This window comes from Elephas maximus, chromosome 2 (assembly GCF_024166365.1).
Source record: "Elephas maximus indicus isolate mEleMax1 chromosome 2, mEleMax1 primary haplotype, whole genome shotgun sequence".
Classification (NCBI taxonomy): domain Eukaryota; kingdom Metazoa; phylum Chordata; class Mammalia; order Proboscidea; family Elephantidae; genus Elephas; species Elephas maximus.
This window is the reverse complement of record NC_064820.1, coordinates 16,563,906-17,140,621: the sequence shown is the minus strand read 5'-3', so window position 1 is coordinate 17,140,621 and position 576,716 is coordinate 16,563,906. Positions and strand designations below refer to the sequence as shown.

General features: G+C 40.7%; 1 protein-coding gene across 2 annotated transcripts; it reads left to right on the top strand.

The window, feature by feature from the left end:
• The first annotated feature begins 91,646 nt into the window (after positions 1-91,646).
• On the top strand, positions 91,647-455,639 carry DNAH5 (dynein axonemal heavy chain 5). 2 transcript variants are annotated; one of them, XM_049861228.1, is made up of 79 exons: positions 91,647-91,828; positions 166,466-166,600; positions 170,316-170,400; positions 175,118-175,278; positions 176,143-176,364; positions 180,175-180,312; positions 181,210-181,386; positions 183,898-184,011; positions 184,628-184,735; positions 193,083-193,205; positions 194,073-194,288; positions 197,730-197,837; positions 204,191-204,276; positions 205,564-205,885; positions 206,846-207,052; positions 210,862-211,033; positions 215,822-215,967; positions 221,024-221,189; positions 222,133-222,378; positions 224,306-224,496; positions 224,585-224,672; positions 232,495-232,628; positions 236,008-236,209; positions 236,751-236,986; positions 239,044-239,262; positions 241,063-241,125; positions 241,423-241,661; positions 245,301-245,541; positions 247,063-247,262; positions 249,360-249,513; positions 260,657-260,820; positions 264,209-264,365; positions 270,821-271,033; positions 271,954-272,178; positions 274,480-274,652; positions 282,319-282,497; positions 282,882-283,069; positions 283,384-283,578; positions 285,744-285,878; positions 286,286-286,393; positions 288,713-288,866; positions 294,638-294,784; positions 295,947-296,188; positions 298,973-299,149; positions 300,179-300,380; positions 301,674-301,816; positions 302,108-302,242; positions 315,325-315,447; positions 316,024-316,237; positions 318,005-318,228; positions 320,569-320,767; positions 324,271-324,446; positions 330,640-330,770; positions 338,635-338,788; positions 339,565-339,832; positions 344,111-344,342; positions 346,215-346,329; positions 346,579-346,755; positions 349,639-349,842; positions 368,508-368,687; positions 381,322-381,459; positions 388,939-389,074; positions 391,130-391,446; positions 392,413-392,568; positions 392,842-393,024; positions 395,679-395,922; positions 400,729-400,843; positions 401,313-401,503; positions 407,284-407,405; positions 409,404-409,553; positions 421,265-421,510; positions 424,598-424,817; positions 426,946-427,151; positions 437,404-437,607; positions 439,461-439,676; positions 442,089-442,301; positions 443,603-443,755; positions 444,720-444,951; positions 453,262-455,639. In XM_049861228.1, exons 1-79 carry the CDS (start codon positions 91,817-91,819, stop codon positions 453,411-453,413), a joined length of 13,839 nt encoding a protein of 4,612 aa, XP_049717185.1. In that variant the 5' UTR covers positions 91,647-91,816; the 3' UTR covers positions 453,414-455,639. The 2 variants fall into 2 exon arrangements, with proteins under 2 accessions (XP_049717185.1, XP_049717178.1); XM_049861221.1 differs by lacking the exon at positions 91,647-91,828 and adding an exon at positions 148,070-148,285.
• Positions 455,640-576,716: the final 121,077 nt, after the last annotated feature.

Below are 576,716 nucleotides of genomic sequence, written 5' to 3'. Positions count from 1 at the left end.
GACTATCTTTTCCCCAATTAACTGACCCTGGTCCTTTGTCAAATATCAGCTGCTCATACGTGGATGGATTTATATCTGGGTTCTCAATTCTGTTCCATTGGTCTATGTGCCTGTTGTTGTACCAGTACCAGGCTGTTTTGACTACTGTGGCTGTATAATAGCTTCTGAAATCAGGTAGAGCGAGGCCTCCCACTTTCTTCTTCTTTTTCAGTAATGCTTTGCTTATCCGGGGCTTCTTTCCCTTCCATATGAAATTGGTGATTTGTTTCTCTATCCCCTTAAAATATGACATTGGAATTTGGATCGGAAGTGCGTTAAATGTATAGATGGCTTTTGGTAGAATAGACATTTTTACTATGTTAAGTCTTCCTATCCATGAGCAAGGTATGTTTTTCCACTTAAGTATGTCCTTTTGAATTTCTTGTAGTAGAGCTTTGTAGTTTTCTTTGTATAGGTCTTTTACATCCTTGGTAAGATTTATTCCTAAGTATTTTATCTTCTCGGGGGCTACTGTGAATGGTATTGATTTGGTTATTTCCTCTTCGGTGTTCTTTTTGTTGATATAGAGGAATCCAAGTGATTTTTGTATGTTTATTTTATAACCTGAGACTCTTCCAAACTCTTCTATTAGTTTCAGTAGTTTTCTGGAGGATTCCTTAGGGTTTTCTGTGTATAAGATCATGTCATCTGCAAATAGTGATAACTTTACTTCCTCCTTGCCAGTCCAGATACCTTTTATTTCTTTGTCTAGCCTAATTGCCCTGGCTAGGACTTCAAGTACGATGTTGAATAAGAGCGGTGATAAAGGACATCCTTGTCTGGCTCCCGTTCTCAAGGGAAATGCTTTCAGGTTCTCTCCATTTAGAGTGATATTGGCTGTTGTCTTTGCATAGATGCCGTTTATTATGTTGAGGAATTTTCCTTCAATTCCTATTTTGGTAAGAGTTTTTATCATAAATGGGTGTTGGACTTTGTCAAATGCCTTTTCTGCATCAATTGATAAGATCATGTGGTTTTATCTTTTGTTTTATTTATGTGGTGGATTACATGAATGGTTTTTCTGATATTAAACCAGCCTTGCATACCTGGTATAAATCCCACTTGATCAGGGTGAATTATTTTTTTGATGTGTTGTTGGATTCTATTGGCTAGAATTTTGTTGAGGATTTTTGCATCAATGTTCATGAGGGATATAGGTCTATAATTTTCTTTTTTTATAATGTCTTTACCTGGTTTTGGTATCAGGGAGATGGTGGCTTCATAGAATGAGTTGGGTAGTATTCCGTCATTTTCTATGCTTTGAAATACCTTCAGTAGTAGTGGTGTTAGCTCTTCTCTGAAAGTTTGGTAGAACTCTGCAGTGAAGCCATCCGGGCCAGGGCTTTTTTTTGTTGGGAGTTTTTTGATTACCGTTTCAATCTCTTTTTTTGTTATGGGTCTATTTAGTTGTTCTACTTCTTCAACAGTTTTATCAGTGTGTTCCTTGGCTTTTTCTGCAGTTTGCCTTATTTCGTTTGTGATGTCTTGAAGCATTCTGTAAATTAGTTTTTTATATTCTGTATCTGATAATTCCAGGATTGTATCTTCATTTGGGAAAGATTTTGATTCTTTTGTTTGGGGAGTTGGAGAAGCTGTCATGGTCTGCTTCTTTATGTGGTTTGATATGGACTGCTGTCTCCAAGCCATCACTGGGAAACTAGTTTTTCCAGAAAATCCGCTGACTGGTGCGCTGGCTCCAGGCTCTGAAAACAATCGCTGCCTCCCCGTATTTGTTCGTTCTCCGTCTCTAAATCTGTGTTTGTTGTTCAGGGTTCATAGATTGTTATGTATGTGATCGATTCACTTGTTTTTCCGAGTCTTTGTTGCAAGAGGGATCTGCGGTAGCGTCCACCTAGTCCGCCATCTTGGCCCCGCCTCGCTGCAGCTGTTTTTGAATTATCTTCAGCATCATTTTACTTGCATGTGATGTTAATGATATTGTTTGGTAACTTCCGCATTCTGTTGGATCACCTTTTTTTTGCAGCAGGCACAAATATGGATCTCTTCCAGTCTGTTGGTCAGGTAGCTGTCTTCCAAATTTCTTACCTTAGAAGACTGAGCACTTCCAGCATTGAGTCTGTTTGTTGAAACCTCTCAATTGTAGTTGTCAATTCCTGGAACCTTGTTTTTCGCCAATGTCCTCAGTGCAGCTGGGACTTCTTCCTTCAGTACCATGGTGTGATTGTTACGATTGTGTGTCAACTTGGCTGGGCCATGACTTCCAGTGTTTTGACAGTTGTATAATGTTGTAATCACTTCCCTGTGGAAATTTGATATGTGATCACCCCCATGATGGAATCTGCTGAGTGGTACTGGTGGGGGTGGGGCCTGTGGTGGCTCACTGCCCCCTCAGCCTTCATGTCTCTGCCTTCCACCACCTAATTCCTTCCTGCTCATCTTGCAAATGTTGTTGGCTTGTTCTGGATCCAGCAGCTGTCTCGTCTGACCTCTGATTCTTGGGACTTGAGCTAGCAGCTTACCTGTCCATCTTGGGATTCACTCATCTTCACAGTCTGTGAGCAAGAGTTCTGCTCCTTGACCTGCCTATCTTGGGTTCACTCGCCCCTGCAGCTAAGTGATTCAGGAGAAAACTTGCGGCCTTGCCTGCTGACCTTGGGAATTCCTCGACCGTCACAACCTGTGAGGGGGATCCCTGTTCTCCAACCTGCTCATCTTGGCTTCACCAGTTTCTGCGGCTCCATGAATTGGGAAAGGACTCTATCCTGATCCAAGGGCTTGGGACATTTCAACCCGTAGAATTGTGTGAGCTGCTTCCTTAATATAAATCTCTCTCTATGTATTTATACGCATTACTGGTTTTGCTTCTCTAGAGAACCCAGCCTAAGACACGTAGGTTCTTGATCATATGCTACCTCCTGAAATGGTTGAACGTTGACCAATTTTTTTTGATATAGTGATTCTGAGTATTCCTTCCATCTTCTTTTGAGGCTTCCTGTGTCATTCAGTTTTTTGCTCATAGAATCCTTCAATATTGTAACTCAAGCCTTGAATTTTTTCTTTAGTTCTTTCAGCTTGAGATATGCCAAGTGTGTTCTTCCCTTTTAGTTTTCTAACTCCAGATGTTTGCACATTTCATTATAATATTTTACTTTGTCTTCTAGAGCCACGGTTTGAAATCTTCTTTTCAGCTCTTTTACTTCATCTTTCCTTCATTCACTTTAGCTACTCAATGTTCAAGGGCAAGTTTCAGAGTCTCTTCTGACATTCATTTAGGTCTTTTCTTTGTTTCCTGTCTTTTTAATAACGTCTTGCTTTCTTCATATATGATGTCCTCGATGCTATCCCACAACTCGTCTGACCTTCAGTCATTAGTGTTCAATGTGTCAAGTCTATTCTTGAAATGATCTTTAAATTCAGGTATACTCAAGGTTGTATTTTGACTCTCATGGATTTGTTCTAATTTTCTTTAGCTTCACCTTGAACTTGCATAGGAGCAATTGATAGTCTGTTCTGTAGATGTCCCCTGGCCTTGTTCTTACTGATAATATTGAGCCTCTCCATCGTTTCTTTGCACAGATGTAGTCAATTTGATTGCTGTGTATTACATCTGGCGAGGTCTACATGTATAGTCATAGTTTATGTTGTTGAAAAAGATATTTTTGATGAAAAGTCATTGGTCTTGCAAAATCCTGTCATGCAATCTTTCATTTGTTCTATCACCAAGGCCGCATTTTCCAACTACTGGTCCTTCTTTTTTGTTTCAAACTTTCTCATTCCAATCACCAGCAATTATCAATGCATCTTGATTGCATGTTTGATCATTTTCAGACTGCAGCGATTTCTTCATCTTTAGCATTAGTAGTTGGAGGGTAACTTTGAATAATGGTGGTGTTAACTGGTGTTCCTTGTAGGTGTATGAATGTTATCCTATCACTGACAACTTTGTATTGCAGATAGATCTTGAAATGTTCTTTTTGATGATAGATATACACAGTTCCTTCTCAATTTTCCATTCCTGGCATAGTAGGTCGTGTGATTACCCAATTCAAAATGGCCAATACCAGTTTATTTTAGCTCACTAATGCCTAGGATATCGATCTTCATGTGTTCCATTTCATTCTTGACAACTTCCAATTTTTCTTGATTTGTACTTTGTACATTCCACTTTCTAGTTATTAATGGTTGTTTGCTACTATTGCTTCTCATTTTGAGTCATGCTATATCAGCAAATGAAGGTCCCAAAAGCTTGACGCCATCCATGTCATTAAGGTCGACTCTACTTTGAGGAGCCAGCTCTCCCCTAGTCTATTTTTAGTGCCTTCTAACCTGAGAAGCTCATTTTCCGGCATTATATCGGACAAAATTCCTCTGATATCCATAATGTTTCACTGGCCAATTTTTTCAAAAGTAGATTGCCAGATCCTTGTTCCTGGTCTGTCTTAGTCTGGAAGCTCTGCTGAAACCTGTCCACCATGAGTGTCCCTGCTGGTATTTGAAATACTGGTGCCATAGCTTCTAGTATCACAGCAACACACTAGCCACCACAGTATGGCAAACCAACAGATAAGTGGTGTGTGAGTGTTCTGAGAAACTATATACTTAAACATGTTTTATTGATTCTAACATAAGAATTCCAAGTTGATGATATTATAAAATCCCTTATTTTGGCAAATTGACTAATGTACAAAAATTGCATTGTTCATTAATTGACCATGGTAAATACATTTAAACATCATTCGTTATAACATATGAAGATATGACCTGCTGATTTCACACAAAACAAAACAGGTGGGTAGTATCTTTTAACAGACATTTACTCTGAAAATTTTTTTCAGGAAGAAAACTGTAAATAAATGGTGAGACACAGAGGCCATAAATTCCTGTAATTATCATTTATCTTTGTATATAAAAAAGAATTCAAAGCCCTTAGAAGTTGTCTTTTATTTTCTAATCTCAAACAATCGAATACAGCGAAAGATCTGGAGATTCTCTTGACTATTTTAGGAGAAGGATGTTATCTGTCTGAATGTAACATTTAAACTTCAGTGAATATACTAGTAGAAATAACCCACAGATATCATTATATGGTTTTCACACTTAGGTTCCAAAGACCAGGTTGTTATGTGACATTGGGGTCATGCAAAAATGGAAAACAATCACATCAGATCACAAAATGGAAGATGACTACATTGTCACATAACTGCCAAGTTACATCATTACATAACTGCCAAATCACTGAGAATCATGGCCAAGTTGACCCATAATGGTAACCATCAAAGCCAGTGTTACTCTTGCCTTGTACTTTGGTGTTTGTTACTGCCAGACACATGTCGTTAATGTGCAAAATAGTCAGTAGATTTTTTAAATTCCCATTTGAATGTAAATGGGAAATATCAGATAATGAATAGTTGATAAGGGAGGAGAAGGGATAGTTAGGAGCATGATGGGTATATCCAATCTCTTCTAAACCTTCATGCTAACAAAATGTCCATTTTGTTAGCAATCTGGGTAGGAAGTGGGTTACTCTTTTATTAATTTATTTTTTGTAACTCCTCCTACTCACCCTCCCTTCAAAACTAGCACACTGTTTATATTCCCATGATGTCACGCATAGCACCCTTCTTCAGCCCACCTTCCTGAGGAAGCTGGCTTCTCCCACAAGAGCCTGAATTTTCTTGGGCTTCTGCTAGGTCCCAAACACTTCTGATAGCTAGCTATACCCTGTGCTTGTGACTCCAGAGCTCCCCAGACAGTAGAAGCAGCAGAGAATTCCAGCCCTGGCCCAGCTGAGGGGTGACCCAGCAGCATTATTCCACCAGCCTCCAGAGAGATTGGGTGGGTGGTCAGGGGACTTGTGATGGGTAAGATTGTACGTCAACTTGGCTGGGCCATGATTCTCAGTGTTTATATGTGATCGCTTCTGTGACGGAATCTGCTGTGACTAGCCAAGCAGTTGAAGGGGAGTTTCCTTGAGGGTGTGGCCTGCATCCAAATACAAGCAGACGTTCTGGCTTTTAGCTTGCTCTGGATCCTTAGGCTGCCACTTGTTCATCTGACCTCCGGTTCTTGGGACTTGAGCTATCAGTTTACCTGCCAATCCTGGGATTTGTCCATCTTCACAGCCCGTGAGCAAGAGTCCAGCTCTCCGACCTGCCAATCTTGGGCTCACCAGCCCCTGCGGGTACGTGAATTGAGAAAAGCCTGCATCATGATCCATGGACTTAGGACGTTGCAGCCTCTACAATTGTGTGAATGTTTCCTTGATATAAATCTCTCTGTCTATATATTTATACGCTTTGCTGGTTTTCCTTCTCTAGAGAACATAGCCTAAGACAGGACTTGAATTTGCAACCTTAGGGTGGGTCAAGGAGGAGTGGGAGACAGGGAGTAGACAAGCCCACAGCCCCCTTTCCATGCATAGATAGATAGATAGGTAGGTAGATAGATAGATAGATTGAAAGCTGCTGTCAAGTAGACTCACTCTCATGGTGACCTTATGTACAGTAGAATGAAAGGCTGCCCAGTCCTGCGTCATCTACATGATTGCTGGCACGTTCAAGTCCATTGTGATGACTATTGTGATAATCCATCTCACCCAGGGTCTCCCTTGTCTTTGATGGCCCTCTATTTCATTAAACACAATGTCTTCCTTCAGCAATTGATCCCTCCTGATGACATGTCCAAAGTCAGCAATTTGGACAATGTTCTCTTGGGATCCATAAGGTTTTCATTGGTTAATTTTTAGAAGTAGGTCACTAGGCTTTTCTTCCTAGTCTATCTTAGTTTGGAAGCTCTGCTGAAACCTGTCCACCAAGGGTGACCCTGCTAGTATTTGAAAAACACAGCAACACATAAGGCACTACAGTGTGACAAACTGACAGACAGGTGGTGGGTGGCCCATGCCCATAAAAGTCCCTAAAGTACTATCTGTTAGTTCCAAACTGTAGGAGACCTCTTCCTCCTGGGAACTCTGGGGCATAATTTTATTCATAATAATTTGTCTGCAACTGTCATAATATGTTGATCTAATTTGTATTATTGTCATTTTTATGCTTGTTGTAAGTCCTGTTTCCCACATTTTTGTGTAAACACCTTGAAATTAGGGATCTCGCTAGCCAATCAAATTTTTTTTTGGCATTAAAATGTTTTTACTTTTTCTGATTTTTTTTTTTTTTTACTAGCTATCAGTTTAATCAAGATGATTAGATAATAAATGAGTAACTACTATGAGTTCCCTCTGAGGGGGACAAAGTATTCTGATCCTCATGGGTTCACAAACAGGAGCTCTTTTTTTCCCCCTCCAACAGTTTCTACCTTCTCTAGCTGGTCTTCATCCATCTCTTAGAGCTATTGCACAAAGAAAGTGCTCAAGAAATATGTGTTGACCTGAAATTTGACTGTCTCCTTTTCCATAATATTCAGTTATGCAATGTATTCATTGGCAGCTGTTTTCTAAAAATAACATTTATTTTTAAGAAGGCAACGCTCCAGCGTAGACCCTTCTTAGACCCTTCTTACTCATGACTAATTAAATTGCTTTAGAAATGGTGATTAGGTGCTGAGTTCATCTTAACCAGAGAGTGCGTTACACACTCAGGGTAAGTAATGGCGGCAGGGCTCCCCGCCATGTGAATCCAGGACACTTTCCATTATTAATCGTCTGTTCCTTTGGAGTGGGAAAGTTCCACAGAGGTTTGCAAATGTTTTCTCTTCTGAGTTAAAGGTCTCATTTGTGGTTCTAGAATAACAGCATATTTATTTATATCTGTTTGATTAGCTTCATAAAGCCTTTAAGCCCCAAACCATAATCACTTAATACATGCTTCATCATTTAAATGAAAGATTAAGAGAGAAATCAGTGCCGTTCTTAAAAAGAGGTAATTGAATGTAAACCAGAAATCTGAACTCTTTGTCCTCTCACCTCACTGTCCTTTGAATCAAGCTTTGGGACCCAGGCTTTGCCACTTACTGGCTGTATTGTTTGTGTAAATTTCTTAATCTTTCTTTACTTCCATTTCCTCATCTTTAAAATGGGCATATAACAGTCCATTTAAACCACGGTGTTGTTGTGAGGTTTAAATCATTAAACATGTATGAAAAGCTCACCATAGAACCTGGCACAGGATAAATGTCAATGTCATTGTTGTTAGATGCCATGTACAACAGAAGGAAATGTTACCTGGTCTTGTGCCATCTTTACACAATCGAGCTCATTGTTGCAGCCACTGTGTCTTTTGAGTGTATCCATCCTAAGGTGTTCGTTTTCCAGCACTGTATCAGACGATGTTCTGCTTGTGATCCGTAGGGCTTTCATTGGCTCATTTTCAGAAATAGATCACCAGGCCTTTCTTCCTAGTCTGTCTTAATCTGAAAGCCCCGCTGACACCTATTCACTATGGGTGGCCCCGCTGGCATTTGAAATATTGGTGGCATGACTTCAGCATTATAGCAACATGCAAGCCGCCTCAGCAGGACAAACTGACAGGCACATGGTGGAAGGCCAGTATAACTGTTGGGTATTTGGCGAGGCTATGGGTTGTTCACTGAGCACGCACGCTAAGGCTCCTACCAGGAGGACTCTGCTCTCTGGAGCTCAGATTTGTCCTTCTCCTAATATTAAAAATAGCTGAAAGCCCCGCTGATTGGTGATGTAGGGGACTAGGCTAAAACTTAGCCTTTGGGGGCTTGGAAATAGTTCAGGGCTGAAGTTACAGGTTTAAAGAATAGAGTTCCATCTCCTTGTGGCTCAGAGTGTTCAGCAGCCACAGCAGGTCCAACTGCTGTTCCACTGGTGGGCAAGCTGGCTTCTGAGGGACAGAGAACTGATGGGAGCTGTGCTGCAGGGGTGCCACAATCGAGGGATGTGTGAGGAAGTAAACCACTGGGGTGAACAATCAGGAGGAAGGAGGACTGAGCTACCTAATGCCAGGCTTTTAGTAGAAGTGGAAAGATGGTGTTGACCGTGGCTAGCAGGAGCCCAGGCAGGTAAAGTCGTCCTCACAAGGCTTAGGTGCACATTGGTCAGATGTCAGGGCGTTGCTCCACAAGGGCAGCAAGTCTCAGGGTTGCTCTTTTAAGGGTCCTCTCCCACTTATTAACATTCAGTAGTCCGCCTTTAGAAAGCTGGTGGCATCTCACTCTCTGCTTTCAGAATGTGGGCTTGCCTGGCTGTCTCAGCAGATCCTGAGCAGTTAGGTTACACTTGAACCCAAGGACCATGAAAGGCATTGTGGCCACACGGTATGGTCAGGGGACGCCTTCTGGCTAAAGCCCAAGAGTCAACATACTATCTGATTTCTTCTTTATATTTCACATGTCCTGTGTATTTTCAATACCACCTGTCTGTCAGCTTGTTGTACTGTGGTGACTTGCATGTTGCTGTGATGCTGGAAGCTATCCTACTGGTATTTCAAATACCAGCAGGGTCACCCATGGTAGACAGGTTTCAGATTGAGAGAGACAAGGAAGAAAGGCCTGGTGATCTACTTCTGAAAATTAGCCAATAAAAACCCTATGCCTTTTTAAATGTATATAATATATATATGCTGAACAAAAGTTTTTTTTTTTTTGCTTAAAAACAAAAACCTATGGATCTCAGAATATTGTCTGAGATGTTGACTTGCTTACTATGGATGTGTCATCAGGAGGGACTGATTATTGGAGAAGGACATTATGTCTGGCAAAGTGAAGGGTCAGTGAAGGCAAGGGAAACCCTCAAAGAGATGAACTGACACCAATGGCTGCAGCAATGGACTCAAACATATCGACAGTCCTGAAGATGGTGCAGGAATGGGTAACATCTCATTCTGTTGTACATAAGGCCTGGCTCAGTGGCAACTAACAACAACAACGATGCATTTTCCTATGCCCTTCTGGCTTCTCCTAGGTATTTCATACATCCTATGGGATGTGTTTTCATGGGAGCCCTATCGCGCAGTGGTTAAGAGCTCAGGCTGCTAACCAAAAGGCTGGCAGTTCAAATCCACCAGCTGCTCCTTGGAAACCCTATGGGGCAGTTCTGCTCTGTTTTATGGGGTTGCTATGTGTTGGACTCGATGGCAATGGGTTTATGTATTCTCATGAGCCCTGGTGGTGCAACGTCTAAGTTCTTGGCTGCTCACCAAAAGATTGGCAGTTCTTCTAATCCACCCAGCGGCTCTGTGGAAGAAGACCTGGTGGTCTGAACCCATAAAGATTACAGCCTAGAAAACCCTGTGGGGCACTTCTACCCTATTACTATGAGTAAAAAATCAACTCAGTGGCACCTAACAGCAACATGTGTTCTCATGGAGTCCCTGGGTGGTGTAAATGGTTAAAGTACTTGACTGCTAACTGAAAGGTTGAAGGTTCAGGTCCACCCGGAGGTGCCTCAGAAGAAAGGCCTGGTGACCTACTACTGAAAACTCAGCCATTGAAAACCCTAGGGAGCATGGTTCTGCTCTGACATGGAGTTGTCTCGATGCGAAGCTGGTTGTGTATTTTCACATGCACCCTGGTTTCTCCTCTATGTTTCCTTGGGGCTGGGATCCCTTGCAATCCATGGTCTGCCCAAGGAAACCACTCCTTAGATATTTGCACCCCAAATATTCGAAGGAACCTAAAAGTAGGCATTGATGTTTAGGAGTGGAGCGAAGGCAGCTCTGCAGTGAGTGAGGAGCACAGGTCATGTTTGGCCACTTACTGTATTTTCATTATTATGTTTGTTTGCTTCTCTTTGGCCTGTTGTGCTTTGGGGTATCTTGTTTTAGTAACATTGCTTCCTTGATCTAGACCTCAGCATCTCAAACACTGGACAAGTAATTAAAATCAAATATTTGTCTCTCTTCTGTAAGAGAAAAGATAGGTGTGTCTTGCGCTGAGCAGATGGCTACCACGTTTACCTTGACGCTGCCTGCACTTCAGAACATCGATTCCTGCACCTCCTGCGCTATGAAGAAAATGAGCATTTTGAATTCTCTGGTGGCTTTGTGGAACAGTTTCTCATCCATGACGCTGAATTGTTAAAATGGCGTGATCTCATGTCACTAATACAAAATGAAAATCCCCGCAGGCAATTGCTTTTCCTGGTTTCGTTTGATTTTCTGAGCACAGATACCGTTATTCACAGCACATGTGAAAGCATGCACCTGGGTATTTACGTTTGCGATTGAGCCTCTTACAGGACTTAGCTTGAAACAAGCTTAGGGGAATCAACATCTTCCCGGCAGCGGATTTAATAGCCTGAAGAAGGCTTTGTGAACCTCCTGTCCATCGCAGACCTCGGTTGTTTTAATGCCTCTTGTAAGGGAATGAGATTTTATTAAGGAGGTTTCTATCCTGCTGACAAGGTATTTGAGAGCCTTCAGAACGAATCATGTTAAGAGATGATTTGCAAGATTTCATTAAGTTTTTCTTCTCGTGGATGTTATTTTTCTAGCCCTGCAAATAAGGAGTGCAAGAAAATGTCCTAGGCAGCTGCTTGCTTTGGAAAAACGAAACCCAGTCTGCATGAAACCTGGAAAGGAAAGCTCCTTCTGCCATCACCACGCTCTTCTGTCCGCACCACTCATTCCTTCCTTTCTCATTCGGGTTTGATGGCTGCCTTCTGTGGGAGCTGCAGGATGCGTGGCCCAGGGTGCTCTTTGTAAGAGTTTGGAAGGAAGGATGCGCTTTCCCATCTTTCCCTGCTATGTTCTTTTCTTCTGGTTCTAGGACCGTGTGCCCGTGTGCCCGTGTGCCCACGTGTTAGCAGGGTCAGCATCCTAGTGGTGGAAACATGATCCGCCGTGTGCGGCGGGTAGACAACGGCAAGGGGGGTCTTCAGCTGAGCCACGACATTTGCCGTCTAGCTGGGATTCCACATAGACGAGGCTGAGGTTCCTTTGGGCCACTTTGACCCAGTCTTCAGCTCTTAAGGGCCAAGTCAGCAGAGCGCTGTGGTCTCCCGGAACATGCGCTCAGTTGCTTCTTTTGCCCTGTCAGTGGGACTTCTAGCTACGTGACTTTTACGTACTTTTGTATTTACCAGTCCAGTTGCCGTTGAGTTGACTCTGACTCATGGTGGCCCCGTGCGTGTCAGGGTAGAAACGTACTCCAATGGGGTTTGAATGATGATTTTTCAGAAGTAGACTGCCAGGACTTTCTTCTGTGGTGCCTCTGGGTGGACTTGAACTGCCAAGCTTTCTGTTAGTAGTTGAGAGTATGAACCATGTGCACCCACCTATTCACTCAAGTATTTATTGGGCATCTAACATGCGCCTCCATGTTCTTGACGCTGGAGACATAGTAGTGAAAAAATGGTAGACGTAGTCTTCACTCTCGTGCCACAGAGATGCTGGTTTAGTGGGAAGGGAGACCTTAGATGAAGAACAACGTAAATCTCTATTACTGCTGTGAGGAGGCTTTCTGAGAAGAAAATCTCAGTGTGCATTGAATGGCTGTGGCAGGGGAACCTGTTTTATAATGGTGAGGGATCAGGGGTCAATTCTCTAGAAGTGACATTTACACGGAGAACTGAAGAATGAGAGGGTACTGGCAAGATAAAGAGCAGGGCAGCAAGAGGATTCTGGGTAGAAGGGGCAGTGTATGGGCAGACCCTGAGGGAGGGTGGTGGTGAATAAAGCCCAGTGTGATGGAAGCGTAGTAGCAGACGCTGTTGAGGCTCCCCCCAGCCCCCTGACACTCACCATTCCAGCGCAGGCTACGGCTTCCTTACAGCAGTCATCTGTGGCTTTCCATCTCAGGGCTTCTCTGGCATGATTATCCTGCACGATGCAGAGCAGATGGAAAGTGTCGCATAGGGGAGGTCCCAACGATGGTGACAGATGAAGAACAAATGCCCCAGCTTCCTCACCCCTTGGGTGGGATACTCTGAGGCATGTCCTACTCCATTTCCTAGAGCTTCTGGTAGGATTGAGCCTTAGTCATCTGCAGGGATAATCTTCTCATTAACATATCATGCACTGATTTCTTTCTCTTCTTCATTCTTCCGTTGCATTAAATATGTATGTAACAGAACATTTTCCATTTCAATGATCTTCACATGTACAGTTTAGTGACATGAATTACGTTCGTGTTGTTCAACCATCACCATTATCCATTTCCAATTTTTTTCATGACCCTTAACAGAAGCTCAATTTTCCCTAAACATTGAGTTCTCCTTACCACCACCCTCCCACCCACCCCTGGTAACCACTAATATAAGCTTTGATCTTCATACACTTGCTTATTGTAGATATTTTATGTAAATGGGATCACACAATATTTTTCCGTTTGGGACTGACTTATTTCACTCAGCATTGTTTTCGAGGTTCATCCATGTTGTAGCAATGTATCAGGACTTCATTTTCCTTTATGACTGAGTAATATTCCACGGTACATCCATGCAGGTACCACATTTTGTTTATCCGTTCATCTGTTGATGGACATTTAGGCTGTTTCCACCTTTTGGCTATTGTGAATAGATCAACAATGAACATTGGTGTGCATGTATCTGTTTGCATTCCTGCTTTCAATTCCTTCTCTTTTTCATATCACTCTCCCACTCCCCTCCCAGTACTTCTTCGGGTCAGCTCCCAAATAAATTACTTGCTCTTGATCTCTCAGTCTGTTTCTGGGGGAGTCCAACATAAGCCAGTGAGGGTAGAGGAGGATGGTGTGAGAGGAGGCTGAAAGGTAGGTAGAAGTCAGAGTGTGGAGGGCCGTGGTTGCCAAAGCATGGTCAATGGACCCCAGCATTGTCTGATACATTTTCAGGGGGTAAGCAAAGTCAAATTTGTTTTTCATAATAAGACTAAGGTGGCATTTGCCTTTTTTCGCCATTTTGACCTTTCACTGATGATGCAAAACAACAGTGGGTGAAACTGATGGACTTTAGCACAAATCAAGGCTGTCATTGTTTTCTTCACCACACACATTTACAACAAAACAAAAAGCCAATTTCACTTAAGAATGTCCTTGACAAAGCAGTAAAAATGATTACTTTTTATTAAATCTCAACTCTTGAGCTGTTGTTATGTGCTGTCGAGTCAGTTCCGACTCATAGTGACCCTATGAACCACAGACGAAACACTGCCTGGTCCTGCACCATCCTTACAATCATTGTTATGCTTGAGCCCTTTGTTGCAGCCACCGAGTAAATCCACTACATTGAGGGTCTTCCTCTTTTCCACTGACCTGTAGTTTACCAAGCATGAGGTCCTTCTCCAGGGACTGATCCCTCCTGACATGTCCAAAGTATGTAAGACACAGTCTCGTCATCCTTGCTTCTAAGGAGCATTCTGGTTATACTTCTTCCAAGACAGATTTGTTCGTTCTTTTGGCAGTCCATGGTGTATTCAACGTTCTTCACCAATACCACAATTCAAAGGCATCAGTTCTTCTGTCTTCCTTATTCATTGTCCACCTTTCACATGCATAGGATGCGATTGAAAATACCCTGGCTTGGGTCAGGCACACCTTAGTCTTTAAGGTGACATCTTTACTTTTCAACACTTTAAAGAGGTCCTTTTGTTTATATATATATAATTTTAATTGAACTTTAGATGAAAGTTTACAGAACAAACTAGTTTCTCATCAAACAGTACACACATTGTTGTATGACATTGGTTAACAACCCCACGACATGTCAACACTCTCGCTTCTCAACACTGGGCTCCCTACCACCAGCTTTCTTGTTCCCAGCTGCCTTCCAGTCCCTGCCCCATGGCTGGTGTGCTGCCCACTCTCCCCACCCCCCCACAGTCCTGCTCTGTTCCATGGGCCTGTTCAATTTCTGGCTGAAGGGTGAACCTCAGGAGTGGCCCCATCACTCAGCTGAAAGGGTGTCCTGAGGCCATACTCTCAGGGTTTCTCCAGTCTCTGTCAGGCCAGCAAATCTGGTCTTTCTTTTTGAGATACAGTTTTGTCCTACATTTTTCTCCAGCTCTGTGCGGGACCCTCCATTGTGATCCCTGTCAGACCAGTCAATGGTGGTAGCCGAGTACGATATGGTTGTACTGGACTCAGTCTGGTGGAGGCTGTGGTAGATGTGGTCCACTAGTCCTTTGGAGTAATCTTTCCCTTGTGTCTTTGGTTTTCCTCATTCTTCCTTGCTACCGAAGGAGTAAGACCAGTGGAGTATCCTAGATGGCCGCTCACAGGCTTTTAAGACCCCAGACACCACTTACCAAAGTAGAATGTAGAACATTTTCTTTATAAACTGTTATGCCAATTGAGCTAGATGTTCCCCAAGACCATGGTCTCCACAGCCCCCTGCCCGGCAATTTGGTCCCACAAGGAGTTTGGATGAGTCTATGGAGCTACAGTGGCCTTGTGTTGTACAGATTGTGCTGGCTTCCCCAGCATTGTGCACTGTCTTACCCTTCACCAAGTTACTGCTTATCTTTTGTCTATGAAGTGTTTTTCCATCCCACCCCTCCCCTCACTCGTAACCATCAAATATTGTTTTTTTTTTGTATGTAAACCTTTTCATGAGTTTTTACAGTAGTGGTCTCATGCAATATTTGTCCTTTTGTGATTGACTTATTTCATCCAGCATTATGTCCTCCAGATGCCTCCATGTTATGAGATGTTTCACAGATTCATCATTGTTCTTTATCGTTAAGTTTACTGCTGTCATTTTGCAGTGTTTTTTTGTGGTGCTAATGTTTTCTTTGTTCTTACTCTCCTGTGCTGAGTTCCTTTTGTTTGTGAATTTCTTTTGTTTTTGTAGATTTTGTTTTTATTGAGACTTTAAGTTTTTCTTCTTTATTTTGATGAGTAGGTTTGTTAACTTTCTTTGTGGTTACTTTGAAATTTACCTTTGTCTTTCTAGGTAATAAAAACCATTAAGTTCCTATTATTTCTTGGTATCACCTTGCCTTCCTCCCCATTAGAAAGTTCTATATCTATACCGTTTATTCCCTCTTTTATTGTTCTGAAGTGGTTGTCAGATTAACCTCCTTGGTTCCCTGTTGGAATTGTTTTGGTTTTGGATAGTCCTTGAGAGTTCATTTCCTAGGTTGTTATCTGGCTGGTACAATCTCGTGCCCTAGATTCAGGCTGTGGTCTGATATTGTTTGTTCTCAGACTGAAGGACTCCCTTTAATAATTCTTGTAAGTTTTCTTCAGTTTTTACATATTCCTTTAATTTCTGTTTATCTGGAAATGTCCTAATTTCACCATCCTATTTGAAGGGAAGTTTTGCAGGCTATATTATTTTTGGTTGGCAATTCTTTTCTTTCAAGGTTTTATGTATGTCATTCCATTGCCTTCTTGTCTGCATGGTTTCTGCCAGATAATCAGAGCTTAGTCTTACTGTTTCTCCTCTGTATGTGACTTTTTGTTTTTTTTGAGCTGCTTGCAGGATTTTTTCTTTGTCTTTGGTTTTAGCAAGCGCGATTATGATATGCCTTGGTGTTTTTCTTTTGGGGTCTATCCTGTATGGGGTTCATTGAACTTCTTGGATGGTCAGCTTTTTTCATCATTCATGATATTAGGAAAGTTTTTGGTCAGCAATTCTTCAATGATCCTCTCTGTGTTTTCTGTTTTCTCTCGCTGTTCTGGAACTCCAATCACTTGTAAATTTTTGCTTTTGACTGTATACCACATAATTCTCAGGGTTTCTTCATTTTTCTTTGTTCTTTTTTCTGATTTTTCCTCAAACAGAGTTTTATCCAAGTGTTTTTCTTCAATTTGCTGATTCTGTCTCTCATCATTTCAGACCTGCTCCTCAGCCCTTCTGTGACACAGTCCATTTCTGAAATCTGTTGTATTTCTAATTGTTGTTTTTGTATGATTTCTAGTTGTGAATTTCTTTTGGCACTTTGTTCCTGTATTACTTTCCTGAATTGTTCCATTTTTTTTCCTGTATTTTCCATGAATTTGCCTGTGTTTCCAAAAATTTGTCTATTTTTTTTCTCATTTTTGTCTGCTTTTTGCTTCATCTCTTGGATTGCTCTGAATATTAGAGAGTTGAATTCCCTGTCAGGTAGTTTTAGTGCCTTTTCTTCTGCTGGAAAGTCATCTGGTGTTTTATTTTGGATGCCTACTGGACCCACCCTGTTCTTTTTTTTTTTTAAATATGTTTTGGTATTTTCTGCTGTCTTTGGGATATTCAGTAGTTATTTTCTTCATTTCTTGATTGTAGATTTGTTTGTTTCATCCTGCTTTTTTTGTTTTATTTGCTTATGTCTGAGCAGGTGGGCTGTGCATTCTTTTTTGGTTGCTAGTCTGTAGTCACGATAATTTTCACCTCCTTGTCCAATGAGTAGGGCCAGTCATTCAGCTATGGTGCAGCAGGGGAGGTCCAGCTGAAGGTGGGGCTGGGATAGGTTGTTTATGGCACGTACTGGGGTTGATAGGGTGGCCAGGAATCAGTGCTGGGCAGGTTTCAGTAGGCTGTGTCTGTGCTGTTCGGAGGTATGATATTCAGTTTACGGTATGGGTAGGCAGGAAAGAGGGGGGATGTTGTGATGTGTGGAGCTAATAGGGGTATGGAAAAGAGGAGAAAGAGAAGAGAAAAACAGGAGCCAAAAACAAACAATCAAAGAAAGAAAGAGAGAGAAAAAAAAGAAGGGCACTAAGGGCGCTTGCTGTTGGAATGAAGAGACGAGAACCAGGGAAATGGAGAAAAGCAAAAAGAAAAAGGGATAAAGAAAGAAAGAAAGAAAAAAAAAGCTAGATAAAAATTTGGAAAGGAAAAAAAGAAAAGAAAAGCTAAGACTGGGGAAATGGCTCCCAGGCTGTGCCGTATAGCCTGGTTAGAGGTGGTATAGATGTCACACAGCACCAGGTATTCAGGAGACAGGAAAAGAAGTATAGAGAGACAAGAACTGAAAAATGAAGACAGACAGAAAGGGGAAAAAGAGAGAGAAAAGAAAAAAAAAGAAAGATGGAAAAAAAAAAAAAGAAATGCCCTCAGGGACCCCATCTATGCATGGATTCGGGGAGTGACACCTATGCCATGCAGTGCAGCCTAGCTAGAAGGGGCTCCCAAGCTGTGAAAACAAAAAGAAAACAAACAAACAAAGCAAAACAAAAGAGAACAAAGGAAAAAAAAAAAGCCCCAGAGGTCCCACCAGCTTGGTATCTCAGGCTGGGGAAGTGGTTCCCCAGTCAAGTGTGGCTTCACAGCCCTTCAAGAAGAAGCAAAGATGGCACAGGGAGCCAGGTGTGCAAGAGAAAGGAGGGGGAGGTGGTATGAGGCACAGAAGCAACCAAAAGAGGTGGAAAGAAGCAATATCAGCTCAGGGGTCCGGCCAGTGTGGGCAGGGCAAATCCAAGCAGCCTGAGGCCTAAGGAGTTACCTCCCGGCCAAGAGACTGCAGCTGGCAGGAAGTAGAGGAGGCCAAGGGGCGGGGGGAGGGGGAGGCTAGGAAAGCCTATATCGCTTGTTACTGGGTGCTCTATCTCCTGCTGGGAACTTCTTTTCTTTTTTAAACAATTTTTATTGTGCTTTAAGTGAAAGTTTACAAATCAAGTCAGCCTCTCACACAAAAACCCATATACACCTTGTTACACACTCCCAATTACTCTGCCCCTAATGAGACAGCCTGCTCTCTCCCTCCACTCTCTCTTTTCATGTCCATTTTGCCAGCTTCTAACCCCCTCCACCCTCTCATCTCCCCTTCAGGCAGGAGATGAAAACACAGTCTCAAGAGTCCACCTGATCCAAGAAGCTCACTCCTCACCAGCATCCCTTTCCAACCCATTGTCCAGTCCAATCCATGTCTGAAGAGTTGGCTTCGGGAGTGGTTCCTGTCCTGGGGAAACAGAAGGTCTGGGGGCCATGACCACCAGGGTCCTTCTAGTCTCAGTCAGACCATTAAGTCTGGTCTTAAGAGAATTTGGGATCTGCATCCCACTGATCTCCTGCTCCCTCAGGGGTTCTGTGTTGTGTTCCCTGTCAGGGCAGTCATCGGTTGTAGCCAGGCACCATCTAGTTCTTCTGGTCTCAGGATGATGTAGTCGCTGGTTCATGTGGCCCTTTCTGTCTCTTGGGCTCGTAATCACCTTGTGTTCTTGGTGTTCTTCCTTCTCCTTTGATCCAGGTGGGTTGAGACCAATTGATGCATCTTAGATGGCTGCTTGCTAGCATTTAAGACTGCTGGGAACGTCTTGAAGCTGCTTTCTGGTACTCCCTGTCCACTGATCTCTGACGTGGAGAATCCAAGCGGCAGGGACACTGGACTTCCTGGCTGGCTGAGCCACCATAGCCAGCCAGGAAACTCGGAGGTAGAGCAGTGGGGAGAGGATGGGGGGTGGGAAAGCATGTATTGTTGGTTACTGGGTGCTCTGTCTCCTGCTGGGAGTTCTGCAAAGCTGCTTTCCCGTGCTTCCTGTCTGTCGGTCCCTGACAGGAGTCCAAGATGGTGGATCTGTGCTGTGTTTGCTGATGGGGCCCTCTGCACATATCTCTCCTCATTCTCCGTCCTCTGTCAGTTTCTTATTCTGTTCAGTGCTTGGATGAGTTCTCTGTCTCTTCATTTGGCACTTCAGGTTCCAGGAATGATGTTTGTCTATATTTTACTTAGTTTTTTGTGTCTTTGCCATGGAGGGATGGTGTGGTGCTTCTGTCTATGGCACCATGTTGGCTGGAAGTCCTAAAGAGGTCCTTTGCAGGAGATTTGCCAAACTGTTGAGAATACCTTCAAAAAATTCTGTGTAACAAAATGGAAAGTATACACAAAGCACTTTAGCTGCACACCAAACTCCAGTGGTTGTCTCCAGCAAAAGCACATGTGTGATTGAGTTGCCAGCTAAACTAGCCACTTTTTTCATGGGATGCTATTTTTACTTGAAGGAATGATTGAAAGACAACCAAACTATGATTATTCAGATCTGGATCTCCAGCTCTCTGGCTGAGATTTTCTCAAAAATGAACAAAGTAAGCCTGTCTCTTCAAGGAATATAATAGTGTGGAGTTGAAAATAGTAAAATTTGAGCTTTCAAGTGAAAACTAGAATTTTGGAAAACTCATATCTGTCATGGTAAGCTTGATAGCTTCCTAGTACTTAAAGACTTTTCGGATAAGATGGATGGCAGTATTAACAAATGTGATTTTTTTGATATTACATAAGTGAAATGTGTCAACATTTGGAAGATCTACCTAACACAGCAAATCAATATTTTCCAAATGATCAATGTGTGATGGTACAAAATCATGCAGGGGTGAAAGATTCATTCAAAGAGTGAGATATGGCGACCACATGCAGTTGTGATCCTGTGGTGAAATGAGTTTCTTTATATGGTTTTTTGTCTTGTTTCTGTGAAAAAAAGGAAAAAAAAGAAAGCAGCCTGAGATATTTTTCCCCTGGGTTCTGAGGAGTTGTTACAGTTGTCCTTGTTACAGTTACCCAGGGAAGAAGCCAGCCCCTGCTGGCAGAAAATGTCAGTTATTATGCAAATAAATGGAGCCACTTTCAAGAGGATTGGTCGGTCTAGTCCAGTGAGGGAGTTGGTCAGTTACTATAACTGTATATAAATAATGTACATAAAATCTGTCCAATAGGATTGAGCCGTTTGCCTATATAAGAGGCCAAGCCAACCCCACAGAGATAGTGGAGGGCAAGGAGGAGAGGCAAAGAAAGAAGAGAAGAGGAGAGAAGAGAAGAATAGGAAAGCGAGAAGAAGCAGAGAGAGAGGGAGAGAGAGAGGGAGAGAGAGAGGGAGAGAGAGAGGGGGAGAGAGAGAGAGAGCAAGCTGAGCACCTTCAGGCAGAAGTCTTCCCAGCAGAGCTAAAAGAGCTATAACACTTGCTCAAGCAGGCAGGGGCCAAGAGGAGGTCTGTCCTAAGGGGGCTGAGAGGAGTCCTGTTCTGAGGAGGCCTGTCCTTAGGAGGCGTGCACAGGTGAGACAGAGAGAGAGAGACAGCTGAGAGAGCAGACCTACAGTGAAGAGGGGAGCCTTCCAGACCTTGCCTGTGTGCTTCCAGATGCTGCTTCTGTTCCTATTACTTCCAAGTTAATCCTGATCTCATGTTACTTCCTTAATAAACCATACAACTGTAAGTACAGTTTGTGAGTCCCGTCAGACATTGCAGCAAATTACTGAACCCATCAGGGAGAGGAGAGAACTGAGCGAGGGAGAGTGGTTGGTGTCAGAGATGATGGGGTGGTACAGAAGATATGGAGAAGTTGGAAATCTGGGCCATATTTAACTTCCACCTCATAGGAACCAGCTTTGTACTGATTCTTATTAATGAAATAATATGCACAGATCCATATGGTTTTCATTGGCTGATTTTTGGAAGTTGATCACCAGAATTTTCTTCCTAGTCTATCTTAGTCTGGAAGCTCCTCTGAAACCAGTTCAACACCATAGCAATATGAAAGTCTCCACTGATAGATGGGTGGTGGCAAAGGGCAAGGTAGTTCAACGGACTTTAACATAATAGACCATGAAAAGGTCAGATTCCACTTTGCAACTAACCTTTAAGAAAATGCTACTTGCTGAGATTTGGTGTAGTATATTAAAAAAAAACCCTGAAATGGCTATTAAATACTCCTTTTTTCCAGCTCTGTGAGGCTGGATTTTCTTCAGATTTATATATACATCACAACAGTTTGGATGCAGATATAAAATCCAGTTTTGTATACCACTGTTCATTGCAGCACTATTCAAAGTAGCCAAAGGATGGAAACAGCCTAAATGTCCATCAACAGATGGGTGGATAACGATGTGTGGTACATACGTACAATGGAACATTACGCAGGCAGGAAGAGAAAAGTCCTGATACCTGCTACAGCGTGGGTGAACCTTGAAAACATTATGCTGATGGAAATAAGTCAGTCATAAAAAATAAGCCCGCTTATAGGAAATACCTAGAATAGGCAAGTGTATAGAGACCAAAGTCTATTAGTGGTTACCAGGGGTTGGTGGGAGGGAGGCGGAAGGGGACTTATTGCCTAGGGGACACTGAACTTCTGCTGGGGTGATAATAAAGCTTGGGAACTGGTAAGGTGATCGTTGAACAACATGGTGAATGTCATCAATGTCACTGAACTGTACGTGTGAAGAATGTCTAAATGTCAGATGTTTATTATATATATATTTATACAACAAACACAAAAATTCAGTTTGTTATTAAGCCAGGCATTAAAGAGATTTGCAAAAAAAAAAAAAAAAAGTCACTCCTTTTACTAAAAATTAGTTGTTTTGGAAAAGAGAACTAGTTTTCATAAATAGAGGGATGCTACTACATTAATAATCATGTCATTCCTGAGACTAGAAGGACCCCAGAGGTCATGGTCCCCAGACCTTCTGTTAGCCCAAGGCAGGAACCATTCCCAAAGCCAACTAACTCTTCAGACAGGGATTGGACTGGACTATAGGACAGAAAATGATACTGGTGAGAAGTGAGCTTCTTGGCTCAAGTAGACACATGAGACTATGTGGGCAGCTCCTGTGTGGAGGGGAGATGAGAAGGCAGAGGGGAACAGAAGCTGGTCGAATGGACACGAACATAGAGGGTGGAGAGAAGGAGTGTGTTGTCTCATTAGTGGAAGAGCAACTAGGAGTATATAAAAAAAAAAAATTTTTTTTTTTAGGAGTATATAGCAAGGGGTATATAAATTTTTGTATGAGAGACTGACTTGATTTGTGAACTTTTTTTTTTTACTTAAAGCACAATAAAAATTAAAAATATATGTCATTCATACTAACAGTTTTATCGTTGTTTAAAAAAATTCATAATTAAAAAACAAAGTTTTCTCTACTTAATTTTCTGATATGGTGAATGTTGATAGCTATCGCACACATACACAAACATTCTTTGACATCCTCAATACGTTTTTAAAAAGGTAAAAAAGTTCTGAGATGAAGATGTTTGAGAATGGCTGCTGTCGGGCTTGGAAGGTTGTCCGCAGGACTGTAGGTACTCTCCCCTAGGCAGTGAGGAGCCACTGAAGGGTTTTAAAAGCAGGTAAGTTCCAAGCTGAAGCGGATCTTAAAAGCCGTTAACCTTGTTTGTGTGGTTAAAATGTGTTAACAACTTCTGCTGCTGTGGAAGGTGAGCAGACCCTAATGGAGCGTTTACAATCTGTTCCATCAACCCCTGCTAGAGAGAGCCACTTATTCAGCTTCTCTCTCCAGCAGGCACACAAAGGGGTTCGTGCTCCATGGTAAGTGAGGTTTCCTTTTTTGGTCTTCAATGAACTGCCTGCTAGTCATCTGAGGCATGTCGAAAGCATTCGGTTAGTCCCAAACCACTTAACCAATACCCACAAGGTACATTCCGGTGTATGAGCTGATGGTAGGCACCTGAAGAAGCCTAGACAGGTCATTATCCTTGAAAAGTCTAGGGCCCAAGAGGGGAGGGCTGAATCTGTTTCCTAGAGGGGAGGGATTACTTTTCTTCCCTCCTTCTGATTTGCCTGTGACCTTATGAGTAGAGTCTCTGGGCGGTGTGAACAGGCTTAGTTATCAAAGGATTGGAGGTTTGAGTCCACCCAGAGGTGCCTTGGAAGAAAGGCCTGGTGATCTACTGCTGAAAAATCAGCCGCTGAAAACCTGATGAAGGACAGTCCTACTCTGACACACATAGAGTTGCCAGAAGTCAGAATCCACTTGGTGGTAACTGGGCGACCTTATACTGTATTGTCTAAAACATTTCCTGACCTCATCCTTTGCTCCAGAGGGTGGGATCCAGCTGAGTCAAAGGACAGCATAAAGGAAGATTTAAACACCGTTTAGGTACATCCATACAACGGAATATAACTCAGCCAATAAGAGAAATGAAATTCTGATACATGGATGAACCTTGAAAACATTATACTGAGTGAAATAAATCAGACATAAAAGGAGAAATATTGTATGACCCCACCTATATGAAATCTCTAGAATAGGTGAGTGCATAGAGACAAAGCTGTATTAGTGGTGACCAGGGAGTGGGCGGAGGAGGGATCAAGGGTATTGCTGAAGGGTGCCAAGTTTCTGCTTGGGGCGATGGAAGACTTTCAGGAATGGATAGCAGTGATGGTAGCACAGCATGGTGAGTGTAACTGATGTCACTGAATTCTACACTTAAAACTGGTTACGATGGAAGCTTTTGGTTATATGTATTTTACCACAATAAAACAAAAAAACATGAGGTAGAGAGGGGAAAGGTATAAATATACATACATATATATGTATATTTATACCTTTTTTTTTAATGTATATATGGTTTTATATATAGTTTTGGGACCAAGCAGTGTTTCATTCAGTTGTACATAGGGCTGTTATGAGTCAGAACTCACTCAACAGGACATGACAACAACAAATACATACACACACACACATATATATGAAGAGAGAGAGAGAGATACGGAGCCCTGGTGGCACAGTGGTTAAAACAATTGACTGCTAGCCGAAAGGTCAGCAGTTCAAAACCACCAGCGGCACCTCGGGAGAAAGATGTGGCAGTCTGTTTCCATAGAGATTTAAAAAAAACAGCCATGGAAATCCTATGGGGTTGCTATGAGTCAGAATTGACTCATTGGCTGTGGATTTTGGTTTTGGGATCTACCTATCTATCTGTCCCCATTGCCATCAAATTGATTCTGACTCATAGCAACTCTATAGGACAGAGTAGAACTGCCCCATAGGGTTTCTGGGGAGCACCTGGTAGATTTGAACTGGTGCCCTTTTGGTTAGCAGCTCTTAACCACTACGCTACTAGGATTTACATATACACACACACACACACACACAAAAGGGAAGGCTGAAGAAGGATTAAAGCATTTGAATTCATTGGCAAAGAATATTGAATATACCATGGACTGTCAGAAGAACAAACGAATAAATCTGTCTTGGAAGAAGTACAGCCAGAATGCTCCTTAGAAGCGAGGATGGGGAGACTTTGTCTCACTTACTTTGGACAAGTTATCAGAAGGAACAAGTCCCTGGAGAAGGACATCATGCTTGCTAGAGTAGGGGGTCAGCACAAAAGAGGAAGACCCTCCACGAGGTGGATTGACACAGTGGGTGCAACAATGGGCTGATGAAACATAGCAACAATTGTGAGGATGGCACAGAACGGGGCAGTGTTTCATGTCGTTGTACATAAGGTCACTACGAATCGGGACGGACTTGATGGCACCCAAAGACAACAGCAACATATGTATTTTATCAGAAACAAAACAAAATAAACAAAAGCCAGGAGGTAGGGAGAGGAAAGTAAAAGAGAAGAAAAGGGAAAGGGTGTTCTAGCTGAAGCTTAGTTTTCAATGCATCAAGAGCACAGTGTTCAACTTTCCCAACCAGCCTGACCGCTCGGGCTCCGTGTGAGTTCAGGGACTAGTGTTCAATAGGGTGAGGGGGAAAGTAGGCGCTTGTCTCGCTGAGCAGAGGTCAGCCCCGCTCATCAGGAGGAGAAAAACAGAGGAATTGTTGAAATATGGCCAGTGTCACGCGGAAGTGAATGCTAATGCTCTGGCTTGCGGTGCGACTCTGCGACAAAGAATGTACATGCCAGTGTGACGTCACCGCCCTTGGAGCACGCTCTCCGCCACCCAGACAGACCCCACAGGCTCCTCGGCACAGCTGCCCACTGCCTGGGGCCCGCGAAGCTCTGTACCTGGAGGCACCCTCAGCCGGGCCTCCCTGCAGGGGCCACGAGGCCCTCTGGAAAGAATCGATGCCTTCTCAGCTCTGCATTTCAAAAAATGCTTTCGGCTAGAAGTAATAGGCTGCCTCTTTCTGAATGGGGGCGTGGAATGGAAAGCAAATAAGGGCAAGTATTCCCCAGGAAGGAATGTCGACCTGGCCCAGGAAGGGCGGGGCTCCTTCCTACCGCGGAGCTCTGGACCTCGTAAGGCACCAGGCCTGGAGGGGGTTTGCTGAGAGCAGCAACGCTAACAGTGTCCGTGGGAAGTCACCACCTCACGTGAGGATCCCTGGTGGACTTGCCAACCCTGGTGCCTTCTCTTTCTCTCTTCCAGGGGTAGTGCTGAACTTTCAGCCCTATCCTGCAGAACTGGCACCGAAATGGAAATATGAAGCCGCCAGTGGATTTTTTTCAAAGTCCATTTCTTGCTCTGTGATCTTCTTGCAGAAGGGAGAAAGTCCCTGTAATGGGTTGAAGTGTATCCCCCCCAAATCAGTATTCAAGTCCTGAGTTGTGTACCTGTGGATGTGATCCTGTTTAGAAATAGGGTTTTCAGTGTTATGTTAGGAAACCCTGGTGGCGCAGTGGTTAAGTGCTACGGCTGCTAACCAAAGGATCAGCAGTTCGAATCCACCAGTCGCTCCTCGGAAACTCTATGGGGCAGTTCTACGCTGTCCTACAGGGTCGCTATGAGTCGGAATCAACTCCACGGCACTGGGTTTGGTTTTGGTTTGGGTGTTACGTTAATTAGATCAGACTAAAGTAGAGAGGTCCTAAACCTGATCACTTCTGAGTTAGGGAAAGAGCAGGGTGGGTACAGAGACACACACACAGGAGAACACGAACAGGGACACCCGATGATCACATACAAGCCAACAAAGCCAAGGACCGCCAGCAGACCCAGAAATCAGGAGAGGTGCTTGCAGAAGGAAGAGACAAGACCGAGACCCTGATTTGTACTTTTAGCCTCCAGAACTGAGAGAAAATAAATCTCTGTTTTTAAAGCCACCCACTTGTGGCATTTCTGTTATGGTGGCACTAGCAAACCAAGACAGTTCCCCAAAAGACATTTTTCCGTTTTTCTAGTTTGACTTTGCCCCTTCGCTTTCCTGCCAGGCTTCGTGACAAGACAAGACCCCATTAGCTTCGGTGGTGGCCACAATATAGAGAATTGTAGCAAGATGATTTGGGGGATTCTGCTTTTTTGGAACTTTGCAAGTTATTTCTTCACAGCAGAATGTTATTCTTTGGCTCGAACACTTTAACATCCTGATGGGCAGGGACTCTAATCCTGTAAACTTTTCTTCCCCTTCCCCCGGTCTGGTTGCCCGATGCTACCTCTGAAGTGGTCCTGTAACCTATATCCTCCTCTCCCTTCTTACCCCGGGCAGCTCTGTTGCAGGTCTTCATCCTCTGTGCTCTGGATGAGCTCTGCAGCGCCCTAACCCATCCTCTAGTCTCCTGGGCTGCTCTTCTCTGTCCATCTTCCTGGAGTCCCTGCTTGGTATAAATGGTTAATTCTGTTAACCAAAGAGTTGGAGGTTCGAGTCCATCCAGAGGTGCTTTGGAAGAAAGGCCTGGCAATCTACTTCCCAAAAGGTTTTCCAGCCATTGAAAGCCTTATGGAGCACAGTTCTAATCTGACACACATGGGGTTACCATGAGTCGGATTTGACTTGGCAGCAACTGGTTGTACCCATATTCTATACTGCCACGGTTCCTTTTACCCCCTCCCTCGCTCTTCCATCCCACTCTTTGTGGCTTCCTGTTGCCTGATGAATAAAGCTTGCACTCCTGAATATGGCAGTCACGAAAGATAGTACCGATGCTCCAAATATCCACCTCTCCCTCCCCTAGCACATGCCCAAAATGTTATGAAAAATACAGAACAATGTAGAATTGCAAGAATTCCTAAGAATTCCCAGGAATTTCTATTTTTCATTCCTAAATCTCAGAGATTAGTACTTGTCGGATATTTGGGAACATCGAAGAAGCATCCTCCGTTAAGGTGGGGATCCTTTACAATGTGAAGCAAGCCAAGAAAGAAGCAAACGTGTTCCCGCAGAGCCAGGGCATAGCTGTTATTTCACCAAGGTGGGTTCGAGCCATGTCAACGCAAGGGGCCAGCTGAAGGTCTTTACACGGATTAGACTGCGAGGTCCTCAGAAGAGAACAGATTGGGGTGCTGGTAGTTTTGCTTGCCTTCAGGTACTCCAGGAGGCACTCTGTTCTCAGCAGTGCTCATGGAGGGAGAGAGGGGAGCTGAACTTGGGTGGCAGTGTTTGGACGCCCCGCCAAGGCTAATGCAGGGGACCAAGATCTCCTCTCTGTGGACCCAGCAGGACCTGGAACTAATGAAGAAGACAGCTAACACTCAACGTGGTTTGCAAGACACGTGAAGGGGCTGGATGGTGACCTTATCCCTCAGAGAGGAGCAGAGTGTCCTGGGGTGGGGGATGGAATGCTGGATTGTGAGGGCTTAGAGGAGACTGAGGTGACTTGGGGTGCAGGAACGATCTCATACTCTGTGAAGTCTGTGCAGTAAGGTCTTGTGTTCGTCTTGTGCAGCACAAGGGAGCAGGCTGCTCCAAACCACCCCAGTGTAGATTTCCTGGTGTGGTGGATTAATCACTTCTGTGTGTGGCCTTTCTAGCCATGGTCTTGTAACACCCACCCAGATGACTGTGTGATAGGGTAATTGTGGCCTATCAAGGGGATTGGTCAGTTTTGCCTTAAAAGAGCCAATTTCAGGGCAGAGGGGAGGAGCCTACCACCACCACGGAAGGATAGGCCAGCAGGAGAGACCCAGCAGCAGAGGCTTGGCAGCAGGAGATGGCACTGTGGGCTTCCCTGCCCAGGGAGAGAGAAAGTTGAGTGAATTTGGGGAGAGATTGAGGACCAAGGAGAGGCGTGCCTGCGAACACAGCTGGGGAGAGGTTGTCCTGATGAAAGAACTGTATCCTGAGTGTTCCTGAGCCTAAATTGTGACTGTTACTTCTCTAAAAAACCCCATAATTGTGAGTATGGTCTGTGAGCTTTGTGTGGCCATTGCAATGAATTATCGAACCCAGCATAGAAGTAGAGTGCTGTGGAAGGGATAATGGGTGTCAGAATAGGTAAAGATGGTGGAGAAAGGAGGCATGTCTGACCCGCTGCCTCATAGGAGTTGGTCTTGGGCTGTTGGTCTTGATTCTCCTTTTCCCTTGAGAAGTTGGAAGAGGTCAGATACCTCCCCCACATCAGTTTTTACACCTGGCAAACCCAAATCCCTGTCCTGGTTTGAAATCAGAATTCAAGAGTTTGATGGGGAAGGAGCATGCTCCATGGACTATATTTTATTTACCATCTTTGCTCAAACCCTAAGATCAAATCTTGGTGGAAATAAAGCATACCTTTTCAGAGGCATGGAAATGTCTTTGGGGAGACCCCTTACCCAGTCCTCATGTCCTTCTCAGATTTCTAGGAATGTGAAAAAACACAAATGCTGTGACCTCAAGGAGGATAGGATACTTATTGCCCCAGAGAGTGGAGGAATTTGCTTCAGAGCTAGACAATAGCCCGTTCGTACCAGCCAGGTAGAGCCTGGCTTGCATCACTAAACAAAAACGCTAATAAAGACCCAACCACTTCCTGTGCACCAAGAAATGCAGCGACTGTAACGTAATGCTGGCTCTAAATAAGATAGTATAAGCAGAGCTGTGAGCCCAATCTTTGAAGCCAGACAATACCAAGAACGACATCAGCTCTGTCGTTCACTGTGTTATGTGGCACCTCCATTTTCACATGGTGAAGTGCCTACTTCGCAGGGCTCTAGTGAGATGGGCTGAGGTAATATGTTGGTAGCCCTCATTGCAGGTTCTGCTTCCTGGTCCACACTTAGCCTGGTAGCCTCTACTTTTATATGAAGAATGGGGCTCAGTGTTTAATCGACTTGCTTTGATTTGATCCAAATCAGTGGGTCCCATTTTTGTGGGCACATCATTGTAGACCAAAGAATTATCTCTTGTTGGAGACTGTGGCTGTACATTCTTAAACATTAAAGACGTTGATGAGCTTTGAAAAACAGGTAAGATTCTAATGGCATCCAGTGATGGCTTGTCTGGAAAGCTCAGCCATAGTGACATGAGCTGTCTACTTCTTATCCCAGGACCTACAAGTTGAGTCTTTCTCACTCTGTCCTTTCTTCTTCTCGGTGTCCCTCATTTTCTCTCATCTCCCTCCCCCCGTTTTTTCCTTTACCCGTCTATTTCTTATTATTCATGCTGTGGTTTGATCTCCCCGACTCCACCTTTCCCCCCCTTCTCATTATTTCTTCTTTTACCTGGTCTCAGGTCAGGTGTTCATAATTTTCAGAATGTTTATATCCTCTGTTCTGTGGCCTCTCCTTTGACCTTCCAAACCAAACAAGTTACCATCAAGTCCATCCTGACTCTTGGCAACCCCCAGTGTATCAGGGTAGAGCTGTGCTCCGTAGGGTTTTCAATGCCTGTGACCTTTTGGAAGTAGATTGCCAGGAAGGACTTTTTTCTGAGGCATCTGGGTGGATTCTAATGGTCAGTCTCCTTTGATCAGGAAAAGTCACACATTAACATGTGGATTGAAGATTGAGGATTGCTGGCTACTGTTTCCTACCAGATTAACAGGAGAAACAATTCATTAAAGATTGCACCCCACCAAAAAAAAAAAAAAAAAACCAAACCCACTGCCATCAAGTTGATTCTGACTCACAGCAACTGTATAGGACAGAGTAGAACTGCCCCACAGGGTTTCCAAGGCGGTAACTCTTCACAGAACCAGACTGTCACATCTTTCTCCCGTGGCTGGTGGGTCTGAACCACCAACATTTTGGTTAGCAGTCAGGCGCTTTAACCTAACCACTGTGCACCTAGGGCTCCTTAAGACTGCACACGTTCTTTAAACTCCTCAGTTCTGAAGGCTTGAGTGAAAGCAAAGTTACAACAATAGGAAGGCTCGGCTGGCACTGGGCAAGACTAAAAGTGAGTTATGTTTGCCTGTGCCTTTGGGGCCCCCTCCTTTGCGTGGGTGAGTCCTCACTGCTCTGTTGGTACTATCCCAGCCTCTGCTGCCCAGGGGCCCACTGAAGGGCTTCACTTCCTTTTGTTCCTTCCCTATGTCCCCTGGGTGCCTCCTGGCCACCCAGCAATTGGTTCATCCAAACTTTATCCTCCTACCTAGACAGCCTCAATGATCTAGCTTTCATCCTGTGTCTTCAAAAACCTGTTCAATGCCCCCTGTGATAGGGTGAATGTGGGAATGTTTTTCCCAGAAAGACATAAGTTTTGGCAGGGCTAAAAGGTGGAATGTTACTTATTGAGTTGAATCCCCCCAAAATACAAGTTGAGATCCTAATGTCTATTCCTGTGGATGTAATTCTATTTGGAAATAGAGTTTTCTTTGTTATGTTAATGAGGCCCTATCAATGTAGGATATGTCCTAAATGTAATCCCTTCTGAGTTATATAAAGAGCAGATTAGACACAGATGGGGGTACAGACTGGGGGAGACAGGAGCCATGTGAGGAACCCTTGGAGCTGCTGAAAGAACAGAATCGACATGGCCAAGACCCTGATTTGGACATTTAACCTCTGGAATTCTGAGTTTATAAAGCAACCCACTGGTAGTATTTAGGTTATGGGTAAATCTGCAAAAGGCCCCTTTAAAGTGTTAAAAAGCAAAGATGTCACTTTAAGGACTGAAGCGCACCTGACCCACTCCATGGTATTTTCAATTGCCTCATACGCATGTAAAACTTGGACAATGAAGAAAGAAGACCAAAGAAGAATTGATGCCTTTGAATTGTGTTGACAAAGAATATTGACTATACCATGGACTGCCAGAAGAACAAACAAGTCTGTCTTGGAAGAAGCAAGCCAGAGTGCTCCTTGGAAGCAAGAATGGTGAGACTTGGTCTCACATACTTTGGACATATTATCAGAAGAGACCAGTCCCTGGAGAAGGACATCATGCTTAGTAAGGTAGAGGGTCAACGAGAAAGAGGACGACCCTCGACAGGATGAATTGTCACAGTGGCTGCACACAATGGGCTCAAATATACCAACAATTCTGAGGATGGCACAGGACCGGGCAGTGTTTCGGTTACTGTGAGTCAGAACTGACTCGTCGGCATCTAACAACAACAACTGCTAACTAAGACACCCCCCAAGGAGCCATTCAGCTAATTGACTAAACTAGGGTGGACCTCTTAGGAGCAGAATGCTGGGCTTCTGATCCCAATACATATTCTTGGAGAATGGTGGGCCCCTGCTCAAAAGGTCCTTGGTCAACATAACCTCCTCTTCCTACAAATTGAAAATTCACTTGTGTTTGTAAATTTTCTTTTAAAATGAAACACTTCCAGGGAGGATTGACCCTACACGTTGCTATTGCTTTAGTATCTGTGATTGTTATGATCTGGAGTTGTTGGTTAGAAATGAACTCCCATTTACAGTATTGCCCTTATAAGGAAGCTCGATCCACCTTATGACATTTTTTTGGTGTGTGGTTTCCAGAAAGATGTTGTTAGGAAAAAGGGGGATTGTTATTCCTCCAGAATAATCCTCTCTTCTCTTAATGAGCTGTAATGGGTCCATTATCCCTCAGTTTCTCAAAGCCCTTCCTCCTTCTGTGTATTTTTGTTTAGCCTGGTTTATCATTTGCAGTAACAAATCTCCTTGTCCAAATGCTGGTTTCTCTGAGTCGGCTGTTGTGGAGAAAGTGGGTGATGTTCTGGCTGTAAGCAGGTTTGATGGGTGGGGTAGTGACACACATGGTACCATTTGAGAGGCATCCAAAGTGGCCTGCTAAGTCATGCTCCACTAACCCTCCAGCCACCCCTGAAATCCATTGGCTTGAGCCTTTTAGAAAGAACCTGAAGGGGATTCCACAGCCATCTAGCTCCATGCCTGCATTTGTTTTCATAGAGGGGTGTTATGGATTGAATCATGTCCCCCCAAAATGTGTGTCAACTTAGCTAGGTCATGATTCCCAGTACTGTATGGTTGGTTGTCTTTCATTTTGTGGTTGATGTAATTTTCCTATGTGTTGTAAATCCTAATTTCTGCCTATGGTTAGGGGACCTGGTGGTGCAGTGATTAAGCATTTGGCTGGTAACCAAAAGGTTGGCAGTTCGAATCCACCAGCCACTCCTTGGAAACCCTACTCTGTCCTATAGGGTCACTATGAATTGGAATCAACTCCACGGGAATGGGTCTGGTTTTTGGAGACAGCTTATGGTTAATGAGGTAAGATTAGGTTATGTTAAAGAGGATTAGAGTGGGATGTGACACCCTTACTCAGATCACATCCCTGATCCAATGTAAAGGGAGTTTCCATGGGAGTGTAGCCTGCATCATGTTTTATCTTACAAGATAAAAGAAGAGAGAAGTGAGCAGAGAGATGGGGACCTCATGCCACAAAGAATGAAGAACCTGGAGGGGAGCACATCCTTTGGACCGAGGGTCCCTGTGCTGAGAAGCTCCTAGACCAGGGAAAGATTGATGACAAGGACCTTTCCCCAGAGCCAACAGAGAGAGAGAAAGCCTTTGCCTGCAGCTGGCACCCTGAACTTGGACTTCTAGCCTCCTAGACTATGAGATAAATTTTTCTTTGTTAAAGCCATCCACTTGTGGTATTTCTCTTATAGCAGCACTAGATGACTAAGACAAGGGGGAATTGAAGTCCTCTGTGGTTGGTGTTTTGGCCCAGCTCATACAGGTGCAGGGCTGAGTCTAGCACCCCTGTCTCCCAACTGGAGAGGAGTGCTTTTTCTACACTGTAGAGCTGTGTACTGTGAATGGCCATCGTGACCAGGAAAATACCATCCGGGAGGATGTTACTAAAACTAAGACTGTTGCTGTCTGTCCCTTGGTAGCTCAGTGCTAGTCGGTGAAAGGGAAAAAAAAAATCAGAAATAGAACTATCTCGGGGAATAAATTATCGGCTCTAAAGCAGTGCTGTCCAGTGGAAATACAATGGGAGCCACATATGTAGTTCTCAATTTTCTAGTAGCCACATTAAAATAGTAAACCCATTTTAATGATATATTTTAATTTTGATTATATATTAATTATTTTTAATAGTATATTTTGTTTAATACAACATATCCAAAGTATTATAATTTCAATATAAAAATTATTGATCAGATATTTTACATACTTTTTTTAGTAATATTTTATTGTGGTTTTGGTGAAAGTTTACACAGCAAATTAGGTTCCCGTTTAACAATTTCTATACATATTGTTTGGAGCCCAGGTGGCAAAGTGGTAAGAACTCGGCTGCAAACCAAAAGGTCGGTATTTCGAACCCACCAGCTGCTCCTTGGAAACCCTATGAGGCAGTTGTACTCTGTCCCATACGGTGGCTATGAGTCAGAATCAACTTGATAGCAAGGTATATATATATATTTTTAATACATATTGTTCAGTGACATTGGTTACATTTTTCACAATGTGTCAACATTCTCATTATTTCTACTCTTTACATACTTTTTTCAGTCCGAGTCTTTGAAATCTGGAGTGTGTTTTTATACATTCAGCAAGTCTCAGGATTAGCTACACATCAAGGGCTCAACAGCCACATGTGGTAGTGGCTACCGTATTGTCTGGAGCACTCTACGCTGAGACACTATCTGATCTCCACTCACTGCCCTAGTGTTTGGGCCCCTAATGCTGACAGATTCAGAGAAATCACCCTGGTTCTTCATACGCTATAAGCAAAAACCAAGCCAAACCAGTGGCCTTTGAGTCAATTCCGACTCATGACTACCCCGTGTGTGGCAGGGTAGAACTGAGCTCCATAGGGTTTTCACGGCTATGGCTTTCAGAAGCAGAATTCCAGGTCTGTCTGCCGAGGTGCCTCTGGATGGGTTTGAACTGTCAACCTTTCGGTTAGTAAGTCAAGTGCTTAACCTTTTGCACCACCCAGAACTCCTGCTATAAATAAGGGATCATATGATTTATCATGTAAAGCAAGACAGTGTTGAAGGTGAAAGGAAGGGGGTGCCCTTCATAATTGTGCTGGGACAACAGGCACACACGAGACTGAATGACTGCGCACATGGCCACTCTAGTTTTAAAGAGACACTGACCAGAGGAGGCTCAGGCTGTGCCCCTGGATACCAAGACTGTCGTGGACAGGATTACTTACTAATCTGTAGTGCACAATTTCACATGGCTTTCACCATATCCACCCAGGAAACAAGGTAAGCACGGGCTTACTTGTGCTTGCTTGTTAATCTGTAGTTCACAATTTCACCTGGGCTTCACCACATTGGGGCGAGCAAGGTAAACACTACATTGGGGCGAGCAAGGTAAACACTACTAATCTGTAGTGCACAATATCACATCGGTCTCACCACATAGGGTGAGCAAGGTAAGCACAGGCTTACTTGTGCTTACTAATCCGTAGTGAAAAATTTCACATGGTTTCACCACAGCGTGCTTACCTTACTTACTGGGTCATCCGTCCCTGTTGGTGACTGAACATTTGAAAAGCAACTTCGATTCGTAGGAAGGTGCTGTGGAGTTGGAAGAGAGACAGATGCCAGCCATACCTAGAAGCAGAATCTTTGATATGGTGAAAACATGTGAAATTGTTCACTACAGATGATCTGGTAAGCAAGGTAATCACTGTGCTTACCTTGCCTATTGGATAATCTGTCCCTGGTCGTGGAGTTATCTGGCAGCCCTGGGTGGCTGGTGGTAGCTTGAGAGCTTGGAGGTCTAGGAAAGATGGAAGACACTTGGCAGAAGGCAGTGAGGAGGTACCCAGGGACACTGGGGTGAAGTGGCTGTGATATAATCCAGGTTGAAGGAAGCTTTTGTAAACGGCAGAAGTTCACAAAAGAGAAAACAACCTTAACCTGCAAAATCTGAGATTCATGTCAGACCCAGGAAGAGCTCGCTGGAGCTGAGGGTTGGTGAACCCTGGAAGACATTTCTGAGACTAGTGGTGTTGGTGCCTTGTGGGGGCTTTGAAACAGCACAAATTCATTTCATCCCAGGCAAAGACCTCAGTGCTGCAAGGGAGGAAGATAAATTAGAAGATGTCTGAGCCACTTCTGGCTCTATATCCCAAGGTAAGGCTAAACAATTGGTTGTAAGAAATGTTCCAAAGATGAAAAGAGTTTAGTCAGATAAAAATTTGTTGCAAGCACTTGTTAAAGGGTAAAGCACACACCTTGAGGAAAAGCAGAAATCCCAACACCCATTTTGATGACTGTTGTACCGTAGAAAGGAATGCTTCTCATAGTCTGTTTACCTAGAATTTAAGAAGAATAACTGTGAGGAAGAATCTTCCCTGATGGTTTTTTTTTTCTCACAGATATCGTAAAAAACCAAAACCATAAAAACCGCACACACACACACACACACACGCATGCACAAAAACTACAGCTTTTCTTGAGTATATCCAGAGGAGATGATGCCATGTCATGTATTACGTTAAGCCAAGTATCTTCAGCTAGTTTTTTATTATAAATTAATACCAAAGCTAGCATCTATATTATCCACTGTCATACTTAACTGACATTTATTTTCTTGAATTAGCTCTTTACATTTGCCAATGTTTTAATCTATGTTTACAATAAAAAATGACATTTTGAATATTCAGGTGATATTCATTAAACTTAAATGGTAAGATAATTTCAGTCATGGGCTAGCAGCTGGTGAGTGAGAGGCAACTTGGATGGTGGGGAGGTTGGGATTCCAGTCCCAATTTCATTCATACTAACAATAAGAATATACTGCAAACTGCTTAACCTCTTGGAGTCCCAATGTTTAATTTCTAAGGTAGGGTTAAGGCATCAGTGAGGATGCTTCTTATTGTAAGTGGAAGAAATGAGAATCAAAGTGATTTATGAAATGAGGACATTTGTGATCTCATATGGGCTCTAGGTGGAGTTGATTCAAAAGTTTGGCAGTGTCGTCAAGGGCCAGATTCTCTCTGTCTCTCAATTCTGCCATCCTATGTCAACCCATTCTCAGGCTGGTGTAAGAAGAACATGGTCATGGTATTTCCAGGTGCTGTATCCAGACTTGATAACATCCAGAGGAGGAAAAATGATCCTTTCTTCCCATGCTTTTCTAGGACTCCCCCTTCTATCCCAACCAAGATCTTTCCTCGCAATTCATTAGCTAGGTTGGGTCATGTATCCATTCCAGAACCCGTTACTGTCCAGAAGAATGGGGTTTCTCTGATGAGCTCAGGCATTATTTGGGGTGGAATAGATGACGCAGAGTCAACAGCAGTGTCCATCAGATGATGATAAGTTATGGTGGTTGAGAAGATCATGGGATGGGGATTTTATAAACGTTAATACAATCTAAAAATACAAGTTGTCATTATTATTTAAATACTCATAATAAAGTTATCATTCAAATAAAAGTCCGATAATGATAAACAAAAGGCATTAGGGTGTCTAATACTTGTCTATCCAAAGAGTATGTGGTTGTAGATTTTTCTTCCCTGAAAATCTTTCCGGAAAGGAGCATACTTGGTAACAGCAAGGTAAAAGGGACGTCTAAACAGGACTCTATCATCTGTGATACATCAGGAGGAAATAGAGGGACATGACATTTTATACTCTAGTTTGCCATACGATGATGATAAAAAAAAAGAAAAAAACTCGTTGCCACGGAGCTGATTCCGACTCATAGTGACCCTACAGGACAGAGTAGAACTGCCCCATAGGGTTTCCAAGGGAAACCTGGTGGATTCGAATTGCTGACCCTTTGGTTAGCAGCTGAACTCTTAACCACTGTGCCACCAGGGCTCCAGGATGAGGTTAGAGTCCTATAACATGGCTCTGCTCTCATATGGTAATAAGATCAGTGGCATGTGGCTAGTAAGAGAGGCATCATTGGAGGAGCAGGAAACACTGTGGTTTGCTGGGGTGGATGGATCTGAATCTACATCCCAGTTCTCTACTTAGTCCTTGTGTGACAGATTAATTTAGATAACCTTGTAAGGCCTAGTTTCCTGATCTGTGCAATGAGGCTAATAATATCTATCTCACAGAGTTGGAGAGATTTCACCAGATAAAGATGAACACCATCCATTACAGTACCTAGGAAAGCAGATAATAAAAGGTAGGTGTTTTCAATATAGGAGGTGTTTTCAAATTATTATCTGATGATAATAATGCAAAATTCCACCAGAACTTTTAGTATTGACAAATTCAACAGGTTCATTTAACAAGCATCTAATACGGGCAAGATCTTGTGCATCTTGACACTGTCCTCTTCATTTAACATGGTGGTTCCTGTCTACTAAAGCTTTTTAAGTCCTTATGGTCGCCTTCATGCTGTTCAATCTGTATTCACCAAACCAAAAAACAAAAACTAAAATAAAAAGAAAAAACAAACCCATTACCATTGAGTCGATTTCGACTGATAGGACCCTAAAGGACAGAGTAGAACTGCTCTGCAGGGTTTCCAAGGAGTGACTGGTGGATTTGAGCTGCTGACCTTTTGGTTAGCAGCTGAACTCTTAACCACTGCGTTCCCTAATATATGGATTCTGAGAGGTGCAGGCAAAGAAGTGACGAAAGTGTCTTCAATTAACAGGGAAGGAGTAGAAGCCAGGGAAGGAAAGAGGGTAAAACTGAGTCTAAGACTCAGTTAATAGGGCCAAATCACAAAATAACTAAACGCAGGCCTGTAATTCTAAGAACAGGCAGAAAGAAGAGTGGATGTGTGCATGTGCATGCGTGCGTGTGTGTGCCTGTGTGTGCGTGTGTGCATGTGTGCGTGTATGCACATGAGGTGTGTATTTTCATACCCAGAATAGATACTTCTGGTCTTTATTTTAAAGTAAATTTTGTTGAGGTATAATTTGCATAGAAGAAAATGCATCCATTTTAAGATTACAATTTGATGAATTTTGACAAATATATACACCCATAAAACCACTACCAAAATCAAATATACAGAACTTCCATTATTCCAGAAAGTTCCCTTGTGCTCATTTGTATCAGTCTCCCCTTCCCCAGCCCCAGGCAATAATAGATCTACTTTCAGTTACCATAGATTAGTTTAGCTTTTTTTTGTGGTTCCCAAGCTGTACAGAGGTACCCTGGGACACTACAGCCGGCTCACTGGTCACCACTGGTTATCTTACACTTTGGAAAGAAACATGAAGACATCTGTTGGACATCATGGAAACCACTACTATTAAGTGTTTGGACTTAACTATTTAATAAACAAAACTGTTAGATATTTTTTTGGCCTAGGAACGCCATGAAAAATAATGGAGACACGAAAGACGCTATGAATTTCTCAGGATCCTCTTGCTTAGTGTGTAGAATCTCAGAAGTGTAATCTTGCAATAAGTACTCTTTTGTGTCTGGCTTCTTTGCTCAACATAGTATTTTCAAGGCTCATCCAGGTTGTTGCCTTTGTTGCTACCTCATCCATTCATATTGCTGAGAAGTATCCTTGTGTACGGATATACTGCAATTTCTCTAAATAAAGCTGGTATGATCGTTCCTGTACAAATCTTTTGAGTACTTATGTTTTCATTTCTCTAGGGTAAATATCTAGAAGCAGAATCTCTGAGTCATATGTTAAGTGTATGTTTAACTTTTTAAGAAGCTGCCAAACTGTTTTCCAAGGCACCATTTTACACCTCCAGTTGCCACATATCCTTGCCAAAATGTTATTGCCAGTCTTTTTAATTTTAGCCATTCTGGTGGGTGTGTGGTGCTATCTCATTGTGTCCTTACTTTGCATTTTTCTGATGACTAATGATGTTAAGAATTTTTTCATGTGCTTATTGGCAATTTGTATATCCTCTTTAGTACAGCTGAAAACTTTTTTGCCAATTAAAAAAAATCAAGTGGTTTTCTTCTTATGACTGAGTTGTAAAAATTTAAAAATGTTTTTAATACAAGTTCATTGTCATATATATATAACCCATTGTCAAGTATATATATATATATATATATATATATAACCTGTTGCTGTCGAGTTGATTCCAACTCATAGAGACCCTATAGGACAGAATAGAACTGCCCCATAGGGTTTCCAAGGAACGGGTGGTGGATTCGATTTGGTTAGCAGCCAAATGCTTAACCACTGTGCCACCAGGACCTCAACAAAGAATAGGCAGATGTTAAAATGATGATGATAAAGTTGGAAGTCAGTGTTTGTGGGGTAGAAAAAAATCACAGTCACCGGAGCCAAAATGTCCTGTTTTCCCACTTTCTTTTTGGGCAACATTAGATTAGAAAAACCAAACCAAACCCACTGCCATCGAGTCACTTCTGACTCATTTCAACTCCATAGAATGGAGTAGAACTGCCCCATAGGGTTTCCAAGGCTGAAATCCTTATGGAAGCAGACTGCCACAGCTTTCTCCCTAGGAGTGGCTGGTGGGTTCAAACCACTGACCTTTCGGTTAGTAGCCTAGCACTTTAACCACTGTACCACCTAGGCTCTTGGAAACTCTATGGGGCAGTTCTACTCTATCCTATAGGGTTCCTATCAGTCAGAGTGGACTCCACAGTATAGCAATGGGTTATCCGAGAGGAGCAGTCTTTCTGCTGATACATGAGGTGTCATGGATTGAATTATGTCCCTCCAAAATATCTGTCCACTTGACTAGGCTGTGATTCCCTCTACGGTGTGATTGTCCACCATTTTGTCATTTGATGCAATTTTCCTATATGTTATAAATCCCATCTCTGTGATGTTAATGAGGTGGGGTTAGCGGCAGTTATGTTGAGGCAGCACTCAATCTACAAGATTAGGTTGTATGCTAAGTCAATCTCTTTTGAGATATAAAAGAGAAGTGAGCAGAGAGACATGGGCAACTCATCCCACCAAGAAAGCAGCACCGGGAGCAGAGCGTGTCCTTTGGACCCGGGGTTCCTGTGCTGAGAAGCTCCTAGTTGAGGGGAAGATTGATGACAAGGACCCTCCTCCAGAGCCAACACAGAGAGAACCCCTTCTCCTGGAGCTGGCACCCTGAATTTGGACTTCTAGCCTCCTGGTCTGTGACAGAATACATTTCTTTTTGTTAAAGCCATTCGCTTGTGGTACTAGATAAGTAAGCACTAGATAACTAAACCACAGGGTTTATGGCTAAAACGCCCCGTTAGCCTCTCTGCTGGTGTTTCCTCTTGGGTCTAAGGGAGAAGGAGGACAGGCGCTCTGTGGGCCGACTTCCCGAGTCTGCATCGGACAATCCATTTTTACAACCGGGAGAGTTTCCTTGGCAACCAAGTTAATAGTCAGTTACTCACTTCTCCCAGCTCTTCCATTTCTTATTAATGCTTGTTCAGTTTTGAATACTTTGTCTTACTTGAAAAGAAACTGCAGAAGCTGCACTTTTGCTGTTATTTTTTTTTTTTTTAAATCTGAGTTTCTGCCAGGCTTTTTAAAGGGCCCATGCAGATTTCCCGTATGAATACTTGAAAACAGTTAACAACCACAAACTGTACCTACTACGTGTCAGGAACTGTTCTAAGTGCTTGACATAGTCACTCATTTAATGTTCAACACAACCCATGAGGTAGGTACAATTATTATCCCCATTTTACAGATAAGGAAATTGAGGCACAAAGAGGTCAAATACCTCACTCAAGGTCACATAAAGCCAAAACCAAACCTGTTGCCATCGAGTGGATTCTGATTTACAGCACCCTGAGTGTTATAGAGTAGAAATGAACTCCATAGGGTTTTCTTGGCTATGATCTTTTAAAAAATTTTTTATTTGTTGTTGTTGTTGAGAATATACACAGCAAAACATGTACCGATTCAACAGTACCTCCAAGTACAATTCAGTGACATTGATTACATTCTTCAAGTTATGCAACCATTCTTACCCCCCTTTTCTGGTTGTTCCTCCCCCGTTAATACAAACTCACTGCCCCCTGAGTTTCCTTTCTAGTCTTCCGAGTTGCCGTTGTCACTTTGATCCCGCAGAGATAGTTCTTTAAAAAGCGTAATGCTCAAGGCAGACATTTTTTTACTAGTTGAGCTAAACTATTGTTTGGTTTTAAGAAGGCTTCAGGGGATATATATATATTTTGTATTGTACTTTAGATGAAGATTTACAGAACAAACTAGTTTCTTATTAAACAGCTAGTACACATATTGTTTTATGACTCTGGTTAACAACCCCACGACATGTCAACACTCTCCCTTCTCGACCTTGGGTTCCCTATTGCCAGCTTCCCTGTGCCCTCCTGCCTTCTAGTCCTTGCCCCTGGGCTGTTGTACTCCTTTAGTCTTATTTTGTTTTCTGGGCCTGTCTAATCTTTGGCTGAAGGGTGAACCTCAGGAATGACTTCATTACTGAGCTAAAAGAGCGTCCAGGGGCCGTACTCTTGGAGTTTCTCCAGTCTCTGTTCAGGGGATATTTTTGATTTAAGGTTTGAAGATTATCTCAGGGCAATAGTTTTAGGGGATCATCCAGCCTCCATGGCTCCAGAAAGCCTGGAATTCATGAGAATTTGAAATTCTGTCTTGCATTTTCCCCCTTTTGATCAGGATTCTGCTATAGAATCTTTGATCAAAATGTTCGGTAATGGTAGCTGGGCACCATCCAGCCCTTCTCTTCTCAGGGCAAAGGAGGCAGGTTCATGGAGGCAATTAGCCACACTTTCCATTTCTTCCTCCTATTCCTGACTCTCCTTCTTCTGTTGCTCCAGGCAAATAGAGACCAATTGTGCTTTGGATGACTGATTGCAAGCTTTTAAGACCCCAGGAAGTATAAAACAAACTAGGGGGTAGAACAGAAGCACTAAACATGTTATTAGGCCAATTAACTGTGATATCCTGTGAAATGATTACCCTGAACCTATTGGCTGTAATCTTTATGGAAGCAGATTGCCAGGTCTTTCTCCCTCAGCAGTACTGAGTGGGTTCAAATTGTCAAACTTTTGGTTAGAGCTCGAGTGCAAACCTTTTGTGCTACCCAGGGGCCTTCATCAAAAATCACATAGTATCATTTCTAGAATACAGCGCAGAATCATTTCTTTACACTAGCTTGGGGTTTCTGCATTTTCACAAGACTCCTGGAGGGTTTTAGCCTGAGAGGTAGATTCTGAATGATGCAGTCTCAGGTACTGTTGCGGGTTGATGGGATAGAGATTTTTGGGCAGGGCATCTTTCAGGAGCACTCCTCAAGCCATACCATCTGGACACAGAAAAAACCACAAGTAGGATGTCCCTGTTTTGGCATGTAGCCAAGTGGTTGGAAAAGCATAGACTCTGGTGTCAGCAGAGCTGGGAACAATTCCTGCCCTTATCACTTAGTCACTGGGCAAGTGACCCTAGAATGTCTTAAGCCAATGCTGGTTGATCCAAGTGGGGATTTCTCAGAAAACTCACACCCTGGATAAAATTTTGGATTACACCAGGGTTTCTCAATGATGGCACTATTGACAGTTTAGGCCAGAAAGTTGTTTTTTATTGGGGCTGTCCTGTGTGTTGTAGGATGTTTAGCAGCATTCCTGACCTCTGCTCAATAGATGGAGTCCCTGGATGGTGTAAATGGTAAATATGCTTGGCTGCTAATTGAAAGGTTGGAGGTTCAAGTCCACCCAGAGACAACTCAGAAGAAAGGCCTGGTGAACTGCTTCCAAAAATCAGCCACTGAAAACCCTGTGGAGCATAGTTCTACCCTGACACAGTCGAGGCCATTATGAGTCGAACCGACTCATTATTTATTTTTTGACCCACGAGATTCCAGTAGCATCTTCCTAGTTGTGGGGATCACAAATATTTCCAGGCACAGCCACATGTTCCCTTGGGGCCAAAATTACCTCTGGTTAAGAACCTCTAGATTAGACAACCGCGAAAGCTTCTACCCATCTTGAGATTTTTTTTTTTATGATTCTATAATATGCTTTTGTCTTGGTTTCCTAAGATTGCCATAGCAAAAGAGCACAAAGTGAGTGTTTTTAAAGAACAGAAATTTATTTCCTCACATTTCTGGAGGCTAGAAGTTCAAATCCGGGTGGCCGTGTCAATTCTTTCTGAGAACTTTGAGAAAGGAGCTGTCCCACGCCTCTCTCCTGGTTTCTGGCAATCCTTGGAGTTCCCTTGCTGCTTGTAGATGCATCTACCTCCATTGTCATGTGGTGTCTGCCTGCCTTCTGTGTGTCCTCCATGTCTGTTCTCCCCTTGAAAAGACGTTACTCAGAAGGAATTAGGAGGACCTGTTCTACTCTAGTACGACTTAACTGATAGTATCTTCAAAGAAAGACCCTATTTCTCCCAAATAAGGTCGCATTGACAAGCATAAGAGTTAGGGCTTCAATCTATCTTTTTGGAACACAACTCAATCTGTAACACTTTTCATCATAAAGAGCTGTTTTATATAAAATCAACTCATTTACATGTAGAGGGGTTGAAATTTCTAGTCACAGCTCAGATATGCAGAAGAGTAACTGGATTCCTGGAATTTTTTAGGAACTGCCGTGGAAACAATCTCCACAGCAATCTTGCTTCCTGCTTCCCCTCAGAAAAGCAATCTCACCACTTAAAGTATTTCTGTATTTTCTCGTTAAATAGAAAAGCCTCTTTTGAGTTACTTCTCAGTCACCTCTCAAAGTTCAAAGTTCCTGTTTGGCCTTTTCCCCACCACATGATTTCTCCTCTTACCTGTCTCTTCTCTAAGAATCCCTGGTCAAGGAGAAGCTGTGGAACCTGGGGCATGTCAGCCGGCAGCTGCTTCTCTGAGCAGGGCTTGGAGGAGACCATGCCTTCCTGCTTGGTCTTTGGGTGGGACCTGATTGTCTCAGTCATCCAGCGCTGCCATAACAGAAATGCCACAAGTGGATGGCTTTAACAAAGAGAAATTAATTTTCTCACAGACTAGTAGGTTACAAGTCCAAATTCAGGGGGTTGGCTCCAGGGGAAGGCTTTCTTTCTCTGTCAGCTCTGGAGGAAGGTCCTTGTCCTCAGTCTTCCCCTGGTTGAGGAGCTTCTTAGGCACAGGGACTCCCGGTCCAAAGGATGCACTCTGCTCCTGGTGCTGCTTTCTTGGTGGTATGAGGCCCCCAACTCTCTGCTTGCTTCCCTTTCCTTTCATCTCTTGAGAGATAAAAGGTGGTGCCGATCACACCCCAGGGAAACTCCTTCCACATTGGATCAGGGAGGTGACCTGAGTAAGGGTGGTGTCACAATCCCACCCTAGTCCTCTTAACATAAAAATTATAATCACAAAATGGAGGACAACACAGAATACTGGGAATCATGGCCTGACCAAGTTAATACACACGTTTTTTGGGGGACATAATTCAATCCATGACACTCATCTTACGGCTCCTGGGGGACTCAGTGCCCTCTCCCTGCTGCCTGGGCCCCCAGCCAGAGCTTCCGTCTGGCTCCCAGCTCTGGGCTCTCAGCCCTGGCTTGTGTATCCCCTGACTCTAGTCCAGGTGACCTTGACTGAATTCTCAGCTACCACCTGGCCTCTCATGTGCAGCCACCACGTGTCTGTCAGTGGAGGCTCGCATGTTGCTATGATGCTGAACAGGTTTTGGCAGAGCTTCCAGGCTAAGACAGACTAGGAAGAAAGACCTGGCAAGCTACTTCTGAAGACCAGTCATTGAAAACCCCATGGATCACAGCAGTCTGATCCGCAAATGATCATGGGGATGTCACAGGACCGGGCAGCATTTCGTTCTGATGTAAATGGGTTGCCACGAGTTGGGGTCAGTTCAGAAGCAATTAATAACATCAGTAACATCAGCCTGGCATTTCAAGAGGTTGCAGGAATGCCCCTGGGTCTCCATCATGCTGGATGGGGGGGCAGAGGGGTGGGTGTTTGGATCTCTGAGGCCCTTCTCTCTCCAGAACTGCCCTGTCCCCATTTCTACAATGCAGCCCGTCCCCTCTATTCTGCCCCCATGTTGGGAGCCCACCTCCTGCCTGGTTCCCAGGAGGGAAGAGTGGCACAGTCTATCATGCTTTGCATCCTCCATTTTGCAATTGTAATTCTGGAGAAAAATGGAAACACGGGTATTTCAGTATTTCTCTTGTGCAATTCTAATTTGAAAGTGTTTAGAATTGACTTTCAAACTCCCTCTAACCCCTGCTTTGACAATCCTTCAAGCCCACAGGAATCCCAACCCACTGATCCCACCACCAGTAATGATCTCATCTCTCTCAGGCCCTGCTTCCTCCTTATTCAGCTGGAATTCCATGCTTGGTCAGTTGTAAACACCTCAGTCCCTTCCCTTCTCTCATTTGGTTGTACTTGGTTGGCTAATCCACAGTCCTAGTTAAGCTTGCTGTCTGCTCTGTGCCTGCTCCCACACAGCTGGAGGCAGCTGGAGCAAGACGCTTAATCACTTATGTCTCCTTTGAAATTCATGATCAGTGGCCCTCAGTGCTGTTGTTGTTAGGTGCCATCGAGTTGGTTCCAACTCTTAGCAATCCTATGTACAACAGAATGAAACACTGCCAGGTCCTGTGCCATCCTTACAATCGTTGTTAGGTTTGAGCCCATTGTTACAGCCACTGTGTCAATCTATCTTGTTGAGGGTCTTCCTCTTTTTCTCTGACCCTCTGCTTTACCAAGCATGATGTTCTTCTCCAGGGACTGATCCCTCCTGATAACATGTCCAAAGTATATGAGACAAAAATCTTGCTATTCTTGCTTCCAAGGAACGCTCTGGCTGTATTTATTTCAAAACAAACTTATTCGTTCTTCTGGCAGTCCTTGGTATATTGAGAATTCTTTGCCAACACCATAATTCAAAGGCATCAATTCATCTTCAGGATTGTGGACATATACCAGAGGTTATGTTTGTTGAGTTAAAAAAAAAAAAAAAAGTAGGTGCCTTCACTTTTAACCCATTACTATCCACCATGTATGGTTTATCTCTAGAAGCATTTTGATACACAGTCAGTGTACCAAAAAAATTTAGTTGCGTTTCAACCATTTCAGGAGGTAGCATATGATCAAGAACCAATGGTATTGGAAGTCTTCAGTGCTGTCCGGCAATCCTACGGTATTCCCCTGGTCCATTCACCCCACTATCCTAGAGGGCTATTTCAACCTTCTTCTGAGCCATTGTCTTGGCTGACACTTGTGCCTCCTGTTTCTCTAAGAAATGCCCAGAGGCGCTCACAACCACATCTCCCCACCTATAGACAGCATCTGTGCTCACCTGCTGTCCCTTCTCCGCTGTTAAAATCAGCTGCTATCCAGCCCACACTGACTCATGGTGACCCCACCACACGTGTTAGAGCAGGACTGTGTTCCATAGGGTTTTCCATGGCTGATTTTTTGGAAGTAGATCCCCAGGTCTTTCTTCCAAGGTGCCTCTGCGTGGACTTGAACCTCCAACCCTTTGGTTAGCAGCCAAGTGCATTGACTGTTAACCGTTTTCACCACACAGAGACTCCTCAGTTGGGGTACGTTCTGTCACACCCACAGCATCATTATAAACGAAGGCTTCAGCTCTGTTTTTGCCACCTCATATACTTGCTGCAAGTATACCTCCATTTTTTTTAGAACTTTTTAGATTTCAGAATTGTGGACATATACCAAAGGTTATCAGTTTGTGGTGACTGAAAAAAAAGGTGCCTTCACTTTTAACCCATTACTAGCCATCATGTATGGTATATCTCTAGAAGCACTTTGATGGAATTAATTGGTTGATTTAGTTAAGAAAAGCCATTGGATTGAAAGAAGAGACTGAATATTAGGTCAGCTGTGTCAGTGTGGGTAAAAGGCTTTATGGGTACATACAGCTCTCAAGCAACAGGAGCTGTGGGCAGGATAACATTTTGACAGAAGTGCTAGGGAGAAAACAAAACAGGCCATGTCAACTACTTGGAGATTAAGACTAAAAATTGAGGTCAGAGATGTGCTCATTAAATTCATTAAAGAAAGTTAAACAGAATTTAACTAATGGTCCTTAGGTTAGATGGGTGAGAGACCTTGAGAAAGTACACTTGGTTTGGGTTTAACTATCTAATTACTGTAGTAACACAACCTTTGAGTCCCTATTCTGTGTGAAAACTGTGTTAGGTACTTTAAATATATTCTCTTATTTAATCCTCATAAAAATCTGCAGGATATATTTTACTGTCACTAGGACAGGTTTGGCAATTTGCAGTTTGTGGGGCCCAGAGGAAAATAAAAACATGGGGCCCATTGTTCAAAAATTAAGAATTTCAAGGTGGCAACAACAGAGTGTTAAACCAAGCATGGTGCCCTTCTAAGTGTGTGTGACTGCACAGGTTGCATGTCCTTGAAGCAGCCCTGACTGTTCCAATTTTTCTTGAAGATATTAAGACCTACAAGGGCTATTTACTCAAGGTCAGATAGCAGAGATGCTGAGGACCAGAAGAGAGGGCTGGTCTTAGCGGTTTTTGTAACTCAGGCACACCTCCGGGTAGATGCTTGGTGAGTACTGTTAGTTGTTGGTGCGTCAATTCTGAACCATGATGACCCCAGGTGTTACGGAGTAGAACTGCTCCATAGGGTTTTCTTGGCTGTAATCTTTATGGAAACAGTTGGCCAGATCTTTCTTTTGTGGTACTGAGGGATGCGTTCAAACTGCCAACCTTTAGGTTAGTAGTCCAGCTCAAACCATTTATGCCACCTAGGGACTTCCCAGTGAGTACTATAGAACAGCCAGCCAAGACAAATCAGCAAGTGTTAAGGAGTGCCTAGAATGGTGAGACTTGCTTACTTTGGACATGTTAACAGGAAAGATCAATTGCTAGAAAAGGACATTGTGTTTGGTAAAGAAGATGGTCAGCAAAAACGAGGGAAACAGTTAATGAGATGGACTGATACACTAGCTGAGCAATGGACTCAAATATACCAATGATCATGAAGACGGCACAGGATTGGGCAATGTTTTGTTCTGCTGTACACAATATCTCCATGAGTTGGAGCCGATTCCAGGGCAACCAATGACAACAGAACATTCGTAGGTATTGCTGGGAGCACGAGAGAGAGCAACTTACAACCTGACATTACACAAAGGCTCATGTTAGTAAATCACTATAAGTACATAGGAGCCACTCATCCCTGTTCCCCCACCAAGCTTTGTTAATTCCCGGGAGGGTAACCTGAGCCATCTAACTTGTGAAGATTTCTCATTAAACAAGTATTTTGCCTAATTTATGTAAATCAAGTTAAATGCTAATTAGTGTCTTCCAAAGAGTAAAAACAGATCTCTGTTTCCAACATTGCTGAGCACAGGGCACACAGGGGCAGGGTACAGGGAGCTGTGTTTTCGGAACCTAAGTCTTATTTCATGTTTTAAATGTTTCATGTCTCTTGCATGCTAATAGCCAGGGCCAGATTAAGGCATGTGAGGGCCTGGAGCAGTGGTAATCGGTGGTGCCCCCTCCTCTGCTTACTCACGAATAAACAGGATACGTGCATTATATCTCTATGTATCCATGTATACACACATATATACGTGTGTGTGTGTGTCAGCTATCCATGAAGTAACTTCTTCTGAAATGCGACTATAATATGAGCGATTGAACTTGGAAGTGGTGTATGCCATTTTAGTGGAACGAGATGAACTGAATTATCAAACTTTTAGTGGATGTGGGGTACTATGGTTTTTACTACATACCACATTTTCTACAAAAAGAATATTCTGCATATTGTATAACAACGAAAAGGAGCAGTGAATTTAGTTGTTTCAACAATCAATGTAAAATTCTGTTGATCTCCCACAACGAAAAATTGACTTTCACCAATTTTGCTTTAAATGGCCCTCACTTCAATTTTGATGCTTGTTTTGAAATAAATGCTATAATTATAAGTGAACTAATGAAGAGATGCCATGAAAGAAGATTTTAATGACTAGAAAACAAATATTACAGCAAATTACCATATTTTATTTTTAAATAGATCTTTCATTTCTAAAATGTTACAATTAAAAACATTTCTTTCAATTCTCTGCTCTTACAAATTCTTCAATGATTTCATTGCAATTAAGCTGGTGGACAATATCTACTTCCATACGTAATAAGGATAATGAATCGAGTCTTTCTTGAGTTGTTGTTGTATGCTGAGGGTTTATGAGACTCAAAAAAAATTAAAATTTTATTTATTTATTTTAGGGACAAAAACGAATGTTCTGTTGTGCAGTTTGTGATCATTAAAGTTAGGAATATGCATAAAGCAATTTCAACATTGGGAAATATGCATTGTATTTTGTCTTCTATAATGGAATCATACATGCCTACGTGAGTAAAAGTTAGTCTTTCCTGAATTTGTAAACTTAGTTCTCATGCAAGAATAAAATCATCACACTTCTCCATAAAGGTTTGTATTCAAGTCACTGAGGTAAGACTTCACTAATTTCTTGGATGCTTCCATGCATTCTTCATCAGGCATAGCCACATTATTTAAGACGGAAAATCTATTTTGGAGGAACTTTTGCCCTTCTTTTCATGCAAGATTCAGGTGTGTCAATGAAGGTGTAGTATGTGGTTATGTGAAACTGATCTCTGGCACTCGATGATACTTCTGCAGCACTTCGGTCATTTACTTGCTTTTTTCTAATGCTTCTGTGATAGTGAACTGCTTGATAATATTTGCCACTATTTTGTTGCATTTTCAACATTTTCAAAATCTTTTCCTAAATTATGCAAATACCGTGTTAATGACTGGTAGAGATCTGTGCATGTTTTTAAATTTACTTCTGAATGTTGGAGAGCTTGACTTGTCCAATGAAAATGCTGCAGTATATTATTCCATATAACTAACATAAATACATACTCTAGAGTTTACATTTGTTGGCAAAATTTTCAGCTTCTCTTTTGGTATTTTCTTTTTGCCTCTGGTCTTCAGCAATATTTTCTAAGGCATCTAGAATCACAGTGTATGATTCGAGGATTGTACTTGTTTCTACAGCATACACTTCCCAATGCATACTAGAAAGACTTTTTAATACTTGATCATTGCCTAAATATGTTTTAAGAGCTGCCCATTGGTGCGTAGAGGCAGGAAAAAATGTGTAGAGTAACTGAACAATAGAAAAAAAATCAACTGCTTCCAGACAACAATCTACTGTACTACGTCCTACAAGATTAAGTCAATGTGCAGTACATGGTATGAAAATGGCATATTCATTATTTTCTAAAATTTCCTGTTGCATGCCTTCATAATGCCCTGACATATTAGCAGCATTGTCATAGGACTGACCTCTGCCCTTAGAGAAATCAATCTTGGAAACTTCACTTAAATAGTGAAGTACTTGATCTGCAATTTCTTCATTGTTACAAATTTTTAAGCTAGTAAATGTGATAAATCGTTTGACGGGTTTTCCATCTGTTGGAGATACATATCTCAAAACAATATTTAGCTGATCTGTATGAGAAAGATCAGGAGTGGAATCTACAGAAAAATTGACATATTGAGCTGTACTTATTTCACTGAAAATAGCTGATCGAACGTTCTTATTAATTCTTCACACGTTGTTTTAGATATACACGATGGGTTGCCCTTCCCTGAGTTACCATATTTTGAGATGTGACCTGCTAAAAATGGATCAAGCTGAGCAACATGTTCAAGTGAAGCCCCAAAATTTCCATTTTGTGGGAATCCAGACACCTTATTCCTTCCTCAAAAAGATAGTCCACATTCAATGATTGTTATAACGACAGCAACAACGTGTTGTAAAACGGCTTTCCGATACTGACATTCTTCATTAATTTGAGTTTCCAGTTCATGAGTTAAGCTAAAACCATGTCTTTGGTTTAAATATGGATTTATGTCTGGATTCTCAATTCTGTTCCATTGGTCTATGTATCTGTTGTCATAACAGTACCAGGCTGTTTTGACTACTGTGGCTGTATAATAGGTTCTAAAATCAGGTAGAGTGAGGCCTCCCACTTTGTTCTCCTTTTTCAGTAATGTTTACTTAACCGGGGCCTCTTTCCCTTCCATATGAAGTTGGTGATTTGTTTCTCCATCTCATTAAAAAATGTCATTGGAGGATGGCTTTAGGGGCTCAACAGGGCCTATCTCAGGCCCAGGGAAATCAACAGCCGCTAAAGCCAGCTTTGAGGGGGGCATGGTAAAATACACACAAGTACTTAGCTTTTGCCGAGAGCACCGTTCTTCTCTGGTCCAGAGGTGTGAATAGGCTGTGTGGCTGGCTGCTTTTCCCTGAGGAAACTGCAGCCAAACGCTAGTACCACCCCACCGATGCATCCGCTCTGGGAATGGTGCGTAGGGCACTTCTGAATGGTCTCTTCCTCCCCCTGGCCCTCAGTTCATTGTATAAACTTGCCTTTGAAGCTCAGGGTTCTCAGCTTGTCACAAATATAGTAGTTTCACTTGTTTTTTCAGGTCTTTGTTGTAAAGAAGGCTTGCTGGAAGCGTCTGTCGATTCCACCATCTTGGCCCCACCTCCTCCACTGTGATTTTGACAATCACTTGGCCCTCTTTCGATTCAATAATTTACCTCATTAGGAGAAAAATTATTCCACAAAGCAGGATCTGTATTTCTGTTATTTATGGGATCTACAGATGCAACAGTTTCAGATTCTAAAATAGTTTCACTTTCTATACCATTACGATTTTTTTTTGGTCTGTTGACCAAACTAACTTCTCATTAAATTAATTATTAATACACATACTGTTTTGTGACATTGGTTGCCAACCCCATGACATGTCAACACTCTCCCCTTCTCGACCTTGGGTTCCCCATTGTCAGTTTTCCTGTCTCCTCCTGCCTTCTTGTCCTTGCCCTTGGGCTAGTGTGCCCATTTAATCTCATTTTGTTTTATGGGCCTGTTTAATCTTTTGCTGAAGGGTGAGCCTGAGGAGTGACTTCATTGCTGAGCTAAAAGAGGGTCCTGAGGCTGTACTCTCAGGGTTTTTCCAGTCTCTGTCAAACCAGTAATTCTGTTTTTTTTTTTTTTTTGAGTTAGAATTTTGTTCTACATTTTTCTCCATCTTTGTCCGGGACCCTCTATCATTATTAATTTTTTTACTACAGCAAGGAATGGATGCAGAATTTGGAACAAATTCTGTTATATCCATATTGCTGTCAGTAATTCCAGCACTAGCAGTACCAGCACAATGACTTGCACCCATTAGACTTGAGTGTTCAACGGAAGAAGTCTCTTCTGATTCATTACGTTTCAAAAGGGAAGTCAATTTTGGAATTGTCTTCAGGGATTCACAAATCCTTTTCTTTTTATTTTCTTCTAGTTTTTGTTTTTGTGTTCTACTTAGTGTTGCCATTTCATTTTACCTGGGTATAAAATTATGTCACTTTTTAAATTTGGTTCTACTGTAGCAAATAAATTTGAATAATTGAAAGTAAATAAAATCTATAAAACAAATAAAATTTGTAAATATAAAATTTACAATCCAATTTGGACATTAACACAAAAAAGGATGATTTGGAACATGTAATCTTGTTCTTCAGGTCTAAGACAGTCAAAAGAAATAGTACTTACAAGACATTCAGAAACAATTTCATTCGTTTGTCATATGATGCTTGTTGGTGGGCCCATTGCAGATCTCCACAAATGTTTTTCGTCTTGAAATAATACGTAAAAGCTTATGCACTCACTTTCCATCCTTTGATGTTGTGTTTTCACAGTTCATTGTACTACTGCTGATACCCAACAGGCACAATAGCAAAAGGCATGATGCAAATCAAAAGTTATGCTCAATCTGAAAAGATGTTTTGGTTTGCTTTGCGCAGGATCAGATAGGACATGAGTCACTTGGTTATAGTGCGGCTGGCGTTTTCTTGTGTGATCGATCAAGAGAGAACTGAATGTGAAGTTATACCCTATCGAAATGAAATGAAAAGAAAAATATAATTATCATATACAAAATTTAAAAATGATATCAATTTCTTTAGTGCCCTGCTGGTTCCCTTCCACTGTGGTACTTGCTTTTCCTTGTGTCCTGTGTGCTTGGCATCTATGGGTCTTTGCTTTGGTCAACTGGTGCCCCTGTTCTATTGATGCCCTAAGCACATGCTTACCTTTCTTATTAGGTAATCCGTCCATGGTAGTAGCTGACGTGCAGCTGAGACACTTGAATAGGGGTGATTTCCAGAGGCTCTCTCAGGAGAAACTCAGTTGTTAGTGGCTATAATTGTGCTTGTGCAGCTATGACAAAGAATTTCCCACACAGTTCTAGAATTATGCTAGTGAAATCCAAGGGACAGCTGAAGACAACAAGATGGAATGAGAATGCCCAACGGTATGACAAATGGTCGCACTCACCACATACTGTGATGTGGGAACAGCTTTGGCAGATGATTGTGTATTAGGACTTTTGTGTTCATTTGGCAAGATGGCTCCCTGACAGCTGACACTCCAGCTGACCTTGTATATGAGACTTCTGGCTTTGCTGGTCTAAAAATAAAAAGCTCTTTTTGCCTCCTACCAAAAAACAGCCCCAGTGGAACAGTGGTTAAATGCTTGGCTGGTAACCAAATGTTGGCAGTTCTAACCTACCAGTAGCTCCACAGGAGAAAGATGTAGCAGTCTGCTTCTGTAAGGATTTACAGCCTTGGAAACCCTGTGGAGCAGTTCTACTCTGTCCTATAGTGTCACTATGAGTCAGAATCGACTGATGGCAATGGGTTTTTGGTTTATGGCCTCCTACCAACACAGACGGCTCGGAACACCCTTGGGATCCCTTAGGAAAGTGGCCTGAATAATGGACAGGGGTCTATCATCTCCTAAGATAAGAATGGAGGGCTAGACTCGGGGGCATCCCGTAGTTCAAATAGGTCACCAAGGACCCCAACTCTTGCCATCTTTTTGCTCCACCGTCTTTAGCTTTGTCCCCTCAAAGTTACAAGAAAGACATTATTTCTTCAAAAAATAGTATTCAAGTACAGGAAGAGTGTCTCATTTTGGGTTTCCCTAAAAGTAGGTCCTGATATAATTTATTTGGCAGCTGATCTAGGAAGCAGGGGGGTAGGGACCATGGAGAGTGAGCCAAGGCAGGAGGAGAAGCCAATATAAGGGTCTGGCATTGGGGCTGCTGCTGTGGGTAACGCACTGGTTCTGTGGGGATCTCCCGAGAAGCACACAGGATGTGCTCAGAACAGTTCACCTAAAATATGAGCCTTTATTCACTGCTCCTCTTTCCCACTGACTGGGGGGGGGGGTGTTGCTGATGCGTGTGCAGGGGGTGGGAGCAGGGCATGCAGGAGAAGACCCAAAGGCAACAATGTAAGGATGCTCAGTGTGCGCACTTGAGGTGTGTTATGGATTGAATTATGTCCCTCAAAAATATGTTGGAATCCTCACCCCTATACCTATGATGTAATCTCTTTTGGGAATAGGATTTTCTTTGTTATGCCAACAAGACCATATCAATGCAGGGTGTGTCCTAAAACTAATCACATCTGACTTATAAAAAGAGTAGATGAGACACAGAAAAAAAGCACAAATGAGGGAAGACAAGTGCCATGTGACGATCACCAAGGAACCAAGGAATATCAGGGCTACAGAAACTGAAAAAGGACCTTCCCCTAGAGCCGACAGAGAGAGAGCCTTCCCCTAGAGCAGGTGCCCTGAATTCAGACTTCCCACCTCCTGAACTGTGAGACAGTAAATTTCTGTTCTGTAAAGCCACCAACTTGTCGTATTTCCTTTAGAGCAGAACTAGCTAATTAAGACAAGGTGGGATGCTGTCAGCTTCAGGTGAGAGTAAGCTGGCTATGATGTCCCCTGCAGCTTTGGGTGATGTCAAGTTGGGCTGAGGGATGTCATGCAGGGAATCAGCGGCACCTTTACTACAAGGGGGAGGGTGAGGATTCTTCCTTTCCTGTCTCTGTTTTTACCAGGGCTGAGGCTCTTCCTCAGAAGACCCAGCAGGTGTCCCTGGTGTCTTATTGGACAGAATCTGCCCATCTCTGAACCAATCACTGGCAAATAGCAATGGTATTATGACGACTGAGGGGGGACCCGTCAGAGTTAATATTAATTCCCTGTTGTGTAGGGTAGGTTCCACCTCCCATGAGCACATTTTTCCTGGATGCCCTAATGAAATAAGGGTTCTATTAACAAGAAATAAGGAGGAGTGGCTCTTGGGTAGGCAACGACCAGTGTCTATTCTCTAACCAATGAAGAAAGCATTCAAGGGTCTGGAGGACAGGGAAGGTGTGTCATCTATCTTGTTTTAACTCTAGTGACAGCATAAAAAAGAGACTAGAGAGGCATGAAATTGAAGTATGCCAACAAGTTTGGGGGTGACTGCCTGAACAAGGATAGTGACAACAGCAGATAGTGTGAGGTGTTTGCCACAATGGTTGTTGTTGATGTTGTTGCCGTTGAGTTGACTGTGACTCATGGTGGTCTTATGTATAATGGAACATTGCCCAGTCCTGTACCTCTTAATATTTACCTGTATTTTATTAACTATGCAAAGGTATTTGGCTGTATGGGTCATAACAAATTATGGATAACATTTTGAAGAATGGGAACTCCAGAACACTTGATTGTGCTTATGCAGAACCTCTATGTAGACCAAGAGGCAGTTGTTTGAACAGAACAAGGGGATACCGCATGATTTAAAGTCAAGAAAAGTGTGCATCAGGGTTGTATCCTTTCACCATACTTATTCAATCTGTACGCCGAACGAATAATCCAAGGAGTTGGACTATATGAAGAAGAACGTGGCATCAGGATTGGAGGAAGACTCATTAACAACCTTTGATATGCAGATGACACAACCCTGCTTGCTGGAAGAGGACTTGAAGTACTTACTGATGAAGATCAGAGGCTACAGCCTTCAGTATGAATTATACTTCAACAAAAAGAAAACACAAATCCTCACATCTGGATCAATAAGCAACATCATGATAAACAGAAAAAAAGATTGAAGTTGTCAAGGGTTTCATTTTACTTAGATCCACAATCAACACCCATGGAAGCAGCAGTCAAAAAATCAAATGACATATTGCGTTGGGCAAATCTGCTGCAAAAGACCTCCTTAAAGTGTTAAAAAAAAAAAAAGCAAAGATGTCACCTTGAGGACTAACCCATGGTATATTCAATCGTCTCACATGTATGTGAAAGCTGGACACTAAATAAGGAAGACCAAAGACGAATTGACGTCTCTGAGTTGTGGCGTTGGCAAAGAATACTGAGAATGTGGTAGACTGCCACAAGAGCGAGCAAATGTGTCTCAGAAGAAGTACAATCAGAACTGGCCTTAGAAGTGAGAATGATGAGACTTTGTCTCATATACTTTGGACGTTATCAAGAGAGACCAGCCCCTGGAGAAGGACATTATGCTTGGTAATTTAGAGGGCCGGTGAAAAAGAGGAGGACCTTCAACCAGATGGATTGACGCAGTGGCTGCAACAATGGGCTCAAGCATAGCAATGATTGTGAGGATAGTGTGAGACCTGGCAGTGTTTTGTTCTGGTTATACATAGGGTCGTTATGAGTGGGAACTGAGTCGATGGTACCTAATGACAACAGTAACATATTTGAACCCCTTGTTTCAGCCTGTGTATTATCTTCCAACCTAGGAGCCTCATTTTCCAGCACATTCTGTTGTGATCCATAGGGCTTTTTTTTTTTTTTAATTTATTTTATTTTGGTTTTTGTTGTTGTTGAGAATATACACAGCAAGACATATACCAATTCAACAGTTTCTACATGTACAATTCAGTGACGTTGATTAATTTGAGTTGTGCAACCATTCTCATCCCTCTTTTCTGAGTTGTTCTTCCCCCGTTAACATAAACTCTCTGCCCTCTAAAGTTCCTAAGTAATCTTTTGAATTGCTGTTTTTTGATCCCAAATAGATACATCTTAAAAGAGCATAATGCTCGAGGCAGACATTGTTTACTAGTTAAACTAAACTGTGGCTTGGTTATAAGAAGATTTCAGAAGGTATTTTTGGTTTAAGGTCTGAAGATTATCTCAGGGCAATAGTTCTGGGCACAGAGTTTTCACTGGCCAAATTTTGGAAGTAGATTGCAAGGCCTTTCTTCCTAGTCTGTCTTAGTCTGTAAGCTGTGCTGAAACCTGTCCACTGTGGATGGCCCTGGTGGCATTTGATATACCGGTGGCATAGCTTCCAGCATCACAGCAACACGGAAGCCAGCACGGTAGGCACACTGACACAGCTGGTGGTTGCCATAGTAAGGAGAAAAATCCTAGGGGTCACCCTTGGGAGACCACAGTTCATCAGCCCTCAAACTTCGGTGTTCCCAGTGACCACCCAGGCGTCTCCCATGGATTCTGATTCAGAAGGTCTGGGGTGAGGCCCACGACTGTGCATTTTTAGCTCACATTCCCACAGTGGGTCTGATGCAGGCGGGTAATACCCATACACTGAGTATCACTCTGCCAGTGAGTTAAAGGCCTCGGCTGGAATCACTGCAAACGTAGCGGCAGCCCCACAGTGGGGATGAAGGGCAAGCTTAGCTATCCCAGAGCTTTTTTGTCTCGCCCCTACTTGGGGTAGGATCTGATCCCACCGCAGACCAGGGTTCCATGCTCCAGCTACCCTTAGAAACCCCAATCAGCACGGGCTTGGTGGTTTCGAACCTCTTACTCAAGCTGGAGCACTTTACATTTTGCCATGGCACCTCCTTGTTGCCAGTGGCCTTCATCCCTGGAGTCCACTTGATCCTTGTACTTGGCTTTCCTTTCCTGGGTCACTGCTGTTGTGCCTGACTGCTGAACCAGCGGCTGGCCAACTTGGCTTGAGCCAACATGCTCCCATGCACACACTGGCTCATGCCTTCATTCTGTGTTTATTGGGCACCTGAGTGCCAGGCATTGGTCTAGGTTCTGGGCATCCAACACGGAAATACACAGGCAAAGTCCTGCTTTCCTGACTTACCGTGACACGAGTCACACAGTAAACAAACAGACACGGAGTAAGGCAGGTAGTAATAAGATCTGGAAGGGAAAATAAAGCAGGGAAAGTGTCAGTTTGTCACACTGTGGTGGCTTGTGTGTCCCTGTGATGCTGGAAGTTATGCCACCAGTATTTCAAATACCAGCAGGGTCACTCATGGTGGGCAGGTTTCAACAGAGCTTCCAGACTACGAAAAAAGGCCTGACAATCTACTTCTGAAAATTAATCAACTAAAACCTTATGGATCACAACAGAACATTGCTTGACTAGCTTGCTATGGACACAGAATCAGATCAGGAGGGATCAATCGCTAGAGGGAGACATCATGTTTGGTGAAGCAGGCGGCCAGCCAGGGTGAGGGAGACCCTTGATGAGGTAGATTGGCACAGTAGCCACAACGATGGACTTGAACATGATGGCAATTCTGAGGGTAACGCAGAAGCGGGTGATGTTCTGTTCTGTTGTTCATAAGGTGGCCATGAGTCAGAGTCGCCTGATGGCAGCTAGCTATCTAAGTCTAAGAGGGCAGCGGGTACTGGAAGGTGGGAGAAGATGCTACTCCAGGCTGGTCCTCGTCCTTGTGTCCTCTGATTTCCCCCATCGTGGCCTCCTGGTCTGGATATTTGCTGGACTCAGCTGTGCTCTCACACTTGGATTTATGTTCTTGCCTTATACTTGTCTAAAGACGACAGCTCAGTGGGGACTCCGTCTACACCCTGGAGAAGACAAGTGGCCTCCTGTGGGGAGGAGCAGGGGTCACAGCCTCAGATGAAGGCTCCAGGAAGGACGGTGCAGACGAGCCATCAGGCAGCTCCTCCCGTCAGCCGGCTGCTGCCACGTCGGGGTCGGGCCAGCACTGCAGGGCTTCCTGTTTCTCAAGAGAAGCCAGAAATCTGGTAACAGAAGTCTCCAACTTTTTCTTTTTTGGCTTTCTGTTTACTTGTTTTTTAAACATTGAGGTGAAATCGACATGACAGTAAGCATGTATAGTGAGCAATCCCGTGGCATCTTGTACGTTCACAACTTCATGCAGCCACCACCTCTCTGTAGTTCCAGCACATTCCCACCACCCCGCTAGGCGACCCCACCCGCTCAGCCGTGGCTTCCAGAGGCGGATTATCCAGGTAAACATGCATTTGCTTCTGCTTACTTGCTAATCTGTAGTGATCAATTTCACCACATTTTTTGATTCGGTGAAAAACGTGAAATTGGTCACTGCAGACTAACAAGTAAGCACAAGGAAGGCCATGCTTACCTTGCTTACTTACTGGGTCATCCGTTCCTGTCTGTGATTGCAACTTGGAAAAGAGGCTTTGCCTCTGTAGGCGGGTTCTGTGGGATTGGGAGAGAGGCAGTTGCCAGTCATATCTAGAAGCAGAATTTTTGATATGGTTAAAAAAAAAAAAAAAGGAATTGTTCACTATAGATGATCTGGTAAGCAAGGTAATCACCGTGCTTACCTTGTCCACTGGATAATCCTCCCCGGTTGCTTTCCATTTCCAACTTCCCCCAGCCCCAATAGCCACGAATCTGCTTTCTGTGTCTATGGATTTACCTATTCTGGTATTTAATATAAATGGAATCATACAATTAAACGTCAACGACTTACAACGACAGCAAAAGACACCATGGGGACCAAATTACTGGCCCTTGGGCTTTCGGTTTCTGACCTCTGGGTTGGCTGTTGACAGAAAGGAGTGACCTGAGGGTGTTCATTTGGCAGCTGCCTCTGTGCCCTGTTAGAACATGGAGAAAGCCAGGCCAGGGAGTGGCTGGGAAGGTCTGTCTGGGCAAGTTGTTCTGGTTGCTGTGCTGTGGTCTCTTTCAAGAGGAAATGTGGGCCTTGCCCACTGACACCCACACTGAGAAGGCAGCCCCTGTCCGGTATGTGAGAGGGCACTGAGGAGTTAGAACGGACACTTTCCTCTTCTTCAGAGTCAGTCTAATATGGTAAGGGATAGTGCTCCAGAATGCCATCCAGATAGGAGGAAAGTGGAAGTTTAACAGTGCCAGCATGGAACCGGAGCCCTGGTGGTGCAGTGGTTAAGAGCTCAAGCTGCTAGCCAAAAGTCGCCAGTTAGAATCTACCAGCCGCTCCTTGGAAACCCTATAGGGCAGTTCTACTCTGTCCTATGGGATTGCTATGAGTCAGAATTGACTCGATGGCAACGGGTTTGGTTTTGTCTACCACAGATCTAAGGAGTCCTTGGGTGGTGCAAACATTGAAGTGCTCGACTTCTAACTGGAATGTTGGCTCTTTGAACTTACCAGAGGCTCCTTGGAAGAAAGGCCTGGCGCTACTTCTGAAAAATCAGCCATTGAAAACCCTATGGAGCACTGTTCTACTCTGACACACATGGGGTTGCTTTAAGTTGGAGTAGACTTAATGGCAATTTTTTTTTTTTTTTTTTCAATTTAGCATGGGACTCAAATTCCATAGGCACAAAGTCCCATGTGTTCAAGAATTTCCCTTTTCTACCTGGAGATTCTGTTCTGGAGAACAAAATGTCTACTGGTTTGTTCCCCCCCACCCCTTGAGGAAAAAGAGGAGAAGAGGTTAGATGTCACTTTTTGAAGTCTTCTGGTTCTCTCCTTGAGCCATTCATTCTTTAGTGATCAGTGATTGAGTACCTGCCAGCTGCCTGCTGGGATGAAGACACATGACCTGCCCAGCCCTCAGCTTTATTAGTAAAAGGTGATAGAGGAAAAAAAAAAAAAGTGTTACCAGGTGTCTACAACAAGGAACAATGGGGCAAAGGTAGGAAAAGATGGATTTACCAGGAAGAGAGAGAGGGAGTCACAAACAATTTCATTTATTTCTCCTCAGGCCGTTGGGTATGGCCCCAAAGTACACTCTTTGCACAATGGTGGGGTGGCGGGGGTGGGGGGGATGGAGGGCAGAGGAGTGTGTCGACACTGAAGTGAAGCCTTTGTTCTCTTCCCCACCAGTACCCACTGGATCTACACGCTTCTGCACCTAACCGGTAACGAACCAGTTGCTGTCAAGTCAATTCCGACTCAAGGTGACCCCATGAGTGTCAGAGTAGAACTAAGCTCCATAGGGTTCTCAATGGCCAATTTTTCAGAAGTAGATCACCAGGCCTTTCTTCCAAGAATCCTCTGGGTGGACTCAAACCACCAGTCTTTCAGTTAGCAGCTGAGTTTGTTAACTGTTTGCATCACCCAGGGACTCCTTCTGCCCCTAGGGGGTATCTTTTCCTAATTTCTTCACCCTCTGGGGCTCATTTATCTAATTTGCCAAAAAAAAAATCCAAACCCGTTGCCATCAAGTCAATTCTGATTCATAGTGACCCTAGAGGACAGAGTAGAACTGCCCCATAGGGTTTTCAAGAAGCAGCTGGTGGATTCTAACTGCTGACCTTTTGGTTAGCAGCCCAGCGCTTAACCACTGCGCCACCAGGACTCCGTCTACTTTGCACAAGGCCCTGTATGAGCGGGCCTACGTCCTTCTGCTCTTTACTCTGTACTTTCGGTTCAATTTTGCGATGCCTTTGTTGTTTCTGGAATATAAGTATGCCTAGAAATGGGGTTCATTATTGCAGTACATTTTCCTTCTTCAACCAGCTTATTAAAAATATGATTACTTCTCTTCTGGCTGGGAGATCTAGGTGTGGTGCCGCCTAAAGGCAGAGTGAAGGATGCAGTGACTCATGTAGGTTCTTTTCCAATGTCTCATTCAATGAATTGGGTTTTCTTGAGGGCCGGTGAGTCATTTCCCTGCTCAGGGACTTGCGTGACAGACTGGTGAGATAACTCAGCACTCACCCGGCCAACTGGCAGGTTTTGAAAAGCATTGTGAAGAACTGTGGACTTTCAAATACCTGGGGGTGGGGTAGAGGGGAGCAGAGCCTTGGAGAGCATCATCATTTAAGAATACAGTTCCCAGACAGGGGGGAAACACCTTCCAACAGCCGTGTCGTTTTCACCTTCTCATGTTTCTCTTCAGCAGCTTGTTTGAGAGAGGGGTCTGACATCACCAGCGTAATTTGCCATGTCAGAAATACTGCGGGCGCCCGTGCAAACAGCTGCAGCCTTCCTGCTCTGCTAATTGCGCCTTTTGGCTAACTGTTTTGTCCACTGAGGTTAGAATGATTGCCCCTTTCCCCACGTCGTAGCTGCTCTGCATTCCTGGCCTGCCCTGTAAGAGGGATCTGTAGAAAAACCAATTTTTGCCTTAGAAAGACTCATCAGAAGGTGAACCCGAATACTGTGAACCGGGTGCTGAGGAACTTACACACCTCGGTATTACTAAGTGTGCGCAGGGACAATGGAGGAGACAGATGTTGTCTCGTTTCCTTTGCAAATTTGGGTTAAGTGGGTAAAAAAGCTGTGGTGTGTCAAAAACGAAATTGATAAAATTATCAAAAGAATGTCTGTCCTAGCTGCCTTGGGCTTGTGCTCTCACTGACATTTTCTTCTTATCATATTTGATAACTTACAAAGGAAAAAATATTGTACCAGCGACATTTTAAGGAAGTCCCATTAATAGGTTATTTGCTTGAAACACAAATTTGCCATGATCTTTCGTGTGGGGAAATGACCATAGGAAAGGGGAGGAGAGCCTGTTTTGTTCATTATGACCATTTATTAGCCTATTTGCTATTTATCTGTTTGGCACCATTAAGAAAAAACCAGTTGCGGTTGCGTTGATTCTGACTCATGGTGGCCCCATGTGTGTCAGAGTAGAACTGTGCTCCATAGACATTTCGAGGGCTGATTTTTTGGAAATAGATCACAGGGCCTTTCTTCCAAATCACCTGTGAGTGGGCTCAAACTACCAATCTTTCAGTTACCAGCAACTGGGTTAACCGTGCCACCCAGGGACAGTTAAGAGAAGACAGCTACGAAACGAACAGTGGTATGTTCTGGTTATCTTTTGCTGTGTAACGAACACAGGGCTCAGCTGCTCAATTACTTTGCTCCATGTGGTGTGGACTGAGGTCACACGGTGGTATTCAGCTGACAGATGGGTGGTCTGGAGTGTTCAAGACAGCTTCACTCACAGGTCTGGCACCTCAGTGGGGATGGATGGATGGGTGGGCTCAGCTGGGACTGTTGACTGTAGTGCTGACATGTGGTTTCTCCAGCGTGGTAGCTCAGGGTTCCCAGAAAGGGAGCTGCAAGAGCCCTTGTAGCAAGCTGCAGCTGCAGACTTCCTATATCCTAGTCTTGGAAGTCACGCCACAATACTTCCATTATACTGTAGTAGCCGATGCAATCATAGGCCAGCAAGATTCAAGAGAAGGGGAAATAGACCCCATTTTCAATGGGAGCAGTGTCAAAGACATTTCTGCAATCTTTATTTTGCCGTATCGTACAAGAGATATGATTTTTTTTTTTTCAGCCAGGTTCTCAAGAATGCTTGAAAAATCATATACTTTACCCAGACTGGACCCTTTTCCACTCACTTCCCTCAAGCCTGACCAGGAGACGTCTTTATTCCTACTTTCCTGATATATGGGCCGTTAGGGATAAACTAAGTGAAGTGGAAGAAAGCATGGGTTCTTGAGCCAAAGGGCCTATCTTCAAATGTCATCTTTGAGACCTTGAACTAGTTGTTCAACCTCTCTGACCCTCGGTTGCCTTGTCTGAATAAAAGAGGATAACAATACCAAAATTACTGGGGTATGATTGAATGAGATGTGTTGTTATTGATTAAATGATACCCCCCCCCAAATATATGTTAAAGTCCTAACCCCTGTATCTCTGAATGTTACCTTGTGTGGGGAAATAAGGTTTTTGTTTTGTTATCAATTGGATCAAATGTGCCATACCAGGTAAGGTGGGTCTTAGTCCTAATCCCTTAGTCCTAAACCCTTATAAAAAGGGAATGACACACGTGGAGAAGATAGACCCTGTGTGGCAGTGGAAGCAGGTACATTTAATAGCAGCAAAGGAATGTCAAGGATTGCCAGCGGCCACCAGACACTAGGAGACAGGCTCACAGAAGGGACTGACACACAGCTGAGACACTGACTTTGACTTTTAGCCTTCAGAACTGTGAGAAAATAAATTTCCGTTCTTTAAAGCTCCTTATCTAGTGGAATTTTGTTATGGCAACCCTTGGAAAGTAAGATGTATATAAAAAATACTTTATACAAACCTTAGTAAATGTAATATAAAATGTGGTTGACTTTGAACCCTGTTCTGTCCAAATCTGTCTTAACATGGACTCTGTTCCTGGCACTTCCATGCATTAGAGCAAATTGCTAAAACTCTATCTGAGAATTATAATTATTTATAGAATTGAAGAGATGATTAAGTAAGACGATGCATGCGAAAGTGCTCTGTAACTGTCAAGTGCAACAGAAATATAAAACACAGTGATGAACAAACGCATCAGCAGGGTCAGCACCACACTTGGCTGGTAATTCCTCTGTGGTCTACGTCTCTCTGCCCATTGCTTATTCTCACGCTGCTCCTGATGTCAAAGACTTGATGGAATGAGGACTAGAGGAAAGGGAAATTTTTGAAAGGTAGGAACAGACAACTGACTACATCAATAATTTATGAAGTCTAAGCAACATCATGATAAACAGAGAAAATATTGACGTTCCTCGAGGATTTCATCTTACTTGGATTCACGATTAATGCCCATGGAGGCAGCAATCAAGAAACCAAACAACTCATTGCACTGGGCAAATCTGCTGCAAAAGACCTTTTTCAACTGTTAAAATGCAAAGATGTCACTTTAAAGAATACTGTGCCTGACCCAAGCCATGGTGTTTTCAATCACCTCATATACATTTGAAAGCTGGACAATGAATAAGGAACACCAAAAAAGGATCGATACATTTGAATTACAGTGTTGGTGAAGAATACTGAATATACCATGGACTGTCAGATGAACAAACAAGTCTGTCTTGGAAGAAATACAGCCAGAATGCTCCTTAAAAGGGAGGATGAGACTTTGTCTTACGTACTTGGGACATGTTATGAGGAAGGACCAGTCCCTAGAGAAGGACATCATGCTTGGTAAAGTAGGGGGTTATCGAAAAAGAGGAAGACCCTCAGTGAGAAAGATTGGCACAGTGGCGTCAAAAATGGGCTCAAACATGGCAACGATTGTGAAGATGGCACAGGATCAGGCAGTGTTTCGTTCTGTTGTACATGGGGTCACTATGAATTGGAACTGACTTGATGGCACCTAACGACAGCAACAAGCCATTAAGATTTCACATAAATAACTGTAATTAGTATTGTTCGGATGACTCCAAAGCAAATTTTTAATATTTTTTCTTTCATTATTTTTTCTAGTATCCATAATTAACATCAACAGCTTTCCCTGATAAGCTCTACCGTTTACTACTTCTCATTCATTCACCTATGCATTCATTTATTCATTATCAGGGAAAACTGTTGATGTTAATTATGGATACTAGGCTATAGTCTTTAAGCAAGCAGACTGGTGGGTTCTAACAGCCTACCTTACCGTTAGCAGCCAAGTTCTTAATGACTGTGCCACCAGGGCTCATTGGATACCTTATAAAAACCAAAGCCAAACCAAACCCACTACCGTCGAGTTGATTCCAACTCATAGCGACTCTGTCCGACAGAGTAGAACTGTCCCATAGGGATTCCAAGGCTGTAAATCTTTTTTTTTTTTTTTAATTTTTATTGTGCTTTAAGTGAAATTTACAAATCAAGTCAGTCTCTCATACAAAAATTTATATACACCTTGCTATATACTCCTAGTTGCTTGCCCCATAATGAGACAGCACAATTCTTCTCTCCACTCTATATTTTCATGTCCATTCAGCCAGCTTCTGACCCCCTCTGCCCTCTCAACTCCCCTTCAGACAGGAGCTGCCCATATAAGTCCAAGAAGCTCACTCCTTACCAGTATCATTTTCTATCCCATAGTCCAATCCCGTCTGAAGTGTTGGCTTTGGGAATGGTTCCGGTCTTGGGCTAACAGAAGGTCTGGGGACCACGGCCTTTGGGATCCTTCTAGTCTCAGTCAGACTGTTAAGTCTGGTCTTTTTACGAGAATTTGAGGCCTCATCCCACTGCCCAAGGCTACAGAAGCAGACTGCCACATCTTTCTCCTGAGAAGCGGTTGGTGGGTTCAGACTGCTGACCTTTGGGTTAGCAGCCAAGTGCTTAATCACTGTGCTACCGGGGCTCCTTTTGGATACCCTATAAGGCAGTGCAAATATAGAACATTTCCATCATCTCAAAAATTCCACTGGATAGCACTGCTCTGGAGTGCAGAGGTGAGGAGAGGGTAATTGAAGCCATGAGAATAGATGAGGTCACCTAAGGAATTGAAGCAGAGAGAGAAGAGTCCTGGAACAGACCTTGAGGAATTCCAGCAGAGAAGAGAAACCCACAAAGACTGAGAAGGAGACAGCCAGGGAGAAAGAAGAAAAACTAGGCGAGTATGGAGGTTTGGAAGTAAAAAAAAAAAAAAAAAAAAATCATTGCAGGATGATGGATGTGGTCAACAGAATTAAAAACTGCAGAGTTGTTTTGTGCCATCAAATTGATTTTGACCTATAGTGACCCTACAGGACAGGGTAGAACTGCCCCATAGGGTTTCTTAGGCTGTAGTTTTTACAGAAGGAGCCCTTATTTCGCAGTGGTTAAAGTGCTTGGCTGTTAACCAAGAGGTCAACTGTTGACACCCATCAGCCGATCCTCAGAAGAAAGATGTAGCAGTCTGCTTCTGTAAAGATTACAGCCTTGGAAACTCTGTGGGGACAGTTCTACTCCTTCTTATAGGGTCGCTATGAGTCCAAATCGACTCGTCAAAGGCAACAGGTTTTAATTTTTACAGGAGCAGATGGACAGGTCTTTTCTCCCACGGTGCTACTGGTGGGTTTCAACCATTGATGTTTCAGCTAGCAGCCAAGTGCCTAACCACTGTGCCACCAGGGCCCCTCAAAAAACTGCAGAGAGGTCAAGGAAAATAAGGACTGAAAAGAACCCATGGGATTTAGCAATAAGGAGGCCAAAGATCCTTTCAGTAAAGGGGCAGAAGAAGTACTGGGCTGGGAACTAATGACAGATATGGAAGTAGAGACAGCTGTGGTGTAAATGAAGTGATGTAGGCCAACTGCAAGGCTTGGTCACAGGATGTGGTATTGAGAGATAAGGTGAAGAGATGTTGGAGGTCTCTTGCTTGGGTGGAGTCTGAGTATTTGGTCATGTTGTTTTCCAGTGTGGCACAAATAGAAGAGTTTATTTCTTGGCATCTACCTGGATGTGGACTGGGGCTGGAACTCTGGGTGCCCCAAGGACTGGCTGCTCATTACTACATGATGAACCATGTAGTTGTCCTTAGCTGCCGTGGAGTCAGCCTCCAACTCATGGTGACGCCATGCACAGAAGAATGAAATGATGTCTGGTCCTGCACCATCCCCATGACTGGCTGTGGATATGCCTCCCCCAGTAGGCTGTAAACTCCACAAGGGCAGGCACTGTGCTCACTGCTCACCACTGTATTCCCAGTACTCAATATAGTAGACAGTCAAGAAAAAGCAAAAACCAAACCTGTTGCCGTCGAGTTGATTCCGACTCATAGCGACCCTATAGGACAGAGTAGAACTGCTCCATAGAGTTTCCAAGGAGCGCCTGGTGAATTCAAACTGCCAACCTTCTGGTTAGCAGCTGTAGCTCTTAACCCCTACACCACAAGGGTATTTATTAAATCAATTAATTCATGAGTGGTGAATCCTTCCCCCCTCCCCAACGTACTGAAAAATTGAAAGAATTTTACATATATTACCACCTAGATGCTAGCCTTAACATTTTACTCTACTTGCTTTATCACATCTTTACTCCTCTGTGTTTCTCTCCATGTTATTTTCTTGGTTGAAGTGTCCTTTCTGATGTCTCTTCCAGTGGTTAAATATGTCGGTCTTTCTGTTTCCCAGTTTCATATTCCTGAAAAGAGAATCTGGCAAACCAGATGTTATGGATTGAATTGTGTCCCTCCCCCTAAATATGTGTTGTAAATCCTAACCCCTATACATGTGGATGCCATACCATCTGGAAGTAGAGTTCTCTTGTAATGTTAATGAGGCTGTATCAATGTAGGGTGTGTCTTAAGCCAATCACTTTTGAGATGTGAAAGGAGCAGATTAGGCACAAAGAAGGAATCACAAGTGAAGGGGAACATACACACCACATGGAGATCTCCAAGGAACCAAGGAACAGAAGCTGAAAAGAGGCAAGGACCTTCCCCCAGAGCCAACAGAGAGAGAGCCTTTCCCTAGAGCCTGCACCCTGAATTTGGACTTCTAGCCTCCTACACTGTGAGAAAATAAACATCTATTCATTAAAGCCACTCAACTGTGGTATTTCTGCTATAGCAGCACTGGGAAACTAAGACACCAGGACAAAGGTCACAGGGCCTATGGGTTGGCTCTTTTTGATCAGGTAGCTACCTTCTTAGTACAATGAGCTGTGGTGGGGTATACGGAGTCCTGCAGGACAAATTATCCCTGTTACCTCAGTAACAGGGTTGTGGGTGTGGCTGAGCAGGCAGATACCATGATGTAGCTGGTATGAACTGTAAATGGATGCAGGAAATAGAGGAGGATCAAGTTCAGGGAAATGATATGAACTTCAGTTTTGTGCTTGTTGGATTTTAGGTGTCTGGGGATATTTATTGGCAGTGTCCAGCAGGGAGTTTAGGTAGAGGTAAGGGATAGAGGGGTACACTGGGAGTCATTTGCATTCAGTGGAAGTTCCAGTATACCTATACAGAAGTGGTATTGGTTCAGAGTCTGAAAGTTGACCTATTTTTATAGCCCCTTACATAAGATGAAGAAATGTCAATTGCCCATATTTGTGAATGGAAAGGGAAGCTGATGGGGATTGGTTGCAACCCCCTTGGCATCATCACTGTTGCCTAGCAATGATGGCTGATGTTGTGAAGGTGGAGGATATCCTCATATATAGAGTGACTGTGTAATTTGTTGTTCAAACCGAAACATTTTTTTTTTGAGTGAAAGTAGGATAATGTGTGTAGACTTGGACTGTCCAGGAACGCTGGTCTTAAACGTCACCAGACGCATGGGACAAGAGTAGAGAGTGCTGATGGAAGGTCATCAGGCACAGAGCAATAGCAACATTTTAGGGCTGGGGAAATAATGAAGCTGGTGAAGAACACAAGAGAAAAAAGAGAGGAGTATAATATTGGGTGGGTGAAGAGAGTTTAAGGAAGTGATAATGAATAGCCAAATCAGAGGTGGTTAAGCAAGAAAAGGTACATTGGCTTGCTCTTTAGATCAACCAAGAGACTTGACCTTTAGTAGAACTACAGGGATGAGACACACATTCTTGGTGTTGTTAGGTGCCTTTGAGTTGGTTCCAACTCATAGTGACCCTATATACAACAGAATGAAACACTGCCCAGTCTTGTGCCATCTGTACAGTCGTTGCTATGTTTGAGCCCATTGTTGCAGCCACTGTGGCAGTCCATCTCATGGAGGGTCTTCCTCTTTTTTGCTGACCCTCTATGTTACCAAGCATGATGTCCTTCTCCAGGGATTGGTCCCTCCTGATAACGTGTCCAAAGTATGAGAGACAAAGTCTTGCCATCCTTGCTTCCAAGGAGCATTCTGGTTGTACTTCTTCCAAGACAGACTTGTTTGTTCTTCTGACAGTCCATGGTATCTTCAATATTCTTCACCAACATCATAATTCAAATGCATCAATTCTTCTTCGGTTTTCCTTATTCATTGTCCAGCTTTGGCATGCGTATGAGGTGATTGAAAACACTATGCCTTGGGTCAGGTGAACCTTAGTCTTCAAGGTGACATCTTTGCTTTTTAATACTTTAAAGAGGTCTTTTGCAACAGATGTGCCCAATGCAATATATTGTTTGATTTCTTGACTGCTGCTTCCATGGGGTTTGATTGTGAATCCAAGTAAAATGAAATCCTGGACAACTTCAATCTTTTCTTTGTTTATCATGAAGTTGCTTATTGGTCCAGTTGTGAGGATTTTTTTTTTTTTCTTTACATTGAGGTGTAATCCATACTGAAGGCTGTGGTCTTTGATCTTCATCAGTAAGTGCTCCAAGACCTCTTCATTTTCAGCAAGCAAGGTTGTGTCATCTGCATAATGCAGGTTGTTAATGAGTCTTCCTCCAATCCTGTTGCCCTGTTCTTCATATAGTCCAGTTTATCGGGTTGTTTGCTCAGCATACAGATTGAGTAAGTATGGTGAAAAGATATAATCCTGATGCAGACCTTTCCTGATTTTAAACCAAGCAGTATCACCTTGTTCTTTTAGAACAACTGCCTCTTGATCTATGTACAGTTTCCTCATGAGCACAATTAAGTGTTCTGGAATTCCCATTCTTGGCAATGTTATCCATAATTTGTTATGATCCACACAGTCGAGTGCCTTTGCATACTCAACAAAACACAGGTAAACATCTTTCTGGTATTCTCTACTTCAGCCAAGATCCATCTGACATTAGCAATGATATCCCTGGTTCCACGTCCTTCTTCCGTTTGCTTTAGTTACTCTATATTCAAGAGCAAGTTTGAGAGTCTCTTCTTTTTCATTTTTTTAAGCAAAGTTAACCAGATTTCTTTATTTTACAGGAGCCTTTGTACGTTACTGAGCAAAGAGCAGTCAAAAAGGCTTGGGGTTGAAGAGTCACAGGGGTGGTAGGCAATAAGTGCATACTGTGTTTTCCAAACTTTTTGACCATGGACCCTTTTAGCCATGAGCACTTGGAGAGGTTCTGTTCTTAAAAAAAAAAATCCTTTAAGAAATGCTGGACTAGATAACTAACCATGTCTACTTGCTGCCAACTCCATTTTCAGTCTCCCCAGAATCTGTGGTTATTATGGTTATTGATGCCATCATTGTTATTCCTTGTCAATGGATAAAAGACAGCTGAGGATAAGCTCTTCCTCTCTCACTACCAGCTCTGACTCTTCAAACGCCCACACTTTCACCCACTGTGGCAAACGAAGGCTTCATAAAAATAAATCACCATGCTATGCTGGCCTTTTCCCCCAAATACTTTTTTTTAAATTGTGCTTTAGATGAAGGTTTACAGAGTAAATTAGTTCTCATTAAACAATTAATACACATTGTTTGTGACATTGGTTGCCAACCACACGACGTGTCAACAGTCTCTCCTTCTCCACCTTGGGTTCCCATTACGAGCTTTCCTGTCCTCTCCTGCCTTCTTGTCTTTGCCCCTGGGCTGGTGTGCCCATTAAGTCTTGTTTCGTTTTATGGGCCTATCTAATCTTTGGCTGAAGGGTGAACCACAGGAGTGACTTTAGTACTGAGTTAAAAGGGTATCCGGGGTCTATACTCTTGGAGCTTTTCTGGTCTCTGTCAGACCAGTAAGTCTGGACTTTTTTTTGGGAATTAGAATTTTGTTCCACATTTTTCTCCAGCTCTGGCTGGGACCATCTATTGTGATCTGTCAGAGCAGTCAGTGGTGGTAACTGGGCACCATTTAGTTGTGATGGACTCAGTTTGCTGGAGGCTGTGGTAGTTGTGGTCCATTAGTCCTTTGGACTAATCTTTCCCTGTGTCTTTAGTTTTCTTCATTCTCCCTTGCTCAAGATGGGGTAGGACCAGTGGGGTATCTTAGGTGGCTGCTCACCAATTTTAAGACCCCAGGTGCTATCAGAGTCTCTTCTGACATTCATTTTGGTCTTGTCTGTCTTTCTTGTCCTTTTACTGGCCTTTTGCATTCTTCATGTATGATGTTGATGTCATCCCACAACTTGTTTGGTCTTTGGTCATTAGTGTTCGTTCAATGCGTCAAATCTATTCTTAAGATGGTATCTAAATTCAGGTGGGATATACTCAAGGTCTTATTTGGGTGTTGTGGACTTGTTCTAATTTTCTTCAGGTTCAACTTGAACTTTCATATCAGCAACTGATGGCCTGTTCTGTAGTCAGCCCCTGGCCTTGTTCTGCTGATGGTATTGAGCTTCTCCATTGTCCCTTTCCACAGATACAGTTGATTGGATTCCTTCCCGTGTGTATAGTCACCACTTATGTCGTTGAAAAAGGTATTTCCAATGAATAGGTCATTGGTCTTGCAAAATTCTGTGATGCTATCTCTGGCCTCATTTCTATCATCAAGGCCATATTTTCCGACTACTGGTCCTTCTTCTTTGGTTTCAACTTTCCAATCACCAGTAATTATCAATGCATCCTGATTGCATGTTTGATCAATTTTAGGCTATAGAAGTTGGTAATATCTTCAATTTCTTCATCTTTGGCATTAGTGGTTGGTGCATAAATTTGAATAATCGTCATTTAATTGGTGTTCTTTGTAGGCCTATGGTTATTATTCTATCACTGATAGTTTTGTACTTTAGGATAGATCTTGAAATGATCTTGGCTGTCAGTTTATTGTACCGTGCTGGCTTGCGTGTTGCTGTGATACTGGAAGTTATACCACCAGTATTTTAAATACCATCAGGGTCACCCGTGGTAGACAGGTTTCAGCAGAACTTCCAGACTAAGACAGACTAGGAAGAAGGAGGTACAGAGGGTAAAGAGAGTATGAGGTAGGAGGAAGAGACAGCACTACAAACTACTTGGGAGGAGTTTGGTCATGAAGAGCAAGAGAGAAGAAATTGGTTTCAGGGCAGGTGTTCTGGGGAATCGTTAATAGGTACTCTTGGATAAGGGCATTTTGGCAGCAGTTATATAACATTCTCCTTTTGATGACTCACTGATAATAATTAGCTATTATTGATATAACACACATTTATAATTCCTACATATTAATGAATATATTCATCATGCATCTGTCAGTGTGTCAAACATTAGTGGCTTACTTGTTGCTATGATGTTGGAAGTTATGCCATCAGTATTTCAAATATCAGCAGGCTCACCCATGTTGGACCGTTTTTTGTGGAGCTTCCAGACTAAGACAGACAAGGAAGAAAGGCCTGGGGGTTTATTTCTAAAAATTAGCCAGTGAAAATCCTACCAATCACAACAGAACATTGTCCAATATAGTGTTGGAAGATGAGCCCTTAGGTTGGACGGCACTGAAAACACACAGTGGCTTCAACAATGGACTCGAGCATACTAATGGTTGTGAAGATGGTGCAGGACCAGGCAATGTTTTGTTTTGTTGTACGTGGGGTCACTGTGAGTTGGAGGTAACTAAATGGCAACTAATAACAACAATTAATATGCTCAGTATTAATGAATATTAATATTGTTGTTGTTGTTAGGTGCTGTCGAGTTAGTTCCAACTCATAGTGACCCTATGCATAACAGAACGAAACACTGCCCAGTCCTGCGCCATCCTTACAATCGTTGTTATGCTTGAGCTCATTGTCGGATTGACACAGTGGCTGCAACAATGAGCTCAATATTAATATTAATACACAATAACCATAATAATAATGAATAGGGCTTAACATGTACAAGGCACTGTTCTACGTTCTTTACACAGATAAATTAATTGAGTCCTTAACCCAATTGCCCTATCAGGATGTAGTCTTATTATCCCCATTTTATAGATGAAACTGAGGAACAAAGAGCTTATGACTTGCCCAAGGCTACAAAGCAAGGAGTAGTGCCAAATTTTGAATCCTGGTCTACATATTAACCTATTCGTCCCATAAAGATGGAGAGCTGATCCTTGGTGTCAGTCAAATCATTCCCTGAAAGAGGCCAGAAGGAGACAAGGTGGCCACGTCTGAGGAGCATTTTGAGCTGAAAGAAAGGATGCTGATGGAGGTGGCAGCCCACAGTGTCTCCTTTTCTCTGAAGGTGAAATCGACTGTGGCGAGAGAAGAGGGTAGGCGTGGAGGTGGGCAGCTGAGAGAGCCGTGAAGGCTTGTAACAGCTGTATTGAGGAATGGAAGGAAAGCATGTCTTGATTAGGAAGACGATTGTCAGAAGCATTTAGAACCCAGCTGTGAGATGGAAAACAGAGATCTGCAGTAGAGCCACTCAGCTCAGTTAAAATTTTTTGCAATCAGCACTTAGGCTGTCCCGAAGCAGAATATGTTATCCTGACCCCATCTCTTCTCTCTGCCTATGCTCTGGGGTAATATGTTATCCTGACCCCAACTCTTCTCTCTGCCTATGCTCTGGGGTGTTAGCTATTGTTGCCCTGTTATGTCCTCTGGGAGTTCCTGGGTGGTGAAAACTGAAAGGTTAGAGGTTCGAGTCCACTCAGAGGCATCTTGGAAGAAAGGCCTGGGGATCTACTCCAAAAAAAAAAAAAAATCAAATCAGCCATTGAAAACCCTATAGAGCATAGTTCTACTCTGACACACATGGGGTCCCCATAAGTTGCAGTCAACTTGACAGCACTTCCTCTGACTTCCACTTTCCTTCTTTTTCTTTCTGAGCAATAAGATTGCATCCAGATCTCTGCCCCACCCCAAAGACTTGAGGTAAAAGAGAAATCTGAGCTTTCAGGAAGTGACCTTGTCACACTGGGAGACCAGATCAAACTCGATGGCTCTTGAGAACCAAGAATCCAGAAAGAATGGTATCAGGGAGAACTAGAGTGGTGGGAGGAAGGAGAAAAAGGAGGCTGTAATGGATTGAATTGTGTCCCCCCAAAATATGTGTCAACTTAGTTAGGCCATGTGTGGTTGTCCTCCATTTTGTGATTTTCCTATGTGTTATAAATCATAACCTCTGCCTGTGGTTAAAAGGATTAAAGTGGGATATAACACTCTTGCTCAGATTACGTCCCTGATCCAATGTTAAGGAGGTTTTCCTGGGGTGTGGCCTGCACCACTTTTATCTCTCAAGAGATAAAAAGGAAGGGGAAGCGAGCAGAGAGGGGAACCTCAAACCACCAAGAAAGAAGCGGTAGGAACAGAGTGCATCCTTTGGACCTGAGGTTCCTGTGCTGAGATGCCCTTAGACCAAGAGAAGACTGATGACATAGACCTTCCTCCAGAGCCAACAGAGTGAGAGAAAGCCTTCTCCTGGAATGAATCTGGACTTGTAGCCTACTGGACAGTAAGAGAATAAATTTCTCTTTCTTAAAGCCATCCACTTGTGGTATTTCTGTTATAGCAGCAGTAGGTGACTAAGACAGAGGCTGATCCAGCAACCCAAGTGTTCCTTCTATCCCAGGTAGCAGAGGGCAACCCAGTAATTTACTGTCTAGCATCAACCTTGGTGTTTTTTTTCAACCTTGGTGTTAGTGTTCTTTCCAGAAACATCTACAGGGTGACTCTAGTCACCGATTCTGAGGCAACCTGAGCTAAATCACTCTTCCCACCCAAAGCAGAAGAATATTAAAGGCTCTAGCATAGGGGTAGAATGCAGGACCCAGAAGGACAGACAGGAGGGCTGAGGCCAGTGAGGACCCAGTAGAAGGGCAGAGCACATGCCTAGAGAGAAACAACCCATTTCAGGAGCCCGATGAAAATATTGGAGCTCTGGTGGCACAATGGTTAAGAGCTCAGTTGCTAACCAAAAGGTCAGCAGTTCGAATCCACCAGCTGTTCCTTCGAAACCCTATGGGGCAGTTCTACTCTGTACCACAGAGTTGCTGTGAGCTGGTATTGACTTGATTGCAATGGGTTTGAGGAAATTAATGGCAGATCTTATTGGGGTCAATATTGTCTTAGGTGTGCTGCCAATTAAGCTCTAGAGAATAATGAAGTTTGATCTGAAGATGAGAAATTTCTGCAAATAACAGGGACACTGCAAAAAGAAAGTGACATCTGAGGACTGACCAGACTTGGGCAAGGGCCCCATGGGATGCACAGAAACACCCAGTAGAACCAGGATGGATCAAGACAAGGACAAATGGGGCTGGACCAGAACAGAAAACATTTTATTTACCCTCACATTTTTCCTAGTGGGAAAATCAGAAATTACTAACTCTAAGTTCATTTCCTCCTTCTCTGTATCATTAACGTTTGGGGTGTATAATTATGCTTAAGTTCTCTGTTGTAAACAACATTTAGTTTTCATTCCATGGTGTAAATTCAGTCATTCTTAGCAAATCCATAAATATTGTTAATTTTCTGAACTGGGCAAAACAAGGAAATTTGTTGCCTTAAGAAAATGTCGCTCTCATAAGGTTTATTTCTGGTGGGAGGTGTTATTCTTTACGTTGGGTATTTACATTCAAGAACTTGTCTAATTTATTCTAAATTTATTGTTTATTCAAGAACTTATTTAATTAGTATATTTATTCAAATTTATTCAAGAACTTGTTTAATTAATCTAAATTTATTCTAATTTATTTATTGCCTAATTTTACACGAAGCATTTCCTTCTCTTTCTCTTTTTCAGTTTATTGAGATAAATATTTTGCATACCATAGATTTGAACTCCTGACTTTTTGGTTAGCAGCCAAGCTCTTAAGCAGTTTGTCACCAGGGCTCTGACCTTACCAAGGAGAAAACAACATGGACAAATGTGAGGCCCAGCAGGAAGGCTGCTAAGAAGCTCATAAACAGTGGTGATGCATAGGAACAGAAGGGCTGCAGAAAGATGATGACATTATGTAGGCCTAGAGGAATGGAGGAATCTGGACAGAGAAGGAAAGGATTCCCCTTATTTTGCTTCAAAACAGTAATCTTTGTTTTGTTTACCTGTAGGTAACATGGGGACCAAATACTTATGCTTACCTCATTCCGTTATTGTTGTCCTCAGATGCTGGTGAGTTGATACCAACTCATAGTGACCCCATGTGACTGAGTAGAACTGCCCCATAGGGTTTTCTAGGCTGTAATCTTTACAGGAACAGATCTTCAGGTCTTTCCCCCATGGAACTGCTGGGTAGGTTTGAACCACTGACCTTTCGGTTAGCAGCTGAGTGCTTAACTACTGCACCATCAGGGCTTCTGGTAGGTGGTAGTTAACTATCAAAGCCATAGCTAGCCCATTGCAGTTGTTGGGTTGCCCAGTTCCTTTCTCTCCTTCCTGGACATTCCATCTCCTTGTTACATCTAGCTTGTTAGACTTCCTGCCTACAGATATAGCCCACCTGTAGGTTCAGCCCTTTCCCAGGCCTTGAAATCACAGGAAAGGGAGCTGGGAGACTCGGAGCAAAAGCTTAGCCTTGCTCAGACTTCACACTATGTTTCTAGAAGTTGGGCTTTTTCTCTCTTCCACTGTGTGCCTTGTCTTGTTTTATGCAGTCCCTGCCTGGATAAGTCGAGGGTCTTCCCTTGCTCCTTTAGGCACTTTAGCACTGAGCCCTTATATACCTATGTGGGAGAACTTGGGAACAACACATCAGTCCATGTATGTGTTTGTGAGCCTCTGAATGTAAGTGAAAAACTCTACTGCCAGAATTCTTTCTTCTGTTTCCTGGCTCCTAGAAGATGCTTTCCAAAATAAGATATTTATTCTGCCAAAACTTCTGAACAGAATAACGTCTGTGAGTCTCTGCCTCCCCTTTGACAGAGCCTGAGCATCATCTGCACAACTATAACACACGTGGAACTGTAATAGGTGGCCAATGGGATACAAGGCAAGTAAGTAAAGGTGTTAGAACATATATCTGCTGGGTGGGGGTTTTGTTAGTGTAGCTAGGTGAGGAGTACGCGCTGTATACAACTGAATCTATGGGTCTGATTTTCTCTAACTCAGTTTCTTTCTAGCCCCTCCCCTCAAAACCCATTGCCGTCAAGTGGATTCCAATTCATAGTGACGTAAATCATATGGCATTAAATACTTATGGAATGAGTGAATAAATACATAAGAAGGGAGTCAGTCTTTCCATTTTGTAGGAACAAAGGATGCTCTTTCTCCCATTTTAAGTTCATTGACGGGAGTAACATTCCACTCTGAGTTCCTTTTCCATGACTCAGGCAAACCCTAAGTAGTACACTCAACTCCATCCCTGTTTCACCCTAACCAAACTCTTCCTTGGTAGCATTTGAAGAAGAGTGGCTAATAATTTTGCTTCCTTCTTATTTTTTTTTGATTCTTTGGTGTCATAAGTAAATATAGCTTCCTTATAGCCCAATGAAGGAGCCCTGGTGGCGCAAGGGTTAAGCACTCAGCTGCTAACTGAAAGGTTGGAGGTTCAAACTCACCCAGCCGTTTCATGGGAGAAAGACCTGGAGATCTTCTCCTGTAAATATTACAGCCTAGAAAATCCTATGGGGCAGCTCTACTCTGTCATATGGTGTAGCTATGAGTTGGTATCGACTTGATGGCACCTGACAACAACAATAACCCAATGACTTAAGCATGAGAATGTGGCCCCGTGTCACCTACATATAAACACAAATTACTGCTTTTGAAGCAAAATAAGGGGAATCATGTCCTTCTCTGTCCAGATTCCCCCCATTCTTCTAGGGCTAGATATGCCATCATCACCTGCACACAAGGGGTTGCCAGGAGAGGGTATAGACTCCATAGCAACCACCAGCAGCAACGATCACCATATTGCCAGGCTGGAATGTGGAAGGGTCCTGGAAAGATGCTGTGGAATGACTGAGGAGGGGCTACTGTACCTCTCACACCTTGGGTTATTAAACCCTGTCAAAAGAAATTTTGGAACGGAGAGGATGAATTTATTTCACAAAATAGATTGATCTGCTGTTGAACTGTAGGTTCATCTGCCCTTAACTTCTTGTTGCAGAATCACCAAGGTAACAGTATAGTGAACGCTTAACCAAGGGGTATTTGATGTTTGTAATCGGGCTCAGCGTTCATGTATGATCTGCCATCCATCACGGTTCTTGACCAGCCATCTGTGCGACTCAGGGTTTTAAACCACATCTTGTAAAAACATGCATGCTGCAAGTGGCTTGAACACTAACCCTCTGCATTGCATCCCTTATTGTGGTGCAGCCTTCTAAGCAGAAGGAAATAACGTTGTAGTAACTTGAGAAGCCGGTACACACGTGATAGTACCTTCTGCCCATGGAACTCGGGAACTAGATATTGCCACATTTTACTGGGCATGGTGACACTTAGTACTAGTAAGTTTGTTATTGGTGGACATGGAGTCAGGTTTCTTAGAAATGAAAAACTCCTGAATCCATTTAATGAAACGCTAGTTTTGAGAAGAGTGATGTAATTGCTAGGGTTCTGTAACGAATCTAAGAATAGAGGAGCCTGTGTTTAACTCTGAGCCAGGTTTACAGCTTTCCCAGGAGTTTTGCTCTCACTGTGTATTACTTGTGCTGTCAATGTTCACAACCACCTTTGCAATGACACAGAGGAAGATAAATGTACGTGTTGGAACAGTGAAGGCCAGGAGGAACATGGTATGCTTGCTCACTGGCAAAGAACATTTCCACATACTGGATTCAGGCAATCATTGGTCGTTCTAAGACATTTTTAATGGGGCTATATTTACTTGGAATCCCTGGGTGATACAAACCATTAAATACTGGGCTACTAACCAAAAGGTTGGCAGTTTGAATCCAGGGACACCTCGAAAGAAAGGCCTAGTCATCGGCTTCTGAAAGGTCACAGCCATGACAGCTCTTTGGAGCGCAGTTCTACTCTGAAACACATGGGGTTGCCATGAGTCAGAATTGACTTGACGGCAACTGTTTTTTGTTCTTTTTGTATGTTACTTATGATATCAAAGAATAAAAATAAAATAAAATAAATAAAAAGGAAAAAAACACATTAGTCACCCTTCTTCAAGGGCTACCAAGGAAGAATTTGCTTAGAGTGAAGCTGGGGTGGAGTCGAGTGTACCACTTAGGGAGTGTTTGCCTCACCTGTTCTCCTTTCAGCTCCTTGAAGTCAGAACGCATTAGTAGGCCTCCTAGAAGAACAAAGAAGGTCCTGGTGGACTGAGTCTAACCCTCTCAAACCTGCCCCAAAAGGTAAAGTAGGGGTTAACAAAAGGGAAATATTTTATTCTTTTGATCCTCTGTCACTTAAAAAAATTCACATTAGAATATTCATTTAAATTGCTTCTGAGAGATGTTTTCATAATGGCTTGCTCACAAACACAAGCAGTGAGAGCCTTGGGTGTTGTGGCGTCCTGTCTCCCAGAGCCTCCCGGCTGTACTCCTCTGTTGGTGCCATCTTATGGACAAACTCCAGGGCTGTGGCCCACGCTCCCTTTCCCAGTGCAGCTTTTTGGACATAGCTTTTCTGCGCTTTTTTGGAAACCCTGGTGGCATAGTGGTTAAGAGCTACAACGGTTAACCAAAAGGTCGGCAGTTCAAATCTACCAGGGGCTCCTTGGAAACCCTGCGGGACAGTTCTACTCTGTCTTATAGGGTCGCTATGAGTCAGAATCAACTCAACGGCAATGGGTTTTTAATGGGTTTTTCTACACTTTAATGTTCTACCAGTTCCTTGATTCGGGAGCCTGAGGTGTAGCTCCATACCCCACCTCCCGGCCCTGTCCTGGCCTGGCCTGGTTAGCTGTGGGGGCCACCCCGCCCTCCCTCCTGTCAAATCGCTGGGGAGGAGGGCAATGCAGATTGAAGAAACTGAGAGGGATTTCCAAATATTTATACTGAATTTATATTTGCCTTTCTCACTAATTCAGACAAAGGAACTACTTCAGCATGTTACAAGAGAGAGGGAGATATGGTGTTTATTATTTTCAAATATATACAGTAATTAGGACTAGGATGCAAGAGCATTGCCTAGCAGGAGTTGGTAGGGAGCCAGGCTTAAAGAATATATAAGCATGTTTTCCGGTTAACATGTCAATGATTTATGATTAAACAGTTCTCTAGAGTGCTTACAAATATTTGAAAATCGTAATTACTTACAAAAGGATCTGGCAAGCTAAGTTTTTTAAAATAAATTTTGCATATACCATTTATTTACTTAGCAAATCCCTTCTTCATACCTAATGAAACGACACACTTCAGCCAAGGCCCTGGTTTGGGTTATCACAAACATCCAGTTTTGTGGAGTCTGAATTAGTGAGACTTTGTACCTCTAGAGTTTTGAGGTCTACTCCCATCTTTAGAAGTCCCTAGATGGTGCCAATGGTTTAAGCGCTGGCAGCTATCGGAAAGCTTGGCTGTTTGAATTGACCCAGAGGTACCTCAGAAGAAAGGCCTGGCAATCTACTTCCCCCAAATCAGCCTTTGAAAACTTTACAGAGCACAATTTTACCCTGAAACACATGGGGTCACCGTGAGTTGGCATTGACTTGACAGCAATTTTTTTTTTTTTTTGGTACGTCCATCTTTACCTGGACACACTGGAATTGTAGGCTCATCCTAGAAGGAACAGGGTTTCCCCAAGATCTCATCACACTATTACTGCTCTGGTGAGAGAAACCTAAGAGAAGCAAAAGAGGTTGTCTCAATAGTCATGTGGTATAAGAGGAGAGTCATTTAATTTTTAAAAGTTACATTAAATTAAAAGTTTAATTTTAGTCATGTTTTTATACACTTGTTTAAGTTTCTTTCTTAGAATCCAGTTTGTAATTCCTTTTTTTTTTTTCCTTAATTTTCTATCCAGGCTGGCCTTGATTATCTTAATCAAAGAATACTGGGATAAAGAAGATGCGGGCCGTGTCACTGAGGGCAGCCTCGCTGTCATCAGCTGGCAGGAGCATATCCAGGAGTCTACCGACCGAGTAAGGAGCTGGGTTGAGAGAAATCTGGAGTTTTTGTATGTCTGGCCCTTAAGGAGAACAGACACATTCCCTGACGTACGCTTTTTTCAATGTAACACTTTAATATTAAAATTATTAGTAAGGTTATCCAATTGCCAGAAAGCAGCTGTTTTTTTTTGTTTTTGATAGAATCTGAGGCCACACCCTGAAGGCCCAAACTAAGGTCCCCGTGTCAAGGCAATTTAAGTACCCAGGAACTCTTGATACAGTTCTACTGTTTTTACTGTCATCAATATGATCATGACTGAATTGAATTGATGACAAAATCAATGTTTTTTCAACCATTTAAGTCATGAATCGGCCAGATTCAGACACAGGTAGAAAACATTGTTTTGTTGAAAATGTAAATCTCTTTTATGAAGCTTCATTACTTTTATTATAACATTGGCCCTTGGCAAAAAAAAAAAAAGTTTATTATTTATACTTTATTCTAGAATTGAACACTTAATCACATTCTAGATTGCTTCTTACATTTTACTATTAACTGTTGAGGTCTGGACATAGTTCTTATGTAAATACTTCCTTAATTTTTAGATGAAAATACTTTGGTGAACCGTGATTCTACAAAAGCACAGTACGATGAAAAAGGTATTGCTGTTTTCCTCTGGTTGTGTACCTTTTTAGTTTAATCCTGTGTCAGTTTTCTATTTTCTCAGAAAAGTCAAAAGCATTCATCCTGTGCGCTTAGCTTTTTATGTTACAAAATTTCATTTTTGGTGGGAAGTATCAGTTTTAACTACACAAGTGGTTTTTTTCCCACTAAAATTTTGCAAATAATGATCCTTTAAGATATTCTTTTGTATTTATTTTATAGAAAATTGCTGTTGAACATCTGCTGGGGGAAGTAATTGTTGGCTTCTTTAAAAGGGTAATTATATTTAGTCCTGGAAATGTTATTTAAAAAATACAGCCTAGTGTCTTTGGGCAGAAAAACTACTCTTAATGGTGCAAAACTGAATTTCTTATTTTTTATTTGCTGGTTATTTTCTGGAAAAAAAAAATCACCTTTGTTTTGAAAGCCCATCTCTTACTTCAGTTCTGCTGGTACCTGGTCCAGACTTTGGGAAAAGAATGATTTTGAATTATTATTGTGTCCCATGGGTGCCCAGTGGGTGAAGGGAAACCATCTTAGGATGAGGCTGTCTCCTGTGGGCATGGTGTGGGGTTGTCCTAAGGGAGATGGAGATAAAAAGAAGTGTCCTTTCTCTGAAGAGAGATTGAAGGTCAGCCTTTGAAATTAGTAAACAAGGCCCTATGAAGAAACTCCCTTTGAAGAGCTTAACTTTTCAAAAATTTGCTCACAAACTCTGAGGAGGTTGTATTTACTAGGCTGTTTTAAATCACTTCTTCCCTCAGTTCCATAATTCCTTTTATTAATAAGTGTTCCCAAACTTTCAATTAAGTATTGCTTGCTTCCTTTGGGCACATCAAGGACATCATGGTTGGTAAAGTAGAGGGTCAGCAAAAATGAGTAAACCCTCAATGAGATGGACTACACAATGGCCACAATGACCAGATCAAACATACCAATGATCATGAAAATGGCACAGGACGGGGTAACATTTTATTCTGTTATGCAGAAGGTCACTATGAGCTGACTGGGTGGTACCTAACAACAACAACAAATTTTCAATAAAGCATATAACCCAAACAACAACGCTGTGTTAATGTTGTTAAGGGCACTTAAAGGATAGGCTAGTATTAAAAGTATGACTGTATCAATCAGGGTCCTTAATTGCAAGCAACAGAAACCGACAATAGCTAATTGAAGCAGTATCTACATCTATTTAATATATATTAAATAGATATAATATATTGGGCAGCTCAAAATAGCTGAGGAAGTTAGATAACAAGGCTTGGAAAATGACCAGGAGGCTATATTAGCTGCAGCCAGGACCACAGTCAGACATCCTACCACAGAGTCAGTCTGTTGAGGACATTGTTGAGGAGCAACTCCTGGACAGACAGCTCATGAGACTACTGCTGCCACTACTGCCCTCGGAAACTGAATGTTACTGTTCCTACTGCTGCTGGTACCCTCTGCCAGAATGTATTCCCTCCCTTCTTGTGTCTTTGTGTCACGAGCTCCTGATACAAGTACAGGGTGTCACCCTGGGTCACACACTGATGTCCTAGCGGTAAGGGTGCTTGGGAAAATATTTGATACTTATAGTTTCTATAGGGAAGGAGGGCTTTGCTTAGCAGGAAAATTTCCAAATATAGGAAGGGAATTCAGATGGTGGTCAGGCTAAAAGGACAAATGTCCACTATTAGTACCTTCTGGTGCCACCCTCAGTGGAAGCCATCATGGCAGTAGCAGCCCAGATGCCAGGGAGCACTGTCATGCTGGAACTCCCGGCTGCTATCAACTGGGCGGCAGAGCTGAGAGACCAGTGGGAACAGGCAGAGCAGCCACATGGCTGGAAGTGGCCCGAAGATGGTGCCCGTGGTGGACAAAAGGGTGTTGGCATGGTATCTGTCCAGGAGATGCACAGGGCCTGATCAGCACCCACAGATCCTTAAGGAAGCATCTCTCAGTGGTGCCTGTGGTAAGGAGCTCTGCCTGGAGCCCTTCTCATCACCATCGGGTGAAAGCATCCCAAGGGTGGCTGACTGTGGGCATCTGCTCATCTTCCGACGGGACTGACACCCACCTGTGCTCAGCCTATCTTAGCTACATGGGATGGGAACCCTGCATCGATAACCAAAGGCAGAAACTTTCTTATCCCCTGTGTCCAAAATAGACAGACTGGGATTCTGGACAGTCAGGGAGACGGTGACAGTCACAGTGTGGAGCGGATGTCACCACCCAGCAACTGTACTTCGGTGGATCTGAACAGACCAGCTTCAGGTTTTAGTCATTGATTATTCCCACGCAACTTCTCCTCCCCTCAGATTGAGACAGTGGTGAAACTTCTAGTTTGTGACTGTCCAATTTATAACTCACATACGTAGAATAAAATCAATCCACAGAAACCTAAGAATGGCTGACAGTTGTGTATCACTTAGGAATGATTTCAGCTGCAGGTAACAGAAACATCACCAACAATGTTTTAAACAAATAGGAATTTAATTTCTCCATATAACAAGCAGATCCAGGAGCGTCAGTTCCTAGTGTTGGTTCAGAGGCTCAAAGATATCAAGGCTACCATTTCTGTAATCTCAGTGATTTGTCCCTCATGGTCATAATAGGGCTGAGTGCAACAGCTCTTTAGGTCACAAGAGCATTCTGGCTGGAAGGAGGTGTGAAGGGGGCAGCTGAGTCTGTCTGTTTCATCAGGAAACCAAAAGCATTCTCAGAGGCCAACTGGTTTACGATTCATCAGTCAGAATCATGAAACATGGCCACCCATAACTGCAAGAGAAAGAGGCCAGGAAAATATTTACCGTTTCCTTTACAGAGCAAAGTGAGAACTGACTCGACAGCAGCTAGCAACAAGAACAAGGAAAAGAAGAATGGAATTGAAATGGCACTGACTTCTACCATTGCCAAATTTTATAATTTGAGTTAATATGGGTTATGATCTGACTGACAATTCCTTTATTGTCTGTTGATGTTTGCTTGTTATAAGTTACGGTAGACAGCAAAAGTTTCAAAAAAAAAATACTGAATAAAAACAGTTAAGAACAGTCTGTCTAGTTATCTATCTTTTTTTCTGTAAAATACTCAATTTCATAGCATACCAGGGAGCTGATGGAGCATGGTCAAGCATTGCGATTTTGAAAATCAGACCCAGAGAAGGAAATTAGGATTTTTAAGTCTTGAAATATGTTTAAAAAACACAGCACAAAAAGAAGACTGGTTTCTAGGCCTGTCTCAGTCAATAAATAAGTGGCCTCCTGTGAGTCAGTCTTTGTTTTCTTTGCTATAAATCATATCTTTTCTATAAAATGAAACCATAATCTTGACTTTTCTCAGTCTGAAATTTTATGATTCTATGTATTAGCCTCACATCTTAGACACTAAGTGGGTGAACAATAAAAAAATCACCATTCAGTCTTTTTAAATTCAAGAGCTCGTCTTTGAGCACCTACTGTGCACGAGGCAATGGAGGCACCAGGGATGAGTCCCTTGCTAGAGGACCAATATAGTGGGGGGTTAAATGAGGTTTATTTGAAAATTTTTCAGAGAAAGAAAGGAATTGAATTATTTTTCTGAAGCAGGTTAGTCCAGTTCCTTCAATGGTGGGATTGCTCTGAGCTAGGGGCAGAGCAGACACGATATAAGGCACCTACAATCCTCCAGCTCAAGCCATCTTCTCCACCAACCTGTCACCCCACTTAAAGTTTCCATCACTGAACTGACTCCTTTGGGAATCATCTCCAGAAGGTCAAGTTTAAGGGTACAGCTGTAGGGGGGACAGGAGAGCCGGTCCAGCCCACTAGCTTGTTCTGTCCAACAACTGCTCACTGCTAGAATTAATTTGCAATATTAGCTGGGAAGCCAGAAAGAGGTTCTGTGGGAGTGACACTCAGGGAAGGAAATCATTCTGCATGATGGTGGACCAGGGTGGCTGGGGAAGATGTGGGACTCAGGCCAGATGCAAAGAAGTCTGCTGTAGCTTGGGGCTCCTGAACAACATCCACTGCGCTGCAAGCAAAGATGTATTTTGACCAGGAAGGGAAGACCAAAGACAAAAATGTCTAGCTCACAATTCTGCCTGAGCCGGCACAGGCCAGGGAGCTACAGGCTCTACTAGGATGCTGTAGCCCTGGCTCTTTTCTGAAAGCAGCCAGATCTGTGTTATCTGCTGTCATCCTTGGTGGAGCCTTTCCCTCTACCCACCCTTCACCTTCAGTATCTTCCGTCACCTCTAGTCTAGAGGTTAGGCACCAGCTAGAGCCAAACTGCCAGGCTCACAAGCTCATTCTGCTCCTCTATGTGGCCTTGGCAAACCAATTCATCTTTCTCTGTCTGCTCTGTACTATGGGCGCCATAATTATAATGGCCAAGCTTAAAGGGTGTGTTATGGATTGAAACGTGTCTCTCCCTGCTACACCAAAATATGTGTTAAAATCCTAACCCCTGTACCTGTAAATATGAGTCTGTTTAGAAATACAGGTTTCCTTTTGTAATGTTAATGAGGTCATACCAATGTATGGTGGGTCCTAACCCTGGCGGCATAGTGGTTAAGAGCTATGGCTGCTAACCCAAAGGTTGGCAGCTTGAATCCACCAGGTGCTCCTTGGAAATCTTATGGGGCAGTTCTACTCTGTCCTATAGGGTCGCTATGAGTCAGAACTGACTCGATGGCAACAGGTTAAACGTATTCATTTCTGAGTTCTGAAAAGAGCAGACTAGACACAGAGAGACACACAGGAACTCCAAAGATTGCTGGCTACTAGAAGCTGAAATAAACAAAGAAGGAGTCTTCCTAGACCCAAGAATTCAGACTTCTAGCCTCCTGAACTGTGAGAAAATAAATTTCCATTCTTTAAAGAAACCCCCTTGTGGTATTTATGTAGCACTAATAAAGGGTAAAAACAAGCCAGAGGTTGAATGATAGAATTTTGCAAGATCAACGACTTCTTCATTGCAAATACCTTCTTTCACCAACATAAACAGCGACTATACACATGGACTTCACCAGATGGAACACACAAAAACAAAATTGACTACATCTGTGGAAAGAGATGATAGAAAAGCTCAATATCATCAATCAGAACAAGGTCAGGGGCCGACTGTGGAACAGACCATCAATTGCTCATATGCAAGTTCAAGCTGAAACTGAAGAAAATCAAAGCGAGTCCACAAGAGCCAAAGTATGACCTTGAATATATCCCACCTGAATTTAGAGACCATCTCAAGAACAGATTTGACGCATTGAACACTAGTGACTGAAGCCCAGATGAGCTGTGGAATGACATCAAGGACATCATACATGTAGAAAGCAAGAGGTCACTGAAAAGACAGGAAAAAAAGAAAAGACCAAGATAGATGTCAGAGGAGACTCTGAAACTTGCTCTCAAATGTTTAGCAGCTAAAGCAAAAGGAAGAATTGATGAAGTAAAGAATTGAACAGACAATTTCAAAGGGCGTCTCGAGAAGACAAAGTATTATAATGACATGTGCAAAGAGCTGGAGGTGGAAAACCAAAAGGGAAAAACACGCTCGGCGTTTCTCAAGCTGAAAGAACTGAAGAAAAAATTCAAGCCTCGAGTTGAAATAGTGAAGGATTCCATGGGGAAAACATTAAGCAACGCAGGAAGCATCAAAAAAAGATGGAAGGAATACACAGAGTCATTCTACCAAAAAGAATTAGTAGATGTTCAACAATTTCAAGAGGTAGCATATGATCAGGAACCAATGGTAATGAAGGAAGAAGTCCAAGCTGCTCTGAAGGCATTGGCGAAAAACAAGCCTCCAGGAATTGATGGAATATCTATTGAGGTGTTTCAACAAACAGATGCAGCACTGGAGGTGCTCACTCGTGTGTGCCAGGAATTATGGAAGACAGCTTCCTGGCCAACTGACTGGAAGAGATCCATATTTATGCCTATTCCCAAGATCCAACTGAATGTGGAAATTATAGAACAACATCATTAATACCACACACAAGCAAAATTTTGCTGAAGATCATTCAAAAAAGGCTGCAACAGTATATCAACAGGGAACTGCCAGAAATTCAGGCCAGTTTCAGAAGAGGACGTAGAACCAGGGATATCATTGCTGACGTCAGATGGATCCTGGCTGAAAGCAGAGAATACCAGAAGGATGTTTACCTGTGTTTTAGTGACTATGCAAAGGCATTCGACTGTGTGGATCATAATAAACTATGGATAACACTGCGAAGAATGGGAATTTCAGAACACTTAATTGTGCTCCTGAGGAACATTTTACATGGATCAAGAGGCAGCTGTTTGGACAGAACAAGGGGATACTGATTGGTTTAAAGTCAGGAAAGGTGTGCGTCAGGGCTGTATTCTTCCACCATACCTATTCAATCTGTATGCTGAGCAAATAATATGAGAAGCTGGACTACATGAAGAAGAACAGGGCATCAGGACTGGAGGAAGACTCATTAACAACCTACGTTATGCAGATGACACAACCTTGCTTGCTGAAAGTGAAGAGGACTTGAAGTACTTACTAATGAAGATCAAAGACCACAGCCTTCAGTATGGATTGCACCTCAACATAAAGAAAACAAAAATCCTCACAACTGGGCCAACGAGCAGCATCATGATAAATGGAGAAAAGATCGAAGTTGTCAAGGATTTCATTTTACTTGGATCCACAATCAACAGCCATGGAAGCAGCAGTCAAGAAATCAAGAGATGCATTAAAAAACCAAAACCAAACCCACTGCCGTCGAGTTGATTCCAACTCATAACGATCCTACAGGACAGAGTAGAACTGCCCCATAGAGTTTCCAAGGAGCGCCTGGTGGATTCAAACTGCTGACCTCTTGGGTAGCAGCTATAGCACTTAACCACTATGCCACCAGGGTTTCCAGAGACCCACTGCATTGGGTAAATCTGCTGCAAAGGACCTCTTTAAAGTGTTGAAGAGCAAAGATATCACCTTGAAGACTAAGGTGCGCCTGACCCAAGCCATGGTATTTCCAATCGCATCATATGCATGTGAAAGGTGGACAATGAATAAGGAAGACTGAAGAAGAATTGACACCTTTGAATTGTGGCGTTGGCAAAGAATATTGAAGATACCATGGACTGCCAAAAGAATGAACAAATCTGTTTTAGAAGTACAACCAGAATGCTCCTTGGAAGCAAGGATGACGAGACTGCATCTTACATACTTTGGACATGTTGTCAGGAGGGATCAGTCCCTGGAGAAGGACATCATGCTTGGCAAAGTACAGGGTCAGCGGAAAAGAGGCAGACCCTCAATGAGATGGATTGACACAGTGGCTGCAACAATGAGCTCAGGCATAACGATTGTAAGGATTGCGCAGGACCGGGCAGTGTTTCGTTCTGTTGTGCACAGGGTCACTATGAGATGGAACTGACTGAAGAGCACCTAACAACAACAATAAAGGGTGTTTTAAGATAAAGTATGTTAACGTACAATAATCACCTAGAAAAGTACTGGCCTTCATCTTCCCATCTCAGAGCCACTATGGATACTTTTTCCCCCTGGGGCTGCCCTCTCTGTGCCAAGCTCTGCATTTTCACCTCTTTAAAATATATCTCTTTTTTAAGGGTCAGTTTCTAAGCCTTTCTAAGGTGATTACTGGGCTGTAAAATTAGCTCTGACAATATGGTAATGAGAAAGGCAGAAAGATGACACTGAGCGGTCCCTCCCTGACAGAGCAGGGCCCCAGCAACCTGAGTCCCAGCTCAGCCTCGTCTTCAGCTAACACACAGGGTATCACCTGGCAAAGATGCCCTTTGTAGGCAACGTTACACACATTACCCTGGGTGGTGCAAATTGTTAAGCACTTGACTACTAGTAGAAAGAAAGGCTGGAAGCATCTGGAAAGAAAGATTTGATGATCTGCTTCCGAAAGGTCAGAGCCCTGAAAACCCTATGGAGCAGTTCTAATTTGCACACATGGGGTCACCATGGGTCAAAATGGACTCCATGGCAACTATCAACAACAACATACCTGCAAAGCCAGACAGTTAAAATATCATTTCTAATTTTCTCGGAAGTTTTTTTTTCCTGGTAAGAATTTCAACAATTGTTCAAGAATTAACTAGGTATTTAGTAGGCCTCGTGAGCAGATACAATCTTTTCTTCCCCGTGGAGACTTGCGACTGGTCTTTCTAGAGTTTATCGGCTGGTTGATCTGCATTGTCCCATAACATATCCACCGGCTACGGGTTACCGAACACCGAACTGTTGGGAGTCTGAACTGCGATGTATTCTAAGCGCAAAATACACATCAGATTTTGAAGACTTAGAATGTAAAATATCTCACTAATAATTTCTATAGTCATTACATCTTGAAATAATATTTCGGATATACTGGGTTACAAAAAACATGAAAACTCATTTTGTCTGTTTCTTTTTACTTTTTTAAAATACAGCCACCAGAAAATTTAAACTTAACATACGTGGCTCACATTACATTTCTCTTGGATAGTACTGGTCCAGATGGGCAAGGCGAGTTTGCAGATACGAGTCATTTGCGTTCTCCTTTGCAAAGTCATTTAAGCAAAGTGCCTCAGACCTTCACACAGGCCAATGCAGGCACTGATTTGGTGGGCTGATAATATTGTGGGAATTATCTTTGTCACCTTGGGGTTCTAACCGGTTCTCAGGACTTTAAGGAGGGGGAGGGGAGTTGGTTACCACTCGATTAAAAACTGAGTTCTAATCTAATGGATCCACTGTGAATATACCTAAAAACAAACCCATGAGAAAAACCCAAGTAGGAGTCAAGATTGCACGAAGGTGTGCGAATTAAAGTTGAAACATTCTAAATTCCACCCAGAAATTCCATTGAGAATTTTTTTTCTTCAAGTAGCAACATTTAAAAATTCTGCACTCAAATTCCAAATAAATGGGGTTAGTTACAGATGATGCTAGAAACAACATTCAGAAATGGCAGCAGAGACCTAACAGAATCATGATGGAAAGCAGTCGTGAAATGGCACCTGGGGCTCCATGGCCACAAGCTCTGGATATTGCCTCGCCGGAGGGGCTCGGAGGGGGCAGCCCTGCAAGTAGCTCCCAGGGCCGGCCTAGGGAAGCTCCTCTGGGCGCAGGGGGAGGGAGGAAGGCGCCAGGTGCAAGCAGAGCAGCGCCTGTCGCCTTGGCAACCGCGTAAGTCCAAACAGCCAGACCAACCGGACCGCTTGAGCCAGAGCGCACACCAGGGAGCAAACGCCGGTAGCTGACGCCTGGGAGCAGTCGCGGGCAGCGGACGCCGGGGAGCAGTCGCAGCAGCAGGGTCTCAGCACCTACCGTGCCATCCCGCCGCGTGTCCCCGCGGGGCGACGGAGCGCAGCGCCATGGACAAGCTGGTACTGTGTGCGCTCGGGACGCGCGTCTCCATGCCCAGCCGGCCGAGGCGGCGCATGCGCGGCCTCTGAGCGCTGGAGGCTCCCGGGATGCAGGCGGTGGTCTGGGAGCGGTGGGCGTCTCTTCTGCGGTTACCCTTAAGTGGCTGGGGCCGGAAAGCGTTTTCACGAGTTTTTAGGGCTAGGGGAGCTGTTTCACGAGTTTTGCAAGTTTGTTTTTTCAGATGGCAGAGGTCAAGCATGCTTACCGTGGCACCCACAAAATGCAAAAGAGCCGTAGGTTTATGGACCATCTCTTCCCCTTTACCTTCAACCTGCTGTTTTTCCTCTTGCTCCTGCTATAGGCCACTGGTTGTCAGCAGCTTGGACCCAAGCAACCCATTGTCCCTTAGAGAGCATCAAAGATATCCAGGTGTGGCAGAGGTCACTTTTGTGTCAAGTTTGTTGGTTGTTACGAGCTTCCAGCAAGCTCTTGGGCTTGGACAAAGGCAAATGTTTAGTTCCCTTGGAGAGAGCGAAAGAGAGGAATGGCGTGCAGGGAAGGCCCCACTGGTTAGTGCCTAAGGTCTTTTACATTTGCCTTGGTGAGCAGCAGGTGAGATACAGCTGGAAACTTATTCTGAGTACTGAAGTCAGCTTTCTCTTCATTTGGACTGGCTTTTTTATAAAATGAATATTGTGAATCGGGGGAAAAAAAAAGAACAAAAACTAAGCGCTTGTTTTTGAAGGAAGCCCTGGTGACACAAAGATAAGTACTCGGCTACTTATCAAAAGGTCGGTGGTTCAAATCCACTCGGGCTCTGCAGGAGAAAGACCTGGCAATATGCTTCCATAGAGATTACAGCCCAGGAAACCCTATGGGGCAGTGCTACTCTGTTACGCGGGGTCCTGTGAGTCGGAATCAGTTCAGTGACATCCAACGACAGCATTTGCTTTTGCATTTATCTTCAGGGGAAATTTTATTTATATGTGTTCTCATTTAGCTGCACATCTATAGCTAAATATATGACCCTGTTATGATAAAAACCCAAAACCCAGCGCCGTCGAGTCGATTCCTACTCAGAAAAAACAAAAAAAAAATAGCGTCCCGAAAATCAGCAAAATATGCACCCGGTTGTCATTTAATAACCATAAATTTATAATGATTTAAGGACAATGTAGACGTGTATTAAAAAAAAAAAAATCCAAACCAAACTTGTTGCCGTCGAGTCGGCCTCACAGCGACACTATAGGACAGGGTAGAACTGCCCCGTAGGGTTTCCAAGGAGCAGCTGGTGGATTTGAACTGCCGACTTTTTGGTTAGCTCTTAACCACTTCGCCACCAGGGCCCCAGATGTGTATGGTTTATGTAAATAATACTTCAGGCCTTTTTTCTCCTTTCTGTAAATGTTTACATGGCTCAAAATTTGCAACCTTATTTTTTGTGAATGACATATTTTGGTAGACAAATATTAATATTTTTATTTTCATATAATTTTACCTGTCATTAAAGAAAAAAACCTGTTGCCATTCAGTCAGTTCTGACTCATGATGACCCCATAAGTACTTGGAATTTTCAGTACATCCATTTTGTCCATATAGGAGTTTCTAGTGTATAGACAACAGAATAAAATGACATACGTCAAAATGTTGGTACTGATTATCTCTGGCTGGTGACATTAAAGGGGATTTTAATTTTCTTAGATCATTTTTAAAAAATATTCTATAATAAATATACACAGTATCATATATGACGTACGTACAAACGTATGTATGTATAAATAAAAAAAATTGTATGTATACATGTACATATGTATTATAATTAAAAAATGTAAAGAATAAGCTCCCCCAAATGTTTCACAGTTTTTGTCTCCCAGAATAAACTTACCAGTTTTTGGTAAATATTTCTTGTCTTCTGTTCACATAGTTCACATCCTTGAAAATACTATCTTGCAACTCATGTCTTCTGCCCCAGCTAAGTAAGCAGCTTGTATTTTACATAAATTGGAAATAGAAGGTGGTAAGTAGCAAGCCCATAGAGCCCTGGTGGCGCAGCGGTTAAAGCGCTTGGCTACTAACTGAAAAGTCAGCAGTTCAAACCCACCAGCCGCTCGGCGGGAGAAAGATGCGGCAGTCTGCTTCGGTGAAGGTTACAGCTTGGAAGCCCTGTGGGGCAGTTCTGCCTGCCCTATAGCGTCACGATAGTTTGGGTTGACTTGATAGCAAACAGGTTTGGTGGTTTTGGAAGCAGCATGCCTGTAGCATCTGAAAAACCATGGCAAAAAAGAAACAAATGTATGGCTCCATCCTGCGCTGTCTCCTACGTGGCAGCATTTTTCTTTCCTGTTTTTTTTTTTCCCTTAACCATCTTGTTTTTTGGAAATTGTGGTAAAAATACATATAACAAAACATTTGTCATTTCAACATTATTTACACGTACAGTTCATTAACGTTAATTACGGTCATCGTGTTGTATAATCATCACCACTAATTGTTTATAAGTTTTCCCATCATGGTTAACAGAGACTCAGTACCCCCTAAGCCATGACTCCCCCTTTTCCTCTCCCTCCCACCCTGGTAACTACTAATCAGCTTTTATCTCTAGACATTTGCCTCTTCTAGATATTTCATAAAAGTGAGATCATACAGTATTTGTCCTTTTGTGACTGACATATTTCACTTCAGCATTATGTTTTCAAGGTTTATCCATGTTGTGGCATGTATCACGACTTCATTTCTCTTTACAGCTGAGTGATATTCCACTGTACATACACTTTGCTTATCCATATTCACCTGCTGATGGACATTGAGGTTGCGTCCATCTTTTGGCTATGGTGAACAGAGCTTCAGTGAACATTGGTGTACATGTATCTGTTTGTGTTCCTGCTTCTAGTTCTTCGGTATATATCTAGGAGTGGGATTGCTGGGTCATGTGGTAATTCTGAAGCCCCACTGGCACAGTGGTTAAGAGCTCAGCTGCTAACCAAAAGGTTGGCAGTTTGAATCCACCAGCTGCTCCTTGGAAACCCTATGGGGCAGCTCTACTCTGTCTTCTGGGGTTGCATGAGCTGGAATCGACTCGGCGGCAACTTGTTTGGTTTTTAATGACTAATGATGCTAAGCATCTTGTCATGTGCTTGTTGGCTACTTGTATATCTTCTTTGGTGAATTTCTATTTAAATCCTTTGCCCATTTTGGATTGATTTGTTCTTGTGTTGCTCAGTTGTAAGAGTTCTTTATATATTCTGAATATTAAACGCTCATCCCACATATGGTTCCCCAATTTTTTTTCTCAGTCTGTAGGTTGTCTCTTCATTTTGTTCGTAAAGTTCTATGATGCACAAAAGTTTTTAATTTTGATGAAGTCCATTTTGTCAATTTTGTTTTTTATTGTTCGTGCTTTTGGTGCCATACCTAAGAATCCATTTGTCAAAAACTAGATCCTGAAGTATGGCATTGTTTTCTTAACCCTCCTTTCTTAACCCTATGACAGCTCACTGCCCCTCATCTGAGGCCGATGCAGGAAGAACCTGGCAATCCCAATAATTTATCAGTGCTGCAAATAAATATTTCCGTGGTTACGTTATTTAGAAAAAATTAGAAGCAGACAGACATTGAAGGAAAATGTAAACTACAAAACTTGTTACTTCTGTGAAATGCAATCTTTAAATTCCCCAGGGAAGGCAGGGGTCCCCTGTTTTTTCCCCCAGGTTGAGGTGATGGCATGTCTGAGGCTAGTGTTGGTATTAGAAAAAGGATATTCTGAGTGTGGTGATTTCGAAGAATTGGTTCCCGCACTGTAGGAAACACTAGGAGGAAGTTTACCTGTTAGGTTTTCTTCTTTCCTCATGCTAGGCTCTTTCCTGGCACTGAGCCTGCGGCTGTTTGTTTATACCTCTGTGATGTTTGCATTTGGCTTTCCTTCTTGTATCCTTACTTTTAACAAACAGACAGAAAAAAGGGGGGAGGGGAGGGCAAACAATTGCTCACTCAATACATTGTGAATAAATACCAGCGGCTTCAACTCAAGAGTGAATTACATACTGCTGATGTTTTTATCTCGCAGACTCTTGAGTTACAGTCCTGAAAGGAAACCAGATTCCAGACCTTGCATGTGTTCATTTGTCCTTTCCTCTCAGGGATGGCTCATCACATGGCGAGTTCCCACATGGGGTGTGATCGTCATGGAGTCAGCTGAAGGAATGCCTTCTTTATGTATTCCCCCCCCATCTGGAGAAAATACTTAGAAAGTGAAGCTGGGTAGGAAAAATGGCAATAGAAGATACCCAAGCAGTTTAGTTCAATTCGGTAAACATATATTAGGTATTGCCTTACAACTACCTGGAAATCTGTTACCATCAAGTCTGACTCATAGTAACGCTCATGACCGACATGTCATCAGGAGGAACCAGTCCCTGGAGAAGGACATCATACTGGGTAAAGCAGAAGGTTAGTGAAAAAGAGAAATACCCTCACTGACATGGAGAGACACAGTGGCTGCAACAATGGGCTCAAACACAGCAAAGATTGTGAGGATGGTGCAGGACTGGGCAGTGTTTTGTTCTATTGTACACAGGGTCGCTGTGAGTTGGAACCGACTTGATGGCACCCAACAGTAACAATGTACTTACCTAGTGTTGCTGTAGCACAAATACCACAAGTGGGCGGCTTTAAAGAACACAAATTAATTTTTTCACTGTTCGGGAGGCTAAAAGTTCACGGCGCTGACTATAGGGGAAGGCTGTTTCTCTGTGGACTCCTGGGGAAGATGCTTGTCTGTTTTATCAGCTTCTGTAGCTCTGGTGTTTCTCTTCCCTGGCGACGTTCATGCTGCCTTCTGTGTCTAACTTGCTCTTTTTGTAACTCAGAAGTGATTAGATTTAGGACACACCTTATGACTCATTAACATAACAAAGAAACCCTGTTGCCAAATGGAATTACATTCACAGGTATAGGAGCCAGGATTCCAATACAATTTAGGGGATACAATTCAATCCATAACACAGTCTTTCCCATGCCAGAAAACTCTTTGTGAGCTTCAATTCACAGAGTTTTGCCCTTTAAAACACAAATTTGTTTCTGGATGTGAGTTTAAAATGCAAACACCATAATACAGAGGAGGAAAATAAAACACCATGTTTTTCAGTCTACTAAAAAGTTTTTTTTTTTTTTTTTTTACCAAAGATAAGTTAAAGCAGAGAACAGTCGTGTACTAGTTTGATGAATTAGCTGATGGAAACTTTAGCACGTTCAAAGCCTGTTAAACCCAAAGAGAGCTGAAGTGGTGTGAGTTTATGACTGTAGCTATATAGTCCTATACAGGGTTCGAGTCTGTTGTTTGGTTATCGTTCAGTGTTGAACAAATATTCACAGAGCTTCTATGGTGGCAGGGATAATAAGATGAAAGATGGAGGAGTCCCTGCCCTCAGGGAGTTCACAATTTAGCCGGAAGAGACAGGGAGGCAATTTCAATGAGTATGGTGAGTTCTAGGTTAGAAGCATTCACTTGATATTTGGCATAGAAAGCTGGGTCAGCAAATTCCTGCCTGGGAATGTCAAGCAGGGCTTTCTGGAACAATGAGGCTTGAGTTGAGGCATGAAAATCAAGTGGAGGATAATGAAGTTGATGAAGGGCTGGGGAGAAGGCTGGCTGAGGAGCAGAGGACTGCCACTGAGTGGTTCTGTGGGTTGGAGAAGAGGGCCATTGGAGGGATGATGGGGCTGAGGCTGGTGAGGAATCTCAGTGCCCACCATGAGGGGCTTGTGTGCTCGTTTTGGACTTGTCCCTGAAAATATGGACAGGAGAGGGCAGGAATGACACAGCTGCATTCCCTCGTACAAAGGTGGCTCTGGCAGCATTTACAGGGTGGTTGGGAAGAGAATGAGACTGGAGCGAGGGGGACCAGTTAGGAGGCGATTACAGAATTCTGGGAGAAAAGTGGTGAAGGGGCTTGAGAGACCATTTAGAGCAGCCTACAATTTCACAGGGTAAAACCAAAGCTCAGAGGTTAAGTGACTTTCTCAAAGTCACACAGCTAATTAGTAACATAACCAGTACTAGAAAGGAAAGATGGAGAGGCAGTAATCATTTCTGAGGGCTTGTACTGTGCTAGGCATGTCACAAATATGTGCTGTCATGGATTGAATTGTGTCCCCCCAAAAATATGTGTCAACTTGTTTAGGCCATGATTCCCAGTATTTCGAGGCTGTCTTCCATTTTGTGATTGTAATTCTGTGTTGAGAGGAGTAGGGTGGGATCGTAACACCCTTGCTAAGGTCACATCCCTGATCCAAAGTAAAGGGAGTTTCCCTGGAGTGTGGCCTGCACCACCTTTTATCTCTCAAGAGATGAAAGGGAAGCAAGCAGAGAGTGGGGGACCTCATACCACCAAGAAAGCAGCACCAGGAACAGAGCACATCGTTTGGACATGGGGTCCCTGTTCCTGAGAAGCTCCTTGACCAGGGGAAGATTGAGGACAAGGACCTTCCTCCAGAGCCAGCAGAGAGAAAGCCTTCTCCTGGAGCTGATGCCCTGAATTTGGACTTGTAACCTACCAGACTGTGAGAAAATAAATTTCTCTCTGTTAAAGACATCCATCCACTTGTGGTATTTCTGTTATGGCTGCACTAGATAACTAAGACATGTGCTATCTCCTTTAAACATCCTAGCTCCACAGGATAGCAGTTGTTCCATTTCACTGAAGGTAATGCAGAGACTCAAGAAGTTAAGTGATTTATCCAAGGTCAAAGAGCTTGTAAGTGCAGTGACTGAACCCAGACCTTTCCACTCCAACATGCCGCTTCCACTGGCTACTGATAACTTTGCAATCAAAGATACATTTTTTTTTCAGATGCTGAGTATCAAATGTTTATTCTTTAGCTTACTAGCTGCTAAAAGCCACTGCTGTCGAGTCAATTCCGACTCATAGCGACCCTATAGGACAGCGTAGAGTTTCCAAGGAGCACCTGGCGGATTCCAACTGCTGACCTTTTGTTAGCAGCTGTCGCACTTAACCATCATGGCACCAGGGTTTCCAATACTATTACTGCTAAAATCAATTTGATAAGTGGCTCCCATACAAAAAGTTTTTATTTCACAGAAATTTTGTCCTTTTTTTAAAAATAATTTTTATTGTGCTGTAAGTGGAAGTTTACAAACCAAGTCAGTCTCTCACACAAAAACTTATATACACCTTGCTACATACTCCCAATTACTCTCCCCTAATGAGACAACCCGTTCTCTCCCTCCACTCTCTCTTTTCATGTCCATTTTGCCAGCTTCTAGCCCCCTCTACCTTCTCATCTCCCCTCCAGGCAGGAGATGAAAACATAGTCTCAAGTGTCCACCTGATCCAAGAAGCTCACTCCTCACCAGCATCCCTCTCCAACCCATTGTCCAGTCCAATCCATGTCTGAAGAGTTGGCTTCAGGAATGGTTCCTGTCCTGGGCCAACAGAAGGTCTGGGGGCCCTGACCACTGGGGTACTTCTAGTCTCAGTTAGACTGTTAAGTCTGGTCTTTTTATGAGAATTTGGGGTCTGCATCCCACTCATCTCCTGCTCCCTGAGGGGTTCTCTGTTGTGTTCCCTATCAGGGCAGTCGTTGGTTGTAGCTGGGCACCATCTAGTTCTTCTGGTCTCAGGATGATGTAGTCTGTGGTTCATGTGGCCCTTTCTGTCTCTTGGGCTCATAGTCACCTTGTGTCCTTGGTGTTCTTCCTTCTTCTTTGATCCAGGTGGGTTGAGACCAATTGATGCATCTTAGATGGCCGCTTGCTAGCGTTTAAGACCCCAGACACCACTCTTCAAAGTGGGATGCAGAATGTTTTCTTAATAGATTTTATTATGCCAGTTGACTTAGATGTCCCCTGAAACCATGGTACCCAAACCCCCAACCCTGCTACACTGGCCTTCGAAGCACTCAGTTTATTCAGGAAACTTCTTTGCTTTTGGTTTAGTCCAGTTGTGCTGACCTCCCCTGTATTGTGTGTTGTCTTTCCCTTCACCTAAAGTAGTTCTTATCTACTGAAAGATACATTTTTAACAGAGAAAAGGGAATAGAAAATGACCCCTTGTCAAGAGGCCTTTCCACCTCTGTGGCTGTGGCAGGTACCCATGATGGTGTCACTTAGCTCTGGGCCTACTGGATGGGCTTAGGTGCTGCTGTTCAGGGTTAAAGAACTCTTGGGTCATGTGGACTCCACATTGCTTGGATTTCAAAACAACTCTGTGGTTCGGCACTCATGACTTCCCTCTTTCCCCCTTCCCTTCCCTGGCTTCGGCAACAGAAGCCTTTCATTAGCTTGCCCACAGCTCATCAGAGAGAAGGCAGCTGTTGCTAACCCTTCCTTTGCTCTTCAAGGCAGCCTGACCTTTGAAGAGGTTTTCTTTTCTCCTTCTTACAGGGAACAGTTGGGCCAGGGGGACTCTTGACCTAGATTTGATGTCCCTATTTTCCAAAAAAAGACATTTAAACAGACACTGCTTTTGTTGTTAGGTGCCACTGAGTTGATTTAGAATCATAGCTGCCCCACATGACAGAGTAGAGCTGCCTCATAGGGTTTTCTAGGCTGTAGTCTTGACTGGAGCAGATTGTCAGGTCTTCTCCTACAGAGCCACTGGGTAAGTTTGAAGTGTCAACCTTTTGGTTAGTAGCCAAGTGCTTAAAGATTGCACTGCCAGGGATCCTTGTTGTTGTTGTTAGGTGTCTTTGAGTTGGTTCTGACTCACTGTGACACTATGTACAGCAGAACGAAACACTGTCCAGTCCTGCACCATCCTCACGATCACTGTTATGGTTGAGCCCATTGTTGCAGCCACTGTGTCAATCCATCTCGTTGAGGGTCTTCCTCTTTTTTGCTGATCTTCTACTTTACCAAGCATGATGTCCTTCTCCAGGTGCTGATCCCTCCTGATAATGTGTCCAAAGTGAGACAAAGTCTCACCATCCTTGCTTCTAAGGAGCACTCTGGCTGTACTTCTTCCAAGACAGATTTGTTCGTTCTTTTTGCAGTCCATGATATATTCAGTATTCTTGGCCAACACCACAATTCAAAGGCTTCCCTATTCATCACCTGGCTTTCACATATGTATGAGGTGACTGCAAACACTGTGGCTTGGGTCAGGCGCACCTTAGTCTTCAAGGTGACATCTTTGCTTTTTAACACTTTAAAAAGGGCTTCTGTAGCCGATTTGCTGAATGCAATGCTTCGTTTGATTTCTTGACTGCTGCTTCTGTGGTTGTTGATTGTGGATCCAAGTAAAATGAAATCCTTGATGTCAGTCTTTTCTCCGTTTATCATGATGTTGCTTGTTGGTCCAGTTGTAAGAATTTTTGTTTTATGTTGAGGTGTTATCCATACTGAAGGCTGCTGTCTTTGATCTTCATCAGTAAGTGTTTCAAGTCCTCTTCACTTTCAGCAAGCAAGGTTGTATCATCTGTATAATGCAGGTTGTTAATGAGTCTTCCTCCAATCCTGATACGCTTTTCTTCTTCATATAGTCTAGTTTCTCAGATTATTTGCTCTTCATGCAGATTGAATAAATATGGTGAAAGGACACAACCCTGATATATGGCTTTCCTGACTTTAAACCGTGCAATATCCCCTTGTTCTGTTTGAAGGACTGCCTCTTGGTCTATGTACAGGTTCCTCATGAGCACAACTAAGTGTTCTGGAATTCTTATTCTTTGTCATGTGATCCATAATTCGTTATGATCCACTGAGTCAAATGCCTTTGCATAGTCAATAAAACATAGGTAAACATCTTTCTGGTGTTCTCTGCTTTCAGCCAGGATCTGTCTGATATCTGCAGTGATATCCCTGGTTCCACATCCTCTTTTGACATCTCGCTTGAATTTCTGGCAGTTCCCTGTTGACGGACTGCTGCTGCAACTGCTTTTGAATGACTTTCAGCAAAAGTTTGCTTGCGTGTGATGTTAATGATATTGTTCGACGATTTCTGCATTTGGATGGATCACCTTTCTTTGAAATAGGTGTAAATATGGATCTCTTCCAGTCAGTTGGCCAGGTAGCTGTCTTCCAAATTTCTTGGCATAGGCGAGTGAGCACTTCCAGCGCTGCATCCATTTGTTGCGACATCTCAATTTGCGTTTCATCAATTGCTGAAGCCTTGTTTTTGCCAGCACCTTCAGTGCAGCTTGGATATCTTCCTTCAGCACGATCGATTCTTCATCATATGCTGCCTCCTGAAGTGGCTGAATGCTGACCAGTTCTCGTTGGCATAGTCGACTCTGTATTCCTTCCGTCTCCTTTTGATGCTTCCTGTGTTGTACAGTATTTTGCCCATAGAATCCTTCACTATGGCAACTCAAGCGTTAAATTTTTTCTTTAGTTGTTTCAGCTTGAGAAATGACAAGCATGTTCTTCGCTTTTGGTTTTCTAACTCTAGGTCTTTGCAAATTTCATTATAATACTTGTCTTCTCAAGCTGTCCTTTGAAAGCTTCTGTTCAGCTTTTTTTCTTCATCATTTCTTCCAGGACTTTCTATCCTGGCACCACTGTGTGGGTTCAATCCACCGACCTTTAGGTTAGTAAGTCAAGCGCAAACCATTTGTGCCACCCAGGAATCTTGTCTATAACTTATTGAAACTAATTCCAGAACCATCCATGAAGCAAATCTCTTCTCATAGCTGCTCTCATGCTTTTAGAATGTTTTTAGAAAACAGACTGTAGAATTCATTTTATTTATGACCTTATGCCCTTAGGGGTAACACATATGCCTATGCCTAGCCTAGCACTTAGGAAAAAAAACCTCAAACCAAACTCATTGTAGAGTCAATTCCGAGTCATAGCGACCCCATAGGACAGAGTAGAACTGCCCCATAGGGTTTCCAAGGAGGGGCTGATGGTTTCGAACTGCCAATCTTTTGGTTAGCAGCTGAGGAATTAAAAGTGTTTATTAATTAAATGATCTTTTCATGAGACTAAATTCTAAGTAATCTATACTTTCTTCATTTAAATTTGATAATATATTGTGTGGCATATTTCATTTTCTTTTTGCTGAGAAATTAATCTCAGAACCCTTGGGTATTCATACACTTTCCCCAGGCTTGTGTGGACCTAGGAACTTAAAAGTGAGAATCTCCTCACAGCCACTTCGTTTACCTTTAAAATACGTTCCAGCTGATTAAAGGGAACATGTGCAGAGAATAATGGAAATATCATAAAGTGTTTAACTTCTTTCTGAATGTGTCTTTGCATCTGAATCATGATTACATTTGCTCATTAACTTCACAATGACTTTAAACCTAATTTTATCTTTGCGGGAGTTCTCCATTCTCCATTGTAAAGCTAAGTATGTGTAGGTAGGCATGACTAAGGAAAAAGTGGCCTCGTACCTGTAGCTGCTCAGTGGCCATCATTGAAGATGTTTACCCTACTTGGTGTTTATGACTTCCCATTGCCCTTTCGTTGGCTTATATCTGATAGCTGCAGAATACGCTTTGAGGGTGTTAATGAATTACAGAAATAGACTTCCACTTCTCAGAAAAGGGCTTTGGTGTTTCTGGGACTAATTAAGGCATCCCAAGAAAGTAACAGGTCACCCGCTAGTGGTCTCTGTAGCAATGGTTGGTTTAGGAGGGGAAAGGCTGATTAAATTCCATTATGGGATTTTTAATTATGTCTTGGTATTTGTATGCAAATATGTCAAGTGCACTAATATTTTAAACCTTATTAGAAAAATTTAAAAATGGCTAATAATACATTTTTACCTTCTTGATCTTTTTTTAGTATAGGGGAATAATAAAATTAAATGAGAGTGGGATACCAAACCTCCTGGATGGAAAAATGCATTCTTGCAATGCAATTTCTTAAAAATAGATTTTTGAAGTCAAGTGTTTAGGCCACTGTAACCAAAGCAAAATAAGGACTAGTCCCAGCACATCACTAGTAAATTTGTAAGTGCAAAGAAATGAGGTTAAAAGATTTTTTTCTTTAAATCAATTTTGGTCAAAGGCTAAAGAGCCAAGAGTAGATACAAACAATCTCTTTAAAAAGTGATATAAGAATTCTGAGAAGAGGTCTCATGGCGTTCCTTCTTTCCCACCTTTTACTTCTGTCCTTCTCTGAATCTCCTAAATATGATAGGTTCAGTTGTCTGGGTAATAATAGGATCCTGGTGGGTTTTTTGTTGTTGTTGTCTGAGGGATGTGGTGGGATTAGTATGCTTGTGGTGGAGAGAATGAGGATAATCGGTCATTTTAGGCAGAACAGTGGGGTTTTGAAGAATTCCAAGCACGTCAAGCAGCTCCGTTCAGTCCAGCTCTTCCTCTTCCTACAGCCCTGGCAACAACCACACCCCCACCACCAGTTGCCCTCGAGTAAATTCTGCCTCCTTGCAACCTCACATTTGTCAAGTATCACTCCCTGGGTTTTCAGTGGTTGACTTTTTGGAAGTAGACCGCCAGGCGTATCTTCTGAGATACGTCCGAGTGGACCTGAATCTCTAACCTTTTGATTAGCAGCTGAGCACGTTAACCATTTGCGCCATCCAGGTACTCCAAACCACTACCCGAAGTATTTTATTCCTAAAAGGCAGGTTGTGTGGATGGACACCAGAGAGACCATTTATTCTGGGAGGCTGGAGTAGAGAGTTCTTTTTAACAAGACTTGGCATTTGTAGTGATATCTACTCTGTCCTATAGGGTTGCTATGAGTCGGAATCGACTCAACGGCACTGGGTATATATAATATTGTTTAAAAACGATCTACTCTTTGACTATTTAAAACATACCTGTTTGATGGAAGGGTAAATGGATGAGCTAAATAAACTTCTGTCTTAGGCTTTGTGAGTTTGTGATGTTACCTTGCAGCTTCTTGGGCTTGTCTGTATCATCTCCTTAGTAGCACTTGCTGTATTTATATTAAGATTACTTTTTAAATAGTCTGTTAATTCCTGCTTTGTGTACTGGAGGATACTGCAGTGAAAATAAAGGATTTTGCTTAATGCTTGTTGTCTATGACACTCAAACTTCTTTACAAGATTTAACCCTGACCATGTTTTTAAGAGATGGATAAATACACATTTTCCTCTTTTGTAGTTGGGGATTTTGCCAAGAAGCCCGTGCTGAGAGAGGAAAAGAATAGTTCTCTTCTTATTTTTAGGCTTCATGAGTTTTTAATATGTTTTTGTGTTCCCTCTTTGGATGTGAAAACCCCACCCCAAACCCACTGCTGTTGAGTCAGTTTCTACTCATAGCAACCCTACAGGACAGAGAACTGCCGCATAGGGTTTCCAAGGCTTGGCTGGTGGATTGGAACTGCCGACCTTTTGGTTAGCAGCCCAGCTCTTAACCACTGGGCCACCAGGGCTACAAACTAACCAAAAACCAAACCCATTGCCGTCAAGTCAATTCCAACTCATAGCAACCCTACGGGACAGAGCAGAACTGCCCAATAGAGTTTCCAAAGAGCGCCTAGTGGATTTAAACTGCCTGCCTTTTGGCTAGCAGATGTAGCACTTAACCACTGTGCCACCAGGGCTTCTACCAGGGCTCCAGTAGGAGAAAAATGAAGAGTTCTCCCCTTCCAAACCAGTTGCCGTCAAGTTGATTCTGACTCATGGCAACCCCATGCGTGTCAGAGTAGAGCTGTGCTCCATGGAGTTTTCAATGTCTGATTTTTTGGAAGTAGATCACCAGGCCTTTCTTCTGGGATGCCTCTGGGTGGACTTGAACCTCTAACCTTTCGGTTCACTATGTGCACCACTCAGGGGGTCCTCTCCCCGTCCAGTCCTTCTTTCTGTTCTTGGCTGCCTCCTCCCCTTTCCCTTACCAATCCTGCTCGTTTCTCCAGGCTCCTCCCTGCTCCTCCTCTTCCTGCTGCCTCCTTCTCCCTCTCCTTTCCCTCTGCTTCTTCCTTCTCCCTTCTTCTTCTCCAGTCCCCTACCTTTTCCCCCTGGGCTTGAGTTTACCTGTAAAGCAAACATCTGGGAAAGAGGAGGCATTGGTGGTTCAGTGGTAGAATTCTCACCTTCCGTGTGGGAGATCCTGGTTCAATTCCTGGCCGATGCAGGTCATATGCAGCCACCACCCATCTGTTATTGGTGGCTTGCATGTTGCGATGATGCCAAACAGGTTTTGGAGGAGCTTCCAGACTAAGATGGACTAGAAGGAAAGGCCTGGCAATCTACTTCTGAAGATCAGTCAGTGAAAGCCCTATGGATCATAGTGGTCTGGTCCCTAACTGGTGAGCATTTCATTTTGTTGTACATGGGGTCACTATAAGTCAGGGATCAACTTGGCGGCAGCTAACAACAATAACAACAGTTGAAAGGGCACCTTTTTCCTCCTTCGCAGAGCTAAGCAGAGCAGCGGTGTGGCTGAGCCAGGCTGGTGGACTGGCAGGTCTCCTCTGCTGTAGACGTAAACTTACTTGTTCTCTTTCAGGCCTGTAGTCTTGAGGAAGACACGCTTTAAAATAGTGCAAACTAATATTGAAAGTTCGTTATACTTTCAGTTTAGGCATTACACCTTTTCCCTTCTTTACAACTTGGTTTGCTTTTACTTAATTAAAAAAAAATTATAGCCCTCAGCTAGTCAGGTTGAGACCTGCTCTAAGAAGGCAGTGTCAAGGCTTGTAACGTGTGGAGATGTCAGCCCGTCAGCCCAGCCCCTGAATACCTATTGTGCCCCTGAGAGGGGAAGGGCCAGTGTGACGCCTTTTTTTTTTTAATTAACTGCCTGTTGTTTAAGACATTTTATTGTCATGTTTCTGGATCTTTGCAGTTAATTTATTTGTGATTAAACATCTCAGTGTTTGGTTTCTATTTTTCAGTTTATATTTCTTTTTCTTAACAAGATGTCTTTTCATAAAGAAAATTTTATAGCCCTTAATTTTTTTTTTTAAACCTTTGAAAGCAAATGTTTATTGTTCCCTTGTGGCCCACAGTTACTTAAGACTTCTTTCTTTTTATTTTTCCTTAAAATTTTTTTCTCTTGTATTATTTGTTAAGAGCACAGACTCTGGAGCCAGACTTTCTAGCTGTGTGACCTTGAGTAGGTACTTGACCTCTTTGTGATTCAATTTTTTTTTATCTATAAAATGAGGATAGTAACAATACCTACTTCATCAAGGGCAGTGGGTTTAGGTGTGTTGTGAGGACCAAGTGAGCTAATAGTTGTAAAGTGCTTAGTTCAGGGCCTGGTAGAGAGTAACACTAGTAATTAAAATAAAAGATAAAAATAAAACAAAATAGAAGTGTTGTTATGTGCCATTGAGTTCAGTCTGACCCATAGTGACCGTATAGGACAGAGTAGAACTGCCCCATAGAGTTTCTAAGGGGCACCTGGTGGATTTGAACCATGAACCTTTTGGTCAGCAGCTGTAACACTTAACTACCATGCCACCAAGGTTTCTAATCTGTATGGAAGTAGACATCCAGATCTTCTCTCCCTTGGAGTGGCTAGCGGGTTCAGTAAGCAGCCGAGCTCAAAATAGAAGTAAGCCTAGGAATATACAGACAAGCAAAAAAAAGAAAAAAAAAACATAAAAGGAACCTGTAAGCCTACTGTCAGTCTCAGAAATAATCACTGTCAATAGTTATCTTTCTCAACATATATGAACACAAAATGTACTTTTTTTTTCCTCAAAAATTGGATCATTCACTCTTGGACATATTTTATTTTCGTTTCTCAACGTATCATAAATATGTTTCAATTTCATTAAAAATGTTTCTTCAACAAAATTTTAAATACCAAAAAAAAAAAAAAAAAAAAGAATACCAGAAAAACAAGCCCAAACCCGTTGCCCTGAAGTCGATTCCAACTCATAGCGACCCTGTAGGACAGAGTAGACCTGCCTCATAGGGTTTCCAAGGAGCAGCTGGTAGATGAGAACTGCTGGCCTTTTGGTTAGCCGCTGAACTCTTAACCACTGTTCTGCCAAGGCTCCAAATTTTAAATCACTTTATAGAATTCCATTTATGGATTTGCAGTAAATTCCTTTATGAATTTTATTGTGAAGCTAGAAAGTTTTTGTGCAAAGTATTTTCTCACATAACTACAAAGAAAAAGTTTTTTTAATTAAAAAAATTTTTTTTACTGTTGTTATCAAAATATTTCTACACTTCTACTCCCGTCATGCAAACAACACATCCTTCACTCTCTAGCTCTTTCTACCCACTTTGGATACCAACCCCTGTCCCCCTAAAACAAAAAAAACATTGCTGTCGGGTCGATTCCAACTAATAGTGACTCTATAGGACAGAGTAGAACTGCCCATAGGGTTTCCAAGGAGCTGCTGGTGGATTTGAACTGCTGACCTTTTTTTGGTTAGCAGCCGAGCTCATAATGGTCCTCCTTAATACATAGCCCCCATTTCTGCCTTGGCTTGAGGGGAGAAGTGCTATGCTAAAAGATTTTTATTTTCATTATCAAAATACTTCAATTAAGCAGAAAACATGTATACCTTTCCAAATTGAAGTAAAATAGAACCAAAGACCCACCAAGCACTCTACGATAAAAATGCCTCCCTCTCAAGAATCCAAAAATCCAAACCTGTTGCCATTAAATTGATTCTGGCTCATAACGACCGTATAGGGTAGAATAGAACTACTCCATAGGGTTTCTAAGGAGTTTCTGGTGGATTTGAACTGCCGACCTTTTGGTTAGCAGCAGTAGCTCTTAACCACTACACCACCAGGGTTTCCTGTCTCTCAAGAGTGGGATGTTGAAGGAGCGATAGTAATTGCTGGATGGTGCAGTTAATGCACTTGGCTGCTAACTGAAAGATTGCTGGTTCAGAGTCCACCCAAGGGGTTTCAAAAAAACAGTCCTGGTGATCTGCTTCCGAAAAATCAGCCACTGAAAACCCTATGGGGCACAGTTCTACTCTGACACAGCGGATCACCGAGACTCAGAATGGAGTCAGTGGCAACTGGTAACTGGTAATGGCCAAGTGAACATTCTCTACAATCCTGTTAAAGAGATTTTAGTCATTAACTGAATTGTTGGGGCACAGATTCCCTTAAATTCAATAAGCATTAAAAAAGAATGAATATAAATGACCACATTTTCCTTGATATTTTTCATGCTTTAGGGCAACAAACTGATTACAGTGGGGAAAAATCTTACATGATGTTGTAAACTTATCTTACTTTTTATGTTATCTATAATAAAATAAGGAGCCCTGGTGGTGCAGTGGTTAAGAGCTGAGCTGCTAACCAAAAAGGTGGACAGTTTGAGTCCACCAGCTGCTCCTTGGAAACCCTGTGCGGCCATTCTACTCTGACCTATAGGGTTACTGTGAGTTGGAATCAACTCAATGGCAATGGGTATATAATAATTTTCAATTTTTTAAATTTAGAGATTTCTCAAATTCTCTGCAATCAAAAATAAGAGCAGAGCCAACCCCAGAGCGAATCTTTGATTGGGCAAAGAATACAACGAATGGTTACAGCTCACCACCTAGTGGCTTAGTAGAGTGTGGCTCCTCTGAATTAGCCTTTTTGGTTTTGTTTTCCATTTACTATTTTTTCACTGGCTAGGCAAAAATAGTCTTTATCTGAGGAGTCCTACTGAAGCCCATTCCTAAATTCTCTTGTATTTGGTGGGTGGTGAGGGATTAAAGTTAGCTTATTTGTTAATATTGTCTTACTTTCATTCTCTTGTTTGAGAAATTGATTAGTAATGTTACTAAGTGTAATCTGCTTGCAGGAATTTCTTGTGTTTTAGGTACATTAGGAAATGATTGCATTTACAGTTACTAGAAAGAAAGCTCTCCAGAACTTTGTCACTGTTGCCATGTTCAGCTTCTAAGTTTACCACAGGCCTCATTTAAAACAGGAATATTTTAATAAGTTCTCTAAAAAGCAGGGCCTGAGGCAAAGATTTGTGCTTCTAATATTTTTGTTGTTGTTAGGTGCCTTCGAGTCAATTCTGACTCATAGTGACCCTGTGTACACCAGAGTGAAACACTACCTGGTCTTGTGCCATCCCTGCAACCTTTGCTATGTTTGAGCCCGTTGTTTCAGCCACTATGTTAGTCCATCTCGTTGAGTGTCCCTCTCTTTTTTGCCGACCCTCTACTTTACCAAGGAATGATGTCTTTCTCCAGAGACTGATCCCTCCTGATAACATGTCCAAGGTATGTGAGACGTAATCTAGATATCCTTGTTTTTAAGGAGCATCCTGGTTGTACTTCTTCCAAGACAGATTTGTTTGTTTTTCTGGCAGTCCATGGTATATTTAATACATGCACTATTTTCCATCCCCGGACTCCTGGGATGTTTAGAGAGCACCACATCTCCTTCAAACATTCACTCCGTAATTATTTAACATACAGCCACAAATGTATTGTTTAACCTCATCCTCCCTCCTGCCCCCTCCTGCCTCCCACAGGAGACAGTCTGAAGTCCTGTCCAGCTTTTGCACTCAGTGGTGATGTCTCCTGGTCTCCTGGTGGTATTCATGCCTTCGGATTGGTCATGATCCAGGCCAGGGAGTGCCTTTACAGCAGGAGACCAACTGCTAAATATTTAATCATGTTTATGCACTGATGTAACATCATGGAGGTAAAAAACACAAAATCCAAACCAGGGCTGCTGATTGGAAAATGCGGCTTACTGTCTACAGCCAAAAAGCCCTTGCCAAGACTTCACCTCACCATTCAGACTTTTCTTCTCAAGTAGAAGGAAAGGTAGAAGCATTTGGGGGGCATTGTAATAATGTGGGTGCGAGCCGATGGTGGGTTTGACCAGAAGAGTGGAGGTAGATGTGCTAAGAAGTGGTCAGATTTTGCATGTATTTTGAAGTAGAGCTGTTAGGATTTGAGGATGGGTTGGAAGTAGAAAAAAATGAGGGAAAGTGGAGTCAAGGATGACTTCCAGGTGTTTTGCCTTAGTACCTGAAAGGATGGAGTTGCCATTCCCTGAGATGGAGAAGACTGAGGGAGGAACAGGTTTTAGAGGAATCAGGAAGCGATTTGGGAAATGCTGAGTATGGTGCCTGTGAGATATCCACACGGAGGACTGGTAGTTGGGTGTTAATGTTGAGTTCGGAGGAGGTGTCAGTGTTGATGATATGAATTTGAAGGTTGGATGAGTTCATGCAGGCAGTGAGAGCAGATGGAGAAGAGGATTGAGGCATGGGTTCCAAGGCAGTTTGACCTTCAGAGCTCTGGGGGGTAAGTGTCATGGATTGAATTGTGTCCCCCCAAAATGTGTGTCAACTTGGCTAGGCCATGATTCCTAGCCTTGTGTGATTGTCTACCATTTTGTCATCTGATGTGATTTTCCTATGTGTTGTAAATTCTGCTTCTATGATGTTAATGAGACAGGATTAGAGGCCGTTATGTTAATGAAGCAGAACTCAATCTACAAGATTAGGTTGTGTCTTAAACCAATCTCTTTTGAGATATAAAAGAGAGAAGCCAGCAGAGAGACAGGGGGACATCATACCACCAAGAAGGCAGCGTTAGGAGCAGAGCGTGTCCTTTGGACCTGGGGTTCCTGCATGGAGAAGCTACTAGACTAAGGGAAGAGTGATGACAAGGACCTTCTTCCAGAACCAACAGAGAGAGAAGGCCTTTCCTTAGAGCTGGCACCTTGAATTCAGACTTCTAACCTCCTAGACTGTGAGAGAATAAACTTCTGTTTGTTAAAGCCACCCATTTGTGATATTTCTGTTATAGCAGCACTAGATAACCAAGACAGTGAGAGACTGAGAAGGAGTAGCCAGTAGGGCTGGAACTGAGTCAGGAGATTTTGGCATCTTCTGGAGTACCCTGGAAGTCAAGTGAAGAAAGTGTGTCAAGGAGAATGCATGATCGTCTTTGCCAAGTGTAGCTGATAGGTAAGATGAAGACAGAACTTCCCATTGGACTAGCCGCATGGAGTTCCCCATGCTTTTAATATTTCAGTGTAGTTGAGGGGCAAATGACAGAGTGGACTGAGTTCAAGCAAGAAGGAGGAATGGAGGTAATGAGGATAAACCATTCTTTACAGGCATTTTGATGAAAGGGGGGAAGTACTTCGAGGAGGATGTGGGATCAGGAAAGCATCCGTTCATTCCACTCTTATTTACTGAGCACCTCCTATGCCTCAGGCACTGCCTTAGGTATTTGGGTTACATCAGTGAACTAAACCATAAAAAAGCTCCATCCTGGTGAAGCTTACATTCTAGTAGAGAGGCAGTAAAAAATAAACAAATACCTTTTAGTTATATGTTGGAAGATGATTCATGTTTTCAAAAGAAGTAAGAAGCAGGATAAGGAACTCCAAGTATGTATGGGGGTCAGGAATCAAAATTTTAAATAAGGTGATGGGGAGTCAGATTGATTGTGGAGCTGATGTTAAAGGAGGGACTTGCAGGAGATGCAGATGTTGGTCACATGGACATCTGGGGGAAGGCCATTGCAGGCAAAAGGAACAATGAATGCAAAAGTCCTGTGACGGATTGTGGCTGGAGGAGAGTGAGCAAAGAGGAGAGACCTAGGAGGTGAGCCAGGGAGGTGAAGGGGGCTGGGAGGCTTGTGCAAATGGAGTGGGAGTCCTGGAGACTCTGAAGATGTTGAATTTTACTTTTTGTGAAACAGGCAGCCACTGGTGGGCAAAGGATGTTGGCCAGGTGAGGAGATGCTGGTGGTCGGACCCGGTGGGAACAGTGATGAAGGGTGATGAGTTCTGGTACCATGGTTCTTATGACCTGGCTGTGAGATAGTTGCTGTTATAACCTTGAAGCCTGCGTGTGTTCTGTGCATGAATGTGCAAAATAACTTGCTCTCATTAGGGGTGATGTGTGGTCCCATGAATGTTGTTCCTCCTTAGTTCTTACAAAGTCCTCGATGGCGCTTATATGAGCAGCCCCCTACACACAGTGCCCAGGCTTGAGCCACTGAAATATCATCCAAGACAGTCACCTCTCTTTCCTTCCCTCCGCTGGTTCTCTCCTGGGATCCTATGGAAAGCCTCTCTTCCCCAGTGACCAAAATAAGATAAAAAACCAAACCCGTTGCTGTTGAGTTGATTCCAACTTATAGCAACCCTGTAGGACAGAGCAGAACTGCCCCATAGAATTTCCAAGGAGCACCTGGTGGATTCGAACTGCCGACCTTTTGGTTAGCAGCTGTAGCTCTTAACCACAATGCAACCAGGGTTTCCCAAAATAACATAAGAGGAAGAAAATCTCTTGTGATACTCATGTAATTCGACTCTTATGAATTACCTTCTGTGAGGACTTCCCTACTCATTTCACATGTCCAGATGTATTTGAATCCCGTTTGGCCTGGTCTGGGATCCAGGATAGATATGCAAGAAATCTTTGGCCGTTCCCTAAACCCTCCAAGGAGAGTTTGGAGTTGCCATTCTGGTAATGAACTAGAGAGGCAGGCAAGGGGAGAGGATTTAGCCAGGTTCAGGAAAGAGGAAGGAGGAGTAGAGGCAAGGGGAGAAAAGGAAAAGTTTTAGAAAGTCTGTGTGTGAGAAGGAGTCCCTGGGTGATACAAATGGTTAATGCTCTTGGCTGCTAACTGAAAGGTTAGAGGTTTGAGTCCACCAGAGGTGCCTCAGAAGAAAGGCCTGGAGCTCTACTTCTGAAAAATCAGCCACCGAAAACCCTTTGGAGTGCAGTTCTCCTCTGGTACACGTGGGGTCCCAATGAGTCAGAACTGACTCGATGGCAACTGGCATGTGCCAGAAATCCTGGAACAGCTTCTGGCTGTAAATGAATGGAGGAGCAGAGGCAAGTGGCTTCTGAGAAATGTTGCTCGGGGTTACAAATCGATCCTCCTTAATATTCTTGGAGATATGCAAACTATAATTAGAATTTCTTTTAATTACTTTTGGCTCCAGTCCTGTGCTTCTTTATTGTCTTAGGCTGGGTTCTCTACAGAAGCAAAACCACTGAAGCGTCTATATATAGAGCGAGAAAGAGAGAGAGAAAAAGAGGGAGAGAAAGATATATATAAAGGAAATGGCTCACACAGCTATAGAAGCTGGAAAGTCCCAAATCTGTGGGTCAGGCTGAAGGCTTCTCCCAACCCACACAGCTGCAGGGGCTGGTGAACCCAAGATCCAGACCACAGAGGCAGATGAATCCCAAGATTGGCAGGCAAGCTGATAGCCCAGGTGCCAAGAACCAGTGGTCAGATAACCAGGAGCCAGCTGTAGGATCCAGATTGAGCAAAAGCCAGCAAGTCTTGCCAGAAAGTCTGCCTTTACTGGATGCAGGCCACACCCCCAAGGAAACTCCCTTTCAGCTGATTGGCTACTCACAGCAGATCCCATCACGGAGGTGATCATGTTATATTGTATCTCATCGTGAAAGTGATTGCATCATTGTATGACTGCCAAACTATGTCATAACTGCCAAACCACTGAGAGTCACGGCCCAGCCAAGTTGACACACAACCTTAACCATCGCATTTCTGTATTTTTGCCACACCAATACTGAGCCATGTGGAGCCTGGTTTTTACATGTGGTTATAAATAATCTACTTGCTCACCGAATAGTAGAAAAGCAAGAAGGCTTTGCAATCAGACAGACCCCCATATTCCAGCTGGGCGAACCACAGTGAGATCCTTCTCAGAGCTGTAGCTTTTCTCTCTATAAGATGCGAGTGAACTGAGCTACCTGCCCTGCCACTCAATTGAATAGACCAGAATAGATTTTCTGTTCCTTTTGGCCGAAGGGAAGTCTAAACAGCTCTGACTTTTGGCATGGCATTTCTTCTCAGAGGATCAGGGCCTAAAGAGGTGCCAATCACTGGGAGCAGAGATGGGCGAGCGGAGTGTTTCCCACGACCCTTCCCCAGGAAAGTTGTGGGGAGTTGGGGTAAGGTAGAAGACAAGCCTCAACCTGAGAACCACTGCATGACTGAGCAGAGGCTGAGACGTGACAGCCCCTACAATGACGTTAGAAATATTTGTTTCTACCTTAATTAATGATTCCTAGAGTGGCAGTTAATGAACCGTCCTATCCAGATGGCTACCATGAGTGACACTGTATAATTATTAATGTTTCCAAAATACTGGCGCATCTGTCCTTAGCAACAGGGTTGCTTGGAGAGTAGCCCCACCTTGTGGAGAAGCCTCAAATGTTTTAATGACTCGTCGTTAAGGAGTTGAGACGGAATACACTTGAAGTTTGTTATTACTGCTCTTGTCTGAGAATACCTTGAAGTTTTATATAATCAGACCAACTCATTTTTTTTTTGGTGAATCTTACCGGTATTATTTCTCAGAGGTAATGAAATCCCTTCATCAGGTGATACCAACTCTTTGGAATTACACTCATATCTTAAAAGAAAAAAGTCCTTGTGACTTACCCTTAATTTCTTGCACAAAGTAGTATTTTCACAAATTTTAATGCATTTGCTTATGTTTGTTTCAAGCTAATCTAGGACAAAGTTCGCTTACTGTTAACTTGGACTTGGGTTAACTTGGACTTGGGTCAGGATTCCTATAAGCTGGAAGGGGGTAGGTAAACCACCTAGGGATAGGGCAACAGAACAGGCCTGGACGGGTGAGAGTGCTTTTGTGTTACATAGTCAAAACTTCCTCCATTTTTCTAGCGGTTTAACAGCGTTATGAGATGCAACAGACTGGTGAATTTTCTTTCTTAGAGTTAGAGGTACTCTCTAGATATGATAATTGTCCCAATTAAGGAACGGGGTAAAGTGGAATACACTACCACTTCTTAGCAGAGGATCTTAAACCATCTCTGTACCTTCAAATACATGACGCACTGGTGGTGCAGTGGTGGAATTCTCACCTGCCGTGCTAGAGACCCAGGTTTGATCCCCGGCCAGGGCACCACATGTGCAGTCACCACCTGTCCGTCCGGGGGCGCGTGTGTGTTGCTGTGGTGCCGAACAGCCTTCAGTGGCGTTTCCAGACTAAGATGGGCTAGGAAGAAAGGCCCGGCGATTTACTTGTAAAAATTAGCCAAAGAAAACCATGACATCATGGGGATGGCACAGGACTGGGCAGCACTTTGTTGCATTGTGTGCGGGGTTGCCATGAGTTGGGGGCTGACTTGAAAGCAGCTAACAACACCACCTTTAAATATGTAACAAGACTATGAGCAAGGAGCCCTAAATTCTAGTCTTGGGCAGTCATCACCTGACTCCACAATTTGGGAGAAATCACCAAACCTCTCAGGTTTCCTACTTGGGAAAGATGATCTTATAATATTCCACCATTCGGTTTTGAGAGTGGAAGTATGCTGGCTAAGTTTGTGTGTCAGCTTGGCTGGGCCATGATTCTCAGTGGTCTGGCAGTTATAATGCAGGCTGGCAGTTATGTAACGTAGTTACCTCCGTGATGAGATCTGATGTAATGTAATGTTCTCCTTGACGAGATCTGCTATGAGCAGCCAATCAGTTGAAAGGACGTTTCCTTGGGGGTATGGCCTGCATCTAATGTGTACGGACTTTCTGGCAAAGCTTGCTGTTTCTGCTGTGCTCTGGATCTTGCATTCAGCTTGTCATCATCTGGACTGTGGTTGTTAGGACCTGAGCCAGCAGCCTGCTGCCTGACCTGCCGACCTTGGATTCATCAGTCTCTGCAGCCTCGTGATTCAGGAGAAGTCTCCAGCCTGATGCCTGACTCACAGACTTGAGACTTTCCAGCCTCTACAACTGTGTGAGCCATTTCCTTGAGATAAATCTCTCCTCTGTATATACAGCACGCACACACACACACACACACACACACACACACACGTATACGCCTCACTCGTTTTGCTTCTCTAGAGAACCAGCCTAAGACATTTGGTACTGACAGTGGTTCTAGAGAAACAAAATTGTAAGGATAGGTTTTCTAAATTGGTGCTCAAGTCTGGTTAGTTTTAAAGATGCTGATGACTCTGCTTCCTGGAGTGAAGAAGGCACTGCTAATCCATGGCATGAGGTGGCAATTCAAATACGCAAAATATCACCACCAATAGATCAAGCAAACCAGAAGCGTTACCTGGTGCTCTGGAGGGGAGGCGGAAGTGTCCTCTGCCTCAACCAGATAATTGTGTGCACCTGTTTCTCAAGCCTGCATGCCTTTCTACTAGGAGCTCCAGTCCCACGCATTTGTTCGAAGTGCTATGAGAGAACCCTGCACAAGAGGATCACAACCAAGGATGTTGAAGTTCAGTAAAGGAGATGGACACAAGTAGTCAATCCCAACAGAAATGGAAAGACGTGATACTAAAGAAATGTAAAAAATGCTGAGTGCTAAGAAGAGAGAGCTAAGATGAGCCTTATATGCTTTGCTGCCACCCATTGTCAATTTGTCGTACTGTGGCGGTGTGCGTGTTGCTGTGGTGCTGGAAGCCGTGTCACTGGTATTTCAAATACCAGGGTCACCTGTGGTGGACAGGCTTCAGTGGAGCTTCCAGACCAGTGGAGAATAGTTTTCCTCCTCACTGGACGTTGGAAATGTCTAAGAGGCCCTAGGTGAGCAGGGGGTGAGCAGCAACGGGGCTCACCTTAGGCACCAGTTAGGTGTTTTTCTGCCTCTCTTGGCATGAAGGGCACTCGTGAGGCAGGAGAGAAACCATAGATGATGGATGGGACTTTGTGGTGCTTTGGGGCCATGGGAAGTCTCTTTTCACCATTCCTGTGGAACTTAACCTTCGTTTGATTGGACATGTTCATTAAAACCTATTAAATACCAACTTTTCACAGGTATTAATCGGTAGACAGACAGACAGACAGACAGACAGACAGACAGACAGACAGCACTAGCTCTGTGCAGGCATATTTTAAAAGATTGTCTGTTGGGTACTATTATTAGCATCCTCCTGCTCCCCGTTTTACAAACTAAAGCACAGAGAAGGTACTTTCAGTGAAGCAATAGAGGAGAGGTTTCACCCCGGGCGGCTCGGCCCCAGAGGCGTTACATCTATATCACTATATTATTGTTGTTGTTGTTAGGTGCCATCTAGTCGGTTCTGACTCATAGCGACCCTGTGTACAACAGAATAAAACGCTGCCTGGTCCTGCACCGTCCTCACAATTGTTGCTGTGCTTGTGCCCACTGTTGCAGCCACTGTGTCAATCCATCTCGTTGAGGGTCTTCCTCTTTTTTGCTGACCCTCTACTTTACCAAGCATGATGTCCTTCTCCAGGGACTGATCCCTCCTGAAAACATGTCCAAAGTACGTGAGACATAGTCTCGCCATCCTGGCTTCTAAGGAGCATTCTGGCTGTACTTCTTCCAAGACAGATTTGTTCGTTTTTTTCGCAGTTCGTGGTGTATTCAATATTCTTCACCAACACCACAATTCAGAGGCGTCAATTACCACTGTATTATTACCACCTCTCATTGACCCTAAAGGGTTGGGCTTGACCTTATTAAATAGGATATGCCAACAAGCCATGTCTAATACTTACTTTTGTAATAAATAGTAGTTTTTGGAGCACTGTTCCAAAAGTATTTGTAATGTTATTACTTTTTGTAATGCTATTGCTGCTGTAGAAAATTATTCCAGACTTGGTGACTTAAAGCAACACAAATTTATTTGCTTAAAATCTTGTAGATTGGAAACCCAAATTCATTTTCGTTGGGCTAGAATCAAGGTGTTGGCAGGTGTTCCTTCTGTACACTCTTGCCTTTTGCACTGTCTAGAGGCCACCTGGTGGTGCAGTGGAGCCCTGGTGCTATAGCGGTCAAGAGCTCAGGCTGCTAACCAAAAGGTTGGAAGTTCAAATCCACCAGCAGCTCCTTGGAAACACTATGAGGCAGTTCTACTCTGTCCGATAGGGTTGCTATGAGTTGGAATCGACTCGAAGGCAATAGTTTATTTTTTTAAATTGTAGTGAAAACCCATATAACAAAACACGTACCATTTCAACATCTTTTCCATGTACAATGCAGTGATATTAATTACGTTCGTCATGTTGTACAACCATCACTACTATTTGTTTCCAAGATCTAGAGTTTTTAATGAAGGGAGTTGGTGATCAGAGGTTGGTAAAGACAGCAATGAGGAGATACAGGGAATGATACAGCTGATGACATAAATTTTAAATAAGCTGTGGTTTTTAAAGAGAAATAATTTGGGAATGGCCCTGGGGGAGGGCCCCAAGGGAAGCAATGTCCCCAGGCGACAGTTGGGTTTCAGTCAACGCAAAGAGAAGAGCTGAAGATAAGAGAGTCCGCTGATCACAGCAGAGCCGTGGGGCTGTTTTGAGGAGGGGGTGGTGGTTCCATAGTGAGCTGAGCAGGGATGAGACTGTGGGGCACACCTGACCCAAACGCTTGGACTTCTCATGGCCAAGTCCATGGGCATGTGAGGCCTGGCACACCACTGTCAGAAGAGGGTGGTGGGCTGTCGTTCAGGGCTGTGGTTCTGAACACTCCACTGGATTGTGGGGACCTTGGGGGACCCTCCACCTGAGAGCTTGATGACGGCTGGAGGGCGGAGGGGGGTACGCTCGCAGGGCATACCTGCACATGGTAGCCTCGGGGTCCACGCCAGCATGACACTCGCTTTAGAGCTTCTTCAGTAATTTCCTGAGGGTGGGTTTAAAGCATTGGAACTTGTTTGTCTAAATTAACATCTAGATCATATCTCAAGATTTATATTAATATATGTCTAACGATGAGGGGTCTGTTAAATAAATTATGAGACAGTCCTTCAGTGAAATGTCATGCAGTCATTACACGTGATGTGGTTGACAAACATGGGAAAATGCTCACAAGAGATAGTTAAGTGCAAAAATCAGGTTACAGAGCATATAGTATGATCCCAGTTTGGTAAAACAAACAAACAAAAAACACAGAAATAGGCTTTACACTAAAACAGTAACAGTCCTCGTGGATAGAAAGCTTATGGGAAATTACAGTGAAACTTCTGGGAGCTGGAACTCGACAGACTGCCTTGTTTTTCTGGGTCTCGCAAGATTTCCGCCTTTGACAGGCACAGTTTTACCACTTTAATATTCTATTAGTGGAAAATATTTCCTTCCTTCTCTGACAGGTTTCCGACTTAGGCAGGTTCCGCAATGGGCTTTTATTTTCAGAGGTCACCTAAGGAGTCCCTAGGTGGCACAGGTGCTTTGTGATCTACTGCTAACCTAGAAATCGGTGGTTTGAACTCACTCAGTGGTACCACAGAAGAAAAGGCCTGGCGATCTGCTTCCATTAAGATTATAGCCAAGAAAGCCCGATGGAGCAGTCCTGCTCTGTAACACGTGGGGTCGTCATGAGTTGGAATCGACCTGTTGGTAACGAACAACAACACCAGCAGGGACCACATACATTCCCTGGCTGCGGCCCTTTCTTTGCGTCACTACAGTCTCTGCTCCTGTGGTCACCTCTACCTCCCTGTGTCTTTGGCCCTTCTGTCTCCCTCTTATGAGGGTCCTTGTGATTACATTGGGTGCACGTGGATAAACCAGGATCATCTTATCTCAGGACCCTTAATGTAATCACACCTGCAAAGCCCTTTTTGGTTGTATGTGCACAGATTTTGGGGATTAGGATGTGGATGATTTTGGAGGCCATTACTTGGCCCATCAACAGTTGTTAACGGTGATTTTGAATATGTAGCAATCTCAGTATTACAAGGGCTGGGAAATTTTGAATATATTTGGTAGAAACTTGGTGAATGCCCAGCACCATGAACAATATAGCTGACATTAAAGGGGAATTCTCCAAGACTATGTCACCTAGTAACTGTCACTGTAATGGGGGAGATTGTTGGTAGAGTTCACTATGTTAAAAAATGCCTCAGACAAGGCATATACTTTAGAATGCTTTATGCTATGGCATAAGACTTGTTCGTTGTTTTATAATATAGTTTAGTTTGTCTAGAGAATATAGGGGGATGCATTGAAAAAAATTGATTTACATATTAATTTTTATTAATGTATAGGTGGTTAGATGCCGTGGTGGTTCAGCAGTAGAACTCTTGCCTTCCGTGTGGGAGACCCAGGTCCGATTCCCGACCGATACACCTCAAGTGCAGCCACGACCTGCATGTCAGTGCCTCCAGTGGGTTGTGTGTTCCTACGATACTGAACAGGTTTCCTCAGAGCTTTCAGACTAATACAGACAAGGAGGAAAGGCCTGGAAGTCTACGGAAAAAATCAGCCAGTGAGAACTCTACGGATCACAACAGTCCCATCCTGTTGTGCGTGGGGTTGCCATGAGTTGAGGGGCTGACTCAATGGCCACCACCACCAACAACAGCTGGTTATTAAATATTTTTAATATCCCCCAACAGTAAACTCTTGAGGTGCTCATTCTAATAGGGAAGGAGAGAATTCTATAAACGGATGACTATAGTACATTGTGATAGATGCAAGAACGGAAGAATATACACGATAGAGAAGGAGGGGTGACATTAGGGAAAGCCTCCTGAAGAAGTGAGTCCTCAGTAAGTTGTAAACAAAGAGTAGGAACTTCCCAAATGGGCAAGATAAAGGGCCTTTCTCACAAAACAGGAAAACTAGGACCATACATGTGTTTTGGAGGAAACCACACATAGGGTATGACTGGAGCAGATGGTGCGAAGGGGTGTAAGAAGAGGAGTTCCAGGGGAGAAGTGAGAGAGGAGCCCGGAGCCCAAGTGCAATGAGGCAGCCTGGCAATTGTTCATTCTGCAAGGTTCACACCATTCTCTCCCACCGCCTCTTTGCAGTTAGATCAGATGGCTTCTCACTCTTTCCACTTGGACTGTATCTAGGTTTGAATGCTGTAAACCCTGTAAAAAAAAATTGTAGCTTAGGCACATTTTAGCTTCAGGAAAATTTCAAGCATACATGAAAGTAGATAGAACAGAATAATGAAACCTCCATGATACACATCACCCACTTCAATGATTACCAGCATCCTCTTAGAGTGTTGGGGAATGGTTTCATTTGTTCTCTTCCAATCCACTTGTGTTGTTATTGCTGAGTGCATTTTAAGACAAATCTCAAACATCACAAGTTTTCATCTGTAAATACATCAGGATGTATCTTTAATAAATAAGAACTTAAAACAATCACAATGTCATTGTCACACCTATGCAATAAAAATTTCTTAATATTCTTTAATACTGATTCTGTGTCCTTTTTGGTTGAAAAATTTTTTTTAAATTAAACAATTGGTTAAAAAAAAATTTTTTTTTATTTGCATCTAGAACCAAACAAGGTCCACATATTGCATTTGGTTGATATGTTTTATAAACCATTTTAAATATATACCAGCTTCTTTCTTCCCTCCCCCCACCCTTCCTCTTTTGAATGTTATTTCTTGGTAGTTGAAGGAACTGTCATTTTTCCTATTAGAGTTTTCCCCATTGTGGATTTGGCTGACTGCGTCTTTATGGTGTCATTCAGCAATTTCCTCTGCCCCTCACCTTTCCTTTAATTGGTAGTTAGACGTAGAGGCTTGATTAGAACTGTTTTTCTTTTAAGTATATTTCTCAGATGGTGCTGTGTAGTTCCTATTACATTGTATCAAGGGTCACATAATGTCTTGTCATCTCACTTCTGCTGATTTTAAAATTGATCAATGAATTTTTACTAGTTTATCCATGATAAGATTATCCATCAATCTTTCACCTACGGGTTTTAGCACCCATTGATAATTGCTGCCTAGATTCACTATTTCATTAAGGGTTACAAAATGGAGACTTATTAAGGCTCTCATTTCATTTTACTTGGGTCCACAATCAACATCCATGGAAGTAGCAGCCAAGAAATCAAATGATGCATTGGGCAAATCTGCTGCAAAAGACATCTTCAAAGTATGAACAAGCAAAGATACCACTTTGAGTACTAAGGTGCGTGTCTTAGGCTGGGTTCTCTAGAGAAGGAAAACCAGTAAAGCTTATAAATATATGTTTTTGTTGTTAGCTGCCATTGAGTTGGTTCCAACTCATAGTGACCCTGTGCACAACAGAATGAAACACTGCACAGACCTGCACCATCCTCACAATTGTTGTTATGCTTGAGCTCATTGTTGCAGCCACTGTGTCAGTTCATCTCATTGAGGGTCTTTCTCTTTTTCGCTGACCCTCTACTTTACCATGCGTGGTGTTCTCCAGGGACTGATCCCTCCTGATAACATGTACAAAGTACATGAGACGTAATCTAGATATCCTTTTTTCTAAGGAGTATTCTGGTTGTTCTTCTTCCAAGACCGATTTGTTCATTCTTTTGGTAGTACATGGTGTATTCAATATCCTTCACCAACACTACCAGGTGCTCCTTGGAAACTCTATGAGGCAGTTCTATTCTGTCCTGAAGGGTCGCTATGAGTCGGACTAGACTCGACGGCAGTGGGTCAGGTTTTTGCCAACACCACAATTCAAAGGCTTTAATTCTTCAGTCTTCTTTATTCATCATCCAGCTTTCCCATGCATATGAAGCGACTGAAGACACCATGGTTTGGGTCAGGCACGCTTTAGTCTTCGAGGTGACATCTTTGCTTTTTAACACTTTAAAGAGGTTGTTTGCAGCAGATTTGCCCAATGCAACGCGTCTTTTGGTTTCTTGACTGCTGTTTCCATGGGTGTTGAATGAAACCCTTTACAACTTCAGTGTTTTCTCTGTTTATCATAATGTTGCTTATTGGTCCAGTTGTGAGGATTGTTTTCTTTATGTTGAGGTATAATCCATACTGAAGGCTGTAGTCTTTGATCTTCATCAGTAGGGGGAAGGACCCAGTGGTCTACTTCCAAAAAGAATTAGCCAGTGAAAATTTTATAAATAGCAGTGGAACATTGTCTGATATAGTGCCAGAAGATGAGCCCCTCAGGTTGGAAGGCACTCAAAATGCGACTGGGGAAGAGCTGCCTCGTTAAAGTAGAGTCGACCTTAATGACGTGGGTAGAATAAAGCTTTCAAGACCTTCATTTGTTGATGTGGTACGACTCAAAATGAGAAGAAACAGCTGCAAACATCCATTAATAATTGAAACGAGGGTACAAAGTATGATTATAGGAAAATTGGAATTCATCGAAAATGAAATAGAATCCATAAAGATCAATATCCTAGGCATTAGTGAGCTGAAATGGATTGGTATTGGCCAGTTTGAATTGGGCAATCATATGGTCTACTATGCCAGGAATGACAACTCGAAGAGGAATGGCACTGCATTTATCATCAAAAAAAACAATTCAAGACCTATCCTGAAGTACATCACTATCAGTGATAGGATAATATCCATATGCCTACAAGGAAGACCAGTTAGCATGACTATTAATCAAATTTACCTACCAACCACTAAGGCCAAAGATGAAGAAATTGAAGATTTTTACCAAATTCTGCAGTCTGAAATTGATCAAACATGCAATCAGGATGTATTGGTAATTACTGGTGATTGGAATGCAAAAGTTGGAAACAAAGAAGAAAGGTTGGTAGTTGGAAGATATGGTCTTGGTGATTGAAACGATGCCAGAGACTGCTTGATAGGATTTTGGAAGACCAGTGACTTCCTCATTGCAAATACCTTTTTTCAACAACATAAATGGTGACTAAACACGTGGACCTCACAGGATGGAATACATAGAAATCAAATGGACTACATCTGTGTAAAGAGTTGATGGAAAAGCTCAATATCATCGGTCAGAACAAGACCGGGGCCAATTGTGGAACAGACCACCAGGTGCTCATATGCAAGTTCAAGCTGAAGAAAATTAGCTAACAAGTCCGTGAGAGTCAAAGTATGACCTTGAATGTCTGTCTGTCTGTCTATCTATCTTTCTCTCTCTCTATCATCTATATCTATCATCTCTATCATCTATCTATCTGTCTGTCTGTCTGTCTGTCTGTCTATCTAATCTATCTAAAGGAAATGGCTCACGTGGTTGTAGGGGCTGGAATGTCCCAAGTCCATGAGTCAGGATAGAGGCTTCTCTTGATTCACGTAGCTGCAGGGGCTGGTGAGCCCAAGAATGGCAGGTCAAAGAGCAAGGCTCTTACTCATAGGCTGGAAAGATTGAGGAATCCCAACATTGGCAGACTAGTAAACTGCTAGCTCAAGTCCCAAAAACTGGAGGTCAGACAAACAGGAGCCAGGTGCAGGATGCAGAGTGAGCAAAAGCCCATGAGCCTTGCCAGAAAGTCTACTTACATTCGATGCAGACCACACGTCCAAGGAAACTCTCTTTCAACTGATTGGCTACTCACAGCAGATCCCATCATGAAGGTGATCACAGTATATCAAATCTCATCATGGAAGTGATTACAACATCATACGACTGTTAAACCATTGAGAATCGTGGCCCAGCCAAGTTGACACACAAGCTTAACCATCACAGTGTGCCTGACCTAAGCCATGGTTTTTTCAGTTGCCTCATATGCATGGGAAAGCTGGACAATGAATAAGGAAGACCAAAGAAGAATTGATGCCTTTGAATTATGATGTTGGTGAAGAATATTGGATATACCATGGACTGCTAGAAGAATGAACAGATCTGTCTTGGAAGAAGTACAGCCAGAATGCTCCTTAGAAGTGAGGATGGCGCAGGACTGGACAGTGTTTCGTTGTGTTGTACATAGGGTTGCTATGAGTTGGAACACACCTGATGGCACCTAACAGCAACAACATAGTGGATAGAGCAAGGAAATACATTTTTTTCTGAAAGATTAAAATAGTTCATGAGTTCATAATGATATTTCCAACTCAAAACTAAGATTAAGTGGCTTTTACTTATTTGATTTTATGTTTGTGTCTCTTTTTTCACACTGAAAATCTCAGTTCTGGTTACTTATTTGTTCTATGTTACTATGTAGTAGGGCATAGACTATGTATTATATACTGAAAATAACCACCTCATTATAATAATCCATAACAAATTGTTATGGATTGAATCATATCCTAACCCCTGCACCAGTGAATGTGACCTTGTTTGGGAGGAAATAGTGATTTTCTTGAAAATGTTATTAGTTAACAAAGTCATACTGGAGTAGAGTGGGTGGGCCCTAACCCTAATCCCTTCTGAATGGCATTATATAAAGGAGAAGGACAGATACGGTAACAGTCACCCACATGCAAGGAGAAGACCACATGTGAGGATTCTTCCACAAACCAAGGAACATCCAGGATTACCAGCAGCCACCTCAGACTAAAAGGGAGGCATGGGACAGGTCCTCTCTCAGAGCCCCCGGCAGGAATCAACACAGCTAAAACCCCGATACGGACTTATAGCTACCAGAACGGTAAGAAAATAAATTTCCGTTCTTTTAAGCCATCTACTCCGTGGTATTTTATTATGGCAAAGCTGGGAAACTAAGATACCAACGATATGATTACCAAAAGCAGCTTATACTTCTTTGCAGTTTTTTTTTTTCTTCCATCTTTAGGGTGTATTTTAGGAGTGCACAAATTTTAAGGTTGTTTAAAATAATTCTTCTCTTTGTGGTTAAACCAAAGATTTGAGATACAGTTAGGGCCATTTTTCCCCCCAATTTGAGGAAGTGCTCTTTTTTTTTTTTTTTTTAATGGATCGTATTTTATGATTATATATGGGAACCTGGTAAATCAAAACGGCCAAAGAAGGTGCATTCAGAGAGCTCCAGCTTCCATCGCTGTTCCTCTTCCTCCCCTCCGACCCTCTTTGTAGAGGCAACTTTGATTTCAAGTTTTTGATTTCTTGTTCCATTGCTTCTTTTTGAAAATATAAGCAAATGTGTGCATGTGTTTGCGTGTGCCACGTTCTCCCATTCTTACACCAAAAGTAGCCTCCAACCAGCACTGGTCCGTATCTTGCTTTTCTCACTTAATACTGTATGTCTGGGAGATCATTGCATAGTAGGATATAAAGGTTTTCCCCATTCCTTTTTTACTCCATTGTCTGGGTTTACTCCAGAGGCCCTGGTGGTGCAAACAGTTAAGTGCTCCGCTACTAACCGAAAGGTTGGTGGTTCAAATCGCCCAGAGGCTTCTCGGAAGAAAGACCCAACGATCTACTTTCAAAAGATCATAGCCATTGGAAACCCTATAAGGCAGTTCTCCTCCGACACACACGGGGTTGCCACGAGTCAGAACTGACTGGACAGGAACTGGTTTTGTTGATTTATGGATGTCCCAGAGTTTATTGAAACAGTCCTGTAATGATTGAAATTTGGGTTGAGCTTTAACACTCTTGACTCCTTTTTCTTCTTGAAACATTTTCTTTTTCCTTTGAATTCCAGTTTGTTACTCTTTCTGGCTTCTCCGGCTGCCTCTCTGACTGTCCTTAGCTTGCATCACTTGCTCCTTTTCCTTGGTTAGCACACTGGCTCTTTCTGTGCCCTGATGCACCGTGTTCAGTTCTCTTCTCACCTTCCACCTTCTCCTGAGGGGAACTAGTTTACCTCATCATCACTTTCATGCTCATGACACTCAGATTCATACCTCTAGGTCTCATCTCTTTCCTGAGCTACAGGTTTACATTTCCAACTTTTCATCAGATGTTTCCACGTGAGTATTTTTTAGATACTTCAGATTCAACATGCTCTAAGTGGAAGTTGTCAATATTCTCCCGAACTGCTCATTGTCAAGTATTTCTCATCTTTACCCTTTACCACACTGGTCAAATGAAAAACCTTAGCATCTTCCTCAGATCTTTCACTTTCTATCCCCAACATTTATTCAGCCACCAGGTTCTGTGAGTTCTGTCTCATCTCCATTCCTGCTGTCATTGCCTTGGTTCAGGGCCTTCAGTCAGGTGCCCTGCTCTGGGACTTGGAACCTGGAGGGAGTGATACAAGGTAAATAAAAAGCCAAACCAGTTGCTGTTGAGTTGTTTCTGACTCATGGCGATCCATGTGTACAGAACAGAACTGCTGCATAGAGTTTTCAAAGCTTCGACCTTTCCAAAGTACGTCACTGGGGCTTTCTTACCGAGGTGGCTCTGGGTGGGTTCGAACCACCAAACTTTTTGGTGAACACTGGAGCGCTTAGCCATTTGTGCCACCTGGGGACTCTGACACAAGGTCAAGAATATTTATAACTTATTTGTAGTAGCAGTTGAGACAGGGTTGAGTGTCAGGAGGCAGCTGGAGACTAGGTCCTGCAGCGTTACCTTGGCTATCTTCTGTCCATAGACTCCTTTGGCTCCCAGTCAATTTCTGAGCCTGATCCTCCAGTATTCTTATTTATCTTGTGAGTCTTTTTCAGCGTTGTTGTTAGTTGCTGTTGAGTTGGCTCCAATTCATGGTGACTGCATGTACAACAGAACAGTATGGCGCCTGGTGCTGCACCCTTTTCGTGATCATTGGCGTGCTCAAGTCCATTGTTGTGCCACTGCGTATTCTGAGTGCCCTCCAAACTAGTAGGGTCATCTTCTAGCACGGTATTGGATAATATTCTGTGGTGATCTATAGGGTTTTCATTAGCTAATTTTTGGAAGTAGATTGTCAGGCCTTTCTTTCTAGTCTAGAAGCTCTACCTCTTCACCATGGGAGATCTTGCAGGTATTTGAAATATTGGTGGCATAGCTTCCAGTATCACAGAAATACACAAGCAACGACTGTAGAATGAAATGACAGACCAGCGGTGTCTATTTCCGTAGCATTTGAATAAATTCTCATCCTGCCGTTTATCCTATTATCCAGTGTAGATTTCAGTTGTTTCTGGAATTCTGGCCAATCCGAGTAGTGATAGGAACAGTGGTAACAAAGGGAAAGGAGGAAGGCTGCTGAGTTATCAAAATGGCAGAACACCTGGCCCTAGACAATGCTCCCTGCCTTTGGGGCCTGACCACTGTAGAGACTGAAGCTCTGCCAGAAACTGCTGTGGTATATGATAGACGAGGCACTTCTCTGTGAGGCTGGCTGAGCAGCTGTGGAGACGGTCCTTCATTTGCTTGTTACTCTTACGCTCCCATTACTTAGGCTTATGAGAATGTTTCTCTGTTCCTTGCAACCCCAAAAGAACTCTAAAAAATTCAAAATTCAACACATATTGAATATTTTATGTGGAACTTATTGTTTTCTAAGGTATCAGCAAGTGATTTTTCATTATTCCTTGGAGTCATATTTTTTTCTGTGAGAGAGTTAAATTATGACATATAAATGAGGAAATTTTTTTTAGATTTTCTAAAACCCAGTTTACACACATTAATTCAGGCGCTTATCTATCATATAAAATCATCCATACACATTGACATCTGTTCCAAATTCAAAGCAAAGCATAAATAGGTACAGATAAAATCAATATAAACAAATAACATAGCACTAAGGATCATAATTCTATTTAGTGAAGCACACAGGGTGAGGAGAGAGTGCCACTTGGGCATCCTTCTTGGAGAAGGTATGTTTTAAGTCAGGTTGGTGAAGGGGTTGAGAGTCAGGGACTAGTAGAAAGAGTGGGAGACCCTCTGAAAGAGAGGGCTTCTTATTCCATTGTGTAGTGAAAGTGCTTAGGCTTTCGCTGGACTTTGTTCACGGGCTTTGGACAAGTTTTTTTTACCTTTCTGAATTTGTTTCCTCATTAGGAAAATAATAGTAACATTCACTTTTATTTTTAAAAAGCTGGTATTTGTATTATTAAATATATACGAAAAAGAACTGGAAAGTAATAGGGGGAGGAGGTATGGAAACTTACTCAACAAAGAAGCTCCTCACCTCACCTGCCTTTCTTGATTCAAAGAGACCTGTCTGTGGCAGAACTGGGCCAGGGAGTTCCATATTCCAATTTCTTCCCTTCCTTGTAGGTTTTGGAAATGTTGGAAGGTTCTCAGGCCTTCAGGATATAGAAGAGGGTATGGGGATTTTCTTAGTTTCCTCGTGCTGCTGTAACAGAAATAACCACAAGCAGGTGGCTTTAAAGAACTGAAATTTATTTTCTCACAGTTCTGAAGGCTAAAGTCCAAATCAGGGTTCTGGCCATGTTGACTCTTCCCCTGTGGGTAGCCTTCGGTGTTCCTTGGTTCCTTGGCAGTCCTCACATGGCATCTCTTTTCCCCACTTTGTGCCTGTCTCTGTGTCTCATCTGCTTTTTATAACTCAGAAGTGATTAGGTTCAGGATCCACCCTACGCTAGTGTAGCCTCATTAACATAACATTAGATTGCATCATGGCAGATGATTACATTACGTTATATTACATTACGTCCCAGGTATAGGGCTTAGGATTCCAACACCTATTTAATGTAGATGAAAGGAATTAAAGACTTACTTCTAGTTCTTTTCCATTCTTGTGGAATGGAAAAGATAGGGCATCCTATCGTTTCACACAGGACACAATGATAATAAAGAGAGAACCTCATGGAACTGGGCAGAATTGGGCGTGGATGTGTGCTGAATACTCAGGCCCTATTGGCAAGGAGGTGAGCAGTGTTATTCTTGTCATAGAGGAGGGGAAGGTGGTGGAGCATGACAGAGGGATGCTGAGGGACTCAGGGAAGGAGGAGAGTGGAAGTCTCTTACCTCCCAGGAGGTAGCTGGGCTGTGCCTTGGCCAGGGTCTTCCCCTTCACTGATGTAAGAAGAGAGACACGACCAAGTTGTGTGTTGTCCAGACCGGAGACCAGCAACTTGTTCTATAAAGGACCAGATATATAAAGGACCAGATAGGTAATATTTTAGGCTTTGTGGCCCCATGGTCTTAGTCGTAACTGCCCAACTCTGTGTGAAAGCAGCTGTTGACTGTATGTAAATGGATAAATGTGGCCATGTTTCAATAAAACTGTGTACAAAAACAGGCAATTTACAGAGGTCTTCAGAAGCAGATTTGCCTAATGCAATATGTCCTTTGATGTCTTGACTGCTGCTTGCATGGATGTTGATTGTGGATGCAAGAAGAATGAAATCCTTGACATCTTCAATGTCTTCACCATTTATCATGATGTTGTTTATTGGCCCAGTTGTGAGGATTTTCAATTCTGATTATTGGTATTTAAAAAGAGTAAAATATCTTAAAGAGGTGAATGATACTACATTTTACATATGAGAAAATGATCAAAATCACTCAAAGTGAATTTACTCTGCAATATCAGTATTCAGGAGCCCAGGTGGCACAGTGGTTAATATAATCGACTGCTAACCGAAAGGTCAGTGGTTCGAAATTTTTTTCTGCTTTGGAGATTAATATCAAAGTCTTTGCCTCTTTAATATATCATCTTCCCTACAGTCAGATAGATTTTATTATTTGCCATTATTTCATTACTGACTTTGGCTCAGATGACCTAGGTAGGTAAAAAAAGAGCTTCTAAATAGGGAATTGCTGAAAGGGAAAGCTTTTGAAGACAGGTTTCTAAAGGCTTAGAATTCACCAAAAGAGACTTTTTCTTCTGTTCCATTAAAACATATGATTATTTCCCCATCCTTCTGTCTTCTCTATGAATGTGAAACGGTAAATTTAAGTTGTCGACCACCCTGGACATGGGTCGTCCTTCATTCCCTGGAGCTCACATTAGCCTTCTCTTCGCTCTTCAGCAATGGTTATGGGTAAGTTACACTTTCAGCCACTAGATGGCGGCTAACCTCCATTAGTATAACTACTTTCAGCAACCCTCTTTCTATAGTATCTAAACTGCATCATTTAACATACTTGAAAAACGAAGAAAAGAACCCAACATGTATCTCTGGATTAATCTCATTTAATTAACGTCTGAACATAAGACTTTATAGGGCAGGGATTGAAATGCTGTAAATCTTGTAACTGGCATTCTGAAGATCTCTCTTTAAAAAGAAAAGCAAAACGCCCGGTAAATGCGAGTCTGTTGATTGCGGTGCGGTGATCCCCTTATGTATCGCTGGATCCATTATTAATAGTAGAGCTTTACCAATTTGACATTTCCACACGACAGATAATAATTGCCACAACAGTGCCCTGCAAGGGAAATGTTTGTAAACCTTCACCAATGGCTTAGAGCAATGGTAGGTTGATGCTCGGTATATTGAAATTACTCTTATGAATAATTCAGTTCACAAAATTCCAGTGTGCAATTCTATTCCAGTTTTAATATTCACGCACTAAAATGATAATAAAAAAGAGCACCTGCTTGTATATTTCAGTACAAGGAAAAGTGTGAGAGTCGATCATGGGTAAACCTCGTGCTTAATAGAGGAAATTTAGAAATTCAGAGAAAGCAGGTCTACAGCCTCTATTTTCCTAGGGGTATACAACAGGAAAAGTGAAACTTAAGGGACTAGAGTTGGCCTTTTATACTTTCCAGTGATTCCTCATACATTCCCAAACCCCACTATCACTACCTATAGCAAGAGATTAGGGAAAGGAAAATGACATCAGGAATGAGGAAAAACAAACAATAGCATAAAAAAGGACACTTTCAAGAGGTTAAGAAAAGATTGATGTATTTCTTAACAAAAGGAAACGCCATTTTTGGTTGATTGTTGTATACAGTATGGAAGATTTAAAAACCTTTAGTTCAATGTGTATTTAATGAGCATATATTCCCAGCCAGTGGACCTCATGCACTCCCACTACCCAACTGTCAGTGGGGGCATATGTGTTGCTGTGATGCTGCACAGGTTTCAGGGAAGTTTCCAGACTAAGACAGACCAGGAAGGAAGGCCTGGCCACCTACTTCCAAAAACCAGCCAGTGAAGACTCTATGGATCACAACAGTCCAGCCTGTACCTGATCATGGGGAAGTCACAGGACTGGGCAGCACTACATTCCCGTGTGCCTGGGATTGCCATGCATCGGGGCCCTACTAAACCACAAATTATATGTGAGATGCTGCGCTAATCACAGTCTTTAAAGCCCTTTTTTTTTTTTTTTTTAATATATCCCAGTATAAATTCTATTTCTAAAGTATAATTTTTAGTCTGAATGAAAATGGTTAGAATGAAGGAATGAGCTATAGGGAATTTCAGAGAAGGGAACCTTGAGACTCAGGAAGGCCTTCACAGAGGAGGGACATGGGAACAAATTCTTGACATATGAGTGGGATTTTGACCGGCCAAGACGGAGGGAAGTGTGTTTCAGCTTGTGAAGGTGTCTTTAGGGAACATCGTGTCCCACCCACTGGTGAAAGATGGGTGGTATGTGTGAAAGGGTGTTCGCAAGGAGGGGGCAGGAGGTCACCTTAGGCCTTTCTCTCTTCCTTCATCATTGTTTCATATCTTGCTTTTTCCTATACATTAGAATAAAATCATAATATTGAAATAAGAGTTTTGAACTGATTTTAATGAGGCTTAATCTCTATGAGAGTTGAATAGAACCAATTAGGAAAAAATAAACTCTAAATAGTTGGCTTGCCATTTGGAAAATTTTCTGCAGGATAAACTTTGGTGATTTAAAAAGTTTTCCATTTCATTAATTTTCTTAAAAAAAAGAAAATATAATTCCCCAATGGGAATAACAGTTTGGAGAAAAATTGCCTGCAACTGTAGTTCGGTTGGTCGTAATTGCCTCGCATTTTCTCCTAGGAGACCGCTGTTTTCTACTTTGTGCATTTCCCAGGTTAAAAAGCAATAGATTTTTTCCCGCTGCTCTCTCTCACTTGGCAAATTGACACCTTCAAGTTCTTGTGTTCTGTGCTTTGTTATTATTATGTAATAAGGACTTGGGCATGTTGTGTTTTCTTCCTTTAGTTGTTTAGCAGTGAAATCCACTCACAAAGTTCCCTTGGCCTGCCTTTGCCTTAATTCTGATTGTGGGATCTTAATTTGCTTCCAAATGATGCTTAGAATGGCATGAAAATTGGTGATGATGTGAAAGAGAACACGTGAGATTCGGTTGAGAGATGTTTCCTTTTAGACTTTGGGCTAAGGAAGAAAGGAGTCCCAAAGCAGATGGGGTAGTGAAGATGATGGAGGAAGGGAAGAGCCAGATGTTGAAGGTGGGGTGGGTCTTGCTAAGAGGATGGCAGTGATAGGAACTCTAGGGGATTTAATGGAGGGTGGCAAGACACAGTCCTCCTCCTGGAGTTTCTGGTTGCTGCAGATTCAAATGTTAACCCTGTGGTTTGTGAAAGGGAGAGGAAGACATTGGAAAGCAAAGTATCCTTTCCTGGCCAGCTTATAGTTCACTTTCAGAACGCTTAGCTCTGGAAGATATTTTCTTTTATTTTTTCCTATGATGAAAAGTTATATTTAAAGGAAAATAAAACCAAAAAAACCAAACTCATTGCTGTCAAGTTGATTCCAACTCATAGCGACCCTATAGGGCAGAGTAGAACTGTCCCGTAGGGTTTCCAAGGAGCAGCTGGTGGATTTGAACTGCCAACCTTTTGGTTAGCAGCGAAGCTCTTAACCACTGCACCACCAGGGCTCCTAAAGGAAAATATTCCAGGCTTATTTGTCTGAGCTTTTACAATTTTCTCTTTAACTTTTTGGTGTGTTATTGCCCCTACTTCATTTAAGAGATTTTGACTAATTTCATAGGAGCGATGGTGGTGCAGTGGTTAAGCACTTGGCTACTAACTGAGAGGCCAGTGGTTGGAACCCATTAGCCACTCCTGGGCACAAAGATGCAGCAGTCTGACTCCTTAAGTTTTACAGCCTCGGAAACCCTGTGGGGCAAGTCTGCTCTGTCCTGTAGGGTCACTGAGTCGGAATCAATTCGACGGCAATAGGCTTTAGACTAATTTTAAAACTGAGTTTTATGAAAAGTGTTTTTCTTATCTGTTAAACCTTATTGCATATTGAAGGTATACTTTACATGTATTGTTTCATGAGTTTGGTATTGCAAGAAAGAGCTGGCAGTCTACTTCTGTAAGATCTCAGCCATTAAAAACCCTATGGAGCGCACGTCTACTGTTACACACGTGAGTCGCCATGAGTCGGAAGTGACTCTACAGCGACGGGTCAGGTGTTTGTGGTTTAGAGTATGATACAGCAGCCTGAATTCCCATGTTCCTTGAGAGGTTCTTATAATTTAGTACTTTGATGTTGACTGTTTAATTTACTTAGTTTTATCTCCTTTGCTAGGTTATAAGCTCTTTCAGGTGAGGAAGTGTGTTTTATACTCGAATAACATCCTGCTGGGTATATCAGAGAAGCACAATAAATATATGTTGGTTGACTTTGATAAGATAATGGCCCATACAAAAATATTTTCTTAAAATATCTAACATTTCTTCTTAAATCATACCTAAAACATGTGACTAACGCCCTTACCACCTAGAAAAGGAATCACACCACCAGGTTTGATCTTTAGGGTGTGTTTGGTTTCCATTAAAACAAAAACCTTCCCAGATTTTTGATGTTGTCATGTTTGAAAGTTAAACCAACCCATGGACAGTCACTGTTCAGATGAATTACATGTCAAATATTAAATCACCAGATAAGGGCTGCATTTTCAAAATCTTTCCCTTATCCTGTCCCTCATTTCATACCTAAGTACCTAGGTAAATTCATACTAGGCATTGACTTCAATCAGTGAAAGCTGATTTACTATTTCATTTGGAAGTTTGAATCTACCTGGGAACTACCTTTGAATATAAGGCTCACTGTTAACTGTTTTGAATGAAGAATTATTAATGGATGGAAAATCAGGCAGCTGACAGTTCTTTAAGAAGTAGGAACTAGGTATTGCACTATAAAGTAATTGTTGAAGGTACTTACGACAGGATAAAAAATTTATGTATGTATTGACTTGACAGCAACCAGCAACTGGTATGAACTTTATTTAGATGTCCTTTAATCCTGTTCTTTTAGGAAAGTTGTGATGCAGGTTTTGGTAAGAAGTAAGCATTTCAACTCATCCTTAAAGAAATTCTGAAGGAACATTTGGTCTGCATAATGTTTATTTAATTTAGTTTTGTTAGCAAGAAAATGATTTATTCTTTATGTATGCGCTAAATGGATTCTACATTTGGGCTCTGCAATTTTTTTTTTTAGCATTTTTCCTTAGGAAGAAAACAGTGTCTGAGATTTGTCATATAAAACCTATGAGTAATAATGACATTCATCACAAATTATGCAATTTTCTTTAAGGCAGGTGAAATATAGAGAACACACACAGGTTAATCAATTAGGTTATTTTTGTCTTCCTTGGTGTCATGTACTGAATTGTGTCCCCCAAAATATGTGTCTACTTGACTAGGCCAATATTCTCAGTATTGTATGACTGTCCACCATTTTGTCATCTGATGTGATCTTCCTATGTGTTGTAAATCCTGCCTCTATGATGTTAATGAGGTAGGATTAGAGGCAGTTATGTTAATGAGGCGGGGCACAATTTACAAGATTAGATTGTGTCTTAAGCCAGTCTCTTAATGAGATATGAAGGAGAGAATAGAGCAGAAAGACAGGGGTACCTCATACCACGAAGGAACTAGAGCTAGGAGGATAGTGTGTCTTGCGCTGTGAAGCTCCTTGACCAGACAAGATTGATGACAAGGACCTTCCCCCAGAGCCAACACAGAGAGAGAAAGCCTTCCTCTGGAGCTGACACCCTGAATTCGGACTTCTAGCCTCCTAGACTGTGAGAGAATAAATTTCTCTTTGTTAAAGACATCCACTTGTGGTATTTCTGTTATAATAGCCTTACTTAACTAAGACACTTGGCAATATAAATTTTGTTTTGTCGGTAGTGAATGAACTCTAATTTGTAACTCTGGGTGGTTTGGGGTTAGCTCATGGATAAGGTTACAGAAGGGGCTGTTCTCGTTTATTTAATGAGCACCGTGCAAATACCTGGAGATACAGCTGTGACTAAGACAGATTGATCCCTGCCCTCTAAGAGTTTGTAATGATATTAGTGGGGGCCGAGATCACCAAAAACATAGCACCTGAGCTTACCCTTGGACATTTTTTTTTTTTCTGAGGCAATCAGATCATTCTTTGCTCTGGCTGGAAATGTCTTCCTTTGATATCTCCCCGAGCCTGTTAAACTTTTCAAAGAGAGCGAAAATTTTTGCAGAAATTGCTGCTTGGTTTTGGATAAATGGATTTGCTGCATCTGACCACCTTCTTGTAATCCAACATTTTTTCTGCCTCACTAAGCCATGCATCCTATTTTAGTACCAGTGCCATTGGCTTGGTGTGAGTGCTAACCCTTGGTGTTGATATATATGTCTTGCTTATTTTCATGGGATTTTGTTTATGATAGAAATTGTAGGAAAGGGAGTTCGCAAAGTCAAGCTAGCCTCAGGAGGGAAGGGCCTGGCCCCTATGACGGTGATTAATTAACGTGCCCCTGATGGGGTGATGTTGGAGGCGCTGGGCTGAGATTATTCTTTTTTGCTGTTAGAAGGTGTCTCTTGAATGAATCAATTAATAACTTGTAATGTTATGATTTGATTTTATGACCATTGATGTTGGAAATGTCCTCTGTATTTCACCTTTCCTAAAGACCATAGCATAATTGGTGATTAATGCCATTATTGCCTGTAGATTTTATATGACAAATCTCAGACTCTACCATTTTGTCTTACTTTTCCCGTTAAATCTTTCATTCAGAAGAGAACGGATGATATTGAGGTTACCATTTCATGTTATTTTAGCACAAGAGAAAAGAAAAGAGGGCCTCAATGCAGGATGAAATGTGAATTTTTACGTTTGTTGGGGAACTCAACTCTTGACTTTATTCTTTCCCTGTTTCACAAAAACAAACATAACTTCGATAACTGCGACCCTCACAAAGGTCCCCAGGTGGAACTTAGGCCCCTGATCCTCATTTCCACAGCCGTCGCCTCTGGTTTCCGCAGGATTGTAGGAGTTACCAAGGGCGGGTCCCTGTGGGGCCCTCGTGGTCTTCATACCAGAGACCAGATCTTGGTATGGGCAATGATTTACTTACGTAATGACTTGTGTAATGAAATATATTTTTCCCCTTAATAATAATAATAAAAAAAAAAAACCCAGTTGCCATTGAGTCGATTCTGACTTGTGGCGACCCCATGTGTTCAGAGTAGAACTATGCTCCACAGGGTTTTCATGGCTGTGACCTTTTGGAGGTAGATTGCCAGGTCTTTCTTCTGAGATATCTCTGGGTGAACTCAAACCTCCAACCCTTTGTTAGTAGCTGAGCGCTTAACTGTTTGCACCACCCCCCCAAAACCAAATAAAACCAAAACAATTGCTGTTGAGTTGATTCTGACTCATGCTGTACATCTTTTCCCCTAAATAAATATCTGAGAAACATAAATTAGAACAAAAAATAAGGGGCTATGATTTGGAGTTTTTGTTTTATATTTAGGAAAAGGCCCACACTTTGGTGCTTAGAATGCCTATGTTTTGAAGTAGAATCAAAACTCGTTGCCTTCAAGTCGATTCCGACTCATAGTGACCCCACAGGACAGAGTAGAACTGCCCCATAGGGTTTCCAAGGAGCAGCTGGTAGATTCAAACTGCTGACCTTTTGGTTAGCAGCCGAGCTCTTCACCACTGTGCTACCAGGGCTCTGTGAAGTGGAACAGTGTCAGCTTAAAAGGTAACATATGTTAAGCCAAGGATCACGAGCGCTTACTGCTTTCAATAAGCAAGAATTATCATCCTGTTCATAAGGGCTCTCTTCATGCTGCTGTAATTAATGCTGGTCATACTCTTTTTGGACCTTCAGTTTTTGAAACTGTTAAGTAATTAAGCCATGTGGTCATTCTCAAGCTGTTGATTGTCTTTCAGATTATAACTACAGACAAGATCCCAGTTAAAGTAGGGTTGTTTTTCTCAGTTGTGGCTGGTATAATGCTGAAGTTTTGGCTCTAAACAGGAAGAACTGGGAAAACTTAGCTTGGCAAACATGGTCTGGAAAGATTCAACAAGAAAACGTACAGCCATGCTAAGGAATAGAGCCAAGAGGAGACCAGAAGTACTGATGATAATGAACTCATGGTTTTCACCCAGAACTGAATTTTCCTATCTTTATTCAGAACCCCTGAGCTTTATGTTTAGGAGAAGAATTTTATAAAGTGCTGCAAATTATGGTACAGGGAGCATCATTTATTCAAGATGTAGGCATCTGCAATGGAAAAAAAATCTTAGGTATCTAGTGCTGCTATAACAAACACCACAAGTGAATGGCTTTAACAAACAAATTTATTCTTTCACAGTTTAGGAGGCTGGAAGTCCAAATTCAGGGCATCAGCTCCAGGGGTAGGCTTTCTCTCTCTGTCAGCTGTGGGGAAAGATCCTTGTCGTCAGTCTTCCCCTAGGTCTAGGAGATTCTCAGTGCAGGGACCCTGGGTCCAAAGGATGTGCTCCACTCCTGGCTCTTCTTTCCTGAAGGCAGTGAGAGCCCTCTCCCCTCTGCTTACTTCTCTCTTTTATCTCAAAATAGATTGACTCAAGATACAACCTAATCCTGTAAATTGTGTCCTTCCTCATTAACACAACTTCCTCTAATCCTGCCTCATTAACACCATAGAGGTTAGGATTTACAACCCATAGGATAATTACATCAGATCACAAAATGGAGGACAACCACACAATATTGAGAACACAATTCAATCTTTAACAAAGTCTTATGGAGAAAGCAATATTATCATGGAAGTAACAAGCACTACAGCGTTAAACTGACCAACCTCATTTCAGATGACCCAGTGATGTTATGTTTTTTTTTCTAATGTGTTGTATGCCATTCTGTAAGATTGTACATTTAGAATTCGTATTTAAGATAACCTGGCAATTATTTTAGGCATGCAGTGTGCTTGGAATCAAAGTGACAGAGATCAGTCACACGGTCGTGCGTTTTGTTTAGAGCTGGAAGTTATCTTCGAGATCATCTGATTGCCCACCTCATGAGGCCAGCATGGTTGTTGGTTTATCTAAGGTCACATGACCATTGGTACATACCAGAGGCAGGACAAGAAGAATATTGAATATACCATGAACTTCCAGAAGAATGAACAAATCTGTCTTGGAGGAAATACAGCCAGGATATTCCTTGGAAGTGAGGATGGAGAGACTTTGTTTCACTTCTTCAGACGCATTATAAAGAGAGACTAAGCCCTGGAGAATGACATCATGCTTGGCAAAGGAGAGGGTGAGTGAAAAAGAGAAAGACCCTCAATGAGATGGATTGACACAGTGGCTGCAACAGTGGGCTCAAACACAGCAACGATCGTGAAGATGGCACAGGACTGGGCAGTGTTTCATTCTGTTGTGCATAGAGTTGCTATGAGTCAGAACTGACTCGATGACACCTAACAATAACAACAAAAACAGCATTATTTCTCAAAGATATGTGGACATGCAGCCAGGGGAAGACAGGAAAAGGTGTGAAAAGGATGTGCCTGAGACGTTCTTTCCTTTGGCATATATCACTCCCAGTGCCAAACAGTCCTAATCCCTGCATATTTCTCATGTAAAGTAACAACCGGAATGTGCACCTAGTGTCCAGCCTGTACCTGCAGAACTTGGATGTTCTGTTCAATACATGCTGTACTCTAAATGCATCCGCTTTGTCTGTCCTCCTTTGCGATTTGTCTTGTCTTTCCCCTTCCTCTTTTTTGAATTTTGACAGACTGGGCTTCCAGAAGACCTGTGCAGACCACATCATTTGAAGCTTTCAGAACCATTACGTTTTGAGGAGGGCAGCTCAAGTGGTTAGGGTATCAATGCATTATTATTTCCTTTGTTTTCGTTCTTTTTTTAGTTATGATAGAAAGTGATGCTGGATGTTTGGGGGTTTGTGTGTAATTATACTGCCTTCATTTTATAAGGAAGAAAGATCAACAAGAAAATAAACGAATCAGCTTTATTTACATTTTGTTTGTCATCTAGTCTCCAAAACATGTTTCTTCTCTCCTTCCCCTATTCCTGTTTGAGTTACTGTGATTCTTCACTTTACTCAAACTTGACAACATGGGTCATCTTTGAAAACTGGGTTTCTTTTCCTCTATACCAGTTGTCAAAACATTAAAAAAAAAAATTTTTTTTACTGTGTTTTAGGTGAAAGTTTACAGCCCAAATTAGCTTCTCATTCAAAACCTTATATACAAATTATTTTGTGACATTGGTTGTAATCCCTGCAATACGTCAGTGCTCTCCCCCTTTCCCTTTCCACCCTGGGTTCCCTGTGTCCATTTGTCCAGGTTTCCTGTTCCTTTCTGCCTTCTTGACTTTACTTTTGGGCAGGTGTTGCCCATTTGCTCTCTTCTCCTTGATTGAACTAAGAAGCATGTTCCTCACGTGTGTTTTGTTTGTTTTATAGGCCTGTCTAATCTTTGGCTGAAGGGTGAAATTTGGGAGTGGCTTCAGTTCTGAGTTAGCAGGATGTTGGGGAGCCACAGTGTCAGGGTTCCTCTAGTCTCTGTCAGACCAGTAAGTCTGGGTTTTTTTTGTGTGTGTGTGAATTTGAATTTTGTTCTATATTTTTCTCCTGCTCTGTCTGGAACCTTCTATCGTGATCCCTGTCAGAGCTGTTGGTGATGGTAGGCGGGCACTATCTAGTTCTTCTGGGCTCAGGCTGTTGCCAGTTGTCAAGTTTTATCATTTTTTTTTTTTTGTGGGGGGAGGTAAGGATTATTGTAGCTGGTCCTTCCTATTCCTTCTTAAACCAGATTTCTACATAGGAGTGGGTTAGGAGTAGCAAAGGTTGGATGATGCCAAGGGGCCTTGGCTCTTTTTATTTAGCTTTTATGTTTTTTGGGATGCTTGGGTTACCACTGCTTCCATCCATCTATCACATCCTTTCTTGTCTCATGCCCAGGATACTGCTGTAATCTCCCTGCTGTCAATCTCTCTCCACTCTAATCCTTCCTGCATACAGTTGCCAGTGTAATCTTCCTAAACCAGACTTTGATTTTATTCTTCAATGACTCCCTAATTCCTACAAGGGCTAGTTACCTTAGGTTGATACCCAGAGTTCAGCCTCCACATACCTTTCACTATTTAATCCACTGCTTTTCCTCATAACCACAGCATGAGACAGCTTTTATCTTGACTTCTGACCTCCATGCCTTGCTTACGATATTTTCCCATGTGTTACGCTCTGCCTTTCCCTTCTAACTTATTGAATCTTAACCATTCTTACAGGCTTGACTTAAATCCTACCTTCTCTAAGAATTTTTCTTTGGTCATTAGAGATCATGAAACTATATTTTATCTGAGCTAAACCATCATCAGATGACATACCACTGTTTTGTTCACTAAGAAAGAAAAATAGCTATTAAACTAGGGCTCATTGCTTTCTTAGAATTTTTATTTTATTTTTATTGAAAAAGCTCTTGTAGACTTTCTTAAACATAGTGACCAGTGACCCTATAGGACAGAGTAAAACTGCCTCATTGGGTTTTCAAGGAGCACCTGATGGATTCAAACTGCCGACCTTTTGGTTAGCAGCCATAGCACTTAACCACTACACCACCAGGGTTTCCTACTTAAACATAGATTTTAAAAAATCATATGCCACCATTGTGCATGGATACAAATATAAGTGCAATGAATTGGTTAAGAAATTTCTAAAACTTCTTGACATTCAGAGTCTGACTTGTCTGGAATTTTTTTTCACCCTACTGACACTCATTCTGCAAGTTGTGATGCTGGTGTTTGCTTGACCTTCCCAGAAAAGATCAATGGAAAGTTTTAGGAAAACAACCAGGACACATGTAATAGATTGAATTGTGTCCCCCAACAGTATGTGTCAACTTGGCTAGGCCATGATTCCCAGTATTGTGTGGTTGTCCCCTATTTTGTGATTGATATAATTTTCTATGTGTTGTAAATCCTATCTCTTCCTGTGGTTAACGAGGGAAGATTAGATTATGGTAAGGAGGATTAGGGTGGGATGTAACACCCTTGCTCAGGTCACATCCCTGATCCAATGTAAGGGGAGTTTCCCTGGATTGTGGCCTGTACCACATTTTATCTTACAAGAGATAAAAGGAGAGGGAAGCAAGCAGAGAGTGGGGACCTCATACCAGCAAAAAAGTAGCCCCGGGAGCAGAGCGTGCCCTTTGGACCTGGGGTCCCTGCGCCTGAGAAGCTCCTAGTCCAGGGGAAGATTGATGACAAGGACCTTCTTCCGGAGCTGACAGAGAGAGAGAGCCTTCCGCTGGAGCTGACACCCTGAATTTGGACTTCCAGCCTACTAGACTGTAAGAGAATAAACTTTTCTTTGTTAAATCCACCCACTTGTGGTATTTCTGTTATAGCAGCACTAGGCAACCAAGACAACACACATTCCTTCCTCAAATGCACCTTTAGTGGTTTGTTGACAGACATATGAAAGGACTGCAGTGGCGCTTCCACGCCATCTGCAGTGATAACCGAGTTTGCACAAGTGCTGGCAATGACTTCTATGTCATGACTGTTGCCTGACCAACAACAACTGTAAGAGGACGTTGGATATAAGAGGCACCCTGATTTCAGTGTAGTAAACACTGAAAAAATGTGCAACTCAGAATGAATAAATATGGTACTTGCTCACCCCATTGAACTCAGTTGCCATTTTTATATGCTGCCCATTTTATCATTGTTCCTAAGGCCATTAAATTAATGAATGTGTTTGTGTTGGGTGCCAGTCAGACATTCTTGGAGATGGAAATCTATGTAACATGTGTATATGGTAACTGATAAAATTTGGACCCACTCTTTTCTTGGGCATCCTCAGAAACCAAGAGCAAGCTTTCCAAACATTTCTAGACTGGAATTTCCAGATTAGGTTAAAACTATTCCTTGAGAATTTGTTCCCTATATGGATGTTGTCACTAACTGTAGTCATAGTTCTTTTGAAAAAGAAAAAAAAAAATGTGGTTATGTCTTTCATTTATTGGGTGCCTATAGTGACAACAGTGGTTAAGAGCTTGGCTCCTAACCAAAATGTTGGCAGTTCGAATCCACCAGCTGCTCCGTGGAAACCCTAGGGGCAGTTCTACTCTGTCCTATAGGGTCACTATGAGTGGAAATAGACTTGTCGGCAATGGCTTTGGTTTTGGATGAAGATCCAGGAGTCATAAAACTGTATGTCATCTGATGTCAACCATCATCAGATGGAAGACACACAACTGTTTCCTTCACTACTAAGAAAGAAAAATAGCTGTTGATTAAACTAGGATGCACTGCTTTCTTAGAATTTTCATTTTTATTGAAAAACTCTTTTATACTTAAACATAGATTTTAAAAAATTGTGTCACTATTGTAAATGCAAATGGATGACACAAAAGGTTAATATGCTCAGCTGCTAACTGAAAGGTTGGAGGTTCAGGTCTGCCCAGAGGTACCTTGGAAGAAAGGCCTGGCAATCTACTTCTGAAAAATCAGCCATTGAAGCACAGCTCTACCCCGACACACATAGGGTTGTCACGAGTTGGAATCAACTCGGTGGCAACTGGTTTTAGATGAGGATCCAGGAATTTTGCATATATTTAAGTCATTATAAGTTTGTTAGGTGGGTGGTTTTATTTCTAACTTACAACTTGGGAAGCAAAAACTCCAAGGTCACGTAGCTAGAAGATGACAGAGCTGGGATTTAAACCCAGGTCTGTGTGACTCCAAAGCTTGCACTTTTACCTTATGCCACGTTGCCTAGCTTATGCATACTGGGCTGCAAGGCCCAAGGTAGGTGACTCTCCATAATTGAGGGATGAGTTCAGGAAATTGAACACTTTGGCATGTCAGCATAAAATGATGATAATTCAGAACATGGGTCCAAGTAAATCTGGCACCTGATTTTCTGTGTTTTTGGCACTTTCCATAATTTGCAATTTGATTTTATTTGTAATATGGATTTATTTACATGTTAACTTATTTAATCTCTCTCCCCAACAAAGGTAGGTGCAGCTGTTTTTCATTGATTCTGAGATGCATGTTTTTTTCATGTTCTAGCTTCTGTGAAATCTGGATACATCTTAAAGATGATGTTGTATTTAAGTTTAATTGGCAGTATTTTATTTTTTTTAGAGTGTTACATAAAATAATTATGCATTTTATGATTAATCTTTTTAAGATGTTTGAGTAAACATCTGTTTTAGTTAGCTGCTCTGTATGTAGTATGTAAAAACTATTAAACCAGTTGCCGTCTAGTCTATTCTGAGTCATGGCGACCCACGTGTGTCGGAGTAGAACTGTGCTCTGTGGGGTTTTCAGTGGCTGATTTTTCGGAAGTCAATCATCAGGCCTCCTTCTAAGGCACCTCTGGGTGGATTTGAACCCCCGACCTTTCAGTTAGCTTCCAACTGGGTTAACCATTTGTGACACCCAGGGACTCCAGCTCCATTAAAGGCACTCAGACATTTGTTGAATGAATGAATGAAAGAGTAAATGGAGTGGAATGTTAAAAACTTTGCCTGAAGGTACTTGGATTTCTGCATGTAATCTCCAGCTGTCTCAGACTCATTGCCCACTCTTATACCATTGTTTCGCTGTCTGATTTAGGGTTTGTGTGCGGCCAGTATTCTCAGCCCAGAAGAGTGGATTGTCCACACAGCGAAGGCTGGAGAGCTCCCCCACAGAAGAGAGCCCGTGGGTGGAATCTCGGCAGCTGAAGCTGCTCCGTTGGAAACTACTTGTAGGAAAACCCGCCCAACTCTCCTATTACGCGATGTTTACTAACTCTTCTCCACGTAACAGAAATCAGTTTTATTTTAGACAGGCACTGAGGGGTAGGTGGTCAGTCAGAGGACAAGGCTCCCACTGCCTCTGTCTTGCTCCCAAACCAAAAAACCAAACTGGTTGCTGTCAAGTCAATTCTGACTCATAGGGACCCTATAGGACAGACTAGAACTGCCCCATAGGGCTTCCAAAGCAGTAAATCTTTATGGAAGCAGACCACCACATCTTTCTCCCTCGGAGTGGCTGGTGGATTTGAACCGCTGACCTCTAGGTTAGCAACTGAACGCCTGACCACTATACCACCAGGGCTTCTTACCTTGCCCAAAGGTGGTTGAAATTCAGCAGCTGAAGCTGGAAGACATGGCAGTTTGCCGCGATGCCTCAAGAGAGTCATGGTTATGCCTGCCAAACACAGAATGAATGTCATCAACCATCTGTGGAAATCGTCTCAGAAAGCAAGTCTCCCGAGACATGCATTGTCAGTGGTCCACCGGTGAAATGAGAATGGCGCCTGAAATGCCATTAGGGAAGCACTGATTGCACTGTAACTAAGGAAAGATAAGTGGTGATGTAACAAATTGCAGCATGTCTGTAGACTGAGGATTGGTGGAACTGACCCTGGATGCGGAGCAAGGAGGACCAGGTAACGATGGGATTCCCTGGTGGGCTTTCAGCACCACACAGAGGGGAGGGACTCCGAGTCTACACGCTCTGCTTCACCATTCACACTTAGAGCAGAAAACAGCCGCTTACCAACACCCATGTAAAAAATGTCCCATAAACAAACTCTAACTTCCTGTGCACTAATTCTTTGCCTACTAAATAATATGGTGGTCTGGGGCCACGCCCTAGCATTGAAGCCAACAACTAATAGTTTCTTGCCCAGAACCTATTGTTGACTACCGAGTTGAAGTCAGCCAGACAGAGCTGGAAGAACAGAAAGCTTTATTCACGGTTTGCAAACTGGGAGGCAGGCAGGGTCTCACGACCTAAGGCTAGTTCCTGGAACTGAGGCAAATTTGCTCCTTATATAGGGAGTGACATACATATGCATGAACAGTGAGGGGAGGATCTTCAGTCCTGCGATGTGTGCACAACCCACATAATTTTCCTGAATGAGTTTTTGCGCACGGATCTAAAAATACTGTGCACAGCCCTAAAAAAAATAGCGACGGCTGGCAACTGCCACCCCAGGAAGGCCATATAGCGGGTAAATTTGGAGTTGGTACACCTGTGCCTCAGCCTCCTGCCAGGAGAAGAGAAGAAACCTGGGGAATCAGCCAATCGTGGCGAGGTGTTGTAAAAGTTGTAACAAAAGTGTAACAAGAGTAGACTTTTCTAAAAAAACAACTATGAGGGGATGGTCGATAACCCTCTGCCCGCTTCAGCATTGGCTGTTGTTATGGATTGCTTTGTGTCCCCACCAAAGATATGTTGAAGTCTTAACCTCTGGTACCTGTGAACGTGACCTCGTTTGGAGACAGGGCCTTTGATAATGTTATCAGTTGAGTTCACATGAGGTCATACCAGAGTGGGATGCGTTCTAATCTTGTCTGAGTGACGTCCTTATAAAAGAGAACAGACACAAAGAGACAGAGGAAGGATACCATGTGATATTATAACTGCAAGCCGAAGAATCCCTGGAGCTACCAGAAGCTAGTGGTAACACATTGGTGGTTCAGTGGTAGAGTCTTCGCCTTCCACTCAGGAGACCCAGCTTTAGTTTCCAGCCAGTGCACCTCATACACAGCCAGTACCTGTCTGTCAGGGGAGACTTGCATGTTGCTGTGATGCTGAACAGGTTTCAGCAGAGCTTCCAGACTAGGAAGAAAGACCTGGCTATCTACATCTGAAAATCAGTCAATGAAAACATGGATCACAATGGTCAGATCTGATCTGCAGCTGACCATGAGGACGGTGCAGGACTGGGCAGCATTTTGTCCTATCAGGGTCGCTATGTGTTGAGGACCGACTTGATGGCAGCTAACAACAACTAGAAGCTAGGAGTGAGGCATGGAACAGATCCTCCCTCAAAGCCTTGGAAGGAATCAACATGGCTGACACCCTGATCTCAGACTCTCAGTCTTCAGAACTGAGAGACAATACATTTCAGTTTTTTAAGCCACCCAGTTGTGATTTTTTGTAACGGCAACCCTAGGAAACTAATACAGCTCTTGTGAGGTTGGTTAGCAGGATATTAGCAGGATGACCTCCCTATTCCTCATTATTCTCGGACGACCTGATAGGATTTGAGTTCCTGAAGCTTGAACTCCGAGGTTTAAATCCTGCACTCAACATGGCCAAACTTAAACGTTCTTCCTTTTACTCACCTTGATTAAAGCAGAGTCATACCTGCTAGAATCTGTCAGAGCACGTCGGCAGTGCTTTCACACCATATCTTCACAGTAAGGATGATCAAGAGGTTTAGCTACATAGAATAAATTGCCTCCCTCTATTTATATGTGCAACTGTGTGTGCACAAGTAATTTATGGCCGTCATCTGCTGTTTGCATGTGAAATAGGCTTCTTGTTCTTTATGGGGGAGAAAATGGCTCCTTTGGGTCACAGTTAGCCTATCTGACAATTAGTCACAATGCTAGCAGTTAATCGTGCGCACAAAGTTGTTTAGACAAAATAAGACTGAAGTTTGTGTCTTGAGCAGTTTATTCAGAGCCCTGTGTCTTCTCTGCTTTCTGTTTTGACATGGTTTAAAGTTTCTCACTGTTGAAAGAAATTGTTGAAATATCTCTATGGACTCAAAGCTTATTGTTGGGCAGTGTATAGAATCAAATAGACCTCCGGAGGAGTTGTGTTGCAATTGAGCAGTTAAAAAGCTTTGATTGGCTGGTAGGCATGAATTGAGAGGCTTGGTTAAACCGTATAGTGTATAAACAGTATTGCCCTAACAACACAAAGCTTTGGAACGGAGGAGCAACCCAAGGGGAGAGACTCTAGAAGGAAAACTTGAATTGGTATAGTGGACTTTTAATTTTTAATCTATTTGTATTATGAATAATACATACAAATTAAAAATGTAAAAGTGAACTGTTGGTCCTCCTGAGGACTTTTCATCTGAAAGCTTGCTGGGTGATGAAGGCCATTCTGGAAGAGCTGACTGCATAAGCCACACTGATGGCTGCGATGTTTAGGGTCGGTAGGAGACAGCTCTGGAAGCAGAGCGTCACCCGCGTTTTAACGGTAAGGATTCGCCTCTCTCACACCTGGGCAGAAAACCCCCTGAAGGAAAAGGTCAAAGCTATGTGCAGCTGAATTTGTGAGAAGCGTGTGGTCTACTTATTTTAGACAATGCATAAGGCTACATGTTGATCCTTCCAGTTAAAAAAAGAAAGAAGTTGCATCCATAGGTTTTTCTGCACACCGGCGCCTAAGCTGCAACTATTTGTAACATGAAGCCTGTATCTTTTGGATGCACGTTCCTGCACATTTGGCCTGAGACAAAAAAACACGTCCAGGGGCTTTGGTCACTTTGTGTTCTTTCAAAGATGTGAATTTTTGTTGGAGACGAGAGATACTTAAGGAAGATTCTAGGCTGCAAGTTTTCTAGGCTCTCTGAACCCACCCCCTTGGTCTGTATGCCTGGAAATGAGGTCCAGACCTAGAGATGCCAAGATGATGAGGTCCAGACCTAGAGATGCCAAGATGATGAGGTCCAGACCTAGAGATCCAAGATGTGCCTTCGGAAGTCACATTGAAGAATGAGTTTCCCTAGTGCAGGGCCCAGCACTACAGCTTTTTAGTATGCAAATGAGTAGAGAGGGATTTGGGAACCTCTCCCTCTGCCAGTTAATGCCAGAAGAAAATGGCAGTTTCTCTAGGACGCTGTCTCCACAGTGACCTGTGCTTCCTGCCAGGCTCTATCGCTGTGTCCTATTTGTGTCCTGACAGCCGGGACGATCCTGTCCAGCCTAACAGCCTGTGGTTTTACAGAAGACAGCAGGAATACTGTGTCTGCCCTTTCTAAGTGCTCTGCCACTTGCCACCCCCACTCCTGCAGGCCCTGTGGTTCTCATGCATCCATCCCAAGGGGGACATCTTCCAGCTGAGCCCTAGCCTTGTTTGCATGCAAACACTTACCCCTTTAAGATCAGATGCCAGTGTCACCTCCTCTGAGAAGCCCTCCCCTGACACTTTCAGGAGGAGGCGAGAGCTTCCTTCACTACGTCCTCTCAGCACTTCTTTGCTAGAGTCCTTGTCATGTCACTGTACGGAAATGACGTTTGTCTACATGTCTGACTCTCACTACACTGTGAGTCCCTGGAGGGTGGGCATGGCCTTCTCTCTACTTTGATATGGTCTCTCCTTACCTGGAGCCTGGTAACAGTCCAACCGGTTGCTGTCGAGTTGACCCCGACTCAGACCCCACGTGTGTCAAGGAGAACTGTGCTCCGCAGAGTTTTCGATGCTGTTGTTGTTAGTCGCTGTTGAGTTGGTTCCCACTCACGATGACCCGTGTGTGCAGAGTAGAACTGTGCTCCCTAGGGTTTTCAATACTGATTTTTTTTTTTGGAAATAGATTTCCAGACCTTTCTTCCAAGGTGTCTCTGGGTAGGCTTGAACCACCAATCCTTTGATTAGTTTTCAAGCATGTTACCATCCAGGGCCTCCTTGGCATATAATACATCTTAATATATGCTGTTGAACCAATTGAATGAGTTAAAAGTTTTATATGTTTGTACGTTTTTTCTGAAGTTCATTAAAAATCTAAAACATTAAAATAGATAATGAAATCTCATATGTAATTAACAAATGAGATTTTTCTTTGGCACAAGCGTCTTTCTGGGAGTATTTTTGAGGTTTCAGTCATGTATTTGGGATGCTGGTTCTGTCCACTACACTGAAGTATGATTTTAACAGAATTACCTTAATAATGTTGCAGAATATTATATAAATAAGTAAAAATAAAGTACGCATTTTATATTTAGTACATGCATGTGGCAGTTGATTAAATTGTAATTTCGTGACCTGAAACCACAAAGATTCCAAAGTCCCTTAATGGAAAAACTGTTAAGTCTGTGTTTATTTAACCTTGGTCGGAGAACAGTTACCTTAGAGAATCCGTATTATAATTAAGGAGCCCTGATGGTGCAGTGGTTAAAGGCTTGCTGCTACTGAAAGATTGGTGTTTTGAACCTACAAGCTGCTCCTCGGGAGAAGGATGTGGCAATCTGCTTCCATAAAGGTTACAGCCTTGGAAACCCTATGGAGCAGTTCTACTCTGTCCTGTAGGGTCGCTATGAGTAGGAATCAACTCGATAGCAATGACATATTGTAACTGAATGAGGGTTCTTGTCCTGTCCTATTAGCCGATGGAAATAAGACGGACACCACACCACCAGCTGCAAGAGAAAAAGAAAGTGGAAATTTACTGTTTGCGCAAAAAAGGAGCAAGGTGGGGCCTAGCAGCCCAAAGACTGCATGCGCCCCGTCTGAGGGAGTTGGGGAATTTTTTATTTCCAGTGGCATCTGGGGGTTGGGCTTGGTGCCTGGAACTCTCTGCCCTTAGCCCTCCCATGTCCACGTTGGAGGTCTGGATGCTGAATCCTGTCAGTGATGCTCAGATCAAAGGACAGATTGAGGACACAACTCTTCAGATCCTGTGCATGTGTCAAAACCTTGGTTCATGCATGTGCAAGATTCTGGCACCAAATTCAAACTGTGGTTAGGGCTGCGGTGTGGTTGGGCCAACCTCAGTTAGAAGCTGTGGTGTGGCGGCTGTGAGGGGGGAACCGTGGCAGAGCATGGGAAGTCTTGGCGGAGGCTTCAATATTATAATACAAAAAAAACCCAAGCCCATTGCCACTGAGTCAGTTCCAACTGAAATATAATAATTGACTTATCCAGAATACACACTGAAACGACAACCAAGCGCACCATAAGCTCTGTCAGTTTAGAAACGTGAAACTGTATGCCCTTTCTCTTGTATAATAGACACAAGCACAGATACATACTTTTCCAATGGGAAAAAAAAAAAACTTGGAATAATTCTGTATATATTCACTTTCTTTTTGTAAAAATATGGTCCAGATATGGTACCTGCCTTCTTTCTGCTTTCCTCCTAGATAAAAAATAAAATGTTTAATACTAAGTTACAGGTGTATAACAGACTTGAATTTTAGACTTGAGGATTTTGTTTTTCTTTTTCTTTCCTTCCCTAAAATTAAGCTGAAATGTATAATTTTGTTGGTTGACTTTGTTGACTTCCAGGAAAAAAAAAAAAACTGGGAAGATATAGGATAATCCTCTTGGGTGTTAGATTTACCTAATTGCAACACTGTATCTGTTCTGGAGAAGCGTGGTCTTCCTGCTGTGGGAACGTGCATTGTTCATGTTTTATACTGTATGTGTTTATGCTCGCATACTATTGCATCAGATTTCAGACTGCTAGGTTTCTCTAAACAGTGATTCTCTTGGGGGTAGAAGCTGTGGGGAAAGAGAAAGAAGGCACTCTCACCCACTGGGGAGAAGCCTCTTTCTCCTGCTGAGAAGCACAGCAGGGAGGCAGACATTGTTTCTGGTGGGAGCCTGTTGAAGCCAAGGGGAAAAAAAAAAGAAGAAAAGAAGTTCCAGAACCTTTGCTCTCAAATATCTTTTGAATGCTGAAAGGATGTCAGTTTTGTTATTCTCTGGCAAAATACCCAAACAGGTTTCAGCCATCCCTGCTAATCAGGCCCAGGCTTGCCTGGGCTGTCCACACATTTCACAAAAGGCAGATCAAAGCAGTTACCTTGGAAGAAGACTGGCTCTGGGATTCAGCTGGGGTGGGGTGGGGGGCACACTGATACTTCTTGTTAATGTCCTGGTGAGTGCCTTTGAGTCCCAAATGAGTTAATGTCCAAAGATGTCCACGTAGCAATCGTCCCATAGCCAGGCCCTGGAAGAATGCCACCCTAAGAGCAAAATCAGTTCATTCCACAAATATGTTTTGAATGCCCACTTTGTGCCAGGCACTGTGCTCTGTAGTATGGCAGGAAGAACATTCCAGAATTCATGGAATTTAGGGGCAGAACTTGTTCTGTCATTCAAATTTCGTACAATTCTAGTAATGAGAAAACAACTAGAGTTTTTTTTTTTTGCCAGTGCGTTGACTGCTATTCATGGTGACTCTCATGTATGTCCGAGTAGAACTTTGCTCCATAGAGTTTTTTTTTTTTGTTGTTGTTGGCCTTCTGCAGAGATAGATTGCAGATTATGGAGTACAACCACTGTGGGTTAGATGAAGGTCCAGAAATTTGGTGGGCAGAAAGCAGACTCTAAGTTAGAATGTGGATAGTGGAGTGTTGGGGAGGGGTTTTTTGGTGAGGGGACTAACCCTCTGCAGGGTTTGGTCAGCTTGGATGAAAAGTCCACCTATAGTAAATGGTAAGGAGGAATCTCTTATTCACCTGCAAACGATGACAGAAAAAAAAGCTAGTAAATAGGGAGACTTAAAAAAACAAAAAACCAAACCGGTTGCCATAGTTAATTCTGACTCATGGCGATCCCATGTGTACAGAGTAGACTGCTCTATAGAGTTTTCTAGGCTGTAATCTTTACGGAAGCAGATTGCAAGGCCTTTTTCCTGAGGCTCCACTGGGTGAGTTTGAAAGGCCAACCTTTGGGTTAGCAGCCAATCGCAACCCCCGACGCCAACTCCAGCTAACATAGACAAGACCTCAAAGCTCATTCTCAGGACACAGTGAGTGGATGGCTCTTTCTCCGTTGAAGTGCTATCTCTTCGCAGCAGAGGGGGAGCGCTGCTCTTGTTAAGCAAACAAGGATTTCACTGTTGCACCCGCTGTGAGTGGGATTAGCTGGCATGGCGGCACCTTCCCTTCTGAAAACCACTTTACTGAAGTGCTCTCAATGTGGGAAGGAGGTGCCGAGCTTCCTCTCCAGCTGTGGCCCTTCACCTGGAGCAATGAAATGAAAGGGGAGTAAGAAAAGGCAAGAGCTCTTAAAAGTGCAGTGAGAACTAGAGGTTTCTAAGTTGTGGTTCTCCCTGCCAATTAAGGAGCCGGCCAACTTGGATGGCCCGGGAAAGATCACAGAGCAGCCTCTCCTGGAGAGGATGGGAGAGGATATGGAGCCCTGTGGGTTAAAGTGAAAAACTGGAAGACAAAGCAGGAGACTTTTCTTTGTCAAAAGGCATGGAAAATGGAGTTAACTTTGTAGAGAGAAATCCGAAAGGAAATGAGTAGAAGACGTGCTTCCTTCCCCTCCTGTAAATGAACAATTTTAGATGGGATTTAGGCTAAGCTAGGTTGTGTTGGCTGTAAACTGAAGGAGAGCTAGAATTGTGTGTAAGATTATGCTCAGTTCTCAGCAGCATAGAAGACCTTGGGGATCTGTTCACTGAATTCTGGGTCTGCAATCATGGACTCATGCTGATCTAGAATACTTTTTCCAGCCCTTAACTACTTGAGGACGACTTGTAAAGTGATTAACCTGGTCAGTCCATCCATTGATTAGATATCACTTGAGATTCTACTATGTCCCAGGCACTGTTCTGGGCACTGGGGGTTTTGCAATACTCAAATTAGAGGGCATCCCTTCCTGGTGGAGTGATGTTATTCTAGGGAATGATCAGATTCCATTGATATTTATCTTGCTGTACAGGTCAGTAGATGTTACGAATTGGATTGCATTACCCCAGAATATGTATTAAATTCCTGACCCTTGTACCTGTGGATGTGATCCTGTTTGGATGACGGGGTTTTCTTTGTTATATTAATTAGATCATGCCCAAGTGGGGTGGGTTCTAAATCAAATCACTTTTGAGTTATATAAAGAGCAGATTAGACACAGAGATGCATGGACACATGCAAGGTTGGGTTAACCAGTAAGAGAGGTATGCATGGGCTTAATTGTGTTTACTTACTAATCTGTAGTACACAGTGAAAAGCAGATAAAATTGAGGACTGCAGATTAGTATGTAAACACAACTAAGCCCATGAGTTACCCTGTTTATTGGGTAATCCATCCCTGAACGTGGGAGGAAGACAGAAAACTATGTGAGGATTGTCTACAAGCCACGGAGTCAAGGAACACCTGGGGTCACCTACAAGGAAGGAATCAACATGGACAGACCCTGATTTGAACTTTTAGCCTCCAGAACTGTGAGAACATAAACTTCTGTTCACCTGCTCATGGTATTTGTGTTACAGCAGCACCCAGTAACTAGGACAGTAGAGATGAATGAGGCTATGGAAATGGCAGATAGGTGAGCCAAAGCAGCCTGAGCCATTTGGGGGATCCCCTTAAAAGAGAAAAGAAGTGTGCATTTTACAAATAACCAGGCATTTCGGCTGGGCATGCATTTGAATGATTTTTTTCTTTCTGCTTGTGGGTTTGCCTTGGTTCACCAACAGTTGGTGCAAATGGAGTAAAGTGAAGCTAACTGGACTAAGATGTTGAAACCCATGCCCTTGGCCTCTTTAGAATCATACTCTCATCGAATGATTAACTATCCATGGACTTGAGTTTGATACTGACAGCCAAAGTGAAGTCAGTCACGGGCATTTACTTTGGTTGTTTAAGACAAGGAGCGTCAACAGTAATTCAGAGACTGTACATATTTCCATATTTACCATTATTTTCAGTGGGTATTTTAACCGATGCCAATCTTTGTTACGTTAATATCTACCTACCTACCTACCTACCTACCTACCTGCCTGCCTGCCTGCCTGCCTGCCTGCCTACCTACCTACCTGTCTGTATTACCACAGTGAAACCTGTGAAAGCCAGAACTTGATCGCACTGCCTTGTTTTTCAGGGTCTTGTAAATTTTCCACCTTTGACAGGGTGCATGAAGTCTGACAACTTCTCTTTTTCTTTTTTTTGTTGAACTTTAGGTGAAGGTTTACAGAACAAACTAGTTTCTCATCAAACAGTTAGTATACACGTTGTTCTATGACATCCACATAAAACAAATAGAAATCTATTCATTACAAAAAAATGCAACAAGTACCTCATTAAAACAGACCTTTTTTCCTCTTTCTCAGATTCAGACATGCAACAAGACTAATAATTTGTCCTAGAAAACCTTTTTCACTTTCCTATGCAAAGACATCATGTGAGGACCTGGTGTACACAGTGTAAGCAGATAAAAGTAAAATTATTCAGCTGGAAGCAGCTGTGAGTTAAGGAGGCAGCCCACTCTCTGCTCAAGCAGAGAACCCGTGTCTCAGGCACTCTTAGGAGGGAGTTACAATTTACTGAGAGGCACAAAAGGGTGGTAGGAGGCTGAACACAGGGCATGTCAGCCAGGAGCTGCCTGGTACCAATTCACACTGGAACGAAAGTATCACCAGCATAAATCAGAGAACGGGCACTAGTTAATGCGGGCCGCCACCTGCAATTCCTTAAGTAAGCCGTGCGTACAGGGCCTGCCCACATCCTCCCTCCAGTTACTGTTGGTGTTAGTTGCTGTCAGGGTGGATCCAACTCACGGTGACCTTATGCATAACAGAATGAGATGTTGCCGGTCTTGCGCCATCTTTGTGATCGTTGGTATGTGTGAGCCCATTGTTGTGGCTGTTGCGTCAATGCATCTCATTGCAGATTTCCTTCGTTTTTGATGACCCTCTACTTCATCAAACATGATGCCCTTTTCTATTGTTTGGCCTTTCCTGATGACATGTCCAAAGTAAGCGAGTGAAGTCTTGCCATTCTCATCCCTAAGGAACATACTGGTTTTATTTCTCCTAAGACCAATTTGTTCAGTCTCCTGGCAGTCCATGGTATATTTGATATTCTTCACCAGCACCACAGTTCAAATGCATCAATTCTTTTTTTTTTTTTTTTTTAAATTTTTCAGGTTCTACATGTATATGAGGCAATAGAAAAGACCATGATTTGGGTCAGGTGCATCTTAGTCCTCAGAGTGACATCTTTGCTTTTTAACACTTGAAAGAGATCTTTTGCAGCAGATTTGCCTAATGCAATATGTTGCTTTATTTCTTGACTGCTACTTCCATGAATGTTGATTGTTGACCCAAATAGAGTGAAATCATTGACGACTTCAGTTTTTTAAAGAGTGCCCTATATGATACCATTGAGAGGAAAAAAAAATCTATATAGAATATCAGTTTTAATGGGTATTACATTATTAGTCTGCCTGGGCACTCCGTGCCTTGGCCTTGCTCTGCGGACCCACCAGTGCTCTTGAGAAAGTTGGTTAATGGCCCAGAGTCTCAATTTCCTTATGGGGGGATAATAATATCTGAAAATAGGGTTTTCTGAGGATTAAACCAATGTATAATGAGCAAATGATGACTAGCAGATCCATAGCTAGCAGTGTAATCAGGGCATTTTGGGGGTTGGGCAGAAAGGGGAGAGTGTCTCTGCTCATGCATCAATGGACTCCTAGAGCTTACAGTTGATGATCTACTTCTAAAAAAATCAGCCGCTGAAAACCCTATGGAGCACAGTTTTACTCTGACACACATGGGGTTGCCATTAGTTGGGATCAACTCAACAGCAACTGGTTTGGTTTTTGGTAAGGCCTGGTAGCCCATCTTCCATCCACTTCTGCTGGCTGCCAGTGGGGCCTATGGGGGTGGGCCTGGCTCAGGGCAAACCTGCCAACAAGGCTGGGAGTTCTAAGGGTGAAGGGAGCATAAACATTTGTAAAATTAAAAAAAATCATTATTAAAATGTTTTGTTCCTCATTCTCCAGAATAGATCACGTTAGGCCACAAAGCAAGTCTTGATAAATTAAAAAAAAAAAACAAAACTGAAATCATGCAAAGTATTTTCTCTGACCACAATGGAGTAAAACTAGAAATCAATAACTGGAAAATACACAACCATATAGAAATTAAACAACACACAATTAAACTACCAGTGGTCAAGGGAGAAATCACAAATTTCCTAGAGTCAGATGAAAATGAAAGCACAGCATATCAAAACTTAACAGATGCTGTGAAGGCAGTACTGAGAGGGAAACTTATAGCAATAAATGTCTACATGAAGAAAGAGGAAAGATCTCAAATCAATAGCCTAATTTGACAACCCCAGGAACTAGAAAAAGAGGAGCAAACTAAGCCCAAACCTATCAGAAAAGAGGAAATAACAAAGCAGAAATAAATAATACTGAGAAGAGAATAACAAGGAGGAGAACCAATAAAACCAGAAGTTGGTTCTTTGAAAAGATCAATGAAATCGACAAACCTTTAGCTAGACTGATAAAGAAGAGAAAAGATGCAAGTAACCAAAATAAAAATGAAAGAGGGAACATTACAACTGACCCAATAGAAATAAAGGAAATTATGACAGAATATGGTGAACAACGGTATGGCAACAAAGGGAATAACCTAGATTAAATAGACCATTTCTTAGAAGCACACAACCTACCCAAACTGACTCAAGAGAAAATAGAAAGACTCAACAGACCCATAACAAATGAAGAGATCAAATCAGTTATCAAAAACCTCCCAACAACAACAAAAAATGGTTTCACTGGGGGATTCTACCAAACATTTAGAGAAGAATTCACACAAATACTGTTTAAACTCCTCCAAAAGACAGAGAAGGAAGAAATACTCCCTAATTTATTCTATGAAGCAAACATAACCCTGACCCCCACACCAGACAAAGAAACCACAAGAAAAGAAAATTACATGAGTTTTTTTGAGGTTTAGGGCCACGGTTTCAGGCGACATCCCAATTAATTGGCCTAATAACATGTTTAGTGACTCTACCTCCCAGTTTGATGCATAGTGTCTGGGGTCTTAAAGGTACAACGATTGGTTTCTATTCTCCTGGAACAACAGAGGAAGAAGGAGAGTCAGAAACAGGAGGACGATATGGAATGTGTGACTAATTGCCTGTATGAACAACTGCCAACTTTGCCATAAGACCAGAAGAAGTGGATGGTGCCTGGCTACCATTACTGAACATTTTGATCAAAGATTCCATAGAAGAATCCTCATCAAAAGGGGGAAAATGCAGAACAGAATTTCAAATTTTCAGGGATGCCAGATGTCCTAGAGCTGTGACAGTTGGGTGAACCCCTGAAGCTATTACCCTGAGGTAATCTTTAATCCTTAAACCAAAAATATCCCCTAAACTCTTCTTAAAACCAAACAGTAGCTTACCTTAACTAGTAAAAAATGTCTGCCTTGAGCATTATTGTCTTTTAAGAACTGTCTATATGGCATCAAACACTCAACAGCAACTTGAAAGATTAGATAGGAACCTTAGGGGACAGGGAATTTATGTTAATGATGGAGGAACAACTCAGAAAAGGAGGGTGAGAATGGTTTCACAGCTCAAAGAGTGTAGTCAGTGTCACTAAAGGATGCGTATAGAAACTGTTGAATAGGTGTATGTTTTGCTGTGTATATTCTCAAAAAAAATAAAATAAATTACATTAAAAGATGTTTTATTCCACTTGAATTTTTTTGTTCACGGTCAAGACCATGGTCATGAGATTTTAATTCTAGTGCTGGTTGAATTGGTGTTATCTCAAGACTGTACCCAATTTAATCTTCAGAAGTATCTTTCCAGTTGGGACTTTTAACCCCACTTACAGAGGAAGGAAGGGCTCTCATATAGTTGGGAATTATCGAACTACAGCCAAAACGAAAGACTGATCATGCTGTAGTTCACATACAGTTTGAGGATATGAACATGTCGAGTTGGACTTTGTTTCTGCAGATTTATAGGCAAAGGTTAATGTTAAAAAATTGTATGGATGATGTTATGAGAAAAAGTTCCGAACTCTTTCCCGAAGTGCCTTATTATGAGAGCACATGACATTGGGGCCTTCCTGTTTTAAAAACTCAAGTCTGTTGTCTACATTTTTTCTTTCTTTTTAAAATAAAAAAAGTATATATGTGTATGTGTGTATAGATAGATAAACAAAACCTTTACTGTTCCAACGTTCTTCCTATGGACAATTCAGTTAGTTACATTTGGAAACTCTTCTCTCTTACTTGAATCCATCTTTTAAACATTATAACATGGTTGTTTCTTTTGTTAGCCGCTGTTGAGTTGGCCCTCAACATTAATTATATTTACAATCATCACCACTATCCATTTCCAAATTTTTCTTTCACCGTTAACAGAAGCTCAGTGTCCCTTAAGCAACGAATCCCCCTTTCCTCCTCCCTCCTGCCTGCTCCTGGTAACCACTAATGAACTTTGGTGTCTGTATGCCTGTAATACCTTTTGAACCAATGAGAAATAGACCAAATGTTAGAGAAGGAATGGCCTTTAAGTTGTTACCTAGTCTAAAACTTTGAGTGTGGGGCTGAGGAACGTGCAAGCCCAGAGAGGTTAAATGACAGACTCAAGGTCTTGCAACTAGTGGCAGAGCTGGGACTGGAACCCCCAACCCCATTCTCATTGGTCTCTGTGGATTTGCCCCATCTTGGGAACAGCACTCTTTTCTTGTGGGGTAGCACAATAGCCACTCTCCCATCTGGAGCCAATAGTAACATATCTTGCCACCAAAACTGCAGAAATGTTTTCATACAGTTCCAGATTTCCTTGGACATTGCCTAGGTTTCTGGCCATTCTCCCATCAGCTGGTGCCTGTTCATGTGATGCGAAACAATTTTAATAGGACTTAAAAAAAATCATTGCGTCGTGTGCTTCCTGCTTCTTAATGCCTTCCTGCCTCACTCTCCAGGTGTTCTAGACGGTTTAAAGCAAGAGAAGTCACCCCCAGACAGCTTGTTACTGCAGTTCCCTAGCAGCCAGAAAGCTGCAGATTTAGTTTCTGGAATGACAATGAATGCACTGATCCGATCACTAAATATTTGTTTGACATTGTTGACTTTTTGTGGTAGTAAAAAAAACCAAAAAACAAAAACCCTCATCGTTGCTGAATACCTTGGTGTAAAGCAAAGAAAATTGAGACTGGTGAATATTGTGGTCTTTCATCTACATGGCACTAGGGTTTGCTTCATATTACTTGTCTTTAAGAGACAGAACAATGGGTTTAAGTAAGAGCCTATTCAATGCTTAATGTGCTTTTTAAAGAATATAGCTCTGAAAACATTCACTTAAAAAAACACTTTGAAAATTTGCTTTGTATACATAAAACTGTCATGGAAGTTTTTTCTTTGCAAAAGCTGGAACCTGTGTAAGGTGGAAACCTGTCAGAGAAGGAAAACTAAAATATTTTCCACTGAAATGAGCGATAGAAAAGGGGTAAGACTGGACCCTTTTAAAGGTGGAAAACTTACGAGGCCCAGAAAAACAAGGCAGTCTCAGCAGTTCTGGCTCTCACAGGCTTCACTATATACGTTAAAATAGTATAATTTTACTTACATAAAAATAGTAATTTCTGGGCCCAATATTTTTGGGCCTAATGCTTTCCTCTACTAGAATATAGATATATATTTTTCCTTTTGGAATCTTATAAAATAAGGTCATAGTGTAATGTGTTGCCATACCCATTGCTGCCGAGTCGATTCCAACCCATAGTGACCCCATAGGACAGAGTAGAACTCCCCCATAGGGTTTCCAAGGAGTGGCTGGTGGATTCAAATTGCAGACCTTTTGGTTAGCAGCTGTAGCTCTTAATCACTGTGCCAATGTGTTGCCATAAAACCTGTTGCCTTCTAGTTGATTCCAACTCACAATGACCCTATAAAAAAAAAGAGTAAATCTGCCTCATTGGGTTTCCAAGGAGTGGCTGGTGGGCTTGAACTGCAAACCTTTTGGTTAACAGCCTGATCTCTTAACCACCGCACCACCAGGGCTCCATGTGTTGTCATGGCAGACTCTTATTTAGGTTTCTGTGTTCTTTGGCAGCCTTCACACCTTGCCTCTTACCTGGCTCTCTAGTTCCTTTCTTTCTTTCTGGCTACCCAGCATTCCCAATATCTCTCTTTTTTTTGCTGGATTCGCGGGTCGCCTGGTTGCCCACTGTGTTCTCAAGCTGTTGAGGACATTTCATGGAAACTCAGAGAGATCACTTTGAAAAAAGTCTTTTATTCCTCTCTGCCAGGAGGGTAGAAAACAGTTCAAAGCAACAGGACACCTTCCTGGTTTTAGTGGCATTTGAAAAAAGACTTAAATTTACTTTTATTTGACACTTCTGAAATGTATACTTTGTGTCAGGACCTAGGTTAACTTCTTTTTAGAGAAATGGCAAGAAAATAGTAGTTTCTTTTTTTATGCTTTAATCTGCCCTCTCCTCACCACTAATTCTTCCCCTCAGAGAGTCCCTTCAGGTTCTGAAAACTGAATGCATCACCTAGGTCTATTAATGGGCTGTCAATCCTTCAGAAATAACCAACTATTTTTTCTTTACTGTTTTCTAAATTTTAAAAAATTTGTCATGATTTTAAATTCCCCTCTGACTACTAGTGCCATACCCTTTTCCTTTACAGCCATGTTTCTGGAAAGAGGACTTTGTATTCAGTATCTTTATTTCTCTTTTCCTAATTATCCTTTTCTCAGTGCACATTCACTCTCTTTTTGTCTAGCTAGTGAAATTATTCTAACCAAGATCATTCTTTTGGTTATCTGTTGCTACTTAACAAACCACACCAAAACTTAGTGGCTTAAAACAACTTATCTCTCATCATTCTGTGGGTGACTGGGCTCAACCGGGCAGTTCTTCTGAATCACATGGCATTGGCTGGGGTGTAGTCATCTGTAGGCTCAATTAGGTTGGAATATCCAAGATGGCTCATTCATATGGCCGGAAGTCGGTGCTGGGATGTTGGCTAGGAACTCAGCTGTGGCTGTTGACCAAAATGCCTTGGTTTTCTTCATGTGGTATTTCCACGTGGACCCTGAGGGAGCATTCCATGTGCAAAAACAGGAGCTGAAGGTCTCTCTCTCTCTTTTTTAATGTACTTTAGATGAAGGTTTACAGAACAAATTAGCTTCTCGTTAAACAGTCAGTACACATATTGTTTTATGACATTGGTTACCAACCCCATGACATGTCAAGACTCTCTGAAGCTGAAGGTCTCTTAAGGACTAGCCTAGAAAGTTGCACAGTGACACCTTCCCCCATACTCTGTTGAGCAAAACTTCTCACAGGGTCAGGCCACATTCAAAGGGTGAGAACATAGAGTCCATCTCTTGATAGAGTAGTAACAAAGTTGTATTGCAAAAGAGCACATGGGATGTTGCAATCATTTTGGGAACAAAATCTATCACAATCAGTAAGGATGATTGTGATTGACCAAACCAATCCTCCATAGCATTTAGCATTGTTGGCCACTGCCTATGCTTTATTGATGCCACTGGTTTCCTTTCTGTCTCTTTGCTCACACATCTTCAACTTTCTCCATTCGCTCTTTTTTTTTTCTCTTTTTGCTCCTGGGATATTGGTGTTTCCCAAGGTTCTTCGCCTTCTTCTCTTTTGATTCTTCATATTTTTCTTAGACAATAATATCCACATTCATAGTTTAAACTTTCATTGATTCATTCATTTGGCAAGTATTTCTTGAGCAATTACAATGAATGTATCACCTGTTGAATGAAAGGGCTTGACAAAGTTGTGGAAATTGTGTACTGCACAATCTCAGAGGATACCACTCACATTGTCATTTTTATCTTGGCAGCCTTACTTTTCTATATTTATGTCTTTGTCTATATTTATGTGTGTCTGTGTCTCTGCTGTGAAACCCTGGTGGCATAGTGGTTAAGTGCTATGGCTGCTAACCAAAGCGTCAGCTGTTCAAATCCCCCAGGTGCTCCTTGGGAACTCTATGGGGCAGTTCTACTCTGTCCTATAGGGTCACTATGAGTCAGAATCGACTTGACGGCACTGGGTTTGGTTTTGGGTATGTCTCTGCCTCTGTCTGTGTCATCTCAGTGGTTCCTAATGGGGAGAGGGGGTGATTTTGCCCCAGAGAGATTTGGCAATACCTAAGTCAAGGTTATATTCTTTCACCATACTTATTTAATCTGTATGCTGAGCAAATAATCTAAGTAACTGGACTATATGAAGAAGAATGGGACATCAGAATTGGAGGAAGACTCATTAACAACCTGCGTTATGCAGATGATATCGCCTTGTTTGCTGAAAGTGAAGAGGACTTGAAGTCTTACTGATGAAGATCAAAGACTACAGTATGGTTTACACCTCAACGTAAAGAAAACAGTCCTCACAACTGGACCAATAAGCAACATCATGATAAATGGAGAAAAGATTGATGTTTCAAAGATTTCATTTTACTTGGGTCTATAATCAACACCCATGGAAGCAGCAGGAAATCAAAAGACGCATTGCATTGGGCAAATCTGCTGCAAAAGACCTTTTTAAAGCATTGAAAAGCAAAGATGTCACCTTGAAGGCTAAGGGTGCCTGACCCAAGCCATGGTGTTTTCAATCACCTCATATGCATGTGAAAGCTGAACAATGAATAAGACTGAAGAAGAACTGTTTTCTTTGAGTTATGATATTGGTGAAGAATATTGACTATACCATGGACTGCCAAAGAATGAACGAATCTGTCTTGGAAGAAGTACAGCCAGAACGCTCCTTAGAAGTGAGGATGGCAAAACTTCATCTCATGTACTTTGAACATGTTATCAGGAAGGACCAGTCTGTGGAGAAAGACATCATGCTTGGTAAAGCAGAGGGTTAACAAAGGAGAGGAAGACCCTCAATAAGATGGATTGACACAGTGGCTGCAACAATGGGCTCGAGCATAACAATTGTGAGGATGTTGCAGGACCAGGCAGTGTTTCATTCTGTCATACATAGATAGGCTTGCTGTGAGTTGGAACTGACCTGATGGCACATAACGACAACAACAGGGCATTTGAGTCGGAATCGACTTGATGGGAACAGGTTTGGTTTTTATGACGTTTTTGATTGTCTAAACTTGGGTATGTTGTATGTTGCTGTCATTCAGTGGTAGCGACCAGAGATGTTGCTCAACATTGTACAATACATAGGAGAGCACTCAACAAAAAAAATCATCCGTAATGCCAATTGTGTCGAGGTTGACAACCCTGCATCTATAACTATATCTGTAGTCTAATTTCCCCTTGAACTCCAAACCCACATTTCCAGTGGTCTGTTTGTCACCTTCACCTGTGACAGACCCCTGAACCCAGCACATCTGGAAACTCAACTCATCGTACTGTTGCTTCTACCTGCTTCCCCTGATATATCCCCAGTCTCTGAGGATGCCACCATAGTCCACCTCTGTAGCCTTTCTGCCTTAAGTCTTAAGTCACTGTAATCCTCTTTCCACAGTTTCAGAATGCGAAACATCTCTCTCTCCTGATTTAAAGCTCGTCAGTTATTCTCCATTGACTTCAGATAAAGTTTAAACTTTGTAATATGGCCCGCAAAATATTTTATGATCTGACTCTTTTATCACTTCCTATATGCCTTTTAAAAAAATTGTTGTTGAGAATATACACAGCACAGTGTATACCATTCAACCATTTCTACATGTACAACTCAGTGACATTGATTACATTCTTCGACTTGTGAAATCATCTCACCCTCCTTTTCTGAATTGTTCCTCTCCGTTAACATAAACTCACTACCTCTTAAGGTTCTAATCTAACCTTTTGAATTGCTGCTGTCAATTTGATCCCATATAGATAGTTCTTAAAAGAGCATAATGCTCAAGGCAGATATTTTTTACTAATTAACTGTAAACTATTGTTTGGTTTTAAGAAGATTTCAGAGGATATTTTTGATTTAAGGTTTAAAAATTATCTCAGGGTAATAGTTTCAGGGGTTCATTCAGCCTTCATGACTCCAGAATGTCTGGAGTCCATGAGAATTTAGAATTATGTCCTGCATTTTCCCCCTTTTAATCAAGATTTCTTTAGAGAATCCTTGATCAAAATGTTCAATAGTGGTAGCTGGGCACCACCCAGTTTGGTCTCATGGCAAAGCTGGCAGTTGTTCATGGAGGCAATTAGCCACATATTCCATATCTTCTTCCTATTCCTGACTCTTCTTCTGTTGCTTCAGGTGAGTAGAGACCAAGTGCTGTGCCTTGAATGGCCACTTGCAAGCTTTTAAGACCCCAGGCACAATGCAACAAACTAGAAGATAGAACAGAAGCCCTAAAGATGGTATTAGGCCAATTAACTGGGATGTCCTGTGAAACCATGATCCTAAACCTCCAAACCGAGGAACTAAACTCCGAGGCTTTTGGGTATACATAAGCAGTCTCAGCAGCTACTCTTTTTTTTTTTTTTTGGTCATTGTTGTAAATACATGTTCCTATATATCTTTCTAGTCCTCTTTAGTTCAGCCATCCTGACTACCTTGTGGTTTCCAGAATGTGCTATGTTTTCTCATGCCTCTCACTCTCTGTATGTGCGGAAGTGCCTCTATCCCAGGGAGTGGCCAGCCTTCCTTCTACTCTAGGCTGAGCCTACTCCTCCTGAAAGGTTTCCTGTCACCCCTGCACCTTTACTTCCAAACACCAGGCTGCAGTGGGGGTCGTCGCTGATGCCCCCTCTCTGGATCCCCATAATGTCCTGCCATGCCATTTTGTCATATTTACATTTTCTGCTTACATTCCCCAGCCAGGCTGTCAGATTTTTTTGAGGTTACTGGGTAGTGTTTGTAATAGTTGGTGTCTCTACAGTACTGGCACCTGTTTGGGGTTTAATAACTATTTACTGAATAAGAGAAGAGTTCATAAGAGTCTATTGTTGGCGTTAAAGGTAATGCACTTAATTCAGTAAATGGTGTAGAAGGAGAGTGTCCATCAGTGACAAAATGGTGAATAAATTACTATATATCCATATTGTGAAACAGTTTTTAGTGTTAGATTGAAATACTTTGCGTCAAGCTAGAAAGAAGTCTGTGATGTATTGTTAAGCAAAAATGCAGGAAAAAATTTTATAGTAAAATGCGAATATATATGTGTGTATGGGTTTGCATATGTGTGTATGAACATAGAGAATGATACATCGAGTATGCCTTAGTATTGTACCTGACGATCAGTAGTGAAAATGTAAGCAGTGGTATCCAGAATTAGTTTTAAGACTAGATATGAACCTGTAGACAAACACTAAAGATAGGAAATAGTGTCGAAGAATATTACTTTAATGTCTTAGAAGATGTTTACAAAAATAGACATCTCTTTTTGTGTGTGCTGTGTTGAACACTTACATATGCCTAGAAATGTAAAGATTTAGGACAAAGTATTAACAGTCATAGTTTCTGAATGGCAAATGATTTTTATTTCTTCTTTTGGCTTATCTGTATTATGCAATTTTAAAAACAATGAGTGCTTCTTATTTTCACAATAAAAGTAACACTATTTCTAAGAATAAAAGTACATAAAAACCAGGACCATTTAGTTATCTAATATCCAAATACCTAAGACTTGAAAAGGCAACAATCACATGAAGTTATTACATTATGAATCCATTTGAGCACAGCAGGTGCCACGAGACATTTTTGTTCCTTTCTTTTAGCAAAAACTGAAGGAAGAGAAGGAAGCCAAGCGGGCTCATTTGGACAGCAGGCACAACTACTTATTTTCAATTGTAGCTTCCTGTGTGGACCTGAACAAAGCGGAAGTGGAAGATGCCGTTCTTGAGGGGAATCAGGTGAGATGCATTTGGGTTCTCACTGTCCTGATAATGGAAGGCAAAGGAGGCCTGGATACTATCCTATTCCAGGACCTGAGCTGTATCTTAAGAGAGGGGCATGTATATGTATGTCTATGTATCTATGTTATCTATTTTTTAACATGGGCAGGATTCCATTCTGACTCTGCACCGGTCGTGGAATGTGCTTAGTGCTTGCCAGCTGTCAGGTTGAACAGGGGAACTTACAATTGTCATTTGAATTCCATAATTCTGACAGCATTATCTGTATCTCTCTACATCCAGTGGAGCTGGGCTTAGGTGCCATTATGGAACCCAAGGTTGGAGGACAGACTCTCCTTTCAGGTGCTAATTTATCTCTTTGCATTCAACCTGTTTTAACCTGGGAGCCTGAATCATGTTGTAGCTTCCTGGCTGTGACTTTGATTGGTCAACTGAATCTGGTTTATTTTGTTCCAGACCTTGACTTCCATTTTCTGCCATGATTTCCTCCCAAAATCAGGGGTCTGATTTGTTTGGTGATTTGTGTTGGGAAGGCCAGAATATGGGAAGATATAATTTCCTGAGCAATAAGGAAGGTGTACTGGAGCCCTATGATAATTCCTAATTTTTTTTTTTTTTAATGTTATTTGGCATTAAAAAAAAAGGAAGGAAGAGAGCCCTTTTCGTTGACTGGAGAGCCATACTGCCGCTAATTCTTTTCAGTGGTAGGCTGGTAAATGTTGAATAACCGCTCTAGGCCAGGAGCAGGGTACTGGTTTTTAGTGTTTGCTAATTCCTGTGGTGTAAATAGTCCCACCATGGCTGATTTCAAGCTGTCAACATGGTGTCACTGAACATAGATTTGGAAACAATGCAAAGTTGGCTTAGTTCCTTCCTGTTGGGCCACTCTGGGTGGGTTAAGTAGGAATCAGTGGAACCAGTAAGGGCAGATAACTGTAGGATGAATCACTTGGGAGTTAAGGAATGTCCTTCTCATTTTCCTTGTCTTTCATCATTACTAGCATTTACTGAATGTGTGCCATGTGTTAGTCCCTGTCCTAAGTGAGTTATATATATCTATTCTTTAAATCATTGCAATACCAGGAGATACATAGTATTATTCCTCCCAAAAATGAGGACATAGAAGGAGACAGGGTTGCATAGTTGATTCAACCTCGAGGAGATTGTGAAATGTTTAACTGCCATTCAACCCTGCTTCCCCATTCAGACAACTGGATTTGGGGTAATGCAGATGGAATAAATGACCAAAAGTTCAGGACTGTAGGAAACTCAAGACCTGACTTACAAGCAGGCTAGACGGGGAGCAGGTGTAATACTGACCACAATGGAAGCACCTCCTTTACCAGATTCTTGTCTTGGAAGTTCATCTTATTGAGTCTACCCTCCTCATCTTCATAGCACCTGTGATCAATGAAATTTAACAGAGAAAATAGGATAACTTGCTTTTCCTTCTGATAACGGTTTAACATTTTATCTATAGCATGGTGGTAATTGTAAAGGGTTTATTTTCACACATAAGTTTTCAGACTAGATTTTATCTTTTTCTTGCCACATGAATTCAAGCTGTGCTATTGACTATTTGAAGAAAGTGTCTCAGTCGGTGGGAGGCCATTTGGCAGAACTTTAAGACAGACAGTGAACCTTATGGATGGGACTAAGTTCCAGGTTGTTATTGGAATGCGTGTTCCATATTCATACAGGTTTTCATGCCAGTTTTCTGTGATTATTGTAATTTACTATTAATTACCTCAGGTGAGTTAGACTTTTCTTTTCAGGGATCCAATTTGATTTTATTTCATTAGGACAACCAATTTTCTGGACCGGGGTTTTTATTATTTTTTTTAGAAGCTTCTATTTATTTTACTTTCAATGTGTCAAGTACTCTACTAGGAATTTATTTGCATTATTTATATTAAAAATAGAGTAACCCCAAAGTTTGGTGTTATTATCTCTACTTCACAGTTGGGAAACAGAGGTTTGAGGAGGTGAAATTACTTGCCCAGTGTAACAGAATGTGTGAAGGGAAGAATTGAGGTTTAGATTTAGCTGGATTTTGAAAGGTTTGCATGCTTTGTTTCTTTTTCTGATCTACAATTGACTAAAAAATGAAACACTTATCTATATTTATATCTGCTTTCAACAGCTCAATACTTGAGGAGAATTAGCAAAACTGGAAGGAGAATTCCTTTTCAAATGTGAATATAGAGCAAATATTTCTGTAGCTAATTGAATTACTTCTTCGAATCGAATCTTTAATATGGTGAGATATAATAAGAGCATTCAAATTTTTCATGGTTTTTACATTGAAAATAATATGTTCCTTTATATCTGGGATGCTGCCACTTGTGTTTTAGTTTGTTGTACTGTGGTGGCTTGTGTGTTGCCAGGATGCTGGGAGCTAAGCCACTCGTGTTTCAAATACCAGCAGGGTCACCCATGGTGAACAGGCGACTAAGATAGACTGGGAAGAAGGACCCGGTGATCTTCTTCAGAAAAAAATTGGCCAGCGAAAACCTTATGGATACCAGTGGAACATTGTCTAATATAGTGCTGGAAGATGAGCCTCTCAGGTTGGAAAACACTAAAAATATGGCTGTGCAGAGCTGCCTTCTCAAAGTAGAGGCAACCTTAATGACATGGATGAAGTAAAGCTTTTGGGCCCTGTACGTAGACCAAGAGGCACTGGTTTAAATAGAACAAGGGGGTACTGTGAGGTTCAAAATCAGGAAAGGTGTATGTCAGGGTTGTATCTTTTCACCATACTTACTGAATCTGTATGCTGAGCAAGTAATCTGAGAACCTGGACTATATGAAGAACATGACATCAAGATTGGAGGAAGACTCATTAATGATCTGTGATATCCAGATGACACCACCTCGCTTGATGAAAATGAAGAGGACTTGAAGTACTTACTAATGAAGATCAAAGTCCACAGCCTTCTGTATGAATTACACCTCAATATAAAGAAAACAAAAATCCTCACAACTGGACCAATGAGCAACATCATGATAAACAGAGAAAAGATTGAAGTTGTTAAGGATTTCATTTTACTTGGATCCACAATCAACACCCATGGAAACAGTAGTTAAGAAATGGAAAGTTGCATTGCATTGGGCAAATCTGCTGCAAAAGACCTCTTTAAAGTGTTGAAAAGCAAAGATGTCACCTTGAGGACTAAGGTGCACCTAACCCGAGCCATGGTGTTTTCAGTCACCTCATATGCATGTGAAAGCTGGACGATGAATAAGGAAGACCAAAGAAGAACTGATGCCTTTGAATTGTGGTGTTGGTGAAGAATATTGAATATAGCATGGACTGCCAAAAGAACGAACAAATCTGTCTTGGAAGAAGTACAACCAAAATGCTCCTCAGAAGCAAGAATGGTGAGACTGTGTCTCATGTACTTTGGACATGTTGTCAGAAGGGATCAGTCCCTGGAGAAGGATATCATGCTTGGTAAAGCAGAGGGTCAGTGTAAAAGAGGAAGACCTTAAGGTGATAGATTGACATAGTGGCTGCAGCAAGGGGCTCAAACATACTACTATTGTGAGGCTGGCGTAGGATCCAGCAAGCTCTGTTTTGTTGTATGTGGAGTCACTATGAGTTGGAATTGACTCAATGGCACCGAATGACAGCAATGCTATCAAAGCTGATTTAAATAAAGATTCTGATTCAGAACAAAGTCATTGATTTTCCTTTTCTATTCCCTAGATTGAAAGAATCGATCAACTCTTTGTGGCTGGAGGTCTCCGTCACCTCATGTTTTACTATCAGGATGTGGAGGTTGCAGAAACAGGTATCTGGTGTGACAGAACCCAGGAATGTGTGGTTAGCGGTATCCTAGGGTGGCAGGAAGCAGAAAGCCACTGTGAAAACTGACCACGTCTCTGACCTTTCACCTTGTCGGGGGAGGTGGGGAGCAGTGAGGTGCGATGGGCGTGGCTTGATGGAAGAGGTTCTGTCACCAACCTAAGAGGACAGAAAATGGTGGATATTTAGCCTAATTTTAATTGGGATGTTTGCTTTCCTTATCACGCTATTTTGGCAATGAGGGAGGGAATAGTAAAGTAGTTTATATTTTGAGGCTTGCTTTTATTAGGTACTAGTTCATTCTATGTAATTATGTTCTTTAACTTCTTACAGGCATCTGTTTCTTGTCTCTATATGGCATTATTTCTTTTTAACATAGAAATTACTGTCAATGAGTATAACTCTACTTATCCAGTTAGATATCACACTGTGTATGTTTTTGACTTACTTTAATTAGTAGTATTCAATAACAGGTTTATTTGCTTTCACTTAAGATACATTTGCAAATCTTCGTGTGGGATCACTTGGCATATCCCATTCTACTTTAAGTGGGTTGATATAACTTTAAAGCCCAAACTAGGAATGTAAACAGATATATTATGATTACATTAAAATATCATATGCATCCTCTCATGATTCTTCCAAAAAAAGGGAAAACAGTTACTGTTCCTGGCATGTAGTATGACAGTGCTTTTTTGTTTAAAAACTGAGAAAATTATGGACGGATACTCTAAATGACTGGCGTTTCCCCAAAGTTATCAATTTGATATTTTGTGCTTAGAATGTTCATGACAGTTTGGGTGAAAAACCAAAACAAAATGGAAGTTTTTATCTATCCCAGATTGAAAAATATAAGCTCAAATGAAATATCGAGTTCATCCATGAGCTATGCACTGGGGGAAGTTGGCTTTCATGTTTAAGTCTCACATTGAACAAGAAGGACGCAGGGCATGCAAACATAAATGCAACTTTTTAATTGTTTTTTTCCACTCTCCCCTTAAACCTTTCCAGTGGGGGTAGCTTGTCTTCTGCCCTTGGATTAAAATTCAGGGAATCCTATGACTTTTCTGGACATTCTTAGATAATAAATATAACTATGGTCTCTTCAGAATTCCTGGGCTGTGCAAACAATTAACATGCTTGACTGTTAACTGAAAAGTTGGAGGTTCAGTTCCACTCAGACGTACCTCAGAAGAAAGGTCTGGTGATCCACGTCCAAAAAATCAGCCATTGAAAACCTTAAGGAGTACAGTTCTATTCTGACGCACATAGGGTCACCATGAGTTGGAGTCAACTTGATGGCCACTGGTTCTACTGGCTTACACAGTCTACTTTCCATACCCGTGGGCTCCACATCCACAGATTCAGCCAACTGTGGATTGAAATATGCGAAAATAAATGTTACGTTGTTGCTGACGTGTACCGTGTAGTTAGGCCTGAGATGGTTACATCAGCACTGAACATGTACAAAATTTTGTTTGTCACTGTTCTCCAAATAATACAATTTAACAATTATTTACATAGCATTTACATTGTATTAGGTATTATGAGTAATCTAAAGATGATTTAAAGTATATGGGAAGATGTTTGTAGGTTATGCGGTATGCAGATACTACATCATTTTATGTAAGGGACTTGAGCATTCGTGGATTTTGGTATCTCTGGGGGGTCCTGGAATCAATCCTCCTCAGATACTGAGGGACAACTGTAGTCTCTTCAAATTACAAACACAGTCTTCATTCAGAAATTAAAAATGTCTAGTCCTTGTTAAATCTTCTCCGATCCCCCAGCCATGGCTACTTAAGATTGATGCTTGTGGTGGGAGAGGACGATGTGGTCATTTTCTGGTGCCCCAACTTCTTCTATTCCTGGTCCCCATCATGCCAAACTTAGTTTCTGGCTGTGTCAGGCTTGAAGTGAGTGGAGCGAAGAGAGGTAAGGGTTGGTAGGAGAGTTTTTCCTCGACTAGCCACTGTCGTAGTTGGCTGACCTCACCCTTTCTGGGCTCACTGTCTTGTGAGCATCCTGGTAGGGTCTCCAGAGATGGCCCTGGGGACATTTGGTTGCACATCCCATGGCGGTACCTTGCCCTCCCTATGGCCATTGCCCTCAACCTCTGTACTTTTAGTAGGTTACATCATACCAACTCACTCCGTCCCACCATCTCTTTATCATTCCTCTTCAACATGATTCAAAATGGCTCCAGGATGGCCCTCTTTTCAGTGGGGCCCTCACCTGGTTCACTAGAAACATGTTTGCATCTTGGCCCTGCCATATAGGGGTGTGTGGTTATCTCCAGGTTCAGCACAGTTTCTCTCTTTCTGCCTTGTTGCCCATTGGCTTTAGAATTCTTGGGGACGTGTCATATACCAGTCCATCTTGTCCCTAGACTCCAGGGGACACGTACCAGGCTCCTTAGGTGATTGAGTTGAAGACCCTGTTTCATGACTAGGGTGACCAACCAATCTGCTCTGCCTGAGATTTTTCCGGGTTTTAGCGTTGACAGTTGGGCGTCCTGGGAATGATCACCCTGTTCTTTTTTTTTTTTTTTGAATTATTCTTTTTTAAAAAATTTTATTTTATTTTTGTTAATATATACACAGCAAAGGATATACCATTTCAACAAATTCTACAAGTACAATTCAGTGACATTGTTTACATTCTTCAAGTTGTGTAGCCGTTCTCTCTGTCCCTTCCCAAATTATTCCACTACCATCAACATATAGTCACTGCTACCTAAGCTTCTCAACTTACTGTTTGAGATGCTGTTGTCAGCTTGATCTATATAGATAAATCCTTGAAAGAGCACAATGTTTGGGCAGATATACTTTACTAATTAAGCTAAACTGTTGTTTGTTCAAAACAGACTTCAGGGAAAAATTTTGTTTTCAAGTTTAACGTTTAATGACTATCTCAGGAATAGGTTTGAGTTTTCATCCAGCCTCAATGGCTCCAGAAGGTCTGGTTTCCACTGAGAATTTGAGATCCTGTTTTGTTCTTTTTTTCTCTCTCTTCTGATCAGCATTCTTCTATTGAATAGTAGATCAAAACATTCAGTAATGGTGCAGAAGGCAGATGTTTATAGTAGTCCCCCTGTTCTTGACCTGAGGTCAATAATGATCACCATATTCTTGACCAGAGGTCAAAGTGAAAACTCTTCATACCTCTCCCCTTTGCACAACATAGCCATTTTCACAAAATCATTCCTCAGCCTGTACCCTCCGACCTGTTTATATTCTGATGTAGATGAGACATCTGATGAATTCTAGGACATCGGGTGAAACTTTTGTAGGATTTTTTTTTTTTTAACCTTGAAACTCTGTTTTCTGATATCTGTCAAAAAAAAAAATTTTTTTTTTTTTTTTTATCATATTGTGGTGCCTTGGCTGAAACTTCTAGTCTAACACTGTATTAATTGTGAGATCCAGGTGATAGGAGTCAGGATACAAGTTTGAACGAGCCAGAGGGAGGTCACTGTCAAAGCCTAGTGAAAAGTCTCTGGCCCAGCACCATGAGGAGGAAGAGCCCCAGAGGGAGGATTCCTCCAAGAGGCTCTAATTCCAGGATCTTAGGATTCAACTTCAGGTCCACCCTCCCCATTTCCTTCCGTAGCACCTTCTCCCACCCCAGTCTAGTTGAGCTACCAATTCATTTGGAGATTTAAAACTTTCTTGTGCAGATAAGAACTCAATGCAATAGCTCAGAACACACTGTGTGCTTGAATGAGCCACTCAGTGAGCTACATCCTTGGTTAACCAAAAATGAACTTTCAAACAATACTAGTAACCGTAATGTTTACTGAACTAGTATTTTTATGTGCTTTTCTAGAGTCTTTACGTGCAGTAAGTCATTTAACCCTCACAATGATCCCAGATGAAAGATTGTAGTGGTAGTACTCCCATGTATTTAGGTGAGAAAACTGAGACACAGAGAGATTAAGTAACTTGCCCGAGAGCCATGGCTGAGAAGTGTAGCCCAAGATTGAAGTCCAGGGAGTGTGACTCTAGATCCAGCACCATTAATCACGATGCTGTCCTGCCTCTGTGTGGGGAAGTAGAAGTCATGAGTTTTGTAGTCAGAGCTGGTGTCTAGTATTGCCTCTGCCACCTGTTGACTGTCTGGCCTGGGACAGGTCACAGCTGCCTAGGGTTGTTGTGAGTTTTAATAATGTCGACAAGTTAGCAGAAGGCCTAGCACACAGCATGTGCCTATATATGATTTCTCCTCCCTCACCCTTTTCTCACTGCCCCTTTGAAGATCCACTGCAGGTAAACTAGTTGCCATCGAGTCAATTCCTTCTCAGGTGTCAGAGTAGAATGGTCCTCTATAGGGTTTTTAATGGCTGATTTTTTGGAAGTAGATCACAGACCTTTCTGCCCAGGTGCTTCTGGGTGGACTTGAACTTCCAATTTTTGGTTAACAGCCAAGTGTGTTAACCATTTGCACCACCCAGGAATTCCTTCCACTGCAGATGGAGACCACTTTTGTAGGCCCAGGAAGCATCTGGCCTGGACCAAAGTATCAAGCAGATACTTTTAGATCACTTTAGGGCTCAGGCTACTGATTGTCCAAGTTATGGACCCATCTAGGGCACATGGATACGTCAGCAGTGACAGGATTTTAGCAATGAAACTTCTTTCCAAGAGGCGATCAGTGTAGACTGTAAATAGCATTTCTGAAACTAAAATCTTTTGCATTTGTAGGACAACTCACCCCTTCAGGAGGGGTAAATCTTGCTTCTGGAAAGATTACGAAACCCAAGGTGTTCGTGACCGAGGGAAAAGATGTTGCTCTTACTGGGGTATGTGTGTTCTTCATCAGGACTGACCCTTCCAAAGCCATCACTCCTGAGAACATCCATCGGGTAAGGGGCAAGATCAGTTGTTTACACAAAATTACCAAAAATTACAGAAAAAATTACCTTAGCTTGTACAGAAAGTCATCTCTCACTGTGGAAACTACCGTTGTGTACAATCATAATATCTAAAGTTACTTTCAAAGAAGTGTGTGTATATATATATACGTGTGTGTGTGTGTGTGTGTGTGCGTAGCCCTGGTGGTACAGTGGTTAAGAGCTCAGCTGGTAACCAAAAGGTCGGCAGTTCAAATCCACCAGGTGATCCTTGGGAACCCGATGGGGCAGTTCTCCTCTGTCCCATGGCGTCACTATGAGTCAGAATGACTCGATGGCAATGGGTTTTTGGTTTTATATATATATATATATATATATATGTGTGTGTATATACACATACACATTTAGTATTTAAAGCAAGCAATTAAGACGACATTTTCCTTAAATCTGTTGAGTAAGAGAATATTCAACTTATTAACCAAAATTGATATAACATTACACCTGTGTATATGAGTATATGTGGATAACAATGAAGTCTTTCTTTTTAAGGAGAATTCCCCATACATAATTTATTTAATGGTATATTTGATATGCTTCCAGTAAGATTTCTAAAATTGATATATAACTTAATTTTTTTATTGTGGAAAGTACATCTGTACAAGTTCTCCTCTGCCCTCAGTTTTCTTGGGGCAAATAAACTGGTAAATAAACTGCTTTTATTTTGGTGATTGCCATTTAGAGTATTATCAAATTTATTTCATAGCCAGTAATAATAATTACTGAATAAGTGATGAATTAAAATTTAGAAAGGACCTGGCAGCCATGTGGCCAGTTAAGGTAGTTTTGACCATAAAGGGCTTCCTAACTGCTTTGCAGGAAGTGTGCTTTAACATGCTAGACACTGCTGACGGGGGCCTCCTAAACAGCATGAGACGCTTGCTCTCAGACATCTTCATTCCTGCTCTCAAAGCCACGGACCATGGCTGGGGTGAGCACGATGGTCTTCAGGAAGTGTCCAGCATCCGCCAGGACTTCCTGTGCTCTCTGGAAGGCTTTGTGGGTGTCCTGTCGAGTGCTCAAGAGAGTCTGAAAGAGAAGGTAAGAGTGAATAAGCTATTTTTTAAAAAAAATCATCAAATGATGAACAAATATAAGATACACGTGTGATACTTGTTGTTGTTGGGTGCTGTTTAGTTGATTTCAACTGACAGGGACCCCACGTGACAGAGTAGAACTGCCTCATAAGGCATTTTAGGCTGTAATTTTTACAGGAGCAGATGGCCAGGTCCTTCTCCCTTGGAACCACTGGGTGAGTTTGAACCGGCAACCTTTCAGTTAGCAGCTTAGTGCTTAACCGTTGCACCACCTTGATACTTCTCTTAGCTGGTCTTAATTTAGCCATCTTGCAAATCTTGAAAAAAATATGTAGGCATTTTTATTGTACCCTGAGGGGTGGTGATAACTAGATTTAAATCTGTAAAGTTTGTAGTAATAAATGCATTCGGGGATTTCATGCAAATGTTGACAGTGACGTTGGGTCGTATCACATGTTTGGCTTCAAAGGGAAGTGTGTGAAGCACTTGTGGTATTGCTGTGCACCCTAGAGGGAGAGGAATGTGAAACTGGAGTGAGCGTGTGTGCGCATGCGCACGTGTGTGTGCACGTGTGTGCGTGTATGCGTGTGTGTGTGCACATACATCTGTGGCGGGCAGTGGGTAGGGGTGAAAGGAAATTCTCAGAGATGGGAGAAGGAGGAAAGAATCGTCTGGGAGAAGGTGGATTGGCTGTGTGCTTGAGCCAGTGACCGAAACAGCCCGTAAGTTTGGTAAATGTGAGATTCAGGTTCTGTAAAATTCACATTACCTTCCACCGGCCTGTCCTATAGGGTCGCTATGAGTCGGAAGTGACTCCTTGGCAGTGTTTTGTTTTTTCTGGTTTACCGTAGGCCTGGTGGTGGAGTGGTTAAAGTGCTCGGCTGCTAACAAAAAATATCGGTGATTTGAACCCCCAAGCTGCTCCACAGGAGAAGATGTGACAGTCTACTTCCATAAAGATTTACAGCTTTGGAAGCCTAATGGGGTGGTTCTACTCTGCTTTATAGGGGTCATTATGAGTCAAAATTGACTTAACGGGAGTGGGTTTGGTTTTTTTGTGTACCACAGGCCTGGAGTCCCTGGGTGATGCAAACAGTTAATGCCCTGGGCTGCTAACTGAAAGGTTGGCAGAGGCAACTTGGACGAAAGACCTGGTGATCTACTTCTGAGAAATCAAACATTGAAAGCCCTGTGGAGTATAGTTCTACTCTGACACACACGGGGTCGCCGTAAGTTGGAATTACTTGATGGCAACTGGTCACCATAGGCTTAGGCTTGTGATTACTTGGGGTAGAGGGTGGATGCTCACTGGTGTGTGTGTGTGTGTGTTTGGGTGAGAGAGGGAGAAAGAAAGAGAGAGAGAGAGAGAAGATAAGGGAACAACTAGAAGATCAAGCACAAATAGAGATAGTGAATTGGATCCTATGGTAATGATGACAATATAACACTCCCCCCCTCCAGGGAATACTGAGACTTACTGGAGTATTGAAAGAGCCACGGTCCCACAAAGTTGAGAGCTCGGCTGCTAACTGAAAGGTTAATGGTTTGAACCTACCCAGCAGCAGCTCTACAGGAGAAAGACCTGGTGATCCGCTCCTGTAAAGATTACAGTCTAGAAAACCCTATGGGGCAGTTCCGCTCGGTCACATGGGGTCATTAGGAGTTGAAAATCATCTCAATAGCACCTAACAACAACAGCAATTGGGATATTAGAGGCAGGGAGCATTAGGCTTTGAAGAAATGTGGAATGAGGGAGTTGAGAAAATGTTATCTAGGCGAGGACAGGATGATTCCAGTTCACACCTGAGTGGTATTTGCTATTAACCATGATGCAGGCCGACAGTGATGAGTAGGCTGGACCAAATGAAATTGCTGGCATTCTATCTAAGCAGTATTTTTATTTGGGTCCGCTTCACATTGTAATGCCAGGAGCAGTTGCCATTGAGTTGATTCTGGTTCATGGTGACCCCACGCATGTCACAGTAGAACTGTGCTCCACAGGGTTTTCAGTGGCTGATTTTTTAGAAGTAGATTGCCAGGCCTTTCTTCCAAGACACCTATGGGTAGACTTGAACTGCCAACCTTTTGGTTAGCAGCTGAGTATGTTAACCGTTCACACTACCCGGGACTCCACTGGGATGGATACCTATAGAGGAGGGAGGCAGAGCCAGCTACTTCATGAAGCCCAGGCCCCACTCCTGTAAGCCGAGGAGAGCCCCAGGAGACGTGGAGGGTGGAAGGTGCAGTGTGGGAGAGGTTGCGCCTGCTGGGTTGGATCCTGAGGATGAGCAGCAACATGGAGGAGACTGGAGGGTCCTTCAGGCTGGGGAGCGGTGTGAGCAAAGGCACGGGGGAGTGGAGGTGTGTGCAGCCCAGTGGGTTCACTAGAGCTTGATCAGAGTGCAGCAGAGAGAGACCCAAAACGGGAGCCAGACCAAGGGAAGGCAGAGCGGTGTCCGCAGCCTAAGGCAGACGGGGCTGTCACAGGGCCTGGCCTCAAGTAATCACATCTGAGCAGGGTGGGCTTGGGAAGCAGGACTTGGGACCATCGGAGCTGAGGGCTGGCAGGGCTTTGTTAGAACCTCAAGGGCGGAAACCCACGATCTCGAAGTGGATGTCCATATGGGCTTGTGGGTTGTGCCCCCTGCAGCGGGGCCTGGCAGGTGGCCCTCCACTGGTTTCGAGGGAGTAGAGTGTGAACCCAGCATCTGACATCCTCCACGATTCAACCAGCATCTTCCACCATGGTCCTTGGCTGTGTTGGAGAGTGAGGGATAACCACACCTCTTTGTGCTGGTTGTGAACCAATAGATAAAAATGTTAGCTTTATTGTTGGTAAAGCTGGATTGGGCTTAAGGTGTGAATTCAGAAATTGACAGTGGGCTATGAGGTGTACCTTCACCAGAATGAAAACATCCTAACCAAATACCGAGGTCCATCTGGTGATTCAGCGTATCGTTATTGTTGTTGTTACCTGTTGTGCAGTTGGCCCTGAACTTATGGTGACCCCATGCACAACAGAGTGAATAGAATTGTTGTGGTTCATAGTGTTTTCATTGGTTGATTTTTGGAAGTAGATCACCAGGACTTTTCTTCTTAGTCTGTATTCAGCGTATTAAAAAACCAAACCCTTTGCCGTTAGTGACCCTATAGGACAGAGTAGAACTGCCCCATAGGGTTTCCAAGGAGCGGCTGGTGGGTTCAAACTGCTGACCTTTTGATGAGCAGCCGAGCTGTTAATCATTGCACCACCAGGGCTCCCTTCAGTGTATTAACTGTGTTTAAAAATATATTATTAGGTTTCTTCGTTAAGTCAAAATGCCTCCCCTCCTCCTGAGACCAAGTGTTTGCCATTGAACTTGCTGACTGCAAGGACGTTGTTGGGTAAAGACACGGGAGTCTTTTCCTTTGCTTAGTTTTGAAAAAGAATAAATAATAGATTAGAAACTACCTCTCCTCAGGTCAATTTCCTTGAAGCTGACTGTTTTTATTTTCACGATGTGGCTGGGTAATTCCCAAATTTCCTGTGAGTTACCAGATTCTGTAATTGTCTGGTTTTCTCCCTTTTTCTTGTTCACTTTTTAGTCTTTTTTTTTTTTTTTTCTGACCAAAGTTTGACTGCAAAGTCAGTCCTCTTGAGGGGTGTGCATAATATTTAAGGGAAGATTGAGCATTACGTATCTGGTACCATGCTTCCAGCGGTCTGTGCTGAGGGAGCTGGGGTATTCCCTCAAGATCCTTCTAGACCTAGGCATCAACCAAAAGTGTGTGAGCTTTTAGAGGCATCATCTTATTTAATTTTAATTTTAATCAGGTGAACCTTCAAAAGTGTGACGCATTTGAACTGAAAACCCTGCGGGAACCTATGGACTACTTGGCGATAGCTAATAATCCTGAGATTTTGGAAAAAATAGAGGGTTGTATGAAAGTATGGATCAAACAGACAGAACAGGTAATTTTCAGAAATCAAACGTTTGTTTTCAGATGTCATGTGATTGATCTAGCCGGTGGAAGCAGCTGTATAATACGTCATTCTCATTTGCCTAGATATTTTTAAACAAGTTCCCCAGAAGGTGAGAGGTTCAATTTGCTGTTTATTTATAATCATTAGTTAAGAAGAGATAATGAGAATTGTAAGGAATGGAAATAAATGGCTTTATATATTTATGTAATTAGAGGGCTGTGCTTTGCCAAGTTTTCATAAACTGTAATTTATATTGGAGAAGTATAAGGCATTTTCTAATTCAGCATATCCTCCAAAAGGGAGCTTGAAACTTAACCTTAAAAAATTTCTTTTTTATTAAAGTCCTAAATGAAGGTGGATATTACATCAAAAAGTAAGTACAATTAAAATGAACCAACCTAGGGCATGGGGTTTTCCAAGGTTATATGGCTCCAAGGTTATCCGTAAGCAAGTGGCCAAGGAAACTTCCTGAAATTAAAACCAAACAACCAAATCCATTGCTTTTAAGTTGATTCCAACTCATAGCGACCCTATAGGCAGAGTGAACTGCCCCATAGGGTTTCCAAGGCTATAATCTTTATGGAAACAGACTGCCATATATTTCTCCCAAGGAGCTGCTGGTGGTTTCGAACCATCAACCCCTTGGTTAGCAGCTGAGTGCTTAACATTTATTAAATGAGTAATTTCCGGTTGGAACAAGTCAACTAAATTTTTGTTGAAGTTTTAAAAATGGGTACATGTTAAATTAGTAAAAGGCTGCCATTCAAAGCATGTAAATGAGTAAAAAACATCATGACTCAGCATAATTTCTTTATTTTTGTTCGGAGAGTAGCTTTCCTATGTACAGCCCACTCAATGGCTCATGTTTTCTGTATGCATTTTCAGGTCCTTGCTGAAAACAATCAGCTACGAAAGGAAGCGGACGACCTCGGGCCCCGAGCAGAGCTGGAGCACTGGAAGAAAAGGCTGTCCAAATTTAACTACCTTTTGGACCAGTTGAAAAGGCCAGATGTGAAGGCGGCGCTGGCTGTGCTTGCTGCTGCCAGGTCGAAACTCCTGAAGGTTGTCAGCCGGGTCTTTGTGCTTTGTGAAGTGGGCATGTGAATTTTCTCTAGGTATTTTCACATCATAGGGTAGTTAGGAACAGGAAAATGTTATCATACCTTTATAAAAAGCGTTGAAGATTGGATAACATTGCCCTTACATAACTTTGGATATTGTGGAAATAGCCTTTGAATTAAAGACATTTGTTGCTATATATATGTATGTATACGTATACACACACACGCACATATATAAATCGCAATGCCATCAAATGGATTCAGACTCATAGAGATCCTATAGGACCAAGTAGAACTGCTCCATATGGTTTCTAAGGAGTGCCTGGTGGATTTGAACTGCTGACTTTTGGTTAGCAGCTGTAGCTCTTAACAACTACACCACCAGGGCTTCCAAATAAATAAATACATAAATAAATAAGTATATATGTATATAAATATACACACAGTAAAACCTGCAAAAGCCGAAACTTGTCAGAGAAGGAAAACTCAAATATTTTCCACTAAAACAAGCAAAAGAAAAAGAGATAAGACTCTACCTTGTCAAAGAAGGAGAACTTGTAAGACCTGGAAAAGCAAGGCAACCCCAGCAGGTTCCGGCTCTCGCAGGTTTCACTGCGTGTGTGTGTGTGTGTGTGTGTGTGTGTGTATATAATGAATTCTGACCAGGTGTAAGTAGAAATAATGAAATCATATTCATTCTTTTTTTAAATCGTGCTGTATTAGTTCTTTATTGCTTTGTAATAAATTACCCTGAGACTTAGCAGCTTAAAACAAACACTTATTCATCTTTCAGTCTGTGGGTCAGGAATCTGGGCATAGCTTAGCTGAGCGCGCCGGCTTAAGGTCTCTCACGTGTTGCGTTTGGAGTGTTGGCTCATCTGAAAGGTCAGCTAGGGGAGGATCTGCTTCCAAGTTCACTCATGCGGCTACGGGTAGGATTCATTTCCTTGCTGGCTGTTGGCCAGTGATCACCGTCAGATCCTTGCCACGTGGACCTTTACATAGGGCAGCTCACAACATGACGGTTGTAGTTGAGCGAGATAATCTGAGACAGCATCCAACACAGAGACCACAGTCTTTTTGCAGACGGATCACAGAACTAACATCCCATCACTTTTATTGTATGCAGTTTATTAAAAGCAAGTCACTAGGTTCAGCCCAGGATCAAGGGTAGGGGTGACACAAGAGCATAGACTCCAGGCGTTCATGATCGTTGACGACCATCTTAGAGGCTGCCTGCCACACTGTGTTGTTGTTAGGTGCCGTGGGGCCGGCTCTGACTCATAGTGACTCCTTGGACAACAGAATGAAACACTGTCTGGTCCCACACCATCCTCACAATTGTTATTATGCTTGAGCCCATTGTTGCAGCCACTGTGTCATTTCATCTCCTTGAGGGTCTTCCTCTTTTTTGCTGACTGTCTTCTTAACTCAGTATGGTGTACCTCTCCTGGTACTGATCCGCCGGATAGCATGTCCAAAGTACGCTTCTAAGGAGCAGCCTGGCTGTACTTCTTCCAGGACAGATTTGTTTTACCTTTTGGAAATCCATGGCATATTCAGTATTCTTTACCAACATCATAACTAAACGTTAATTCTTCTTTGGTCTTCCTTATTCATTGTCCAGCTTTTGCACGCATACGAGGCAATTGAAAGCACCATGGCTTGGGTCAGGTAGGCCTTTAGTCTTCAAGACGATGTCTTTGCTTTTCAGCATTTTAAAGAGGTCTTTTGCAGCTGATTTGCCCAGTGCAATGCGTCTTTTGATTTCTTGACTGCTGCTTCCGTGCCACACCATAAAGACTATTTATTAGCTATTTACGTGGATGTTTTGATCCATGCAAATAATTTAAATAATAATTATTTAGTAACTGTGCTTTAGATTTACCTTGTATCGGCTCAAAGAAGTATTAGAGGTAGGCTTTGCAATCCACCTCAGAAATATATTATCTGTAGAACTCCCATGAACTCAATTGAATGTGTTGGCTTGTGCTTAATAACTTCCTTTTACTTCTCCCACTTCTATGTATCTTTCCATTTTGATGTTCCTAGCTCACGGCACAGTCCTGGCATATGATTGGTAGTTAATAAATAATTGCCACATTAATGGATGAATCAAAGTATAAGGGTGTAAGGAAAGGGGTTCAGGTTAAATAGAGGGAGGGTAGGAATTTTGGGAGTGGGGTGCAAAATGGGTCCAGGAGCCAGCAAAGGGGAGAGGGTGTGGCTTTAAAGGGAGGTGCTGTGTCCTTTTGGTCTTTTGTTCTAGTCATTGAATTGATTTTATAAAAGAAGGCCTGGAAAAGACACCTTCAAAAATTTAGTCAAGCTTTTAAAATTGCTCTTCAGCATGGCAATATTCCTTGCCTCTCTGGATTCAGTTCTATGCAAAATTACATCAAACAAATGGAAAGTCTGACGCAAGGGACTGGTGGTGTCTTTTAGCAGGTGTTGTATCAGAAGTTCTTTCTTTAATAGTTGCGTTAAAATTGCTTTCCTGTATTCTGCTTAGACTTGGCGGGAGATGGATATTCGGATCACTGATGCAGCTAATGAAGCGAAGGACAATGTCAAATATTTGTACACACTGGAAAAATGTTGTGATCCCCTGTACAGCAGCGATCCTGTGAGTTCGGGACTTCTATTCCCTTGGCCTGCTGATGACACCTTTCGCACTAGATGAATTGAGTGTTGAGTGTTTGCTCATTGCTATTACAATCTGTTGGAAAGTTCTTTAGAAACCTCCTTTTAGTCTCAAGAAAATCATATGTGTGCATACGTGTGTGTGTGTGTGTGTGGAGAGAAGGAGATATTATTAGGTGTGATATTTAAAAAAAATTTATTGCACATTCTGTTTTCCACTAAATATTGCAATTGACATTGTTGACTGTATTTCAGAGAACCATGGGAATATTCCCTGGCTGGTGCTTTTTGATCTTTTAGCTTAGAAAGTGCTTGCTTTTATGTATTTACAAAACTAACTGTTAACACAGCTTTCTTGTCAGTAACAGCAAGTTACTGTTTCTTGTGTTGAAATAAAATTTGATGAACCATCTGTGATTAAAATAAAAAAAATTATCATTACACAGATTATATTCATATAAAGCATTAGATAATATTTTTAAGAATTTAATAACATCTCTTGGATATACTTTATTCTAATGGCAATGGATGATTAGTCTATTATAATTTTGCCTAATTTGATATTTTTTTTCACTGAAAACTTTTGTGGTATCTTCCAGATATCCATGATTGATGCTATTCCTACACTTATAAATGCAATCAAAATGATCTATAGTATCTCTCATTATTATAACACTTCTGAGAAGATAACGTCTCTGTTTGTAAAGGTAAGTGCCTGGCATAGGCTCCAAGGTCACTTATATTTCTTTGCCAATGGTCAGTTTTTTGATAATTAAAATTTACCACACTGACACAATCCAACGTGTATGCGTCTTGAAGTTTAACAAATGCTTAGTCTTATCAACAGAGACAGAACTAAATTTAGATGAGAGTCTGCTTATAGCAAATCATAAAGCATTTTATTTCCCAAAGTAAGGAGCTCTGGTGGCACAGTCGTGAAAGCGCTCAGCTGCTAACTGAAAAGTTGGTGGTTCGCACCGACCAGCTGTTCCACAGGAGAAAGACATGGCAATCTGCTTCTGTAAATATCACCGCCTATGGGGCCATTCTGCTCTGTTCTATAGGGTCACTATAAGTCAGAATTGACTCAAGAGCAATGAGTTTTTTGTTTTTAGTTATTGTGACAAGTATTTTGTTATTTATATAATAAAAATAAAAAACAATTCTTGTTGGATTTTGGTGGCATTGTGGTTAAGTACTACGGCTGTTTACTAAAAGGTTGGCAGTTCGAGTTCACCAGGTGCTCCTTGGAAACCCTATGGGGCAGTTCTGCCCTGTCCTATACAGTTGCTATGAGTTGGAATCAACTCGATGGCAATGGGTTTGGTTTGTTTTTTTATATTGTTTAGAACATTATTTATTCCTATTGGGTAAGTTTTAATTAAGAAAAATTATATTTAACTGGGTATTTCCTGTTTCATAGTTTATATGCCGCTGTTCCAAATTCTTTTGGTGCCACAGTTTAATCATAGTAATAAAAGCCACTTGCAATGTGCCACTAATCTATAAAGCAATTAAGATGTTTCTGCCAAAAAACATAACCATGCTTCAACCTTATGTTCTAACTCATAATGGTTTATGGTAAGCATTGTCACCATTCCCATTTTGAAGTCTCTAGGAAGTAAATGACTTTTTCATTACCAAGACAAAATTTTTAAATGCTGTCTTAAAATAGGGAAATTTTCAACTTGTCAGGAATTGTGCAATATAGAATACCAATGCAGTAGGAGGCATAATTCTGGAACATTCAGTTTTTTTGTCATTTATTTTAATTTAATATATACTTATTGAACTTTAGATGTAGGTTTACAGAACAAACTAGTTTCTCATCAAAGAGTTAGTATACACATTGTTGTATGACATTGATTAACAACCCTATGACATGTCAATACTCTCCCTTCTCAACCCTGAGTTCCTTATTACCAGCTGTTCTGTTCCCTCCTGCTTTCTAGTCCCTGCCCCAGGGCTGGTGTGCCCCTTTAGTCTTGTTTTGTTCCATGGGGCTGTTCAATCTTTGGCTGAAGGGTGAACCTCAGGAGTGGCCCCATCACTCAGCTGAAAGGGAGTCCAGGGGCCATACTCTCAGGGTTTCTCCAGCCTCTGTCAGGCCAGCAAGTCTGGTCTTTCTTTCTGAGTTAGAGTTTTGTTCTACATTTTTCTCCAGCTCTGCCTGGGGGCCCTTTATTGTCATCCCTGTCAGAGCAGTCAGTGGTGGTAGCAGGGCACCAACTAGTGGTACTGGACTCAGTCTGGTGGAGGCCATGGTAGATGTGGCCCATTAGTCCTTTGGACTAATCTTTCCCTTGTGTCTTTAGTTTTCTTCATTCTTCCTTGCTCCCAAAGGGGTGAGGCCAGTGGAGTATCCTAGAAGGCTGTCCACTGGCTTTTAAGACCCCAGACGCTACTCACCAAAGTAGAATGTAGAACATTTTCTTTATAAACTCTGTTATGCCAATTGAGGTAGATGTTCCCAGAGACCATGGTCCCCATAGCCATCAGCCCAGCAATTCTGTCCCTCAAGGAGTTTGGATGTGTCTTTGGACCTACCATGGCCCTGTCTTGTACAGGCTGTGCTGGCTTTCCCAGCATTGTGCACTGTCTTACCCTTCACCAAAGTTACCACTTATCTATTGTCAATTAAGTGTTTTTCCATCTCACCCCATTCCTCCCTTGTAAGCATCAAATATTGTTTCTTTTTGTATATAAACCTTTTCATGAGTTTTTACAGTAGTGGTCTCATGCAATATTTGTCCTTTTGTGATTGACTTATTTCACTCAGCATAATGTCCTCCAGAATCATCCATGTTATGAGAGGCTTCACAGATCCATCGTTGTTCTTTATCGTTGAGTTTATTGCTGTCATTTTGTAGTGCTTTTTTTTTTTTTTTGTGGTGATAACATTTTCTTGGAAACCCTGGTGGCATAGTGGTTAAGTGCTACCGCTGCTAACCAAAAGGTCGGCCGTTCGAATCCGCCAGGTGCTCCTTCGAAACTCTACCGGGCAGTTCTACTCTGTCCTGTAGGGTTGCTATAAGTTGGAATCGACTTGGCGGCAGTGGGTTTGGTTTGACATTTTGTTTGTTCCTCTTACTCTCCTGTGCTGATTCGTTTTGTTTGTGGATTTCTTTTTCATTTCTTTTGTTTTTGTAGATTTGTTTTTATCGAGACTTTATGTTTTTCTTCTTTATTTTGATGAGTAGGTTTGTTAACTTTCTTTGTGGTTACCTTGAAATTTACCCTTGTCTTCCTAGGTAATACCCATTGCCATCGAGTTGATTTTGACTCATAGTGACCCTACAGGACAGAGTAGAACTGCCCCATAGAGTTTCCAAGGAACGCCTGGCGGATTTGAACTGCCAACCTTTTGATTAGCAGCTGTACCTCTTAACCACTACGCCACCAGGGTTTCCATTACTTGGTATCACCTTGCCTTCCTCTCCATTAGAAAGTTCTATACCTATACCATTTATTCCCTCTTTTATTGCTCTGACATTGTTGTCATTTACAGATTAACCTCCCTGGTTTCCTGTTGCAATTGTTTTGGTTTTGGATAGTCCTTGAGAGTTCATTTCTTAGATTGGTATCTGGCTGGTACGATCTTGTGCCCTAGATTCAGGCTGCGGTCTGATGTTGTTTGTTCTCAGACTGAAGGACTACCTTTAATAATTCTTGTAAGTTTGGTTTCGTTTTTGCATATTGCCTTAATTTCTGTTTATCTGGAAATGTCCTAATTTCACCATCATATTTGAAGGAAAGTTTTGAGGCTATATTATTCTTCGCTGGCAATTTTTTTCTTTCAGGGTTCTTTATATGTCATCCCATTGCCTTCTTGCATGCATGGTTTCTGCCAAATAATCAGAACTTAGTCTAATTGTTTCTCCTCTGTATGTGCCTTTTTGTTTTTCTTGAGCTGTGTGCAGGATTTTTTTTTGTCTTTGGTTTTAGTGAGTATGATTATGATATGCCCTGGTGTTTTTCTTTTAGGGTCTATCCTATATGGGGTTCATTGAACGTCTTGGTTGGTCAGCTTTTCATCATTCATGATATTAGGGAAGTTTTCTGTAGCTCTTCCTCAATGATCCTCTCTGTGTTTTCCATTTTCTGTCCCTGTTCTAGAACTCTGATCACTCGTAAATTTTTGCTTTTGATTGTATCCCACGTAATTCTCAGGGTTTCTTCATTTTTCTTTATTATTTTTTCTGATTTTTCCTCAAACAGAGTTGTATCCAAGTGTTTGTCTTCAATTTAGCTGATTCTGTCTTCCATGGCTTCAAACCTGCTCCTCAGCCCTTCTATGACACTGTCCATTTCAGAAATCTTGTTGTTTATCTTTTGTATTTCTAATTGTTGTTTTTGTATGATTTCCAGTTATGAATTTCTTTTGGCATTTTGTTCCTGTATTGTTCCATTTTTTGTCTGTATTTTCCATGAATTTGCCTGCCTTTTTCAAAAATTTTGTCTATTTTTTCCTCATTTTTGTCTGCTTTTTGCTTCAACCCTTGGATTGCTCTGAATATTAGAGATTTCAATTCCCTGTCAGGTAGTTTTAGTGTCTTTTCGTCTACTGGAAAGTCATCTGGTGTTTTATTTTGGATGCCTACTGGAGCCATCCTGTTTTGTTTTTTTAAATATGTTTAGATATTGTCTGCTGTCTTCAGGACATTCAGTAGTTATCTTCTTCGTTTCTTGATTGTAGACTTGTTTGTTTTGTCCTGCTTTTTTTGTTTTATTTGGTTATGTCTGAGCAGGTGGGCTGTGCGTTCTTTGTTGTTTGCTCATCTGTAGTAACAGTACTTTTCACCTCCTTGTCCAATGGGCAGGGCCAGTCACTCAGCTCTGGTGCAGCAGGGCAAGTCCAGATGAAGGGGAGGGTCTGGGATGGGTTGTTTATGGCGTGTACTAGGGTTGACAGGGCGGGCCAGGAATCAGTGCTGGGCAGGTTCCAGTAGTCCGTGCCTGTGCTGCTTGGGGATGTGATATTTAGTGCACAGTGCAGGTAGGCAAGAAAGAGGGGGGATGTTGTGATGTGTGGAGCTAATAGGGGTATGGGAAAGAGGAGAGAAAAGCAGGAGCCAAAAACAAGCAGAAAAAGAAAGAGTGCTAAGGGAGCTTACCATTGGAGTGGAGAGATGAGAAACCGAGAAATGGAGAAAAGCAAAAAGGAAAAAGAAAGAAAAAAAAATAACTAGACAAAAATTTGGAAAAGAAAGGAAAGAAAAGCCCCCATGAGTCTAGGAGATCCACTGGTGGGGCTTCTGAGACCATGGAAGTGGCTCCCAGGCTGCACAGTATAGCCTGGTTAGAGGGGGTATAGATGTCACACAACACCACATATTCAGGATACAGGAAAAGAAGATAAGTGTAGAGAGATGAGAACTGAGAAATGAAGACAGACAGAAAGGGAAAAAGAGAGAGAAAAGAAAAAAAAAAAAGGAAAGAAAGGAGAAAAAAAGAAATGCTCCCAGAGATCCTACCTATGTGGCTGCACAGATTGGGGGAGTGGCTCCTAAACCATGCAGTGCAGCCGGGCTAGAAGGGGCTCCCAAGCTGCAAAAAGAAAAAGAAAACAAACAAAACAAAACAAAACAAAACAGAGTAAAGCAAAACAAGGAAAAAAAAGTCCCAGGGATCCCACCAGTGTGGTGTTGTGGGCTGGGGGAGTGGTTCCCCAGTCGAGTGTGGCTTCGCAGCCTTTCAAGAAAAAGCAAAGATGGCACATGGAGCCAGGTGTTCCAGAGAAAGGAGGGGGAGGTGGTAGGAGGCACGGAAGAAACCAAAAGAGACAGAAAGAAGCAATATCAGCTCAGGGGCCCAGCCACTGTGGGCAGAGCATATCCAAGCAGCCTGAGGCCAAAGTACCTGCCTCCTGGCCAAGAGAATTGTGGCTGGTGGGAAGCAGAGGTGGCTGGGTGGGTGGGGGGGTGTGGAGAGAAGAAAGAAGGAGGCTAGGAAAGCACTGGGTGCTCTGTCTCCTGCTGGAAACTCCCTGAAGCTACTTTCCCGTATTCATTGTCCGCTGATCTCTGACATGCGTGGGGCGAATCCAAGTGGCACAGACGCTGCACTTTTGGTCAACCAAGCCACCACAGCCAGCCAGGAAGCTCGGAGGTGGAGCAGTGGGGAGAGAATGGGGGGTGGGAAATCATGTATCACAGGTTACCTGGTGCTTTGTATCCTGCTGGGAGTTCCACAAAGCTGCTTTCCTGTGCTCCCTATCTGCCGATCCCCGACTGGAGTCCAAGATAGTGGATCCAAGCTGCGTTAGCTAATGGGGTTCTTCTGCACGTTTCTCTCCTCACTCTCCATCCTCTGTCAATTTCTTATTCCATTCGGTGCTTGGCTGAGTTCTTTATCTCTTCATTTGGCACTTCAGTTTCCAGGAATGACATTTGTCTGTGTTTTACTTAGTTTTTTGGGTCTTTACTCTGGAGGGACGGCATGGTACCTGTGTCTATGGAGCCATGTTGGCAGAACTGTATTTTAATTTTTGTTGAGAATATACACAGCAAAAACATTACACCAATTGAAGTTTTTACCCATAGAATTCAGTGACATTGATTACATCGTTTGAATTGTGCAGCCATTGTCACTCTCCTTTTCTGAGTAGTTCTTTTCCCATTAACATAAACTCACTGCCCCCTAAAGTTCCTAGCTAATCTTTAAAGTTGCTGTTGTCAGTTTGATCCCATATAGATAGATCTTAAAAAAGCATAATGCTCAAGGCCGACATTCTTTATAGTTAAGCTAAAGTACTGTTTTGTTTTAAGAAGACTTCAGGAAATATTTTTGGTTTAAGGTTTAAAGATAATCTTAAGGTGACGCATTGGGGGTTCATTCAGCCTCTGTGGCTCCAGAAAGTCTGAATTCCATGAGAATTTGAAATTCTGGTCTGCATTTTCCCCCTTTGGATCAGAATTCTTCTGTGTTGTTGTTGTTAGATGCCATCAAGTCAGTTCTGACTCATAGCAACCCTATGTACAACAGAATGAAACACTGCCTAGTACTACACCATCCTCATAATCAGTGTTATGCTTGAGCTGGTTGTTGCAGCCACTGTGTCAGTCCATCTCATTGAGGGTCTTCCTCTTTTTGCTGACCCTCTACTTTACCAAGCATGATATCCTTCTCCAGGGACTGATCCCTCCTGATAACATGTCCAAAGTATGTGAGATGTAACCTTGCCATTCTTGAGTCTAAGAAGCATTCTGATTGTACTTCTGCCAAGACAGATGTATTCTTTCTTTTTGCAGTCCATGGTATATTCAATATTCTTCGACAACACCACAGTTCAAAGGCATCAATTCTTCTTTGTTCTTCCTTATTCATTGTTCAGCTTTCACATGCATATGAGGTGACTGAAAACACCATGGCATGGGTCAGGTGCACCTTAGTCCACGAGTTGACATCTTTGCCTTTCAAGACTTTAGAGAGGTCTTTTGCAGCAGATTTGCCCAGTGCAATGTGTCTTTTGATTTCTTAACTACTGCTCCTGTGGGCCTTGATTGTGGATCCAAGTAAAATGAAATCCTTGACAACTTCAGTCTTTTTTCCATTTATCATGATGTTGCTTATTGGTCCAGTTGTGAGGATTTTTGTTTTCTTTATGTTAAGGTGTAATCCATACTGAAGGCTGTAGTCTTTGATCTTCATCAGTAAGTGCTTCAAGTCCTCTTTACTTTCAGCAAACAAGTGTTCTTTCTATCAAATCTTTGATTAAAATGGAATACTCAGTCTTGAGAGCTGGTAGGGAAACTTTTTTTTTTTCTGCTCTAATGTAGGTAGTTCAAGTAGAAAGGAGGGAAATCTTTTAGCTTTTATATAAACAATATATATATATTATATATATTGTTTGCTGTTATATATTACAACTATATATTATATATGTCTTTTCCCAACATCTTCACATTTTAAAACTGTTAGACTCACTGAGGAATTGTTCTCTGGGTAGATGAGATTCAAAATTCAATTTGTCTTATTATTCTAGGTTTCATGTATATTATTTGCAAGGTTTGTTTTTTAATGAAATTATGAAACCTCCATTATCTAATTTATAAAAACTTTTTGTTACAGAAATCTTGAAGCAGATACAAAAGGAGAGAGAATTGTTTACTGAATCTCCATATACATTTCACCCAAACTCAACCATCAGCACGTGGCCAGTCTTGTTTTACCTGTGGCCCTAAGCCCTCTACTACAAATCCCAGATGTTATGGCATTTCATGAAAAAAAATTAGATAGATTGATAGCTGCCATCGAGTCAACTCTGACTCATGGTAATCTTATGTACAACAGAATGAAACCTTGTCTAGTCCTGTGTCATCCTCATTGTGGCTGTTGTGCCATTCTATCTCACCAAGGATCTCCCTTGCCCTTGCTGGCCCTCTACTTCTCCATACACAATGTCCTTCAGGAATTGATCTCTCCTGATGTAATTATATGTCCAAAGCAAATGAGTCAGACAGCATTCTGTTGTGATCCATGAGGTTTTCATTGATTAATTTTCAGAAGCAGGTTGTCAGGCCCTTTTCCTAGGCTGTCTTTTTCCATAGTCTGGAAGCACCATCCACTGAAATCTGTCCACCATGGGGACACTGCTGGTATTTGAAATACTGGTGGCATAGCTCCTAGCATACAGAAACATGCAAGCCACCACAGTATGACAGATTAACAGATGGGTGGTGGATTGTACATTACATAGTACTTCTGAACTGAGTTAGAGGCTAGAGCAGGCTATCTAAGGAAGCTGGGGAAACTCATATCAGCTTTTAGGCTAGGGAAGTGAATCCTTTCTTAGTTGGTTAAGGCATTCATCCTGCATAAATGTGGGGGCCTGAATTGTTAATTTTCCATGGAGCTTTGAACTTGGTGGCTTCACAAATGGTTTTGACAGTATCATAGGGTTAATGCTTGATTATAGTTGTGATGGAAAAATAGACCCAAAGCTCAGGCTCACAGATTGTGGACTCTGGGAGGTAGAAGAGTTAAGGATTCTCTACTCCAATTTATAGTTTTTTCCTCTTTATGTACTTACCATCATTTTATCGAAAATTCCAGGTGACAAATCAGATGATATCTGCGTGTAAAGCCTATATTAGCAACAATGGAACTGCTTCCATCTGGAACCAGCCGCAGGATGTTGTTGTGGAAAAAATATTATCTGCAATTAAACTTAAGCAGGTAATAGTCAGCTTAGTAATGCATTTAAATAACATTTTATTACCATTTTATGTTATTTTTATAGGTGCCATCTTAAATCATTTAGCAATTATCATTTAGTTGGTTGCTAAAAAGGACAGCAATTTGTTACTGCTAAGAAAATTGAGTGTTAATAAATCTTTCCAGAATATTTTAGCACTTACTGTACCCTCGGTGAGAGCCTGCTGTGGTATGGGCCCATGCTGAGTGCTAAGATACAAAGATGAGTAAGAGGCGGTTATTTTTCTTAAGCATCTTATAGACAAATGGGAGGTAGACATAAACAGATCAGCGACTACACTGTTGTTAGCCGCCCTCAAGGTGCTCCTGACTCAGGGTGACCCCATGCACGAAGGGACTCGACTGTGTGCTCCGTAGCGTTTTCATTGGCGATTTTTTGGAAGCAGATTACCTGGTGTTTCTTCCTAATCTGGCTTATTCTGGAAGCTCTCCTGAAACCTGGTCAGCATCATAGCAGCAGACAAGCCTTCACGGACAGATGGGGGGTGGCTGTGCTTAGGTTCATGGGCCGGGAATTGAACCTGGGTCTCCTGCATGGAGGGTGAGAATTCTACCACTGAGCCACCACTGCCCACACGCACGAGAGAGCCAGGCTGTTGTTAATCTGGTGGGAACAAGGTGGGCAAGGCTGCACCTTTGAGTAATGAGGGCTTTGCTAGGTTGGAAGGTGAGGAAAGATGATGTTCCAGGCTGGTGGACGAGCTCCTGAAAGGTGTCGAACTGGATGGGCTTCCAAATCCATCCAAATTGTGCCGTTGCCTGCACTTAAAAAATGAGGTTAATGTCTTTGTTATGTCCTTTTCCTTATATTTTGCATTTGATTTTAAGGAATACCAGCACTGCTTTCACAAGACAAAGCAAAAGCTCAAACAAATTCCAAATGAAAAACAATTTGAATTTAGTGAGATGTACATTTTTGGAAAATTCGAAACTTTCCACCGACGCCTTGCCAAGATATTAGACATCTTTACAACCTTCAAGACGTATTCGGTCCTACGGGATTCTAAAATCGAAGGGCTGGAAAACCTGATAGCTACGTTCCAGGTATTGTACCTGAAAATCAATTTTAATACCGTCGTTCATAATTAGACTGTAATGCTGTATTTGGGATGATTAAAACAAACTCAGTCAGTAATATAAACCGTAATCTCATGGCCCTAACAATGAAGGAATTAGATTTATTTGAGAATTTTGTAATGGTGTTAATACGTTCTTTTCAGCTGTGTCACTGTGAGAGTGGCTTCCCAATAGTTTAAAATTAATCACCTTCAGGAAAAAGCATTTTCATTAGTTGTGCATGAAAATTGTTTAAATATAACTTACTTTTTCATTTATTTATACAAGAAATATTTAATAAAGCGTTATGATGTGTCGGGCATTAGTTGACCCCACGTTCTGAGCAACATCTGATTATCTTTGCATTTAAGCATTTTATTTTAACGTATAAAAAAATACCAGGTGGAATTTTAGCTCTAAAATTCCTAATTATTTTGGTTACCAGCTACTTTAAATGTAAGGGTATCTGTGTGACCAATCTTAGTTTTTAAACAGGGGACAGTGATGTAATAACATTTGAAGATTTTTTAAAAGCACTTAACACCCAAAATGTGTTTTTAATTCTTAATGTGGATATAGTCAGACCTTAAAGCTTTTGGATACTTTATTTTGAAAAGGCTTATATTACTTACAGGCACACATTAATTTTTGTACTCAAACAGTTTATGCCAATGTAAAGAACCATTCTCATTTTCTGAGTAGACACCACTTTTGGGACAAAAACAGAAGAGATATTCTTTCTATCACAGGAAACATTTCAGGTATGCTATGTGCAATCTGGAAGGTGGATAATCTCTACTTTGAAAATGGCAGTTCTTTGAAGACGGAAGAGGATTTGTCCCTTTCTTTTTCAGTTTGGAATCTCAGATTCCCTGTGCTTATTTTATGTCAGCTAATTATTTACTTACTATTTTTAAGAAAAAATAATTTTGGAGCATATACGAAAGTTTATTTTTGAGTGAGGCTGAACTGTATGCATAAATGTAGATAAAGACTGTTCTAACCTGGGAAATATACTAAGAAAAGAAATTGCTTTGAACATATCTAAAGAGAGATACAAGCTAAAATAGATGTACCAGTCGGTAGTGCTGTAGATGGTGTATCAAAGCACAAAGTGAGATTTTTTTGTGTAGTAGTGCCATTGTTACAGGCTTAAGATGGCAACCATGTCAATGATATTCACGCCCCTGGAAATGCTATTCACACTCCTGCCATGGCTGTCCAACCCCTGCACTCTGTGACCCCATCTGCCGCTCCAACCTCCTCTCCTGCTCCTCTTCCCCTCATTTGGTACTCTCCAGACACAGGGTAGGTCAGTGTCATCTACCTTAGGGCATGAAGAGATTTTTTTTGTCTGGAAAGTTCTGCTCCTGTCACATAGTTACCTCCTCCTTGACCACAAGATCTCCCTTTAAATAACCCTTTCAATGAAGTTCTACCTGACCTCTGTTTCACCCCAGTCACTCTCTGTCACATCACCACATTACACTGCCTGGAATTATCTTGTTCATTTATTTGTGACTTACTTATGTTCTGACCTCCTGCCCCTTAAGTATGTAAGGGACGTTTGTTCCATTCACTCCTGTATCTTCAGAGTTTTCTGGCACATAATAAGTGTGCAAAAATATCTGTCTAGTAAATGATTGGGTAGATTGAGTTTGATTATTTGGTTCAAAGGTCACAATTAATCATTTCATTTATGTAACTTAATACTATTAAGTGACCACTAAATTCAGGCATAGAGCATTACCTAAGGTCCCCCAGCTTTTTAAAATTACTGTGTTAAAAGTATAACAATGTAGCTTTTCCACATAGTTTTTACAATCCATACTGTTAAAAACCAAACCAAAACCCATTGCCATCAAGTTGATTCTGACTCACAGTGACCCTATAGGACAGGGTAGAACTGCCCCATAGGGTTTCCAAGGCCTTAATTTTTACGCGAGCTGATTGCCACATCTTTCTCCCAAGGAGCAGTTGGTGAATTTGAACCACCGAGCTTTCAGTTGGCAGCTGAGCGCTTAACCACTGCGCCACCAGGACTCCATTGGGTTATGTAATATACATACAGTCTCTAAGTAGAACTAATTTTGTAGTTATATAGCATGAAAGGGTAAACCTGGTGGTGTAGTGGTTAAGAGCTACGTCTGCTAGCCAAAAGGTTGGAAGTTTGAATCCACCAGGCACTCTTTGAACACTCTATGGGGCAGTTCTACTCTGTTTTATAGGGTCGATATGTGTTGGGACCAACTTGACATCAACTGGTTTGTTTTTGTTTTTTTGGTATAGCATGGAAGAATGAGTTGTTTTAACTAGTAAACTCAGTCAAGTATTTAGAAGTCCATACACTGTTTTCTATTGAGAGATTGAAATTGATATGTAAATGGTGTGACTTTGAAGAGGAGACTGTGGAAGGAGGCCCAATATTTTTCATGAAAGTTATATATGCCTCTGTCAACAGTGTGGGCACCTGAGTTTGAGGATGGCTTAGTACCTGGCTAAGAATGATCACAGAGCATTCTAGCTTATTATTCAGAGCAAACAAACCTTCCGAGTATAGCATTTTCAAGGAGACGAATTGCCTAATTTATCCTTTCATTGCTGCCGACTGCAGCTCTGCAGGGCAGGAGGAAGCAATTAATTCCAGGGATTTTTTTAGTGCTACATTGTGGTTTGCCATTTTATTTAAGACATTGGAGGCTTGGGAGAGAGTATTTCATTGGAAGCTATTATAATATCACCATTTTCCTCCAAAGTTGTCCATGTTCTGTTTAAGCCTTGTTCATTTTCTGTGAAGATTTAAACTTTTTAATGAAAAAATATTTTAGCAAATGCTCTTCTGGGTTCCTTTCTATTCTTAATTTTCATATGTAATTAGCAATAAATTTGTAAAGAAAATGATAAATTAAAAACCACATCTGAAAAGTGGTTTTTAGATGTGAATTTTATAATTTTCTCCCAAAATACATAAAACCGTATTAAAAAAAAACACTTTCCAAATGATTTCTTTGAATGTAGTTGGGGGAGACATTATACTGCTTGTAATAAGTACTAAGCAATATGAATAACTAAAGGAATAGGGTTCCTTTTGATTTTTTTTTTTCTTTTCCGGGAATGATTGTATAGGTTCTACATTGAAGGATTTTATTTAGCTAAGGCAAGAATATAGGAGGCCTGGTGGCACAGTGGTTGAAGTGCTGGCTGCTAACCAAAAAGTTGGTGATTTGAACCCACCAGCTGCTTCACTGGACAAAGATGCAGCAGTCTGCTTCCATAAAGATTTACAGCCTTGGAAACCCTGTGGGGCAGATCTACTCTGTCCTGTAGGGTTGCTATGAGTCAGAATTGACCCAATGGCAGAAAGTTTTTTTTTTTTTTTTTTAGGGCAAGAATATTGAAATATTGTCTTATTTCTTCTTTAATTTTCAGGGCATTGTTGTGACTATAAAGAAAAAAGAATATAATTTCTTAGACCAGCGGAAAATGGAATTTGACCAAGATTATGAAGAGTTTTGCAAGCAGACTAATGACCTTCACGTAGGTTGTATGATAAAATTCCTGTTAAGAGTTGCATGCTTGTTTTTTCCTTGGTGTATAATGCTGCAAATCATTAGGCATTCGGAACGGAGAGGTGTCTTCATCATAGAGGTGCCTGATAGCAGCCTCGGCCTGCGTTTGTGATTTCAGATTAATAATTGAGGTTTCTTTTTCATGGATTAAAAAGCCATAAATATAGCTTTCGATGATGATCTCTAATCACAATCTTGTGTGTGTCTTCCATCTTAGGTCTTGGAAAGTTAACTTTCATCTCCTGTTGAAATGTAATGTGATTAGAAAAAAAAAAAATTTTTTTTTTTTATTAGAATGTAGAAATTTGGTTCCATTTTTTTTTACAATAGTAATGACCAGAAGTAACTTAGGCAAATGGGGGACTGAATATGAGGTTCAGTGAAAGCGAGGGAAACCCTCAATGAGATGGTTTGGTACAACAGCCACAACAATGGGCAGAAACATACCAACGATAGTGAAGCTGATACAGGACTGGGCAGTATTTTGTTCTGTTGTACATAAGATTGTCATGAGTCGAGCTGACTTGATGGCAACAAGATGAGGTTGGTGGTATCTGCAGCTGGCCTTACAAACAGTGGTATCAAGTCCCTTCTTGGGATTGCAACCCCTTTCTCTCTCATTTCTACCCCTCTCACTGCAGACCAACCATCCTGAATTCCAGCTCACATATGGCCATCATCAGCTTCTGAGAACATTTCACAGGACCAATCACGTGTATCTCCCACCCCTAGTTCCAAATTCCTGGGAAAAGAGTTGGGTGGGCCAGTTCTAGTAGCTTTTTTTTTTTTTTTTGCCTAGCCCTGGACCTACCAATGTGGAGGTCATGAGGTAAAAGTAAAGGGGTATGGGATCATCTGGGTGTGCGGCATATTTGTTATCAGAGAAGGAAAATCAGGGTAGGCTGGAGGGACAGCCCAATAGGTAGGTATCTACCATGGTTGACACACACAAAAAAACCACAGGCTTCTTTTAATTCCAGCGTGTACCAAGCTGTGTACCTTTCAGATTATAAAAGTAAAATTGTCATTCTTTTACTATTTTTCCCAATTTTTTTTCTTCTCAATAAATGTGTACGTTTCAAAGGAAAAAGACTTCTAAGGTATCTTTGGAAGTGTGGGTTTATTGGTAGAAGGAATCATACCAAAAGTAGCTAATTGTTTATGTCAGGCACTGCCCTAAGCATCCTATCTATGTTAATTCGTTTAATAATCCCAATGTTTTTGTTAGGTGCTGTCGAGTACATTCTGACTCACAGCGACCCTGTGCACAACAGAACGAAATGCTGCCTGATCCTGCACCATCCTCACAATAGTTGTTATGTGTGAGCCCCTTGTGGCAGCCACTGTGTCAATTCATCTCGTTCAGGGTCTTCCTCTTTTTCCTGGACTCTCTAGTTGACCGAGCATGATGTCATTCTCTAGGGACTGATCCCTCCTGATAACGTGTCCGAAGTATGTGAGATATAGTCTCAGCATCTTTGTTTCTAAGGAGCATTCTTGTTGTACTTCTCACAAGACAGATTTGTTTGCTCTTTTGGCAGTCCTTGGTATATTCAGTATTCTTTGCCAACACCATATTTCAAAGGTGTCAGTTCTTCTTTGGTCTTCCTTATTCATTGCCCAGCTTTCGAATACGTTTGAGGGGATTGAAAACACCATGGCTTGGGTCAGGCGCACCTTAGTCTTCAAGGTAACGTCTTTGCTTTTCAACACTTTAAAGAGGTCTTTTGCAGCAGACTTGCCCAGTGCAATGCACCTTTTGATTTCTTGACCGCTGCTTCCATGGGTGTTGATTGTAGATCCAAGTAAAATGAAATCCTTGACAACTTCAATCTTTTTTCCGTTTATCATGGTGTTGCTTATTGGTCCAGTTGTGAGGATTTTTGTTTCCTTCATTTTGAGGTGTATTCTATACTGAAGGCTGTAGCCTTTGATCTTCATTAGTAAGTGCTTCAAGTCTTCACTTTCAGCAAGCAAGATTGTGTCATCTGCATAATGCAGGTTGATGATGAGCCTTTCCCCCAGTCCTGATGCCCTGTTCTTCATATAGTCCAGCTTCTCAGATAATTTGCTCAGCATACAGCTTGAATAGGTATGGTGAAAGGATATAACCGTGATGCACATCTTTCTTGACATTAAACCATGCAGTATCACCTTGTTCTGTTCAAATGACTGACTCTTGATCTATGTAAAGGTTCCTCATGAGCACAGGTAAATGTTCTGGAATTCCCAATATTCACAATGTTATCCATAATTTGTTATGATCCACAGAGTGGAATGCCTTTGCATAGTCAATAAAACACAGGTAAATATCCTGCTGGTGTTCTGTGCTTTTGGCCAGGATCCATGTACCACCAGCAGTGATATCCCTGGTTCCACGTCCTCTTCTGAACCTGCTGGCACTTCTGGCAGTTCCCTGTCGATATACTGCTGTAGCTGCTTTTGAATGATCCTCAGTGAAATTTTACTTACATGTGATATTAATGATATTATTAGATTACTTGAAGAGGAATAGTGTTGCATTCATGATCAAAAAGAACATTTCAAGATCTATTCTGAAATACAAAGCTATCATTGATAGGATGATATTCATACGCCTACAAGGAAGACCAGTTAATACGACTATTATTCAAATTTACGCACCAACCACTGAGGCCAAAGATGAAGAAATTGAAAATTTTTACCAACTTCTGCAGTGTGAAGTTGATTGAACATGCAATCAGGAGGCACTGATAATTACTCGTGATTGTAATTTGAAAGTTGGAAACAAAGAAGAAGGATTGGTAGTTGGAAAATATAAAAGTGATATAAACGATGCTGGAGATTGCATGATAGAATTTTGCAAGACCAACAACTTCATTGCAAATATGTTTTTTCAACAACACGATCTGTGACTATACATGTGGACCTCGCTAGATAGAATACACAGGAATCAAATTGACAATGTCTGTGGAAAGAGATGATGGAAAAACTCAGTATCATCAGTCAGAACAAGGCCAGGGGCTAACTGTGGAATGCACCATCAGATGCTCATATGTAAGTTTAAGCCGAAACTGAAGAAAAGTAGAAGAAATCCACAAGAGCCAAAATATGACCTTGAGTATATCCCACCTGAATTTAGAGGCCATCTCGAGAATAGATTTGACGCATTGAACACTAATGACTGAAGACCAGATGAGTTGTGAAATAACGTCAAGAATATCATACATGAAGAAAGCAAGAGGTCATTAAAAAGACGGTAAAGAAAAGACCTAACTGAACGTCAGAAGAGACTCAAACTTGCCCTTGAACATCGAGTAGCTAAAGCAAAAGGAAAAAAATGATGAAGTAAAAGAGCTGAACAGAAGATTTCAAAGGGCAGCTCAAGAAGAAAAAGTAAAGGATTATAATGACACGTGCAAAGACCTGGAGACAGAAAACCAAAGGGAAGAACACACTCAGCATTTCTCAAGCTGAAAGCACTGAAGAAATAATTCAAGCCCGGAGTTGCAATATTGAAGGATTCTACGGGGAAAATGTTAAATTACACAGGAAGCATCGAAAGCATATGGAAGGAATACACAGAGTCGCTATACCAAAAAGAAGTGAACATTCAACCATTTCAGGAGGTAGCACATGAACAGGAACTGATGGTATTGAAGGAAGAAGTTCAATCTGCACTGAAGACATTGATGAAAAACAAGGCTCCGGGAATTGACAGAATAGCAATTGAGATGTTTCAACAAACCAATGCAGCCCTGAAAGTGCTCACTTTTCTATGCCAAGAAATTTGGAAGACAGCTACCTGGCTGACCAACTGGAAGAGATCCATGTTTATGCCTATTCCCAAGAAAAGTGATCCCACCGAATGTGGAAATTATGGAACAATATCATTAATAATCACAATAATCCTATTAAAAAACCTAAAACCAAACCAGTTGCTGTTGAGTTGCCTTTGACTCACAGTGACACTAGAGGACAGAGTAGAACTGCCATGTAGAGTTTCTAAGAATTGGCTGGTGGGTTCAAACTGCTGACCTTTTGGTTAGCAGCCGTAAGTCCTTACCACTGTGTGACCAGGGCTCCAAGCCTATGAAGTGGATCCTATTATACTCACATTTTGCAGATGAGGAAACTGAGGCTCAGTGAGTTTAAGTGACTTATCCAAAGTCACCCAGCTAACAAGTGGTAGAGTTGGGATTAGTGCCAATCTGTCTCTAGAACTCAGGTTTTTAGTTATAAAATGACACATTTAATAATTTAATGATATATACTTCTATCAGTTGATCCCCAAAAGTTGATAGGAGTATATAATGCTTATATAATGTAATGTCTATAACAGTAATCTCTTTTGGGGGCCGGTTCAAACATAATGACAGTAGATCTTTATCTGTTTTTGTTGGATATTAATAGTTACTTAGATTTATCTGTAGGGTTGCTATGAATTGGAATCCACTTGATGGCAATGGGTTTTTAGATTTATCAACATGAACATGTTTACCAGTTTCTTTGCTTACTATTGCATCTTGCATTCCTCTCTCTTTTTTGGGTTCATTTTCTTTCTTAAGTGTATCCTTCAGTGGTTATTTCAGCAATGTTTTATGAATGACAAACTTGTCTAGTCTTTATTTGCATAAATATGCCTTAATTTTGTCTTCACTCTTGAATGTTAGTCTGGTTGTATATATGATTTTAGCTTGGAAGTTATTTTCCTTCAGTACTTAAAAAATTTTGTTCATTGACTTTTGGCATCTATTGTTGTCAATGTGATATTTGTTATCTAATAGTTAATTCTTTATAATCTGTTTTTTCCCCTTTCTGATTGCTTTTAACATTATTTTTTTCTCCTTATCTCTGGTATTCTTTATGTGAATTTCAGGTGTGGATTTGTTTTCTTTTTTTAATTTCCCTTTTCCAGATTTTGATGTGATTCCTAAACATGAGGATGCAAGTCTTTTTCCGATAATGGAACGTTCTCAGCCATTGTTATTTGAAATATTTTACGTTCTTTCAGAACTCCCAGCAGATATATGTAGACTTTACTATCTCCAGTATCTGTTTACCTCTTTTTTGTATTTTACCATTTTTTTTCTTGTTTCCTTGTTTCTTTGCCGCATTCTGTGTGATTTTTCTTAGGTCTGTCTTGCAGTTCATTAATTTTATTTTTAGGTCTAACTAATCTGCATCCACTGTATCTTGAATTATGAATTTTTTGCTTTACATGTAGAAGTTCTGTTTAAAAAAATCACTTATTTTATACTGTGGCGTTCTTTTCATGCTTTCTGTTTTCAATTTATTCTTTAATAAGTTTAAACCCACTTATTTTATAGTCTTTTTCAGACTCTTCTATCATCTCCAGTACTTGGGGTACTAATTCTGCTTATGGCATCTGCTGCCTCTTCCTCAAGGTTCATTTGCTCGTGTGGTTTGCAAGTATTTTTTGAGCTTATCTTCTTCAAGGGTTATTATTATTATTATTATTTTTTGTGAGAGTCTTGCGGCCCTGGGTTGTGAATGTGTCCTGCAGAGTGGTTTTGCAGAGACTTCTGCTGGGGAGCTCAAGATTTTAGCACCCGTACCAGCTTTTATGTTAACTTCTTGGTTTAGACCCTTTTACCTCATGTGTAGTATAAACTTGGACCCCTTATCTAGATGTGGTGCTGGCACAGATTTCAATTGCTCTAAGACAGGAGTTAGCAAACTAGACCCAAAGACCTAATCCAGCCCTCATGTGCAAACCCAACCCTGCCCTTTTGTTTATGTGTTGTCTATGTCTGCTTTTGTATTACAATGGCAGAGTTGAGTAGTTGTGAAAGACACCTATGTCTTGAAAAGCCAAAAATATTTATTATCTGCCCCTTTACAGAAAAATGTGTATGGAGACCTTGCTCTAGGGTGGTCCCTTTTTCTCACTCATGGCTCTGGGAGGGGGCAAGTCTCCTTGCAGCTTTCTTCAGCTATGGGCAGAGTCCTTTAATCCACTTTCCATGGGTTGGGCAGCACTTCTGGCTTTCTGTAGGGAGGGCTTCCTACCCTGAGGTCAGGACCTCACAACTCCTCACCCACATTGGTGATAAAGCCCCAGTGCCTACCCCCATGGCCTGAATCTTCCTGATACCCACAAAGCCTGTCATGGTGCCAACTTTTCACTACTGCCCTGACTTTCAAGTCCTTCTTTGTTTCTGGCTTCTGGACATTTGTCTTTCAAGCTTAAGGGCTCTGTTACATATTGCCCTACGTTATATATGTTTGTAAAGAATGGGGAGCTCCTTTATTTTATTGCTAATTAGGACTTTTCCAATGCTAATTCATTGCTGTTAATCAGATTTTATTTTATTTTAGAATGAGTTGCAGAAGTTCATGGATGTAACATTTGAAAAGATTCAAAACACAAATCAAGCTCTAAGTATGTTAAAGAAATTTGAAAGGTAAACATTTGAAACCATTTTCTGAGCTCTATTTTCTGAAATAAGGATAAGATGAACATCATTTAGCATATGTTGTTTTATTATTATTTCATATTCTAATGGAAGGAAAGACCTGCTCTTGATAATCTGGGTAACAAGGTCACAGTTTAAGTTGTTCAGAGGATTAAGAGTTTGTATTGCTTCCGCAAATAGAGAACACTATTAGCTTTGAAGTAACTTGTGACTGCAATATTTCCTAGTATTTAAGTAATTTGAAAAAATTCTCACTGAATTAATAGTTTTGTTTAGATTTTAAGGATTGATACTATTTTGATTCTTTTAGTACAACACACAGATAGCTCATTCTCTTCCAGAAATAGCATTGTTTTTTAAATTGTGCTTTAGGTGAAAATTTACAGTACGTTAGTTTCTCATATAAAAATTTATACACACTTTGTTATGTGGCCCTATCTGCCATCCTTGTAATGTGACTGTACATTCCTCCTTTCCACCCCAGATTTCCTGTATCCATTCAACCAGCTCCTATCCCCTTCTGCCTTCTCATCTCACCTCCCGACAGGAGCTGCCCATCTAGTCTCATGTGTCTACTTGAGCGAGGAAGCACAGTCTTTATGAGCATCATTTTATGTCTTATAGTCCAGTCTATTCTTTGTCTGAAGAGTTGGCTCTGGGAATGGTTCTAGTTCAGGGCTAACAGAAAGTCCAAGGGACATGTTTTCTGGGGTTCCTCCAGTCTCAGTCAGACCATGAAGTCTGGTCTTTTTACTAGAATTTGAGTTCCACACCCCAGTTTTCTCCTGCTTTGTCAGGGACTCTTTGTTGTGTTCCCTGTCAGGGTGGTTGTTGGTGGTAGCCAGGCACCATCTAGTTCTTTTGGTCTCAGGCTGATGTAGTCTCTGGTTTATGGGGCCCTTTTTGTCTCTTGGGCTTTTCCTTGTGTGTTTAGTGTTTTTCATTCTTCTTTGCTTCAGGTGGGTTGGGACCAATCGATGCATCTTAAAGGGCCACTGGCTAGCTTTTAAGACCCCAGATGCCACTCACCAAAGTGGAATGCAGAACATTTTCTTAATAAACTTTGTTATACCAGTTGACCCAGGTGCCCCCAGAAACCATGGTCCCCAGACCCCTGCCCCTGCTACACGGTCTCTCAAAGTATTTGGTTGTGTTCAGGAAACTTCTTAGCTTTTGGTTTAGTCCAGTGGTCAAATGGCATATGTTTTAAAATAAATTCTAATAAAATTGCTAGACACTTTCCCATTAAAGTCTGTACTTTTTTTTTTAAATCAGATTGAATATACCTAATCTTGGTATTGATGACAAATACCGGCTTATCCTTGAGAACTATGGAGCTGACATTGACATGATTTCAAAGCTATATACAAAGCACAAATACGATCCTCCTTTGGGTCGAGACCAGCCTCCTATTGCTGGGAAGATTTTGTGGGCCCGTCAGCTCTTCCACAGAATTCAGCAACCAATGCAGCTTTTCCAGCAGCACCCGACCGTGCTACAAACGGCTGAGGCCAAACCTATCATTCGCAGTTACAACAGGATAGCCAAGGTCCTCCTGGAGTTTGAGGTCCTCTACCATAGGGCATGGCTTCAACAAGTGAGTCTTCAGACTTGTGGTCTGCAAAGAGATCTCCATTGTCCAATCAATGGGAAACCGTCTTCTAGCATTTGACAGTGTTATTCCCTATAGAAAGTTGGGTGTGTGGGTATCTTATGAGGCAAGCTTTGTTGAATGTGGGCCATTAATCAAAGAATCTAATATGTTCATAAAGACAGATAATTGTTAATTTTGAAAAAAACCTGTACACCAGATAACAGAAACCCGTTTTTACTTAATCTCCCCTCACTTTTTCCCTCCCTCCGTCCCTCCCTCCCTCCTTCCTGCATTCCTTCCCATCTTTATTTTTTTCTTTCAGTGAGATCCTGAATGTGTCAGTTAACATCAGCATGTCTATTAAACAAAATTTTAAATTTTCTCTGGTTGTACTGGTGGTTAATCAAATTGTATTGTATTTCATACTCTCCAAATATTTGTATTTTTTTGTAGATCGGCAGGAGGTACTTAGAAGGAAAAAATTTACCCTACAAGCCCTCTAAAATGGTACCTCGTTTTCCTTGTTCAGCCTTGGGTCTTCAGGCCAGTAACAGTGATGTCGCCATAGTTGTAGGCATTACTTTTCTAGATAACAGAAAACTGAGTTTAATAAGTTTTATGAAAACTTTTTTTAGGGACAATAAATGAGTAGGCATGTAGGTATCATGCTGCAAAGTGGCTTTTGAAAAGTTACCTCTATGAAAGTGTCCACTTAATTTGTTGCGTGGGAGAGAATCATGACTCAACATTTTACTGACCTTGCAACATCACGACCAAGAACGTGAAGGCCCTTTTAAAAAAGTGAGTTTAAGAGAAGAGCGAGTGGTCCCATTGTCTTTGATTTGAGAGGTTGTACTACGTGGAAGAATGCTTAAAAATCGTCATTTCCAGAAATGGCTGAACTAGATATCCTGTGTACACTTTGAACTTTCTCATAGTAATAACGTTGATTTCCTCCCACAGATTGAAGAAATTCACGTAGGACTTGAGGCTTCTTTATTGGTGAAGGCACCAGGCACAGGGGAATTGTTCGTAAACTTCGACCCTCAGATATTAACTTTATTTAGAGAAACAGAGTGTATGTCACAGATGGGCCTGGAAGTCTCTCCATTTGCTGCTGCCCTCTTCCAGAAGCGGGACATATACAAAAAGAACTTCAGTAACATGAAGGTATAGTACTTTTTCTGGCTAGCTCAAGAATGAGTTAAAAAAATACGTATCTTACTTGGGAATCATTTCATATTTGCAGAAGAGTTACAAAAATAGTAAAAAGAAATCCTGATTATTTCCCCCCAGATCCCACAAATGTTAACATTTGCCTTATTATCTCTCTTTTTCATCATGTTGTTATTATTTTTTCTGAACTCTTTGAGAATAAGTTGTAGACATGATGCCCCTTTGGACAGGTTATCAGGAAGGATCAGTCCCTGCAGAAGGACATCATGCTTAGTAAAGTAGAGGGTCAGTGAAAAAGAGGAAGACCTTCAATGAGATGGACTGACATGGTGGCTGCAACAATGGGCTTAAGCACAACAATGATTTTGAGGATGGCACAGGACTGGGCAGTGTTTCGTTCTGTTGTGCATAGGGTTACTATGAGTCAGAACCGACTTGACGGCACCTAACAACAACAACATGATGTCCCTTTACCCCTAAATACTTCAGCGTGCATATCCTAGGAAACAAGGATATTCTCTTGTATAACCACAATGCAATTATCAATGTCAGGAAACTAACATCTGTGTAATATCACTCTTTAACCTATTGGTTTTATTCAGAATTTACTCATTTCCCCACTAATGTGTTTTATAGCAACAAAAAATAAAGTATATATTTTTAGGGCAAGAAAAATGGCCAATGCTTATGTTGATTTAATTTTTTTTTTAAATATTGTCTTCACATGATTTATTTATTAATTCCCATACTATGTGTGTTGAGCATTATTCTGTATAATGGGAATCAGCAGTAAACAAGGCTAAGAAGATTCTCTTTCTCATAAAATTCACATTCTAGGGAGAATAAGCAGGTAAACAAAAACGAGTTAATCTTTTGATAAGAATTATGAAGAAAGAAAGACTGAGTAATATAAAAGGGATACTTTAGACTGAGTGGGAAGGCCTCTCTGGAGAGGGATATTTGAGCTGAGACTTGAATGCAGTGAAGAGACCGGTAGGTAGACATTGCAGGCAGACCATTCCTGCAGCAGGGACAGTAACTACGAAGGTTCTAAGCTAGGACTACATGTGTCATGTTCAATGGACAGAAAGTGACCAGGATGACTAGGGTGGGGTGAGTGAGGGGTAAAGTGCCGTGGAATGAGGCTGTTGATTTGGCGGGAACCAGGTCATAAGAGATCTTATAGGTTAAGGTTAGAAGTTTGGGTTTTCTTTTGAGTGCACTGGGAAGCTATTGGAGGATTTTGAGCAGGAGAAAAAAGGCATGATATTTTTTATAATATAAACTATTTTTGATGCCGGTTGGAGGTTGAATTTCAAGGGGACAAGAGTATCAGTGGGCAGCCAGTCTGTAGGCTACAGAACAGGTTCAGGGTGGAGCTGATGGTGGCTTGGACTAGAATGGCAGCAGTGTAGATCAGAGAATTAGAGTTATGCCAACAGGCAGGTTAAGAGAGCACTCAAGGACAGTCCTGTGCTTTAGTGTGAAGAATAACTCATGGATTGAGTAGTACTGCTGTGGATTGCTGTGTGAACTGTATTCTGTACACCTTGTGCAACAGTTTGCAGTGGCCCTGAGCAGAAGTTACATTTATTGAGATGACAAAGACTGGAATGAGTTTATTTTAGGGTTCAGGAGGGAATCAGTAGTACCCACCTAAAGTATAAGATGATTTTTAGACATCCAAGTGGAGATGTCCTCTGTGTACTTGGATATGTAAACCTGGAGTTCAGGGGAGAAGTGAGAGTTAGAGGTAGAATTTTGAATTGGATGAAATCTCTTAGGGAGAGACTACAGATAAAGAGTAAAGGGCCTACCAGCAAATCTTGGGTAGCTTCAATGTTAACAGGTCTGATAGAAGAAGACTATACAGATGAAGTAAAGGGCTGACCTTTGAGGTAGAGGGAAACCAAGTGTTATTGAAGCCAAGAATAAGAAAAGCCTCAGGAGGAAGGGACTGGTCACCAATGACAAATGTTTCCCAGAGGTTGAGCAAGATGAGGTCAGAGAATGACCATGATGTTTGACAATATGGAAATCATTATTAAAATTCATAGAGATTAGCATGACATGATAATACTAATAAAGTCACGTGTTTGCATAGTGCTTTACATTTTAAACCATTTTCACGTTCATTATCTCTTTTGATCTTTTCTGCAACCATCTCAGGTAAGTAGGACAGAATATTATTATTTTATTTTTACAAATGACAAACCTCAGCTCAGAGAAGTTAAACAACTTAATCAAGGTCTCACAGTTAATAAGTGACAGAAGTAGGACCAGAATGCAGACCCTTAGGCTGATGTTTTTCTGCCACTTCATGTTATATTAAAAATTTAATATTGGCAATAGACAGTCCTCAAATATGGTGTCATAGAATACTAGTCAGCATGCTGAAATTCGTTTTCTATTCTTGCATGTTAGGAAAATTACTTAGTCAATCTACACATTTACAAATAATATAATATTTTTACTAAGACAATAATATTTGTAGGCATATAAAATTACTAATGATAATTTTGTGCACAGAGTTGTTGTTCCAATATCTGTTGCATGTAATAAACCAGCCTAAAACGTAGCGACTTAACAACCATTTCACCGTGTCTCATGATTTCCTGGGCCAAGAATTTGAGCAAGGCTTGACTGTGTGATTCTTCTCTTCTGTGTGCATTGACTAGGGTTACTTAGTGGTATTCAGCCAGTAGAGTTTGTCTGGAAGACCCAAAATGGCTTCAATCTCATGTCTGGTTCTTTGGTGGGATGGCAGAGAAGGTTTTGTGGGAATATAAAAATTTCAGCTTTGGACATGTTAAGTTTGAAATGTCTATTAGGTATCCAAGTAGAGATATTGAGTAGGCTTTGCATATATGAGTATAGACTTTAGGAACGAGATCTATGCTGGAGGTATAAATTTTGGCTGCTAACCACCAAAAGGTTGGCAGTTCGAATCCACCAGCTACTCCTTGGAAACCCTAGGGGGCAATTCTTCTCTGTCCTATAGGGCCACTATGAGTTGGAATCAACTTGACAGCAATGAGTATGGTTTTGGTTTGTTGATGTATGGATGATATTTGAAGCCATGACATTAGTTGAGATCAACAGTGGTTCCTGACTCTTTCCCTGTGGAGAAGACTGGTGTGCTTTGGAACTTTCATTAAGACTCAATGAATAATACAGCAGTGGGCTGAGGTGGACTTCTGGTGACCCATGCATGGTCTGCAGGAGGTGCCCAGGGGAGCAGGAAACAAATTGTACCAACATACGAAGTTGAACAAATGAATTTCATGATGCACAGGCTAACATGATTTAGAAAACTTACTTCAGAACTTTTCTCCCCTAAAAGCTGGGTTAAAAAAAACCAAACCAAATCCTTTACCATCAAGTTGATTCTGGCCTAACAACCCCATGTATTAGAGAGTAGAACACGTCCATAGGGTTTTCTTGCCTATGATTTTTTACAATAACCGATCACCTGGCCTTTTTTCCACTGAGCTGCTGGGTGAATTAGAACTGCCAAACTTAAGGTTATTTGTCCAGTTCAAATGCAAGTAGGAAGTGAGAAATTCTCATTCTTGAATTCTTTTTCCTTCATCCTCAGTTGTGTTTTATTGGATTAGGGATTTGTATTTATGGAGAGATTTCCTGTCTTCTCTTACTCTGTTTTATTCACTGTGTCTACTAGACTCCTATTAGAGCCCTATAGCATGACTGTAAATAAAAATATCTTTTGTATAAAAAATGAGATATTATTAGGTACTAGAAACGTGATATTAATTGATTATTTAACCTTTGTTTAATTTCAGATGATGCTGGCTGAATATCAGAGAGTAAAGTCAAAAATGCCTCCCACCATTGAGCAACTGATGGCCCCTCATTTAGCTAAAGTGGATGAAACTCTCCAATCTGGCTTGGCCGCACTGAACTGGACATCACTGAATATTGAGGCGTATTTAGAAAGCACGTTTGAAAAGATCAGTAAGTCTATCAGAATGTCTCAGTTTTACAGCTGAGATCTTAACATCTGTTGCATAATTGCTTGCTAGGTATAGTGATATTATTAATGCAATGAGCATTCCTTTCAGTTAGGTGTGTAATTGATACAGATTCATAATTGCAATTGTTTTATATAGTTAGTCTCTTTCCGTTTCCTTACCTCCCTAAAGCTGTTCCTACCTCCTATGTCCATCGCCTCACTGCTGGCTCACCCCTTTCTGGGTCTATCTTCTAGATGCCTCTTTCACTGATGCATTTATCAATCTCCTAGTCTCTGCTTTCTCTATCTCTCCGTAGGATCTTCTCTTGGTCAGGTATTTGTGGCTGTTGAAGTAGCATTACCTAGTGTTTTTATAGCCCCAAACTGTCAAGAGCTTGTCTCATCTGTACCTTTCAAATACATTAGGGGTCAGAAAGTTCCAGCTACTGTATGCTAAAGGTAGGTAGGTCCCTAGGTGGTGCAAATAGTTTGCGCTTGACCGCTAACCTAAAGGTTAGCGGTTAGAACTCACCCAGCAGAAAAGTGAAAGAAAGGTCCGATGATCTGCTTTTGTTAAGATTATGTCCAAGAAGGCCCTATGGAGCAGTTCTATGCTGTAACATGGGTCGCCATGATTCCAGATCTACTCAGTGGCAATGGGTTTTTGGATATACTAAAGAATCTTTGAGAAATACTGGGTTGGGTGGTAGAGTGAGGAATTACGGACCTAAAGATTTGGAGCTGGATTCAAAGGTGAGTTGTAAAGAGGTCTTTGGATCTGGATGTCCTTTAGGCTCATCACAATCTGAAGCCTGAATAATATAAAACCTATTATTAGACCACCATAGAATATGATAGGGGAGAAGATTATAGAAATAATCTTAATTTAAAGGTTGGAAAACGAAGATCAAGAGATGCTAAATGGCTTCTAATGTTGGATAGATGGAGTCCCTGTGTAGTGCAAATGGTTAAATGCCACATTAGCTGAAGGTTGATCGTTCTAACCCACCCAAAGCCACCTCAGAAGATGGGCCTGGTGATCTGCTTCTGAAAGGTCACAGCTTGAAACCCGTATGGAGTGGTTCTGCTCTGAACCCTGAGGTCTCCATGAGTTGGAATTGACTCCATGGCAACTAAGAACAACAATGACAAATGTCACATAGATGTAAGCAGTAAGGGTGAGTTTAGAATCCAGCTTTCTTGCCTCTAAACCAATATTCTTTCCAAAATTCATCTTCCCAGAAAATAGAACAAGAGAAAATTGGCTAACATTTCTAGAGGGAAGCATTTAGAAAATGTATAAAAACTTCATAAGAGTTAGCACAACCAAATTAGAATAGGCTGCCAAGGTAGATGTTAGCAATCTCCCTAGGGAATACTAGGATTAAAAATTAATAATTTGGATGTTACGGTTTAGTGCCTGGACACAGGGTGATTGTTTCTAAAGAAAATGCTCTTAGTCCTCTGATTCTATTACGTTTTCTTTTTGTAATTTAAATTAAGGAACTGAGATTGAACAAAGATTAGGTTTCTTTGGGAGGCAAACTATGTTGCATCTCAATGACGGTTGGATTCTTTATTGAATTAGTGAGCCAACCCTATTATTTGCAGGTGGTTATTTGTAGCAAGGCAGAGGCCTGGCGGCATAGTGGCTAAGAGCTTGGCCGTTAACCAAAAGGTCAGTAGTATGAATCTACCAGCTGCTTCTTGGAAACCCTATGAGATAGTTCTACTCTGTCTTACAGGGTCGCTATGAGTCTGACTTGATGACAATGAGTTTTTTTTTTTTTTATTCATAGCAAAAGGAGCCCTGGTGGTGCAGTGGTTAAGCACTTGGATGCTAAAGGAAAGGTCTGTGGTTCGAATCCACCAGCTGCTCCACAGGAGAAAGATGTGGCATTCTGCTCCCATGAAGATTATAGTCTTGGAAACCTTGTGGGGGCAGTTCTATTCTGTCCTGTAGGGTCACTGTGGGTTGGAATTGACTCGACAGCAATGGGTTTGGTTTTCTTGGTCTATTTGTAGCAAACATTTAAGGGAGTATTGGCCTTTCTTCAAAATAACACACAGAGTTTCCATGGACATGGTTTTCCACAGTTTACGTGTCCCAGTTGCCGGGTGTTGATTCTGATTCTTGGTGATGCATGTGTGTCAGAGTAGAGCTGTGCTCTGTGGGGTTTTCAGTGGCTGATTTTTTGGAAGTAGATCAGCATGGCTTTCTTCTGAGGTGCCTCTGGGTGGGCTCAAACTCGAGCCTTTTGGTTAGCAGCACCACCTGGGTACTCCTAACCTGTGCCTGCTATTCCGTACCAGTTGCCATTGAGTCAATTCTGATTCATGGCGACCTCGTGTGTTGCAGAGTAGAGCTGTGCTCTGTAATGTTTTCATCACTGTGACCATTTGAAAGCAGATTACCAGGCCTTTCTGCTGAGGTAACTCTGGGTAGATCTGAACTGTCAAACTTTTGGTTAGTAGCTGAGTACTTAACAGTTTGTGCTACCCAAAGGCCTAATCTATGCACATCTGTTGCTGTCGAGTTGATTGGGATATATATATATATATATAATATTATATGATATATGTAATCTATGCATTAAAAAAAAAACGGATACCCTTAAAAACACTTTCAAGCATCAGTGAGAAATAGAGACATTTTTGAGAATAGTAAAGAGTTTTATTGAGCACACATGCTTAAATAAAATGTTGGCTCACTTTTAATAATCAGTATGCTTACTAAAAACAAACAAACAAACAAACCCATTGCTATTGAGTCTATTCTGACTCAGAGCAACCCTGTAGGACAGAGTAGAATTGCCTCATAGGGTTTCCAAGGAGTGGCTGGGGGATTTGAACTGCTGACCTTTTGGTTAGCTGCTACAGCTCTCCGTAGCTCTTAACCACTGTACCACCCAAAAAACAACTCTACCACCAGGGCCCCAATATACTTTCTCGGCAGAACTATTTGGGATTTTGAGCAGCCTCTTCAATAAATTAGCTTAAAAATATGGAAAAAGTTTAGGCTTTTATTCTTTAGGAAGTAAGTTACTTAAGTACTTAGATCTCTGAATCATGACATCAACTGTCTTACTTCACTTTCGACTTCATTTCCTAAGAGAAAGTAGTAGTAGAAAAAGAGATTTTACTGAATTGATACCTCTGCTGACAGATGTTCTGCCCCTTTGATGGAGATTCACTAACCATCATTTCTACTTTTGATGTAAATTTTTTGTTAGTTTCTTTCAGAATTGGTGTTTCATCCGTGGAATTTAGTGTTCAATATTACTTTAGCACAATTCAAAAAGTGTACTTTATGATACTTTATAATCCGAGAGTCTGAACTATATGAGGAAGTACGGAGCATCAGGTTGGAGGAAGACTCATTAACAACCTGTGATATGCAGATGACACAGTCGTGCTTACTGAAAGTGAAGAAGACTTGAAGCACTGACTGATGAAGATCAAAGACCATAGCCTTCAGTATGGATTACACCTTAACATAAAGAAAACGAAAACCCTTACAACTGGACCAATAAGCAACATCATGATAAATGGAGAAAAGATTCAAGTTGTCAAGGATTTCATTTTACTTGGATCCACAATCAACACCCACGGAAGCCACAGTTGAGAAATCAAAAGACGCATTGCATTGGGCAAATCTGCTGCAAAAAACCTCTTTAAAGTGTTGAAAAGCAAAGATGTCACCTTGAAGACTAAGGTGCACCTGGCCCAGGCCATGGTGTTTTTCAGTTGTCTCATATGCATGCGAAGCAGGACAAAGAATAAGGAAGACTGGAGAATTGCCGCCTCTGAATTGTGATGTTGGCAAAAAATATTGAACGTACCATGGACTGCCAAAAGAAGGAACAAATCTGTTTTGGAAGAAGTACAGCCAGAATGCTCCTTAGAAACAAGGATGGCGAGACTACATCTCACATACTTTGGACATGTTATCGGGAGAGATCAGTCCGTGGAGATGGACATCATGCTTGGTAAAGCAGAGGGCCAGCGAAGAAGAGGAAGACCCTCAATGAGATTAATTCACACATCGGCTGCAACAATAGGCATAACAAGGATTGTAAGGATGGTGGAGGACTGGGCAGTGTTTTGTTCTGTTGTACATGGGGTTGCTATGAGTCAGGATCGACTTAATGGCAGCTAACAACAACAACAATGATAGTTATGATAAAAGAAAAAATGGAGAATTTTGGTTTAATGATATTTGTTGAATTTCTAGTGTGAAATGAAGCCCTGGTGGCACAGTGGTTAAGAGCTCAGCTGTTAACCAAGAGGTGGCAGTTCAAATCTTCCAGCTGCTCCTTGGGAACCCTATGGGGCAGTTCTACTCTGTCTCGTAGGGTCACTGTAAGTTGGAATCGACTTGATGTCAATGGGTAGTGTGGAATAAGTACTGTGCCAAGTGCTGAAGATACATGGATGAAAAAGGTGAATTCCAGAAGAAGTTAAGTCACATGAGTAGACAATATGGACTGTGTAGTGATGAAGTATGCATAGGGCACAGTGGCAGTACAGGAAGAGCTTCAGATTTCAGAAAAGCTTCCTGGGGGAGAGGCATTTGAGCTGAGTCTTCAAGTACAAGTCAGACCTTGGCAGGCTGTGAAAATGAAGGGTGAACAATGATACGTTTAGGGGGCATTATATAAACTAATGCTAAACTGAGTAACTTTAATCCTGATTTCCTGCTGTAGTTTAATCACAGGTTTTTTTTTTTTTTTTTTTTAACAAAATGCTTTAATCTCTCTCTTTTTTTTTTTAACCTTTTTTTTCCAAAGAGGAACTGGAGTTGCTGCTGAACAGGGTCAATGACTTGATTGAGTTCCGTATCGACGCCATTCTAGAAGAAATGAGTAGCACACCTCTCTGCCAACTCCCCCAGGAGGAGCCACTTACCTGTGAAGAGTTTCTCCAGATGACAAAGGTCATTGTTGTTAGTTGCTGTTGATTCTCTCCATGTGTGCAGAGTGTAAAACCTTAAAGACAGGTCTTTAAGCCTACCTTCTGAGGCACCTCTGGATGCATTTGAACTCCAACCTTTTGGCTAATAGTCAAGCACTTAACCATTGGTACCACCCAGGGACTCCTACAAAGACCATTAAACCAAAAACCAAACCCATCGCTGTCGAGTCAATTGCAACTCATAGTAACCCTATGGGACAGAGTAGAACTGCCCCATAGGGTTTCCAAAGGGCAGCTGGTAGATTTGAACTGCCGACCTTTTGGTTAGCAGCCTAGCTCTTAACCGCTGCACCACCGGGCCTCCACAAAGGTCATTAAAAGACTGATATTTTTTATTTTAAAATATTTTTGTGATTCATTTTTCTCTAAAGAGAGGACATTTTGTGAGGCGTAAAATCATCTTAACTGTGATTGCTCTGTGACAGAAGGGATCTAAATGCTGAACTTCTGACAGTACTTTGAAAATGAAGGGGAACGTCTTTCTTTTCAGATCAGTAGGAAGAAAATTGTCGTGGAACACGTTTCTAATTTCTCTCTTTTTTTTTTTTGGTGAATAAAACTATTTTGCAAAAGAGCTTCTAGTAAGCTAAGGTTAATTTAATGAAACAGTTGTTTTAAACAACTCCTGGACGGGATTTCTTGTTTGAACATTTCTGTAGTGTTTCCCAAACTGCTGTTCGGTGGCACACAGTTCTGGAGCTGTTTTTAGGTAAGCTGGGAAAGTTGGAATGTGGGTGCAAACTGCTTAGGCTACAGACTGCACCCAGTATCCCTCCCCCTTTTACAGATGCAGTGCACACCCGCACGTTAAAATAAGGTCTCCTGAAAAAGAGTTCACTGAGCTTTCTTTAACCTGTTATTTCCCCAAAGTATTTGCAAACGGAGTAAGATCCTGGAAGCAGTGTTCCATGAAGTAAGTTCTTTGGGAATGTCCCATTAGTATCATGGGAATTGTTCATAATGGGCTTCCTGATTGTAAGGACTCTTCAGTGCTGATCTTAATATGGTACGTGTGAACCCCCAGTCCTTAGTGGTGCAAACAGTAACATGCTCAGCTGCTAACCGAAAGCTTGGTGGTTCAAGTCCTCCCAGAGGTGGCTCAGAAGAGAAAGGCCTCATGATCTACTTCTGAAAAATCAGCCACTGAACATCCTATGGAGCACTGTTCTACTCTGACACACATGGGGTCGCCACGAGCAGATCCTGACTCGACGGCAGCTGGTTTTTTGGTTGGAGGTCCCTAAGCCCATGCAGCATCTGGAGATTCAGTAGAAGGACTTGTGGAACTCAGCCTATAGCTGTACTCAGGGCTAAGAGTGACATGGCCACGAGCTGGCTCATAAGGGAAAAAGGCAGAGGTGGAGCCTGGAGAAATCCCTGTGCAGGTTCCCTCCTGCTCTCTTCCCTCATGACAGGTCACCCAGGGCACACCCTTCCCCCAGCAATGAAAATGCAGCAACATGTGTACCATGTTTCTGCCCAGGGAAGCCCATTAGAGACTCAGAGCCCAAGGGTTTTTTTTTTTTTTTTTTAATTGTGCTTTAAGTGAAAGTTTACAAATCAAGTCAGTCTCTCATACAGAAACTTACATACACCTTGCTATGTACTCCTAGTTGCTCTCCCCCTAATGAGACAGCACACTCTACTTCTCCACCCTGTGTTCCCTATGTCCATTCAACCAGCTCCTGTCCCCCTCTGCCGTCTCATCTCACCTGCAGACAGAGCTGCCCACGTAGTCTCATGTGTCTGTTTGAGCCAAGAAGCTCACTCCTCACCAGTATCATTTTCTGTCTTCTAGTCCAATCCCTGCCCAATCCCTGCCTGAAGAGTTGGCTTCGGGAATGGTTCCAGTCTTGGGCTAACAGAAGGTCCAGGGACCACGACCTCTGGTGTCCTTCTAGTCTCAGTGAGACCGTTATGTCCAGTCTTTTTATGAGAATTTGAGGTCTGCACCCCACTGTTCTTCTGCTCCATCAGGGGCTCTCTGTTGTGTTCCTGTCAGGGCAATCATCAGTGGTAGCCAGGTACCATCTAGTTCTTCCAGTCTCAGGCAGATGTAGTCTCTGGTTTATGTGGTCTTTTCTGTCTCTTTAAGAACCCAAGGTATTTATTGAGTGTTGTCACATAGACACCTTCTGCCTAGTGCGTTCTCAAATTCTAGACTCCCAGAAACAAAGCAGGTATTCAGCATAAGCCACATTGTTGGCACAAGCCGTCTAGGCACAGCCAACCATCCTCATGAGTTAGGGAACGGCAGGCACACTCCTGAAATCTAGGTTCCCAGACGCCAGCCAAGGGCCAACCTTGCAAGCAGTCTTAGACCTGCTATGTTAACCTTTTTCTGCACATGGGTAATCTTCTGTTTATATTTTACAATCAAATTTTAATTTTGACATTTTATAAATTTCCAATTCCTGTTCCTCCTTCCATTCACTAACTGTGGATAGGCCTAAAATTCCCTCTTATCCCTCCTGTTCATTTTTTTATATTCCTTCCCACCCCAAGGAATCACCTGGCACCATAGTTCTAGATATTACCCCTATTCTGATGACTGTTTTATAAATAAGTATTTATTTTAAATTTAAAAGAAAACTTTCAAAATATTTAAAAAATGAAAAAAAAAAAAAGCATCTTAATCAGTTGCACCACCTTTGCTGTAATTTTGGTGTCTTGCGTGTTTACATGCCTTTTAATAAAGTTGCAATACCTGCTATACATGAGTAGGTTTGGGGGTAGTGTTTTCTTTTTTTTCAATCCGTGTTAACGTTTGTTCATAAAATATTTTTCGTGTTGCCAAATGGCCTTTATAACCATCATTTTAATGATACCTTCATAATGTTTTATTAAGCTTCTCAGTTCCTTATTGCTGGACATTTAGATGGCTTTCGGTTTTCCTATTTTGAAGAGAGCTATAATGAGCCTATTTATGTAGCATACTTTTTTTCCCCTTTAGGATTATTATCTTCCCCAAGTAAGATTATTAGGTCAAAGAGTATGGCGTCATTGAGTGGCTATTGATACCTGTAACCAAATTGCTTTTCAAAAGGGTGATACCAAGTCACAATGCCACCAGCAACACAATAGTACCAATTTCCCTGCCTTCCAACAAGTGCTGTTTTATTATAATTAAAACATTTTAATGTAGTAATAGGCAAAATCATGGAATGTAATTTTAATTTGGATTTTGACTACTAATATACATGAACAATTTTTCTTGAAATTTTTTAATTTTCATAATTCATTTAATGCAGTAATTTTTTGGGAGCTCCCACTGCAAACCACTGCTGGGGTTACAGCAGTGAATAAACAGGTGAAATTCTGCCATCACGGATCCCACTTTCAAGTGGAGGATACAGGAAAACAACACAAAACCTCAATAAGCAAATAATGCCTCAGATGGTGATAAGTTCAATGAGAAAAAATCGTTAAGATGATAATGGAGAAAAGGGGTACCTGGAAGGAAGTTGCTATTTCTTCAATGGTCAGGAATGACTTCTGTAATTATGTTTGAAACGAAGGAAGTAAGGGAGCAAGCCACATAAATATCTTTGGGGAAGAGCATTCTAGGAGGAGAGAGCAGCAAGTGCAGAGGCCCTGAGCTGGGAGTGGGCTGTTATGGCAGCTGGAGGAAGATGTAGAGTTGAAGTTCATCGAGCATGTTCCTAAGCTGAGGGGGAGTATCAAGCAGAGAGGGGAGAGTAAGAAGAGATAGTTAATACCACGTGGTAACTGGGGAAGCAGGAGAGAATGTGTTTCAGAACTCAAGCCATGGGATTATCTTTGAGTAGAAGGAGAAACATTGCATTTACTGAAACAGAGGGAATTAAGGGGAATGATGAAGTCAGATTTGTCTTCCAGGTGAAGGCAAGGGTCCAGGGAATGGGATGAGCCTTCAGGACTTGGCCTTTATTAAAACTGATAAGCTTTATTTGCTTCGTGTTGTTGAAAGCAAGATCATTTACAGAGTGTGATGGGGGAGGATGGTGTAAAGATTTGAGGCCACCAGGGTTTGAGGGCATAGCTCTTTTGGGGCCTGGTAGAGAAAAATGATTATGGCCATGCAGAACGATTCCTGGGTAGCTTTAGGAAGCCAGTTGCATTAAAAAAAAAAAAAAAATTATTTTGTGAATTCCCAGTGCCAAGCTTCTACATGGCTAGCGTGTATGTGAGTGAGAAGGTAGACCACCTGGCTCACCTGCGTTGGGCTTCTCCTGGGTGGGGGAAGTGGAAGGCTAGTTAGAGGGGAAGAGAATATCTTTGAAAGGAATTAGGAAATGATGATTGCTTGTTGGGAAAGGTGAGGGTAGAAGGGAGGCAGAGTAGAACAGATTTATGTGATAGGATGGAAGCTTCATTGGAAGAGAGGCTGCCGATGACTTTCAAAGTTATTTCCTCCACTGCTGGTGTGTCCGTGTTGCTCCATTTGGTTACCCTGTGTTTAACACATTCCTTTACAGAACTCCTGGCCTGGGTTAGTGTCTTTTAGGCTAGTACTGTTGTAACACAAATGCCACAAGGGGGTGGCTTTAAAGAACAGAAATTTGTTTTCTCACAGTTGTGTAGGCTAAAAGTCCAGATCAGGGGCTTGGCTGTGTCATTTCCTTCCTTGTCGGTAGTCCTGGGCAGTCCTTGGTTTCTTGGCGATCCTTGGTTTGTAGATGATCACCACGCGGAATCTGTCTTCCCCTGCCTGTGTCTCTGTGTCTATTCTGGTCTTTTTATAACTCAGAAGTGATCAGAATCCACCCTACTCTGGTATGACATCGTTAATGTAACAAAGGAAAATATCTATTTCCAAACAGGATCACGTCCATGGGTCCAAGGGCCAGGAATTCAACACATATTTGGGGGGAGGGGGGACACAATTCAGTCCATGACAGGGTGAATGGCGTGACCAAACATGGTTAGAGGCTAAAACTTCTCGTGCAGGCTGAACCCAGGGCACTGCAACCATTACTAATGTGCTGTCAAGAGCTAGATAAACAAATATGACACTACTCATTTTTTTTTTTGCTTAGGAACTTTGTGTAAATGGTGCCCAGATACTACATTTTAAAAGCTCATTAGTGGAGGAAGCAGTCAATGAACTAATAAATATGTTGCTGGATGTGGAAGTTCCATCTAAAGAAGAAAGTGAAAAAGGATCCAAAGAGAATAGGGTTGATTTGCAAAGTGACAGTTCAGGTGAGAGATGTGGTCATGGAAGGATCTTATTTTTCTCAGACATTTGCTGAAAACTAAAATTTAATTTTCAACATAGTAATTGATTTCACCCTTCTGTAAACACCCTCTTGATTTTATAATGCTGTGGACAAATCCGAAGTTATGATTCTGAACATATTATAATGAGCTTGAGCTACACGTCATTAATTCCTATTGCTTTTTGTTAAACTTTGCACACGTGTACTTTGCATTGGCCCTTGTTAGTTCTCCTTGCATGTTGATATAAAAAAGCCCAAAAAACCAAACCTACTGCTGTCGAGTCAATTCTGGCTCATTGCAGCCTTATAGGACAGAGTAGAATTGCTCCATAGGGTTTCCAAGAAGTGGCTGGTGGATTCAAACTGTCAGCCTTTTGGTTAGTAGCCAAGCTCTTAACCACTACGCCACCAGGGCTCCATGTTGATATGGGTATGTGTTTTATTTTACCTTATCAATATGGTAGGATGCATCATGAATTGGAAGTCCCCTTGGAAACCATCTAGAGAAAACCTTTTGAAGGACAGGTGAGGACACTGAGGTGTAGAGAAGGAAAGTTTTTTCCCCAAGTTTCTGTGGCCATGGTTGGAAGAGAAAGCACCAGAACCCAGGCCCCTGGAGCCAAGTCTAGCTTTTCCAGCCATCTCTCCTGCCTCTCTTCTTGGCTGTTGCCTCACATGGAGGAGAAGAGGCCTCCACCAGTTCATGTGGTGCCCTGATTTCCGCTTCCTACCCTTTTTGGCCTCCTTTTCTAAAACGCATGACATTTAAGTGATTTTAAATTTCATGTAATGTATCTTAATTTTTTCCTCTTTAGTTACAATAATTTATTTAATTGCAACCATATTTTAATTGCAATGTCTGGTTCTCTCTTGTGTGTGTGTGTCTCTCTCCTCACTCTTTCTTCCTCTCACATACCTTGTAACAGAGAAAAAAGAAGGAAAATCTGACACCTTGACATCTTCCCTGAATGCCAGTGAAACTGGGGCTGGCCTTCTGCCCTTCATGATGATCAAGAAAAAGAAGAAAGAGACTGTTATGTTAGAGGAAGAAGCCTGCGAATTGCTTTCTCACTTCAACCATCAAAATGCCGATGCTCTGCTGAAAGTTACCAGGAACACACTAGAGGCCATTCGCAAGCGCATTCATGCCTCCAACACAGTTCACTTCCGGGGTAATAGTCCCACACAGTTGTGTCCTGGCTCTCCAGGCATAGATGCTGGCGTGTGTGCACTTGTGTGCATGTGGTGTTGTTGTTGGGTGGCATCAAGTTGATTTTCCACTCATAAAGACCTTGTGTGATGTTGTAGAACTGCCCCATTGGATTTTCTAGGCTTCATCTTTACGAAGGAGCCCTGGTTGCGCAGTGGTTAAGGGCTATGGCTGCTAACCAAAAGGTCAGCAATTTGAATCCACCAGCCATTCCTTGGAAACCCTGTGGGAAACACCTATAGGGTGGCTATGAGTCAGAATCGACTCGACAGCAACTGGTTTTGTTTCAGCTTTTGGGTAATCTTTACGAGGGCAGATTGCCGAGTCTTTCTCCTGCAGTGCTGCTGGGTGGGTTCCAACTGCCAACCTTTCAGTTAGCTACTGAGTGCTTAACCTTTGCACCACAAGGGCTCCTTATGTGTCTATGTATTCCTGTTAATTTTAAATAATTAAAAAAGTCACTGTTTATTGAGAGCTTCCTCATAAGTTTATACATGATGAACTTTGATCATCCCAATAATCCTACTGTGTAAATCATATCAGTACTCTCATTTTACAACTGAAGCATAGAGGTAATTTGCCCAAAGCTACTTATCTTTTGTTAATAACATGAAAGTCAGCATTTTAAATCGTTTTGTCATAAGATTTCTTATAATTGCTGAAGAAAAAAAAATACCTTTAAAAGAAGATACATAGAAAAAATAATTTCATTGTTAAACTGTTAGGCTATCAGCCAGTTTTGTAAAAGCAAGAAAGATATTCTTAATGGCACACTCTCCAAAGTAGAAAATACTTTCCTTTTCTCGTGTCAATTCAGTACTTTCGAGGTGATTGTCTCATTCTCAATACAATCGTCTTTTCCTCCGAACAATTCATAAACAGACATTGCATTTCGGCCAACAAAAATCTATCAAGGTGAAAGACGTTAGGAAATTAAATTTTAAATTAAAAATAGAAAAATAATGAAATAAATGTAGTTAAAAAAACTGAAGAATAAAATAAAAGATAATAAAATCTTTTTATTTATTTTAAATGTTGGTGTTTAAGGGAAAGCATCTTTGAAATTCAATTAAAAGTGAATAAATAGAAGTGGAATCTTTGAAAGAATTTTGGTGGTATGTTTTATTTCAATTCAGAATAGGAGATAGTCTTTTTCTTTGACACAGGAAGATTATTAGAATTTACCGAATGTTGATTGATATGCTGAATATTAAATTACAGGTATTTCCCAACTTTATATGTTATAGGTATTTTCAACTAACATCTATAAAATAATACAGGACATATCTCTGTCTCTATATTCATACCTATATCTATACCCAACTTTAAAACCAACTTACATAAGAATGGTGAGTTATACTTTATTTTTCCCTTCCACTCTGCTCTGAGTTTGGATTATATATTCTCTGGTAGAAACAGTATATATTTTATTTGAAATTCCAAACTGGTTATTTAATCTCTCTTTGACTTGTTCTGAGAATTACTCTTGTTTTTCATTTTTTTGCTTACTTAGTCTACATTTCACTCATTTGCTGGCATCTTGTTGTTACTTGGACAACACCATCTTCAAAGATTTTAGGTAACAGTTTGCATAGTTAGGGCCTGATCTTACACGCTCAGTTTCATTTATGGAGGAGGGTATACCAAGAAATTATCATCAGCAGAAAATGACTTGGAGTCTACGGAACTGCTCTGGGTCTTGAACGCAGCTAGATCCTCCGTTAGTCTTCTTTCGTTGATTGAATTACTCATTCAACAAGTATCTGTTGAGCTTCTGTTAGGTTACTAGATACTTGTTCTAGGTGCTTTAATTTTTCTGGTTAAAAACGTGGTCAACCCAATTTTAAGTTAAAAATATTCAATCTTATCTTTTTTGTGTATTAACTCAGACAGAAACAACATATCCAAGATGAAACCGAACAGTCTGCCCATTTTCCAGGCGGGCATCACGCTGGCCATTCCCCACATCGCCATGACCCCTGCCCTGGAGGACATACAGCAGACCCTGAACAAAGCTGTGGAGTGCATAGTCAGCGTCCCCAAAGGGGTTCGACAGTGGAGCAGTGAGCTGTTGTCCACGGTGGGTGTGGGATAAAGGAATTATTTCACATGATGCTGCTTCTGTTTACAAATGGGGCAGGGGTGAAAAATATCCGTTTACATTGTAGAAAAAGATGCGTGAAAGAAAAATGGCTGCTTTGAGGAATAATGAAGACAGTGATTCTGACAACGACATGGGAGGAAATGAACTTCAAGGTACATGTTCTTTCAGTTCTTGGGAAACAGTCACTGTAACATTTATTGATCTGACTTGTATTTCTTCTTTGATTAGTTTCCTAGGGCTTCTGTAACAAAACGCGCTGTGCCTGTTAGCAGTCACTTCCCCTCCAACCTCCCCTCAAGCTCTGGCAACCACAGATCTGCTTTCTGTCTCTATGCATTGGCCTGTTTTGGACATTTCATATAAATGGAATCCTACTATATGTGGTCATCTGTGACTAGCTTTTCCATTTATTTATGTATTATAATACTGTAATCTTTGGTGAAAGTTCCCACAGCAAATTAGCTTACCATTTAACAAATTCTGTACATATTACCCAGTGACATTGGTTACATTTTTTAAGATGTTTCGTCATTCTCCTTATTTCTGTTCTGGTTGTTCCGTTTCCATAATCTAGCTTCCCTACTCCCACTTACCTTCTCAGCTTTGCTCTAGGGTAAATGTTGACCCTTTGGTCTCATACAGATGACATTTTTTTTTTTTTTAAAGGAACACAGTACTCATAGGTGATATTGTTTATTTTATAATCTAATCTGTTATTTAGCTGAAAGGTGACCTCTGGGTATGGTTTCAGGACAGAGTTTAAAGGATATCTCAGGGTTTCTCTAGTCTCTACCAGTCAAGTGTGGCCTTTTTAAAGAATCTGAGTTTTGTTCTACATTTTTCTCCCATTCTATCCAGGGCCATCTCTTGTGTCTCTGGTCAGAATGGTCAGTAGCGTAGCTGGGCACCATCAGTTCTGGTCTCAGGGTAGATAGGCCTTGGTTCATGTAGGCTATTAGCCCTGTAGACTAGTTTCTTCTTTGAGTCTTTGGTTTCTGTCTTTCTCTTTTGCTCCAGATGAGTAGAGAGCAATTGTTATATCTTAGATGGCTGCTTGCAAGCTTTTTATACCCTAGATGCTACTCACCAAACTAGGATATAGAACATAAAGCTTATGAACTCTGTTATGCCAATTGACCTAGCTCTTCCATGAGACTATGGTCCTAAGCTTTCTGGTCCAGTAATCAATCTCATGAGATGTTTGGTTATGTCTAGAAAGTATCTGTAACTGTGCCTCAGCTTCTCATCTTTGGCATAATGTTTTCACATTCCATCCATGTCGTAGCATGCATTAGTACTTCATTTCTTTTTATTGTGAAATGATATTCTACTGTCTGGATATACCAAGTATTGTTTATCCTGTCCACACAGTTTTACAGTGCTTTATGCAGTTGCCTTTTGAATAAGATAGTACAAGAAAAGTATCACAAATAAAAATACATTTACACTGTATTTATATTTACCTGTACAAGTACCTTTACAGGTGTTGTTTTTTTTTTTTTTTAAATTTATTTATTGTGCTTAAGTGAAAGTTTACAAATCAAGTCAGTCTCTCATACAAAAACTTGTGTGCACCTTGTTATGTACTCCTAGATGCTCTACCCCTTATGAGACAGCACACTTCTCCATCCTGTATTCCCTGTGTCTATTCAACCAGCTCCTGTCCCCCTCTGCCTTCTCATCTCACCTCCAGACAGGAGTTGCCCACATAGTCTTATGTGTCTACTTGAGCCAAGAAGCTCACGCCTCACCAGTATCATTTTCTGTCTTCTAGTCTAATCCAATCCCTGTCTGAAGAGTTAGCTTAGGGAATGCTTCCAGTCTTGGGCTAACGAAGAGTCCAGAGACCATGACCTCTGGGGTCCCTCTAGTCTCAGTCAGACTATTAAGTCTGATCTTTTTATGGGAATTTGAGGTCTGTATCCCACTGTTCTCCTGCTCTATCAGGGATTCTCTGTGTATTCCTTGTCAGGGCAGTCATCAGTGGTAGCCAGGCACCATCTAGTTCTTCCAGTCTCAGGCTGATGTAGTCTCTGGTTTATGTGGCCCTTTCTATCTCTTGGGCTCATCTTTACCTTACGTCTTTGGTGTTCTTCATTCTCCTTTGCCTCAGGTGGGTTGAGACCAATTGGTGCAACTTAGATGCCACTTGCTAGCTTTTAATACTCCAGATGCCATTCAACCAAGTGGGATGCAGAACATTTTCTTAATACATTTTGTTATGCCAATTGAACTAGATGTCCCTTGGAACCATGGTCCCCAAACCCCCGTCCCTGCTGCTCTGGCCTTCGAAGCGTTTGGTTGTATTCAGGAAACTTCTTTGCTTTTGGTTTAGTCCAGTTGTGCTGAGCTCTCCTGTATTGTGTCTTGTCTTTCCCTTTACTTAAAATAGTTGTTGTCTACTTTCTAATTAGTGAATACCCCTTTGCCCCCCTCCCCACCCTCATAATCTTCAAAGGATATTTTTTTCTGTGTTAAACTTTTTCTTGAGTTCTTATAATAGTGGTCTCATACAATATTTGTCCTTTTGCAACTGCCTAATTTTTTTTTTTTTTTAATTTCACTCAGCATAATACCTTCCAGACTCCTCCATGTTATGAGATGTTTCATGGATTCATCGTTGTTCTTATTCGTTGCATAGTATTCCAGTATGTGAATATACCATAATTTATTTATCCATTCATCTGTTAAGGGGCATCTTGGTTGCTTCCATCCTTTTGCTATTGTAAACAGTGCTGCAGTGAACATGGGTGTGCATGTATCTGTTCCTGTGAAGGCTCGTATTTCTCTAGGATATATTGCAAGAAGTGGAATTGCTGGATCATAAAAGGGCTTGAAGCACTTACTAATGACGATCAAAGACCACAGCCTTCAGTATGGATTGAATCCCAACATAAAGAAAACAAAAATCCTCCCAACTGGACCAGTGAGCAACATCATGATAGAGAAAAGATTGAAGTTGTCCAGGATTTCATTTTACTTGGGTCCACAATCAACAGCCATGGAAGCAGCAGTCAAGAAATCAAAAGATGCACTGCATTGGATAAAGCTGCCGCAAAGGACCCCTTTAAAGTGTTGAAGAGCAAAGATGTCACCCTGAAGACTAAGGTGTGCCTGATCCAAGCCGTGGTGTTTTCAATCGCATCATATGCATGTGAAAGCTGGACAGTGAATAAGGAAGACCGAAGAATTGACGCCTTTGAATTGTGGTGTTGGCGAAGAATATTGAATATACCATGGACTGCTAAAAGAATGAACACACCTGTCTTAGAAGAAGTGCAACCAGAATGCTCCTTAGAAGCAAGGAGACAACACTGTGCCTTACATACCTTGGGCATGTTGTCAGGAGGGATCAGTCCCTGGAGAAGGACATCATGCTTGGCAGAGTACAGGGTCAGTGGAAAAGAGGAAGACCCTCAGTGAGGTGGATTAACACAGTGGCTGCAACAACAAGCTCAAGCATAGCAACCACTGTAAGGATGGCTCAGGACCGGGCAGTGTTTCATTCTGTTGCGCACAGGGTTGCTATGAGTTGGAACCGACTGGATGGCACCTAACAACAACAATAATGGTAGTTCTATTTCTAGCTTTCTAAAAAAAAAAAAAAAAATTTTTTTTAGAAAGCGCCAAATCAATTTTCAAAGTGGTTGTACCATTTTACATTCCCACCAGCAGTGTATAAGTGCTCCAGTCTCTCCCACAACCTGTCCAGCATTTATTATTTTGTGTTTTTTGGATTAATACCAGCCTCGTTGGGGTGAGATGGTATCTCATGGTAGTTGTGATTTGTATTTCTCTAATGGCTAACGATTATGAGCATATTCTCAAGTAGCTGCTAGCAGCCCGAATGTCTTTGGTGAAGTACCTGTTCATATTCTTTGCCCATTTTTTAATTGGATTATTTGTCTTTTTGTTGTTGAATTTTTACAGTATCAGGTAGATTTTAGAGATCAGACACTGATCAGATTTGTCGTAGCCAAAAACTTTTTCCTAGTCTCTAGGTAATCTTTTTACTGTTTTGGTGAAGTCTTTGGCTGAACATAGGTGTTTGATTTTTAGGAGCTCTTGGTTATCTAGTTTCTCTTCTGGTGTTTGTACATTGTTAGTAATGTTTTGTGTACTGTTTATGCCATGTATTAAGGCTCCTAGCATTGTCCCTATTTTTTCTTCCATCATCTTTATCGCTTTAGATTTTATATTTAGGACTTTGATCCATTTCGAGTTAGTTTTTGTGCATGGTGTGAGGTATGGGTCTTGTTTCATTTTTTTGGAGGTGGATATCCAGTCATGCCAGCACCGTCTGTTAAAGAGACTGTCTTTTCTGCATTTAACAGACTTTGGGCCTTTGTCAAATATCAGCTGCTCGTCTGTGGATGGATTTATATCTGGATTCTCTATTCTGTTCCATTGGCCTATGCATCTGTTGTTGTACCAGTTCCAGGCTGTTTTAACTACTGGGGTGTTATAATATGTTCTAAAATCAGGTAGTCTGAGGCCTCCCACTTTGTTCTTCTTCTTCCGTAAGGCTTTACTTATCCGGGGCCTCTTTCCCTTCTATATGAAGTTGGTGATTTGTTTCCCCATTTCTTTAAAAAATGCCATTGATATTTGGATTGGGATTGCATTTTATCTATAGTTTGCTTTGGGTGAAGTAGACATTTTTACAATGTTGAGTCATCCTATCCATGAACAAGGTGTGTTTTTCCACTTATGTAGGTCTCTTTTGGTTTCTTGTGGTAGTGTCTTGTAGTTTTCTTTGTATAGATCTTTTACATGTCTGGTTAGATTTATTCCTAAGTATTTTATCTTCGTGGGGACAATTGTAAATGTTATTGATTTGGCGATTTCCTCTTTCAATGTTCTCTTTGTTGGTGTATAAGAATCCAACTGATTTTTGTATGTTTATCTTGTATCCTGATATTCTGCTGAACTCTTCCATTAGTTCCAGTAGTTTTCTTGAGGATTCTTCAGGGTTTTCTGTGTATGAAATCATGTCGTTTGCAAATAGAGTTACTTTTATTTCTTCTTTGCTAGTTTGGATGCCCTTTATTTCTTTATCTAGCCTAATTACTCTGGCTAGGACCTCCAGCACAGTGTTGAATAAGAGTAACAAAGGGCATCCTTGTCTGGTTCCCGATCTCAAGTGAAATGCTTTCAGACTCTCTCCATTCAGGATGATGCTGGCTTTTGGCTTTGTATAAATGCCCTTTATTATTTTGAGGAATTTTCCTTCTATTCCTATTTTGCTGAGAGTTTTTATCATGAATGGGTGGTGGACTTTGTCAAATGCCTTTTCTGCATCAACTGATAAGATAATGTGGTTCTTGTCTTTTGTTTTATTTATATGGTGGATTACATTGATTTTTTTCCAAATGTTGAACCAACCCTGCATAACCCTGCATACCTGGTATGAATCCCACTTGGTCATGGTGAATTATTTTTTTGATATGTTGTTGAATTCTGTTGGTTAGAATTTTGTTTAGGATTTTTGCATCTCAGTTCATGAGGGATATATGTCTGTAATTTTCTTTTTTTGTGGTGTCTTTACCTGGTTGTTCTCTATTTTTGCGTGTGTGGATTTGCATAATTGTTTAGTGTTCTTTCACTTCAGTCTGAACTATTTCTCATAGGCAGGTCTGCTAATCATAATATCTCCCAGTTTTTTGTTTTTCTGGGAATGTCTTAGTTTCTCCTTCATTTTTGAGTGGTAGCTTCGCTGGATACAGAATTCTTGCTCAACAGTCTTTTTCTTTTAGCATTCTGAATATGTTATCCTAGTGCCTTCTGGTTTCCATGGTTTATGTTTATCTTATTCAGATCCTTTGTACAGGGTAACTTATTCCATTCTCTTGCCGTTTTCAAATTTCCCACTTTTCTTTTGATAGTATGACTGTGATATACCTAGGTCTCTTTGAGTTTATACTATTTGGAATTCATTGAGCTTCTTAGATAATTTTTTCCATGAAATTAGGAAGGTTTTAGTCATTATTTCTTCAATGCTTTCTCTAGCCCATTTTCTTACTCCTCTCCTTCTGGGATTCCTACTGTGGTTATGTCGGCATACTTGACTGTGCCTTACAGGTTTATGGGGCTCTGTACATTTTTCTCCACTTTTTTTTCTCTTTGTTTCTTGGAGTGAATAATCTCAATTGGCTTATTTTCAAGTTCACTGATTTTTCTGCCAACTCAAATCTACTTTTGAGCCCCTCTAGTAAATTTTTCATATCATTATAGTTTTCAACAGTAAGATGTATATTTGATTTTTAAAAAAATTCTGTTTCATTTCTGATATTATCTATTTTGTGAGACATGTTTTTATATTTTCTTGAGTTCTTTAGGCATGGGTTCATATATATTTTTTGAGTATACTTATAATAAACCATTGCTGTTGAGTCGATTCCGACTCATAGCGACCCTATAGGACAGAGTAGAATTGCCCTGTAGGGTTTCCAAGGAGCAGCTGGTGGATTTGAACTACTGACCTTTTGGTTAGCAGTCAAGCTCTTAAACACTGTGTTGGCAGGGCTCCATATTTATAATATCCCACTTCCATCAAGTCGATTCTGACTGATAGCAACTCTATAGGACAGACTAGAATTGCCCTATAGGGTGTCCAAGGCTGTAAATCTTTACAGAAGTATTTATAATAGTTGATATAAAATCACTGTCTAGTAAGTCCAATGTCTGGGTTTCATCAGGGATGGTTCCTATTGGCTGATTTGTCTAATGCAATGGATCATTTGATTTCCTGACTGCTGCTTTCGTGGGCATTGATTGTGGGTCCAAGCAAAATGAAATCCTTGACAGCATCAATTCTTTCTCCATTCATAATGATGTTGCTTATTGGTTCATTTGTGAAGATATTTGTTTTCTTTATTTTGAGGTGTAACCCACACTGAAGGCTGTAGTCTTTGATCTTCATCAGTAAGCTGCAAAGTTGTGTTATCTGGTTGATACAGGTTAATAAGTCCTCCACCAATTCCGATGCCACATTCGTCTTCATATAGTCTAGCTTCTCGGATTATTTGCTCAGTATACAGAGACTACTGTAGTCTCTGCTTTTTTATATTAATGGTCAGCTAATGACCATTTTTTTTTTGATTGCCCAGAGTTTTCCTTAAATGCCTTGAACCGATGAGTCTTTCACTCTTTGCCCTTGTATTCTGTATGTGCGTTGAGGTACCCTAAATGTTCAGGTAGTCTAGAACACTGCTTTTGCGTTTATCTACTGCTTGTTCAAGGTCTCAGATTCATCTGGACATGAAAGATTAGCGCCTTTGTATCTTTTCTGGGCATATGTATGTCTCTGCAATATGTGTTACCTTACAGAGGCCCAGGGGTATGTCAGAAATTCGCCATGCCCTGTATCTGATCTCATTCCCCAGATGTTTTAAAAAACGTTTTGGCCAACCCCTTGTTTGCCCCAGCTGTTATCATTGCCTCAGGCAGCAGAGATGTTCAACAATTGCTGCTGATCGTATTTGACAGACGCTTTGGGGATAGCATTTTTCCCACTTGTGATCCCAGAGTCGGTTAAAAAAAGATAAGCTCTTTTAATGAGGCTTTTCCAGTGAGCTTCCAGACATCAAGTATGACAGTTCTGTTGGACGGAGCATCTTGAGGAGCTGCAAACCCAGACTGCCCCTTCAATTTTCACAGCAACTTTGGTTCCAAGGCTGCTGGTTTTCCCAGATACCATAGAGCTGGAGAGGGCGCAAATTAAAACACCACAAAACTTGCTGATGGAATTGAAATTGACAGTTTTTCTTAAATAAGCACTCTGGATTGTTGCAAGCTTTTCTGAGCTCTGAAAAGTTGGTTTCAACAATATTTTCTACTCTTCCCATTGATTTTATGAAGGAGAAGATTTTTATAGGTCCTTACTTTTCCACTCCAGAAATCACCTCATCTCTTAATAAGTTTGATGGCTATGGTGTTAATATAAACATATCTTCTTATTTCTCTCTTTTTTAGATACCCTTGAAATAGCATCTGTACATTTACCTATTTCAGTGCAACCCAAGAATTATTATAAGAATGTTGCTGACAACAAGGAGATTGTAAAATTAGTCTCTGTGCTTAGCACAATCATCAACTCCACAAAGAAGGTAAGTCAAGAGAGTCTGTAGCCAGGGCACTTTGTTTTATAACATGTGGATGTGTCAAAAATTACACACCATCAGCTTGACCTACATGTAGCTTGCATCTCACCCACTGTACCTTCAGTGAGTGGCTAATGGTGTCTTGTGTATGCTAAAGAAATGCTTGTTTAGTTGAAGATCACTGTCATTTTAGATTGTAAGGAGAAAGAGAATTGTTATTCCTACGTTTCATATTGTGTTCTGGTTAATGCCTTTAATCTCAGTTAGTTCAAATGAATCCAACTTAAAAAAAATCTGATATGCCCAAATCACAAATGAGAATAACGTTACAATCTACTTTCAGAGTCAGTGATATTAATATATTTGAGATAGAAAAAGGATTACAGTCAGCTTCCTATTTATGTAATCAAGAAGAGCTTATAAAACATCAGACACAAAAAAACTTATGTGCATTGCCATGTAAAAATCAGGCAAAATTAGAATAAATAAAACTTTAACACTATAAATACGAGTTTGTATTGGACGTAGATGCAAACTTTGGTTGTTTTCTTCCAACCTTGTTTTCTCTCAACTATCCTCTTAGCTCTTCTAGTTAAAAAAAAAAGAGTCAAAACCCTGAGTCATTTTTTACTTTTTTGTCTCGTATATCCACATTTCCACCAAGACCTGTTGACGCTTTAAAAAGGTTCCTCAGTGTTGAGGGAATAATTGTGGCTCAGTCAATACATCTTTTCTATTACTCCGTTTTGATAGAATGAGTTATATTGCTTGGAAGCACTTTGAAAAGCTAACTGTTCTAACAATGGAAGGATCTATTATTAAATTTAGTTTTAATGTTGTTCCTAAGGGAACTAGAAGCTTTTGCATTTATGCGTTTTCAACTTTGCTTTCTTAATATGTTGAAGGTCCTTTATTTAATGGACAATGTTAACATAGTTCAATTTAACAAATATTTATCCAGTGCCTAGTATAATGGGCTCTATACTTAATGATAAAGGTAAGTATTCTATGACAATAATAAAAATTCACCTGTGTTTTCAAAAGTCTAAGTAACCATGGAAAATACAATAAATCAAAATAAGGACCATTGTTTTTCTGAATATGAGTGACAGTATTATGAAAATCTAAGGGTAAGTTGTAATTGAGATTAACATAATGCTAGCAACATAATACTTATCCCTGTATCATTTTTGTTGTGTATGCTTTCCTGTTTTATGAGGGAAATGAACAAATGTTAGTCTTCCTTAAATAATAGAAAGGACTGACATTTAGAATAACTTGAAGGACTTTTTCCAGATTTAGAGGATGGTCAAATGTTTCTGGAAAAACATATGCACACTTGGTCATAGTACTGGACATGGCCAGCCTCCCATAGGTATAGCCCCGTGGAAGAGCCTATGATCTCTGTCCCCTTCCTCTGGTCCTGACTGAATTGGAAGCAAGCCTTACCTACCGCCAGCAAACCTGTAGGTTGGCCATCAACTTATAACATTCCATGTGTGAAAAAGAAGAACTGGACCAAACCATTAAAATAAATTTGGTGATAAAAATAACTCAAGCAGAACATGTCTACATAGGTAGTTCATGTAATTTTTTCCTTTAAGCTGCAGGTTACTACCACTGTAAAAAGTTCCAATTTAATAAGGATTCACACTTTCAGGTAAAATCAATGAGAGTCTGAAAGTTATTTAGTTAGGGTATATTTTTAATATTATAATCACTTGGATGTAGAAAGAGCTTAGGATTCTGGAATTTGTAACCATATGCAGGAGTCTTTGGTGATCTTTAATTAATTCTCCAAATCCTTGTTCTTTTATGAATCTGTCTACATGCAGTTGCAATGCATTTTGGGTATGCATGTCAACACTGCAGCCTGTGCCAAGGGGTTAGCTCTGGTTGAAACAAGCAATGGTGGGTCTAGCTTTCTGTGTTTTTCTGAGTGGGACATTTCAATACCCATCAAACCCAAGGCCCTGAGGCACATTTCAGCAGTATGCAGAGGGTGGATGAAACTCCTGTTGTTGGTCTGGTACAGGTTGGTGCAATTGTCTTAAAATAATCGCAGGATTTAGATTGATGCTGGAAATTCTCTATTGTGTCACATATTGTGTTTGCTATTCTATCTCAGTTTTTTTCATTTTTTCAAGCAAATGTAATGTTGAAATAATAATGTAAGCCAATGGAAAACTTGATCCCCAAGAGGTATAAACATTAGAAATGAGGAGATGAGTTTTTAATTATCTGTAGATGATATGATTACTGTTTAATCCAAGAGGCTAATTAAAAAAAAAAGAAAGACCCAACAAGAGTTAAGTTGGTAGTTGAAAAATAAATACAGGCATTTCTCTTATAAGTATGTCCCTGAAAATCCTCCTGTTTGGCAAAGTTGCACATCTAATAGGCGCAGTTTGCAGATGACTGCTGATCCAGTGGTTGGCAGTTTGAACCCTCCCCCAGGGTACTATGGAAGAAAGGCCTGGTGATTTGCTTCTATAAAGATTACAGCCAAGAAAACTCTATGGAAGCCGTTCTCCTCTGTAACACATGGGGTCGCTGTGAGTTGAAATGAACTCGACGGTAACTAACAACAAAAACACGAGAAAAATAGGATTGAAGCGGATACAGAAAGCCTATGTAACTGGTAACCAGAGCAGTAATGAAAACAACAGCAATTATAATAAAATATTAACAGTTAATAAAGACTATAAATATAGACTATTACTGTAAGAAATAAGGTGGAAGAAGCTTGGTGGAAAGTGATGTAAGAAGCAGTTGTGGTGGCCGATTTAATGAAACAAGGGTACGATATACAAAGATCACGTTGAACTGTGCAGAGAACACTCTCAAGAGAAATTGACCCAAGAGGAAGAAGTGGTGAATGGGTGTGGCACACAGCACTGTGTGTCCCTGAGGCTGGCTGCCTTTGACTGTATCCGTGCACTTTGTTTGTTGTGTTATTGTTATGTGCATTTGAGTCCATTTTCAGTTCATAGCGACCCCATATGACAGAGTAGCTCTGCCCGTAGGATCTTCTAGGCTGTAATCTTTATGCGAGCAGGTAGCCAGGTCTTTCTCCTATGGAGCTGCTGGGTGGGTTCGAACCACCAGTCTTTTGGTTAGCAGTCGAGCACTTAATCTTTGCTGCTTTTAACTGGTGGTAGAAAACAACGCATTGGGAAAATTAGCATTTGATAACGTGACCTCTCCATTCTATTGACATCTTCTGCAATTATCACTCGCGAGAGAGGCGACTCACCATTTCACCCTATAGAAGCGCACTTTGTAGCAAACCAGACTGTTAATAAAAATCCAGATTTGGCAAATATCATGATGCCATTTCAGATTCTTCCTTCTCAGCATAAATCTGTTGTTATTTATATTCTAGGAAGTTATTACCTCTTTGGATTGTTTCAAATGCTACAATCACATTTGGCAAAAGGAGAAAGAAGAAACCGTTATGACGTTTATTATGAAAAACCCCTTACTTTCTGAATTTGAATCTCAGATTCTCTATTTCCAAAACTTAGAGCAGGAAATTAATGCTGAGCCAGAGCACATCTGTGTGGGCTCCGTTGCGCTGTACACAGGTAGGTTAATTTTCTCTCAGACAGTCGTAAAAACTCAACGGTATTGTTATGTCTCCTTACCTAGATTAGTATTTCCGAGAATTCTAGTTATCTTTAAGATGGACCTTCTTTTTTAATGGGCCTAAAGTTTTAAGACCAATTTGTATTTTCTTTTGATTCTCTTCTCTTTAATTAGTTATTCTGGACTATTTTGAACACTTTGCACCAAGCTTTGAAAATAAATGCTATTTCAGAGAAAGGGGATGGATCTGTTGTATTTGGAATTAAAATTTACCATTTTTTTTAGTAAAAACTAAACATTTGAGGCTTGTCTCAGAGTTTTGACACGTACTTTTTTCTTTTGAGCATTTTGAAATGTTTTGACTTGTTGCAAGAATGAGTTTTATAAAATGAATAAATAAGTCATGAGTAGGAAAAAGGAATTTTTTTTTCCAGTTTTCCATGTATTATGCAAAGTGTTGATTACTGGTGAAGAGTTGTACTGTGTCCTCTTATACGGGTTCCAGTTTTCAGGCTGAACTGTGGACATTGGGTTTTACAGCGGACTTGAAGTTAGCCTTGACTGCTGAGACAAAGGCCTGGATGACTGTCATAGGCCGCCACTGCAACAAAAAATACAGAAGTGAGATGGAGAACATTTTTACACTTGTGGAAGAATTCAATAAGAAACTGAATCGTCAAATTAAAGACCTGGACGATATTCGGATCGCTATGGCAGCACTGAAAGAAATCAGGGAGCAGCAGATCGCCATCGACTTTCAAGTGGGACCCATTGAGGTAACGGATCATCATCTGTTCATAATAGAGATACCTCCACATCTGGGGTGCTGCAAGCTGAAGTTTTGTCCAGTTCTGGAGTGGCGTTACAAATGGATGCTAGACCTAAGCCCAATAATTTCAATAACGATGATAATGAAACAAACAGATCGAACTCGTTGCCATTGAGTGGATTCCAACTCATAGCAACCCTATAGGACAGAGTAGAACTGCCTTGTCTTAGTCATCTAGTACTCCTATGACAGAAATACTGCAAGTGGTTGTCTTTAACAAAGAGAAATTTGTTCTCTCACAGTCTAGTAGGTTACAAGTCCAAATTTGGGGTGTCAGCTCCAGGGGAAGGCTTTCTTTGTCAGCTCTGGAGGAAGATTCCTTGTCATCAATATTCCCCTGGTCCAGGAGTTTCTCAGGTGAAGGGACCCTGAGTCCAAAGGACGTGCTCTGCTCCTGGTGCTGCTTTCTTGGTGGTATGAGGTCCCCAACTCTCTGCATGCTTCCCTTTGCTTTTTATCTCTTGAGAGTTAAAAGGTGGTGCAGGCCACACCCCAGGGAAACTCCCTTTACATTGGATCAGGTTGGTGACCTGGGAAAGGGTGGTGTTACAATCCCACCCTAATCCTTTTAACATAAAATTACAGTCACAAAATGGAGGACAACCACACAATGCTGGAAATCATGGCCCAGCCAAATTGATACACACATTTTTTTGGGGGACATAACTCAATCCATGACATGCCCCATAGGGTTTCCAAGGCTGTAATCTTTACAGAAGCAGACTGCCACATCTTTCTCCCACAGAGCAGCTTGTGGGCTTGAACTGCCAACCTTTTGGTTAGCAGCTGAGCATTTAACCACTGTGCCACCAGGGCTGCCTATAATGATGTTACTTAACCCTACTACAGTGCTTACTATGGGTCAGTTCTAGTTGTTTGCCTGTTGTCTGAGGTCCGGTCCCCCGAAAAGCAGAGCCTGAGGTGACAATTTCTGTGCCAGTGATTTATTGGTGAATGCTCGTGGAACAGGGGGAATGAGGGAAGCAGAAACGGACAGGGGGTAAAGCTAAGGGAGGATGTGGTCTCAGTTGTGGTCTAGCCTCATCCCACGAGGAGCTCAGGAGCATGAATTGTACCGCACAGTTGGTCCCACCTTGAGGCAAGGGAAGTTGCCCTTTGTACCCCTGGATCACCTGGTCATTGGCTTAACCTCCCCATGAGGAGGCCTCCATTTAGAACTGAGGACAGTTCTCCAGGAAAGGTGGCAACTGTCACTCCTGACAGTGGGGGATGCAAATACCAGCTGGCAAATGGGACCCAGTGGGGCCCAAACATCCATATGTGCATTAACTTACTTAATCCTTAGTACCACTCCCACTTTACACACAGGGAACAGAGGGACAGAGAGTTATACAGTTTGAATAGTGTCATACATTACTTTTATTTTTTTGAGTACCATATCATATTGTCTTTTCCGTATAAAAATGTTTTATCATGAGTGGGCCACTATATATATATTTTTAAAGGAGACTTATGTCATTGTGGAGTCAATGGGTGGTACAAATGGTTAACCATTTGGCTGCTAACTGAAAGGTTGGAGGGTCAAGTCCATCCAGAGGTGCCTCAGAAGAAAGGCCTGGAGATCTGCTTCTGAAAAATTAGCCACTGGAAATCCTATGGAGCACATTTCTATTCTGACACACATGGGGTCACCGTAAGTGGGAGTTGACGGCAACTGGTGCTGGTTAATGTAATTTTGTAGTCTAAGTAAAAATACTTTTATTTCTGTGATATTTTATGTTTTATAAAACAACATTCATTGGTAATCACCAAGCCCTGTGAAGGAGGCAAGACATTTTTCCATTTCCCAGATGAGGAAGCCCAAGCGGAGGGGATCCGTTACTCATTTACGTAGGCTCTTTGAGTTTGCAGGTAGAATAACTAGAACCCTCAGGGTGGATTTCCAGTCATTCTGATCTTTTCCATTCTAATGCTTCAGTACGTGACTGTGTGTAGGTCTGTGTGTGTGACCGGTAGGAATCAGGATTTTCTTCTTTCGTGTAGGAATCCTATGCCTTGCTTAACAAATATGGACTTCTGATAGCAAAAGAAGAGATGGACAAAGTTGACACTCTGCGCTACGCGTGGCAGAAGCTTCTGGCGCGTGCCAGCGACGTGCAGAAGGAGTTAGTCTCTCTGCAGCCCAGCTTCAGGAAGGAGCTCGTCAGTACCGTGGAGGTCTTCCTTCAAGACTGCCACCAGTTCTATCTGGATTATGATTTGGTATGACTCTGGCTTTCTCTGTGTGCATTTGGGAGGAGGAGGAGTGAATAGAGCATGAAAAACATAGCTGTAGTTTAAAAATTATGTGTCAGATTTCATAAAAGATGATGTACTTGGAGGAGTGAATAGAGCATGAAAAACATAGCTGTAGTTTAAAAATTATGTGTCAGATTTCATAAAAGATGATGTACTTAGGAATAAGAATTTTATTTTCATGAGAGCAAAAGCATTTCCCTTTCACAAGACTTCTTTCCCCATAGAGTTCATCCAGAATAAATTCAATAGGGAATGGAGAATTTAAAAGTGCCGTTCACATTATGGGCCACCTGGTTGCACAAATGGCTAAGCTCTCAGCTACTAACTGAAGGCTTGGTGGTCCGAGTCCATCCAGGTGTGCCTCTGAAGAAAGGCCTGGAAATCTACTTCTGAAAAGTCACAACCATTGATATCCCTGTGGAGCACAGTTCTACTCTTACACACATGGGGCTGCCATGAGTTGGAATTGACTCAATGGCAATTGGTTTTTTTGTTGTTGTTGTTCACATTATATCATTGGTCTTGTTACTGAAGTTGTTTGATAGCTTCCTAAGTTTGTGTGGACAAAAGCTATTCACATGTAGTTAAAATTATTATCCTTTTTTCCTCATTCATTTGTTCCACAAGTAACACAGAGCACTGGGCCTGGTACTGGACACTGTCCTTGGTGCTGAAGACATAGCTGGGGACAAGACAGATGAGGCCCCGCCCCCGTGGAGTCCAGATATTTATCATATATGTGTATTTTACTGTGGAATCATCTAGTGGAAATATGCTGTGTATTGAGACCTGGTTTCCAGCCAATTATAATGTGCTAAAAAAAAAAAAACAAAACCCATAGCCGTCGAGTTGATTCCGACTCATAGTGGTCCTATAAAACAGACTAGAACTGCACCATAGAATTTCCAAGGAGCAGCTGGTGGATTTGAGCTGCCAGCCTTTTGGTTATGAGCCAAGCTCTTAACCACTGTGCCACCAGGGCCCCTTATAATGTGCTACAGAAGGGAAATATGTAGAGCATGGGATAAAATTTGTGCGTATTAACTAGTACCCCATCAAACCACAGAGCTTATGTTGTTGTTGGGTGCTGTCCAGTCTATTCCAACTCATAGAGACTCCATGTGATGGAGTAAAACTGCCCCACAGAGTTTTCTTGGCTGTAATCTTTATGGAAGCAGATCATCAGGTGTTTCTCCCGAGGAGCCACTGGTGGGTTAGAACCACTGACCTTTCGGTTAGCAGCCAAGTGTTTAACTATTGTGCCACCAGGGCTCCTTACAAAGCTTATGCGGGTTAGGAAATTGGATTCATGAACTTGTTGGGTAAAGAAGCACAGAAATCCACATATTTAAGATGGAAATCCTAATTTGAATGACAATATTATAGGTGACTTTACCAAGAGGAATTAGAATGGTGAGATCTGTGAGTTATAGCATCAGTGTTTTAGTTCAAAACCAGACATTATATGTGCTTCTTATAGAATAGCCATTGACTCTTCTTTGCCCCTGTCACTTATGAAATGGACAATATGTCTTTCTAATATTCCAAGTTTTTTGACTTTGTATCATTGACTTTTTTAGAGTTGAAAAATGTTTCCAAATGAGTCATTTTCTGAGGCTTTATTTTTCACAAATAAAAAACCTAGGTTTCCTGTCATGTATGTGACATGCATGCAAACTTTGATACTCAACTGCTTTGAGCTCATGAAATTTGCATGCAAATACTTCATTCTATTTTATGCTTATTTTATTTTATTTTTCCCAGAATGGTCCAATGGCTATTGGCTTGAAACCACAGGAAGCCAGTGATAGGCTTATAATGTTTCAGGTAAGCTTTTGAGTTTCTATGACCTTCTAAACAACCAAAATCTTATTGTGTTTTAAACACGTATTTTTAAATATATGCCTGTTGTGGAAGATGGCATGATACTTACATTTTAAAAACATGATCTGGTATGGTTACAATTAGAGGTGGTTTCTATGTAAGTAATTACATCCACTTAATACCCACATTTATATATTCCAGCGATCACTGAGGTTTTTGTGTCTGCCACTGTCTTTTTTCATTTACATGTTCCTTCATGTGCAAATCATTTTGATGAATCTTTACTTGTGTTTTTGTTAGAATCAATTTGATAATATCTATCGGAAATACATCACCTATACTGGGGGAGAAGAACTTTTTGGTCTGCCAGTCACGCAATATCCTCAGCTTCTCGAAATAAAGAAGCAACTGAATCTGCTACAGAAAATATACACTCTGTACAACACTGTCATAGAAACTGTAAACAGTTATCATGATATTCTTTGGTCGGAAGTGAATATTGAAAAAATCAACAATGAACTCTTAGAATTCCAGAACAGGTGAGAAGTGAGGTGTTTAGCATTACCCAGAGCCAATGCTTTCTTCTTTGATTGGCTGTGAAGTTCTCTGTTTGCCCCGGATGTTTCAGCAGCATGTCTTGGTGTGTTGTTATTGTCCGTTGTCATCACCCTTGTCAAATGGTATTTATTAATTACCCCTGTGTGCAGGCTGGGAGCCAAGCAAATCCTCTAAAGCTGGATCAACCTTGTTAGGAGAGAGCTGATCTCTATAGTACAGTTATGAAGCATTGGAGGTATATGTTACATGACTTCCTGAAATAAAAGCAAAAGTCCCCTGATTTTTCTGCATCACTTTTCTAACTTAAAATTTTTTTTTATTGCAAGAAGTATCTATATTGTACCACCTATATTGTTCTTGTTGTTAGATGCCATCGAGTCGGTTTTGACTCACAGGGGCCCTATGCACAACAGAATGAAACACTGCCAGGTCCTGCGCCATCCTCACAATTGTTGCTATGCTTGAGACCATTGTTGCAGCCACGGTGTCAGTCCACCTCATTGAGGGTCTTCCTCTTTTCTGCTGACTCTGTACTCTGCCAAGCATGATGTCCTTCTCCAGGGACTGATTCCTCCTGACAACATGTCCAAAGTATGTAAGATGCAGTCTCACCATCCTTGCTTCTAAGGAACATTCTGGATGTACTTCTTCCAAGACAGATTTGTTCGTTCTTTTGGCAGTCCATGGTATATTCAATATTCTTCGCCAACACCACAATTCAAAGCAACAGTTCTTCTTAGGTCTTTCTTATTCATTGTCCAGCTTTTGCATGCATATGAGGTGATTGACAACACCACAGCTTGGGTCAGACGCATCTATGTCTACAAGATGACATCTTTGCTTTTCAACACTTTAAAGAGGTCTTTTGCAGCAAATTTGCTCAATGCAATGCGTCTTTCTATTTCTTGACTGCTGCTTCCATGGCTGTTGATTGTGGATCCAAGTAAGGTGAAACCCTTGGCAACCTTGATCTTTTCTCCGTTTTTTGTGATGCTCCTTATTGGTCCAGTCGTGAGGATTTTTGTTTTCTTTATGTTGAGGTATAATCCACACTGAAGGCTATGGTCTTTGATCTTTGTCAGTAAGTACTTCAAGTCCTTTTCACTTTCAGCAAGCAAGGTTGTGTCATCTGCATATCGCAGGTTATTAATGAGTCTTCCTCCAATCCTGATGCCCCATGCTTTTTCATATATTCAAGCTTCTTGGATTATTTGCTCAGCATACAGAATGGATAATCAAAAGACCAAACCTGATGCCATTGAGTCAATTCCAACTCACGGATTGAATAAGTATAGTGAAAGGATACGACCGTGACACACACCTTTCCTGACATTAAACCATACAGTATCCCCTTGTTCAGTTCAAACAACTGCCTCTTGATCCATGTACAGATTCTTCATGAGCACAATTAAGTGTCCCGGAATTCCCATTCTCTGCAATGTTATCCACAGTTTGTTATCCACACAGTCAAATACCTTGGCATAGTCAATAAAACACTGGTAAACATCTTTCTGGTATTCTCTGCTTTCAGCCAAGATCCATCTGACATCAGCTGTGATATCCTTGGTTCCACATCCGCTTCTAAACCCGGCTTGAATTTCTAGGGGTTCCCTGTTGATGTACTGCTGCAGCTGCTTTTAAATGATCTTCAGCAAAATTTTGCTTGCATGTGACATTAATGATATTGTTCAATAATTTCTGCATTTTGTTGGATTGCCTTTCTTGGGGATAGGCATAAATATGGATCTCTTCAATCGGTTGGCCAGGTAGCTGTCTTCCAGATTTCTTGGCATGGACAAGTGAGCACTTCCAGTGCTGTATCCATTTGTTGAAACATCTCAATTGGTATTCCGTCAATTTTGGAGCCCTGTTTTTTGCTAATGCCTTCAGTGCAGCTTGGAGTTCTTCCTTCAGTACCATTGGTTCCAGATCATATGTTACTTCCTGAAATGGTTGAACATTGACCGATACTTTTTGGTACAGTGACTCTGTGTATTCCTTCCATCTTCTTTTGATGTTTCTTGCATCATTTAATATTTTCCGCATAGAATCCTTCACTATTGCAACTGTAGGCTTGATTATTTTCTTCAGTTCTTTCAGCTTCAGAAATGCTGTGTGTGTTCTTCCCTTTTAGTTTTCTATCTCCAAGTCTTTGCACATGTCATCATAATACTTTACTTTGTCTTCTTGAGTCACCCTTTGAAATCTGTTCAGCTCTTTTACTTCATCATTTTTTCCTTTTGCTTTAGCTACTCGACAGTCAAGAGCAAGTTTCAGAATCTGTTCTGACATCCATTTAGGTCTTTTATTTCTCTTCTGTCTTTTAAATGACCTCTTGCATTCTTCATGTATGATGTCCCTGATATCATTCTACAACTCGTCTGGTGTTTGGTCATTAGGGTTCAACGCACCAGATCTGTTCTTGAGATGGTCTGTAAATTCAAATGGGATATACTCAAGGTTGTACTTTGGCTCTTGTGGACTTGTTCTAATTTTCTTCAGTTTCAACTTGAACTTGCATATAAGCAATTGACTTGTTCTGACTGATGATATAGGCATATACATATATATATATACATACACACACCTGTAACTCGTTGCCATCAAGGTGATTCTGACTCATAGCAACCCTACAGGACAGAGTAGAACTGTCCCATAGGGTACAAATGCACACACACACACACACCCACACACCCACACCCATACCCACATATATACCTATATATGTGCACATACACACACACATGCACATATATACAAAAACAAACAAACCTGTTGCCGTCGAGTCGATTCCGACTCCTAGTCACCTTATAGGACAGAGTAGAACTGCCCCATAGGGTTTCCAAGGAGTGCCTGGTGGATTCGACCTGCTGACATTTTGGTTAGCAGTTGTAGCTTTTAACCACTACACTGCCAGGGTTTCCACATATACACACACATATATATATTAAAGCCTTTGCCATTTTAACATTGTTTTGCATGTACAACTCAGTGGCATCGATTACACTCATCATGTTGTACAATTACCACTATTACCTGCTTCCAATTTTTTCCATCACCCTTAGCAGAAGCTCAGTGCCCCTAAGCATTGAGTCTCTTTTTCTCTCTCCTTCCTGCTCCGACCCTACACCTGGTAACTATCAATAAACATTGACCTTTGCTTATTCTAGATGTTTCATATAAGTGGGATTATACAATACTTGTCCTTTTGTGACTAATTTATGTCACATCATTTTAAGTGTTATACCCAAAGGAACTGAAGGGCCGCTTGGTTTTCATTTCAGTTGACAACCTGATACACTGTGCTGTGCTTTGTACTAAGTAGGTTCTCAATATGAGTTTGTAGAATTGAATTGAAAGGCACCCCTATCCTTTAAAATAATGCTTTTTAGCTAGTTAATTGTTATGAAGGATTGAAGAGAAACCTTTCCTGATTGGGAGGGATGACTTTCCATAATATAAAAATCAGTAACAGATATGCTCCGAGACACGACATTTGAAAAATGGGATAGGTATTGGAAGTGGGTGAGTGTGTTTGGTAGAAATGCTAACAATCTTGGGCTGGAGTGTTCTTCTGGTCTTCTATCAGACTGGCTTTTCACATTGGCTTCCCTTCACAGGTGTCGCAAACTGCCCAGGGCCTTAAAGGACTGGCAGGCTTTTCTGGACCTGAAGAAAACCATTGATGATTTCAGTGAGTGCTGCCCCCTGTTGGAGCACATGGCCAATAAGGCCATGATGGCAAGGCACTGGGAACGAATGACAGCTCTCACTGGGCACCATCTGGATGTGGGGAATGAAACCTTCAAGTTAAGAAATATTATGGAGGCACCTCTTCTGAAATACAAAGAGGAAATTGAGGTACAGTTAATAGAAATGTGGTGGAAGAAGTTCTCGTGGCACTTAAGAGCATTTCTGCATTATGGAATGTTGGGGCAGTAAATCTAGCTAAGACAATTGAAGCTCTTTTTCTGGTGTTCATTCACCAAACCTTCAACAAGTGTTTATTGAGTGTGTTCTGTGTAACAGGGTCTGTGCTAGGTGCTGAGGATGTAAGCATGCATTCCTGTATTAATAGATCATGAAATGATTTGTGGTTCTGTGGTAGAATTCTTGCCTTCCATGTGGGAGACCCAGATTCAGTTCCTGGACAATGTACCTCATACACAGCCAGTGTCTGTTAGTAGAGGCTGTTTGTTGCTGTGATGCTGAACAAGTTTCAGTGGAGCTTCCAGACTAAGACAGAGTAGGAAGAAAGGCCTGGTGATCTCCTATGAAAACCCTATGGATCACAACAGTCTGAACCACAGCTGATCATGGGGATGATGCAGGACCTGACAGCATTTTGTTCTGTTGTGCATGGGGCCACCATGAGTCAGGGGCTGATTTGGAGGCATCTAAAAACAACAACAAGTGATTTGTATATTTGAATAATTATACAAATAAAAGTATAATAATAAGCCTTGGTATACCATTGAAGGAAAGGTATTCTGTTCTATGAGAGCCTATGAGATAAAGAGGTTTGACCTATTTGGGGGTGGTAGAAGGGTGATAAAGGTAGAGAAGGCCGGGATTACGCGTGCAGGACTGAGTGGGTGAGGGAAGTGTGCTCGTGTGGTGGGTGTAAGGGGCATTGAGTTGGAAACTGTGAAGAAGACAGTTTCATGCAGGTGGAATGGCATGTGTTAAAGCTTGAGGTGAGTTTGAGGAACCACAAGAAGGCTGGTGTGGATGGGGTGGAGGTGAGGGAGACTGAAGACAGCTGAGGCTGGGGAGGCAGGGTGGGACTAAAGTAGGTTATCAATTTAGATCTTTAGAGTAATGGAGAGCCATCTAGCGGATGTGTTTAAGTAGCCAGTGACGTGGTTAGATTTACACTTTTTAAAGATCACTCTGGTAGCAGTGTGGAGAAAGATTTGGAGAAGGCTAAGAGCAGGGTGGAGCCCTGGTGGCACAGTGGTTAAGAGCTATGACTGCTAACCAAAAGATTGGGAGTTCGAATCCACCAGCTGCTCCTTGGAAACCCTATGGGGCAGTTCTACTCTGTCCTATAGGATCGTTATGAGTTGGAATCCAGCCATTGCTATGGCAGTGAGTTTACTGTGTATCTTATTCATCATCTTTCTTTCTGGAGTAGTTTGGTGGGGGAATTTTATAATTTAAGCCTCTGTTATTTAGTCCTATCTCTATTTCCATCTCTATCCTTCAGTCTTCATCTGCTTATAAATATACCATTTATTATATTGCGTTTCAATTTAGAATTATAAATGTTTATTGGTATACATGAAGGAAATAGTGATGGAGGGCCTCTGCTGCACTTAGACTGTCAAAGAAGGATGTGTAACTTTCATGGACTAAAACAAGAGCTTGCACTTTTGCTAGGACATCTGTATCAGTGCAGTGAAGGAGAGAGACATTGAGCAAAAGCTGAAGCAAGTGATCAATGAATGGCACAACAAAAGCTTCACGTTCGGCAGCTTTAAAACCCGTGGAGAACTCCTCCTGCGAGGAGACAGTACCTCTGAAATCATCACCAACATGGAGGACAGCCTGATGTTGCTGGGTTCTCTGCTGAGCAACAGGTAGAAAACCGCCTCTCTTCTTCTTAGATTTGAGAATGATACAAACAAAGATTTCAGGGGAAATAAGTAAAAAAGAGCATTATAAAAATTCCCCCTCATTCCCTTTAGCCAATAATTAAAATACTTGTTTGAGTTTTAGCCATTGGCCTAGCATGTGGCATACTGTTTTTATTTCATTATCCCCTATCTGTGGGGTGCCTCTGAGACCATCGATTGAACAAAATAATGCAACATGCAATTAGCTGCTTGGATTTTGCTGAACATTTCAGCTTTGCTGCTGATAAGCCTCTCTGCCCATTTGACAGCTCAATAGGCTCTAGAGTCCAGGGGAAAATTATTCTGAATTTCATATTATCATTCTGCTTGGAAAACCTGTTCTGCCAACATCTATGGACTAGAAACTCTTGGTTCTGTACATAGTTTAATGGGATGGCAGATCAAGGTAGAGAACAGGTATCATTCATAGAGAACTGATTTAATTCATGAAGACAGGAAAAAGAGCAGACTGGTACCAGTCTAACGCTTCTATTTGGCAGTAACAGCTAAGCCATCCCACTTTGGACATGCAAACCCTAAACTCAAGAACTTACTATAGTGAGACCTCTGAGAGCCGGAACTCCATGGGACTGCCTTGTTTTCCGGGTCTTACAAGTTTTCTGCCTTTAACAGGGTGCAGCCTTACCACTTTTCTATCACTTGTTTTGGAAAATATTTGAGTTTTCCCTCTCTGATGGGTTTCTGTCTTACACAGTTTCCAGCTTTCGTAGGTTTTACTGCACATTTTCTTGGTTCGTTGCTTCCCTTACCCTCCAGACCACCCTTTACATCCAATACTGCCACTCACTTCTCATTGTCTAGAGAGTGGTTCTCAACCGAGGCCACACACAGGAAACACCTGGGGAACTTTGGAAAACCCAGTGCCCGTGCCACATCCCAGACCAATTGATTCAGAGTCTCTGAGGATGGGACGCAGGCAGGCATCAGTGCTTTTGAAAACTTACCAGATGACCCCAACATGCAGCCAAGGTTGAGAAGGAGTGATGGAACTTGGTCCCATGACTTCCCATTGCTGCAAAGGAGACTGGGAAATGCATATTTTAGCTGGGTGGCAATGTGTCCAGCAAGAAATGGGCTTCAGTAGCTAAAGAAGAAGGAAGGGGAAAAGGATGTTGGCAGTTGCTGCCTCAGAGGAGAAAAGTGGGGAGGTAGAGAGCAGAAAAATGGGTACCAAGTTGTGTATACATGCATAAGCTCTCATCTGTGCCTACATACACCAAAATGAGTGGGCTGGACACAGGGGTGTGTCGGAAGTTAGAAAAAGAGCCAGAAGAGGGGAGAAAATTGAATTAGTTGTTTGGTCCCACGAATGGCTCTGCAGTTCTATATTTGGTTTGAAACCAGAGTCTCCATGGAATAGACACAGATGCTCAGAAGAGCGAATATTATTGTCTTTGATGTAGCAACAATAATCAGAGCAAGGTTACTCCGGCAGCTGGGTGGAATTAAGTCAGTACTAGATCTGCTCCTTAGATTATAATGCTCTACCTCTCTGTGGATCAAAGGGGGAAAAATTGGGCTAATAATGTCCAAAAACGATGGTGAATTAACCATTTTTATTTTTTACGAATCTTTTATTAATTATTATTATTTTAATCATTGTACTTTAGATGAAGGTTTACAGAACAAACTAGCTTCTCATGAAACAATTGGTACACATACTGTTTTTGACATTGGTTACCAACCCCACGACATGTCAACATTCTCCCCTTCTCGACCTTGGGTTCCCTATTACCAGCTTTCCTGACCCTGCCTGCCTTCTAGTCCTTGCCTGTGGGCTGGTGTGCCCCTTTAGTCTTGGTTTGTTTTATGGGCCTGTCTAATCTTTGGCTGAAGGTGAGCCTCAGGAGTGACTTCATTCTGAGCTAAAAGGATGTCCAGGGGCCATACTCAATTTAACCATTTTTAAATTATAAGAGCCAGTGACATAATTAAAGCTGAAGGAAACAGAAAGTTAACAACTAGGATTTTTTTTGGCTTTTTTTTTAGTTTGAAGACAACAGCAACAAAAATAAATGCTGAACACATTTCTCATTTTAGGTACAATATGCCATTCAAAGCCCAGATTCAAAAATGGGTGCAGTACCTTTCTAACTCAACAGACATCATCGAGAACTGGATGACGGTGCAAAACTTATGGATTTACTTAGAAGCCGTCTTTGTGGGAGGAGACATTGCCAAGCAACTGCCCAAGGTTCTGAAATTTTCCTTATGATATCATCAGGTTTTTTTTTTTTTTTTTTTTTTTTTTTTTATAATAACTTTTATTAAGCTTCAAGTGAACGTTTACAAATCCAATCAGTCTGTCACATATAAGTTTACATACATCTCACTCCCTACTCCCACTTACTCTCCCCGTCTTGAGTCAGCCCTTTCAGTCTCTCCTTTCTTGACAATTTTGCCGGCTTCCCTCTCTCTCTATCCTCCCATCCCCCCTCCAGACAAGAGTTGCCAACACAATCTCAAGTGTACACCTGATATAATTAGCTCACTCTTCATCAGCGTCTCTCTCCCACCCGCTGACCAGTCCCTTTCATGTCTGATGAGTTGTCTTCAGGGATGGTTCCTGTCCTGTGTCAACAGAAGGTCTGGAGAGCATGACCGCCGGGATTCCTCCAGTCTCAGTCAGACCATTAAGTTTGGTCTTCTTATGAGAATTTGGGGTCTGCATCCCACTGCTCTCCTGCTCCCTCAGGGGTCCTCTGCTGAGCTCCCTGTCAGGGCAGTCATCGATTGTGGCCGGGCACCAACTAGTTCTTCTGGTCTCAGGATGATGTAGGTCTCTGGTTCATGTGGCCCTTTCTGTCTCTTGGGCTCTTAGTTGTCATGTGGGCTTGGTGTTCTTCATTTTCCTTTGCTCCAGGTGGGTTGAGACCAATTGCTGCATCTTAGATGGCTGCTTGTTAGCATTTAAGACCCCAGACGCCACATTTCAAAGTGGGATGCAGAATGATTTCATAATAGAATTATTTTGCCAATTGACTTAGAAGTCCCCGCAAACCATGTTCCCCAGACCCCCGCGCTTGCTCCGCTGAGCTTTGAAGCATTCATTTTATCCCGGAAACTTCTTTGCTTTTGGTCCAGTCCAATTGAGCTGACCTTCCATGTATTGAGTGTTGTCTTTCCCTTCACCTAAAGCAGTTCTTATCTACTGATTAATCAATAAAAAAACCCTCTCCCACCCTCCCTCCCTCCGCCCCTCGTAACCACAAAAGTATGTGTTCTTCTCAGGTTTACTATTTCTCAAGATCTTATAATAGTGGTCTTATACAATATTTGTCCTTTTGCCTCTGACTCATTTCGCTCAGCATAATGCCTTCCAGGTTCCTCCATGTTATGAAATGTTTCAGAGATTCGTCACTGTTCTTTATCGATGCGTAGTATTCCATTGTGTGAATATACCACAATTTATTTACCCATTCATCCGTTGATGGACACCTTGGTTGCTTCCAACTTTTTGCTATTGTAAACAGAGCTGCAATAAACATGGGTGTGCATATATCTGTTTGTATGAAGGCTCTTGTATCTCTAGGGTATATTCCGAGGAGTGGGATTTCTGGGTTGTATGGTAGTTCTATTTCTAACTGTTTAAGATAACGCCAGATAGATTTCCAAAGTGGTTGTACCATTTTACATTCCCACCAGCAGTGTATGAGAGTTCCAATCTCTCCGCAGCCTCTCCAACATTTATTATTTTGTGTTTTTTGGATTAATGCCAGCCTTGCTGGTGTGAGATGGAATCTCATCGTAGTTTTAATTTGCATTTCTCTAATGGCTAATGATCGAGAGCATTTTCTCATGTATCTGTTGGCTGCCTGAATATCTTCTTTAGAGAAATGTGTGTTCATATCCTTTGCCCACTTCTTGATTGGGTTGTTTGTCTTTTTGTGGTTGAGTTTTGACAGAATCATGTAGATTTTAGAGATCAGGCGCTGGTCGGAGATGTCATAGCTGAAAATTCTTTCCCAATCTGTAGGTGGTCTTTTTACTCTTTTGGTGAAGTCTTTAGATGAGCATAGGTGTTTGATTTTTAGGAGCTCCCAGTTATCGGGTTTCTCTTCATCATTTTTGGTAATGTTTTGTATTCTGTTTATACCTTGTATTAGGGCTCCTAGGGTTGTCCCAATTTTTTCTTCCATGATCTTTATCGTTTTAGTCTTTATGTTTAGGTCTTTGATCCACTTGGAGTTAGTTTTTGTGCATGGTGTGAGGTATGGGTCCTGTTTCATTTTTTTGCAAATGGATATCCAGTTATGCCAGCACCATTTGTTAAAAAGGCTGTCTTTTCCCCAGTTAATTGACACTGGTCCTTTGTCAAATATCAGCTGCTCATATGTGGATGGATCTATGTCTGGGTTCTCAATTCTGTTCCATTGGTCTATGTGTCTGTTGTTGTACCAATACCAGGCTGTTTTGACTACTGTGGCTGTATAATAGGTTCTGAAGTCAGGTAAGGTGAGGCCTCCCACTTTCTTCTTCTTTTTCAGTAGTGCTTTGCTTATCCGGGGCTTCTTTCCCTTCCATATGAAATTGGTGATTTGTTTCTCTATCCCCTTAAAATATGACATTGGAATTTGGATCGGAAGTGCGTTAAATGTATAGATGGCTTTTGGTAGAATAGACATTTTTACTATGTTAAGTCTTCCTATCCATGAGCAAGGTATGTTTTTCCACTTAAGTATGTCCTTTTGAATTTCTTGTAGTAGAGCTTTGTAGTTTTCTTTGTATAGGTCTTTTACATCCTTGGTAAGATTTATTCCTAAGTATCTTATCTTCTTGGGGGCTACTGTGAATGGTATTGATTTGGTTATTTCCTCTTCGGTGTTCTTTTTGTTGATGTAGAGGAATCCAAGTGATTTTTGTATGTTTATTTTATAACCTGAGACTCTGCCAAACTCTTCTATTAGTTTCAGTAGTTTTCTGGAGGATTCCTTAGGGTTTTCTGTGTATATAATCATGTCATCTGCAAATAGTGATAACTTTACTTCTTCCTTGCCAATCCGGATACCTTTTATTTCTTTGTCTAGCCTGATTGCCCTGGCTAAGACTTCCAACACGATGTTGAATAAGAGCGGTGATAAAGGGCATCCTTGTCTGGTTCCCGTTCTCAAGGGAAATGCTTTCAGGTTCTCTCCATTTAGAGTGATATTGGCCGTTGGCTTTGCATAGATGCCCTTTATTATGTTGAGGAATTTTCCTTCAATTCCTATTTTGGTAAGAGTTTTTATCATAAATGGGTGTTGGACTTTGTCAAATGCCTTTTCTGCATCAATTGATAAGATCATGTGGTTTTTGTCTTTTATTTTATTTATGTGATGGATTACATTAATGGTTTTTCTGATATTAAACCAGCCTTGCATACCTGGTATAAATCCCACTTGATCAGGGTGAATTATTTTTTTGATGTGTTGTTGGATTCTATTGGCTAGAATTTTGTTGAGGATTTTTGCATCAATGTTCATGAGGGATATGGGTCTATAATTTTCTTTTTTTGTAATGTCTTTACCTGGTTTTGGTATCAGGGAGATGGTGGCTTCATAGAATGAGTTGGGTAGTATTCCGTCATTTTCTATGCTTTGGAATACCTTTAGTAGTAGTGGTGTTAACTCTTCTCTGAAAATTTGGTAGAACTCTGCAGTGAAGCCGTCCGGGCCAGGACTTTTTTTTGTTGGGAGTTTTTTGATTACCGTTTCAATCTCTTTTTTTGTTATGGGTCTATTTAGTTGTTCTGCTTCTGAATGTGTTAGTTTAGGTAGGTAGTGTTTTTCAAGGAATTCATCCATTTCTTCTAGGTTTTCAAATTTGTTAGAGTACAATTTTTCATAATAATCTGAAATGATTCTTTTAATTTCATTTGGTTCTGTTGTGATGTGGTCCTTCTCATTTCTTATTCGGGTTATTTGTTTCCTTTCCTGTATTTCTTTAGTCAGTCTAGCCAATGGTTTATCAATTTTGTTAATTTTTTCAAAGAACCAGCTTTTGGCTTTGTTAATTCTTTCAATTGTTTTTCTGTTCTCTAATTCATTTAGTTCAGCTCTAATTTTTATTATTTGTTTTCTTCTGGTGCCTGATGGATTCTTTTGTTGCTCACTTTCTATTTGTTCAAGTTGTAGGGACAGTTCTCTGATTTTGGCTCTTTCTTCTTTTTGTATGTGTGCATTTATTGATATAAATTGACCTCTGAGCACTGCTTTTGCTGTGTCCCAGAGGTTTTGATAGGAAGTATTTTCATTCTCGTTGCTTTCTATGAATTTCCTTATTCCCTCCTTGATGTCTTCTATAACCCAGTCTTTTTTCAGGAGGGTATTGTTCATTTTCCAAGTATTTGATTTCTTTTCCCTCGTTCTTCTGTTATTGATCTCTAGTTTTATTGCCTTGTGGTCTGAGAAGATGCTTTGTAATATTTCGATGTTTTGGACTCTGCAAAGGTTTGTTTTATGACCTAATATGTGGTCTATTCTAGAGAATGTTCCATGTGCGCTAGAAAAAAAAGTATATTTTGCAGCAGTTGGGTGGAGAGTTCTGTATAAGTCAATGAGGTCAAGTTGGTTGATTGTTGTAATTAGATCTTCCGTGTCTCTGTTGAGCTTCTTACTGGATGTCCTGTCCTTCTCCGAAAGGGGTGTGTTGAAGTCTCCTACTATAATTGTGGAGGTATCTATCTCGCTTTTCAGTTCTGTTAAAATTTGATTTATATATCTTGCAGCCCTGTCATTGGGTGCGTAAATATTTAATATGGTTATGTCTTCCTGATCAATTGTACCTTTTATCATTATATAGTGTCCTTCTTTATCCTTTGTGGTGGATTTAAGTCTAAAGTCTATTTTGTCAGAAATTAATATTGCTACTCCTCTTCTTTTTTGCTTATTGTTTGCTTGATATACTTTTTTCCATCCTTTGAGTTTTAGTTTGTTTGTGTCTCTAAGTCTAAGGTGTGTCTCTTGTAGGCAGCATATAGATGGATCGTGTTTCTTTATCCAGTCTGTGACTCTCTGTCTCTTTATTGGTGCATTTAGTCCATTTACATTCAGGGTAATTATAGATAAATAAGTTTTTAGTGCTGTCATTTTGATGCCTTTTTATGTGTGTTGTTGACAATTTCATTTTTCCACATACTTTTTTGTGCTGAGGCGTTTTTCTTAGTAAATTGTGAGATCCTCACTTTCATAGTGTTTGACTTTATGTTAGTTGAGTCGTTACGTTTTTCTTGGTTTTTGTCTTGAGTTATAGAGTTGTTATACCTTTTTGTGGTTACCTCATTATATACCCCTATTTTTCTAAGTAAAAACCTAACTTGTATTGTTCTATATCGCCTTGTATCACTCTCCATATGGCAGTTCAATGCCTCCTGTATTTAGTCCCTCTTTTTGATTATTGTGATCTTTTACCTATTGACTTCCATGATTCCCTGTTATGTGTATTTTTTTTTTAATTAATCTTAATTTGTTTGTTTTTGTGATTTCCCTATTTGAGTTGATATCAGGACGTTCTGTTTTGTGACCTTGTGTTGTGCTGATATCTGATATTATTGGTTCTCTGACCAAACAATATCCTTTAGTATTTCTTGTAGCTTTGGTTTGGTTTTTGCAAATTCTCTAAACTTGTGTTTGTCTGTAAATATCTTAATTTCGCCTTCATATTTCAGAGAGAGTTTTGCTGGATATATGATCCTTGGTTGGCAGTTTTTCTCCTTCAGTGTTCTGTATATGTCGTCCCATTCCCTTCTTGCCTGCATGGTTTCTGCTGAGTAGTCAGAACATATTCTTATTGATTCTCCCTTGAAGGAAACCTTTCTTTTCTCCCTGGCTGCTTTTAAAATTTTCTGTTTATCTTTGGTTTTGGTGAGTTTGATGATAATATGTCTTGGTGTTTTTCTTTTTGGATCAATCTTAAATGGGGTTCGATGAGCATCTTGGATAGATATCCTTTCGTCTTTCATGATGTCAGGGAAGTTTTCTGTCAGAAGTTCTTCAACTATTTTCTCTGTGTTTTCTGTCCCCCCTCCCTGTTCTGGGACTCCAATCACCCGCAGGTTATCCTTCTTGATAGAGTCCCACATAATTCTTAGGGTTTCTTCATTTTTTTTAATTCTTTTATCTGATTTTTTTTCAGCTATGTTGGTGTTGATTCCCTGGTCCTCCAGATGTCCCAGTCTGCATTCTAATTGCTCGAGTCTGCTCCTCTGACTTCCTAGTGTGTTGTCTAATTCTGTTATTTTATTGTTAATCTTTTGGATTTCTACATGTTGTCTCTCTATGGATTCTTGCAACTTATTAATTTTTCCAGTATGTTCTTGAATAATCTTTTTGAGTTCTTCAACAGTTTTATCAGTGTGTTCCTTGGCTTTTTCTGCAGATATCCTAATTTCATTTGTGATATCATTAAGCATTCTGTAAATTAGTTTTTTATATTCTGTATCTGATAATTCCAAAATTGTATCTTCATTTGGGAAAGATTTTGATTCTTTTGTTTGGGGAGTTGGAGAAGCTGTCACGGTCTGCTTCTTTAAGTGGTTTGATATGGATTGTTGTCTCCGAGCCATCACTGGGAAACTAGTTTTTCCAGAAAATCCGCTGCGTGCAGTCCAAATCCCTGTGGGACGGTTCCCCGGCTCGGATGCTGCTCTTTCTGCTCCAAGATCAGTCACTGCCTCCCGGGGACTTCTCCTAACGGCTGCGTCCCACGCCGCCCGTGGAACCGGCTAGTCCCCCTCCCGGGGTTAGTTCAGGGGGGTGGAGCAGGTCTCTGTGCTTGTGCCGTACCTGACTGGTACGCTGGCTCCAGGCTCTGGAAACAATCGCTGCTTCCCCGTATTAGTTCGTTCTCCGTCTCTAAATCTGTGTTTGTTGTTCAGGGTTCGTAGATTGTTATGTATGTGATCGATTCACTTGTTTTTCCGTGTCTTTGTTGTAAGAGGGATCCGAGGTAGCGTCTGCCTAGTCCGCCATCTTGGCTCCGCCTCCTATCATCAGGTTTTATATTAGAAAAAATATCCAATAACTAATGATTCCTTTAGAAATGCAATAATATTTCTACTATTGCCACCCGCCCCCGCCAATCTTTTCGTTGCTGTTGATGTTGTTCTTCAAAGAGGGTAACTGATTTTGGAAGAGAAAGAGGTGGAAATCAGAGAGTAAGAAGGCTACAAAGTTGTGAGCTCTGTAGAAAATGAAGGGTAGAACAACAAAGATTGAATGCCTGCATAAGTGATGTGCCTCTTTAGATACTTTGAAGGTAGAATTTGGTACCGTGTGGAATTATAGAGTAGTTATCTTGACAATGGTAGATAATTTGTTCCTCCACTACTGACATTTTAAAATAACACTCAGTCTATAGCCCACATAATTATATCTGTACCACAGAATTGAAGCAGATCTGCAGAAAAAAGGCTCCAAAACAGAAAGGCTTTCCTCTGAAAATCTTAGGTGTATTTTTCCCATCGAATTGTGTTTTAAGATTAAAAAAAAAAAACACAAAACATTTTTATCAAATCTCAACAGTTCTTATTCAGTTACCTTAAATTGTTGGCAATGGTTATATTTTAATTATATATCTGAGTTTTGAAAGTGTGGTTATGTTGAGCATTCTCTTCACTTAGATTTTCTAACTTTCTCTTTGGTTAGTTTTCAATTTAGTGTGGAAAACAGATCTGTTAACAAATTGTAAGTCAGACCTTTTGTTTTTTGCCACCAGTGAAATGTATCCTCTATAAATCTTTCCTCCTTCCTTCCCTTTCTCATTTCCTCCCTCCCTCCATGCTTCCCTCCTTTCTTCTTTCTGTATTTATATTCGAATATGCATTTCTTTTTTTTCTTCTTGATAGATGGAGAAGAATTTCAAATTGGACTTAATGATGGATACTTTTGCATACAATATTTATGTAGCTAGGTAGGGTTTCTTGTCCTATACTTGGTTATATGTATATATTTAATTTTATTGCATTTTATGTGAAAGTTTACAGTGCAAATTAGTTTCTCATTCAAAAATTTATACACAAATTGTTCTGTGACGTTGGTTGCAATCCCCACAGTGTGTCAGCACTCTCCCCCTTTCCCTTTCCACCCTGGGTTCTCCGTGTCCATTTATCCAGTTTTCCTGTCCCTTCCTGCCTTCTCACCTTTGCTTTTGGGCAAGTGTTGCCCACTTGGTCTCGTATACTTGACTGAACCAAGCAGCAGCTCCTCACATGTGTTATTGTTTGTTTCATAGGCCTGTGTAATAGTTGGTTGAAAGGTGGACTTTGGGAGTGGCTTCAGTTTTGAGTTGGGTGTCTGGGGGGACCATAGTCTTGGAGGTTCTTCCAGGCTCTGTCAGATCAGTAAGTCTGGTCTTGTTTTGTGAATTTGAGTTTTATTCTACATTTTTCTCCCTCTCTGTCTAGAGCCCTCTATTTGATCACTGTCAGAGTGGTTGATGGTGGTAGCTGGGCACCATCTAGTTCTAGACTCAGGCTGGTGGAGGTGGTGGTTCATTGGTCCATTAGTCCTTTGGACTGACATTTTCCTTGTGTCTTTGGTTTTCTTCATTCCTCTTTGCTCCAAACATGATGGGACCAGTAGATGTATCTTAGATGGCTGTTTGCAAACTTTTAAGACCCCAGACACTGCTCTCCAAAGCAGCATGTGGAACATTTTCTTTATGAACTATGCTATGCCAGTTGACCTAGATATCCCCAGTAACTTGGTCCCTCAAGGTGTTTGGACATGTCTAAGAAGCTTTTATGACTTTGCCTTGGTCAAGTTGTGCTGATTTCCCCTATGTTGTGTGTTGTCTTTCCCTTTACCAGTTAATACTTGTCTACTCTTTAGTTAGTTATTTCCCCTCCCAACCCATGTGCTCTCTCGAATAACCATCAAAAACATTTTTTTTTTTCTGTGTGTAAACCTTTTCTTGGGTTTTTATAATAGTGGTCTCATACAATATTTGCCATTTTGTGATTGACTTATTTCACTCAACATAATGGCCTCCAGGTTCACCCATATTGTGAGATATTTCAAGGATTCACGTTGTTCTTTATTTGTTGTTGTTAGGTGCCATCGAGTTGGTTCCGACTCAGCAATCCTATATACAACAGAACAAAACACTGCCTGGACCTGCACTATCCTCATAATCATTATACTTGAGCTTATTATTGCAGCCATTGTGTCTATCCATCTCATTGAGGGTCATCCTCTTTTTCGCTGACCCTCTATTTTATCAAGCATGATGTCCTTCTTCAGGGACTGGTCCCTCCTGGTAACATGTCCAAAGTATGTAAGACAAAGCGTCAGCATCCTTGCTTCTAATGAGCATTCTGGCTATACTTCTTCCAAATTGTTCTTTATAGTTGCATAGTATTCCATTGTGTGTATGTACCATGATTTGTTTATCCATTGATCTGTTGATGGGCACTTAGGTGGTTTCCATCTTTTTTTTTTTGCTATTGTGGATAATGCTGCAGTGGACATGGGTATCCATATGTCTATTTGTACTACAGCTCTTATCTCTCTAGGATGTATTTCTAGGAGCGGGATTGCTGGATGGTATGGTATTTCTATTTGTAGTTTTTTAAGGAGGTGCTATATTGTTATCCATAGTGGTTGTACAATTTTACTTTCTCACCAGCAATGCACAAGCATTCCCGTCTCCCTGCAACATCTCTGACATTTGTTACTTTCTGTTTTTTTTTTTTTTTTAAATTTTTGCCCGTAATGTCTGGGTGAGACAGTATCTCACTGTAGTTTTGATTTGCATTTCTCTAATGGCTGATGATCGTGAGCATTTCCTCTTGTGTCTGTTAGCTCCCTGAATGTCTTCTTTGGTGAAGTGTCTGTTCATATCTTTTACCCATTTTTTAAGTTGAATTTTTGTTTTTGAGATGTTGAAGTATTCTGTAAATTTTAGAGATTAGACCCTTGTCAGATATATCATAGCCAAAATTTTTTCCCCAGTCTGTAGATTCTCTTTTTACTCTTTTGCAGAAGTCTTTGGATGAGCATAAGTACTTAATTTTTAGGAGCTCTCAGTTATCTAGTTTATCTTCTGGTATTTGTCATTGTTACTTATGGTTTGTATTCTCTTTATGCCATGTATTAGAGCCCCTAGGGTTGTCCTTATTTTTCTCTTCCTTGATCTTTATCATTTCAGGTTTTATACTTAGGTCTTTGATCCATTCTGAGTTTTTGTGTATGGTATGAAGTATGGCTTCTGCTTCATTTTTTTGGAAAATATAGTTTGAAATATATTCAGTATATTCTTATTAGTGAAATATAAAAAGTTTTAAAGAAGAAAATAATTATTCCTACCACCTCAAAATAATCTGAGTTTTTCTGAAAAAAGTCTATTTTTTAAATTTTATTTTACAATCTTAGGGTCATAGTATAATTAAGTTTTGTATCCTTATTTTTAATAGTTTATTTCTTGAGTGCACATCCCAATATTCAACTCAGAAAACTGGAGAAACAGAAAAGTACATTTAATCATTCCATTGGGAGATAAATGATGATAACAATTGACAGTGTCCTTCCTGCCAAATTGTATTGTATCGTATTACTGTTTTTTCAAAATCTTTTTTTCTGTTTTTAATTGACCTTGGGGTTATAGGGTTGAGTTAAAGATTCTTATTTAAGAAAGTTAGTGTTATGGTGCAAAAGGCCTTAGGAGAATTTGGAATAGAACATGTGTGACTTTAGATGCATATGGCTGGGGTATTAAGACTTGTAAGGAGCCCTGGTGGTACAGTGGTTAAGAACTGGGCTGCTAATGGAAAGGTTGGTAGTTCAAACTCACCAGCCGCTCTGAGGGAGAAAAATGTGGCAGTTGGTTTCCATAAAGATTACAGCCTTGGAAACCCTATGGGACAGTTCTACTCTGTCCTATAGGGTTGCTATGAGTTGGAATCAACTCCACAGCAACAGGTTTATTAAGACTTGTTAGAACTCTGGGAGGGCCTCCTGTGATGGTTCTGTGGTAGAATTCTTGCCTTCCATGTGGGAGATTTGGGTTTGATCCTGGCCAGTGCACCTCAAGCACAGCTATCACCCATCTGTCAGTGGAGGCTTGCGTGTTGCCATAATGCCAAACAGGTTTCAGTAGAGCTTCCAGTATAAGACAGATCAGAAAAAAAGCCTGGCGATATACTTCAAAAAATCATCCAATGAAAACTCTAGGATTACAACTGTCTGATGAGCCACCGATCCTGGGGAGTGGTGCAGGACTGGGCAGTGTTTCATTCCGTTGTGCATGGGGTTGGCATGAGTTGGGGGCCGACTTGATGGCATCTGACAACAAACGTGAGATTCTCTGTCCCCGAGATCATATACATGCCTGAGTGTGCTCTGTTAACCACGTTCTTACAGGAAGCCAAGCGCTTTGCCAACATAGATAAATCTTGGGTGAAGATCATGACTCGGGCTCACGAAATGCCAAATGTGGTTCAGTGCTGTGTTGGAGATGAGACCATGGGACAGCTTTTACCCCACTTGCTGGACCAGCTGGAAATATGCCAAAAATCCCTTACTGGGTAAGTTCACTACCGTGTTTACCTTTGAAAGGTCTCTTTACATCTTAGAGATGCAAGGGAACAGAGAGACTAGGTAGCATTAACCAAGTCAGCTTTATTTTGCTATTACTAAAGTCATGTTTAGGAGTCCCTGGGTGGTGCGAATGGATGAGCCCTCGACTGCTAACCAAAAGGTTGGAGATTTGAGTCTACCCAGAAGTGTCTCAGAAGAAAGACTTGGTGAGCTACCTCCGAAAGATCAGTCACTGAAAACCCAGTGGAGCCTCGTTCTGCTCTGACACGCATGGTGTCGGACTCCGTGGGAACTGGAGAAGAACAAGTCATATTGAAAGTTGTTGCGCAGATAAAACTAACAGTTTGGAGCCCTGCTCTCTTCAAGCACGGACAAGGTCTTGTCCTGATGTTGCAGTTACAGGAATTAAGATTGTTTCTGTGACCGGGACAAGATCTCAACAAATGTTCTCATATAGTCACTGCTTTTTAAAATTAATACACTTATTTTCTGATTTATGCTTCTCAGACAAGCATTCGAAGAACCAAAATATTTCATGATACTCAGCCAAGGACAATTAGAAACTGTGTATTATACACAAGCAGGCAAGATTAGACAGTAATGAATGCCTCCTGTAATATCTATCAGTTTGTGCACTCACACGTGTACACATACACATACATTCACATACACACACCACATCTCTATTTTTCTCTTTTCTGTCTCATTTTTTTAATCCGGGGTAGATTCTGCTGTATCAGTCAACCTTTTGCACCATTTTATAACTCCTCAGAGCAAAAAGTCTGCTCTAAAATGATGTGCAGTTTTTCCTGAGCTTTCCTTGGCTTTTGATTCTGTTGCCAGGAACAGGTTATGAGTCACATGTATAAATAAGCCCAGTATAAATCTGTGGGTGTTAATGTTTACACAAAACAACATCATCCTGAGATGACAAGGGTTGGCATTGATAGGAACAGTGCAATGGATTGAATTGTGTCCCCTAAAACTATGTGTCACCTTGTGGTTGTCCTCTATTTTGTGATTTCCCTACGTGTTATAAACCATAATCTCTGCCTGTGGTTAGAAAGGATTAGGGTAAGATGTAACACGCTTGCTCAGGTTACATCCCTGATCCAATTTAAAGGGAGTTTCCTGGAGCGTGGCCTGCACCACCTTTTATCCTACAAGAGATGAAAGGAAAGGGAAGCAAGCAGAGAGTTGGGGACCTCACGCCACAAGAAAGAAGCACAAGGAGCAGAGCACATCCTTTAGACCTGGGGTTCCTATGCGGAGAAGCTCCTTTTTCAGGGGAAGACCTTTGTCCAGAGCCAACAGAGAGAGAAAGCCTTCCCCTCTAGCTGACACTCTGAATTTGGACTTCTAGCCTAGTAGACTGTGAGAAAATAAATTTCTCTTTGTTAAAGGCATCCCTACTTTTGGTATTTCTGTTATAGCAGTGCTAGATGACTAAGACGAACAGTCTTCATAAAGAGCAGGTAATAATTTGAGTGGTGGTCCAGTAGAAGTGTCTCCATGAAGAGAAGCTGTCTTTTCTGTGCCCTCCTGAAGCTTGAGCTGCTGTATTCCACACACCTCCTCCGATTGTCAGCTAACTGGATAGAAAATATTACCTGGCTTCTCATGAGAATCAGAGCAGGGTGTTATAAAGAGAGTAAGAAGTTATGGGTAGGAATTCATAACTAAGTTATTAAGAGTGAAAGTCAAAATTATACAAACAAATAGGATTGGGATATTTTTAATAATGAAATTAAGCATATTTAAACTAAAACAAAGAAAACATAAAAGCATAAAAGTCAGGCTTTAAGACAATGGAGGGGGAAGTTAGGCCTCCAAGCAGCCTCTGCTCTTACCCTGCCCCCTCTTTGAGGCCAGACTTTGTGCTTTTTCACATCCCAAAAATACATAGACCCAACTGCAGCAACAAGGGCTTGTAATGGCTCTTACTGAGCATCCTGTGGGCGCGGGAGAGGACGGTGATGGCACACGCAGCAAGGCTTTACCTGAATCTTCACTAAAGACACGTCTGTCTTCTTTCCTAAATGTTGCACTTGCTGCAAGCCTTCCTATATAGCTCCTCCTTTTCTTTCCTTCTTTCAGCCTCTGAAAAAATTCCTCTCTCATTGTCTTAAGTAATTTAGCTATTTCCATGAGCCTGGACATCCCACTCTGAAAACAAAAGTCAAGTGGTTGCCTGAATAAGGGGCCATCAATAGTTCCTCAAGCATGGTTTTGGAGGTTGCCACCTGCATCCAATGTCTTATTCACATAAACCAATTGCCGTCGAGTTGGCTCCCACTCATGGCAACTCTATGTGTGTCAGAGTAGAAATGTGCTCCATAGCGTTCTCAATTCACCTGATTTTTTGGAAGTAGATCACCAGATCTTTCTTCCGAGGTACCTCTGGGTAGACTTGAACCTCCAACCTTTTGGTTAGCAGCTGAGTGCTTTAACCATTTGCACCACCCAGGAACTTACCCACATAATCACCTGTTAAAACCACTCTTTACCTAGGAGAAGAATTCTACTTCTCTGAAATAAGAATTTCCCCCCTATATTTTTCATAGGAGACAAGAGAATAATACAAACGACAAGGGAAGAAGAGAAAAAAACAAAAAACAAATAAACAAAAAAATAAAAAAGACTCACAAGTCAAAATGATAGTTGGTAAAATTACCAAAAAAAAAAAAAAAAAAAAGGAAAGAAAAAAATCCTGTAATTAAAACCACAGTAATAATAACAAAATATGCTAGAAAATGAAGATAAAGAGCTATAGGAACAAAAATAACAGTAAATATATCCATAATGTACAGAGTCATCCTAAAATAAAGCAAATATGAAAATGAAAGCTTAGTTTAAAGCAGGTAAGTGAGAGGAACATCCACGGGGTTTCAGTAACTCCCAGAGGCAGGGAATACTGTTGGTCCTTTCGCATAGCTCATTTTGCTTCTGCTTCTGGTGATGAATTTAGTGGGTTCCTTTTAAGAATACAATTCCAAGAATGAGATGCAGCTTTTAGCTGACACAGCACTGTGCTTGGAAACAAAACAAAACAAAAACAACCCCTTGTGTGTATTTTACTTTGTTCTCTACAAAGGAAGAAAAAGGGTTTCTAGATTAAGCACAAAATATATGCATAACATTTGTGGAAAGTGAAGACCCTCCCCCCCATTTCTGAAAATTCTTTTTTTTTTTTTCCCCATCAGAACATGGAATATTACTTGGTAAAACTAGTAGCAAAACAAGAAACAAATCAAAAAGTCACGTGGGAAAATCCGACTGTCTCAGAGCCTTTCCCCTTTTTCCATCCAGGTTAATTTGTTCCCAGAAAGGCCTGTTTTGTTTGTTTAATAAGCTTATCTTCTTCCTCCCACTTAGATACTTGGAGAAGAAGCGACTTTGTTTTCCTCGGTTCTTCTTCGTCTCGGACCCTGCCCTTCTGGAGATTCTGGGTCAGGCCTCGGACTCACACACCATACAAGCCCATTTGCTGAATGTGTTTGACAACATTAAAACCGTCAAGTTTCATGAAAAGGTTCGTCTAATTCTGAATGGTGGACAGCAGCCACCAAGCTTTAAAAGCTCACCTGTCTTTTTTAAGACAGTTGACATTGTGTTTAGAAAGGGTTACTTCCCTGCCCATTAACTCTTAGTGACTAAAACCAAACTTTTGAGCCCAATATGCCTTCAGAGCCATGTGACTTTGTAACACCCAAGGCGTGGATTTGGATAAAGTTGCCCTGGTGGTGCAACTGTTAAGCACTCTGCTGCTAATGGAAAGGTTGATGGTTAGAACTCACCCAGTGGCTCTGTGGGAGAAGAGACCTGGTGACCTGCTCCTTTAAAGATTGCTGTGGTTGTCAGGTGCCATGGAGTCAGTTCTAACTCCTAGTGACCCTTTGTATAACAGAACAGAACACTGCCCGGTCCTGTACCGTCCTCATGATCATTGTTACGCTTGAGCCCATTGTTGCAGCCACTGTGTCAATCCATCTAGTTGAGGATCTTCCTCATTTTCGTTGATCCTCTTCGTTGACCCTCTTCTTTACCAAGCATGATGTCCTTCTCCAGGGGCTGGTCCCTCCTGACGACATGTCCAAAGTATATGAGACGAAGTCTTGCCGTACTTGCTTCCAAGGAGCATTCTGGTTGTCTTCTACCAAGACAGATTTGTTTGTTCTTCTGGCGGTCCATGGTATATGTGATATTCTTAGTCCACACCATAATTTAAAGGTGTCAATTCTTCTTTGGCCTTCCGTGTTCATGGTCTTGCTTTCGTGTGCATATGAGGCAATTGAAAACACCATGGCTTGGGTCAGGCTCACCTTAGTCTGCAAAGTGACATCTTTGGTTTTTAACACTTTAAGGAGGTCTTTTACAGCAGATTTGCCCAATGCAGTGTATTGTTTGATTTCTTGACTGCTGCTTCCATGGGAATTTATCGTGGATCCAAGTGAAACGAAGTCTCTGACAACTTCAATATTTTCTCTGTTTATCACGATGTTGCTTATTGGTCCTGTTGTGAGGATTTTTATTTTCTTTATGTTGAGGTGAAATCCATGCTGAAGGCTGTAGTCTCTGATCTTCATCAGTAAGTACTTCAAGTCCTCTTCACTTTCAGCAAGAAAAGTTATTAGTGACTCTTCCTCCAGTCCTGAAGCCACGTTCTTCTTCATATAGTCCAGCTTCTCGGATATTTGCTCAGCATACAGATTGAATAGGTATGGTGAAAGGATACAACCCTGATGCACACTTTTCCTGAGTTTAAACCATGTAGTGTCTATTTGAATGACTGTCTCTTGGTCTATGAACAGGTTCCTCATGAGTACAGTTAAGTGTTCAGAAATTCCCATTCTTCACAGTGTTATCCATAATTTGTTGTGATCTACAATTCAGTGCCTTTGCATAGTCAATAAAATGCAGTTAAATGTATTTCTGATATCCTTTGTTCCACATCTTCTTCTGAATCTGGCTTGAATTTCTGGCAGTTCCCTAACGATGTACTGCTGCAATCCCTTTTGAATGATTTTCAGCATAATTCTACTTGTGTATGATATCAGTGATCCTGTTTGATAATTTCCACATTCTGTTGGATCACTTTTCATTGAAATGGGCACAGTATGGAGCTCTTCCACTTGGTTGGCCCGGCAGCTGTCCTCCAACTTTCTTGGCATAGATGAGTGAGCACATCCAGCACTGCATCTGTTTGTTGAAACATCTCAATTGGTATTCCATCAATTCCTGGATCCTTGTTTTCCACCAGTGCCTTCAGCGCAGCTTGGACTTCTTCCTTCAGTACCATTGGCTCCTGATCATATGCTGTCTCCTGAAATGGTTGAACGTCGACCAGTTCTTTCTGTACAATGACTCTGTGCGTTCCTTCCATCTTCTTTTGATGCTTCCTACATTGTTCAACATTTTGCCCATAGGATTCTTCAACATTTCAACTCCATGCTTAAAGCTTTTCTTGAGAAATGTGCAGCATTTTCTGTCCTTTTGGTTTTCTAATTCCAGGTCTTTGCACATTTCATTATGATATTGTACTTTGTCTTCTCGAGCCGTCCTTTGAAACCTCCTGTTCAGCTATTTTACTTCATCATTTCTTCCTTTTCACTTTAGTTACTCTATGTTTAAGAATAGGTTTTAGAGCCTCTTCTGACACCCATTTTGGTCTTTTCTTTCTTTCCTGTCTTTTTAATAACCTCTTGCTTTCTTCATATATGATGTCCTTGATGTCATTTCACAACTCGTCTGGTCTTTGGTCATTAGTGTTCAATGTGTCAAATCTGTTCTTCAGATGGTCTCTAAATTCAGGAGGGATATACTCAAGGTTGGACTTTGACTCTCAGAGACTTGTTCTCATTTTCTTCAACTTCAGCTTGAACTTGCATATAAGCAATTGATGTTCTCTTCCAAAGTCAGTTCCTGGCCTCGTTTTGACTGATGATATTGAGCTTTTCCATCCTCTCTTTCCACAGATGTAGTCGATTTGATTCCTGTGTATTCCATCTGGCAAGGTCCACATGTATAGTTGCCAATGTTGTTGAAAAAAGGTATTTGTAATGAAGAAGTCGTTGGTCTTGCAAAATTCTATCATGCAATCTCTGGCATAATTTGTTTCTATCACGGAGGCTGTATTTTCCAACTACTGATCACATACAGATTAACTACTTTCGAATACAACAAAACAAAGAAACCAATTGCTTATGAAATAGTGCCTTAAATAAACAAAATTGCCACAATGATTTGATTGTTTTAATCAGATTTTAGAAGTTTTCAGCATGGTGATCATCTCTGTTTTCCATCATGCTTGATTGATACCTTTTTTTTTTTTTTTTAAACCATCCTAACAAGCTTATAGAATCATGGATATGTATGGGATCCAAAAAGTGTCATTCAGCTTGAGGAAGGTACTTGGGAAGCCCCAGAAGATACTAATTTGTCACGCCACCCAATTCCTGCGGAAAGTGTCCCTTCTCATTTAATGATGTATTCAGGTGCCCTCGAGTGCTTCCTCATACACACCCTTAGCAACATTCGCTTTTTCATCCTAGCATGAAATTTTCATTTATTGAGCAACTATGATATGCCAAGCATCCTTGGGTGGTGCAAACAGTTTGCACTTGGCTATTTACCCAAAGGGCAGTGATTTGAATACCTCTGTTGGTGGTGCAAAAGAAAGTCCTGTAATCTGCTTTCATAAGATTACAGCCATTGAAGCCCTATGGAGCTCAGTTCTACTCTGACACAGCTGGGGTCACTATGAGTTGGAATCCACTCAATGGCAAGAGGATGATACACCAGGAGTTGTGCTTAACAGTAGGAATATACCAATCTCAAGGAACTTATGCTCTGGTGGAGGAGATAGATAAGTCAACAAAGAGTTTCTGTAGAATGCAGGTAGCGTAGTGGCAGAGTTACACCACTGCAGTCCATTAAAAGCCAGTCATGGCCCAGTTGTGAACCAAAAGGTTGGCGGTTCCAACCCACCTGGTGGCTCTGTGGGAGAAAAGACTTGACAGTCGGCTCATGTAAAGATCACAGCCTAGGAAACCCTATGGAGCAGTTCCTCTCTGTCTTATAGGATCGCAGTGAGTTGAAATTGACCCAATGGCACACACCACCAACAACAACCACAACAAGAACAACAACAGCTATGTGCCAAGCCTGATCCTTGTCCTGGGTTTCCAAGGAGGAACCATCATAATCAATACTGAAGTGGTTTTTATGCAGAACAATACTCAATAGAAATTTGGCAATTAAGCTGTTGATGATTTTGCCTGGAATGATTAATTTCTTGTATAACGCACAAAGAACATGGGAATGCAGATCGGGGAGCCCTAACCTGAGCTGGGGTCCACGGGAAGGCCTCCTGCAGAGGAATGTGGTGCTTGACCTGAATTTTGAGGGCTAGTGGAAGGTAGCCAGGTAGGTGAAGACGGGAGCCATGGGCCAGTCAGCGGGAAGGGCAAGCAAGAGCATGGAGGTGTGGGCAGCCCAGGATCCCTGGAATGGTAAGTGTGAGGTGGGAGGGAGTGGTGAGTAAAGGGAGAAAGGAAGAAGGAAGTGTGGACCAGATTCCAAAAGGTAAGTGCATCATACCACAGAATTCTACTTTTCATCCTGGATATGACCAAAGGTCATGGAAAGTTTTTTTTTTTGGTCATCAATTTATTTTTTAATTCTTTCTTTTTCATGAATTTATTCTATTTTTGTTGTTGTTGAGAATTTATACAGCAGAACATATAACAGTTCAACAACTTCTACATTTACAATTCAGTGACATTGATTACATTCTTTGAGTTTTGCAGCCATTCTCACCCTCGTTTTCTGAGTTGTTCCTCCCCCGTTAACGAAAACTCATTGCCCCCTAAGTTTCCTGTGTAAGCTTTTGAGTTACTCTTGTGAATTATATCCTGTACAGATATATCTTAAAAGGGTTCAATGCTCAAAGCAGTCATTCTTTACTAGTTAAGCTAAACTGTTGTTTGGTTTTGAGACTTTAAGGGATATTTTTGGTTTAAGGCTTACGGTTTAAAGATGATCTCAGGGGAATAGTTTCAGGGGTTCATTCCAGCCTCCATGAACAGCTGCCCCTATTTCCAGGAGACCAGAAGAACCAGACGGTGCCTGGCTACCGCTACTGAACTATAGATTCTAGAGAAGAATCCTGACCAAAAGGGGGAAAATGTAGAACAGAATTTTAAAATTACTGTGGAAGATGTTTAAACAGACAAGTGACCTGATTTGTGTAGACTCTCTGGGACAGTGTAGAAGGTGGAATGGAAGGGGGCAAGGAAAGCAGGGTTGGAAACAACTGCAAAATCAAGATGGAAAAGGATGAACTGCTGTAACAAGGCCCTGACAGAGGAGACAGAGAAGAAGAGGAGACGGGGGATTTTAACAGTTTAAAATCAACGTTTCTTGTAGATTGTTGTGGGATATGTGGGACTGAGGGGACTGAATTAATCAGGAAACCCTTGCTGATGTTTTGCTCAATTTCTTATGCTATAGCTGGTGATCTACCCTCTGACTTTGTGGTTCTGGGCTGAAACTTCTCATTGGCTCATTGTAGACTGAAGATGGTTTAAAGTTCCTCATTTGTCAATTGAATGCCCATAGAGTTTAGCTTCTGTTCATAAGAATTGCATCTTAAAATGCATGGTTATTGTTTTCTGTTGTTCCTGCCATAAGATCTTAACTACCATGGAAAGATCTGGGTTTGGAGGGCCTTGAAGCTTATACAATTTTATAGATCCTCTTTAAGATATTACAAATACAGTTTTATGTTCAGAGCTTTGGAAGGAATCTGTAAAAATAAGGACCCTCATTGGCTTCTTGGTAGGTGCACTTGTCTTCAACTAAGGAGGACTTCCTTAATACAGTGCTAAATACTGAATATGTCGTGGACTACCAAAAGGACAAGTAAATCAGTCTTAGAAGAAATACAACCAGAGTGCTTCCTAGAAGGAAGCATGGCTAGACTTTGACTTGCTTGCTTTGGACATGTCATCAGGAAAGATTAACTGCTAGAAAAGGACATCATGTCTGGTAAAGTAGAGGATCAGTGAAAATGAGGGGACCCTCCATAAGATGGATTAATACAATAATCGCAACAATGGACTCAAATATACCAACTATCATGAAGATGGCACAGGACTGGGCAATGTTCTATTCTGTTACACATAAGGTCACAATGAGTCAGAGCTGACTTGAAGTCAACTAATAACAAATATGAGCCTGAGGGACCAATATTCCATTTGTCAAACAATAGAAACAATAACAAACAATTGCATTTTGCTTTATAGTTTGCATTATTTTAATTGGCAGGAACAACCTTTGAGGTGGGTAGGGATGTAGGATAGGCATAATTTGTAATGCCTTTTTATAGGCAAGAAATCTAGTCTCATGGTTGTTTTGTGGCCAGTGGATGGTAGGGCACCATTTGAACCTGTATCTTAGAACTCCAAATACCATTGCTATTCTTGTTGTGCCATGTTGCATAGACGTGAAGGGAGATGACCAGAGTAAGAGCTGGGTTTGAATTAGAGGACATTAAACACAACCACTAGCTTCTGCAAATAATACAATGTTTGTAGTACAGAGTCTGAATGACCCCGTCATTGCTAAATCTCAGTTGGATAATCTTGTGCTTCAGAATGACAGACTCTTAGAGAATCTCATCTTACTTGGAAATGTTAGAGATTTTTCAATCATCTCCTTTGTATTAAATGTTTCTTCTAGAAAACAAGTTCTTCCCTCTTGAGTATAGATTATTTGAGATTGATTTTGTATTCCTTTTTAGATTTTATGGTTAACTTTTTTTTTTTATAGCTTTGGAATTGATTTTACATCATATTTTGCTTGTATCTTATGTAGCTTAACTTTCTGTGGGAAGGATAACGTTGGCAAGAAAGGAATGGAGGAAAAGTCAAACTTACTTTTCATGTTTTATATGAATATAACTTTTTTTTTTTGTTTCTAAAATAGATCTATGATCGCATTCTGTCCATTTCCTCTCGAGAGGGTGAGACGATTGAATTGGATAAACCTGTGATGGCAGAGGGCAACGTGGAAGTGTGGCTCAATTCTCTCTTGGAAGAATCTCAGTCCTCATTACATCTGGTGATTCGCCAGGCAGCAGCCAGTATTCAAGAAACAGGTTTCCAACTGATTGAATTTCTTTCTTCCTTCCCTGCTCAGGTCAGTGTACTTAGATTGGAAAGTTTCTTTCATAGAAGAGTCATTTTAGATGTCAGACATTCGCTGTTTTAAGCTTGACAAATGGCTATAAGTTAACTCTGGACAAATGGAAAGATTTTCGTAAAACCCAAAACCAAACCAAACCCACTGCCGTCGAGTCGATCCCGACTCATAGCGACCTTATAAGGATTCGTTAAATATACATCAGTTTATATATTTCAGCCACAGATTCTTTGGTTATATATCTATCTCTGTAGCTATACCTGTGCATGTATAGATAGACTTACTTATGTATTTAGTTGTAGAGATACTCAATACATTGTATTTAACTTAAATCAGGTCTTTTTCTACAGAGTTTCTTTATTTATGTAACAATGTACATAAATCATAAAAAAGTATTGAGTGTATGCCTTACTTAAAAATGAGAAATACGTTTCATTGTTAAAATTCAGGAAACCATGTTCTCATAGTTACTGTGATCAATAAAGATTTTGGGAGTGTCTACTGTGAGCCAATACTGTGCTAGTTTTGATAAAGAAAGTTTTAGACATATTCATTACCTGCAGGCAACTTAGAAAGCTGTTTAGGGAGAAACCTGACTTAAGCAATAAAATTATAAGAAAAAAAAATTGGATACGTCATGAAACGCTACATATTTAATGGAATGGAGTTTCCACAGGCTTTGAAACACATCAAGTTGATACAATCGAGGATGGCTTTGCATTCGTGTGATCACAACTGATAATAATCACAACTAGTCCTCTGTGTTGGGCACCGCGTTTCGTTCCCTTATGCATAGGGTCGCTATGAGTTGGAACCGACTCGACGGCACCTAAGGACAACAGTCCCTGTCTTATAATTTCTGCTTAAATATACAAACTCTCCATAAGTGCTCATAGAGCCTTTTTATTTCCATTAAGGTGGGACTTTTAGGGATTCAGATGATATGGACCCGGGATTCGGAAGAAGCCCTTACAAATGCCAAGTCTGAGAAAAAAATCATGCAGAAAACCAATCAGTCTTTCCTGGACCTTCTGAACACACTGATCGACATCACCACGAAGGACCTGAGTTCTGTGGAACGAGTTAAATATGAGACTTTGATCACCATTCACGTGCACCAGAGGGACATCTTTGATGACCTGGTATGTGCCTTATAAATGCCGTGGCATGTGCAGAAAAGCAAATATGAGATGCTACCTGTGTTTACCCACTGGAGTGAGTTTGATTGAATTCCAGGAAAAGGTTAAATTTAAGCAAAGAATGATCTTCATAACGAGAACATGTTTATCAGATTTTCTTTTCTGTCTTTACCTGAAATTTTTGTCATATTCTTTTGATGGTCATTATTGAAGCAGTTAGATTTTATTTTAAAACGTTTCATGTGATTATTTTTGATGCTAAAATGCCATGTAGTATCCTGGAAAAGCTTTCATTTTTCTGGTACTCATTTTAGTTATTAAGTGAAGATCAACAGCTACAGAAATAAGTAACCTTGCTAGTAGAGATGTTTAGTACTCTCTTCAGGGCTTTTGATAAATCACATCTTTAACAAGTTTCGCTACATTTTATGTCACTGATTGCAAATGGCCTTTCCTAGTGTAGGTTCTGGCACTCAGGTGTCATGCAGACTTTGAAGAGAGAACAAGGTGAAAAAAAAGGACCTCAGTAGCTATAGAAAATGGGAAATGTGAAAAGTAATTAAATTTGTCCTCTACTATAAGATATGGCATTAGACAGATTCAAGAAGCTCTTATTTTCATAATAATTTTCTGGGTTGTGTCCCACCTCATTATGTAAAGAAGATTATAAAAGATTGGTCCTGATGTAATGGAAATCAGGCAGCACATTGGAGCTGTTGTGTGGCTAATCTCCTCTTAATAGTTAAGGGCATCATTTGCCTCTGAGAAATAAAAGGCTCAGGATAATTTTAGACTTCTTATTTGTCAAAGCCAAATGATTAAAGGGGCTTAAAATTGTGGTTAAAAAATTCTGACAAAAGCAGTGCTGAGCACTAACCTAACTTCTTGCCATTTATGTGAGAGAATGTGATGCTGGAAATGTTGACCCTGTGCAGTTCCTATGAAAAATTATTAATGGATTAAAAAAGCCCAGCAGTGTACTTTGGCATAGTCAGAAGAGATTTCCTTTTCCTAAGCAGATTGTTTCGTTCTGTTTCTATGTCAAAGGTGTTTTTCATAGATTGCATTTCAGGGACAGGATATGGTATTGTGTATTTAAAAGTAAAATTTAAGAGCCAAGTATCTTATTATTGAAATACGTTAAAACAAAAGAAAACGAAACAAAAACCAGTTGCCATCGAGTCAGTTCTGACCCCGTATGTGTCAGAGTAACACTGTGCTCCATGGGGTTTTCAGTGGCTGATGTTTTAGAAGCGGATTGCCAGGCCTTTCTTCAGAGGCATCTCCGGGTAGACTCAAATTGTCAACCTTTCGGTTTGCAGCCAAGCGTGTTAACCTTTTGCACTACCCAAGGACTCCATTGAAATATGTAAAACCTGTTGCCACCAAGTCAATTCTGACTCGTAGCAACCCCATGTATTACAGAGTAGAACTGCTCCACAGGGTTTTCTTTACTGTGGTCTTTATAGAACAGATTTCCAGGCCTTTCTTCCATAGCACTGCTGGATGGGGTTGAACAGCCAGCCTTTTGGTTAGTAGTTGAACACCAATAATTTGTGCCACAGCACCATTTAAATCGGAGGGAGGCTCAGTTAGGGGTTTTCCATTCTCGTGTCTTCTAGATTATCTTTGTTGTTGATCAGTAAATGCGAAGGTTCGATGGGTGATACAGATGACATTTTAAAACTAGTTGGGTTGTCTTTGAGTTTCACTTACTGGGCTTTATGATCCCAAAACCAAAAACCAAACCCACTGCTACTGAGTGACCCTAAAGGACAGAGTAGAACTACCCCATAGGGTTTCCAAAGATTGTGTGTGTAATCTTTACAGAAGCAGACTACCACATCTTCCTCCTGCAGAGCAGCTGGTGGGTTCGAACTGCCGAACTTTGGGTTAGCAGCTAAGTGCTTAACCACTGCACCATCAGGGCTCCTATTTGAGCTGCTAGCCTTTTGGTTAGCAGCCATACCTCTTAACCACTGTGCCACCAGGGCTCCCTCTTGTATGTATAAACCAAAACCAAACCAAACCCATTGTCGTTGAGTTGATTCTGACTCACAGCAACCCTATAGGACAGGGTAGAACTGCCTCATATAGTTTCCAACAAGTGGCTGGTGAATTCGAACTGCCAGCCTTTTGGTTAACAGCCAAACTTTAACCACTGCGCCACCAGGGCTCACACACAGACACACACACAATACACATACACACACGTATATATGAGCGACTACATCCAGATGAATACTGATATGTCTCTCATAAATGATTCTCATCTCTGTTTTAACAAGACCTCTTACATTTCAGTGTCAGATGCATGTCAAGAGCCCCACGGACTTTGAGTGGCTGAAGCAGTGCAGGTTTTACTTTCATGAAGACTCTGACAAGATGAAGATCCATGTCACAGATGTGAATTTCACCTACCAGAATGAGTTTCTGGGCTGCACGGAGAGACTTGTCATAACTCCACTCACAGACAGGTAAGGGAAGGATTCGGGGACTCCTCCCGCCCCCATTTTATTCTCTGAAGCTGTTTAAGGGATTTTTGTGTAATATCTCATGAGGGTTTATAGACTCTTTGATACCAAAGCTTTTGAAATCCTGCAGTTTTAGCTTTATATACATGCATGTTTCCACCTGGGATTTAGGGTTGTGACTGAAACAGTTGTACCTTCCCTTGCCTTCAGTCTTACAGAGACAAAGTTCAAATGATCTCAAAAACCAAAACACAAACCCATTGCCATTGAGCCGATTCCAACTCATAGCAACCCTGTAAGACAGACTAGAACTGCCCTACAGGGTTTCCAAGGCTGTAAATCTTTGTGGAAGCAGACTGCCACATCTTTCTCCTACGGAGTTGCTGCTGGGTTTGAACCACTGACCTTCTGGTTAACAGTTAATTACTTAACAACTGCACCACCAGGCCCCCTAAAATGACCTCGGTGGACATTAAAAGGGCAAGAAAGTGAATTAATGAATGAATTGCCGTGTGTCAACAGGTTCCAATCACACTGGGCTTTGAGCGCTGCTTAACGAATATGGTGCGTACTGTCATTAACTAACCAGTTGCCAGTTGAGTTTGTTCCAACTCGTGTTGACCCCATGTGTGTCAGAGTAGAACCATACACCATAGGAGTTTCAACGGCTGGTTTTTTGGAAGTAGATTGCCAGGCCCTCCTGAGGCCCTTCTGGGTGGACTTGAATTTCCACCCTTTTGGTTAGCAGCAGAAGGCATTGCCCATAGGCACCGCCCGGGGACTACTCATGATAGGTGCTAAATAAATATTTGCTAAGTGAATGAATGAAAGAAATTATTATTTTTAAAGTAATAGTGTTGAAATAAGTGAAGAAGAACATCATGCTCGGTAAAGTACAGGGTCAGTGGGAAAGAGGAAGACCCTCAACGAGATGGATTAACACAGTGGCTGCAGCAATGGGCTCAAGCATAACAATCGTAAGGAGGGTACAGGACCAGGCAGTGTTTTGTTCGGTGTACATAGGGTCACTATAAGTCGGAATTGACTCAATGGCACCTAACAACAAGTGGTGAAAAATTTAAATGGCACAGAAGGACATAATGTGGAAAGTGTGAGAGGGAAAACTTTACTAGTTTTCCGAGGTAACCATAATTAACAGTTTATTTTCTATCCTTCCGGAAATTTTGTATGCTTACATGTATGTTACAATTCTTTTTAGTTTTAATAAGTTTGATGCTATACAAACATTTCCACAATTTCACTCTTTCTATATCAAAAAACTTGAGAACTTTAGAAGCAAAGCAGGCATTGTATTTATAAGAGTACGCGGAGGAGATTCTAAAGCTGGAATTTTACCTGTTTCACCTTAAATCCTCACTTTATTACTTTTCTCTGACTAACTGATTATCTTAGAATTTAGTCATCATTTTTGGCTTGTCATTGGGATCCTATGGCAAGCTCTGCAGCCCTTGTACAAAAGGAATTTCCTTACTGAAATGAATACTTAAAAAAAATCAAAGGCCGAAGGCACTGACACCTTGTTAGCCTTGTTGCCAACTCCCCTGTGGAAATTCAACAACTGCAGCAGCTGTGGTCATGGGGGAGCTTGATGCTATGGTCGCTGGAGTTGCAGACATTTCAGATGATAAAAAAAAGCAATTATAATAAGCTAAAAACATACAATGCCTTTCTCCAAAAGCTCATGGTGTTCCCAGTGATCAGTCTTTCCTTCCACTTCTGAGCACAAACACAGATGCCTGTGATTGTCTTAACTAGTGCTGTCACTTAAGACGGAGGGCGGAAGGCTGATAGAGGCATCTTATCTGCTTGATAAGAAATGTGGACAGGCCTAGCACGTATGTCTTTCTCTAATATATACTCATAGCTTCTCTGAATTATTCCTGAGACTTGGGCACTTGCACCTGCCCTGAGAAACTGTCTTAGGCTAGGTTCTCTAGAGAAGTAAAACCAGTAAATTATATAAACATATATATAGAGAAAGATTTATATCAAGGAAAATGCTCAAGCCGTTGTAGAGGCTGAAAAGTCCCAAGTCTGTGGATCAGTATGGAGGCTCCTCCTGATTCATGTAGCCGTAGGGGCTGGTGAACCCAAGATCGGCAGGTCAGAGAGCAGGACTCTTGCTTACAGGCTGTGAAGATCAACAAATCCCAAGATTGGCAGGTAAGCTGCTAGCTCAAGTCCCAAGAACAGGAGGTCAGACAAACAGGAGGCAGGTACAGGATCCACAGAGGGCAAAAGCCAGAATGTCCACTTATATTTGGATGCAGGCTACATGCCCAAGGAAACTCCCTTTCAACTGGTTGGCTACTCACAGCAGATCCCATCATGGGGTTGATCACACCTGAACACTGAGAATCATGGCCCAGCCAAGTTAACATACAATCTTAACCATCACAGAAGCTGTACTGTCTTGGACAGATATCTCGCCTCTCTGATTCCCATCTTTCTAATGTAGACTAATGTATGTAAGCACCCAGCACAGGGCTGGGCTCAGAGTAAATATTAGTCATTACTGTTATTGCTGCTGTAACTATCATGTTCTTAATCCTTGATAGCCCAATCTTTAGCAACTTTTCCTTTCACTTCTCCCTAAGCATGTCTAATAAGCGAAAGTCTGTGACTAAATATAGTTCTCAACAAGGAAGAAATCCTTGCTGATGTCCATGCCATCGTTGTCTCAGGAGGGCATTCAGCATTTTAGAAACAATGCTGTTAAGAATAATAACCAGAGCCATTCCTGGTTGGCATGGGATGCAGTGCATCTACAGTACCATGAGTACCTAATATTAATGTTGGTGACAGGTTTGGTTAAATTGGGTGCTGGTGAGCCCCAGGTCCTGGGGTTGGTCACCGTTCATTTGGCCCATGGTGGTCACATTTTACAAATAATTCCAGGAGGAACTAGATAAGAGTGTTTAACTGGGTCAGCATAAATCATTCATTAAACAAATGCTCATAGGGTGCTCGGTGTGGTGTTCGGCACGTAGTTGAGGGTACAGCTATGAACTTGGCCTAGCTCCTGACAGCAGAGAGCTGACAGCAGTCTGGTGGGAAGGCAGAAAACTATAACAAAGCTGTGGATAGGGCACTAAAATGCATAAAAAGTTCAAACCCTGTTTATGACACTGTTTTTTTTTTTTTTTTTTTAAGAGTGAAGAGATTAGAAAGGAAAGCAGAGAAGGGTGAGAGAGAGGTACACGTAAATGTAGAATAATCTGGAAAGGGTCTCTTAAGCATCTATTGGGGTCACTCTGACAGACCTGTGCTTATCATTGGAAGCAAGTCCTAGACATAGTTTTGGTGCCAACATAGCAGTTAGACTGAGTCCCATATAGGTGAAAAACAAGGAATAATTCACCTGACATGTTCCCCCCTTGTATAAATAGAATGACTTATTTCTGTTGACTTAAAAAATTTGTTACTTCAGAAAGCTTAGGACCATAGTCTCATGGGACATCACAGATAGTTGGCACAACATAGTGTCCAAAATTGATGTTCTACATCCTAGTTTGGTAAGTAGCATCTGGGGTCTTAAAAGCTTGCAAGACACCGTCTAAGATACTACTGTTGGTCTCTACTCAACTGGAGCTAAAGAGAAAGAAGGAAACCAAAGACTTAAAGAAGAAACCAGTCTACAGGACCAATTGCTTACATGAACCATGGCCTCACCTATCCAGAGAACAGAAGAAATAGATGGTGCCTGGCTACCACTACTGACTATTCTGACTGGGGCCACAATAGATGGCCCCAGATAGAATAGGAGAAAATCGTAGAACAAAACTCAAAATCTTAAAAAAGGCCAGACCTTGGAGTCTTAAAAGTTTGTGAGCAACCATCTAAGATACTCCACTGGTCTCACTCCATCTGGAGCAAGGGAGAATGAAGAAAACCAAAAACACAAGGGAAAGATTAGTTCAAAGTCCTGATGGACCACAAGTACTGCAGCCTCCACCAGACAGTCCAGCACAACTAGATGGTGCCGGGCTACCACCACCGAATGCTCTGACAGGGACCACTATAGAGGGTCCTGGACAGAGCTGGAGAAAAATGTAAAACAAAATTCTGACTCAAGCACACACACAAGAAGACCAGACTTACTGGTCTGACAGAGACTGGAGAAACCCCAAGAGTACAGCCCACAGACACTCTTTTACCTCAGTAGTGAAGTCACTCCTGAAGTTCACCCTTCAGCCAAAGGTTAGACGGGCCCATAAAACAATATGAGACTAAATGGGCACACCAGCCCAGAGGCAAGGACTACAAGGCAGGAGGGGGCAGGAAAGCTGGTAATAGGGAACCCAAGGTTGAGAAGGGGAGAGTGTTGACATGTTGTGGGATTGGTAACCAATGTCACAAAACAACATGTGAACTAATTGTTTAATGAGAAGCTAGTTTGTTCTGTAAACCTTCATCTAAAGTACAAAAAAAAAAAAAAAAGGCCAGACTTACTGGACTGGTGGAGACGTGAGGAACCCTCAAGATTGTTGCCCTGAGATACCCTTAATTTTTTAACTGCAACTACTCCCAGAGGTCACCTTTCAACTAAATAACAGATTGGCTCATAAAATAAACACTATCACCCATGAGTACTGTACTGTGCTCCATATATGTGTGTGTGTATATATATATATTCGTATGTCATACATACATATGTATAGATATGTATATGTATACCTCCATATATGTGTATATATAAATCATCTATTTGAGGCCAAATGGTAAACATTTACCCTAAAGCAAAGATGAGGTGGTAGAGGGATCAGGGAAGCAAGAATAACAGAAAGGGAACAGAGTGGAAATAATGAGAATGTTGATGAAGTGTGGAAATGTAACCAATTTCACTGAACAATGTGTGTAGAAATTGTTAAATGGGAACCGAATTTGCTGTGTAAACTTTCACAAAAAACTCAATAAAATATGAAAAAAAAAAAGTTTGCTACTTCAGTTTAAATATGAACCAAGAGAATCCCTGTTATAAGGAGGGTTCAGGCAAAAATGGTTAACATTAATGAGAAAGAAAGAGCAGCTGCTAATTAAGGGTTCTAGGCTTAAGTCCACCCAGAGGTGTCTCAGAAGAAAGGCCTGGTCATCTACTTCCAAAAAATCAGCCATAGAAAACCCTGTGGAGCACAGTTCTACTCTGACACGATGGGATCGCCTGCCATGACTCACGGAATTTTACTTCTTTGCCCCGGCAGGGCGGCTGTGCACAGAGCCACGCGACCACATCAGCTGGGCCGAATCTCAGCTCTCCCACTGCTTTCCTGAGAAAAATGAATCACTGAGAGCCTCTTTCCTCGTCTATAAGATGGGAACGATAACAGTAGCAACCTCGAAGGGTTCTTTGGGAATTAAATGAGATAATTTATGTAGAGCTTATAATGTTAGCCGTTGTTATTACAAAGCTGCTTTGAGAGTGATAACAAAAGCACAACGGAAACAGGACCTTGGGTTATTCCCCATCTCGTGTGTGTGTGTCTGTGTGTGTGTGTGTAGGTATATATATGTATATAAAGCACAATACTCATGGGTGATAGTGTTTGTTTTATTTTATGGGCCAACCAGTTATTTAGTTGAGAGGTAACCTCCGGGAATAGTTTCAATTCAAAAATTAAAGGGTATCTCAGGGCAATAGTCTCAAGGATTCCCTAGGTCTCCACCAGTCCAGTAAGTCTGCCTTTTTTTTTTTTTAATTGTGCTTTAGATGAAGGTTTACAGAACAAACTAGCTTCTCATTAATTAAACAGCAATTAGTTCACATATTGTTTTGTGACATTGGTTACCAACCCCGTGACATGTCAACACCCACCCTTTCTCAACCTTGGGTTCTCCATTACCAGCATTCCTGTCCCCTCCTGCCTTCTATGGGCACACGTCCAGGGCTGAGTTACTTATTTGCCTTTCAGAGACCCTTTTCCAGTAAAACTGAGATGCTAAAGACCCTCAGTTGGTGTGCACACTGCTTATTTCTTCCCCTTCTGCTGGATAATCACTTCGTTTCCCTTGAAATCTTTCTCAAGTCCAGATGAATGCTTTGTAGCTTAGCCGTGGAAAGCCCTAAGCTGTGTCATCATATAAATTGTCTCCTTTTCCACCACCAGGTGACGCTGAGCAATGGAGTAAGATTTTTCTGTGACAGGCTTTCTTGCATTCTCCCACTAGATTTTTTTGTTATATTGTGGCTCAGTGGTTAAGAGCTTGGCTGCTAACCAAAAGGTCAGGAGTTCAAATCCACTAGCCACTCCTTGGAAACTGTATGGGGCAGTTCTCTGTCCTGTAGGGTCCTTATGACTTGGAACTGACTGGATGGCACCTAATAACAACAACATAGTAAGATACAGTAGAAGATTTGTGCAGGTCTTTTTTTTTTTTTTAGTGGATGCTCACAAAATATATTTGTTGTTAGGTGCCGTCGAGTCAGTTCCAACTCATAGTCACCCTATGTACCACAGAATAAAACACTGCCCAGTTCTGCCCCATCCTTACAGTTATTATTATGCTTGAGCCCATTGTTGCAGCCACTCTGTCAATCCATCTCGTTGAGGGTCTTCCTCTTTTCCACTGACCCTGTACTTCGCCAAGCATGATGTCCTTCTCCAGGGACTGATCCCTCCTGACAACATGTCCAAAGTATGTAAGACGCACTCTCACCATCCTTGCTTCTAACGAGCATTCTGGTTGTACTTCTTTCAAGACAGATTTGTTTGTTCTTTTGGCGTGTATTTAAGATATGATTATTTAGTAGTGTATGATTTAAACTGAACATGGTCTGTGGTCCCTGAGGAGCCCTGATGGTGCAAATGGTTAAGCACTCAGCGGCTTACTGAGAGGTTGGTGGTTCGAGCCCACCCAGGAGCTCCATGGGAGAAAGACCTGGTGATCTGCTTTCATAAATATTAACCTGTACCCATTGCCATCAGTTGATTCTGACTCATATTTGACCCCATAGAACTGAGCAGAACTGCCCCATAGGGCTTCCAAGGCTTTAATCTTCATGGAAGTTGACTGCCACATCTTTCTCCCATGGAGCGGCTGGTGGGTTTGAACTGCCAACCTTTTGGTTAGCAGCTGAATACTTAACTACGGTGCCATCAGAGTTCCTCTGTAAATATTACAGCCAAGAAAACCCTGTGGGGCAGTTTTCCTCTGCCACATAGGGTGACGAGGAGTTGAAATCAACTTGACGGCACCCAACAACAACAGACTCGAAAGGGAATTAATCTACTTAGAAGGATCCGAACCTGTATCACAGAATATTTGGCTTTAGATAAGGATAGATTCCTGCGAAGAAAAAGTTTTACCATTGTTGAATAAGTTTTGGAAATGCTATGTACTGTTTATCAAACTCGAAGTTTAAGAAAGCCTGCAAAATTCAGTCATGAAGAAACCTGTTTAGTCTTGTTAAGAATTTTCACGTTTATTTGACCACAGATCACTCTCTCCTTTTTTCTCGACACACATGAACACATGTAAGAACAAGTATCTTTTAGGATGTGGTTTTGGAAATGTAATGTAGGGACAATGGCCCATATCCTTCGTGTTTTTTTTTTTTTAAACCTTGTGTGGGTGTCATTTCACTGTGATGCTTCAGAAGTGTCTTCTAGTTGCTGATGGTCTGGTTCTAGTGATGTTTCTACCCCTCAAGGTGTTACATCACATTGGCTCAAGCTCTGGGGATGAGCATGGGGGGAGCCCCCGCTGGACCTGCAGGGACAGGTAAAACAGAAACGACCAAAGATATGGGACGATGTCTTGGGAAATACGTCGTGGTTTTCAACTGTTCAGACCAGATGGATTTCCGAGGACTTGGACGGATTTTTAAAGGTGAGAGTTATATTTTTTACTTGAAGAGAAATCTCAGACTTGTCGTGTTAAGATTTATTTTTCAGCAGTTGGCTACATTTCAGCCTCATTTTTCAACTTTGTAAAACTTTTGGAAAATCTTGAATCTTTCCCGTGTGATGTGGACCCTGTTTTAATCCCACTTGCCTTTTCTAACGTTCCTTTGTTACTGCAGATTGGGTGTTCATAGATAAACTGCTGAACTGAGAGCTGTCTGGGGGGACTTGAAGCATGATCTATTTGTTCAGCTTTATTTTTGAGTGAACTTATAACCTCTGTCTTGTCTTGGCAACTGCATAATGCCTTTTTCCTTGAAGTTCCAAAATTAGATACTAATTGAATTTTCTATTTAATTTCCTTTCTAAGGACTGGCACAGTCTGGATCCTGGGGTTGTTTTGATGAATTTAACCGTATTGATCTACCAGTTCTCTCCGTTGCGGCCCAGCAAATTTCCATTATTCTGACATGTAAAAAGGAGCGTAAAAAATCTTTTATTTTTACTGATGGAGATAATGTGACGATGAATCCTGAGTTTGGACTTTTTCTAACCATGGTAAGGGAACACGAGAGCAGCTACTGAATTCCAGCTTTGTATCATAGTTTCATACGTCCCCCAATCATATGCCACATCTAATTTACATTTATAGAAATTGAGATTGTAATTTGCATTTGTTTGAAAGCCTTCGGTGTTCAACAAAACTCATAGTAATAACTCATGAGTTAGGCTCACCAGTTAAAATGTAAATAGGCTCTGTGGTTGTCATTCCAGATTTGTTGTATCTTCATAATGAATCTTTTAATATTGTGCTGATGGTCATGTTGTCCCGGGATCCTGTCATTCATCCTTGGGTTTTATTTTCTATTTAGAATCCTGGCTATGCCGGGCGGCAGGAACTCCCTGAAAACTTGAAGATTAATTTCCGCTCTGTGGCCATGATGGTCCCCGACCGTCAGATTATCATACGGGTGAAGTTGGCTAGTTGCGGATTCGTTGACAACATCGTTCTGGCCAGGAAGTTTTTCACACTCTACAAGCTGTGTGAGGAGCAGCTCTCGAAGCAGGTGTGAAGTTCTGGAGGGCTATCTGTACTTACTACGCATGTTTCGCTTTCTGTTCAGCTCAGTTTTCTCGTTTTGAAATACTGTAGCCTTGGGACTGCTGACAAAGTACCTTCTTGATGCAGAGTAGGAAGGAGCATCATCACAAAAATGACTTGAGTGTGTGTGCTGCTGAAGTGAGCACGAGATGTAGGTTTATATGCATAGTAAGTACATTTGAAGAAGTGGATACTTATAGCATAGAAATGAATACTATCTGAAATGATTTACGAGCCAAAGAATTACGGGTACTCATATCTGCCGGTACTTATTTCACCAGTACCATTGACCCTACTCTGTGTTGTTGTGGTTTTTAGGAACCGCTCAACCATTTTCTCTTTTTACTTCCAAGCTCACTCAAGTACTTGACCATGCTTTGCTAATTGTCTTATCTATTGTAAGCTCCTTGCTAGATTCCTGTGCTGTTCTGAGTAGCAGGTTCAGCAATCATGCTTTTTCATAGTTAAGAGATATGAAATTAACCATGTATTATTTCTCCACAAGTTATCTATTGCTGCTTAACAACATTACTACAAACTTAGAGAGATGGATTGACACAGTGGCTGCAACAGTGGGCTCAAGCATAGCAATGATTGTAAGGATGGCGCAGGACTGGGTAGTGTTTCATTCAATTCTATATAGGGTCATTATGAGTCAGAACCGACTTAATACCTAACAACAACAACTCTCCAAATGCCTAGTGTTATGTGACGCACATGTTGCCAGCTACCTTAGGAGATAAATGGTTTTTAATGATTCACTTTACATGTGTTGAAATTTGATGTGATTGAGCTTTTCAAATATATGCTAAGTGATAACAGAACAGGGGACTTGGCTTTGGGATGTGTAGCTAGTCTTCCCCTTCCAGGTAATCCTATGTATCTAATAGTCCAAGGTATACCTTCCTCCTTATCATCCCTGTCTGCTTGTTGTTAGCTGCCGTCCAGTCAGCTTCAAACTCATGGCAACCCTGTGCACAACGCAACAAAATGCCTCCCGTTCCTGCGTCATCCCCATGATTGGCTTCAGGTTGAACAGTTGTGATCCATAGAGCTTTCATTAGACGATTTTCGGAAGTAGATTAGTAGACCTTTCTTCCTAGCCTGTGTTAGTCTGGAGGCACCCTGAAACCTGTTGAGCATCACAGCAACATCCCAGCCTCCTTTGTCAGACTGGTGGTGGCTGGTAATGAGGAGACTAGGCTGGGAATCAAACCCAGGACTCCCACATGAAAGGCAAGAATTCTACCTCTGAACTCCCTGCTATCCCTGACATTTTACTTACCAGTAGTTGTTGTTGTGTGTTGTGTGCTGTGGGCCAATTCCGACTCATCGTGACCCTGTATGACAGAGTAGAACTGCTCCATAGGGTTTCCTAAGCTGTAAACTTTATGGGAGCAGATCACCAGGTTTTTTCCCCCAAGGAGCATCTGGTAGGTTTGAACCGCCAATCCTTTGATTAGCAGCAAAGTAGTTAACAATTGTGCAACCAGGGTTCCTTCCTTACCAGCAAAGAGGCTTATATATAAGTTCAGCCATGGGCATGAGTGAGGAGCCAAGTTTAAGTATAGTTTTGAGTTTTAGCTTTAGAGATACCAGAAAATGTTCTTGTGTATGAATGATTAGGGACCGTGGACTTGTCTGCTCTCAGAGAAGTTTTATTCCTTTCTCCCTTTCAAGATATACCTGTTGGTTCTGATCTAAGGGCTTAAGTTAATGGTGATACATGAGAGGACTCTTTTGAGTATTCTCTCTTTGCTCAACAAGTATATTGATATAGAAATGTGTTGCTCCACTAACTGCTTGTACCAGTTTTCTAAGGAAAATCAGCATTTATTCATTATTACCAAAGGTCTGCAGTCAAATTCGTATAGTTTCCCTGTTGTTGTTGTTGGTTGCCATCAAGTCAGTGCTGACGCACTGCGACCCCATGTGATGGTAGAACTGCCCCACAGGGTTTTCAGGCTGTAATCTTTACAGGTCTTTTCTCCAGCGGAGCCGCTGGATGGGTTCAAGTGGCCAAGCTTTTGGTTAGCAGCCGAATGCCTAACCATTGCATCACCAGGGTTCTGTAGTTTCCACGGGTAACTTAATATTGAAAATAAGCCTGGCATATCTCCCCTACTTCAGGTGCACTATGACTTTGGTCTGCGTAACATTCTGTCAGTGCTGCGGACACTGGGAGCTGCGAAAAGAGCCAACCCCACTGATACAGAGTCCACTATTGTCATGCGCGTTCTACGAGACATGAATCTCTCGAAACTGGTAAGATTCCCAGGTGAAAAAAGTCCACTCACTTACGTACTGGTTCAACTAACCCAGCACAGAGGAGATGTGGAAATATTTATTTAAAATGTTCATTTTAAATGCTAATTGTCAGACAAAATGCTGGGGAACGGAACTTTGCACTGTTTCCGGAAGTTCTTACTCTTTGCCATGACACATAAAAAAACAAAAAACACATAGCTGGTCTAAAATATGCCCATTCCAATGGAATTGAAACGAGTTTTTTAAAAAATCCAGATGTTAAGGCTCCAAATCCATTGAGCCATCTTTCGTGTTTTAGAGCTAGACTCTTGCCTTCTTTAACGTCTGTTGCGCCTGGTAAGAAATCGTTTGTAAATTTTACAAATGCGTAAGCATTTGTGATTTCCCTTCCATTTCTCTTCTAGATTGATGAGGATGAACCCTTATTTTTGAGTTTGATTGAAGACCTCTTTCCGAATATTCTTCTGGATAAAGCAGGTTATCCTGAACTGGAAACAGCAATTAGTAGACAGGTAATATATTTCACAGGGCGTCAATCACGGTGCCTGTTTCATTTGACGGTAATGACAATGAAGCTTGTATGTGGCCCACACCCGTCCAGGCTGCAGCCACTGTTTTCAGTGAGGCCAGGCCATTGCACATACTGGTAGGGCTTCTCCTGCCAGGGTATCTCCTACGATCACACAACCACGGATCCATTTAGCCATGTGCGTCTATTAGTTGTATACCAGTTGCTGTGAAACCCGTTGTGACTCATGGTGACCCCATATGTGTCAAAGTAGAAGTATGCTCCACAGGGTTTTTTTTTAAAACTTCACAAGGTGTCCTTATTTCACAGGACATCAAAGGGATACTAAAATCCACGGTCAGCTGGGCCATGGAGACAAAGCCTCCTATCGACAGCCAAAGCATGTGGAAAAGTTGCAAGGCAAAGCTATACATCAACCACAGGGTTTTTAAGGGCTGATTTTTCAGAAGTAGATCAACAGACCTTTCTTCCAAGGTGCCTCTGGGTGGTGAACTGCCAACCTTTCGGTTAGCAGCAGTGCGCTTAACCATTTGCACCACCCAGGGGCTCTAAAAAAAGGGGGGGGCTCTAGTCATCCACAAATGGCCCCATTATTGATGGAAACTTGCAGAGTAAATTTACAAATGAAATGTTCCTGGCCAGCAAGGGTTGGGTAGGGGCTGAACTTGCTGCCTGCTTGCTCTGTCTTCAGCTTTGGTGTTCACCACATTGCTTTGATCTCCACATTCCTGCTTTTGGTATTTGCAGTGATCTCAGGCGCCTTCTCAGCTGTTGTTCTTTTCTCCTAGGCCCAGGACCACTTGTGATTTCTTCCTTGGGCTCTGGGGATCCACCATACTCTGAGTGTCAGTAGTTCTCTGGGCTTTTTATGATATTTGGTGCAACTCCAACTTTTTATAGTCTTCTGGGAGTGGAAATAAATCATGTAAACCTTGAGTCACTGAAGAACTAGAGTTTTCTTTCCTATGAAGAAGAGTTTGGAATAAAAATTTGTTCTATAGAAGTGATGATTAGCTCATATTTCTAAAATACATTTCAAGTCCTTGAAATTATTTTCAATAGATATCTTCATGGTCCTTGGGTGGTGCAAACAGTTTGTGCTTGACTACTAACCTAAAAGTGGGTGGTTCAAACCCAACCAGCAGTGCTGTGGAAGAAAGGCCTGGCAATCTGCTTTTGTAAAGACTACTGCCAAGAAAACCTTATGGAACAGTTCTACTGTGTAACACATGGGGTCGCCATGAGTCAGAACTGACTTGATGGCGATGAGTTTTTTTTTTATGGTAGTATTTGATATATGTTTTTCTTTAATAAAGCAGTATATGAAAATCTGAATTTCTTGATTTGGTAATGATAATTTCTTCATCTTATGGCTGTATTAAGTGTAGCATTGCCTACAAAAGCTAAGTGTAAAGCAATTTATGAGATGGCTTATATTAGTAATTTGTAGCATAAGAAAAATCCAAAGAATAAGCATAAAATGATACATGATTTTTATCCAAAATGACTTAAGTAAAATTAAGAGCATCATTTTCAGTGGGTTCAAGCATAATAGGATGATTAATATTATGAACTGTGAAGCTGAACTTTTGGGCTCAAATCCCCACTCTGTAACTTTATAAATAGATAACCTTGGGCAAATTGCTTCGTCTCTGTATGCTTCAGTTTTCTTATCTGTAAAAAAAAAGCCAAACCAAACCCAGTGCCGTTGAGTTGATTCCCAGTCATAGCGACCCTATAGGACAGGGTAGAACTGCCCCATAGAATTTCCAAGGAGCGCCTGGCAGATTTGAACTGCTGACCCTTTGGTTAGCAGCCGTAGCACTTAACCACTATGCCACAAGGGTTAGACGAGGATACTAATAGTACCAATCTCATCATGTTGCTATAAAAATCCAATTTAGAATAGTGTTTGGTACAGTGTAACTTTCATACATATATTGATAGATTAACAGCTAGCTAGTGGATTTATAAAGCCAGCATGAAATTTATATGGAATTTCAGTCAACCTGGGCCACTATAATTTTTTCCACTTATTAAATATCTTTTCTTAAACATTTAAAGTACATTTTGCCATTTGAATCTCCGTTCTTAAGCTGCTCGTTAAGACATACACTCAGTAAAATATTAATATATTTGTATTCAGTTCCCGAAGACAAATGCAGGTGTTTCTTATTGACTTGGGATTGCATTTTGATCATGTTCAGCTTGTTTTTTTTTTGTCTATGTTTATTTTTAACACAATGATAATCCCAGATCACTGTCGATTTGGCCCAATGTACGGGTTTTGTTATGTTTTTAGGTCGAAGAGGCTGGTTTAATCAACCATCTTCCTTGGAAACTGAAAGTCATCCAGCTGTTTGAAACACAGAGGGTGAGACATGGAATAATGACCCTGGGGCCCAGCGGGGCAGGGAAAACCACCTGCATCCACACCTTGATGAAAGCCATGACAGGTACGGGGCAGCCCAAGTGTGTTGCCTTGGGCGATGCCTTTAAGTAGTTCTGACACATTGGAATGTCCCAAGGTAGACACACGAGTGTAATTTTATAGGAGAGAATGCTGCCACACTGACTGTTGAGTTCATTTTAGAGATGACGTATTACATTAACAGACCAGAGAGAAAAATATTTTCTGAGTGACTTTACACATCGTGCCATATGTTTTACATATGTGGTGCCATTTAATTGCCACAGCAACTTTAAGGGAAAATGAAAACTTACTGTCAGGTGGATTCCAACTCATGATGACCCCACGTGTGTTGAAGTAAAACTTTGCTCCATAGGGTCTTCAATGGCTGATTTTTCAGAAGTAGATCACCAGGCCTTTCTTCCAGGGTGCCTCTGGGTGGACTCAAACTTCCAACCTTTTGGTTAGTAGCCAAGCAGGTTAACCCTTTGCACCACCCAGGAACTCCAATGATCTTAAGAGGTGGCTGTCATTGTTGCCATCTGGTATAAAACCCAAGGCTCAAATTCAATAATGCCAGGGATCACAAAGATGGTAAGTGACGGGACTGACACTTATGGTCCACTAACCAAACACCTATGCTTTTCCCAGTATACCATTGCCACTTCCCAGTAAATGCAAGATACAACGTGCAACCTCCCAATAAATATAAAATAATTCCAATCCCAACTCAAATTGTATGTATTGAAAATCATACTCATTAACTAACTTCTTACCTGGAATCAGGTATTTTTCTGGTGAAATTAGATAGGTACATTTAGTTTCTAAATGTCCTTAAGGCTTGCAAACCCTAGGTCATCTAAAGGTAACAGGCATTGCCACGTTCCTGATGATTCTTGGGCTCTCTGATTCTGATGGGACATTGACGACTCTCTTCCTAGAAGTATTGACATCCGTTAGCTGTGGCAGAGTTGAGTTCCAGAAGTGCTCTGGTGGCATAGTGGCTAAGAGGCAAGGCCGTTAACCAGAAGGTCAGCAGTTTGAATTCACCAGCCGCTCCTTGGAAACTCTATGGGGCAGTTCTACTCTGCCCTATAGGGTCACTATGAGTTGGAACTTGACTCAACAGCAACAGGTTATTATTTTTTTTTGGTTTGGCTGTTGGAAGGTGGTATACAGGGTCCAACAAAGAAAAGGTGACTGGCTGAGTTTTCAGTCAGCTCATGGTATCTCATTTCACTGATACTGAGGTAGTGGTTGCTGGATATTGCTTGTGTTTACTCTAGAATCCTGTACATGTTGGATTTAGTCCCAGTTTCCTCAGTTATCTGTACATCAGGGCTCTTCAGACTGAGATGGGACTGTCCTGTCAGACAGCCCCTTCCTCTACCACAACTGAGAACTCACACCTGCAGGATTTTTCATGTACTTTTCACGTGTGTTATTATGTTTTAGAATTTTTATATAGCTTTAGAATGATTGTGTTTTCCTTCTTAAATTATGTGTAATTTTTTTTTTTGGTTATGAAGCTGCCTTTTGTGAACAATAAACCACAAATGCACCTGGTACAATGACTTGAACCAAATGAGTACTAAATATTGAACAGTATGTATGCATTATGTATAATATGTCTAAATTATGTAATAATACACATGGCATCGCTGTCTTTGGAGAAGTTTCTTGCAAAGATGAATTAATCATAAGAACATTTGCTGTTTATTGACCAACCCATGGTTTTAGTATTCAGGGTGAACATTTGTTACCTTAAGTAACACATTGTTTCTTGCTGAGAACTTTAATTATACAGAAGGTTGAGTAGGTAATTAGGTAATTGGGTTGAAGAAGTGCAAGACCCACGTATGTTATTTATTTCTGTATTCATCACGTATTTGTTCATCAAATGTCTTTGGGACCATTCTGTACCAGGTTCTGAATTAGAAACAGGAAAACAAACCCGCTGCCATTGAGTCGATTCCGACTCATAGTGACCCTATAGGACAGAGTAGAACTGCCCCATAGGGTTTCCAAGGAGTACCTGGTGGATTTGAACTGCCAACCTTTTGGCTAGCAGCTGTAGCACTTAACCACTGTGCCACCAGGGTTTCCAGAAATGGGAAAACAAGTATGAAAAACATGGCCTTGTCTTCAAGGAGCTTAAGATCTAGGGGAGGGACAGATATGGACACAAATAATTATAACTCAATATGGAATTGCAACAAGGAAGGTTTGGACAATTATGCTGTGAACAGAGGTGAAGGAGGTAGGAAGCCTTTGTAGGGAAGGGAACCCTCTGAAGTGCAGCTCTAGTCTGCGTACTTGGTGTCTGTGCCAAGTAGAATGGACTTAACAGAAGCTGACAACAGCAGCATAGGCTTGCGAAGGAAGCAGCACTTCAGCTGGGCCTTGAGGGTGAGTAGTAGGTGGACGAAAGTCATTCTCAGCAGGAAGAAGAGGGAGTACAGATAGGAAGAATGGCAGAGTGCATGATACAGCTGGGGAAGTGGTTTGGTGTGGCAGAAATGTAACTTGTGTGTGAGGTGGGAGCGGGGGAGATGAGGCTAGATATGGAGGTTTAGCACATGCTCTTGGTACCCTAGTGCCCCATCTCTTTGACCCTCCCCTGCTGTAGATGCATCTGTGTTGGACAGGTTTCCTCCCACAGATCAGCAATGTCTCCCAGTTTAGGACTTTCCTTGAAACAGGGAACTGGCAGAGTCTGGAAGTGGAGGTTGAGTGGGAGTAATGCCCTTGAGGCAGCCATAGCCTCAACTAATTAGGAAGACCAAAAAACAAAACAAAGCAAAGCAAAGAAAAGCAAAACAAAACAAAACCTGTTACTGTCAAGTCAATTCATGGCTACTCCATGTGTTACAGGGTAGAACTACTCCCTAGGGTTTTCTTGGCTGTAATCTTTTTTTTTTTTTTTAATTTTTATTGTGCTTTAAGTGAAAGTTTACAAATCAAGTTAGACTCTCATACAAAAATTTATAAAAACCTTGCTATATACTCTTAATTGCTCTCCTCTAATGAGACAGCACACATGTTCCCTCCACTCTCTCTTTTTGTGTCCATTTTCAGCCTGCTTCTGACCCCCTCTACCCTCTCATCTCCCCTTCAGACAGGAGCTGCCCACATAGTCTCATGTGTCTACTTGATCCAAGAAGCTCACTCCTCACCAGTATCATTTTCTATCCCATAGTCCAGTCCAATCCTTGTCTGAAGAGTTGGCTTTGGGAATGGTTCCTGTCTTGGGCTAACAGAAGGCCTGGGGACCATGACCTCCGGGGCCCTTCTAGTCTCAGTCAGGCCATTAAGTCTGGCCTTTTTATGGGAATTTGGGGTCTGCATCCCACTGCTCTCCTGCTCCCTCTGTTGTGTTCCCTGTCAGGGCAGCCATCGGTTGTAGCTGGGCACCATCTAGTTCTTCTGGTCTCAGACTAATGTAGTCTCTGGTTTATGTGGCCCTTTCTGTCTCTTGGGCCCGTAATTACCTTGTATCTTTGGTGTTCATCATTCTCCTATGCTCGAGGCGGGTTGAGACCAATTGGTGCATCTTAGATGGCCGCTTGCTAGCATTTAAGACCCCAGAGGCCACTCTCCAAAGTGGAATGCAGAATGTTTTCTTAATAGATTTCATTATGTCTTGGATGTAATCTTATGGAACCAGGTTTCCAGGCCTTTCTTCCCAATGCTGCTGGGTGATTTGAATCACCACCTTTTCAGTTAGTAGCCCAGAGCAAACCATTTGCACCACCCGGGGGTGAGAAGAGTTGATGGCTGATATCCAGCCTCCTTTTTTCCAGAGGGACCCTACATCTGTGACCAGCTCAGAAATGCATCCTTCACCGGCTTTCTCTCTTTTCCTGTCCCACTCTCCCTGTTCTCTTACTTCAGCCTCGTACAACCCAAGTCCTTGTCTCAGGCTCTGCTTTTAGGGGGATCCAAATGAAGACAGTAGGTGTGGCATGAGGAGCTTTGTAAGTTATGCCAAGTATCTAGGTTTTTAAAAATAATTTATTTATTTTGTAGTTGTTGTTTAGAATATACACAGCAAACATATACCAATTCAACAGTTTCTACATGTACAATTCAGTGATGTTGATTACATTCTTTGGGTTGTGCAGCCATTCTTACCCTTATTTTCCGAGTTGTACCTCCCCCATTAACATAAACTCACTGCCCCCTAAGGTTTCTATATACTCTTCTGAATTGCTGTTGTTACTTTGATCCCATATGGATAGATCTTAAAAGAGCATAACACTCAAGGCAGTCATTTTTTACTGATTAAGCTAAACTATTGTTTGGTTTTAAGAAGACTTCAGGGGTTATTTTTGGTTTAAGGTTTAAAGATGATCTCAGGGCAGTAGTTTCAAGGATTCATCCAAGCCTTCATGGCTCCAGAAAACCTGGAGTCCATAGAACTAAGTATCTAGGTTTTAATCTATAGGCTAGGTTTTAATCTATAGCCATTGAGCTGGGAGTGGCATGATCAACCTTATGTGTGGAAGACCATCTGGGAGGCTTGTTGAGAACAGACTGGGGGAGAATGGAAGGGCGATCAGGGACCTGTAAGGAGGCTGTGGAAAGAAAGATCGCTATGAGTCGGGGGCTAACTTGATGGGAGCTAACAGCAACCACCACCAGCACCACCAGCACCACCAGCAGCACCACCCCCAGCGCCACCTAGTGCAGAGTGATGAGGACAGACTCAAGAAATGCCCAGGAGAAGAATCAAGAGGAACTGGTTTAACAAACATGTAAAAGTCAAGCATTTTTTTTTTTTTTAGAGCACTCCTATAAAAAGTGTTATGGTATTTTAAATGAAAATGATAAAATTCTACCTACCATGATAGTTAAATAATTTTTGATAGTTTCTTTTTGTATAAGCAACAGACCAAGTCCAGTTTTCACCTATGAAACTGCCATACACTTCAAGATTTTGAAGTGTGATGAGATAAAAAAGAGTTGCCAAAGCTTCATGGACACCATGCATTGCAAAAGCTGAACTGTGGCTGTTAAGTTGAACTTCAGAATCTTAAAATATTGCAGATGATTACCAGGATTGTTTTTATGATTTGCAAAAAGAGAACCATGGTCTAATTCTCTAAACAGGCTTTAATGTAGCATCTTTCAGACGTGCATATGTATGTGTGTGTGCCTGTGTTTGCGATCTTTCACCCAGTATATAATATTTTATCACCTATTTTTAAGTTTTTATACTTAAACCTTATTTTTCTCTCTTCTGCTCATTAACCACAGCCCCTCATGTACAAAATCCGAGACATTTAAGAGCAGTTTTAGAGTTTGAAAGATTCAAGTATATTCCCTGAGGTCAACCACAAAAGTCCTTGATTCATGCAACATTTGTTTAGCTTATACTTTCCAAGGTGAGCAAGAAAGAACACATCTCAAAAAAGCAAAGCTGATAATGATGAGAATGTAGCACCTTTTAGATCGTATTTCAGGCACAACATTTAATCAAGTGCACCTTAAACCCAAAGATTTTTGCGCTGTGGTGTTTAAAGAACTCCCAGATGACATTAGTTCTTTCACAAATTCTAACCTAGTGTCCCTTTTCTCCCCTTTGCAATATGCAGTTTACCTTAGAAAAGATAAGAAAGAAGTGCTTTCGTCAATAAAGTCTAATGAGGGTAACTATGATAACTTGGAACGCAAAAGCCATATATTTTCACTGTAATTTTGCATTTTTCATATTTTGAACACCTGCTGGCAGTATGCTGCGAATTAGTGCAATGTTGCCTACGTATGGTTGCCTCCACATCTTAGATGTTGAAAACTTGGATTCATTTGCTATAGATTGTGGGAAACCACACCGGGAAATGAGAATGAACCCCAAAGCGATTACGGCCCCACAGATGTTTGGTCGGCTTGATGTGGCCACAAATGACTGGACCGATGGAATATTTTCTACCCTTTGGAGGAAAACCTTGCGAGCTAAGAAAGGTAGAGGATGAATTATAAATATTATTTATGACATGTACTCCTAAATGAAATGCTTAGTGGCTGTAGAGAATTAGTAGAACAACTCTATTCTTCATGTAATACCTTAGCCAAGACTAAGAAGTCATAAATCAGTATGCTATTTGTGAATGTTGAAATACGGAAATTATTCATTAGTGTATTTAAAGTCTCCTTTTTTGGGTTACTCTGTTTAGATGTACAGTGATGTTTGGTTGTTCTTTGAACAAGCTTGCTAAGGGCTGGTGCTTCAGTGTGTGAATATTTTTTCACATGGACTCTCTGCAAATTGTACGCAGTGTTCCGTAATATAAGCTCAGATGGAGGTGGTGCTATCAGCTCCCCTCTACTGTGTCCTCTTCCGAATGAGTAGTAGAAAGGGCTGGAAATGCAACTGCAGGGAGAAAGAAGAACTCCAGTAGAAGAGCAAGATAGTTGGGCTCCTTCCTGGGCCAACCCTATTGGCAACAGTGTTTTATTGACAAATGTTTAAGGTGGCGCCATTGAAGTTTTTACTTAAGGAATATGGCTGATCTATGCTCAGTGTCTAGAGGAAACATACCCAGTTCCATGATTTTCAACACTGTCTATGAGCGGATGGCTTCCATACTTTTATCTTCAGTCCTGACCTCTCCCTTAAACTCCCAACTCAGCAACTCTGATTGGATGTCTGTTAGATGCCTCAAAATTAACAAGTGCAAACAGGAATTGATTCTATACCTTTGTCTGTCTGGTCCCACCTGTCTTCTGAAAGTATTCATATCCAAAATGTATATTTCTTTGCTTTTTTTATTTGAATATAATCTCTGCCTCTTAGAACATACCCCTCTATGAGGGTAGGAACACTGTCTTATTTATCACAGTATCTACAGACCCTAGAAAAGTGCTGGAAGATAGAAGGTGCTCAATGAGTAATATTTTTTCTATGAGCAAATGACTTTTTGATTTGATTATGAGCCTTAAATAACTACTGTGTAAAGAATCTGAAAAGTCCAGTGTGGTAAAATAAGGTATTTAGATCAAAGCTTTATTTTGAATAATTAAAAATTATGTAAGTTAAAATTTATAATGTAGTAAACTTAAATAATAGCACTTCTTCAAGGTACATATCTATATATATGTGTTTTTCTTTGGTGGGATATTCTAGGGGAACATATCTGGATAGTTCTTGATGGTCCGGTAGATGCCATCTGGATTGAAAATCTGAATTCTGTTTTGGATGATAACAAAACTCTAACCCTTGCCAATGGTGATCGGATCCCCATGGCTCCAAACTGCAAGATCATTTTTGAACCTCATAACATTGACAATGCCTCTCCTGCTACTGTCTCAAGAAATGGAATGGTTTTCATGAGCTCTTCTATTCTCGACTGGAGTCCTATTCTTGAGGTACGATTGGAATTTTTCTTCTGTTTAATTAAAAAGAGATCTTGTAGCATTCTTTTAGTGGTTTTTCTGTGGACCTGCAGTGCAATTCAATCTTTATCCTAAATTATGGAAGATCCTTGAATTCCCTGGGCCATTCAAGCCCTGATTGCCCCTTAAAGCTTTCTCCAGTGCTCAGCACCCTTCTAGAACTATGATTTCCAACATGTGGGTTATGGAGTAATTGCGAAGAGGAGATGAATCAATAATCCCTCCCAACTGTGTCTGAGGGCTGAATACGTAAAATTTATTTTTTTCACCTTGGGGATTCATGACATTTTTAAGAGACACTCATTCATCTGAAGTTTGGGAACAACCATTTTAGAAAATTAAAACGCAGAATATAAGAACTGAAGACATTTTTAAAAAATTCCACCTAAGGGATGTTTTTGAAGTACAATAGTCATAGTATTAGTTTTAAGTTTATACCTGGAAAAGTATTTCAGATAACACTGCTTCATTCTTGATATTTTACTACCACCAATATATTCTGGAGTATTTTGATTGTAACTAGATTATAATTAAATGTACTGCATATTTACGTATTTTACCAAATAAATACTGTAATGTAAGGTACGATGTGTGTTAGATAAGCCATTTGGAAAATCTTTTTTGACATAGTTGGGAAAAATTATTTTTTTCATTTGTGTAAGATTCAGAAGATGATTTTGATCTTATAAATTAAACTTATCAATTCATAATTTAAATAAAATAGATGTTTTGATGTTTAAATAAAATAAATGTCCTGAAGTTTTCGTACTTCTCTTTCTATATGGGTATAACTTAACTTCTGATGTTTTTCCAGAATTTACACAACTCTGTGTTGGAAAATGGTTTAGATTTGGCAAAGATGAGATGCGAAGAAAGAGGGGTTTATATAGAAAATGATACTGACGTACAGTTGAATGTGTCACTTAAAATCTTCCTAAAGATTTTAGATTTCGCAATGAAGTAATAGGCCAAGGAAAATACAGAGCTGGGAGTTTCAGTCTTGCCTTTGCAAAAAAACCAGCTGATGGTAGTACTTAAAATACAAGTGACTGAATCACACTCGAATTCTATCAGGTTAACTCTCTGGCAAGGGGCTCCAGGATTCAGGGTTTTTTAAAAAGCTCCCTAGCAGATTCTTTCATACGTTCAGGCTTGGTAATCAGATACAGTGATCACCAAATGAAAATGTACCGACTTTTTTTTCCCCAAAGTACTGTAAATTCACGAAGGTTTTTTTTTTTTTTTAAATGCTTTTCGACTAGTAGCTAATGAATATGTCGAAGGAACCGTGGTGTCACAGTGGTTAAAATGCTCAGCTGCTAACCAAAAAGTCAGCAGTTCACATTCACCAGCTGCTCCGAGGGAGAAAGATGTGACAGTTGACTTCTGTAAACGTTACAGCCTTGGAAATTCTATGGGGCAGTTCTACTCTGTCCTGTAGAGTCCCTATGAGTCGGAATTGACTCAACGGGAATGAGTTTTTTTAATTTTTTATTTTAAGCGGATATGTCATGAGTTGGAATTAAGTCCAGGGCAATTAACAACAGCAATGAATATGTGGAGTTTGCTGTTTGTGAGCGAATGCTTCTGTATAGCCTGTTCACGTCGAGGCTGAATAAGACCTGAGCATTAATTGTGCGCTTACCTAATATTTTTTATGTACTTTTAAATGATGTAGTTTCTTTTTGGAAATGGTTAAGAAGAAGAGCGACTCACTGAGGATCTGGTAGCAAAGAATTATAGTAGTGTAAGGTAACTCTTCAAGGCTTAACTAGAGTGTCAGCAAATTGAGGATTTGTGTTGCTGAGAATCTGTCAGCTTCAAGAAGCCAAGCTGGGTAACTGCCTGGTGCATGTAGCTTCTTGTTTTCAGCAACTCTTAAAGTGCTATGTGCTGTTTTTGCTGCTGTGGGATTACGGTAAATTCATGAATAATTCAGAATCGTCGTTGCATTGCTTCATTTCTTCCTCTTATTAGAGCAGAATGTCCTCGGCTTCAGAGCCTCTAAGTGTTTCTTGGAATACTGAGATGAAGAACGAGCTGATCTCAAAACCCCAAGAGACCTTTTCTCACCTTAGGAAAATGTTGCTGTGTGTTAAGTGATATTTTATTACCAATGATGTGAACTTGCTTAATGCTGGGTTCCTCATACACCTGAATGCTTTTCATTTCCCTGAGTATTCTTTGACACTTTTCTACAGCATTCGTTAATTAAATTAAGAGAAAAAAGTAACAATTGTAGTGAATGTTGGTTCCCTAAAAAAATCTAGGTATGAATTTTGTTATTCATCCTCTCTACTTTTTCCTAAATTATTTTTACATATGTGCCTCCTTGTTTTCTTCTAGCGTATTTTAATCAAGAGGTGAGAACTGCTCCTCAACCTTGGCTTCAAGACCTGAATATATGTTTAGTGTAGTAGCTGGATGTGTGGATTCTGGAGCCAGACCCTCTGGGTCTGAATTCTGGCCCCGCTAAACTACCAGCTATGGGATCCTGGGCAGGTTACGGCAACTCCTTGGGCCTCAGTTTCCTCCTCTGTAAAATGGGAGTGATAATAGAGTTGTTCTGAAAATTTGATCACTTAATACATAAACCTGTTGATAGTAAGACCTGTATATCTTAAGTGCAGTAAAACATTAGATATTATTCTTATTATTGATTGATACTAAAAAAAAAAAGAAGAAAAACTTTTGTCCCCAAATGGCCATTTTCCTGGCATGCTAAGTTTAATTATGCACTGTTGTATGAATTCCCAGGGTTTCCTTAAAAAACGCTCGTCTCAAGAAGCTGAGGTTCTCCGTCAGCTGTATACCAAGTCTTTTCCCGACCTGTATCGCTTCAGTGCTCAGAACTTGGAGTTCAAGATGGAGATGCTTGAAGCCTTTGTAATCATGCAAAGTATTAATATGCTTCAAGGCCTGATTCCTCTGAAGGTAAATTGGTCAACTCCTAAGAAATTGCTCCCTTATTGCTGAGCCCTACCGTGAGGAGAGTGCAGTACCTGAAATTTGATTTTGTTAAAGCGATGGCGAAAGGAGCTGATACTTAAAACGTAGCTCCAGTATTTTTTGTGCTTTTTCCCATTTCTGCTTTTCACAAGGAGCTCCATGGTGGTGCAAATGTTGAAGCCTTGGACTGCTAACCCAAAGGTTGGCAGTTCAAACCAGAGGTGCCTTGGAAGTAAGGCCTGGCAATCTGCTTCTGAAAGGTCACAGCCTTGAAAACCCTGTGGAGCAGTTCTCTTCTGCACACAGCAGGGCACCATGAGTCTGAAATAACTTAATAGCTGCTAACAAAAACAACGTTTTTCACAAAGCCAGCCATGGATTTGTAATTTAGTTGCGGGTTAACAGTCATCTGGTAAGCTTCCTTAATTTATTTTTGGAGCCTCTGGGTGGTGCTAACAGTTAAGCACTTGACTACTAGCTGAAAGCTGGGTGGTTTGAACCCACCCAGAGGCACCTTGGGAGTCAGGCCTGGCAATCTGCTTCTGCAATGTCTCAGCCTTGAAAACCCTGTGGAGCACAGTTCTGCCCTGACACACATGGGGTCGCCATGAGTTAGAGTGAGCTCAAAGGCAACTAACAGCAACAACAGATTTATTTTTAAAACCAGCTTGGTATTCTTCAAGATTAGTTCCTCACTTCTTCCCCAGCTTTATTCATCCTTTCCCTAGTTCTTCTTTTGGGGAAAATGTTGTTCCTTTTACATGCTTATTATTTTCATTGAGGAGCCCTGGTGGCTCAGTGGTTAAGAGCCACAGCTGTTAACCAAAATGTCAGCAGTTCAAATCACCAGCTGCTCCTTGGAAACCCTATGAGGCAGTTCTACTCTGTCCTGCACGTCACTAGGGGTCGGAATCGAGTCCACAGCGATGGGTTTTTTATTTTCATTGAAACTCCAAAGCCAAGTTTTGGTTTGAGAATCAAGTAACTAAACACAAACATTTCTGCGGTCCTCAGGAGCAAGGTGGGGAGGTCACGTCCGAGCACCTGGGGCGGCTGTACGTCTTCTCCCTCATGTGGAGCATCGGGGCTGTCCTGGAACTGGACGGCCGGCGCAGAGTGGAGCACTGGCTGCGTTCCCAGGACTCGCTGACCTTGGACCTGCCAACGCTGGCTGGCGTGGAAGACACCATGTTTGACTATTACGTCACATTGGATGGTGAGACGCACGCTTGTATTCACATGCAAAAGCTGGAGACAGTTTTTTCCAAATGGGTAATGTTTACACAAAACATTTTGTTCTAAACGGGTAATTAAAACTCTTGGCTGTAAAACTGAAATGGAAATTTCCATATGTAAAGAAAGCTGATGTTAATTGACTGATTCTTTCCTTTTTTAAAAATTTATTTGGACTGCGCTCCAATTGCATATTTTCCCTTTGTTAAATGCCTTTGTAAGGAGCCCTGTGACACAGTGGTTAAGCACCCAGCTGTTAACTGAAAAGTTGGCCATCTGAACCCAGCTAGCAGCTCTGAAGGGGAAAGATGTAGCAATCTGCTCCCGTAAAGATTACAGCCTAGAAGACCCTCTGGGACAGTTCTACTCTGTCACATGGGGTCATGATGAGTCAAAAATCGACTCAATGGCACCTAACAACACAATAACAAATGTCTTTGTGCATTAAACTTTTAATGATTTAAAAACAAATAAAAAAAATCCTCCAACCTGGGTCCATTTCAGCCATTCTTTAGCTATAAATGAAATTTATAGCTGGAAGTATATCTCGCCAAATACATGAGTGAATATAATATGTTTTTAAAGACGTCTATTACACATAGATGGAGAAATAGAAAGCTGCCATCTAGTCCACTTCTTCTCATGTTCCTCAGGTACAACAAAATGAAATGTCTGATCTTACACCATCCTGTTGCTGGCATGTTCGAGTCCATCGTTGAGGCTGTTATGCCAGCCCATTTGACTGAGGGTCTCCCTCGTCCTTGTTGGCCCTCTACTTCACCAAATGTCATGGCCTCCAGTGCTTGATCCCTGCTGATATGTCCAAAGTAAACGGGTTGGACAATATTCTCTTGTGGTCTATAAGGTTTTCATTGGCTGATTTTCAGAACTAGATCACCAGGCCTTTCTTCTTAGTCCATCTTAGTCTGGCAGCTCCCCTGAAACCTGTTCAACATCATAGCAACATGCAAGCCTCCACTGCTAGATGGGTGGTGGCTGTGTGTGAGGTGCCTTGGCCGGGAATGGAACCCAGGTCTCCCGCATGCAAGGCAAGCATTCTACCAGTGGACCACCACTGTCTCTTCCGAACATTACCACCATGAAAGAATTCCATGGGTGCATTTGACCTGGCCAACACCCACTTACATACTTAGATCTCTGATTTTGCCAGAGGTATTTGGAAGGTGCTTTGATTTCAAGGATGTCTGCTTATTTCAGATAAGAGTTAAATTATTACCAGGAATATGAAAATGCAGATATTCTCTGCTTACCTCAGGTAAATGGATGCACTGGAACACGTGTACAGAAGAATACATGTATCCATCTCACACCACCCCAGAATACAGCTCCATCCTGGTGCCAAATGTCGACAATGTGAGGACCGACTTTCTCATTAAAACCATCGCCAAACAGGGCAAGGTACAGCTTTCTATTGTATTAAAAATAGTGTATTTTAAAACACTACTTGAAAATATAAAGCATCTTGCATTTATTTTAAAACATTTCATGTTGCTGTTTAGAATAAATGGTATTACTCAAATTAGTCTAACTCTTTTATTATTCCTCAGGAATAATATTAGATTTGAATGTTTACAACTAATTATATCTCATGTATTAGTTGAGAGAGAGTGAACTTTGACTTGTTTTCCCAGAGAGAAATCTTTTTTTCTTTAAAATTGTTTGATTGTATTTCTTTCTCAACTGTCTTAGGCTGTGCTGTTAATTGGTGAACAAGGAACAGCCAAGACTGTCATAATCAAGGGATTTATGTCAAAATACGATCCCGAAAGTCACATGATCAAGAGTCTGAACTTTTCTTCTGCAACCACCCCGTTGATGTTTCAGGTACTGGCTCTTTGGTATCATTGGTACGCTCAGGTTTGTGATAAACCTTGGAAGCTCAGAGCTCTTCACTGTCCTGCCCATGTCCATTGAACCTCATCTGCACGTCGTCAGCCATGATGAATCTCCCACATATGTCTTCCATTGTGGCGCCTGGGATGGTGCTACCTCTACCATTCGAGTGCAGTAGGATCTCTCTGTAGTTAGATTATAGTTTATCATCTTAAATTCTGGAGAAATCAAAAGCATATTTAAGGGGTCAGAGGCCTCTGTGCTGCCTAAAATACCTATGTGGAAAAGCTTAGAGTCCTGTGAGCATGCCCAATGCAGAACTGAAAGAAATATAATTTATTCCCCCACCTAAACCTGTGTCCCCTCCCTGTCTCCTTTTGTGTAGACGTCAGTATTATTTCGTCCTTCAAATGTGGAGTCATCTTTGATGGGTCTATCATGGATCAAAGGCTGTTAATTTGTCTAAAAAAAAAAAAATACTTTTCATATCTCTTTCTTTCTTTCCATTCTTCTTATCCACTTCTATGTAGTCCACTTTCTCGTGATTCCATAGGAGGGTACTGAACCAAAAACTAAATCCGTTGCCCTTGAGTCGATTCCAACTCATAGTGACCCTATAGGACGGAGTAGAACTGTCCCATAGGGTTTCCAAGGAGTACCTGGTGGATTTGAACTGCTGGCCTTTTGGTTAGCAGCTGTAGCATTTAACCACTACACCACCAGGATTTCCATAGGAGGGTGCTAGCATGGAAGAGTTTCCCGGTCTTGGTTTAAGTCTAATTCTATATACCCGTTCCAATCTCTTTCCTAAATTGTCATTTTTATTATTTCCTGACTTAACACTACACAATGGCTTCTATTATCAATTGCAGTAAGAAGTAAAATCTTAGAATCTTAGCATTTTAAAGATCTTACCCTATGATATCAAAGAGGAGTGAAAAAACAAACCTTCAAGTTTGCACTGCTGTTTAAAGTGAAACTACCAGAAATGACTGGGTTTGCAGTGGCTGACTGGTTTTTTCTCGCCTGGTCCTAACTTGCTGAAGTCTTTCGGGAAGCTGCTGAGGACATCCTAAACAGCACTTTGTATTGAAATCATTGCAAATCATCTCATATACCTTTCATTTATTAGAACATCCACACCTTGCCAAAAGGATAAATTTAATAAATTACGAGAGGATGAGAAAATTTGGAGGAAAATCCATATTACAATAAATATTACTTTTGATTAACTTTGTTGTTCTTTAGGTGTTGCTATGAAAATACCAAAGAACAATGAAAATTGTTGAACTTATGACTAGATCATAATTTTCTATTACTTAATTCAGCTGGTGATAACAGAGTGCCCATAAACTAAAACGGTTGGTAAATTTTCAAGATAAGACTACCAACTTGCATTATGTTCTTTTGTTTGAGATGGAATTTCCAACACTGGCTAGCCTTCTATCAAATGAGTGCCATTTACACAGTGATTTGATGGGAAGGTGTGAATGGAAGGTTAACCTCAAACTGAAGTGAGTCAGCGGTGGTGTTTTACGTGTGGGGAAATACACATTAATTATTGTAGGCTGGCAAGATGCTAACGTTAAGCTCATTCCATTGACACTGCTTTACTTTTAAAGGACTGTTGCTGGTTTTGCTTTAGGAGCATATCCTCTTTAAACATTACAGCTATGTCTTGTGAATGCAGGTTTTTAAAAATTAAATCCAAGTGTGACTTGTTTTCATTCTGTAAGGTAATTAACTAGCTATTCATATTTCTGGAGAGTGGATGAAATCTTTAGGCCTTGTTGCTGTATTTTGTTAGCAACACTTTACCCCTGTAAAGTAGTATCTTAGGATTCTCTAGGGATACAAGGAAATAACCAAGAAGATATATATCTATACCTATAAATGGTGGAGGGGAGTGGGGAAGGGGGTGAGAAGCTTCAGCAGAATGTCTATATTACAGTATTGAGGCAGAATTCTTCTCCCTCAGGAAACCTCAGTTTTTCCCCTTGAGACTTTCAACTGATTGGATGAGGTCAACATGCATTATGGAGGCTAATCTGCTTTACTTAAGGTCAATGGATTTAAATACTAATCACTTGTAAATACTTTGCAAAATCTAGACTAGTGTTTGACCAAAGAGCTAGGCACCATAACTTAGCCAACTTGACACAGAATTAACCATCATGGGTAGCAAAGATCCATGGTTTATGATTTTTCAATGTGAGATATTTATTGATTTCCTGGAAAAAGCCATACGTTATATAGAAAATAAACTATTTATTGATGTTCAATTTTATAAATGGTATAACAGATTTCTAGAAGAGGTACAATATAGATGTATCATAATTAGATGAATATTAAAACAGGCTTTAAAAACATAAGAATATATATTCTTTGTTGTAAGTGGCTGTCAAGTTGATTCCAACTCATAGTGACCCCATGTAAAGGTTTCCTAGGCTGTAATCTTTACAGGTCTGTCTTAGTCTGGAAGCTCTGCTGAAACTTGTCCACCATGAGTAACCTTACTGGTATTTGAAATACCGGTGCCATAGCTTCCAACATGATAGCAACATGCATGCCAGCACAGTGTGGCAAACTGACAGATGAGAAGAAGACAGACTAGGAAGAAGGACCTGGTGATCTACTTCTGAAAAAAACCTGGCCAATGAAAACCTTATGGAGAGCAGTGGAACACTGGCTGATATAGTGCTGGAAGATGAGCCCGCCCAGGTTGGAAGGCACTCAAAATACGACTGGGAAGAGCTGCGTCCTCAAAGTAGAGTCAACCTTAATGATGTGAATGGAGTCAAGCTTTCGGGACCTTCATTTGCCGATGTGGCATTACTCCAAAATGAGAAGAAACACCTGCAAATATCCATTAGTAATTGGAATCTGGAATGTACAAAGTATGAATCTAGGAAAATTGAAAGTTGTCAAAAATGATATGGAACGCTTGAAGACTGATATCCCAGGCATTAATGAGCTGAAATGGACTGGTATTGGCCATTTTGAATTGAGCACTCATATGGTCTACTATGCCAGGAATGACAAACTGAAGAGTAACGACATTGCATGCACTGCCAAAAAGACATTTCAAGATATATCCTGAAGTACAGCACTGTCAGTGACAGGATAATATATACATATGTCTACAAGGAAAAGCAGTTAATAGGATTGTTACTCAAATTTACACACCAACCACTAATGCCAAAGATGAAGAAATTGAAGATTTTTACCAACTTGTGCAGTCTGAAATTGATCAAACATGCCATCAAGAGGCGCTGATAATTCGTGATTAGAATATGAAAGTTCGAACAGAAAAGGACAACTAGTTGGAAAATATGGCCTTGGTGATAGAAACATTGCCAGGAATTGCATGATAAAATTTTGCAAGACCATTGACTTATCTGTCAAAAGTACATTTTTTTCAACAATGTAAAAGTGACTATACACGTGGACCTCCCCGGATGGAATATACAGCAATCAAATCAACTATACCTGTGGAAAGAGATGATGGAGAAGCTCCGTATCATCAGTCAGAACAAGGCCAGGGTCTGACTGTGGAACTGACCATCAATAGCTCAAATGAAAGTTCAAGCTGAAGAAAATTAAAACAAGTCCACAAGAGCCAAAATACAACCTTGAGTATATCCCCCCTGAATTTAGAGACCATCTGAAGAACAGAATTGACACTTTGAACACTAATGACCCAAGACCAGACAATTTGTAGGATAACATCAAGAACATCATATGTGAGGAAAGCAAGAGGTCATTAAAAATATAGGAAAGAAAGAAAAGACCAAAATGGATGTCCGAAGAGACTCTGAAATTTGCTGTTGAATGAAGAGTGCCTAAAATGAACAGAAGAAATGCTGAAGTAAAAGAGCTGAACAGAAGACAGGATAAAGTATTATGAGGAAAAGTGCAAAGACATGGAGTTAGAAAACCAAATGCGAAGAACATGCTCACAGTTACTCAAGCTGAAACAACTGAAGAAAAAAGTTAAATCTTCAAGTTTCAATATTGAAAGATTCTGTGGGCAAAATACAAATCTGTCTTGGAAGAAGCAGAACTAGAATGCTCATTAGGAGCAAGGGTGGTGAGACTTTGTCTCATACTTTGGATGTGTTATCAGGAGGGACCAGTCCCTGAAGAAGGACATCATGCTCGGTAAATTAGAGGGTCAGTGAAAAAGAGGAAGACCCTCAATGAGATGGATTAACAGTGGCTGCAACCATGAGCTCAAGGATAACAAAGATTGTGAGGATGGTGCAGGACCAGGCAGTGTTTTGTTCTGTTGTACATAGGGATGCTATGAGTTGGAACCGACTCCATGGCACCTAACAACAGCAGCAACATGGGCAAAATGTTAAACGATGCAGGAAGCATCAAAAGTAGATGGAAGGAATGCACAGAGTAAATGTACCAAAAAGAACTGTTCGACATTCAGCTATTTCAGGAGGTAGCATATGATCAAGAATTGATGGTACTGAGGAAGAAGCCCAAGCTGCACTGAAGGCATTGGTGAAAAACAAGGCTCCAGAAATTGATGGAATACCGAATGAGATGTTTCAACAAATGGATGCAATGCTGGAAGCGCTCACTCATCCATGTCAAGAAATTTGGCAGACAACTACCTGACCAACTGACTGGAAGAGATTTATATACACGCCCATTCCAAAGAAAGGTGATCCAAAGGAATGAGGAAATTGTTGAACAATGTCATTAATATCACATGTAAGTAAAATTTTGCTGAAGATAATCCAAAAATGGTTGCAGCAGTGCATAGATAAGGAACTGCCTGAAATTCAAGGTGGATTCAGAAGAGGATGTGGAATGAGGGATATCATTGCTGATGTCAAATGAATCGTGGCTGAAAGCAGAGTACCACAAAGAAGTTTACCTGTGTTTTATTGACTGTGCAAAGGCATTGGATATGTGTATCATAACAAATTATGGATAATATTGCAAAGAATAGGATTTCTAGAACATTTATTATGCTCTTGCAAAACCTGTACATAGACCAAGAGACAGCCATTTGAACAGAAGAGGGGATACTGAGTGGTTTAAAGTCTTGAAAGGTGTGTGTCAAAGTTATATTCTTTCACCATACTGAGCAAATAATCCAAGAAGCTGGGCTATAGAATGAAGAATGAGGAAGACTCATTAACAGCCTGCGAAATGCAGATGACACAATCTTGCTTGCTGAAAGTGAAGAGGGCTTGAATCACTTACTGATGAAGACCAAAGACTATAACCTTAAATATGGTATGGATTGCACCTCAACATAGAATGAAAATCCTCCCAACTGGACCAATAAGCAACCTCAGGATAAATGGAGACATATTGAAGTTGTCAAGGATTTCATTTTACTTGGATCCACAATCAATGCCTGTGGAAGTGGCAGTCAGGAAACTCAATGACTTATTTCACTGAATAAATCTGCTGTAAGAGACCTCTTTAAAGTGCTAAAAAGCAAAGATGTCACATAGGGAATTAAGATGCACCTGACCCAAACCATGATATTTTTAATCACCTCATATGCATGTGAAAGCTGGACAATGAATGAGGAAGACCAAAGAATTGATGCTTTTGAATTATGGTTTTGGAGAAGAATATTGGCTGTGCCATGGACTGTCAAAAGAGCAAATCTGTCTTGGAAGAAGTACATCCAGAATGCTCCTTAGAAACCAGGATGGTGCGACTTCATCTCACATATTGTAGACATGCTGTCATAAGGGACCAGTTACTAGAGGAGGCCATCATGTTTGGTAAAGTAGAGGGCCAACAGAAAACAGGAAGACCCTCAATGAGATGGATTGGTATGGTGGTTGCAACAATGGGGTCAAACATAGCAATAATTGAGAGGATGGCATAGGTTCTGGCAGTGTTTCTTTTTGTTGTTCATATGGTTGCTATGAGTCAGAGCCTACTCAATGGCACCTAACAACAACCCTTAAGGGAGCAGATCTCCATATCTTTCTCCTGTGATGCATCTGGGTGGACGGAGCCACCATCCTTTCGGTTATTAGCCAAGTGCTTAACCGTTGCACCACTAGCTCCTTCTTGTATTCTTTATGGCCTCATTATCTGATTCTTAACTACTTTAGCCCAAATCTCTCTTATCCTTCAGTGTTAAGGTGGAATCAACACTACATGATTTCTTTTACTGGTCAGAAGCTTCCCAGAATCACCCTCTTTGTTTAGTGCGTTAGTCTATTTTGAGTGATGAACATCAAAGCTTTCTACTAAGCTAGACTCATTAATCTTTGAAAGCTTCCAATTAGCTAACTGGTGTAATTAACTTTCTCACTATAATTTTCAGCCATTCATGCTAAAGAAGGGCTGATAGAGCAGAGCATTTGTCTCTGTCTCCCAATTATCAGGATCCCAACCAAATTGTAGATGAGAAAATAGATACTGCCCATCTATCTCCTGTTACAGGAAGCCATAGTATCTGATCATGGACACATGTTTTTGTTTTTTTTTCTTGTCAGGATTTGTTTATCATGGATTTCCTTGGTTTTTACCCTGGTGTCACTTTTACATATTTTATTGTTAGGGTAAGGAGTCCCTAGGTGACTGTCTTAGTCATCTAGTGCTGCCATAACAGAAATACCACAAGTGGATGGCTTAAACAAAGAGAACTCAATTTTCTCACAGTGTAGTAGGTTACAAGTCCAAATTCAGGGCATTGGCTCCAGGGAAAGTCTTTCTTTCTCTGTTGGCTCTGGAGGAAGGTCCTTGTCCTCAATCTTGCCCTGGTCTAAGAGCTTCTCAGGTGCAGGGACCCTGTGTCCAAAGGATGAGCTCTGCTCCTGGTGCTGCTCTCTTGGTGGTATGAGGTCCCCAACTCTTGAGAGATAAAAGGTGGTGCAGGCCACACCCCAGAGAATCTCCATTTACCTTGGATCAGGAAGATGACCTGAGTAAGAGTGGTGTTACAATCCTACCCTAATCCTCTCAACGTAAAATTACAATTACAAAATGGAGGAAAACCAAGCAATACTGGGAATCATGGCCTAACCAAGTTGATACACATATTTTTGGGGGGATGCAATTCAACCCGTGACAGTGACACAAGTGGTTGAATGTGCCAGTCCCTGGAGAAGTACATCATGCTTGGTAAAGTAGAGGGCCAGTGAAAAAGAGGAGGATCCTCAACGAGATGAATTGACACAGTGGCTGCAACAATGGGCTCGAGCATAACAATGAGTGTGAGGATGGCACAGGACCGGGCAGTGTTTCATTCTGTTGTACATAGGGTTGCTATGAGTCAGAACTGACTCAAGGGCACCTAACAACAACAGATTAGCTGAAAGGTTGGTGCTTGGAACCCACCCAGTGGCTCCTCAGATGACAGGCCCAGAGATCTCCTTCGGAAAGGTCATAGCCTTGAAAATCCTATTAGGGGTTCTAGTCTGCACACACGGGGTTCCCATGAGTCAGAATTGACTTGACAGCAACTAATAACAATTTGTGGGAGATCTGTATGTCCTTTTTGCCTGGGATAGTCTAGTTTAGTTCTGTTGCCTCAAATTAATAATATTATCACTTGTCTCTATCAACAGTGTACTGATTTGGACAAAAATTATGTTGTTACCCTATTTATTGGCTTAAGGGAATTCAGTTGGTCTTTTTAAAAGAGATGTCTTTATTTTTTTCAAAACAAATATTTTTAGTGTTTTTTCTATTTTTGAAAGTAATGCATATATATCTTAAAAAATTTAAACAATTCAGAAAGGTAAGAAGAAGAAAGTAAAAATTACTTAAGAAAAGATTTATCTATTCTAAACATCATGTTAAATTGTTTTCAACACAACAGTCATCTTTCAGATAAAATGGTTGCATAGCAACAGGCTTTGTTTTTTAAAAATGAGAATCATTTTTAAGCTTGGAAGGAAATTTCACATTTTTTTTCCAGATTCACTTCTCCAAATGAAATCTTAGCACAAGACTAATCTATAACGCATGTAACTATGCAATGGCTTTGGTGAAATTGGAGTTGGGTGCCTGACATCCCTTCCAACCTTTTCCTTGTTTCCTGAAACAACCCATGTGATTCTTCAAAACACTTTGACTCCTCAGAGCACAATTTGAAGGCTGGTTTCAACAGGGCCATAGTAGGAGATAGTATCTTAGTCTAGGTTCTCTAGAGGAACAAAAATAGTATATATATACATATATATAGAGAGAGGGTGATTTACTTCAAGGAAAGGGCTCATAAGATTGTGGGGGCTGGCAAGTCCCAAATTCACAGGTCAGGCATCAGGCTGGAGACCTCTTCAGACTCATGGGTTTCTGGCGGTCTGGCAAATCCAAAATCTGCAGGTCAGGTGGCATGCCTTCCGATGTTGAAAGGTTATGCAGCTCAGAGTGAAGGCCTAAAAAGCTTACGTCTTACATGTATATATAATTTAATTCAAGAATAGGCTTAAATTAAGTGTATAATTTAATGTAATTTTAAAAATGGGCTTAAATTAAAAAAGCCCTGTCTAATTTCATCTCTAATTATAGGGAAACTTTTAGTAGGGGTAGGATCCAGTTAATGGATCAAAGGTCCGACACCCATCTAAGCAGCAGTCAGGAAATCAAATGATGCGTTGCATTGGGTAAATCTGCTGCAAAAGACCTCTTTAAACTGTTAAAGCGCAAAGGTGTCACTTGAAGGACTAAGGCGCACCTGACCCAAGCCATGGTATTTTCAATCACCTCATATGCATGTGAAAGCTGGACAATGAAAAAGGAAGACTGAAGAAGAATTTGTGATTTGAATTATGGTGTTGGCCAGGGCAAATTATCCGGTAGGCAAGGTAAGCACAGTGCTTACCTTGCTTACCAGATCATCTGTAATGAATAATTTCACATTTTTTCACTGTATCAAGGATTCTGCTTCTAGATGTGGCTGGCATCTGTTTCTCTCCCAACTCTGTATACCTTCCTACAGAATCAAAGCCTTTTTTCAAATTTACAATCCTTGACAGGGATGGATTACCAATTGAGCGGTTGAGCAAGGTAAGCATAGATTATTTGTGCTTACTTATTAATCTGTAGTAAACAAAGACATGGTGAAACTCGTGATATTATTCACAACAGATTGGAAAGTAAGCACAAGTAAGCCTGTGCTTATGTTGCTTATTGGTAATCTGCCCCTGGTGTTAGCAAAGAGTATTAAATATATCATTGACTGCCAGAAGGAGGAACAAATCTGTCTTGGAAGAAGTACACTCAGAAAGCTCCTTAGAACGAGGATGGCAAGACTTCATCTTGCTTACTTTAGACATGTTATCAAGGGGGACCAATCCCCAGAGAAAGACATCATGCTTGGTAAAGTAGAAGGTGAGCAAAAATGAAGACCCTCAGTGAGATGGATTGACACAGCGGCTGCAACAATGGGCTTAAACATACCTACTATTGTGAGGATGGAATGGGACCAGGCAACATTTTGTTGTTTTTCATGGGATCCCTGTGAGTCAGAACCTACGCGATGTCACCTAACAACATCAACAACAATAACAGGACCTTGAATATGAGGGTTATGTTGTTGTTGTTATTAGGTGCCCTCAAGTCGGTTCCAACTCATAGCGACCCCATGCACAACAGAGTGAAACACTGCCTGGTCCTGCGCCATCCATACAATCGTTGTTATGCTTGAGCCCATCGTTGTAGCCACTGTGTCAATGCATCTCATTGAGGGTCTTCCTCTTTTCCACTGACCCTGTACTTTGCCAAGCATGGCATCCTTCTCCAGGGACTGATCTCTCCTGAAAACATGTCGAACGTACGTAAGACGCAGTCTCGCCGTCCTTGCTTCTAAAGAGCATTCTTGCTGTACTTCTTCCAAGACAGATTTGTTCATTCTTTTGGCAGTCCATGGTATCTTCAATATTCTTCACCAACACCACAATTCAAAGGCGTCAATTCTTCTTCAGTCTTTCTTATTCACTGTCCATGCATACGATGCAGTTGAAAATACCATGGCTTGGGTCAGGTGCACCTTAGTCTTCAGGGTGACATCTTTGCTCTTCACAACACTTTAAAGTGGTCCTTTGCAGCAGATTTGCCCAATGCTATGTGTCTTTTGATTTTTTGACTGCTGCTTCCATGGCTGTTGATTGTGGATCCAAGTAAAATGAAATCCTTGACAATTTCAGTCTTTCCTCTGTTTATCATGATGTGGTTTATTGGTTCAGTTGTGAGGATTTTTGTATTCTTTATGTTGAGATGGAATCCATACTGAAGGCTGTGGTCTTTGATCTTCATTAGTAAGTGCTTCAAGTCCTTTTCACTTTCAGTAAGCAAGGTTGTGTTACCTGCATAACGCAGGTTGTTAATGAGTCTTTCTCCAATCGTGATGCCCCTTTCATCTTCATATAGTCCAGTTTCCTGGACTATTTGCTCAGCATACAGATTGAATAGGTATAGTGAAAGGATACAACCCTGACGCACACCATTCCTGTCTTTAAACCACTCAGGATCTCCTTGTCCTGTCCAAACAACTGCCTCTTCATCTATGTACAGGTTCCTCATGAGCACAGTGAAGTGTTTTGGAATTCCCATTCTTTGCAATGCTATCCATAATTTGTTATGATCCACACAGTCGAATGCCTTTGCATAATTAATAAAACTTTCAGCCAGGATCCATCTGACATCAGCAATGTTATTCATGGTTGTATGTCCTCTTCTGAATTCAGCCTGAACCTCTGACAGTTCCCTGTTGATATACTGCTGCAGCTGCTTTTGAATGATCTTCAGCAAAATTTTGCTTGTGTGTGATATTAATCATATGGTTCGATAATTTCCGCATCCAGTTGGATCACCTTTCTTAGGAGTAGGCATAAATATGGATCTCTTCCGGTTGGTTGGCCAGGAAGCTGTTTCCCATATATCTTGGCATAGATGAGTGAGCACTTCCAGTGCTGCGTCCCTCTGTTGAAACATCTCACTTTGTATTCTGTCAATTCCTGGAGCCTTGTTTTTCACCAATGCATTCAGTGCAGCTTGGACTTTTTCCTTTAATACCATTGGTTCCTGATCACATTGCTACCTCTTGAAATGGTTGACCGTTGACTAATTCTTTTTGGTGTAATGACTCTGTGTATTCCTTCCATCTTCTTTTGATGCTTCCTGCATCGTTTAATATTTTCCCCATAGAATCCTTCACTATTGCAACTTGAGGCTTGAATTTCTTCTTTGGTTCTTTCAGCTTGAGAAACGCCAAGCGTGTTCTTCCGTTTTCGTTTTCTATCGCCAGCTCTTTGCACATATCATTATAATACTTTGTCTTCTCGAGAGGCCCTTTGAAATCTTCAGTTCAGTTGTTTTACTTCATCATTTTTGCCTTTTGCTTTAGCTGCTTGATGTTCGAGAGCAAGTTTCAGAGTCTCCTCTGGCATCTATTTTGGTCTTTTCTTTCTTTCCTGTCTTTTCAATGGCCTCTTGCTTTGCTCATGGATGATGTCCTTCCACGACTTGTCTGGTCTTTGGTCATTAGTGCTCAGTGGGTCAAATCTGTTCTTGAGATGGTCTCTAAATTCAGGTGGAATATACTCAAGGCTGTATTTTGGAGGTCATGGACTTGCTCTGATTTTCTTCAGTTTCAACTTGAACTTGCGTATGAGCAGTTGATGGTCTGTTCCACAGTTGGCCCCTGGCCTTGTTCTGACTGATGATATTCAGCTTTTCCTTTGTCTGTTTCCATGGATGTAGTCAATTTGATTTCTGTGTGTTCCATCTGGTGATGTCCAAGTGCATAGTCACCATTTATATTGGTGAAAAAATGTATTTGCAATGAATAAGTCATTGGTCTTGCAAAATTCTGTCATTCCATCTCCAGCATTGTTTCTATCACCAAGGCCATATTTTCCAACTACCGACCTTCGTTTCCAGCTTTTGCATTCCAATCACCATTAATTATCAATGCATCTTGATTGCATGTTCGATCAGTTTCAGTATGCAGAAGCTGATAAAAATCTTCAATTTCTTCATCTTTGGCCTTAGTGGTTGGTGTGTAAATTTGAATTACAGTTGTGTTAACTGGTCTTCCTTGTAGTCGTATGGATATTATCCTATCACTGACAGGGTTGTACTTCCGGACAGATCTTGAAATGTTCTTTTTGACAATCAGTGCAACACCCACCATTCTTCTTCAAGTTGTCATTCCCAGCATAATAGTCTATATGATTGTCCTATTCAAAATGGCCAATACCAGTCCATTTGAGCTCAGTAATGCCTATGATATGGATGTTTATGTGTTCCATTTCATTTTTGACCATTTCCAGTTTTCCTAGATTCATACTTCGTACGTTCCAGGTTCTGCTTATTAATGGATGTTTCCAGCTATTTCTTCTCATTTTGAGTTGTGCCACATCAGCAAATGAAGGCCCTGAAAGCTTTACTCTATCCACGTCATTAAGGTCAACTCTACTTTGAGGCGGCAGCTCTTCCCCAGTCGTCTTTTGAGTGCTTTCCAACCTGGGGTCTTGTCTTCTGGCACTGTATCAGACAATGTTCTACTGCTATTCATAAGGTTTTCACTGGCTAATTCTTTTCAGAAGTAGACCGCCAGATCCTTTTTCCTAGTCTGTCTTAGTCCTGAAGCTCAGCTGAAACCTGTCGTGCATGGGTGACCTTGCTGGTGTCTGAATACCGGTGGCATAGCTTCCAGCATCACAGCAACACACAAGCTGGCACAGTACGACAAACTGACAGACACGTGGGGGATTAGGTTTATAGTGTTACCAATATAAACAGAAATCACAATCAACATAAACAAAATAAGACAAAAATAAATCTGTAAAAATGTACTGAAACATCTTAGCCCATTCAAAAATTACATTGATTACAATTTTATTTACTCTGAAATTAAACCAGGTTTTTCAAAGGTTATGAATATTATGCAAGATGATTTATCTAGTTCAGCCTTTGTTTGCCTGAATTAAGGGTAACTTTTTTTTTTTTTTTGGGTTTTACTAAGTAATTCATGTCAATTCAAACATTCTCAGGATTTTTTTTCTTTTTAATATTTGACCATGTCTTAGAGAATATTTTTCCAGATTTTCTGTTGGTTTTTTGTTTAACAGAGGACAATAGAGAGTTATGTGGATAAACGCATGGGTACGACATATGGACCTCCTGCAGGAAAGAAGATGACTATTTTTATTGATGATGTGAATATGCCAATAATCAATGAGTGGGGAGACCAGGTATATTGATTTTATTGAGTATTTTATTTCTTTAATTCAACATTAATTTACTCTTTGATTAGTGTTACGGATGGAATTATGTTCCCCCTAAAATGTGTGTTGGAATCCTAACCCCTATACCTATGGATGTAATCCTATTTGGAAATAAGAGTTTTCTTCGTTATGTTAATGAGACCATATGAGTATAGCCTGTGTCCGAAACCTAATTTCTTCTGAGTTATAAAAGGAACAGATTAGACACAGAAGTAAACCCATACTGGGGAAGACAGATGCAATCAACGAATGCCCAGGGCTACCTTCTAGGAAGGAATCCGCGTGACCAAGACTCTGATTTGTACTTTTAGCCTCAATAACTGTGAGAAAATAAATTTATGTTCTTTAAAGCTACCCATTTGTAGTATTTCTGTTAAGGCAGCTCAGAGAAACTAAGATAATGAGTAAATATTTTCCTGCTTTTTCAATATCCAACTCCTGAATTCCAGTGAAGCACGTTATTTGCATGCTCTCAAGGAGTTAGGTTGTGGGAATATGAAGGAATGGCATTTTAATTCTTTTTTAAATTTAATTCTTTCTTAGGTTACTAATGAGATTGTACGACAGCTGATGGAACACAATGGATTTTATAACCTTGAGAAGCCTGGGGAGTTTACCAGCATTGTGGACATCCAGTTTTTGGCTGCCATGATCCATCCTGGGGGTGGACGCAATGACATACCCCAAAGACTCAAAAGGCAGTTCTCTGTATTTAACTGCACACTGCCTTCTGATGCTTCCATGGACAAGATCTTTGGTAAAATGAGTGTGGAGTGGGTGGTCGGGGGCTTTGGGGAGGAAAGAAGAGCTTGCTCGGTCTCCCATGCCAAAATACCCACCTGGAGGCCACATGGAAGGAAACGTGGGTAGCTCTTTAGTTTGTAGCCCTCCCGATCGCAATCATCAACAGTTTTGGGGGAAGCAACATCCCTCTCAAGTAGTATATTTTGTTTCATAAATATTTGTGTTGAATCAAATACCTACCTATGTCTTTTCTACCTCCATTTTTTTTCTTTATGTAATTGCCAGCTTCTTCAACAAGGAGGTTAAACATTAAATAAACTCAGAGATGAGGCTGTTTTCTCATGGGTATATATATTTGTGGTCTGGATTGATATAATACCATGTCAAATGTTTATGTAGCTGATACCTTAACCAGCCAGTATAATTGTTGTGCCCAAAGAAATCACAGCGCACAGAGCAGAAATTAACACCAGTCTGATCTTCAGAGTAATTTACAGGCTGTAATACACTATTCAGAAACACTGGTGGCGTAGTGGTTAAGTGCTACGGCTGCTAACCAAAAGGTCAGCAGTTCGAATCCGCCAGGCGCTCCTTGGAAACTCTATGGGGTAGTTCTACTCTGCACTATAGGGTCGCTATGAGTCAGAATCGACTCGATGGCAGCGGGTAATACATTATTGACTGATTAAATATGTAGTATTTTAGAAATAATTTTATTGAAGTATCACCAGATCAATAAATAACCCTATTTATTTAACTGAATAATGTAAATGCATTTAAAATTGATTTTGGAATTAAAGCTTTGCACAAAAAGTGTAAAAGTTTTGTACACATTCATGTTAGGTATTAATTTACCATTTCTGTAACTGCTGCTGAGAAAAAACTCATTATAATTACCCTAATTAATTTCTGGCAGACTAAAATGTCATCTTAGCAGCCTAGGCTAGTGGAATATGGACGCATGCACTTTCAATCACGGCAATGAGAAAAGCCTTGAAAACAAATGACATTTGAGAATTATCTAAACTTGGGAAAAGTAAAATGGACCAGAAAGAATGACTGATTTTTCTTGATTTTAATTATTCTTGATAGCCTGGAAAATTTTACATAGAAAGTAAATTAAAATCTTTTATAATGCACAGAAAGGCAACAGCAGAGTGGAGAAATCTTAGAAGATTCAAGAAACCTTTTTTTTTTTTTATCCATTTTTAAGGCAGTTTTGTATGTTTGTCATCATTACCTACTTAACAATATTGCATTGGTTCAGCTAGAGTTTTCAGGAGGCCGTGGGTGTGGTACAGATGGGTAAGTAGCTCGGCTACTAACTGAAGGGTTGGCGGTTTTGGTGGTTTGAACCCACTGAGAAGCGCCTTGGAAGATAGGCCTGGTGATCTGTTTCCGACAACTCACAGCTTTGAAAACCACGTGGAGCAGTTCTATTCTGCACACACGGGGTTGCCCATGAGTGACGATCGACTTGATGACAATCGCCACCACCACCACCAAGGGTCTTTAGTTATATGTCTTAATCAACTTTGGAATGCTGACAGATGTGAGCGCAGTTCAAATGCTGACTTACTTGAACCTGTATCTATTTTTTAGGTGTTTAAAAAAGTAACAGAGCATTAATGAATAGGAATTTATTTAATACTTGATTATTTATGAAAATGTGTAATTGTATTTGTGCAAAGTCTACCTTATACATTTTTTTTTTTCATTTAATCCACCTGATTTGAACTGACAGTCAAAATATTATGATTTCTCTCTGCTCCCCTTCCAGGTGTCATTGGGGTGGGCTACTACTGCAGCCAGAGGGGTTTCCCAGAAGAAGTGAGTGACTTAGTGGCCAAACTGGTGCCCCTGACACGTCGACTATGGCAGATGACCAAGATGAAAATGCTCCCGACCCCTGCGAAATTCCATTACGTTTTTAACCTTCGAGATCTTTCTAGGATCTGGCAGGGAATGCTGAACACTACTTCCAAAGTTATCAAGGAATCTGATGTAAGTGGTCCATGAGAGCAAGAGAAATAATATTGTTACTTATCACCACCCTAAATATTTTCAGTAATGTACATTTTACCGGAATATGAAAATGTCTTGGAACATTTCAGCATAAAACTACTTCTCTTTCTACTTTTATCCACTAAAATAAATACGGAGAGAAGTAAATATGTCAGAAAAATTTAATTAAATATCCCATTGACTTACGTTTGTGTTGAAAGAAATGGTCTGCACAGTTATTTCCTAATGAACAGGATCAAGGAAACAGTTGATTTTATTTCCCCATCATAAGATGTTTTTCTCATCCTAAATAAGGGAAAGATCACGATTGATTATATTATATAATAGTCTGCATATTTTAAACTTGGCATTTTAACTTTAAAAAGGAATTGCCTTTATAAATGAACCTTCAAAATTGAGGAAAGAAACCATTTTTGTTGGTAATCAGCCCTGATCTTTTCTTTCCACATAACTAGATGCACTCAGAATCACTGGTAAATTGTAGCCTAAAGTTGGGAAGAGGCAGCAGAGTAGAAAGTTAATTTGACAGAAAACGAAGTGTTCGTACATACACTTGAATATAATGGTTCCCAGTGACCTAAGAATTCCTGTCAAACAAGAAACCCTTTCTAAAAATCCAGTATACCATTTCCCCCTCTCCAAACGGACTGTGTGCTCAGGCTAAGGCAAGGTAGGTTTATTTTTCGATTTTCCATGAAGTCGAAGATGTAGTTAAGCAGAACAAACAAATAGTTGAAATATCCACAAATGTGCCATTGTTGTTGTCGTTAGGTGCCGCCGAGTCGGTTCCTATTCATAGTCAGACCCCTGTAGAACAGAGTAGAACTGCCACATGGGGTTTCTAAGGAGTGGCTGGTGGATTCCAACTGCCGACATTTTGGTTAGCAGCCGTAGCTCTTAACCACTGTGCCACCAGGACTCCAAAATGCCATTAGGCACATTAAATGCTAACTATCAAAAATGTCTGCCCCCAGATACTCTAAAAGTAGGTAACCATGCTGGCTGGCAAGGCTTTTTGAAGAAAATATTCCTTATTACGAGACTTGAGAATCAGTTTAGTAACAATAAATATTTCAAACTTTTTTTTTCCCTGAAAGTTATTGACAAATTAATGGAGTTCTGGAATGCAGTTTTCAAATGTTATTCTTTCATTAGCCATTGTTGGTGCTTATTTTAAATCAGCGTAAATAGTTCCAGAAATTGGTATTATTTTGGAGTTTTTTTTTTTATTTAACTGAATTGATGAAAATGTTTTACTTAACTCTTTTTTTTTTTTTCTGGCCACCAAGTCACATTTTATCATGAATACAATGGCTTAAGAATCATCTAGCCTACAAAACGTTACCAAGCTGTTTCCACCTGTCTTGTATCAAATAGTGAGTTTAGACAAACGTTTGTTAATTTCCTATAGGAACAGGAGTACTGAGCAATTCATTTTCCTCAACTTCCTGTTAACTTTGGGCTTTGTAATTGCTTTGTTCAGATAATACAGCTTTTTACCACACATTTCCTTCACTTTGTATTAAGTAAATGTATCACGGTAATATCTCAGTTGGGTACGTGTGGGTTGGCCATAGGCTACATTTTATATTATACTTGGCCCCATGAGTGTACCCACACACCTAAGACCTTTACATAGAGTATTAGTTTGTTAGTTGATCAGAGTTATCTTTAATATTTTCCTCTAGGGATGCTTTTCTTTTAATTTAGAACCTGCAAATGAATAAAACCCAAACCAAACCCCTTGCTATCGAGTCGATTCCAACTCATAGTGACCCTGTAGGACAGACTAGAACTGCCCCATAGAGTTTCCAAGGAGCAGCTGGTGGATTCAAACTGCTGTCCTTTTGGTTATCAGCCGTAGCACTTAACCACGGTACCACCAGGGTTTCCACAAATGAATAGACCCTGAAAAACAAAACAAAACAAAACAAAACAAAACAAAACAAAACTAATTGCTGTGGAGTTGAGTCCGACTCATGGCGATCTCATGTATGTTATAGTAGAAATGTGTCCCATAGAGTTTTCAATGGCTGATTTTTTGGGAAGTAGATCACCAATCCTTTCTTCCAAGGTGCCTCCAGGTGGACTCGAACCTACAGCCTTTTGGTTAGCAGCAGAGTGCTTAACTGTTTGCATCTTTTGTTTAATATACTTGAATGAGACCAGTTTGAAATTGGGCTGAGTATATTTTAACCCTAATTTTTTAAAGTCAGGTATCTTAAATTAGGAAGGCTGATACTCCACGTATCATCAGTGTGAATTCCCAACTACTGCGTGATATGAATTAATAATGAACTTAAATTACACTTTCAACAGGCGCTGTTAAGGCTGTGGAAGCATGAATGTAAACGTGTCATAGCTGATCGGTTCACAGTGTCTGAGGATGTGACCTGGTTTGATAAGGCTTTAGTAAGTTTGGTGGAAGAGGAGTTCGGTGAAGAGAAAAAGCTTTTTGTTGATTGTGGAATTGACGCTTATTTTGTGGATTTCTTGAGGGATGCACCTGAAGCAACAGGTAAACTATTGAAGCCGAATTTGAAAGTAGTATTCCCCAAAGGGATATCTGAAGACAGTAGGTTCAGTTAAGAATGTTGAATTTCTGAGTAGTGAACTTTACTAAAACCAGCTTGGGGCATATTAGGTGCTCAACAAATATTTATAGAGTAAGTGGATAAATGTATGCCCATTTAGTTCCAAAGAGTAATTATTTTATGCATATTAATCTTGGATATTAAGGTGGGCTTTAGAAAAAATTTTTTTTTTTTTTTTAAGGTAAAAGAAAAACCACAGGACTTGTGGTCTTCCCAGCAGATGTAGATTTGGGGCAGGGCTCTACCACACGTTAGCTGGGCAAATCTCTGAACTTTCTTGAACCTCATTCTCATAATTTATGAGTGTGGAAATAATATATCCATCCCAGGGCACTGTGGGGAGTAAATGAAACATTATTGGTAAACTAACTTGGGCAGTGTTGGGGAAATATAATTAAAAATAAAATCTACTTTCAACCCAGAAAACCTCTTCACAAAAATAGAAGAGAAAAATAAATTTTTTAGTATTGAATAAGCCTTAAACCAGGATGAGATGCATCATGGGCAGTCTGCTAAAGAGATTGTGAAGACAGGAAGAAGTATGACCCTTTACGTAGCCACATGGATACAACCCATTACATTCATGTTTAAGATAAAATTGGGCGTTTTCTAGTATCTTTATGGCAGGATACCTGAAGTTGTGCTAATCTCTCTCCAGGAACCTGGGAGGTAGGGGTGTGAGCTTCCTTGATGATTACATTTGAAAAGAGATGGCTCCCAGGTCCTTGAGGAAGTATCTTTAGGTTTACATATTTTCAAAGAGAAACCAAAACCCAAACCAAACCCACTGCCGTCAAGTCGATTCCGACTCATAGGGACCCTATAGGACCGAGTAGAACTGCCCCACAGAGTTTCCAAGGAGTGCCTGGCAGATTCGAACTGCCGACCTTTTGGTTAGCAGCCATAGCACTTAACCACTACACCACCAGGGTTTCCTTCAAAGAGAGGGAGAAAGAATTTATAATTACAAGTTATCTAATGTGAATTCTCAAAGAACAGGGGAGAAGGGAAGCCTCTTTTCTGCTTTTCAATAGGGAGAATTAAAACCCTTTTGTTTTCAATTTGTCCTTTCAGCAGTTTGTGACCCATAAACCAAAAAAACCCCAAACCTGTTGGCTTCTAGTTAATTCCAACTCAAAGCGAGCGACCTTATAGGTCAGAGTAGAACCACCCCATAGGGTTTCCAGGGAGCAGCTGGTGGATTTGAACTGCTGATCTTTTGGTTAGCAGCCTGAGCTCTTAACCGCTGTGCCACCAGGGATCTATCCCCCCAAAAATGTTGTTCCCAAATGAAAGGTAGTAAAAATAATAATAATTATTTTTACTATTTGGGTGATCCCAAATGTTGAAGATGAAAAGAAAAAAACCTGAAATTATATGAAAGGGCCACTGGAAAGAAATGGGCAATATGGAGACAAGCTTTCTTGGTTATGATTCCATGAAAAATTGAAATATATAGCTTTTCTTATGAAAAAAGGTAGTGTTCCCATGAGTATTCTTTTTTTTTCCTCAGAAATAACTGGACTTCAGTAGACTATTATTTCTACTACTGCATTTTTTTTTTCTAATTTAGAGGCAAACATAACCTTTCATGACTTCAAAACACTCATTTAATAACCTCTTCTTTTTTTTTTTCTAATACTGAGGATGAATTTTAATTTTGTTTGTTTATTTTAAAAAGGAGTGTTTAAAAACATATTGTATATGTCCTCTAAATGGTTAGAAATGACCAGAAATCTCCTTAGTAGATTTGATAGTGATTAAAAAAAATTAAAAAAAAAAATTTTTTTATTTGGAAACCCTGGTGGCATAGTGGTTAAGTGCTACGGCTGCCAACCAAAAGGTCAGCAGTTCGAATCCACCAGGCGCTCCTTGGAAGCTCTATGAGGCAGTTCTGGTCTGTCCCATAGGGTCACTATGAGTTGGAAACGACTAGATGGCAATGGATTATTTTTTATTATTTTTTCTGTTTTATGGGTGGTCTAGCAAAGCTCCTGAATGACAATTGAATAAGGTTTGTTGCTGTCTATGTGGCTGGATTGATCCTTCCACAGAAAAAAGCTGACACGTTTTATTTGAAATCAGGTCACACACATATACATTCTGTAAAAGTAAGAGCATTTTGCAAGGCAATTAGAACTCACATATTTTATTTCTTCTAATTTAGATAGATAAATAATTAGATTATGGTTTTCAAGGAGCAATGTAAAACTGCTGTTTTTTTTCTTTTTTGATTTGGAGTTAAACACATAACCTCCTGTGACTTCAAAACTGTTTTACCAAGCCTGAGTTGAGCATTTATGAAACAGTTAAGTGACTATTTAAGTGAGAACTTTGCAAATAGGCCGTTCCTAATAATTATATTAAGTCAATTTCCTTGCTTTGCCATAAAAAGGTTAATGTACTATTTTATTAGGATAGGGCCAAATGTAAGCAATTATGGGATTTAAGGTTTAGAAGAACCACTCACTGTTCTAGTACCCAGTGAATTGGAAAGTTCTTATTGGTATAGTCAACTAACACCACTTTTTGCCTGTTTTAATGTTAGCTAATGGAAACCCTGGTGGTGTAGTGGGGAAGTGCTTATGGCTGCTAACCAAGAGGTCTGCAGTTGGGATACACCAGGAAACTCTATGGGGCAGTTCTACTGTGTCCTATAGAATCACTATGAGTCAGAATCAACTCAACAGCAATGGGTTTGGTTTGGTTTTTCAGAATGTTAACTAATAATAAACTGTCATATGCTCAGTGTAGTTTTTTCTTTGGTATTATGCTTTACAGTCAAAATTGGAAAAGTGTTAAACAGGTATATTATGTCTTTCTAATTAAATAACATCATATTAATTTTAATGTATTTTTTTCCCAGTGAAATGATTCAATATGTTCATTTATTGGGAATTATTTTTCTATTTTCTCTCGACTTCCCACCTCCATTTCTTAAAATTAATTTCTCTCCTCACCACTAACATGAAATTTCATAAAAATGTCCTGAGCAAATGCAGTGACCATTTTCTTTTCTCTCTTTTTAAAAAGCCATATAATTATTAATCTCTCTTGCTGATTTTGACATTAAATCCCTACCTTTTGGGCCTTCATTTTGACCATTAAATGAATATCTCCAGAAGAATCTTTAAAATGCCAATGTTTAACTGTGAGTTCAAATGAAATTCAGTGACTATAACAGTATTTGAAATTGGTCCTTTCTAGACAGGAAAAAACCAAGACTGCAGGTGATCACATAGATCTTAACACTTTTACTATTGTTTTTTTTCTCTTTTTTCCCTAATAGTGCATAAGATGGCATCGTGATGAAAATCATTATTATACTGTATAAAACTGTAAGGCTATCAGTATAACTTAGGTAGAAGGAAGGAGTAAAGTCCAGCAATTTGAAGACATTGAATTGATTCTTCTTCCCCAACTCCAGGTCAAACATCTGAGGAGGAGGCAGACGTTGAAATGCCCAAAATTTATGAGCCAATTGAGTCTTTTAATCACCTGAAAGAGCGTTTGAATATGTTCCTGCAGCTCTATAATGAGAGCATCCGAGGCGCTGGCATGGACATGGTGTTCTTTGAAGATGCGATGGTTCATTTAGTCAAGGTACAGTGGTCATGCTGAGCAGGTTCTTGGGGAAGCGATAGACACTTGGCTTGGCACCAGAATTTCTCCCTCCCCCTCTCATTTTCATCTCCTGGGAGAATATTCAGTTTAAAAATAAACTCAATGCTATATTCCAACTAATCTTTAAATTGAATGCAGCATGTCACACCTATATAGACTTGCAAAGAAGCATGTGTATGCTTCAAATGTGGCAAAGAATAATTTTATTCAGTGTTGCTATACAGCTTCCAGCTCAGTGTTTGCACTACATAGAAAGCATGTGGGTGACATCTGAGTTCAAAGCGTAGACGAAAGAGCTGCTTATTTTTGTATCATGCAAAGGATAACTCTAAAAAACAGCACATGAACAGTTGACTTTGAGCTAGACGAAAATTTGGTGTCTTAATTTTTTAGTGCTGCTGTAACGGAAATACAAGTAAAAAAACAAGTAGATGACTTTAATGAACAGAAATTTATTTTCTCACAGTTTAGAAGACTAGAAGTCTGAATTCAGGGCACCAGGTATAGGGGAAGGCTGTCTCTGTTCACTCTGGGGGAGAATCTATGTCTCAGCTTCTCTAGCCCCAGTGTCCCTTGTTCCTTGATGAACTCCATGTGCTTGCTTGCTTCTGTGCCCAGTCTGCTCTTTTTATATCTCAAAAGCGATTAAGTTTAGGACACACCTTACACAGATATAACCTCATTAACATAACAAAGAAAACCCTATTTCTAAATGGGACTACATCCACAGGCCTAGGATTAGGATTCCAACACATATATGGGGGTGGGGGGGTGGGGGTCTGGGACACAGTTCAATCCATAATATTCTGTTAGTGGTAGATCCATCAGGAAAGTACTACTTTGTCGTATGAGCCTTATAGTATTCATTCTTAGGACAGCTGATCCTCAGAGGTTGAAAGTTAAATACATCTTTTACTTGATAATTCGTGTGATCTAATTTATGTGCCTGTCAGTATGTTGTACTGTGGGGGCTTGTGTGTTGCTGTGATGCTGGAAGCTTATGCCACTGGTCACCTATGGCGGACAGGCTTCAGCTGAACTCCCAGACTAAGACAGACTAGGAAGAAGGACCTGTCAGTCTACTTCTGAAAAGAAGTAGCCAGTAGAAACCTTATGAATAGCAGCAGAATGCGGTCTGATATAGTGCCAGAAGATGAGGCCCTCAGGTTGGAAAGCACTCAAAATACGACCGGGGAAGAGCTACCTCCTCAAAGTAGAATCGACCATAATGACGTGGATGGAGTCAAGCTTTCGGGATCTTCATTTGATGATACTGCACGACTCAAAATGGGAAGAAACAGCTGCGAACATCCATTAATAATTGGAATGTGGAAGGTATAAAGTATGAATCTAGGAAAAAATGGATGAAAAAGCTCAGTATTGATAGTCAGAACAAGGCCGGGGCTGACTGTGGAACAGACCATCAATCGCTCATATGTAAGTTTAAATAGAAACTGAAGAAAATTAGAACAAGTTCATGAGAGCCAAAATACAACCTTGAGTATACCCCATCTGAATTTAGAGACCATCTCAAGAATAGATTTGATGTGTTGAACACTGATGACCAAAGACCAGATGACTTGTGGGATGGCATCAAGGGCATCATACATGAAGAAAGCAAGAGGTCATTAAAAACACAGGAAAGAAAGAAAAGATGGAAATGGATGTCGGAAGAGACTCTGAAACTTGCTCTTGAACATTGAGTACCTAAAGCAAAAAGAAGAAACAATGAAGTCAAAGAAGTGAAAGCGAAAGAGGAGATTTCAAAGGGGGGCTCAGGAAAATATTCTAATCACATGTGCAAGGACCTGGAGATAGAAAACCAAAAGTGAAGAGCATGCTTGGCATTTCTCAAAATGAAGAACTGAAGAAGAAATTCAAGGATCGAGTTGCAGGATTGAAGGATTCTACAGAGAAAATATTAAACAATGCAGGAAGCACCAAAAGAAGATGGAAGGAATACACAGAGTCACTGTACCAAAAAGAATTAGTCAGCATTCAACCACTTCAGGAGGTAGCATATAGCCAGGAACCGATGGTTCTGAAAAAGAAGTCCAAGCTGCACTGAAGGCATTTGCAAAAAACAAGGCTCCAGGAATTGACAGAATACCAATTGAGATGTTTCAACAAAAGTGTGCAGCACTGAAAGTGCTCACTTCTTTAGACCAAGAAATTTGGAAGACAGCTACCTGGCCAATTGACTGGAAGAGATCTATATTTATGCTTATTTCCAAGAACTCTGTGTATTCCTTCCATCTTCTTTTGATGCTGGAAGGAATACACAGAGTCATTATACCAAAAAGAATTAGTCACGTTCAACCATTTCAAGAGGTAGCATATGATCAGGAACCGATGGTACTGAAGGAAGAAGTCCAAGCTGCTCTGAAGGCATTGGTGAAAAACAAGGCTCCAGGAATTGATGGAATAACAATTGAGATGTTTCAACAAGTGGATGCAGCACTGGAAATGCTCACTCGTCTATGTCAAGAAATTTGGAAGACAGCTACCTGGCCAACCTACTGGAAGAGATCCATGTTTATGCCTATTCCCTAGAAAGGTGATCCAAATGAATGTGGAAATTATCAAACGATATCATTAATATCACACGCAAGCAAAATTTTGCTGAAGATCATTCAAAAATGGCTGCAGCAGTATATTGACAGGGAGCTGCCAGAATTTCAAGCCGGATTTAGACAAGGATATGGAACCAGGGATATCATTGCTGATGTCAGATAGATCCTGGCTGAAAGCAGAGAATACCAGAAGGATGTTTACCTATGTTTTATTGACTATGCAAAGGCACTCGACTGTGAGGGTCATAACGCATTATGGATAATATTACAAAGAATGGGAATTCCAGAACACTTTATCGTGCTCATGAGGAACCTGTACATAGATCGAGGCAGTTATTCAAACAGAGCAAAGGGATACTGTGTGGTTTAAAGTCAAGAAAGATCAGGGTTGTATTCTTTCACCATACCTATTCGATCTGTATGCTGAGCAAATAATCCAAGAAGCTGGATTATATGAAGAGGAAAGGGACATCAGGATTGGAGGAAGACTCGTTAACAACCCGTGTTATGCAGATGACACAACCTTGCTTGCTGAAAGTGAAAAGGACTTGAAGCACTTAGTGATGAAGATCAAAGACCACAACCTTCGGTACAGATTACACCTCAACACAGAGAAAACAAAAATCATCACAACTGGACCAGTAAATAACATTATGCTAAACAGAGAAAAGATTGAAGTTGTCAAGGATTTCATTTTACTTGGATCCACAATCAACAGCCATGGAAGCAACAGTCAGATAATCAAAAGATGTATTGCATTGGGCAAATGTGCTGCATAAGACCCCTTTAAAGTGTTGAAATGCAAAGACATCACCTTGAAAACTGAGGTGTGCCTGACCCAAGCCATGGTATTTTCAATCACATCATATGCATGTGAAAGCCGGACAATGAATAAGGAAGGCCTGAGAAGAGCTGATGCTTTTGACTTTTGGTGTTGGTGAGGAATATTGAATATACCATGGACTGCCAAAAGAACGAACAAATCTGTCTTGGAAGACCTTCAGCCAGAATGCTCCTTGGAAGCAAGGATGGTGAGACTGTGTCTCACATACTTTGGACATGTTGTCAGGAGGGATCAGGCCCTGGAGAAGGACATCATGCCTGGTAAAATAGAGGGTCAGTGAAAAAGAGGAAGACCTTCAACGAGATGGATTGACACAGTGGCTGGAACAATGGGCTCAAGCATGGCAACAATTGTGAGGTTGTCTCAGGACTGGGCAGTGTTTCCTTCTGTTGTGCATAGGGTCGCTATGAGTCAGAATGGACTTGACTGTACCTAATGACAACAATAATTTATCTATAGTGGAAGATAATACCATTTAAAATCCCGTGTTGATATTCTCACTTTGTTTATGGCAATCGTTTTTTCAGACCATCCTCTGAGTTAGAAAGAAGACAGTTCATGGGTATTTTCCATTTTTAGGTTGACCCACCAGGTGTGATCTCAGAATTACAAATTGTCACCTCTAATAATTACCGAATCTTCAAATTAGAGTGTGTCTTAGTGGTTATCTAGAACCCTCCCTCTGAAAATGAGGATTGCTTAATTGCTTCTTTTACCCCAGCAAGAGGGCAAGGAAGTAATTCTGCAAGGCTGGAGCAAGTCTGGGAGAGGGAGAAAGACAGAGAGGCTGTTCCCAGGTTGGGACCCCCCAGCCTGAGGGCATTCATCTTGAAACCCTGTGAATTCTCAGAATCTGAGACCTGTTACTGAATGCTGACTGCAAATGTTCTTCCAAAGGTCAATATAAATGTTGTTGTTAGGTGCCATTGAGTCAGTTCCAACTCATAGTGACCCTAGGTACAGCAAAAGGAAACACTAACAAGTCCTGTGCCGTCTTCACAATCGTTGTTATGCTTGAGCCCATTGTTGCAGCCATTGTGTCAGTCAACCTCTTTGAGGGGCTTCCTCTTTTTTGCCCACTCTGTACTTTACCAAGCATGATATCCTTCTCCAGGGTCTGGTTCCTCCTGATAACATGTCCAAAGTACGTGAGACAAAGTCTTGCCATCCTCGCTTCTAAAGAGCATTCTGGCTGTACTTCTTCCAGGACAGATTTGTTTCCTCTTTTGGCAGTCCATGGTATATTCAATATTCTTTACTGACACCATAATTCAAAGGCATCAATTCTTCTTGGATCTTCTTTATTCATTGTCCACCTTTTGCATGCGTATGAGGTGATTGAAAATATCATGGCTTGGGTCAGGTGCATCTTAGCCCTTTAAGTGACATGTTTGCATTTTAACACTTTAAAGAAGACTTTTGCAGCAGATTTTCCCAAAGCAATATATCCATCTTGAAATTATCCCCTAATTTATAGTTGATTAAGGGTTAAATGTTTCAAGAAGAATAGATATTCTGTCATATTTAATGACTAAAAGGAAGAAAAAAGGAAATAATATTTTCTAAATAAATAATACTAAATGCAACTTCATGACCTCAACTTCATGAGGTATCCAAAGCAAGCAAATCAGACAGTGTTCTGTTGTGATCCCTAAGGCTTTCACTGGCTAATTTTCAGAAAGATATTTCCAGGACTTTCTTCTAGGCTATCTTAGTCTGGAAGCTCTGCTGATACCTGTCAACCATGGGAAACCCTGCTGGTATTTCCAATACTGGTGGCATAGCTTCCAGCATCACAACAACACACAAGCTACCATAATACCACAGACTGCAGATGAGTTCTGGCAGCAGTTAGGAGGGAAAGATAAATGGTTATCAGATGAGGTGAAAGGGGCACCAAAGATAATTCTACACTGAATCTCCCAGGTGAGGTCGGAGGCCTGATGGTGTTAGTAGTTCATTCAATAGCAATAAAGCCAAATAAATGTGACGTCTTACCACAAAGGGAACTTGGAGTGGCCTGGGGCTACTGAGTAGCACGGGGTGGACTTCTTCTCTATAATCACTTCTTGGTGGCTACCTCAGGTATCACTCCCTTTGTCAAATAATACTCATTGCCATCCAGTTGCTTCTGACTCATCACAACCCTAAAGGACAGAGTAGATCTGCCCCATAGGGTTTCCAAGGAGCAGATGGTGGATTTGAACTGCTGCCCTTTTGGTTAGCAGCCAAGCGTGTTTATGGTCATTTTCTTCTAAGAAGAACTCCATTATCTCTGCCACATTTTGGTAACTTCCTTTCCTTCAATTTAAACTCTCTGTCACTTTTCAAATATGAAGTATAACACATTTTTCAAATGTGAAGCCTATCACATGCTCCATTCTCCAAGTATAGACCTTGTCCTGAAATCTCTGTTTCCTTTCCTATCCTAATGCATTTGGCTGTGCAAACTAAAAGGAAACTTCGAAGTCCAGAGCAAGCCACAGCCTGGATTGTTTGCTGACTTCTCTTCTGCACTGGTCTCCTCCCAGTTTCCTAAAGGCACACCAGTCTCTCCCCACCCTCTCCTAAGCATCCCAAATACTGTTCTATTTCAGAAGTGCCCTCACCCACCAACAGTATAGCTCCATTCTGATCCTGAGATACCTACCTCTTCCAAAATGAGTATTTGGCCCCATGCTTATGTTGAATAAATAGAAAAAAAGTAGAATATTTGCATGTTGAAAATGCATTCCTTTTCTATCTCATGTTATAGATCTCTCGGATTATTCGCACTCCCCGGGGCAATGCCCTCCTTGTTGGGGTGGGTGGATCAGGAAAGCAGAGCTTGACAAGGTTGGCTTCATTCATTGCTGGCTACTCATCCTTCCAGATCACTCTGACACGGTACGTTTCCAACTTTTGACTTTAATTACTCTAAAATGGATTTTGATAGAAGGTTCTCAGAGACTACCTGAAGTTAAGAATACATTTTTTTTAACAATGAATCATAAAAGTTTTCCTTCTTGACTGTTGACTTTCATCTTCTCTTTTCAACTCTGTATGAGACCATGAAATTTTCACATTAATAATTTGCTTTTGATATCTGGAGTAAGAGAGGGAGGGGACATTAGCCAGCCAAGTGGACTAAGTACTACGCTAGGTGTTGTTCTATGCAAATATATAACCTGTTGAAATCAAACCCATTGCCATCAAGTCGATTCCTACTCATAGCGACCCTGTAGGACAGAGTAGAACTGCCCCACAGGGTTTTCAGGGAGCAGCTGGTGGATTCGAACTGCCAATCTCTTGGTTAGCAGCTGTAGCTCTTAATCACTGCACCACCAGGGCTCTACTATACAAAGTATAAAAAAAAAAAAGTATAGAGAGCAAAATTCAACTATATTTAAATACTTGCGTTTCCCACATGTGTTCTTTTTCCCTTAATCTATGAGTCTGTATATGTCTTGAATTTAGAGACTATGTTTCATTCATTATTCAGTATCTGAAACATAGTACAAGGCACACTATTTATTAAAATGATTTTTTTCATCATAACCCAAGTCTGTATTAATTAAAATAATCATGTTGGTATTTCTACTAATTTGTCTACTAATTAAAAAATTTGCTTTTGAGACATTCAACCTCCCATTGTACTGAATACCTGTCTTCCTGTTTTTACATTATTTTTTATGATATGAGTATTTTGTGTACTCCTTTGCTGCATCTCAGCAATTTATTCCTATTAAGTGATAATTTGAGTCTCAAGAATGTTAACACACTGAAGAAATACAGGAAAAACTTATATTGATTGATTCACTCATGCATTTAAAAATTTTATGGAACACCATCTATATGCCAGGCTCTAGCTAGGTGTTAGGGAGTACAGTGGTAGGCAAGGTCATCATGGAACTGATGGAAAATCAAGGGGATGGATCCTGGGCAACTCATTCAATAAGGTGTGATATTTGTAGATGTTATGTATGATAGGGAATTAAATGCAGATCCTGTTGAGGCATGTGGGAAGGATACCTAACCCAATCTAGGGGTGGTCAGAGAGGGCTTCCTGGAAGAAGTAAGGTTTAAAACGGAGACCTGAATATGAGTAGGAATTATCTCAGGAATGAGGAGCAGTAAAGAAATGTTTCAGAAAAAAGGGTCAGCTCATTTGAAATATATAAAAGCATATTTGAGGTCCTGGAAGAAGTTAAATATGGATGGGTCTTGCATACGGTTTGTGCTAGACTACTAAAGGTTGGTGATTTGAACCCACCCAGTGTTGCTGTGGAAGAAAGACTTGGCAGTCTGCTTCTGTAAAGATTACAACCAAGAAAACCCTGTGGAGCAGTTCTACTCTCTAACACATGGGGTGGCCATGAGACAGATTCAACTCGAAGGCATGGGATTTAGCGTAAGGGGGTAAGTGGAAAGTGAAGAGGAATGGAGGCCTTAAAAGCTCCAGTAGGGAGTTTGGACTTATTCCTAAAGCAATGGGAAGCCATCGACAAGTTGTCATAGGGAGGACTATCAGATTTGTATGTACCAAAAATGGATGGAAGGTGCTACACTGGAGATGGAACAGTTATAAGACTGTCTCAGGGTTTAGATAAGATATGATAGTGTCATGAGTGATAACAGTGAGAATGGAAAAAAGAGGACAGTCAAGATTACTGGGAAGTCAGATCTCTTGGGCTTGCCACACCCTGGTTTCTGGCTTGAGAAACGAGATAAATGGTGCTGCTATTCATCAAGATAGGGAGCCCCAGAGAAGCTGTCTTCACATGTATGTGTACGATGCACAGAGTGAGCAGAATTAGGGAGTGAGAAGTGAACATGAAGAGGTAAGTAGGCTGATTGGTGGCACAACGGTTAAGTGCTCAGGTGCTAACGAAAAGGTCGGTGGTTCAAACCTACCAGCAGCTCCGCAGGAGAAAAGACCTGGTGATCTGCTACTGTGAAGATTTCAGCCTAGTAAACCCTGTGGGACAGTTCTGCTCTGTCACATGGAATTGCTAGGAATCAAAATCGACTTGATGGCACATAACAACAACAACAACAAAGAGACTTTTAGGATTAACTAGGATAAGGTTAGGAGCAGGAAACCAGATGCGGAAGTTAAATTGGACAGAAAATTATTTGAGGATAATATGACTTAGGTCGTATTATCTCAGGTAGCAGGGCCTGAGATTTGTGGGACTGGGCTGAAAGTTTTCCCCATCTTTTGGGGTGCTTTTCTTCCTCTTTTTTTGTTTTTTAAGGGACCTATGTTTTTTTTTTAGTTTTTTTATAGGGTCGCTATGAGTTGGAATCGACTCGAGGGCAATGGCTTTGGTTTTTTGTTTTGCCTTTGAAAATCTTTTGTGATCTCTCAGAACTCATTTTTATAGAGCCCATCTAGAAATATTGATGCATCATTTTGATATTCTTGATTCTAGCACTTAGGTCATAAAAAAAAAAAATTAGTTCATAGCTGTTAGAAAAGAATAGAGTATAGAAGTTAAATATTTAGTAGCTTTTTAAAAATCAGGTGGCCATTTGCCCTTGTGTTCTGAAATCTGAATTTATTTAATGACAGAAAATTCAAGTAATACTTTTTTAAACTCCGAGGCTCCAGGATTGGAATATTTTCATTTTCAATTTTAGGGGTAATGGGGTACTCTATATAGGGACCAACTTAACATTTATTTATATTTAAAAAATTAAAAAAAAAATTTATTGTTGTTGTTGAGAATATATACAGAAAATGTGTACCAATTCAATAGTTTCTACATGTACAATTCAGTGACACTGATTACATTCTTTGAGTTGTGAAACCATTCTCACCCTCGTTTTCTGAGTTGTTCCTCTCCCATTAACATAAACTCACTCTCCACTAAGGTTCTTATCTAATCCTTCAAGTTACTGTTGTCAATTTGGTCTTAAAAGAGCCATAATGCTCAAGGCAAACATTCTTTACTAGTTAAGCTAAATTGTTGTTTGGTTTTATGAAGACTTCAGAGGATATTTTTGGTTTAAGGTTTAAAGATTGTTTTAAGCAGGGATGGATTACCCAGTAAACAAGATGCATATGGGAAAATTGTGCTTACTAATCTGTGGTGCACAATTTTACCTAGTTTTCATCACATAATCCTGGTGATCTACTTCTGAGAAATGGCCAGTGAAAATCTTACAAATGCAGTGGAACATTGTCGATATTGTGCTGGAAGATGAGCCCCTCAGGTTGGAAGGCACTCAAGATACAACTGCCTCCTCAAAGTAGAGTTGACCTTAATGATGTGCAGGATTCAAGCTTTTGGGACCTTCATTTGCTGATGGGGTACAACTCAGAATGAGAAGAAACAGTTGCGAACATCCATTAATAATCAGAACATGGAATGTATGCAATATGAATCTGGGAAAATTGGAAGTCATGAAAATGAAATGGAATGCATAAAAATTGATATCCTAGGCATTAGTGAGCTGAAATGGACTGCTATTGGTCATTTTAAATCAATCACAAGGTCTGCTATGCCAGGAATAACAAATTGAAGAGGAATGGCATTGCATTCATCGTCAAAAAGAACATTTCAAGATCTATCCTGAAGCACAACACTATCAGTGATGGGATAATATTCATATACCTATAAGGAAGACCTCTTAATATGAATATTATTAAAATTTATGTACCAGCCACTAATGCCGAAGATGAAGAAATTGAAAATTTTTACCAATAACTGCAGTCTGAAATTGATCAAATGTGCACACAAGATGCATTGATAATTACTGGTGACTGGAATATGAACGTTGTAATCAAAGAAGGATCCACAGTAAGAAAATATGGCCTTGGTGTTAGAAAGGATGCTGGAGGCCACATGATAGAATTTTGCAAGACCAATGACTTCTTCATTGCAAATACCTTTTTTCAACAATATAAATGGTGACTATACATATGGACCTTGCTGGGTGGAATACACAGAAATCAAATCAACTACATCTGTGGAAAGAGACAATGGAGAAGCTCAGTATCATCCATCAGAACAAGGCCAAGGGCTGACTGCAGAACAGACCATCAATTGCTCATATGCAAATTCAAATTAAAGCTGAAGAAAAGTAAAACAAGTCCACGAGAGCCAAAGTATGACCTGGAGTATATATATACCACCTGAATTTAGAGACCATCTTAAGAATAGATTTGACACATTGACTACTGACCAGATGTGTTGTGGAATGACATCAAGGACATCCTACATGAAGAAAGCAGGAGGCCATTAAAAAGACAAGAAAGAAAAAAAAAAAGACCAAAATGGGTGTCAGAAGAGACTCTGAAACTTGCTCTTGAATGTAGAGTAGCTAAAGTGAATGAAAAAAATGATGAAGTAAAAGAACTGAACAGAAGATTTCAAAGGGTGGCTTGAGAAGACAAAGTAAAGCGTTATAATGACACGTGCAAAGACCCGGAGTTAAAAAACCAAAAGGGAAGAACATGCTAGGTATTTCTCAAGCTGAAAGGACTGAATAAAAAATTCAAGCCTCGAGCTGAAATATTGAAGGATTCTATGGGCAAAATTTTAAACAACGCAGGAAGCATCAAAAGAAGTCGGAAGGAATACACAGTCACTGTACCAAAAAGAATTGAAGTTCACCCATTTCAGGATGTAGCATGTGATTAAAACAGAGGGTATCGAATGATGAAGCCAAGCTGCACTTACTAAAGGCATGGGTGAAAAACAAGGCTTCAGGAATTGATGGAATACCAGTTGAGATATTTCAAAAAACAGATGCAATGCAGGAAGTGCTCACTTGTCTATGCCAAGAAATTTGGAAGACAGCTACCTGGCCAACTGACTGGAAGAGATCCATTGTTTGTGTCCATTCCCAAGAAAGGTGATCCAACAGAATGTGGAGATTATAGACCAGTATTATTAATATCACACGCAAGTTAAATTTTGCTACAGATAATTCAAAAACAGTTCCGGCAGTACATTAACAGGGACCTGCCAGAAACTCAAGTAGAATTCAGTAGAGGACATGGAATGAGGGAAATCATCGCTGATGTCATGTGGATCTTGACTGAAAGCAGAGAATATCGGAAAGATGTTTGCCTATGTTTTATTGACTATGCAAAAGCAATCTACTGTGTGGATCATAACAAATTATGGATAACATTGCAAAGAATGGGGATTCCAGAACACTTAATTATGTTCACGGGGAACCTGTGCATAGACCAAAAGGCAGTCATTCAGACAGAACAAGGGGATGCTGTGTGGTTTAAAGTCAGGAAAGGTGTGTGTCAGGGTTGTATCCTTTCGCCATACTTATTCTGTATACTGAGCAAATAACCCAAGAAGCTGGACTATATGAAAAAGAATGCGACATCAGGGTTGAAGGAAGACTCATTAACAACCTGCAATATGCAGATGACAAAACCTTGCTTGCTGAAAGTGAAGAGAACTTGAAGCACATACACAGGAAGATCAAAGACCACAGCCTTCGGTATGGATTATACCTCAACATAAAGAAAATAAAGAAAAAATCCTCACAACTGGACCAATAATCCACATTGTGATAAACAGTGAAAAGATTGAAGTTGTCAAGAATTTAATTTACTTGGATCCACAATCAACGCCCATAGAAGCAGCAGTCAAGAAATCAAATGACGCATTGCATTGGACAAGCCTGCTGCAAAAGGCCTCTTTAAAGCGTTAAAAAGCAAAGTTGCCAGTTTGACAGCTAAGGTGAGCCTGACCCAAGCCATGGTATTTTCAATTGCCACAAATGTATGTGAAAGGTGGACAATAAATAAGGAAGACTAAAGAAGAATTGATGCATTTGAATTATGGTGTTGGCGAAGAATATTGAATATATCATGGGCTGCCAGAAGAACTAACAAATCTGCCTTGCAGGACATACAGCCAGATTGCTACTTAGAGTCAAGGATGATGAGACTTTTTCTCACATACTTTGGAGTTGTTCTCAGGATGGACCCATCTCTCGAGAAGGACAAAATGCTTAGTAGAGGGTGAGGGAAAAAGAGGAAGACCTTCAACAAGATGAATTGACACAGTGGCTGCAACAGTGGGTTCAAACATAACACTGATTGTAAGAATGACACAGGACTGGGCTGTGTTTGGTCTGTTTTCCATAGTGTCTTTATAAGTTCAGATAGACCGGGTAACACCTGATGAACACAACTTTTCTTACTGTAAGCTGGTGCATACAGTGCTTGCTATTTAATCTGCCCTTGATTTTAGGGTTAGAGTTTTTGGGGTTCATCTACCTTCCATCACTCCAGAAAATCTAGATTCCATGAGAATCTGAAATTCTGTTCTGCATGTTCCCCCTTTTGTTGGGGGTTCTTGTCTAGAATCTTTGATCAAAATATTCAGTAATAGTAGCCAGGCACCAACCTGTTCTTCTGGTCTCATAGCAGAGGAGACAGTTGTTCATGGTGTAAAGTAGCCACACATCCCTTTCCTTCTCCTGTTTTCTACCCTTCTTCTTTTCTGTTGCTCCAGGCAAATAGAGACCAATTGCTGTTTCTCGAATGGCCGCTTGTAAGCTTTTAAGACCCTAGACACTATGCTGTGAACTAGGAGGTAGAACAGAAGCACCGAACACATTTTTAGGCCGATTAACTGGGGTGTCCCATGAAACCTCCAAACCAAGAAATGAAATCCCATGAGGTCTTTGGTTGTACATAAGCAGCCTCAGCAGCTGATTTTTTTTTGTCATTGTTGTAAATATATCTATCACACAACTTTTGCCAGTTCAACTTTTTACAGTTGTGCAACTTATTGACAGCAATTACTGTAATTGGCTGTGCAACCCTCCCCTTAATTAATACGATATTTTCATCATATTTACTACTCCCCCCTCCCTCCCTCCTGCCCCTGGTAACCACTAATCAACTTTGTTCTCTATACATTTGCCTTTTCTTGTCTTTTCACATAAGTGAGCTCCTATAATATTTGTCTTTTTGCGATTAACGTATTTCACTCAGCATAATGTTTTTAAGCTCCATCCGTATTGTAGTACACATCAAGATTTTATTTCTCTTAGTGACTGAGTAATAGTCCATTGTATGCATGTACCGCGTTTTGTTTATCCATTCCTCTGTTGATGAGCATTCTACTGTTTGGCTATTGTAAATAGTGCTGCAATGAACCTTGGTGTACAAGTATCTGAGTCTCTGCTTTCTGGGAGTGGAATTGCTGGTGTATGGTAGTTCTACTTTTAGTTGTTTGAAGAACTGCCACACTGCTGCACCATTTTGCATTCCTACCAGCAATGGATAAGGGTTCCAATTTCCCCACATCCTTGCCGACATTTGTTATTTTCTGTTTTTTTTTTTTTTTTAAACTATCCTAGTGGGAGAGAAATAGTATCTCTTTGTAGTTTTGATTTGCCTCTCTCTGGTGGCTGATGGGAAGCCCTGGTGGCGTAGTGGTTAAGAGCTATGGCTACCGATCAAAAGGTCGGCAGTTCGAATCCACCAGGCGGTCCTTGGAAACTCTCTGGGGCAGTTCTACTCTGTCCTATGGGGTCGTTATGAGTCAGAATCGACTCGACGGCAGTGGGTTTTTCGGTTTTTGGTGGCTGATAATGCTGAGCATCTTTTCATATGTTTGGGGGCCATTTTTAATGTCCTCTTTGGTGAAATGTCTGTTCAGATCCTTTGCCCATTTTATGTTTGGGTTGTTTGATTAACCAAATGGCATAAGGCATTGTTATATGGGTCTTTCCTTCCTACGAAAATATTTTAGCTGCTGACACGAGGGCAATATTTCTTTAGATCGTATAACACATCAAACCTGATGGAAGACCTGAAGATCTTGTACAGAACGGCAGGTCAGAGAGGCAAAGGAATCACTTTTATTTTCACGGACAATGAGATTAAAGAAGAATCATTTCTGGAATATATGAATAATGTTTTATCATCTGGTGAGGTAAGGTCCATTTCTTTTTTTCATGGACTTTGTCTTTTCAGATTCCCTCCAGCTTTAGAGCTCTCTGTATTTCCTTCCATTTGATTCTTGAACAAGCGCCATCAGCAATTAGGTGATCAGTATGAAGAACAGCTTTTCCTGTTGGGCTGTTGAAGTAAAAACTCCCAACCAAAATGGTGAGCTAGCATTTAATGCCAAACACTGAATGCTCCAATTGAGAAATAATAAAATACCTGGATTTTTGTGTATGTCCTTGCATAGAGGAAGACAGTGGTGGGTCAGTGGTAGAATCTTGCCTTCTGTGCAGAAGGTGCGGGTTCAATCCCCAGGTAGTGCTCCTCATCACAGCCACCACCTGCCTGTCAGTGGAGACTTGTGTGTTGCTGTGACATTGAGCAGGTTTCAGTGGAGCTTCCAGGCTAAGACTAGGAAGAAAGGCCTGGCAATCTACTTCTGAAAACTCAGACAGTGCAAATCCTATGGATAACAACAGATTGATCCTGTTGTGCATGGGGCACTGTGGGTTAGGAGCTGACTCAATGGCAGCTGATTACAACAACAACCCCTTAGAAGAGAACATTTTGTAGTCAACAGTAGAATCATTTAGGTATTTGAAAACATGGTGCATCTTACCTTGAAGACATAAGGTGAATTTTCTAAAGATGAATCTAAGAACACAAATGGAGGAAAGACATTTTTATGTGCATTGAGTTATATATTTTGATTTGTTTTCATAAGTGCCTACTGAATTTTAACATCCGTGCTTCTTTTTTAAGGTCTCCAACCTATTTGCTCGTGATGAAGTTGATGAGATTACTAGTGATCTTGCATCTGTCATGAAAAGAGAATTCCCTCGACGCCCTCCTACTAACGAGAACCTGTATGACTACTTCATGAGTCGGGTCCGACAGAACCTTCATATCGTGCTCTGCTTTTCGCCAGTGGGTGAAAAATTTCGAAATCGCGCTTTGAAGTTCCCTGCCCTTATTTCAGGATGCACTGTAGACTGGTTCAGCCGATGGCCTAAGGATGCCTTAGTTGCTGGTTAGTGTGGTGGAAATTTTTATACCAGTATTTTGGCCTGAAATGTGTGTGTTTGCGGTGTCTGTGTGTATGTATGTATGCATTTACTTGCTGATTTTCTCCCTCCCTCCCTTTCTCTCTCCCTCTGTTCCTTCCTTCTTCTATTTTGGATTGTTTGCTTTCATTGTATTGGGCTGAGCCAGAAGTCACTTTGCCCACTGTTCAAGGATTTTTGCCACAAGATGGCGCTCGCTCTTATTTAGTGGTTCATTTCTTTCCAGAGTGTGGCTATCAGAGAATGAGATCTTCAATCTTCACCCCCTTGGGCTTGATGCTTGAAGGCTCTCAGTCTCAGTTGGGTCTCCAGGCATGTTCTGCCATGGCGTAGGAAGGTGCTGAGGTTTTAATCTCTTTGATGGCCTTTGTGTTCCTTTCCAGTGTCAACCACAGAGTAGTTTAAGCAGAACCTCTCTTGCACATTTCCTTGTCACCACTGAAGTGCTGGATATCAAAGACGAAAGCCTTACCTAGCAATCCTGGTCGGTTTCTGTCCTTGAGAAAAGATGTGGGCCAGAAGTGTTTTGTGACTGGACTTCTAGCTGCTTCTGCCTCTGTCTAATCGTTCATCCTGTGTAACATCAATGTCTCTTTTACTCTGTCACTGAAACTGGGACATAAACACAGCCTAGGAGATGTTCTAAATTATTCATTTAGTTTACAGGCTTTTTTTTTTTTTTTGCTTTGGGTGAGAAATAGTGGATATTTTAAAAGAAGTAGATACTTAGGTGTCACCTCTGACTTTATCAGAACCATAGGAGAACCTTGATTCAGGGCAGCAATTTTCAAACTTTTTGTCTGATTAATATTATTATTTTTAAGCAGTAGGGCCCAATTTCCATAAAATCTTACAGGTATCCCTAATAGGTAAAACAGTGAGGAGTGGAGGGGAGACATGCTCTCTCAGTCCCCCAGCACTGCCACCCCCACCCCCTGCTTCTCTAGCTCTGTAGTATCCAGTGTGAGAACAATGAATTAACCAGTCTTCTCCCCTTTACAGATGGAGAAACTGGGGACAGTGAAACTGAGGGACTTATCAGAGATGCAGGAAGCCAATAGGATCAGGACTGGGGCTACCAGCTCCTATAACATTAAAAAAAAAACCCCAAACCAAAACAACTCTTATCCACTGGGGAAGTCAAGTTCTTACCACATCACTGTTGACAATAATGATTTTCCAGTCCGTGGCTTTCAACATAGACTATTTAAACGTGTTTGAAGTACAAATGGATAGTATGGTTTTCTCTTTCGTCTTATAAGATTTGAGAAAAGACCGATGACTTTAAATGTGAAGTCCTATGAAAATGTCAATATAACCTAAAGTAAGAATTTAAAATTCCTTGAAGTAGGACAGAAATGCAGAGACAAAATGACAGTATTTAAGAGTTATATTAAAATTTACAATGAAATATGATAATAAGGATGCAAGTACTCTGTAAAACATCAAGTAAAGTATTACTGTTGACAATAAAAATTACAGTTTCAGATGACAGATGCCACAGTATATCATAATTAAGATGATTTCATTTAAATTTGGTTCCTATTTCAATCACTTCTATTACAAGACGAAGCTGTTATTGTCCCTCTCTGTTAATTTCTACTCTTTGAGTGTATCAATTAGGAATGTGTTTGAGAAGCAGTGACATAAACAAGTAGGGGATTTATCATTTTCTTCTCTACCAAGAAAAAGCAGAGGCGTGCAGCCCAGGACAATGCTGTTGGGTACGTTGTTCCTTCTACCTGGCTGTCATCCTTAGCTTGCAGGTTTTATCCTCATAGGCACAAGATGGCTGCTGCAGCTCCTCATGAAATGTTGCCTTTTAATTCGGGCCAGTACTCTTCCCCAGGAATTTTTTTGCCTACATGTGATTTTCCAGAATGGGGTCACCCCTAGTTATGAGAGAGTGTGGGGAATCAAAGACTTGGGCAGATTGCTACCCTGAGCAAAATCAGGATTTGTTTAGTAAGAAAGAGAAGGGATAGCTACTGGTGTGTCCTCCTCACTTTGATAGAGAATACTTCATTTTTTTTTTTTTTGATTTGAATGGAGTGGTAATTTGGGGACACCAAAATTCAAGGACCGACCCAAGTGTCCTTTCCTCTATCCCCTACATGTGGTTGTTAGATGCCATGGTGTTGATTTTTCACTCATATTGACCCCATATGACAGAGTAGAACTGCTCCATAGGGTTTTCTTGGCTGTAATCTTTACGGAAGCAGATCACCAGCCAAACTTTTAGCCATTGCATCTCCAGGGATCCTTACCTCACACCTACCTCATCTTATTCCCCATCAAGTGAAGAACATAAAATCAAGATATCACCTACACTGATCTCAGACATCAGCCTGAAGGCAGGACTGTTCTGTTATTTGAAGGGTCTTGGGCCTTGAATCTGGCATTGCTGCCTTGGTAATTGGACATTGAAGATGATGGAAAGGTTTTCCATGGCCTCTTGTCTGAGACTTTGTGGGCTTGGGTCAACCTACAAGGGAGTGCCCTGGCCCTTTTAATAACTACTCCTGTGCCGGAGATTGGGAGTCTATGGAAAATATACTTAAAATCCATCTCATCATTTTTATTCTTTTTGACTTGTTTGGAGAAACAAAAAGACAGCTTGCTACATAAAGAAAAATGGTCACTCTGTTGATGACCTCTGTTCATGTAAGAAGGAAAAAAAATGGTAAATACCAGGAAGTTCCCAGAAATTGGTAAAGCACATAGCATGCTGCCTGACCCCAGAGAATATTGCAGCCAGTGTGGTTATACCTACAAAAATTATCCTAAGCAAGAATTGTTTTCATGTTTCAGTGCCCTGATTTAAACTTTCCAGAATTTAAGCTTGGGATATTTATAGTGGCTTCATTAACTTACCTAAGAAAATATGACTTGTGAGCATCTTAATTTATTGCCTTTCAGTGTATGGTAAACTGTAATTGTAACCAAGCTAATAAAGGACCTATATTATTTACACAGATGTAAATACTAAACCAAAAACTAAACCTATTGCTGTCGAGTCAATGCTGACTTATAGCGACCCTATAGGATGTAGTAGACCTGGCCCATGGGGTTTCCAAGGCTATACATCTTCCCAGAAGCAGCCTTCCCCATCTTTCACTCACGGAGTGGCTGGTGGGTTCCAACTGTCAAGTGCCTAACCACTGCGCCACTAGGGTTTTTTAGATGTAAAAACTGCCCACAATTGCTATATTAAGAACTTAATTTAGTAATCAGTTACTGATGGTGAATAGGTATCGTTCTTTATTTTTTTGCTAACTATCACCTGTTAGGATTTCTCGCTTGATGCCTTCTCTTTCCTTTTTATGGGCTGTATTTTCTACTTGCAGCTTGCATGTACATTGTTCAATACTTAATTACTTTTTAAGCAAACCCATAGACCATTTCTTCTAAGATACGTGAAGATGGTGGTGATAATTTTTACCTGCATTACTCATAAAACCTTGCAAATTTCTTGGGGTTAGACCAAGTGTCATATTGCTTTCTTACTCCACAGCACCGATCACAGAGGTGAATGTGCAGCAGACACACAATATATACATGGTGACTGCTTAGCTCTGATTTTATGCTTTACTCTGATAGTAGGAAACGCTGTCATAAAATTAGTCCTGCATTTGGCACTGTCGGAGAGGGAAAGGTCTCCAACAGAAGATTTCTACCCAAAAATTTCTAAAGGTTGCTGTAAATTAGAATGGGCCACAAATGGCCAGCTGCCATGTTTAAGAACAAGATGGTCTGGACAAAAAAATTTAATGATGAACGTTTTCACATGCCAAATGCAGTCAGTACCTGGGGTTATTAAGGGTATGACAGGTTCTGAGTAAAATAAATAAATAAATAAATGAGATTGTTAAATATGACTACCAGGTAGGCACTGACTTCTGAGTTATTTGTACCACTTTTGTTCTTATGTAAACCGTAAAACAGGTTGGCTGCTGACCAGACCCTGCAACTATGTAGAAGAGGCTTCTTTGCAGGAGCACCAGAAAACCAAGAAAGATGATAGGCTTAAAGTCTTTTACAGCTTTTTAAACGAAGGGGAAAGGAAAATCACTGATGTCATAGGCCTGGGGCCGAAAAGGCAGACTTAGACCCACCTTGCTGGAGCTACAAAAATGGGATGTAGTGCTAAGAAATGTCTAAGTCTGTTCTAAAAATAGCCAGTCAACTTTTAGAATGGCAATTCACGGTCATCTTTCACAAACTGTCTTCTTTACTTCTCCTAGTGTCTGAACACTTCCTCTCATCCTATGATATTGACTGCAGTTTGGAAACCAAGAAGGAGGTGGTCCAGTGCATGGGCTCCTTTCAGGATGGAGTGGCCGAGAAGTGTGTGGATTATTTCCAGAGATTCCGACGTTCTACCCACGTGACACCCAAATCGTACCTGTCCTTTATCCAGGGGTATAAGTTGATATATGGAGAAAAGCGTGCGGAAGTGCAAACCCTGGCCAATAGGTAAGTGTGAAGTTCAAATATGAGATTATTTAAAAATGGTGGTTCTCAGCTAGGGGCAGTTTTACCCCCAGGGAACATTTGGCAATGACTGAAGACATGTTTTGTTTTTATAGTTGGCAGAGGGTGCGGGGGGCAGGGTGTGCTACTGACACAGTAGACGTCAGGGATGCTGCTAAACATTCTGCAATGCACAGGACAGCCTCTTGCAACAAAGAAGTATCCTGCCCAAAATGTTCCTAGTGCCAAGGCTGAGAAACCCTGCTCTTGAGCCTACCCAGAGGATTGTTTCAGGGGTCCTACCATGGACTGCCAAAAGAACGAACATATCTGTCTTGGAAGATGTACAGCTAGAATGCTCCTTAGAAGCAAGAATGGTGAGACTTTGTCTCACTTACTTTGGACATCTTAACAAGCAGGGACCAGTCTCTGGAGAGAGACATCATGCTTTGTATAGTAAAGGGTCAGCGAAGGAGAGGAAGAGCCTCAAGGAGATGGATTGACACAGTGGCTGCAACAGTGGGCTCTAACATAGCAAGACTTGTGACGATGGCACAGGACTGGGCAGCGTTTTGCTCTGTTGTACGTAGGATCACTATGAGTTGGAACCAAATCGACATCACCTAACAATAAACAGCACCTAGGAGCTTTATTGTTACCCAATAGTGTGAAATGTTGCCAAGTTTTTGTGTGGCTTACCACTTTCTATGATGAGGCATTGGTGGTTCAGTGGTAGAATTCTTGCCTTCCATACAGAGACCTGGGTTTGATTTCTGGCCAATGCGTCTGATATGTAGTTAGATACCACCCCTGTGTCGTTGGAGGCTTGAGTGTTGCTATGATGCTGAACAAGTTTCAGTGGAGCTTCCAGGCTAAGATGGACTAGGAAGAAAGGCCTGGTGATCTGTTTCTGAAAATCAGCCAATGAATACTGTATGGATCACAGTGGTCCAATCTGTAACCAAGGATGGAGATAGTGCAGGACCAGGCAGCGTTTCATTCCATTGTGCATGGAGTCACCATGAGTTAGGCGCCAACTCGACAGCCGCTAACAGCAACAACCAACCACCTTCTGTGATGTTGAGTGATACAGTGATAGAAATAGTACACCTGAAAGGAAGGATGCAGACATCCTTCCTCCCACTCTGTCCGTTCCTTCTGAGTGACTAGGGTAGAAGGGCTTGACATACCCACCACATAGTGAATACCCCACTTGACTGAGGTTTGTTCCCAAGTTCACTTTTCTACTTTTCTCTTTGTGAACACCCAGATCTTCTGTCTGGGTTTGACCAGAATCAGCCATGGCTGCTATGTTAAGGATCCCTCTGTAGGAGCTTGGACTAAATGACTTCTGAGGCCTCCAAACTTTGGTATCACAAAATTTCAGGTTCAGTCAGATATCTAGTCCTTTCATGGGGCTATTCTGATGGTTTTGTTTATTTTCTTGATTCCCCAATATTTCTTCTTTTAACTCTATTAGCCGTGAGTTGGAATTGACGCAGTGGTAACTGGTTTGGTTTTTGGTTTGATTCCTTTAGAAAAACAGAAATTATTTATTTTTCTTTTTCCATGGTAGGGTTTCAAGCATTTGAAGTCTATAATTTAACTAAACTTCATTAAGCATGAGTCTTGCATGATTCTAGACCCACTGTTGTTCCTCATGTCACGCAGACTTACTCTTCCCAAACATGGTCTCTGAAGAACATACAAATGTCTTTGGTCTGAAATCAAGCCTGGTTTTATATCCTTCTTGTCAAACTCTCTTGGGCTTGATATTCTTCAGATATCACCATTACTACTCATACTTGTATATTTGGAAAATGTGGCCAAGTACCACAAATTTTAACATTGCTTGCTTGGATTTTTCAATCCCAGAATGAATACTGGATTGGAAAAACTAAAAGAAGCTTCAGAATCTGTTGCAGCCCTGAGCAAAGAGCTAGAAGTGAAAGAAAAGGAGCTACAAGTAGCCAATGAAAAAGCCGACACGGTGGGTGGACATTCACATGTGTGCCATATTGGTTTTGAACTCCCAGTTCTCAAATGTTAACGACATATGCATAGTTACAGATATAACCGTACAAACATAAGATTTTTTATTTCTATTAGAATAAAGTGTTGTTAATTTGTATGAAGAATTGGGTAAGTAGATAGAACCAATAAACCAAGGCAAAATGTGCCTGTTTAGCTGGGTTTTTGGTAACTTTTAAGGAGATAGTTTTTGTTTTATATGATTTAGGTCTTAAAAGAAGTGACAATGAAAGCACAGGCTGCTGAAAAGGTCAAGGCTGAGGTCCAGAAGGTGAAGGACAAGGCCCAGGCCATTGTAGACAGCATCTCTAAAGATAAGGCCATTGCTGAAGAAAAACTGGAAGCAGCAAAACCAGCTTTAGAGGAAGCAGAGGCAGCATTGCAGGTAAGTCTATGTCATATAACAGATGTCAGCTTTAGAGTCTGGGAGGAGGACTAAGGCAAAAAGATTCATAACAACAAGAACATTGCTCTACTGGTTCAGACCAAAGCTCTAGCTACTGAGATGGTTTCAGGTAAGGTTTCTGTTTGGAGACTACATTAGCTCTTTATAGGTTTTGCATATGCTACTTAGCATCTCATTTTCCTCACTAACATAAGTCCACATAATACATATGACTTTCTACTCTTTTGAGGCAATGAAGATGCTACCTTCACTTTTTTTCTTTCCTCCTTTTCACAGTACTCTTGTATATTGATGTATCTTTCCTTATTCTTTCTCCATTTTTCTGTCACTAGCTAAACTGTCCTGACATCCTTGACGTCTTCAAGAATTTTCAGTCTTCAGTTTCTGAGACTTGCGGGCACATTACTCCCTTTTTGTCTCTCTGGCTCCCCTGAGAGTTTCAGATCAACACAGAGAAGACAATGATACCCAGTACCCAGTGCCGTCAAGACAATGATAGTGCAGAGAAACTTAGAAAACTTAATTGAACACATGATACCTACTGGCATCATAGGAACAGAGAATTTGGCATCTAAGTTCTCGTTTAAATGGCTAAAACTTTCCTAAGATTTAAAAAACTCGGCATCTTTTTTGAAATTATAATATGTTTTCCAGTATCCTCCTAATTCAGTGCTCCCTATCATCAAAGTGTCCCACATCCCATAATACTCAGTGCAGAAATTATCAGATCGGGGTAATGTCATGGGGTGTGTAGGAGAGTTTTTGATAATTTCCCTTATTGGTCCTGCCTGCCATGTTTTTGCCTCTTTGTGAGCTCTTGAATTGTGGTACTACCAAGTTTACTAGGAAACCCTGGTGGCGTAGTGGTTAAGAGCTATGGCTGCTAACCAAAAAAGATCAGCAGTTTGAATCCACCAGGCGCTCCTTGGAAACTCTATGGAGCAGTTCTACTCTGCCCTACAGGGTCACTATGAGTCGGAATCAACTCAATGGCAATGGGCTTTTTGCTTGGTTAAGTTATACTAAGAAAGTTCTAGGTCCATCCAAAGTCTAACATGTTGACATCAGGTTACATACATCTATATATTAAATAAGGCAGCAGCAAAGGATGGTTCTCTTCCTCCCTCAGTGCTAATCTGGCTTTAACCATCTCTGAGCAAAAATACAAAATGTCTCCAGATATTAACTAACTATTATATTTCCATGGTGGGTAGGAGATTAAATAATGGCCATGTTGCTTTGCCTGCAGAGAAAAGGGAATTCAATTCTTAGCGGAAACAGGTTAAACTTTAGACATAACCCTTCTCACCCCGACTTCTTTTACCTGGTTGAGCCCAATTCTGTTTGAAATTCTCTCTTTAAAGCACAATCAAACTAAGCATGGTTCGCCTTCTCATTTTACATAACTTTAATTTGACCTAACTTTCCCCACTGGCTGCTATCGTATTTCTCTCCTTCCTTCTATATATAGCCACACATCTCAAATAAAGGTCTATATGCCATTTCCAGTTGCTTACCACAAACTCTCCTTAACTTCTTATTGTTTGGCTTTCATGAATGCATGTCTGTTGAAACAAAGCTTTTTAAAGTATCCAGTTACATCCTAATTACCATGTTCAGTGTTTTTTTTTCCCCTTCAACCCTCAGAGAAAAGATCGTTAACTTTGATGAGAAGGTATTGGTTACCTCCTTTTGACAGGGGGGATGCAAATGCAAACAAAATGAAAGGTTTTCAAGGACTGGAAGGAATGAATGTACAGTACTTGGTCTAGAAATAGGACTGTGTCATGTTCTTGTATTTAATTTTTTTCCCCATTACTTATTCCGTAGAGAGTTTAAGAGACTAGTTATTATCAACCAAAAGGGCAGTGGGTCTATGTGAGTACAAAATAATTTATAAGGATATCTATACTAGAAATGGAACAGAACTTTTCTAAGAGCTTAGTGAAATTCGCGTTGCTCAAGTTCCTTTGTTTAAAGGTCAGTTCCCAGCTAAGAAACGTCTAATTATTCAGTCTGTCAGCCCTGCAGCTCGCGGCCAGTGTCATTCCTCCGTGACAAGTCTGAGTTGCTTAACAGAGAGAGAGAGGCAGGTTCTTGACCTACATAAGTAATGAGTAAGAAAGCAGTGCAAGTAGTCTAAGTGTTTTTCCGAGTTTAGAATCTCCAATATCTACTTAAGTGCTGAGTGTCCTTTTTCTCTCAGGTCACACGTTTCCTTTCCTGACACAGAGTGGTCTGTACATTTCAGAGCAGTCACAGCTCCTCGCTTCCTCTCCGGCATTTCTCTCTGCTTGCTGCCAGCTCAAATTATAAGAAGTGGAACTTTTCGAGACACACATCTTTTTATTTTCGGATTAAATACACACCTGGAGCCATGGAGGCTGGATGAACCCCTGAAACTATTGCCCTGAGATAATCTTTAAACTTTAAACCAAAAATATCCCTGAAGTGTTCTTAAAACCAAACAATAGTTTAGTTTAAGTAGTAAAAATTGCCTGCCTTGAGCATTATGCTCTTTTAAGAACTATCTACGTGAGGCCACATTGATAACAGCAACTCGAAAGGGTAGATAGGAACCTTAGGGGTAGTGGTTTTATGTTAATGAGGAGCGGCAACTCAGAAAAGGAGGGGGAGAATGGTTGCACAACTCGAAGACTGTAATCAATGTCGCTGAATTGTACATGTAGAAATGATTGAATGTGTATATGCTTTACTGTCTATATTCTTAACAACAACAAAATTAAAAAAAAAAAAAATGCTTGCTGGCCTCTGCTGACAGGTCAGCATTTAGACGATCAAGGTTTGCTTGTCTGCATGTTCTCGTCTGAGATGGAATGATGAGCCCCTGTCATTCCCCAGACCATCAAGCCCTCCGACATCGCGACCGTCCGCACGCTGGGCCGCCCCCCGCACCTCATCATGAGGATCATGGACTGTGTGCTGCTGCTGTTTCAGAGGAGAGTCAACGCAGTGAAGACGGACCCGGAGAGAGGCTGCACAGCTCCTTCCTGGCAGGAGTCTTTAAAACTGATGACCGCAGGGAACTTTCTGCAGAACCTACAGGTGGGTAGCTCAGTAACGCAGGACTAGGAGGAGGCTTACCTTCATGGGAGCCTCAAAGTCCTCGAATAGAACACGTTTCTACACCAAAGTCAACTCTACATGCATAGTTTGAACATGTGCCTAAGGATTTTTTTCCAAGTACCATTTTCTCTTCCAAATATAAGGCATTATAAGCATTAGTGCTTTTCTTCACAGATTTTAGGACTATTAAAACATCATCAGTGATGTAATTAAATAGAAGTTAAAAGAAAATTATCAATTTCAGGAAACTACATACACACACACCGCCTAGGGTTTCCAAGCTCTTAACCACTGTGCCGCCAGGGCTCCCATACATATATACATACATACATGTATATATAGCATACATGCATACGAGTGTGTACCTATGTTTATACTTTTCAAGTCCCAGAAATAATAATTCATGTCATTAGCAATTTGTGCGTCTCAGATACAGGTCACTCTCACATTTTTATTAGCCTTGTAGCTTTTGGTGGAGCCAGTCCTTTAACAGCTTGGAGAATTTTTTCTTTGTTTGCAAGAATTGTCATGGCTATGGAGTGTGACAAGCTTAAATTCGCCATGTCCCTTTGTCCAGTCAGGATTTCTGAACTCTGTTATAACCTTATGGGACCACAGATGTACATGGGATTGGACATTGCCCAAAGGGACATTATATGGTGCATGACCGTAGTGTGAACTCTTTTGTTTTGGCCTCTTTCATTCAACATGTGTGTGAGATTCATGCTTTTTTGTTGCATGGGGCAGTATTTCTTTTTTTTTTTTTTCATTGATGTGTAGTTTTGCAGTATCTGAACTTGGAATGGTATACAGTAATATTTAACAATTGATTCTCCAGGGGGAAATAGAAGGGGGAAAAAAAAAGGAAGAAGCAGCAGCTCTAATTTGTAGTGATTGCCATGTTCTGTGACATAATTATTCCCACTCTGGCCAATTTCAAGCTACCACTGTGACATCACCGAATGCAAGTTGGGAAGACGTGTGCCACATAGTATATCTACCCTATAGATACAGTAGATGTAGATGACCTCAAAAACATAGTAAAATGAGTAGAAAATGTTGAATTTGAATACATATTATTTTTTGTTTGTATTATATATAATTGAAAGGTTATATAATTTATTTAGTGGGTTATAGTTTATTTTTAGTAATGGCTGAGAATAACAACCTGATTGCAGAATTCCTGAAAATTTAAGTTTTGTCTCATGAGCCCGTATGAACCAGCACCAGGGTAAAGCACTGTAAAATACTTCAATTTGTTTTTTCTTTGTACTGTTGGTAGATATTTCGGTTATTACTAGTAATGGGAGATTATAAATAAAGTTAATCAGAATATAGGTCTATAGGCCCTTTCATGGGCATATGGAAACATTTCTGTTAGCTATGTACTCAGGCCTGCAATTGCTGAGTCATTGTTGTTGTTGTTGTTGTTAGGTGCCATCAAGTCGGTTCTGCCTCATAGAGACCCTATGCACAACAGAACGAAACACTGCCCCGTCCTCAGCCATCTTTACAATTGTTGTTATGCTTGAGCTCATTGTTGTAGCCACTGTGTCAATCCATCTTGTTGAGAGTCTTCCTCTTTTCCACTGACCCTGTCCTTTGCCAAGCACAGTGTCCTTTTCAAGGGACTGATACTTCCTGACAACATGTCCCAAGTATGTAAGACGCAGTCTCGCCATCCTTGCTTCTAAGGAGCATTCTGGTTGTACTTCTTCCAAGACAGATTTGTTCGTTCTTCTGGCAGTCCATGGTATAGTCAATATTCTTCACCAACACCACAATTCAAAGGCATCAGTTCTTCTTTGGTCTTCTTTATTCATTGTCCAGCTTTCACATGCAGATGTGGCAATTGAAAACACCATGGCTTGGGTCAGGCGCACCTTAGTCTTCAAGGTAACATCTTTGCCTTTCAACATTTTGAAGAAGTTCTTTGCAGCAGATTTAACCAATGCAGTGCGTCGTTTGATTTCTTGACTGCTGCTTCCCTGGCTATTGATTGCGGATCCAAGTAAAATGAAATCCTTGACAACTTCAATCTTTTCTCCATTTATCAAGGTGTTGCTCATTGGTCCAGTTGTGAGGATTTTTGTTTTCTTTATGTTGAGGTGCAATCCATACTGAAGGCTGTGGTCGTTGATTTTCGTTAGTAAATGCTTCACGTCCTTTTCACTTTCAGGAAGTAAGGTTGTGTCATCTGCATAACGCAGGTCGTTAATGAGTCTTCCTCCAATCCTGATGCCCTGTTCTTCTTCATATAGTCCAGCTTCTCGGATTATTTGTTCAGCATACAGATTGAATAGGTATGGTGAAAGTTTACAACCCTGACACACACCTTTCCTGACTTTGAACCAATCAGTATATCCCCTTGTTCTGTCTGAACAACTGCCTCTTGATCCATGTAAAGGTTCCTCATGAGCACAATTAAGTATTCTGGAATTCCCATTCTTCGCAATGCTATCCATAATTTGTTATGATCCACACAGTCATAGGTTATGCATTTAATCAGATATAGTATATATTGCCAGAGTTTTGCAAAATGTTTTTATCAATTTACAAGCCTGCCAGCATGTATGAGTTCCTGTACATCTTTACCACTTTGTGATTTTAGCTATTCTGGTGAGTTTGTACAGTGTCTTCTTGCTGGTTTAATTTTCATTTCCTTGGTAACTAATGATACAGAAAAATCTTTTCATAGGTTTATGAACCTTTTAGGAATTCTCTATGTTAAATGCCTGTTCAGGTGTATTGCCCATTAAAGTTTTTTTTCTCATTATATATTTTATTTTATTTTATATGGACTGAATAATTTCTCACTTATGTGTGTGCAAATATCTTCTCTCTATGGCTTAGCTATTTACTCTTTTAATGGTATATTTTGATAAACAGAAGTTCCTCATTTTAACATAGTTCAATTTATCAATATTATCTTTTATTTGTTGTTGTTAGGTGCTGCCACATTGGTTCTGAAACACAGCGACGTTATGAACAACCGAATGAAACACTGCTCAGTCCTGAGTTATCCTCACAATCATTGTTATGTTTGAGCGCATTGTCACAGCCACTGTGTCAGTCCATCTCATTGAGGATCTTCCTCTTTTTTGCTGACCCTCTACTTTGCCAAGCATGATGTCCTTCTCCAGGGACTGGTCCCTCCTCATACTATGCCCAAAGCATATGAGACCTAGTCTCGCCATCCCTGCTTCTAAGGAGCATTCTGGTCGTACTTCATCCGAGACAAATTAGTTTATTCTTTTGACAGTCTATGGTATATTCAATATTCTTCACTAACACTACAATTCAAAGGTGTCGGTTCTTCCTTTGTTTTCCTTATTCATCATCCAGCTGTCACATGCATATGAGCCGATTGAAAACACCATGGTGCACCTTAGTCTTCCAGGTGACATCTTTGCTTTTTAAAACTTTAGAGATCATTTGCAGGAGATTTACTGAATGCAATGCCTCTTTTGATTTCTTGTCTGCTGCTTCCATGGGTGTTGATTGTGGATCCAAGGAAAATTAAATCCTTTACAACTTCGGTATTTTCTCCATTTATCATGATGTTGCTTATTGGTCCAGTTGTGAGGATTTTTGTTTTCTTTATGTTGAGGCACAATGCATAATGAAGGATGTGGTCTTTGATCTTCATCACTTTTGGCAAGCAATGTCGTGTCATCTGCATAATGCAGGTTGTTAAGGAGTCTTCCTCCAATCCTGATCCCCCATTCTTCATATAGTCCAGCTTCTTGGATTATGTGCTCAGGATACAGATTGAATAAGCATGGTGAAAGGATACAACCCTGATGCACACCTTAACTTGCTACACATCATAGGTAGATACTTCCGTTAGTTGTAGAAAATGGATTTAAAGGGGGCTAAGGCTGGAATGGAAACTCTATCGTTCTACTCTGTCCTATAGGGTCGCTATGAGTCGGAATTGACTCGACCGCACTGGGTTGGGTTTTTAAGGCTGGAAGCTAGGAAGCTATTTTGCATAATATCATTAATATCACATGCAAGTAAAATTTTGCTGAAGATCATTGAAAAGCAGCTACAGCAGTATATCAACAGGGAACTGCCAGATATTCAAGCTGGATTAGAAGAGGACATGGAACCAGGTATATCATTGCTGATGTCAGATGGATCCTGGCTGAAAGCAGAGAATACCAGAAGGATGTTGACCTGTGTTTTATTGACTATGCTAAGGCATTCTACTATGTGGATTATACCAAATTATGGATAATATTGCAGACAGTGGGAATTTCAAACACTTAATTGTTCTCATGAAGAATCTGTACATGAGTTAAGAGGCAGTTGTTTGAACAGAACAAGGGGATACTGCATGTTTTGAAGTCAGGAAAGGTATGTGTCAGAGTTGTATCCTTTCACCATAGTTACTCAATCTGTATGCTGAGCAAATAATCTGAGAAGCTTGACTATATGAAGAAGAATGGGGCATCAGGAATGGAGGGAGACTCCTTAACAACCTTGCTTGCTGAAAGTGAAGAGGGCTTGAAGCGCCTACTGATGAAGGTCAAAGACCACAGCCTTCAGTATGGATTCCACCTCAACATAAAGAAGACAAAAATCCTCACAATTGGACCAATAAGCAACATAATGATAAACAGAGAAAAGATTGAGGTTGTCAGTGATTTCGTTTTACTTGGATCCATAATCAACATCCATGGAAGCAGCAGTCAAGAAATCAAAAGATGCTTTGCATTGGCCAGATCGGCTGCAAGAGATCCCTTTAAAGCATTGAAAGCAAAGATGTCACCTTGAGGACTAAGGTGAGCCTGACCCAAGCCGTGGTGTTTTCAGTCACTTCATAAATGTGTGTGAAAGCTGGACAATGAATAAGGAAGACCAAAGAAGAATTGACACCTTTGAATTGTGGTATTTGCAAAGAATATTGACTAGACCATGGACTACCAATAGAACGAAAAAATCTGTCTTGGAAGAAGTACAACCAGAATGCTCTTTGGAATCAAGGATGGCAAGACTGCATCTCTCATACTTCGGACATATTGTCAGGAGGGATCAGTCCCTGGAGACGGACATCATGCTTGGTAAAGTTGAGGGTCAACCAAAAAGAGGAAGATCCTCAATGAGCTGGTTTGACACAGTGGCCGGAACAATGGGCTCAAGCATAGCAACAATTGTGAGGATGGCACAGGACCTGGCAGTGCTTTGTTCTGTTGTGCATAGGGCCGCTATGAGTTGGAACCAACTTGATAAACCCTAACAAAAACAACAACATTGCAGTATTACAGATGAGATCTGACTTATCTTTGAATTTTGAAATGGGGCCAGAAAAAAGAGAGTGGAGCTGGAAAGTCTTTGGAAGGAAACATCTCTAGGAGTTAGTTGGTTACATGTTAAGGTATGAGGGTGAGAGGAATGAAGGATGACTCTCAAGTTGGTAACTTTGGTACTGGATGCAAACAGTTGTAACTGAGAATAGAGGAGGAAGATTGGTGGTAGTCAATATACAAAACGTAGGACATTTTGAATTTCAATTGTCTTTGGGACAAGTAGGTAGAGACTGGATGTAGAAACCTAAGGGTTGGAGGTGATGCATCCGAAAATATTGCTTTGGTATTTATCAGCATGTGTGTGGAAGTTGAAGCCACAAGAGTGGATGAAATTACACAAAGAGAGGGAGGAGAGTAGTGGATTGAACTCTGAAGGATACTAATATTTAAGAGGTGATAGGATAAAGTGGGAGACACATGTAGGAGAATCAGATTATCAGAGACACAAGAAAAGAGAACCAAGAAAATGAAGTGAAGCCAAGGGAGTAGAGAGTTTTCAAAAGGAAGAGGAAATCAAAAGTAAGTCAGTTTACCTAAGCCTCTGTTAAGGGTGATGGAAAAATTCAGGAATGTTTACTGGTGATGGTTGAACAACATGATAAACATAATTAATGTCACTGAACTGTACATGTGAAGATTGTAGAAACGGCAAATGTTTTGTTACCTATAAATTTACCACATGCACACAAACACACACACACACATATGCACAAATAAGACAAGGGCTATCGGAAATGGGCAAGCCAGACTGTTGTGGGTTGAGATGTAATGTGAAGTGTGGAAGTGGAACTAATTAGGACTATTCAACCCGCATCCATTTCTCAAAATATAAATTTAGTGCTATCTTTCATTCAGTTTTCAATCCAATATTGCTCAAATAAATGTTATGGCTAAAGCATTTTCTGAGGCACCCTATAATAGATATTACAGTATGTAGTTCATGAAATTTCCTTGTAGATTTGTGGATATTATCCTATTACTGACACTGTTGTACTTCAGCATAGATCTGGAAATGTTCTTTTTGACGATTAATGCAACACAATTTCTCTTCAAGTTGTCATTCCCAGCATAGTAGACTATGTGATTGTCTTATTCAAAATGGCCAATACCAGTCCATTTCAGCTCACTAATGCCTAGGATATCAATGTTTATGCATTCCATTTCATTTTTGACCATTTCTAACTTTCCTAGGTTCATACTTCGTGCATTCCATGTTCTGATTATTAATGGATGTTTGCAGCTGTTTCTTCTCATTTTGAGTCATGCCACATCAGTAAATGAAAGTCCCAAAAGCTTTACTCCATCCATGTCATTAAGGTTGACTCTACTTTGAGGAGGCGGCTCTTCCCCAGTCATCTTTTGAGTGCCTTCCAACCTGGGGGGCTCATCTTCCAGCAGTATATCAGACAGTGTTCTGCTGCTATTCATAAGGTTTTCACTGGCTAATGCTTTTCAGAAGTAGACTGCCAGGTCCTTCTTCCTAGTCTGTCTGTCAGTCTGGAAGCTCAGCTGAAACCTGTCCTCCATGGGTGACGCTGCTGGTATCTGAATATCGGTGGCATAGCTTCCAGCATCACAGCAACACGCAAGCCCCCACAGTATGACAAACTGACAGACACGGCTATTATTCAAATTTGTGCACCAACCACTAAGGCCAAAGATAAAGAAATGGAAGATTTTTATCAGCTGCAGCAGTCTGAAATTAATTGAACATGCAATCAGGATGCATTGATAATTACTGGTGATTGGAATGGGAAAGTTGGAAACAAAGAAGAAGAATCGGTAGTTGGAAAATACTGTCTTGGTGATAGAAACAATGCTGGATATCGAATGACAGAATTTTGTAAGACCAACAGCTTCTTCATGGCAAATACCTTCTTTCACCAACAAAAACGGCAACTGTACACATGGACCTCACCAGATGGAACACACAGGAATCAAATTTACTACATCTATGGAAAGAGACGATGGAAAAGCTCAGTATCATCAGCCAGAACAAGGCTAGGGGGCCGACTGTGGAACTTACTGTCAATTGCTCATATGCAAGTTCAAGCTGAAACTGAAGAAAATCAGAGCAAGTCCACAGGGGCCAAAATATGACCTAGAGTATATCCCACCTGAATTTAGAGACCATCTCAAGAATAGATTTGACACATGGAGCTATAGTGACCAAAGACCAAATGAGTTGTGGAATGACATCAAGGGCATCATACATGCAGAAAGAAAGAGGTCATTGAAAAGACAGGAAAGAAAGAAAAGACCAAGATGGATGTCAGAGGAGACTCTGAAACTTGCTCTTGAACGTTGAGCAGCTAAAGCAAAAGGAAGAAATGATGAAGTAAAAGAGCTGAACAGAAGGTTTCAAAAGGCGGCTTGAGAAGACAAAGTAAAATGTTATAATGACACGTGCAAAGAGCTGGAGATAGAAATCCAAAAGGGAAGAACACGCTCAGCGTTTCTCAAGCTGAAAGAACTGAAGAAAAAATTCAAGCCTCGAGTTGCAATAGTGAAGGATTCTATGGGGAAAATATTAAACGACGCAGGAAACATCAAAAGAAGATGGAAAGAATACACAGAGTCATTATACCAAAAAGAATTAGTAGATGTTCAACCGTTTCAAGAGGTGGCATATGATCAGAAACTGATGGTACTGAAGGAAGAAGTCCAAGCTGCTCTGAAGTCACTGGCAAAAAACAAGGCTCCAGAAATTGACGGAATATCAATTAAGATGTTTCAACAACTGGTTGCAGTGCTGGAGGTGCTCACTCATCTATGCCAAGAAATATGGAAGACTGCTTCCTGGCCAACTGACTGGAATAGATCCATATTTATGCCTCTCCCCGAGAAAGTTGATCCAACCACATGTGCAAATTATAGAACAATATCATTAATATCAAATGGAAGCAAAATTTTGCTGAAGATAGTTAAAAAATGGCTGCAGCAGTATATCGACAGGGAACTGCCAGAAATTCAGGCTGGTTTCAGAAGAGGATGTGGAACCAGGGATATCATTGCTGATGTCAGATGAATCCTGGCTGAAAGCAGAGACTACCAGAAGGATGTTTACCTGTGTTTTATTGACTATGCAAAGGCATTCGACTGTGTGGATCATAACAAATTATGGGTAACATTGTGAAGAATGGGAATTCCAGAACACTGAACTGTGCTCGTGAGGAAACTTTACATAGATCAAGAAGCAGTTGTTTGGACAGAACAAGGGGATACTGATTGGTTTAAAGTCAGAAAAGGCATATGTCAGGGTTGTAACCTTTCAACATACCTATTCAATCTGTATGCTGAGGAAATGATCCGAGAAGCTAGACTATATGAAGAAGAACAGGGGATCAGGATTGGAGGAGGACTCATTAACAGCCTGCGTTATGCAGATGATATAACCTTGCTTGCTGAAAGTGAAAAGGACTTGAAGCACCTACTAATGAAGATCAAAGACCACAGCCTTCAGTATGGATTGCGCCTCAACATAAAGAAAACAAAAATCCTCACAACTGGACCAATGAGCAACATCACGATAAGCGGAGAAAGGATTGAAGTTGTCAAGCATTTCATTTTACTTGGATCCGTAATCAATAGCCAGGGAAGCAACAGTCGGGAAATCAAACGACGCTTTGCATTGGGTAAATCTGCTGCAAAAAGACCTCTTTAAAATGTTGAAAAGCAAAGATGTCACCTTGAAGACTAAGGTGCGCCTGACCCAAGCCATGGTGTTTTCAATCACATCATATGCATGTGAAAGCTGGACAGTGAATAAGGAAGACCGAAGAAGAATTGATGCCTTTGAATTGTGGTGTTGGTGAAGAATATTGACTATACCATGGACTGCCAGAAGAGTGAACAAATCTGTCTTGGAAGAAGTACAACCAGAATGCTCCTTGGAAGCAAGGATGGCGAGACTGTGTCTTACATACTTGGGACATGTTGTCAGGAAGTATCAGTCCCTTGAAAAGGACACTGTGCTTGGCAAAGGACAGGGTCAGTGGAAAAGAGGAAAACCCTCAAAGAGATCGATTGATGCAGTGGCTGCAGCAGTGGGCTCAAGCGTAACGATTGTAAAGATGGCTGAGGACCGGGCAGTGTTTTCGTTCTGTTGTGCATAGGGTCGCTATGAGCCAGAATCGACTTGAAGGCACCTAACAACAAAAACAACAGTTCATGAAACTACTAGGGCATATAGACTTGATTGAGATAATTATGAGAGACTATGACATTGCTGGAAACCCGGGTAGCATAGTAGTTAAGAGATGAGCTGCTAACCTAAAGTTCGGCAGTTCAATTCCACCAGGTACTCCTTGGAAACTCTGTGGGGCAGTTCTACTCTGTCCTATAGGATTGCTGTGAGTCGGAATTCACTCCGTGGCAATGGGTTTGGTTTATTTTATTTATTTATTTATTTATTTATTAACTTTTATTAAGCTTCAAGTGAGCGTTTACAAATCCAATCGGTCTGTCACATATAAGTTTACATACATCTTACTCCGTACTCCCACCTGCTCTTCCCCGATTGAGTCAGCCCTTTCAGTCTCTCCTTTCGTGACAATTTTGCCGGCTTCCCTCTCTCTCTATCCTCCCATCCCGCCTCCAGACAAGAGCTGCCGACACACTCTCAAGTGTCCACCTGATATAATTAGCTCACTCTTCATCAGCATCTCTCTCCCACCCGCTGACCAGTCCCTTTCATGTCTGATGAGTTGTCTTCGGGGATGGTTCCTGTCCTGTGCCGACAGAAGGTCTGGGGAGCATGGCTGCTGGGATTCCTCTAGTCTCAGTCAGACCATTAAGTCTGGTCTTTTTATGAGAATTTGGGGTCTGTATCCCACTGATCTCCTGTTCCCTCAGGAGTTCTCTGTTGTGCTCCCTGTCAGGGCAGTCATAGATTGTGGCCGGGCACCAACTAGTTCTTCTGGTCTCCGGGTGATGTAGGTCTCTGGTTCATGTGGCCCTTTCTGTCTCTTGGACTCCTAGTTGTCGTGTGAGCTTGGTGTTCTTCATTTTCCTTTGCTCCAGTTGGGTTGAGACTAATTGATGCATCTTAGATGGCCACTTGTTAGCCTTTAAGACCCCAGACGCCACATTTCAAAGTGGGATGCAGAATGTTTTCATAATAGAATTATTTTGCCAATTGACATAGAAGTCCCTTCAAACCATTTTCCCCAGACCCCCGCCCCTGCTCCGCTGACCTTTGAAGCATTCATTTTATTCCGGAAACTTCTTTGCTTTTGGTCCAGTCCAATTGAGCTAACCTTCCATGTATTGAGTGTTGTCTTTCCCTTCACCCAAAGCAGTTCTTATCTACTGATTAATCAATAAAAAACCCTCTCCCTCCCTTCCTCCCTCCCCCCTTCGTAACCACAAAAGTATGTGTTCTTCTCAGTTTTTACTGTTTCTCAAGATCTTATAATAGTGGTCTTATACAATATTTGTCCTTTTGCCTCTGACTAATTTCGCTCAGCATAATGCCTTCCAGGTTCCTCCATGTTATGAAATGTTTCAGAGATTCGTCACTGTTCTTTATCGATGCGTAGTATTCCATTGTGTGAATATACCACAACTTATTTACCCATTCATCCGTTGATGGACACCTTGGTTGCTTCCAGCTTTTTGCTATTGTAAACAGAGCTGCAATAAACATGGGTGTGCATATATCTGTTTGTGTGAAGGCTCTTGTATCTCTAGGGTATATTCCTAGGAGTGGGATTTCTGGGTTGTATGGTAGTTCTATTTCTAACTGTTTAAGATAACGCCAGATAGATTTCCAAAGTGGTTGTACCATTTTACATTCCCACCAGCAGTGTATGAGAGTTCCAATCTCTCCGCAGCCTCTCCAACATTTATCATTTTGTGTTTTTTGGATTAATGCCAGCCTTGTTGGTGTGAGATGGAATCTCATCGTAGTTTTAATTTGCATTTCTCTAATGGCTAATGATCGGGAGCATTTTCTCATGTATCTGTTGGCTGCCTGAATATCTTCTTTAGTGAAATGTGTGTTCATATCCTTTGCGCACTTCTTGATTGGGTTGTTTGTCTTTTTGTGGTTGAGTTTTGACAGAATCATGTAGATTTTAGAGATCAGGCGCTGGTCGGAGATGTCATAGCTGAAAATTCTTTCCCAGTCTGTAGGTGTTCTTTTTACTCTTTTGGTGAAGTCTTTAGATGAGCATAGATGTTTGATTTTTAGGAGCTCCCAGTTATCGGGTTTCTCTTCATCATTTTTGGTAATGTTTTGTATTCTGTTTATGCCTTGTATTAGGGCTCCTAGGGTTGTCCCTATTTTTTCTTCCATGATCTTTATTGTTTTAGTCTTTATGTTTAGGTCTTTGATCCACTTGGAGTTAGTTTTTGTGCATGGTGTGAGGTATGGGTCCTGTTTCATTTTTTTGCAAATGGATATCCAGTTATGCCAGCACCATTTGTTAAAAAGACTATCTTTTCCCCAATTTACTGACACTGGTCCTTTGTCAAATATCAGCTGCTCATACGTGGATGGATTTATATCTGGGTTCTCAATTCTGTTCCATTGGTCTATGTGCCTGTTGTTGTACCAGTACCAGGCTGTTTTGACTACTGTGGCTGTATAATAGGTTCTGAAATCAGGTAGAGTGAGGCCTCCCACTTTCTTCTTCTTTTTCAGTAGTGCTTTGCTTATCCGGGGGTTCTTTCCCTTCCATATGAAATTGGTGATTTGTTTCTCTATCCCCTTAAAATATGACATTGGAATTTGGATCGGAAGTGTGTTATATGTATAGATGGCTTTTGGTAGAATAGACATTTTTACTATGTTAAGTCTTCCTATCCATGAGCAAGGTATGTTTTTCCACTTAAGTATGTCCATTTGAATTTCTTGTAGTAGAGCTTCATAGTTTTCTTTGTATAGGTCTTTTACATCCTTGGTAAGATTTATTCCTAAGTATTTTATCTTCTCGGGGGCTACTGTGAATGGTATTGATTTGGTTATTTCCTCTTCGGTGTTCTTTTTGTTGATGTAGAGAAATCCAAGTGATTTTTGTATGTTTATTTTATAACCTGAGACTTTGCCAAACTCTTCTATTAGTTTCAGTAGTTTTCTGGAGGATTCCTTAGGGTTTTCTGTGTATGAGATCATGTCATCTGCAAATAGTGATAACTTTACTTCCTCCTTGCCAATCCGGATACCCTTTATTTCTTTGTCTAGCCTAACTGCCCTGGCTAGGACTTCAAGTATGATGTTGAATAAGAGCGGTGATAAAGGACATCCTTGTCTGGTTCCCGTTCTCAAGGGAAATGCTTTCAGTTTCTCTCCATTTAGAGTGATATTGGCTGTTGGCTTTGCATAGATGCCCTTTATTATGTTGAGGAATTTTCCTTCAATGCCTATTTTGGTAAGAGTTTTTATCATAAATGGGTGTTGGACTTTGTCAAATGCCTTTTCTGCATCAATTGATAAGATCATGTGGTTTTTATCTTTTGTTTTATTTATGTGATGGATTACATTAATGGTTTTTCTGATATTAAACCAGCCTTGCATACCTGGTTTAAATCCCACTTGATCATGGTGAATTATTTTTTTGATGTGTTGTTGGATTCTATTGGCTAGAATTTTGTTGAGGATTTTTGCATCTATGTTCATGAGGGATATAGGTCTGTAATTTTCTTTTTTTGTAATGTGTTTACCTGGTTTTGGTATCAGGGAGATGGTAGCTTCATAGAATGAGTTGGGTAGTATTCCGTCCTTTTCTATGCTTTGAAATACCTTCAGTAATAGTGGTGTTAACTTTTCTCTGAAAGTTTGGTAGAACTCTGCAGTGAAGCCATCCGGGCCAGGGCTTTTTTTTTTGTTGGGAGTTTTTTGATTACCGTTTCAATCTCTTTTTTTGTTATGGGTCTATTTAGTTGTTCTACTTCTGAATGCGTTAGTTTAGGTAGGTAGTGTTTTTCCAAGAATTCATCCATTTCTTCTAGGTTTTCAAATTTGTTAGAGTACAATTTTTCGTAGTAATCTGAAATGATTCTTTTAATTTCATTTGGTTCTGTTGTGATGTGGTCCTTCTCGTTTCTTATTCGGGTTATTTGTTTCCTTTCCTGTATTTCTTTAGTCAGTCTAGCCAGTGGTTTATCAATTTTGTTAATTTTTTCGAAGAACCAGCTTTTGGCTTTGTTAATTCTTTCAATTGTTTTTCTGTTCTCTAATTCATTTAGTTCAGCTCTAATTTTTATTATTTGTTTTCTTCTGGTGCCTGATGGGTTCTTTTGTTGCTCACTTTCTATTTGTTTAAGTTGTAGGGACAGTTCTCTGCTTTTGGCTCTTTCTTCTTTTTGTATGTGTGCATTTATTGATATAAATTGGCCTCTGAGCACTGCTTTTGCTGTGTCCCAGAGGTTTTGATAGGAAGTATTTTCATTCTCGTTGCATTCTATGAATTTCCTTATTCCCTCCTTGATGTCTTCTATAACCCAGTCTTTTTTCAGGCGGGTATTGTTCAGTTTCCAAGTATTTGATTTCTTATTCCTAGTTTTTCTGTTATTGATTTCTAGTTTTATTGCCTTGTGGTCTGAGAAGATGCTTTGTAATATTTCGATGTTTTGGACTCTGCAAAGGTTTGTTTTATGACCTAATATGTGGTCTATTCTAGAGAATGTTCCATGTGCGCTAGAAAAAAAAGTATACTTTGCAGCAGTTGGGTGGAGAGTTCTGTATAAGTCAATGAGGTCAAGTTGGTTGATTGTTGTAAGTAGGTCTTCCGTGTCTCTATTGAGCTTCTTACTGGATGTCCTGTCCTTCTCCGAAAGTGGTGTGTTGAAGTCTCCTACTATAATTGTGGAGGTGTCTATCTCACTTTTCAGTTCTGTTAAAGTTTGTTTTATGTATCTTGCAGCCCTGTCATTGGGTGCATAAATATTTAATATGGTTATGTCTTCCTGATCAATTGTCCCTTTTATCATTATATAGTGTCCTTCTTTATCCTTTGTGGTGGATTTAAATCTAAAGTCTATTTTGTCAGAAATTAATATTGCTACTCCTCTTCTTTTTTGCTTATTGTTTGCTTGATATATTTTTTTCCATCCTTTGAGTTTTAGTTTGTTTGTGTCTCTAAGTCTAATGTGTGTCTCTTGTAGGCAGCATATAGATGGATAGTGTTTCTTTATCCAGTCTGTGACTCTTTGTCTCTTTATTGGTGCATTTAGTCCATTTACATTCAGCGTAATTATAGATAAATAAGTGTTTAGTGTTGTCATTTTGATGCCTTTTCATGTGTGTTGTTGGCAATTTCATTTTTCCACATAGTTTTTTGTGCTGAGACGTTTTTCTTAGTAAATTGTGAGATCCTCATTTTCATAGTGTTTGACTTTATGTTAGTTGAGTCGTTACATTTTTCTTGGCTTTTATCTTGAGTTATGGAGTTGTTATACATTTTTGTGGTTACCTTATTATTTACCCCTATTTTTCTAAGTAAAAACCTAACTTGTATCGTTCTATATCGCCTTGTATCACTCTCCTTCTGGCAGTTCAATGCCTCCTGTATTTAGTCCCTCTTTTTGATTATTGTGATCTTTTACCTATTGACTTCCATGATTCCCTGTTATGTGTATTTATTTATTTATTTTAATTAATCTTAATTTGTTTGTGTTTGTGATTTCCCTATTTGAGTTGATATCAGGACGTTCTGTTTTGTGACGTTGTATTGTGCTGGTACCTGATACTATTGGTTTTCTGACCAAACAATATCCTTTAGTATTTCTTGTAGCTTTGGTTTGGTTTTTGGAAATTCTCTAAACTTGTGTTTATCTCTAAATATCTTAATTTCGCCTTCATATTTCAGAGAGAGTTTTGCTGGATATATGATCCTTGGCTGGCAGTTTTTCTCCTTCAGTGCTCTGTATATGTCGTCCCATTCCCTACTTGCCTGCATGGTTTCTGCTGAGTAGTCTGAACTTATTCTTATTGATTCTCCCTTGAAGGAAACCTTTCTTTTCTCCCCGGCTGCTTTTAAAATTTTCTGTTTATCTTTGGTTTTGGCGAGTTTGATGATAATATGTCTTGGTGTTTTTATTTTTGGATCAATCTTAAATGGGTTTCGATGAGCATCTTGGATAGATATCCTTTCGTCTTTCATGATGTCAGGGAAGTTTTGTGTCAGGAGTTCTTCAACTATTTTCTCTGTGTTTTCTGTCCCCCCTCCCTGTTCTGGGACTCCTATCACCTGCAAGTTATCCTTTTTGATAGAGTCCCACATGATTCTTAGGGTTTCTTCATTTTTTTAAATTCTTTTATCTGATTTTTTTTCAGCTATGCTGGTGTTGATTCCCTGGTCCTCCAGATGTCCCAGTCTGCATTCTAATTGCTCGAGTCTGCTCCTCTGACTTCCTATTGCGTTGTCTAATTCTGTAATTTTATTGTTAATCTTTTGGATTTCTACATGCTGTCTCTCTATGGATCCTTGCAACTTATTGATTTTTCCACTATGTTCTTGAATAATCTTTTTGAGTTCTTCAACAGTTTTATCAGTGTGTTCCTTGGCTTTTTCTGCAGTTTGCCTTATTTCGTTTGTGATGTCTTGAAGCATTCTGTAAATTAGTTTTTTATATTCTGTATCTGATAATTCCAGGATTGTATCTTCATTTGGGAAAGATTTTGATTCTTTTGTTTGGGGGGTTGGAGAAGCTGTCATGGTCTGCTTCTTTATGTGGTTTGATATGGACTGCTGTCTTCGAGCCATCAGTGGGAATCTAGTTTTTCCAGAAAATCCTCTAAAAAAAAAATGCAGTCAGATCCCTATCAGAGTTCTCCCTCTGGCTCAGGCTATTCGGATGTTAATGAAGCCGCCTGGGGAGGGTGGGGGAGGGATCAGAGAGATAGGAGAGTAGCACCTCAGAATATAGCCAGAGTTGCTTGTCTTGCTTGGAATGACTATTATATCTGAGATTTCCGCGGGGCGCGTGGCCTATGTGTGCTGTCTGTGTGGAGATTGCCCCCGGGGGGTCTGGCCCACTGGAGTCACAGTCAGATCCTCAGCTGCCAGCCTGGGGTGGTGCACTCCCGACTCCAAAATCAGTCGCTGCCTCCCGGGGACTCCCCGTCCCGCCTTCCGCGTCGCCGTGCCGCCTCCGCGAACTGGCTGGGCCCCCCCCTGGGGTCAGCTCAGGCGAGTGGAGCAGTTCCCCCCGCCTACGCCGCGACCGTGCGTCCCGGCTGGGACGCCACTCTCCCTGCTCCAATACCCGTCACTGTCTCCCGGGGCCTTCTTCCACTGGCTGCGTCACCACGCCGCCCACGCGAACCACCTGGGCCCCCCCCGGGGTCAGTTCAGGGGGGTGGAGCTGCTCCCCGCGCTCCTGCCCCACCAAAATCCCGGCTGGACAGCTCCCCGGCTGGGACGCTGCTCTCCCCGCTCCAGGACCAGTCACTGCCTCCCGGGGACTCCTCCTACCGGCTGCGTCGCCATGCCACTTGCGCGAACTAGCTGGGCCCCCTCCCGGGCTTAGTTCGGGGGGTGGTGCAGCTCCCTGCGCCTGCTCCCCTCCTAAATCCCGGTGGGACGGCTCCCCGGCTGGGACGCTGCTCTCCCAGCTCCAAGACCAGTCACTGCCTCCCGGGGACTTTTCCCACTGGCTGTGCCGCCACGCCGCCCGTGAGAACCGGCTGGGCCACCTCCCGGAATGAGTTCGGGGGCTAGGGCTAGGCCCCTTGTTTGTGCCGTCTGCCCCCCTGGGCTTTGCCCCAAATTGTGCGCCGAAGGTCACCTGACTGGTATGCTGGCTCCAGGCTCTGAAAACAATCGCTGCCTCTCCGTATTTGTTTGTTCTCCATCTCTAAATCTGTGTTTATTGTTCAGGGTTCGTAGATTGTTATGTATGTGATCGATTCACTTGTTTTTCCGAGTCTTTGTTGCAAGAGGGATCCGCGGTAGTGTCCACCTAGTCCGCCATCTTGGCCCTGCCCAGGTTTGGTTTATTTTTGATCACATTGTTATGAGTTGTAATCAAGTTGTCAGCAGACGACAACAACAACAATGATATAAGTGCCACAGTGGAGGTCTAATATGTTAGTTGAGTGGAGAGGAGGTTTTGATTAACTCTGTGTGTGGTGTGGTATGGCAGTCGTTGTGGGGGAGGGGGGGTTCAAAATGTTTTCACAGAAAAATGTGAAAATGTAATTGGGCTTTGAGTAGAATCCTGGCAGGTGACCCCAGGAACCTGTCTTGTTCATCTGGGACAATACTGCTTTTGAAAGTTACTTTGCTATTTGTCTTTATGTTGCTCCCAGACATTCTTTTGGGTTTTGCTTCTGACTTCTCTCTTGTTCACTTCTCATAAAAGAAATGAGTTAAAAGAGGTCTGAATGAAAGTGTGTTCTATCCTATGTTCTGTGTGTTCCGTGAAGGCTTGTTTTACTGAATTATTTAGGTGTTAAATTCATTTCTACTTTGAAAGTATTTAATCATCCTCTTTTAAGTGATCAAACACCACTTTTAAAAGCTACAATTTCATTGTTTGAGTAGTCTTTCCTTTAGATGTAGGAAGACATTCTTAATTCATTCTGTTACTACTTTTAAATTTTATACCCTCAGAAGATAATAATAATTCTTTCATATTCTTGATAGTTCTATGATTAAAAAATAATTCACTGCCCTTAAGGCCTAATGTCCAAGTTATTATCTTCACACTTCAGGTGAATTTAATAGTAGTTCTGTCTGAATTATTTAGCATTTCATTGCCCCTAAATGCTAAATATGGAAACCCTTGTGGCATAGTGGTTAATTATTGGGCTGCTGATCAAAAGGTCGACCGTTCGAATCCACTAGGTGCTCCTTGGAAACACTGTGGGGCAGTTCTACTCTGCGTTATAGGGTTGCTATATGTCGAAATCAACTTGATGGCAATGGGTTTGTTTGTTTTGGTTTTTAAATGCTAAATATATATGTCCTTAAGCTGAATATATCTGTGTGTGTTTGTTTTTCATTGTTGATTTTATGAATTTTGTAATTCGTCTATTTAGAATTAATGACATGAAATTTTTATTGCTTTGGAAATTCTAATAACCATATTAATGTTCATCACTTAAATAATTTACTCTTTGTATGAATCCCAGAGAATTTCTTCAGGGTTGGCATCTCTTGTCTATGAAAGGTCAAGTGTACTGTAACAGACTTCTTTACTATCACTTCGTAGTATGTTATCACCCCACGACTTTTGCATAGTATTCTGAAATATTGGCAAAGTATGACGTCATTCATTTAACTTTGGCTGCTCCATAGTTCCAAACTAAATGGTAAATGTGAATATAATGACTTCCTAGAGAGAAATATTTTGACTTTATTTTACTGCTTTCTTTCATAGCAATTCCCGAAAGACACAATCAATGAAGAAGTGATAGAATTTTTGAATCCTTACTTTGAAATGGCAGACTACAACATCGAAACAGCTAAACGTGTATGTGGGAACGTGGCCGGTCTTTGTTCCTGGACCAAAGCCATGGCTTCTTTCTTTTCTATCAACAAAGAGGTGTTGCCTCTGAAGGTAAGCCTCCTGGTAGAACTGTGTGAAACACTCCTACAAAGGGTCTCTAGGTCACCTGGCCTTGTCTTTCCTACAACACAGAACGCTTAGCCTGTGTTATCGTACTCAAGGCCACAGGGAGGGCAAGGCACAGAAAGGCCAAGCATAGGATGTTTCTTTCTTCTCTGTAATCCTTCTCCAACCAGAATTGTATGAGCCCGTAAGCATGGATTCTCTATAAGGATACTCAGTCTGCTGGGCTGCTGGATGTATTTCCTCCACAATGTCAATTTGAAATAAAAACTGCAGAAAACTATAGCACAGGATACTCCTGTAATGTTCAAGATCTCCTGCCAAGGAAAGGTATAGTGAGACAGAGTCAAGAAGTAAGATGTTGGTGGCTGGAAAATGCCTAAAACTGGTCTTATTTGCTAAGCATGAGAGAGTACCCCTCCCCTCCTTCCTTGTTCCTCAGAAAAGAAAGTGAATATCACCTGTTTTGTTCTTTAATGTGACTTCAAAACTATGCCTTATGTTTCCCTTTGTGTAATTTCATTTTAAGCTTCATTGGTGTATAATCCCCTACCATTAAAAGGCACCCAGTTTTCAGCAAATGAAGAGGCGAGTACTTTTTTGGAAAATAATATACTGATGCCTCAAAAATACTTCTTACAGACTGGTTGATTATTTTGCTTATACACAAGCCTGATCTCTCTGAAACAGCAACTAAAATCCACTTATACTTGTAAACTGCCCAAGAACATGTAGCAATCATGATAAAAAAAAAAATCAAGAGTAGAAGGAGTAAGAATAGAGATGCAAATATCATTTGATTTTTAATCATTACCATACCAGAACCAATTATCCAGTACTTGAGACTCTTGGGGTTCTATGACAACTTAAAAGAATGAAGACCTATTTGGCTGAGAGAATTTTAGAGCCAGTAATTGATGTCATACTGCCTGACATCATGGGTATTGGAAACACTGGAGACTCCAGCATAGCTCAGATATGGATATTATGATACTCACTGAATAATAACCACCATATCAAATGAAAAGTACAGGGTATCCTTTGCTAACTTTCCCAGTAAGCTTTCATAGTGTCTTGCAGGTAATTATAGTTGGATTCATGATGTGTTATTTTAATTTTATTGTAGTTATCTAAAAGTGAGCTCAAATCAGTAGTGAAAATGGGCATTCTGACCAGAACTTACATAAGAACTATGAAATCCCCTACCTTATGTTCAATAGAAGGGTCCCTTGTGGCACAGTGGTTAAGTGGTTGGCTGCTAACTGAAAGGTCGGTGATTCAAACCCACCAGCTGCTCCACAGGAGAAAGATGTGGTGATCTGCTTCCGTAAAGATTTACAGCCTTGGAAACCCTATGGGGGTACTTCTAGTCTGTCCTATAATATAGTGTCACTGTGAGTTGGAGTTGACAGCAATGGGCTTGATTTTTTTTTTTTTTTTTAGTGTTCAATAAGCCCAAACCCTGTTGCTCTCAGGTCAATTCTGACTTATAGTGACCCTATAGGACAGAGTAGAACTGGCCCACAGGATTTCCAAAGGAGCAACTGGTGGATTCGAACTGCCAACCTTTTGGTAGCAGCCGAGCTCTTGACCACCGTGCTGCCAGGGCTCCTTATGTTCAATACCTTCCACATTTGAGCCTCCACCCAGCCCCAGAACAATCTGGATCCTACAGTAGGAAGTGAAGGGAATGCTATCAGGAGGAGGGGGAACATTTTGCTCCTGGGACCTGTGCTCCGCCCTCTGTCTTGGAATAAGTAGTCAGAATGCTCCTTGGAAGTAAGGGTGGCGAGACTTGGTCTCACATACTTTGGACGTGTTATCAGGAGGGACCATTCCCTGAAGAAGGACATCATGCTTGTAGAGGGTCAGGGAAAAAGAGGAAGACCTTCAATGAAATGGACTGACGCATTGGCTGCAATGATGAGCTCAAACAAAGCAACGATTGTGAGGATAGCACAGGACCCAGCAGTGTTTTGTTCTGTTGTATATAGGGTCGCTATGAGTGGAAACCGATTTGAGGGCAACAATGTAAACTCTGGTGGCATAGTGGTTAAGAGCTATGGCCACTAACCAAAACGTTGGCAGTTCGTAATCCATCAGACACTCTGGGAACTCAATGGGGCAGTTCTACTCTGTCCCATAGGGTTGCTATGAGTCGGAATCAACTTGACGACATGGGGTTTGGTTTTTTTTTTAACAACATAGCTTTGGTAGCATCTTTTGAGAGTTTTTGTTTTAAATTTATTTTAATTTTTTAATCTTTATTTTACCTACGTAAAGTACTGGAAAATATTCAAAATCTGGTTGTCATAGTTGGACATTAGTGGTTTGCTTTAGTAAGTTGTTTGACATGATGGCCTTGATTTTCTTACATGTTTAATTAAGCCCTGGCAACAGCTACAGCTCAGAGCAGCACCATTCCACGAACCCGTTTCTTTTTGTTGTTGTTGTTGTTGTGAGAATTACATATTTTTTTAAAAATAATTTTTATTGAGCTTTAAGTGAACGTTTACAAATCAAGTCAGTCTGTCACATATAAGCTTATATACACCTTACTCCATACTTCCACTTACTCTCCCCCTAATGAGTCAGCCCTTCCAGTCTCTCGTTTCGTGCAAATTTTGCCAGTTTCTAACCCTCTCTACCATCCCATCTCCCCTCCAGACAGGAGATGCCAACACAGTCTCAAGTGTCCACCTGATACAAGTAGCTCACTCTTCATCAGCATCTCTCTCCAACCCATTGTCCAGTCCCTTCCATGTCTGATGAGTTGTCTTGGGGAATGGTTCCTGTCCTGGGCCAACAGAAGGTTTGGGGACTGTGACCGCCGGGATTCCTCTAGTCTCAGTCAGACCATTAAGTCTGGTCTTTTTATGAGAATTTGGGGTCTGCATCCCACTGATCTGCTCCCTCAGGGGTTCTCTGTTGTGCTCCCTGTCAGGGCAGTCATTGGTTGTGGCCAGGCACCATCTAGTTCTTCTGGTCTCAGGATGATGTAAGTCTCTGGTTCATGTGGCCCTTTCTGTCTCTTGGGCTCATAGTTGTCGTGTGACCTTGGTGTTCTTCATTCTCCTTTGATCCAGGTGGGTTGAGACCAATTGATGCATCTTAGATGGCCGCTTGTTAGCATTTAAGACCCCAGACCCCACACTTCAAAGTGGGATGCAGAATGTTTTCATAATAGTATTATTTTGCCAATTAACTTAGAAGTCCCCTTAAGCCATAGTCCCCAAACTCCCGCCCTTGCTCCGCTGACCTTTGAAGCATTCATTTTATCCCAGAAACTTCTTTGCTTTTGGTCCAGTCCATTTGAGCTGACCTTCCGTGTATTGAGTATTGTCCTTCCCTTCACCTAAAGTAGTTCTTATCTACTATCTAATCAGTAAATAACCATCTCCCACCCTCCCTCCCTCCCCCCTCATAACCACAAAAGTATGTGTTCTTCTCAGTTTATACTATTTCTCAAGATCTTATAATAGTGGTCTTATACAATATTTGTCCTTTTGCCTCTGACTAATTTCACTCAGCATAATGCCTTCCAGGTTCCTCCATGTTATGAAATGTTTCACAGATTCGTCACTGTTCTTTATCGATGCATAGTATTCCATTGTGTGAATATACCACAATTTATTTAACCATTCATCCGTTGATGGACGCCTTGGTTGCTTCCAGCTTTTTGCTATTGTAAACAGAGCTGCAATAAACATGGGTGTGCATATATCTGTTTTTGTGAAGGCTCTTATTTCTCTAGGGTATATTCCTAGGAGTGGGATTTCTGGGTTGTATGGTAGTTCTATTTCTAACTTTTTAAGAAAGCGCCAGATAGATTTCCAAAGTGGTTGTACCATTTTACATTCCCACCAGCAGTGTATGAGAGTTCCAATCTCTCCGCAGCCTCTCCAACATTTATTATTTTGTGTTTTTTGGATTAATGCCAGCCTTGTTGGAGTGAGATGGAATCTCATCGTAGTTTTAATTTGCATTTCTCTAATGGCTAATGATCGAGAGCATTTTCTCGTGTATCTGTTAGCTGCCTGAATATCTTCTTTAGTGAAGTGCGTGTTCATATCCTTTGCCCACTTCTTGATTGGGTTGTTTGTCTTTTTGTGGTTGAGTTTTAACAGAATCATATAGATTTTAGAGATCAGGCGCTGGTCGGAGATGTCATAGCTGAAAATTCTTTCCCAATCTGTAGGTGGTCTTTTTACTCTTTTGGTGAAGTCTTTAGATGAGCATAGGTGTTTGATTTTTAGGAGCTCCCAGTTATCGGGTTTCTCTTCATCATTTTTGGTAATATTTTGTGTTCTGTTTATGCCTTGTATTAGGGCTCCTAAGGTTGTCCCTATTTTTTCTTCCATGATCTTTATCGTTTTAGTCTTTATGTTTAGGTCTTTGATCGACTTGGAGTTAGTTTTTGTGCATGGTGTGAGGTATGGGTCCTGTTTCATTTTTTTGCAAATGGATATCCAGTTATGCCAGCACCATTTGTTAAAAAGACTATCTTTTCCCCAATTAACTGACACTGGTCTTTTGTCAAATATCAGCTGCTCATACGTGGATGGATTTATATCTGGGTTCTCAATTCTGTTCCATTGGTCTATGTGCCTGTTGTTGTACCAGTACCAGGCTGTTTTGACTACTGTGGCTGTATAATAGGTTCTAAAATCAGGTAGAGTGAGGCCTCCCACTTTCTTCTTTTTCAGTAATGCTTTACTTATCCGAGGCTTCTTTCCCTTCCATATGAAGTTGGTGGTTTATTTCTCCATCACATTAAAAAATGACATTGGAATTTGGATTGGAAGTGCATTGTATGTATAGATGGCTTTTGGTAGAATAGACAGTTTTACTATGTTAAGTTTTCCTATCCATGAGCAAGGTATGTTTTTCCACTTAAGTAGGTCCTTTTTAGTTTCTTGCAGTAGTTTTCTTTGTATAGGTCTTTTACATCTTTGGTAAGATCTGTTCCTAAGTATTTTATCTTCTTGGGGGATACTGTGAATGGTATTGATTTGGTGATTTCCTCTTCAATGTTCTTTTTGTTGATGTAGAGGAATCCAAGTGATTTTTGTATGTTTATCTTATAACCTGAGACTCTGCCAAACTCTTCTATTAGTTTCAGTAGTTTTCTGGAGGATTTCTTAGGGTTTTCTGTGTATAAGATCATGTCATCTGCAAATAGAGATAATTTTACTTCCTCCTTGCCAATCCGGATGCCCTTTATTTCTTTGTCTAGTCTAATTGCTTTGGCTAGGACTTCTAGCACAATGTTGAATAAGAGCGGTGATAAAGAGCATCCTTGTCTGGTTCCTGTTCTCAAGGGAAATGCTTTCAGGCTCTCTCCATTTAGAGTGATGTTGGCTGTTGGCTTTGTATAGATGCCCTTTATTACGTGGAGGAATTTTCCTTCAATTCCTATTTTGGTGAGAGTTTTTATCATGAATGGGTGTTGAGCTTTGTCAAATGCCTTTTCTGTATCAATTGATAAGATCATGTGGTTTTTGTGTTTTGTTTTATGTATATGGTGGATTACATTGCATTAATGGTTTTTTAATACTAAACCAGCCTTGCATAAAAAAAAAAAAATAAATCCCACTTGGTCGTGGTGGATTTTTTTTTGATATGTTGTTGAATTCTATTGGCTAAAATTTTGTTGAGGATTTTTGCATCTATGTTCATGAGGGATATAGGTCTGTAATTTTCTTTTTTTGTGATGTCTTTATCTGGTTTTGGTATCAGGGAGATGGTGGCTTCATAGAATGAGTTAGGCAGCATTCCGTCATTTTCTATGCTTTGAAATACCTTTAGTAGTAGTGGTGTTAACTCTTCTCTGAAAGTTTGGTAGAACTCTGCAGTAAAGCCATCTGGGCCGGGGCTTTGTTTTTGTTGGGAGTTTTTTGATTACCGTTTCAATCTCTTTTTTTTTTGTTATGGGTCTATTTAGTTGTTCTACTTCTGATTGTGTTAGTTTAGGTAGGTAGTGTTTTTCTAGGAATTCATCCATTTCTTCAAGGTTTGCAAATTTGTTAGAGTACAATTTTTTGTGATAATCTGATATGATTCTTTTAATTTCAGTTGGGTCTGTTGTGATGTGCCCCTTCTTGTTTCTTCTTCGGGTTATTTGTTTCCTTTCCTGTATTTCTTTAGTCAGTCTGGCCAATGGTTATCAATTTTGTTAATTTTTTCAAAGAACCAGCTTTTGGCTTTGTTAATTCTTTCAATTGTTTTTCTGTTCTCTAATTGATTTAGTTCAGCTCTAATTTTTATTATTTGTTTTCTTCTGGTGCCTGATGGATTCTTTTGTTGCTCACTTTCTCAATTTGTTCAAGTTGTAGGGACAGTTCTCTGATTTTGGCTCTTTCTTCTTTTTGTATTTGTGCATTTGTCGATATAAATTGACCTCTGAGCCCTGCTTTTGCTGTGTCCCAGAGGTTTTGATAGGAAGTGTTTTCATTCTCGTTGCATTCTATGAATTTCTTTATTCCCTCCTTAATGTCTTCTTTAACCGATTCTTTTTTCAGCAGGGTATTGTTCATTTTCCAAGTATTTGATTTCTTTTCCCTAATTTTTCTGTTGTTGATTTCCACTTTTCTGGCCTTGTGGTCTGAGAAGATGCTTTGTAATATTTCAATGTTTTGGATTCTGCAAAGGTTTGTTTTATGACCTAATATGTGGTCTGTTCTGGAGAATGTTTCATGTGGGCTAGAAAAAAAGTATACTTCGCAGCAGTTGGGTGGAGAGTTCTGTAGAAGTCAATGAGGTCAAGTTGGTTGATTGTAGCAATTAGGTCTTCCATGTCTCTGTCGAGCTTCTTACTGGATGTCCTGTCCTTCTCCGAAAGTGGTGTGTTGAAGTCTCCTACTATAATTGTGGAGGTGTCTATCTCACTTTTCAGTTCTGTTAAAGTTTGTTTTATGTATCTTGCAGCCCTGTCATTGGGTGCATAAATATTTAATATGGTTATATCTTCCTGCTCAGTTGTCCCTTTAATCATTATATAGTGTCCTTCTTTATCCTTTGTGGTGGATTTAACTTTAAAGTCTATTTTGTCAGAAATTAATATTGCTACTCCTCTTCTTTTTTGCTTATTGTTTGCTTGATATATTTTTTTCCATCCTCTGAGTTTTAGTTTGTTTGTGTCTCTAAGTCTAAGGTGTGTCTCTTGTAGGCAGCATATAGACAGATCGTGTTTCCTTATCCAGTCTGAGACTCTCTGTCTCTTTATTGGTGTGTTTAGTCCATTTACATTTAGCGTAATTATAGATGGCTATGTGTTTAGTGCTGTCATTTTGCTGCCTTTTTATGTGTGTTGACAATTTCATTTTTCCACTTACTTTTTTGTGCTGAGACGTTTTTCTTTGTAAGTTGTGTGTTCCTCATTTTCATAGTATTTGACTTTATGTTTGCTGGGTCGTTTTGTTTTTCTTAGTTTTTATTTTGAGTTATGGAGTTGTTATACCTCTTTGTGGTTACCTTAATATTTACCCCTATTTTTCTAAGTAAAAACCTAAGTTGTATTGTCCTATATCGCCTTGTATCCCTCTCCATATGGCAGTTCTATGCCACCTGTATTTAGTCCCTCTTTTTGATTATTGTGATCTTTTACATGTTGACTTCAATGATTCTCTCTTTTGAGCGTTTTTTTCTTTTTAAAATTAATCTTAATTTGTTTTTGTGATTTCCCTATTTGAGTTGATATCAGGATGTTGTGTTCTGTGACCTTGTGTTGTGCTCATATCTGGTATTATTGGTTTTCTGACCAATTTCCTTTATTATTTCTTTTAGCTTTGGTTTGGTTTTTGCAAATTCTCTAAGCATGTGTTTATCTGTAAATGTTTTAATTTCGCCTTCATATTTGAGAGAGAGTTTTGCTGGATATATGATCCTTGGCTGGCAGTTTTTCTCCTTCATTGCTCTATATATGTCATCTCATTGCCTTCTTGACTGCATGGTTTCTGCTGAGTAGTCTGAACTTATTCTTATTGATTCTGCTTTGTAGGAGACCTTTCTTTTATCCCTGGCTGCTTTGAAAATTTTCTCTTTATCTTTGGTTTTGGCAAGTTTGATGATAATATGTCTTGGTGTTTTTCTTTTTGGATCAATCTTAAATGGGGTTCGATGAGCATCTTGGATAGATATCCTTTCGTCTTTCATGATGTCAGGGAAGTTTTCTGCCAACAGATCTTCAAGTATTCTCTCTGTATTTTCTGTTATCCCTCCCTGTTCTGGGACTCCAACCACACACAAGTTATTCTTCTGGATACACTCTGACATGATTCTTAGGGTTTCTTCATTTTTTATAATTCTTTTATCTGATTTTTTTCCTGCTATATTGGTGTCAATTCCCTGGTCCTCCAGATCTCCCACTCTGCATTCCAATTGCTCTAGTCAGCTCCTTTGACTTCCTATTGCGTTGTCTAATTCTGTAATTTTATTGTTAATCTTTTGAATTTCTGAATGTTGTCTCTGTATGGACTCTTGCAACTTATTAATTTTTCCACTATGTTCTTGAATAATCTTTTTGAGTTCTTCAACTGCTTTATCAGTGTGTTCCTTGGCTTTTTTTGTAGATTGCCTTATGTCATTTCTGAGGTCATCCCTGATGTCTTGAAGCATTCTGTAAATTAGTTTTTTATATTCTGTATCTGGCAATTCCAGGGTTGTATCTTCATTTGGGAAAGATTTTGATTCTTTAGTTTGGGGAGTTGTAGAAGCAATCATGGTCTGCTTCTTTATGTGGTTTGATATCGACTGCTGTCTCCAAGCCATCACTAAGATATTGTAGTGATTTTTTCTATATTTGCTCACTGAGTCTTATCTTGTTTTGTTTTCTTTCAGTGTACATAGATGGGCTACTAGGTTGCACTGTCTTGACTGTTGTAGCCCTTGAATCACTTATGTCCTATCACCAGCTGGTTTGGGCTGTTACCAGATATATAAGCCTAAGAGTCCATTCACTATTCTTGAGTAGAATCTGATTTTGGGTCATCAAGTGTGTGGTGCAGACTGCCACCTATCCACCTAGAGAAGTAGTGGTGATAGTTGTGTGCACCAGCTTCTAGTAGCAGCAGGGGTTCACACTCTAGGGGGGGCAGGATGCTGACAGGCTTCCCCCAAGTGCCTGTGTCTCTATTCCTAAAGCACTTTGGTGGGTGGGCTCTGCACTGTACCTTAGGCCCCCAGTGCAAGTACCTCTACAGATTGGTAGGTGTCACCCTCCTTAGACCCCTAAGGCTGGAGGCTAGGTGGTCTGGGGGGAGCTTCAGCCCTCAGTTCCCTGTTGTGGGTCAGTGAGGGCTCTGTTGGATACGCAGAGATATCAGACCTGGGAAACTTGTCTTTCCAGTAATCCGCTAAAACAATTACAGTCCGATCCTTATCAGAAATGCCTTTGCATTATAATAGCCACCTTGTTCCCTGTAGGGATGAAAGCCCAACACTGTGGATCACATATGCTTGGCTGGAGCTGGTTCTGTGTTTTTAGTCCAATTAGGGAAGGATTTTTGGTCCCTGGGTTTTTTGTAGCTGCTTCTCTCAGGCCAGGAGAATGGGTTAGGAAAAGACCAAAAAAAAAAAAAAACCAAACAAAAAACCACACAGTAGTTCACTCTCTGGCTCAGGAAATTCCAATGTTAATGAAGCCACCTGGGAAGAGGAGGGGAGGGTTCAGATAAATAGGAGAGAGTAGCACCCCGGAATATAGACAAAGTTACTTACCTTGCTTGGGATGACTATTTTATCTGAGATTCCCGAGGGGTGCATTGACTGTGTGCGCTGGCTGGGTAGAGATTGGCCCCGAGGGTCAGGCCCAAGTCCCGTGCTTGCGCTGTCTCAGAAGCCATGGTTAGTTCCTCCGTTCCCAGTCCAATGCCCAGCGCAAAGGTTCCCCGGCTGGGACTCTGCACTCCCGGCTCCAAAACCAGTCTCTGCCTCCCGGTGACTTCTCCTGTCAGCCGTGTCACTGCCCTGCCTGCGTGCACTGGCTGGGCTTCTCCCGAGGTCAGCTCAGGGGGCTAGGGCTGCGCCCCGTGTTTGCGCCGCCACAGGATCCCGTGCTCAGCTCCCCTGTGCCTAGTCCAAAGCCCAGTGCCAAGGTTTCCTGACTGGGACGCTGGCTCCAGGCTTTGTAAACAGTCGCTGCTTCCCTGTGGTTGTTCGTTCTCAGTCTCTGTCACTCAGGTCAACTCTTTAGATCTGTGTTTGATGGTCAGGATTCATAGATTGTCATGTATGTGACCAATTCACTTGTTTTTCTGAGTCTTTGTTGCAAGAGGGATCAGAGGTAGCTTGTATCTAGTTAGCCATCTTGGCCCCGCCTCCCCCATTTCTTTTTAAACTATAATTTTTGGATCATGCTTTTACTTGTCATTTGTTCTAGTCAGTTACAGGGCTCTAACTTTTTCCTGAAAGATTTGTACTGCCAAAATGTGGTATCCTGAGGTTTTGAGATGGGAAATTAGTATCTCCTAAAAAGAAATGTTTTAAAAATATTCTTTTGTCTCAAATACCATAGAAAGAATATGTCTTCTAGTAGTGAATCCCCCCATTATAGTCAATTTTAATGTTTTATGGACTTAAAAGGGAGAAATTCTGATTTCAAATTTTTTTTTAATAACATCTGTAGTATTTTTTGATGTTGAAAGTATACACAGCAGAACATACACCAATTCAACAATTTCCACATGTGTAATTTTGTGACATTGATTACATTCTTCAAGTTGGGCAATCATTCCTTCCCAAACTTTCCAAATTGTTCCCCTACCGTTAACATAAACTTCCAGCCCCCCAAGCTTCCTAGCTAACCTTTTGAGTTGCTGTTGTCAATTTGATCCCATGTAGATAGTTCCCTGAAAGAGCGTAAGGCTCAAGACAGATATTTCTTACTGGTTAAGGTATTGTTTATTTTTATGAAGATTTCAGGGGATATTTTTGGTTTAAGGTTTAGAGGATATCTTAGGGCAATAGTTTCAGGGTTTCATCCAACCTCAAGGGTTCCAGAAAGTCAGTATTCCATGAGAATTTGAAATTCTGTTCCACATGATTTCAAAATTTTTATAAAAAGATTTGAACCCCTGTGAGCATCGAATATTTTCTACACCTCGTCTTCCTTCAGAATTCTTTTAATTATGCCTTTTGATTCCATTTTTGCTAGCATCCTTAAATCACATAGCCACAGCTCTAGGTATCAATTTTTTCTTTTCTGGATGGCAAATAATACATGAAAATGACAGGATTGACATCAAAACCACTACCACCAATAAAACCTAGATTGTTGGATTTAGTGAATAATTCTATATTCTATTCTTTTTTTTTTTTTATTATTCTTTACCTTGCTTTAACATTTTCTTCAACTCTGATGAATCCTGCTAGGTAAGCAAGTCCTGCTAGGTAGTTAGTTCTAAATATTCAGTTTTTCTTTTCTACAACTCTTGGTATTATAATGCTGTCCTATAAGGGTTGAAATTATGGTCTGTGGGCCAAATCTGCTTCCATCTTCAGATGACCTTCTTCCCTTATGTCTCTATATCTCTATGTGCCCTCTCCTCTTCCTATAAGGACATCAGTCATATTGGATTTAGGGCCCAGCCTACTCTAGTATAACCTCATTTTAATAATTACAACTGCCAAGACCCTATTACCAAATAAGGTCACATTCTGTGGTTACGGATGGATATGAATTTTGTATGGCTTGTAAAATAAGAATGATACATTATTAAATGGTTGTTATATACCCATTGCCATTGAGTCGATTCCTACACATAGCGACCCTATAGGGTAGGGTAGAATTGCCCCATAGGGCAATTCTGATGAGCAGTTCGTGGATTGGAACTGCAAGCCTTTTGGTTAGCAGCTGTAGCTCACAGTAGCTCTTAACCACTGTGCCACCAGGGCTCTGTTGGTTGTTATATCTTCATGATATCCTTGGAGCCCTGGTGGTGCAGTAGTTAAACAGCTTGGCTGCTAGCCAGAAGGTCAGCAGTTCAAGTCCACCAGCCACTCTTTGAAAACCCTATGGGGCAGTTTATTCTGTCGTATAGGGCTGCTATGAATCAGAATCCACTCGATGGCAACGGGTTTGGCTTTTTTTGGTTTTATAATATCTTTACTGTGGACACATCATCAGGAAAAACCAATCACTAGAAAAGGACATGATGTTTGGTAAAGGACCAACAAAAATGAAGGAAACCCTCAAACAAATGGATTGATACAGTAGCTGAAACAATACCAACAGCCATGAAGGTGGCACAGAACTGGCAACATTTCATCCTGTGACACGTGCGGTCACTGGGAGTTGGGACCAACTAGATGGCAGCTAACAACAACAACCACATAATATCCTTAATTTTGTCACTTGGCCCAGAAAGCCTAAAGTATTTGCTATCCAGGACTTTACAGAGAACATCTGGTGACCTCTGTTGTAATGAACTATGATTTTGTACTTGTAAACATTTATGTCAAGTTCAAATTAAGATTTGGTGTTGACTTACTATAATTTGAGAATATTCTAGGACTGGGATAAAGAAAAAGTATAAACGGGTGATGCTGGACAGTTCTGACTCTGCAGTCCTGGCTGTTGGGAGGTTCGCTGCTCATCCCTTCACCCTTTGTACGCCCCCTGCAGGCCAACTTGGTGGTGCAGGAGAATCGCCATGTCCTGGCCATGCAGGACCTGCAGAAGGCCCAGGCCGAGCTGGACGACAAACAAGCGGAGCTTGACGTGGTGCAGGCCGAATATGAACAGGCCATGATTGAGAAGCAGGTAATCATCCTTTGGCGTGGGTGGGTCTGTCGCACAGCAGCATGGCCACTGTAAGTTGTGCGTTCCTTCTCTGCTTTTTCTCTCCAAGGATTTGGTTTCCAGCGGTAATTCATTTCATTTGTGTGTAACACATACATAGCAAATAACCCTTTGCTAAGCCCTGAAGTTCGATTTTAACAGTCACCAAGGGCCTTTGATGAGATGTCAGGATGGTCAGCCAAGATTAGAGTCAGTTCTAGAAAATAATCTAGAACATCCTGAGAGTCCTTCTTCGTGGTGATGATAAGAATTTTTGATTGCGTAGAATTTTTTTTGATTGTTTTTCAAACCGCATCTTCTCACTTTATCTCATTTAGTCTTTGAAACTACCTTATGAGGTAGGCAGGGTGGGTGTTCTATTCTTATTTTAGAGAATGGTACTGAGGCTTTGAGAGGGCAAGAGAAGGGCTCCTGGTCATAGGGCTGGTCAGGGGCTCAGTCTAGACCAGAACTTGGTCTTCTGATGTGTACTTCAGAACACTTTGCTGGATCAATGTGACTGATCACATGGCCATATTTCTGTGACAAAGACCTTCTCAACCTGTGTACGTTTTGAAGCTTTGGTACCTTTCAGAATGTACTGGGTAACATACTTCTTTATTTTATGTATACTAATTGCAGCTCCACTGAGAAATCCCTCCTTCTAGTAATCAAGACAGATAGAGTTTAAGCTTCAGGGCTCCTCACTTGCACAGGCCTCATGAGAGCTGGGGTTGCTGGAAGCTATAGAATGTTCTATGGGAAGGGGAAGCCAAGTTAAAATCAATAAGCATTTGAATGTAAGCATTTAGGTAAAATGCCAAAAGAGATCTCAGAGGAAGGGGACCTGAATTTCTGAGTCACCAGGATTTTGTAGTAATTTCCTTCCTCATTCCTAATACATATTCACTTTCATATTTTATGTTCGTAATAATTCTCTAATGTTTTTTTCTTAAAGTGGGCCCTCAAAATTATGTAAGTGTCTGGTTCCACAAAACCTGCCTCTGATAAATTCCCTGTTTGGTAAATAAGAACTAGATTCTCACTACTGTTTCCTTGGTGACTGTATGAGATTTAGTCCTTCCCTTTCTCAGCCTTAAATTGGCCCAAGTTCAGATACCCACATATTAGTCTATTCCTATGTAGCAGTCCCGATAAGGGAGGTTAGATAACTATTTCGGTTTCACTATATGCACAATGCATGACGTTTTCTCTTAAAGATAAATCTCCTGAGAGCAAAATCTGAGCTTTTGAGAAGTATTACAGAATTACGTACAACCTATATAGGTTTTTATACTTGGCTTTGTAGAATTCACTTATCATATTATAAAGAGAAAATCAGCAATGCAGTTTGAAAAAGCCTACGCGACGAGGAGGCAGTGTTCGTATATGCCATTTTGAACATTCAGTCACATCACCAAGTGAGCACAGAAAAAATATTTTACTGTCTTTTAAAATTATGTTTAATTTTTAATAGTTTTACATTATTTTATTCCGTCAGCTTTTCTTTCCTTTTGAGCATATGCCTCTTTTTAGGTAAATAGTCATACAATCACAAAAGAGCTACTACTGTCAAGATATGTCTCTAACTTAAAAAAACTCGAGGTTTAAGAAGTATCTTTTATTAAAAAAGCAAATATCTGGCTTTGTGCTCTTGAACCCCAGGCTGGTGTGAACTTCTCCTTTAGTCATTTGTGATGCTCCTTTTTGTGCCCTCTGCAGAGCTCCATGAGCTCCAGGGGGCTTATGGGCCACTAGAAGGCAGGGGAGGGCTTCTGATCTTCATTCATCATGGTCACCACTGGTAACCACATGGTCCTGTGAAGCAGTGTGTGTCCTGTTACTCAATGCACGGGCACAGAGACTTTGCTTGGGGTCCAGCCTCCCTAGGCACCTGGGAGAGCCCGTCACCTCTCTGGGCATACTGACGGCACTACTCATGGAAACTGGTGAATTCTACAACCCTCCCTAACTAGGCTGGGGAGAATCTGCTTCTCCCTCTTGTACTCTCAGAAATTACTTCTGCCCCTTCCCCCATATCACAGTCCCCCAAAGTGGCCTGTCATTGTTCTTGTGTGCAGTTGAGTTGATTTTGATTCATGGAGATCCTGTAGGACAGAGTAGAACTGCCCCATGGGGTTTCCTAGGCTGTAATCTTTAAGGAAACTGATTGACATATCTTTCTCCTTCGGAGCCCCTGGTGGGTTTGAATCCCCCACCTTTTGGTTAGCAGCCAAGTGCTGAACCACTGCACTGCCTCGGATTTTAGAAAAGAAAAGCCAGGAAGGCAGAGGCCTGGCCATTTTCCTATTAACTTGACCAGAGCAAGCGTGGGGAATTTAGAGAAAACAAATTAATATTAAAAATACCTTCTACATGAAAAGTGTGTTTCTGAGGTAGGCAGTAATGAATGATAAAGATTCATACTTTCTAGCTGCCATCTTTTTTTCTGGTAGAAATAGACAAATATTGGGGCATGCCTCTGAATTGGGCTTTTAGGTTTTCTGCACTAATTGTAGAGGGAAGAGAAGAGAAAGTAAACTGGAACAAAAAGAAGATTTGAATAAGTCTCTTGCTTTTGAAAAACACTGCATTGTGTTATTTTTAGAAAAGCAATTTAGTTCATTATAGAAAATACAAAAAGAACATTTCAAGATCTATCTTGAAGTACAACTCTGTCAGTGATAGGACAGTATCCATACGCCTACAAGGAAGACCAGCTAATAAAACTATTATTCAAATTTATGCACCAACCTCTAAGGCCAAAGATAAAGAAACTGATGATTTCTACCGACTTCTGCTGTCTGAACTTGATCAAACATGAAATCAAGATGCATTGATAATTACTGGTGATTGGAATTCGAAAGCTGGAAACAAAGAGGAAGGATCCGTAGTTGAAAAATATGACCTTAGTGATAAAAATGAACCTGGAGATCTCATGATAGAATTTTACAAGACCAACGGCTTCTCAATTGCAACTGTCTTTCCTCAACAACATAAATGGTGACTATACTTGTGGACCTCACCAGACTGAATACACAGGAATCAAATCCACTACATCTGTGGAAAGAGACAATGGAGCAGCTCAATATCATCAGTTAGAACAAGGCCAGGGGCCAACGGCAGAACAGACCATCAATTGCTCATATGCAAGTTAAAGTTGAAGGTGAAGAAAATTAGAGCAAGTCCATGAGAGCCAAAGTATGACCTTGAGTATATCCTACCTGAATTTAGAGACCATCTGAGGAATAGATTTGATGCATTGAACACTAATGACTGAAGACCAGATAGGTGGTGGAATGACATCAAGGACATCATACATGAAGAAAGCAAGAGGTCATTAAAAAGCTAGGAAAGAAAGAAAAGACCAAAATGGAACATAGCTAATAGAAGAAATGAGGAAGTAAAAGAGATGAACAGAAGATTTCAAAGGGCAGCTTGAGAAGTAAAGTATAATGAAATGTGCAAAGACCTGGAGTTAGAAAACCAAAAGGGGAGAATATGCTCAGCATTTCTCAAGCTGACAGAACTGAAGAAAAAATTCAAGCCTCAAGTCACAATATTGAACGACTATAGGGAGAAAATATTGAATGAGGCAGGAAGCATCAAAAACAGGTGGAAGGAATATACAGAGTCACTGTACCAAAAAGAATTGGCAGACGTTCAGCCACTTCAGGAAGTAGCATATGACCAAGAACCGATGGTACTGAAGAAAGAAGTTCAAGATGCACTGAAGGCATTGGCAAAAAACAAGCCTTCAGGAATTGACAGAATACCAGTTGAGATGTTTCAATGAATGGAAGAGGTGCACACACATCTGTGATAAGAAACTTGGAAGACAGCCTGGCCAACTGACTGGAAAAGATACATATTTGTGCCCATTCCAAAGAAAGCTGACCAACAGAATGTGGAAATTATCCAACAATATCATTAATATCCCATGCAAGTATAATCATTCAAAAGCAGTTGCAGCAGTACATCAACAGGGAACTGCCAGCAATTCAAGTCGAATTCAAAAGAGGACGTAGAAGGAGTGATGTCATTGCTGATGTCAGATGAATCCTGGCTGAAAGCAGAGAATACCAAAAAGATGTTTACCCATGTTTTATTGACTATTCAAGGGCATTTGACTGTGTGGATCATAAAAAATTATGGATAACTTTGTGAAGAATGGGAATTCTGAAACAATTGTTCTCATGTGGAACCTGTACATAGATCAAGAAACAGTCATTCGAACAAAAGAGGATACTGTGCTGTTTAAAGTCAGGAAAGGTGTGTATAAAGGTTATATTCTTTCACCATGCTTATCCAATCTGTATAATGAACAAATAATCTGAGAAACTGGACTATATGAAGAATGAGACATCAGGATTAGAGGAACACTCATAAACAACCTGTGATATGCAGATGCCACAACCTTGCTGTAAGTGAAGAGGACTTGAAGCACTCACTGATGAAGATCAAAGACTACATACAGCCTTTGGTATGGATTACATCTCAACATAAAGATAACAAAAATCTTCACAACGGGACCAATAAGCAACATTATGATAAATGGAGAAAATATTGAAGTTGTCAAGGATTTCATTTTACCTGGCTCCACAATCAATGCCCGTGGAAGCAGTAGTCAAGAAATTAAATGATGCACTGGACTGGGCAAATCTGCTGCAAAGACGTCTTTAAAGTGTTAAAAAGCAAAGATGTTACCTTGAGGACTAAAGTGCACCTGACCCAAGCCATGGTATTTTCAATCACCTCAATGCAGGTGGAAGCTGGACAATGAATAAGGAAGACGAAAGAAGAATTGATGCCTTTGAATTATGGTGTTGGCAAAGAATATTGAACATACCGTGGACTGCCGGGAGAACAAACAAATCAGTCTTGGAAGAAGTATAGCTGGAATGCTCCTTAGAAGCAAGGGCGGTGAGACTACATCTCACATACTTTGGACATGTTATCAGGAAGGATCAGTCCCTGGAGAAAGACATCATGCTTGGTAAAGTAGAGGGTCAGCAAAAAAGAGGAAGATCCTCAATGAGATGTATTGACACAGTGGCTGCAACGGTGGGCTCAAATATAACGATTGTGAGGATGGCAAAGGAACTGGGCAATGTTTCATTCTGTTGCACACAGGGTCACTATGAGTCGAACCTACTCGATGGGAGCTAACAACAACAACATTAGAAAATATATACAGGAAAACGTAGATATAACCATTAATAATATTTTACACTTTATCATTGCACACCAGAACATGTACCTCTATGTACATATACGTAAAGTATAAAAGATAATTTAGTACATGTTGTTGTTTTTTGTCCTGTCAAGTTGATTCTGACTCCTGGTGACCCCATATGTGCAGAGTAGAACTGCCCCTTAGGGTTTCCAAGGAGCAGCTGGTAGATTTGAACTGTCGACCTTTTGGTTAGCAGCCGAGCTCTTAACCATTACACCACCAGAGCTCCTATGTATATGTATCTGTTATAAAGTTACAGTGATGACTAGTCGTGTAGCTAAATCTTTAGTCTTTCATAAGTAGAATTAGCGATTATCGCCCAAACATAGAGAGACAGAACCTTTTGTTTTTCAGAACTAAGCACTGATTGGCAGCAGTCAGTGGAATCCTAGGTTACAGGTCTTTTACTAATGTGAGGAGCACCAGTGAGCAGTATCCTGCTGAGTCAAAGGTAGCTGACATTTGTGTAAGAGCCCAAGAGCACTGCAATCTAAAGACAATCTAAGGTTTCACTTAAAGTAGAAGAGGCTGTGGTGATAGATGAAGCAATGATGATATCAAATTTTAATTTGAGATATATCCCGAACTTTTGACTTATCAGTTGACATTGAGTTGACCATGACTCATGGCGACCCATGTGTCAGAATAGAACTGTGCTCCATGGGGTATTCAGTGACTGTGATCTTTCAGAAGTAGATCACCAGGCCTTTCTTCCAAGGTACCTAGTGGGAGACTCCAACTTTTTGGCTAACAGCCAAGTACATTAATCATTTGCACCACCCAGAGATGCCTTACTTTTTTTTTTTTAAAATAATTTTTATTGTGCTTTAAGTGAAAGTTTACAAATCACGTCAGTCTGTCACATATAAACTTATATACACCTTACTACTTACTCCCGTTTACTCTCCCCCTAATGAGTCAGCCTGCTCCCTCCTTCCAGTCTCTCCTTTCGTGACCATTTTGCCAGTTTCTAACCCTCTCTACCATCCCATCTCCCCTCCAGACAGGAGATGCCAACACAGTCTCAAGTGTCCACCTGATACAAGTAGCTCACTCTTCATCAGCATCTCTCTCCAACCCATTTTCCAGTCCCTTCCATGTCTAATGAGTTGTCTTGGGGAATGGTTCCTGTCCTGGGCCAACAGAAGATTTGGGGACCATGACCTCTGGGATTCTTCTAGTCTCAGTCAGACCATTAAGTCTGGTCTTTTTATGTGAATTTGGGGTCTGCATCCCACTGTTCTCCTGCTCCCTCAGGGGTTCTCTGTTGTGCTCCCCGTCAGGGAAGTCGTTGGTTGTGGCCAGGCACCATCTAGTTCTTCTGGTCTCAGGATGATGTCAGTCTCTAGTTCAAGTGGCCCTTTCTGTCTCTTGGGCTCATAGTTATTGTGTGACCTTGGTGTTCTTCATTCTCCTTTGATACAGGTGGGTTGAGACCAATTGATGCATCTTAGATGGCCACTTGTTAGCCACAGACCCCACACTTCAAAGTGGGATGCAGAATGTTTTCTTAATAGAATTTATTTTGCCAATTGACTTAGAAGTCCCCTTAAGCCATAGTCCCCAAACCCCCACCCTTGCTCCGCTGACCTTCGAAGCATTCAGTTTATCCCAGAAACTTCTTTGCTTTTGGTCCAGTCCATTTGAGCTGACCTTCCGTGTATTGAGTATTGTCCTTCCCTTCACCTAAAGTAGTTCTTATCTACTATCTAATCAGTAAATAACCATCTCCCACCCTCCCTCCCTCCTCCCTCTCGTAACCACAAAAGAATGCATTCTTCTCAGTTTATACTGTTTCTCAAGATCTTGTAATAGTTAAAAGTAAGGCATAATGCGAGATGCCTTACTTTTAACTAGCAATGTCTATTCCTTTACATTTTCTGTGATAGCTGATATTACCTTGTATGCTTCTATTTTATTCTATTTTTTATTTCCAGGAAAATAATAAATGATGCAGATTTCTATTATCCCCCAATTATTAACACCTGGGGATGGTCTGCTCCGTTGGCTCAAGGCCACACCTGGAGGAATCCTTCCAAGTTCCTTGGAGAGAGCTAAGAGATGGGGTTGTGCTGACATGAATAGCAATGCATTTGAATCTTCCTGTGAAATAAACAGCTTATGTGTCCATTAAGGGAGTTTGTATAAAATGTTTTAAAATTATATTTTTGAGTCAGAAGCTTTGTTTATCTCAACATTTTTCTTCTGATTTCGGTGTTTTCTAGACCTTACTTGAAGATGCAGAACGGTGTAGACATAAGATGCAGACAGCCTCCACACTGATCAGTGGCTTGGCAGGTGAAAAGGAAAGATGGACAGAGCAAAGCAAAGAGTTTGCTGCACAAACTAAAAGACTTGTGGGTATGTAAATTCCTTTCTTAATGAGATTATGTGTTGACTGAGATTATGTGTTCAAGTTAGCAAATTTGAACTCTAATCAGAACAAAATCCACCACTGAATTATTTCAAATTCTTGTATATGTATGTCTGTCTTAGTCATCTAGTGCTGCTATAACAGAAATACCACAAGTGGATGGCTTTAACAAAGAGAAGTTTATTCTCACAGTCCAGTAAGCTAGAAGTCCATATTTAGGGCGCCAGCTCCAGGGGAAGTCTTTTTCTCTCTGTTGGCTCTGGAGGAAGGTCCTTGTCGTTACTCTTCTCTTGGTCTGGGAGCATCTCCGTATAGAAACCTTAGGTCCAAAGGATACGATCTGCTCCCGGCACTGCTTTCTTGGTGGTATGAGGTCCCCACGCCTCTTTGCTTTCTTCTCTCTTTTATATCTCAAAAGAGATTGGCTTAAGACACTACCTAATCTTGTAGACCTCATCGGTGTAACTGCCACTAATCCATCTTGTTATATGATAGTGATAGGATTTACAGCACAGTGTCCAACCATATTAGAGGCATGGATGTCAGTCTGTTGTCCATGCTATCCTTACAAGATGTATTGTTGTTGTTGTTAGGTGCCGTCGAGTCAGTTCCAACTCATAGTGACCCTATGCACAACAGAACGAAACACTGCCCGGTCCTGCTCCAGCCTTACAATCGTTGTTATGCTTGAGCTCATTGTTGTAGCCACTGTGTCAATCCAACTTGTTGAGGGTCTTCCTCTTTTCCGCTGACCCTGTACTCTGCCAAGTATGATGTCCTTCTCCATGGACTGATCCCTCCTGACAACATGTCCAAAGTATATAAGATGCAGTCTTGCCATCCTTGCCTCTAAGGAGCATTCTGGCCTCACTTCTTCCAAGACAGATTTGTTTGTTCTTTTGGCAGTCCATGGTATATTCAGTTTTCTTCACCAACACCACAATTCAGAGGCGTCAGTTCTTCTTTGGTCTTCCTTATTCATTGTCCAGCTTTCACATGCATATGATGTGATTGAAAATACCATGGCTTCGGTCAGGCGCACCTTAGTCTTCAGTGTGACATCTTTGCTCTTCAACACTTTGAAGAGGTCCTTTGGAGCAGATTTGCCCAATGCAATGCATCTTTTGATTTCTTGACTGCTGCTTCCATGGCTGTCGATTGTGGATCCAAGTAAAATGAAATCCTTGACAACTTCAGTCTTTTCTCCGTTTATCATGATGTTGCTCCTTGGTCCAGTTGTGAGGATTTTTGTTTTCTTTATGTTGAGGTGTAATCCATACTGAAGGCTGTGGTCTTTGATCTTCATTAGTACATGCTTCAAGTCCTCTTCACTTTCAGGAACCAAGGTTGTGTCATCTGCATAACGCAGGTTGTTAATGAGTCGTCCTCCAATCCTGATGCCCCGTTCTTCTTCGTATAGTCCAGCTTCTTGTATTATTTGCTCAGCATACAGATGGAATAGGTATGGTGAAAGAATACAACCCTGATGCACACCTTTCCTGACTTTAAACCAATCAGTATCCCCTTGTTCTGTCCGAACAACTGCCTCTTGATCTATGTAAAGCTTCCTTGTGAGCACTATTAAGTGTTCTGGAATTCCCATTCTTCACAGTGTTATCCATAGTTTGTTATGATCCACAGTTGATGTATTACTACCTTTTAAGTCTCTACTTATCAGGTCACTTTTGTAGTCTCCCGTGAGTGAATGGGCATATTTTGATGAAGACCACTTTGAACATAGCCTCTACCTTCTGAATTTGGCATCTCTTAAACTAAAAGGCTACCCTCTCATTTCCAACAAAAGTCAGGATAATCTAGTGCTTGACTACTAACTGGTATTGCTTGGTAGAGCGTTTGGATCCTTGTTGATGATGAACCAAACTGCCACTTATTCACGAAGGCCCAGCAACTTGTGGTTACAGTTTGATTTGTGGAATTTAGTTTATAAGAATGGTTGTCTTTTTTCTGCCCATTTTAAATATTTTGCACAATTGCAACGATGATCATGAAGTGTTTCAGTGATATTTTGTTTTCCATTTTAGGGGATGTATTGTTGGCTACAGCTTTTTTATCTTACTCTGGTCCATTTAACCAAGAATTTCGCAATCTGTTGTTAAACGACTGGCAGAAGGAGATGAAAGCCCGGAAAATTCCATTTGGAAGCAATCTAAATCTCAACGAGATGTTGATTGATGCTCCTACTATTAGTGAGTGGAACCTCCAAGGGCTGCCAAATGATGACCTGTCCATTCAGAATGGAATTATTGTCACAAAGGCATCTCGCTATCCTTTGTTAATTGATCCACAGACTCAAGGCAAGATCTGGATTAAAAATAAGGAAAACCACAATGAACTCCAGGTAATTGGTATTTAAGTATATTTATGTTACTGGTCAACTTTTATTGACCTAAATCAACATGAATAACAGAATAAGGAAAGATTTACAATATTAGAGGTGATTTTTAATCTGAGGTAGAGCAGTAACAGAGGCCAAGAATCAAATACTAAAATCTTTTCTAAAAATTGCTTTATTTGTAGTTGGGTTGGTCTCTACTAATGCCATCTTTCAGTGGTTGCAGGCTCTTTCTGGGTAGGATTGAAGGCTCTCTTTGATAACCAGAGCAGGGCATAGCTGTATCACATTAAGTGTGCAGCCCTGGGATACAACAGTTAAGCACCGAATGTTGACTGAAATGTTGGCAGTTCAAACCCTCTAAGGGACTCTGTGGGAGAAAAGGCCTGGTGTTCTGCTTCTGTAAAGATTACAGCCTAGAAAACCCTACTGGGCAGTTCTACCCTGTCACATGGGGTCTCTATGAGTCTGAGTCGACTCGATGGCACCCAACAACGGTGTGCAGCACCTTACATTATTTGTCACAGAAGTGGTGGCGGTGAGGAAAACTGTGTTGCCACACAAGGCCTATACTTATTTCCCAGTAAAAGGGAAGCAATGAGTTTGATTTTTTGGCTTTTTAAAGGAAAGGAGGAGCCTTGTTAGCTCAGTGGTTAACAGCTATGGCTGCTAACCAAAAGATTGGCAGTTCGAATCCACCAGCTGCTCCTTGGAAACCCTAGGGGGGCAGTTCTACTCTATTGTATAGGGTCGCTATGAGTCAGAATCAATTTGAAGGCAGTGGGTTTTTTTTTTTTTTTGGTTTCAAGGAAAGAATGGAAAATGTTTAAGCTTTCTGTACCATTTCACCACCAAGAATGGGCTCTAAAGCCAAGGATCCCTAAAAAGCAATGCATTTGGTGGCAGTTGTCCTTGTGCCTTGCATCATGATTCTGTAACCTATCAAGAGCAACCTTGTTATCATGTTCCTAGATCACATCTCTAAACCACAAGTACTTCAGAAATCACCTGGAGGACAGTCTTTCTCTTGGAAGGCCCTTGCTTATTGAAGATGTTGGGGAGGAACTAGATCCAGCCCTGGATAATGTTTTGGAAAGAAACTTCATTAAAACTGGGTCTACCTTTAAGGTAGGTTAAACCAGTAGATAGCAGTGTTTTTTAAGACTTACCCTTCCCCTTTTCCTCCCTCTATCCTCTCCTTCCTTCCTTTGCTCCTTTCATTTTTCTTCTACCCTAGCAGGTTGAAGCACTGTGAATGCTTATTGATCTTTTATTTCTTAAAACACACATTAAAGCATCCATTGTTTAAACAAATTGTTTGAAGCAATACTTGATCCTATTAAAAAAAAAAAAAAAGGCACGGTAAGTTTTATTTGTGTTTTATTTCCTTTTCCTAAAAAGGTGAAAGTTGGTGACAAGGAAGCAGATGTTATGGATGGCTTTAGACTCTACATCACCACCAAGCTGCCCAATCCAGCCTACACCCCTGAAATTAGTGCTCGCACCTCCATCATCGACTTCACTGTCACTATGCGAGGTCTAGAAGATCAGTTACTGGGGAGGGTCATTCTCACAGAGAAGCAGGTGAGTGAAGTATGGCTAGCAACTTGTCTGCATTGAGCTGAGATTTTCTTTTTTGGCCAGAATATAGATAACACCTTTTCTAATTCAACGTTTCCAGGTATACAATTTAGTGAGATCAGTTAGATAAGTCATGTTGTGTGACCATCACCTGTATCCTTTGCCAAAATTTTCCATCCCCATAAACAAAAACTCAGTGCTTCCAAAACCATAACCTTCCCTCCTCCATTTTTTTTAATGAGGGAAATAATAGTACAAAATAGCATAGTATAAAATTTGTAATGGTACTGAGTTTCCCCCTTTTTATTCCTTATATATTTCTTCCATTAAAAATTCCCAAGTGTTTTCTCTTTACCTAAAAAAAAAAAAAAAAAACCAGTTATCTACCTACATAGGTGTCATGCATGTCTCATAAATGATAAATCTCATAATTTATATCTATAGAGACTGATTTAACTATGAGAATGTTGGTCTCATTTTCAGCATCATGATATGGCCTTACGTTGCTTTATTTTTCTGCAGAGTGTATTCTCTTGTGAATTCTATTGACCTGTTGAGTTGTAGCTTTCTTTTCCATGTCTAGGTTTTTCTTTGCTCTGATTTATTATAGCAAAGCTTTTGGAACATAAAATTAAAACTTTTGTCTCAGATAGCAAGCAACATTTTAAATTCTGATTTGTTATCTAAGAGAGCTCTGTGTGTTCTGTGAAGGGGTCTGATGTGAGAAGTTGGAAGTTTCTATCACTAGAGTTTCACTGTGAACTTTCTGGAGGTTCCTGGCTTAATTATGTTAAATTAGGTGTGTTCTAGAAGCTTAACTAAATATCTGTTTCTTCTTTCTTTTTTATGGGATAATTTAATATTCAGTGAAAAATGCCTAAGAATTTATAAACTTTCTTCTTCTGAGTCAGCATTTCCCCTAGGGAATCTGTGAGTCTTAAGCAAAGAAATCTAGAATCTGGAAGATTTTAATGGGAGTACTTTGGTGAGCCTGTATGAACTCTTCAAGTTGCTATTGATTTTCTCCTGGGTTCAATAACAATGAGGAGTTTAGTGTACTTTATGGCCCCTTCTACAATGACCTGGAGATTTATTTAGCTTAAAGCTATTGGCAAAATCTTTGGCATTTATCTTTCCTATTATTTTTTACCTTTTCTGTATATTGTATTGTACTTGATCTTCTGAGCCCTTCCACATGTCTATCTCATCCACCCTTCCTTCCTCTTCCTCTCTGCTTCTTTCTTTTCTTCACTTTTCTTATTACGCTTGTTAATTTTAATTTATAGCACGTGACTCATAGGGTCATAAAGTTAGAAGTTAGATTAGGAGCACTTAATCCAACTTCATAAATTCACATGGTTTATTGACCTAGTGTGGTAGGAACCAATGCCAGAATTCTTACCACAGACAAGCAGTGGAGATAAAAACTGCCTTGAAAATACATACTTGTTTATTTTTTTGAGTCCTGAGTTAAATCTCCATAAAGGTGTTTGAGGAAGTTTACCAGTTGCTGTCAAGTAGACTCGAACTCATGGTGACCCCAAGTGTGTTAGATTAGAACTGTGCTCCATAGGGTTTTCGATGGCTGATTTTTTCAGAAGTAGATCAACAGATCTTTCTTCTCAGGTGCCTCTGGATGGGCTTAAACCTCCAGCCTTTCGGTTAGCAGTCTAGCATGTTAACTGTACTATATCCAGCGACTCCTTGAGGAAGTTTGGCATTGCCATATCAAGACTTTGGAGTCTCTAAGTGGTGCAAACAGTTAAGCAATCAACTACTAACTGAAAGGTTGACGATTTAAACCCACCCAGCAGTGCCTCAGAAGAAAGGCCTGGTGATCTGCTTCCAGAGGTCACAGCCTTAAAAAGTCTACACTGTAATACATGGGTCGCTCTGAGTTGGAATCGACTGGACAACAGCTGGTACGGTAGTAGTTCAGGTTGCTTGCCTAACTTTTTGGAAACCTGCATTTTATACAATTGAATATTATTTCAACTGTTGTTGTTACATGCTGTCAAGTGGGTTCCAACTGTGTACAACAGAATGAAGCACTGCCTGGTCCTCCACAATTTCAACTAGCAAGTTTGGAATAAACATTCAAAACAATGGCAGAGATATTTTAGACTAAAAACTAAACAGAAGTAAACTGTATTTGATCAGAGACAAACATATTTGCCTCCAAATATATTTCATCTTCCAAATAAGCTTAAATATAATTGCAAAAATCACTTGAAAAATGATTTGACTTTAGAAAGGGACACAGATGATAATGGGGACATTGGTAATACTTTAAGCAAATTTCACTTTGCCAGTAATAATTTTTTTCTCCATTAGTTCTCCTCCTCTTTTTTTGATGCCTGTATGTTTGGAAACCCTAGTGGTGTAGTAGTTAAGTGCTACGGCTGCTAGCCAAAGGGTCGGCAGTTCAAATCCACTCCTTGGAAACTCTATGGGGTGGGTTCTACTCTGTCCTATAGGGTTGGTATGAGTCGGAATCGACTTGACGGCACTGGGATTGGTTTTCTGGGTTTTATTTTTTGTTATCAAATATGATACAGTAGAGAAACTTGAGAGCAGCCCTGTAGGTTAGCTTTTTCAGGAATATCCAAATAATAGTTGTTCATTAAGGAAGCAAATCTATTTATGCAAATAAACAGGAACTGGAGAAAGAACGAACTCACCTAATGGAGGATGTGACTGCCAACAAAAGAAGGATGAAGGAACTCGAAGATAATTTGCTTTACCGTCTGACGAGTACTCAGGGGTCCCTGGTGGAAGACGAGAGTCTCATTATTGTGCTGAGTAACACAAAAAGGACAGCTGAGGAGGTGACACAGAAGCTGGAGATTTCTGCTGAGACAGAAATTCAAATTAACTCTGCCCGGGAGGAGTACAGACCTGGTGAGTTTATTAGTGAAAGACAGATATCACAGGAAAATGAACTAAGAGAAATGAGAATTAGGGGAAAATGAATGGAGTAAAGAAGTGATACAAAGGGCTGTGCAAAGCGGAGGCTGTTTAGGTTTTGTGGCATTTCTTCTGGGAAATGTTCAGTGAAATTGAGTTGGAAACGTTTTATAATGGTTTCTAATTTTAAATGCTTATAATTCATGTTAGTTTGGCAGCTCCTTTAAGCTTCTTGTGATCTTATTTTTAATTTTTAAAAATTGCGATATGTATGTATGTAAAAAGACATTCGCAGTTTCAACGTTCTTCACATGTACAATTCAGTGTCATGTTCATCGTGTTGTTTAGCCATCGCCCTTATCTGTTTCCAAAATTTTCCGTCCCCCCTAACAGCTCAGTGTCGCCTAAGCAATGAGTCCCCCTTTTCTCCTCCCTCTCACCTGCCCCTGGTAACTACTGATAAACTTTGGTTTCTGGGTTCTGTATACTTGCCTATTCTAGATATTTCCTTTAAGTGGCTTCATACAAAATTTGTCCTTTCATGACTCCTGTTTCACTCAGCTAATAATGTATTCAGGGTGCATCCATATTGTAGCATGCATCAAGAATGAACTTATTTTTAAGTTAGAAAGTAAAGAGGAAGGATTTTGTTTTTCTAGCATCTGACGTCATGAATATTAGTGAAATGAAAATTAGTGAGATCTGAGGGATTAGCAGGACACTGTGGGCTGAATAGTCTATGTATTAGGAAGATGGATCTCTGGTCTTGTGGGAACTATTCAGCCTTAGCCACCAACTGCAGATCAGTGTTGTTCATTGGTTACTAAAGGAATCTGCTAAAGGAATTTATTTGGCTTCTTTCTAGTAATTTATCATTTCTCCTGGAAAAATGATCCGAACAATATCATCTCCTAATTGAGAATCAGGGGCATCTTCTTTGGAATGACTTGTTTTGCAAATTTGAGGATAAGGTTCAGCACTGCTTCTTCATTGAGCGTGAGGTCCTAAAATGGCTGCACCACTAGCTGGATGTTAAACAATGAACATTTTAAATCTCTTCGATTGTCTTTTTTCTACCTATGAAAATGGATAGTAAAGCTTATTGATAAGGGTTCTAGGGATTCTAAAATGAGAAGTATAATTTGATAAACAGAAATAGCAGACTACATATAAAAAGCTGAGAAATAAGAATTAGATTTAGGGTGTACAGTCAAAAACATCATGGGATTTGGTTTTTTGGTTTGGATATTTAGGGTCATGGTTTTATGGGATATCCCAGTTAATTGGCCTAATAACATTAATAATAATAATGCTGTCAGTGAAATGATAATGTCTGTACACCTACAAGGAGGACCAGTTAATACAGATGTTATTCAAATTTATGCATTGAAAACTAAGACCAAAGATGAAAAAATTCAAGATTTTTACCAGATTCTGCAGTCTGAAATTGATCAAACATGCAATCAAGATGCATTGGTAATTACTAGGTGATTGGAATGCAAAAGATGGAAACAAAGAAGATCAGTAGTTGGAAAATATGGCCTTGTTGATAGAAATGATGCTGGATATTGCATGATAGAATTTTACAAGACCAGTGACTTCTGCATTGCAAATACCTTTTTTCAACAGCATAAATGTTGACTGTACACATGGACCTCTGCAGATGAATACACAGGAATCAAATTGACTACATCTGTGGAAAGAGACAACGGAAAACTCAATTATCATCAGTCAGAATACCATCAGGAGTCGACAGTGGAACAGACCATCAATTGCTCACATGCAAGTTCAAGTTGAAGCTGAAAAAAAGTTAACACTAATCTAACAAAGTGAAAGTATAACCTTGAGTATATTCTACCTGAATTTAGAGACCATCTCAAGAATAGATTTGATGCACTGAACACTAATGACTAAAGACCAGATGAGTCATGGAATGACATCAAGGATGTCAAACGTGAAGAAAGTAAGAGGTCATTAAAGAGACAGGAAAGAAAGAAAAGACCAAAATGGGTGTTAGCAGAGACTCTGAAACTTGTTCTTAAAAGCAGAGTAGATAAAGTGAATGGAAGAAATAATGAACTAAAAGAGCTGAACAGAAGATTTTAAAGGGCGGCTCGAGAAGACAAAGTAAAGTATAATGAAATGTGCAAAGACCTGAAGTTAGAAAATGAAAAGGGAAGGACATGCTGGCATTTCTCAAGCATAAAGAACTAAAGTAAAAATTCAAGCCTCAAGTTGCAATATTGAAGGATTCTGTGGGGAAAATATTAAATGATGAAGGAAACATCTAAAGAAGATGGAGGGAATACACATAATCACTCTACAAAAAAGAATTGGTCAGTGCTCAACCATTTCAGGAGGTAGCATATGATCAAGAACCAATGGTACTGCAGGAAGAGGTTCAAGCTGCACTAAAAGTACTGGTGAAAAACAAGGCTTCAGGATTGACAGAATACCAACTGAGGTGTTTCAACAAATGGATGCAGCGCTGGAGGTGCTCACTTGTCTATGTCCAGAAATTTGGAAGACAGCTACCCTGCCAACCGACAGGAAGACATCCATATCTGTACCCATTTCAAAGAAAGGTGATGCAACAGAATGCAGAAATTGTTCAACAATATCATTAATATCACACACAAGTAAAATTTTGCTAAAGATCATTCAAAAGTGGTTGCAGCAGTACATTGACAGAGAAACGCCAGAAATTCAAGCTGGAATCAGAAGAGGACATGGAACTAGAGATATCATTGCTTATGTCAGATGCATCCTGGCTGGAAGCAGAGAACACCAGAAAGATATTTACCTGTGTTTTATTGACTATGCAAAGGCATTCGACTGTGTGGATCATAACAAATTATGGATAACACTGAGAAGAATGGGAATTCTAGAACACTTAATTGTGCTCATGAGGAACTTCTACATAGATCAAGAAGCAGTCATTCAAACAGAACAAGGGGATAATTCATGGTTTAAAGTCAAGAAAGGTGTGCATCAGGGTTGTATCTTTTCACCATGCTTATTCAACCTGTGCGCTGAGCAAATAATCTGAGAAGCTGGACTATATGAAGAAGAATGGGGCATCAGGATTGGAGGAAGACTCATAAACTACATGTGATATGCAGATGATACAACCTTGCTTGCTGAAAGTGAAGAGGACTTAAAGCACTTATGAATGAAAATCAAAGACCACAGTCTTCAGGATGGATTACACCCCAACATAAAGAAAACAAAAATCCTCACAACTGGACCAATAAGCAGCATCATGATAAACCAAGAAAAGATTGATGTTGTTAAGGATTTCATTTTATTGGCTCCCCAATCAATGCCCGTAGAAGCAGCAGTCAGGAAATCAAATGACGTATTGCATTGGGCAAATTTGCTACGTAAGACGTCTTTAAAGTGTTCAAAAGCAAAGATGTCACTTTAATGGCTAAGGTGCCCCTGACCCAACCCGTGGTGTTTTCAATCATCTCATATGCATGTGAAAGCTAGACAATGAATAAAGAAGACCAAAGAAGAATTGATGCCTTTGAATTATGGTGTTGGTGAAGGATACTGAATATACCATGGATTGCCAGAAGAATGAATAAATCTGTGTTGGAGGAAGTACAGCCAGAATGCTCCTTAGAAGTGAGGATGGTATAACTTAGTCTCGAGTACTTTGGAAATTTTATTAGGAGGACCAATCCCTGGAGAAGGACATCACACTCGTAAAGTAGGTCAGTGAAAAAGAGAAAGATCCTTAGCAAGATGGATTAACACAGTGGCTGCAGCAATGGGATCAAACATAGTAACAATTGTGAGGATGGCCCAGGATGGGGTAGTGTTTCGTTCTGTTGTACATGGGGTCACTATGAGTTGGAACCTACTAGATTGCACCTAGCAACAAAAACAACAACAATGACATGTTTAGTGCCCCTGTTCTACCTCCTACTTCAATGATTCATGCCTGGGGTCTTAAAAGCTTGCAGGTGGCCATCTAAGGCACAATAGTTGGTCTCTATTTGCCTGGAACAGCAGCAGAAGGAGTTGAGTCAGGAGTAGGAGGAGCATATGGAACGTGTGCCTAATCTCCTCCGTGAACAACTGCCTCCTTTGCCATGAGCTCAGAAGAACTGCACGGTATCTGGCTACCATTACTGAACATTTTGGTAAAAGAGTCCACAGAAAAATCCTGATCAAAAGGGGGAAAATGCAGAACAGAATTTCAAATTTTAATGGGCTCTAGAAGCCATGGAATGCTGGATGAACCCCTGAAACTGTTGCCTTGAGATAACCTTTAAACCTTAAACCAAAAATATCTCTTGAAGTCTTCTTAAAACCAGATGGTAGTTTAGCTTAACCAGAAAAAAATATCTGCATTGAGCATTATGCTCTTTTAAGAACTATATATATGGGATCAAAGTGACAGGAACAACTGGAATGTTTAGATAAGCGTCTTAGGAAGCAGTGAGTTTATGTTATTGGGGGAGAAACAACTCAAGAAAGGAGGGTGAGAATGGTTGCATAACTCAAGAGTGTGGTCAGTGTCATTGAATGGTACATGTAGAAATTGTTGAATTCTTTTGCTGAGTATATTGTCAACAACAACAAAATAAATAAAATTTTGTATGTATATATATATAAGAATTTGATTTAGGGATTGGTGAGCACTGATCTGGACGCTGATTGTTGGGAGATATTCACTGATAAGACACATAAATAAGACTTGTTTCCATTGAGAGTTTGAGCTGATCTCTTTGCATGGGTCATTTATTTTCTATCCTGGTAGCACATGCGATCCTGCTCTTTGTGTTTCAGTTGCAACGAGGGGCAGCATCCTCTACTTTCTCATCACGGAAATGCGCTTGGTTAATGAGATGTATCAGACTTCGCTGCGCCAGTTCCTGGGCTTGTTTGACCTTTCCTTAGCCAGGTATGTCTGTACCCAGGAAGCCAAGCTGAATTCTTTATCTGTGGGCTAGAATGATGTCTTTGCATTTGCAGCTTCCTTCCCCTTTGTTAGTAAGAGTCTTTTTTTTTTTTTTTTAAATCTAAGATTAGCGTAATTACCACTGTGTTAACATACCATTCTGATTTGTCATTTTACGCCCAGAGAAATCTCTACTTTGGTTTCATGGGTTTCTGTTAAACAAGAAAATCCTCAAGACATTTTGAGTGCTAGTGCCCTGTGGCTAAGATTGGTTTAGACAATCTTGTGAAGTCTGTTACGTTATTTCATGTAGAGAGGATGCTTGTTATTTTACATTTAGGAGGCTTTCTCTTGATGTGGAAAAATAAGAATCGGTCCTTGAAATTTACTTATTCTCTGTTAGAGATATTGTTTTTGTAGACAATTGAAAAGGGCAGTGGAATCAGCCTGACTGAAATGTTCTCTCCTCCAGGTCTGTCAAGAGCCCAGTTACCAGCAAGAGGATCGCTAATATCATCGAGCACATGACCTATGAGGTTTATAAGTATGCTGCTCGAGGGCTGTATGAGGAGCACAAATTCCTGTTCACCTTGTTGCTTACCCTGAAGATCGACATCCAGAGGAACCGCGTCAAGCATGAAGAGTTTCTCACCCTGATTAAAGGTCACTCTAACAATAGAAGATATTGTATATAGGGGCAGAAGTAGGAGTTACTGGAAAATTCTTTGCAGTGTTTTTTTCTGGCGATAACAATGTAACAAATTCCTTGCATTTCATTTAAGATTGTGTTGATGTGTGATATTTTATTTGTTCGTTTATCCAATGCATGTTTATTGGGAACCTGCTGTGTGCTGGGAGGGGTTCTGGTGATGCAGTGGTTACAGTGCTCAGCTGCTAACTGTGAAAGGTTGACAGTTCAAACCCTTCCAGTGGCTTTGAGGGAGAAAAGCCCTGGTGATCTGTTTTCATAAAGATTGTTGTTGTGTGCTGTTGAGTTGATTCTGACTCATAGCAACCCCACAGGACCCCACAGAATAGAAATGCCTCATAGGGTTCCCTAGGCTATAATCTTTACAGGAGCACATCACCAGGTCTTTTATCCCATGGAGCTGCTGGTGGGTTCTAAGCAACAACCTTTCAATTAGCAACTGAGTGCTTAATCATTACGCCACCAGGGCTCCTTGCCATAAAGGAAACCCAATGGGGGCAGTTCTGCTTTCACATGGGGTGCCTATGAATTGAAATCACTGGCGGTGTAGTGGTTAAGAGCTTGGCTGCTAACCAGAAGATTGGTAGTTTGAATCCACCAGCTGCTCCTTGGAAACCCTATGGGGCAGTTCCACTTTGTCCTATTGGGTCGCTATAAGTCGGAATCAACTCAGCAGCAACTGGCTTGTTTTATATGTATATATATATGCACATATATGTGTGTGTATGTGTATATGTGTGTATATGTATATATATGTATATATTTTGGCGGGGGTACAAAAATAATAAGTAAATCATGTAGTGTGAGAGATGATAATAAATGGGTGAGACGAATGGAGAGTTACGGGGTGTGTGGGATGGGGGAAGTTTAAAATTTTAATGGGGTATTTAATAGGGTCTTTAAAAGGGTAGTGCAAATGGTTAATGTGCTTAGCTGCTAACCAAAATGTTGGAGGTTTCAGTCCACCTAGAGTTGCCTTGGGAGAAAGACCTGGTGAGCTGCTTCTGAAAAATTACCCATTAAACACCCCTGCGGAACACAGTTCTCCTCTGACACACATGGGGTCACCATCAGTCAGAATAGACCCCATGGCAACTGGTGGCCATGGAAGTTAATGGAGCCATCCTCCCTGAGAGATTGACAGATGAGGAAAGACCCCAAGGAGGAGAGGGAGTTGGCCAAGGGTCATCTAGAGGAAGAATACTGGAGGCAGAGGAGACAGTGTAGATGCCTCCAGGTGAGATCATGCCTCATATAATGGCGGGAAAGCAAGGCAACCAGTGTGGCCAGGCAGAGTCAGTGAGGCTATTGTGGATGTCGCGTTCTGGATATTTATTCTGCACATATGGAAGCATTACTCATAGACACGTTCTCTGTCCCACTGGACTAGTACAGCCCAGTGAGGGCTGGGAAACGTTGATTCACTATCACATTCCTGAGTGGAAAAAAATATTTATATTCACATTGAGAAGATAATGCCAGGTTCTAAATTGTTTTATCTATTCTATCTACTATGATACCCTTCTAAACAAAGGCTTTAAAGATGAGACACAAATTTATCTAGCTATTTATTTAAAGGAAACCCTGGTGAAGTAATGGTTAAGTGCTATGGCTGCTAACTAAAAGGTTAGCAGTTGGAATCCACCAGGTGCTCCTTGGAAACTCTATGGGACAGTTCTACTCTGTCCTATAGGGTCGCTATTTATTTATCTGTAAATGAATAAGTGTTTATCTATTTTCCTGCCTTCACCTGAAAAGTAGATTTACAAACCAACTTGAAGACTACCCTCTGGAGGCAGTAAGAAAGGAATGTGTATGTGTACACTCTGTGCTCTGGTTGCGTAGGTCCATATTCATACATATACAAATGCACTTTGATATTCTTGTACATATACATATATATCTTATAGTAGCAACAGAGACTCACTGGGTTAGACTCGAACTTAGATATGGATGATTTATGGATGCTGTCTCTCTCTCTTTCTGTGTGTCACTAACTCTGGCTGTTTAGCTATATCTCACCTTTATTTGCCAAGTTTCCTAAATAGGACCACATGGAAGATAAGTGACCTAGAGTCACGCTACCTTAGGTATGTAGGTGTAGAAGTTGCCTTCTTTAATGAACTCTTAATACGTTCCCAGTTTCTGGCCTCAGTGACTCTGATCCTCAGCTGGTGGAGTTTTCCTAAAGAAAAGTATTCTCCGATATCCTCAATTCAGACATGAAATGCATTTCCCCATGGAAATAACATTGAGCACAGTGTCCAGGTCTGGTTGAGATACGGTAAAGTGTATTCCAGCATGTCCGAAAAAAAAACCCAAACCTGTTGCCATTCAGTTGATTCTGACTCATAGCAACTCTATAGGACAGAGTAGAACTGCCTCATAGAGTTTCCAAGGAGCAGCTGGTGGATTAGAACTGCCAACCTTTTGAGTAGCAGTTGTAGCTCTTAACAACTATGCCACCAGGGTTCCCAGCCAGCTTGGCAGATAATTACATATGTAGGCTTCAGAGTTAGAAGGTGAGAGTTAAAATACAGGCTTTGACACTTTCTTGCTGAGTGACCTTGCCAAGCTGGTTACTTAACATTTTTAAGCTTCAGTTTCCTCACCTGTAAAACAAGGATAATCAAATCAACATAGTGTGATCATTGGCAATTACACATATTTTTATAAATCCTGGAATATAGAATATGCTCTGCAAATGGTAGTCATTATAATATCTTGAATCTGGCACTTATATGGTTGGGACTGATTTTTTGAGGGGTCCTTTGAAAACCCTGGTCTCATAGTGGTTAAGAGCTACGGCTGCTAACCAAAAGGTCGGCAGTTCGAATCCACCAGGTGCTCCTTGGAAGCCCTATGGGGCAGTTCTACCCTGTCCTATAGGATCAGTACGAGCCAAAATCAACTTGACAGCAACAGATTTGGTTTGGTTTTATGACATTCAATGACTATTTACAACACGTTATGAAACAGTTTCAAAGGAGACGATGGAACACAATTATATTGCCCTTTAATAGTTATGGTGGTGAAAGCATTCCTTTGACGTGAACTCCCTCTTTGACGTGACTTGGAGCGTTTGGTACTGGCCTTTTAATCGGTAAGATGGGAGTGGATCAGGCTAGATGAGTTTATATGTCTGCTGTGGCTATGACACACGATGATTGCATAGTACAACTCATATAAACCTTTCTTTACAAACGTGTCATTTTTACAAAGTATTATGATAAAAATCCAAACATATTTTTTCCAGAACAAGAGTTTAAAGAATGCTGGGCATGGCGTAACTCTCCGTACTCTTGAGAACTTATTTTGAATTATTTTCTTAGCTGTGTATTCATTAAGAGCACCCTTAATCTGGTGCTATATAACTCAGGAATATGGCTCTCTCCACTGTCCCCAGTTAAAAACCATTCTTTGTGCCCATTGCACACTTTTGGAGTAGGCAATATTCATGACATTTTGTTGTTGTTAGCTGCCTGCGAATTAGCCCCTGACTCATGGCGACCCCCTGTACAATGGAACAAAATGCTACCTAGTCCTGCACATCCCTATGATTGGTTGTGGGGTGGATCGAACCATTGTGATCTGTAGCGTTTTCATTGGCTGATCTTTGGAAGTAGATCACCAGGCCTTTCTTCCTAGTTCACCTTAGTCTTGAAGCTCTGCTGAAAGCTGTTCATTATCATAGAAACACTCAAGCCTCTGCTGACATAAGTAAATGGCGGCTGTGCCTGAGGTGCATCGGCCAGGAACTGAACCTGGGTCTCCTGCGTGGCAGGTCTCCTGCAGTGCACTCATGACGTAGTTACCCTCTACTGAACAATGAATAGTGCTTTGGCCTTTGAGCAAGACCTTTTTATTTAAATGGTTCACCTTTCCCCAATGTTCTGGTTAGTACCTTATTCTTTTCAGTTTGTTGGAAAATGGACAATTGCCAAGGAAATTGGTGCAACATTTATTCAACACAATGCCTTTGTCTTTAAGTCTTTTAACTGTTTCCTGCTGTTAAAACAATCTGTTTTGATTTTATGAGCTAATATTTCCATTGAAATGACTCCAGGGCTACACTTACTCTGTTGGAAATATGCTGAAATGGACTTGACAAAAGATAACAATTTAATAGTGTGCTTGGTACCTGGATAAAGTAGAGATTGGCTCAATAAATATCTTGGGTATTATTATCTGTTTATTACCTGCTCTTTTCAAAAATGGATTTTAAAGATGGTCAAATGGATTGGTTATATGCTTTAAAGATAATGCCTAGAGATGTTTTACCCTAAAATACTTAAGGAGCGCTGGTGGTGTGGTGGTTAAGAGCTACAGCTGGTAACCAAAAGATTGGCTATTTCAGTCCTTTAGCTGCTGCTTGGAAACTCAGGCAGTTCCACTCTATCCTATAGGGTTGCTCTGAGTTGTTCAAGGATGTTATTTACTAAACAGTACACTTTATCCTGTAGAAGACTTGGTAACTCTTTCTTTGATTTAAAATTAAAATACGATTGGTCAACTGTTTGTTTTTTCTGAGGCGAGAAGCAGTATCATTTTTAAGGTACCATTTATTTTATGATGCTGTGCAAATTATACCAATTACATGAGCTTAGGTGAATCTCCAGTGAAAAGTGAGGCTTTAGTACCAAACGGGAATGTTTGTTGTGGTTGGAGTGACCAAACATAAATTATATGGCACAGAGCCCCTGAGGTAGGTTCAATAAGGTTGTAAATAAAATATTGATTTATAGAATAGAATTCTTCAAACACATGAGCTGCTGTTAACATTTGTAGATAAATTCTCTACTTAAAATCATCTTGTGCTAATGCTGGATGATCCTTGCTATTGACAACAGACACTCATTTAGTGACCCTCTGCTGTGTCCTAGACCCTGTTTTGTATGCATTACATATATGTTATCTGTCATCATCACAACACCCAGCTACGTATTTGAAACAGAGCCCCAGAGAGATGGCTTGTCCTAGACCTTGGCAAGGTGGAGCTGGGACAGAATCCAGGGCCTCTCTGGCTCCATGGACATATTGTTGTTGTTAGTTGTTGTCAAGTTGGCTCCCACTCATGGTGACCAGGCAAAGTTTAGTTCTATTGTACAGGGAGTCACTCATTTAGTGACCCTCTGCTGTGTCAAAGACCTTGTTTTGTATGCTTTACCCATATGTTATCTGTCATCATCACAATACCCAGCTAGGTATTTGAAACAGAGCCCCAGAGAGATGGCTTGATCTTTGGTGTGCTCGAGTCCATTGTTGTGGCTGATGTGTATTTCAAGTGCCTTCCAACCTAGGGGGCTCATCTTCCAGTACGATATCAGACAGTGTTCTGTTGTGATCTCATTAGCTAATTTTTGGACAAATGTCACCAGGCCTTTCTTCCTAGTTTCTTGGCCTGGAAGCTCCACTGAAACCTGTCCCCCATAGGTGACCCTGCTGGTATTTAAAATACCAGTGGTATAACTTTCAGCACCGTAGCAATACACAAACACTACATTATGACAAACTGACAGATGGGTGGTGGGTAGTTATATTACTAAGTCTTAAATATATGTTTCCCAGAATCATTTATTCTCTTAATAAACTGTAAAGCATGCCTATCACTATGATTTATATTTCTGAGCTTAATAAATCTCAGGGTAGTAAAATAATTACAATTAAAATATAGTAAGTAGATTGTTTTACTATCAAGAGAAAAATATGACAATTTATGTGTTTAATTTTCAAGGTGGTGCCTCATTGGACCTTAAAGCTTGCCCTGCTAAACCATCTAAATGGATCCTGGACATGACCTGGCTGAATCTGGTGGAACTCAGCAAACTGAGACAGTTTTCAGATGTTCTTGATCAGGTAAATTGTGCTGTGAATAAACTCGTGATAATGTCACAGTGGGCAGCTTTCTGATTTGTCACTGACTACAGTATTTGTGGAAGAGAGAGACTTTCTAATATTGCCACTCGTAAAATGGTCTTTCCTGTACTTGGTCTTTCTTTCCTCTCACCTTGACTCTGATAAAGGACACTCCAGCCATTGCAGATGGGTCCTGCAGGAAGAAATGTGCCCAGGAAGAAATGTCGTGGAGCGAATGTCAGCATCTCCAACTGGAGGTCCACTGGAGGAAAAACTGATAGATTAGATCAGATTAAATAATTAGATGTACTTAAGAGGCTATGCCTTCTTTGTAACGATGAAATGAAATGAAAATGAACAGCCTGCCTCTGAACACTGAACTTCCGTTCTTGCCTCTCATTCCTCTCCCTGTCCTTTGGTTCCTCCATTATACTGCCTTAGTTAGGCATCTGGCTATGCATCGAATACGAACGTTTGGACTCTAATCTTTAGAAGTTATTCTCCTTCCATAATAAGCCAGTTCCTGTTGGATTGGGTATGTGGTTGGGTCATGGAAGTTAGGTAGAGAGAGTTGAATTGGGACAAGCCATGAAACAGGTTCTTGAAAATCAAGTGACCAAACTAGAGAGAAGTCGACTGACAGCAAAGTGGTTTTATTCAGCCACAAATTGAAGGCTCTGTTTGACAGGAAATGTTCTAAGGTGGGTTCTTGAGCCTCCCAACTTCACTTCAGTTCTGCTATATTTTTGTGTCTTGGTTAATAAGTACAACTGGTAATGATGGTTGTTATTCCTGCCATGTAATTGGGGGGAAAAACATTCTTTTGGGTCAAATAACTTTGTTTTGGGAACTGTTAATGGGCTCTTGCTTGCTCTTCCATGGACCATTTCCTTGTTGCGGCTGGTCTTGTTCTTCCCAGGGGACCTTTATCTGTTACTGAATTTGCTATCTTCTGGAGATTGCATCTTATGCCTGAAATTCTTCCACATTAGTAGTTTTTCATGATTGAAAGAGGTTATTATTTTTTTTTTCTTACATGGTACTTTCTAAATACATACCTGGAATAGTTTTTTTTTTTTTGATTAAAGCCCCAGCAATACTGTTGGGACTTTAGTCAAAGGGAATATACCAGAGAACGTAAGATTATATCTTTTTATAGGCATTATTTGTTTGCTTAATGATTTTTAGAAGCTTGCCCATGTAATGTTTGTCCCTCTTTGTTTTTTTAAGCTCCAGAGGATAACGGGTGTGTTTGTTTCCACTTTATCAATTGCCTAAATGTGGCAGGTGTCTGATCATTCATGTGATGATGCTATTAAGTGGTATATTTCACATTACTCTAGGTTGACATAATATTGACCTGAAAACTTATCATTCAGTAATTTGCATGTATTAAACATCTTCGTTTGTGCCAGGAGTGATATTGAGAAATGAGGAAACTTAGATGAATGAGACTTAGTCCCTTATTCTGAGAGGATTGCATGGAGCAAATCAGACTTCCTTCAAATTATGAAAATAAGTTTCCGCTGATTTCTTCATTCTTTACAAATTTCTTACCAAAAAAGCATGTTGTTGTTACCGTAGTTAGGTGCCATCAAGTCGCTTCTGACTCATAGCAACCCTATAGGACAGAGTGAACTGCCCCGTAGGGTTTCCAAGGAGCGGTTGGTGGATTTGAACTGTGGACCTTTTGGTTAGTAGCTGAGCTCTTAACCACTATGGCTCCCAAAAAGCATAGGAGGATTTAATAATCTACGAATCTCCCTGTTTTGAAACCTAGCCATAGGCTTGTGTTAATACAGACTGTCTTTGAAGCAAAGTGCATTTATTTCAGCTTCCAGGCAATTCAACACTAGAATATAAAAATAAAAAGAATAGACGAGGGATAAAATTCATATATTTCTGGAATTGTTGGAATGTTTGATAAAAAATATATGTGAACTATTTCTGAAAACCATTCGTGTGGTGTGACACATTTCTTTTTCACGGTGTTTTCAGATTTCAAGAAATGAGAAAATGTGGAAAATTTGGTTTGATAAGGAAAACCCTGAAGAGGAACCTCTTCCAAATGCCTATGATAAATCTCTCGATTGCTTCAGACGCCTTCTCCTTATTAGGTCCTGGTGTCCTGATAGAACCATTGCCCAGGTAAGTGAGAGAGACAGAGAGAAGGGAAGGGGAGAGGAGGGGAGGGAAGGGAAGGGAATGGAAGAGAATGGGAAGGGAGAGGGGAGGAGACGGGAGAAGGGAGAAGAGATAGAAGTATTCTTAAGGAGAATTGCCTTTAAAATTTAAAGAAATATTTAAAATGTTAATTTCAGTGAGAATTTTCTTGTAGGTTTCTATGCAATTTTCTATTAATTCAAATGTGAAAACCAATGACAAATTAATGTAGTGAGGTGTACATTTGCACTAAGTGATTTATTAATCTTTTTTTTTTTTTCGTCCAAATGGCATAATAACAGTGAATGGGAAAACCATGTTTCTAAGCTTGGTAAATAGGTATAACATAAAGGTAATATATTATTCTTCTGTATATTTTATATTTAGTATTTTATATTAACTCAGAATTGATAAGGCTATTCCACTAGTAGTAAAGCAGTGTTACTTTATTAAGCAGGAGGAATGTAAAGAGAGTAGGAAGGACAGGTAGACTAGAAGGAGGTCTGACATTCTGAAACTCTTAATCCTTTACCCAGGAAGTGTCACAACCCTTGATGCAAGAATGTAAGTTGGTCTAAAACTATTTGAATTTTATGCAAAGTTTTAATGTGAATCTTGGCTCGGGAAGATCTGTCTTTTCAAAAATCTTTAATCTGCTGTCCTAGCGTCATAGAAATTTTATCTTCTAAAAGCGTGTTGAGTCTTGCCTTCACATATAAAAAGATAAGATCTGATATTCAGCACAGGTTGTTTCCTGAAGGGCTTCTTCAAATAAGCCGTGGAGTAATAATAGGCTGGGGCTTATAATAGAATGTGGGAAATTCTTGCCTTCACTTTCCAGCGGGAGTGTTAAAAACGTGTGCAGTAATCACCATCAAGTCCACTTAGGTACTGTGGAACCATGAAAACAACTACATTCAGTGATTGATTGAGAAAGAAAAATGAGTTTTGTAACTCAGGGCACTGGGACTACCCTTCCTGCACTTTTTCTTTTCACTTCATTGCTTTTATCCTGCCCGAATGAATTGCCAGCGTTGCCTTGTTTAATGGCAGTGTAGAAGGGAAGGTTCAAGAAGTTTCTTTTTCTCTCACTCTCTTTCCTTCCTTCCTTTTCTCCTCTTCCTTCTGTCTTTCTGTCTTTCATAGAAAATGTATTTGCTTCAAAAATGAAATTAAAATCTAAAAAGCTCCTTTCTAACTTTTATGATCTTTATCCAGGTCTATGTCATCCCTAGGCTATGTCTTCCTGACTGGTCTTCTTTTGTTTTCTCCTGCCTATTCTAATTCATCCTCTACACACTAGAAGAAATGGAAATATGATCATGCCATTACTTGGCTTTTAAACTTCTTCAGTAGCTTCTCATGACCCTTAAGGATAACACCTGTCTTAGTCTCCTAGAGCTGCTGTAACAGAAAAACCACAAGTGTGTGGCTTTAAAGAACTAGAAATTTATTTTCTCACAGTTCTGGAGGCTAGAAGTCCAAATTCAGGGTGTGGCCCTAGGGTACTTCTTGTGTATCTCAGCTTCTAGTAGCTGCCAGCAATCCTTGATGTTCCTGGACTTGTAGATGCATCTGTCTTCCTCTTTCCCTTGTGTGTGTGTGTCTGTGTCTGTGTCTAATCTACTCTTTTATAACTCAGAAGTGTTTAGGTTTAGGACCCATCCTACACAGGTATGACCTTATTAACATAACAAAAGAAAACCCTTATTTCCAAAGAGGCTGATATTTACAGGTACAGAGGTTAGGATTTCAACACATATTTTGGGGTGGGGGGGACACATTCAATCCGTAACATACACTCTAAGCTTGGCCATTATAATTGTGGCCCCTCTATTGCAGGAACAACAAAGAGAGAGATGAAGTGGTTTGCCAAGGCCACATAACTAGAGGACCAGAATGAGCTTGTGAGCCTGGCAATTTGGCTCTTGCTGGTGCCTAACCTGTAGACTAGAGGTGATGGGAGGTATTAAAGGTGAGGGGTGGGTAGAGGGAAAGGCTCCACCAAGGATGACAGCCTACAACACAGGTCTGGCTGCTTTCTGGATGCTTTCAGCATCCTAGTAAATCCTGTAGCTCTCTGGCCTGTGCTGGCTCAGGCAGAATTGTGAACTAGACATTTTTGTCTTTGGTCTTCCCTTTCTGCTCAAAATACATCTTTGCACACAAAGCAGTGGATGTTGTTCAGGAGCCCCAAGCTAGAGCAGACTTCTTTGGGTCTGGCTGGTGTCTCATACCTTCCCCTGCCATCCTGGTCTACCATTAATGGTTAATGACTTCCTTCCCTGGTAGTCATTCCCATAGGACCCCATTCTGGCTTCCCAGTTAATACGGCAGATTAATTCCAGCAGTGAGCAGTTGTTAAGCAGAAGAAGGTAGTGAGCTGGATTAGCTCCTCTCTCTCTCCCACAGCTGTACCCTTAAACTTGACCTTCTGGAGATGACTCCCAAAGGAGTCAGTTCAGTGATGGAAACGTTAAGTGGGGTGACAGGTTGGTGGAGAAGATGCTCGAGCTGGAGGATTTGTAGGTGCCTTATATCGTGTCTGCTTTGCCTATGGCTCAGAGCAATCCCACCATTGAAGGAACTGGACTAACCTGCTTCAGAAAAATAATTCAATTCCTTTCTTTCTCTGAAACATTTTAAAGTAAACCTCAATCTAACCCCCCACTATATTGATCCTCTAGCAAGAGACTCATCCCTGGTGCCTACATTGCCTCGTGCATAGTAGTTGCTCAAAGACTAGCTCTTGAATTTAAAAAGACTGAATGAACGATAATTTATTTATTGTCCACCCATCAGCTCCTTGATATTCAATGAAACTGCTTATTTTTTCACCATTACAAAAATCATAATCGTAACTTATTCTGATTTTACAGAAAAAAAGGTAACTAGATAAAATTTTCCTAACTGCTTTTATTCAATAACCTTTTTTGGAAATTTATGCCATCTATCATGACTTCTAGATGAGAAACATTAACAGACAATGAAGGAATTATCAGGTCACAAATCAATACTAATTCAGATTATAAAACTTGGCAATGTGGAAGTCATGTTGGTAGGTTAACCCACCCACATTTCAATCCCATTCTTCTTTGTCTACCTCTGTTCTATAGTCAGGAAATGATAAATATTTTCCCAGCTTCCACTGCAGCTATGGGTGACCGTGTAATATGGTTCTGGCTGATGAACTGTGAATGGTAGTCTATTAGGGCCTCTGGGAATGTGTTTGCTTTCCCAGTGAGAGAGACAGACTCAGCAATTCCCTTCCCACCTGATTCCAGCTGGAAAGCAGTTGTGATGTCAGGAGCTGTTGCAGTCAGCCCTATTATGACCATGAAATTGTCCACGTGATGAGCCATCGAAATTAAGGAAATGGCACCCTCGATGCCTCTGATGCTCTGAACCAACACTCGAACTGCTCCTCCTAGATCTGCTTGTTATGTGGAGAAATTAAATCCCTATTTTTTTTAAAGCATTGTCGATGATGTTTTCTGTTACCTGCAACTGAAAGCATTCCTAAGTGATGTACAACTATCAACCATTCTTAGATTTTTTGTGAATCAATTTTATTCTACAAATATGATTTGTAAATTGGACAGTTACAAACTAGAAGTAAGTTTCACCACCATCCCAATCTGAGGGGAGGGGTGGTAGTGGGGAGAACAATCAGTGAATAAAAATCTCAAACTGGTTTTGTTCAGATCCACCCAAGTGCAGCTTCTGGGTGGTGGCATCTGACTGAGCATTACTTGTTCTCAGAATTTGAGAATCCCCTTATCATTCCAGCAGAAATTCAAATGTGCTTCTTATGAGATAACCTTCTCTGATGTATTCCCCAAAGTTAATCTGTTTTATACTTTCATGTTGTTGTTAGATGCCATTGAGTCAGTTCCGACTCATAGCAACCCTGTGTACTACAGAATGAAACGCTGCCTGGTCCTGCCCCGTCCTCACAATCCTGTTATCCTTGAGCCTGTTGTTGCAGCCACTGTGTCAATTCATCTCATTGAGGGTCTTCTTTTCTGCTGAACCTGTACGTTACTGAACGTGATGTCCTTCTCCAGGTACTGATACTTCCTGACAACATGTCCAAAGTATGTAAGATGCAGTCTAGCCATTCTTGCTTCTAAGGAGCATTCTGGCTGTACTTCTTCCAAGACAGACTTCTTCGTTCTTTTGGGAGTCCATGGTATAATCAATATTCTTCCCCAGCACCACAGTTCAAAGGCCTCAATTCTTCTTTGGTCTTCCTTATTCATTGTGCAGCTTTTGCATGCATATGATGCGATTGAAAGTACCGTGGCTTTGGCCAGGCTCACCTTAGTCTTCAACGTGACATCTTTGCTTTTCAGCACTTTAAAGAGGTCCTTTTCAGTAGATTGCCCAGTGCGATGCGTCTTTTGATTTCTTGACTGCTGCTTCCATGGGTGTTGATCTTCATCAGCAGGTGCTTCAAGTCCTCTTCACTTTCAGCAAGCAGTGTTGTGTCATCTGAATAACCCAACCCAGTGCCGTCAAGTCGATTCTGACTCATAGTGACCCTATAGGACAGAGTAGAACTGCCCCATATAGGTTCCAAGGAGCACCTGGCGCATTCAAACTGCTGACGCTTGGGTTAGCAGCCATTGCACTTAACCACTATGCCACCAGGGTTTCCATCTGAATAACACAGGTTGTTAATGAGTCTTCCTCCAGTCCTGATGCCCTGTTCTTCTTCACATAGTCCAGCTTCCCAGATTATTTGCTCAGCATACAGATTGAATGTTGTTGTTGTTGTTAGGTGCCGTCGAGTCGGTTCTGACTCATAGTGACCCTATGCACAACAGAACGAAACACTGCCTGGTCCTGAGCCATCCTTACAATCGTTGTTATGCTTGAGCTCATTGTTGCAGCCACTGTGTCAGTCCACCTCGTTGAGCTTCTTCCTCTTTTCCGCTGACCCTGTACTCTGCCAAGCATGATGTCCTTCTCCAGGGACTGATCCCTCCTGACAACATGTCCAAAGTATGTAAGACACAGTCTCGCCATCCTTGCTTCTAAGGAGCATTCTGGTTTTACTTCTTCTAAGACAGATTTGTTCGTTCTTTTGGCAGTCCATGGTATCTTCAATATTCTTTGCCAACACCACAATTCAAAGGTGTCAGTTGTTCTTCGGTCTTCCTTATTCATTGTCCAGCTTTCACATGCATATGATACTGGAAATACCATGGCTTGGGTCAGGCGCACCTTAGTCTTCAAGATGACATCTTTGCTCTTCAACACTTTAAAGAGGTCCTTTGCAGCACATTTACCCAATGCAATACTTTTGAAAAGCATTAGCCAGTGAAAACCTTATGAATAACAGTGGAACATTGTCTGATATAGTGCTGGAAGATGAGCTCCCCAGGTTGGAAGGCACAGCTTGAATAGGTATGGTGAAAGGATGCAACCCTGATGCACACATTTCTTAACTTTAAACCACGCAGTATCCCTTTGTTCTGTCTGAACAACTGCTTCTTGATCTATGTACAGGTTCCTCATGAGCTCAATTAAGTGTTGTTCTGGAATTCCCATTCTTCGCAATGTTATCCATAATTTGTTATGATCCGCACAGTTGAATGCTTTTGCATAGTCAATCAAACACACGTAAATATCCTTCTGGTGTTTGCTGCTTTCAGCCAGGATCCATCTGACATCAGCAGTGATATCCCTGGTTTTACGTCCTCTTCTGAATCCTGCCTCAATTTCTGGCAGTTCTGTTGCTATACTGCTGCAGCTGCTTTTGAATGATCTTCAGCAAAATTTTACTTGTGTCTGATATTAATGATATTGTTCTATAATTTCCACATTAGGTTGGATCACCTTTCTTGGGAATAGGCATAAATATGGATCTCTTCCAGTCAGTTGGCCAGGTAGCTGTCTTCCAAGTTTCTTGGCATAGAAGAGTGAGCACTTCCAGTGCTGCATCCCTTTGTTGAAACATCTCAACTGATATTCCGTCAATTCCTGGAGCCTTGGTTTTCACCAGTGCCTTCAGTTCAGCTTGGACTTCTTCCTTCAGTGCCATCGATTCGTGATCATATGCTACCTCTTGAAATGGCTGAAGGTTGACCTGTTCTTTTTGGTATAATGACTCTGTGTATTCCTTCCATCTTCTTTTGATGCTTCCAGCGTTGTTTAATATTTTTCTCACAGAATCCTTCACTGTTGCAGCGGAGGCTTGAATTTTTTCTTCAGCTCTTTCACCTTGAGAAATGCTGAGCGTATTCCTCCTTTTTGGTTTTCTATCTCTAGCTCTTTGCACCCGTCATTATAATATTTTACTTTGTCTTCTTGAGCCGCCCTTTGAAATCTTCTGTTCAGTTCTTTTACTTTATCATTTCTTCCTTTCGCTTTAGCTGCTAGACATTCAAAAGCAAGTTTCAGAGTCTCTTCTGACATCCAATTTGGTCTCTTCTTTCTTTTTTTCCTGTCTTTTTAATGACCTCTTGCTTTCTTCATGTATGATGTCCTTCATGTCATTCCACAACTTGTCTGATCTTTGGTCCTTAGTGTTCAACACATGAAATCTATTCTTGAAAGATAGTTTCTAAATTGAGGTGGGATATATTCAAGGTCATAGTTTGTCTTTCATCAACTTGTTCTAATTTTCTTCAGTTTTAGCTTGCACTTGCATATGAGCAGTTGATGGTCTGTTCCACAGTCGGCCCCTGGCCTTGTTCTGACTGATGATACTGAGCTTCTCCATCGTCTCTTCCCACAGATGTAGTCGATTTGATTCCTGTGTATTCCATCTGGCAAGGTCCACGTGTATATTCACCGTTTATGTTGGTGAAAAAAGGTATTTGCAATGAAGAAGTTGTTGGTCTTACAAAGTTCTACATGAGATCTCCGGCATCTTTTCTGTCACCAAGTCCATATTTTCCAACTACCAGTTTTCCTCCTTTGTTTCCAACTTTCGCATTCCAATCATCAGTAATTATCAATGGATCCTGATTACATGTTCAATCAATTTATGACTGCAGAAGCTGGTAAAAATCTTTGATTTCTTCATCTTTGGCCTTAGTGGTTGGTGCATAAATTTGAATAATAGTCGTATTACCTGGTCTTCCTTGTAGGCGTGTAGATATTATCCTATCACTGACAGCGTTGTACTTTAGGATAGATTTTGAAATATTCTTTTTGATGATGAATGCAATGCCATTTTTCTTCAATTTGTCATTCCCGGTATAGTAGACCATATGACTGTCTGATTCAGAATGGCCAATACCCATTTCAGCTAGCTAATGCCTAGGATATCAATGTTTATGTGTTCCATTTCATTTCTGACAATTTCCAAGTTTCCTAGATTCATAGTTGTAAATTTCAGGTTCTGATTATTAATGGATGTTTTGCAGCTGTTTCTTCTCCTTTTGGGTCGTGCCATATCAGCAAACGAAGGTCTGGAAAGCTTAATTCCATCCACATTATTAATGTTGACTGTACTTAGAGGAGGCAGCTCTTTCCCAGTTGTCTTTGGAGTGCCTTCCAACCTGAGGGGCTCATTTTCCAGTGCTATATCAGACATTGTTCCACTGCTTTTCATAGAATTCATGGCTAATTCTTTTCTGAAGTAGACTGCCGGGTCCTTCGTCCTAGTCTGTCTTAGTCTGGAAGTTCAGCTGAAACCTGTCTGCCATGAGTGACCCTGCTGGTGTCTGAATACTGGTGGCATAACTTCCAGCAGCACAGCAATGTGCAAGCCCCCACAGTACAAGTGGGGGTGTACTTTCATATCCCCTGTAAGTCATGAAGTCTTAAAACTAGTTCATTTGGTATTATATGCTCAATGTATATAAAATCCTAGAGAGTGGAAGGTACCTGATGGCAGGGTTATTTATTTACTGCCATGTCCCCCAAGGAGCCCTGGTTGTGCAATGGTTAAAAGCTTAGCTGTTAACCAAAAGGTCGGCGGTTTGAATCTACCAGCTGCTCCTTGGAAACCCTATGGGATAGTTCTACTCTGTCTTATAGTGTTGCTATGAGTCAGAATCGACTTGCTCCAGTAGGTTTGTTTTTTTGTATGTCCTCAAACCTGGCACACTGCCTGAGACAAAGAAGATGGCTGAGGTCCAAGATTCATACCTGTGATATGAGAGGACTCATATAGAATGGGGAGACCCGGTAATACTTGAGGTTGATTATCCTACTTGCCTAGTGGGATAGTGTAGTTTGTAGAATTGAAGCTAAATTAAAGAAAATGAAAAAATGTACTCTTCAGATTTCAAATCCATGCCTAGAATATTGTGGTTTTAATTGGAATTTCCACATATCCTTATGCATACATACTTGCACCATAGACTCATTAGAACCCTTAGGCTTGGAGCCAATTTGAATTAATGACTATGAATCCATTTGAGAATGTCTCTTTTCCAGGAATAGGACTTTCATCACCAAAAAAACCTTCAATCATAATTTCTATTTGAAGCAAAATAGCCTTCCTCATAGTTTCTTCCATGAGTGGGCAAACCATAGCTCGTGAGCCAAATTTGGCCCACTTGCATGTTTGTGTAAAGCCTGTGAGCTAAAAATGATTTAAAAAAATTTTTTTAAACAGCTGGGAAAAATCAAGAGAATAATATTTTGTGATATGTGAAAGTTATATAACATTCATACATTTCAGTGTCTATAAAGTTTTATTGGAATATAGTCATGATCATTTGCCTGTGTATTATCTGTGGTTGCTTTTGTAATCTCTGGGTGATGCAAATGGTTCATACACTCTGCTGCTAACCAGAAGTTTGGAGGCTTGAGTCCACCCAGAGACTCCTTGGAAGAAAAGGCTGGTGGTCTACTTCTGAAAAATCAGCTGTTAAAAACCCTGTGGAGCACCATTCGACTTTAACACATGGGATCACCATAAGTTAGAAGTAACTTGATGGCTACTGGTTTAATTTTTTGATTTTTTCTTTGCAATGGCAGAGTTGAATAGTTGCAACAGAGACAGTATGGCTGGCTAAGCCTGAAGTATTTACCACGTGGCCTTTGATGTATTCTAGCATGTTAGCTCATAGCTTGAATGGTAATGTCCGTGTTGGGTCAATGCTGAATTCTATGTCAAAATCAGCCTTTTTGAGCTCCTCGCTTTCCTCGAATAGAAAGGATCTGGATCTTAGTGTGATATACTGCAGAGGCACTGCAATGGTGGCAGGTACCTGTGGCTGAGAAACAACTTCACCTTCTGGAACTCCTAAGCATCTAGTCTTTGAAGTCCTTCCTGATCACAAAGCCAAGTGCTTTACTGACTGTGACGGAATGTCTCAGTACTTAGAGTAGACTTTTGAGGAAGCCAAAGAACAGGCTAGGGAAACTTCTTAAATACCTGTTAGAGGACTGCATAAAAATGTATAGACATTTATCAGGCTAGAGATATTGATAACAGACCTGGTCAATTTAGAAAAAAAAATTCGGAAGTACAAATATAAATGACCTCCGGTGCTCCGCACTAATTGGACTGAATTCCAGAAGCTCCTTCTCAGAACTTCCGCCATGCACTGAAACTAGTAAAGGAGAGGAAGGCTGAAATGGGTGATCACCTCCGTGAGTGAGGTGCCCAGGCACTGACTGGTTATTTCACTGGCACTGGCCTAGCCCTGCTACCGAGGGCCCTGACTGCCACTTTGTGGACCTTTGTGAAGCCATGCGGGTACCTTTTCCCAAAGTCATCTAAGGAAAATTGCCAAGGCACAAAGAGCTGTACCTTACCAAATTGACAGGCCTCTTAATCTGCCACTGATATTTTGGTCTGGACATTATGGGGAGGGACAGGGACTTGAAGAAGGAGAAAGGACCTCATAGAAAGATTGCCCACCAAGCTCTTTCTGAAATAGCTGCTATGAGTTTAGGGAATAGGAGCACTCATCTTTTTTGTATTCTTATGGGAAAGATGGATATTTCCTTGTAGACTGACTTTAAAAGAGAACCCTCACTTAATAATGTGGAGGATAAAGCTTGTGTTGGGACCCTCCACAAATAAGGAGGAATCAGGAAGTGGAAAAACTCTGTTCATTCAGGAGTCCAGACTGAGTTGCCAGCTGTCTCATTTATCTAGTGCTGCTGTAGCAGAAATTCCACAAGTAGGTGACTTTAACAAATAGAAATTTATTTTCTCACAGAGGCTAGAAGTTTGAGATCAGGGCACCAGCTGTAGGGGAAGGCTTCTTTCTCTGTCAGCTCTAGGGGGAAGGTCCTTGTCTCTTCAGCTTCTATTCCTTGACTCCTTGGTGATCTTCCTGTGACACGGCATCTATTTTCCCCATCTCTTCCTGCTCACTTGCTTGTTTAATCTCTTTTGTCTCAAAAGAGATTGACTTAGGACACACCTTTCACTAATACTATCTCATTAACATAATGAAGAAAACCCACTCCCAAATGGATTATGACCACAGGTATAAGGGTTAAGATTTCCAACATATATTTTTGGGGGACACAGTTCAATCTATAACAGCACCCATTTCACCTCTCTTACCAAGATGCAGAAGGAGGTAGACAGGTAAGCCAGGAGATTCAATTATTGTGGGCACTACCTTCTTGCTGTAGCCTGTAAAGAGAGCAAGCATGTGGAGAAAGACATCAGAATAGGACATGAATTTTCTTTGAGGGAATGCAACTATTTATAAGTAGAAGAATGTAGGCTAAGACTGATACAATTAATAGTATTTGTTTGTAAAAGGACTGTGTTTTTACTAGAAATATTTTCACATGAACAGTAATATAGTTGACCAAATTTGTGATTTTTTGAGGCTGTATTTCAGTCAAAACAAAATTAACAGTAAAAGGGATAAGACAAAAGTGGAAAGATACGGTGACAGTGATAAGAAGAAAGACATGAGTTAGGGATGAAAATGAGATGAGTGAATGAATGAATGAATAATAGAATGAAAGTAAAAGAAAAAGTGAACTTATTACAATTCCCAGGTGAAATGTACTTGTTTCCTAAATGCTAAATGGAAGATCCATAATTCTGATATAAAAGCTTGCTATGGAACACTTCAAACCCTCTGTAGGCCCGGCTGATCTTGATAAGGGCTTTTGGTTTGATTTAATATTGTTACTGCAGATAGAGGGAACTGAGCTTGTTAGGTAGTGATGGTTGTTTTCTGAATGATAAGAAATGTGTAGTAGAAGAAAGTGGTATTGATCATTTGAAGAAAAAGTGCTCTTGGTAAATGTCATAAGATGTAAATTTTGTTGCATAGGTAGAATATTTATGGGCTAAATCTTTAAAAATTCATTTATTCATTCAATAAATATTTAATACATTTCATTCAATAAATAGTCATTCAATAATTATTTGGCCAGTATCCATTAAATTCCAGGAACTATGCTGCTTGCTTATTTAAATTCATATGTATTTCCCTTAAAACATCTTAAATAATAGAATTTCCTAGCATTTTCATTTTGTATTTATAGCAAGAAGCAGCAAATGTATTGAAACAGTTCCCAGAGAACTTGGGTTCCAGTCTTTTAACTGTATGATTTTGGCTTGGAGGGTAATACCACCTCCCTGCCTATAGAATGGGGATTAAAACAAAAACAAACAAAAAAACTCTCTGGCAGGGTTTCCATGAGCATCTTTGAGATTATCTACAAAAATGAATTTTGGAAAACCGTACAGCATTATATGCATGGAATGGTTGGACTATTCTTAGTGACTCGTGTACTGTTTCTGGTAGGCCCGCAAGTACATCATGGACTCCATGGGAGAAAACTATGCCGAAGGCATTATTCTGGACTTGGAAAAGACATGGGAGGAATCCGACCCCCGAACACCACTCATCTGTCTCCTGTCTATGGGCTCAGACCCCACGGATTCCATCATTGCCTTGGGGAAGAGATTGAAAATAGAAACGCGCTATGTGTCCATGGGCCAGGGCCAGGAAGTCCACGCTCGCAAGCTCTTGCAGCAGACCATGGCCAGCGTAAGACCAAATGTCTAACTTTGTTTTAACGTGTTGATATGACGATGATCAGAGAGCAATGCAAACAAGAGCTTATGACTCACTAGGAAGAGCTGGGATTTACATGATATATGCTGTTGACTACTCAGCAGGGAAAAGTGTAATGTCTGTTAGACATTGATACCATTTCACAGAAAACGCTGTTTGTACAATAAAAAATAACGGTTTCCCAGAAGAACAGATACAACTTTCGGTGCTGAGCTTTGACTTACATGAAAAACTTATTTAACCAGAACATCTTATTTTCCAACCGGTTTGCACACAAAGATATTATTGTACTTAGAATAAGAAACACTTACGTTAATGGGATACTTGTTTAATTTGGATTTAAGATAAATAATGTCAGTTTCAGGTAGCTAAAGTAGAATTGGAAACCCTGGTGGTGTAGTGGTTAAGTGCTACGGCTGCTAACCAAAGGGTCGATAGTTCGAATCCACCAGGTGCTCCTTGGAAACTCTATGGGGCAGTTCTACTCTGTCCTATAGGGTCGCTATGAGTCGGAATCGACTCAGTGGCACTGAGTTTGGTTAAAGTAGAATTTAAATGGAGCATTTTTAACCTCCAGTTCATACCTGTTCTCTGTTTAGTAGTTTATTAATTTCATGTGAAAAAAAAAAAGTTTATTACTAGCATGCTTATAACTTGTTAGAGATTTTAGGGTCCTAAAAGCTTTGTAAAAAAAGTTATTTTAAAAGTTTTGAGGCAGCAGGCCAAAATAAACCAGTTACCCAAGCAGAACAAAATGGATGATCTACTCAGTAGGAAGAAAACAGGACGTTTAACGCAGAGTACAGCAATCCCAAAGAAGCAAGAAGGGCTAAGGGATTCCAGGGGGGAAATGGGAGCATCAGAATTGTCATCTCAGAAGCTTAGATCAGAATTCACCTTTATGCTTGACAAAAGAGAGTGACTGAAGCCTTTCTGTTGTTGTTACTTTTTGTATTTGAGTGCTTTGTATTTTGAACTGTCAACAATGTCAATAGAAGTTTCCAAAAGGCACAGACTAGATAGTCCATTAAGCAGAACTGTGTTTCTGAAGAAAATGTAAGGGATTATGTGATATCCCTGAATTGCTAGTTCCACATGTAAGTCTACTAAGATTTTAGATCTGGTGCTTGGTTTGTTTTGGGGGAAGAGTAAAAACTCAGGCTAAACTAGTAGTTGCTGTTAAGTTGGTTCTGAGTCACGGTGGCCCCGTGTGTTTCACAGTAGAACTGCACAGAGGGTTTTCCATGTCTGTGATCTTTTGGAAGCAGATTGCCAGGCCTTTCTTCCAAGGTGCCTCTGGGTGGATTCTAACTGCCAACTTTTTGGTCAGTAGCTGAGTGTTCAACTGTTTGCACTACCTAAGGACTCCCCAGGCTAAAAAAAAAAAAAAAAAACAAAACCCTGTTACTGTCAAGCTGATTTCGACTCCTAGTGAGTAGAACTGCCCCGTAGGGTTTCCAAGGCCGTAATCTTTACAGAAGCAGGCTGCCACATTTCTTCTGCAGAGCTGCTGCTGGGTTTGAACCACCAACTTTTAGGTTAACAGCCAAGCGTTTAACCACTGTGCAACCAGGGCTCCCTCCCCAGACTACTCTAACCTGTTGCTGTCAAGTCGATTCTGACTCATAGCAACCCTACAGGATGGCAGTTCTAGCCCCCTAGTGTTTCCAAGGAGCGGCTGATGGAATGACCCATAGTGAGTTTCAGAGTGAAGAAAACACCTGCTGATTATACATTGGATAAGTGGATATTGTAGATCATTTTAGTAAAAATAATTCTGTACATTGGATATTGAGAAAATTATTATTGTGTGACCTCAAATTTTGCCTGAGTTGTTTTATATTCCTAAATATATATTTTTATATCTACAGAAAACTTTATACAAAGGATATGGCTTATTATTTGTCAAGGCTCTTGTGTTTGGGGCAGCCAGATTCCCCAGAGAAAGTTCTTCCACATTCTGGAGAGTGCATTCCCGGTAGCCAGTGTTACAGAAACTTAGTGACAGAAGAGAGCTCGCGGGTCTCACAATTCAGTAGGGAAGCTTTTCTTTCCCCGTTCTCAGGATGGAGCTCATACCCTTAATATTCTGATGCCACTCAGGCCAGACCCTGTCTGTCTTGCCTTCTAAAGAAAACCAGCTTCCTATCTTTTGTGAGGGGAGGCAGACCCGCATTGGGAGTCTGAGATTTTAAACAGTGTTTCTGTTTTAACTACATCTTCTTCCCTCACCTCCAGAAGTACTCTGTGCCACCTAGCCTTGAGTGTTTTTGAGTGATGCTGTATAAATTAGGTTTCATTTCGGTTTTCCTCGGTGCTAGTTTAAGATTCAGCTTTCTCGAGTCTGTTTTAACAGTAACAAAGGGTGGTAGGTGTTTTTTGTTAGCTCCAATGAGAGTTGGCCGGACTCATGGTGACCATGTGTGTCAGCGTAAAACTGTGCTCTATAAGGTTTTTAGTGGTTGGTTTTTCAGAACACGAGAACATTCTTAGGAGGTGCCTCTGGGTGGACTTGAATTGCCAGCTTTTCAGTCAGCAGCCAAGCGTGTTAACCGTTTGTGCCACCTAGGGACTCTTGAGTCTGTTTTAAATATTACGGATAATTGTCTTCACCTCCACTGTCTTTGTCCTTGAGAGTTCATGCCTTAAAAAATACATATCTTCATTGTGGCTGTAATGGGATTTTGGGAGGAGCATTGCTAAAAAAAAAAAAAAATTTTATTGCTAAATGGATGTTTTCCCTCAACCATCTTTACGTGGAAAAAAAAAAGCACGGTTATTTCTTTATATTTCACTTTTCTTGTTTTCATGACTGCTGCTACGTATTATTACTCAGTTGGCATGCTGTTATAGTGTGAGACAAATACGTGGAACAAGAAAGAAAAATAGCTTTTCTCAATTAAACAGTTGTATCCTTAGGTTTGACCACGATTAATTTAAAGTGATTAGCATAGTCTTTATTAAATTTTAATTGTCTAATTTCTGTAGAGCTTATTCATGTGAGCCTGTGGGTGAAAAAACATGAAATAATGAAATTTCCATATGCTGTTGTTGGCTTAGGGAGGATGGGCGCTTCTGCAGAACTGCCATCTGGGACTTGATTTCATGGAGGAGCTGATGGCCATAATCACAGAGGCTGAGACTGTACACGACGCTTTCCGCCTGTGGATGACCACCGAGGTTCATAAACAGTTCCCCATTACGCTGCTTCAGATGTCCATTAAATTTGCCAACGAGCCTCCACAGGGCCTCCGGGCAGGACTGAAAAGAACATACGGCGGTGAGTCGAGGCAGGCTTGCTAGTCCCCAGGAGCATTTTGTACGTATATTGTTTTCTTGAGAAAACTAAGAAAACAGAATTAGCCAGGAGGCTATTACAGCAAATAGTACTGTTAGCAACCAGGGTGAGAGAGCGATCGCCCCCTGTAGTCGTGTTCCATGTAGAATGTGCTCTAACCACACCCGGGAATCAGAGCTCATAATTCCCACCTTAGATTTTCCTATTTCCCCCAAATTCCTCCACTAAGGTTCTCCAGCTAGGTGCCCTGCCTTTGTATGTTAGCATCAAAAATGATAATTTTATCTTTTATTGTCTTTATGATCCATATCTAAAGCAATACAATAACCCCTTCCAAGAAAAGAGACGGAATTAAAATGATGGCTGGCCTCCATTTTATTAGGGCCGTATGTCAGAATGTTAGCTAACTTCACTTACATGAAAATATCTGCGGTTGGCAAACTCACAGACAACAGTTTATTAGTGGTTACCAGGAGTTGGGGGCAGCGGCAATGGGAGTTATAGCTGAAGGGGCTGAGCTTCTCTTTGGGGTGAATACAAACTTTGAGAAATGGGTAGTGGTGATGGTCGCACAATATGGCGCGTGTAACTAATGTCGCTGAATTGTACATTTAAAAATGGTTAAAATGACAAATTTTATGTCACATATATTTACTACAAATTTTTTTTTTTTTTTGACGAAAAATAAATGAAGAATAGCAATAAAACAGACCCAAATGCCCCTGCTGTCACTGCTGGAACAGAGACTACTCTCTGCTTCTGCTTCCTTTGCCTCACAGCTTTTTATTATTTTAATTGCTGTAAGAATGTAGGTAACACAACATTTGCCAATTCCACATTTTTCACTTGTACAATCCAGTGAACCCAATTACCTCAATCATGTTGTATAACCATCACCAACATGCGCTGCTATAGTTTCCATCCCCATCAATAGAAACTCAGTGCTAGCTAAACAAAGATTGCCTTCCCTCCCGCCCCTGGTAACCACTGTTAAACTCTGATCTCTATTCTATTCTCATTTGCCTATTCTGTTTCATATTAGTTCCACTCTTAGGTATGTATCTAAGAGACCTGAAAACAGCAACACTGACAGATGCATGTACACCAATGCTCATTGCAGCACAGTTCACAATCGCTGGAAGGTGGAAACAACCCAAATAGCCATCAACAGATGAATGGATAAATAGAATGTGGTATATATGCACAGTGGAATCTTACTGTGCCATAAAGAGAAACATAGTCCTGGTACACACCACAACATGGACGAACCTCGAAAACATTATTCTGAGTGGAATAAGTCAATCACAAAAAGACAGATATTGTATAATGTCACTAATCTGCCTCAGAGCTTTAGGTCTGGGACTCATGGTCATGGGAAGAGCACAAAATCTGGAGTAAGAAAACCCGATTCTGGTTATTTCTGTTTGATTAATGCTTTGCTGTTTGGTGCTGGCTGGTAAAACAAGAATTTTAATCACTTGCCTGTAAAGTAGGGATAATAAAATCTATCTAGGAGCATTGAAATACATTTTAATTAAATAGTGTGTTTAATAAGAGGAATGATGATGATCATCATTATTATTATATTTTTCTCTGAAAAATCTGCAAAGAGTTTTTTTGAGTATTGCTAACAAGGCTCAACTTCCTGTCCATCTACAAAGAAAGTGGGAATAGAGGTAGAAGAACAATAGCAATAAAAATTAATAACAATTATAATAACAACAATAATTTGATTGTATTTAAAATAGTATCTGTGGAAGCCCATATGTACAGAGGCCCATTGTAACCCAAGCACATGCCCCAATTATTATTATGTTTATTTATTTATACTACTATTATCCTTCTGCCTTTATTGTGGGGATAAAACAGATGGCAGGAACTGGTGCATTGTCAGCAAACCCCTCCTTCCCCAAAATCTCTTTGCAGATTTTTCAGACAGAAATGTTCTCCCAGACACCAAAAGTCTAGTCACAATTGTCACGCGCATGCGATACAAATAATTCAAAATGCGTGAAGTTCAATAACAGGAAATTATAAAAATTAACCTATTAAAATAAAAGAAAAAAGATGTTTGAAAAATGTTACATTTCCTCCCTATTGACTGCAATAGGTGTGAGCCAGGACCTGCTGGACGTGAGCACTGTGGCCCAGTGGAAGCCCATGCTGTACGCGGTGGCTTTCCTGCACTCCACGGTCCAGGAGAGGCGCAAGTTTGGTCCACTCGGCTGGAACATACCCTATGAGTTCAATCAAGCAGACTTTAATGCCACTGTGCAGTTCATCCAGAACCACTTGGATGACATGGATATCAAAAAGGTATCGCAGGGCATGCTGCCTCTCACCACTGGTGATGGTGGGCGTGGGTCCTGAAGCTAACAGGACCACCCCACTTTCCGGAAAAATCATGTGAGAGTGGTGATTTTTTATGCTGGCAGAGTCATCACCTTAAGCCATAGCAACTCGAGTCACACTTGCATCTTGATTTTGAGTAAAAACCAAACCCTTTGCCGTTGAGTCGATTCCAACTCATAGCAACCCTATAGGACAAAGTAGAACTGCCCAATAGTGTTTCCAGGGAGTGGCTGGTGGATTCAAACCACTGACCTTTTGGTTGGCAGCCGAACTCTTGACCACTGCACCACCACGGCTCCAATTTTGGTTATCTTTTTATCCCTCAAAGGCAAGTTGATATTACATATAAGGAAATCTAAAAAGGTCTGTTGGGAGGGAGAGCGGAAAATTTGTTCTTAAAAATCCTTTGATAAATGAGAGTCTAGATTCCTTTTCAAGTGGGTGCTTTATAAAGAACTGCACAATTACCTCAGAATGTAAAATTTTTTTCGTTTGAAATTGAAGTATTAAAATATGTGACTGCATCAGGAAGCAGTCTATTTTAAATCATGAATATGAGCTTTAAGTAATTCCTCGTTTGCCTACATAATTTTTTTCTTCTTTTATAGTTTGTTTTTATTTTTATTGTCGAGAATATACACAGCAGAACGTAACACCAATTCAACAGTTTCTACCTGTGCAACATTGATTGCGTTGTTGGAGTAGTGCAGCTATTCCCGTCTTCCTTTTCTGAACTGCTCCACCATCATTAACATAAACTCACTGCCCCCTAAGTTTTCTATCTAATCTTTTGAGTTGCTGTTGTTAGTTCGATCCCATGTAGATCTTAAAAGAACACAATGTTCAAGGCAGTTATTTACTAGTTAAACTCAACTACTATTTGATTTTAAGAAGATTTTTTTTCAATTTAGTTTACAGTTCAAGTTACTCATTCAATAATTTATACACGTATTATTTTGTGACATTGATTGCGATCCCCCAAATGTGACAACACTCTCCCTATTTCCATCAGGGATCCCTGTGTCCATTCCTCCAATTTTCCTGTCCCTTCCTGCCTTCTCATCTTGTTTTTGGGCAGGAGTTGCCCATTTGGTCTTGTATATTTGATTGAACTAAGAAGCATGTTTCTCATGTGTGTTATTGTTTTCTAGGCCTGTCTAATCTTTGTTAGAAAAGTGGGCTGCAGGAATGGTTCAGTTCTGAGTCAGCAGGGTGTCCAGGGGCCATAGTCTCGGGAATTCCTCCAGTGTCTGTCAGACCAGTAAGTCTAGTCTTTTTTTTTTGTGAATTTGAATTTTGCTCTATGTTTTTCTCTGGCTCTCTCCGGGACTCTATTGTGATCCCCATCTGAGCGGTCACTGGTGGTAGCCAGACACCATCTAGTTCTTCTGGGCGCAGGCTGGTAGAGGCTGTGGTTCATGTGGTCCTTTAGCTCTTTGGACTGATGTTTTCCTTGTGTCTTTGGTTTTCTTCATTCTTCTTTGCTCCAGATGGTGTGGGACTAATAGATATTATCTTCGATGGCTGGTCGCAAGCTTCTAAGACTCCAGATGCTACTCACCAAAGTAGGATATAGAATGTTTTCTTTATAAGCTATGTTGTGCTAATTGATCTAGGTGTCCCCTGAGACTCTGGTCCCCAGCCCTCAGCCCCAGAAACTCAGTCCCTCAAGGTATATGGATGTGTTTAGGAGACTTGTATGACTTTGCCTTGGTCAAGTTGTGCTGACTTCCCCTATATTGTGTTGTCTTTCTCTTCACTTGTCTGCTATCTAATTAGTGATTTGCCCTCCTCATCCCTTCCCGCCCTTGTAACCATCAAAGATTGTTTTTTTCTGTGTGTAAACCTTTTCTTGGGTTTTTATAATAGCGGTGTCATACAACATTTGTCCTTTTGTAATTGACTTATTTCACTCAGCATAATACCTTCCAGATTCATCCGTGTTGTGAGATGTTTCATGGATTCATCATTGTTCTTTATCATTGCATAGTGTTCCATTGTTAGTATGTACCATAATTTGTTTATCCATTCATATGTTGCTGGGCACTTAGGTTGTTTCCATTTTTTTGCTATTGTGAATAATGCTGCGGTGAACATGGGTGTGCATATGTCTTTTCGTGTGGCAGCTCTTATTTCTCTAGGATATATTCCTAGGAGTGGGATTGCTGGATGGTATAGTATTTGTATTTCTATCTTTTTAAGGAGGTGCCATATCATTTTCTATAGTGGTTGTACCATTTTGCATTCCTACCAGCAGTGCGTAAAAGTTCCAATCTCCCTGCAACCTCTCCAACATTATTTTCTGTTTTTTTTTTTAAATTAGTGCCAGTATTGATGGAGTGAGATAGTATCTCATTATAGTTATGATTTGCATTTCTCTAATGGCTAAAGCTCAGCTGCTAACCAAAAATTTGGCAGTTCGAATCCACCAGCTGCTCCTTGGAAACCCTATGGTATAGTTCTACTCTGTCCTATAGGGTCACTGTGAATTGGAATCCACTCGACACTAACAGGTTTGGCTTTTGGTTTTGGTTAATGGCTAATGATCATGAGCTTTTCTTCGTGTCTGCTAGCCACTTGAATCTCTTGTTCGGTAAAGTGTCTGTTCATATCCTTTGCCCATTTTTTTAATTGGATTATTTGTCTTTTTGTTGTTGACATGTTGAAGTATTTTGTAGACTTTAGAGATTAGACCCTTGTTGGATATGTCATACCCAATATTTTTTTCCCAGTCTGTAGATTCTCTTTTTGCTTTTTTGGTGAAGTCTTTTGATGAGCAAAAGTGTTTACTTTTTAGGAGCTCCCAGTTATCTAGTTTATCTTCTGGTGTTTGTACATTTTTTGTTATGGTTTGTATTCTATTTATGCCATGTATTAGGGCCCCTAGCATTTACCCTATTTTTTCTTCCTTGCTCTTAATCATTTTAGATTTTTTATATTTAGGTTTTTGATCCATTTTGAGTTAGTTTTTGTGTATGGTGTGAGGTATGGATCCTGTTTCATGTTTTTACAGATAGACATCCAGTTATGCCAGCACCATTTATTAAAGAGAGTATCTTTTCCCCATGTAACAGACTTTGGCCCTTTGTCAAATATCGGCTGCGTGTAGATGGATGGATTTACGTCTGGCTCCTCAATTCTGTCCTACAGGTCTATGTGTCTTTTGTACCAGACCAAGCTGTTTAGACTACCATGGCTGTATAATACATTCTAAGATCAGGTAGAGTGAGGGCTCTCACTTTTTTTCTTCTTCTTCAATAATGCTTTACTTATCCAGGGCTTCTTCCCTTTCCATATAAAATTGGTGATTAGTTTTTTCATCTCTTTAAAGAATGCAGTTGGAATTTGGATCAGGAGTGCATTATATCTGTAGATTGCTTTGGGTAATACTGACATTTTCACAATATTGAGTCTTCCTATTCTTGTGTATGATATATTTTTCCATTTATGTAAGTCTCTTTTGGTTTCTTGCAGTAGAGTTTTGCAGTTTTCTTTGTATAGGTCTTTTATGTCCCTGGTTAGATTTATTCTGAAATATCTTCTTGTGGGCTATTGTAAATGGTATTGATTTCCTGATTTCATTTTTGAGATTCGCTTTTTTGGTGAAGAGAAATCCAACCAATTTTTGTATGTTAATCTTATATCGTGCTACTTTGGTGAAATATTCTATTAGTTCCAGTAACTTTCTTGTGGATTCTTTGGGGTTTTTGATATATAGGAACATATCATCTGTGAATAGAGATAGTTTTACCTCTTCCTTACCAATTTGGATGTCCTTTATTTCTTTTGCTTGCCTTGTTGCTCTGACTAGGACTTTCAGCATGACGGCAAATAAGAGTGGTGATAAAGGGCATCCTTGTCTGTTGCCTGTTCTCAAGGGGAATACTTTCAGTCTCTCTCCACTGAGAATGATATTGGCTGTTTTGTATAAAAATAAATGCCCTTTATTATGTCGAGGAATTTCCCTTCTACTCCTGTTTTGCTGAGAGTTTTCATCAGGAATGGGTGTTGGACTTTGTCAAATGCCTTTTCTGCATCAATTGAGATGATCATGCGATTCTTTTATTTATTTACATTGATTGACTTTCCTAATGTTGAACCATCCTTGCATACCTGATATGAATCCCACTTGGTCATGACGTATTATTTTTATTTTTTTCATTGTCCTTTAGACGAAGTTTTATAGAACAAACTAGCTTCACATTAAACAATTAGGACACATACCGTTTTATGACACTGGCTAACAACCCCACGACATGTCAACACTCTCCCTTTTCAACCTTGGGTTACCTATTACCAGCTTTCGTGTCCCCACCTGCCTTCTCGTCCTTGACTCGGGGCTGGTGTGCCCCTTTAGCCTTGTTTTGTTTTATGGGCCTGTCTAATCTTTGGATGAAGGGTGAACCTCAGGAGTGACTTCATTACTGAGCTAAAAGGGTGTTCAGGGACCATTCTCTCAGGTTTCTCCAGTCTATCAGGCCAGCGAGTCTGGTCTTTTTTTGTGAGTTAGAACTTTTGTTTCTTATTACTGCTTCAATCTCTTTTTTTCTTATGAGTCTGCTAGTTTTTCTGCCTCAGTTGTTGATAGTTAAAGTATGTGGTGTATTTCTAGAAATTTGCCTGTTTCCTCTAAGCTTTCAAATTTGTTGGAGTACAATGTTCATAGTATTCTGTTATGATCCTTTTTATTTCAGCTGATTCTGTTGTGATATCACACATCTTATTTCTTATTCAGGTTATTTGATTCTCCTGTTTTTCTTTTGTCAGTTTGGCCAATGGTTTGTCAATTTTATTGATCCTTTCAATGTACCAACTTTGGTCTTGTTGATTCTATTGTTTTTCTGTTCTCTATTTCATTTATTTGTGCTCTGATCTTTATTATTTCTTATAGTGACTGTGGGCGTCTTTTGCTGGTGTCTTTCTGTTTATCAAGTTGTAGGGTTTGATTTTGGCCCATTCTTTTTTGACATGTGCATTTATTGCTATAAATTGACCTCTAAGCACTGCTTTTGCTATGTCCCAAAGGTTTTGGTAAAATGTGTTTTCATTATCATTTGTTTCTGTGAATTTTTTCATTCTGTCCTTAATTTCTTCTGTTACCCAGTAGTTTTTAAGCAAGGTGTTGTTTAGTTTCCATGTTTTTGAATTTTTTTTTCCTTGCTTTTCCTGTTATTGATTTCTACTTTTATGGTGTTATGATCAGAGAAGATGCTTGGTAATATTTCAGTGTTTTAGATTTTGTTGAGGCTTGCTTTGTGGCCTCGAATGTGGTCTATTCTGAAGAATGTTTCATGTGTGTTGGAAAAGACTGTATACTTTGCTACTGTTCAATGGAGTGTTCTGTATATGTCTTTGAGGTCGAGTTGGTTGATTGTGTATCATTACTGAGTTTCTTTCTAGATGTTCTACCCTTCACCAAAAGTTGTGTGTTGAAATCTTCTACTAATATTGTGGAACAATCTATTTTGCTTTTCAAGGCTGTTAGAATGTATGTATTTTGGAGCCCTGTCATTTGGTGTGTATACATTTATTACGGTTATGTCCTCCTGGTGTATTGACCCTTTAATCATTATACAGTGTCCTTCCTTATCCTTTATGGTGGATTTTGCTTTAAAGTTTATTTTATTGAAGGCCATTATTGCCACTTGTGCTTCATTTCCCCCTTCCCCAGGAATTTTTTTTAATTGCCCTTTAGATGAAGGTTTACAGAACAAACTAGTTTCTCATTAAACAATTAGTACACATATTGTTTTGTGACATTGGTTGCCAACCCCATGACATGTCAACAATCTTCCCTTCTCTACCTTGGATTCCCTATCGCCAGCTTTCCTGTCTCCTCCTGCCTTCTTGTCCTTGCCCCTGGGCTGTTGTGCCCATTTAATCTCCTTTTATTTGACTGCTACTCTTTTTTTGGTAATTGTTTGTTTGATATATTTTTTCCATCCTTTGAGTTTTAGTTTGTTTATGTCTTTGTGTCTGAGGTGTGTCTCTTTTAGATAGCATATAGATGGATCATGTATTTTATCCATTCTGCCACTCTCTGTCTCTTTTCAGGTGCATTTAAGCCATTTATATTCAGTGTAATTCGTGACAGTTATGAATTTACTGCAGCCATTTTTTTTTTTTTTTTGTGGTGTTGACAGTTTCTTTGTTCCACTTAATTTTCTGTGTTGAGTTCTTTTTGTTTATGGATTTTCTTTTCACTTCTTGTGTTATTGTTGATTTTGTGTTTATCGATTATGTTTCTCTTCTTTTTACTTTTATGGGTAGGTTTGTTAGCATCCTTTGTAGTTATCTTGAAATTTACCTTTATTTTCCTAAGTTTAAACCAGCCTTTTATTTCTTGATATTGCCTTGACTTCCTCTCCATATGAAAGTTCTGTAACTACGCCGGCCATTCCCTTTTTATTTTGTTTTGACGTTTATGTATTGATGTCTCTGGTTCTCTATTTTCAGTCTTAGCTTTATTTTATTTTTGAGAATTCCCTATCTAGGCTGGTATCTGGTTGATTTATCCTGTGTCCTAATCTCGAATTGTTGTCTGATGTTGTTGGTTCTATAACTGGAGGACTCCCTTTAGTATTTATTATGATTTTGGTCTGGCTTTTATATATTGCCTTAATTTCTGTTTATCTGGAAATGTCCTAATTTTGCCTTTGTATTCCAGAGACATTTCTGCTGGATAAATAATTTTCGCTGGTAGTTTTTTTTCTTCAAGTCTTTATATATGTCATCCCATTGTCTTCTTACCTGCATAGTTTCTGCTAAGTCATAAGAGTTTAGTCTTACTGGTTCTCCTTTGTAGATAACTTTTTATTTTTCTCTAGCTGCTCTCAGGATTCTTTGTCTTTGGTTTTGGTAAGTTTGATTATGATATGTTTTGGTGACTTTCTTTTGGAGTCTATCCTGTGTGGGGTTTGTTGAGCTTCTTGGATAGATATCTTCTCGTCTTTCATGATATTAGCGAAATTTTCTGCCAGCAAATCTTCAACAATTCTTTCTGTATTTTTTCCTTCCCCCCCCAGTTCTGGAACTCTGATCACACTTAAGTTTTTCCTCTTGATAGTGTCTCAGATAATTCTTAGGCTTTCTTCATTTTTTTTTCTTGATTTTCCCTCAGATAAATTGGTGTCAAGTAAATATCTTCAGTCTCACTAATTCTGCCTTATCTTGTGTCAATTCTGCTCCTGTGTCCTTCCATTGAGTTGTCTATTTCTGAAATTTTATGGTTAAACTTGGATTACTAGTTACTGTTTTTGTATAGTCTCTTAATAGTCTTTACACTGCAACCCATAAGGTTTTCACTGGCCAATTTTTTCAGAAGTAGAGTGCCAGGTCCTATTCCTAGTCTGTCTTAGTCTGAATGCTCTGCTGAAATCTGTCCACCAAGGATGACCCTGCTGGTATTTGAAATACTGGTGACAAAGCTTCCAGTATCACAGCAACGTGCAAGCTCCCACAGTATAACAAATTGACAGATACATAAACAAGTCATGGTGTTTTCAATTGCCTCATATTTATGTGAGAGCTGGACAATGAATAAGGAAGACCCAAGAAGAATTGCCGCCTTTGAATTATGGTGTTGGCTAAGAATATTGAATATACCATGGACTAGCAAAAGAACAAACAAATCTGTCTTGGAAGAAATATAGCCAGAATGCCCTTGAGAAGCGAGGATGGTGAGATTTCATCTCACATGCTTTGGACATGTTATCAGAAGGGACCAGTCCCTTGAGGAGGACATCATGTTTGGTAAAGTAGAGGGTCAGCAGAAAAGAGGAAGATCCTCAACAAGATGGATTAACACAGTGGCAGCAATAATGGGCTCAGGCATAACAATTGTGAGGGTGGTGCAGGATGGGGCAGTGTTTTATTCTGTTGTACATAGGGTCACTATGAGTTGGAATCAACTCAATGGCACCTAACAGAACAACAGTAATAGTCTATTTATTCTGTTGTTTTGTTCTTATAATGTTTTCTTAAGTTGTCTTACTGCTTTGTTCACGTGTTCATGTCTGTTTTCCCTGATCCCTTCCTTGATCCTTTGGAGAGCTCTGTATATTAGCCTTTTTAATTCTTTATGAGTAGTTCCATTGTCTTATGTTCCTCTGGAAGGTTTTCTGGTTCTTTATTCTGGTTGCTTGCTGGAGCCATCTTGTTCTGCTTCTTTATGATGTGATTTGATATTGTCTGTTGTCTCCAAAGCATCAAGAAGTTATTACATTTATTTATTTTTGTATGTTTGTTTATTGCATCCCAAACTTTTTGTTGTTGTTGTTTTGATATATCTGTGTAGGCTGAGTGTATGTGCTACCCTGGTTGTTAATCTGGCCTCATTAAAGCTCTCACCTTCTACCTCCAGGTGGGTAGATCAGTGACTAGGTGTGTGAACATGGGTCCCTCTTTACTGTTGTTGCAGAGCTGCTGAGGATGTAGGTGGCATTTTTGGTGACATTTTGTATCTGTGCTGCTGGTCACTTGGCCCTGTGTGCAGGGGCTGTTCTCTCTGGTTGTTGGGTTGGGTGTTGTATGTGTGCCTCACCACTTATGGGTGGTTGGGATGAAGCTGCCCAGGTCATCATAACTGGATAGGTGTCCTGGAGACTCTCACTGACAGTTCTGGGTGGGTAGGGCTGTTTGGGGGTATTTGAAGCAGGCACAAGACCCCGGTTGCAGTAGGGGTTGATGCAGGCTGAGGTAGGGGGCTGTCGGCTGCCTACAAGTGCCTAGTTTGAGGGTGTGCCACTGCCTACTGGAGCACTTCATGGGTGAGGTTGTGCCGCTGGTCCTTGGGTGCCCAGTGCTGGTGCCTGGAGGGTTTGCGAGGCACCACTGGTCCTTAGGCCCCTGTCATGGGTGGCTGGATGGAGTGGGCCATACTGCTGGTCCTCAGGCCCTGATGTGGGTGGTTGAATTCCTGTGTTAGGGGAGTAGGTGGTGGTGAATGCCACAGGTCTTCAGCTTCCACTTAGCTGCTGCAGGTGAAGTGGGCTTCAGCTGGGAATGCTGCCCATCTTGACCCAATACAGCAACACTGTTCTGACTCAGCCAGCAAGGTGCTGGCATGGGTGATTGGAGGGGGTGAAGGATGCTGCAAGTTCATGGACCCCCTGTACCAGTGGATGAGCAAAGGGGCAGACATTTCATACCAGCCTGAGAACTCCTGTCTTAGGGGGTGAGGTGGTGTTGAATGCCTTAGGTCTGTAACTCCTGCTTAGCTGCTGCAGGTGAAGTGGACTTCAGCTGGGAACGTTGCCTGCCTTGACCCAATATGGCCATACTGTGTCAGCTCAGCCAGCACCAGCCAGCAAGGTGCTAGTGTGGAATATCGGAGGGGGGTGGGAGGCACTGCAAATCTGTACCCCCTCTGCCCCTCCCCCCCAGTGCTGGTGGCTGGGTTAAGGGGCAGGAACCTCTGGACTAGGGTCATGAGTTCCTGACTTAGGGAGAATGGCAGTGTTGAATGCCACCGGACTGGTGTCAAAGTGGGAAGAGGGATATAAAGGGAGAGGGAGTGCTCCTCAGCCCGTGGAGCTCTGGTGGAGGGGGGCATGGATGTGCATGATGGGTTGGGTGCATATGCTTAACTTTCTCGTAGAGCTGGAATCACTGCTGGCCGACTCCAGGGGTGTGTGCAGAGTTGCTCCTGCTTAGTTGCACTTGGGTTTTGGCTGGCGATGCTGCTACTTGTCTCAGTGTGTCCACACTGTGCAGGTTTGGCTAGCAAGACGCCAGTGATCCGTAATTCTGTTTCTGCTGTTTTTGCATCCTCTCTCTTTCTGCCTGTCACTCAGTCCAATTCTTCAGCCTTGTCTTTGATGCTTAGGGTTCCAAGATTATCATATACCTCTGATTCACTTATTTTTCAGGTCCTTGTTGTAAGAGGGATGACACGAAATGTCTGACTACTCCATCATCTTGGCCCATCTCCTGGTTTTAAGATTTCAGGAGATATTTTTGGTTTAAGGTTTAAAGATTCTCTCAAGGCAGTAGTTTCAGGGGTTCATCCATCCTACATTGCTCCAGAAAGTCTGGATTCCATGGAAATTTGAAATTCTGCATTTTCTCCCTTGCCTACTTAATTTTCCTTCTGTACTGTCCCCATTACTGGTGAATAAATGAATGGCATGACAATGAATATGGTTGTTACTTGGTAGGCAGCGTAATGATGAGATGGTAATAATTTCTACACATTTTTTTCTATAAATTCCCCCAGGGAGTCTCCTGGACCACTGTCCGCTACATGATAGGAGAAATTCAATATGGAGGGAGAGTCACTGACGACTACGATAAGAGATTGTTGAACACTTTTGCTAAGGTTTGGTTCAGTGAAAATATGTTTGGAGCTGATTTCAGCTTTTATGAAGGATACAACATTCCAAAATGCAGCACTGTGGAGAACTATCTTCAGTATATCCAGGTTTGTCAATGTAGGAATTTTATTCCTAGATCAAATAACTACAACCATTTTACCTTTCGATGTTAATTGTATGTATTTCTTTTAAAATAAAATTTAAAGGTGATATATACTAAAGCATCCACTGTAGATGCTTTCTTCATAATTTCATATTCATCTGATGATTAAAATATTTGTATTAGTTTTGAGTGTGTTTTGTGTGAGTCTCCCTAACCCTGTTTTCTTTTAATGCCTCAGCAAAGAATAAATTTTGGGGAGATGATGAATGGGCCAATTTAGAACTAGGGGAGCTACACAAATTCCCCAGAATCCTTGGCTCTTGAGGCTTCAGCTACCTCATCAGTAGGGCAAAGGCAGCCACTAGACTATGGCTAATTTTTCAGTCCCCTTGCCTCATCCTGTGCTGTGTTACTTAATTCTGGCCTAACAGACAGCCTATGGGTATGTCCAGGAACCCATTTTGAATAAGAGCTTCCTGTAAGACAAAGCTTCTCAACCTTGGCAGTATCGATGTTCAGGACTGGATCATTTTTTTATTGTGGAGGACTAGCCTGTGCATTTTGGGAACTTGTCTAACATCCCTGGTCTCCACCCACTAGATGCCAATAACATCCTACTACCCCTCACCCCGAGTTGTGACAACCAACAATATCTCCAGACATTGTCAAATGTCCACTGGAGGGCAAAATCACACTTGGTTGAGAAGCATTGCTCAAAGAAAGAATAAGATAGATTTTTGACAGGAAATTTGGGAATATGCAGGGGGAGGGGGAATCTGATTTGTGTCTCCAGCTAAGTAAATTTTCTATCTCTATACCTTGAATTCATTAGATCATTATTTAGCAGTCTCCTTCACCTTTTTTTTTTTTTCACCTTAGCTATTTATCTTAGTGTTAACAAACTAAAGCTCAACCCCAGAGAGCTAAATTTATCAGTGTATTTAGAGGTTTTTTGATATATAAATGTTATGGGTTTATCATATATTACGGCCTAAACATTTTTATTAATTCAAATCAACAAATATATTTGCCCTAACTGTACTCTATGTGGCTTTAAATCATTAGCACTGAATAAGAAAAGTGCCTACGAAGGTATAAATTTAGGCTTGCCTGTACATGTAAGTATCTATATACACTTCATTTCACAAAGACATTGTGTGAAAAGGATTAAAATAAGGGGTTAGAGGGAATGAAAAATATGAGTAAAACAATAATAAAGTTAAGGACAAGATTAATACATATAAATACATGTCAAAGTGTAAGTGAATTTTCTTATCTATAAATGGCTGAGTTTTTGCCTGCTTGTTCTTTTCTGACTTTCTCTTGCTCTCCATCTTTTTTTTTCTGTGATTCTGTCTCTCTCTCAGTATTTCCCTCTTCTCCTAGTCTCTGTCTTTCTCCTTAGGAGAATATGACTCCCACCTGACATCTTACTGGGATACAATTGCTAAAACTGTCATTTCCTGGTGTATTTAAAACCTAGCCATTAGTTATACAACATTTATTTAAACAACTGGCTGGAATTAAATAAGGCCCTCAAGAAACAAAAGACCAAGCCACAATGCCCTTCCCATCTCATGCATTAAATAACCAGATAGGATCTCTCTTTAATTTGGTTTTGCTTGAGGCACAAATCTTAGAGACCCATGAGTCTATGTTTTTCGATGTTCATTGTCTTTTTTTTAAGGCAACTGCTGAGTCTTTTCTGGTGAAGTTACTGAGGTTTGCAATTTGAAACAATTAAGACATTTTATGTAAACGCTTATCCCGGTAAAAGCGTTTTTATTTCGTAAGACGGTCTAATATAACTGGTGCTTAGGTCAGCCATCTATGCTTACCTGGGATGTTTGTTGACAGAGTTTACCGGCCTATGACAGCCCCGAGGTGTTCGGGTTGCACCCCAACGCTGACATCACCTACCAAAGTAAGCTGGCCAAGGACGTGCTGGACACCATTCTTGGCATCCAACCCAAGGACAGCTCTAGTGGAGGTGACGAGACCCGGGAGGCTGTGGTGGCCAGGTTGGCTGACGATATGCTGGAGAAGCTGCCCCAGGACTATAGCCCATTTGAAGTGAGTTGATGAAATTCTGACAAAATGTCAGCTGTGGGTGTGTATATTTGGTTGGGGAAGCCAGGAAGAAGGAAAACCTGTTGCTGTCGAGTCAATTCCAACTCACAGGGACCCTATAGGACAAAGTAGAACTGCCCATAGTGCTTCCAAGGAGTGGCTGGTGGATTTGAACTGCCAACCTTTTGGTTAGCAGCCAAATGCTTAACCACTGTGCCACAAAGCCAGGGCGAAAAAATAGTTTTTCTGAGTTTCAAAAAAATAATTAAAGAAAACTACTTCCTGAAGAAACAGAAAAATAAGTTTTGAATCCATGAATGTAATGGTTTTGAAATATAAATAAAGAAATCAGATGAGAATGCTAATATTTATAATGAAATTAAAAGCATGCGCTGATGGGTTAGGATTGCCTTTCCGGAACCTTCCCCGAAGGTACTTCACATGGTCTTTTGTTCTAAAGAAAGCAGTATTTTCTTGGATTAAAGCACCAGGTTACTCAAAATAAAAAAACGTTGTTTAGTTTAATGCGCACCTTAAAATCCAGGCCGTCTTACTTCGGGGAGCTGAGGTTTCCGTCATTCGCTCTTTGTAGCTTCTTCATCTCACTGGTTTTGAAAACTGATTTGTTTTTTAATATGCAAGTGACTTCTAAGCAAAATTTATGATTACGAAAGACATTTTAACAAATATTGTGAAAAGGTTTGCCCTGATAGCATTTTAAAGAAATCTTTGATAAAATCCAAAGTAAGTGGCTTAGTTTCCATGTAGTCTTAACAGATGACCTGGATTAATCTCGTGGCACTTGTCATAGAGACACATTTCTTTGTATATTGCCCCTTTCCACCTGGTTTTTAGAAGATAATCTGCAACATTTTGCTTCTTTTGCTTCCTGTTATTTTCCACTAGGCAGACCATTTGGCTGCTAGTGCTACAGAGGGAACTCAAAGACCTACAGTCAAGGGAATAATTTTCCCTGGATCTATGCTCGCTTGCTTGGAAAAAATTGATATTTCTATCAGCTGTCGTAAGGAGCCCTGGTGGTACAGTGGTTAAGCACTTGGCTGATAACAGGAAGGTCAATGGTTCAAACCCACCAGTCACTCCGAGGGTGAAAAGACCTGGCAATCTACTCCCGTAGAGATTTATAGCCATTCTACTCTGTCGTATAGGATCTTTAGGAGTTAGAATCAACTCTACAGCACACAACAACATTAGCTTTTACAAGCATCCTTCACCATAATATCAGCAAAGAAGTTATCCATGTCTGAAAGTGGTTGAAATATTTATGAAGCAGTAGAAATACCTAAAAAGATATTAATAATCACATAAATGAAAGTGGTAAGTAATGGAATTTAGACTCGATGGCAACAGGTTTGGTTTGGTTTCGGTTTATATCCTCCTGTCGAATTGGTCAGTGCTGTGGCTCCCTGAGGAAACACTGGTGGCACAGTGGTTAAGAGTTCGGCTGCCAGCCAAAAGGTCGGCAGTTCGAATCCACCAGGTGCTCCTTGGAAGCTCTATGGGGCAATTCTACTCTGTCCTATAGGGTCACTGTGAGTCGGAATCGGGGCAGTGGGTTTGATTTTATGGCTCCCTGAAAGGTGCAGATGGTTAATGTGCTCAGCTGCTGACTGAAAGGTTGGAGGTTGGTGTCCACTCAGAGGCACCTTGGAAGGAAGCCCTGGTGATCTGCTTCTGGAAAATCAGCTACCAAAAACCCTGCAGACCACAGTTCGACCCTGACACACACGGGGTCCCGGAGTTGAAACCGACTCCGTGCAACGGGTTTAACTCTAGGGTAGAGCAGCTTGGCCTAGTACAACATTCGATATGGAGAAGACCCTGAATAAAAACTTGTAGGGTGAAAATGATTGAATGGTTGGATGGACAGCTGAATGGAAGAATGGAAAAAAAAAAACCAGAAAACTTATACAACACAAGTCTAGTTCTTTGAGGACGCCAACAGAAGAGCTGTACTTGTGCACACATTTGCTTCTGTGTGTCTGTGAGTGTGTTTGGAAGTGCTCAGGTTGGCGGTAGGACGCACATTTCTCTATAAGTGCAGCTTCCATGTTGTAAGGTTGTATGGCTATAGGGTCGCTATGAGTCAGAATTGACTTGGTGGCACTGGGTTTGGGTTTAGTATGGCTATGGTCATGTATTTTATAATCTTCTGTTAGTTAATAGCTGCCTATTCTTTCCCACATGCAATGAAAAAACCAGATAGGTTACCTAACACGTGTTTCCATTTTTATTCTTTTTTTTCTGGTGGTGATAAATAAATAAATAAATAAAAGTTTATTATTACAGAACTGTAAAACTTTGAGCCTTTTCAGAAGCCTCAGGGCACCAGCTCTATGAAGCCACCAGTAGCCATCTCATTCTTAACGTGTGTTTTGAACACCTACACGACAGGTGAAGGAGAGGCTGCAGAAGATGGGGGCATTCCAGCCAATGAACATTTTCCTCAGGCAGGAGATAGACAGAATGCAGAGGGTCCTCAGCCTTGTCCGGAGCACCCTGACCGAGCTGAAACTCGCTATCGATGGCACCATCATCATGAGTGAAAATCTCCGAGACGCTTTGGATTGCATGTTTGATGCTAGAATTCCTGCTCTGTGGAAAAAAGTATGTATAAGGTTGCTCCTCTTCTGCTAATCTGCATAATCACTTTATTGTTGGAAATAGTTGTAATTGGCAAGTAGAGAACACCTAAGGATAATTTATTTAAAACTGTTCTGCACAGGGACTAATGCCCTTATGTTGTTGTTAGTTGCTGTCAAGTCGATTCCAGCTCATGGCGACCCATGTGTTCTAGAGTAGAACTTCTCCAGAGGGTTTTCTTAATGTCGTCTTAATGGAAGCAGATCGATAAATAGTTCTATCTTCTGCGTCTCTGCCGGGTGGGTTTGAACCACCAAACTGTTGGCTACTATGCTTATTCATTTGTAAAATATGGCAATTATAGTAAAACGTTATAAAATATGATTTGGAGATACCTACCAGTGCTGCTGATAAGAATAATGACATACCCGTGCTAATTGTAATAATGAAAGTTCCACAAGCGAATTCAGGGAGAATGAAATTAATTCATGGGTGGTAAAGGGACTTGGGTTTCCATTTTTTTCCTAACTTGGAGGAAATAAAAGTACATCCTATAGGGACAAAAACTCCAGAAAATAAACGTTGTTTACCTCATTAAAAATGCTAAGTGGAGAAAGGTGTCCCTGACTTACAATCCACAGTATATATTTTAGAGTGATGATGATATGTCCTGATGAGGCCATGAACATATTTATGGAAACAGAAATTCTATTTTTTATATGGCATCAATTGAAAATGTAACTGAAGGAGAAACAGTAGAAGCCTGTTGAATCTCAATAGAGAACAAGAGTTGGTGATGTATATATTCGTATGTGGAAGGTGATTCTGGGGACAGCAGACATCTTGAGAAGCATCCTGACCTGGTATTCATATTGACCTGGTATTTATGTGATAGGTTCCTGGGTGGTACAAATGGTTTGTGCTCGACCGCTAACCTAAATGTTGGTGGTTTGAACCCGCCCAGCCATGGCTTGGAAGAAAGGCCTGGCTATTTGCTTCCTTAAAGATTACAGCCAAGAAAACCCAATGGAGCAGTTCTACTCTGTAACATGGGGGTTGCAATGATTCGGGATCAACTCGGTGGCAATGGGTTTGCTTTATTCATGTGGTGATTAACTGTTTCTATCATGTCTTAATATCAATATTACTAGGGAAGAAGAATAATTTGAAAACCTTAAATGTCACAACATAAGGGGAATTCATGTCTTAGGGACTTATACATTCTAAAAGTAATAGTGATATTTCATCATTTTTCTGTGAACGTAGCCAGTTAAACAACAGAATTACACCTATGTTAATTAACTGTTTTGATGTATGCTTTTTAGGCTTCTTGGGTGTCAAGTACACTGGGTTTCTGGTTTACTGAACTTATAGAAAGAAACTGCCAGTTTGCCTCTTGGGTTTTCAATGGCCGACCCCACTGTTTTTGGATGACTGGCTTCTTTAACCCCCAAGGATTTTTAACTGCAATGCGCCAGGTAATAGCTCTGCTTTGTACCCATTGTGTTATTATAATTTTCTTCTCCAAGGTTTTCTTCTTTCATTATAGTTTCAAAGCATATAGTAAGACAGAGAATGACTGTCACTTTTTGGTACTCGTAGTTACATTGTCATGAACATAAATCTAGCGATTTGTTTTCAGACTGCCAGCTTGAATTTCAAAGTGTTATTTATATATATAGGCAATCCCCGGGTTACGAATGTTTGACTTACGTACAACCTGTAGTTATGAACCAACCCCTGAAAAGCCTATTAGGTTAAAAGTTTGAAGTACATACAATGGTTCATAATAACAAATGGGCACCTCTTTGCAACGTGCATCAAGATATTATTATTATTCTTACTGTATTATGTTTAAGATGTTTTAACGTACCTGAAGTGTTTCATTAATGTTTTTATGCATAGATAGGCACGTTATATACTAAGACAAACATTTGACTAACTGACATTAGATATGAACTGTACCTAACTGTCCTGACTTACATACAAAATCGACTTAAAGACAAATTTTTAGGAACAGAACTTGTTAGTAATCCAGGGACTACCTGTGTAGTGGAACCTATGAGAGCTGAGACTTGATGAGATTTCTTTGTTTTTCCGGGTCTAACAAGTTTTCGGCCTTTGACGGTGTGCAGACTTACAACTTTCATATTCCCCGTTTTAGCGGCGCTTTCCTTCTCTGACAGGTTTTCACCGTATATAGCTTCTGGCTCCCGTAGGTTTTAATATATTAAATGTTGTATTTCTTTTTAAAGTGCAAGTGGTTAAATTAGGACATGGGTATCGTTTATGTAGGACTATTTTTCATTTTTTAAATACTCTTCTAGTTCCTTTGGATTAGACTAGTTTGGGGCCGCACTTTCATCATTCTTATGGTCTTTATATTAAGATAAACCTCTAATTTACTCCTTCCTCCTTTGTTTTCATTCTTGCCTTGAGTAGGAAATAACTCGTGCCAACAAAGGCTGGGCGCTGGACAATATGGTGCTTTGCAATGAGGTCACCAAGTGGATGAAGGACGACATTTCTGCCCCTCCGGCCGAGGGTGTCTATGTCTATGGCTTATATCTTGAAGGTGCTGGCTGGGACAAGAGAAACATGAAACTCATTGAATCAAAACCTAAAGTGCTGTTTGAGTTGATGCCTGTCATAAGGATTTTTGCAGAAAACAATAGTAAGTTGTCTTGCATATTCAGTAATCGTTGATGTCACTGAATTGGATGACATTGTAAACATAGGATCCCATTATTTTGTTATCATGCAGTAGGGATTTTATTCTTCTTTAACTAGCTTTACATTCACACCCCTATTTAATGAGCAATCACTGACCTCTAGACACTTTTCTGAGTGCTACTGAGGAGGCAGGGGATTATAAAATAGTTCTTGCCTATATATTTGTTGTTGTTAGGTGCCATCAAGCTGACTCTGACTCATGGCGACCCTATGTATAACAGAATGAAACGTTGCTGGGTCCTCCATTATCCTCACAATCATTGTTATGTTTGAGCCCATTGTGTCAATTCATCTCATATAAGGTCTCCCTCTTTTTTACTGATCCTCTACTTTACCCAGCATGATTGGTCCTTCCTGATGTCATGTCCAGAGTTTGCAAGATGGGGTCTAATCATCTGTGCTTCTAAGGAGCATTCCGGCTGTGCTTCCTCCAAGACAGATTTGTTCGTTCTTCTGACAGTCCATGGTATATTCAATATTCTTTGCCAACACCACAATTTGAATGTGTTAATTCTTCTTTGGTCTCCCTTATTCATTGTCCAGCTTTCACATGCATATGAGGTGATTGAAAATACCATGGCGTGGGTCAGGTGCACCTTAGTCCTCAAAGTGACATCTGTGCTTTTTAATTCCTTAAAGAGGTCTTTTGCAGCACATTTGTCCAATGCAGTACATCTTTGATTTCTTGACTGCAACTTCCATGGACATTGATTATTGCCTGTCTTATAAAGTAGACAAGATATGTATGTATTCTTCTGAAACATTAGCCAATGAAATGAGAAACAAATGTTTAGCATAGCTAATAAGTGATGGGAAAAGGGATTGAGGTAACTGTGGGCTGATGGGACTGGGTGTCAGGAGCAGATGGGCTTGGGTTGGGCCTTGAAGGATGGATATGATATGGGGCAAGGGGTGGAAGGAAGAAATTCTAGGCAAGACTGCTCAGGGCTCATGTGAAGGCTCTATCAGCTTGGAGGTTTGAGCCAAGTTGTGAGATTGAGATTGAATTCCGAAGCATCCAGCTTAATACTTAAAAAAAAAAAAAAACTTTAGCTAATGGTAAAATGCTGGCTTCATATTTCAACCCATGGATGTAATAACACTTCTACAAAACACACGTGTTACTTCTACTTTGACAAAGTTGTCAAAGCTCTGTTTGATAAGTCTAAAAATACTGAAACTATTATCTGCTGTTGGCTTGATGTTTTCTGGCGACTTTGTGCTGCTGCATTTTCTCAGCGAAAATGTCCTCAGCAATAATGGCCTTTCAGCATCCAGGGAATCCTGTGTAGCACAAGCTATGAACTCGAGAGGTAGACCCCAAGGAGGCGCTGGCTTTATGACTGAAATGCAAGAGATTTTGCCTTCAGTAAGTGAAGGGATAAAATAATCTCTCTTTAAAAGACAGCTGCTGGTATCCTCACCTGCTAGGTAAGGAACACATATGGAAATGTGGGTTGGAAAAGAGAGCTTATAAAGTCCAAGTGTTTATTTTTTAAGCAGACATTCACTGGATGCCCAGTGTGTACCAGCCACGATCTTAGGTGCTAGGAATAAAAAAAATACAAAGGTAATTATCAACCAGATCCTGCCCACAAGCAACTCCCAGTCTGGTGAGGGTGACCCATAAGTAAATAAAAGTTAAAATAGAATTTGGTAAATGTCATGATAAGAGATATACACAGGATGCTGAAGAACCTTAGAAGGAGAACATAACTATGCCTGAGAGGTTTAGGGAGCTTGCCTTGGAGGTAGGTTTTAGATGACAACAATGAGCACGATAGGGAGATAGGGAAGGACTTTTCTTGGCAGAGGGAAATAGTGGTATCTGACTTGGTCATTCAGTGAATATTTAACTGACACCGACCATCTGCCAAGCACCATTCTAGTGTGAGAATATAACAACGAAAAACACAGTGAGAATCCCCATCCTCATGAGCTCACTCAAAGAGGGAGAGCTAGCCAATAAAGAACTAATAAATAAACATACTGATTTCAAATAGTTATTGTTCATATAAAGAAGATGCATACACATGGTATGCTAGGGAGTAAGATAATTTAGCGGTCTGGGGAAGCCTTCATTGAGGAAGGAACGTTGAACTGAGATCCCAGTGACAGAAAGGGGACAGGGGACATACTAATATCCAGGAGGAGGAGGAAGAGTGCAAGGACTCAGGGGATGGCAATGGATATGCCCTGTTTGAGGAAGAGAAAGAAGGTGGGTCTGTCTGGGGCACTATGGTGGGGGGCACTGTGAGTGGGGAGAGACAGAGGCTGAGAGTGTGTGAGAGTGCATGATGCACCACAGATAATTTTATTATTATTACTGTTATTATGTTTAACTTGCATGACTGTTGAAAGATTAAAAGAAATACTCTGTGCAAGACTGCACTGTCTAGTCATTTAAATTTAAATATTATTAGCAACCCATTGCCCATTGCCGAAGAGTCGATTCCGACTTCTAGTGACCCTACAGAACAGAGCGGAACTGCCCCATAGGGTTTCTGAGGAGCGACTGGTAGATTTGGACTGCTGACCTTTTGATTAGCAGCTGAGCTCTTAACCGTTGCACCACTGGGGTTCCATTATTAGCAAAGGGGGCTTAAATAACAAAATGATTTAAAGCTTATATAGATTTTCTCTGTGTAACTCGGAGCCCTGGTGGTGTAGTGGCTAAGAGCTCGGCTGCTAACCAAAAAGGTCAGCAGTTCGAATCCACCAGCCACTCCTTGGAAACCCTATGGGGGCAGTGGTGCTCTGTGCTGTAGGGTCACTATGAGTCAGAACTGACTAAACAGCACCTAATAACACAATGACAACTATGTTACTTTGTTGTTTTGGGTATTGAAAAGAATGTATGATGTAATGATATACTAATGTTTGAGTGAAAAATATAGACTAGATAGGGAAGTAACGTAGATAGAAAATGGACCCCCGGAAAAAAAAAAAAAAACCCAGGTGTTTTATTAAAACCCTTAGAATCCTAAAGTATGTAGCTCACCAATTTATACAACCTCTTTTCTCTGTTCCCCCTTTTGGAGTCCTAAGGCTTTAAACATACTGAGCTGATTTGTTCTACCGATCTAGCATGTTTATTTTTGTCTTCAAAGTTCTTTGTCCAACCGGGGTAATGGTTTCGAATCATCTGTCTTTGTTGTTGTTTAGTGTCTGTCAGCACTTTCTCCATGAAATGATATTTCTAGTGGCATCTAATCCAGGTGCTGAAGTTTGTTCCATGCTGTGTCTTAGCATGGGCACCTTCCCCTCTGAAGCAATTAAAAATAAAGAAAATTCGATAAATATTTCAGATAATTTTTTTACCTGCTTACTGAAAAGAATGGTTATTTTTTTTTTTTTTTTCCTGCTTCCATTTTGCTTTTTGGATTCAAATACAATTTAGCCCAATACTTCCCTAGGTATAATTATTACAGTTACGATCGGGGTCAGATATAAGACTCTAGTGGCTTACTTCAAGTTTTATAAAATGATTTAGCCAGATTTGCAGCAAAGAAGAACAGTTAGTTATATGTTTGTTGTGTGTTTACAAATCCTAGGCTTAAGGGGTTTTACTCTATCAGTGTAATTAATATTAATTGCTGTTCATAAATTCCCTATCATTTGCTTAGTTGATCAGAATTTTTCATGTATTTGCCTAATTATTATTACTAGTGATAAAATTATTATACCCTATAGTAATTGAAAACATAACATCCAGACGTTAAAATGAGGTTTTATATTATTTCAGGTTGTTTCTAATGAGTAATTTCATGGTTTTTACTTTTAAGCAAACACATAGTTTTAAAGTACAGTAAAATATTCGTGACTTTGTTGTTTAAGAACCAAGTTTCTCAACCTTGGCATTATTGACATTTGGGGCCAGATAAGTCTGACTTGGAAGGCTGTGAATTGTAGGATATCTAGCAGCATTACTGGCTTTGTCCACTAGATGCCAGTAACACGCCCACAGTTGTGACAACCAAAAATGGCTCCCAACATTAGGAAATGTCCTGGAGGTATAGGAGATGGGGGAGCAAAACCACCCTTGGTTAAGAATAACTGCTATAGAAACTTTATTTTATATTGAAATCTATGTCCAGTATTATCATACTCAAATGTTTAACGCCTTCCAATAAAATATTAAATTTTTGGTGGAGGTATAAAAACACATGGCACATCATGCTGAAGCTTCTGCTGGACCAAATAATGAGACTTTAACTTCTGACCGTGCTTTGTTTTTGAATTTGTTAGAAAAAGCTAAATTATTGAGCAATTAATCTTGGGAAATAAATTCAGTAATATTGATACACTAACATTGCATTAATAAGTTACTGTATTTATGATTCAGAGCCTGTGTGTGTAACATATTTCACCAAAGCAAAGTTATCCCTCTGAGTTAAATGTGATTCATTTTAATAGCTATGTGAATGTCACTTGTAATATTGTATTGGTATTCCAGAGAGCATAAGAATGGGCGGAGACTCAGCTCTTGTCTTTAAACAATTTATCATCTGGAATAGAAGATGAAATAGCATACCACTCCCTGAGATGGGTATTATGAGATGTGCAGATAAACTGCTGTGAGCAGAGTGGATTTAACATGAAGCGAATGGACCTTAAACTGCAAGGCTTCTCACATGCCCGTTAACCCTTTGCTGTGGAGTTGATTCCGACTCATAGCAACCCTACAGGATAGAGTAGAACTGCCCCATAGAGTTTCCAAGGAGTGCCTGGTGGATTCGAACTGCCAACCTTTTGGTCAGCAACTGTAGCACTTAACCACTATGCCACCAGGGTTTTGGAGGCCCCTAAACCAAACCAAACCAATCCCGTTGCCGTGGAGTTGATTCTGACTCATAATGACATCATAGGACAAAGTATAACTGCTCCACAGAGTTTCCAAGACTGTAAATCTTTATAGGAGCACTGCCACTTTTCTCTCCTGCAGAGCAGTTGGTAGGTTTGAACTGCAGACCTCTTGGTTAGCAGCTGAGTGCTTAACCACTGTACCACTAGGGATTCTCAGAGGCCCCTAACAAGGTGCAATTTTGTATTTGTAAACTTGTATTGTTTTTCTTACAGAAGGACTTCCAAACTGAATAAACTTTAGACCCCACAAGATATTAATTTGTCTCTGATCATAGAAAGAAAGAGAACCTTTGATTAGGGATCGGTGCATTTCAGACAAAATCTTTTTTTTTTTTAATTGTGGTAACTATATATGTAACCATGAATATACCATAGACTGCTAGAAGAATGAACAAATCTGTCTTGGAAGAAGTACAGCTAGAATGCTCCTTAGAAGCAAGGATGGTGAGACTTTGTCTCTAGTACTTTGGACATTTTATCAGGAGGGACTGGTCCCTGGAGAGGGACATCACACTTGGTAAAGTAGAGGGTCAGTGAAAAAGGGGAAGACCCTCAAGGAGATAGTTTGACACAGTGGCTGCAATGATGGGCTCAAGCCTAACAACAATTGTGAGGATGGCGCAGGACCAGGAAGTGTTTTATTCTGTTGTACATAGGGTCACTGTGAGATGGAACCAACTCAATGGCACCTAACAACAACAACATATATGTAAAAAAACATTTACCACTTGAAGTTTCTTCACATGTACAGTTCAGTGGCACTAACTGAGCTCAGGAGCACTGGAGGCGCAATGGTTAAGTGCTTGGTTGCTGACTGAAGGGTCGGTGGTTGGAACCCACCAGTGGATCCTCAGGAGAAAAGACCTGGCGATCTGCTCCTGTAAAGATTGTTGTTGTTGTCTGTCAGTTTGTCGTACTGTGGTGGCTAGCGTGTTGCTGTGATGCTGGAAGCTATGCCACCGGTATTCAGATTCCAGCAGGGTGACCCATGGAGGACAGGTTTCAGCTGAGCTTCTAGACTAAGATAGACTAGGAAGAAGGACCGCGCAGTCTACTTCTGAAAAGAATTAGCTGGTGAAAACCTTATGAATAGCAGCGGAACATTGTCTGGTATAGTGCCAGAAGATGAGCCCCCCAGGTTGGAAGGCACTCAAAAGATGACTGGGGAAGTATCCATTAATAATTGGAACCTGGAATGTACGAAGTATGAATCTAGGAAAATTGGAAATTGTCAAAAATGAAATGGAATGCATAAACATCGATATCTTAGGCAGTAGTGAGCTGAAATGGATTGGTATTGGCCATTTTGAATCCCACAATTATATGATCTACTACGCCGGGAATGACAACTTGAGGAGAAATGGCATTGCATTCATTGTCACAAAGAACATTTCAAGATCTATCTTGAAGTATAACTCTGTCAGTGATAGGATAATATCCATACGCCTACAAGAAAGACCAGTTAATACAACTGTTATTCAAATTTATGCACCAACCACAAAGGCCAAAGATGAAGAAATTAAAGATTTTTATCAGCTTCTGCAGTCTGAAATTGATCAAACATACAATCAGGATGCACTGATAATTGTTGGTGATTGGATTGCAAAAGTTGCAAACAAAGAAGAAGGATCTATACTTGGAAAATATGGCTTTGGTGACAGAAACAATGCCGGAGATCAAATGATAGAATTTTGCAAGACCAACGACTTCTTCATTGTAAATACCTTTTTTCACCAACATAAACAGCCTACCCTTGGTAATCACTAATAAACTAACCAAAACCAAACCAGTTGCCGTCAATTCTGACTCACAGCGATCTTAAAGGACGGAGTAGAACTGCCTCATAGTGTTTCCAAGGAGCGCCTGGTGGATTCGAACTGCTGACCTTTTGATTTGGAGCCATATCTCTTAACTACTACACAAACTTCTGTATCTACTTGCCTATTTTAGGTATTTCACATAAATAGAATCCTACAATATGTCCTTTTGTGACTGATTGATTTCACTCAGCATGATGCTTTCAAGGTTCATTCAAGTGGTAGCATGTGTCAGAACTTCTTCTTCTGAGGTTGACTAATATTCCATTGTGTGTATATACCACATTTTGTTTCTCAATTCATTGCTTGGAGCCCTGGTGGTGCAGTGGTTAAGCTCTTGGCTGCTAACCAAAAGTTCAGCAGGTTGAATCCACCAGCTGCTCCTTGGAAACCCTGTGAGGCAGTTCTGTTCTGTTCTGTTCTATAGGGTCACTATGAGTTGAAATTGACTCAACTGCAATGGGTGTTTGGTTTATTCATCAGTTGATGGACCTTTGGGTTGTCACCTTGTTTTGGCTGTTGTGAACAGTGGTGCAGTGAACATTGGTCTACATTTGGATGACCTCTGAAAGACAGGTACACACACACATTCACACATACACACAGTGTTACATTAGGTAGAAACCTGATGAGGTTGTGTTGTGTTGTGTGTGTGTTTTTGGTAGGGCAACTATTTGCCTAGTTCAGAAAAAGTTAGAAAGTAGTATCAGTATCAGCTCGTAGAACTGTGCCATTGCTCGCTGCCTCCCAGGCACACACACAATTCACAACACCAGGTAGGGAGGGGGACACCCTTGGTCCTGTGATTTAGACATGTCGTTGGATTTTGGCATGGGGGTTGAAGACAGGGCTTTGACTAATGGTCAGCAGGCCCAGGATGTCTGATTAAAAGTGGCAGGCCCTTTGTGCCAAAGGTGAACCCCAAGGGAAAGAGAAGGTTCCTGGGTGGCGCAAACGGTTTGTGCTCAACTCCTAATCAAAAGGTTGGTGGTTTAAACCCACCAAGTGGCAACGTGGAAGAAAGCCCTGGCCATCTTTTTTCTTAAAGACTACTGCCAGGAAGGCTGGGTGGGTCTCAGTTCTGCTTTGGAATACACGAGGTGACCGTGAGTTGGAGTCTACCGTATGGCAGTGGGTTTGGTTTTTGGTAAAGAGAAAGGGCGAATGGATGTGTGTGTAAGATTTGATGGGGGAGGGGTGGATAAAGGAGAGAGGGTGTAGAGAGGATGACTGGGTTGACAATCGGAAAGGATAGAGAGGAAGCAGTCGGGGTCCAGGACCGTGACCGTGTGACAGGGGTTACTGCCAAGGACAGGGGCGGGGGCCTCAGGATAAACCTGAGGATATCCAGTGTCCTGCCCCACCCGCTGGAAACCTGTGGCCATGACTGCTTTACCCCAGGGATTGCCTGATGGGAAGAATTTTGCTCATTCTATTGTCTTTCTTAATAAACCCAACCCTCTTTCGAACGAACGACCTTCCAGATGCATATACTTGGATCTGTTCTCTGTTTGGGCTGCTTAAATTTGAAATTCACCAAGTTCCTTTCCTTTGTGAATTTTTTGCAGGTCTCAGAGATCCTCGGTTTTACTCCTGCCCCATCTACAAGAAGCCAGTTCGAACAGACTTAAACTACATTGCCGCCGCAGAGCTCCGGACGGCCCAGCCCCCTGAACACTGGGTGCTCCGTGGGGTCGCCCTCCTCTGTGACGTGAAGTAACGTGGGGGGATCATCCCTCTACCGCCCTGCCCCCCGCCACCACCCAGTTTGGAAAGTGCAAGATCCACATTACCATAACCTCCGTTCTCCTGTGAGCTCTGGAGGTTACATAAATCAGGTTACCTGTGACAGATAAGGAGCTGCATGGGCTCCCCCATTGCTGAGTTTCATGCTGGCATTTAACCTCTTTCATCATGAATTGACCCTTCACTGTATTTGTTCAAAAAGTTATCAAGTGATTTTAAAATAAAATTTACAACTTTCTAATGAAATTTGGTTCTCAAATTCCTAGTAAATGCGTTTTCTTCTTCCTGGAACTCTAGACACTGACTAGGTTGAACAGATAATATTTCCTTTGAAGAAATTATTCTCCTATTAATGTGGTTTTGGTGACAGCCAGGTCCTCTAAGGTAACGTGGACAGTTTGTGCTGATTTTGTTTCTATTGCCATTTGCATTTAGGTCGGGGTAAGAGATTTATTTTCAGAGGTTCAAGCAGCCAATTAAAAAGATCTTTTAAAAAATGGAGAGAAATAGCAGAATGGGTTAAGATTGTGAAGAAACAATTCATATATGCCTATAGAATAAACGTAGAATAATGTTTAACCCCACTGGTAATTATTATAGGGTTCCTATGAGTCGGAATCAACTTGACGGCAGTGGGTTTAATTGGTATCTCTTAAAATAAGAACAAAATGAAACTGAAAGTGAATTGTGGTGAGGTCTTTGTAAAACTGATACACTCACAAATTGCTGTTGTTGGTTTTGTGCGCCATCGGGTCAATTCCAACTCATAGCTACCTAATAAGACAGAATAGAGCTACCCCATAGATTTTCCTAGGCGGTGATCTTTACAGGAGCAGATTGCCAGGTCTTTTCTCTCGAGGAACCACTGAGTGGATTCAAACTCCCAGCCTTTCAGTTAGCAGCCAAGTGCTTAATCATTGCACCAGTAGGGCTCCTTCACAAATTGCTAAAGCAGTATAAATTGATCCAAGCTTTTTGTAAAACAATGAAACTATGCATAGAGAGAGTCATAAAAATGTTCACTTGCCTTGGTCCTAATTTTCTCTCCTGGAAATTTATTCTAAGGAAACAATTCAAAAGAGTAAACACAGATCATATGTAAAAATGTTTTCATAATAGAAAAAAAATAGAAATACTCTAAATGTTCAGGAGTAAGTCTGTTCTGGAGGAAATTAAGAGACATTAGGCAGCCATGAAAAAAATACCGAAGGTTTCATCATATGAAAGTGGCTAAAACAAAAAACCAAACCCATTGCTGTCAAGTCGATTCTGACTCAGAGTGACCCTATAGAACAGAGTACAACTGCCCCACAGGGTTTCCAAAGAGCAGCTAGTGGATTTGAACTGCCAACCTTTTGGTTAGCAGCTAAGTTCTTAACCACTACACCATCAGGGCTCCATGGCATTGGTAAACACATAAAGTGAAAGATAAAGTTGAGTGTCTGTCAAAGGTATTATTAATATACTCTGATTATAACTATAAAATGTATTTACATATGAACAAAGATTAGTAGACAACATGGAAAAGTAGAGGTACATTAAGATGGTAAATGCTGCAGGTGACTTGAAAAAAATGTAGTGATTGGAAGAAAAAGATACAGGAAAGATACAAATCTTAGATAAAACCGAAAAAAACCAAGCCCATTGCCCCTGAGTTGATTCCAGCTCATAGCAGCAAGCCGATAGGACAGAGTAGAACTACCCCTGTGGTGTCTCCAAGGAGCAGCTGGTGGATTCGAACTGCTTAGCCTTTGGTTAGCAGCCAAGCTCTTAAAGCATTGCGCCACCAGGGTCCCAAGTCTTAGATAAAAAAAAAAAAAATTTCACATGGGCTTTTGTTAATTAAGAAAAATATCATCTAATGGACTTTCCATATATTTTTATTTTAAATTCTGGTTTTAAATAATAAAGTGCTTTTTAAAATAGCCTGTTGGTTAGAAAGCTTGATCAAGTATTAACTTAGAATTGTGGTTTACAACCATTTGATTAGCATTAGAGCCACACCACCACATGTTTCTGGTGATAAGGAAGTGTTCTGTTGGGAAGGAGTCCACCAGCAGACACGTGTGTGTCCCTCTCAGTAACCTGTGTGATGAGTGTCATTATTTTATGTTTGTTACAAGATGAGTTAGGCCTGAGTGGTTCGTGTGACTCCTTGCCTCTTTGACAATCCTATTTTTATTTAGCAGGCTCTTTTTTTGGTGTGAATTAATCCATTGATTTGTGTGAATTGTATAATCATTGTATCTTGAAGAACAAATAACAATGTAAAAATGATTAAATTAATAAAAAATGTAGTCATTGTTATTAGAGGCTATTGAGCTGGTTTTTGACTCAAAGAGACCCCCATGTGACAGAATAGAAGTGCCCCATAGGGTTTTCTTGGCTGTAATCTTTATGGAAGCAGATTGCCAGATCCTTCTCCTTTGGAGCTGCTGGGTGGGTTCGAACCACCAACCTTTGAGTTAGCAGCTGAGCGCTTAACTGTTGTGCCACCAGGACTCAAACTGCTACTAAGTATCCAGAAATAAGCTTTCATAACTGGATTTGTATCTGTAATTCATGTGATTTTGTGATTGCAGTCGTACTTCAATCTATACATGCCTATGACATGTACGTGTAATTCTTAGAGACTCAAAGTAGAAGACGATACCAGGAAAACAATTAGGAACTTTTAGGAACTAATTCAACAAGAATGTCTCTGAAGCAGCGATGAGCCACGTGAGGCTCCTTCTGCGTCACCTACCTCCTCCTGGACCGACTCCCACCCACTGAGGAGTGCTCCATATTTTACCGAATCTGCGGGGCAAGGGAGGACCGATTCACTCGCTCTGGGGGGTGATGGAGAGCGTCGCAGCATGGGGGCTCTCAGACGTGAAGAGAACAGCAACCAGGGTCTTGGTGCCGCTGCAGAGTGATGTTGTTGTTGTCGTTAGTTGCTTTTGAGTTGGCTCTGACTCATGGCGACCTTACATATAACAGAATGAACCTTGCCTGGTCTTGCGCCATCTTCAGGATCTCAGTATGTAGCATCCATTAAAAACCCAATGGATCACAACAGAATATCGCAGAGTGATAGAGCAGTCTTTTTCGATTGTCTCCAGGTGGCTTTGTTAAAAGTTTATTTTGCACCTTCTATGTTTTTTTTTTTATGTGTCAGGCACTGTGTTACACTGATAGGGAAAAAAACAAGCAAACACAACAAAATCCATCACAGTCCCGACCCTCCCTCATGGGATTTACAAACAAGGAATAGACACAGAAGATAAGCAGTTATTCAGGTATGTAAATCATATATAATCTCAATTTGCAATTGTATAGTATGAAATATGTGTTAGATGTATAGAAAAGTATGTAAAGATTGATGGTTAAGTGCCATTAAGGAAAATAACGGGTGTCATGAGCGAGAAGAACAGGAGACTGCGGCGTTTAGGCGGGTCATGGATTAACAGTAAATGCCACATTTACTGTTAACGGAAATCACAAAGATAACAGCAGAGAGGTGCTAGCCTGAGCCACAGCAGCCGCTGAGCATCCTTGCCCTGCTCTTCCGGGGCCTTCTGGTCCCCTGTGCAACTTGTAGCTGTGGGTGACATTCTCCATGCAAGTAGTGTCTTTCCAAGTTCAAGAAAAGGGAAAATTTTGCCACAAAAACTGACCTGTTATATCTGCAGCTTACATCACCATTCCTGTGAAACCTATCTCAGCCATCTCTGAGCTTCCCTTTTTATTTAGAAGAACAAATAATGAGAATGTAAAAAGTAAGGCAAACTAATAAAAAAATGATTAATAAACATCTGACTTGTTATTTATTAGAAAGGGGGTTGTCGTTGTTGTTAGTTGCTCTCAAGCCAGCTCCCACTCACGGCGACCACTCGGACAACAGAACTAAACATTGCCTGGTCCTGCGCCATCTTTATGATTGTTGGAATGCTCAAGTCCATTGTTGTGGCCACGGTGTGTTTTGAACACCTTCCATCCTGGGGGCTTGTCTTCAAGCACTCTAAGGAAATACTCTGTTGTGATCTATAGGGTTTTCATTGGCTAATTTTCAAATGCAGATCTCCAGACCTTTCCTCTTATTCTGTCTTAGATCACTGAAACCTGTCTGCCATGGGTGATCCCGCTGGTATTTAAAATGTCAGTGGCATAGCTTTCAGCGTCATAGCAACATGCAAGCCACCATAGTACCACAAACTGATGGAAGGGCAGTGGAGAAAAGGGGTAATTGCCATTGTTGTTGTTAGGTGCCATCGAGTTGATTCCAACTCATAATGACCCTACTTCACAGCGTACAAATTCCCTATAGGATTTTCTAGGCTGTAATCTTCACGGGAGCAGATTGCTAGATCTTTTCTCCTGTGGAGCCACTGGCGGGTTCTAACTATTGACTTTTCAGTTAGTAGCAAGCCAAGTGCTTAACCATTGTACCACCGGGTCTCTTTTAAGTGCCATTGAGTATCCAGAAATAAACTTACATAACTAGATTTTTTGAACAAATAATTTGGAAATGCAGAATTCATATAATTTGGTGAATGCACTTGGGGATGTTGACAAATATTTAACCAGCCCAGCATCAGTGAGGCCATGTCCCCATAAGGGGACAGAGCAGATCCAGGCACGGGTGTCCTCAAACAACATCTTTACCGTGAGTGTACTTCCCTGAAGAGGCCTAACTTGATTGGGCCATAAGGAAAGTCTGCTCAGGGGAGGTGACATCTAAATTTAGATCTGAAGGAGAAGGAAAAAACAATCTCAGACCCTCGTTACCAGGGGACTGGTCTCTTGTGCCCTAAAGCGAAGGAGGGAGCTCATAGCTGTAGGAGGAGTGACAGGGAAACCTGGCTGAGAATGGAGGGCCCACAAGGACCCTTTCTAAATGCCTTTTCACACCTTGTCATGGCTGCTGCCAACTACAGAGCAGCGGCTGATGGAAATCATGCGTTTCTCAGTAATTCGAGTGTGGAGTACTTTTTTTGTGTGTGAAGTGTTCTTTGCAATAGAAAAATCTTCTAAAGAATTCAATATTAAGAGACATGATGAGACAAGCCACATTTCATAGTTAGGAAGCTTATAAGATTATCTGGAGTGGGCAAATACACAACATCAGCAGTGTCCTCTTCAGTGACAAACTTTTGTTCAAAGATGTAGCATTATATGAAATCAGGTCTTTTGGTGCTTGCTGAAATTTTTGCAACAAAAACTCTTTAGTAATGATAAACTATATTAATTTTTGATTTTCTCTTAAAGACATAATTTTAAAAATGATTCCCAGATACCACCTTTTTTTCCCCTTGAACTTGCCCTCATGAAAAAGGGCCAAATAAACACAAAATCCAAAATGTGCTATCCACTGCTCATTACCAAACATTAGGCCGTGTGACAGATGGCAAAAATGTCCCCAACTGTTCACTTCTCCCATTTTCGATGTCATCTCGTGGTGCCCTCCCACTCTGACCCTGGTCTCAGCCAATTGGATGTTGTCAAAGGCAATGCACCTGAAGACTTGGAAAGCTTTAGTTCAATTGAGCTTGTTCACTGTTGTCCTTCCTCCATCACCATGAGAACATGCCTGGGCTGGCCTGATGGAGCCTACGAAACATGTGGAGCAGAGCAGAGTTGCTCCTGTTACCCCATCTGACAGCCAGCAGATCGCACGCAAGTAAGCAGGCCCAGCCAAGATCAGCAGAGCCACCCAGTTGACCCAAACAAGATTCCAGAGACTGAGCAATGATTCCTGTGCATTGTTGTTGCCACTGATGTTTGTGGTGGTTTGTTATGCAGCATTTGTGTGGGGACAGAAGAAGACCGAAGAAGAGTTGATGCCTTTGAATTGTGGTGTTGGTGAAGAACGTTGAATACACCATGGACTGCCAAAAGAACGAACAAATCTGTCTTGGAAGAAGTACAACCAGAATGCTCCTTAGAGGCAAGGATGGCGAGACTGCGTCTTACATGCTTTGGACATGTTGTCGGGAGGGATCAGTCAGTCCCTGGAGAAAGACATCATGCTTGGCAGAGTACAGGGTCAGCGGAAAAGAGGAAGACCCTCAACAAGGTGGGTTCACACAGTGGCTGCAACAATGAGCTCAAGCATAACAAGGATTGTAAGGATGGCTCAGGACCGGGCAGTGTTTCGTTCTGTTATACATAGGGTCACTATGAGTTGGAACTGACTCAACGGCACCTAACAACAACAACAACAGGTAGTCAATACACGTTGAAATCCACTCTACCTAGTTATTCCACACCTCGAGGGTTTTCTCACATGGAGACTTGGTCTCTAGTCTATATTTGAAAAGACAGAGGTAAGTGTTGGATCTTCAGCCAGAGAGAGATCTACCATATTCCACACCTACACCCTTCTTTCTTCTGGCTTAAAATATCATTCATGTTCCCGACATTGGGGTAAGGGAATAAAGTATCACGTTATAATTTTCATAGATGACACTTTGATTCCCTTCCCCAAAGACCCTTGTCTGGGACACTTTTGGTCGACTTTCTTCTTGAGAGACGTGAGAACATCTGAATCAAGTTAAGCACATATTCGTTCACAGCCAAACAGAGACCTCTGGAGTGAGCACTACATAGGTAATTTCAGGGAGTCATCGGGTGGCACAAATGGCTACGGGCTTGACTACTAGCCAAGAGGTTGGTGGTTTGAGCCCACCCAGAGACACTTTGGAAGGCAGGCCTGGCCACCTGCTTCTGATAGGCCATAGCCTTGAAAACCCTGTGGAGCAGCTCTACTCTACACACGTGGGTTTGCCATGAGTCAGAATCAACTTGATGGCAACTAACAACAACAAAAACAAAGTATCTCAAGGAATCCCTGGGTGGTGCAAAGAGCTAATGCACTCAGCTGCTAACCGAAGAGTTGGAGATCCCAATCCACCTAGAGATGCCTCAGATGAAAGGCCTGGCAATCTACTTCCAAAAATCAATTACATTGAAAACCCTTTGGAGCCCAGTTTTACTGTGACACACATAGAATCACCATGAGTCGGAACTAACTCAACAGCAACTGGTACAGGTAGACCTTCCAGACCCGTAGTGTGAAATTGCCACGTGCCATAGTCCGTGAGGTGTATTTCCCATGAATTGACTGATAATTTCTTGAATTATGATAGCCGAGAACTCCCATTAATGCTAGTGTTCTCATATCAAAGGAATCATTTCAAATGTCCTTTCTCCTACTGTCTTTTTTGAATAATATCTTAAAAAATTTACTGACACTAGAAAAATTATGAAAGGAAAAAAACCCTGAAAGGTTAATGGGGGTTATCTTCATAGCGTGGTAATCTTGGCCAGTGTTTTATTCTTAATTTGTACTTATTATAATTTATCACGGTTTCTTACCATTCTGTTCTTTTTCCTAAAAGTTGAATCATTCTACATAATTTTATGTTTCTTGTTATTTTCCATTATTTTCATTTTCTCTGTGTAAGCCCATCATTTTCTTTATTCTTTAAAAATTCATAACTATTTTTTTTTTTTATACAGTCATGGATCATAGAGTCTGGTTTCCGAAATGGTAATACGGTCACGGTAAAAAAGGGTGTGTTTGGGGGGCAGAGTCTGGAATTCTGATTCTTTGGAGCTGTTGAGTAAGCTACTTCACATTTCAAGATCTTAGTTTTCTTACAAGTGAGCGAGGAAATTGAATTAGATGGTTTCCGTTTTCTTTTAGCAATAAAATCTTATGATTCACTTTTAAAACTATCCAGGTTGATGACTAATTTTAGAAATGATTTTCTAAACGTGAGTAGTATGAAGATTCAGGAGGTGCATAATTAATCTTACATTTTCAGTATTTTTTTCTTGCAAGTCTTATTGGAGTTCTTTTTAACAACTATATTGTGCAACTGATTCCTGTTGATTAGTAGCTTCTGTCGGTGCATCAAAATAGTGCTTCTCAAGGGTAAAAACATGGTACCCATATTCATAATATAGTCCTTCAGATTTAGTGACTATTTTAGACAACCAATAAATAAATCATTAGGTTATGAAATCATGAGGAAATCTAGTAGGGTTCCAGAAATTAATGCATTCTAGCCCATTGATTGGCATTTATTACATCCAACATGTGCATATTCGGTGTCTGCAAATATCACCAAGAAAGGACAGGAGAGGATTCAAGGTCAGCTTTAGAATCACGTAGGAGACTTGGCTAAGAAACTGAATCCAGAAACACGTTCTTATATTTCTTAAATGGTGGGACTTAATTCTGTATTATGCAAGAGTGGAACATGTTGCTTGCTCAATTCTTACCCTGAGAGGCTTTTCTGTTTTGTGCTTCAGCCTGGAAAACCACACACCTGAGCAGCCAGGTAGACGGTAATGACAGACGGAATCCTAGTCTCTCCTTTGCGTTAAACCAAATGAAAATATAGAGGCTAAGTGAGAAGAAAGGAACCAGAAGGGTAGGCGTCCTGAGTGTTCTGAGTGGAGGCAGGATGGTGGATAAGAAGTAACCTCAGCTGTCTTCTGAAGACACCTTTAGAATTTGATTTTTAGTAATAACCTTGGCAGATAAAGGCAATGAATGAATAATCTCTTCAAAACTCCTCAGATGAGCGTTTAAAAAATGACTTCTTTATCCCCTGGGTCTCAAAGTTTTCATCATGTAATGCCAACAGTATTATGATCTAATATGATAATTTTGACGCCTAAATGGATTGCATCTGAGGGTTTATAAATGTCCTCTCAGCTCCTCCTAGGGACACCCCTGAAACCACTGTGTGGATTTGGTTCATGAGTATTCTTCCCATGCCTTCCTTCTGCCTTGCTCTGATTTAGAACGCCACTTAGATTTCCAAGGCTATAGATTTATAGCAAGCCAAATTGTTTCCAAGTTTGAGCTTATGTTGGGTGCTTACATAACCAAGTTTGGGAGCCTCGTCCTGTTAATTTGCAACCCAAATGGCATTTTTCATTGGGTTGTATGTTATAGCTCCTTTAAGACGTATTGTTCAGCAAGATGCTTTACCCCTGCTCTAGTGATGTTTTATGATTACCATAATACCTTTCTTCGTTTATTTCTTCACTTAGGCTAATACACACACAAACATACTGGCCTAGAAAGCCAATTATTAAGCTCTTGCAAATACTTTCTACAGGAGTCGGTTTTAATGAGGCCACATAGAGTGTTCATTCTGAGCACTTGAGACAGGAGAAAGATTAAACGTGATGAAGGACACCGAAGAGACTACCTGGCACGTCATGGAATAGAGAGACTTGTGAAGGATTATGAATCAAAACCTGTACTCTAGCTGGTACTGAACACTTCTTTTCACTGCTGAGTTCAGTTTAAAAGTCACTCTGTTGACTTTACCTCACCCCGCACAGTCAGCTGTGATGTATCCATTTATAATTTATTTATGCAGATTCTCAAAGCAAATCACAAGAGACCTGTAGAAAAAGAGCTTATAAGACATTTTAGTGTTTTACCGTCTGAAAATTTCTGCTATTCTAGCAAATTGTGAAAATGTTTTTAGTGTCTCTGTAACATAGAAAATTGCTATTGTTCACATTTTATATTCCTGGATACATTATACCTCTCATCTCAAAGATTTCTAAGTGGTCCAAATAAGGGACTTAAAAAAAAATGATTACTGTGGGTGGAATCATATTCTTGGAAAACAGAACTCTTTTTCTGGGTGTTTTGGCTACATTAGAACTCAGAAAATTGAGCCTTAGCTGGACAATATAGTGAATGAATATTTCCCTACTTGCTTTACCCTGCCTTGGTTTAATTTTGTTTGTGGTTTGTTTTCCTAATTTCTTTTTCTCACGATAAAAACCTACCAATACTCTTGGGTGAAAAAAAGCAGAGCATATTATTTGGCCCATGTTGGGTCCAATATAAGGATGGAAAATTAATAAATAAAATATAACATAAATAAATAAATTAATAGATAAAATTAATAACTTTGGGCTAAATATGGAAGAGTGAGAGAAATTCTGTAAGTTGATGTCACAGGTGTAGAATCATTACAAATTTAACTGTAGGTGGGCCTGACTTATGATGGGGTTCTGTTCCTAAACTCCATCATAAGTTGTTCCTACTTAAGTTGAGTACTTTTTTTTAATTTTCATAGCGTGCTATATGGCAGTGTATTGAACAGTAAATCATAATATTTGACATCTGTGAGTGAACATCTGAAAATGATAACATCAACAAATTACATGCTGTAAAGTTGAATAAAACTAACAATTGTTGTTTTGTTAGGTGCCGTTGAGTTGGTTCCCACTCACAGAGACCCTATGTACAACAGAACAAAACACCCTTCAGTCCTGCGTGATCCTCACAGTCCTTGTTGTGTTTGAGCCCATTGTTGCAGCCACCGTGTCAATCCATCTGGTTGAGGTTCTCCCTCTTTTTCTCTGACCCTCTACTTTAGCAAACATGATGTCCTTCTCCAGGGACTGATCCCACATGATAACATGTCCAAAGTACATGAGTCGAAGTCTCACCATCCTTGCTTCTAAGGAGCATTCTAGGTGTACTTCTTCCAAGAAGGGATTTGTTTGTTCTTCAGGCAGCCCATGGTATATTCAAAATTCTTTACCAACACCATAATTTAAATGCATCAATTCTTTTTTTGCCTTCCTTATTTATTGTCCAGCTCTCCCATGCATATGAGGTGATTGAAAACACCATGGGTTGGGTCAGGTTCACCTTAGTCCTCAAAGTGACATCTTTGCTTTTGAACGCCTTAAAGAGGACTTCTGCAGCAGATTTGCCCATGCAATAAAAAAAATAAAAAAAATAAAATTTTTATTGCATTACATCGTTTTATTTCTTCACTGCTGCTTCCATGGCCATTGATTGTGAATCCAAGTAAAATGAAATCCCTGACAGCATCAGTCTTTTCTCCACTTACCATGATGTTGCTTATGGGTCTAGTTGTGAGGATTTTTGTTTTCTTTATGTTGAAGCGTAATTCATACCGAGGGTTATAGTCTTTGATCTTCATCACTAAGTGCTTCAAGTCCTCTTTACTTTCAGTGAGTAAGATTGTATCATCTGCCTATCATAGGTTGTCGATGAGTCTTCCCCCAATCCTGAAGCCGCATTCTTATTCATATAGTCCAGCTTCTTGGATTATTTGCTCAGCATACAAATTGAATAAATATAACGAAAGGATACAATCCTGACCCACACCTTTCCTCATTTTAAACCATGAACTATCCCCTTGTTCTGTTCAAACTCCCTCTTGGCCTACATACAGGTTTCACATAAGCACAATTAGTTTTACTGGAATTTCCATTCTTGGCAATGTTATTCATAATTTGTTATGATCTTCACAATCGAGTGCCTCTGCATAGTCAGTAAAACACAGGTAAATATCTTTCTGGTATTCTCTGCTTTCAGTCATGATCCATCTGATATCAGAAATGATATCCCTCATTACATGTCCTCTTTTGAATCTGGCTTGAATTTCTGACAGTTCCCAGTCAATGTACTGCTGCAACCATTTGGAATTATCTTCAGCATAAAATCACTTGCATGTGATTTTAATGATATTGTTTGATAATTTCCACATTATGTTGGATCACTTTTCTTTGGAATAGGCATGTATATGGATCTCTTCCAGTCAGCTGGCCAAATTTCTTGGCAAAGATGAGTGGGAGCTTCCATTGTTGCATCCATCTGTTGAAACATCTCAGCATTCCATCAATTTCTGCAGTCTTGTTCATTGCCAATGCCTTCAAGCTCAGTTTGGACTCCTTCCTTAGGTAGCCATCAGTTCTTGATTGGTTCTCTACCTCCTGAAATGGTTGACCTGCGACCAATTCTTTTTGGTTCAGTGACTCTGTGTATTCCTTCCATCTTCTTTTGATGCTTCCTACATTGTTCAATATTTAGCTCATAGAATCCTTCAATATTACACTTGAGGCTTGAATTTTTTTTTCAGTTCTTTTACCTTGAGAAAGGCCGAACGTGTTCTTCCCTTTTGATTTCTAACTCCAGGTCTTTGCACATTTCATTGTAATACTTTACTTTGTCTTCTTGACCTGCCCTTTGAAATCTTCTATTCAACTCTTTTACTTCATCATTCCTTCCTTTGGCTTAGCTACTCTATGTTGAAGGTCAAGTTTCAGTGTCTCTTTTGACATCCATTTTAGTCATTTTTTTTTCTCACCTGTCTATTTAATGATCTTTTGCTTCCTTCACGTATGATGTCCTTCCACAACTTGTCTGGTCTTTGGTCATTAGTGTTCATGCATCAAATCTATTCTTGAGTCGGTCTCTAAATTCAGGTGGAATGTACTCAAGGTTGTGCTTAGTTCTCATGGACTTGTTTTAATTTTCTTCAACTTCAACTTGAACTTGCATACAAGTAATTGATGGTCTGTTATGCAGTCAGCCCCTGGCTTTGTTCTGACTGATAATATTGAGCTTGTTTCTTTTCACAGATGTAGTCAGTTTGATTCCTGTATATTCCATCAGGTGAGGTCCATGTGTATAGTCACTGTATATGTTGTCGAAAAGAGGTATTTCCAATAAATACATGATTGGTCTTGCAAAATTCTATCTTGTTACCTCCAACATCATTTCTATCACCAAGTCCATATTTTCCAAATACTGATCCTTTTTCTTTGTTTCCAACTTTCCCGTTCCAATCACCAGTAATTGTGAAGCATAATTGGAAGTTGTAAAAAATGAACTGTAATGCTTGAATATCAATGCCAGGCATTAGTGAGCTGAAATTTACTGGTATTGGCTATTTTGTGTTGGATAATCGTATGATCTTCTATGCCAGGAATGACAAATTGAAGAAGAATGGTGTTGTATTCATCGTCAAAAAAAATATTTCACGATCTATCCTGAAATACGACACTGTCAGTGATAGGATAATATCCATATGACTACAAGGATAACCAGTTAATATGACTATTATTCAAATTTACTCATCAATCACTAATGCTAAAGGTGAAGAAATTGAAGATTTTAACCAACTTCTGCAATCTGATATTGATCAAAGATGCAATCAAGATGCATCGAGAATTACTGGTGATTAGAATGCAAAGGTTGGAAACAAAGAAAGATCGGTAGTTACTAACAATTAGATGTACAAAAAACAAGACAAAAGAGATGGTTGTAATTGCACTTTATAGTAACTCAAATATGTTGAAGTTGGAGACTGTATTTTGATCTCTGTTAATACAAATGTGTTTGCATTTATACGTAAGTATATTATTGCTAATATGAAATGCATACTAAAGTCAATTCCTTAGAAATATATTTTCATGTCAGCCTCTTCATAATTTATGAGTGTACTTCTCATAGACGATATACTACCCTAGAGCCTTGCTGTACTGTTCTTATGATGTGGGTCTATATCTTGAAAGGATCAGCATTGCAATGATGTCCTCTTGGTTCTCCTTGCATAGAGTTGGGGGCAGACAGTCCCTGCTATAGGAGATCACTTTATGGTAAGACTCAGCATTACAGGACCTGCAGCCACCAAGGTGGTTTGCAGGAATATATGGACTAGGACTAGCCTTAGCCAAGTTATGAAAGCCTCAAACTGTGTCTTTGCCAAAGGACTCTTTCCTCTCCCTTGCTACCACCTTCAGCTTTATACTTGGCTCTCATTAAATTGAAGTGCTCAGGGCTTAAGATGAGGCCCCCTTGGAGGAATACTTGCATCTTGATAGATACCTGGCTTTGAAGAGACCTTTGTTTTTTCTATTCTTCACTGACTTAGGCTATTCTTTTGCCCTTCAGGAAACACAGTCAAAATTTTCACAGAAGCATCTTCGCAATGTAGGGAGTAGTTGATGCAGAGGTTGTCTAATGCCCTCCCCACCCTCAAGCCAGTGGAGGCCAGGATTCAGCCGTCTGTCTTTAATGCCTTAGATTACCTGGTTTGATCAGACAGCACCCTGCCTGCTGTTCTTGAAGGGACTGGGAGTGGAGAAATGAGGTTATCACAAACTGTCTTTCAACTTTAACGGCATGTTAAGAGGAGAACTCTGCATCTCACCCACTGCTAGATGAGAGCATGACAGAGTCTGCAAGTTCAAATCCATTCTGGCTTATTTAAATAAAACTGTTATTAATAATGTTTTGTCACAAAATAAAAAGTCCAGGAATTTCATAATTGAATGGCAATTCAGGACCATAGTTCTAAATTTGGAATCTCCTGGCCTAATTGGTCATCCTATTTGGTCACATCATTTAGGACCCAACTAGCTCACTAAAGGTTCTGGTAACCATGAGAGTCTTCATACATAATCGTGATACTAATTTTAGGTACAGAACCTATTATATAACCAATTTCTATGAGAAGTTATTCAGAGTTGTAGATTAGGATGCCAGTATCCAAACACCATGGATACTCCCATCTCAAGCCCTTACTCTCAGCTAATGCCAGGATTCTAATTTTCCCACTCTTAACCACCTACTTGCTTAGCTCAAGTCACTTTGTGGTGGTTCTCATGATCTGGGGTACCATAGGAAAAGAAGTGTAAGAAAGTTTAGGCTCTGAAATATCCTACCTGGGTAACTTCCTCTTCTCCAAGATGCTTCTTATTTCCAGCTAGCTTTCTGGTCATCCCTTTCTTGGTTACTATGAGTTCTGGGGATGCCTAGGAGTTAGCATGGTGGCCAGAAAAAAACACTTGGGGATGACAGACTGGTTCAAAGCTTGGATCTACCATTTCTACCTGGTGAATTTGGGAAAGTTGGTTAGTGTTGGAAGCATTGTTTCCTTATCTGCACCATAGTCCTTGTGAGGTTGATGTGTTAAAGGATAGAGACAAATATATAGGAAGTGGCTTGAACAAAGCTCTGTCCCTTGCCTCCGACCTGTTACAGGTCAATCCATGAGTGGAGAAAAGAGTGTTGGCCGCCACCACCTGGTGTGATACCATGTCTTTAGGCGGCAGCCCTGATGATCAGATTATTGATAGGCGTAGTCCTTTTACTTCTCCTCACAAGGGTACTGAGCCCAGCTTTGTCTCTGTCAGTGCCAACTATTTTCCTGGGTTTCCTTTATCTTCATTGTTTTGACAAAAGCATACAAGTAGGTCAATTTCAAAGTGAAGCTCTTCTACCTCTACAATTTCTCTCTGCTTGGTGTGTCATAAATATAATAAAAAAAAATATATAATAGGTATGTATAATAGTAAGCCATTTAATGCTGATGTCTGATGCTGATATCCACACTGTAAGTTGTCAAACGATACTGAATTTTAATTTGTGCTTGTCCAAACTAGTGAAGCAGGATATTTATTTCATGTAGAAACCAGTGACCAGTGCATATGACAGAAGCGAGCTGTAAGATAAACAACAGATGTTGGGTTGCAATCAAAGTTACTACTTTTGTTTATTAAAAACAAAGCAAAATATACACACAAAAAAACTCACTTTGTTAAAATAATGGTACTTAACCCTGGCATACTTTAGAATCATTTGCGGAGTTTTTAAAAACATATCAATAGACAGGCCCTATCACAGTGTAATTAGATCTAAATATCTAGGGGAGAGGCCAAGGCATTTTATTTTAAAACATCCAGGGTTGAAAGCCATTACTTCAAAGTATAAGCAAGTTGATCCTATTAAAAACACTTATCAATAAAATAACTGGGTAATAGATGTTTTTGTGATTCAAAAAACTGAGAGCAATTATGCAACTAAAGAATTTGAGAGAGTAAGAGCTGCTTTAAAAAAAAAGGGCGAATGGAATTTTCCCTCTTGTATTAACAGTCCCTTTTATGTAACCCCCAATTTTATAATTTTTACTATAAAATACTCGTTGCTGAATTCTGTTGCTCTATGAAACTAAGAAGCTGAACACACCCCACCCAAGTGGCTTTTTTTTTTCCTTTATTAGAAGTGTGACAGAATGCACTATGTCTGTGTTGTTAGTTTTTAATGTGACATCTTTGCCTTTAAAAACTTTAAAGAGGTCTTTTGCAACAGATTTGCCCCATGCAATAAAAGATTTGATTTCTTACCTGCTTCTCCCATGTGCGTTGATCATTGATCCAAATAGACCGAAACCCTTGACAACTTTACAACTCATCTGTCAGTTTGTCGTACTGTGGTGGCTTGCTTATTGCTGTGATGCTGGAAGCTATGCCAGTGGTATTTCAGGGACAGGTTTCAGCAGAGCTTCCAAAGACAGACTAGGAAGAAAGGTCTGGTGATCTATTTCTGAAAATTAACCAATGAAAACTTTATGGATAACAACCTTACCTGGTAGCCTGTAAGGAATGCATGATCTTGGGTCCCACACTGGACCTACTCCACTATCTGCCCTTTATTTATCTGCCTCCTCATTAAAGTTTGGAAAATTTTAGTATTATTTAACCCTCGTAAATATTCTATAAAGTAGGCATTATCATCAATGCTTATTTTACAAAAAAGACACAAGACTTTGAGAGTTTGGACACTCTGTACAAGGCCACTTAGTTTGCAAGGGGTGGATCCTATACTCAAGTCCGGATCTTCCTTTTCCCAGATGGTGCCATTAACACTTGTGATGGACTGCCTCTTTGCAAAGAAAACAATAGATGCTACTTCACTGGGAGGCACAGGGATGCTTACTAAATTTTCCAGTAGTCCTTTTAAGTTTCAAGACTTTCTGATTTACTCCAGTCTCTGCAGTTAATATTAGCCTTATAAATCAAATGAAAACAAACAAACAAAAAACCAAACCCGTTGCCTTGGAGTCGATTTCCACTCATAGTGACTCCATAGGACAGAGTAGAACTGCCCCATAGGGTTTCCAAGGAGCGGCTGGTGGTTTTTGGTTAGGAACCAAGTTCTTGACCACTACGCCACCAGGGCTCCATCAGCCTTATGCGGCTCCCTAAAAGCAGTATTTTCATATGGCGTTTCCTAGGTAAATTCTCTAGACTTCCTAAAGGGATCAGTTTGTCAGTTGTCTCAGTGTTGGTTAATGAAATGACTTTTATTTTTTCAGAAAATAAAAAAAAGTGCCAATTACCACCAGAACAAGAGTATAACCCTTGCCATCTGCCTCCTGTTCATCTGCATAGATGAAAACAAGACAAGCAGACGTTGCAATGAAAGAGGTTCAGAGAACTGTGTGCTGTCTATGCAAGGAGTTACAAGGATTCTGTGCCATTTTCTTTCTCTTAATAACTTTATGTTTACTGATTTAAATTAATAATTTCTCAGGAAGTGCTATATATATATATATATATATATATATATATATATATATATATATATATAGGTTTGATGCCCTTAGGTGACAAGAAATCTCTCATGGTTCTCCTTTACAGAAGCATCAAAATGGTTTCTATTCTAAATTGTGGTCATGGGTTATCTACATCGTATTCATTAAAAACAAAAATATTCTTTTTTTGTAAACAAATATTCGTAAACAATTATCAATCCTTTGTAAAGGATTTATTTTAGACCTACTTTGTAAGTTGGGGATGGCAGTAGGAAAAAGAACCAGCATTCATCAAACTAGCTTGTAGATATTTTAACAACAGTGTCTCATTTATGTCTCAGAGCAACCATGTGAAGAATAAGTTACTATCTGAATTTTACAGATGAGAAAATTGAGACTCAAAAAGTTCACTTGGCCACGGGCCAGGTTACACAGCAAGGAAATGGTGGAATGTGCCAGACTGCAGAGCTTACGGTCAATGCCTTATCCATGTCCAAGATTCAGTTCAGTGTCCCCTGTGCTAGTAACTGGTAATTGTAACTAGCCTTTATCATCTCACCCTGAATTTTGACTTGGAGACAAAGACCTTGTCTATTAGTTACTCCTTGACCTTTAGAATGACTTCTAGGAAGGCCATAACAAAATACCACCAAGTGGGCAGTTTTAAACAACAGAAATCTGTTGTCTGACAGTTTTGGAAACTAGAAAGTTGATTCAGGGCATCAACAAGGCCATGCTCTCTCTCTCTCTGCACTCTAGGGGAAGATCTTTCCTTGTGTCTTTCAGCTTCTGTAGCCCCAGGCATTTCTTGGTGTTCCTTGGCTCCTGGACTGATCTTCACCTGGTGTCTTCCAGCTGTGTCACTCTGTTTCCATGTCTGTTTTCCTTTTTGTAAGACACCACTCAGAAGGGAGGAGCTCTAGTGGCACAGTGGTTAAAGCTCTTGGTTGTTAAGGAAAAGATTGATGGTTTTCATTCACCCACCGCTCAATGGAGAAAGACGTGGTATTCTACTTCCATAAAGATTCGTAGCCTTGGAAACCCTACGGGGCAGTTTGATTCTTCTGTCCTATAGAGTTGCTATGAGTCAGAGCCAACCTGAAAGCAGTTGGTTTGCCCTCCCTCCCCTCCTGCCCCTTTTACTCAGAAGGGATTAAGTTCCACCCTACTCTGGTATAACCTTAACTTAGTTGATAACATATGCAAAGAAAAAGGTTTTTTCCTCAAAGTCACATTCACAAGTACAGGGGTTAACAGACTTCTACATGTTTTCTGGGAACACAATTCCATCCGTAATGGAGGGCCTATGCTCTTCATTTCTCAAATGCGCCTTGGCTTTGCTGTGCCTCAGGTTGCTTGTTATCTCTGTGAGAACTGATTTTCTCCCCAAAGGAAAAGGGATATTAGTGCTTCTTATCCAAGGTAAAGCCTTTTTTTTTACAGTGTTGTAGAGAACAAGAGGACATTTGCAGTGGTATATGCCATCAAGGATATAAAACTGCTCTTGATGAAATTCTCTTCAATCAAAGCAAGACATTCGGTTTGTGTCTTCTCCTCTTTGTTCACATGTATTTATTTCCTGTTCACAGATTACTTCAGATCTAAATTCTATAGACCTTTTATTAAAGCTTTTATTTTTTACACTTAAGGGTTTTTCTTCATGAAATTAATACACAATTTTTGAAGAGATTTAAACAGGTGGAAATGGCAGGTCCCTTCTGGAATGGCTCACTTCTTGGAGTATCTGAGGTTTTGACATACTGTGAAGTGAGCCTGCATCCGAACAGACTGGAATCCTTCCCTGTTGGGAAGAAGACTCATATTCAAAGATGAGGAAATGATCTTACAGCATAAACCATGGTCTTGAGTTTGACTCACTCCTATTTCTCCAGGTATGTAAACACGCGATGTGAATTAAATCACCCTTAGAGGAAAAAGAACGTACATATACATTTGTCTGAGGCAAAAAAGAAACACTATGCATTCACAGGCTCTGTCACACGTTGCTTAGACATCTCTCGAGACCATGTGGTAATTCAAGAAAAAATCAAAACAAAACTAAGGCCACATTTGTCTTTCTCCATAAAGCCTTTATTGCCCATTTGGAAAATAATTGTTTTCTATCCTTTTTTCAACTCACAACAATTATAATAAAGATTGCAATCTGGCTGGTTTCTCCTTGTCCTTAAGTGTTCAGTTAAGATTGGCTAGAACCCCATCTTAATCACAGTGTGAAGCCCAACATTTCTTACAGTTTACCAGAGGATTCTTGGCTGGTTATGGCTCAGACAACTTTGGCTCTGATTTCTTGGTCTTTATTCCACTTTGTTATGATTGCTTTCTCACCATCTACTCAGTGATTCTTTTCCTTAATTTTCTCCAACGCTAATTACATATGGAAACCCTGGTGGTGTAGTGGTTAAGTGCTACTGCTGCTAACCAAAAGGCTGGCAGTTCAAATTCACCAGGTGCTCCTTGGAAACTCTATGGGGCAGTTCTACTCTGTGCTATAGGGTAACTGTGAGTTGGAATCGATTCAACGGCAGTGGGCTTAATTACATATGGGTGTTGTGTGTAGCAGACTTTTGCTAAAGAGCTGGGTAATGTGGTGGAGTAACAAAGCACAGCACAGAATAGAATTGAACAGATTTTGTTTTTATAAAACATATTTAAGGCATGTTTCTACCACACTCATTTCCTGCTCTCATCTCTTTTTCTGCTCCTCATCCCCAACCCTCCACTCCAATTAATTTTCAGCCGTTTGTCATTGAATTTTCTTTTCTGTCATTTTCTCTCTTTCTCCTCTCCTTCTGGTACTTCCATTATGTGTTTATTAGGGTGCTGAATGTAGCTCCACAATTCTGAAGCTCTGTTTGTTTTCCTTCATTCTTTTGCTTATTTACATTATATAATGTCTATTGATCTATCTTCAGTCACTAGTGTTCAATGTGTCAAATCTATTCTTCAGATGGTCTCTAAATTCAGGTGGCATATACTCAAGGTCATATTTTGGCTCTTGTGGACTTGCTCTGATTTTCTTCAGTTTCAGCTTGAACTTGCATGTGAGCAATTGACGGTCTGTTCCACAGTCGGCCCCTGGCCTTGTTCTGAATGATGATATTGAGCTTTTCCATCGTCTCTTTCCACAGATGTAGTCAATTTGATTTCTGTGTATTCCATCTGGCGAGGTCCATGTGTATAGTTGCCGTTTATGTTGGTGAAAGAAGGCATTTGCAATGAAGTCGTTGGTCTCGCAAAATTCTATCATTCGATCTCCAGCATTGTTTCTATCACCAAGGCCATATTTTCCAACTACTGATCCTTCTTCTTTGTTTCCAACTTTCCCAATCCAATCACCAGTAATTATCAATGCATCTTGATTGCATGTTCGATCATTTTCAGACTGTAGCAGCTGATAAAAATCTTCTATTTCTTCATCTTTGGCCCTAGTGGTTGGTGCATAAATTTGAATAATAGTCATATTCACTGGTCTTCCTTGTAGGCGTATGGATATTATCCTGTCACTGACAGTGTTATACTTCAGGATAGATCTGGAAATGATGATGAATGCAACACCATTCCTCTTCGAGCTGTCATTCCCAGCATAGTAGACTGTATGATTGTCCGATTCAAAATGGCCAATACCAGTCCATTTCAGCTCACTAATGCCTAAGATAATGATGTTTATGTGTTCCATTTCATTTTTGAAGGTTTCCAATTATCCTAGATTCATACTTTGAACATTCCAGGTTTCGAAGACCAGACGAGTTGTTGAATGACATCAAGGATATCATACATGAAGAAAGCAAGAGGTCACTGAAAAGACAGGAAAGAAAGAAAAGACCAAGATGGATGTCAGAGGAGACTCTGAAACTTACTCTCGAATATTGAGCAGCTAAAGCAAAAGGAAACGCTTTTTTTGTTTTTAAAGCAAAAGGAAGAATTGATGAAGTAAAAGAACTGAACAGAAGATTTCGAAGGGAAGCTCGAGAAGACAAAGTAAAATATTATAATCACATGTGCAAAGAGCTGGAGATGGAAAACCAAAAGGGAAGAACACGCTCGGTGTTTCTCAAGCTGAAAGAACTGAAGAAAAAATTCAAGCCTGGAGTTGAGATAGTGAAGGATTCCATGGGGGAAAATATTAAACGACACAGGAAACATCAAAAGAAGATGGAAGGAACACACAGAGTCATTATACCAAAAAGAATTAGTAGATGTTCAACCATTTCAAGAGGTGACATATGATCAGGAATCGATGGTATTGAAAGGAGAAGTCCAAGGTGCTCTGAAGGCATTGGCAAAAAACAAGGCTCCAGGAATTGATAGAATATCAATGGAGATGTTTCAACAAAGAGATGCAGCGCTGGAGGTGCTCACTCGTCTGTGCCAAGAAATATGGAAGACAGCTTCCTGGCCAATTGATTGGAAGAGATCCATATTTATGCCTATTCCCAAGAAAGGTGATCCAACCCAATGTGGAAATTATAGAACAATATCATTAATATCACATGCAAGCAAAATTTTGCTGAAGATCATTCAAAAATGTCTGCAGCAGTATATCAACAGGGAACTGCCAGAAATTCAGGCCAGTTTCAGAAGAGGACATGGAACCAGCGATATCATTGCTGATGTCAGATGGATCTTGGCTGAAAGCAGAGAATACCAGAAGGATGTTTACCTGTGTTTTGTTGACTATGCAAAGGCATTCGACTGTGTGGATCATAACAAACTATGGATAACATTGTGAAGAATGGGAATTCCAGAACACTTAATTGTGCTCATGAGGAACCTTTACATAAATCAAGAGGTGGTTGTTCATACAGAACAAGGAGATACTGATTGGTTTAAAGTCAGGAAAGCTGTGCATCAGGGTTGTATTCTTTCAGCATACCTATTCAATCTGTATGCTGAGCAAATAATACAAGAAGCTGGACTATATGAAGAAGAACAGGGCATCAGGATTGGATGAAGACTCATTAACAACCTGGGTTATGTTGATGACACAACCTTGCTTGCTGAAAGTGAAGAGGATTTGAAGCACTTACTAATGAAGATCAAAGACCACAGCCTTCGGTATGGATTGCACCTCAACAGAAAGAAAACAAAAATCCTCACAACTGGACCAATGAGCAACATCATGATAAACGGAGAAAAGACTGAAATTGTCAAGAATTTCATTTTACTTCGGTCCATAATCAATAGCCATGGAAGCAGCAGTCAAGAAATCAAAAGACGCGTTGCTTTGGGTAAATCTGCTGCAAAGGACCTCTTTAAAGTGTTGAAGAGCAAAGATGTCACCTTGAAGACTAAGGTGCACCTGACCCAAGCCATGGAGTTTTCAATTGCATCATATGCATGTGAAGGCTGGACAATGAATAAGGAAGACGGAAGGAGAATTGATGCCTTTGAATTGTGATGTAGGCGAAGAATATTGAATATACCATGGACTGACAAAAGAACAAACAAATCTGTCTTAGAAGTACAGCCAGAATGTTCCTTAGAGGCAAGGATGGCGAGACTGCATTTTACATAGTTTGGACACATTGTCAGGAGGGATCAATCCCTGGAGAAGGACATCATGCTTGGCAGAGTACAGGTTCAGCGGAAAAGAGGAAGACCCTCAACGAGGTGGATTCACACAGTGGGTGCAATAATGAGCTCAAGCATAACAGCAATTGTAAGGATGGCTCAGGACCAGGCAATGTCTCGTTCTGTTGTGCATAGGGTCGCTATGAGTCAGAACCAACTTGAGGGCACCTAATAACAACAGCAACAACATTGATCTATCATGAAGTTCTCTCTTTCTTCTGCCAACTGAAGTCTGCCATTGTGTCCCTTTAATAATATTTTAATAATTTAAATTATGTACTTTTCATTCCCAGAATTTCCATTTGGTTCTTTTTAAAAAAAAAAAAACAATTTCTACCTGTTTATTACTATTCTGTATTTGAAATGAGTCATTGTGATCATGTTGTTGTTGTTAAGTGCTATCTATCAAGTTGGTTCCAACTCATAAAAAAAAAAAAAACTCATAGCAACCCTATGTATCCTTATGTAGAACAGAATGACCCTATGTATAACAGAACAAAACATTGCCTGGCCCTGTGTGAGCCTCACGATCATTGATATGTTTGAGCCATTGTTTCAGCTACGGTGTCAATCCATCTCATTGAGGGTCTTCCCTTTTTCGCTGACCCTCTACTTTACTAAGCATGATGTTCTTCTCTAGGGACTGGTCACTCCTGATAATATGTCAAAAGAAGGTGAGATTAAGTTTCATCATCCTTTTTCTAAGGAGTATTCTGGCTGTACGTCTTCTAAGATGGATTTGTTTATTCTTCTGGAAGTCCATGGTGTATCTAATATTGTTTGTCAACAGCAGAATTCAAATGCGCCAGTCCTTCTTCGGCCTTCCTTATCCATTGTGCAGCTTCTGCATGAATATGAGGTGATTGAAAATACCATGGCTTGGGTCAGGCACATCTTAATCCTCAAAGTGATGTCTTTGCCTTTTGACACTTCATAGAAGAAAAACAAAGGGGAAGAACATGCTAGACATTTCTTGAGCTGAAATAACTGAAGAAAAAATTGAAAACTTGAGTTGCAATAGTGAAGGATTCTATGAGTAAAATATTGCACAACATAGGAAGCATCCAAAGAAGTTGCAAGGAATACCCAGAGTCACTGTAACAAAACGAATTGGCTGATCTTCAGCCATTTCAGGAAGTGGCATATGATCAAGAATCAACGGTATTGAAGGATGAAGTCCAAGCTGCACTGAAGGCATTGGCAAAAAAAAAAAAAAAAGCTCCAGGAATTGACAGAATACCATTGAGATGTTTCAACAAACAAATGCAAAACTGGAAGTGCCCGCTTATCTATACCACGAAATTTGGAAGATAGCTACCTGGTCAACTGACTGGAAGGGATCCACATTTGCACCCATTCCAAAGAAAAGTGATCCAATGGAATGTGGAAATTATGAAACAATATCATTAATATCACATGCAAGTAAAATTTTGCTGACAATAATCCAAAAACAGTTGCGGCAGTATATCTACAGGGAACTGCCAGAAATTCAAGCCAGATTCAGAAGAGGACCTGGAACAAGGAATATCATTGCTGATGTCAGATAGATCCTGGCTGAAAGCAGAGAATAGCAGAAAGATGTTTACCTGTGGATCATAAAAAATTATGGATAATAGTGATCATACCTTTCTTTAAGTCTTTCTTTTTAATAATTTTTATTGTGCTTTAAGTGAAAGTTTACAAATCAAGTCAGTCTGTCACATACAAGCTTATATACACCTTACTACTTACTCCCACTTACTCTCCCCCTAATGAGTCAGCCCACTCCCTCCTTCCAGTCTCTCCTTTCGTGACGATTTTGCCAGTTTCTAACCCTCTCTACCCTCCCATCTCGCCTCCAGACAGGAGATGCCAACACAGTCTCAAGCGTCCACCTGATACAAGTAGCTCACTCTTCGTCAGCATCTCTCTCCAACACATTGTTCAGTCCGTTCCATGTCTGATGAGTTGTCTTCGGGAATGGTTCCTGTCCTGGGCCAACAGAAGGTTTGGGGACCGTTACTGCCGGGATTCCTCTAGTCTCAGTCAGACCATTAAGTCTGGTCTTTTTATGAGAATTTGGGGTCTGCATCCCACTGTTCTCCTGCTCCCTCAGGGGTTCTCTGTTGTGCTCCCTGTCAGGGCAGTCACCAGTTGTGGCCGGGCACCATCTAGTTCCTCTGGTCTCAGGATGATGTAAGTCTCTGGTTCATGTGGCCCTTTCTGTCTCTTGGGCTCATAGTTGTCGTGTGACCTTGGTGTTCTTCATTCTCCTTTGATCCAGGTGGGTTGAGACCAATTGATGCATCTTAGATGGCCACTTGTTAGCATTTAAGACCCCAGACGCCACATTTCAAAGTGGGATGCAAAATGTTTTCATAATAGAATTATTTTGCCAATTGACTTAGAAGTCCCCTTAAGCCATAGTCCCCAAATCCGGGCCCTTGCTCAGCTGACCTTTGAAGCATTCATTTTATCCCAGAAACTTCTTTGCTTTTGGTCCAGTCCAGTTGAGCTGACCTTCCCTGTATTGAGTATTGTCTTTCCCTTCACCTAAGGTAGTTCTTATCTACTAACTAATCAGTAAATAACCCTCTCACACCCTCCCTCCCTCCCTCCTCGTAACCACAAAAGTATGTGTTCTTCTCAGTTTATACTATTTCTCAAGATCTTACAATAGTGGTCTTATACAATATTTGTCCTTTTGCCTCTAACCAATTTCACTCAGCATAATGCCTTCCAGGTTCCTCCATGTTATGAAATGTTTCACAGATTCGTCACTGTTCTTTATCGATGCATAGTATTCCATTGTGTGAATATACCACAATTTATTTAACCATTCATCCGTTGATGGATGCCTTGGTTGCTTCCAGCGTTTTGCTATTGTAAACAGAGCTGCAATAAACATGGGTGTGCATATATCTGTTCTTGTAAAGGCTCTTATTTCTCTAGGGTATATTCCGAGGAGTGGGATTTCTGGTTTGGTAGAACTCTGCAGGAAAGCCATCCTGGCCAGGCCTTTTTTTTTTGTTGGGAGTTTTTTGATTACCTTTTCAATCTCTTTTTTTGTTATGGGTCTATTTAGTTGTTCTACTTCTGATTGTGTTAGTTTAGGTAGGTAGTGTTTTTCTAGGAATTCATCCATTTCTTCTAGCTTTGCAAATTTGTTAGAGTACAGTTTTTCATAATAATCTGATATGATTCTTTTAATTTCAGTTGGGTCTGTTGTGATGTGGCCCATCTCGTTTCTTCTTCAGGTTATTTGTTTCCTTTCCTGTATTTCTTTAGTCAGTTTGGCCAATGGTTTATCAATTTTGCTAATTTTTTCAAAGAACCAGCTTTTGGCTTTGTTAATTCCTTCAATTGTTTTTCTGTTCTCTAATTCATTTAGTTCAGCTCTAATTTTTATTATTTGTTTTGTTCTGGTGCCTGATGGATTCTTTTGTTGCTCGCTTTCTATTTGTTCAAGTTGTAGGACAGTTCTCTGATTTTGGCTCTTTCTTCTTTTTGTATGTGTGCATTTATTGATATAAATTGACCTCTGAGCACTGCTTTTGCTGTGTCCCAGAGGTTTTGATAGGAAGTGTTTTCATTCTCGTTGCATTCTATGAATTTCTTTATTCCCTCCTTAATGTCTTGTATAACCCAGTCTTTTTTCAGCAGGGTATTGTTCAGTTTCCAAGTATTTGATTTCTTCTCCCTAATTTTTCTGTTATTGATTTCCACTTTTATGGCCTTGTGGTCTGAGAAGATGCTTTGTAATATTTTGATGTTTTGGATTCTGCAAAGGTTTGTTTTATGACCTAATATGTGGTCTATTCTAGAGAATGTGGCATGTGCGCTAGAAAAAAAAGTATACTTTGGAGCTGTTGGGTGTAGTGTTCTGTATAAGTCTATGAGGTCCAGTTGGTTGACTGTAGCAATTAAGTCTTCCGTGTCTCTATTGAGCTTCTTACTGGAAGTCCTGTCCTTCTCCGAAAGTGGTGTGTTGAAGTCTCCTACTATAATTGTGGAGGTGTCTATCTCACTTTTCAGTTTTCTTAAAGTTTGTTTTATGTATCTTGCAGCCCTGTCACTGGGTACATAAATATTTAATATGGTTGTATCTTCCTGGTCCATTGTCCCTTTAATCATTATGTAGTGTCCTACTTTATCCTTTGTGGTGGATTTAACTTTAAAGTCTATTTTGTCAGAAATTAATATTGCTACTGCTGCTCTTTTTTGCTTGTTGTTTGCTTGATATATTTTTTTCCATTCTTTGAGTTTTAGTTTGTGTCTCTAAGTCTAAGGTGTGTCTCTTGTAGGCAGCATATAGACAGATCATGTATCTTTATCCAGTCTGAGACTCTCTGTCTCTTTATTGGTGTGTTTAGTCCATTTACATTCAGCATAATTATAGATAAGTATGTGTTTAGTGCTGTCATTTTGATGCCTTTTTGTGTGTGTTGTTGACAATTTCATTTTTCCACATACTTTTTTGTGCTGAGATGTTTTTCTTTGTAAATTGTGTGTTCCTCATTTTCATAGTAGTTGACTTTATGTTTGCTGAGTCGTTATGTTTTTCTTGGTTTTCATTTTGAGTTATGGAGTTGTTATACCTCTTTGTGGTTACCTTAATATTTACCCCTATTATTCTAAGTAAAAACCTAACTTGTATTGTCCTATATCGCCTTGTTTCCCTCTCTGTATGGCAGTTCTATGCCTCCTGTATTTAGTCCCTCTTTTTGATTATTGTGATCTTTTACATAATGACTTCAATGATTTCCTGTTTTGAGCATTTTTTCCTTTTTAAAATTAATCTTAATTTGTTTTTGTGATTTCCTATTAGAGTTGATATCAGGATGTTCTGTGCTGTGACCTTGTGTTGTGCTGGTATCTGATATTATTGGTTTTCTCACCAAACAATTTCCTTTAGTATTTCTTGTAGCTTTGGTTTGGTTTTTGCAAATTCTCTAAGCTTGTGTTTATCTGTAAATGTTTTAATTTCGCCTTCATATTTGAGAGAGAGTTTTGCTGGATATATGATCCTTGGCTGGCAATTTTTCTGCTTCATTGCTCTATATATGTCATCCCACTGCCTTCTTGCCTGCATGGTTTCTGCTGAGTAGTCTGAACTTATTCTTATTGATTCTCCTTTGTAGGAGACCTTTCTTTCATCCCTGGCTGCTTTGAAAATTTTCTCTTTATCTTTGGTTTTGGCAAGTTTGATGATAATATGTCTTGGTGATTTTCTTTTTGGATCAATCTTATATGGGGTTTGATGAGCATCTTGGATAGATATCCTTTCGTCTTTCATGATGTCAGGGAAGTTTTCTGCCAACAGATCTTCAACTATTCTCTCTGTATTTTCTGTTATCCCTCCCTGTTCTGGGACTCCAGTCACACATAAGTTATTCTTCTTGATAGAGTCCCACATGATTTTTAGATTTTGTTCATTTTTTACAATTCTTTTATCTGATTTTTTTCAGCTATATTGGTGTCAATTCCCTTGTCCTCCAGATCCCCCACTCTGCATTCCAATTGCTCGAGTCTGCTCCTCTGACTTCCTATTGTCTAATTCTGTAATTTTACTGTTAATCTTTTGGATTTCTGAATGCTGCCTCTCTATGGATTCTTGCAGCTTATTAATTTTTCCACTATGTTCTTGAATAATTTTTTTGAGTTCTTCAACTGCTTTATCAGTGTGTTCCTGTAGATTGCCTTATTTCATTTCTGAGGTCATCCCTGATGTCTTGAAGCATTCTGTAAATTAGTTTTTTATATTCTGCATCTGGCAATTCCAGGATTGTATCTTCATTTGGGAAAGATTTTGATTCTTTAGTTTAGGGAGTTGTAGAAGCAATCATGGTCTGCTTCTTTATGTGGTTTAATATCAACTGCTGTCTCCCAGCCATCTCTAAGATATTGTAGTGTTTTATTTTATATTTGCTCACTGAGTCTTATCTTGTTTTGTTTTCTTTCAATATACGTAGATGAGCTACTAGATTGCGCTGTCTTGATTGTTGTAGCCCTTGAATCACTTATGTGCTATTACCAGCTGTTTTGGGCTGTTACCAGATATATAAACCTAAGAGTCCATTCACTATTTTTAAGTAGAATCTGATTTTGGGTCAACAAGTGTGTGGTGCAGACTGTTCCCTATCTATCTAGAGAAGTAGTGGTGATAGTTGTGTGCACCAGATTCTAGTAGCAGCAGGGGTTCACACTCTGGGCGGGGGGTGGGCAGGATGCTGACAGGCTTCCCCCAAGTGCCAGTGAGGTAGGTGTGTCTCTATTCCTAAAGCAGTTTGGTGGGTGGGCTCTGCAGCTGTCCCTTAGGCCCCCAATGCAAGTACCTCTACAGATTGGTAGGTGTCACCCTCCTTAGACCCGTAAGGCAGGAGGCTAGGTGGTCTGGGGGGAGCTTCAGCCCTCAGTTCCCTGTTGTGGGTCAGTGAGGGCTCTGTTGAATATGCAGAGGTATCAGACCTGGGAAACTTGTCTTTCCAGTAATCTGCTAAAACAATTACAGTCAGATCCCTGTCAGAATTGCCTTTGCATTATAATAGCCACCTTGTTCCCTGTAGGGATGAAAGCCCAACACTGTGGGTCACATATGTTTGGCTGGGGCTGGTTCTGTGTTTTTAGTCCAATTAGGGAAGGATTTTTGGTCCCTGGGTTTTTTTGTAGCTGCTTCTCTCAGGCCTGGTGAATGGGCTAGGAAAAGACTGAAAAAAAAAAAAAAAAAAAACAAAAACCACAGAGCACTTCACTCTCTGGCTCAGGAAATTCCAATGTTAATGAAGTCACCAGGGAAGGGGAGGGGAGGGTTCAGATAAATAGGAGAGAGTAGCACCCCAGAATATAGACAAAGTTACTTATCTTGTTTGACGATGACTGTTTTATCTGAGATTCCCGAGGGGCATGTAGCCTGTGTGCGTTGGCTGGGTCGAGATTGTCCCTGAGGGTCAGGCCCGCATCCTGTGCTTGTGCTGTCTCAGAAGCCATGGTCAGTTCCTCAGCTCCCAGTCCAAAGCCCAGTACCAAGGTTCCCCAGCTGGGATGCCTCACTCCCAGCTCCAAAACCAGTCTCTGCCTCCCGGTGACTTCTCCTGTCAGCTGTGTCACTGTGCTGCCTGCGTGCACTGGCTGGGCTTCCCCCGAGGTCAGTTCAGGGGGCCAGGGCTGCATCCCGTGTTTGCGCCATCTCAGGATGTCGTGCTCAACTCCTCTGCACCCAGTCCAAAGCCCTGCGCCAAGGTTTCCTGACTGGGACGCTGGCTCCAGGTTCCGAAAACAGTTGCTGCTTCCTTGTGGTTGTTCATTCTCAGTCGTTATCACTCAGGTCAACCCTTTAGGTCTGTGTTTGATGGTCAGGGTTCATAGATTGTCATGTATGTGATTGATTCGCTTGTTTTTCCGAGTCTTTGTTGCAACAGGGATCCGAGGTAGCTTCTACCTAGTCAGCCATCTTGGCCCCACCCCTTTAATTCTTTAAACATGATTTTCTTTAGTTCTTTGAAAATATTTGTTATAGCTGCTTTGAAGCTTTTGTTCAGTCCAACACGTGAACACCCTCAAAAAAAGTTTCCAGTGCCTGCGTTTGTCCGGTGTATGGGTCACATTATTTGTTTCTTTGTATGTCTTGCAATTTTGTGTTGAAAAGTGGACACTTTTAGATAATATATTGTTCTAAATATGAACACAGAGCTTGTTGTTTTTCTTTGTTTATTATCATTATTTTTTTTTTTTTTAGCAATTTGGTTGAATTAATTCTGTGAAATCTACTTCATCAGTAGTTTGGCAGGCTCTGATGTCTTTACTCAGTTTTTTCTCATTCTTATCTTTTAGTCTGGCTACCCAGGCATTGCCTTTGGGTCAGCATAAGCCTCTTATTGGTGAAACATTGTGCTTAAGCTTTCTTCTTAGGCAGTTAGATTTTCCTCCTTGGACATTGGATCATGTGTGACTTGGAGACTACACAGTTGAAGAATTTTGCCATTTTACCTCACTTTCAGCCTGGGACTAGCAGTTTGGAATTTACCTGTCTGGTCATTCATGACAGGGTACAATCTTAGACAAGCACACAGTCAACCAGATTGCCAGGGATGAGTGTGTTTTTATTTTTAATGTTACCTTCCTAGGAGCCTCCCCTGGGTCAGAATAACTTATTATTCAGCCAATGTTTTATCAGAGGTTGTGCTTAAGGACCTTACATATATAAGGTAACTGCCCTTTTGCACACCTTGGGTAATGCTTTCAAATTTATCCCGTATTCTTCTCTGATTGCTCCTTAGCGGGTACAGCCTGTCACTTGCACACAGCATTCGTAACCACCAAGTTGACTGTGATCCCATGTGGGTTCTTCTTGGCTGTCCTTTTTCCTGGTTCTGTTAATCTTCTGCTGCTCTGCCATTTCACTTGTTGCTACAAGGAGAAACAAGTTCTTCTGAATTGCTCACCACCCATATCTCCATTGTTTTGAACTTCCCTGAGGTGTGCAATTCTTCACACTCTATTCCAAATAATATCAGTTCCCTCAGGCAGAGCTGGAGAGCTGTTTGTTCTTAAGGTCTGCTCCTCTCCTTGGGCAGAACCCAAGTGACTTCCCTGCTCTACAAATAGGGGGAGGTTTGGGTAGCCCTGTCTTTCTAGTCTTGCATCTCCAAGCATGGAACATCTGCACTATGAGTAAGCTGGATGGAGGTGATCTGGGCCCCAATATTCTTGATCTATCATGCCTGGGATAGACCTTATGCCCTATAAGAGGGAGCTCAGTATGGGAATGAAGCCTCAGTTCTCCATTCCCTAAGAGAAAAGAGCCTCTGCAACATGTTTTTGCTGTTAGGTGCCATCAAGTCAGTTTCAATTCACAGTGACTCTATGTACAACAGAATGAAACACTGCCTGATTCTGTGCCATCCTCATAATCATTGTTGTGCTTGAGTCCATTGTTGTAGCCACTGTGTCCACTCATTTCATTGAGGGTCTTTCTCTCTTTCACTGGCCCTCTACATTTACCAAGCATGATGTCCTTCACCAGGGACTGGTCCCTCCTGAAAACATGTCCAGATTTGTGAGACAAAGCCTCACCATCCTTGCCTCTAAGTAGCATTCTAGTTGTACTTCTCCCACGAAATATTTGTTCATTCTTTTGGAGGTCCATGGTATATTCAGTATTCTTTGCCAACACTGTAATTCAAAGGCATGAAGTCTTCATGGGTTTTCCTTATTCATTGTCCAGGTTTTGCATGCATGGCAATTGAAAATACCATGGCTTAGGTCAGGTGCACCTTAGTCCTTAAAATGACATCTTTGCTTTTGAACACTTTAAAGAGGTCTTTTGCAGCAGATTTTTCCAATGCAATACATGGTTTGGTTTCTTGACTGCTGCTTCCATGGGCATTGATTGTGGATCCAAGTAAAATGAAACCCTAGACAACTTCAATCTTTTCGGTTTATCAGGATGCTGCTTATTGGTCCAGTTGTGACAATATTTGTTTTCTTTATGTTGAGATGTAATCCATACTGAAGACTCTAGTCCTTGATCTTCATCAGTAAGTACTTCAAGTCCTCTGTCTTCCACAAGCAAGATTGTGTTATTTGCATATTACAGGTTATTAGTGAGTCTTCCTCCAATCCTGATGTCCTGTTCTTCATACACTCCAGCTCCTCAAATTATTGCTCAGCATACAGATTGAATAAGTATGGTAAAATGATACAACCCTAATGCACACCTTTCTTGACTTTAAAGCCATGCAATATCCCCTTGCTCTGTCTGAACGACTGCCTCTTGGTGTATGTGCAGGTTCCTCATGAGCACAATTGAGTGTCCTGAAATTCCCATTATTTGCAATGTTATCCATCATTTGTTATGATCCACACAGTCGAAAGCCTTTGTATAATCAATAAAACATAGGTAAACATTTTTCTAGGATTCTCTGCTTTCAGCCAGAATTCATCTGACATCAGCAGTGATATCCCTCCTACCATGTCTTCTTCTGAATCTGGCTTGAATTTTTGGCAGTTCCTTGTCAATGTACTGCTGCAACCACTTTTAAATGATTTTCAGCCAAATTTTGCTTGTGTGTGATATTAATGACATTGTTTGATAATTTCTGCATTCTCTTGAATCACTTTTCTTTGGAATACACATAAATATGGATGTCTTCCAGGAAGTTGACCAGGCAGTTTTCTTCCAAATTTCTTAGCATAGACTAGTGAGCACCTCCAGCCCTGGATCCATTTGTTGAAACACCTCGATTGGTGTTCTGTCAATTCCTGGAGCCTTGTTTTTAGCCAATGTTTTCAGTGCAGATTGGACTTCTTCAGTACTGTTGGTTCTTGATCACATGCTACCTCCTGAAATGATTGAATGTAGACTAATTCTTTTTGGTACAGAGACTCTGTGTATTCCTTCCATTATCTTTTGATACTTACTTTGTCATTCAGTATTTTTCCCACAGAATCCTTCATAATTGGAACTCAAGGCTTGAATTTTTTCTTCAGTTATTTCTTTGACATAGAACTGTGATTTGAGCAGCCCAGCCTACTTGGAATAAAACCTCAGTCTCAGACTGGGAACTGGGGGGAGAAGGATGCCCCACCTTCTTGGCTGCACTTTCTGGTGTAGAGCGTCCATAACAAAAAGCTGGAGATTGGGGTGGGAGCAGTGGTCATGGATCAAATACCATAGCTCTACTGTTCTTACTGAGATTTAGTCATTTTTTTTGAATAAATGCTCTCCATTTGCTATATGTTTTTAGTACAATTTCCAAGGATTTTACCTGATTTTTTTTAAAGTAATTTTTAATAGTTAAATGGTTGTTTCATTGAAGGTCCCTGAACCCTTCATGCAGCCATTCTGGAAGTCCTGCCTCTCTAATTAATTTTTACTTGCTGTTTCTTCTACTCAATCTCTAGCTTCACATCATGCTGTTAGTCACCCTTTCTCTTGCCTGACCTTGTCTCTTCTCCTTACTTGCTTTTTATCCTGTCCCAAGCCACTTTTCTTCTTTTTGAAAGCAGGGTAATTTACTTGTCTGATTTTATTCCTTATCTTCCTCTTGGAGCCCTGGTGTAGCAGTGGTTGAGAGCTTCAGTGAACTAACCAAAAGGTCGGCAGTTTGAATCCACGAGTTGCTCCTTGGAAACCCTATGGGGCAGTTCTACTCTGTCCTATATAGTCCTTATGAGTCAGTATTGACTTGATAGCAACAAGTTTGCTTTTTTGGTTTTTAACCCTCCAGAAACCCTGGTGGTGTAGTGGTTAAGTGCTACTGCTGCTAACCGAAAGGTCTCTAGTTCGAATCCACCAGGTGCTCCTTGAAAACTCTATGGGGCAGTTCTACTCTGTCCTATAGGGTCACTATGAGTTGGAATCGACTTGACAGCAGTGGTTTTCTCAAATCAAATATGGCCCATTGAGGTGTTTCCTAAGCAAAAATAGTTCCTCTTTTCCAGGATGAATTCTACAACCCAGCTTTCAAATCAACAAAATTTCTCCCAGGTCATGCCTGAACTAAGAAAAAAGAAGAGAATTTTTTAATTAAATGTGGTATTAGACCATAATGCTAAGGACCGGACCAGCATCTCATTTTCAGTGAGGTTTAAGAGGACAGCACTAAACATTTCTCTTCCTTGTCTGATTTCTGTGTGAATCAACTGATAGATTCAGAAGTTGGACAGAGAGAACTTTAAAAGACAGCATTGTTTCAACTTTTTACAGATAAAGGTAATTGGAGAAAGAGGCTTCTGTTGTGTAGCACACAGCTTTGCTAAAATCTTATCTGAGAATTATGTTGCCCACACAGTCTTGAGCATTGTTGAACAGCTTCTGTTCAGGGAGATTTGAGGGAGGCAGAAGAGAGAGGTGAGGGTTTCTTCGATGGGATTCTTCCACTTAGATACCTGAGGAGGTAAGAATAAGTGCCATTAATAGTTACCCAAGTGAGATTGCCCTTAAAGTGCCAGGAAAATGATGAAATCCTCCACAGATACTCATGGAAGGCAGGAACAACAATGTGGACAGAACATACTGGAAGGCCAGTGGTTGGTTTGTGTAAAATAAAGCCATTTCCTGAATCCCAGCAGTTCAGCACGTTTCACTTACCGGTGATGTTTGCACAGACTAGATCATTCCTACTCAGCTTCCATGTGAGGAGAGAACAGATAGCTCTAACTTGTTTCTAAGTATGAACTATGGTAACTTTTTCATTTATTTATTTCACTTCATCATTTATTTATGCTATTTATGCTTCCCCCTTCCCAGCTTTCCCACAGATTGTAATGTTATTCAAGTTAATTTTCATAAATAAATGATTTAACAATAGATTAAGCATGAATTAGTTGACATAATTGTGCATCCATTTTGGTAAATACAGAATGTGATGTTAAGTATTTTATGTTAACATAAGCTCTTGGTTTCTCTGATCATTAAAATTTTCTGAATAATAATAAATCATATCCTCCTCATTATATTTAACCAAAACCCACTGCTGCTGAGTTGATTCCAACTCATATCAACCCTATAAGACAGAGTAGAACTGCCCTATAAGGTTTCCATGGCTGTAAATCTTTAGAGATAGACTGCCTGCCACACCTTTCTTCCATAGAGCAGTTGGTGAATTTGAACCACTGACCTTTTGGTTAGCAACTGAGCCCTTTAACCACTTCACCACCAGGTCTCCTTATTTATTCCTAAAAAAATATGTTGTTGGATAGTTAGGAAGGATTCTTGATAATCATCTTCTTTTTCTTCCTCATCTTCCATTTTTTTCCCTCTATTTCCCCCTGCTCATTTTCCTTCTTCCTTCTCCTTTGCTCATTCAGAAGATTCAGATTCACAGGACCCTTAATTCCCAAGGCACCAAATGAGAGTGTGACCTTTTCCTGAGAATTCCAGCAGAGCCCTGGGAAAACTTCAACTGGCCTGGCTCAGGTTGCATCCTCACCTGCGTGAAGAGTCCTGAAGCATGTGGCTCTGATAGGCTGGGGCTTAGAATGAGCTAGAACTGGAAAGAAGGGACAGTGAGTCACAGGGACTGAGCAAGAAGATGTTCCTGAAAACATCAGAAGGATCTCTTTCCAAAAGATTGGGAATTGGCGGGTGCTGGGCAAGAAGGAACAATAGATTCCCTATACAGTTCTCATGTATGGGGTTTTCTCTTGATGCCACACTAAAAATGACCTTTCCCAACACAAGACGATAATTTGGTAATGTTTTTACAACTATATTTAATGCAATGAGAAGTTGTTTTTGGTGTGAAGTAGAGATGTCTTTTGAATCCACTTTTTAGAAAATGGACAATTTCTTAAAAAAAAACCTTCTGTTGGATAGTTCATCCTTTCTCATGTGATTTTGTTTGAATCCTTTTTTGAAATCTAAACTGCTGTGTAAACCCGCCATTGCTGTATAGACATAGCGAATCAAGTACTGATCTCTCTTCACTGTTTGCTATGACACACTGAATGTCACAGAAGCCCCCAGCTTCCATAGGTGGACACTTGATTGGTTCTCTGAGCCCCAAGAAGCCTGTGGAACCCAGCAACAATGAGCCCAACATGAGATCTCACCTCTCTGCAGACCACCACCATGATATTGTCTGTGCAACCAAGGACTTTTTGTTTTTCATAAATCTATTTCTTTACCCACAGCCTATTCCTTTAAAATAATCATGAAGTAAGATTCAAATTACCTTAAAATAGATATATTTTGAGGCTTTTTTGGCAACCTCTAGAAAATAATATCAATTGGGAACATAGATATTTCCTTTAAATGTTTTAAAAGCATAATAAGTCAAATTAATTTAAAATAAGAATATTAGGCTTCTATTCTTTTTTTTTTTTTAATTCTAGGATGGAGCCCTGGTGGTGCAGTTGGTAAGAGCTACCATTGCTAACCAAAGGGTTGGCAGTTCAAATCCACCAGCTGCTCCTTGGAAACCCTCTGGGGCAGTTCTACTCTGTCCTATAGGGACTGTCTTAATTATCTAGTGCTGCTATAACAGAAATACCACAAGTGGATGATTTCAATGAATGGAAATTTATTCTCTCACAATCTAGTAGACTAGAAGTACCAATTCAGGTGTCAGCTCCAGGGGAAGGTTTTCTCTTTCTGTAGGCTCTGGGCGAAGGTCCTTGTCATCAGTCTTCCCTGGTGGAGGAGCTTCTCAGTGAAGGGACCCCGAGTCCACAGGATGTGCTATTTTCCTAGCTTTTTTATCGGTGGTTTGAGGTCCCCATGTCTCTCTTTTTGCTTCCCTCTTTCATATCTCAAAAGATATTGGCTCAAGACACAATTCAATCCATATCGGCTGCTTATCCCAGCTTATCAACATCATAGAGGCAGGATTTAGAACAGATAGGAAAATCACATCAGATGACAAAATGGTGGACAGTGACACAATACTGGGAATCCTGGCTTAGCCAAATAGATACAAATATTTTGGGGGGACACAATTCAATCCATGACAGGGTTTCTCTGAGCTGGAATTGACTTGACTGCAATGGGTTAGGTTTTTTATTTCTAGGATGGAAATAGCACCTGGTCTGAAGTCAGAGCACTTAGATTCAGATCTTAGCCTTCCTACTTATTATCTGTGACCTAGGGCTAGCTCCCTAACTTCTAAGCATTTGTTTCTTCATTTATGAGGTAAGGGTAATACTATGATTTGCAGATTAAATGAGATTAATGGAATAGCCTCCATCAATCTGACAATATAGTAACATTGCTGGGTATGTGGTCAGTGCTTAATCAGTTTTAACTCATCTTTAAAGCTGCCAAATGGCTCTCACACATTCCATAGCCAAGCTCTACATATCCCAACTAGTCCTCTTGCATTTTCCCACTCCCAACAATTTAATATTGCTGTTTCATATTAGTAAACACTCCCTACATCTGCTCTAGAACTATCTGTGGTGTTATTCAAATCAAAGTCCATGGATGGGTGTCTTAGTCATCTAGTGCTGCTATAGCAGAAATACCACAAGTGGATGGCTTTACCAATGTGAAATTTCGTTTCTCATAATCTAGTAGGCTAGAAGTCCAAATTCAGGGTGTCAGCTCCAGGCGAAGGCGTTCTCTTTCTGTTGACTCTGGAGGAAGGTCCTTGTCATTAATCTTCCCCTGGATTAGGAGCTTCTCTGCAAATTAACCCTGGGTCCAAAGGACACGCTCTTCTCTTGGCACTGCTTTCTTGGTGGTATGAGGTCCCCAACTCTTCGCTTGGTTCTTTTTCCTTTTATCTCTTTTAAGATAAAAGATGGTGCAGGCCACACCCCCAGGGAAACGCCCTTTACGTTGGATCAGGGATGTGACCTGAGCAAGTGTGCTCATCCCACCCTAATCCTTTTTAACCGCATGCAGAGATTATGATTTTTAACACATAGAAAAATCAAAAAATGAAGGACAACTACACAATACTGGGAATCATGGCCTAACCAAGTTGACATATATTTTTGGGGGACACAATTCAATCCATGACAATAGGATATTCCAAAAATTAATGGAAGACAAATAAGCTGAAAAACTGTAACCACCTGGCTCATAGTAGCAGCTTCTCAAATTTTTACTTTAAAATGTAATCAAGACAATTGAAATAAGCCATTGCCGTCAAGTCAATTCCAACTCTTAGTGACCCTATAGGACAGAATAGAACTGCCCCATAGGATTTCCAAGGAGTGGCTGGTGGATTTGAACTGCTGACCTTTTGGCTAGCAGCTGAGCTCTTAACCGCTGTGCCACCAGGGCTCCAGTTGAAATAGGTGTTGAAAAATATGATGTGTTATTAGCAATAAGTATTTTGGTTATACTTCCTATGGAAGAATTAGTTTTAAAGCTTAAAACATGTCTGTAAGCTCATGCAAATGGGTTTATATCCTTCTTGTTGCCTATTTTGTAGAAATAAGCTTTTCTGGGATGTCACATCTATCATCTTTCCTTGGAGGGCATGCACAACTCTATGTGAGTGACAGGAATATATGAACAGTCCACGTGAAGTGTGAATTCTATAGGTTTTGAGGATTCCTGGTCAGAGGTTGCCTTACTCCATGACCCTTCACTGGAACTACTGTATTTGTGACAGGGGACCACAGTACTAAGGCATTTTATATTAAATACTTAATATTAATACTTACAAATTGGCATTCACAAGGCAAAAATGTAAATGTGGACATTTAAAATATTTTATTGTATTTTTGGTGAAAGTATAAACAGCAAAACAGGTTCCCATTCAACACTTTCTACACATAGTATCCAGTGACATTGGTTGCATTTTTCAGTTTGTGTCAACATTTTCATTATTTCTGTTTTAGTTTTTCTACTCCCATTAATTTAGTCTCACTGCTCCCCAAACTTCTTGTCTATGCTTTAGAGTAACTGTTCCTTATTTGGTCTCATATGGATAATTTTTAAAAGAGCAGTTCTCAAGGGTGAAATTCTTTACTTTTTAAAATGCAAGCTGGGTATGAAAGTGAGTGTTATGGATTAAATCATATCCACCAAAAATTTATGTGGAATTCCTGACTTCTGATACCTGTGGACATGACATTGCTTGGAAATAGGGTCTTTGGAAATGTTATTAATAGGTTAACATGAGATCATTCCAGTAAGGATGAGTCCTAATCCAATCTGAGTGGTGTTCTTATAAAAGAGAACAAACACAGAGAGATAGACATAAGGATGGCCATGTGAAGAGGCAGCTACAAGCCAAGGAACACCAAGAAATGCCTGGAACTATCAGAAACCTGGAGATACAAGAAAGGTTATTTCCCTGGAGCCTTTGGAGAGAACACGGCTTTGCCAACACCTTGAGTTTAGGCTACTAGACTCCAGAACTGTGCAGCAATAAAATTCTGTGGTTTAAAGCCACCCACAATTTGTGGTATTTTGTTATAACAGATCTAGGAAACTAATACAGTGAGTTTGGTATTTTTGAATCTCCTGTGAAGGAGGGACTCTAGGGTGGCTTCCATCATCATGCCTCCTGGTGCTCATACACTTGTGTGATCCTCATCCTTGTCTGTGAGTGGGATCTGAGACTTGCTTGTAGCAAAAAGAGTATGGTGAAGGTGATTCTGTGATTCTGTTACATAAGATTGTAGCATCTTGCTGGAGTCTCTCTCTCTCCCTCACTGGCTTTGAAGAAGCAAGCTGCCATTAAGTAAATTGCCATGTTGGGGAAGCCCATGTGTGAAGGAACTCCAGGAGGTCTCTAGAAGCTGAGGTAGTAACTGGTTGGCAGTCAGCAAGAAAATGAAGCTCTCGTTTCTACACCCACAGGAAATGAATCTGCCTAAGAGAGCTTGGAAGTGGATCTTCCCCAGCTGAATCTCTAATGAGACCACATCCCCAGCAAACAACTTGACTTTGCCTTCTCAAAACCCTGAAGCAGGGACCCAGCTAAGCCATTCTTGGACTCCTGACCCACATAAATTGTAGATAATAAATCAGTGTAGTTTTAAACCACCATAAGTCTGTGGTTATTGATTATGCAGCAATAAACAACTAATGCTTTTTTTTTTCCTCCAAATTTGTCATCAGATCATGTGCTCTATTGTTAGCATCTGATGAAACAATTAGTTAAAGTAAGGAATTATCTTTACCTTATCAGTCAACACGTAAGGGCAAATGATACAGTAGAAACTATACAAAGCACTGGCCTGGGATTCAGATTCAAGTTTAACTCTGACATCGCATGTCATTCCAATTCTTGGACCCTCTAATTTTATAAATGAAACATAAATGTTTGAACCAGATAAATTTTAAGTACTATAAATTCTATTACTGGCTCTAAAATTACAGTTCTTAGAATTATGGCTTTATCACCTGCAGTTAACTATCGAATAAACCTCTTGTTTATTTTGGAATTTCTGACATTCATAAATGCCTGGTTGAGATTCAAAGAGCCTTATTTAATGACTAAAGAGAGCACATTAGCTTCTCAGTGGAAACTGGCCAATTAATTTACATAACATTTTTTTCTATCTCATCTGTTTTGTTAAGCTGGCAGACTTGTCAGCAGGAATATGACAATTTAGATGTAGTTTGTTAAGAATAAATAGATTTTCTAATTTATTATTGCCTTAAAGGAAAGTGATAATCTTTTTGTCCAAGTCAAAGAATTATAAATGTTTGGCCTTTATGCATTTCCAGTCAATAAATAAATAAAATTAAGCAAAAAAGAAAACATGTAAAAAACCAACAACAACAACAAAAAAATCAAACAACAAAGAGAAAAATAATATTTGGACCATGCGAGGAAATGAAAAATAAATCTAATTAGTTAATTTCATCCATTTTATTCTTTTACAAATAATTTAAAATATAAAGCCAAAAACCATGAAGTTCATAGAAGAAAAAAATAGAATCAACACTAGAGGGCCTAATACACAGCATTAACAGGATACAAATCACAACCAACAATACACAAGCTCCAGAGTGTAAGATAGATAACTGGGATCTTCTAAAAATTAAACACTTATGCTCATCAAAAGACTTCACCAAAAGAGTAAAAAGAGAATCTACAGACTGGGAAAAAAATTTTGGCTATTACAAACCAGAGAAAGGTCATTATATTCTCTAAAATCTACAAGAAAATCCAACACCTCTACAACAAAAAGACAAATAATCCAATTAAAAAATGAGCAAAGGAAATGAACAGACACTTCACCAAAGAAGACATTCCAGAGGCCAACAGACACATGAGGAAATGCTCATGATCTCTAGCCATCGCAGAAATGCGAATTGAAACCACAATGAGATACCATCTTACCCCGGCATAAGTGGCACGAATCAATAAAACAGAAAATAGCAAATGTTGGAGAGACTGCAGGGAGATCGGAACTCTTATGCACTGCTGGTGGGAATGCAAAATGATACAACCATTTTGGAAAAAGATATGTCGCTTCCTTAGAAAGCTAGAAATAAGAAATACCATTTGATCCAGAAATCCCACTTCTAGGAATATATCCTAGAGAAATAAGAGTTGTCACATGAATAGATATATGTATATCCATGTTCATTGCAGCATTGCTCACAATAGCAAAAAGATGGAAACAACCTAGATGCCCATCAATAGATGAATGGATGAACAAACTGTGGTACATACACAAAATGGAGTGTTACCCAACTCTAAAGAACAATGATGAATCTGTGAAGCATCTTATAACATGGATGCATCTGGAGGACAGTATGCTGAGTGAAATAAGTCAGTCACAAAAGGACAAATATTGTATGAGACCACTATGGTAAAAACTCATGAAAAGGTTTGCATACAAAAAAACCCCAATATTTGATGGTTATGAGGGAGGGAAGGGGTGGGAATGGAAAAACAAGTTAATAGACAATAGATAAGTGATAACTCTGGTGAAGGGTAAAACAGTACACAACACTGGGGAAGCCAGCACAACCTGTACAAGGCAAGCCCAAGGTAGCTCTGTAGACACATGGAGCTGAGGGACTGAATTGCTGGGCTGAGGGCTGTGGGGACCATGGTCTCAGGGAACCTCTAGCTCAATTGGCATGCAGAATTTATAAAGAATATGTTCTACATTCTACTTTGGTGAGTAGTGTCTGAAGCCTTGAAAGTCTGTGAGCGGCCATCTAGTATACTTCACTGGTCTCACCCCTTCGGGAGCAAGGAAGAACAAAAAAAAAAATAAAGGCATAAGGGAAATATTAGTCCAAAGGAGTAATGGACCACATCAACCATGGCCTCCACCAGACTGAGTCCAGTACAACTAGATGGTGCCCGGCTACCACTGACTACTCTGACAAGGAGCACAATACAGGGTTCTGGACAGAGATGAAGAAAAATATAGAACAAAACTCCAACTCAAAAAGAAAGACCAGACTTGCCGGCCTGACAGAGACTGGACAAACCCTGAGAGCATGGCCCCCAGACACCCTTTCAGCTCAGTAATGAGGCCACTCCTGAGGTTCACACTTCAGCCAAAGATTGAACAGTCCCATGGAACAAAACAAGACTAAAGGGGCACACCAGCCCTGGGCAGACCCTGGAAGGTAAGAGAGAAGGGGATAGCTGGTAATAGGGAAATCAGGGTTGAGAAGGGAGAGTGTTGACATGTTGTGGGGTTGTTAACCAATGTCATACAACAATGTGTGTACTGTTTGATGAGAAACTAGTTTGTTCTGTAAACTTTCATCTAAAGTTCAATTAAAAGAAAAGAAAAAAATAAAGTACTAAAAACATTAAAAAGTATATAATTTCATACATCACAATTAGAATAAACCTGTTGCTGTCAAATAGATTCTAAGGCAGGGAGCAAAGGCCCTGAGATCAGAGGGTGACTGTTTGAGGAATAGAGTCTGGTGTGGTTAGGGAAGGGGCAAGTAAAAGAGAGATAGGCTATACTATCAGGGAGGAAATAGGGGGTTGGGTGCAGAACCTAGCCCCCAAATCTGCAAACAAAGTAACAAGAAATGGGCCAGGGCGCAGAAACAAAGCCGTTCCCCAGAACAGTGGGGCAGGGTATCTAAAAACAGCGTGCAAACTTCTTTAAAGTTGCCTTTCAGAAGCAGCTGGAGAAAACCAGCCCCAGGGACATGTGCAGAACATCCACCTGTGACCGCTGTGTGACCTTCCACCAGGGGCAGTGAGGGGCTACAGCCCCAGCTGGAGAATCGAACACCAGGATCGAGAGACTGTGCAGGTGTGACACCCCATAATAAGTACTGCTACGAATCCCAGAGGCCTCCAGGACAGAAGCCATCTTGGAAAGCTGCTGCGCGGAGCACCTTAGTTAACATATCCCCAACTGTGTCTATGAATAAACATGAATCTTTTCCCACCCCAGAAGTTTTGAAAACTCAGGCCCGTTTTTTGTTCTGTGAGACAAGGATATGCATTGCTCTAGGCTCTCCTCGTCTCTGCTTGCAAGCCTCTTCAATAAGGCTTTGCTCGTGTGGAAAACTACATGCCTTACCTGCTCATTCTTGACCAGTGAGAGGCAAGGCCCTTATTCCAGCAACAATTCCACTCTCAGTGCCCCTATGAGACAGACTACAACCGCCCCATAGGGTTTCCGAGACTGTAATCTTTACAAGCAGACTGCTATATCTTTCTCCCATGGAGTACTGGTGGGCTGGTGGGTTTGACCTGCCAACCTTTCTGTTAGCAGCTGAGCCCTTACTCACTGAGCCACCAAGAGCTCCTTCACAACTACGATGTCATTGTTGTTGCTAGATGCCTTGGGGCAATTCTGACTCATAGTAACCTTATGTGCAACAAAACAAAACATTGCACAGGCCTGCACTATCCTCACAATCCTTGCTGTTTGAGCCCATTATTGCAGCCACTGTGTTAATCCATCTCATCCAGGATCTTTTGCTGGCCTTCCACCTTACCAAGCATGATGTCCTTTTCCAGGGACTGATCCCTCCTCATAACATGTCCAAAATACTTGAGACAAAATCTCACTATCCTCACTTTCAAGGAGCACTGTGGCTGTATATCTTCCAAGATTTGTTCATTATTCTGGCAGTCTGTGGTATATTCAATATGCTTTGCCAAAACCATAATTCTAAAGCATCAATTCTTAGGTCTTTCTTAATCATTGTCCAGCTTTTGCATGCATATGAGGCTATTGAAAATATCATGGCTTCGGTCAGGAGCACCTTAGTCTTCAAAGTGATGTCTTTGCTTTTTAACACTTTAAAGGGGTCTTTTGCAGCAGATTTGCCCAATGCATTACATCTTTTGATTTCTTGACTGCTGCTTCCATGGGTGTTGATTGTGGATCCAAGTAAAATGAAATCTTTGACAACTTCATTTTTTTCCTCTGTTTGTTATTACGTTGCTTATTGGTCCAGCTGTGAGGATTTTTGTTTTCTTTATGTTGAGGTGCAATCCACGTTAAAGGCTGGGATCTTTGATCCTCATCAGCAAGTGCTTCAAGTCTTCTTTCAGCGAGCAAGGTTGTGTCATCTGCATATCACAAGTTGTTAATGAATCTTCCACCAATCCTGATGCCCCATGCTTTTCCGTATAGTCCAGCTTCTCGGATTATTTGCTCAGCACTCAGATTGAATAAGTGTGGAGAGGATACAACCCTGGCACACGCCTTTCCTGATTTTAAGCCAGGTGGTATCTCCTTGTTTTGTCTGAATGATTGCATCTTGGTCTATGTACAGGTTCTGCATGAGCACAATTAAGTGTTCTGGGATTCCCATTCTTTGCAGTGTTACCCATAAATTTTTATGTTCCACACAGTTGAATGTCTTTGCATAGTCAATAAAACACAGGTAATTAAAAAAAAAATTTTTTTTTTTAAACATTTTTCTGGTATTCTCTGCTTTTCAGCTAGGACCTACCTGACATCAGCAGTGATATCCCTGGTTCCATGTCCTGTCTGAATCTGGATTCAATTTCTGGCAGTTCCCTGTTGATGTACTGCTGCAACCATTTTTGAATTATATTCAGCAAAATTTTACTTACATGTTATATTAATGATATTATTCGATAATTTCCACATTCTCTTGAATCGCCTTTCTTTGGAACGGGCACAAATATGAATCTCTTCCAGTTGGTTGGCCATGTAGCTGTCTTCCAAATTTATTGACTTAGACAAGTGAGCACTTCCAGTACTGCCTCTGTTTGTTGAAACATCTCAAATGAGAGTCAATTCCTGGAACGTTGTTTTCCGTCCATACCTTCAGTACAGCTTGGACTTCTTCCTTCAATACCGTTGCTTCTTGATCATATGCTACTTCCTGAAATGTTTGAACATTTCACCAATTCTTTTTGGTAGAGGGACTCTGTGTATTCCTTCCATCTACTTTTGACGCTTCCTGTGTCATTCAATATTTTGCCCATAGAATCCTTCAAAGTTGCTACTCTAGGTTTGAATTTTCTCTTCAGTTCTTTTAGCTTGAGAAATGCCGAACATGTTCTTCCCTTTTGGTTTTCTAACACCAGGTCTTTACCCATTTCACTATAATACTTTGCTTTGTTGTCTCAAGCCACCCTTTGAAATCTTCTGTTCAGCTCTTTTACTTCATCACATCTTCCACTGGCTTTAGCTATGCTATGTAAAGAGTCTCTTCTGATATCTTTTTTGGTCCTTTCTTTCTTTCCTGTCTTTTTAATGACTTTTTAGGGACTCTTTATGGTCATACCTGTTTTATATGTATGTGTAAAAGATCCTAACCAGTAGGTGTCAGCAAAGTAATCTTAAAAATAGAGAGATTTTCTCATATTAATCCCATAACCAGTTCTAGGTAAATTATAAGAACCTTTCTTTTTACAGACCAAATTGTTATTTCAGTGTATCTACAATTAAAAAAGAAAAGAAAAAGAAACTTCCTGATGCAAAGAAAGCTCCTTTCTCCTCCTTTTATTCCCTTGTAATAAACAGTCTGGCTGTTCTTAAATGTCGTGCAGAAAAAGAGCACAGCCTCACAGTATCAGACGGCACAACACAACCTGGAATGCAGTATACAGGGGCAGCACTAACAGAAGGCATTGTGATGTCATGAAAAGGTTTTAAAATAGATGTGGGCATGTGTTTATCTATCTATCACAGACTAAGAGATCCAGAGGGTAAAATCTTAGGTATGAAGTTCCTGAAATAAACAGCGCAGCCTCATATCAACATCATTTTGAAATACACAGAATTTAAGAAGAAAACAGAACCAATGTTTAGAAAGCAAATCTAAGGTGAAACGTGCGTTCCTCTTCCCCTCCTCTGAAGGAGATCCTGGTGAGGGGTTGTGGGAAGGCTGAGGACAAACAGAGGGGTTTCCTGTAGGGAGAGAGAGGGAGATAGCTTAGGGGAGGAAATAGGGAACTGGCTTCTCGGGGAAGATGTGTGGACTCAGACTAGCCACATCCCAGAGGAGGGCTTAGGTAGAAGCCAGGGTGACCACTTGGTCCACAGAACTAGAAAGGAATAGTAGTCCAGTGCGGGGAGATGGCCAGGACAAGAGAAAAGAAGCCACCTAGAACTGGGGAAAATTCATTCCTTTTTGTTTTAAGTGAATTTAAAAAAAAAAAAAAAAATTTTTTTTTTTATAGTATAGATTAAGAAAGTGCTCATACCATAAGTGTAGCATTCACTGGACATATGTAAAAATAATACGTAGTTAGAGGTTAAGAGCTACAGCTGCTAGCCAAAAGGTTGGTCATTCAAATCCACCAGTGGCCCCTTAGAAACCCTGTGGAGCAGTCTACTCTGTCCTCTAGGGTTGCTATGAGTCAGAGTCAACTTGACGGGAACTAGATTTTTTAGTTTATAAACATTTGGTAATAAAGAGGAAATTTGCTCTGATGGCAGCTAGACTGTGAGTGGGAATTGAGAATTGAAACAGAAAAAGCAACTTTTCAAAAGTGGTTGCTCTATAAATTGCAAAAACAGATAAATTGGACCAAACCAAACCAAACCATGGGATCCATTATAAACTAGACTCAAAGTTTTTAAAAACCAGCTCATTGTTGACCCATGTGTTCCAAGATAAGACTACGGATAAACTGATCTAACAGTAACTCCAAATGGACTCCTGTGTTCTAAAGATGAGATTCCTGAATGTTCTAGTAACTCCCTAGTTTACAAAATATGACCATTCTCTGCCTATCCTATCCTTATGACTAATTTCAAACTTGAAATCCTTATATTCTTTCCCTAACTTGTCCCTTTTGAGATACCCCATGATTTCCCTTGGCATGTGATCTTCCTTGCTGTAGCAAGTAATAAAACTTTGTTAACTCCAGGTGTTTTCTTGGTGGTCTTTAACTTACGGACATCAACACAACACTCCCATGTAACCACGATTCAGATCAGGAAACTGAATCTTGCCAGCACCCCAGAGTCCCCTTTTGTGCTCCCTCCCATTCAGAACCCATTCCTATGATTACCGTTATTTTGACTTCTATTATCATGGATTATTTTTGCTTGTTTTAAGCTTTTTATAAAAATAAAATTAAACACATGCACCATCTTCCTTCTCTCTTCTTTAGTTCAGGGTTTACTTTTATGGAAGTCATCCATTTCTTGTGTGTAGCAGTAGTTCATTTATGGCCACTGATGTATAATATTCCATTGTATAAATATGCCACGATTTATTTAGACATTCACTGTTGGTTATTTGAGTTGTTCCCAGTTTGGTGCTATTATAAATAATGATGCTGTGAACATTCCTGTACATGTGCTTTGGTGTAAATATGCATGCATTGCTTAAGGTGTATGCCTAGGAGAGAATAATAGGATCGGCATTTGCTCAACTTTAGTGGTTACTGATGTACTGTTTTCTAAGTTAGTTATGCCAGTGGATACCCCCAGCAGCACTACATGAGGCAGTAGTTCTCATCACTGCCTGCATGTTAAATTCACCTTGAGAGTTAAAAAAAATTCCAGATGTTACAGCAATTGAGTGAGCTTCTCTGTGGGGTGGAACTTGCTGTTGTTAGGGGCTGTCGAGTCAGTTCTGACCCATAGAGAACCTATGTACAACAGAATGAAGCACTGCATAATGCAATACATCCTTTCATTTCTTGACTGCTGCTTTCATGAACGTTAATTGTGGATCAAAGCAAAATGAAATACTTGACAACTACAATCTTTTCTCTATTTATTGTGATGTTGGTTATTGGTCCAGTTGTAAGGATTTTTGTTTTCCTTACATGGAGATGTAATTCATAGCGAAGGCCGTAGTCTTGGATCTTCATCAGTAAGCTCTTAAGTCCTCTTTACTTACCACAAGTCAGGTTGTGTCATCTGCATATAGCATGTTTTTACTGAGTTTTCTGCCAGTCCTGAGGCCATATCCTTCTTCATATAGTCCAGCTTCTTGGATTATTTGCTTAGCATACAGGCTGAATAAGCATAGTAAAAGGATACAATCCTGACATGCACTTTTCCTGGTTTTAAACCACATGATATCCGCTTGTTCTGTTCAAACTACTACCTCTTGATCTATGTATAGTTCCTCATGAGCACAATTAAGTGCTCTGGAATTTCCATTCTTCACAATCTTATCCATAATTTTTTATGATCCACACAGTTGAATGCCTTTGCATAGTCAATAAAACACAGGTAAACATCTGTCCGCTATTCTTGGCCCATAAAGTTCTTCAAAATTGCAACTGAAGGCTTGAATTTTTTTTTTTTTCAGCTCTTTCATCTTGAGAAATGCTGAGCATGTTCTTCCCTTTTGGTTTTCTATATCCAGGTTTTTGCACATTTCATTATTATAATGTACTTTGTCTTCTCAAGCTGCCATTCAAAATCTTCTGTTCAGCTCTTTTACTTCATCATTTCTTCCTTTCGCTTTAGCTACTCAACATTCAAGGGTGAGTTTCAGAGTCTCTTTTGACATCCCTTTGGTCTTTTCTTTCTCTCCTGTCTTTTTCTTTTTTTTTTAATGACCTCTTGTTTTCTTTATGTGTGATATCCTTGATGTCATCTGACAAGTTGTCTGGTCTTCAGTCATTAGCATTTACTGCATCAAACCTGCTCTTGAGATGGTCTCAAAATTCTGGTGGAATATACTCAAGGTCGTATTTTGGCTCTTGTGGGCTTGTTTTAATTTCATTCGGCTTCATCTTGAACTTACATATGAGCAAATGGTCTGTTCTGCAGTTGGCCCCTGGCTTTGCTCTGACTGGTGATACTGAGCTTTTCCATTGCTTATTTCCACAGATGTAGTCAATTTGATTCCTGTATTTTCCAACATGTGTTACATGTATAGTTGCAGTTTATGTTGTTGAAATAAGGTGTATGCAGTGAATAATTGGTTGGCCTTGCAGAATTCTATCATGTGATGTCTACCATATTTTCCAACTACTGATCCTTCTTTGTTTTCAACTTTTGCATTCCAACCACTGGTAATTATCAGTGCATCTTGATGGCATCCATGTTTGGTCAATTTCAGGCTGCAGAGGTTGGTAAAAATCTTCAATTTCCTCATCTTTGACGTTATTGGTTGGTGTGTAAATTTGAATAATAGTCATGTTAACTGGTCTTCCTTGTAGCAGTATGGATATTATCCTATCACTGACAGAGTTGAACTTTGGGATAGGTCTTGAAATGTTCTTTTTGAAGATGACTGTAACACCATTCCTCTTTAATTTGCCATTCCCTGCATAGATTGGCGTCAGCCCAGTAATTCGGTCTCTCAGGAAGTTTGGATGTGTCTATGAAGCTTCCATGACCTTGCCTTGCACAAGTTGTGCTGGCTTCCCCAGTATTGTAACCACAGAACACTTTTTCTTTCAATGTATTATTGTGCTGCAGAGCGCAATTTGGAATATATTGATTAGACTCCCTTGAACTTTTCATTTCTGCTTTGCCACACCCCTTGTGCTAACCAACCCCCTCCCTTTATTAGCAATTGTGAAAATTAATAATGATAATAGCTAGCATTTACTGGGTGTTACTATGTCTCAGGCACTATTATTGGTGCTTTATAAGGATTATCTCATTAATCCTTCTACCCACCCTATGAAATAGATATAACCATCATCCTCATTGTATAGACCAGAAAACTGAGGCACAGTTCAAGGCCACACAGCTGATGAGTAGTGGAGCTAGGATTTGAATGAGGTGCTCAGATACTCAATACCATTCTTGATGGCTTCTCTAGTTTATCTTCTTTTACATTATCTCCTGAGTCTGAGACATGCAAGTGCCTGGCACAAGATTGGCTTTCATAAATATTCAGTGCTGCAAGAATCATCCAGCATTCTGTCTTTGATAAACCAGCCAGCTTTCATGCCATCTATATCCTTCCTAATAGTGTCATTGCCTAAAATGACTAAGGCAACAACCCTCCTCTTCTCCTACCTCTCCCTAGGCCAGATCTGCCAGCAAGTTAAGGAGACAGACAGAAATTATGCTGTAGTCCAAGCCGGCACAAGGTGGGCAACTACAAATCATCTACCAGAACGCAGCTTGAAAAAAATACTATAGTAATGGGTCACAAAACAAACACAGACATCACAAAATAGACTGCCAGAGGATAACAAACATTTGAATATAAATGAAAAGAAGCCTTGCAGACACAGCATAACAAAAAGCCCAATTAACAGAGCTAACCATATGTTACCACCAGAATGGTTGGACATAGTGTGAAGCACACACACGCATAGTAAATGCAAAGAAATCTCAGAGGCAGCAGCTTCTTCAGACAAACTGGAACCAGTGCCAAACCTCGATGCTGCAGTGATAAAGGAGATTCTCCAGAGAGCCACTTTAAACGTCCCCCAATAAAATAGCTATTAGAAGTATACTCACCCTGAAGCACTAAACAAATAGCTGTGGAAAGTAAAGAAAAACAATAAGCTTTTGGGTCTGTTTTATTTTTTTTTCTTCTACATTGAATTTCCACAGACCTTGATTTATTTAGTAACATTTTGAAAGGCATTAATATGGTCTTGGGGAAGAGCACGAGCTTTAGAATAAGAGAAACAAACAAACAAAAAACCAAACCCATTGCCATCGAGTCCATTCTGACTCATAGCGACTCTATAGAACAGAGCAGAACTAAAAGAGAGGCTGGGCTTAAACCTGGGCTGAGCAGCGTGCTAACGTGTGATCTTTGCAAGTTATTTAGTCTAAGTATCTGTCACTGCATATGGAAACGGGGACAATACTCTCCTCTTTGCACTTTTTGAGGATTAAAACTGATAATATGATTAAAGAGAGGGTAACACAGGATAGCACAGTTAAATAGCTTCCCTAGGTCCCACATCTTGAAAGGATTAGGGAAAATCAGACCCAAGTCTAGAAAAACCTAACAGCCATGTTCTTTCTTAAGCATCTACGTTTTTAAAGCTGTGCTTCCTCTGAGCTGAGGTGGGTAGGGAGAATTAGATGAGGGTAGAATAAGCTAAAGAAAGTTGGAAGAGTCTAATTGCATGAAGCAATGAAAAGTTGACTAAAATAGTCCCAGTGGACAATGGGTCATCATTCTTGCAATGTGAATTTCAGTAAAAGGAATAAGCAGATCAGTTTATCTCCAAATCTCTATTTCCTCCTGAAATCATTATTGATTCTTCAAAATCTAATTCAAGTGACTCTTTCACCAGGAAGTCTTTACTGAACCTCCCAGACAAATTCAATAGTCCTTTTTTAATGCTCTCAGAGTGCATATAGATTAGTACTTACGATATTTGTTACAATGACTTCCCTTTCCAGATGTCTCCCCCACTAGTCTGTGTGCTTCTTGAAGGTGGATGCAGTTCAGCACGGTGCACCTTCAACCTAAAGAATGCCCAGGAATGGTTTGTTGAATGAATGAATGAATGAATGAATGAATTAGGGAATGAATGAACAAACAAATGTTCTATGCTGTCACTATTATTACAATAATATAATGCTGGAGACAGAATTCTCCAATATGGCATTCTTTTCTATTCGGTTAAACCAAACAGTAAACAAGATAAAATATGAATTTCAATTTTCCTCTTGGAATGTATGTAACTTTAAATAATAAATGATAATGGCTGCTATTTATGGAATAAATGTGTACTCTGTTCAAATGCCACATTTTGGTTTCTGCCTGGGCAGCCATATTGCCTTCCCATGTCATTCACAATCTGAATGTGCCCACATTGATGTCTTCCTCGGGATGTCTGGTCAGCATTTCAAATGTAGCATGGTTGAAAGCCAGCTCTTGATTCCCCATTCCTTGCTAAACCTTCGAACCCGTCTTCTCTGTTTTAGTAAAAGACAGCTCAGTTCTTCTAGTTATTTTGGCAAAAAACCTGGAGATATTGAGTACTCTGGAGCTATAGAGTATTTGTCTTTCTCTTACATCTGAGTGGACATACCCTAGGGAAAGCCCCGATGATTCCTACACTCCAGTCTCCATATCCGTGTGTAATCTCCTCCCTCAAGTGTCATTAGGACCACAATCTTGGAGTATTATGAAGGAGAGTTAGATCTGCTTCTAACAATAGAATATGGCACAGTTGATGGGATATCATTTCTGTGATTATATTATGCTATGTTATGACAAAAAGGAGCCCTGGTGATGCAGTGGTTAAGTACTCAGCTGCTAACTGAAAAATTGATGGCTCAAACTTACCCATCGACTCTGCAGGAAAAAGATCTGGCAATCTGCTGCAGTTCTACTCTGTAATACGTGGGGTCACCATGAGTCAAAATCAAATTCATAGCATTCAACGAAAACATACGGCAAAAGTGAAGGGATTTGTCCAAATGTAATTAAGGTTCCCAATCAGGTGACCTCCACGTGTCTATCAGTTTGTCATACTTTGGGGGCTTGTGTATTGCTGTGACGCTGGAAGCTATGCCACTGGTATTCAAATACCAGCAGGGTCACTCATGGCAGACAGGTTTCAGCTGAGCCACCAGACTAAGACAGACTAGGAAGAAAGATGCTGAAGTCTACTTCTGAAATAATTTGGCCAGTGAAAACCTTATGAATAGCAGTGGAACATTGTCTGATATAGTGACAGAAGATGATCCCCTCAGGTTGGAAGGCACTCAAAATAAAACTGGGGAAGAGCTGCCTCCTCAAAGTAGAGTTGACCTTAATGACATGAAGTCAAGCTTTCAGGATCTTCATTTGCTGATGTGGCATGACTCAAAATAAGAAGAAACAGCTGCAAACATCCATTAAAAATTGGAATATGGAATGTATGAGGTATGAATGTAGGAAAAATTGGAAATTGTCAAAAATGAAATGCACAAACATTGATATTCTAGGCATTCATGAGCTGAAATGGACTGGTATTGGCCATTCTGAATCCAATAATCATATGGTCTACTATGCCAGGAATGACAAATTGAAGAGAAATGGTGTTGCACTCATCATTGAAAAGAACATTTCAAGATCTCTCCTGAAGTATAATGCTGTCAGTGATAGCATAATATCCATACTCCTACAAGGAAGACCAGTTAATGTGACTATTGTTCAAATTTATGCACCAACCACTAAGGCCAAAGATGAAGAAATTGAAGATTTTTGCCAACTTCTGCAGTCGAAATTGATGGAACATGCAATCAGGATGCATTGATAATTACCGGTGATTGGAATGTGAAAGTTGTAAACAAAGAAGAAGGATTGGTAGTTGGAAAATATGCCCTTGGTAATAGAAATGATGCCAGAGATCACATGAGAGAAGTTTTCAAGACCAACGACTTCTTCACTGCAAATACCTTTTTTCACCAACATAAACAGCAACTATACACGTGGATCTTGCCAGATGGAATGCACAAGAATCATAACGACTACATCTGTGAAAAGAGATGACAGAAAAGCTCAATATCATCAGTCAGAACAAAGCCAGGGCTGACTGTGGAACAGACCATCAATTGCTCATATGCAAGTTCAAGTTGAAACTGAAGAAAATTAAAACAAGTCAATGAAAACCAAAGTACGACCTTGAGTATATCCCACCTGAATTTAGAGGCCATCTCAAGAATAGACTGACCCGTTGAACACTAAGGACCGAAGACTAGATGAGATGTGGAATAACATCAAGGACATCATACATGAACAAAGCAAGACGTCATTACAAAGACAGGAAAGAAGGAAAAGACCAAATTGGATGTCAGAAAAGACTCTGAAACTTGCATTTGAACACTGAGTAGCTAAAACAAAAGGAAAAAATGACAAAGCAAAAGAGCTGAACAGAAAATTTCGAAGGGCAGCTTGAGAAGAAAAAGTAAAGTATTATAATGACAGGTACAAAGACCTAGAGATGAAAAACCAAAAGGAAAGAACACACTTTGCACTTCTCAAGCTGGAAGAACTGAAGAAAAAATTCAAGCCTCGAGTTGCAATAGTGAAGGATTCTATGGGAAAATATTAAAGGACTCAGGAAGCATCAAAAGAAGATGGAAGGAATACACAGAGTCACTGTACCAAAAAGAATTGGTCGACAATCAGCCATTTCAAGGGGGTACCAAATGGGCATGAACCAATGGTACCGAAGGAAGAAGTCCAAGCTGCACTGAAGGCATTGGCAAAAAACAAGGCTCTAGGAATTTTCAGAATGCCAACTGAGGTGTTTCAACAAACGGATGCAGTGCTGCAAGTACTCACTCGTCTATGCCAAGAAATTTGGAGGACAGCTACCTTGCCAACCTACTGTAAAGGATTCATATTTATGCCTATTCCCAAGAAAGGTGATCCCACTGAATGTGGAAATGATTGAACTATATCATTAATATCACATGCAAACAAATTTTGCTGAAGATCATTCAAAAGTGGCTGCAGTAGCATAGCAGAGAGCTGACAGAAATTCAAGCTGGACTCAGAAGAGGACTCAGAACCAGGGATATCATTGCTGATGTCAGATGGATCCTGGCTGAAAGCAGAGAATACCAGAGAGATGTTTACCAGTGCTTTGTTGACTATGCAAAGGCATTTGACTATGTGGATCATAACAAACTATGGATAACATTGCAAAGAATGGGAATTCCAGAACACTTAATTGTGCTCATGAGGAACCTGTACATAGATCAAAAGGCAGTCATTTCAACAGAACAATGGGATACTGAATTGTTTAAAGTCAGGAAATGTATGCATCAGGGTTGTATCCTTTCACCATACCTATTCAACCTGCATGCTGAGCAAATAATCCAAGGAGCTGGACTATAAGAAGAAGAAGAACTGGGAATCAGGATTGGAGGAAGACTCATTAACAACCTGCGTTATTCAGATGACACAACCTTGCTTGCTGAAAGTGAAGAGGACTTGAAGCACTTACTGATGAAGATCAAAGACCACAGCCTTCAGCATGGATTACACCTCAACATAAAGAAAACAAAAATCCTTTCAACTGGACCAATAAGCAACATCATGATGAACGGGGAAAAGATTGAAGTTGTGAAAGACTTCATTTTACTTGGGTCCACAATCAACACCCGTTAAAGCAGCAGTCAAGAAATCAAAAGAATCCCACTTTGGAGAGTGTCGTCTGGGGTCTTAAACTCTAGCAAGTGGCCATCTAAGATGCATCAATTGGTCTCAACCCACCTGGAGCAAAGAAGAATGAAGAACACCAAAAACATGAGGTAATTATGAGCCCAAGAGATAGAAAGGGCTACATAAACCAGGGACATCACCTGAGACCAGAAGAATTAGATGGTGCCCTGCTACAACCGATGACTGCCCTGACAGGGAACACAACAGAGAACCCCTGAGGGAGTAGGAGAGCAGTGGAATACAGACCTCAAATTCTCATAAAAAGACCGGACTTAATGGTCTGACTGAGACTAGAAGAACCCTGGAGGTCATGGTCCCCACACCTTCTGTTAGCCCAAGATAGGAACCATTCCCAAAGCCAGCTCTTCAGACAGGGATTGGACTGGAGTATGGGATAGAAAATGATACTGGTGAAGAGTGAGCCTCTTGGATCAAGTAGGCACAAGAGACTATGTTGGCAGCTCTTGTCTGGAGAGGAGATGAGAGGGCAGAGGGGGTCAGAAGCTGGCCCAATGGACACGAAAATAGAGAGTGGAGGGAAGGAGTGTGCTGTCTCATTAGAGTGAGAGCAACTAGGAATATATAGCAAAAAAAAAAAATTTTTTTTTTTTTTGCAAGGTGTATATAAATTTTTGTAGGAGAGACTGACTTGATTTGTACACTTCCATTGAAAGCACAATAAAAAAAAAAAAGAAACTAGAAGATGCAGTGCATTGGGCAAATTGGCTGCAAAAGACCTTTTTAAAGTGTTGAAAAGCAAAGATGTCACCTTGAAGACTAAGGTGCGTCTGACCCAAGCCATGGTGTTTTCAATCTCCTCATATGCATGTAAAAGCTGGACAATGAATAAGGAAGACCGAAGAAGAGTTGATGCCTTTGAATTGTGGTGTTGGCGAAGAATATTGAATCTACCATGGACAGCCAAAAGAACAAACAAATCTGTCTTGGAAGAAGTACAGTCAGAATGCTCCTTAGAAGCAAGGATGGCAAGACTACATCTTACATAATTTGGACATGTTATCAGAAGGGATCCGTTCCTGGAGAAGGACATCATGCCTGGTAAAGTAGAAGGTCAGTGAAAAAGAGGAAGACCCTCAATGAGATGGATTGACACAGTGGTTGCAATAATGGGTTTAAGCGTAACGATTATGAGGATGGCACAGGACCGGGCACTTTTTTGTTTTGTTATACCTAGGGTTGCTATGAGTTGAAACTGACTCTATGGCACCTAACAACAACGACGACAACAATAACAACAATCAGGTGACTTTGGGTTAATCTAAAGGGAGATTACCCTGGGTGGACTTATCCTAGTCAGGTGAGCCCTTTTTAAAAGGGTTTATTCCTTTACTGAAGTCACAGAATTTATTCCTTTACTGAAGTCACAGAATCAAAGAGCCGAGTCTCTCTCCCTCTCTCTCTCTCTCTCCTGCTGGGTTTGGAGAAGCAAGCTACCACGAATTCTACATCTGCAAGGAAGTTAATTATGCCAACAACCTCAGACAGTGTGAAAGCAGATTCTTCCCTTGTTTTCTTGTTGACTCTTCAGATGAGAATTCAGCCTGGCCGACATCTTCATTTCACCCTTGTGAGACCCTGAGCAGATGATCAAGAGATGTCATCCCTGGACTTCTGACATGGAAACTGAAATTAAAAAAATGGGTGTTGTTTTAAGCCACTGCTTGTGATCATTTTTTACATAGCAATAGGAAACTAATACACATCTTAAGTTCAATCCATCAGCAAATCCTGAATTACCCCTCAAAAACTTATTCAGAACTCCATTACTTATTTACAATCCATCCCTTCCCCTCTGACCAAAGCCACGGGTATTTATTGCTTGGAAGTTGGTCTTCCTACTTCCATTCTGATTTCCTAAAACTGTCTTTTCTCCAAACATTAGCCTATCTCCCCTTCCTAATTGCCATCCCTCAGATTCTGGACTTGCTGAGCTAGACCTACAACTGTACAAGCCAATTCCTTGTAATGAGTCTTTTAATGTACACCTTCTACTTGGTCTGCTTCTCTGGTTGAACCTGGCTGATGCAATCATCTATGCTATGGCACAGAATAAGAGAAGGGCATTGTCATAGACTGAATTGTGTCCCCCCAAAATATCTGTCAACTTGGCAAGGTCATGATTCCCAGTATTGTATGATTGTCCACTATTTTGTCATCCAATGTGATTTCCCCATGTGTTGTAAATCCTATCTCTACAATAATATTATCGGCAGTTATGTAAACTCAATCTACAAGATTAGATTTTGTCTTAAATCAATCTCGTCTGATATATAAAATACAGAAGTGAGCAGAGAGACAGGGGGACCTCATACCACCAAGAAAACAGTGCCGGGAGCAGAGTGCGTCCTTGGTACCTGGGATTCCCTTGTAGAGATGCTCCTAGTCCAGGGGAAGATTGATGAAAAGGGCCTTCCTCCAGAATGAACAGAGAGAGAAAGCCTTCCCCTGAAGGCAATGCCTTGAATTTGGGCTTCTATCCTACTAGGCTGTGAGAGAATAAATTTCTGTTTGTTGAAGTCATCCACTTGTGGTATTTCTGTTATAGTAGTTCTAGATAACCAAGGCAGGCATCAAGGTGAGCTTTTAGAAATGAAAGAAAATTTTAAGTAGTAAGTCCAAGAGAAACTGTGTAAGTCAGCCAGATCTTGTAGGGTATTGAGTGTGATACTGAGAGGGAGAGGAGAGAGAGGGAGAGAATAAGATAGAGAGAAAGAGAAAGACAGAGAAAGAGAGAGAGCAAGTACAAGCAGAACAGACAGGACTATGGAATAGTTTGCAGTCTTTTGACCATAGGAGTGAGGTAGAAATTTGTCTAAGACTATGATAATTGAAGTCAGATCCCTGGTTTGAATTTCACCACTGCCCTTACTGCTTTTGTAATGTTCAACTACTTAGATTTGCTCTCCTTCGGTTTCTTCGTTGGGAAAATGGAGATAATTACCATGCCAACCTATTGAGTTGTTGTGAGGAAAAAATGATTTAATTCATATACAGTGCTGACAGTAGGATCTGGTATAAGATAAGCACTTAAAAAGAGAACACATTAACTCTTTAAATGATTATTAATCAGGGTTTTAAGTTGTATCCATTAGGAAAACAGAAGCATTAAAATATTCTGGGAATAAGAGGCTTGCTATGGCAATTAGAACACGCACAAATGTAGGAAGAGCTGGAAAAACAAAGATCTGAAAGAAGGTCTGAAAAACGAAGGTCAGAAGATTAGAAGGTCTGAAAGGGAGTCAGATCAGAGAAAGTCACTAACCATGACAGCCAGAAGAACTGGTATGAGCGGGCAGGCTGGAGCTGTGGGAAAACCCCAGAAGTCATGTGCGTCTGGCTGGTGAAGTGAGACTGAAAGGGGTGCTTGTGGATTTGCAGCTTCTATGGGAAATGCAGAGTCCTTGAGTTGTACAAATGGTTAACATGCCTGACTGCTAACAAAAGGTTAAAAGTTCAAGTTCACCTAGAAGTGCCTTTGAAAAAAGGCCTGCTGATCTACTTCCAAAAAAATAAGCCACTGAAAACTCTGTGGAGTATAGTTCTTCTCTGACATACATAGGGTCGCCATGAGGTGAAAAAACTCGATGGCAACTGGTTACTGGTGGGAAATACAGTCAAGTGCTTGACATTGGCTTTGGAGCAGTTTGTTGGTGGGGCCAGGAGTCAGGAAGACTAGCTGGAAGCTGAGGTCTGTAGGGCACCTCTGTGTTGATTTGTCCCTCTGTTGGACTGCCATGGCCTTCTGAGAATAATGGCTTCTGCTTCACTTCCACCTTCCAATTCTCCAACCAGAAACCATACAGGGAGGGGGTCTTGGGGGAAATACAGTCTCCAGCCTTAGATGTGTCTGGTAACGCCAATTTCACAAGACATAATTCCACACAGAGGTCTTGTTTGGTTTGGGTTTCTTCAGTAGCTGACCATCAGATTAGGATTTGAGTATATTTGGGAGGTGATCCCAGAAACACTGGTGGAGGAGTAAAGAAGGGAGACAGGAAGGAAAGGAAGCCAATACAGAGTGTGTTGGTGAGCAGGTTACCCTGTGGGCAACTGGGGCTGGATCCTGCTGGGGGCCTGTGGAGGGCAGTGTAGAATACACCTCAGAGTTGTCTCCTCAGAGAAATGAGGATCAGTTCCAGTTGCTGTCCAGTCGATTCCAACTCAGAGCGACCCCATCTGTATCAGAGTAGAACTGTGATCCATAGAGTTTGCAATGACTTTTTTTTTTGGAAGCAGGTCGCCAGGCCTTTCTTCCAAGGCACCTATAGGTGGACTTGAACCTCCAGCCTTTCAGTTAGCAGCTGAGTACCTTAACTGTTTGGACCATCCAGGTACTACAGAGGGATGAAGAAGCAGGGCTGATCTCTATGAATTTTCCTTTGTCACTGGCTGAGGGCTGCTCTGGGCATCCTGCCCTGTCCTGCGTGAAGGCTGACCATGTCTACTGACAGCATTGATGCCAACAGCAGCAGGAAGACCAGTGCTGAGGGCATAGGGACAGGGCAGCGACTATCTGCTCCAGGTCTCTGCTTCCCGCCAGTGTAATCCACACACTCGTTGCCCAGTTGCCCTTGCTAGAGCACCTCACGGTATGGCAATGACATTATAACGAGGAAAACCATGCTCAAAGACAGTAAAATATACTCAGAGGCTGGGATCCATGTGGCTTTCTTAGTGCAGCTTCAGGGAAGTCAGAGGAAGGTCTGAAGATGCAAAGGCTAAGATAATGAAGGGGAAGGGTTTGAACTATGAATAAGAGAGTAAATTGAGTCTGCATTTCCAAGGTAATTTCCGGAAACTGCAAACTGTAGCTTTTCCTGCTGACTCTGGCAAAATCAGTGTGGGTGATAAAGCAGGCAGCTGTGTGTTTACATGGTGTTGTCTGTTCTCTTCAGCTTTGCTGCTTGTGTGGAAAACCTAGGGACTCAGGACTAAGAAAAAAATGGATGCCCCCACCCTGGTGCCCTGGATAAGTTGCCCTGGTTTCTGAGCATTTGGGCAACCTGCAGCCAGAATTTCTCTCTCTGCTGTTACCCAGGCCCAGGCAGGAGGACCCAGCTGGAGAGAGCAATGCAAGCAGCCAGCTCTAGGGGCCAGAGCATTTTGCGGCTCCCATAGCAACAGCATGTTCTTGCTCTATACCCAATACCTCATTATATTGACTCACACTATCCCTGTCCGTGCCTCTCCTGTGCCTGCTCCTATGAGTTCCACCCCTGCAGACTGCCTCTCTCTCCTTGCCTCATGCTTCTGCTGTTTTGTACATTCTGTTGTCTCACACTTTCTGTGACAGGGTGGACGAGTTTTTGCACGTGGAGTAGGACATGAATTTTTTGAGGGAACAAAGGGTGGAATATTATGGATTCAGCAGTGCCCTTCAAAAATACGGGTTGGATTCCTAACCTTTATACCTGTGGAGGAGTCCCCAGGTGGTGTAAAATGGTTAAATACTTGACCACTAGCTGAAAGGCCGGCGGTTCGAACTCACCCAAAGGTACCTCAAAAGACAGGTATGGTGATTTGCTTCTGAAAAAATCATAGCCTTGAAAACCCTATGGAGCGGTTCTGCTCTGCACACATGCCTACACCGTGAGTTGGAATTGACTCAAAGGCAACAGCAACAATATAGGCACAGAAACAAGGGAGGACAAATGGGGGAACACAGATGCTATCTGATGATGGCAGAGGCATATGAGCCTGCAAGCCCAGGAACGCCATGAATTGCCTGCTTCTAGAAGCTGAAATAGACTCAGAAGGACATCCCTCAAGAGCCACACTCTGAATTTGGACTTCTGGCCTCTAAAACAGAAAATAAAGCAACTCACTGTGGTTTTTCTGTTATAGCAGCAGTGAGAAACTAAGACAGCTTATTGACTTTTCTACCTATGTCTTTTACATTCTGCTTCAGCCGCTAAGAGATTCTATTGATAACTTATTCTTCTCCCTAATAGAGGGAATTCCTAGTTTTCATCATCTTGTTTGAGCAAAGGCTTTGCATTAAGCCACCCGGGGGGTCTCTGGTCAGCCTATAGATTGACCGTCCTTGTGTCTGGCTCCCTCCTTTGGTCAAGCCTGCTTTGGCCTAGGTGAGCCTAATCACGATGTCCATCACAGGATCCACGTGCCAGTAACCCTTCAGTAGGGGCCCTAGTGAGTGGCAGAAAGGCAGGCTTCTCATAGCGGAAGTGCCGTCACTGGCAGCTTCTATATAATACTAAGAATATATATTTATAGAAAGCACATACAGTGCCACATACTGTGCTAAGCACTTTACTTGCATTGCTTAATGGGGTATTATGATGTTGCAATGGTGAATTTGATGTGTCAACTTGGCTAGGCTAGGGTCGCAGTGGTCTGATCAAACACTAGACTGTTTGCTGTTCCCTGACTTAACTTAATGCAACATAACGCCACGCCACGCCACGCCACGCCACGCAATGCAATTAGTTGAAAAGGAAGTTCCTTAGGGTGTGTTCTGCCTTCAGACTATAAATAGATATTTCGGCAGAACACCCTCTGCCTCTCCACCCTGCACTCTTCTCGGTCCCCTGACCCAAGCCTGCAGAAGTTTCCACCCTTTCACCTGACCTACAGATTTTGGATTTGCTAGTCCCGGCAATCGCGTGAGCTAATCTCCTGAAGTACATCTCTTTCTCTCTAAATTTATCTCACCGGCTCTGCTTTCTCTAGAGAGCCTTGACTAAGATAGATGTAGATTTTATGACAATGTTCTGAGGGAGAACTGAGGCTTAGAGAGGTTAAGCAAGGTCAAATATTTGGCACATGACGGAACTGGGATTTGAATGAAGGCCATTGGCCTCCATAGCACACCTTGCTAATCTGGACATGATACCCCCTCTTAGAGGCCTGATTTAAATTTTCTTTTTAAAATCAGGTATTAACATATATCGGAGATGGCTAGAGAAAAATCTTACCTTTAATAAAGGCCTTCCTTGGGGCAAATAAAGCATTTTGGGCTATCAATCAATCATTCTAGCATGCAATCCATGAACTAAGAATAAAATAAAATAAAAACTAAAATTGAACCACAGCTACCCCTGGCATGCCTAAGTAAATATCTTTACTTCTTATTCTTAATTCTAATTTGAAAGTTTGAAAAAAAGATTAGTATAGGGATGAGTGGAAGCTGTATTTGTGAGTACGTATCTCTAGAGGGGTAGCACAATGGGGCAACCCTAATATAGGCTAGGAACTGCCATGGTTTAATACCAAAAAAGCTAAAGTGTTCTTAGTTACCATGTGCATATGTAAATCTCGTTTTTTTTAAAACTATTTTCCTTGTCTTTTGCCAGCTCCCAGTTCCCCAGGCTGTCGCTTGTTATCCATGGCTTGAATTATTCTACTGAAAAGCAAATGCTTTATTGCTTTAAGAAAACCAAATGTCAGAAAAGGCCTTTCATTGCTATTTGGATGTACTTATCATTCAATAATTAGCCACCCCTCCAAACGAGGAATTCAAAATGGGAGTTATGATTTGCTAAGGCATCTCATGGTTCCAGCCATTAGTGTTCAACCAGCTGAAACTACAAGACTAAAAATAATCCAATTAAACAACAACGGTATATTTTGAATCAGTGCTGAACAGATGGTGAAGTATCCTCCATTCATCATTAATTAATGTTCATTTAGCACCCACAGAGAATGACTCTGGGTTATTGCTTCCTGGAGACGGAGGCGAAGCTTTCCCTGCATGGGAAGGGCGTACCAACTTGTCTGGGAAAATCACCTTACAGAATCTGGAATGATCTTATAGAGAAATCATCTCTGAAAATGGGAACAGCAATAATAGCCTTGACGGATTTTATGATCTCAATAGAAAATTTCAGGAGTAAAGATTCTAGAAATTATGCCTATTTCTTGTTTAAGAAGAATTAAAAATCACAACTATATCTCCCTTCTTTCTCTACTCAACCTGCTAGCAGAGACACTGAATATATTTTTTTCTTCTTCTAATATTACCTTTTAAAAATTTTACTAATGCTTAGTTTATATCATTTATTGATTCTTTTTCTCTCTTCTCTGTATGTTATTGCCAAAAATGTATGAGTTATATCCAAAGGTAGCAAAATGATGTTCAAGCACAAGAATCTCTAGCTCCCCTGAGGATCTGTGGACACCGGTGTTCAGAGAATGCAGATGCAACACATATTTTGTGGAATGGCTTGCCATAATTAATTTTTTTTTTCCCATAATAAGTATACAGCAGACCTATGGCTCTCTTGAGTGCTTCTTAGCTTTTAATTACCTTTGAGAGTCATGTCTCCGGGTGTATTCTCATACACAAATGAAAGGAAAGAGCTTTCCAAGTTTTCTTAAAAATGTTCTGCTGATGAACTCAGGTTGAAATAGTTTCCAAAGTTGATTTACTTTGATGCCAGTTTTGTTACACTCATTTATTTTGTTTATACATTGAATTCAGAATTCCACTTTTAAATTTATCCAGTATCTCCATTTTCTCTTTAAAAACTGTCAAAATTTTAAGAATCTATGGCATCTGGCTGCGTACCCCATCTACCTTATTCTTTTCTCTCCTTTAGTTAATTTGGGGGGATGGCAATGTGTTTTGCTGAAAGTCAACATTTCTTTTCTTTTCTTTCTTTTTCTCTTGTAAGTAGGGATGGGCACTGATATGGAAAAGCAGGTCAGGAGAATGGCTTTTAATAAGCTTACTGGTTTGATGACTGCCTACAATGCAGGCATAATGACTGGAGCTCCAGCATCTACTTTGTGACTGCGATATAATCTTGAGGATGGAGCTACAGGCCTATGAAAACAGAACAGAAACATAAAAGGAGCTTGGGTCATGATGACCATATCAGTCCTGAACTGCATATTATGTACAAGAAAAATACCCCCTTATTTTGCTGAAATCACTGTTATCTTGGGTCAATTCTGTATTCTAACTAAAATAGACTTCTGTAGCTAAAGTGGGTCCTTATTGTGACCTATATAGGCCCTATTGGATGTGATCTCTGATATCTTTCTGACCTCATTTCCTACCACTTTTTCCTTCATACACTTAATTCCAGCCCCATAGTTTCCATGCTGTTCTTTGTACACAACCAGGTACACCACAGCCCTAGGCTCTTGCAGTTGCTGCTCCCCCAACCTGGAGTACTAATGCATCAGATGTTGGCGTAGATAGCTCTCCCAAAAGGTCTTTACTCAAAAACCTTATTTTCAATGGTTCTTCCCTGTCTACCATCTCTATCACTTCAGCTCTCTACCTCCTGACATTTTATCTGTCTTTCCTGATTTAATTTTTCTCCCTTACATGATATAACACATGGTATATTTCACTTTTTATTCCATTAGATCCCATTTTAATGCCCATTTCTCCTGCTAGAATATAAGCTCCATAAGGCAGGTGTTTTTATCTGTTTTATTGACTAAAATAAGACTTTGTACAAGGAGCACCTATGCATATTTACTGAATGAATGGGTGCTAGGAAGTCATCATTTCATGGGAGGTGTGGAGGCAAAATATTAAGGCTCAGGCATGGAAGGCTGGCAAACTGGAGACTCTTATCTGACTTAAGTAACAGGATATCTTGGCAAATTTGACAATGTAAGTAAAGAACTATGAGTCGGATTCGAAAAAAAGAGAGAATATATTTGAAAGCACAAAGGGATAAAGAATGGAGGAAGGAAATGCAGGAGGAAGAAGGGAGAAGAGTTTCCGTAGAGGGCATCACTGCAGTAAGGAGGAGAGTCATCCTTTTTTTGAGAGCAGGAATAAAAATACCTAGAGATGAAGGACCAGAGGGATTTTGCAATAGCTAGAATGGAAATGGAGGAAACTCAAATGTGACAGTGTCAATCTTCTAATAACAGTGGTGGGATGCAGGTGATTTGCTGAGTGTGAGGGACAGAGTAGAGCTGGAAGGATGGAGTGAGGCAGAGGGGGGTGGTTTGCGATATTAACTACTGAGGAAAAAGGAAATAACTAAGTCAAAATTGCTACAGCATGGTGCAAAAGCCTGAGTTAGGGTACATAATGAGCATTATAGTGAAGCCAACTGCCATGGCTTCATATCTTTCCTTATAATCACTAACAGTTCACAAGTGTGAGACAGAAATAAACAAGAACAGATGGTGAGCTTTTCCCAGGGTTGGTAAATGACAAAGTGGGCATGGCAGAAAGACAACGTGGTTGTGATTGAGTAGGTTGTGGGAAAGGCTGAAAAAGGTATCCAAGTTGGAGAAGGTTAAGTGGAGCTAGAAGGGGAGGATCGTACTGATGTTGTGAAGGCAGGACATGCCATAAAATCGCACCTGACCATGGACTCCACCTCTATCCTCAATTGAAAGTAGATTTGAACTTTTCATCCCACTTCCATCTGTCATATGAAGTTTATGCCCAAGGACTCAAAGCATTCTTTACATCATGTATCCTGTGGGCAGAGGTATAAATAAGACCCAGCATCCAACCTCCAGGGCAGAATTTATGCAGTACACTCCCAGGTACTCATGCCAAGGGAGACATCAAGCTCATCCATGTAAATTTTAGTGCAGCTGGAGGAGACATACTGCTCATTTCTTTTTGGCTCTGGGTTTGTGACCTTAACAGTATCTCTCATTATTTCCAGCTCTCCTTTCAGTTCATGTGATTTGGGCAATAGCAAAAGAGAGAAGTTGGAATTTGAGACCTTGGACTCTGATGTCAGTAATCTGGGATCAAATCCTGGTTCTACCACTACCTATCTGGGTGATCCAGATAAGCAAGGTACTTGTCATGGATTTAACTGTGTCCCCCCAAAATATGTGTCAACTTGGCTAGGATCCCCCATTTTGTGATCTGATGTAATTATACTATTATCTTCAATTCTGTGCGTTAGAAATCCTGATATATATGTATTAATGAGGCAGAATTAGGGTGGGATGTATCTCAATTCACCACTCTTCACCACCCCTATTCAAGACACACCCTTGCTTGAATCATGCCTTTTATATTGCAAAAGTGACACTGATCAAAAAAAATAGAGAACAACAAATGCTGGTCAGGCTGTGGGGAGATTGGAACTCTTATACACTGCTGGTAGGACTGCAAAATGGTACAACCACTATGGAAAACAGTATGGTGCATCCTTAAGAAGCTAGAAATTGAAATATCGTATGACCCAGGATTCCCACTCCTAGCTGTATATCCCAGAGAAACAAGAGCTGTGACATAAATAAACATATGCACATCCACGCTCGTCATAGCGTTATTCACAATAGCAAAAAAGATGGAAACAGCCTGAGTACCCCTCAGTGGATGAATGGGTAGACAAACTGGTACATATATACAATGAAATACTATTGAGCAATAAATAATAATGATGAATCCATGAAACATCTCACAACATGGATGAATTGGGAGGACATTATGCTGAGTGAAATAAGTCAGTCACAAAAGGACAAATATTGCATGAGACCACTATTATGAAAAGTCAAGAATAGGTTTATACACAGAAGAAACATTCTTTGATAGTTACCAGGGATGGGGGGAGAAAAGGGGAAAATCACTTACTAGATAGTCCACAAGTGTTAATTATGGTGAAGTGAAAGGCAACACACAATATGGAGAAAGTCAGCACAACGTGACCAAAGTAAAGGAAGACACTGAGAGGTATGAAAGAGTAAAGGGCACCTATGGTAAATGCTCTAACATATACAATCCTGCAACAAAAGTAATAACAAACAATAATATATGAGTAGTTACGTAGGTAAATATGTATGCCAAATAGGTGAGGGAGGTCATACAGGAATACACCCGTGTACATATATAGGTATGGTTGTGGATATTTTTACATACAAATTTGTAATTGCTGCATATATACTCATATATATAATAGAGAACATGGGGACACAGTTGTAGAAACTACTTAGACATTGGGAGTGACATTGGGGACTTGAAGACTAAGGACCATAATTTTGAGGGACATCTGGGTCAATTGTCAAAACATGGTTCATAAAAATAATGTTCTGGTGCCTGGCCACAACCGACGACTGCCCTGACAGGGAGCACAACAGAGAACCCCTGAGGGAGCAGGAGAACACTGGGATGCAGACCCCAAATTCACATAAAAAGACCAGACTTAATGGTCTGACTGAGACTAGAAGAATCCCGGCTGTTATGGTCCCTAAACCTTCTGTTGGCCCAGGACAGGAACCATTCCCGAAGACTACTCATCAGACGTGGAAGGGACTGGACAATGGGTTGGAGAGAGATGCTGACGAAGAGTAAGCTACTTTTATCAGGTGGACACTTGAGACTGTATTGGCATCTCCTATCTGGAGGGGAGATGGGAGGGTAGAGAGGATTAGAAACTGGCAAAACAGTCACGAAAGGAGAGACTGGAAGGAGGGAGCGGGCTGACTCATTGGGGGAGAGTAAATGGGAGTATGTAGTAAGGTGCATATAAGCTTATATGTGACAGACTGACTTGATTTGTAAACTTTCACTTAAAGCACAATAAAAATTATTAAAAAAAATAATATTCTACATCATAGTATGGTGAATAGTGTCGGGGGTCTTAAAAGCTTGGGAGCGGCCATTTAAGAAGCAACTAACTATTGGTCTCTTCCCCACAGGAGCAAAGGAAAACGAAGAAAACTGAAGGCTCAAGGGAGCAATTAGTCCTTTGAACTAATGGCCCACATAAAACACAGCCTCTTCTAATTTGAGACCAGAAGAACTAGATGGTGCTTGGCTGCTACTACTACTAACTGCTCTGGCCAGGGACACAATAGAAGATCCTACTTAGAACAGATAAAAAATGTAGAACGAAAAAAAAAAAAAATAAAAGACCAGACTTACTGGTCTGAAAGAGACTGGAGGAACCCCTAAGACTATTGCCCTGAGACACTCTTCTAACCTGAACGTGAAGACATTTCCAGAGTCCAGCTTTCAGCCAAATAATGGATGGACCTAGAAAATAAACAATAGCACCCGTGAAGGATGTGTTCCTTAGAACAATGAACTGTATGAGACCAAAAGGGAAACATTTGCCCAAAACCAATGTTGAGAAGGCAGGGAGGAACAGGGAAATGGGAAGCATGGACACAGGGAATCCCGGGAGAAAGTGGGGAGAGTGCTGACACAATGCAGGGATTGCAACTGATGTCATGGAATAATTTGTGTATGAATTATTGACTAGAAAACTAATTTGCTATGTAAACTTTCACCTAAAGCACAATAAAATGTTAAAAAGAAGTGATAAGTGTTGTATAAAATACCTTTATGTAAATGAATTAGATGGAATGTTTACCTTTTAAATATTGTCTGTTAGAAAATTTTAGTCTCGATCCAAAAAGATTGTCTTAACATGAAGAAATTCTTTGGGCAAATCCATTAAGTAAACATGTCCAGTGATAACTAATAGAAGTCAACTGTCTACATTTTATGAAAGCAAACCAAACTTTCCAAATACAAATATTAGGAAAAAAAAAAAAAAAACTGTGCAAAATGAAAACAGCTTAAAGATTTGGAAAATTTTGTCATACAAACTAAGGACACATATCCTAGAATGTTCATCAAGAATGTGGTTACACAACCTTTTGTTAAAGAGATTAAGCCTGTAACTGATGGATCTAACCAACTACCACAGCAGAAAGCCCATCAGCTTAGGGGACAGAGAAAGAATGAATTTTGTTTTCCAAGAAAAGAAAAGGATCAACCCTGGAGCAGCTTGGAGATGAGCAGAACTGTTTGAAGAAGCAGAGCAACCTAGATCTCAAAATGTGGGGCCCAGCCTTCTAAGTTGCAAAGAGTCGGAACTTTGCCAACTTGGTTCCAGAGTGTAAGGCTGCCGTTAAGGTGTGCCAGGGGAATGGGGGTAGCCACCAAAGCTGAGAGGGACAGCTGCTAAGTTCAAAGGGCAGAAGAGCGGGGCCTGCTGGGGCCGAGGGGTTAAGGTTGCCACTCAGATGCTCTAGGAGAATGGGGCCACCCAAAGCCAAGGGAGCAGAGTTTCTGTCCCAGTGGCCCTGGAAGGTAGAGCTGAAGTCCAGAGCCAAGGGACTTCCATCTAGAATCCAAAGGGCATGATCGACACCCAGAGTCTGGAGGGCAGGGCTGTTGCCCAGATGGCCTCAGAGAACAGAGTATTATTTTCAGGTCTTGAAAGCTAATGTAATTTGTTCTGCTGAATTTTGGACTTGCTTGGTGCCTGTTTTCTCTTCTTTGCCTCCTATTTCTCCCATTTGTAATGAAAATATCTACCCTGTGTCTGTTCCACCATTATAATTTGGAAGCAGATAATTTATATTAGATTTCACAGGTTCTCAGATGAAGAGGATTTTGCCCCAGGATGGAATTTGGACTTGGAGTTGATTTAAGACTTTTGGGATGATGTAATGGGGTAAATGTGTTTAACATGTGGCAAGGACATGAATTTTGAGGGGGCAAAGGGTAGAATGTCATGGATTGAATTGTGTCCCCCCAAAATATGTGTCAACTTGGCTAGGATCCTCCATTTTGTGATCTGATGTAATTATCCCATTATTCTCCATTTTTTGTGTTGTAAATGAGGCAGGGTTAGGGTGGGATGTATCTTGAGTCACCAGTCTTCACCACCTTACTCAAACCACATCTTTGCTAGAGTCATGTCTTTTATCTTACAGGAGATAAAAGCAAGCAGAGACAGAGGGACCTCACCACCACCAAGGATGAAGAGCTGGGAGTGGAGTGCATCCTTTGAACCTGGGGTCCCTGTGCCGAGGACCTCCTAGACCCATGGAGATCTCCAGGTAAGGCTGGGCCCACAGATGTTGAAAGGAGACAAGGAGAGAGAATGCGTTCCCCTGGAGCTGTTGCCCTGAATTCAGACTTCTAGCCTCCTACATTGTGAGAGAATAAATTTCTGTTTGTTACAGCCATATACTGTGGTATTTTTGTTATAGCAGCACTAGATAACTAAGACAGTTCTTTACTTCCCTCCACTTGATTTTCCCATCTGTGAATTTGAGTTGATGCTAGTGCACATCGTATAGGGTTGTTCTGAGGATTGATGGAATTCCTATGAAGTACCTAGAATGAAGTCTAGCATATAAATTGCGTTTGGTTAGCTATGTTGATGATAATGATGATGCTGATATTGGTGATTAATTCGGTAACTCCAAGAGATTCAGTGAAATCTGAGTAAGAAATGGTTTCCATTGTTCCATGGAGGTGGAGAAAGCAGGATTTGTACTCTCTGAATATAAGCATGGTAAAACCAGTCATTGTAATTATAAGCTGTGCAATTCTTTCACAAGTAGTACATCAGTTAAATGTCTGGCCTAAGGCTTTTCACATAGTGTTGTTGTTAGCTGCCATCAAGACGATTCTGACTCATGGTAACTCCGTGTATGTAGAGTAGAACTGTGTTTCATAGGGTTTTGAAGGCTGTGATCTTTCAGAAGCAAATTTGCCAGACCTTATTTCTGAGTGCCTCTGGGTGGATTTGAATTGCCAACCTTTTCATTAGTAGTCCAGCACTTAACAATTTGTGCTACCCAAGGTCACATAATACATTCAGATAAAACAAACATGTAAACTTCTAAGAGTCATCTAAATTGTTCATTGGCTTTTAAAAAAAATTTTGAATAAAAATTGATTCTCAATTCAAACTACTTCAATTTCATTGTAGAAAACTTAGGAAACAGTTAAGTAAAAATATGAAAAAAATACAATTTCATCATCTACATCGATGAGCTTAAGCATAGCAACGATTGTAAGGATGGCGCAGGACCGGGCAGTGTTTCGTTCTTTTGTACGTAGGGTCGCTATGAGTTGGAACCAACTCGATGGCACCTAACAACAACAACAACATATAATTACGAATAGTTGTAGACAGCCAAGAGTGTGGATCATAACAAACTATGGATAACACTGCAAAGAATGGGAATTCCAGAACACTTGATTGTGCTCATGAGAAACGTTTACACAGATCAAGAGGCAGTTGTTCTGACAGAACAAGGGGATACTGATTGGTTTAAAGTCAGGAAAGGTGTGCGTCAGGGTTGTATTCTTTCACCATACCTATTTAATCTGTATGCTGAACAAGTAATACGAGAAGCTGGACTATATGAAGAAGAACAGGACATCAGGATTGGAGGAAGACTCATTAACAACCTGTGTTATGCAGATGACACAACCTTGCTTGCTGAAAGTGAAGAGGACTTGAAGCCCTCACTAATGAAGATCAAAGACCACAGCCTTCAGTATGGATTGCACCTCAACATAAAGAAAACAAAAATTCTCACAACTGGACCAATGAGCAACATCATGATAAACGGAGAAAAAACTGAAGTTGTCAAGAATTTCATTTTACTTGGATCCACAATCGACAGCCATGGAAGCAGCAGTCAAGAAATCAAAAGATGCATTGCATTGGGCAAATCTGCTGCAAGGGACCTCTTCAAAGTGTTGAAGAGCAAAGATGTCACCCTGAAGACTAAGGTGCGCCTGACCCAAGCCATGTTTTTTTCAATCACATCATATGCATATGAAAGCTGGACAATGAATAAGGAAGACCGAAGAAAAGTTGATGCCTTTGAATTGTGGTGTTGGTGAAGAATATTGAATATACCATGGACTGCCAAAAGAACCAACAAATCTGTCAGAAGGCTCCTTAGAGGCAACGATGGTGAGACTGCGTCTTACATACTTTGGACATGTTGTCAGGAGGGATCAGTCCCTGGAGAAGGACATCATGCCTGGCTAAGTACAGGGTCAGCAGAAAAGAGGAAGACCCTCAACAAGGTGGATTGACACAGTGGCTGCAACAATGAGGTCAAGCATAACAACCATCGTAAGGATGGTGCACGACCAGGCAGTGTTTCGTTCTGTTGTGCATAGGGTCGCTATGAGTCAGAAGCGACTTGACGGCACCTCACAACAGCAGCAACAGCCAAGGGTACCTTGACTCTCTGGGTAGATATATACCCAGATGTACAACAAATATATATCTATTTGCTCCACTTAAAAGGAATTTTGATACAAGTTTTAAAATGCATAGAAATTCAGGCCAGGAGCCTAGGCAGAAACAAATCCCCATTAAGAATTCACACAAAATAGGAAAAAAAAAAAAAAAACACATGAAAAGAATGCCTAATGAATTTTGAACTCAATATGAACAGGATAAGTTTGTTCAGACCACCCCTAAATTTTCTTTCTCAATCCTTAGTCTTTCTTTGTCACGACTGGTCTTGCTCAGTTTTGATTAGTGGTTTGAAGATTTAGGGCAGATTATTAGGATGGATGAAAACTAACTTGGTGTTCAAACACAAAATCTATAATGAGCCCAAATGGAGTAGGATCTTGTTTTCTCTTCCAGGCTATAATGTAAGTATCAGCCATTCTACTTGAGTCAATACACACCATGAGTTTTTAAATGGACAGGAATGAGGAAAATTTCCTAATCTACAGGCTTATTCATTATACAGAAGTCACTATAACCAGGGCTATTAAATTATGCATCTATGGACCATCTTCCAGGTCATCTACCTAACTTTCTGTGTAGAAGACATTATGTGATTCTGATTCTGGGCAAGATGTTTTACAACCATGTAAGTTGTAGGTAACTAGTGGCAATGCAAAATAAATTCTTATCTGTACACATGCCAATGAATTCTGTTGAGCATACTTTTCTAACATTGACTTCTTGAACTGGTTGTGACACCTTGCCACCTCTGCACTAATGAGTTAAATAATATCTGTAATATGTGTTCACATTTTTATATCTGCATGAGAGTCATGATCTTACTTTTTTTTTTTTTTTACTCATCTTTTAACCAGGTTATTCTCTCTCCAGTAACAATCCAAAAGGAGGTGTTTGTTTTCTGTGCTGTCCTTTCCTGATACGTCAGGTAGTGGTAGGGGTTGGCCCCCCACTTCCTCATAATTATATTTTTTTAACCACAGTATTTAAAAATTATAGCTCCTTGATATTTGCGACATGCAGGTAAGACTCCTGTTGAATTTCCTACATTTTATTTTGGTTGGAAACCCTGGTGTTGTAGTGGTTAAGTGCTATGGCTGCTAACCAAAAACAGGTTGGCAGTTCGAATCCACCAGGCACTCCTTGGAAACTCTCTGGGGCAGTTCTACTCTGTCCTATAGGGTCGCTTTAAGTCAGAATTGACTCGATGGCAATGGGTTTGGTTTGGTTTTGGCTTTATTTTGGTTAGATTATTTCAGCAAAAAATTGGGAAAGTGAGGAAGCCAAATGTATATATTTGGTATATATCGCAGTGTCAGATGTCTCCATTATTAGAGATTTAAATTTCTCCTTTGGTCCAAGAATATTTGAGGAGATTTTTTGGTTGTATTATTTTCATTCTTCTTTATTGTTTTTATTTTTCTGAATTTCTATATATATTTCAAATACTTATTTTATTGCATTGAAAATCAGAAAAAACTACTTGTGAGAACGGTATGCACATTCCCTTGCCCTCAAAAATATGATCATTCTAGGTAAATGTTTCATAGCTAGATGAAAACAGATGTGTTATCTATGTAAAAAGAGAAAGTACTTTAAGCATTTAAATAGTATTTCTCAGATCCCTCCAAATCCCTCCATTCCCCATAATTCAGAGTTAAGCTCAAACATCATTTCCACAAATAAATTTTTCCCTCCTGCCTCAACTAGAATCAATCCCCTGTGAAACGATTTCTGGCTATTTTATTTTCCATATGTTAAGAGTCATACATTAACATATATTGTAAGAACTGTGTAACACAGAGTGAGTTCAGATTCAGGGGCACTTCCTTTTCTGAGGAGTTCCTGGGTGATGCAAACAGTCAACGAGCTCGGCTGCTAACCAAAAGATTGGAGGTTTGAGCCCACACAGAGGTGCCTTGGGAGACATCCCTGGTGATCTACTTCTAAAAAATCAGCATTGAAAACCCTAAGGAGCACAGTTCTACTCTGACACACATGGGGTTGCCATGAGTCGGAGTTGGAAATGGTGAACTTTTGTATAACCCCTTAAAAAATATTAAGTGTTTCTTATAATTTGTCTCATTTGGCCTGCAGAAGAATCCTAGGAGGTAGACCTAACACTCATTAGTCCTCACTAGTTATGTGACTGTGTTCAAGTGACCCAGCTCATTTGTATCTCAATTCCATCATCTGTAGTGTGAGGATGGCCACCTCATAGTCGTGAGCTGATAGGTGTGAAGTGCTTGGGGCTCTGCCAGGCTGTAATAGGCAGCTCCGGGTGCTCTTGTTTTGTAGGTGAGGAGCCCACGTTCAGGCAGAGTATACAGCTTTTTCAAAGTGTGTCTTTCCTTTCCCTTTTGGAAGGTCAACTGGTTAGTGCAACAAAGAACAATAAAAAATTAAGGAATCGTGTAAGTTTACAGTCTATGTTTAAGACTCATTTGTTTAAACAAAGCCTTCCTTGTTTACGTCACCTGATAACTGAGCTTGTTACAGCCTTTGGGGGTATACAGTCATAAAGGAACTGGTATTTAAATATTGTTTTTAGGAGCCTTCAAGTCAGTTCTGACTTATAGGACCCCACGTACAAGAGAAAGGCTGCCTGATCCTGTGACATCCTTACAATTGTTGCTATGTTTGAGTCCATTGTTGCAGCCACTGTGTCAATCCATCTTGTTGAGGGTCTTCCTCTTTTTATATATGTAAAGAAATACATATATTTGATACACCAGCAAAAAAGGGGAGCACACTTCATATTTGACCTATAATATCAAAATACTTGCCTTAACAATGGTTTACTTCTGTGTTGAAGAGGATATTTAAGAAAAGTAGATATACGTTTGATTTTTCTTTCTTCATTTGGTGAATGTTAGTTGGTGTTGGTCTTATAACCACACAAACATTTTTTCTTTTTTGCTTCAATTCAGATATATACAGAATAGGATTAAGCTAAAACAAAATAGATACTAGAAAATTTGAGCTAGTAGCCAACTTTTGTATAAGCGTTTGAACAGATATTTCACAGTTTGTGGTTACGAGAATAGCTCCTTTTAGAAGTATGACAGTTCTGGATGGCTGGGTGGTGGTGGGGAGTTGGGGGCGGGGGTATAGAGTAAAGAGAGAGGGTATGTGGTGTGTGTGAATTCCAATTTTATTTAAATTCTTATGTTTTCAATTTCTAAATTCCCTAATGTTTGGGTCAACTAATGAGTCTGCCTTGACTAAAATCTTTGGTATTTTTTGTGACTTATATACTAATTGTTGTTGCTGTTGATATTAGCTGCCATCCAGTTGGCCCCTGACTCATGGCAACCTCATGCACAAGGGAATAAAATGCTACCCGGTCCTGTGATATTCCCATTGTTGAGTGTGAATAGGACTGTTGTGGGCCATAGGGTTTTCACTGGTTGAGTTTAAGAAGTAGAACATCAGGCCTTACTTCCTAGCCTGTATCAATCCATTGGAATCCAGACAATTCCTGTGTCTGGAAGCTTCACTAAAACCTGTTCAAGCATCATAACAACACTCAAGCCTCCACTGACAGGTGGATGTGGCTTTGCATGAGGGGCATTGGCTGGAAATCAAAACCAGGTCTCCAGCACAGAAGGTGAGAATTCTACCAGTGAAGCATCAGTGTTCCCATTATATACTAATTAGCAAATAATACCACCGTTCGTCTGTCAGTTTGTCATACAGTGGTGGCTTTTGTGTTGCTGTGATGCAGGAAGCTAGGCTACTGGTTTTCAAATATCAACAGGGACTTTCACAGTGGGCAGTTTTCAGCAGAGCTTCCAGACTAAGACAGACTAGGAAGAAGGACCTGATGATCTACTTCTAAAAAATTGGCCAGTGAAAACCTTATGAATAGCAGTGGAATATTGTCTAATATAGTGGCAGAAGACGAGCCTCTTAGGTTGGAAGTTGCTCAAAAGAAGTTTGGGGAAGAGCTGCCTCCTCCAAGTAGAGTCGACCATAATAACTTAGATAAAGACCTTCATTTGCTGATGTGACCTGACTCAAAATGAGAATAAACAACTGCAGACATCCATTAATAAAGGGAATGTGGAATGTAAAAGTATGAATCTAGGAAAATAGAAACTTGTCAAAATGAAAAGGAATGCTTGAAGATTGATATCCTGGGCATTTGTGAGCTGAAATGGACTGGTATTGCCCATTTTGAGTCGGACAACCATATGGACTCCTATACCAGGAATGTCAAATTGAAGAGTAACAGCATCACATTCATTGTCAAAAAGAACATTCCAGAGTCTATCCTGATGTACAACACTGTCAGTGATAGGAATAATATCCATAAACCTACAAGGAATACCAGTTTATATGATTATTCAAATTTCCACACCAACCACTAATGACAAAGTTGAAGAAATTGAAAATTTTCACCAACTTCTGCAGTCTAAAATTTACCAAACATGCAATCAACATGCTTTGATAATTACTGGTAATTAAATAATTACTGGTAATTAGAACATGAAAATTGGAAACAAAGAAGAATCAGTAGGTAGAAAACATGGCCTTGGTGATAGAAACAATGCCAGAGAGCACATGATAGAATTTTGCAAGGCCAACAACCTATTCATTGCAAATATCTTTTTCAACAACATAAACAGCTACTATACACGTGAAGCTTGAATTTTTTCTTCAGTTCTTTCAGCTTGAGAAATGCCAAGCGTGTTCTTCCCTTTTGCTTTTCTATCTCCAGCTCTTTTCACATGTCATTGTAATACTTTCCTTTGTCTTCTTGAGCAGCCCTTTGTAATCTTCTGTTCAGCTCTTTTACTTCATGATTTCTTCCTTTAGCTTAAGCTACTTGATGTTCAAGCACAAATTTCGAGTCTTTTCTGACGTCCATTTTGGTCTCATTTCTTTCCTGTCTTTTTAATGACCTTTTCTTTCTTCATGTATGATGTCCCTGATGTCATTCTGTATCTTGTCTGGCCTTTGGTCGTTAGTGTTCAATGCATCAAATCTATTCTTGAGATGGTTTCCAAATTCAGGTGGGATGTACTCAGGGTCATACTTTGGCTTTTGTGTACTTGTTTTAATTTCCTTCAGTTTCAACTTGAACTTGCATGTGAGCAATTGATGGTCTGCTCTGCAGTTAGTTGCTGGCCTCGTTCTGACCAATGATACTGAGCTTTTCCATTGTCTCTTTACACAGATGTAGTCGATTTCATTCCTATGTATTCCATCTGGCGAGGTCCGTGTGTATAGATGTAGTTTATGCTGGTGAAAAAAAGGTGTTTACAACGAAGAAGTCTTTGGTCTTGCAGAATTCTGTCATGCAATCTCTGGCATTGTTTCTATCACCAAGGCCATATTTTCCAACTACCGGTCCTTCTTCGTTTCCAGCTTTCACAGTCCAATCATCAGTAATTATCAATGCATCCTGATTGCATGTTTCATCAATTTCAGACTGCAGAAGTCGGTAAAAAATCTCCAATTTCTTTCTTTGGCATTAGGGAAGAACATGGCCTCTTCTGAATCAGGCTTGAATTTATGGCAGTTCGTGTACATTCACTGCTGCAACAATTTTTTAATTATCTTCAGTGAAATTTTACTTGCATGTGATATTAATGATATTGTTCAATAATTTCTGCTTTCTGTTGGATCACCTTTGTTTGGAGTGGGCACAAATATGGATCTCTTCCAGTCAGCTGGCCAGGTAGCTCTCTTCCAAATTTCTTGTCATAGATGAGTGAGCACTTTTAGCATTGCATCCATATTTTGAAACATCTGAATTGTTTTTCTGTCAATTCCTGGAGCCTTGTTTTTTGCCAATGCCTTCAGTGCAGCTTAGACTTTTTCCTTCAGTACCATTGGTTCCTTATCATATTCTACCTCCTGAAATGGTGGAATGTTGACCAAATCTTTTTGGTACAGTGACTCAGTGTATTCCTTCTATTTTCTTTTGATGCTTCCTGTATCATTCAGTATTTTGCTCATACCCCAAGACTATGGCCCCTGGACACCTTTTTAACTCAGCACTGAAGTCACTCCCTAGGTTCACCCATCACCTAAAGATTGGACAGGCCTATTGGGCAAACAATAACATAAGGGAGACACGTGCTTCATAGTTCAATCACGTATAAGAGAATAAATGGGCACACCAGCCCAGAAGCAAAGAAGTCAACAAGGGACAGGAAAACTGGATGAATGGAAATAGGGAGCCCAGGATGAGGAAGGAGAGAGTGTTGACAAATCATGCGGTTAGTTGGCAACCAATGTCCCAAAACAATCTCCACATTAATTGTTTAACGAGAAACTAACTTGCTCTGAATATTTCACCTAAAGAGCAATTAAAAAAAAATTTGTCCGTAGAATCCTGCAAGCTTGAATTTTTTTCTTCAGTTTTTTCAGCTTGAAAAATGCTGAGTGTGATCTTAACTTTTGATTTTCTAACTCCAGGTCTTTGCACATGCCGTTATAATACTTTGTCTTCTAGATCAGGCCTTTGAAACCTTCTGTTCAGGTCTTCTACTTCATCTGTTCTTCCATTAGCTTTAGCTACTCTATGTTCAAGAGCAAGTTTCAGAGCCTCTTCTTACATTCGTTTTGGTCTTTTCTTTTTAATGATCTTTTGCTTTCTTCATGTATCATGTCTTTGATGTCATCCCACAACTCATTTGATCTTCAGTCATTAGTACTAAATTCATCAGATCTTTTCTTTTTTTATTCTTTGAATTGCTTCAAATGCCAGTGGGATGTATTCAGGGTTGTACTTTGTCTCTCTTGGACTTGTTTTAATTTTCTTCAGCTTCAACTTGAACTTGCATATGAGCAATTGATGGTCTATTCAGCAGTGAGCCCCTGGGCTTCTTCTGACTGATGATATTGAACTTCTGCATTGCCTCTTTCCACAGATGTAGTCAGTAGGAAGCCTGTGTATTCTATCCAGTGATGTCCCTGTATGTAGTTGCCATTTGTTGCTGTTGTTAGGAAGCCGTTGAGTTGGTTCCAATTCACAGCATCCCTATGTACAACAGAAGGGAATACTGATGGTCTTTGCCATCCTGACAATTGTTGTGCTTGAGCCCATTGTTGCAGCCACTGTGTCAATCTATCTCATAGAGGGTCTTCTTTTTCACTGACACTCAACTTTCCCAAGCAAGATGTTCTCCTTCAGGGACTGGTCCCTCCTGATAACATGTCCAAAGTATGTGAGATGTAGTCTTACCATCCCTGCTTCTAAGGAGCGTTCTGTCTGTACTTCTTCCAAGACAGATTTGTTCATTCTTTTGGCAGTCTATGGTGTATTCAATATTCTTCACCAACACCACAATTCAAAGGCATCAGTTCTTCTTCGGTCTTCCTTATTCATTGTGCAGCTTTCACATGCATATGATGTGATTGAAAATACCATGGCTTGGGTCAGATGCACCTTAGTCTTCAAGGTGACATCTTTACTTTTCAACACTTTAAAGAGGTCCTTTGCAGCAGATATGCCCAATGCAATGCATCATTTGATTTCTTGACTGCTGCTTCCATGGACATTGATTGTGAATTCAAGTAAAATGCAATCCTTGGCAGCATCAATCTTTTCTTCATTTATCAGGATGTTGCTTATTGGTCTAGTTGTGAGGATTTTTGTTTTCTTTATGTTATGGAGTAATCCATACTGAAGGCTGTGGTCTTTGACCTTCATCAGTAAGTGCTTCAAGTCCTCTTTACTTTCAGCAAACAAGGTTGTGTCATCTGCATAACACAGGTTGTTAATGGGTCTTCCTCCAATCCTGTTTCTGTTTATGTTGTCTAAAAAAGGTATTTAAGATGAATAAATGGTTGGTCTTGAAAAATTCTATCATGCCATCTCCAGTGTTGTTCCTATGACCAAGGCTTCATTTTCCAACTACTGGTCCCCTTCTTTGTGTCCAACTTTCAATCGCCAATAATTTTCAATGCACCTTGATTGCATATTTGATCAGTTTCAGCCTGCAGAAGTTGGTAGAAATACTGAATTTCTTCATCTTTGCTAACAGTGGTTGGTGTGTAATTTTGAATAATAGTCCTGTAAATGTCATCCAGATCCTCTCAAATCATAGTACAAGGAAAACACTCTAACCACAACCAAACTTATGAGTTCAAATATATAATCAATAACCTACTTGAATTCCTCAAGGGCAACAAAACCTGTCGCTTGACCCCCTGACTAGGTCAAATCTCTTGTCAGATGCTCTCCTATTTATATCTTCTTTAAACTTTTATTTGTGTAATTGATAAATACCTGGTTGTGTAATTGGATTGCACTTCCATGATTGTTTTGATCACTATTGTATCCCATATGTAGAGAGGGACATACCAGCCCCTCCATAAATATTGGATGGAAATAAGGAAGAAATTAAAAAATGAAGGAAGGAAAGAAGGGAAGAAAGGAGAAAGAAAAGAACGAAAAATCTCCACAGCCTATGCTAAATTTCAAAGCCTGTTAGCCCCCTGAGCTGTATGATTTGATGTTTCTTTGCAGACTACTTTAATATTTCCAAACAAAATTGCTTTTAAAATTTAGCACCGAGAGCAATTTTCATTTCAAAATTGTGCCAGTTATTGAAAAAGCCTTCAGTGGTGTTGCAAATGGTCTTAACGCTTCCCCCAAATTTGCTAGGCATTTAGTAACGGATGTCTGTGACTGTCTCCTAAAAATTGCCTATCTGGTTATCACTAAACAAAAAGAAGAAGAAGAAGAAGAAAAAAGCCAGCAGAAGTAAGCATCATGCTGTGTGTAAAATGAGTTAGCAAATAGCTCTATAAAATAATATTTTTTAAAAAAAGACTTTTTGGTTTTATTTTGTTTAATGTCCCAGAACCTTCTAACAAAGAATTAAAGGAAACTGCTATAGTGAATAAGGTTGGTTAAAAGTTAAAATTATTTCAGGACCAAACCACAGAAGCAGGAAAAGGAAAAGGGGGTGAGGAGGATACAGATGTACATTTATATCCTAAACAATGGAGCGTGCATGGGAATAAAAATCTCCTTCTGGTGTAGGATAGACAGGATCCCTCCCAAGGTGATTCTCAAGCCAAAGGCTAATCTGGGTCTGTTTGAAGCAACTTTCTATTGATATTGTCCAGAATATTCAAAAATATTTATTGTGGAATGCTTCTTCTAAAGCTTAGGATCTCTGATATTAGGCTAATTTCCCCACTTCTCTTTGAGAAGTATCTCTCTACCACTGGTTGCCAGGAGTTCATTCACCTGTGCAACTATTTGTACTACAATCCAGGTCTTGCAGGTCTTTCAGCAAGGGTTCTCAAACTTTGAGTGGGGTTGTGGTTAGTTGCTGGGGAGTTTGCTCCAACTCATAGTGACCTTAAGTGTAACAGAATAAAACATTGCCCAGTCCTGTGACATCTGCATGATCATTGTATTTTTGAGTCCATTGTTGAGACTATTGTGTCAATCCATCTCATCGAGGGCTTCTGTTTTTGCTGACCCTCTACTTTACCAGCCACGTTGCCCTTTTCTAGTGATTGGTTTTTCCCAATGACGCATTCAAAGTAAGCAAGCCAAAGTCTTACCATCCTGACTTCTAAGTAGTATTCTAGTTGTATTTCTTCTAAGACTGATTTGTTCATTCTTCTGGCAGTCCACAATATATTCACTATTCCTCTGCAACACCACAGTTAAAATGCTTTTCTTCTTTTTGGTCTTCCTTTTTGATTACCCAGCTTTCACACGCATATGAGTGATCGAAGAGATCATGGCTTGGGTTGGGCATACCTTAGTCATCTAAGTGACATCTTAGTTTTTAAAACTTTAGAGGTCTTTTGCAGAGATTTTTCCAATGAGATCTTCAAAAATCAGATTCCAAAGCCCTACCACTACAGAGTCTGTTTCTATAATTTTAGGATTGAAGTCCAGGAATTTTATTTTACCTTATTTTTTATGTCACCATAATGATTCAGATAGATCACCACAGGTGAACCCAATAATGAACACATTCTCAGACCTTGAAATCAGTTGTATATTCATAGGGTTTCTTTGCCCAATTATGCCAGCAGAGATTCAAACTATTCAGTGTATTTGTTTTTCTTGGTGTTGAAGAAATTTCTTATTTCCCATTTAATGACCCAATTCTTTCCTTCTCTTTCTCCTTCCCTTGGAGCCCTGTCTCCTCTTACTTCTTAGATATGAGAAAATGTTATCTTAATAATCAGGCTGGTAATACCAGCTTTTCTGATTTTGTTTAGCTCATTATCTATTCACCTCATTCTGACTTTCTTTTTCTTTGTAATACATTTTGACCTCCAATATTCCCAATTTTTCTTCAGCTAATTTGCCCTCAAATTAGAAGACCAAAAGGGAAGCACACACTCAGCATTTCTCAAGCTGAATAGACTGAGGAAAACATTTAAGCCTTGAGCTGCAATATTGAAGGATTCAATGGGCAAAAATCCCCACGCGTCTCTCCGTTTGTCCTACTGTGGTGGCTTGCGTATTGCTGTGACGCTGGAAGCTGAGCCACCGGTATTTCCAATACCAGGAAGGTCACTCATGCTTGACAGGTTTCAGCTGAGCTTCCAGACTAAGACAGACTTGGAAGAAGGACCTGGCGGTTTACTTCTGAAAAAACTGGCCAATGAAAACCTTACGAATAGCAGAGGAACATTATCTGGTATAATGCCTGAAGATGAGCCCCTCAGGTTGGAAGACAGTCAAAATACGACTGGAGAAGAGCTGTCTCTTCAAAGTAGAGTTGACTTTAATGATGTGGAGGGAGTAAAGCTCTTGTGATCTTCATTTATTGAGGTAGCACACCTCAAAATGAGAAGAAACAGCTGCAAATATCCATTAAAAATTGGAACATGGAAAGTACAAAGTATGGATCTAGGAAAACTGGAAACTGGCAAAAATGAAATGGGTTGCATAAAGATTGATATCCTAGGCATTAGTGAGCTGAAATGGATTGGTACTGGCCATTAAAAAAAAAAAAGTTATTTTGGGAATGGTTCCAATCTTGGGCTATCAAAGGGTCCAGGAAACATGACCATCAGGGTCCCTCCACTCTCAGATCATTAAGCCTAGTCTTTTTATGAGAACTTAAGATCTGCCTCCCACTGTTCTCTTGGTTCATCAGGGATTCTCTTTTGTGTTCCCTGTCAGGACAGTGATCGGTGGTAGCCAGGCACCATCTAGTTCTTCCGGTCTTAGGCTGATGGAGTCTCTGATTTATGTGGTCTTTTCTGTCTCTTGGGCTCATATTTACCTTGTGTCTTTGGTGTTCTTCATTCTCCTTTGCTTCAGGTGGGCTGAGAGCAATTTATGCGTCTTAGATGGCTGCTTACTAAGACCCCAGATACCTCTCACCAAAGTGGAATGCAGATAGTTTTCTTAATATATTTTGTTATGCCAATTGACCTAAGTGTCCCCTGAAGCCAAGGTCCCCAGACCTCCGTCCCTGCTACCCTGGCCTTCGGAACTTTTGGTTGTATTTAGGAAACTTCTTTGCTTTTGGTTTAGTCCAGTTGTACTGACTATCCCTGTGTTATGTGTTGCCCTTCCCTTCACCTAAAAAATTTTTTTTCGACTTTCTACTTAGGAAATATCCCTCTCCCTCCCTCCCTACCCTCATTACCGTCGAAGAATATTTTCTTCTGTGTTTAAACTTTATCTAAAAAAAATAATAGTGGTCTCATACAATATTTGTCCTTTCGCAATTGACTAATTTCACTCAGCCTAATGCCTTCCAGATTCCTCCATGTTATGAAATGTTTCACAGATTCATCGTTGCTCTTAATTGTTGCCTAGTATTCCATTGTGTGAATATACCATAACTTATTTATGTGTTCATCCATTGATGGGCACCTTGGTCGCTTCCAACTTTTTGCTATTGCAAACAGTGCTGCAATGAATGTGGGTGTGCATATATCTGTTCGTGTGAAGGCTCTTATTTCTTTAGTGTATATTCCAAGGAGCAGAATTGCTGGATAGTATGGTGGTTCTGGAAACCCTGGTGGCATAGTGGTTAAGTGCTACAGCTGCTAAACAAAGGGTCGGCAGTTCGAATCCGCCAGGCGCACCTTGGAAACTCTGTGGGACTGTTCTACTCTGTCCTTTAGGGTCGCTATGAGTCAGAATCGACTCGACAGCACTGGGTTTGGTTTTTTGGTTTTTATGGTAGTTCTATTTCTAGCTATTTAAGGAAGTGCAAAGTTGATTTCCAAAAAGGCTGTACCATTTTATATTCCACCAGCAGTGTATAAGTGTTTCAGTCTCTCCACAACCTCTCCAACATTTTTATTTTGTGTTTTTTGGATTAATGCCAGCCTTGTTGAGCTGAGATCGAATCTCATTGTAGTTTTGATTTGCATTTCTTTGATAGCTGATGATCATGAGCATTTCCTCATGTATATGTTAGCAGCCCGAATGTCTTCTTTGGTGAAGTGCCTGTTCATATCCTTTGTCCATTTTTTAATGGGGTTATTTGTCTTTTTGGAGTTGAGTTTTTACAGTATCATGTAGATTTTAGAGATCAGGCGCTGATCAGAAATGTCATAGCTAGAAACTTCTTCCCAGTCAGTAGGTAGTCTTTTTACTCTTTTGGTGAAACCTTTGGATGAGCACAGGTATTTGGCTTTTAGGAGCTCCCAGTTATCTAATTTTTCTTCTGGTGTTTGTACAATGCTAGTAACGTTTTGTATACTATTTATGCCATGTAGTAAGCCTCCTGGTGTTGCCACTATTTTTTCTTCCATGATCTTTATTGTTTTAGGTTTTATGTTTAAGTCTTTGATCCATTTTGAGTTGTTTTTTTTGCATGGTGTGAGGTATGGGTCTTGTTTCATTTTTTCGCAGATGGATATCCAGTTATGCCAGCACCATTTGTTCAAGAGACTGTCTTTTTCCCATTTAACTGATCTGGGCCTTCGTCAAATATCAACTGCTCATATGTGGATGGATTTTCAATTCTGTTCCATTGGTCTGCATATCTCTTGTTGTACCAGTACCAGTCTGTTTCGACTACTGTGGCAGGATAATAGGTTCTAAAATCAGGTAGTGCGAAGCCTTCCACTTTGTTCTTCTTCAGTAATGCTTTACTTCTCCGGGGCCTCTTTCCCTTCCATATGAAGTTGATGATTTGTTTCTCTATCTCATTAAAAAATGTCACTGGTATTTGGGTCAGGATTGCATTGTATCTATAGACTGCTTTGGGTAGAATAGACATTTTTACAATGTTGAGTCTTCCTATCTATGAGCAAGATATGTTTTTCCACTTATGTAGGTCTCTTGGTTTCTTCTTGGTTTCTTGCAGTAATGTCTTCGAGTTTTCTTTGTATAGGTCTTTTACGTCTCTGGTTAGATTTATTCCTAAGTGTTTTATCTTCTTAGGGGCTCTTGTAAATGGTATTGATTTGGTGATTTCCTCTTCAATGTTCTCTTTGTTGGTGTAGAGGAATCCAACTGATTTATGTATGTTTATCTTGTACCCTGATACTCTGCTAAACTCTTCTATTAGTTTCAGTACTTTTCTTGAGGGTTCTTTAGGTTTTTCTGTGTATAAAATCACGTCATCTGCAAACGGAGATACCTTTACTTCTTCTTTGCCAAATGGATGCCCTTTATTTGGTACTGACCATTTTAAATAGGACAACATATGTTCTACTATGCCAGGAATGACAAATTGAAGAGAAATGGTGTCACATTCATTGTGAAAAAAAAATTTCAAGATCTATCCTTAAGTACAATGCTGTCAGTGATAGGCTAATATCCATATGCCTACAAGGAAGATCCATTAATAAAACTATTATTCAAATTTACATACCAACCACTAATGCCAAAGATGAGGAAATTGAAGATTTTTACCAATATCTGCGGTCTGAAATTGATGAAACATGCAATCAGGATGCATTGATAATTACTGGTGATTGGAATGTGAAAGCTGGAAACAAAGAAGAAGAATCTGTAGTTGGAAAATATGGCCTTGGTGATAGCAATGATGCAAAAACACACACACACACACAAAACCCAGAATCATTTCATCAAATAGATTTGGACTCGTAGCGACCCTATAAGATAGAGTGTAACTGCCCTATAGAATTTCCAAGCAACCGCTGTTGGATTTGAACTGCTGACCTTTCATAAGCAACTGTAGCTCTTAACCATTGCACCACCAGGTCCACCTATAATGCTGGAGGTCACATAATAGAATTTTGCAAGACAAATGATTTCTTCATTGCAAATACATTTTTTAAGCAACATAATTGGCGGCTATACACGTGGACCTCATCAGATAGAACATATAGGAATCAAATCGAGTACCTCCGTGGAAAAAGGCAATGGAGAAACTCAATATTATCAGTCATCACAAGGCCAGGGGCCGACTGCAGGACAGTGCATCAATTGCTCATATGCAAGTTCAAGTTAAACCTGATGAAAAGTAGAGCAAGTTTCAGACAACCAAAGTACAAGCTTGAGTATATCCCACCTGAATTTAGAGATCATCTCAAAAATAGATTTGACACATTGAACAGTAATGACCAAAGATCAGGCAAGTTGTGGAAAGGCATCAAGGACATCATACATGAAGAAAGCAAAAGGTCATTAAAAAACAGAAAAAAAAAAAAAAGTCCAAAAGGATGTCAGAAGAGACTCTGAAACTTGCTATTGAGCATAGAGTAGCTAAAGTCAATGGAAAAAATGATGAAGTAAAAGAGCTGAACAGAAGATTTCAAAGGGTGGCTCAAGAAGACAAAGTAAAGTATTATACTGACATGTGCAAAGACCTGGAGTTAGAAGACCAAAAGGAAAGAATACGCCTAGCATTTTTCAAGCTGAAAAAACTGAAGAAAAAATTCAAGCTTCAATTCGTAATACTGAAGGATTGTACAAGAAAAATATTGAATGATGCCAGAAGCATCAAAAGAAGATGTGTTTCCCCAAAGAGTGTTTACTACTAGAAACCATATTGAAATACATAAAGGACAAAAATAACTAATAAGTTAAGCATTTCCTAGTAATAAAGAAGCTGTAGCCTAAAACCCTGGTGGTGTAGTGGTTAAGAGAGATTTTAGGAGGGAACATATGATCAAGAACTGATGATACTGGAGGAAGAAATCCAAGCTACAAAGAAGGGAATGGAGGAAAAAAGCTCCAGGTATTGATGGAAAAATACCAAAGGAGATGATGCAACAAACAGATGCAGTGCTGGAGGTGCTCACCTGTCTATGTCAAGAAATTTGAAAGACAGCCTTCTGGCTAACACTGGAAGAGATCCATATTTGTGCCCATTCCATAAAAAGTTATCTAACAGAATGCAGAAATTACTGAACAAAATCATTAATATCACACACAAGTAAAATTTTGCTGAAGAGCATTCAAAAACAATTGCAGTGGTACATTGACAGAGAACTGCCAGAAGGTCAATCTAGATTCAGAAGAGGACATGGAACCAGGGATATCATCGCTGATGTCAGACGGATCTTGGCTGAAAGCAGACAACACAAGAAAGATGTTTGCCTGTGTTCTATAGACTATGTAAAGGCATCCGGCTGTGTGGATCATAACAAATCATTGATAATATTGAGAAGAATGTTATGGGAACACTTAATTGTGCTCACGAGGAACTTGTTGTTTAAAGGAACAAAGGGATACTGGGTGGTTTCAAGTCAGGAAAGTTGTGTGTCAGGATTGTATCCTTTCACCATACTTATTCAATCTGTATGCTGAGCAAATAACCCAAGAATCTGGACTATATGAAGAAGAACGTGGCATCAAGATTGTTAAAGATTCATTAATAATCTTCATTATGCAGATGACACAACCATGCTTGCTGAAGGTGCAGAGGACTTGGAGCACTTACTGATGAATATCAAAGACTACAGCGTTCAGTATGGATTGCACCTCAACATAAGGAAAACAAAACAAAACAAAATCCTCATAATTGGACAAATAAGCAACATCATGATAAAAGAAGAAAAGATTGAAGTTGTCAAGGATTTCATTTTACTTGAATCCACAATCAATGCCCATGGAAGCAGCAGTCGAGACATCAAAAGGTGCGTTGCACTGGGCAAATCTGCTGCAAAAGACTTCCTTAAAGTGCTTTTTAAAGCAAACATGTCACTTTAAAGACTAAGGTGTGCCTGACCCAAGCCATTTTGTTTTTAATCCCCTCATATGCATGAGAAAGCTGATTAATGAATAAGGAAGATGGAAGAAGAATTGACGCCTTGTAATTATGGTGTTGGTGAAGAATATTAAATTTACCATGCATTGCCAAAAGAACGAATAAATCTGTCTCGGAAGAAGTAGCCAGAATGCTCCTTAGAAGTGAGAATGGCAAGACTTCATTCAACAAATGTGGGACTATTATCAGGAGGGACTAGTCCCTGGGGAAGGACATCATGCTTGGTAAAGTGGAGGATCAACAAAAAAGAGGAAGACTCTCAACACATGGATTGACACAGTGGCTGCAGTGATGTGCTTAAGCATAGCAAAGATGGTGAGGATGGTGGAGAACTGGGGTAGTGTTTCATTCTGTTGTACATAGGGTCACTATGGATCAGAACTGACCTGACAGCATCTAACAACAACAACCTGGGAAAAATATTGAATATGCAGAAAGCATCAAAAGATGGAACTAATACAGAGAGTCAGTGTACCAGAAAGTATTGGTTGACATACAGCCATTTCAGGAGGGTAGCATAGAATCAAGTATCAATGCTATTGAAGGAAGAAGCCAAAACTGCACTGAAGGCATTGACAAAAACAAGGCTCCAGGAATTGATGGAATACCAATTGAAATGTTTCTATAAACGGATGCAACACTGGAAGTGCCCTACATCTAAGTCAAGAAATTTGGAAGGCAGCTACCTGGCCAACCGACTGGAAGAGATTCATTTTGGGGCCCATTCCAAAGAAAGGTGATTTAACAGAATGTGGAAACAATATCATTAATATCACAGGGTTTTGTTTTGTCATACATGGGGCTTCTCATGGGTGAGAACCTATGTAAGGCGCCTAACAACAGTTAATTGTCTCAGAGTCCTTACTCAATAGCTTATCTATTCTTTGGGGGCAGTATTTCTCCTTCTATCCACATCCTTCTTTTTTTTTTTTTTTCCTGGTGAAAATACTCATAAGAAAGCATACATCTGCATCTTAATATATTTCAATTTTCTGATTAGGAAAGATATTGTTAAATCCCCATCAATTTTGGTTGAGTTTGGGTAGGGGAATGTGATAATGAAGCCTGAATAAATATAAAATATTCCTTGTCTTTGCTAATGATCCCCCTAAAACTGTGCTTCACAGATTTGATTGTGATGGTTTCTCTATTACAGTCCAGTCAGAAGACTGAAAGCATTCTAGGTTTTTGCTTGGGTAATGGAAGATCTGAGAAGCAAAATAGAAGTTCTTGATGTAACGAAGATAATAGCAACAGCAGGAAGATGTGATTGTCTCTAGAGATGGAGAAACTGCAGAAGTGGAGGTGTTACCAGAGCCCAGGAACCATGGCAACCTTCAGGGAGCAAAAACCATGGCAGATCATGATGAAATGTGGGGTTACAGGGACGATGGAGCTACTGCTGGGTGTGCTGCATGAAGCAGAACAAGAGCCTCTTTTTAGACCTAATGTAATCATGCTGTATCAGTGTTGCAATCTACTGCCTCACTATCCTTTTCACTTCCTTACCTGTCTAACTTCAGCCCTTTGTAATTTGGGTTTGGTCAGTCCTTCCTCTGAAAAGTTCCCCTTTCCATGACCCCCTAACTGTTGAATCCAGTGGCAACTCTTCTCTTCCCAGTCATTTTGTTGACTATATTGTAGCATTGAAAAATGGTGAGCATTCTCTTCCTCTTTGAAATTTTCTAGCCTTCATTCCAGATAGTATTGTTACTATTTTTCCTCCAAGTTTTGACTGCTCTTTCTTGTTTTCTTTTTTATCCTAAATATTAGTGTACCTTGGGGGTTCCAAAACCAGACTTCTTGCCTCCTCCTAACCCATTTCCTGTTTCACTGATATGTGCTCCCTGGAACACTTCATCCTATGAATCAACTATAACCTGTATTCTCATGACTCTCACATCTCCTTCTCCAGACTAGAATTTAGGCCTGGATTTCCAGTCCTCTACAGGTCTTCTCCACCTGAATGTTTTACTTCAAATTCAGCATGTCCAAAATCAAACCTATTATTTTCTCTTCTCAAACCATATCACATCTCACTTAACAGTAGCATATTAACTAGGAAATCTGCTAAACCCTGTTGCTCTCAGTAAATTCCGACTCAGAGTGACCTTATAGGACAGGGTAGAATTGCCCTATAGGGTTTCCAATAAGTGGCTGGTGAATTTGAACTGTCAACCTTTTGGTTATCAGCCGAGCTCTTAACCACTGGAAATCTCCTAGCCTCCTCCAAAGTGAATTAATAGCTATCATCTATGTTTCCATAACATAATATATAGCATCACCATAATTTTTTTATTGTTGCAGTGTATGACTATTTGTCTGTACTTTTATCAGATTGTGAGCTCATCACAGTAAGGAACTCTGTCTTACTCATCTTTGTGTCCCAGGGTCCATCTGAGTGCTCATCTAATTCTCATCAACCCCTTCCTTCTCAAAATATCCTTGTCACTATCCAAAAGAAAATTATACAACTTTTACAAAGATCTGCAAGTTTGGGGAATTCATGACATCTTCCACTTTCCTTTTTTTTTTCCTTTTTACCATTTTATTGTGTTTTAGGTGAAAGTCTGCAAAGCAAATTAGTTTCCCATTTAACAATTCGTACACAGATTGATCCGTGATGTTGATTGCTATCCTTGAAATGCGCCACCACTCTCCCCATTTCCACCCTGCCTTCCCTGTTTCCATTCCTTCAGCTTCCCTGTCCCTTCTTGCCTTCTTATCCTTGCTTTTGGGCAAATGTTTCCTGTTTGGTTTCATATAGTTGATTGTTTTAAGGAGCACATTCCTCATAGGTATTATTGTTCATTTTTAGGCCAATCTATCGTTTGGCTGGAAGGCAACTTCCAGAAGTGGCTTCAGTTCCAGATTAAAAAGCCCTCATTCTAACTGGGACCTTCTACCGTGTCCCTGGTTAGAGCGGTTAGTAGTGGTAGCCTCAGGCTAGAGGAGGCTGTGGTTCACCTGGGCCATTAGTCCCGCTGACTAGTTTTTTCCTGGAATCTTTGAGAGGAGGCTGTGGTTCATAAGGGCCGTTAATGCTGCTGACTAGTTTTTTTCCTGGAATCTTTGGTTTCTTTCACTCTCCTTTGCTCCAAATGGGAGGAGACTAATAGTATATCTTAGATGGTCACATGAAAGTTTTTTAAGACCCCGGATGCTACTCACCAAACTAGGATGTAGAACATTGTCTTTATGAATTATGTTATGCCTATTGATCTAGATGTCTCCCAAGACCATGGTTCTGAGCCTTCAAACCAGTAACGCAGTCGCATGAGGTATTTGGATATGTCTGGAAGTTTCCATAACTGTACCCCAGTGTGCTCTATTATATATACAAATATATATGCAGCATGTACAAATATACAAATGTCCACAAGTATACCTGTATATTCTAACATTATCCTAATATTCTTCAGTTTCAGCTTGTGCTTGCTTATGAGCAATTGATGGTCAGTTCCACAGTGGGCCCCTGGCCTTGCTCCAACCGATGATACTGATGAGCTTTTCCGTCATCTCTTTACACAGATGTAGTCAATTTGATTCCTGTGTATTCCATCTGGTGAGGTCCACGTGTATAGTCACCGTTTATGTTGGTGAAAAAAGGTATTTGCAATGAAGAAGTTGTTGGTCTTGCAAAATTCCATCATGTGATCTCTGGCATAGTTCCTATCACCAAGGCCATATTCTCCAACTACAAATCCTTCTTCTTTGTTTCCAGCTCTCACATTCGAATTACCAGTAACTATCAATGGATCTTTATTGTAGGTTTGATTAATTTCAGACTGCAGAAGTTTGTAAAAATCTTCAATTTCTTCATCTTTGACCTTAGTGGTTGGTGCTTAAATTTGAACAATAGTCTTATTAACTGTTTTTTTCTTGTAGGATTATGGATATTATCCTATCACTGACAGCATTGTGCTTCAGGATAGGTATTGAAATATTCTTTTAAATATTAGAACAAGTCCAGAAGAGCCAAAGTAGGACCTTGAATATAGCCCACCTGAATTTACAGACCATCTCAAGAATAGATTTGGTGCATTATACACTAACAACTGAAGACCAGACAAATTGTAGAAGGACATTAAGGACATCATCCATAAAGAAAGCAAGAAGTCATTAAGAACACAGGAAAGAAAGAAAAGACCAAAATGGATGTCAGAAGAGACTCTGAAACTGCTCTTGAATGCTTAATAGCTAAAGCAAAAATAAGAAATAATGAAGTAAAAGAGCTGAATAGAAGGCTTCAAAGGGCAGCTCAAGAATACAAAGTAAAGTATTAAAATGAAATGTGAAAAGAACTGGAGACAGAAAAACGAAAGGGAAGAACACTCTTGACATTTCTCAAGCTGAAAGAACTGAAGAGAAAGTTCAAGCCTCAAGTTGCAATAGTGAAGTATTCTATGGGGAAAATACTAAATAACCTAGGGAGCATCAAAAGAAGATGGAAGGAATATACAGAGTCATTATACCAAAAAGAGTTGGTAGACATGCAACCATTTCAGGAGGTAGGATATGATCAGGAACCAATGGTACTAAAGGAAAAGGTCCAAGCTACACTGAAGGCATTGGCAAAAAACAAGGCTCCAGGAATTGATGGAATACAATTGAGATGTTTCAACAAATGGATGCAGCTCTGGAAGTGCTTGCTCATCTATGCCAAGAAATTTGGAAGACAGTTACCTAGTCAACCGGCTGGAAGAGATTCATATTTATGCCTATTCCTAAGAGAGGTGACCCAATCGAATGAGGAAATTATCAAACAATATCATGAATATCACAGGCAAGAAAAATTTTGCTGAAGATCATTCAAAAATGGATGCAGCAGTATATCAACAGAGAACTGCCAGAAATTCAGGCCACATTCAGAAGTGGGATGTGGAACCAGGGATTCCATTGCTGATGTCAGGTAGATCCTGGCTGAAAGCAGAGAATACCAGAAAGATGTTTACCTGTATTTTATTGGCTATGCTAAGGCATTTGACCATGTGGATCATAACAACTTGTGGATAACATCGTGAAAAATGGGAGGTCCAGAACACTTAATTGTGCTCATGAGAACCTGTACATAGATCAGGAAGCAGTCATTTGAACAGAAGAAGGGGATACTGCATGGTTTAAAGTCAAGAACAGTGTGCGTCAGGGTTGTATCCTTCCACCATACCTATTCAATCTGTATACTGAACAAATAATCGAAGAAGCTGGACTATATGAAGAAGAATGGGCCATCAGAATTGGAAGAATACTCATTAACAACCTGCATTAGCAGATGACACAACCTTGCTTGCTGAACGTGAAGAGGACTTGAAGCACTTACTGATGAAGATCAAAGACCACAGCCTTCAACAAAAAGAAAACAAAAATCCTCACAACTGGGCAAATAAGCAACATCATGATGAATGGAGAAAAGATTGAAGTTGTCAAGGATTTCATTTTACTTGAATCCACAATCAACACCCATGGAAGCAGCAGTTAAGAAATCAAAAAACACATTGCATTGGGCAAATCTGCTGCAAAGGACCTCTTTAAAATGTTGAAAAACAGAGATGTCACCTTGAAGACTAAGAAGCACCTGACCCAAAAGACTAAGAAGCGCCTGACCCAAGCCATGAAGTTTTCGGTTGCCTCATATGCATGGGAAAGTTGGACGATAAATAATAAAGACTGAAGAAGAATTGACGCCTTTGAATTGTGGTGATGGCAAAGAATACTGAACATGTCATGGACTGCCAAAATAATGAAAAAAATCTGTCTTGGAAGAAGTACAATCAGAATGCTTCTTAAAAGGAGGAAAGACTTGATTACATCTCAGATACTTTGGGCATGTTTTCAGAAGGGATCAGACCGTGGAGAAAGACATCATGCTTGGTAAAGTGGAGGGTCAGTGAAAAAGAGGAAGACGCTCAAGGAGATGGACTGACATGGTGGCTGCAATGATGGACTCAAGCATAACAATGATTGTGAGGATGGTGCAGGACTAGGTAGTGTTTAGTGCTGTCATGCATGAGGTTGCTGTTGGTTGGAGCTGACTGCATGGTACCTGACAACGAACACAAAATAACTACATATGCATATACATGTACTTCCAAACACCCTTCAACACCTGTGTAGCATGTATATCTACCTGTGTAACCACTCACAAATTTTTGGTTGCTATTTTTATTACTGTTGTTGCAGAACTGTATATGTTTGAGCATTTACCATAGTTGTTCTTTATTCTTGTGTACTTCTAAGTGTCTTCATTTTCTTTGGTCACATTGTGCTGACTTTCTCCGTATTGTGCATTGCCTTTCTCTTCATCAGAATTAACACGTGTCTACTGTCTAGTAAGTTATTCCTTCTTCCTCTTTCTCCCATCTGTGTTAACCATCAAAGAACATTGCTTTCTGTGTGTAAACCTGTTCTTGACTTTTTATGAAAGTGGTATCGTATAATATTTGTCCTTTTGTGATTGACTTATTTTATTCAGCATAATGTCCTCCAAATTCATCCATGATACAAGACGTTTCCCAGACTTGTCATTATTCTTTATTGTTGCATAGTATTTCACTGTATGTATGTACTACCCTTCGTTTATCCATTCCTCCACTGATGGACACTTAGGTTGTTTCCATTTTTTGCTATTGTGAATAACGAGGCAGTGAACATGGGTGTGCATATGTCTATTCATGTCATTGGTCTTATTTCTCTAGGGTATATACCTAAGAGTGGTTGCTGAATCATACGGTATTTCTATTTCTGGCTTTTTGAGGAAGTGCCATACTAATTTGTATAGTGGCTGTACCATTTTACAATTCCACCTGCGCTGTAGAAGAGTTCCAATTTCCCCATACGCTCACCAACATTGTTTTTTTTTCTGTTTTATTGATCAATGCCATTTTTGCAGGGGTGAGAGGGTATCTTATTGAATCTTTGATTTACATCTCTCTCTTTTTTTTTTTAATGGCTAGTGGGTCACTATGAGTCAGAATCCACTTGACGGCGACAGGTTTTTTAATGGCTAATGATCTCCAGCATCTCTTTGTGTGTTTTTCAGCTGTCTAAATTTTAAATATCTTCTTTGGTGAAGTGTCTGTTCATGTCCTTGGTCCCCCCGCCCCGCCCCCTTTTTAATTGGATTGTTTGTTTTCTTTTTGTTGAGGTGTTGAAGTTTTCTAAATATTTTAGAGGTTATATGTTTGTCAGATATGTCATTACCAAGACATTTTTCCCAGTCTGTAGGTTCTCTTTTTACTTTTTTGGTAAAGTTTTTTGATGCGCATAAGTATTTAGTTTTTAGGAGGTGCCAGTTTTTTTTAGTTATCTACCTCCTTTTTTGTTTTTCAGTTATCTAGTTTATCTTCTGTTGCTTGTGCATTTTTACTTATGTTTGATAGTGTATTTATGCATTAATTAGGACCCATCCTTCACTTTCTAAACCATGTTTTAGAGCAGTTGTTTACATTTACTGATTGGTTTTAGAGAGTTTGGACTTGGCTTTTTCATTTCTATCTGCCCTAGGATATAAATTCCAGCCATTTGAGTAACACAGAATTTTGAACAACAAGAAATCAATTTGTATAGAATTTGAAGTTCGTTGTGATGTGATTTCTGTTTTTTTTACTTTTTGCCTACGTCGTAGTTATGTTTGTAACATGGATGAAGGGGATGAATAATAATCGCTGTCGTTATTTATGTGGTGTTCATTTCAGGGTGTAGTAGATCTTTTACTTTAACCATTTCAGTTTTTTTTTTTAAAGTAACATTTATCAATACTATTTGGAGTGCTTGAAAGAGGATTTTTGACATAAAAATTTTATAGATATTTTCCTAATTTAAAACAGGTGGATAAGACCCCTGTTGAGTTTGCAGCTATCTCAGTATTTTCCCAAGTATCTGGCATATTTAATTGGAACTTACTCGTAGTTATATTTTAAATCTAGGATTTGCATGAACAAAATAACTCAAAAACCAAGTTGAGGTTGAACTTCCTAAATGCTGTCTTATCCTGAGTTTGTTAAAAAACAAAACCAGAGGCAAAGATTTGAAGTAGTAGTGCTTTATTTGAGAGAGACAAGTGCAGGACAGTGAGAGTGATGAGCAAGGTGAGCAAAGTAAGGAAAGATGTCAAGCCACGTGATACCAGCTGCTACGTCATCACACCTGATTGCCTCTCAGGTGCATCTGCTCGGCATACCGGGTCGATGGCTCCAGAAGCCTATGTAGAAAAGCCGCGGCCACAGAGCAGACCATGTGGTGGTGGTGGCGGTTACCTGCACGTCTCCTCTTCCAAGTTTACCATCGATCAAACTTCATGCCACAGACAGTGAACTCTCTGGCAAATTTCCCTTGCATCATTTGACGTTGCCTGAGGCCATTAGGTATGTCAATTACATCCTGCAGTGGTGTTTCAATCAATTCTGGAAGTGAAGGCAGGGACTACACACTTTAACCATATGGCTGGTGAGCCAGGCTTCGTGGTAGTAAAGAGCAAAGGACCAGCCGGTCCCAGAGAGGGCTCAGGAGGCAGGACTGGCACATATAACCTGAGGGAGTGCATACAATTAGTACCTGTTGTGGACTGGCTTGTCTCTTCCCAAAATATGTGTTGGAATCCTGAACCCTATATCTTTGGATGCAATCTCCTTTGCGAACAGGGTTGTCTTTGCTATGTTAATGTTACAATATCAGTTTAGGGTGTGTCCTAAACCTAATCACTTTTGAGTTATAAAAAAAGCAGATCAGACACAGAAGCAAGCAGGCAAGAGGGAAAACTGATAAAATGGAAAATAGATTCTTTGTTGAAGATAGAAGCAGATGAATCTACAAGCCCAGGAATTTGAAGGTTTGCTGGCTACTAGAAGCTGAAATAGAAAAAGAAGGCCCTCTCCCTAAAACTACAGGCAGAATTCAAACTTCTAGTCTCCTGAACTGTGAGAATATACATTTCTGTTCTTTACAGCCACCCACTTGTGATTTTCCTGGTACAGCGGCACTAGGAAACTAAGACAGTCTGACAGGTGCTAACTCAAAATTCTCCCTTTCCAGAATTACCTAACAAGTTTACAGAGAGGGAAGAGGAGCTGAATACTACTAAAAGTTGGATCACTCATGAACAAATTCTCATGAATAAGTCACCACAGATATTTCTACCTGGAAACGTGCATGGGGAATTAAAATGCCCTCATAGTCCTTTTCTGACACTCAGCATTACACTTGAAGTCTGGCCTGTCCTTTGTCCTTCCATGACTCTTCTGAGAAAGGTTCTAGTATGCTTTTCTTTTTCCAGTATTCTAAGGGAAGGCTATCTTTGCCCCTGGCTTCTGATATAATAAATGTAGAAATCTGGCGAAACCAGAAAGCTGTACTTTTCCAGTGATAAGAGTCATCCCTGGGGGAACATTAGTCTTGGGGCATCAGACTTTTTGCTGAGCTTGAAGGCATTATTTTCAGAGAAATGCATGTCTTGGCCCTAATTGCATTTTAAATCTGCTCCTTTTCTTTGGTTGGGTAAATGGTGGTAACAGGATGTTTTATCTTCACTGGACATATTAGGACCATGTTTACAGGTACCACTCTCCACAAGGCCACACAGCGTCAGCTCGTTCTAACTTTAGGTAGAACCACTTGTCCATCTCAGCTCTTTACACATGGGCTTTGAGCACTGACCCCAGGATCGACTAACCCTGAGTCAAGGGGTTGTCACCCCTGACGGTGCTCTTCTTAGATTAACCATGTACTACCTGAATATTTCTTTGACAGTCTTTTCACAATGCCCAGGAGTCCTCTTCTATTTAACTTGATTTGTTCAACCCCCAGACATTATAATAAGTATCTCCTAATAGTTTATTGGGAAACCCTGGTGGCCTAGTGGTTAAGTGCTATGGCTGCTGACAAAGAGGTCAGCAGTTCGAATCTGCCACGCACTCCTTGGAAACTCTATGGGGAAGTTCTACTCTGTCCCATAGGGTCACTATGAGTCAGAATCGACTTGACGGCAGTGGGTTTAATAGTTACTGGAGCCCTGGTGGCACAGTGGTTAAGAACTCAGCTGATAACCAAAAGGTCAACAGTTTGAATCCAAGGAGCCCTGGTGGTGCAAGGGTTAAGCACCTAGCTGCTAACGGAAAGGTTGGAGGTTTGAATCCACCCAGTGGCTCCTAGGGGTAGAGCCCTGGAGATCTGCTCCCGTGAAGATTACAGCCTAGAAAATGCTATGCGGCAATTCTACTCTGTCATGTGGGTTGCTATAAGTTGGAATCTACTCAACGGCACCTAACAACAAGTCAACAATTGTTTGTTATCTATGGATTGTTTTCTCTGAATTCTGCTTCTTCTACTCTTTGACTGACATCAGTTTGGCTGGGTAGTTTCATCCCTCAGGTAGCTGTTCCATGTCAGCTCCTGTACTGCTGCTGCCTTTCTGTGACTAATTTTTGAAGTCTCCCCTTTGGAATGCTGGTTGATTATTTGTGAACAAGAACAGTTGCCTGGCGTTAGTTGATGGACAACCTATGGCATCCCAGACTCCTGGTTTTCCAGCCTACTTGGAAATAGCCAATAAATGAGAGGTCTTTTTATTTCCCTGTTTTGGACAAGTGATCTGTCACTAGTGGCCTAAGCCATAGTGCTTAAATTATGAGATGTACCTCGTTTCATTTTAGAAGTCAATGCAGAGTAATTTTTTTCCCAATATCTTGCTGACAAAGGAAAGGACTTGATACAGCAGCCTTCTTAGTTTTCTTCCTGAAAGAATATACTCACTTTACAAATCATTGTCAAACTTGACAGAAATCAATGTAACTTACCACTAGAAATTCACATTTCACCCACCAATGTGAAGAAGCAAGTAAATAAACTTCCTTTCAATTCTGCAAGTGCTTTGTAAGCTCTGTGTTGAAAGAAATGTAAAATTAGGATGGCTTCGCTGATTTACAGGAAACCCTGGTGGAGTAGTGGTTAAGTGCTACGGCTGCTAACCAAAGGGTTAGCAGTTCGAATATGCCAGGCGCTCCTTGGAAACTCTATGGGACAGTTCTACTCTGCCCTATATGGTCGCTATGAGTTGGAATTGACTCGACAGCACTGGGGTTTTGGGGTTCGCGGATTTACAGTTCATTAGGATGTTTTAATCTAGTTTAGCTTTTAGATTTAACACGGAGATTTCTGACAACCTATAAAGCGAATAGTTGAATGCTTTACCAGGCTCTTAACCTTTGTGAAAGAGCACATAGTTTGGTTTCACTGGACATTCCTCTTGTATTAGTTCACTTCTCAGCATGTGCTCTGTGGGTATTACTTAGGGTCCTCTGTCAGCATACAATATTCAAAGGACAGTTTGCATTTCATTGGGTGACTTCTAGTTCCCTCTTATCTTTTACTTTGCTTCTATTCTTAGCTTTATTGTCAGGTACTCACATCTGAGGGTTTTTTTTGGAAATTTTTGGTGGCTGAATCTATGGTAGTATGCCTTTTTTTCCATCTAGATTACAAAAGCCAATTCTGAGTTTTTCTCTAAAAAGTGTTTGCTACTTACTAGAAACCATGTTGAAATACGCAAAGGACCAAAATAATAAAGTTAAGCATTTCCTAGTAATAAAGAAGCTATAGCTGAAAACCTTGGTGGTGTAGTGGTTAAGAGCTGCGGCTGCTAACCAAAAGGTTGGCAGTTCAAATCCACCAGGAGCTCCTTGGAAACTCTATGGGGCAGTCCTACTCTGTCCTACAGGGTCGCTATGAGTAAGAATCAATGGCAACAGTTGATTTTTGGTTTAGCAGCAGCCAAAAACAGTGGTTCATGAACTGGCACCTCCCAGCCAGGGACTGGGAGACTCTACTGTCAGTTCTAGACACTCGGACCCCAGGTTCTCTGGATAGGAATCTATTCAGGCTCCCTGGATAGAATGATTGGTACTTGCAGGAGTAACATGAAATTACAGATTTAGAAGGAAGACCGAAGGTAATTTACAAGTGTAATTGACCAAATTGTTGCCGACATTTCTTGAATGTAAATGGCATGGGCGCCAGACAATCGGGTCAAATTTTTAAATTTTTTTTGGTAGAAATTATTGGGATGTCAAGACACTGCTGCTGATTGTTAACAGTGGATGTCTCTGAGTGGCAGGGGTTATGGGTGTTCTTTACTTATTAATTATTGTTATTATTTTTAATCATTTTTATAATGAGAATGCATTGTTTTTATAATAAAAGAAAGTAGCCCTTTAAATTATAAAAGAAAAGCATTGGAAAGTTTAACAATAATTTTTAGCTGGTTGTGCCTTCTGTATTTGGTAATGTTTGTATAATATTTTATTTGTACAAATCAGAGGAAAATTAATGTTGTCAATCACTAGTTCATGTTTTTTTTTCCCCCCTAAAACTTTTGTGTATTCTGTAGGTCTTTCTTTTGTGGCCTACTGTAATTTTTAAGAAACAGCTGTGGTAGCACAGTGCTTAAGTGCTCAGCTGTTAACTTAAAGGTCTGCTAACCTACCAGCTGCACTGAGGGAGAAAGATACAGCAGTCTGCTTCCGTAGACATTATAGCTTTGGAAACCCTGTGGATCAGTTCTACTCTATTCTACAGGGTGGAAGCCCTGGTGGCGTGGAACTACGGCTACTAACCAAAAGGTTGGCAATTCAAATCCACCTAGGCGCTCCTTGGAAACCCTATGGGGCAGTTCTACTCTGTCCTGTAGGGTCGGTATGAGTCAGAATTGATTGACTCAAAGGCAACGAGTTTGTTTGTTTCTTTTGCCTTTGGTAAGGAAATCTCCATTCCAGCTTCTATTTCCTTCAGTGCCCTTCCCTCCTCTTTTCTCCTCTTCCCTCCCTTTCCCTTTCTTTCCCTTTCCTGCTCTGCCCTTTCTTGTCCTCCCCTGCCTTGCCTTCCTCTCCTCTTCTCTTCTTTCCTTTTGCTCTTCCGTACCCTCCTCTCCCTTTCCCTCCCCTTTCTCTGTTCTTTCATGGAGTTGGAAGAAAAATGAAAAGAAAAGAAATACAAGCACTCGTTATAGGCCTGTCCTGTTCCCTGGAAATGGATGGAAAGACTCAATTACATCTGGATGGAAGTCCTGACCACATAACTCCATTCCATGTTTCACTCCCCCAACAGAGAATAATTCCTCCCCGACAGGCTCCTCATCAGGGTTTATCTTATTTCACCAGGTCATGAGTTAATTGAGCATTATGTTAAAAAGTCAGTATATGGTTTTAATTGTGCTTAATCATGTGTTAATGATTAATGAAACTGGGTGCCATATCAGTTAAAAACGTCATTGCTTCATAGTTCACATAGCTTAATGAGATAAATGCTGGGGTGATGAGGCTAATATAGGTCAATTCATATAAGTCAGACCTGTTCCAGTTTGTTTTCTTTAATCCCAAAATAACCTGGAAACAACTGAAACTGCTTTATAGTACTTTTTTCTTGTTTCATATTTGTTTAAAAAAAAAAAAGAAGAAGAACCTTATAAGTACAGGTAAACCCTCCTTTGTACCCGTCTCTAACTCCACTGCCCTCTCTCAGGTTCCCAGAAGGAATCTCCCTTAAGTTGTTCATCTTTTCTAGCCATGTTTTTATATTTTAACTATATGCACATTTCCCATGGACAATGTATGTAGTTATTTCCTGTGTTTTTAAACTTTACGTTCATGTCATCGTCTGCATCTTCTGTTTTTCATGCTCTGTTATGTTTTTGACATTTGTCCGTGTTATTACACTGGGATCTACTTTTTTCATTTTAAATGCTGCATAGTGCCTGCTAAGATACTTTGTGCTTTAACGGATGGATTAAAAGATCCCATTTACTGTAATAATTGATGTATTTGAACTTACTCTAAACTTGGCTTTTTACATTCTGTTTACCAACTTTTTTTGCTTTTTTCTTCTTTCTTGCCATGTTGTTGTTGTTAGGTGCCATTGAGTCGGTTCTGACTCAAAGTGACCCTATGCACAACAGAATAAAACACTGCCCAGTCATGAGCCATCCTCACAATTGTTGTTGTGCTTGAGCTCATTGTTACATCCATTGTGTCAATACACCTCATTGAGGGTCTTCCTCTTTTCCGCTGATGCTATATTCTGCCAAGCATGATGTCCTTCTCCAGGGACTGATCCCTCCTGAAAACACGTCCAAAGTATGTAAGATGCAGTCTCACCATCCTTGCTTCTAAGGAGCATTCTTGTTGTACTTCTTCTAAGACAGATTTGTCCGTTCTTTTGTCAGTCCATGGTATGTTCAATATTCTTCACCAGCACCACAATTCAAAGGTGTCAATTCTTCAGTCTTCCTTGTTCATTATCCAGCTTTCACGTGCATATGATGCGATTGAAAATACCATGGCTTGGGTCAGGCGCTTCTTAGTCTTCAAGGTGACATCTTTGCTCTTCAACACTTTAAAGAGGTCTTTTGCAGCAGATTTACCCAATGCAACGCGTCTTTTGATTTCTTGACTGCTGCTTCCATGGCTGTTGATTGTGGATCCAAGTGAAATGAAATCTTTGACAACTTCAATCTTTTCTCCATTTATCATGATGTTGCTCCTTGGTCCAGTTGTGAGGATTTTTGTTTTCTTTATGTTCAGGTGCAATCCATACTTAAGGCTGTGGTCTTTGATCTTCATTAGTAAGTGCTTCAAGCCCTCTTCAGTTTCAGCAAGCAAGGTTGTGTCATCTGCATAATGCAGGTTGTTAATGAGTCTTCCTCCAATCCTGATGCCCCATTCTTCTTCATATAGTCCAGCTTCTTGGATTATTTGCTCAGCATACAGTTTGAATAGCTATGGTGAAAGATACAACCCTGATGCACACCTTTCCCGACTTTAAAACAATCAGTATTCCCCACGTGTCTGTCACTTTGTCATATTGTGGGGGCCTGCATGTTGCTGTGATGCTGGAAGCTATGCCACGGGTATTCAGATACCATCAGGGTCACCCATGGAGGACAGGTTTCAGCTGAGCTTCCCAACTAAGAAAGACTTGGAAGAAGGACCCAGCAGTCTACTGAAAAGCATTAGCCAGTGAAAATCTTATGAATAAGCTTTCTTGCCATAGATAAGATGATTGATAGGTTTTTTTCTATTTTTATTTTTTTCTTTGGGGTGGATTAAAAACTTAATTAAAAAAAAACTTTTCCAAGTATATGCTATATTTTAGAAGTTTTTTATATTTACAGAAAAATTTCAAAGAGAGTACTAAGAGCCCCACCTAAGAGCAAGGAGACAATAAAGGATAATGGTCCTAATGACCTTGATGCTTAACTATTACGAAATGATCATTAACCCTGGCTTGAGTCAACTTACATGTCTTTTCTGTTTCTAAATATTTTCTATCACAATTGGATTTTATTTTCACCTTATCACTGTTGCAATGACCTTCTGATTTTTTCTTCTCCTTCTGTCTTTCTATGTCCTTGTCAGATCATTTTCCTAAGATGGAAGTCTCATCATACTACCTGCTTGTTTCCTCATGTACACATTGCTTCAGTAACTCCAAGAACTTTAAGATAAAATCTAAGCTTTAGCTCTGTCATAATGTGAACCATGCACACCTTTTCTATCTATTCTAACATCTACCTCTTCTACCCGTTGCTCCTGCTTATGTTCATCACACCTCCAGATAAACCAGACTTCTCCTGCTTTTTGGATATGCTACGTTCTTACATCACTATATCTTCCCAACTGCTGCAGGTGCCTCTGCCCAGAAAGCACCTACTTTCTTTTCCTTTTGGAAAACTGATTCTGAGACTGTTCAGATATCAATTTCTAAGGTTCGTTGCCTCTGATGCCACCCAGGCCTAGCTGGTATCTTCTTCCTCTGTGCTGTTAACAGTTACCTTCAAGGTATTATTTTTGTTTATGTTTTGCTTCCGCTACCGATCTGAGAACATTTCTCGGTCTGGTTCCGCATCTTGACCAATTCATCTTTATATTCTAGGCAATTAAAAAATAAAGGGCTTTGTGAATTTTTTTGAGTGGATAAGCAATCCATTACTAGAAAATAAGTATTCCTATTAGATCATAAAGCATCCACGTGGAGTCCAGTTGGTGGTCCAAAGTGATCCCTCATTTTCTCCTTGAGTTTCCCTCCATTTATGACAAAACTACCTCTCATTTAACGAGTTGCCAACGAGTCACTTCTTACTCATGGTGACCCCACGTGTGTCAAAGTAGAACTGTGCTCCATATGTTTTCAGTAGTTGATTTTTCAGAAGTAGATTGCCAGACCTTCTTTCTGAGATGCCTCTGGGTAGACTCAAACTTCCAACCTTTCTGTTAGCAGCCAAGCTCATTAACCGTTTGCACCACCCAGGATTCCCTCCCTCTCATACCCCTGCTCTTTTCCCCAAATTCTTCTGTATTCTGTTGCAAAATCTCTTTCCTGAAGGTTTCCTTCATTTTTTTTATTCCTAAAGGAAAGCTGGCTCTTGTGCAGTGATACACGTCTGAAGAGGAAGCTCGGTTTTCTTTGAGCACTTAACTACCTCAGGTCCTGGTGGTGGAGTCTCTGTCCTCCTTGCTCCCCATTGCTCCTTTCAAACTGTTTTCTTTTTTCTTTGAAAACCTTCATTTCTTTAATGCATAACGTATAGGACTTGTCCATTCACTATACATTTTTGGCATATTGCTGCCTTTGAATTATGGTGTCGGCAGAGTATTGAATATTGCATGGACTGCCAAAAGAACGAACAAATCTGTCTTGGAAGAAGTACAGTCAGAATGTTCCTTAGAGACGAGGATGATGAGACTTGGTCTCACGTACTTTGGACATGTTATCAGGAGGGATTGGCCGCTAGAGAAGAACATCATGCTTGGTAGAGGATCAGCGAAAAAGAGGAAAACCCTCAATGAGGTGGATAAACACAGTGACTGCAACAATGGGCTCAAGCATGACAACGGTCATGAAGATGGCACAGGACTAGGCAGTGTTTTGTTCTGTTGTACACAGGGTCACTGTGAGTCAGAACTGACTTGATGGTACCTATCAACAACAGCGACAATACATTTTTGACTCTGTCATCTACCAGCCTTGTTCATTGATGACTTCAGCACCTGGCTCACTGTCTTCCCCTCCAATCCACTCCTGTCATCACTCCTCAGGACTTCACCAACCACATCGATGACCCATAAAAGCTTTCTCAGTTCTACACTTATTGCATTCACCCCACTCTAACCACCATAAGTGGTGCTTGTCCCTGGTCTGCCCCAAGGAAACCTGTAAGAATAAATCACTGTGATGTCAAAAAACCAAAAAACAAACCAGTTGCCGTCGAGGTGATTCCGACTCATAGCGATCCTATAGGACAGAGTTGGCGGCTCCATAGGGTTTCCAAGGAGCACCTGGAGGATTCAAACTGCCAGCCTTTTGGTTAGCAACCATAGCTCTTAACCACTACACCACTAGTGTTTCCAAGGGGATTCTATTTGCAAGAATCCTTGCTCAACTTGGCCTGTAGAAAAAGAGAGCCCTTTTGTGTTAGACTCTACCTGTAACTACAACTTACAGGTAGAAATGCGGAAGCTGAGGTGGGCTTGTGAGGCTTTGCATACCTGGAGAAAGATTGCCAGTCCTACAAGAGTCTGGCTGTTATTTCTTTTCTTTCCTGAGCTGGACTGAAGGGTTGCTGAGACCCTGAGAGGTAGCGATTTCAAGGAGGAGATTTGGGTTGGGGAAGCAGTGTCCATCTTCTCTTATAGAATTTCAACACAGAGAGCATCTACTTTTGCCCCCAAGCACACCAGTATTTGGAGAGATTTGTCAACGACATACACAGTTCAGAAGCATCTCCGTCTGAACTTCCCTGGCCATGGAGGTGAGGGTGGTGGTAGTGGTTTGCAAGGCCTCCTTAGAAGAAATATTTGAAAGACTTCAAGGTGATTAATAATCTTCCTTCCTTCTCTGTCTCCCCTATGGAGAGATGGGAAGAAGAGAATGTGAGGGAAAGGGGAGAGTATGATAGGAAGAGGAGGGAGTGATGTGAAGAGAGCTTAAATGTTAATAATTTTCTCATGATGTCTCCTCTGCCTGGCCCCTTTACGTCAGGCCAAGTCCAGGGGGGTGATACAAACATCAGATGGATTTGAACAACCCTGGAGAAGGAAACTTGTACTGTTTCTAAGTAGAGCCTAGGGAGTTGGCAAGATCCCAGAATCTCAGGAATCCCCTGGTGCTAGAGCAGTAGCCCAGAGATGATTGCATGTGGCATCCCAGCAGAAGGGTCTTAAAAACTGCTGTTGGATCTCTCAGAAAGTCATGGAAGCAGCCTAGTATTTTTCTTGCACCAGAGATGGAACTACAAGCAAGTTAGAGGCAGCTAGCTGGACCTGAGGGGTGCTCAAAGTCAGGAGCAAAGAAATGGCAGTGACCTACATGGGACAAGGACCAGAAGGATTATGTTTCGGTGCCTGTTGTTGTAGATAGATAAGGAAGATGACGGGCCACCACATCTCCACGCGCACATTCATGTCTAAGCTCTGAAAGAACATGGATGCACCTGAAAGGACTTGTGGAAGTGGTCAAGACCCTAAATTGGGTGAAATGACTTTCTACTCTCTGGCAGAGTGGGGATTTAAAATAGAAAATAAATTTAGGTATAGACATAAAGTTAAAATGGTTACATTGCATGGGTACATGAATTGGTGGGCAATACTCTGTGCCTGCTATTTTGATATGGTAGAATGACCACATATACAGTGCAGCTTCAGGAAAGGAAGTCTAGTTTTGACTGGAGTATGGACTTAGACCAGTTCCCTAAATTTCCTTAGGTTTCATTTTCCTGTAAAACAAAGGGACTGGCTTAATTAAATTGTGCTCTCAGTCCTTCAATCACTGTCAATGACTTGTCTCAAAAGAGTTATCTCACATCCACCAAGCAGGGTATGTGGATTTCCTATTATCTTTTTCATGTAATAAAACTTTCCTCTAAAAGCTTTGTTACTTTCTTATTCTCATTTAAAGGATGATGATATATACATGACCCTTTTTATATGTGGCCACATTGAAATAAAAAAAAAAAATCAAATGAGTTTGGAGTAGTTTGGTCAAAGGATAGTTAAGTATTCCAGAATAAAATATCAAAATGGCATCTGTATCTTAATAATTTTGATTATTCTGTGTTCCGTTTCCAACATACAGTACTTTAAACCCGCCTATAAAAAAAAAAAAAATTTTTTTTTTTTTTTAGTGTATATATATATATTTTTAGACTGGCTATTAGAATAAGTTGTCTTAATAAAGTGTCAATGTTAACTAATCAAATATTTCAAAGATTGGGGACAAATATGTTAATAAGGTTCTCAATGTAAAGCCTGCAATGGAATATTATTATTTTTTAACTAATCAAAGTGCAATGTAAGTGTGCCATGCTGTGCACAAATGATACCTTGGATCATTCAGCTTCATTTTTCAGTACACTTAGGAAAATGATCTTTTAAGAGAAATGCATAGTTTGGGAGGCTTTTGCATAAAAATAGAGAGATGACGTATGAATGAAATCGAACAAATATTACCTCGGGTGTTTTTTGTTCCCATGTCTCTTCTTAAGAAAGAAGCATAGTATTAATAATGCAAGCTTAATGAAAATATAGATGGTATTTTGGAATTTCATTGAACCTCATCATTGTGACTGTAATTTCTCAAAGCATATTTAATACCTCTTGATTTTTCCCTTCTTTAAATTTCTGGGAAATCACTGCAAATATCAAGTGAAAGAGATGTAGACATGAAAGGTGCATTCTGGCTTTTGAATCCTATTTTTGGTTCTACCATTAAGTAGTTGGATTTGTGACTTTACATCTCTGAGTCTCAGTTTCCCCATCTATAAAATGAAGGTGCCAGATAAATGGTCTCCAATGGATATTTCAAATCTGATAATCAATGAAATGTTAGAACTAGAGTTGCTGAACTACCGCTGGTGGGCTGATTGATGGTCATATTAGATGAGGCTGTGTTTTGTATATTCACTCCCAAAAATGTTTTCTTGATGTCCGAGATGGTTAAGATTGTGTGTCAACTTGGCTGGGCCATAAGTCTCAGTGTTTTGGCAGTCATATAACATTGCAATCACTTCCCTGTTGAGATTTGATACATGATCACCCCCATGATGGGATCTACTGTGAGCTGCTACCCATGTGGGCGGGGCCTTCATCTCTCTACTCTCCGCCACCTAGCATTTCCTTCTCTCCTCGCTGGGGCTTTTGCTTGTTCTGGATCCTGCAGCTGGCTTCTGTTTGTCTGACCTCTGGTTCTTGGGACTTGAGCTAGCAGCTTACCTGCAGTCTTGCCTGCCAATCTTGGGATTCATTGATCTTCACAGCCTATGAGCAACAATCCTGCTCTCCAGCCTCCCAACCTTGGGTTATTAGGTACCTGCAGCTACCTGAGTCAGGAGAAGCCTCTTTCCTGACTCACGGACTTGAGATGTTACAGCCTCTACAATAGTGTGAGCCATTTCCCTGATATAAATACAGACTTGGGATGTTATAGCTTCTACAGCCATGTGAGCCATCTCCTTGCTATAAATCTCTCTCTCTCTCTCTATGTATTTATATGCTTTACTGGTTTTGCCTCTCTAGAGAACCCAGCCTAAGACAATGTCTTATGGTCATAAGAAGCTTCCACACAGATTATCAGCCTCCTAAGTCTGTCAACCAGACTGCTGAACAATATCATGATAAATGGAGAAAAAATTGAAGTTGTCAATGATTTCATTCTACTTGGATCAACGATTAACATCTATGGAAGCAGCAGTCAGGAAATCAAACAACATATTGCATTGACAAATCTGCTGCAAAAGATCTCTTTAAAGTTTTAAAAAACACAGATGTCACTTTGATGACTAAAGTGCTCCAGACCCAATCAGCAGTCGTCAATCACCTCATATGCATGTGAGAGTTGGAAAGTGAAAAAGGAAGACAGAAAAATATTGACACTTTTGAACTGTGGGTTGAAAAGAATATTGAATATACCATGGCCTTCCGGAAGAATGAACAAATCAGTTTTAGAAGAAATACAACAAGAATGTTCCTTAGAAGTGAGGATGGCAAGATTTTGGCTTGCTTGCTTTGGACGTGTCATCAGGTAAGATTACTCACTAGAAAAAGATATCATGTTTGGTAGAAGGCCAACAAAAATGAGAGAAGCCCTCAATGAGCTGGGTTGACACAATAGCCGCAACAATGGACTTAAACAAATCAATGACCGTGAGGATGGTGCAGAACTGGGCTACAATTGTTCTGTTATACGTAAGATAGTCATGAATCAGAATCAATCCAACAGCAACTAATAACAATGACAACAGTCCACCAACAACTCATATTTCTTAAAATGTCAGCTTTATTGGCCTTTGCATCTAAAGCATCTCAAACATTTGGCCATCTCTCTAGGGACTGTGCTTGAAAATCTTTGGCCAGTTATTAGGAGTCCTTGTGATTCCATCAACGGTAGCAGTGTTCCTGGGGTCAGTATGGTTCTGCAAGAAAGAGGACAAATTTGGAGTCACCAAGCCTCAGTCTGGATCCTTGTTCTGGCTGTTTACCCACGTGACAGAAGTTCACTATAACTAATGATTGAGGCATCAGATACAATGGGTAACTAATTCCAAAGGCAATTTGCAGATGGAGATGCATGTTTTTGAAGGAAATATATGAGAACCAGTTTCACAAATCCCCAAACTTGTTATCTGTAAGAAAGATATAAAAAGTTTGAGAAAGAATGGAGAGAGATTTGAGAGAAGGTTGTCTTTGGAGACAGCTCGTGGAGTTCTGAGAGTCTCAATTCCTCTATCCAAACAATCAATGAGATCACTTAGGCCTTTAACAATACCATTTGCTTGATGTTCATTTATGAAGTTGGGGCACAATGCCCTGGGTTTGGCTCTTGCTTGAAAAACCCTTGCTTGAGCGAGTGGTGGCTGGCAAAGTGCTCTGAGCCCTGTGGTGATGGAGGGGAGACTGCCTTGGGACTTGAATGGGATTTTCCTGTGAACCAGTTATGGAAGAGCTCACCTGCAATTGTTCTAAATTTTTCCTGAGAGAACTTCCTTGAAAGGTAAAGGAACTCAAGTGAAGAGTGTTGCCATGGATTGGACCACCACCGTCTTAGTCTGGGTTCTCTAGTGCAACAAAACTTGTGAAACATAAACAAAAATATATACAGAGAGATTTATTTCAAGGAAATGGCTCACAATTGTGAGAAAGTGGCTCAAGCAATTGTGGGGGCTGGCTAGTGCCAAATCCATGGGTCAGGCAGCAGGCTGGAGACCTCTGCAGGTTAACAGCATTGCAAGGCCTGGCAAATCCAAAATCTGTAGGTCGGGCAACCCTACTGGCTCATAGGGTTGTGGAGGCTGATAAATACAAGGACTGGAGGCAACAAGAAGAATGCAGGGGAGAAATAGATGGATGATAGATAGATAGATAGATAGATAGATAGATAGATAGATAGATAGATAGATAGATAGATAGATAGATAGATAGATAGATAGATAGATAGATAGATAGATAGATAGATAGATAAATAGACAGACAGACATACAGATAGATAGATAGATGATAGGTAGATGGAGAGAGAGATAGAGAGAGAGAGAAAGAGAGAGAGCTTTGCCAAACATCCATTTATATACTGCAGTCAGGCCACACCCTCAAGGAAACACCCCATTCAACTGATTGGCTGAACACATCAGATCAAATAATGGAAGGTAATTACATTATGGAAGGGTGCCCAATCCAGTGCTTGCCAAATCACTGAGAATCATAGCATAGTCAAGCTGACATATAACATTAACTATCACAACCAGAAACCCAGGGTGCAGGGCAAAGGGGCTCCCAGAAGAAAAGTGTGCATCACTTGGTTCTTGGGAGCTGTTGTCAGAGAGATCAAGAAAGTGCTTGCTAGAGATGGTTAGCTTTCTCATCTGTCAGGCCATAGCAGACAGTCAGAATAGGACAGACCTGGCAAGCAGGAACTCCCTGCCCCTTCCTCCCTACATACACTTGATAGACATCCAGTGTACTCTGTGCATGAGCAGAGTCAGGGAGGAGGTAAGAGCAACTCAGGAAGAAGAAGGCTAAGGTTCCCTTTTGGGGTTTCTGACTTGGGGAAGCTATCAGATGTGATTACCAAATTGTGAGCTTGACTTGAACTGGCTAATAGACTTTAATTTTCTGAGAATGACCCAGAAAGCAGCAAGCCCACCAGACTTTTCATCCAATGAACAAATTTTAAAGGGGTAGAGGGAGACAAAATAAAGTTGCATTCTGAATACATCACAGATGAGATGGTTCAACACTCCAGTTACCTCCAGATGGCTCGATCTAGGACAATTTAGTTAACTGCGTGATCCTCTGTTTCCTCATCTCTAAATTAGTGGTAATAATACCATCTTTGTGCAGAATAAGAGCGATAATGATTGTAAAGTTTTCCACTCTTGGTAGGGGTTTGATCAATGCTATCTTCTTGCAAACTTTCTTACTTAATTTTAAATTATTTCATAAAATAATAGTTCTGGTTGGATTATAACCTTATAGAAGGAGAGAGAAATTTAGAGTAAAAAGCATGTTAAAATGCCTCAATTTTACTCTGATTGAAGGGTTTCTTCCCTCATTTTCACAGAGGCTTTTGGGCTGTAACCATGGCAGGCAGGTTGTGTGCCACTCTTCCTGTTCTGTTCTGACAGCTGGCAATAGGAGCAGTGGGATTTTCTTCTCTCCTTCTCAAAATAGAGGGGAGGGTAGGGCAAAGCTATCTCCTATGAGAGCACCTGACAAAACAATGCCCATTTTTAATATCCATGGATCCTATATGTCTTCTCCAAGGATTCTTAGGAGCAAGGGAAAGGGAACATTCTGCTCCGACAGGGCCTTGGGAGTTGTCACCTCCTCTTCTTCTGGATACTGGGGTGACAGTAAACAGGTGACACAAAAGCAGGCCTTCAACAATATCCATAAATAGAAACTAAAGCAACTGAGGTATCCCCACCACGATCTCCTCACACAGCCACCCAAAAGCATAGACTCAAATGCAATAAAATGGTCACCCTGGAGCATAGCTTCTGGTGCCTTCCTACTCACAATGTACTTCATGATCTTTTAATGAGAAGAGAATATGTAGATCTTTCTTGAGATTGCATCTGTGTTGAGTGCTGAAATATGAATAGTGTCCACATCAGAATTTTCAGAGGTCAGAGAACTGTTGTTTATTTCTTTAAGTAAAGGAGAACTCTGATCAACCCTCAGTGAGTATGTGCTATGGATGGAATTGTGTCACCCAAAAAGCTATATTTAAGTCCTATCCCTTGTACGTGTGGATGTGACCTTGTTCGGAAATGTTGTTAGTTGCTGTCAAGTTGATTTCAATTCATGGTACTCCATATGTGCAGAGTAGAACCGCTCCATAGGGTTTTCAAGGCTGTGACCTTTTGGAAGCAGATCACCAGGCCTGTCTTCCATAGTGCCTGTTGACCACTTAACTGTTTATTCCACCCTGGGATTCCTGTTTGGAAATAGGAATTTTGTTTTGTTATCAGTTAAGTTAAACAAGTTCATACCGGAGTAGGGTGGGTCCTATTCCCTTCTGAGTGGAGTCTTATAAAAGGGGAGAACATACATAAAGACATAGAGTCACACAGGGGGAAGACACCATGTGAAGATCCCTCTACAAGCCAAGGAGTGCCAAGGAATGGCTGGGGCTACAGAAGCTGAAAGAGACAAGGAAGGATCTTCCCCTAGAGCAGATAGATAGAGAGAGAGAGAGACAGAGACAGAGAGACACAGAGAGAGAGAGACAGGGAGAGCATAGCTTTGCCAATACTCTGAATTCAGACTTCTAGCCCCCTAAAAATGTGAGATGATGAATTTCTGTTCTTTTTTTTATAATTTTTATTGTGCTTTAAGTGAAAGTTTACAAATCAAGTCAGCCTCTCACACAAAAACCCATATACACCTTGCTACACACACCCAATTACTCTCCTCCTAATGAGGTGAGGCAGCCCGCTCTCTCCCTCTACTCTCTCCCTCCACTCGCTCTTTTTGTGTCCATTTCGCCAGCTTCTAACCCCCTCCACCCTCTCATCTCCCCTCCAGGCAGGAGAGGCCAACATAGTCTCAAGTGTCCACCTGATCCAAGAAGCTCACTCCTCACCAGCATCCCTCTCCAACCCATTGTCCAGTCCAATCCATGTCTGAAGAGTTGGCTTCGGGAATGGTTCCTGTCCTGGACCAACAGAACGTCTGGGGCCCATGACCACGGGGGTCCTTCTAGTCTCAGTCAGACCATTAAGCCTGGTCTTATGAGAATTTGGGGTCTGCATCCCATTGCTCTCTGCTCCCTCAGGGGTTCTCTGTTATGTTCCCTGTCAGGGCAGCCATGGGTTGTAGCTGGGCACCATCTAGTTCTTCTGGTCTCAGGATGATGTAGTCTCTGGTTCACGTAGCCCTTTCTGTCTCTTGGGCTCATAATTACCTTGTGTCCTTGGTGTTCTTCATTCTACTTGGATCCAGGTGGGTTGAGACCAATTGATGCATCTTAGATGGCTGCTTGCTAGAGCTTAAGACCCCAGATGCCACTCTTCAAAGTGGGATGCAGAATGTTTTCTTAATAGATTTTATTATGCCAGTTGACTTAGATGTCCCCTGAAACCATGGTCCCCAGACCCCTGCCTCTGCTACGCTGGCCTTTGAAGCATTCAGTTTATTCAGGAAACTTCTTTGCTTTTGGTTTAGTCCAGTTGTGCTGACCTCCCCTGTATTGTGTGCTGTCTTTCCCTTCACCTAAAGTAGTTCTTATCTATTATCTAATTAGTGACTGTCCCTCTCCCACCTTCCCTCCCATCCCCCTCTCGTAACCACAAAAGAATGTTGTCTTCTTAGTTTAAACTATTTCTCAAGTACTTATAATAGCGGTCTTATACAATATTCGTCCTTTTGCAAATGACTAATTTCACCCAGCGTAATGCCTTCCAGGTTCCTCCATGTTATGAAATGTTTCACAGATTCCTCACTGTTCCTTATCGATGCATAGTATTCCATTGTGTGAATATACCATAACTTATTTATCCATTCATCTGTTGATGGGCACCTGGGTTGCTTCCATCTTTTTTCTATTGTAAACAGTGCTGCAATAAACATGGGTGTGCATATATCTGTTCGTGTAAAGGCTCTTATTTCCCTAGGATATATTCTGAGAAGTGGGATTGCTGGATCATATGGTAGTTCTATTTCTAGCTTTTTAAGGAAGCGCCAAATTGATTTCCAAAGTGGTTGTACCATTTGACATTCCCACCAGCAGTGTAGAAGTGTTCCAATTTCTCCACAGCCTCTCCAACATTTATTGTGTTTTTTGGATTAATGCCAGCCTTGTTGGAGTGAGATGAAATCTCATTGAAGTTCTGATCTGCATTTCTCTAATGGCTAATGATTGTGAACATTTCCTCATATATCTGCTAGCTACATGAATGTCTTCTTTAGTGAAGCATCTATTCATATCTTTTGCCCATTTTTTAATTGTGTTATTTGTCTTTTTTGCAGTTGAGTTTTTGCAGTATCATGTAGATTTTAGAGATCAGGCGCTGATCAGAAATGTCATAGCTAAAACCTTTTTCCCAGTCTGTAGGTAGTGTTTTTACTCTTTGGGTGAAGTCTTAGAATGAGAATAAAAAAAAAAAAAAAAAAAATGAGAATAGGTGTTCGATTTTTAGGAGCTCCCAGTTATCTAGTTTTTCTTCTGCATTCTTAATAATGTTCTGTATACTGTTTATGCCATGTATTAGGGCTCCTAATATTGTCCCTATTTTTTTCTTCCATGATCTTTATCATTTTAGATTTTATATTTAGGTCTTTGATCCATTTTGAGTCAGTTTTTGTGCATGGAGTGAGGTATGGGTCTTGTTTCATTTTTTTTGCCGATGGATATCCAGTTATGCCAGCATCATGTGTTAAAAAGACTGTCTTTTCCCCATTTAACTGTTTTGGGGCCTTTGTCAAATATCAACTGCTCATATGTAGATGGATTTATGTCTGGATTCTCAATTCTGTTCCATTGGTCCATGTATCTGTTGTTGTACCAGTACCAGGCTGTTTTGACTACTGTGGCAGTGCAATAGTTTCTAAAATTAGGTAAAGTAAGACCTCCCACTTTGTTCTTCTTTTTAAGTCATGACTTATTTATCCAGGGCTGATTTTCCTTCCCTATGAAGTTGGTGATTTGTTTCTCCATCTCATTAAAGAATGTTGTTGGGATTTGGATCGGAATTGCATTGAATGTATAGATCGCTTTTGGTAGAATAGACATTTTTGTAATGTTAAGTCTTCCTATCTATGAGCAAGGTATATTCTTCCACTTATGTAAGTCTCTTTTGGTTTCTTGCAGAAGTGTACTGTAGTTTTCTTTGTATAAGTCTTTTACATCTCTGGTGAGATTTATTCCTAAGTATTTTATCTTCTTGGGGGCTACTGTAAATGGCATTGATTTGGTGATTTCCTCTTCGATGTTCTTTTTGTTGGTGTAGAGGAATCCAACTGATTTTTGTATGTTTATCTTGTATCCCGATACTCCCCTGAACTCTTCTATTAGTTTCAGTAGTTTTCTGGAGGAAATAGAGGTACTTTTACTTCTTCCTTGCCCATCTGGATGTCCTTTATTTCATTATCTAGCCTAATTGCTCTGGCTAGGACCTCCAGCACAATGTTGAATAAGAGCAGTGATAAAGGACATCCTTGCCTTGTCCGGTTCCCGATCTCACTGGGAATGCTTTCAGGCTCTCTCCAATTAGGGTGATGCTAGTTGTTGGCGTTGTATAAATGCCCTTTATTATTTGAGGAGTTTTCCTTCTATTCTTATTTTGCTCAGAATTTTTATCATGAATGAGTATTGAACTTTGTCAAATGCCTTTTCTGCATCAATTGATAAAATCATGTCATTCTTGTCTTTTGTTTTACTTATGTGGTGGATTACATTAATCGTTTTTATAATGTTGAACCATCCCTGCATACCTGGTATGAATCTTACTTGGTCGTGGTGAATTATTTTTTTTTGATATGTTGTTGAATTCTATTGGCTAGAATTTTGTTGAAGATTTTTGCATCTACGTTCATGAGGGATGTAGGTCTATAATTTTCTTTTTTTGTGGTGTCTTTACCTGGTTTTGGTATCAGGGATAGGGTGGCTTCATAGAATGAGTTTGGTAGTATTCCGCCCTTTTCTATGTTCTGAAATACCTTTAGTAGTAGTGGTGTTAACTCTTCTCTGAAAGTTTGGTAGAACTCTGCAGTGAAGCCATCTGGACCAGGGCTTTTTTTTTTTGGGGGGGGGGAGTTTTTTGATTACCTTTTCAATCTCTTCTTTTGTTATGGGTCTATTTAGTTGTTCTACCTCTGTTTGTGTTAGTTTAAGTAGGTAGTGTGTTTCTAGGAATTCATCCATTTCTCTTGGTTTTCAAATTTATTTGAGTACAGTTTTTCATAATAATCTGATATGATTCTTTCAATTTCAGCTGGGTCTGTTGTAATATCGCCCATCTCGTTTCTTATTTGGGTTATTTGCTTCCTCTCCTGTTTTTCTTTTGTCAGTTTGGCCAGTGATTTATCAATTTTGTTGATTTTTTCAAAAAACCAGCTTTTGGTCTTGTTAATTCTTTCAATTGTTTTTCTGTTTTCTATTTCATTTAGTTCAGCTCCAGTTTTTATTGTGTTCTTCTGGTGCCTGTGGGTTTCTTTTGTTGCTCTCTTTCTATTTGTTCAAGTTGTAGGGATAATTCTTTGATTTTGGCCCTTTCTTCTTTTTGGATGTGTGCATTTATTGATACAAATTGGCCTCTGAGCACCGCTTTTGCTGTGTCCCAAAGGTTCTGATAGGAAGTGTTTTCATTCTCATTGGATTCTCTGAATTTCTTTATTCTATCCTTCATGTCTGTTATAATCTAGTGTTTTTTGAGCATCAGTTTCCACGTGTTTGATTTCTTTTCCCTGCTTTTTCTGTTATTGATTTCCACTTTATGGCCTATGGTCAGAGAAGATGCTTTTAATATTTCAATGTTTTGGATTCTGCTAAGCCTTGCTTTATGACCTAATATGTGGTCTATATTCTAGAGAATGTTCCATATTCACTAGAAAAAAAAGTATACTTGGTTGCTGTTGGGTGGAGTGTTCTGTATGTGTTTATGAGGTCAAGTTGGTTGATTGTGGCATTTAGATCTTCCGTGTCTTTATCGAGCTTCTTTCTGGATGTCCTGTCCTCACCAAAAGTGGTGTGTTGAAGTCTCCTACTATTATTGTGGAGCTGTCTATCTCACTTTTCAATGCTGATAGAGTTTGTTTTATGTATCTTGCAGCCCTGTCATTGGGTGCATAAGTATTTAATATGGTTATATCTTCTTGGTGTATTGTCCCTTAAAAAAAAAATTATATATATATATATATAGTGTCCTTCCTTATCCTTTATGATGGATTTAACTTTAAAATCTATTTTTCAGAAATTAATATTGCCACTCCTGCTATGTTTTGATTGTTGTTTGCTTGATATATTTTTTTCCATCCTTTGAGTTTTAGTTTCTTTGTGTCTCTAAGTCTAAGCTGTGTCTTGTAGGCAGCATACAGACGGATCTTGTTTTTTAATCCATTCTGCCACTCTCTGTCTCTTTATTGGTGTATTTAGTCCATGTACATTCAGTGTAATTATGGATAGGTATGAATTTAGTACTATCATTTTGATGTCTTTTTTTGTGTGTGTTGTTGACAGTTTCTTTTTCCCACTTAATTTTATGTGCTGAGTAGATTATATATTGTCCTTTCCTCATATTTGTTGTTGTTGATTTTGTTTCTCCTGAGTCTCTATTTTTCTCTTGTATTTTATTTTGATGAGTAGGATTGTTTGTCTCCTTTGTGATTACCTTATTATTTACCCCTGTTTTTCTAAATTAAAAAAAAAACTAACTGTTATTTCTTTGTATCGCCGTATCTTCCTCTCCATATGGAAAGTGTATGATTACTTTTCTTAGTCCCTCTTTATTATTTTAATGTTGTCTTTTTTATATAATAACATCGCTGTTACCCTGTTTTGAGCTTTTTTTTTTTTTTTTTTTTTTAATTAATCTTGCTTTCTTTTTTTTGGATTTCCCTGTCTGGGTTGATTTCTGGTTGCTCTGCCAAGTGTTCTAGTCTTGGATTGATACCCGATAGTATTGATTTTCTAACCAAAGAACTCCCTTTAGTATTTCTTGTCGTTTTGGTTTGGTTTTTACAAATTCCCTAAACTTGTGTTTATCTGGAAATGTCTTAATTTCACCTTCATATTTAAGAGAGAGTTTTGCTGGATATATGACTCTTGGCTGGCAATTTTTTTCCCTCATTTTTAAAAATATGTCATCCCATTGCCTTCTTGCCTGCATGATTTCTGCCGGCTAGTCCAAGTTTATTCTTATTGGCTCTCCTTTGTAGGTCACTTTTCGTTTATTCCTCGCTGCTCTTATAGTTCTCTGTTAATCTTTGGTTTTAGCAAGTTTGATTAGAATATGTCTTAGTGACTTTCTGTTAACATCTACCTTATGTGGAGTTCGTTGAGGATCTTGGATAGATATCTTCTCACCTTTCACAATATCAGAGAAGTTTTCTGCCAAAAAAATCTTCAACAGTTCTCTCTGCATTTTCTGTTATCCCTCCCTGTTCTGGCACTCCAATCACTCATAGGTTATTTCTTTTGATAGCGTCCCACATGATTCTTAAGGTTTCTTCATTTTTTAAAATTCTTTTACCTGATTTTTCTTCAAATGTATTAGTGCCAAGTGATCTATCTTCGAGTTCAGAAATTCTAGCTTCTACTTGCTCAATTCTGCTCCTCTGACTTTCTATTGAGTTTTCTAATTCTGTAATATTATCGTTAATTTTCTGAATTTCTGATTGCTGTCTGTCTATGCATTTTTCCAGCTTATTAAGCTTTTCATTATGTTCCTGAATAATCTTTCTAATTTCTTCAATTGCTTTATCTGTGTGTTCCTTGGCTTGTTCTCTGTATTTCCTCATTTCCTTCCTGATGTCTTGAAGGGTTCTATATATTAAACTTTTGTATTCTGCATCTGGTAATTCCAGGCATTCACTTTCATCTAGAAGATCCCTGGATTCTTTGTTTTGAGAGTCTGTTGAGGTGATCATGGTCTGTTTCTTTATGTGACATGATATTGACTGTTGTCTCCGAGCCATCTGTAAGTTATTGTATTAGTTTATGCTTGCTTACTGTGTCGTAGCTGCTTGCTTTGTTTTATTTTGTTATGCCCCTATGGGTTGCTTGAGTTAGCTAGCTTATTTTCACCTTTGGAGCTCTGATGTCCTGTCCCCAGCTGGCTAGAGCTTTTATCAGGTAAAAAAAAAAAAAAATTTTTTTTTTTTTTTAATCAGTCTAGGAGTCCATTCAGTTTTCTTGTATGAATTCAGCTCAGGTTTCCACGTAGCTGATCATCAAGTATGTGTTACAGGCTCTGTCCTACAGTCTTAGAGAGGCAGGGGTGCTTGGCATATATACCAGTATCTGATTGCAGCAGGGGGTCATGCTCTGAACAAGGCAGGGGGGTGAGAACCAACCCCCGAGTGTCTCTGAGGGAAACACGTCTCTGTTCCCTAGAGCATGCAGGTGGGTGGGTTCTGCAGATGGACCACGGGCACCCAAAGTTTTTGGTTGTAAGGACTGGGAAGTACCAGTTATCTTTGGACCACTGTCGCAGGTGGCTGGGAGACCTGAGTGGAGCTACCAATCCTTAGGTCCCTGTTGTGGGTAGGTGAGGACCTTGTTTAATAGGCAAACATCAAACACCCACCTCTTCTCCACACAGCTGAATTGGTTGGAGTTTACCAACAAGGGCCTATTCTCCCAAAATAGGCACACACAGGTCCATGCAGAAGGGAAAGGTGCTCAAGGTCCATGGTTGGTTTATGCCTGGACAGGAGCCTCTCCTGTCCTGAGCTCCCCCGGTTAATGGTGCTAGCAAATTATCTTTTCCCCCCAGTTGCAAATTTTCTCCTTCCCCAAGGCCAGAAGGATGGCTCTAGGTGCTCACCATGGTCTATCTCAGGCTCAGGGAATTCAGCCTCTGAAACCGCCTTGGGGGTGAGGGGGTGTGGTAAAATATATGCAAGTACTTAGCTTTTGCCGATAACGCCGTTCTCCTCAGGTTCTGGAGGTGTGAGTAGGCTGTGTGGCTGGCTGCTTCTCCCTGAGGAAACTGCGGCCGAACGCTAGTACCAGCCCGCAGCTGCCACCACTCCAGCAATGGTGCCTGAGGGCTCCCTGTGATTCAGGTACGCTAACTCCTCTCCACTTCTGAACAGTCTCTTCCTCCCCCCACCCCTCAGTTTGTTGTCTAAGCTTGCCTTTGATGCTCAGGGCTCCCAGCTTGTCACAAATATACTTGTTTCACTTGTTTTTTCAGGTCTTTGTTGTAAAGAGGGCTCACCGGAAGCACCTGTTTATTCCTCCATCTTGTCTCTGCCTCTGAATTTCTAGTCTTTAAAGCCACCCACTTTGTGGTATTTTATTATGGTAGCCCCAGGAAGCTAAGACAGTGTGAATGGAAATTCAGTACAAGATGATTGTAAGGAATATATTTCATATTTCTGGTATTGCCATGCTGTGATGGGCAGAACCTTGTCACTGTGGATCAAAATAATGATGACACACAGGCTTATCCGGATCAGAATCTGATTTGACATAGACTCTATTTAGTGTGGCAGAAAAGCCCCTGCTTTAGTTCCCAGAAGGAACTAATTTCTGTAGTACAAATTTCAGGAACTCAGACAGGCAGAACAAGTCGTGCTCTGTGTGTCAACTGTTTCTGAATGAATCTAGGCCAATTGTGAAAAGTTGCTTCATCAGCAATTCAACAGAATTGACTTTGGTTGTTGAAAGAACACAATTTGGTGATAAGAAACACAGAACCTTTATCTGTCAGTCTTTCTATTTCTTAATTAAAAAATGCTTATTGGTGGAATGTAAGTACGAAGATTAACAAGTCATGTAGTACTGGAGGGGGTTTAATGATAAATAATGGTTTCCAGCCCCACGCTTCTCATACCTGGGTTCTACTCCAAAGAGCCAAACATTTTCAAACCAATAGTTCTTTGTTCTTCCTGGTATTTCTTTCTGTGTTCCTAACGAAATGCATAGGCTTGCTGTTTCTCTACTTACCCATTTTAGACATTATCTTTTATCCGCCTAGTATAGAAGATAAAAACTTGGGAGGTGCATATTTTGAGGTCTTGCATATTTTAAAACTTCTTACTTATTGTCTCTTAATTTAGAAGCTGTCTGAGTATAAAATTCTGGTTTGAAAATCATTTTTCTTTAGAATTTTAAGGGCCATGTTCCATTTTCCCCTGGTTTCTTTTCTGATTTCTAATTGTTTGATGGTGTTAAGGATTGAATTGTGTCCCTCCAAAATATGTGTTAACTTGGTTAGGCCATGATTTCCAGTATTATGTGGTTGTCCTCCATTTTGTGACTGATGTAATTTTCCTATGTGTTGTAAATCCTAATCTCTGCCTGTGGTTAATGAGGCAAGAATAGATTATTAAAGAGGATTAGGGTGGAATCCAACACCCTTACTCAGGTCACATCCCTGATCCAGTGTAAAGGGAGTTTCCCTGGGGTGTGGGCTGCATCACCTTTTATCTTCCAAGAGATAAAAGAAAAGGGAAGCAAGCAGTGTTGGGGGATCTCACACCACCAAGAGAGTAGTGCCAGGAGAAGAGTGTGTCCTTTGGACCTGGGGTCCCTGTGCTGAGAAACACCTAGTCCTGGAGAAGACTGATGACAGTGACCATCCTCCAGAGCTCACAGAGAGAGAGAAAGCCTTCCCCTGAAGCTGGTGCCCAAAATTCAGACTTCTAGCCTACTAGACTTTGAGGGAATAAACTTGTGTTTTTTAAAGCCATCAACGAATGGTATTTTTGTTATAGCAGCACTAGTTGACTAAGACAGATGGGAACCTCTTTCCCACATCTCCAAACCCTCAGAAGCTTATAGGATATTTCTTTACCTTTGTTTTTTAGGACTTCATAGTGATGAGTCTTGGTGCGAATCTTTTATCTTTCATTGAGCTGGTGTTTGTCGTGCCCTTTCAATTGGGAAATTTTATTTTATAATTTGTTCGATAATTTCCTCCTCTCCAATACCTCTGCTTTCTGAGTCAGGTGTTATAACTCAAATAGGTAACTTGGTGAAATGTTGGCCTTATATTTAAAGGCTCTAGATTTCCTATAGTTTCTTTATTACTTTCCATCTTCTTCTATGTTTGGTGATATTTTCTTGACTTTTTCTAGTATGTAATTTATTTCTAGGATCACCAATTACTACGAGGTCGTTTTTGAACTCGTTTCTTTTTTATACAATCTTTTTTGTATCTCACAAGTAAAATATTATTTCATCTTCCTATGGATATTTCTTATATATTTAAAAATATTTCTCCTGTGTCTCACGCTGTATTAGTTTTTCTTTTCTTTTTTTTTTTTTTTGTTTATTCATTTTTGGTGTCTGTCTTTCATATTACAGGATTTCTTCACTTGAATTGTGTCACCCAAAAAGCTATGTTTGACCTGT

Coding starts and splice junctions, on each gene's coding strand:
- DNAH5 (XM_049861221.1), top strand. CDS start 148,220: ATGGCTGCGATGTTTAGGGTCGGTAGGAGACAGCTCTGGAAGCAGAGC. Junction 193,206..194,072: donor CTGCAATTAAACTTAAGCAG/GTAATAGTCAGC, acceptor TTTGATTTTAAG/GAATACCAGCACTGCTTTCA. Junction 288,867..294,637: donor CTTGATGAAAGCCATGACAG/GTACGGGGCAGC, acceptor CATTTGCTATAG/ATTGTGGGAAACCACACCGG.